The following is a 530,940-nucleotide window of genomic DNA, read 5'->3' on the forward strand; positions in this document are numbered from 1 at the left end:
TCAGTATTAAAAAAGAAACCAAAATAAACAGAAAGAAAAAAAGAAACCTGAAGGAAAGGAAACAATGTAAGGAACAGATGGAAAATAGGACAGAAAATGTAATTAACGTTTTAGAAAATTAACACATATTGTCATTTGGTGAAAAAGAAAAAGAATGCTGTTTTAATTTTTTGATCCATCAGAATGGTTGTTTCTGGTTTTGCTTTATGATGTTATAAATTTATTGAACTATGACTGATGAACAATAAGCTGTGCATATTTAAAATGTACAATTTGATTCGTTTGAAATTCGTATGCACACATGAAACCATTGTGACAATCAAGAAAATGTATATTTCTATCAGACCTAAAAGTTTCCTCACACTCCTTTGTAATTCCATTCCTTTCTCTACCCCTATCTCCAGGTAACCATGAGTTTTTTTTTTGTTTACTGAAACTGTAAGTTGCACTTTCTAGAATTCTAAGTAAATGGAGTCACACAAGTACTCTTTTTTGCTCTGTTTTCTTTCACTGTATGTTACATGTTGCATGTATCAATAGTTTCTTCCTTTTGATTGCTGGGTAATTGTCCACTACATGGATATCCACAACTTGTTTACCCATTCACGTGTGTTGATGGACATTTGGATTGTTTCTAGTTTTGGTCAATTACCAAAAAAAAGTTGCAATGAACACGTTTAAGCCTTTGTGTAGACACTTGTTTTCATTTCTCTTTGGTAAATATCTAAAAATGGAATGGCTGGTTGTTTGGTTGTTTGGTATATTTAACTTTCCAAGAAATGATCAAACTGTTTTACAAAGAGATTGTACCATTTCATGTTCTATCAACAGTGTAGGAGAGTTCCAGTTTTTCTACAACCCCTCCAGCACTAGATATAGTCAGTCTTTTAAATTTTAGTCATTCTAATGGGTATATAAAACTACACTGCAGTTTTAATTTTCTTTTCCTGATGAATAATGATGTTGAACATCTTTCCATGTGCTTAGTGAGTATTTGAATATCATATTTAATGTAGTGTTTGTTCAAATCTTTTATCCACTTTTAAAAGTAGGTTGTCTTACTTTTGATTTATAAGAATTCTTTATATATTTTGGATATGTCTTTTATATGGGTTGTAAATATTTTCTTGCATTTGCATATTTTAACTGTTTCTTTTGAAGAGCAGAAACTTTTAATTTTGAAAAAGTTCAATCTATCAGTTTCTTTCTTTTGTGATTTATGCTTTTTGAGTACTAAGAAGACTTTGCCTATTACAAGATCACAAAGGTTTTCTCCTATGTATTTTTGATAATATTTATACTTTTAGGTCTTACATTTAGGTCTATGATCCAATATTTTGAGTTAGCATTTGTGTATGGTGTGAGATGAGGACTGATACTCATTTTTTTCTATATCCATATGCAGTTGATCTGGCAGTATTTGTTGAAAAGATTTTTCTTTCCCTATGACTCATCTTGGCACTTTTGTCATAAATTAATTGATCATATGTGTATAGGTTTATTTCTGGATTCTCTATTCTGTTCATTGATCTATGTGTCTATCTTTTTGCCAGTACAAAACTGTTATTATTACTGTAGCTTTGTAGTAATTCTTAAAATTAAGGAATCTAAATATTCCAACTTCATTCTTCTTTTTTAAAAATTGCTTTGGTTATTCTAGGTTCTTTGCAAGTCCATGTAAATTTTATAATAGGTTTGTCAATTTCTGCAAAATAGCTCGCTGGGATTTTGATAGGGATTTCATTGAATCTAAAAATCAATTTGGGGATAATTGCTATCATAATAACCATGTTCAATCTTCCAATCCATGAATATCATATAGCTTTCTATTTTAGTTATCTTTAATTGTTGTCAGCAATGATTTATAGTTTTCAGTATTGAGGTCTTAGAAATATTTTAGTAGATTTACTCCTATTTTCTGCTTTGATGCTACTAAAAATTCAATTTTTTGAAAGTTTATTTTTAAGTCATTAGCTATCAGTATATAAAAATACAGATGTTTGTATATCAACATTGTATCTGGTGACTTTGCCAAATTCACTTATTGATTCTAATAGGCATCTTGTAGACTTTTCTGGGATTTTCTATGTAAACCATCTTATCAGCTGAAAATAAGGACAGTTTTACTTCTTCTTTTACAGTTTTTTTTTCTTTTCTTTTTTTTCCTTATTTGGTTTTGGCCTTATTTCTAGAACCTCCAGTACAATGTTGAATAGAAGTGGTATATTCTTGCTTTGTTCCCAAATCTTAAGGGGGAACAATTCAGTCTTTTACCATTAACTATGATGTTAGCTGTAGGGTTTTTTTTAGATGATCTTTATCAGTTTGAGGAAATTCCCTACCTCCCAGGTTGTAGTGAGTTTTCTTTGTTCTTTCTTTAGTCATGAATAGGTGTTGAATTTTGCGTATAATTTTTCTGTGTCTATTGAAATGGTTTTTCTCCTTTATTCTGCTAATATCATAATAGTGGTGAATTACGTTCTTTTTTTTTTAATGTTAAACCAACCTTGATTTCTGGGATAAAATCTGCTTGGTCATGATGTAGTATACTTTTTATATACTTCTGGACTTAATTTGCTAATATTTTGTTAAGAATTTTTTGTCTATGCACATGAGGGATAGTGGTCTTTAATTTTTTGTCTGTGATTTTTTGGTCAGATTTTGGTATTAGGGTTATTCTGGCTTCATAAAATGAGTTGGGCAATGTTCTCTCTTCCTCTAATTGTGAAAATATTTGTGTAAGATTGGTATTATTTCTTCCATGAATGTTTTGTTGAATTCACCACTAAAATAATCTGCACCTGGAGTTTTATTTTGGGGAAGATTTTTATAACAAATTCAACTTTTATATAGATAAAGGACTATTCAGATGTTCTGTTTCTTTTTCTATCAATTTTGGTAAATTGTATTTTTCAAGAATTTTCATTTAATCTATATAGTTGAATTTGTTGGCATTAAGTTTTTCATATTATTCTTTTTATCCTTAAATGTCTGTAGGATCTGTGGTGATAAGCCCCTTTTTTATTCTCATTTTGGTGATTTGCATTTTCTCTCTCTCAGTCTAGCTTGGGGTTTGTCAATTTTGTTGCTCTATTTAAAAACCGACTTTTTGCTTTAATAATTTTCTGTTTTATTTGTCTATTTTCTAGTCCACTAATTTCTGTCCTTATCTTTATCATTCTCTGGTTTTAAATTTTTTTCTCCTTTTATAATATATGCATTTTAAAGCTATTTTAGCTGAATTCATTTTCATCCAGCTGCAAGTATTTCCTAATTTCCCTTGTGATTTTGTCTTTGACTCATGAAATATTTAGGAGGGTGTTTAACTTCTAGATATTTGGGGTTTTCCTAGATATTATATTGTTATTGATTTCTTATTTAATTCCATTGTGGCTAGAAAATACACTGCATATTTCAATCCTTTAAAATGTATTGACCTGTTTGTTTTTTTTTTAATTATTGATTGATTGGTTGATTGATTGATTTATAGCTGTGTTGGGTCTTCGTTTCTGCGCGAGGGCTTTCTCTAGTTGCGGCGAGCGGGGGCCACTCTTCATCGCGGTGCGCGGGCCTCTCACTATCGCGGCCTCTCTAGTTGCGGAACACAGGCTCCAGACGCGCAGGCTCAGTAATTGTGGCTCACGGGCCTAGTTGCTTCGCGGCATGTGGGATCTTCCCAGACCAGGGCTCGAACCCGTGTCCCCTGCATTGGCAGGCAGATTCTCAACCACTGCGCCACCAGGGAAGCCCCAATTGACCTGTTTTATTGTCTGGTGTATGGCCTATCTTTGTGAAGTTGCTCTGTGCACTTGAAGAGAACACATAGTCTGCAGTCGTTGGATGTTGTGTTTCATAAATGTCAATTAGGTGGTGATTGATGGTGTTGTTCACATCTTCTGTGTCTATGCAGATGTTTTATCTCATTTTTCTCTGAATTGCATACTGATAGATGCTAAAGTCTCTTCATATAATTGTGGAACCATTTCTATCCTTAATTCTGTCAATTTTTTTCACGTGTCTTGAGGCTCTTATTAAATGCATATACATTTGTGATTGTTGTGTCTTCCTAACGACTTAGTCTTATTATAAAGTGCTCATTAATTTTTAAAAAACATTCAGAGCTCTTGGAAAATGAATATATGGTAACTGAAAATTTAAAATATATATGTTAAAAGAAGATTTGGATGATAAAGTTGGAGAAACCTTCTAGTAAGTGAAACAACAACAAAGAAAACAACAGTGATGGAAAATGGTAGATAAATAATAAGAACCTGAGAGAATTGCTCTAGAAGATCCAGCATTCAAATAATGAGTTTTAAAAAAAAAAAAAAGTAGAAGTGGAAATTACCCAGGAGCCAATATAAGAATGTTTCCCATAAGTGAAGGACACAGTTGACCAGATTCAAAGGGCCCACCTAGGATCCAGCATAGTGTAGGTTGAAAAGCTACACCAAGGCACTTGTGAAGGTTCAGAATATCTGGGTGGATCCCTTTCCTTTGCTCAACTGCTGAAGGGATGGTTTTAGCCCTGAGAAAAATACCTGTTCAAGGGGAACAAACAGGAGCCCTCCTTTTCAGTTCCTGAATCTTGTCCTCAGCTCACCTAACTTAGACTCACAGCTGAAGCAGCCCTGCCAAGAATTCAGTGCAGCCTGGTTCCCCTCACCCAGGTTTCTGGTTTGACTTGAGTCATGTGTATCTTTGAAATGTTCTTAGTACTCAAGCACTCAGGTGCCAAAAATCTTTGTTTAACCACTTTAGCAAGTTAATCCCCAGATTGTGCTTTAAGTCTGTTACCAAATTCAATTAAGAATAATGTGCTGTATGCTTCTGTAGGAGAATATTTGCCCCTACATGTGATAAGACCTAATGGCTACCCGTAGAACACTTATTAGTCGATACCCTTGAGTAGTTGGGAAATAATTTTCAAATTAAGTATAATGAGTTAAATCATTTGGGAGGCCATCCAAATGAGAGCACCTAGGCCAACAGTGGAAGTACTGGGAAGAAGCGAGGGCCTGGGATTATGTCCCTGCCCGTCCTATGCTTATGCTCCCCAACTCTAGGATAATTATTTACAACCACAATTTTCTGGGGCCATACCCTTAGGGACAATCAGGACTTGGCCTTGAATTACACTTCTATGTGGCTCTCAGCCATCTACCTCCCAGTTTTACTTTGGTTTGACTTCATACCCCGTCTCATTTTAAAAGGCTTCCAGTAAAGGACGGTCTTTACCCAGCCAGTGGTCAGTTTCTGCTGCAGTTTCCAACTCCAGCCCCATGTGGCCACCATCACTGCTGCTCCTCTACTGCCCCAGCTGACTCTGAACCTCACGGATCACCCCCAGTGATCACAGCTTCTGCCCACCTAGAGTGGTGAGGCCAGTAAGTGAGCACAGCACTTCACACTTCCAGAGGGAGTCTTGTTTTTCCTGTTTTATGCACCCTCAGTTGAGGAAACTAGAACAGGTTGGAACTAGTACTCACTTCATTTGAAGATGCTATCTGGAGTCGCGCCAGCCACCTCCTTGGCTGGTTCTGGACTGATGGCACAGGCTTTTGGCTTCATCTCAGGGAATTTTCTGCTTTCCTAGAGCAATATTCTCTTCCCTTATTCTTTCTCTTGCTCCCAGCCACACACATCTGAAGTAAAAGCATCTTTGTCTCCCACTCATTACTAAGGACTGATAGTCCTGGTTTGGGGGCTAATTTTAATGCTTTCATTACTTTTTTATCCCAGTAAGCCTTAAGATCTTATGCAATAAAATTTCTCTTGTCCTAGAACTATGCCAGAGTTCTCAAGGGAGTGACACAGATGAAGGTGTCCCTTGGAACTCTTCTTATTCATTATAAGTTAACATTTATTCAGCACGTACCATGTGTGAGGCACTGTGCTAAACATGTCACGTGGTCTCATTTAATCTTAACCAAAGCCCTGTGAGCTACCCATTTTATAGATGAGAAAACCCTGGTTTTGAGAATCTAAGAAACTTGCCCTCAGGATGCAGAGAAAAAAAGCAGAGATTTGAATCCAGGACTCTCTGAATCCAGAACCCATGCTCTTAATCACTGTACCATTTGTTCTCACTAAGGAAAGACCTAGAATACCACCCACCTCACTGCAAAGAGGCACACAGGAGACCACACCCAGGTCTCGATTTTAACAATGTGGACTGATTTAAATTTCATTTCATTCAAGAAAATGCTTGGGTGCTTATTTGTCAGCATCGCTGTGATTAGCACAGTGAGGATAGAGAGGGGAGTTCAGAAATTTCTCTGCCCTTAGAAATTTGAGACACTAGACATATACGCAAGCAGTTAAACACCATGTAATGAAATTTCATTAAGCTTAGATAACAGAGAAGAGGATGGAGTAGTGACAAAGTCAATAGGAATCTACAATGGCAATTTAAGACTGGCAAGGAAGAGTTAAGCCTCAAAATGCTAGGCAATACATCTGAAATGCAGAAATTAGTGGGTCTAGTGTAGCTGGAGAAGTTTTCATGGAGATGGGTGGGCTTAAACTTACCCTGGAGCCAATGAGATTTTGATTGGTGGAGAGGAAGAGAGAGGGCATTCCAAGGAAGAGAAAGTATGATCAAAAGCAGGGAAGAGGGAATGAGTGTGGGCGTTTGGGAAGGCATCAAGATGGGCCAGACTGGAAAGTATGGAGGATAAATTTGAGAAGCATCTTGAGAGTAATTCTCAAAAGTTTGGAATTAAGTTTGAAGGCAATGGGAGATCACAGAAGGCATTTGGATATAGGAAAGACAGAACAAAAAAAAATTCATTTGGAACGTTTTTCTCACAGCATGGGTCATTTCTCCGTATCAAATGACTGTGGCTGGAGTCAAGATGTTAACACTGAACTCCAGAATTAGGGTCTGTTTTCCATTCAGCATTAGAGCCACATTCTTCCTGCCCAGAGTTTTTCCCCTAAACTGAGGGAAAGCCTCATAGGGAAAGTGACAGCTTGCTCACTGACTCAGAATAAAGGATCTAGATGATTTTATTAATAGAGTCATCAGTTAATGATCATCTCCATTTCCAGTACGGGGATGTACCTGCCAAGAGAATGACAATGCTTGTTCAGCTAGCCAGCACAATTCTGGCTTGTTCAGATCCAGAACATGCTCTCCGTCTTAGGCAGGACTAGAGACTCACTGACAGATTGCTATTCTCTGCTTCCCCTTTTCCTAGATTCCAAGCAGACTAGCTATTTTTCATTATTTCCTCCATCAGGAGACTGTGCACTTTACTTGATTATAAATCGATTGACATTAACAACTTTCAAATCCTGAGAATGTATATGGGTCAACCTGGCTCTTTCTTGGGTATGAGAAATACTCTAATTTTCTTGGTTCAATTGGAGGAACAAGCTGTTCTCCGTACTGTAGAGTTGGGAAACCTTGTAATCTCAGGAATAACTTTTGCTGGGGGCTTTCACCCATTCTAAATCCATAATATTGTCAACTTCAGAGAATGTTCTTACCCCCAAGGTCTGTGAAGGTTGTGACCACTTTGCATCTTGTAGCTTTCTTTCCCTCTCTGTGTAAATCATGAGCCATTACAGTGCTATTAGCATAAGTAATGATTTCTCTGTCCTTTGTTGTTGTTTTTTGTAATTTATTTTTATTTATTTTAAAATTTTTATTGGAGTATAGCTGATTTACAATGTTGTGTTAGTTTCTCCCATACAACAAAGGGAATCAGTTATACATATATGTATATCCACTCTTTTTTAGATTCTTTTCCCATATACATCATTACAAAGTATTGAGTAGAGTTCCCTGTGCTATACAGTAGGTCCTTATCTCTGTCCTTTGAACCTGTAAGTGGTATGAGAAAACCTCTCTGCTTTTCCCTGTGTTGCATTCAAAACCTAATATAGATATGCTATTATGGATTACCTGTACCATTCTAGCTAGCAATATTAAACATTTTTATTTACAAACTTCTCTGGTCATCATAGGAAGAGACAGGTAATATTTGAGATGTTTCATCCTAAAATACCCATGAAACTGCACAAAAGGAGTGAAAAAAGGATGGATAATAAATGTAAATTTAAGATGGAGAAAGGCCATATGCTGAAGTCCATAGGGAATGTCTACTAATGCAGTTGTCAGGGGGATGGATTGAGAAGCGTATTCTCAAGATTACAAGCTACATGGCTCACAAACTGAACCAGAGAAGCCTAGCTGGTGGTGAAAGAGAATAGAAAGCAAATGTTACCTTGCCCCCATCATTTGCTCCCAACTATTTCAGGGCATTGAATATACACTGGCCAGAAGAGCAAACAGTCCAACTGGGAAGAAACTGTCTTCTGAACCAGTCAGAGTCATGTCCAGAGTCAAACCTCCCACCTAACCCATCAATTTCTCTCTTTCCACATCCATTCAAAGACTGTGTCTCCCAGACCACAGCCAGGTAGGAGGTAGACGGAGACAAGTAGAGGTGTGTTATGTCCTGGAAGGGCTAGTTGTGTAATAAACAGTACTGCAAGAAGGCAGGGGCAATGCATGCTCAGAGGGCATATGATTTTATGTGTTACCCTCTAAAACAGGACAGCAGTTTCTGTTACCTCTCAGTTTCTCCTACTACTTGGAAATTACAGCAGTTAGAGCAGGAGGGTCCCCAATCTAATGCCCAGAGACCTACAATAGCTAAATATCTGGGAGATCCTGAAAACAGAGGTAGGCACTATGTGAGTGTCTGTGCCCTTCAGCTCTGCTTTGCTTGTGCCCAGGAGGAAAGTGAGGGAATAGGAAGATTCTTCACTAATACTGTCTGCTAGCAAGTGCCAGGCTGGAACATACTTTTCTCTTTTTCAGTATGAAGAGACAGAAAAATGCCCAAAGGGGCCTAAGGAAAGAATACTGCAAGATAAGAGAAAGGAAGCTTTTCTGTTAAAACTTGAAGTGAGATTATATAGCTGAAAATAAATTTCTTCAGGAAAGAGAAAAACATTTTAGCAGACATATTTTTGGTAGTCTCAAAAAGACGTGAGAAGGCCTAACCACTATGAGATCGGAGCCAGGGGCCATCTGGAGAAAACAGATTGGGATGAAGGAAGATTTGCAAAGGCTGAAATGAGAAATGAGGGCAAATATGCCAAAAGTTTAATAGAATTAAACACCTGTACTAAAGAGAGTCAATACAGAGAAGACATAGCAGAAATCAAATCAGTAAAGTGGAAGACAAAATAAGGAAAAGGACCAAGATGAAAATGTTGAGAGAGAAGACAGCAAACACAGATCTAATCTGAGAATTACATTTATTCCCAATGAAAAAATGGAACAAAATGCTGGAAGCAACGGTCAAGCACATGTCAGAAGAAAACTTTCCTGAGCTGGAGAAGATCTGAGATAAAATTAAAATGACCAGACCCATACAGAGACTCATCTCTTAAAATACTTGAGTTTCCAGGTTAAATAAAGACTCTTTCAGGCATTTAGATAGAAATGAACAGGTTACTAATGAAACAAATATCAAGGTGGGCTCAGACTTCTCAACCCTGAAGACTGTTCTAGAAGACAGAATTCTTGTGTCTCAAGAATTCCATATTCACCCAACAGGATGTTTATGTGCGGAGGCTGTGGGAATTCACTTTCAGATTTACAAGGGGGCTGAAAATATACCCCACATGGCCTCTTCTTAAAAAAAAGTATTTGAATTTGCCATCCAATTGAATTGGTAAATTGATATGAGGACACATACACACAAACATACAAAATGACTTGCAGAGAGAGTTGGAGACTATTCAAAATAGAAAAGAAATTATAGTTTTGAATATGATTATAAAGCGGTATGCAAAACCTAATACCTACTGCTGACCAACAATTTACTTAGGTCTGATACAAGAGGAGGAAGGAATATATTCCAAGTCATCCACAGTGAAAGGTGGGTGGTTTTTGAGTTTTTTTTGTAATTAGTGAGAAAGATACAAAATGTCATTTTATGAGAAACAATGTTTTCTCTGAGTAGTTTTAGTTTGAAAACTGACTTCTTCAAGAGAATGCTTTTGGCCTGCTTATCTCTTAAACTGGAATTATTATAGGATCAGATGGGCCATGTATCTGGCTTCAGCTGGCAATGAAGGAAATTCTGATAAGCTGAGGCTTTAAGAAATTACATAAAGAGACAAGATATATAAATGATTTTCTTTCTTCTCATCTAACTTTTTTTTTCAAGTGAAGAGAAGTGCTAGCATCAGGGAAAGTGAGTAGTCAGTGGAAACTCAACCGGGATGACTTCGGTAAGATAAGTTTTCTTATTTGATGCGTTGGTAAAAAAAAAAAAAAAAAAAAATCCGTTCATTTGTTGCTTATGAGAGTTTGCTCAGGAATTCATGAATTGCACTTGAGCCAATGTAAGAATTTTGAAATAAAATTTTTTCTCTATGGTTTTGGCTTTCGCTGAAGCTTCGATTTTGAAGTGAGAGGGAAGAGGAATCTCAGGAATCCTTACATGTGGTGCTCCTCACAGAGTGGGTGTGGAAATGAGAAACTGGAAATTATGCCCACGCTGAATATCAGAAATAATCGTGACTTTTAAAAAATATTGAAGCTTTAGTCTAAGTCATAATCTTTTCCCATCTTTGCTATGCTGTTTATCTTTGCTGACGTTATGTCTATACCAGTCGTAGTTGTTAAAGGAAAAAAAAGTGTTGGAAGAGATTTGGAGAAAATCCATCATACTGTGGTGCAAGTATTTGGGTACTTGGGGAAATCTTGCTGCCACCTGATTTTTAATAAAAACAGAAGATCCAGTTCTTGGCCAGGATAGGATTAACAACTTCCCCTGCCCTGTAACCCTCCAAACATTCTAATTAATTTTGTCGTTGATTTCTGGCAGCTCACCTATGGTTTCCCATCTTTAATATGTTTTCAAGAGTGTAAAGGACCGGATGCAGTAAGGGTAAATTAGAGAGAATCACTTAGGGCCATTTGTAGATTATGAATTGTCCAAAACCATTCATCGCTGTGCTCGAAAGGGTTTGTTTAGCATTTATTTGCACCTTGTGCAAATATGGTGCCACTCTTACAGGGTAGGAGTTTTAAAAGATGTATAACATCAGTATGTACAACCAACCAACCAACAGTACTGATAACTTACAGTGCACATAGACTCCACTAATTGTGTGGAAGACACAGAATAAATATGAATCTTAGTCTCTTCTCTCAACAAAGTGGAAAGCTAGTTAGGGAGATCAGTGTGACACAAGTGAAATGATTAACAAACAATCAGGTGTTAAGCTGAGTTGTACTGTGCTTCTGTTTCTTCATCTGTAAAATTAGAAAAGCTACTTATAATAAAACTACTTATCCCAGTAGGGCCTGGTGCTCAGTAGGGTTAGCCAGTCATTACTGTTATTTAAATTACTATTAATAGCTGGGACGAAGTGAGAGAGTGGCATGGACATATATACACTACCAAATGTAAAATAGATAGCTAGTGGGAAGCAGCCGCATAGCACAGGGAGATCAGCTCGGTGCTTTGTGTCCACCTAGAGGGGTGGGATAGGGAGGGTGGGAGGGAGACGCAAGAGGGAGGAGATATGGGGATATATGTATACGTATAGCTGATTCACTTTGTTATACAGCAGAAAGTAACACACCATTGTAAAGCAATTATACTCCAATAAAGATGTTAAAAAAATAATAAATAAATTACTATTAATTTGTAAATGTAATAGGATGTAAGAGAAGAAAGTGATCAGTGTGTGCTGCAGCAGTGGAGAACGTTTAATTCATAACTGAGATTTAAGTTGGGCCTTTGAATGATGTATCAGATTTAGCTAGCTGGTGACCTAAAGCACTGGGGAGGTCATACGCGGTGGGAAAAATAGTTGTAGAGGCATGTGGGTTGCTGCCTCTGCAGTTAGGATAACAGCCTGACCGGTTCAGTGGGTGTGTATTGGACTTCTCGGGAAAGAAAATTGAATAGTTAGGGTGGGGCGAGATTATGGAGGCTTTACAAGTCAGGCAAAGGAGTTCAGATTTTGATAGGATCAGCAACAGATTGTCTATACTTGAGTGGAAGGAGTATGTAACAGAGACAAGTCTGGTTAGCGGGAGGCAGGGTGATCGGAGGGAGTGGGTTGCTGAAGTCAGGAAGCCAGGGAGAAGGCTGTTACAACTCCCAGTGAGCTGTAATAGGGCTTGGTTGGTGGAATGGACAGAAGTGACACCTGGGGGAAAAACAGAAGAGCAGTGAAAGGACAGTTATGTTTTGAAATCTAGTGCCACGTGTTCTGAGACCAATACCAGGATACAAGGTTGACAAATACATGTGTATTCATGGAACAATTGAGGTTGAATAACTGAAGGTGTCACTGAAAATGAGACTTATGAGGACCAAAGTATATGTCCAGGCAGAGAACAAAGACTAATAATAAATAGGGAAAGAAAATGAAGAGGGAGGTATCTACTCCAATATTCTTTTAGCTTATATCTATTGCATATCTGTATTTCTGCTGTGTAGAAAACGTTGGCTAGGAAGCAAACATTGGTTTAAAAATCCAGGACTGGAATGATCTATTTCCAAGTGTGTATCTTCCAGGGACCTATTGGAAGACCCCTGCATCATATTTAGAAACAGTGACTATGTCGATTGGGGGTAGTCTGGTGTCCTACCTAGATTCAAATCCTGATTCCATCATGTGTAGCCGTATACCTCTGAGTGAGCTATTGGCCCTTTCTATGCTTTAGTTTCCTCATGGGTAAAATGGAATAATAATAGTATCTACCGCATAGTGATACTGTGGGACTTAGGTGAGATGTTACCTGCTAAGTGCTCAGAACAGTGTTTGGTGGGTGCCAGATGTCATCTAGGAGGAATTGTAAGAGTTGTGGTGGTCTTGGTGGCGGGTCATGGTGCAGGCGAGGGGAAGTATTTCACTTTACCCCGCTGAATATAAACATCGTAACCATTGTTCAGGAAATGAGTCTTCAACCAATATGCTGAAAACACAGTTGTCGAAGGTAATTCCTGTGAAACTACATGTATAAGACTAAAAGTAAAGAGCAAATATTTGGGGGTGGGGGTAATCCATTAAGGCCCAAATCTCAGGTTTCAGGGAGTGTCACCTTGGTTCATCATTCATGCAAAGACCATTTAAATCAAAACAGTACTCTGCAGGCTGCATTCTTATAAGTACAGCACTTGAAAGGTAAGAGGGAAAACACTAGGTGCCTACTGTTTGCAAAAGTATAAGGTGTAAAGGACATAGACACTTCACATGAGTTAATACCATCTGGATTCCAGGTTGAGGTCCCTTAGATCATGTTTTCTCTGATCACTCAAGCTGGCTTTTTTTATAGCTTTTACGCTGCAGACAAGTTATATCCTAGGTCCTGACAAGTGGCCAGCTTACAATAAATTTGTACTGTCAAAGGAAGACTCCCAGTCACTTGACTGAACACTGGAAAGCGTTAGAGTGTTTTCTGGCACGTGGGCTCCTCCAAATGCTTTCTGGAGTGGGCCATTCAGCCAGTAAATCAGTAACAGAGATCAGGGCATATGCAGAACAGGCCCTTTTGTTTTTCCGGGAACTGGCCCCAATTTGTATTATGTTTTAATTTGTTTGTTCAAATCATGCTTATAATTGTGTTTTCCCCTGGGTATAAGGGGAAGAAGGCAAGCAGTATGGTGGTGAGAACCTCCACTCTTGCCATTTTTCGGAAGAGTTGGAAGTTTCAGGGACTGTAGAATGGGGATCATTTCAGTATAGAGAAGAAAAACATGTCTAGCCAAGGATGAGCATCTGAATTTGATTAGTGCTTTCCGTGTCATAAAATAGATGCTGCCTCCAATAGAATTATCTGGCTTTACCTACTTCGGGCTCAAATCCACTTGTTCCCTAGAGCTGTTTGCTGACCACCTGAAATGTTGATTGAGGCTTATGTCATGGCCCGTGGGCGGGGTGTAGGCCCTCTTTCTGGAGCCAGCCCGAGCACACAGTGTCATGGAGACTGCAGAAGCCCACACCCATGTCTGGCTGAAGGCGCATACTACCTCCAGGGCCCACGGAGAGGCTCTTCAATTCATGTTTCTAGAACAAATCTTGAACTGCCACAGAGCAGGCTGGAAGAAGGGCTCTGCCGGTGTTCCCATGCCCTGTCTTTACCAGGGAGTCAGAATTGTGTCTTTTACTCCATCTCTGCTCATTGCGAATCACTGGAAATAGTCAACTTCAGGAATGCCACAAAAATTCTTACCAAGTGGGAGAATCTGTCTGAAGAACAGAAATAGGCATAATACGACAATAACTAGGAATGCACTAGGGGCTTGTTACGACCTTGCAGGCTTGCAAGGAGTTTGAATTGTTTTCTACGTACTGTGAGAAACCATTAGAGGATTTTAATCAGGGAGGTGACAAAATTTGATTTGAAAATGACAAGCAAATACTGTTGAAGATTACTCAAAATTTATTTTGTAATCATTTCATTTTTACATGTTTTAGGAAAAAGGAAGGGGATTAAGATTTAATGAGCATCTTTTATGTACTACATATGGTTTTGGACACTTCCATGTTTTGTGTAACTTTTAGAACAATCCTAGAGATAATTCTTAGTATCTCTATTCATCCTGATGATAAAACTGAGGCTTGACGAGGTTAAGTAATTTGCCCAAGGCCACATGGATAGGGCAAAGCCAAAAATCAATTCCTCATGAAGAGTGTATGCTATTTCCCTTATGCTATGTTGTCTTAGCACTGGGGTGTCTAGCGTGGTGCCTTGAACATAGAAGACATTCAATAAGTCTTTGTTAAAAGCAAACGTTTCCATTTAAAATTTATATCTTTATTTTTAACACCAAATGCCAAAATGATAGCCTAGCATAAAAGGTAAATAAAAACAATAGCATTAGCCCTTCTTTAATGAGGGTCTGAAAAGTTTTAGGAACTATCTAGAGAAACTCAGGACTTGTGTTTAAATTAGGATCTGTGTCGGGGTTCAGTCATGGGAAACACAATCTCCTTTCTTAAGCAGAAAGAAATTTAACCCAGGAATTTGGTACATTCAGAATTTTTGGTGAGTGAAATCTGACTTCATCAGGACTGTGATTGAAGTTTGAGGAGTCCTGGCACCTGAGTTATCTGAGAAATTTATGGAGAGTGACATCAGCAAGATGGCGCACTTGGTGGTTTCCCACTTCTGTCCTCCTCACAGAAACAGCAACTAGCAACTATCCATAGACAAGGCGCCTTTGTGAAGATCTCAAAATTGTTGGGAAGGCTGGAAGAGGGGCTGCGAGGCTGGGACTCCAGGATGACTCCCAGAACAAATGACTGTCTGACCTGCCAGGGGAAGCCCCCTGTGCCTCCTGCCGCTACAGTCAGGAGGAGCAGGGCGTGACCAGGAGTTCACTGATTGAACTGAACACATCACCGTAGCTGCAGTGAAACAACTGGGAAAGCTCCACTGCCACCACCAGAACAGCCCCTCAGCAGTCACGCGGCCGGAGCCTGATCCCTGGACCCTGGGGCACTGCTGAAGAATAGCTCCTGTCTGCCCATAGCAGCAGTAGAAGCAGCAGGAAAACAGTCCCACCCTCACGTCCATCTTCCAGATCTCCCGCACATGCATCTATTGGCAGGGTTGATTTGCAAACCAAACCCCGGCTCCAAGGAGCCCGGGAAACATAGCTTTTAGATTTCCAACCTCTGCGTAATAGGAGGCAAGTGGGATGGATAATGGGTACCGAGTTCTCACATTGGCATAGTCTTCCCTTCCTGCCCAAATGCAACGTCTGCCGCTTGGCAAAGTAGTTGTGAAACTCTTTAGAAATGCAGCCAACGAGGTAGGATTTGGGTTGATGTTACTCAGAGGTAGCTACCCTCTGAGCGATGAAGGGCTGCATTAGCAGCTTGCTCTGTGAGAAGTTTCTTGGGTCTGTGTTTGTCCCGTGATACTTCTGTCCTCAAAGAGAAATGAACAGAGGACTTAGATTATGCCCTGAAAGGTCCCCAGAAGAACACAGTGTGATCACAGCTCACGTGATGTCTCCATAATCTTGCCAAGTGTTTAACCAAGCTCACAGCATCTGTGGATGGTGGGCTTTTAAGAAGTCGGAGACTGCGGCTCTTAGAGGGCCCCTCACCAACCACCAGCTCGAGAAGATGGAGGATGCCTTTCCTATGCATCACAGCTCTCTTATATGAGAAGTTTATTTGCAGAGTTGACTGGACATGAGACTTAGATTTGCCAAGGCAGTATGAAAGTCATACCTTACTCCTCAAAAGTTTGAGCTGAGGGTATATGCCCAGTAGTGGGATTGCTGGGTTGTATGGTAGTTCTATTTTTAGTTTTTTAAGGAACCTCCATACTGTTCTCCATAGCAGCTCTATTTACAATAGCCAGGACATGGAAGCAACCTAAGTGTCCATCGACAGATGAATGGATAAAGAAGATGTGGCACATATATACAATGGAATATTACTCAGCCATAAAAAGAAACGAAATTGAGTTATTTGTAGTGAGGTGGATGGACCTAGAGTCTGTCATACAGAGTGAAGTAAGTCAGAAAGAGAAAAACAAATACTGTAACACATATATATGGGATCTAAAAAAAAAAAAGGTTCTGAAGAACCTAGGGGCAGGGCAGGAATAAAGACACAGACGTAGGGAATGGACTTGAGGACCTGGGGAGGGAGAACAGTAAGCTGGGACGAAGTGAGAGAGTGGCATGGACATATATACACTACCAAACGTAAAATAGATAGCTAGTGGGAAGCAGCCGCATAGCACAGGGATATCAGCTGGTGGTTTGTGACCACCTAGAGGGGTGGGATAGGGAGGGTGGGAGGGAGACGCAAGAGGGAGGAGATATGGGGATATATGTATTTGTATAGCTGATTCACTTTGTTATACAGCAGAAACTAACACACCATTGTAAAGCAACTATACTCCAATAAAGATGTTAAAAAAAAAAAAAAGTTTGAGCTGAGAAATTTGAGAGCATTCCATGCCAGCTGAGGACATAACCCTTCTCCCTGAGTCCTCACACAAAGACCGTGGCTTGACTCTTGGCTTTTATTTATTTTTTAAATACGTGCATTTATTTATTTGTTTGTTTGTTTGTTTTTGGCTGTGTTGGGTCTTCGTTTCTGTGCGAGGGCTTTCTGTAGTTGCGGCGAGCGGGGGCCACTCTTCATCGCGGTGCGCGGGCCTCTCACTATCGCGGCCTCTCTTGTTGCGGAGCACAGGCTCCAGACGCGCAGGCTCAGCAGTTGTGGCTCACGGGCCTAGCTGTTCCGCGGCACGTGGGATCTTCCCAGACCAGGGCTCGAACCTGTGTCCCCTGCATTGGCAGGTAGACTCTCAACCACTGCGCCACCAGGGAAGCCCTGACTCTTGGCTTTTAATGTGGAAGTTTTAAAATTACATTCTCGTTGTGTCTTCGGTGGCCCTTGCACGGTGCTGATCACTTTCCTGGTCTGTCCAGACCTTTGCTTATCTGTAGCCTCAAACATACGACGCTTATTTAATGTTGCAAGTGATGATTCCAGTCGTGGGGATGCTTGTCCTTACGTTGAAGATGCCAGTGATTCCCTTCTGCGTTGTTCAACATATACTCAACATACGTTCAACGTACCGGCTGAAAATCTCTGACCTTGCAGCCTGAGTGAATGATGTAATGCTACATGGTTGACATGGAAAGATGTCAGATACAGTATTAAGTGAAAAAAGCAAGGTTCAGAATAGCGTATGTATATACGTATAGTATAAAACCAGATTTGTTTTTGAAACACTGGTGAAATGTTGGTCTGGGACCTGCCGCATCAGCATTACCCAGGAACTTGTTAGAAATGCAGATTCCTAGGCCTTATCCCCTCCACCCCCAGCGCCCTGCAATCCTACTGAACTGGAAACTCTGGATGTGGGGCTGGCAGTGTGACCTCCAGCTGGTGGAGAACCACAGCTCTAGTGTATCTTGTCCTGGGATAGTTTGCTACTATATGTGTCCTAGGGTCTGTATGGGTTTGTAACACCTTTATAATTTGCATATGGTCCCAGTAAATGAATTACTTATGTTTGTAAAGGATTTTGATTTCACTGTTTCTGATTCATTGTATTCATATATGTCTTTTCTTTACAAAATCAGTAAAATAAAAAGTCAACAGATTAAATGTGCCAAAAAATGCTGGCAACTAGAAGAAAAAAATGTTTATACATTAGGCCAAGGTTTTTTAGACTTTGATGTGCACACAGATTGCTTGGGGGCCTTGTGAAAATCCAAGACTGGATTGAGGCCTGAGGTTCTGCATTTGTAACCAGATCCAGGCCAAGGCTGCTGGTCTGTGGATCACATTTTGAATAGCAAACCACTAAAACATTATCCATGGTTATTTCTGGAAGGTAAAATTATGGGAGATTTTCACTTGGTGCATTTCACCTTTGTGCATTTTTTGAATCTGATTTTTTACAAAGAGCTGTATTCAGAGAGAAGAATAAAGAATTTTAAAATCTTTCACCAGAATTTACCTTACTTCTACATCTCTCTGCTATGCAGGCTTAGTCTTTAAAAAGCAAAAATTTCCAAGAGTGCTTCAAAAGGAAACCGATTTATCAGCCTTACGCCTCCCCACGCCACCCAGATCATTGTGGCTGTAAATGTTAAAAAGCAGTAGTGTTAGATGGTAGAGGGCACTTACAAGGGATTCATATTAGCTGGCAGTTTTTCAGTGGCAAGCATCAGAAACAGGCTTAAGGAACTAAAGGAAAATTTTTTAAGGAATTCAAAGAAAAATGGTTTGTCATGGCTGAATCTAAGTCTTCAAATGACATCCTTAGGAATTGGTCTCTTGCCATCTCTAAGCTCTGCTTTCCTCTGCAGTGGCTTTACCTTCATGCAGTCCCTCTTTCCCTAGAATGGCCACCAGAAGCACAAGGCTCTGCTTCATCAGATTAGTGGCCACAGCAAGATAACTCCTCTTCCCAGCAAGTCCCAGAAATGACTCCTGTTGGCACGAACCCATCTCTGAATCTATCAGTGACTCCGATTGGCTGGACTTGGCCATATGTATGTTTCTGAAGAAGGCTGTGGGTGTTACCAACCCCATGCAAATAAGCTGAGAGGAAGGGGTGATTCCCCAGAGGAGAACTGAAGTGTCGATAAAAGAACAAGGTGGATAGATGTAAAAGTGAGAGATGATGTTCTATTATTGTGCAGATCTTGCCGCCCAGTCTTCTCACTTTATTTATTTGGAAACCAGACTAAGTCACACTAGTAAATAGCAGACCCACGATTTTCCAATTTCTACCTCTTTGCCTTGTCCTCTTTACTGTGTTACCCCCCGTTCTTGGAAGCTAGAAATGAATCAAACCTGAAGCCTCTGTAACACTTGCTTATCACTGAAATGTCTTCTTAAACCCTGTCTTTCAGATATTAAACTTAAAGGAGCTGTAATTGTACATTGATCGTCTTTGACTCTCCTACATCGACTGCTCAGATTAAGTAAGAAAACCACATTCCTTTTGTGATAGTAATCCTTGCTCCTCCTTTCTTCTTTGGGGAAACAAGTTGAAGCTTGATAAAGTGTAGGGGCTGGTCTACTTGGAAAAAGTTTGAGCCCTAACCAGGTGATTCCATGAGTGAGGTGGGTGCCCTATGGATGGAGGGGCTCACACCAGCCTCTGATCTTTTTGATCACATTTTATCCCAAGAACTTGATTAATAGTCTAGACTGTGTCCTCCCTTTGGGCGGGCTTGTTGCCCTCCCAATTTTCCCAGGCACAGCGCTATCCCTGTGGACAGGTACAGGCATGAATCAGAAATCTGGAGGCTCGCCCAAAAAGTATGTCTGCTGTTTGTAAAGGGGCAATGTAGTAATTACCTGTGAGTAATGCAGTGGCAGATCTTCCATGAGAAATTAAAGCTGAAAAAGAGGGCTTTCCTTTGCTTGAAGGAAGGGTTTTGGGTGAGCGAATCCTTTCCTTGGGAACTGTCTCTTCTCTTTCTCCCAAACTCTACCCCTTCCTCCCCAGACATCCTTTCTTAAGCACCCTACTCTGGCACTCATCAAGCCATGGGAATGAGAAAGAATTGGCTGGAAGTAAACAGTCTGCTTGCTCATAGCAACTGAAAGTTTTCTTCCGATGGTTCTGGTTCCAGGGGAGGTTGCTGAAGATTAAATCCTGAAGTCTGTCCCATTCAGAGAGCAGCAGCCTGGCTTCTGGTGGCTACAGCATCAGGTAGGAAAAGAATGGTTTTTCTTACCTTTTGTTTTTTGTAAAATATGATTTGAAGGCAAATTTAATGTTAAATGTCAGTATATTGGGCACAGAATCAACAAAGGATTTAAATAATATGATTTCTGTCCATCAACCAACCTAACCAGACTAATGAGAGGATTGGTCCTACTGTCGGAGAACCTGTCCCATGATTTGTTTTTTGGGGAGGGGGTTTCTTGGGTGGTCCAATGTAATAGCTGTTGCAGTCAGTACCAGGAAGAAATTCATGTCCTGATGAATTAGACAGTTTCTGCGTTCTCTGGATTTTCACTTGTAGTGTGCATGTTTACATATGTATGTGTCCCATACTCCAGACACACAATCACCTTTGTTAAGAACACTCACAAAAACACAGATGATGAACTGACCAGAAGACAGGCCCCCTTTGATATATTGTTTTATTCTGAGTTTTTCAAGAGCCCGTCAACTGACTTCTTGCAAGATACCACCATAAATTTTTTTAAAAAAGAAGTTATTAGGAGACATAAATGTTAAGTAAGTGTCAGTTACATTCATATCAGTTACATGCTCACTCTGTGGGCTGCAAAAATGACTTTTATGTATTTTGGGGTCATGCACTTCTGTATAAGGGATATAACTTAGTAAAACTAGACAAGACACCATAGAGTGAGTATGATGGGCTGTTACAGAGTTTGTCATAACCAGATCCCTAGTGTTGTAAAGGTAAAATATGATGTGCACATGATAGAAGGAAGTCATAAAGGGAGTATGGAAAAGAACAAAATGGAGTTCTATGAGAATTTTTAGGTTTACCTTTTAAAAGGAAACGAAGTTTGAGAGTCAGCAACCAGGGAATCAATTGTCAGAGAAAATATTTGTGAATTGTGTTATTACATCATTTTTTTAAATGACCGTATATTGAGGTTTCCTATTGTTTGCCATTGTGTGTGTGTGTGTATGTTTGTGTGTGTGTGTGTGTTTGTGAGAGAGAGGAGACACTCTCCTGATACACTGGGTTGCAGATCACTGCTGGGCTATTTTTAAATGAACTTCAGTAAACACTGATTCTGCAAACATTAATCAGCACCTCTGTGTTCTGGGCACTGTCCTAGGCCCTGGACTATATATATATATATCATGTTGAATTTCCTATTCAGTAACCTTTACTTACCTCTTATTTGTGTTACCAACGAAAAGACAACCCCAGAGATTTAGTGCAATTACCGTAACGGGGCTCCTAAGGTGGCCTGGTTATCGGAGCTACTTGTGTACCGACCTGCTAGAAAAGTATATCTTGTGTTCCAGTCGGAAATGACACCCTGTTGAAAATAAACAGTACCTTCCTTAAAATCCAGTGCTCTGAGGCTGATCAATAGCAGAGCTCTGCTCTATGATTTGGGTCCTGTTGTGAGTCTCGAGTTCCCAGGGTGAGAGTGAGGCGCTGGTCCTTGGCGAGATGCTTGGCCCTGAGGCACGGGTGGTGCCTTCTCTGCCCTGCTTTCTTCCCCAAACCCTGTGGGAGTGAGGGTGGGGGAGGGAGGTGGGCAGAACCCCTGTCCCTATGGAGGAGTCTTCTCCAGGTGCCTCCCAGGGGACCTTCTTCTTCATTTTACATCACTTGTAAATGGCCCCTGAGCCCTCAGCAGACATGATTGAACCTCCTTGCAGACCAGCCCTGGTCCCTCTGCTGCCCTGAGAAGCTGGCTTCTCAGCTGGCCTGCAGCAGACCCAGGAGCAAGGCTGACAGGTGCGAACGTTGTCTCATGACCAGCACACGCCCTTCCTCTTCACTTCTTCCCTACAGCTGCTGCTTCTCGTGGTTGCCGTCAATACTACCTTTCCCCACTCTGGAAACTGTCTGAGTTGGTCATGGATGGTCCCTCAGCTCTGCATGTCTCCCAGTTCTGGTGAGAAATGCTCCCCTGGGTGACATGACCAAGCAGAAGGCAAAGTCAACAACAACAACAGAATAAAAATAATAATAGCACTTACTATTTGTGAGTACTGGCTATGTGCCAGGCACTGTGCTGAAAGCTTTGCATACATGATCTCATTTACTCTTTACAACCACCTACGAGGTGGGGGACTACTGGTAATCCCATTATACCGACAAGGAAATTGAGGCTTAGCCATTTACCTGTTGTTGGGAGATTCACATCTGAATGCCTGACTCCAAAGCATTCAACCACAGCTGTGGTGAGAGTGATGATCAAGTGTATAAATGCTTGAACGTTGGCCAGAAGAAGACAGCACAGACCTGTGGGGAGGGTGCTGGGCTCGGTGCCCTTCTGGCCCCCTTAGCCTCTCTGCTCTTTTGGGATGCCTCTGAAAAGATCTGCCAGAGACCAGCAGGGAGACCAAAGGGCTCGCTCTGCCACCTGTGGCTTCCCCCTGCAAGTGGCCTGTCATACCTCCCTTTGAGGTCTGGCAGCCGACATTTATGTTGGTCTTTGTTTACAAACAAGGGCCATGCATCCTGTTCTTTCTTTGCTATTTGAGGCTGACCTTAATTCTAAAGGAGCATATGTTTTACTTCCACTGTGCTGGTGATTTTGGAGACAGACTCCAGTCTTAAGAGGAGTCTGGGAGTATCCATAACCTGTTCTTTCCCTTTCCTTGACTTTCAGCTAGTTTATTCCCCAGAACCTACCTGGAAGATGGAGTTCTCCTTTAGGGGTGGTTTCTGTTTCATCAAGGACCACTCTTAGTGCTGTTGGAAACTCCTCTGAGGAGGAAGAGTTTGTGGTCTCCAGGCTGTTCACCCTTGGGCTCCACCATTCACAAATCATGCCCTAGGCTTATTTCTGGGGGATACTCTCACATCTTGAACCCCTTTATGTTTTCAACCTATAGGCAAACTGTTCTGTGATATGGATCTTGTCTCCCAAGACTAGGGATGTCAGGAAAGGGCTCAGATCAGCCCCTGCACCAAGACCATTGGATGGCCCTTTGGTTAACTTGAGTAGTGCGTCAAGACCCTATCCCCTTTGACTTCTTACAAACTATTTTTATTGTGTGACTTGGCAATGAACTAGTGAAATATCACTTTTTTGAAATTTGGCCTTAACTTGCTTGTTTCCAGTTTCAAAGGGTTTCCCTTATTTTTCATTTTATTTGAAGAGAATGAAAGAGTTGGAGATTTGAGTTAACAAAAAAGAAGGGGACTAATATTAATTGAGCACCTACTATGTGCTGAGTACTCTACTAGCCTTTGTACATATGATGCAACATTTAACCCCGACAGAACCTTGCAAGGTAGAAAGGACCATTTACAGTTGAAGAAGTTGAGGGTAAGAAAGAGTTAAGCTACTAAGTGTGGTGGGGGCAGAATGCAAAGCCCAGGTTGCTTCCCTCATTCCACACTTCCTCCACCTGGATTATAAACCCCTTCCCAGTGGGCAGAATGGACGCAGACAGTTCATCTCATTTAATCTTTACAGTCCTGGGATTTAGGTAGGTGACACCTATTTGGTGAACAAGGAAACCAAGACTCAGAGGATGTTGTTTGGGTTACTGGAAATCAGCTCCTATTAAGGCTTAATAGTTTCCTAGTCATCTCAAAGACAGATGACTTCTGAGGAAATGGTCTTCTCATGAAAACAATTTAACCCCCAAGATCCTAATCAACAATAGTCTATTTGTATCACTTCTGATTTTCCAAACCTTGATCTTAGCAGTGTGTGTTTACTTACATATGCCCTACTTTGTGTTTCTCACATAGTTTTATTTCACAGACACAGGTCAGCGTCAGTGAAATGACATGCTCGTCACTTATGCTGGTATAGTTTTCTGTCCTGTTACTCAGACCAATTCCTTGTTATTGAGCATTTGAGATGGTTCAAAGAATACAACTTCACTTTTTCTATTTGTTGATGTTCTTGTTTTTGGAGGGTATGTTCTCCAAAGAAGACATCAGTGAATCAAAAAGTATGACAAATATTTATAACAAATAGCTGGATTTGTTATAACAGATTGCTTTCCTTGGAAACCTCACATGTCACCAGCAACAAACACAGGGACTTGTTTCCTTACAATCCCAGGCTGGGCTGCTTTTTATTGAGCTGAATTCATTTATCGTTCTCCTCTGCAAAAATTTGGGGGGTTCTGATCTTTGAGGGTCTGTCTTCCCATCACCGAGGCTTCTAACGGAGGACCCTGCTGAGCCAGTTGACTGCTGCAGTTGCCTTCAGTCAGTCATGAAGACCTGAGATGCCATGTTCCATGGCCTGATGAACTGGGAGAGGGGGATAAACAGGTAAGGGATAAGTTGGAAAGTAAAGAGAAATGGGTAAAACCCATGATAAATGAGTAGGTCAGAGGAGAAATACAGGGTATGCGAAAATTAGCCTCTTTGAGATTCTTGAAATGAAGACTAGGATGTGAGATACATTTTTTCATTTCCTGGTTTATGTTGTAGCCAGCCTGAAGGATGGCCCCTAATGATCCCTGTCTCCTGATATTAGCACCCTGGTGGTCCCTTCCCACATTCCATCAGGTTTGGTCAGTGTGCCCAGTAGCATACAGGAGAAGTAATGATATGTCACTTCTGATATTAAGTTATAAAAGACGTTGTGGCTTCCATTTTATTTTTTATTTTTTATTTTTTTTAGCTGCATTGGGTCTTCGTTGCTGCACGCGGGCTTTCTCTAGTTGTGGTGAGCAGGGGCTACTCTTCGTTGTGGTGCACAGGCTTCTCATTGCGGTGGCTTCTCTTGTTGCAGAGCACGGGCTCTAGGCATGCGGGCTTCAGTAGTTGCAGTGCATGGGCTCAGTAGTTGTGGCTTGCGGGCTCTAGAGCACAGGCTCAGTAGTTGTGGCACATGGGCTTGGTTCCTCCATGGCATGTGGGATCTTCCCGGACCAGGGCTTGAACCCATATCCCCTGAATTGACAGGTGGATTCTTAACCACTGTGCCACAAGGGAAGCCCTGTGGCTTCCATTTTGGCCACTTTCTCCCTCTCCCAGTTCACTCACTCTGGGGGGAGCCAGCTGCCATGTTGTGAGTAGCACTTTGGAGAGGTCCACGTGATGAAAAACATGGTGGTAACAGCATCCCAACCACAGTAGAATCCAAGTCACACCTCTGCCAGAAAGCCTGTCCCATCTGTTCACCTCTATTCCCTGTTAGACCGTGGATAGATACTAATTATATGTTGCTGTAGAACAGACCACCTCACAATAGTTTATTAATAACAGTGGTTTATTATTTCTCACAGTTCTTTGTCTGAGTTGTTCTTACTCTGGGTTTTCCTGGACCTTTTCATGTGATTGCAGTCAGCTACAGATTTAAGATGGTGATGGTCTCATGTCTAGGGCCTCATATAGCATTGGATGGAACAGCTGGAATGGCCTTTCATTGTGGGCTTTATCACAGTGTGGTGTCCTCAGAGTACCAGGAGGGCAAAAATAGAAACCGTAAGGCCTCTCAAGGTCTGGGCTTGGATGTTGCACAATACCACTTCCGCCTCATTTAACTGGACAAAGAAAGTAAAAAGGCCAGATTCAAAGTGTAGGAGGAATAAGCTCTACCTCTTAATTAAAAGATTTGTAAATAATGTGTGGTCATTTTTAATTCATCAAGTTCACCCTCTGGCCACAATTATTTCAATTCATCACATAGAAAAAATATACACTGCCCTCCCAAGACCCCTGAGGTCTCATCCAATGACCACATTGGGCTCAAAGTCCATGATCTTGTGATCTGAATCTGGTACAGATATAGATAGGATTTCTCATGTATAGTTCCTCGTCAGTTAGAGATTAAGGTTTGCCTTCCAACCTAACAAGTCCTGTTTATTTCCTCTAAATTCTGCTTGTAAACTAAACCATACACCCAACATAAAATGTTGAAACAGGGACGTGGTAACCACAATAGACATTCCCATTCAAAAATAGAATAATAGGAGGCAATAGCAGTAATTGGTTCAAAACAATTCTGAAATCTATCTTTCTATCTGTCAGATAGAAATCTATTTCTATCTGAAATCTATCTTTCTATCTTTCAGATAGAAATCTATTTCTATCTGAAATCTATCTTTCAGAGAGAAATCCATCTATTTCTATCTGAAATCTATCTTTCAGATAGAAATCTATCTATTTCTATCTGAAATCTATCTTTCAGATAGAAATCTATCTATCTTTTTCTATCTGAATCTGAAATCTATCAGATCTATCTATCTATATAATTGGGTTTTGCTACTCAAGCAGGCAAGGTTACTTGATTAGGGTCTAGGTCTGCTCTAGATTCAACCATCTGGATTCTTGGCTCCATCTTCTGAGATGTCTTTTCTGTTTTAATATAAATGGCCTATGATTGCAGCAAATTAATTTTCTCAACCTGCATACTGACTGTAGAAAGTTGGGGGTCTAGAGGTCTCCTATCATTTTAGATGCTTACTCCAATATGACAGAATTCCTTTAAAAATTTATGGATTTTCTGTGCATCTCATTATTGTTCATTTCATAAGACAAAATCTTTTGTTTTTTTTATTTATTTATTTTTTAACATCTTTATTGGAGTATAATTGCTTTACAATGGTGTGTTAGTTTCTACTTTATAACAAAGTGAATCAGCTATACAAATACATATATCCCCTTATCTCCTCCCTCTTGCGTCTCCCTCCCATCCTCCCTATCCCAACCTTCTAGGTGGTCACAAAGCACCGAGCTGATCTCCCTGTGCTATGCGGCTGCTTCCCACTAGCTATCTATTTTACATTTGGTAGTGTATATATGTCCATGTCACTCTCTCACTTCGTCCCAGCTTACCCTTCGCCCTCACCGTGTCCTCAAGTCCATTCTCTATGTCTGTGTCTTTATACCTGTCCTACCCCTAGGTTCTTCAGAACCATTTTTTTTTAGATTCCATATATATGTGTTAGCATACGATATTTGTTTTTCTCTTTCTGACTTACTTCACTCTGTATGACAGACTCTAGGTCCATCCACCTCACTACAAATAACTCAGTTTTGTTTCTTTTTATGGCTGAGTAATATTCCATTGTATATATGTGCCACACCTTCTTTATCCATTCATCTGTCGATGGACACTTAGGTTGCTTCCATGTCCTGGCTATTGTAAATAGAGCTGCAGTGAACATTGTGGTACATGACTCTTTTTGAATTATGGTTTTCTCTGGGTATATGCCCAGTAGTGGGATTGCTGGGTTGTATGGTAGTTCTATTTTTAGTTTTTTAAGGAACCTCCATACTGTTCTCCATAGTGGCTGTATCAATTTACATTCCCACCAACAGTGCAAGAGGGTTCCCTTTTCTCCACACCCTCTCCAGCATTTGTTGTTTGTAGATTTTCTGATGATGCCCATTCTAACTGGTGTGAGGTGATACCTCATTGTAGTTTTGAGTTGCATTTCTCTAATAATTAGTGATGTTGAGCATCCTTTCATGTGTTTCTTGGCAAATCTGTATACCTTCTTCGGAGAAATGTCTATTTAGGTCTTCTGCCCATTTTTGGATTGGGTTGTTTGTTTCTTTGATATTTAGCTGCATGAGCTACTGGTAAATATTCATTTGTAAAAATTTTCTCCCATTCTGAGGGTTGTCTTTTCGTCTTGTTTATGGTTTCCTTTGCTGTGCAAAAGCTTTTAAGTTTCATTAGGTCCCGTTTGTTTATTTGTGTTTTTATTTCCATTTCTCTAGGAGGTGGGTCAAAAAGGATCCTGCTGTGATTTATGTCATAGTGTTCTGCCTAAGTTTTCCTCTAAGAGTTTTATAGTGTCTGGCCTTACATTTAGGTCTTTAATCCATTTTGAGTTTATTTTTGTGTATGGTGTTAGGGAGAGTTGTAATTTCATTCTTTTACATGTAGCTGTCCAGTTTTCCCAGCACCACTTATTGAAGAGGCAGTCTTCTGTCCATTGTATATTCTTGCCTCCTTTATGAAAAATAAGGTGACCATATGTGTGTAGGTTTATCTCTGGGCTTTCTGTCCTGTTCCATTGATCTATATTTCTGTTTTTGTGCCAGTACCATACTGTATTTATTACTGTAGTTTTGTAGTATAGTCTGAAGTCAGGGAGCCTGATTCCTCCAGCTCCATTTTTCTTTCTCAAGATTGCTTTGGCTATTCGGGGTCTTTGGTGTTTCCATACAGATTGTGCAATTTTTTATTCTAGTTCTGTGGAAAATGCCATGGGTAGTTTGATAGGGATTGCACTGAATCTGTAGATTGCTTTGGGTAGTATAGTCAATTTCACAATGTTGATTCTTCCAACCCAAGAACATGGTATATCTCTCCGTCTCTTTGTATCATCATTAATTTCTTTCATCAGTGTCTTATAGTTTTCTGCATACAGGTTTTTTGTGTCCTTAGGTAGGTTTATTCCTAGGTATTTTATTCTTTTTCTGAGATGGTAAATGGGTATGTTTCCTTAATTTCTTTTTCAGATTTTTCATCATTAGTGTATAGGAATGCAAGAGATTTCTGTGCATTAATTTTTTATCCTGCTACTTTACCAAATTCATTGATTAGCTCTAGTAGGTTTCTGGTAGCACCTTTAGGATTCTCTATGTATAGTATCATGTCATCTGCAAACAGTGACAGCTTTACTTCTTCTTTTCCAGTTTGGATTCCTTTTATTTCTTTTTCTTCTCTGATTGCTGTGGCTAAAACTTCCAGAACTATGTTGAATAATAGTGGTGAGAGTGGACAACCCTGTCTTGTTCCTGATCTTAGAGGAAAGGGTTTCAGTTTTTCACCATTGAGAATGATGTTGGCTGTGAATTTCTCATATATGGCCTTTATTATGCTGAGGTAAGTTCTCTCTATGCCTACTTTCTAGAGGGTTTTTATCATAAATGTTGGTTGAATTTTGTCAAAAGTTTTTTCTCCATCTACTGAGATGATCATATAGTTTTTCTCTTTCAATTTGTTAATATGTTGTATCACATTGATTGATTTGCATATGTTGAAGAATGCTTGCATTCCTGGGATAAACCCCACGTCGTCATGGTGTATGATCCTTTTAATGTGCTGTTGGATTCTGTTTGCTAGTATTTTGTTGAGTATTTTTGCATCTATGTTCATCAGAGATATTGGCCTGTAGTTTTCTTTCTTAGTGACATCTTTGTCTGGTTTTGGTATCAGGCAGATGGTGGCCTTGTAGAATGAGTTTGGGAGTGTTCGTTCCTCTGCTATATTTTGGAAGAGTTTGAGAAGAACAGGTGTTAGCTCTTCTCTAAATGTTTGATAGAATTTGACTGTGAAGCCATCTGGTCCTGGGCTTTTGTTTTTTGGAAGATTTTTAATCACAGTCTCAATTTCAGTGCTGTAATTGGTCTGTTCATATTTTCTATTTCTTCCTGGTTCAGTCTCGGAATGTTGTGCTTTTCTAAGAATTTGTCCATTTCTTCCAGGTTGTTCATTTTATTGGCATATTTTCTTGTAGTAGTCTCTCATGATCCTTTGTATTTCTGCAGTGTCAATTACTGCTCCTTTTTCATTTCTAATTCTATTGATTTGAGTCTTCTCCCATTTTTTCTTGATGAGTCTGGCTAATGGTTTATCAATTTTATCTTTTCAAAGAACCAGCTTTTAGTTTTATTGATCTTTGCTATTGTTTCCGTCATTTCTTTTTCATTTATTTCTGATCTGATCTTTATGATTTCTTTCCTTCTGCTAACTTTGGGTTGTTTTTGTTCTTCTTTCTCTAGTTGCTTTAGGTGTAAGGTTAGGTTGTTTATTTGAGATGTTTCTTGTTTCTTGAGGTAGGATTGTATTGCTATAAAATTCCCTCTTAGAACTGCTTTTGCTGCATCCCATAGGTTGTGGGTTGTCGTGTTTTCATTGTCATTTGTTTCTAGGTATTTTTTGATTTCCTCCTTGATTTCTTCAGTGATCTCTTGGGTATTTAGTAGTGTATTGTTTAGCCTCCATGTGTTTGTATGTTTTACAGATTTTTTCCTGTAATTGATATCTAGTCTCATAGCATTGTGGTTGGAAAGGATAGTTGATACAATTTCAATTTTCTGAAATTTACCAAGCCTTGATTTGTAACCCAAGATATGATCTATCCTGGAGGATGTTCCCTTAGCACTTGAAAAGAAAATGTATTCTGTTGTTTTTGGATGAAATGTCCTATAAATATCAATTAAGCTCATCTTCTCTAATATGTCATTTAAAGCTTTCCTTATTTATTTTCATTTTGGATGATCTCTCCATTGGTGAAATTGGGGTATTAAAGTCATCTACTATGATTGTGTTACTGTTGATTTCCCCTTTTATGGCTGTTAACATTTGCCTTATGTGTTGAGGTGCTCCTATGTTTGGGTGCATAAATATTTACAATTGTTATATCTTCTTCTTGGGTGTATCCTGTGATCATTATGTAGTGTCCTTCTTTGTCTCTTGTAATAGTCTTTATTTTAAAGTCTATTTTGTCTGATATGAGAATTGCTACTCCAGCTTTCTTTTGATTTCCATTTGCATGGAATATCTTTTTCCATCCCCTCACTTTCAGTCTGTATGTGTCCCTAGGTCTGCAGTGGGTCTCTTGTAGACAGCATATATATGGGTCTTGTTTTTGTATCCATTCAGCCAGTCTGTGTCTTTTGGTTAGAGCATTTAATCCGTTTACATTTAAGGTAGTTATCAATATGTATGTTCCTATTACCATTTTCTTAATTGTTTTGGGTTTGTTCTTGTAGGTCTTTTCCTTCTCTTGTGTTTCCTGCCTAGAGAAATTCCTTTAGCATTTGTTTTAAAGCTGGTTTTGGTGGTGCTGAATTCTCTTAGCTTTTGCTTGTCTGTAAAGGTTTAAATTTCTCTGTCGAATCTGCATGAGATCCTTGCTGAGTAGAGTAATCTTGGTTGTAGGTTTTTCCCTTTCATCATTTTAAATATGTCCTGCCACTCCGTTCTGGCTTTCAGAGTTTCTGCTGAAAGATCAGCTGTTAAAGTTATGGGGATTCCCTTGTATGTAATTTGTTGTTTTTCCCTTTGTGCTTTTAATATTTTTTCTTTGTGTTTAACTTTTGATAGTTTGATTAATATGTGTCTTGGCGTGTTTCTCCTTGGGTTTATCCTCTATGGGACTCTCTGTGCTTCCTGGAGTTGATTGACTATTTCCTTTCGCATATTAGGGACATTTTCAACTATAATCTCTTCAAATATTTTCTCATTCCCTTTCTTTTTCTCTTCTTCTTCTGGGACCCCTATAATTTGAATTTAGTGTGTTTAATATTGTGCCAAAAGTTTCTGACACTGTCCTCAATTCTTTTCATTCTTTTTTCTTTATTCTGCTCTGCAGTCGTTATTTCCACTATTTTATCTTCCAGGTCACTTATCCGTTCTTCTTCCTCAGTTATTCTGCTACTGATTCCTTCTAGAGAATTTTTAATTTCATTTATTGTGCTGTTCATCATTGTTTGTTTGCTCTTCAGTTCTTCTAGGTCCTTGTTAAACGTTTCTTGTATTTTCTCCATTCTATTTCTAAGATTTTGGATCATCTTTACTATCATTACTCTGAATTCTTTTTCAGGTAGACTGCCTATTTCCTCTTAATTTGTTTGGCCTGGTGGCTTTTTACCTTGCTTCTTCGTCTGCTGTGTGTTTCTCTGTCTTCTTATATTGCTTAGCTTACTGTGTTTGGGGTCTGTTTTTCGCAGGCTGCAGGTTTGTAGTTCCTGTTGTTTTTGGTGTCTGCTGCCAGTGGCTAAGTTTGGTTCAGTGGGTTGTGTAGGCTTCCTGGTGGAGGGGACTGGTGCCTGTTTTCTGGTGGATGAGGCTGGATCTTGTCTTTCTTGTGGGAAGGACCGCATCTGGTGGTGTGTTTTGGCGTGTCTGTGACCTTACTGTGATTTTAGGCAACCTCTCTGCTAATGGGTGGTGTTGTGTTCCTGTCTTTCTAGTTGTTTGGCCTACGGTATCCAGCATTGTAACTTGCTGGTCATTGAGTGGAACTGGATCTTAGCGTTGAGATGGAGATCTCTGGGAGAACTTTTGCCGTTTGATACTACATGGAACCAGGAGGTTTCTGGTGGACCAATGTCCTGAACTCGGCTCTCCCACCTCAGAGGCATAGGCCTGACACCCAGCCTCAGCACCAAGACCCTGTCAGCCACATGGCTCAGTAGAAAATGGAGAAAAAAAGAAAGAAAGAAAAAAATAAAATAACAAAGTTATTAAAATAAATAAATAAAAAAATTAGAAGTAATATTTAAAAAGAAAGAAAGAAGAGAGTAGCCAAAGCAAAAAACAAAGCCACCTATGAAAACAAGTGCTAAAAACCACACTAAAAAAAAAAATACAAACAAAAAAAAACTGGACAGACAGAACCCAGGACAAATGGTAAAAGCAAAGCTATACAGACAAAATTACACAAAGAAGCATACACAGAGGTTTTCCAGTGGGTCCTGGTGAGATACGATCTGGGAAGGTACTCCCTCTTGCGAGAGCACCGGAATCACAACTAAGTGCTGAACAGTCATCAATGGGAAGACACTGGAACTCACCAAAACAGATACCGCACATCCAAAGACAAAGAAGAAGCCACAGTGAGATGGTAGGAGGGGCGCAATCACAATAAAATCAAATCCCATAACTGCTGGGTGGGTGACTCACAAACTGGAGAACACATACCACAGAAGTCCACCCACTAGAGTGAAGGTTCTGAGCCCCACATCAGGTTTCCACCTGGGGGTCCGGCAACGGGAGGAGGAATTCCTAGAGAATCAGACTTTGAAGGCTAGTGGGATTTGATTACAGGAGACTTGACAGGACTGGGGGAAACAGAGACTCCACTCTTGGAGGGCACACACAAAGTAGTGTGCGCATCAAGACCCAGGGTAAGGAGCAGTGACTTCATGGGAGACTGAACCAGACCTACCTGCTAGTGTTGGAGAGTCTCCGGCAGAGGCGGGGGGGTGGCTCTGTCTCACTGTGAGGACAAGGACACTGGCAGCAGAAGTTCTGGGAAGTACTCCTTGGCATGAGCCCTCCCAGAGTCCGCCATTAGCCCCACCAAAGAGCCCAGGTAGGCTCCAGTGTTGGGTTGCCTCAGGCCAAACAACCAACAGGGAGGGAACCCAGCCCCACCCATCAGCAGACAAGCGGATTAAAGTTTTACTGAGTGCTGCCCACCAGAGCAACAGTCAGCTCTACCCACTACCAGTCCCTCCCATCAGGAAACTTGCACAAGCCTCATAGATAGCCTCAACCACCAGAGGGCAGACAGCAGAAGCAAGAAGAAATACAATCCTGCAGTCTGTGGAACAAAAACCACATTCACAGAAAGATAGACAAGATGAAAAGGCAGGGGGCTATGTACCAGATGAAGGAACAAGATAAAACCCCAGAAAAACAATTAAATGAAGTGGAGATAGGCAACCTTCCAGAAAAAGAATTCAGAATAATGGTAGTGAAGATGATCCAGGACCTCAGAAAAAGAATGGAGGCAAAGATCGAGAAGATGAAAGAAATGTTTAACAAAGACCTAGAAGAATTAAAGAACAAACAAACAGAGATGACAATACAATAACTGAAATGAAAAATACACTAGAAGGAATCAATAGCAGAATAACGGATAAGTGACCTGGAAGACAGAATGGTGGAATTCACTGCTGCAGAACTGAATAAAGAAAAAAGAATGAAAAGAAATGAAGACAGCCTAAGAGACCTCTGGGTCAACATTAACTGCACCAACAGTCACATTATAGGGGTCCCAGAAGGAGAAGAGAGAGAGAAAGGACCAGAGAAAATTTTTGAAGAGATTATAGCCAAAAACTTCCCTAACATGGGAAAGGAAATAGCCATCCAAGTCCAGGAAGCACAGAGAGTCCTAAGTAGGATAAACCCAAGGAGAAATATGCTGAGACACATAGTAATCAAAGTGGCAAAAATTAAAGACAAAGAAAAATTATTGAAAGCAACAAGGGAAAAATGACAAATAACATACAAGGGAACTCCCATAAGGTTAACAGGTGATTTCTCAGCAGAAACTCTACAAGCCAGAAGGGAGTGGCATGACATATTTAAAGTGATGAAAGGGAAGAACCTGCAGCCAAGATTATTCTACCAGGCAAGGATCTCATTCAGATTTGACGGAGAAATCAAAAGCTTTACAGACAAGCAAAAGCTAAGAGAATTCAACACCACAAAACCAGCTCTACAACAAATGCTAAAGGAACTTATCTAAATGGGCAACAGAAGAGAAGAAAAGGACCTACAAAAACAAACGCATAACAATTAAGAAAATGGTAATAGGAACATATATATCGATAATCACCTTAAACATGAATGGATTAAATGCTCCAACCAAAAGACACAGGCTCGCTGAATGGATACAAAAACAAGACCCACATATTTTTGCTGTCTACAAGAGACCCACTTCAGACCTAGGGACACATACAGACTGAAAGTGAGGGGATGGAAAAAGATATTCCATGCAAATGGAAATCAAAAGAAAGCTGGAGTAGCAATACTCATATCAAGCAAAATACACTTTTAAATAAAGAAAGTTACAAGAGACAAGGAAGGACACTACATAATGATCAAGGGATCAATGCAAGAAGAAGATATAACAATTATATATGCACCCAACATAGGAACACCTCAATACATAAGGAAACTACTAACAGCTATAAAAGAGGAAATCGACAGTAAATGATAGTGGGGGACTTTAACACCTCAGTTACACCAATGGACAGATCATCCAAACAGAATATTAATAAGGAAAAACAAGTTTTAAATGACATATTAGACAAGATGGGCTTAATTGATATTTATGGGACATTCCATCCAAAAACAGCAGATTACACGTTCTTCTCAAGTGCGCACAGAACATTCTCCAGGATAGATCACATCTTGGGTCACAAATCAAGCCTCAGTAAGTTTAAGAAAATAGAAATCATATCAAGCATCTTTTCTGACCACAATGCTATGAGATTAGAAATCAATTACAGGGAATAAAACATAAAAAACACAAACACACGGAGGATAAACAATATGTTACTAAGTTACCAACAGATCACTGAAGAAATCAAAGAAGAAATCAAAAAATATCTAGACAAAAATGACAATGAAAACACGATGATACAAAACCTATGGGATGCAGCAAAAGCAGTTCTAAGAGGGAAGTTTATAGCAATACAATCCTACCTCAAGAAACAACAAACATCTCAAATAAACAATCTAACCTTACACCTAAAAGAACTAGAGAAAGAAGAACAAACAAAACTCCAAGTTAGTAGAAGGAAAGAAATCATAAAGATCAGAGCAGAAATAAGTGAAATAGAAACAAAGAAAACAATAGCAAAGATCAATAAAACCAAAAGCTGGTTCTTTGAAAAGATAAACAAAATTGATAAACAGTTAGCCAGACTCATCAAGAAAACGAGGGAGAGGACTCAAATCATTAAAATTAGAAATGATAAAGGAGAAGTTACAACAGACACCACAGAAATACAAAGCATCCTAAGAGACTACTACAAGCAACTGTATGCCAATAAAATGGACAACCTGGAAGAAATGGACAAATTCTTAGAAAGGTATAACCTTCCAAGACTGAACCAGGAAGAAACAGAAAATAGGAACAGACCAATCACAAGTAATGAAATTGAAACTGTGATTAAAAATCTTCCAACAAACAAAAGTCCAGGACCAGATGGCTTTACAGGTGAATTCTATCAAACATTTAGAGAAGAGCTAACACCCATCCTTCTCAAGCGCTTCCAAAAAATTGCAGAGGAAGGAACACTCCCAAACTCATTCTATGAGGCCACCATCACTCTGATACCAAAACCAGGCAAAGATAGTACAAAAAAAGAAAATTACAGACCAATATCACTGATGACTATAGATGCAAAAATCCTCAACAAAATACTAGCAAACAGAATCCAACAGCACATTAAAAGGATCATACACCATGATCAAGTGGAATTTATCCCAGAGATGCAAGGATTCTTCAATATATGCAAATCAATCAATGTGATACACCATATTAACAAATTGAAGAATAAAAACCATATGATCATCTCAATAGATGGAGAAAACGCTTTTGACAAAATTCAACAGCGATTTATGGTAAAAACTCTCCAGAAAGTGGGCATAGAGGGAACTTACTTCAACATAATAAAGGCCATATACGACAAACCCACAGCAAACATCATTCTCAATGGTGAAAAACTGAAAGCATTTCCTCTAAGATCAGGAACAAGACAAGGATGTCCACTCTCACCACTATTATTCAACATAGTTTTGGAAGTCCTAGCCATGGCAATCAGAGAAGAAAAAGAAATAAAAGGAATACAAATTGGAAGAGAAGAAGTAAAACTGTCACTCTTTGCAGATGACATGATACTATACATAGAGAATCCTAAAGATACCACCAGAAAACTACTAGAGCTAATCGATGAATTTGGTAAAGTAGCAGGATACAAAATCAATGCACAGAAATCTTTTGCATTCCTATACACTAATGAGGAAAAATCTGAAAGAGAAATTAAGGAAACACTCCCATTTACCATTGCAACAAAAAGAATAAAATACCTAGGAATAAAACTACCTAGGGAGATAAAGACCTGTATGCAGAAAACTATAAGACAGTGATGAAAGAAATTAAAGATGATACCAATAGATGGAGAGATATACCATGTTCTTGGATTGGAAGAATCAATATTGTGAAAATGACTATACTACCAAAGCAATCTACAGATTCAGTGCAATCCCTATCAAATTACCAATGGCATTTTTTACAGAACTAGAACAAGAAGTCTCAAAATTTGTATGGAGACCCAAAAGACCCTGAATAGCCAAAGCAGTCTTGAAGGAAAAAAACGGAGCTGTAGGAATCAGACTCCCTGTCTTCAGACTATACTACAAAGCTACAGTAATCAAGACAATATGGCAGTGGCACAAAAACAGAAATATAGATCAATGGAACAGGATAGAAAGCCCAGAGATAAACCCATGCACCTATGGTCAACTAATCTATGACAAAGGAGGCAAGGATATACAATGGAGAAAGACAGTCTCTTCAATAAGTGGTGCTGGGAAAACTGGACAGCTACATGTAAAAGAATGAAATTAGAACACTTCCTAACACCATACACAAAAATAAGCTCAAAATGGATTAAAGACCTAAATGTAAGACTGGACACTATAAAACTCTCAGAGGGGCTTCCCTGGTGGCGCAGTGGTTGAGAATCTGCCTGCCAATGCAGGGGACACGGGTTCGAGCCCTGGTCTGGGAAGATCCCACATGCCACGGAGCAACTGGGCCCGTGAGCCACAATTACTGAGCCTGCGCGTCTGGAGCCTGTGCTCCGCAACAAGAGAGGCCGCGATGGTGAGTGGTCCCCACTTGCCGCAACTAGAGAAAGCCCTCGCACAGAAACGAAGACTCAACACAGTCATAAATAAATAAAATAAAAGAACGTGAATTTCTAAAAAAAAAAAAAAGTAAAAAAAAAAAAAATAGAGACACAGATGCAGAGAACAAATGTATGGACACCAAGGGAGGAAAGTGCCAGGGCGGGTGGTGGTGGTGGTGTGATGAATTGGGAGATTGAGATTGACATCTGTACACTAATATGTATAAAATGGATAACTAATAAGAACCTGCTGTATAAAAAAATAAAATAAAATTCAAAAAAAAGAAGCATACACATACACACTCACAAAAAGAGAAAAAGGAAAAAAAATATATCTATATATTAAAAAAAAGGAAGAAAGCAACCAAATCAATAAACAAATCTACCAATGATAATAAACTCTAAATACTAAACTAAGATAAACATAAGACCAGAAGGAAATTAGATGCAGAAAGCATACCCCAAGTCTACAGTTGCTCCCAAAGTTCACTGCCTCAATTTTGGGATGATTCGTTGTCTATTCAGTTATTCCAGAGATGCAGGGTACATCACGTTGATTGTGGAGGTTTAATCCGCTGCTCCTGAGGCTGCTGGGAGAGATTTCCCTTTCTCTCTTTGTTTGCACAGCTCCTGGGGTTCAGCTTTGGATTTGGCCCCACCTCTGCATATAGGTCACCTGAAGGCATCTTTGGGGGAGTCTGAAGTCTTCTGCCAGCGTTCAGTAGCTGTTCTGTAGGAGTTGTTCCACATGTAGATGTATTTCTGATGTATTTGTGGGGAGGAAGGTGATCTCACGTCTTACTCCTCTGCCATCTTGAAGGTCTCTCTATTTATTTTTTATAGAGCAGGTTCTTATTAGTTATCGATTTTATACATATTAGTGTATATATGTCAATCCCAATCTCCCAATTCATCCCACCACCACCAACAACCCCCCTCCCACTTTCCCCCCTTGGGGTCCATACGTTAGTTCTCTACATCTGTGTCTCTATTTCTGCCTTGCAAACCAGTTCATCCGTACCATTTTTCTGGATTCCACATATATGTGTTAATATATGATATTTGTTTTTCTCTTTCTGACTTACTTCACTCTGTATGACAGTCTCTAGGTCCATCCACGTCTCTACAAATTACCCAGTTTCGTTCTGTTTTATGGCTGAGTAATATTCCATTGCATATATGTACCACAACTTCTTTATCCATTCATCTGTCGATGGGAATTTAGGTTGGTTCCATGTCCTGGCTATTGTAAATAGTGCTGCAATGAACATTGGGGTGCATGTGTCTTTTTGAATTATGGTTTTCTCTGGGTATATGCCCAGTAGTGGGATTGCAGGGTCATATGGTAATTCTATTTTTAGTTTTTTAAGGAACCTCCATACTGTCCTCCATAGTGGTTGTATCAATTTACATTCCCACCAACAGTGCAAGAGGGTTCCCTTTTCTCCACACCCTCTCCAGCATTTGTTGTTTGTAGATTTACTGATGATGCCCATTCTAACTGGTGTGAGGTGATACCTCATTGTAGTTTTGATGTGCATTTCTCTAATAATTAGTGATGTTGAGCAGCTTTTCATGTGCTTCTTGGCCATCTGTATGTCTTCTTTGGAGAAATGTCTATTTAGGTCTTCTGCCCATTTTTTGATTGGGTTGTTTGTTTTTTTAATGTTGAACTGCATGTGCTGTTTATATATTTTGGAGATTAATCCTTTGTGTGTTGATTCATTTACAAATATTTTCTCGCATTCTGAGGGTTGTCTGTTCGCCTTGTTTATGGTTTCCTTTGCTGTACAAAAACTTTTAAGTTTCATTAGTTCCCATTTGTTTATTTTTGTTTTTATTTCCATTACTCTGGGAGGGGGGGTCAAAAAAGATCTTGCTGTGATTTATGTCAAAGAGTGTTCTTCCTATGTTTTCTTCTTAGAGTTTTATAGTCTTGCCTTACACTTAGATCTTTAATCCATTTTGAGTTTATTTTTGTGTATGGTGTTAGGGAGTATTGTAATTTCATTCTTTTACATGTAGCTGTCCAGTTTTCCCAGCACCACTTCTTGAAGAGGCTGTCTTTTCTCCATTCTATATTCTTGCCTCCTTTATCAAAAATAAGGTGACCATATGTGTGTGGGTTTATCTCTGGGTTTTCTATCCTGTTCCATTGATCTATATTTCTGTTTTTGTGCCAGTACCATATTGTCTTGATTACTTTAGCTTTGTAGTATAGTCTGAAGTCAGGGAGTCTGATTCCCCCAGCTCCGTTTTTCTTTCTCAAGATTGCTTTGGCTACTCGGGGTCTTTTGTGTCTCTACACAAATTTTAAGATTTTTTGTTGTAGTTCTGTAAAAAATGTAGACAAAATCTATGCCCACAATTCTTTTTGTGATAGGCCTTTCTCTATACTAGTGCTGTCTAATAGAAATATAGTGCAAGCCACAAATGTGAACCACGTATGTACTTTTTAAAGTTCTAAGAGCTACAATTTAAATAATAATAAAAAAAACAGATGAAAGTTATTTTAGTTACATATTTTGTTTAGCTCAATATATCTAGAATATTATTATTTTAATATGTAATCAATATAAAAATCATTAATAAGATATTTTACATTTTTTATACTAAGTCTTTTAAATCCCATGTGTATTTTACAGTTATACTACATATCAATTTGTGTTCAGTAATTATGTGTGGTTAGTGGCTACTCTGTTGGGCAACCCAGCTCCAGATTACTCAGAGCTATTTTGGGATTAGGCTTCCATGAATCTTAGAAGTGCTTTTGTCCACTTGAGAAGGTCTACTCAGCACTTCCTAAAAAGTCTTTTAGAGGTTTTAATAAAGGGTCTTACAGCCACATCCTCGATTAATCTTTACCCTGAGACCATTTCTTACTTTGAGAATCCTTTGCCTGCTGTAGAGGATGGAAATGAGGAATAGTTTTATTTGCCAACCTAGCAAGTTCTGGGCCCTCCTTAATTTCCTCTAAATTCTGCTTGCAAAGTCAGTGGTTCCTTCTTTAACTCATCCTTCTCTCTTCCTGTACCTCATTATGCAAAGCTAAAAGAAAAATCTATTGATGCTTCCAGCATTCTGTCTGGAAACTTCTTTAGCTCAGACCCACAAATTTATTAGATATGTTTTTTACCTTACAAATGACTAGAGATGACAGTTCTGCTGATTGTTTCAGCAACATGGGTGGCCCTTTTTCCAGCCTCCAAAAAGTATTTCCTAACTGCCCTTTCAGCCTCTCCCAACCATCTGGTCCTAAAGCCAATAACTCATGTTTCAAGTTTGTGTTATGGAAGCACCCTACTCACCAATTTCTGTTTTAGTTACTCATTGCAGAGTAGCAAACAACCCTAAAGCTTGGTGACTTAACAATAATTTATTATTTCTCATGATTTTGTGAGTCGACTGGCTATTTTAATTACTGGTGTTACCCAGGCTTATTCAGGTAGCTACCTTCGGCTGGAAGACCAGCGAGGGGTGGGGATCAGCTGGGCTTCTCTCTCCCTGTGCTTTTGCATCCTTAAGGAGGCTGGACTTTTTGACATGGCGGCGGTAGCAGTCTAAAGGTACAAGCTTTAGTGTGCAAGCACTTATCAAGCGTCTACTAATCTCATTTTTTTGGTGCCATTGGCCAGAGTAAGCACATGACCAAGTGCAGAGTCAATATGGGAGGGAACTACACAAGGGCCTGGGTCCTGAGAGGAATGATTAGTTGAGGAATAACTAGTGTAAATCTCTTATAAGTATCTTACGGATTACATGAGTTGATTTATATATACATAAAGCACTTTTTAGCATAGTACTACTGCTCTGAATCTGCCCAAAATCCCACAGGTAGATACTGGAATTCGGTTCTGAAGTTGCCTTTACCTTATGTTTGGAAAGATCCATCCATGCTTGCTCTACTCACAGCCTAACAAGGAAGAGGCGTTGAGCAGAGGGGACAGGTTATGTCATGTGTCAGTCATTGTGCAAAAGGCATCAACTGTATTATCTCATTTAATCCTCAAAGCAGCCCATTTTACAGATGAAGAAATGAGGCACAGAGAAACTAGTTAATGGCCCAAGGGCCTGATTCCAGGCAGCCTGGCTCTGAGGGCTGTGCTTGTCATCACTTGTAATCACTGTCCCACAGCTGTGTACACACAGGGACAGCAGGAGAGACAATGAAAGTGGGGGAAAACAAGGCCTGGGGTGCAGAAGAAATCAGGGAAGCATTCCAGAGTCTGTGTGTATTTTTTTCCGGTGTTTGGCCTTTTGGGTTTTCTGTAGAAACTGTTCTTCTAGAACCCTGACTTTTCTTTGGCAATCAGCTTTCCCATTTGGGGCAGATGTATGGGGAGGGATTTTTTTTTTCCTAGTTGAGCTCACTTGATTCTCATATCTGAACCAAGCTTGTTAAGTTGAAAATCTTCCGATGTGTTGTGAAAATTATGGCTTGGTGGCCCTGAACGCTTGCCAGAGCGCGTGCTGTGTCTCAGAAGACCACGGCAGGACTCCTGCCATCCCGGGTGGAGAACACACAGGTCCCAACAGAAAATAGTCACTCTGGTTCTCCTTCTTCCATATCAAGATTTATGACACGTGAAGGTGCCAAGTTTGCAGGGTGAGAAGAACAGCAGCTCACATTCACAACGGTGTCTCTTAAGATCTGCCCAAATGTGGCTGGAGTTGCACTTTAAAGGGTTTTGGTAGTTACACATTTCGGGGGGAAAATGGGGAAATGTTAAAGAGATAAAGTAAGGTGGAAGCACTGTTTTTAGATTAGTTTTTGTTTATGTGAACACAGAAAGGCCTGGGTAATTAACGTGTCTTCAGTTAAAAGAGGAAGAAGATTTATGAAGATAAAGCAACATGGAGGCCATAGAAGATGCTACATTTACATAGATGGGTGTGAGTCATGCACCTTCAGTGCCCTGAACTTGGAAGCCCATACAGTGAGCGATGAAGTGAGCTGTTTCGAGGTTAATTTCTATTGCCGTTATCAACAGACTCAAAAGTGTTGGCTTAAATTAGGAAGCCATTTTGATCTTTGATACTGCAGGGATTTTTGCCATAAATATTTGAAGGAAACTTGCCAGCTTCTCAGGGTGGCCTGTCATTAAGGAAATTGGTGCTCTGGGGAGCTTCCCTCTTCCTCCTTCATAGTAGAAATCATTTCCTCTGCCCAGAAACTAAAAATTTGGGCTTAGAATCGTGCTATGGACTGAATAAGAGTTTGGAATCTCTCTGTGCCCTGTCCCCTCCTGCCTTGCCTCCTCGTTTGAGGTGTTTATGTCATTTTAAATGAACGTCTTCTGGATATTTCCAGCAGGAAACATGCTAGAGCATTAGTTATGATTTATCTTGTGTAGTTTCAGCACTTGATAAGAGCCGTTTATTCCCACGTTCTGCATTGTTGGTTCCCTGCGCGGGCACGTGGGATATGTTCTCTGTGCATCACTCTACACCTCAGATGTCTAGTTTATCTAAGAAACCTTTAATTTTTTGACTTGTAGTTAATTACATGCATATTTGTAACAGGGAAAGCCATGAAGTGATACCTATCGTGGAGCAAAATATTGTTTTTGAGATGCATCCTTTCTAGTTAAGTCCTTATTCTTGAAATAATAGAGGCTTTGTTCATTCATTGGTTTTGGTGAGTGAGGTCCATCCATTGCAGACTCATTCCTGATGTGCGTGAAATGATGTACACTGAAGCAGTGGGTGTGGTTGGCAGTTCCTGTCTGATTCCCCGGGCCCAGCCAGAGCTGTGTCACCAGATGCAGTAGGCATCCCTGATTTGATGCAACGGAGAAAGAGGGTTCGAAGGGAGCCAGTGAGAAAAGTAGACAGGATTAAAGGAAAAGAGAGCAATTTCTAGTTGGGTCAGAGTAAGGTTTTCTGGGTCTGGAGACAAGCCAACCGGAACGTCAGCTGCTGAAAAATGAAGCTGAGAGCTGATATTCACTCCCATCTCCATCCCAGCATGCTCTCAAAAGCACTTTTTGTTTTTCTAGATCAACATTTATTAAGAGGCTGAAGAGAACAAAGTAGGCTAAAATGACCCAGATTTGTTTTTATTGTGTTTCTACTTAGACAGCCGCTGCCTGTCCTTTTAATTGAGCTGTTCAAACCATAGCTGGGAAGCCACCCAGCTGTTGGCATGAGACCACACCCCCTGTTCCTTTTCAGGTCCCTGGGCTTAAACCTTGCTCCTGGGAGTAGGTCTCTGGTTGCAAAGCTCTGTCTTAAGGCACACTGGAGTTATGAATGCTTCCTTCAGAGGCCAACAGAACCTTTGCATTTTGCATCTTTAACAGCGGAGCAGAGCCCCCAGCCCAGGGCAGCATTGGATGGGGTCGTCTATTGACATGACTTGACAGAGCTCAGAAAGGCTTCTTGTCCCCCAGATCTCTCCCACCCATTTGTCACAGCATGAAGGAGTCATTTCTTTGTGTTAAGAAACACCTTTTAAACAAATGCTTATTGTTTGCACCATAAGAGAAATAGCTTATTTTTCCAATTTTTATGTGAATTGGCTACATTTGATCCATTCTTTCTCATAAAAGCTGGGCACGTCTGAGAGAAGGTAAAGGGGCTCACAAGTTGGGGACAAGGACAAAGGAGTCATATGGATGTCAGGCCTGGATGGGGGTGGAGGGATGTAGGGAAGGGCTCCTGGCTATCATTGTGTGGATTCTGAATGCTGATGATTCCCACATCTGTATCCATAGCCACAGCCTCTCTCCAGGGTCCCAAATCCATATTTACAGTTTCCCTTTGGCTGCATCTACCTAAAGGCCAATGGGCACTTTAAGTGTAGCATGTTCAAAACTGAATCCATCTTTTCTTCTTTTTTTTGCCCAAACTCATACCTTGTCTTCTGCTCCAATTCTTCCTGAACTTCTCCCCCATTTCCCCTACCCGGTCACTTGTCCTGGAAATTGTATGTCAGCCATACATTCCCCTGCTCCCTACCTGGCTGTCCCATCTTCTCTCCAGCTCTCAGCATCTTCACACAGACCATCACAGCAGCCTTTGCATTGGTTTTCCTGCTTCCGTCACTCTCTCCCACTTTGTTTCCTCCTTCACACCACTGTCAAAATTAACTTTGTAAGCACAGATTTGATCATTACTCTCCTCTAAAACCCTTCCTTTAACTCTGTCATTGCTATAGAATAGTCTAAACTCCGTTGTACAGCACACAGAGCCCGTCTCAGCCTGGCCCACCTCCCGGCTGCCCTGGAACACAGGCCTTAGTGACTTTGCTTGTGCTCTTTTCTCTGCATGAAATGACCTTTTTCTATCCATCCTGCTGTCACCATTCCATCAAATCTAGCATAACTATCCCCTCCTCCACGAAGCTCTGCAGCTCCCCCAGGTCGCCCCGCCACCCCGGAGCACTTGAGACGGTGCCACTCCAGTAGCGCTGATGTTCAGCATGGTTGGTGCCCACGCACAGGAGGTGCTCTGCTAACGCTTATTGAATGAGGGGGATACTGGTGGACAAGGAGCTCCAGGAGATGACAGAGGGAGGAGAGGAAACACTGAATACCGAATTAGAACAGCAAATGAGATCCATTATTTACAACCAGCAAAATGGAAAAGATGAAAAAGACTCATCATGCTGAGTGTCCAGGGTGAGGGAGGAAAATGGGCAGTTTCATTTGTTCTTGGAAGGATGGAATATTAGTAGAGCTTTGCTTGCTATAGGAAAATTTTGAAAGGATGCATCAATGCCATTAAAAAGATGAGAGGATTTGACCCAGCAATTCCACACTGCAGAATTCATCTTAAGAGAATGACCTGACAAGGATTCAGTGATGTTTATGTAAAGACCCTTGTTTCCATCAGCAATAATCTAGTGACAACTGAAGTCATCTAACTACAGGCAATTGATTAAATATTTAGATCACAGCACATTTTTATCCTGGGTTATTAGACAGCCATTAAAAATGATAATATGGCTCTATACATATGAATGTGGAAGGATAATATTTGTGATATATCGTAGAGCGAAAAAGTTGGTTATAAAAGTATATGCATCCTTTAATCTCCCTTCAAAATATTAGCATAAAAAATCATGAAGAATGTGTGCTATCATGTCAACCATTCTTATTCCCAGTTGGTGACATTCTTTACATTTTTCTGTATTTTCTGAATTTTTTGAAATGATCAGGAATGAGTTGTACACACACACACACACACACACACACACACACACACACACACAGAGGCTATTCCATTAGGGGAAAGAGCAGAGAAAGTAGAAAGCAGCAGGCCAGCCCACTTACCTTGACCACCAGTTCCCAGCTTCATTAATAGGCTCAGGGCAGCCTGGCTGGTAGACATTTAACGCAGCAGAGAGGCAAATGTGTCCCATACCTTTTCTGTTAATATGCAAGCTAGCCAAGAATCCATGTGAGGGTATCTGGAAGACACTGGGGGCGAAATTAGATAGTGACTACGAATAATTCATGGCCATAGACCTTTTCCAAATACTACTATAGGGGAAAATCGTTTTTTAAAGTTTCCCCATCAGGAATCCTGGTCTGGCTGAGCTAAAACCTAGCAGGGAATCAGGCAGTAGCTTCAGAAGCTGAGGACCTTGGTCCCCGTCCCCCTCTCCTTTCCCCATCAACTCATATGATAATTTATAGAGTGCCTGCTGACTTCCAGTTCAATTAGAAGTACTCCAGAGTGCGTGTTTGTTGAAAACACTACACAGGGGAAGCTGAAAGGGGTAGGCTGGGCATTGCTGTGGTGACAATGCTGAATGCAGGATCCAGGGAGGGTGGCAGCAACCTTTGCCTCTGGATCATTCCCCAAACCCACACGGTGGCTTGCTCAGACCCCCGGGCCAGGCAGGAAGTCAGGAGACACTGTTTGCTTGGTGCCGGAAGACAGGATTGCTCTGCCCTCCGAGCTGCTCTGTGCAGCTTGAAACGGCCTGCGCCCTGGGCCAGCTCATGGGGGCCACCTCATCCTTCACTGCTCCTTCCCTACATTGTGAGCACTCAGGCTCCTCCCTCTTGGACCCAGCTTCTGCCATCTCCAGCCCCTCAGCGCATCCATAGCTGTGTCAGTGGCCAGCAGGGCTGGGCAGTGATGGTGTGGGGAGAGCACCCAGACTGCTCTGCGCATGAGCTGTGCTGGCCCTGCCCGGTGCTGTGCCGAGTCCTCCCCCTCCTCCTGCCTCTGTAGTGCTCCTTCCGCGTGGCTGCCCAAACCCATCAATCTGGAGGCACCTGAGGCTGACACTGGCGGCACTTTAGCCAGATTCTGTCCCCAGAGCAAATTGTCTGGGAGCTCTGCCAGCTTCTGAAGAAAATCTGCCTTATGACCAGGGGAAGAAGCCTCTCTTATATTTTCTGCTAATCACGTTGTTCACATAAGAGAGCTCCGGGTGTTTCCTTCCTTTCCCACAAGTCCTCATCCTCAAGCCCCGGCTTGTGCAGGAGCCTTGAGGAGACAAGAGCAAAGAGATGAACAGGTGGTGAACGATCATCCAAAATACGAAGGAAAAAGCAAAATAAGTGTTTTTAGAAAAGGTTAGATTTCTCGAAAGGCTAAGGTATTTTACTCAACACATTCTCCCAGGGCAGAAGAAAAAAATGATCTAGGCTTGACTGGGAAGTTTATTGCAGCCCATTATAAGCCCTCTCTCCCCCTGCCACAAAACAAATAGGAGTAGTATGAGTTATGTCTTAAAAAGCAAACTGTAATTAAGGTCTCTTGTCTACAAGGTTGATTTCTCTGTGATGTTTCTAAGCTGGTTTGATTTTCTCTGCCTTGTCTTGCCCTTTCACTTTTGGCTTTTCTCTCTCTTCCCATCCTTTTCTTTCTACCTTTGGTCTTGCCTGCTTCCTTTCCTTCCCAGTGTTTCCTATTTCAAAAGTGAATAGAGGCCAACAGTGCAAGTATGACTATGAAAGGATGAGACTTTTATGTTTAAAAAAATATTTAAAAAGTCAAGCTTAGATGAGGGACGTCCTTCAGGTAACGAGTTCAGGAAGTTGTGTACTTAATGTCACTGTCTACATTGTTCGAGATGCTTATACAAGTCGTCATTTGGAATTGCCTTTGGGGATGTTTGCAAGGTGCACACACAAAAAAACAATCTCAATACTTTAATTTTGTCCCCTCTTGATTATGTTTCTTCTTCATCAGATTTGACTCTAAATAAATTCTAAGTTAAAAAAATGAAAAAATAAATTGTTATTCGTGGACAAGATTTGCTACCAATAACAATACACATACGTATGTATATTTTAAATAAGCCTTGAGGACATTCCCAACAGAGATGGTCCAAAATTATTTTGTGAAAATAGAGCAACCTTGGAGTCAGGCATAGCACCCAGAGAGGACATTTTGGAAGAGAGTGGTTCACTCTCTTCCAAATATCAGTTCAGAGAGGTTGAGTGTTGTTTGGTTTTCATCAGTCTTTTTGCTGTGTAGGGAGACTGTTGTGACCTGTGATGTGCGCTCGTATTTATTGCGTGCATCCTGTGATGTACCAGGCTGTGTGCTGAGCATATTCTGTGCAGCGCCCCATTTAATTCTCCCAGCAGCCCCATGAGAAAGCTGAGGCCTTCAGAGGCAGGGGACTGACCAGGGTCACACAGCTAGGGAGTGACAGACCCAGGACTTGGACTTGTTTTGCTGACTCCAGGGCCCAGTTTACCCACTCACCAACCTGAGACAGGTCACTTGTTTCCTTTATGCTCTTAACACTTCTGGTTGTTAGAGCCTTAAATACGACACCACATGAAAGCACATCATACATTGCTTGGTGTTACATGAGTGTCATGCCTTTCTTGTGTGGCTGTTTCTCCTTAACTCTCAGTATTTCCATTATTTATATATATATTTTTTCCAGGAACTTATTTCTCTTTTTCTCCTAGAATGTTATTAGTGATTTCTAAAAGAAATCCCAAGAATATTTTATTTCTACAGATTTTCTCCCTAGATGTTTGTAGATGTTTGTCACTTGCCTCATAAAAGAGATCTCTGTAGAAATATTTATCACTGACATACTCTAAGCAGCATACATTATTTTCTTTGTAAACCTTATAAGAAATCTCAGTACATAAACATATTATATCACGTGTTCACTAGCTCCATCAAATATGCCTGGTAATTGGTCTCTGCATTCAGAATTTGCAAATCTGCCTTTCCCTCAGGAAGTAAACCCCCATGGCTAACACCTGAAGGACCCACCTCGACTGCCTTCTTTAGTTTCCTCATTTTCCCATAGACCTTTATGGTGGCAACATTATCTCTGACCTTTCCGTATGTGTGCCCCTCTCTGTTTGGCTCGTCTTGAGGTTGTGTCTGGATCTTCTCTTTCTTTTGACCTCATGCCTGGCCCACAGCTCAGAGTGAACCTGGAGGGCTGCTTGGCAAAGACTGTTAACTTAGCTGCTTTATTCACCTGCAACTCTGTCTCAAGTCCCTCTAAGTAGCCCTGCTACTTTCTAACCTACCCCCAGTTGGCTACTTCTGGTTACACATATTAAATAAGAACAGAATAGAGGCTGAGATCCATTCTTAGAATCACCAACAATTTTTGGTCTGAACTACAGTTTCTTACTTATAACCTTGGTGGTGGTTTTAGCACCAGCTTTCCAAAAAAGAGGGATTGTGGCTGACTCAGATAAGATAATATCATACAAGCCAGTGGCCATGAACTAACATGAAGAGGAAGGAAATTCTGATAATATGAATAACAGCTTTGATCATAAAAATTCTTCAGTGTTAGATCGTGTATTTGGATAATCCGTTTCAAATTGTGAGGGGATGCTCTCTCACAGGGAAACATGAATCCCTTTCATAGGTTGTAGAACACTACACTTGACAAGCCATCAATGCTTATGATGGAGTAAAGTAAGAGATTAGGGAACCCTGTTAAATCACTATTTTACTGATAGAAAAACTGAAACAGAAAGTAGCTAAGTTTCTAGGATTAATACAGTAGCTTGTTTAATTAAATGATAAATTCAATATACATATTTTATTCTTCTCTTCTACTAATAGTACTTCACAGAGTATATATGCATAGGTATTGTGTGATCATCTCCACCATCTTAGTCCTCTTCAGTACGAGACTAGAAATGAAGGGCATTGAATTTGGGGTTTGACTCTATGATAATCTCAGCCATTGAAGTCTAGCCAGGCTGTCCTTCAAGTTTCTCATTTTTAAGGGGTTGACATGGAGCTGGCGGTGGTGGATGGATAATAATTATGCATATGAAGGTGTTGTGGCAATTTAATTAATATTTTTAAGCACTTGGAGATCCTCAGATGAAAGGTGCTAATCCAAAGAAAAATTATCTTATGATCCCGCCCATGTTCCTGCTCCAGATTTTTGGTCCAAAGTGAAAGGGGTTAACCTAGAATCTGGGAAGCTCTGCTACCAGAATTATGATGAAAAGCATAGACATGAAGCTTGTCAGCCCTTGTGCAGAGTGATGGTTTATTTTGGTTTGCTGCAATACTGCAGCAAATCACTGTGTCCTCAGGAGACAATGTCATATCATCCATCAAGCCTGCCACTGGGGAATTTTCTGCCTCAGCAACTCCTTGTCCTTAAAGCTGGCCCACGCAAGGAAATCACAACCTCCTTCTGATGGTGGGTCTCATGTTTCCTTTTTTTCTCGAGATGGATAAAAAGAACTATAGTCTTCAGGATACAGCACAAATTGGTGGGTTCTAGTAGCCATGAAGGAGAGCAACTGGGAGAAAGGAATGGCTTTAAGTCCCCTCTTTTGTCCCTCATTTCTGGAACCCAACTTAGCTCTGATCACGTGATTAGAATGGAAGAAAAGCAAGGCTTAGAGCTCAGGAATGGGGCAACGGTAGCTGGCCCTGAGGGAGTTCCTCTCCTGCTGCTTCAGCATCTCCTGGGATTGACCACATGGCCCTGGCCACTGAGCACCTGGAGGGCCTCCTCCTTCCCAGCACTGGGTGTTGGTGTGTGTAGGAAAAGCGGCTACTCAAAGTTAGATGGGGAGGTTTTCTACCTGCATGCTCTCAAAATGAGGAGTGTCCAATATCAATTCTGCCCAGACAGGCACAGTAAGGTTGGTGGTGTGGTGGAGGTAGGGAGTGGAGCTCTATGCTAGACTTTCCCAAAGTGTCCCTACAGGACCATCTACCTCAGAACCACCTGAAGAACACCCTCAATCTGGGGGCCTGGGACTCTGCACTTTCACAGGGTCCCCAGATGTCTTGTACCTGGCACATGGAAGGGGCTCCATATGGGGTATAAGGTCACTGTTGTCATCTCTGGGCTCTTGGATTGCCTCCCCCATGTGTCTTTCCCTGCTTATTGAACCCCGGATGCAGCCAATACTGGGTAACAGACTCCCGAACACAGTGTAGCTGGGCAGAGAGAAGGGAATAATTCTCAAAGCTTTCCCCTACCCCAGCACGTTCTTCAAAAGTAATCCCTCTCAACAATCTTTAAGATATTAATAAGAGCAGTTATTAAGACTATGATGACAAGAAGAGAGAGGGAGGAAGCAATAGAAGATGCAAGATAGCTAAAGAAGGTAGTTGTGGGTATTGCTTTTTTTTTTAACCTGTTTTCTCTCCCATCAACCAACAACAGAGTTTTCACACATACTCTGAGTTCCTGACCCTCTGATTCAACCATGGTGGTGTCTCCACCCTCATTCTAGAACCTTGTTATGACTTTTCCTAGAGCGTGCTATAAGATAGAACTAGACGCATACCACACACTTCCCTTCATCCAGCCCCTTCCTTCAATGGTCCAGTTCTGATAATGAAGCTCTGCCCCTTGTTCCCAAATTCCCAGGCACTTCACCCCACCCATGTTCCCCAAACCCAGATATTGGCTCTGCGTTCCCTGTATCTGAGTGCTGGTTCTGGAACATTCCTCAGCCCCCCTTCTATCACTCAGACCTGCCTATCTCTTACTAGTCCCTCTGCCTAGTGGTAGAGCCCCATCCTCCACCTTGTGATGCACCACTGCCTAACTGCCTGAACTTCAACATATATGCTGTCAAATTTCTCATGGCTGGGCTCCACCTACCTGTTGGGCCCCCAGTTTTAGAGCAATGGGTGCCCCCCAATTTTAGAACAATGGGTGCCCCCCTTTGTTGGAACCTTGTACAGAGCTACCCATTCTCCCTGGACAGTATCTTCGTCTGGCAGAACCTCCACTGTCACCTAAGCCTACCTCCCACCCCCTGTATTGCCCCTTGATCACAAATTTGCTCCTCTTCACTCATGGTCCTCAGTGTCCTGCTCTAGTCAGGGCACCAGCTGCTGGGAATAAGCAGCCAATGGTACAGAGAGATTGTCATCAGGAGACAGAGTAACTGAGCCACTGCTGTTTCCAAGGAGACCCATCCACTGGCTACGTGAATAGCTGTGTTGAGGAAAACCATCAGGGAGGCTGAATTTCTACCATTAAAAAGCATAAAATCTCTTTACCTAGAGCCTAGCCCGCAAAGTTTGAATCCGAAAAAAAAGAAAAAAAAAAAAATGCCGGTGCTAATACACATAGAATGTGAGAAGCTTTAGAAAAGCAGAGCTTTACGCTCTAGGAGTCTGAGATGCTGCAAAGTAGTTCCTGTAGTAATTCAGAGGGATTGCAGGCTGGAAGGGGGTGCTTTCTAACCCTCTGGCAGGTTGCTGTGCTGATCGCCACTCCCAAACATCAGGACAGGTTGGCTGTAGTGCTTCTTAACTTCATCTCCTAGCCCTGTGCAGGGCTGAACTGGGGACAGCAGAAAGTGCCTATACATGGTATATGGGAGAACATGGAATTTTTTCCTCCTGCCAAAGATCTGGCTAAACTCAGCTGTTATGTACCTCAAGGCACCCTCTTAAAAAGCAAAATATGTCCCATTTGAGTTGAATAATAGATCCTCCATGTGAGGGACTGGTTTTTAAGTTAGCTCTTTGCCATCCAGGCAATTAGACATAGGTCAGGTCCATCTGCACTGGGGACCAGGGGGAAGGAAGAGTGCAGGTGTGGACGGATAAATGTCCACTGAGGAATACTGCTCCAGAGTAGAAGACATCAGCGACAGGGAGGGGAGCTGGGGCAGTCAGAAGCCAACACACAAACAAAATGGCACCTCCAGATGCCTTCGGAAAGGAGCAGAGGGAGGGTGTGTGTGTGTGTGTCTTGTTGAGAGTGGGGTAGATGAAGTGAAACACGAACTTTCATTTGTCTATATTTACAACCCTTTAGAGCTTTAGAGCCAGATCATCTCGGGTGTGTAAACAAATTAGAAAGTGCTTGTCCTTCTCCAAATACAGGCAAAATAGACTGATTTTTAGTCTCAGATACTTATGAAAAGCTGTGGGCTTAGAACTTGGTATGTTTATTTTTATGATGGCACTTGGAATAAAATATTCCAAATTTAACATGTAAAAGGGAACAAACAAAGTAACCCATTATGCAAATGGTATTATGGGATGGAGAGTCCCTGGGCAAAGGAAGATGAATGTATTCATAATTGTGTTTTAATCTTCTCCACTGGAAACAATTCCTTGTCTATTCTAACCTGATTCTGCCAATCTTTGAGTCAAGAGATGGTGACTTTAATCTAGAACTTGGTCAAGATGACTATCAATTGCTTAACTATAAGGGATCTTGTAATTTTACCTCCAAATTGTAATGTCATTTATAATTCCCTTTGTCATTACAGAAAGATATTGTTTTAAAAGACTGAATGATGAGCTTTGTTGCATACTTTTAATTATTATTTTTGTTATGAAAAATTTGAAACTGGGAAATAACAGGAACAATTAAGGAAACAATCTGCAATTGATATACTCCTCCCTCTAAATTATATTTTCCAATGGTTTATTTATAAAAGTTGACCAATCTGGTTTGAGTGTTTCCATACATACAAGGCCATATTTCTCCCCTGAGGAGTTTTCTGGCAGTCAGACTAAGAGCAGTAATGAGTTTTCCAATCCAGACCAGCTGGAATCAAGGCTCCAAGTACTTTATTCTGTGCAAAGAATGCACCACTTGTCACATAGATATAAAAATTCTTAATGAAGCATTAATAAATAGAGCTGTTTATCCTTCATAAGCTATTATAGAGGCCAGTAAGAATGTAGAAGTATAGCTGTTTGACAAAGAGGGATGTTTGATTATAGGGATGAATTGAATTTTTCTCAGTCATAGCTCTCAACTGTTGGTGGGAATAACAGAATCTCAAATGTTGTTCAATTACTCAGCCCTGATCCTGAACAAAGTTGAGTTTTCCTTCCTTAGGACCCAATTGCAAAGCATACAATTGCCCCATTGTCATTGAGGCAGAGGCAGGCACACTTCATCTTCTGCAAAACAATGGCCTGAAATGTAATCCTGCTACAAGATTAACGTCAAGCTACAGTTATTTCAGTGGTGGCCATGTTTGCAAGTGAAGACCGTTCTCCAAATGTGAGCAGTTCTCCAGTAAGTCCTGATGTGGTAGCTCACACATAGTACTGCCTCACTTTGTTCCTTGGAGGGTTGAACAGGGGTGATTAGTAGCTCTACAGTCCTTCCTCCCAAGCTCCTGTCTACAGCTATCAAGCCAAAGCAATGAAATTCCTGAATAGATGTGTCTAAGCTAAGAAATTCCTCCTGGACAAGTATAACATAAAAACAATTAAGGAAATTTCATCTGGGTAAGAGAAAACAATCATCTCAGCATGTTCCAGTTAACTCCTTATGAAATAAGGTTTACATAGAAAAAGGAATTTGAGGGTTCACAGAGTTATGGCTTCCGTGGGGCTCATCCCCATGGAATTAGGTGAAGTGTTCAGTTAAAGCTTTGTTTGACAATTGAGTTTTCTTTAATACCATGTAGAGTGTACCATAAAGATACACTGTAGTAAGGATAATTTATCTCATTTATGGTACAGCAAAGGAACATTATTTTAAAATCAAGGGGAAGAGAGACTACCATACATGGCACCCCGTCAGGGTGGGGCATGTCCTCCAAGGGCAGCAAAAAAGAGTACTAGAGTTCAGCTACTCCATTTTGCTGCTGAGTAGCTGTGAAATCTTGGGCAAAGCACTTACCTTCTCTGAACCTCATTTGTAGCAGAATATAGTCAGGATAAGTGTACTAATACTACTTGTGGCTATCTCCCAGGGGTGTTGGAAGGATCCAGTGGGAAAATGTATTCGAAACTTTTTTATGAAGTGTACTAAATACTATTTGTTACAGTGGTAGTAAATCTTTTTATTATTGATCTTACTTCTGATATAATCTAAGAAGAGAATAATTTCCTTGTGACCCTTCTCATGTCTGAGGTCTGGTGCATTATCTCCTGCTTTGGGAAATCTTAGCCATTAGGAATCAAAATGATACAAGCCTTATTCCGAGTATTAATTGGCTTCCTGCCTGGGATGTTGCTGGGAGGTCTGGATTATCGTATTGCTACCATAGTATCGTTTTCCCTTGAGTGGCTATGGCTATTTGGTTATAGCTCTCCCATCAAAAAAACCACTCCCATCATAGAAAATAGAACACTCAAGCAAGGCAACTCTCTTTGACACTTTGTTCATGCACGCATGCATACAGTCATTCACACATTAACTACATTTGGTGAGTACCTATGTGCCAACACCAAGCTCAGGAGAGTGAAAAAGATTTCTGTTCTCAAGATGCTCACTGTTTCATTAACAATAAATTAAAATATTTGATACGTGGTACCCTAGACATTTCTTGCTTTTCTAATACCAATGCTGGGGATATGGTACATTTTAACAAATATTTGCTGAAAGAAATGAATAAAACATAGGCTACCAGTTTTCTTAGATGAAAGGACAAACTCACTGAGTTCCAATTTTGAGAGCCAACAGGAGTCTTGAGTTTTCTGAGTCAATATATCAGAGATTTCTCTTCCTGAAATCTAGAACAAAACCCAACTTTTAGGTTACTTTTCCAGTGCAAAAGGAGGTCATTGTGACCCTCTCACTGCAATGAAATGGTGTTTGTACTCACTGCCAACTCATCCTGTGTTGTGAAGAAGATTTTCCTTGGAGATGTATCAGAGAGAGAAAAAAGGAATGAAGGGGTCATTGAGACAGGAACTTCTGGTAGCACAAAATCTAGGGAGATATACTGCTGGTGAGTCTGGGCTTGATAAACCCTGGGGTTCTTGGCCACAGATACATTATCAATAACTGTGAAATAGGCAACATGATTTGCCTTGGCACAGTATTTTAAGAGATATCCCTGCACTCATTAGCAAAGCTTATTTATAAACAGATGTGCCTACTCTGTCCTAAGGAATGGTATTGTCAAACACTTCTGCTCTTTCAAAGACAGCATTAAGAAAATAAAAAGGCCAACCACAGGATGGGAAAAAATATTCACAATACGTGTATCTGTCAAAGAATTTTTCTCCAGATAAAGAACTTCTATAACTAAATAACAAAAGGACAAACAACCTAATTTAAAAATGGGCAAGAGATTTGAGCAAACATTTCACCGAAGAGATATGTGAATGGCCAAAAACCACATGAAAAAATGTTCAACCTTATTAGTCATCAGAGAAATACAAATTATATGCCACAATGAAATACCACTATACACCCACTGGAATGGCTAAAATTAGAAAAGATGTGGAACAACTAGTGCTCTTATACATGACTAATGGGAAGGTAAATTAGTGCAACCACTTTGGAAAAGTTAGGCCATTTCTAATAAAGTTAATCACATAGTACTCTATAACCCACCAATTCCACTGTTAGGTATTATGCTCGATATAATTTAAAATATATGTCTACACAAATATTTGTATGTGGGTGTTCACAGCAGCCTTTTCCTTAATAGGCAAGAACTAGAAACAAGCCAAATACCCATCAAGAGGTAAATGAGTATACAAAGTGTGATACAGCCATACAATGGACTTAAACTCAGCATTTAAAAGGAGTGAACTATTCACCTATGCAACAACATGGATAAATCGCAAAAATATTATGCTGATCAAAAAAAGATAGATGCAAAAGAATATGGATTTCATGATGCCAAAAAAGACATATATAATCTACAGTAATGGAAAGCAGCTCAATGGTCATCTGGGGTTGGGGGTGAGGAGGATGGTATTGCAGAGGGATTTGAGGAACTTTTTGAGGTGATGGAAATGTTCTGTATCTTGACTGTGGAGGTGGTTACACAAATTTACATTTGGTGAAACTGTACACTAATGTAGGTGCATTTTGTTATATGTAAGTTAGGGTTCCATAAGGTTGTATTTTAAAACTGACATAATGGAAGGACATACATAAATGTACTAAAGTAGAACTAACATTCAAAGTATTTGTATTACATATAATTTGTAGTAAAGTAAGTATTTTTTTAACATCTTTATTGGAATATAATTGCTTTACAATGTTGTGTTAGTTTCTACTCTATAACAAAGTGAATCAGCTATATGTATACATATATCCCCATATCTCCTCTCTCTTGAGCCTCCCTCCCACCCTCCCTATCCCATCCCTCTAGGTGGTCACAAAGCACCAAGCTGATCTCCCTGTGTTATGCAGCTGCTTCCCACTAGCTATCTATTTTACATTTGGTAGTATATATAAGTCCATGCCACTCTCTCACTTTGTCCCAGCTTCCCCTCCCCCCGCCCCCCGTGTCCTCAAGTCCATTCTCTATGACTGTGTCTTTATTCCTGTCCTGTCCCTAGGTTCATCAGAACCTTTTTTTTTTTTAGATTGCATATATATGCGTTAGCATATGGTATTTTTTTTCTCTTTCTGACTTACTTCACTCTGTATGACAGACTCTAGGTCCATCCACCTCACTACAAATAACTCAATTCCATTTCTTTTTATGGCTGAGTAATATTCCATTGTATATATGTGCCACATCTTCTTTATCCATTCATTCGATGATGGACACTTAGGTTGCTTCCATGTCCTGGCTATTGTAAATAGTGCTGCAGTGAACATTGTGGTACATGACACTTTTTGAATTATGGTTTTCTCAGGGTATATGCCCAGTAGTGGGATTGCTGGGTCATATGGTAGTTCTATTTTTAGTTTTTTAAGAAACCTCCATACTGTTCTCCATAGTGGCTGTATCAACTTACATTCCCACCAACAGTGCAAGAGGGTTCCCTTTTCTCCACGTCCTCTCCAGCATCTATTGTTTGTAGATTTTTTGATGATGGCCATTCTGACTGGTGTGAGGTGATACCTCATTGTAGTTTTGATTTGCATTTCTCTAATGATTAGTGATGTTGAGCATCCATTCATCTGTTTGTTGGCAATCTGTATATCTTCTTTGGAGAAATGTCTCTTTAGGTCTTCTGCCCATTTTTGGATTGGGTTGTTTGTTATTTTGATATTGAGCTGCATGAGCTGCTTGTAAATTTTGGAGATTAATCCTTTTCATTGTCATTTTTCTCTAGGTATTTTTTGATATCCTCCTTGATTTCTTCAGTGATCTTTTGGTTATTTAGTAGCATATTGTTTAGCCTCCATGTGTTTATATTTTTTACAGTTTTTTTTCCCTCTAGTCTCATAGCATTGTGGTCAGAAAAGATACTTGATACGATTTCAATTTTCTTAAATTTACCAAGGCTTGATTTGTGACCGAAGATATGATCTATCCCAAAACAAATGGTAAAAGCAAAACTATATAGAGAAAATCACACAAAGAAACATACACACAGACACTTACAAAAAGAGAAGAAAAAAAAAAAGGAAGAGAGCAACGAAACCAATAAAGAAACCCACAACTGAAAACAATCACTAAAAACTAAACTAAGATAACCATAAAACCAAAAACAAATCAACCGCGGAAACAAACCCGAAGTCCACAGTTGCCCCTGAAGTCCACTGCCTCAATTTTGGGAACGTTCGTTGTCTATTGAGATATTCCACAGATTCAGGGTTCACCAAGCTGATTGCGGGGATTTAATCCGCTGCTCCTGAGGCTGCACAGAGAGATTTCCCTTTCTCTTCTTTGTTCGCACAGCTCCTGGGGTTCACCTTTGGTTTTGGCCCCACCTCTGCATGTAGACCACCCTCAGGTGTCTGTTCCCCGCCCAGACAGGAGGGGGTTAAAGCAGCAGCTGATTAGGGCTTACTTGCTCACTCAGGCTGGGGAGAGGGAGGGATACGGCAGTCACAGTTGGGATGTGTGGGGCGAGCCTGCAGTGGCAGAGGCCAGTGTGAAGTTGCAACAGCCTGAGGCATGCTGTGTATTCTCCTGGGGAAGTTGGCCCTGAATCACAGGACCCTGGCAGTGGCGGGCTGCACAGGCTCCTGGGAGGGTGTGGGGAGTGACCTGTGTTTGCACACAGGACCCTTGGTGACAGTGGCAGCAGCGGTAGCGGTCCATGCCCACCTCTGGGGTCCAAGATGATAGCCATGGCTCACGCCCCATCTCTGGAGCTTGTATAGGCGGTGCTCTGAATCCCCTCTCCTTGTGCACCCTGAAACAATGGTCTCTTGCCTCTTTGGCAGGTTCAGACTTTTTTCCCGGACTCCCTCCCGGCTGGCTGTGGTGCACTAGCCCCCTTCAGGCTGTGTTCATGCAGCCAACCCCAGTTCTCTCCCTGGGATCCGACCTCCAAAGCCTGAGCTGCAGCTCCCAGCCCCCACCTGCCCCAGCGAGTGAGCAGACAAGCCTCTCGGGCTGGTGAGTGCTGGTTAGCCCCGATCCTCTGTGCGGGAATCTCTCTGCTTTGCCCTCTGCACCCCTGTTGCTGTGCTCTTCTCTGTGGCTCCGAAGCTCCCCGCCGTCCCTGCCAGTGAGGGGGCTTCCTAGTGTGTGGAAACTTTTCCTCCTTCACAGCTCCCTCCCAGAGGGGCTGGTCCCATCCCTATTCCTTTGTCTGGTTTTTTTTTTCATTTTTCTTTTGCCCTACCCAGGTTTGTGGGGATTTTCTTGCCTTGTTTTCTTGTTCTGAGGTCTTCTGCCAGTGTTCAGTAGAGGTTCTGTAGGAGTTGTTCCACATGTAGATGTATTTTTGATGTATAGTGGGGAGGAAGGTGATCTTCACGTCTTACTCCTCCACCATCTTGAAGGTCCAGTAGTAAATATTTTTGGTATGGTAGAATGTAAAGAGCTAAAATAAGATTGGAGTACATAACTTGAAAGAAATATTACCACCATATTCTTCCAACAATCATACTGTGATACGTCTCAGAGAATATGAAACACAAGATACTTGAATCTTCAGGAAACATTTACATATTTATGTCTTTTATCTTCCAGTAGAGAATGTATAGCCTTAAAAGCAGGGACTGGCATCATTTTTATTTAAATTCATGGCAGAGAAGCATTGATTTGTTGATAGAGGTGGGCAGGTTAAGAAACTTAAGTGCAAAAACCCTAGCTAAGAAGTTGGTCTTAACCTCAACCAAAAGAAGAAGAAGAAGAAGAAATAAAAGAGACTTGCAGGGGCCAAGTGTTTTGAAATAATAAATTTCCACTAAAGAGATGCTGTGATATGACAGATTAGTCTCCCAGGGTCGCCAATTTCAGTGAATTGCTCTGTGTACTTTGTAGACACAGATTTCAGTCTTGGCCCCATCTATTCCTTTTCCCTGGAGTACATCTTGGGTCCAAGTCTCACACCTATTCTATAGAAGACACTGAGATTCTGCTCAGACACGAGCCAGTACAAGATAGAGACCCACGGCCTACCCACCTTTCTCACTGGAATCTTGGCATTGGAAGTGGCATGTGGGGAGCTTAATACATATTCTGAAATGATCAGGTCTTATTTCATCTCTAAAATTCTGTTTCCCTACTTTTCTTTAACTCGCCAAGACAAATTTGTAAAGAGCGGAAGTGATGCTTGTGTACCATAAATGATTATCTCTGAACAAATCGTATTTTTGGTAGCAGCTGGTTTAAACCTACTTATTTATGTAGACCTTTTTCTGAGCAGTGTTGAGAACTCACTTAATATGCAATTGAAAATGTGGTGTATAGAATGAATACCTTTGATTGTAGTAATCATTTTAAATGTACCAGGATTAAAGGTCATTTAAGTGACTCATCTGCGGAAATATAAAGTGAAAATATGACATTCTTTTTTTTTTTAAATTTATTTTATTTATTTTTGGCTGTGTTGGGTCTTCGTTTCTGTACAAGGGCTTTCTCTAGTTGCGGCAAGTGGGGGCCACTCTTCATTGCGGTGCGCGGGCCTCCCACTATCGCAGCCTCTCCCGTTGCGGAGCACAGGCTCCAGACGCACAGGCTCAGTAATTGTGGCTCACGGGCCCAGCTGCTCCGCGGCATGTGGGATCTTCCCAGACCAGGGCTCGAACCCGTGTTCCCTGCATTGGCAGGCAGATTCTCAACCACTGCGCCACCAGGGAAGCCCCAAGATGACATTCTTAATTTAGTTGTTTCTTAGATTTGTTCTTTAGCAGAATTTTGAAAGTGGCTTAAATATACCTCATACTGATTTATCCAAGACCATTCATGAAATCAAAAATGGGTTCTTATATAAAATGTCTTATTTCTAAATGCCAGAAAATAATCTGGTCTTAACCTAGAAAATTTTAGGTTATGAATGACATGCAAACAATATCATTTTAGTTGCATATTTTATGTGCGGCTATTTTTATGTGAAGACATAAATCTAGAAAGCAGGGACAAGAGTAATACAACAAATGATGGGCAATTTAAACTTAGCCTTTGCAGACAGGCTTTACATGTTTCAGTTAGCTTTGTTGTTTAGGTGTCTGTCCATCATATTGCTGTTATAAAATCCTTCAGTACCATGTTTCAGGAGTAGTAGCACCATAATGAGAATGGCTGCTTTTCCCTTCTACTTTTTTAGAAAGGGCTCTAGGAAATGGAACGTGAATTTAAAATTCAGTCACAAGTATCTGCGTTTTAGCATCATCATAAAATCATGGATTTGACAAATTTGCACAAGTGCATCCCTTTAGGGATTTGGAAAGAGAGTGTTGCATGTCCCTCTGGACTGAAAATACTTCCTATGCCAGAAATTTCTCCAGCAACTAGAACAAATTAGATTTGGCCTGGAGGACTCAGACCAAAAAGAAATCCTGCTGTGGGCAAAGTTAAAATAGAATAGAAATTGAAAATGCAATACATAATATAAAATTAATGTACACTATTTCAGCAGCACGTGTACTCAGACTGGAACAATAAGGGGACATTAGCATGACACCTGTGCAAAGATGGCATGCAGATTCTTGTATGCTTCTCATTTTATAAAAATGTAAGCTAAAGATGTGATCTGCATAGGATAAAAACCACACAGAAATACAACACAATGTAAACAAGTAATTATCTCAGGGAATTAGGACTACAGTTTTGAAACCTCTTTGTATTTTAAACATTTTGAACAGTAGGGGTATATAAATACAGAATCAGAAAAACATAAAATAAGCATTTAGATATAAAATGATATCATCATTCAAGCTATATGACTACCTGAAGATAAAAGCAGAATTGACCAAAAGTGAATTAAATGTTTTTTTTTTTTTTACTTTAAGCAAACCTAATACCTTAGGGAAATGACTTTCAAGTTATTTTGAGTACTGAAAGCTTTTGTAAATATAAAATGTTATGCTGATGCCCAGCACACGAAACAGGCAGGAGAGGAACCTCTGGTGGGGTAGGGTAAGAGTGGAGGACCAGCTGAGCCATCCCTTCAGCATTCCATGGCCCTGGAAAGCACCTGCACAGAACCTGGGGCACTCAGACCTGGAAAACCACTGGCTATGGCCATGGCTTGTGAACTAGGTGATCAACTCTCAATATAGAACCCACATACTTCACATCTTTGGCGCCTAACACAATGCTCTTGATATGGTTGGTCTTCACTAAATGTTTATTGTGTGGCTGCCCAGCCAGCTTATTTTCATTGGCCGTCTGGCCTTTGTGATGTAGAATAAGATGGTGACAACTTCAAGGTCCTTCCCAAATTGTTTGCCTTGGAACTCCCCTAGCACCTGATGACTCCTGCATTTAGAGCCTCAAGTCCTGGTCACGAAGTGAACTGCTGAACACATGCACACCTGCAATTTAGGCTCCACCTAAGTGTAAAAGCAGACTTACTAAAGTTGCCTGTATTCAATGTTCGTAGTCTGGAAGTATGTTACGTGACAATGCTGTTGACGGAATTGTGCACAATAAAATGCATATGGTGGGAAGCAGATGGTTATTACAAAGATGATGTAAATGTGCTTTGCAGATTATTTTGTGCTGGCAAGGTCAGGGGTAAAGCCTCCAGAAAGATGTGGAGTTGGGGAAAGAGCTCAGCTGCTTAGACCATGCATGCTTCTTGCCATTTTAGAATTGCCCGTTTTTGTATACACACGCATGCACACAAATTAGCATTTCATGTACTAAAATATACAAATTAACACATGTGGTTTGCCAACACAATGTAGTGGTTAAGAGCCTGGATTCTGAATTCAGACTTCTTGAGTTCAAATCTTGCCTCTGCCTCTGACTAAGCATGTCACTTTGGGTAAGTGAGTTTACTTCTCTGTGCCTCAGTTTTTTCTTCTATAAATTGTGGATGAAAATATAACTATTTTTGTTATAGATTTAAAATTTAATATATAGCAAGGTCTTAGAATAGTTCCAGACACATAGTAGTCACACAATAAATGTTACCTATTATCATTTTATCATTATATCATGCTTATTTTCTGGAAGGAATTATACAGAACTTTGATAAGTGTTTCTTGGGGGAGAAAGTCTGCTGTGGTCCTGGAGAGGTCCCTTACACCCTGTATTGTTCTCTGTCATTGGATTTGATGGTCTTCTCTATGGATTACTTTTATTTTTAATTACAGCAGGGGTTATGGTACAGGAAGATTTTTACTTTTTCTTCTTTTATATCCCTCTATTAAAGAACACACAATCTGGGATGGATAGATCAATAAATACATAGCTAGATAGATGATAGATAAATACAGATTTTTTAAACTGCAAATGGAAGAGGAAATGAGCCTTAGGCTTGATTTTAAGAACCTGTCTTTCTTCACATGATGTTACACTTTTCACTGCTTGATTTTTCTTTTCTTTTTTAATTTTTATTGGAGTACAGTTGCTTTACAATGTTGTGTTAGTTTCTGCTGTACAGCAAAGTGAATCAGTTATACATATGCATATATCCCCTCTTTTTTAGTTTTCCTTTCCATCTAGGTCACCACAGAGCATTGAGTAGAGTTCCCTGTGCTATACATCAGGTTCTCATCAGTTGTCTATTTTATACATAGTAGTGTATATATGTCAATCCCAATCTCCCAACTCATCCCACACCCCTTCCCCCCTTGGTATCCATAAGTTTGTTCTCTACATCTGTGTCTCTATTTCTGCTTTGCAAATAAGTTCATCTGTACCATTTTTCTAGAGTCCACATATAAGCAATATTATATATTTGTTTTTCTCTTTCTGACTCACTTCACTCTGTATGACAGTCTCTAGGTCTATCCATGTCTCTGCAGATGACAATATTTCATTCCTTTTTATGGCCGAGTAATATTCCATTGTATATATGTACCACATCTTCTTTATCCATTCCTCTGTAGATGGACACTTAGGCTGCTTCCATGTCTTGGCTATTGTAATAGTGCTTCAGTGAACATTGGGGTGCATGTATCTTTTTGAATTATGGTTTTCTCCCGGTATATACCATAGGAGTGGGATTGGTAGGTCATATAGTAGTTCTACCTTTAGTTTTCTGAGGAAACTTCATACTGTTCTCTGTAGTGGCTGTACCAATTTACATTCCCACCAACAGTGTAGAAGGGTTCCCTTTTCTCCATATCCTCTCCAGCATTTATTTTTTATAGATTTTTTTGATGATGGCCATTATGACCAGTGTGAGGTGATACCTCACTGTAGTTTTGACTTGCATTTCTCTAATAATCAGTGATGTTGAGCAGCTTTTCATGTGTTTGTTGGCCATCTGTATGTCTTCTTTGGAGAAATGTCTATTTAGGTCTTCCACCCATTTTTTCATTAGGTTGTTTGTTTTTTCAACGCAATTCCTATCAAATTACCAATGGCATTTTTCAAAGAATTAGAACAAAAAATTTTTACAATTTGTATGGAAACAGAAAAGACCCTGAATAGCCAAAGCAATCTTGAGAAAGAAAAACGGACCTGGAGGAATCAAGCTCCCTGACTTCAGACTATACTACAAAGCTACAGTAATCAAGACAATATGGTACTGGCACAAAAACAGAAACATAGATCAATGGAACAGGATAGAAAGCCAAGAGATAAACCCACGCACCTATGGTCACCTAATCTATGACAAAGGAGGCAAGAACATACAGTGGGGAAAAGACAGCCTCTTCAATAAGTGGTGCAGGGAAAACTGGACAGCTACATGTAAAAGAATGAAATTAGAACACTCCCTAACACTATCCACAAAAATAAACTCAAAATGGATTAAAGACCTAAATGTAAAGCCAGATACTATAAAGCTCTTAGAGGAAAACATAGGCAGAACACTCTTTGACATAAATTGTAGCAAGATCTTTTTTGAACCACGTCCTAGAGTAATGAAAATAAAAACAAAAATAAACAAATGGGACCTAATGAAACTTAAAAGCTTTTGCACAGCTAAGGAAACCATAAACAAAATGAAAAGACAACTCTCTGAATGGGAGAAAATATTTGCAAATGAAGCAACCAACAAGGAATTAATCTCCAAAATACACAAAGAGCTCATGCAACTCAGTATTAAAAAATCACTGCTTGATTTTTAACCCCTAGCGCATATCATTCCGGTGGATCTCCCTTCCTTCTGTCTCCTTTTGTGCTCATTGTATCACGATGGCCGACCTATGAGTTTCGTCTCATCTTACATTTCTTCTGGAGCAGGGCACACTCTCCCATACTCTTGTTCTAAAGGGAAAGTTGTAAAATAGAAAAGATTTATTATTTTTGTTCCTTTAAAAGGTCACATGCATCACTTGAAAGATTCTCTGTTAGGTTCAGACTCTACCTTCAGGAAGTTGATTCTTTTGAAGGAGAAGGATGAGTAAATACAAAAGTGCAAGTAGATGTTATAACCACCATGAAAGGAGTGAGCTCTGCATCCCCCGGGGGACCCAGGAGGGTCAGGAAGAAGGTTGAGGAGGTGATGCCTATTCTGAGATGTGAAGGACAGGAGGAGAGAGCTGGGTCTTTTGTCCAAGTATGAGCAGTAAGTCATAACTCGGTCTTTCCTTCTTAACCAGTCCTCCCCCAGGGCTGTCCCTGCTCTTAATAGCAACTGTGCTCTACCGACTGAAATGGACAGTTAAATGATTATCTCTAAACCAGAGAGTCAAGGGCATGTGCTAGAGAATATAGTACTTTGCATTCCAGTGGTGGTTTTCTTTAAAAGGTGGAGCAGTCACTATGCCCCGCTGGTACCCCTCACCCTTATCCCTAAGTGCACAGGACTCCCTATAGCCACCGCTTCTTTATTCAGAGACTTTCTCTGGTGTCTGCAGCCAACTTTGCTACACACTCCAGGCAAGAATTACTGACCCCCAGGGGCAGTCCCCCTTCAGTAGCTGATAGGAGTTGGGGTATAAACACTCCAGCAACCTTGCCCCTTCCGGGGATGGCTCTGAGGTGTGTGTTTCCCCAGAAACCATCCTGGTTGCCCTCAATGATAGCTGCCTTCCCGTCCCTGTCTCGCTTTCCCGTCACCCAGTGATGCTTTCTTCACCTTCCAAATGAACCGCTGATAAACCTCAAATCCTTGCCCCAGCATCTATCTGCTTCTGAGGGAACCTAAACAAAGACTCATGAACAAAGCACATTTGCAAACAAACAAAACATTACTTTCAATATTGTCCCTACACTCCCTTTACTGTGCATTGGACCCTCTCTTCTCCGTTTGCACGTGTGGCTCTAAATGTCTGATCATGTGTGCTTACTCCTCCACCTCTCTCTGGATCGTAAGGGCTTTGAGAATGTATATTAAGTCCCTCATCTTTGTATCTCCAGGACTCAATACATGCTTGCTAAGTGGATTTCTGGTGGGCTTGTCCATCCTCCTCCAGGGAGAATGCATCAACTCAGGATATTTTACAAAACTCCCTAGTCCGGGACACAGTGTCCTGGAAGAGAAGCAACACTGATAATTTTTCACGGTTAAATTTAACCCCTGCCCGTGAGGAAAGCATATGCATTATGGTGCTTTAACTTCTTGGTCTCTAAAGTGAGGATTAAATAACACTTGCCATGATTTATTGTCGGGAAAGTGCTCTGAAACTTTAGTGAGAGTCTATAGATTAAAATAGTAGCCACTGTTCCATCATTTAAATAATCTCATTGGCAAAAACCATGCATTAATCATCATAGCTGAGTATTTTTATGTTCACTGAACATCTTTCATCTGAGAACATCACCATGGTTTATAAACATTAACTGAACGTCGTCCTCATGACAACACCCAGACTTGTCCTTTACATGAATTGATAAACCGAGACCCGAGATAGTTAAACAGCTTGTTCCAAAACACCCAGAATCTGGGGCAAGAAACAGGTTACCGCTAGGAGAGTTAGCAATCAAGAGAGAGCCCTGTGTACATATTTGGTTGGATGAGACAAATAGATCAGATAGGCAGACCCATAAGGAAAGTAGCACTGTCTTCTTTCTCTGCTCCTCATAGAAGCAATCTGGGATTATTGATGGGGTCTCAAGAAAAACCTCCACGAATAACAGGTTTCATGAATTATGAAAACTTTACAGAATATTTGAGTTGCTTTGTGCTGAGCAGCTACTCTCTGTGCATTCCAAAGAAGCCCATTCAAGTGGTTCTATATGTTTTATGTGCCTGACAGTAAAAATAACTGTACCTTCCAGCCAGATAAAGAGGGAAGGCTGTTGAACCTTTATGGAAGACAGATAGGCGAGGCATACATTAAAATGGCTTCCATTACAATAAGATATGATCCCTCTGTCTCAACATCTGTTCTGCAAACAGAGCAGGGACCTTCCATCAAGGCTGGCAATTGCTGACCAGGAATTGCCAGTTCCTCCTGCTTGTGCCCTGGGATTGGCGGGCGAATTCCCACTTTGGCCAGTGGGTCACCAGCTGAGAGGTGTCAGGGACTCCTTGGCTCACAGACACTATGTGAGCACCAAAGTCGATAACACCAGGCTGTCAGGAACAAAGCACTAGGAGTGCTAGGAACTGGAAGATTCGCAGCCTGGTTGTACCTGCTGTGTGGTTTTGGGAAAATCACTTTACCTTTCTGTTTCTCAGGTCCTCAGCTATATGATGAGGCATTTAAAATGGAACTGTAATTTTCCATCTGTACCATGAAACCCCTGCATTTTAGGAGATTTTTCAGGAGCCACTGAAAAAGTCCCCAAAGGCAGAGCACCACCAAAAGAACAAAAAAAGGCTTCTTGGTCCCCCTCAGAAAGTTTGAAAACCACTGGTTCTGATATCTGCTTTTCCTAATTTTGAAAACATAAAGGAAGTCATTTGATCTGATATCCTATGGTTCCTTTATATCATAGTAGAATGGAATTGAATCATGTCAGGGCAGAGAGACCTGCCAGCAAATCTGGTCAGTCAGTGGAGGAGCAATGAGGAGGCTTCATCGAGTCAACCCTCCACGGCCACGAGTCCCCAGGTGCCATGAAGGGCTCGGCAGAGCTTTCCCAGCAAAGGGTGCTGCTTCCTCCTCTGTCGACTTCATCGTAAGGGCTCTCTCGTTCCATAGTCCCCACACCTCCTATTCAGAAACTCACTGTAACCATCACAATCCAGTCTTTCAATAGTCTGCTTTGTGGGATGTGCTGGCAGAAGAGCCGTAGACCTAGAAACATGGTGTTTTGTGTTTCTTTTTCATGCCTCTTCTCTAAATGAGGAAGAAAAGTAACACTTTATAGTGTCTGAAAACACGTGTTAATTATGGTGGTAGACAGCTTGGGGTTAATCCTAGCTACTATACTTCCTAGTAGCTTTTTGGCCTTGGGCAAGTTACATAACTTCCTATGTTTTAGTCTACACGTCTATAAAAAAGCAAGGATAATAGTAACAACAATAATAACAGTAACACTTACCTACCATTCAGGATTGTTATGACAATTAAAAGAATTAATATGTATTAATGCATGTAAAGTACTGCCATTTAGTAAGCATTCCAGAAGTGTCTGCTAATTTAAAAAATACAAATGCACATATACATACATATATCTGTGTTATATATCTATATCTATATCGCTCGATCGATTGATAGACAAATATAAAAGGGTACCTACTACTTTGTCCAGATACTAGGCTGGGCATTTTTATCAACATTGCTTATGTCTGTGTATTTATTATATACCTACTAGCAATCATCTCACCCTTATGGATGAGGATAAAGAACTGAAATTTCTCACTGTTCCTCAAAAAGTTAAACAGAATTACCATAAGATCCAGCAAGTCTACTCTTAGGTATATAATCCAAAAGAATTGAAAGCATGAACTTGAATAGATTTCTGTACACCAGCGTTCATAGAAGCAATATCTATTCACATATTCACAACAGCCAAAAGGTGGGGAAAAACCCAAGTGTCCATCCACAGTTGACTGGATAAACAAAATGTGGTGGAATCATATTCAGTTATAAAAAGTAATAACTTTTTTTATATGCTACAACATAGATGGGACTTGAAAACATGTATTTAATGTCACAGAATTGTACACTTACAAATGGTTAAAATGGTAACTATTGTATTATGTATATTTTACCACAGTAAAAAACAGTTAAAAAAAAAAGAACTGAAATTTCTCCCCAAGCAAGTAGTAGGTATAAAACTAGGGTTTTGTTTCCTAGTCCCAACATCTCACCACAGATCCTTCTACACTGAGAGACATACGTCTTAAACACCTCGTCTGGCAAAGGTACCTGGCAGCCGTATCTTAGAATGAAGAACCAACACAACCATTTTTACTCTTCTTTCTAGCTAAAGCACACATTTCCTGTGGTTGGAACAAATGCCAGACCACAAGGATCTAAGAGAGATTTTGCTGCTCACTTTCAACTTTGCGACAAGATGCCCTGGGAGGGCCACCTGGGTACAGGTAACAGTGCCTGCAGTGGTGTCTGGAGTCACTCCTACTAGATCATGAAAGCCAACTGTGACATTTTCAGGAATTTTGTGTGGCAGTTGTTAAACACAGCCACTACTAAAAATTAAACTCTATAACCTCACAAATAAATTTTCTTCTAAACAAAGGTCGTACATACTCATCACTTCCTACTTATTGCGCTACGTGTCACTATTATCTATGCTCTGGAGGTTACGTACATCTACTGCATCTGGCTGATGGGCGTACTACATAATGATGTGCACCGTGTGTCCCTTCCCAGCTCCCCTTTCAGTGGTGTCACGTTGGAAGCTCATTACCAGCCATGGTGGGGGTATTTACACCACAGAAACTGGCAAATGCTACAAATCAGGATTTGACTTCTTGTTTTGTTGATTAGGTAGAGTTAATAATGGGAAAATATTAATAATACAGATTAAACTTAAAATTGTGTTGCATCTACCACAAAATACCTATTAATTTTTGTAACTTTACAATGTAGAGACCAGGAAGACACCACCCTAACAATGGGATTAAGGTTAACATCACCAGCAATAAGATATATGTATATTATGTACCCCTTGATGTCCTCAGTCGGACCCAACCTACTTTTCCAGGCATAAGAGCCACCATTTGCATCCTCACCCCCTTTGCCATGGCTAGTCCATTGGCTCACTGTTGCCTGGACCCACTTTTTACTTTCCTGCCTTTTATGCCTGGCCATCACTCCACTCCTGCCTGGAATAACTTCTCCCTTCATCTCTGCTCAGATGAATCGTGCCCCTTTAGCAGGTACAATGTCCATTCTTTCTTTCTCTTACATGGAACTCTCCATGAAGGTCTCCACAATCTTCCCTCTCGCAACTCCTATGTTACTTCCTGTATTATTATTTCCTACAGTGCCATTCATTTGGAGATTACATGATATTTTGGATTGTTGGATTGTGTGGATTGTTGGACTGTGTTTGTGTGTGTTTATGTGAAATCCTCCAACATGACTTTAAGCCCCTAATAGCAGAGACTAACTGCTTCATATGCTTCTATAAATCATTCCAGAAACTTAGTATGTATTCAGTAAATATTTGTTGGCTGCTTTTAAAAACAAATGACAGACACCACCACTAAAGTTCTAGATTTTGTTGCTTTCTTCAATGTTAAACTTTAATCTTTAAGCAAATTACTCGTCTCTAGGAACTTTTTACTTCTGAGTCTTTCAAATAGAAGGATCAACATCATTATGCCATATTTGTATAGAACCTGTCATCCATTGGTTTCAGTACTGAAAACCACTGTTAACCTTCTAACAGTGACAGCAGTAAGAAGACAGAGCTCAGCCTTAGGTTATCCTAAAGCCCACTCAACCTCATTTTGTAAATCTTTGTCAACCTCATTTTGTAAATCTTTTGTCACACTGGCCAGCTCTTAGTAGGCCCTCAGTAAATGTTGTAAACATTTAGCCCTTTGAAGTCACTGAAGAATGTTCCCCTAGAACAGCTTGGAAAGTGGTATGTCCTACAAACACTGACTGTGTTGCCTTTTCCATATTTGCCAATGCTTGGGTTGCACACGTTTTGCAGCTCTCTTGATTTTTCCTCGGTGTAACCCAGTGACGAAGAGAGTGCCACTCAGAGGAATCACAATGCCACATGACCAAAGGCAAGACCCACTTAGGTATTCGTTGTGCTTCAAGAAGAGTGTGAAGTTGTTCTGGGAAAGGGCAGGTTGGTGGTGTGGGGAACTGCTCTGCTTAAGAGCCTTTGGCAATTACTTAGCAGTGCTTACAGGATTTATTTCTCAAGGTAGTTTGATTTACAGAAAAGTTGCCTTAAAAAAAAAAAAAAGCTGGCTAAAACAGGTTCCACATTTCATCTGTATGAGTTGTCCTGAATGGCATAAATTATTTTTCCTGAGGCTATTAGCTCAGAGTCTGAGTAAGACACCGGTATTTTATGGGAGCTGAATGCAGGGAGCTCATGCCTGCCTCTGTCTGCATACTGCCTGACCTGCTACTCAGTGTCACCAAATGCTGATGATCTTCAACCCATTCACCAAACTGGAAACTTTGAAATAATCATCTTCAGGTATTTGTACCCAGTTTGTCATACCTGCTAATCCCATCTTTAAAAAAAAGAGCATCCCCTTGAACTCTATCCGTAAAATGTCATGGTCTCAAAACGAGGACATTGCCGGGTCTTCACGCCCAGGTTTCCTGCTCTTTGCTAGGGTGCCATTCATCTCCTCTACGCCACGTTCAGAGAGCGTCTCTGGGTCCTGGCTGAGGCCACACCTTGTGTCACTGTACACTGGTCAACTCCCTTCATTTTCAGTGTTCATTGCAGATGTCTTTCTTCAGCCCTGATCCCTTTATCTCTGTCAATTGCAGTGAGACCAATAGGAGGAGAACATTCTGAGGACCAGCAGATTGCCGCTCCCAGGAGGGTGGGGAGAGAGCTAAATTTGCAGCCTTGGGTTGACTGGTGCTGTGCTGAGGTGAGGCAAGTCTGCCAGCTCCTTGCACAACCAAGGAGGCAAGTCAGTGGAGGGTGAGGGCACACAGAGACCTCACCCCATTCCTGTCTGCTTGCACAGACTTGTTCACACCGTTCAAACGGCTGCAGATCCGTTCATTCCGAAGGCTACTAACTGTTTCTTTTTTCCCCGAACCACTTGCTTAAACCAACTTCCTCCACATAAGCAGCCATTACACATTCAATATCACTGCTAAAGAAAGGGAAGATTTTCTCCTTCTACCCACGGCAGTGTGTGATTTAGTCACCAGTACTTCAAGGTCGGTCACAACAGTGCCAGATGATTGGACAATGAGTTGTTTCTTGTGGTGGTTGGATTTTTACTGGAAAAGTACCTAGAGCCTGGCTACAGGGAATTCCTTCCCTGGAGGGACCATCTGAGATGCTTGCTTTTTAAAACCTTCTTTCTACTTTTTCTATTTTGGATACCTGTCAGGTCTATGTAAATATCACCATCTTTCTCTCTCTCCCTCCTCTGCCCAGACAACAGTCACTTTATTTAGTTTTTCCTTCTATGACATTTTACTTAAAGGGGTTGTCAGTATCACAGTACTTCCCCGGAAACAGGGGATTAAAAATTCTCAGCCTTCCAGAACGGGTGAATACTTGCTTTGTCATGAGAAAAATCAATATCTGCCACCACAGGAAGCCGGGCAGGGGGCAGCTGGACAAAGACCTGCACTTCAGCCGAGTAGCAGGGTCACGTGTGTGACCCAAAAGGTTATGCTTTCCCGCTTGTTTTACGAAAAATCGATGAGCCGGGCAGAGGAACAAGAGCCCAGATAAGACAAGAAGCGTGTGCCAGGTACTCTCCGGTGGAGAACGCGGCCCCGGGAGCCGCCGTGCTGCCGGATGTAGTCTCACTGACCCAGGGTGAACCTCACAAAGAAGTGAAGATCCTACTTCCAGGAAGAGAAGAGCAGTGGACGGTCCATCCACAGGCAATGGAAACCCAGCCTTTCCCCACCATACGTGAACTGCACCATTTAGATATTCTGGACAGTTCTCTCTTCCAAGGCTCAGGTTGCTGCAAGGACGTTTTGAGCCTGCTCGGTCATCTTTTGGTTGAGGCAGGGAAACTCAGTACCTCTGCACTGCCAGGGCCTGAAAAGGTCTAGTATCTCCCCACCTTTCTAACCCCACTTAAAAAATTGAGCTATAATGTATATACATAAAATTCATCCCTTTAAAGTATTCAGTAGAGTGGTTTTTTAGTATATTTGCGGATAGGTGTGACCATTACCACAGTCAATTTTAGAACATTTTCATCACCTCAGAAAGAAAAATAATAATACCTGTATAATCTGGGTGATACAGATGTGTGAATCTGTCATTGAACTGTATGCTTCAGATCCATGCACTTACCTGTATGTATCTCAATTTTAAAAAGCGAAAAAAAAAAGATGAAAACCAAAGTTGTAGACTTAGCACTCCTGTTCTTGAATAAACCCTCATTTTATTCTAAACAGCCTTTCTTCTTTAAGGTTTCCCATATTTAATCAAATATTTTTTAAGAATATAAAGAATATGTATGTGTGTGAGTGTGAGGTTTAAGAGTTCTTTGTATATTTTAGAGAACGGACCTTTATCAGGTACATCATTTGCAAATATTTTCTCCCAATCTGTGGTTTGTCTTCTCATTTTCTAGACACTGCCTTTTGCAGAGCAGAAGTTTTTAATTTTAATGAAGTTCAGCTTATCAGTTATTTCTTTCATAGAGTATACCTTTGTTGTTATATCTAAAAAGTCATTGCTATACCTAGGAATTTCTCCTATGTTATTTTCCAGGACTTTTATACTTCTGCATTTACATTTAGGTCTATGATCCATTTTGAGTTAATTTTTGAAAAGGGTGTAAAATCTGTGTCTAGATTCTTTTTTATTTTTTTTTTTCAGTGTAGACTGTGCCTATTTTTAAATTGGATTGTTGGTCTTTTTTTATTGTTGAGTTGTACGAGTATATTTAGATATAAGTCCCTCATCTGATACATGATGTGAGAATCTTTTCTCCCATTCTGTGAGTTGCCTTTTTACTTTCCTTTGTACTTTGGAACACAAAAGTTTGTAATTTTGATGAAGTCCAATTTATCTATTTTTCCTCTTGTCACCTGTGAATTTGGTGTCATATCTGAGAAACTATTGCCTAATCTAAGGTTAAAAGGTTTACTCCCATGTTTTCTTCTCATAGTTTTACAGTTTTAGCTCTTTGTTTAGGCTGATGATATATTTTGAGTTAATTTTTGTATATGGTGTGAGGTAGAGGTCCAACTTCCTTCTTTTTCATGTGGATATCCAGTTGCTATGGCACAATTTATCGAAAGACTATCCTTTCATATTAATTGTCTTGGTACCCTTGTCAAAAATCAATTAACCATAAAGGTAAAAGGATTTATTTCTGGATTTGCAACTCTGTTTCATTGATCTATATGTCTATCTTCATATCAGTACCACACTGTCTTGATTACTGTAGCTTTGTAGTAAGTTTTGAAATTGGAAAGTATGTGTCTCTCAACTTGTTTTCCTTTTCCATTGTTTTGGTTATTCTGAATTCCTTGATTTTCCATATGAATCTTAGGATCAGCTTGTCAATTTCTGCAAAGATATCATCTAGGATATTGGTAGGGATTGTGTTGAACCTGGATCAGTTTGGAGAATATTTCCATCTTGATATTAAATCTTCCAATTCATGAACGTGGGATGCCTTTCCATTTACTTGGGTTTTCTTTAATTTTTCAACAACGTTTCCCAGTTTTCAATGTACAAGTCTTACACTTCTTTTGTTAAATTTATTCTTAAGTATCTTTTTCTTTCTGATGTTATTGTAAATGAAATTTTCTTAATTTCATTTTCAGATTGTTCATTGCTAGTGTGTAGAAATTCAATTGAATATTATACATTGATCTTATATCCTGAAACCTGGCTGAACTCACCTATTAGTTCTAATATGTTTCTGTTTTGGTAGATCTAGCTCCATTTTGCATTATTCTCCCCCTTATCCTCTGAATTCTACCCTCTCTGATCTTCTTTCATTTTCTCTAACATGCCAGTCTCCCTCATGGCACAGGGCCTTAGCACATGCTCTTTCCTCTGCCTAGATCTCACCCTTCTCCTGCATGCTTCCACATGGTTGACTCATCCTTCAGCTCTGCCTGCTTGAGCTACCCCCACCTCAGTCCATATCTGGTCCTTTTATGTAAGTTGTCATAACACTGTATTTTTCCTTGACCAACACAGCTTATGTTCTCATTTGTGTTACACATTAACCAATGTCATTCTTCTCCAACAGACTATAAGCCCCTGTCTGATTTTTCTCAGTATTATAATTCTCATCACTATGCCTGGCATATAGTGGATGTTAACAACTAAACTACTTGTTGAATGAAAAAAATGAATGAGTGGTTAGCATTGGAGAAATATGGCCGTCATTAAGAACTTTGAGCGGGGTGAAGCGGGGGGGAGGAACAAATTGAAGGTAGGGCACATACCATCTGTATAACCAATCTGGCCTCCTTTTGGGGAGTTAAGTTCTGGAATGGAATTTCATTGTCTTTGGAGAGCAGAAGCATTGAGTATGTAGCTGGTAACATGGATTTTGTTTTTTTTTTTTCCTGTTTAACCTCCTTACATGGTGGTGGGAAACCCAGAAAGGGAGACCCAGTCATCTGAGTCATTTGTAGATGAATAACCACAGTCTGACTTCTTATTTGCTTTTTACCTTTCCTGAGGTACAGCTGACTTGTGGGGGGAAGGAGGGGAAGAGGGTTTAAAAGATTCATCTATTTTTCTTGCCAAGTTAGTTCAGTCTAACAAAATAGGGAAATCCCCAACCAGCTGTTCCAGTGACTAGCAAGAAAAATATTTCCTTGGAACACTGCAACAGAAAACACACTTTGTGTGCTGGCGTCCTGAGACAGTGCTCTGGAGCCTTCCCATCACTGCCCACTCTGAGTGTTTCAAGATATCACTGACAATAGTTAGAACATGGTTTTGTTCCTTAGTTGGAATTCCCCTCAAAGTCTGGGTTCAACTGTGGTGCTTCAGGTGGAAGTATTAAGGTTAAGGGTAATAGAGAACAGAGGGAAACGTAGCTAAGGGTCTGAAAAATGAAACAAAGATGAGGAGGGCTTGCAGCTCTGTCAGTGTGGGATAGCCTTCCTGTCCTGTTCTTGAAATCCATGTTCCAGTTGTCAGGTGACTCGGAAGGAAAATATTTGCATGTAGTGAAAGAAGGTTGGGAAATAGAGATTTTTCACTTTAGGCTGTATTTTGGATGATCCTTACACATCTGAAATTGGGTTTTGTTCTAGGGGTTTTGAGATCTTTTAGCTATAGTGAAACATTACCTTATGAAGCTGCAAGACCATCATGGTAGGGAACACTCTGCTTTGTGTTTTTATCTATGTCATCTAGCACAATGCCTGGCTCAGAGTGTAGGGCTCAGTGAAAATTAGACCATCTTAAATAAGACAATGCAAGCCAAATCAGTTTTGCAAATTAGATTGATTTTACAGGCCAATGAACTAAGCTCCTTTCCTATGTTTTTTATTTCATCCTGATGCTCACACCTCCATTCTGACTCCTATACCACAGGGTGCAAATATTTAGAATATTTAATTTTAGTTGTTTAGAATAGGTAATTAATTAATTATGGATAAATTCCATAGGTAAATAAATCAAATCATTGTTTTACTGTCAATAAAATAATATTTAAAGGAAAATAATTCAAAAGCGAGAAATACATCTTACTAGCTGTGGTTTTAAAAAGGCTTATCAAAGGAAATTTTAAAATACTAGGCATTTACATTGAAACAAGAATGAAAGAGGTAGTTTGTAAAAGCACAACGCTCAAATGCATTTATATACTTTCTTAGACTGATATGTTAAGATATCTTAACATATATATATGTTAAGAAGCTACCCTCTCTTATCTTCCTTCCTATTTCAGATTACATCTTTAATAAAAAGAACTAAGTCACAATTGAGAGTCCTTTCTTCTGAACTTTTCCCGTCTCTGTCGCTAATGTAGATGCAAGTGTCTCAGACCAGAGGTTTTTGAATGTTCACGGGCAAGTTTCCAGTTGCTACCCAACAAAATTCCCTGGGACAAAAATGGTGGCAGACTTCCAAATCAGGATGACTTTACTTGAGTTTAACCATTTGCAAACTGTTACATCTCTAAATGGATCAAGACCTATTAAACTTGGATTTTCTTCCTTAAATATCCTCCACTCTCAAAGCTTTGCGTATCATTTATATGCTGTTTTGAGTTCATAAGTATTCATTGAGCATTGATTAAGGTACTCTTATAGATTCAAGGGAAAGAATAGTATTCACTGTTGTTGTTTGTTTTTTTTTTTTAAGGCACAAAGTTCCTGTTCTCATGGAGCTTATACCCTGGTAGAGCTTATTATAACCCTGATCTGTTTAAGAGCTTGGGATCTAGAGATTTGATTTGATTTTTTTTTTCTTTAACATTTGCTGGTTGTATGAACTTGAATAGTCACTTAATCATTCTAGGACTCATTTTCTTTGTAGTAGAATGGAATAAAGATAGTACAAGTCTCCTAGGGTTGCTCTGAGGATTAAATCAGGATACAGGTTGGGAGGTGGAAGGCAGAGGGAAGTGGAGAGAGAAGACACCCAGTGGCTTTTCAAGGATCTTGGCTCTGTATGGATTTGAGCAGAGATCAAGGAAGGTCCCTTATTAAGATGCAGAAACCTCTGCATGGTTTTAGGCTGTGAGGAAGGAAACAGTAGGAAAAAGTATTGAAACATGAGAGAGAGGAAAAGGATATCAGGGGCATAGGAGAGAGAGCCTTGATCATGTAACAGGACTGTGATTCCAGATGTCATGGGACATTTTGAGTGTGGAGACTGTCCACATGCTTATGTAACCAGGCCCTGGAGAAATATCATTTAAAGTTGTTAACTGTTTTCCATCTTAAGAAGTAAGAACTTTGGAAGAGTAGTGTGTGATGTCTCAGGCATTTTCCATGCTAAATTACGTGGTATGAGGCTTTTTATCATGGAAATAATTAAATAACTGGAGAAACAGTATGTCAGTGTTTCTCAGGCTATGTTCCCAAGGCCACCTGCACCAGATTGCCTGGGTATGTATGAAAATTACATACACCTAGGCCCCATTCCAGGTGCCCCAAAATATAATATCTGGAAGTGGACTTGGAAAACATCATTTTTTATTTTGGTAAAATACACATAACATAAACTTTACCATTGTTACCATTTAAAAGTGTGAATTCAGTAACATTTAGTACATTCACTATGTCATGCAACCAGCATCACTATCTATTTCTAAAACATTTTTATCACCCCAAAAGGAAACCCCACACCCATTAAGCACATTCCCCCAGTTTCTGACAACCACTGATCTGCTTTCTGTTTTTGTGGATTTAACTGTTCTAGATATTTCCTATAAATGGAATCATACAATATGTGACCTTTTGTGTCTGGCTTCTTTCACTTAGCATGCTTTCAAGTTTCACCCATGTTGTAGAATGTATCAGTGCTTCATTCCTTTTCATGGCTGAATAATCCTCCTTTGTATGATATACTACATTTTTTTTTTTATCCAGTCATTAGTTAGTAGCCATTTGGGTGTTTCCTCCTTTGGCTATTGTGAGCAGTGTCTCTATGAACATTAGTGTGCAAGTTTTTGTTTGAACACTTTTTACAATTCTTTTGAGTATAACCCTAGAAATGGAATTACTGGGTCACGTGGTAACTCTCTGTTAACTTTTTAAGGAACTGCCAAATTATTGCACGCAGTGGTCGCACCATTTTACATTCCTATTGGCAACATATGCATGTTCTAATTGCTCCACATCCTCATCAGCTCTTGTTATGTTGTTGTCATTGTTGTTGTTTTTCTTATAGCCATGCTACAGGGTGTGAAGTGATATTTCCTTGTAGTTTTGACTTGCATTTCCCTAATGATTAATGATGTTGAGCATCTTTTCATGTATTTGCTGGCCATTCGTATATCTTCTTTGGAGAAAAGTCTATTCAGGTCCTATGCTCATTTTTTTAATTGTGTTGTTTGCCTTTTTGTTGTTGAGTTGTAGAAGTTATATTTTCTACGTGTTAGACCCTTGTCCAAAATATGATTTGCAAATAGTTTCTCCCATGCTGTGAGTGGTCTTTTTACACTCTTGATAGTATCCTTTAATGAACAAAAGTTTTTAATTTTAATGAAATCCAATTTATCTACTTCTTTCTTTTTTTGCTTGTGGGAAAGCACCCAAGTTGATTATGATTTTTTGATTATGGTTGTACACTAAAGCAATACAATCTTGTACTGAGAGAATTACCAGATAGTATTACTATCTGTTGAGGATAGTCTATTCCTAATAGTTTTTTTAGATGTATATATATAAAAGTAGCAAATAAACTATACACATTTTATTACCCTGTGCTTTTTTCAACTAAAAGATAAATATCTTTTATATAGTATTGTTTCACCTTTAATTTTGATTATAAATAACTTTCAGGCATTATTTAGAAGGGTTAGAGACAAAAACACAACAAACAACTAAGTACTATCTAGTCATTATTACTTACCTATCCAAGTTCCATTGTTCTAAACATTTACTTTGATATAATCTGTTTGTATTTCACATCCATTTCATTAACCAAAAATTTCTTGAGCATCTATCGTATGCCAGACAATATGCCAAGTACTGAAGATAGGAAGATAAAAAGATACGTTCTCTGTCCCTGTGGATCTTAGAGTCTTGCAGGAGATAAAAACATGAGAGCAGAAAAAGCTCATACCACATAGGAAGTTTCTATAAGAGAATGAAGACCAAAGTGTGATGGAGTTACAAAAGAAAGAATGACTAACTGTATCCTTGAGGCAACGGGGTCTCAAGAGTCTTCTGAGCAAGGAGATTCCATGCATAAATTTAATTTTTAGAAATATAATTCTGGAAGCAATGTGAGAGTAGGGACTAGAATGGACAAAAGTCGGTCAGTAAGGTCAGTAAAAGTGGGGATTTTGGTAGTGAATTCTTCCCATATCCTTTTATTCAGCCCTTAGAAACGTTCTACAGTGTTTGAAATATTGGTATAAGGTGGGTTTTCTTAAACTGTTATTATGGAAAGCTTCAAACATATAAAAACTCTTTCACTAGTAAGCAGACTCCATGTGCCCATCAGCACAGATTCAACTTTTATCAACACATGGCCAATCTCATTTTATCTATGCCCTCCACTCACATCTCCCTTCCCAGATATTTTGAGGCAAATTCCAGACATCATATTATTTCATCTATAAATATTTTATTATGTAATTCCAACAGATAAGAACTGTTTTAAAAATATAATCTCAATGTGATTATCCTACCTAAATAAAGTTAACAATAATTTCTTAATGGTATGAGGTCTTTAAAGCTCAACAATTGACCTAAATATTCACATATAAAATTCTATCTTATTTCCTATAGAGAAATAATACCTTTATTAAGGGATAGAGGTATGATCAAGATTCCTAAAAACTAATGCCAGCTAAAAATTGGCACTTGCCAGCTGCCGCTACAAGGATTATATCACAAGCTGCTGCGACCGCTGACCTTCAACACACCCTGAAAGGAGTTCAGGGTGGAGACCAGGAATGCGGCATTCTGTGCTCTGGGAAAAACCGGCAGAACAGACCTTCAGATAGTTAGATATTTTCAGGAGAAGATTTTATGAGCCCAATTCTTGCATCTCCTCATATCTAGAAAAGCACTAAAATCCTTCATGGTGACAACTGCTCCTTGTGACTAGCAGTAACCTTCACGAGACTAACAGCAACCTTCTGCAAAAATATGTGCTTGATTGCATGTACCCCCCTTCACCAAAATCACATGTATACTGACCTTCCCCCCCTACCTCTTTGGAGCAGTTTCTCAGAGCTATCTGAAATGCTGTCTCCCGGGCTATAGCCCTCATTTTGCCCCAAATAAAACTTAACTCACAACTCTCACATTGTGCATTTTTTCAGTCGACACTAAAATGATGCTTCTTAAAATATACACAAAATATGTAGCTCCTAGAGCCACATTTAGTTATTAGTTCTTCTATTACGTGTATTTAGTAGGGAAGTTTCTACTTTGTTATAAATTTACAGTTTGAAAATAAGGTGTATAAATTGAGCTGTGGAGAAATTATCTTTGAGTTTTTTTTTTTTTACTCAATACTAATTCCTCACATTTGTACAGTGCCTTGAATTTTCCAAAGTGCTTTCACGCCTGTTATCTAGTGAACCCTAATAGCTCTGCTGTGCTAAGATGTCAATTATCTAATATTTATAATTGTTATCAATTTTACTTTGTTGTGGTTTTCAGACTTAGATTGAAATAATAAACAATATATGTAAAATCCTTTACTTGTGAGTCAAGAAAGACTGTAGTCAGGCCTGCGTGGGTGATGAAAGGGAAGTACTGTGGGTTATATCTTATCAGTTATAATTTACTTAATTTTCCATAGTATGGGAATATTTGGTACTGATGTACACACATAGACATATGCATACACACACACACAAGTACAATGATTTTAAATCCATGGTTTTAACTCAGTATTTTTCATGGGCTCAAAACCCACACATAAATTTCCTGGAAACCTCTTGGAAAGGCTTGTAGTAAGATTAAGAAACATGGCAACACTTGAATTAGGATAGGGTTTAGAGCTGAAACATGCTGATAAATCATCCTTAATCGGTGCTCCATTCTTTTTTAATCATTTCTTCAATTTTCGTTAACATTCCCAGACATACTAGACATAGAAAAGTTATCTTAAAAACATTCTGTAGCAGAAGAGCTTGGTGACTGTTACACATAGTGGTTAATACAAATGCCATATTTAATATAAAGTCTTTCCCTTTATCCGTAAAATACAGATAACTCAAATGCTCTTTAAATGGTCCCACTAAATATAATTTACCTAAATGCAAAGGATATTTGAAATACTTTCCCATATGCTTTTCTCAAATAGACAGTGAAAACCTGCCCCATGATGAGAAAGGGATGTAGAGATTGAGTGTGGGCTCTGGAGTAGCACAAACCAGGGTTTACAAACTGCTGGGTTTGGGTAAGCTGCATAGTCTCTGGGATCCTGGTTCCTCCAGTGTTGTATTGGAGTCTATTAGACTAGCTGCCAAGGCCTAATTGTTAAGTATGCAAGAATTTTTTAAGCCAATGTTTAAACCATTGGCTGCTTGAAATCAGCCTTGGTGAGAGTATTTATACCACAGAAATTGGCAAACTCTGTAAACCAGGGTTCCCTCCCTAAATTAGGTTCCTGGACCCAATTCTAATGTGTATGTGTTTGTGGGGGGGGGGGTGGTTTCCCTCATACCAATAAGCAATGCTTGGGACACCAGTTGGGTGTCCTACAATTCAACTTGATTCTGATACTATCTACCGGAAATAGCATCAGTTTCCGCAGGTTAAGGGTTTAGTCCAACAAGACTGCCTTCCTCCCCTCCCCGCCCCACCTACTTCTGACCGACTGACTTAGTCAGGGGTTCCGAAGACCCCTTCCTCAGTTTTGATTAATTTGCTAGAGTGGTTCACAGAACCCAGAGAAACATTATACTTACCGGATTACTGGTTTATTACAGAAGGATATAACTCTGGAACAGCAGGATAGAATTGATGCACAGGGCAAGGTATGTGGGAAGGGGCGCGGAGCTTCCCTGCCCTCTTGGAGTGGGCCATTCTCCCCAAATCCCTGTGTGTTCACCAACTTGGAAGCTCTTTGAACCCAGTCCTTTTAGGTGTTTGTGGAGGCTTCATTATATAGCCATGGTTGATTAACTCATTGGCACTGTTGTGATTGATTCAACTTCCGGGATCTCCCCCATCCCCAGAGGTCAGGGGGATGGGACTGAAAGTTCCAACTCTGTAATGAAGTGGCTGGTTCCTCTGCTGACCAGTCCTCATCCTTAAGTGATCTAGGAGCATTCCAATAGTCACCTCATTAACATAACAAAAGACACCTTTATCACTCTCGGCACTTTAGAAATTCCAAGGGTTTTAGGAGCTCTGTGCTGGAAACAAGGACAAAGGCCAAATATATATCTCGTGTCATAAATCAAAATATCACACTCCCCATCCCCCAGCATTGGTTTGTCAGCACACCACTGCCTCCTAAGTAGGTTTAAGGATAAAATGAGTTAATGTCAAGCACTTTGTATTGTGTTCCCCATGCAGAAAGCATTCAAGAAAGGCTAGCTATTATTATTATTTTTATCATCATCATCATCATTCTATTAAAAACAAATGCAACCAACTCTCAGTTGTTTACTTATCAAATCAATAAATCATCTGTGTTCTTTTTCTCTTGCCCCAATTTGACAATTTCACTAACAGCACACCAGGAACTATGCTGAGACACAGTAAAAAAAAAAAAAAAAAAAAAAAAAAAAAAAGGCAGTGAAAACCTAATCAACTCACTGAAGTGCTTATTAGCATCTTAATCCTGACAAAATATTTGATGAGAGAGAAAAAGAAAAGGACGAAAGTTGTGAAAAAGTGAAAACAGGGGAATATATCTAAATTCAAAATGTTTGCCCCCCCCTTCTGTCTTCCTTGAGACAGCTCATTGAAATTTCATTATAAGTAGCAAGTGACAAAATAATGAACAATTCTTAACACTTGGTAGAAAAATCTGACAATTCTGGATTTCTGTAACAAACAATGGAATTCCTGGTCCAAAGCATCTTAAGCCAAAAAGTGAATTATTGGTTCCAGAAGTAAGAATCTGGGGATGGGTCTGTTTTCAAACACAGCTTACTGCAGGGCTCTTACCCGCTCACGATGCTGAATTTCTCTGCCTTCTACTGTGTTAGCCCCATTCGCAGTCTCCATGCGGCATCCTGGCAGGTCCAAACTCCACCTTTAAAGTGGAAAGATCTTTCCAAAATCATGCCCACCGGGAAAGAGAATACCACTTTTCTTATAGTTCCTGCAAAACTCCTGACGTTCACTCTGATTGAACTATCACATGCCTGATCCAGTTTGAGAGCCCTAACAGACAGTACATAATAGGATGGAGATAATTCATCCTCCAAAAAATTGCAGTGGTATTACACTAGAAAGATGAGATGGAGGCAACAAAAAAATGTTAGGCAAGAAAAAGCCAATTGTCCACTATAAATCATCTTCACTGTAATTGAACAGATATTGACAATAACTCATGTCTACATGTAGAGCCTGAGTACACTTCTTGACAATAACCTTCTCAGGCTGGGTTTCAGCCTTGAGTACTTCTGATGCCATTAAAGACTTTAGTTGTAAAGAAGCATAAATAGAGATAGTATCTCCCTAGGGAACTGATTTTGAAAAACCCAGGTGAAAGAGTGTTCAAAAGCAAATGCTAGCAAAAATTTTTTTAACACCGCCTGTCAGGCAGATTTCAAGTTGACAGTTCAGATAATAGGTGAATCTTCCTAGTATGCTCTTGGTGCCTTCCTTGTTAGCTAAGAACTAGAGCCCCTCTGTTCTTAGAGGTCTGGGAAACAGTAACATAGTGAAAATTGAGAGACGTAAAAACTCTGGGTGTTCTGTAATGGAAACAAACCTGTTGGCTTGTAGAAATCCCACAGAGTGTTTGGCTGTCAATTAGTTTTAGAATTTCATTCCAGGAAAGTAAGTTGTAGCTCTAATGTTATGGAGAAGTTTAAATATTTACACCAGAAAAAAAAAAAAAAAGAGAGAGAGAGAAAAGCACAAAACCCTCTACGCTCAGAGAGTATCCATAGTTACATAGAGTTGTAACTCCAGAGACTTACATAGTTCTAGTATTTAAGGTAATGTATGGGGCTCTGCATCGTGGTCTCTCCTGGGAAGCTGATGCTTCTCTTTCTCTTGGCTGAAAGTTTGTTCAGCCTGCACCCGGTGGCATCCTGATTCCTAACCCTTTCTTGAAACCACAGTCCATAATGCATGAGTCACAGAGGTTAAAATGCAGCCTTTTCTGGTTTATATCTTATGCACATTCTGTAATAGTCTTGAAGTGACATTCCATGAGTCATATCCCAGCCTGATGTACCCTAACAAAATGCATCTTTTGGCAATGGACACTGAGAACCCCACAGTGTTTATTAGTATGGAGTGATTTAAGTAAACCGTTTTTCTATCCTCTGAGAACTTTCTTTCGTATGGTGTCGTGCTCAAATGCGATTTGTTTTTAATCACTGTGGTGCTCACCTTTATCCTCACCATTAAATTAGAAAATTTTTTAAATTGAAGTATAGTGGATTTATAATGTGTTAGTTTCAGGTATATAGCAAAGTGATTCAGTTTTATACATATACATATATATATATATATATATTCTTTTTCAGATTCTTTTCCCTTGTAGGTTATTACAAAATACTGAGTATAGTTCCCTGTGTCCCCTGTGCTATATAGTAGGTCCTTGTTGGTTATCTATTTTATATATATATATATATATAAATCCCAAACTCCTAAGTGATCCCTCTCCCCCTTTCCCCTTTGGTAACCATAAGTTTGTTTCCTGTTTCTGTGGGTCTATTTCTGTTTTGTATATAAGTTCATTTTTATCATTTTTTTTAGATCCACATATAGGTGATATTGATATATTTGTCTTTCTCTGTCTGACTTACTTCACTTAGTGTGATAATCTCTAGGTCCATCCATGTTGCTGAAGATGGCATTATTTCATTCCTTTTTATGGCTGAGTATGTTCCATATATAAATACACACACACAGATGCGTATACATGTATGCATTCACCATTAAATATGATGTAATCATCTTGTGACAGTGCCAAGGAAACACCAAACATAAGAAGAGTTTATTTTACCAAAAAGAGGCACATCTGTAAGCATTTTGGAGTGTGGGCATATTTCCCAAAGATTTTGAGTTTAGATTGCACTCTGTGTGGCCCTGAAAAAATATATCTTGTGTCTTTTGTAATTGAACTAGAAACTGTGTACCAATCCAGCTTTGTAAAGAGTATCATATAGTATTCATTTTGAAATACACAGAATGTTAATGAGGTGTTGCTGTGAAATCATCTCTTACTAAAAAATAAAATGTGTGCCCAACATCAGATGGTGAAGATCATTACCAATTTCTTTTCTCCTAGGAAAGAATGACACGCAAAGATTTCTGGATCTTAGAAAGAAAGGAATTCTCATTATTTGCAAAAGTAGCATTAAGGCAGTGCAACTGTGGCACCAAAGGACAAGTGCCACTTAAAAACATGGCAAACTTAAAAAGTGGCATTGCCAGAAAATAAATGGGAGTCCTCATGATTGCTAAGCCCTATAAGTAATGTAAACATATCTGGCATCTGTCCCCATTTTTTTCCTGGGACCTTTTAAATGGAAGATCCCTAATTCATTCTTAAGCCCCCATAAGCTGTTAGGTACCCTGTTGCTTGTAGCCATCAGAACTAATTGCAGGTGCCTCTGTGGGTCTGCACTACAAGGCAAACGTGATCGTGATGGCTTCCTAACACAACCTGCAGGTTTAGGGTCATTAGCTCTGGATCCCCTCCCCCTTGTTCTGAGGTGCTTCTAATTCTCAGTGGATTTCTGAAGCCACAGTTTGCCTTTCTTGAGAGAAAATTGAAGAAGCTCTATGAAATAGAAAAAAAATCAACTGAACTCTTAATTTTTGGAAGGGAAATTGTGGGGGAAAGAAAGGGGTTATATAATAAGTTAAAGCCTAAACCATTTCTGTAAAGACGTTTCCCTGAAGCAGGATAAGAAAAGTGAATTTGGTGGTGGGGTATTTACCCCTGAATTTATGAAGATTGACTCTTTCTGGTGTTCAGAAGTCCGGACTTCAATGTCATCTCGATGTACTATAAAACCTTGGCTTTCAAAGTGTGGTCCAAGGGCTGGGAACATCAGCATTGCCTGGGAGGTAATTAGAAATGGGGACTCTGGCTGCCCAGCTCTGAATCAGAATCTGCAGTTTAACAAGAACCCCAGGTGGTTTGTATTGACATTAATATCTGAGAACCACTGATGTACTTATGCTTGTGATATCTAGTCATTTAAAGAGCTTATCACTGTGTGTAGGAGGTGCTTATATTCCAGGTATGGTTGCCAAGTAGACCCAGATGAAAGTGGGTGCTCTGAAGGCAGGGGCCATGCCCCCATGGTCTTTGGATTCCCAGCACATAGCTCAGTGTATGACATATTGAGGTGGATGGTTGGTTGAATGGATGGGCTAGTGGATGGATGGAAGGATGGATGAATGGATAGAGAATGGATGAACGGATGGATAGATGGAAAGATGGATGGATGAAAACCATGATACCATCCCCAGTCTTGAGTATAAAATCAAGTCAAAGCAGAATTTGGCTTTTGTTATTACTTAATAATGGCTTGCTGAATATTATGATCATAGTATAGTATAACATGTCTGGCCAAAAAAGTCTTCTTTTAGGGACTAGACAGTTCTAGGCCTCTATTAACCTAGGGAGCCAGGTTTGGAAGGGTGTCTTCCAGAAAAGAAGAACATTGTCTCTTCCCTGAACTCATCTGACACTCTGCATCTGTGCCCTCTTTTGCTATGTTCCTTTTCACTGGCTATGCCCTATCTCCACAGCTAGAGTATAAACCTTTTAGAGACAAGGACCATGCCTTCAACATTGACCCCCGGCACCCAGCACACGTCCGCTGACCTGAACCTGGTGCTGCTAATGAGGGGAGCCATATGATAACACGAAGGCATTCACTCCAAGAGGAACAATCTGTGTCTGCCCTTCCTTGTCCTTAAATTCACCTGTTCACTGGTACCATTTCCTTTGGAAGTAGGAATAATGTTCTTTTAAATTGGTTCATTTTTTTTCTTGCAAAACATTGTTGGAAATTAGAGCCAGCAAGATGATAGAAACAGTGAGTGGCTCCTGCTTCCCTGACACAGGAGGAAAATGGCATTTGTGCCTGTGTGTCGACGCTGCCCTCGGGACAGTGTTCTGTCTGAGTAGCATTGCTAGTGCTGGCCTCAGCAAAGAGCAGCGGAGGAGGGGGCAATCCCACGACTCCAGCTCAGATGGATTCCTGAGACAGTGCTTCATGATGAGGAGGTACAGCAGGGCAGTAGAGAGAATGGAAAAAGCACTGGTCATGAAATCAGAAAACCTGGGTTTGAATTTCAACTCTCCCACTTACTACTGGTATGAGCTTGGGCAGTTTTCATAATGTTTATGAAAGCGCACGGTAAAATGGCCTGGCAGGCAGGCTGTGTTCACCAAATGCTAGTTCCCTCCACTGCTCTGAGCCTCAGTTTCCTCACTGTGATGCATATTGCAATCTTCAGTACTTAGCACATTGAACGTGCATAATGGATGCTTTGAATTCCCTCCCAGTTAGCTGGTTTCACCCACACTATCTGGCACCCCTGTGCTGGACCTCCTTGGAGTCACGTGTTCTATTGGATGACTTCCATTTGTCCCTCACTGAAATGGTCTGAAATCATGGTCTATCTATCAAGCAGACTTTCTTTCAACACCTACAGTAGTTTCTGCCCACCCTTGACCACTGCTACATCACTGGTGTACCCTGGCAACTGTATCTAGATCCAGAACTTGCCTTCTCCCAAGTAAGAAACTTGTCCCATTTGCCACTGCTAACTGACCTGTAGACAAATATCAGCACCAGAAGGCTTTATTCTTGGGATACTTCTTCTCCAAACTTCAATACTTTTGGCACTCTTGAAACACGTATAATTTTTATAAATAATTTTCTTTAAAAATAACTCAAAGCCGTATATAAGTTCATTATAGAAGAAAAGTTTTTAAAAATACAGATCATCAAAAGGAAGCAAAAGACCAATCGTAATTCTGTCACACACAGAGAATCATTACTGGCACCTTGGTGATACTGAATAAACTTTGAAATATTTATATAAATGAACATAGACTATAATATACAAATAAATCTACTTTATATAAATAAATTCACAAATAAATTCATATAATATAAAATATATTAACATATATCATGTAAATATATGTTAATGTACTTTGAGTGAATATGTATATACTTGCTCCATTTGTCACTAACTGTTCTATAAAAACTATCAGAAACCACACACACAAAAACACACACACACACACACTCACACACACATACATGATCTTTTTTTTCATTATTATTTACTTAAATTTTTTTTTTAATTTTATACAATTTTTAAAGGTTGCTTTTAATTTAGTTATTACAAAATATTGGCTGCATTGCCCATGTTGTACAGTAATACATTCTTGAACCTATCTTAAACCCAATAGTTTGTACCTCCCACTCCCTGACCTCTGTATTTACCCTTCCCGCCTCTCCCTACTGGTAACCACTAGTTTGTTCTCTGTATCTGTGAGTCTGCTTCTTGTCATATTCACTAGTTTGTTGTATTTTTCAGATTCCACATATAAGTGATATCATACAGTATTTCTTTCTCTGTATAAGTGATATCGTACAGTATTTCTCTGTCTGACTTATTTCACTTAGCATAGTACCTTCCAAGTCCATCCATGTTGCTGCAAATGGCAAAATTTCATTCATTTTTGTGGCTGAGTAGTATTCCATTGTGGACACCACATCTTCTTTATCCATTCATCTGTTGATGGACACTTAGGTTGCTTCCATATCTTGGCAATAGTAAATAATGCTACTACGAACATTGGGGTACATGTATGTTTTCCAGTTAGTGTTTTTGTTTTTTTCAGATATATACCCAGGAATGGAATTGCTGGGTCATATGGTAGTTCTATTTTTAGTTTTTTGAGGAACCTCCATAATGTTTTCCACAGTGGCTGCACAGATTTACATTCCCACCAAAAGTGTACAAAGATTCCCTTTTCTCCACACCCTCGCCAACACATTTATTTGTGTTCTTTTTGATGATTGCCATTCTGATAGATGTGAGGTGCTATCTCATTGTGGTTTTGATTTGCATTTCCCTGATGATTAACGACGTTGAGCATGGTTTCATGTGCCTATTGGCCATCTGCATTTCCTCTTTGGAAAAATTTCTATTCATTTCTTCCGCTCATTTTTCAATGAGTTGTTGGGGTTTTTTTTGAAGTTGAATTGTATGAGCTGTTTATATATGTTGGATATTAACCCCTTATCAGTCATATCATTTGCAAATATTTTCTCCCATTCAGTAGGCTGTCTTTTCATTTTGGTTTCCTTTGCTGTACAAAACTTTTAAGTTTCCTTAGGTCCCATTTGTTTATTTTTGCTTTTATTTCCTTTACTTTTGAAGACAGATACAAGAAAACATTGCTGCGATTTATCTCAAAGAGTACACACACATGCTCTTAATGTACTTGGGATTTTATGACCTGCTCTTTTTTCACTTGACTATCACTCATGTTGCTATTGAATATAAGTTATAGCTTAAACAAGTCAGTGCCTAGACCACTGCTTAGCCCACAGAACTGCATGATAAATATATATGGGATAAATGACCAAACATATCCTAGTGTATTTTTAGTGTAAATTTTGAGTTTTCTATGTTGGATTTCCTTTAAGTGGGGTAAATTTGTTGATAAATTGTCAAGAAGAGTTTTACATGAAAGAAAAACCCTCATTCACTAAGGTGGACCACCAATAAAGGTGGGTCTTTACTAGCATGAATTGGTGGATTCCTGTCTATTGTAACTGTTCGTCCCAGAACTGCACACAGATTTAGAATTGGTATCCTATTTGGACTAGCTCTGCACTGTAAATCTAAAAACTATTTTGTCTGAAATTTGGAGGTTTTAAGTGCAGTGTTTTCAGGGATTGGGCAGTTACAAGGGTGACGAATGTTACTTGGATCCCCTGCCAATAGGCACAAACCCTGATGCCCCTAGGGACCAGGCTGGGATTTTACACAAGGATTGGACTGGACATGATGCAGATGTAAACCCATAATAGACACTCTGCCGAAATGGAGCGTCCACTCACTTCCAAAGGGCAGCCACTGCTGAACCCCACTCAGGTACTGATGGGGAACCCAGTGGTGCCAGAGCTTCTGATTTCTTCAAAAGGAGCCAAAAATTTGAATATTTATGTGAAGTTCCTAATTCTAAAATAATGGAAACTCATTTAGTTTACATTTATTTTTTAAACTACTTTATTGAGGTATGATTGACATGCAAAAAGCTGTACAAAATATACAGCTTGATGAGTTTGGAAATAATATGTTTCCATGAAATGATCACTACGATCTGTGCCGTAAACATACCCAAACCTCCTAAATTTTCCTCCTATCCTTTTAATTTATTGTTGTTGTTGTTATTATTATTATTTATAGTAAAACCACTTAACATGTACAAGTCAAACAATATCTACCTGGGAACTTTAAGCCTTAGGATTAGGCTAGGGAGCTGTTTAAATTATCAGAAAGACCTCAGATATTTGAATGCCAGGTGTAAGACTGCTTTAAAAGACTGGCTGTACCTGCCAACAGCAAGGGGTTCAACATGTCATTCTTGTAAACCAGACCTAGATTCTCAGTGGCTCTTGCAGGAAGTCGTAGCAGATGGAAGGAATCCATAGACACCAGTTCTGCTGGACAATTACCGTAGGTAGTGAGAATCCGAATAGAGGAGACTGCCAACATTTTTTACCTGGCTCAGTGAACTGGCAAGTGGATCAGAGAGAGGTCTTAATATATTGTGAATAAGCTCTTCTCATTTCAGAAAAGGTCCCTGGCACTACATCATAAAAACCCTCCGATTTACCTTCTCTAGGAGGTCTACTAGAGTTAAAAGTCTATATACAGCATTTCGAAAAGGAAGCAAATGTCAAAAACAGACAAATTGCAGCCAAGTGATGGGAAATGCCATTTCGGGTAATAGCCTTAATAGCATTTGCACAATGGTCATTCAAATATATTCTTTCCTATAAATGCCCTTAACTCCACAGGATGGAGACATGGCTTTAATCAGACTGGTTCTTAGATCAGGTTATGTCAAGATACAAGCAGGGTATTATGTGCTGCCTGATCAACATGGGAAAGGAATCCAGAACACTTTCTTTCACAGTTAAAATGTTTTACGAAGGAAATGGATTGTCAGTTATCTTTATTATTCAGCATCTGCAAGTATTGGAGTTGATTGAAGAATGGAGGTTGACACAGTCACTGTCCTGGAAACTCTGAATTTAATTTCAAGGGACAAAGGGTCATCAATCCACAACTATAAGAAAACAGGCACAAGAAAGGTGCACCCCAAGTAAAGTGATACTCAATGGAGTGGCCACTTTGGGGGTAATGAGTACACCGGACTCTGCTCCCGGTCCTGAAGTGGCAGGGGTACTGTCTAGCCTATTGGGGTTCAAGCCTGATCAGGTGGGCACTTCATGCACCATAGTCCTTGGCTCCTTGGTGAGGCCAGTCAGAATTAGGCTGATCCGACAAGACTGGGGGAACCTCAGGAACTGACCTTTACGATATGCAAGAGATGCTAGGAGTTACTCCATAGGAAATGTGCCTGAAGGAGCACTCCTGTGGATCTTCCAGAACCACACCAAATACATGCTGAATGAGGCAGGAAGGGTTGCCTTCCCTTAGGTATTCTCTAAACTGAGCCCTAGTTAGGGTCTGTAGTGTGTTCCTTCTGACCTAGCCCATTCCTAAACCAACCCCTTGAAGGCCTCAGGAACCTAGGGAGTCCCAGATAATTTTGTCCTGTACTGGGGGAGGTGGGGCTGATTTTTAGTTTATTATTGGACACTTTGTTTTAGAAATGATGGATCTGATGATTGAATTTCTTTTTCCTTCATTTTGTGACATCCCTCCATCTGTCTGTTCTTTCAGTATACTTTTAGCAATTGACTACAATGTTCCAGGCACTGTGCTAGGTGACAGCGATAGAAAAAGTAACCCAGACACATGCAATTCCTGTCCTTTTAGCGCTTACAGTCTAGTGGAGGAGACATGTTAAATACTCCCACAGGTGGTGAATAATTATAATCAGGATAAACGCTATGCATCCAACACTTCTTTTTCATCTCTCTTTCATATCCTCTCAGTCCCACCTCTTATTCAACCATTGCTGTGGCAACACATTCCAGACAGCCTTTGACTAGCTTCACAGAGGTATAATTTGACAGCGTCTGTCCTCAGCCAATGGCCACTTTTTGCTTCTTGCCCTACAGCTTCTCTAATGCTAAAGTGTGAGAACCTGCTCAGAGCTCACAATTATCCAGCCTAGGGTGGGGGTAAGTTAATACCCATGGGGACACCTTTAATCAGTGGGAGACTAAGGCTAATAAATTAATGCCTTCCCTTTTTATCCCATGGATGGGCAGTTCTGAGATGTTTTTCATAAATCTCCTGAAAATGTTCCAGTAGTGTCAAGTATCAGTTGCCCAGAGCAGTGGCTGAATCAGTAGTAATATATGCTTGTACTGGCTTTTCTCCCTCCCTGGTTCATTCCCCTAGTCCCTCATTTCTGCTTTCTAAGATCAGTCTCCAATTAAACTACCTTCATGTAAGCCTTTCTCAGGCTCTGCTTGCAAAGTTAAGACATGCTATGAAGAAGAAGCATGACTCTGAGAGAGAGAGAGAGAGAGTGTGTGTGTGTGTGTGTGTGTGTGTGTGTGTGAACCTAACTTAATCTGCATTATAAGGGAATATAATAATGCTTTTCCTGCTCTATTACTACACATTTTTGGTTACCTACCCAATAGTCATCTTCTTCCCTGCTAATAGAATGTTGATTTTATTCAGATATCTCCCCTCCCCACCACCACCACCCAGGGAAGCTAGAGATATACTCTATTTGGTCTGAACCAATTATGATAATCCCATTTAAATTACCAGTGATTTATCTAGAGGTGAACATGTGACCCATTTTGTGCTTTTGAGACATAAGAAATCTGCTGGGCATTCTAGAAGATTTTTTCTCATACTCCAAAGGCAAGAAGTAGACTCTCTCTGTATCTAGATATGACACCTAGCCCAGTGTCATGAGGGTATCTAGCTTAAGGACAAGGACTAAGATAGCATGGCAGAAAGTTCAGAAGATCTTGGATCTTTGATGACATTATTGGATCACTGAATTTGCTAACAATTTCCTTATTATTTTAGCCATATATTTTAAACTGAGTTTTCTGTTAGTGAAAAGATTACCTTACCTAGGGGGTAGATACCTGATGCTGCTGCCAAAAACATCAGAACTGGAACACCTACCTAATGGTAGAAGAATGGATCATATTTTCTCTAGGGACACCTACTAACTACTTCTAAGAGATACAAAAATTTCTGGAGGACACCATTTTCCTGGTGGCTCTTCCTAATGCCACTTTGGCCCTGAAGGAGCTGCTATTAATGAATAGCTAAGAGAAGAAAAGGAGTGAGGTTTACCAGGAGGAAGAGGGGCAGGCTGTGAACTTAGAGAGTAGGAAAGGAGAGGTAGGACTACAAGAACATCAAATGGCACCCATTAATAACCCATTAGCAGCAAGCACACCTAGTGCCCAGATGTTGGTTTCTAAGACCATTCTCCAATAAAAGGAACCAGGGATCCTTAGAGAAATTAGTAATTCTAGAATGGGGGTAAAAATATACAAGATGAACCTAGGTATCTTATAGAACCAGGAATTAAGAAAGTGCTAAAATAAATAAAATAAAACAAAATAAAAAACTTACAATGGTTAGAGTAGGTCAAAAGAACAAAGGAGCCAATTAAAAGAGTTCCCAATGACCAAGGCTGGGACAATTTGACAACAAAATAAATAAAGTAGTATTTAAATTATAACGCAAAATATAAAATAAATATCCATGAATACATACTGATATAAATATATGATTGAATAAATAAATAAGTAGGAGAGAAGAAACAATTTCCCATGCTGAAAAATTCCATGCATTTTGTGTAAATACTCCAGCCTCAAGGAGGTGCATAATTCCCCACTCCTTAAGTGGGAGCTCTGCGTAGTGACTTCTTTCCAAAGAGTACAGTATGAAAAGAGGGAAAAAGAATAACTTTACCATGGAGAAGCCTTACAAACACTGCCTCAGCCAAGTGATCAAGATCAACATCAACAGTGATGTTGTCTTGATACTATGTATCCTTGATATGATGCAATGAAAATGGCACCACATTTATGGTGTTCTTCCCCAAAACCCATGACCACAGTCTAATCATGAGAAAAACATCAGACAAAGCCCAAAAAAGGGGCATTCTAAAAAATGACTGTCAAGGTCATTAGAAACAAGGAAAGTCTAAGAAACTGCCACAGCTAAGAGGAGCCTAAAGAGACAGGAAAACTAAATGTAATGTGGCATCTAGGATGAGATCCTGGAACAGATTAAGTAAAAAAATAAGGAATTCTGAATAAAGTATGGACTTTAGTTAATAATAATGTATCAATATTGGTTCTTTAATTATGATAAATATACTTACATACTAATGTAAGAGATTAACAGTAGGGGAAACTGGGCATAGCACATATGGGAATATTATTTTCACAGTTTTTCTGTAAATCTAAAACTATCCTAAAAATAAAATTTATTTTAAAAATAGCTCCCTGGACTGCACTAGAAAATTCTAACACTTAATAGTCCACGTACTGTGGGCTCTTCTTTCCAGTGCAAGATTTCTCAAGTAACTTTCTTGGTTAAAAGGGCAGTAATGTGAAAACTTAGGAATAATTTTACTTAAGGGCTACCAGATGGCTGTCATCTGGCAAAGGCATATCCTCTTGACTTTCTAGTTGAATACATGATCTTTAGATACATGTAGGGGAGCATTTAACCTCCAAGGAAGAGTGCTACTGATTATGTCTATCTAAATAATGTGATAAGTTTAACAGTTTGAAGTGATAAGGTAGTGCACATCATAAATATACAACTCAGATAGTTTATAGCAAGTTTAAAGCAAATTTTATGTTCTAACTATTTTTCATTCAACAAACAATGATTGCCTACTATGTGCCAGGCAATATGAATTTATATAAATATAAAATTATAAGTATATAATATATTTATATATAAAGTATATTTATATATATTGTAAGTATCTAGTATATTATATATATAAGTATATACATATATTTTTATATATATAGTATATAATATATTTATATATATTGGGTTGGCCCAAAAGTTCATTTGAGTTTTTCTGCAAGATGGCTGTTGTAGCACTTAGTTGTCTTTAACTTCATTCAAAACAAATTTTTTAGATTGTATTGTGACAGCTGTCATATTAGCATGCATTTAAAAACAAACTTATCAAAGTTGGTGAATTTTTGTGTAGTCATTTTAATATTGAAGATGGAAGAAAAACAACATTTGCAGCTTATTATGCTTTATTATTTCAAGAGAGGTAAAAATGCAACTGAAACGTAAAAAAAGATTTGTGCAGTGTATGGAGAAGGTGCTGTGACTGATTGAACATGTCGCAAGTGGTTTGCGAAGTTTTGTGCTGGAGGTTTCTCGCTGGATGATGCTCCATGGTCGGGTAGACCAGTTGAAGTTGATAGCGATCAAATCGAGACATTAATTGAGAACAATCAGTGTTATACCACGCGGGAGATAGCCGACACACTCAAAATATCCAAATCAAGTGTTGAAAGTCATTTGCACCAGCTTGGTTATGTTCATCACTTTGATGTTTGGGTTCCACATAAATTAAGCGAAAAAAACCTTCTTGACTGTATTTCTGCATGTGATTCTCTACTTAAAGGTAACAAAAGTGTTCTGTTTTTAAAACAAATTGTGACGGGCGATGAAAAGTGGATACTGTACAACAATGTGGAATGGGAAGAGGTCGTGGGGCGAGCAAAATGAACAACCACCAACCACACAGAAAGCCAGTCTTCATCAAAAGAAGGTGATGTTGTGAATATGGTGGGATTGGAAGGGAGTCCTCTATTATGAGTTCCTTCCAGAAACCAAGCAATTAATTCCAACGAGTACCACTCCCAATTAGAACAACTGAAAGCAGCATTCAACGAAAAGCATCCAGAATTAGTCAACAGAAAACACATAATCTTCCATCAGGATAACACAAGACCACATGTCTCCTTGATGACCAGGCAAAAACTGTTACAGCTTGGCTGGGAAGTTCTGATTCATCTGCCATATTCACAAGACATTGCACTTTCGGATTTCCATTTATTTCAGTCTTTACAAAATTCTCTTAATGGAAAAAATTTCCATTCCCTGGAATACTGTAAAAGGCACGTGGAACAGTTCTTTGCTCAAAAAGATAAAAAGTTTTGGGAAGATGGAATTATGAAGTTGCCTGAAAAATGGCAGGAGGTAGTGGAGCAAAAGGGTGAATACGTAGTTCAATAAAGTTCTTGGTGAGAATGAAAAATGTGTCTTTTATTTTTACGTAAAAACCAAAGGAACTTTTTGGCCAACCCAATACGTACATAAACAAACATTTATTTAGTTATTATATTGTATAATTATATATTATTATATTCATTTTATTATATGTAAATATATAAACATATAAATATGTATATAAATCATATGACTGATTCTTACAACTAGGTCATGTAGAAATTGCCTTTGGAACTGATTAATTCCAAGCTCTTATAAATTTGTAGCTTTACTTAGATACTGATATGGTCTGTCCCTGGTTAGAAAGGCAACTGATAAATAATAGCGATATATTAAAGAAGAGATAATACTGTTGAAGTTGCTGATTACTTAACCACATGCTGAGTTCGGTTTACTTCCTATGGAAGGTCCCAAATTCTTTGGATGACTTGTTGGAAGGTTGGAACAAGAGATATGCAAAGACACTTTATAATCATCCCCTGCCTTCTGATGTAGTCATTTGTACTTGCCTCAGCTACTCATAAGCTCCTTCCAAGCCGGGACTAAACATTATCCACTTTTGTATCTCCCATGTAACTACCAAAGGGTCTTGCATATGGTAAATGTTTCATTCATTTTGGTGAATGAATTAAACAATGTTTACCTCTGCTGCTCCTATAACTTAGCAGGAGACATGACGGGAAATCACAGCAAACTCAGACTATACCACTTCTCACTCACAAACATCAATGGTAAAATTTAGAAGGCTTTTGTTTGCTTGGCTTAACAGATTGATGTATCTTAAAGCACTATACATTATGTCTTTTAATGTCCTTTGTTCATTTTTCATATCAATCATTGAATACTTAGAAGGTATTTCTTTTTCTTAACAAGTGTCAAAACATTTCATAGCACCAGTTTACTTTGCAGAATTTTACGTCATGAATAGGTGATCTTAATGATCAGAGTCAAACCTGAAGTGCTGAAATTTGCTCTGTGGTGATATTTGCTTAATTGCTTTACCAGATGGAGGCTCAGTCAAGCTTGTCTTTCTCAGCAACTCTTATTTTTGATTCTATTATGCAATTAGACCAAGTCCTTGGTGGGCAAGACTTCTGTTCCAAAGGAGAGTTAGTTCCTAATTAACACAAGGAACTAAGTTTTCCCAGTTCATAATCCATCCTAGTTGTTATGAGGATTAATGTGCATCTTGTATGTAACATAGTAATGCCTTATTTATAATTGGAGAATGAGGTCTCTCCCTAGTTCCATCCTCAGCTGCCCTTTCTCCTTCTCTACCCTCTTCACTGTACTCACATGGCTTCAAATGAAACTTCTGCACAAGTGGCTCCCAAATCCAAATCTAGATCTCTGACCTTTATTCTAAACTCCAAATGCTTACATTTCCAGATTCTCACATTTTGCTTTTGGAGAGACCATATTATTTTCTCCTGGAACTTAATGTGATGCCTTGCATGCTCTAAGGAAAGTAATAAATAAGCAAATGAATAAATGAATATATAACAGGGAAAACCAAAGCTGATTTTCTCATCCACTAAAAATTTCAGCCATTTAAAATTGGAAACCTTCAATAATTCCACGCCTGTTTCAACAAAATATACTAAAAATAATTTAACCTGTTTTTTAAACTTAGAGATCACCATTATGCATATCAGTCGCTATAACATACAGGAACACTTAGCCCTTAGGTGTTATTAATCATTTGAGAGAATTTGCCCCTTCTCTAAGTGAATCCTTCTGTCTGCCTCTCATATTCTTCACTGTTAGGATGTCAGCCATCATCTCTTGCTGCTGCCTGTATCTGTGCCCCCAGCATCCATCCCCCACCCCTTGACCCCCTACTGTACCTCTCCTTGCCAAATTTTATGATTTAAACTGCTATGAGTTAAGAAACCCAATAGCTAAGTTTTTAGACATTTCTAAAACAAAACTAAACAAGCTCGAAGTAAGACCCCAAGGAGTTATTTTATTAGAACAGTGTGTGGATTTGCTTAAGTCAGTTTTGTGCACCCTGCAGCATTTTTTTTTTTTCCCATTTCTTAGCTTAGCTGTGTTCTAGATAAACGAGGTTGATAGACAAGAGGCAGTTGCATATAAATATGGCACAGCAAGTAGTACTTCATTTGGTTTGGGACCTACTCTCTGATCCTAGAGCAGATGCCAACCCTCACTCAGAAAAGAAATAAGATCAGTAACTTCCCCAAGAAAATATGATTTATTCCTTCCTTTTCTGTTTAAAGGTTATGATTTTTGCCTTCTTCTGTGAGACTTCAACAATCATTTTTTCTAGCGTGTCTCCAAGTGTGGTCCTTGGACCAACTGCATCAGAAACACTCAGATTGCATGTTATTGTGCCGATTCTTAGTCCCAGCCAATCCATTCAGAATCATTCGGTAGTGGGTTCCAAGTATTTGTTTTTCTAAAAAACCAAACAACAGAGAACAAAACAAGTTCCCCTGGTGATTGATTCTCAGACATACTAGAGTTTACATGCCAAGCTCTCATCTCCTTTGCATGCTTCACAATTCTCCCCCGCCAACCTTCCTCCTATCTCTGAGCTTTCTTTTCCTGTTTCATACATTTTGCTTGTCCACTTTATCTTGAATTTTCTGCTCTCCAGACCCTCCACTTTCAGTACCCTCAAGTATCTTCCTTTGAACATTCTCTATCTTCTTAATTAATCTCTCTCTAATCAAGAATAAACGAGGTAACCATTTTTTTTAAAATTTATTTATTTAATTTATTTATTTTTGGCTGCATTGGGTCTTCGTTGCTGCACGCGGGCTTTCTCTAGTTGAGGCGAGTGGGGGCTACTCTTCGTTGCAGTGCCCGGGCTTCTCATTGCGGTGGCTTCTCTTGTTGCAGAGCACGGGCTTTAGGCGTGCGGGCTCAGTAGTTGTGGGTCGTGGGCTCTAGAGCGCAGGCTCAGTAGCTGTGGTGCACGGGCTTAGTTGTTCTGCAGCATGTGGGATCTTCCCGGACCAGGGCTCGAACCCATGTCCTCTGAATTGGTAGGCGGATTCTTAACCACTGTGCCACCAGGGAAGCCTGAGGTAACCATTTTCTTTCTGCACATGGAATTCCTGCCATCTGCTTGACCACTTTCCTGAGCCTGAATGTGTAAATGGGTTACACAAAGTGTTGGAAAAACCTTTTCTGGAAGGTTTTAAGAAGTGAGTTGAAGCACATTCTTGTTCAAAGGTAGAAAGAACCAGGCTTATCTATAGTCTTTTCATTGTAAATAATAATTTATTATTTTTCTGTCCTCTCCCCTTTATGACATTTCTGCTAATCTTTTGTCTTTATATTGTGAAGTTCTTTTTGTCTTAGGACTATGTTTTATAATCCTTTTGTATCTCACATTATAGTGGACACTAGCAATCTGCAATACACTTATCAACATGGGGTAAGTATGTGTTGATCTGTATTTTGCATCATGGTTTTCTATATCCTAATCTAGGTGTGAGAAAGCAGACTCACCTATTACAATGAAATAGGCATAACCCACCACAAAACCAAGTGTAATTCTGTACTTATTTAAATAGCCGCTGATAAGAAACTCTTAAAACTTTCATATCAATGTCCTACATATTTGTATGGTAAACTACATACTGAATGGAATGGTAATAGCGATGTAGTAATATCCACGGAGGCAGGGAGCAGTGTGTTAGAAGCAGCATGGGAGGGAGTTTCAACCCTGATGGGCTTGGTATAATGGCCAAGTGGGCAGGTGATCTCTGATGAATCCGACTGCTTGGCCTTGATCCCTCTGTTGTTTAAGTATCTGGAGTCGTCCAAAAGGGGTCCTTACAATATTCTACCCTGACTTGTCCTCCTGTGAATTTCTTCAAACTCCAAGTACTCTTGGTCCCTCCATAATAAAAGCTTCCAATCCATCAGGTTGGTCTTAGGGAGAAAGCAATCTGATGTTTGCACTTTAAAAAACAAAGTTTACTAAATGGAATTTTGCATGTTGGCATCTATGAAGGTCATATTCTTAAGCCCCTTTCTCTACCATCAGAAGACTACAGGTCGGCAACTTGCCATTCCACTTAGAAATGTCACAGTTTGGGGGAAGATTTAGCTAAATTCTGGGTACAGAATATTTTCTCTCTGAATCTAGATAATTCTTTTCAGATGAAGTCCTTCTGTAAGAGCCGTTTATACCAGCTGCCTTCCAAGAGTGAGTCAGTAGGACTCAGATGAATCTAGCTAGCCATGCATGACTACAGAAGAAAGAAATTAATGTGACTGTAATTCCTTTATATAAATGACAGCATCAATTTCTCAGGCTATCAGTATGGCCTTTCTATTGTAGCCTCTAACCCTAACCCTGTTACAAAGAAGGCATGTTTAATCATTGAGGGCTAGACTATGAAATTAAGTGAAAGCAAACAATTCAATATGAAGGTCCCTTCAACATTGGAAGGGACCTCCTTTGTACTAGAGCCTGCTGTGGCCCAGAGCTAGGAATGTGTTGTAAACCACCAGTGCTTAGAGAGCAGGAAAAAAAAAATTACCTTCTGTAGACAGAGTCAGAAGCTATGAATCATGCATTTAAGTAACAGAGCTGTAGGCGAATAGCAGCAGACTTGTAAGGAGAGATAATGTTGAATTTGACAATAGGCTTAGGTGGTTTTTTAATGACTTCAACCTAACATTGACCTGATGAGCTTCAGAAAAATAGTCTTGAACCAAAGAGCGCTCACTTCCCAGGAGGGAAGGTTTCCGTGTTAATGGATATGCCAACGTCATTTAGTGAAAATGAAGGTCAAAGGCTTCTGAATGACGCCTATAGTCCTTTCAGGCTGTTTTAATTGAGCTTTTCAGTATCATGATTCATTGAAATAAGAAGAAACCAGCATAGACTCATTTTTAACCTTATCCCAATTGAAAAAAAAATTAATAATATATTCAGTTCATCTTTCCTGGGAAATCTGATCTTGTAGAAATATCCTGGTGTTAAACCATTTAATAAAACTATGTTTCAAGCATTGCCAATTCACTTTACTTTCCTATTCTGTAGAATTTGACCACAATCAAAGATTTCCACTTTGGTCTATTTTATTGGCTGGGCTCCAAGTTTGGTACCAATTGCTCCTTCAATTTCAAGATGAGCTGAGAAATGACAATTTGAGAAGCATAGACCACTGCAAAGTAAATATCCATCACTCACCTCTACATCTCTATCCTGCCCCATCCCGACATCCATAGGCTCCATAATCTAAAAATGAATATCTTGCTTTCTTGATCAGAATGTAAGTATTAACCAGGAATTGCCTAGATCTGGGGACTAGTGGAAATAGGTCAGGAGATTGGATCTAGATCTCAGCCAGGTGGACAGACACATCTCTGTCCAGGAGTCATGCATAATGCCATTCATCAAATAGTGGAAGATGGCAGGAGCATTCAGGCCACATGGCACCCTGGGATCTTCAAGCTGGTCCAGGTATATATACTCTGGGACATAATTTCATGAAACCTCTGGTGCCAGAGTAGTTCAGAATAAGTAGGACTGTAAGTTAATTGTACATGGTGACTGCATGAGACACCTGAAGTGTTAGCCTAGATGAAGCTTGTTCATTTTACTTTTTAGAAAAGATCATCCAAATCATTCTCTCTCTCTCTCTCTCTCTCTCTCCAAACTAAGTGCAATTTCTGTGCAGTGGCTAAATCATACTGGGTTGGGAAAATATACTACAAAGAAGATTGGAGTCAGTACAGACTTTCTTCCAGCATAAGGTTTTATAACCTGAATTGGATTAAACATGGTGGATTAATTAAGAAACATAATTTGCATTATAGTGATTATGGATTGTTCTACTTACTATTGCTGCATCACAAACAACCCCATAACTTGGTGGCATACAACCATTTATTGCACTCTTGGATTCTATGGGTTAGGAATTCATATAAGACACAGTAAAGATAGTGTGTCTCTTTCCACAATGTCTGGGACCTCAGCTAGGGAGACTCAAGAGCTGGGAGGGACTCGATGACTGTGGGCTGAAATGATCCTGAGGTTTCTTTCTGACATGTCTGGTGGTTGATGTTGACTGTGGGCTGGGAGCTCAGTAGGGCTGCTGACCAAAGTGCTAACAAGTAGCCCCTCCAGCATGACAGTCTCACAATAGCCAGACTTCTGACATGGTGGTGAGCTCCTCCAAGAGTGACAGGAGGAAGCTGCATGGCCTTTTCTGATGCAGCCTTATACAGCATCTATTCCACAGTCATGGGATTATTGCTTACAGCCCAGACTCAAGGGGTAGAGTCAAAGACCTCACCTCTCGAAGTGTCAAAGAACTTTAGATATGTTTTAAAATTACTTAATTCATATAAATCATAACTATCAAGAGCTAGAGTCATAGTAGGAAAAAAAGCTATAGTGGTTGCAATACAACTTTGATCAAAAATGTATCTCAGGGCTTCCCTGGTGGCGCAGTGGTTGAGAGTCTGCCTGCCAATGCGGGGGACACGGGTTCGAGCCCTGGTCTGGGAGGATCCCACATGCCGCGGAGCAACTGGGCCCGTGAGCCACAATTACTGAGCCTGCGCGTCTGGAGCCTGTGCTCCGTAACAAGAGAGGCCGCGATAGTGAGAGGCCCGTGCACCGCGATGAAGAGTGGCCCCCACTCCCCGCCACTAGAGAAAGCCCTCACGCAGAAACGAAGACCCAACACAGCTAAAAATAAGTAAATAAATAAATAAATTTATTTAAAAAAATGCATCTCAGTAACAATAGGTGATAAGGAATATTAAGGTGAGGAAAGTCTATGAAATGGTCTTTGATAATACTGACGGCCACTGGAAATGCTTGATAAATCAAGCTTGCGAAAGTCCAGGCTTGTTCACCGATATTAAGGTTTTATAACTATACACTTAGCGATACAGCATTTTAAAGCAGCTCTATTTTCAGAATTCCTACAAGATAAAATAACTTACAATTGCAAGTTATAAACTTTCTAGGTTCTAATCACCTTTATCTCTTGAAAACCATTGTTTTATAACTGATTTTTAAACTTTTGATTGCGGAAAATTTCTTCTTGGAATGCACCTGTGTACTGATTGCATTATTATAGCTCTGTTGACTATTTGTACTACATACTCGGTATTACCTCACACTCCACAGAAAGGCCCTCATTTCTCTACAAGTCTTATTTGGTCATGTTCAAGGTTTACACTCTATTTTATTGAGTCTCTCTCTGTACCATACTCATATCTGCCATCACTTTTAAACATTTAAGTTCCTAAGCCAGGATAGTCTTCTCATCAGAGCAAGAGAAAATGCATTTGTATTGGTGTCTTTGATCTTTGAGGCAGTACATGAGTCCAGTTTGTCTCAGGTCCTCAGTTTCCTCTCTACAATAATGAATTTGGGAAGAAACCAGCATAACCTTGTTTTAGACAAAAATCTCTTTTTTATGGTTTTCAAATGATGAGATGAAAAAGAAATTGGCCCCTTGGTGAAGAGAGGAGGTAAAACGGAGTGACCTGCAGGGACCCCGGGAGATGAAGCGGGGTCTGAGGAGAGCTGATGGAGGACAAGTCTGACAGAGAGATTATGGACCGCAGCAGCTCAGAATAATAGGTAGTTTAAATGATATAATTAACAACCTTCCTCTGAAGGGCAGAACAACAGCCTTAGAAAGAGAGGTCAAGGGCCCTTTTTAAGGGGCAGGACAGGAATAAAGACACAGACGTACAGAATGGACTTGAGGACACGGGGAGGGGGAAGGGTAAGCTGGGACGAAGTGAGAGAGTGGCATGGACATACATACACTACCAAATGTAAAATAGATAGCTAGTGGGAAGCAGCCACATAGCACAGGGAGATCAGCTCGGTGCTTTGTGACCACCTGGAGGGGTGGGATAGGGAGGGTGGGAGGGAGACACAAGAAGGAGGAGATATGGGGATATATGTATATGTATAGCTGATTCACTTTGTTATAAAGCAGAAACTAACACACGATTGTAAAGCAATTATACTCCAATAAAGATGATAAAAAAAAAAAAAAAGGCCCCAGGGCACCAACCTTCTCCCAAGCATAAGGGAAAGCAAATGTTTAAGTAAGCAGTTCACCTCCTAGTTACAGAGTGACTTCACTTACATGTAGGAGTTTGCTAAAATCAGGTACTGAGTTACTTACAGAAACAAGTTTATCAACAGGTGTGATATTTTAAAAAGTAAGAATATAGGAAAAAATATGTGTGTATGTCCCCTCTGTGTGTGTTTGTAGAGAATAAGAAGCACAGGGAAATTATCTTTCATAGGAAGAATATTCGCAGACCTGTTCTTGTCACTGAACTTCCAGTGGTATACTCCCCAGCTTGGATTCATTCCTTTTGTAAAGTCAGTAAAAATCTTGAGTGAAAACTTCCGTGGAAAGGCATTTATAATTCAAAAGTCATCATTCATTCAAAACCCAGACCTCGCTCTGGCTCCTTGGATGGCACTGCCTTGGGACCTCCTCCCTTTGTTCTGCTCTGCACGCAGAGAGGGGAGGTGCAGCCAAGGAAGATGAAAGTTTCTGACACTAATGCCTGACAGGACAAGTCTGGCAACTTCCAGAACAATGCAAATTAAATGGCCAAATTACTCACTTTTCCCAAACTGAAATGACTTCTTCACCAGAGGTGCTTATACTTGGGGTAAAACTTGCCCAACACCACTGTAACCCAATGGGTGGCAGCTGTAGTTGAGCTATATTAAGTTTCCAGATGCTGCTGGAACAGTATTAGAATTAGCCCACCAGGTTCAGTAATGGATGGTGTGAGGTGAGGGATACTCTTGTAGGCTTCCTGCTCAAGGGAAGTTTGAGGTTTATTTTTAAATAGTTAGAAAGAAACAACACTTATTGTTTTTTGTCTTCAGAAATGGACAGTTTTTCTTGATGGTGGTAGGGATCATGGTGGGATGGTTGTCCTTGTTTTGTTTGGATGAATTACCAAGAACCAGAGAATGTCATGGTGGGAAGGCACCCTGAGGACTTAGGCCAACCCCATGTGTTAACAATGAAGGGAGAGAAGCCTTGGGAGCAGTGGCAGCTCTGGAAGTAACAAGACCTTAGATGGAAGTCATGAGTAAGGCACATGTTAGTATTATGTCTAACATGACTAATTTTTCTGTGTCATATTCTCTTTTATGATAGACTTTTTTTTAAATAAGCAAAATCTTAGCTTATATTTAAACAATAGCCAGGAAAAATCAACTTTTCAGTTGACCTCAGTTACTGCTAAAGTTTAGTTTCTGAGTTTTAGTCCCATGTATGAACAATTACATGGGATCATCAAATGACGGAAGCATTGCTGAGTTCTAGTTAGTTGAACTTACTTGTCTTCCAGTTGGTCTGAAAATCACTCATTCCTAAGTTATAACAGCTGTTGCTGTGAGGCAATCATATGTGGATTTTATATTTTTCACTGGTTCTGAGTTTTAATTTATTCTAAATTATTATTTGGAGTCTACAATTGAAATGCTCCCAAATACAGTGTATTCTTTTAAAATGTAGCTGAAAATATATGACATTTATACAATGATTTATAAACCTTATTTACACGAATTACAAGGGAATAATGTGTGATGCTTACGTACATTTGTGTGTCAGGGAAGGTGAATGTTCATTTTCCTTTAGCCTATATTCTTCAAACTAAGGGTCAAAGCATTGACTAATTTGTTTAGTGTGGGTTTTTTTGTTTGTTTTTTGTTTTTGAACAAATAAACATTTTATTTAAGATACTTTTTATACAAAAACAAATATGATTTTGAAGATGGACTATTTTAAACTGTATCATACATTGAAAACTACCAAAAATATTAATAGCAAAAACTTTAAGCACTTTTTAAAAACTACTGCAATTACATGGTTATACACACGTATACCTTTTTCTCTATTTACAATAAACAACTGTCTAATAGACAAGTCAGATTACATCAGATTTTCTTATAAATCCAGTCTTATAGCAAAAGCAAGTAACTTGTCTGGAGCGTGTGTAGTTTAAGAAGACAGAGTAAGAGGAAGCATGATTATTGCTGAGTTACTCTTCCTTTCACCACAGTCATCAAGTTTGTTTTCTGGATACCAACATTAATTAATTGAAGCAACAATGTTTAGTGTGTTTTGATCAATAGTTTAAAAAAAAGAAACAGAATAGGATGGAATGGCATGAAACATAATAAAACAGAAAATACCAGAATGCATGTAGTAGAGGTGAATACTGTTACATGTAACTAATTTTAGTCTCATGTGTAGATATGAAAGTGTTATTCTGGATCACAGTGTAAAATTTATGTCTTTCTGAGGGTCACAATAAAAATTTTTAAAATTCTCTTTGCCAGCCGTTTGTTCCTGGTCTGGACAGTCTGGTATTTGCCTAATCGGCTTTGTCATCAAGTCTATGCTTATTGGATAAGCAATAGAACTTGAAGAATATGCCCAGAAATCCAGATATTTTATTCTCACATTTTAAACCAACAGCTGTGGATATTTCTGGGAAGAACTGCTTGGAGACTTCTGGCACTATCCCATTCCTAGTCTCAGTTTCCTCCAATCCCCACGTCCCACATCACCTTTCAAACCAAACTCGGAGCAACTAGTTCTCTACTTGGGCCTCTCAAGGAGAGAGAAACCTGCCAGATAGGGAAGGGCTTTGCCCAGCCTGTTACAGCTCCCTGGTGATTTGCCTAAGGTTTAAAAAAGGAGAGGGGAAATGGAGGAGAAGCAGAAGAGTATACCAAAATAATTCCAGATGGATCCAAAGATTTCAACATAAAAGATGAAACCATAAATGTACTGGAAGAAAATATGAATAGGGTTTTTGCGTAAAAATTCTTGAAGGGTAAAAATAATGGTGCCCCACCCAAAACCAAAACAATAAAAAGAAAGCATAAAAGAAAAAGTCAGTAATTTCAACTACTCAAAAATAAAATTTTCTATTTTATTAAGTGAATGTTAAAACAATGTTAAAATAAAATAACAAACTATGAAAAATGTTTACTACACATTATGAAGTAAAAGGGCTAATTTCTGTAATACGTAAGGAACTCCTGTAAATAGAAAGGAAAGAAACAATAATCTGATATAAAAATGAACAAATACATGTGAATTAAAGGTCTTTTAAATATGCCATATTCACTTATAGGAAAATGCAAGTTAATATGGGATAGATATTATCAGATTTATCAGTTATCAGGTTGACTGGCAAAGATTAAAAACTCAGTAACACTATCTTGATTAAGGTGTAAGGAAAGGGATACTCATTTGTAGTGGGTGTACAAATTGATACAACCTCTGTGGAGGGTAATTTAACAGTATCTATAAAGATTAAAAATATACATATAATGTGACCCAGAAGTTCCATTTTTAGGAATTTGTCAGATAGATATGCTCACACATAATCAAAAGACATACATCCAATACTATTGTAGAATTGTTTGTTGCCAAAAAAAAAGAAAAAAAAGGAAACAACCTTAATTCCCATCAGAAAGAAACTGGCTGAATAAATTATTGTATATATCCATTTACACTGGATTACAAATACAGTCCTCAGACAGCTCTAGAGTACTAATGTATTAGAACAATCTCCGAGGTATGCTAAATGAGAAAAGTAAGCTATAAACTCTTTGTAGAGTGTGCTAGAGTATGCTGCCATTTGTAGAAACAAAAGGGAGGGGCTCTTTATTCATACATGCTGTGTATGCTTCAAACATCTGGAAGAACATACAACTAGGGAACATTCATTGGCTCTAATGAAAAGTAAGTGGTCACTGGTAGGCTTAAGTAGCCATAATTTACTGTGCACTCCATATCCTTTTGTAACTTTTGAATTTCGTACAATGTGAATGGATCACCTAATGAAAAGTTATTTGATTTTAAGTTAAGAGAAAATGGCCAAAAGAAAAGAGTATGAGGGAGAAGCATATAGAAAAGTACATGAGTTGTACTTCTAGTTTGTACTTCTAGTTTGGAAATTTCCAAACTAGAATTTCTAGTTTTGAAATTCTAGCTTGCAAATTCAAAATTCACTTCCAAATTGGAATTTAGTCACTAAACATGCAAAGATTTTCATTTTGGTGATGTGTTAGTTGCCTGGGTGGCAGGTTCATGAAGCCATTTTAACAACTCAAGTCCTCCTCCCATTGTAGAGGGAAGCTCAGCTTCCCCACATCCAGGGATTTGAGGGGGAAAACATTTCTACTATGCACTTCTTGCTCTATTTCCCGGTTTCACTTGCATAGTTTATCCTATAGTTTTGTGTCTTCCTGCCCTTTGCCAACTCAAATGTGTAACACAGCCTGTTATTTATTTTTATTTCTCCCTCAGAGTCTCTCACAAAAAGTAATTGGTTGCAGGAGAAAGTTACCTCCTAGCATGTCACAGTAGATGGCCAACATTAGATATCAAATTGCTCTGGTTTTGAAAGTTTGGGGGAATTTCTTAGAAACCTATTTTCCTCTAATATGCAGATTCCTACCTTGTCTCAGACCCTTTGTAACTCAGAGCCTTCCCAGCACCCTTTCTTTACTGACACTTTCTAGAACCTTAGGATGGCTGCTCCTTTGTCATGGAGGGCAATCCATTTTTGTTTCTCCTGCCTTGTGGAATTCTGCCAGCAGCTTAAAAAAAATCTTTTTCCCCAACCACATTACACTAGAAATAGGGGGGAAAAGTCTAAATGTCCAATTATAGTGAATTGGTTAAGTAAATTATTGTATGCAAATACAATGGAGAATTCTACAGTCATTACAAATTATCTGAAGTTCCATATTTACTGGAGTAGACAAATGTTTATAACATATTAAGTGAAATAAGGAGTTTACAAACAAGCACATATATGTATATGTGTGTGTGTGTATACCTATACAGTACATATATATGAATATATGTATGATACAATATGTATACATGTGTGTATACAGTATATGGTATATATGTGTATATAGTATGCATATGATATGCATATATAATATGTATATTCATGTATGTATATGAATATTTACAATCCCATTTTTTAAATTATTATATTTTACTGAAGTATAGTTGATGTACAATATTATATGTTACAGGTATACAATATAGTGGTTTATAATTTTTAAAGATTATACCTCATTTATAGTTATTATAAACTATTGACTATATTCCCTGTGTTGTACAATATAACCTTGTAGCTTATTTTATACATAATAGTTTGTACCTCTTAATTTCCTTCCCCTATGGTGCCCCTCCCCCTTCCCATTTTTTACAATCCCATTTTTTAAACTGTACATAATATACATGTTTATATTTGCTGGAAGTATATATATCAAAATGTTAACTGTATAACTCTGGTTGGTAGACATTTGGAGGATTTATTTATATTTATATTATAATTATAACTGAATATATTTATGTTTTGAAATATTATAATCCATTACTTTTGGGAAAAAGAGAGTAAAAGGAAAGGTCTATGGGGGCCAAGTAAGGTAGCACTGCCAAAAGCTGCCCAGGACCTTTCAGGGACTGACTTCTGCTCTAAATAATAGGCTGATATAGCTACAAGTAGCTGCCCCTGCCTCTGGACTTCTATTTAATAAAAACAAACAAACAAACAAAAAAACCCCTCCCCTTTCATGCTCTCTTCCCCCAACACAATTTTACAATAGAATCTCCCTCTGTTCTCTAAGACAAGGTAAACTTTGAAAAGAAAAAAAAGTACAGAATGCAGAATTTCCTTTCCTTTTTCTTACAACAGTGAGCAACTCAAATACTTCGTGCAATGTTTTCTACAACTTTTCCATTTTAAGGGGTGTTACAAATTGGCCCCTCTTCTCTTCCAATGTCCGCAAACAAAGATGGTGAAATCTCATCCTCTAAGCCAGCAAGAAGAGATTAGAACTGAAAAGAGAATGAAGACTTCTTAGGGGATTATGAACAGAGATGATAAAGTATTTAACGACCAGAAAGCCCTGGGAATCTACCAGTGGACAATAGGACCAAACAGAAGGGAAACTGGATGTGGAAAACCAGAGTAGTCTTCCTGGTGGCTGCAAGCTGAATATCAGCCTGGCCCTGGCCTGCACACTGACCAGGCTGGACAGACATGTCCAATGTCCTGCCGGTCAATCCCAAAGTCAGAACAAATTGGTCTCCCTTTATTCCAGGCACCTCATGTGAAAACTTGGCCTGTTTCATCTTTAGGGAACTTAGAGATGATTTAATATGATTTCCTCATTTGAAGAACCAAAACCAGCAGAGGTTGATGACTCTGCCCGAGTTCACAGAGCTGATGAATAGAAGGGCCTAGGCAAAGCCCATTGGGCTAAATAAATACGTTTGGGATGGCCGAATGAACAAATGAATGACTATTCCAATACTAGCATGAAACTCATTCCAAATCTAACATGCTGGGCATTTGGACGATCCATACATTTTCTCAGTCATACAATAAGGAATTGATTGCTCACGATAAATATTCATAGAGGTGTGCCTCATTCTATAGGACGTACAGGGCTACTTTACGGGCAGATTTGACTAGATTTCAAACATATAAGAACAGCTCTTTTTAAATAAAATAGGTTAATTTTCTGAAAGATAGAACAATCCAATTTCTCTGCTATATTAAATTTTCATACCTAAAATTGGCTTCGCGTGGGTCTCCCTACACTAAGTGAACTGAAAGAGTTAATGGAGTACCCTTCCTTCCTGTGCAAACACAGCCTGGCCGCCCCACTGTAGAATGTGCATTCTGAGTGGTGATTACCAATGCACTTGCAGAAACAAAGCTCAACTCTTTGCATGTGTTGTCCACGATATTTTCCTCTGTAGACTGAGCATAAAATTTTATAAGGTACCCTTCTGTGTGTAAGTTGCTTTCCCTTGCAAGGCTGAGAGGGCAGGATCACTTGCTGTTTTGATGGAATTAGTTGGAGTGGAGCATCTGTCACAGCCTCCCCCGCCCACCACGCAGGAGGCCCTGTCGATGTGCAGCAGGGTTCACAAGCTCAGATGCCCACAGGGGCCAAGTAGGTGATACACATGAGCAAAGCAGGTTCAGTGGGAGAAGCAATAGGGATCGGGATTGGTACGGGCAGTGGAGACTGGACAGCTAGTGCCCCATGTAATGGGGGTGGGTTTTACTCAGCTCTAGTTCACTGTTACCATGTAGAAATGTAGGCTGGGTTTTGGTAGACTCTCCAATTTTTTTAAGGGGAAATAGAAATTACACATTTTAATGTAAAAACTTCCAACTTGTTAATGTTGGCAGCTAGTTCAAATTTGTATTAAAACACTGCAAATGTTGGTAGAACAAAAAAGTCCTTTGGCCCATTGGTTACCAGTTTGAGACTTCCAGACTCCTACAGTGATATTTAGTGAGTGGTATTAAATTGTGTAAACTTGTACATTTATTTTATAAATAAAACACAGAGAAAGACCACCCATCTTTTTATAGATATCATATGCATCCTTTAATCTTTACCTTATTCACTTCTTTCCTAAAGCTCTCCCCAACTCTCTGACATCATACATCTGTACTGTCTGCACTGCACAGTTCATGCTTAACTCTGTGCATTCTTTCATCGTTTCTGATTTCACACGTGCAGACTTCATTCTTGCATTTAGACTTCATTGTAAACACTTCCAGGGCAAGAATCATATCTAATACTTCTTTTATGCCAACCTCAAAGCTCAATAAATGTTTGTAGTTGATACTTTTTTTCAATAAGGGAAAAAGAGAATAGTTTTTGTTGGCACACAAGTACCTAGTTATACTAGAAAAGAGCTTAGTGTCTTGAAGTTCCTGAATTTCTAGCCTAGGCAGGCTAACAAGTTCAAGTCCGTGGGCACCTTGCCCTGCCGAGCTGAGAAGCAGTGGCTTGCCCTAAATTTTTAAGAAGAAAGCACTTGGCAAAATAGCTATGAGTTCATCATGTCTCTTCTAGAATGAAAATATTGTAGGATGTGTTTAGTTCCATGGAGGTGACATGGTCCTTTACAAGTATGACTTTGAGTGTGAAATTTTCTGAGCCAAATCTTATCTGTAGGAAACCTTCTCTCAATTTAGGCATTCAGAGAATGGTAGGCTCAGTTAAAGAAGGTCAGACTTAACGTTTTGCATTCACAAGTCAGAACTCTCTGGGCCGTTTTAGAGCGATTTGGAGGAGCAGAGGCACGATCTATAATCGGCCTTAATCCAGAAATGGGTGTGGCGGGGGAAGAAGTGGAGCTAGCATTGAAGCTCTAGGAATGACTGGCAACTACCTTTGTACCCACATGGAAGTGAGGTTGGCGTGGCTGAGAAATAGCATACACCTCAAGTGACTTTTTGAAGTGTCCTGGACATTAAAGTTATCTCTGCATTACCAAGAGCAGGCTACAAAGCCACAACCTCTGGCCATGTGCGCCAGGAGGCCCGTAAATGTGTCTGGGAATGGGCCTAGCATTTGGTTTGAATTGGCCACCACTGCTTGAAAGGGAAGAAGCTGGGAGAAGTATCGATCCGCTTTGGATCCCTAAGTCCCCTGAGCTTGTTATGATGGGCAATGCAAAGGCGGAGGTGAAGAGACCAGCTCTGATGGGACCTGACTCCCTGGCCAAAGAAAAACATTATATTTGCTCGCTTACTTGTAAATACTGATAAGTACTGATAAAAGTGCTTTTACTGGAAAAGCCCTGTCTCCATACTCCTTATGCTCACAAACACCACACACTTGTGCCTCTCAGACACTTCTTTACAGTTCTTATTATTTCTCCCTATTATTTGGTAATCTAAAAAAAGAAATAAATCATCGAATAAATAGATCACATTATTACATTAGGAAGCAGACTTCGGAGTGCAAAAAAAAAATGTAATGCTTTGGTTACTAAAATGAGTGCCTTCATTTAGACAAACAATACTTGGGTCAAAATAAACATTAATTAACGTTGTTCAGAATGTTTAGTTGTAACTCTGATATTGTCACCTTCTGTTCAATAAAATTTATTGCTAAATCACGAAATTTCCTTTTGTACTAGTCACTATGTCAATCCAGTTGCATCTTCTTCATCTGCAAATTTGAGTTGCTCATAAAAAGTGAGGTAGAAAATACAAGTCATATATCCTTGGGGTAATGGTGTTTACTCTGTCCAAAGTGAATATGAATTATAATGATAGAGTAATTTACATTTCCTCTCTTGATTGCCTCTTATCTTTCTCTCAACAGCCTTTCCATCCATTTCTTTTCTCATGAAGCTTCTTCTGGTTGGAAATTTACCAAATTTCACCAGGTAAGAAGTACTAAGTGTGAACCTGTAAACCTTGTTTCAAAAGAACCCAACTTTAGGAAATCCAAAGATGGTGTCAGCTTTGGACAAATATCTAGAATACAAGGTGGGAAAGATCCATCAGGATTCCCAATCATTTTGGAGCAGTGGTTCTGAAAGTGGGGTCTCCAGACCAACAACATCAGCATCACCTGGGGAACTTGTTAGAAGTGCAGACTCTCAGGCCCTCTCTTATGCTTTAACAAACCTTCTAGGTGATTCTGATGCACCTACAAGTTTGAGAACCACTGTCTGAGATAGGTGTCCTGGACCAAAGGTACAGAAATGTCTCCTCTGATTGTTGGAATTTGATGGATTTGATACCTCTTCTTCCTTTCTTTTCTCCATTGCCTTTTCCTCCTTCCTGCAGGTTTATCCATTCCTCATTTAGCAAGCCAAGTTGGCTCTGCAAAATCATACTTCATTACAAACACACTGTCTTTATGACAACTTAAATGCTAGTATGGGACTCCATCAAACTAAGTATTCAGTAGAAGTTATCAACTAATTAACTGATTTAAATCCTAGTTTTAGCTTTGAGAAGGAAAGCTTCTGTAAGTCACAGAAGACAGAGTTATAAAAAGGGTGCCCATTTTCTAAGGTGGTTGCCTTTTATACCTGGTATCCATAGGACATTCTCTTTACAAGGAAAGTTAATATTTTTATGTGGGCTGAAGGTGTTGAATTGTTACCCGCTGGAGTCATTTGCAAAGGATTGTGTTGTCCAGAAGGAGCTCATGTTCTCGTGCAGTGTTCAGAATATGTTTGAGGTCTATACATTATCCATTATCTCCAATTCCAGTAGCCAGTCTAGATAGCTGCCCAGCAGCTATTTCATGTCCAACCTTACTATAATTTGGTGTAACCCTGGGAATACTTATGAATTATCTGCTAAATCTAAAAAGAATGTGAAGGAGGATGCTGTCATTCTGAAATCATTGCTAAATGCTGCCCCCATAATGTCTTTGCTTAAGATAACCCTTCATTGCAAAGATACACCATAGTTTCTTCACTATAGCATGTAATTTCTTCAGCAAGTAGGCAGCAGAGTCTCTAAGACTCAGTTTCCTTATTTGTAAAGTGGAGATAATACTCCAATTACTTGTTAGTATTGTTGTAAGAAATAATGAAGATAATTCAGAAGCACTTAGCACACAGTGTCTGACAATAAATCTCAGCCATGATTAAAGATAATTTTATTATTAGAATTGTAAGTTCAAAAATGTCACATCAGACCTCATCCCATTAAAAACAAGCGCATAGGGAAGAGATCAACTGTCTCTCCCTTGCATGACTCTACCACAACTACATTGTATTTTCCGTGGAGATTTGTTGCTGTTGTTTTCAGCTCCCTGTTTTCTGTTCTCCTAGTTCCTTGGCCAGTGCTGGGACTCTAGCATGGGGCCAGGGAGAATTAGGAACACGATTAAGTGTAGAAATCCATCATCCATACCCCACCTGTAGGACTAGGAGAGCACAGAATAGTGCCTGCTATTGGTTCTTCTAATACCCACCAGCCCTTTGGAGCAAAATCCAAAAGTCCAGCTGGATGACCCATGTATATGCATCAGAAAATCAAAGGACCTGAAGAGGACCTTGAAAGGTGATTTACCTCCCTAACCTCTGTTTAACATACAAAGCAAAGGATGCATCCAATTTTTATAGATTTCAGGAGAAGGGAATTACCCTAACCTTTTATTAAATGCTAATATTGATAGATAAAAGTTTTATATAATTATGAAATCTCATTTTGGCATAAGTTTAAATATTTCTTAGAATATGCTAGAAAGACCCAGTTCCATCTATGACAAATTACCCCTTAGATGGCTTTGGCGAGAGAAGGGATGCAGAGATAGGAGAGGAGATTCTTGGAAGAGAGGTATGTAAAACATTAGTATTATGTGAACATCCAATAAACAAGAGATTTCTGAGTTTTGAATTAGTGACATGGAGAAATGAGAAACATCTGGAATCTGTACTTATTTTGCTGGTCAGAAACACAGTTTTGAGGTCCTTTGTTGAATTGTTGACTTTGTAAAGATATTAAAAACAAATGCCTAAGGTGACTGAGAAGAGAACGTAGTTGAATTCGGAACACAAAGTCCTTAAAGGGAACGCCTCCATTTCGAAGAGTTTTTACTTGCCATCAGCTAAAGCTTAATGCTGTCTCCTCAAATGAATCCTTTTGTTCCATTTCAACACACACTTGAAGAGTCAGAGGCTTACAGACACATTTGAAATTTAATAGTAAATTTTTGGAGAGAGAAAGGGGACTCGTTTTCTTCATATTCTTCAGTTATTTTATATGATTCTTCCATAGCCACCCCCTCCCTCCCCCATACAAATACATACCTAAGAAAAGGGGATCTACCTAGATGGTGGCCCTTACTTTTATTATGGACACAGCTGAGATTTACAAATGAGGTTGTTTCCCTCTTTGGTTTCTGAGGAAGATTAGTTCTATGGAGAGGCTTCTAGCCAAGGCAGACCAGGGAGTACAGCAAGGGGTTATAGGTTAAACCCCACTATGTTCTCAGATGATGGTCTCATGTGCCCTTGCTGGGGCTATAACTAGTCACTCACTAGAAGGAAAGCAGGTGTTCCAGGCCAATGAGGTGATCTTGTGTTGGAATTCTGAGGGGACGACCTCTCCGAATTATTTCCTGCCGATGCCCTGCCACGTCTTTTATCACCCCTTCTGCCTGTACGAGGCAAGGGAGAAGGAGGGAGGGAGGAATGGTGAAAAGGGACAGAGGAAATGTCTTGAGGTGTATATTCCAGGAATACTCACCTCCCTCATCAATTTGCTCCTCTCCCCACGTACTTTTCAAAAAAGGAAATGTTGTGAGGAGGCAGATCTCAGGGAGGCCATAGAACGGAATTGTACATTTGGCATCACAAGCTGTGATAATGAAATTCTGGTGTCGTACTGAATTCCCAGGATGGTGCTGCTGAGCTAGCCTTGCGCTGGTCTTTGTATTCAAGTTACGGTAATAAAGGCAGTCCCCATGTCTCCTGTTTTTTTATACCCAAGTTATTAAATTCAGGAGTGTGGACACCCTTACTTTATAGGAGGCAAGGTGGAGGGCAGATGACCACTTGCCAAGACCATCATCCTCATAAAAGAAGCAAAGGGAAACCATTTGTGCATCAGACCACAGGCCTGGCTGTTTCTCTAGCCAAGTAGCCTGACCCTAAAATGACAACTAGGGACAGTTGTTGGGGGGGGGAGGGAGGGAGAGGGGAGATAAGGTTGCTTTCTATGAAGCATTCCCAGAATCCCACAATATTTAGCTATTGTTAACTTCATATCCTCTTCAACCTATTTTTTTTTTTTTCTAATCGGAACATCTCTTTGGATAACAGTTTCCATAGAATTACTAGCCACTGTGTGACTTCATGATTTTTTTCACTTATGCAAAAGCTACCTTTACTAATCTTTGGGGAAGGTTCATGCTGTGCTCACCCTGCCTTATCCTTTATGGTTTTGTAAACATCAGTCCTTTCTGCTTTCAGCCTTCATTTTTTCAGACTGAAAGGTGCCATAAGTCCTCCCTCACCACAGGTCCTATCTAGTTCCCTCTTCTGGACATGCCCTGGAGTTTATTGCCCGAAGCATTCCAAGCATAGAACAGAGTATATGCGAAAATAGAATATAAATATTCACAGAGCCTTTAAAAATACCCCAGAAAAAGAGACCTAAAAATCTCTCTTTTTAGATTTATATGCATTTTTTATTACTAAAATAAAAAGTAAACCTGTTGCTTTTATGTAAGGCCAATTTGGATTTTTTTCATCATGGTCCAGAGCATATAAAAATAACTCTTTTATGCCTGGAGAGGTGATACCCCATTGGTCACCCTGAATGGCTACCAGGAACAGGCTTATTAGTTCTACTTTATTGCTGAGAATGGCTGAAATTTTAATTTTAAGATTCAATTTATTATTTACATTTTAAAATACAGCTTACATTTTAATTTTAGGATCCAGAGACAGTCTAAAGTAAAAATTTGGCGGAAAAGAATTAAGGTGGATTAGTGATTCTACCTTATCTAACAAGATGATTTTTTAAAAGACAGGCTGTGACTATAAAGGTGACCTTGTCTGCACTCCTAGGGCATCAGGAGTTTTTGCATCAGCTCGGGGTGGTGGTGGAGGCACGTGGCTTTCACTTTCTCCCAAGGTGCTCCGCTGTGGAGGGCAATGGGCTTTCCCTTCTGGGGCCTCCAGAGGTGAGGGCTGTAGGAAAGTGTCCTCCATGGACTTGCAGGTTGCCTACCAAACTGTTTCCTTGTTCATCAGATTTACAGAACTTAGAGATTTTACAGAACTTTTGGTCATAAAATATTTTCTTTGTGAAACCCTCAGAGATTTGCTTTCCCTCTTCACCACAATGGCAGGAATGCAGAGCTTTCCCATGATTTTTTAATGGGATTCAGCTGCCCAAACTGCAGTGCCTTCAGCTATGTCTCTGCCTCATTTTTCATTTGCAGATGCCAGGAACTAACACTCCCTCTCTCTCTGTCTCTCTCTCTCTCTCTGTCTCTCTCTCTGTGTCACACCCAGCAAAAGCTCATGGACATGAGCTGCATCTTTATGAACATGGACCAATCAGTAGGTATTCCCAAAGGGAGCAAATGTCACCTTATTTCAGGCAATTTCTGGTCTGGTCCCACATTCTATAAGAAAGTAGATGTCCATCAGAGACACCTGTCAGCACCAGGTAGCTGGCAGCAAGTGGGTGTGGCCATGAGCCAGAGCAAGTCCAGCTTGAGCCCTGTGGTCAGCAGTGAGGAGAAGAGCGGTCCACAGACTGGAGACCAAGGGGAGTCAGAACAAGCCAAGGGTCTGAGCAAGCCTGGCATCCAAGACTGAGGAGAATGGTCCATAGGAAGAGTATCCGAGACCAGGGCCCTCAGGGTCTGCAGGAACCAGAGGGACAAGGCATAAGGAAGCACAAAGCAAGCTTATGTGCCAACATTGATGACGGCATTCTAATCATTTCCTGCTTCAGGATTTCTCCTCCTTCCTGTAGTGCGGACAGCAAACCCAGTATAGGTGGGAACAGGAACTGGGATGGGGAACACAGGCACGAGGTGTTGAATGTATCTCTTAGCGACATCGTGACAACACAGAGAAAGAAAAGGTCTTTAAAAGCACAATATGAACATTAACGTAGTTTGCCAAGGCAATTCACGCCAACTGAAAATTCCTCTGTCTTCTAGCCTCACACATGCCTATCTCATCTCTTTTTTTGAAGTAGAATGCTTTCAAAATGTTTTTATCCTATAAAATTCAACATATGGCCTCCTTTTATGACAGAGCTTTTCTGGTCTCCATAAGTGAGCATCACCCAGTATGTCCTTCCAGCCCTGAACTCGTGTCCTCCATCTTTTCTTTGACGCTCAGCATGTTGTCCCTTGGCCCAGTCCTCAGGGTTTCCTTTTTCCCTCATCTGGAAAAACCTCCTCTGTCTTCATAGTCCTGATCTGGGTGCACTGCAGACAGGAACTGCCCCATAGCAAATTAGTTACTCTGACCATCGTGTCTGGTATGTTGTCATATGGAAATGTCGTATGGAAAACAGGTCCTGGTCCTGATTCCATCTTTCACTGGCCATGTTAGGCAAATCCCTTCCTTTCCCTGAGCTTCTCCTGACTACTCCTTTGAGCTGTTGTAAGAATCAAATGAAATAATGGAAGGGGGAGGATTATAAATTTTAAAGCACCACAGAAGGCATTCTTACAATAAAATGTGGATCCTTGGCTCACGTTGTGGTGGAGCTGAGCCTCCTCCAGTCATTCTTTCAGCTGCTTGGTGTAACCCCTGGTGAAACAGTAACCATTGTCACTAAGTGGCATAGGTTTCAGCACATCTTTGTTTCTTCTTTGGCTTTCACAAGGCAGTCGCATCTGCCATGAACTAATACTTCTCAGAAGGGATGGGGTGGAAAGACATATAGCTAAAAAGATTTGGGGCCTCTGATTAAATGAGACATCTTAGGAGTCATTTTGACTCCTCCAACCCAGAAAAGAACAACCACAAGTATGACAAAACCCGTAGTAGAAACAGCCAAGAGCCTAGCACCGTGGTCCTTATCATTTGAAATTTCCACTCATCCATGTTCCGTCTCGTAGGCACCATCATCATGAACATCAAATTTAACTGAGGTCCTACTAGTTTGATTAAATTTCAACACATATTTTTGCCTATCAAATATGTGCCAAGCCCTATGCTAAGTGTATAACGGTGAGTAATTTACAGATTCTTCCTTAAGAAACTCACGTACAGATAAACACACATGTAAAAAGAATAATGTTCAATGTGATCTTTGCTATAGGGGAGGTATATTCAAAGTGCTGTTGGGGTGTAGAAGAGGGAGCAACTCAACTAACTGTATGGAAAGTTGCAGAAGAGGTAACGTGAGTTGGTGCTTCAAGGATGAGTGGAAGTTGGTTGAAATGAGTACGATGCAGTAGTTCAGTACAGGAGCTGTGGGTCCACCCTGACTGGTTCAGATCCTGACTCTGCCACTTCCCAGCTACATAACTTGACTTATGGACTTACCTTTTGATGCCTCAGTTTCCTCACCTCTACAATAGGTATGATACTAATAGAGCCTACCTCAAGGGTTATCATGAGCAGAAATGAGGTAAGGCGCGGGGAGCGCTCCGAGCAAATTCTGTCATATTATTAATCACTCAAAGAGTAATAGCCATTATTGTTGTTATTATTGTTCTTTACTAAGTGAACAAGCAAGAAAGAGATTCCTGGAGCTCTTAGGGACTTAGTCTCTTTTTTAATGTGTGTTTTTTTTTTTAAACTTTGGGTTTATTTATTTATTTACTTATTTATTTATGGCTGTGTTGGGTCTCCGCCTCCGTGCGAGGGCCCTCTCCAGTTGCGGCAAGCGGGGGCCACTCTTCATCGCGGTGCGCGGGCCTCTCATCATCGCGGCCTCTCTTGCTGCGGAGCACAGGCTCCAGACGCGCAGGCTCAGCAGCTGTGGCTCACGGGCCCAGTTGCTCCGCGGCATGTGGGATCCTCCCAGACCAGGGCCCGAACCCGTGTCCCCTGCATTAGCAGGCAGATTCTCAACCACTGCGCCACCAGGGAAGCCCGAGACTTAGTCTCTTAATTGACAAGATTCATTATCATTCATGATCATCATTATTATTATTAATAAGAATAAAGCTAAAATTTAAATGCCATGCCCTAGACACTTTATATCTATGTAGCTTGACTTAATTCTTGTGATAATCCTGAGAATCAAAAAGTTTACACTGAAATATCAATAGCACCATAAAGAATATGAAATGAAAAATAAATTCACAAAGGGTGGGTGAAAGAGAATTACATAAGAAGGGATATTAATAACTTAACATAAGGAGGCAAAAGTCAAAGGGATTTCAAAATGGTGGGTTTAAGCCAAATGAGGTCCCTGGCATGAGTTTGTTTTTGTTTGTTTTCATTTTTGCTTTGTAATTTTCATTGTTTCTTTGTATGTTCATTGCCTCTAAGCAAGGAGTACCCTTTACAATTTGCTTCACTTCTCACCACTCATCTCATGCCCAGCCGTGAGAACATTTGTGACATGCTAACAAGAATCTAGAACTTGAGTTTGGCAATTGCTCACATTTGTTGAACGATGTTTTCATGCCAGGCTCTGTGCTAGGTGCTTACAGACACATGATCTATATAACATCTTAAATGAGGTATGATTGTCCCCAGTCTTTGGGTGAGGAAACTTGAGTCAAAGAGAGGTTAAGCCTTTAAAGAAGGACAGGATCAGAGGCAATAAAGCAGGAAAGTGCATGACTTGCTCTGAGACCCGTTCTGCTGGAAAGGAGGATCCATATAGGGGAGTAGTATGAGTTTAGGTGGAAGTGGTTGGATGACCTTGAATACCAGGCTTAGGAATTTGAATGTGGCTACAGGAAGCTAATAAATGATAGGTTTCCTTTTCTTCTTTACTGCTTTATAAAAACTCACTCACAACAAATATATAGGCTACCACAGGGTTCACTCTGAAGTGGGAGGAGTGCCAGGAAGTCTTGAAGATGTTCGTTTCTCTTTGGAAAATGCCCCACTATACGCAGGGACAGTCCTTCACCTCTCATGCCAACATAAGGGAGGAGGGACCTTCCAGTAAATATTCTCAGTTGAGTTTTCTTCATATATTTATATCATTTTAAAAAAATGACCACCCAGCTTCCCTCCCTGGGTTCCAATCCTTGAGATCTGATGCTTAAGCCTTACACTGCAGAGTGCCCTCAAAATCAAGAACACATTCCTTAACCTTTGGTTCCAAGAAGTTCTTCATGATGTTGCTCCTGATTACCTCTCCACCCTCAACTCCCTCCACTCCCATGACGTATCCCAACCATACTGATCCTACTAAGTCAAATTTTCTGCAAAAAAAAAAATCTTCATCATGCCACACACCACCCCCTAATCTCCATAATGCTTTGCACTTTGGGGTATGACTTCTCACTAGAAATGTGTTTTTTGTCTACTTTAGACCATAAGCTCCCTGACGGTAGAGACCCTTGTTCTCTACTGATTCCTGCATCTGACATCCAAGCACATAGTCAATGCTCAACAGCAGTTTGTCAATGAATGAGTAAATGATTAAATGAGAGAAGAAATGTTCTAATCCCCTGGTCCTTACTCACTGTGGGACTCTGGTCTTCAACTTGTTAGTGGGTTTTCCTTCTCTAACTGTCTACCTGTCCCTAGACTGCACCACCAGCTTGGTCACTGATTTCCACGTCACTCTCTCAGTCTAATGTATTCCCCACCCCATTCACAATCTGACACATGCACACACTCACCACCACCAAAAACGACAGCAAAACTTGTCTTCTGTCTCCTTTCTGGTCGCTTCCCTTTGCCAAAACCCATTGTTACCTGTCAGAGTTCTATTACCCACGAACTGTTCCTTGGTCTCACAGATCCCATTTCCCTCTTAAATCCAATGATTACGTTTCAATGGACTCGACTGGAAAAAAGATACAGGGAAGGGAACCCTAACAATATCTTTTTTTTTTTTAATTTTATTTTTTATTTTTGGCTGTGTTGGGTTTTCATTGCCGCGCACAGGCTTTCTCTAGTTGCGGCGAGCTACTAGGGTACTCTTCCTTGCGGTGCACGGGCTTCTCATTGTGGTGGCTTCTCTTGTTGCAGAGTACGGGCTCTAGGTGCATGGGCTTCAGTAGTTGTGGCACCCGAGCTCAGTAGTTGTGGCGCACGGGCTTAGTTGCTCCGCGGCATGTGGGATCATCCCGGACCAGGGATCGAACCCGTGTCCGCTGCACTGGCAGGCGGATTCTTAACCACTGCGTCACCAGGGAAGTCCCCCTAACAACATCTTGATGTTTTGGCATAGTTGTTGGCAGCTCCTGGAGTAAAGGGGATGTGTGTGCTTATTATTATTATTTTTTTAATGTATAGTTAATTTGAGTTCTGTATTATTTATTTATTTATTTTTGGCTGTGTTGGGTCTTTGTTGGTGCGCATGGGCTTTCTCTAGTTGCGGTGAGAGGGGGCTACTCTTTGTTGCGGTGTGCAGCCTTCTCATTGCGGTGGCTTCTCTTGCTGCAGAGCATAGGCTCTAGGCACTCGGGCTTCAGTAGTTGTGGCTCACGGGCTCTAGAACACAGGTTCAGTAGTTGCGGCACAGGGGCTTAGTTGCTCCGTGGCATGTGGGATCTTCCCAGACCAGGGATCGAACTGTGTCCCCTGCATTGGCAGGCGGATTCTTAACCACTGCGCCACCAGGGAAGTCCGGGATGTGTGTGCTTATAGTATGTGTGTATGTTTGTGATATAATGACCCACAGCTGGGAATGGTCTGGCTAAGTCTCATGGAATGAATAGCCTGGGAAGAATGTGGATACATCTGCCTGCCCGTTGGAAAGGGACAGGCCCTAGATGGGCAGTCCCAGCTGTAGGGGCTCAGGAGTTCTGCCCAGCAGACCAAACCTGATAGTCTAATACTAGCAATAATAATGTTAACAGCCTAATTGCTATCACCTATGTGCACTCCCTGTGTTCCAATCACTGTGTTCTTTACATAGGTTTGATCCACTATTTCTCACATCAACCCAATAAGTTGGGAGCTCTTATTACTCCTATTTCATAGGTAAAGAAGCTGAGGTACAGAGAAGCTAAGTAGCCTGCACAGGATCACACAGTAAGTGACAGAGCCAGGATTTGAACCCAAACATTCCAACATCGGAACTCCATTCAGTATGGAATCGTTCAAAGCAGGTGCCCCATGATCACTGAGAGTTAGAATGTGGAAGCAACACACACATACACACAACCACAATTTGTTTTTACAATATAACTCTCACAACTGGGGAAAACGGAAGGCTCGTTAGATCTTACAGAATATGTAATGAGTAAAGAGAAAGGATAGTTAAAAAAAGTATCTCTCAACAGGCTGCACTTCTCAGCATGTTTATAAATTTGTAAATGCATTCCATTATACATATAGGGAGAACTGTGGAGCACAGGGCTACCACACATTGTCCTGCATGCAGAAGGTGTTCCCTGCAGTTGTTCAGTGCACACACTGATCAGCCTTACATGGTGGGCCCCAATGCCCATACATTAATATAGGGGCCAAATGGAAGCCTATTATGGGGCTTGAGCTAGTGTGGACTTAAAAAACCAAATAAAAGAAAATGTGGAAATGGTAAACCGACTGTCACAGGACCATGAAAAGCAGATGTCTATCCCACAGTGGCTGCAGAGTCTCTCTGCCACCACGCCTTCCCATTCAGCTGCTATACCAATGTACCACTTAACCTGACACTGTGTCCCACACACATCCTTCCGTACTGCCCAGGCTGCATAAATGTTTCTCCTTCCTCCTCAACCTCTCCCCCATCTTTACTTACTATCCTCTTCTTCAAGACCTAGACATGCACCCATCCATCATTCATCCATTCATTCAACAAACATTTCTGGAGCACCTACCATACCCTAGGTCCTCAAGTAGATGCAGAGTGACAAAGATGAGTATGGCATCCTCACCGTCAGGCTGCTCCCAGTTTAGAGGGGGAATTAAACAAATAAAGCAAATTCTCTCCAGGAAGTTTTATAATCATTCTCTCTTTTTTTTTTCCCCAGCTAGAGGAATTCTCATGTTTTGGAAGCATTTATTGTGCATATCCTTATGGATTAAGTAACAATTTGAAACACTTAAAGCAAAACAAATACATTGTAGAGAAACAGAGGAAATATTGTGAAAGCTGTAAATCAGTAGTTTATATGTCTGCATCTCTTCTTGGTTCATTTTGTAAAGAGGCAATAAAATGCTAAGTTAAAGCTCAATTTGATTTTCTCCAGATACTTGCCAAATTTTTGACATCACATGCTACTGTGTTTCCAGGCTTCAGGAAGTCAGTTGAGCAAAAGAAACTTATGCTCCATTCTAGCCTGCAAATGATTCCTATTTTTTCATTAAATGTGTGAGGCTTGAACTAGACAGCTATACATAGTGTGAAAATAATTTCATCCCCAAAGACATAAAGTAACAAATTATCTATGGAACCACAGCAAGCAAAAGACTTTTTTAAAAAAATCCTCTGCTGTGAATATGAAATCCCAGCTGGCCGTACGTGTTCCATTTGAGACGAGAAGGCTTATCTTAATAGACTGTAAGCTCCTTTAGAGCAGGAGCTGTGTCTTATTTGTCTAGCCCAAGCATTCAGCTTAGGGCTCAGTAAGTATCTGTGAATATGTTATACTACTGATCAAAGTGGAAGTCTGTGTCATTCTCTGATGTCTTGTCAGACTCCCTAATATTCTGGAGAAAGTGGCATTAGAGTTTTTTCTGTTTGAGCTTTTTTTTTGCAGGGGTGGGGTCAGCGAGCAGAAAGGGAATTGTTTTGCTGTATTTTTTTCAATTGAAGTATAGTTGATTTACAATGTTGTGTTAGTTTCAGGTGTATAGTAGAATGATTCTTTTTCAGATTCTTTTCTATTATAGGTTATTACAAGATATTGAATATAGTTCCCTGTGCTATATAGTAGGACCTTGTTGTTTATTTTATATATAGTAATATGTATCTGTTAATCCCAAACTCCTAATTTTCCTGCCTACTGCTTTCCCCTTTATAAGTTTTCTATGACTGTGAGTCTATTTCTGTTTTGTAAATAAGTTCATTTGTATCATTTTTTTAGATTCCACCTATAAGTGATATCATACGATATTTGTCTTTCTCTGTCTGACTTACTTCACTTAGTATGATCATCTCTAGGTCCATCCATGTTGCTGCAAATGGCATTATCTCATTCTTTTTATTGCTGAGTAGTATTCCATTGTGTGTGTGTGTGTGTGTGTGTGTATATATACACACACACATACCACATCTTCTTCATTCATCTGTCAATGTTTTATTTTTGAGCTATGTCATAATCCAGTGGAGACCAGGATGAAATCAATGACCTTGTCTATCAGGATAGTTTAGATATTGACCCACTGATCATCCCATTTGATGAGTAGGGCCATTAAATGATCTTATCTTCCCTGTGATCAGCACTCAAAATAATTGTATTCCCAACTGTAGTACACGTATTACCTTAAAGTTTTGCTGTACTTTCAACTCAGGAATTGTAACCAACCCCTTCTACGGCTCTGGACCTCACATCTCTTCTAAAGGCTGTGCAAAAGCTACAAGCCTTCTCACCACCCTGTACTACTGCAGCGCTATGCCCTGGTCTGGATTCCCTGTGAGATCCACGTACAAACAGGAAGTGGCTTCTGAAGCCATGCTTGGTCTGAAGAACACAATATATATGTCATCTCACCTTCAATAGAATGTAATCTGTAATGTCACAACCCTCTTCCTGTCCAACTTGGCATTGGCATTTTGTTTGACTTGGTGGTGAGAAACATAAAAACACTTTGTGAAATTTTCCTTCCAGAGCACTTGTTAAGGGAGCTTGGTTGCTTACGGGAAATTCCTATTGCTTAGCATCTGTGAAATGCCCCTTCAGTCCATTAGTGAGAAGGTTCAAGGCAAAATAAACACATTTCATTTTGACCATATTTAGAACTCACAATAAAAAGGAGTAAAAAGATAAGTTGATGAAATAAGGAAATTTTAATCTTTATTTTCCACACATATTTTTCACTTTCTCCCCTTTCCTGTAATAACTTTTTAACATAATGGCACTCATATACATTTTTAGAGGATTTTCATTTTATTATGTATTGAATTACATAGTGCCAGTAAATCCATAGAAATTCACATCCCCAGCTCTTACAATTTGGCTATAAAGATTCAGAAAGAAACCAAGACATTAAGGAGAAGCCAGGGTCTACAGCTGCAAGGTCTTATATTTGTTTATGTCATAAACTTCTTCATTTGCCAAACCAAAATTGTTTAAACTTGCGGTATATCATGTTGGTCCTCGCTGACTGCCTTCAAGTGTGTGTTTGGAAGAGCATCGTAGGGTGGCCATGCTCTGAGTTCCTTTCTCCACCCAGGCACCAAATCCTCTGAATTCTACCCTGTCATCCACCAGGGCAGGTGGGGACTGCCGCATCATCTCTATGCCAATGTTCTTCTAATGACATAGTGACAAAGGGGCCCTTATTCATCTGAAACAGACTCAGTTTTAAACTTAGGCATTCGGTGGTAAAAGGAAGGCATTTTTTTTTTAAAGAAATGTGTTGTTAAAGATGTATATCACATACTCAAGAGTTGTAGTTTTCTAGTTCCTGCTTATACATTATTTCTGTTTTCCTATTTTTTGGTCCATCACAGGGAATAAATGTGGTTTTTCTTCCTGAACAGTAGAAGAAATATACTGTCCATTCTGAGAGTCATGATTAGATGCCTCCTACAAGCCAACTCTTCCTAAAAGTAAATAATACCCATAAATATAGAGCTGGTATTGGATTGATTTTTGTTCTCCTCTTGTTTTTCCTGATCCTCCTGCAAAACAAGTTACAGTAAGATAGAAACTAAGTAAACTGGCATGCGGTACATGAAAGACCTCAGGTGTATTTGGGCTTATTCCTCCAGAATTATATAAAACTGATCTTTATACCTGCTTCTCCTTCCTGTTAAGGCTGATGGTAACTCATGCATTTTTTCACTCATTTACTTAATTTATACATTCATTCAAAGTTCTAACTAAGAACCAATTGTTTGCCAGAACATGAAAAAAATAGAAAATAGTGACGATCCTTGCTACTTCCTTGGGGAGACAATATCTACATGCACGACACAATTTAATTCTAAGATTTATTTAAAGTGTGTGAAATTTACTTGTAAAAATAATAATAGATGACATTTATATAGTGTTTACTATGTGCCTGAAACTCTTTATGTTTTTTATATATTAATATGTATATTAATCCTCACAACAATCTTGCCAAGTAGCTTCTATAATGATCCCATTTTACACGTGGTGAAACTGAGGCATAGAGATGTTGACTAACTAGCAGCTAGTAAGTAGCAGAGCCAGGATCTGAATCCAGGTAATCTGGCTCCAGAGTCTAGGCTCTTTGGCCACTGCCTACCATGCACATACATTTTTTTTTGAAATAGGAACAACTCATTATTTAATCATTTTTAAATCATTTTTCTGAATCATCCGCAGAGAGGCGTTGATTATATTTAAAATTTCAACCTGAAGGATGTATAAATATACATCATGTTAGTCATGAATTTTTAGTTTTTAAGCTTCTAGTTAACACTGTTTTCACATTTTATTGTGATTAACATTTGTGGAAAAGAAGTAAGGTACAAGATGCTCAGGCTCTATATAGAACATATAAATCAAGCCATCAGAATTTTACTTATTTCTTTTTGCCTCTGTTTTTATAGTCTGTGACTGTTAAGAGTACATATAAATCACATTTTTATTTAGGGGGAACCGTGCACATGCATTTTATGTACAATGAAAATGTTGTAGCCAGAGGTCCCTCAGGGAAGCCCTCAGTGGAAGAAGATACGGTTCTTGAGCAGAACCTTAGTGATGGTGTAAGGTTTAGGCTATGAAGAAGGTAGGATTGACTTTCTGGGAAGCAAGAACAGCAGGAAGAAAAGCTGGGATTTGGAAATGATTATAGCCTGATAGGAGGAATGACTGTCTTGCACAATAGTGTGAGAAAACTTTTATAGGGGGCCTTGAGCACCAGACTGAAAAGTTCAAACAAAAATCCAGAGACAAGTATAAAAGCAAAGAATTGACTCATTCGTGCATTCATATAATTACAGCACTGGAAGGGACCTTGGTGAGCATCCATTCCAACTCCTCCTTGTATCAGTGTAGAATCTAAAGATCCAGAGGTCACTCCCAGTGTCACTTACCTAGTGGTAGGGCTAGAACAGAGCACAGCTGTCCGGATTCCTCATTTAACGTCATTTCCAATGTTTCAGGCCACTCTGGGAAGTTCACAGGGCAGAGGCATTTGGTTCAACTCAGGCATTTGGTTCTCTCAGAAGAGAAAGAGGCAGGGTGACCTGTGAGGCAGTATTGCAAAATTCAGGTGAAGCACAAGAGGCTCAGTGGAGATGGTAAACTTTTTGAGAAAGGATTGAGGGAATTTGATTGGGTATCACTAATAAAGGGATGGAAAGTGCCAAGGTGCCTCCACATTGGCATAACTTTGAAAGAAATAGAGAAATTGGACAGAGATGTCTCTTGGGCATAGAGATCACCAGTTCAGATTTAGTACCTGTGAGAGCAGGGTGACCTATTATACCCAGTCCATGTGGGATCTTCTGTAACGTGATGATCAGATTCCAAGGCCGTCTGCAATTTCTCCGTTAAGCACTTGCCACCGTCATTAGCATGTGAGCAAGTCCTTGCCAAGACTGTGAGATGACATTGAACTCAGTTTTGCTTCTATTTGGTGGTTTCTTCTACTGCCAATCAGCCTCCTGTGTGTTCACTTCCCCCAGAGGCTGAACAGCAGAGTGGTAAATAGAGTCAGCTCTAAACACAGATGGCCTGTGTTTGAATCCTGCTCTACAACTCTTTCCTTGTGTGATTTGGGCAAATTGCTTCACTTCTTGGTGACTCAGTTTCCTCATCCCTAAAATGACACTGTGATCAGTACTTACCTTCTAGCAATGTGAGTTATTAAATGAATTAATACAGGTAAAGCACTTAGAATAGAACTCAACATGCGGCAAACACTCAATAAACAGTAGCTCTGATAGTGGCTATTCCGTGATTCATCTCTGCTCCATTACAGTCCTGTAGGGTTTTTTTTTCTCTACAATAGCCTGGAGGGCTGGAGTTCTGCCTTCCCACCTGGTACCTCGTTCTCTGTGGCTGCTGTTGTAACCTTAGCATGTTTCATTCATCCCAGGCATCGCCCTCTGCTTCTCCAGCAAAGGTCACCCTAGGCCCCCTGCATCTTTACCACATCTAAGTCCCCCATCCAATAAACCACGTTTTCCCCTCACACAGATACAACTCAAGTTTGTTCCCAGAAGGGGGGGTGGGGTGGTGACAAGGACCCCTTTCTCCATTCTCATGCAATCTCACAACGTAAAATTGTGATTAGGCCCATCCAGCTTTTACCAAAGATCTCTCAGATTAAGCAGATCACGACGTTCTGGAGTTCATCTAGCTAAAGGTTCAAAAGTAAATTCTCTGTTTCTGAAGCAGGACTGAGAAGGAATTAACCTAGGGGCAGGAAGGGAATAAAGACGCAGACCTACTAGAGAATGGACTTCAGGACACGGGGAGGGGGAAGGGGAAGCTGGGACGAAGTGAGAGAGTGGCATGGACATATACACACTACCACGTGGAAAACCGATAGCTAGTGGGAAGCAGCCGCATAGCACAGGGAGATCAGCTCGGTGCTTTGTGTCCACCTAGAGGGGTGGGATAGGGAGGGTGGGAGGGAGACTCAAGAGGGAGGAGATATGGGGATGTATGTATATGTATAGCTGATTCACTTTGTTATAAAGCAAAAACTAACACACCATTGTAAAGCAATTATACGCCAATAAAGATGTTTAAAAAATAAATAAATAAAAAATAAAGCAATTTTTTTGTTGAAAAAAAAAAGAAAGAGAGAGGCTGCTGGACTGAGATTCAAATCCAGGCTTACTAGCTGTGTGACTTTGGATCATATAGTACCTCTGACTCTCGGTTTCCTCACTTATAAAAATAGGACTATTAATACCTATTTTGCTTCTTGTAAGGATTAAAAGTTATAAACTTTTGGAAAGTGCAGTACCTGGCACATAGTAAATGCTCAATCAACTCTGACTCTTGACACTATTATTATTATTATTATTACTGCCATGACTTCATCATCCCCCAATTATGAGTATACCCAATGTTTGAAAATGTAAAGATTTTTCAACAAAGTGAGATCTTGTTTTTTGGCTTTCATAACTCAACCAAGTTGTGCCTGGTGATGACAGGCAATGTCCAACATTAGAAGGCGTCAGAGTAAAGTGGCAGCAAAACCAGAATCTCTTTGTTTTGATTTCATCTTGAACGTTGGCTCTTTAGGCTGGAGGTGCCAATGGCAGGGCCACCAGCCCAGAATTTCAGGCTTCTCTGTGAGGCCAGAGAACTTCAATGCCGTGGGGTGCTGGGCTAGTGCAGAAAGAGCTGTTTGAGGAGACTTATCGCTACTATGAGGTCTCAAGTCAATATGGTGATACTACTGCCTACCTTATTTTTCCATAGTCTTTATAAAGATATCAGACCACATAGTAGTTTTAGGCATTTCTGAGAGCTCCCTGAGGTACATGAATAAGCTAGACATGAAAATTTAAAGCCTTTTGGTTTCCCCTGCCACTGAATTTTAAAAGTAGAGTGAGATGACCTCTCTAGAAATACAGATGGTGGGGCAGTGACACCCCCAAATCCCTCGGGGGCCCTGTGCAAATGATACCTGCCCCTGTCCATGAAGATAAACGTGAGGGTCCTTCTAACCAACTTGAACTGCAGTGGCATTCTTATCCCTCCTCTGTGCAGTCAACAGAAAAAGGCAAAGTTTAGGTTTGCAGCAAAATGGAAGTTAACTCCCCTGGTCCCTGCTAGTCAAGGGCTGTTTGGGTTAGAATTCTAGTGCTCTATTTTTCATGCAGAGTATCTTTCTTTTTTACTATGTTCTCTGGCATTTTTACTGTCTATATTACTCTGTTCTCATCTAATTTGATCTTAAACATTTTAAAAGATGAAGTTGCATTAGATCCTCACAAAACTAAGCACAGGGAGAAGTTTAAAATAAAGATGTTCTACAGGTCTCTACTTGGTTATGTAACAAAAATTATAAATTATAAATACAGGGGGCAGAAAAGCTGCCCTCTGATGAAATATTTTCTAAGATCTGCAAGAATAAGACCCAAACAGGGATTCTAGTTCTTGCATTCCCTTTTAAGTCAAATTTTAGTGGAGAGCCTTAGATCTTCTAAAGCTACTACTGCCCCAGGCTGCCCCCCATCCCCACGCTCTGATTTGCCATGTCTGTGCCTGTCACAGCTCTCACTTGAAAGGGTTCTGACCAAGCTGAGCTGTAAGGAACTAAGTGGAAGGGTGTAGAGAAGCTCACAGACTCTACCGAAAAGCCAGAGAACCAGACAGAACCCAGATAGGGAACAAAGGAAGCTCACAGCCCAACTCTCATGTCACATAAACAGCTTGTCTCAGTCATCACCGTCATCACTAGGGACTACACACCATGGCTGGTACTATTCACTGAACAGAAGGAACCCTAAACTTTCCAGGCTTCTCTGTGCCATTCACTCCAGTATCGAAGCACCCAGTGGGAACACCCAATTGGCCTCCCACCAAACACACAGTGGTGATGTCCCCAAACACAGGAAAGGGATTCAGACGATGGGCAGCCAAAAAATGATGTTCACTTTGCCTTCCATCTTCCTCTGCCTGCTCCCATTCTACCTTAAATTTAGTAAGGTAAACTTTTTTTTCAAAAAATCTTTTTTTCATCTTTATAGCGTTATTATTCCCATTTCACAGATGGGAAAACCAAGCATCTTAATTAGAACTGCCAATAACAAAATGCCATAAACTGGGTGGCTTAAACAAGAAGCATTTATTTCTCACAGTTTTGGAGGCTGGCAAGTCCAAGATCAAGGTGCCAGAAGATCCAGTATCTAGTGAGAACCCACTTCCTGGTTTATAGATGACCACCTTCTTCCTGTATCCTCACAAGGCAGAGAGAGCTCTGGCCTCTTTATCTTCTTAAAAGGGGCTCCATTCTCAGGACCTCATCTAAAGCTAATTACCTCCCAAGGGACCCACCTCCAAATACCATCACATGGGCGATTAGTGCTTCATATATGGTTTTTTGTTTGTTTTGGATTTTAGGGGGACACAAACATTCAGTTCACAGTACCAAGCCTCAGAGAGGTTAAGTGACTGTAGAAGTTCATAGAACAGCATTTATCACTTGTAGATTTTTGTTCCATGTTTGGGTTTTAAAACACTACTACCCATTTTGTTTTGTCTTTCATTGTTGGTTTAGAAGCTTTTTTGTTTTTGTTTTGCCAATGGAAGCTTTAAAAATTTTTCTAGCGAAACTTACAAGAAATCTCAATTTCTAAGGCAGAGAAAAGCAGAGCTGCTTGGGTTGAAGAGTAAAGGAGAACGGAAGACCGTCTGCTGAGACTCACAATACTAGTTTCAAACACACAAAGCACCACAGAGGTTTGAAAACTGCTGTTGCTTCCCTCAGTGAGAGAGGTCGGTCATTTCTAGTCCATTTCCTGTCCCTGCCCCTCTAGCCCCGGACTCAGGGGCAGGAAACAGCTCTGAGTTTAAATAGAGAAGTAACTGTTCATACCCAAATTTGTCCATGGCTGTGGTCCAGCATTTCTCAAAACATGTTCCATAGAACTCTTGTTCGTCGGGATATTAATAAATAATAACTGAGAAAAATAAAAACGTTTTGTCAATGTTGAATCTCTCACCTTAGCTAAATGTATTGAAAACAATAACAAATTTCAACTGTTTCTTACCTACGAGGAAGGACTCTCAGTATTGTGACACTCCAAAGAGGAGGTACAGTGTCTAGAATTTTCCAAATATTTGACCAGAAACCTATTTTTTTGAATTGCATTTCTTAGGACCAGCCTCTGGAAATTTTTTGACTCAGTTTTATCTTTTAATGCCTACTAAACATCTGGCTATTTTTGGAAGCAGGATGAGTTGGTTCTTACCCAGCCATTTTTCTTAGAAGAATTCTTGTAAAGTTTGTAAATCCCAGAGGAATTGCTATATTCACTCAGGAAAGGTAGACACCTATTTGATCCCTTATGTCTGAAGGAACTGGTTTAGGTATCAGCATTTCTCTGTCAGGTAAGGGTGAAGACAGTAGCTCAGAAACACTCAGAAAAATCTTAGGCCTGGATACTCTCAAGATAGTAACAACAGTTATTACAATTTGCTAATTAACAGAGGTCTGTAAAGTGCAATTATGAAAGGCAGTGAGGTGAAGGGAAATTTGCTTTCAGATTCAGTGCTTTTAAATCCTGGTGATTATTTATCCCTCAGAGGAAATGGAGGTGTCTCCAAAGGTCTGATTCAAATGCAAGAAGGAACCAGAATTCTGGAAAAGAAATGATTTAGCCAGGTGGAAGGCATTGAGCTGCCCAGGGCAATCTATTCCAAGTGGACGTCTGTGACTTATCTTTTTACTTCCTTGAAGTCAAATGTGTAGCCTGATTTATAAATGTCTGCAGTCCCCTATGCCTTTTGCTTCAGATGAAACCTGCTCAGCCTGGAATCTTATCCCTTCCTCAACCACATCTTTATCTCACCAATTCATTTCTTACCTTAGATAAATCACCTACCTAATGTGAGCCTCAGGGTTTTGTTTTTAGTATAAAATTGGAATAATCCTAACTGCTCTGTCAGCTGTCAATTCTGAGGTTGTGTTGAGAATCAATCATGTTGATCAGGACCAAGACTAGCCTCTACTACACCTTTGTGCTAATTAGAAAAAGGCATCCCCTCTGGAAGTCAGCAGCTTGCTGGCTCAGGCTTGGCTAGTGGCATAGGCTAGATTTCAGCCCCGTGCACCTCAGAAATCTTGTACAAGCTGCCCAATTGTACATCTTTTATCCACAAATGCAAAAGAATTATGTAAACTGAAAAGTGCTTTCATCGGACAGTGTTATAGAGCAGTCAGGGGCAAGACCACAAGGATCTGGGTTCATTGCTGGCTCTGCCACAACAGCTGTGTGACCTGGGCAAACTCAGTGACCTCTCTGAGCTCCAGTGTACTCATGTGTAAGAATGGGGATGACAGCATCTAAGATTTGAAGATTAAGTGAGATCATGCTTGAAAAGTACCCAGAAGATAGTAAGCACTCAATAAACGCTATTACTATTATTATTATCTAAAGCATAGAAAAATGGACTTTTGGACACTACTGTCATTTTTATTCTAACATAGATCCTACATTCTAGACAAATTAATCTTCTTCTCTATGTAACAATGTACATTGGCCAATCTGCGCCTTTCCCTATGCTGCTTCTTACTGGAAGCAAGTCACTCTGTGAATCCATAGCTCTCCTTTTACCATTCCCTTGGTATTTTCCCAATCACATACATTATTCTACAGTATTGTTAGAGACTAGTTAATATCTCATGATATAATGCTAAATTTTAAAAAGCAAGGCACAAAATTGTATATTCATGACCTCAATTTTATAAAAAAATAATTAAAAAAATATGTACCCAGGCAGTCCATTCCTTACACAAGCTTAATATACATGAATTTCAGTTACCATGGGCTGGTTAAATAACAACAGTCTCTCAGCAACCCAGTTCAGATTTCAGTTACTTCAGCATATTATCTGTGAGTAATTGCATAAAGTGTAACTTCACTGCTAGCAATTTAGTCCACAAATCACTGTGTAAATGATGCATATATTTCAAGATCAGAAACCAATCATATCAATTCTTTCCAAGTCTGTCCATCACTGGCCCCTGCACATCTGTTATTCAGTTCATGTACAGACAGCAAAGTGTGTGGTTGTGTTGCTTCCTTATCTCCCAATGATAGACTTACATGGCATTTTTTAAAAGTGAAAAATTGAAGAGGGAACTGGTTAAAAATGATGCAAGTGCAGCACAGAAATGAAAAGTGGTAACAGTGGATAAAACTTACATCAGTGTAACTGGAGTTATAGAAGAAATGTTTAACCATGGGATGTTGACACTGATGCTGTTTAAGAGACTGTAGATATGGCCCCAGCCAGAGGAACTTAGGGAAGGTGAAACTGACTGAAGTGTACAAGTGGGAGAAAAAGGATGGAAATGTCCCAGAGGAAGTGATGCTGACAAAAACAAAAACAAACAAAAAAAAAAACACGATAACAAAACTTTACACTAAAGGAATTCTGAGAGATATTTCACATTATTGACAGTGCAAAGGATAAAATGTTGGAAGCTGATTTAAACTTAGAAAAGAGTATGACAATTTGCCAAGGCATAGAAAAAAATGACTGCTCTATATCATAACTGACACAATGAAAGATAGACAACCACTACTCAAACTGCTTTTACAAAGAAATAAAACACTTCAATTCTGTGTTTCTAATATTTTAAATTACAGAGTACTAAATACAGATTTTACTATTTCTATTTCCCTGTACATTTATAGCCAACAGTAAGAGAGTTTTTAATGTTTTGACAAAAAATGCTAAAGGTCACAGAACACTTGAGTTTTCTCCATTGATTATGAAAATGACCTTGCATGGTTTCAACTTGCGTGGTCACTGTTACAGTCATATACTGTCATGCAAAGTGACAACTGCCTGTACTTATATCTCCACAGAAAAGAATGACTAGATGAAAGTGCACCAAAAAGTGAACATTGGTATTAGAACTATAACTGATTTTAACTTTCTTCTCTGAAATTTTCAATATTTTCCAATTGTTCTACAACTAGCACAGATTACTTTTATAAGCAGAGAAGAAATTATTAACAAAAAAATCGGTTTAAAATTCAGCTCCATTGGGAGTATAAGGCACCCTTGATTGGCCCTCTCTGCCCTTGGCTCAGGGCCATTTGATCAAAATATAAGGTGCCTTGCTGCTGATTAATTCTATGAAGGCATTTGGGTTATTGTCTATGATATTTTTAATGATCTCAACAAAATAGACATTTCCTGCGTATATAAGGTGTTACCCTCCTATCCCCTGGAGCCCTGAACAGTGTTCTGAATACCTAATAGGTGCTCAATAATATTTCTAACCCATCTCTCAAAAACCTGCCAGCAATTGCTGGGGGAAAATTACCCCAAAAGCAGCAAGGAACACATTAGATGATATTTAAACACATGTTAAGAAATTGCATATAAAAGTCTTTAGGTGTTCTGCTCATATAGTTAAAAATTAAAGTTTTCTTCAAACAACATAATAGTTGAGAATCTAGAGGACTCTAAATCATGATGGTTCCAGTTTTGGTTTCCATAGTAACTTTAATTCAGCCTCAGAGTCTTGACACATTTCTTTGGATTGCAGCAAATGGGGTTAAGTTTTTTATCTATGTATGCATAGAAAAGCAAAGTTATGATTGTTGTGGAAACCACAATTTCTATTTCTTAAATATTGTTCTTTAAAAACTAACAAACTATCACACAAATAATTTTTTTAAATGTATGTCCTTTGTTTATATATGAAGTGCAATGGAAGACAAAATTTGTGCCTTCCTGGTTGCAGTACCTGACTTTTTTTTTTTTTTCAGATTTCACCCTCCAAGTTAGTTCAGGCTCAGGCATAAGAGCTGAGGGATGTAGGCAGAGGTGGCAGGTACATAATGCCATTTCTGTCACTCAGGTTAGTACACAGTGCATTTTGTGGTCTCTACCTAAAACACCTTTTCGTTTCCCATAGATACACTGTATTTCACCGCATTGCCCTCAACTTAGTGGGACATCACTGAGGCCTGTGTCACTACACCGCCACCTCCAGAAGGAGGTGAACTGGGCAGAGGAGAGCAGGCAGAGGGGCTCTAACGTGCTGCCAGCAAATCACTCCAGATTTTCCCTTTCGACAAAGAGGTTTTTGTAGTATAGCCTCTAACCCCAGCCAAAGAAACTCCATCTTCCATCCAAGACTGTATCATTCACCTTTTCCTAAAGAATGTGAACAAGTGAAAGCAAAGACAAATTCTCATTTCAAAATGTATCTAGAATTTTTAGCTTTCCTCACCCCCAGCCTTTTTAATAAACACCCGCCTCCTCCCAGGCTTACTAAATTTTACCTGTCACAATTTGGAAATAAATGACTGTTTGTAGAGTTGTGTCTGTACCAGCTGAGAGTTGGCTGCTGCACATAAATTCCAGTGCCTCTCAGGGCTGTTTCTTCAGGTCCCTGCCCTCAGTCTTGGGTGGCAGCACACAAATGTACCGGACAGGGGGAACTCCTGCTTTCCAATGGCAAATCCAGTTGATTCTGTCTGCCCTGCCAGAGCTTGTGGGTTTCGTTCCCAAAGAGAATAAATCTAGGTTAACCAGGACTCCCACTGCTGGATACCAGGACACTTGTTTGATATTTTAAGTACAAAACTGAAGATGGCAATTTGAAATGTATTTAACATACATTTATGAAGCCCACCTCTCCACCTCTGTGAAATTTCCATTCCTTCTTCCCAGGAATAGAATCCTCATACTTTCTGAACTGAAGAGAGGGCCAAAGAGCTTGGCATTCACAGGTGTACTTTTGGGGACAGAAAAACAGGGTGTGTGAAGTGGAAATAACAGACTGCATGATTGATGGAGCCTAGATGAACTCAGGGCATTTCCTGTACCTCTTCCAGAGACTTAATAAGAACAGGAAGTGAGTACACATTGTAACCCTCTTCCACAGCAGGAACCCAACTCCCCATTACAGTTGGATATGGGAAATAGGGTGGGGAAGGTCCCTGCTATTTAGAGGTGGCAGGACTTGGGTCAGAGCTGGTAAGCAAAAGCAAAGTTAACTGCTTTGAATTTTCATTCCTTCCATTGGAGAAGTTGCCGTCAGATTAACTGCCAGAACTTGTATGGAAGAGATAGCTGAGTGATACCCCATTGGGTTAACTCTGGATAATCCAGCCTCAACAGAAGAGGGAGTCTGGAACTGTGCCAGAAATGGAAAGAGGGAGTATGGGGGTGTTCTTGAAGCCTTAGTATCCCCATCCCCATTATATCCCTGGAGGCCATGTGGACCAGTGAACCAAGGTTCTTTGAATAGATGGACTAGATAGATGCTTATAAAATATGATTTTGAGAGTTTCTGAAAGACCTAACTTGCCAAAGCTACATCAGTCCCATCACTCCGAGGGCCTGAAATTTTACCTTTTAGAGTTCCAGTTTTAGGCTCAGGAATTATTGCCAGAAGATCCTTTTGAACTCAAATTTGTTCCCTAGGAACATAATGTATATTATTAGCTCCCATTTCTCCAGATTAGTTTATAAAACACTTGCACTTTCCCTTAACAGAGACTGGAGAAAAAGGGACTCTGGAATAATGGAACAGGAGACTGGTAAATTTTGATTATATCAGAAAGAATGAGAAGAAAACCTGCTTCCAGAGTGAACAGAAATATGAAAGTATCTTTAACAGTGTGAAGATTTGCCCCTGGAGTGAAGTGTCAGAAAGAAAAATAATGTTTAGAGAGGAGAGCAAAGGGTGAAGCCTGACAACATCAAATCCAGCTCTATCTGCCAAATCAAAGAAGGCTGCTGTTTGATCCTGCTGTTTCATGGAAAAGGCAATTGATCAGAATGAATTGAAGATAATACTTGTTACTTGTTGTCGTTTTTATAATAGCCATTCTGACAAGTGTGAGGTGATATCTCATTGTGATTTTGATTTCCATTTCCCTGATGATTAGTGCTATTGAGCATCCCTTCATGTACATTTTGGCCATCTCTATATCCTCTTGGGGAAAATGTCTGTTCAGATCTTCTGCCCATGTTTTAATTGGGTTGTTTGTTTTTCTGATGTTGAGTTGTATTAGTTTTTTGTATTATTTTGGATATTAACCCCTTATCGGATATATCCTTTGCAAATATCTTCTCCCATTCTGTATGTGGCCTTTTCATTTTCTGATAGTTTCCTTCCCTGTGCAAAAGCTTTTTGGTTTAATGTAGTCCCATTTGTTTACTTTTGCTTTTGTTTTCCTTGCCTGAGGAGACACATCCAAAAAAAATATTACTAAGACTGATGTCAAAGAGTGTACTGCCTATGTTTTCTTCTAGAATTTTTGAGGTTACAGTTCTTACATTTAAGTCTTTAATCCATTTTGAATTTATTTTTGTGCATGGTGTGAGAGAGTAGTCCAGTTTTATTCTTTTGCATGTAGCTGTCCAGTTTTCCCAGCACGATTTATTGAAGAGCCTGTCGTTTCACCATTGTATATTTTTAACTCCTTTGTCATAGATTAATTGCCCACGTAAATGTGGGTTCATTTCTGGGCTCTCTATTCTATTCCATTGATCTATGTGTCTGTTTTTTTGTGCCAGTACAATACAGTTTTGATGACTGTAGCTTTGTAGTATAGTTTGAAATCAGGGAGTGTGGTATCTCCAGCTTTGTTCTTCTTTCTCAATATTGTTTCAGCTATCTGGGGGTCTTTTGTGTTTCCATACAGATTTTAGAATTATTTGTTCTAGTTCTATTAAAAAATCCCATCAATATTTTGATAGAGATTGCACTGAATCTGTAGATTGACTTGGGTAGTATGGTTATTTTAACAATATTAATTCTTCCAGTCCATGAACATGGTATATCTTTCCATCTATGTTGTCTTTAATTTCTTTCATCAGCGTCTTATAATTCTCCAAGTACAGGTCTTTACCTCCTTCAGTTTATTCCGAGTTATTTTATTCTTTTTCATGTGAATTATAAGTGGGGTTACTTTCTTTTTTCTCTTTCTAACAGTTCATTGTTAATGTATAGAAATGCAGCAGATTTCTGTGTATTAATTTTGTGTCCTGCAACTTTACTGAGTTCATTGATGAGTTTTAGCAGTTTTTTGATGGTGTCTTTAGGATTTTCTATGTGTAGTATCATGTCACCCACAAACAGTGACAGTTTTACTTCTTTCTTTCCAGTTAGGATTCCTTTTATTTATTTTTCTTGTTTGATTGATGTGGCTAGGACTTCCAATATTATGTTGACTAAAAGTGGCAAGAGTGAACATCCTTGTCTTGTTCCTGATGTTAGAGGAAATGCTTTTAGCTTTTCACCATTGAGTATGATGTTAGCTGTGAGCTTGTCATATATGACCTTTATTATGTTGAGGTATGTTCCCTCTATACCCACTTTATTGAGAGTTTTTATCATGAATGGATGCTGAATTTTGTCAAAAGCTTTTTCAGCAACTTTTGAGATGATGATATGATTTTTATTCTTCAGTTTGTTAATATAGTATAACACATTGATTAATTTTGAGACATTGAACCATCCTTGCACCCCTGGGATAAATTCCACTTGATCATGGTGTATGATTCTTTTAATGTATTGTTGGATTCAGTTTGTGATTATTTTGTGGGGATTTTTGCATCTATGTTTATCAGTTATTTGGACCTGTAATTTTCTTTTTTGTGTGATATCTTTGTTTGGTTTTAGTTCCAGGGTGATGCTGGCCTCATATAAGGAGTTCAGAAGCATTCCTTCCTCTGTAATTTTTGGAATAGTTTGATAAGAGTAGGTGTTAACTCTTCTCTAAATTTTTGGTGGAATTCACCTGTGAAGCCATCTGGTCCTGGACTTTTGTTTATTGGGAGTTTTTAAGTTACTGATTCAATTTCATTACAGGTAATTTGTCTATTCATGTTTTCTGGTTTTTCCTGGTTCAGTCTTGGGAGATTGTACATTTCTAGGAACATTATATTAATTAATGGAATTTGAATGTGAATGAAATATAAGTTCCCAATCTTGAATTTATAGTTTTTTTTAGACTTTGCAGGGTTTTGTTTATATTTTGGTTTGATTCATACTTGTGAAAAATGTTTTACTTCTACTAGTGTTGAAATCATAGCCACCTACTGTTTTCTGTAGCTATGAAATATTATGTCTTGTTGCTTGCAGAACTAATGTTCTTACTGATTTTCCCTCCTCACCCTTTTGATTAAAAAGCAGCAACAGCAGGAGACAAGGCATGGGACTGAGAGTTGCCCATTATTTTTATGTCTTCTCTTGTCACAGTAATTCTCAACCCAGACTTCACATCAGACTGAACTATGCAGCTTTTTCAAATTGTGGTATTTCCAGGGGGAGAGCCTGATTGGTGTGTGTGAGTGTGTGTGTGTGTGTGTGTGTGTGTGTGCGTGCGTGCACGTATGTTTTAAATTCCACAGGGAATCTGATGCACAGCCAGAGTCAAGAACTCTCACTTTATTGACGTCAGTGAATATTTGCAAACTGTTTAAGTCTGGGGTTGGGAGTTGATGTAAACCTCTATTTTAAACTGATACTTACAATGTAAGATCCTGCCAAATGATCAGATCAAAATATTTTGTGTGTGCTCCTCTCTCTGCCTGGTTGTTTCTCCTGCTGCTTACACAAAAGTTGGAGATCTAAACTCCTTTATAGGTTACCCCTGTGGCTGAAGGTATAAATATAAAGTGTCGAGAATGACTTTTTAAATGTACTACTTTATACAAGGGAGGAATTGTTTTGCACCCTGAGGGTGGTGGCCTGAGCTGTGGCTGAGCCCCAAGCCTCACGGTTAAGCAGTGATGCTTCTGTGGCCTGTGAACGTAGCTCGCTGTGTGGACACATTGGTAGATGAGAGAGTCGCCTGGAGCGGAGCCCCACTGCCCTGGTTCAAAAGTTCATGGGCCCAGAAAGGGCGGTGGTAGAGTAGAGGCCAGACAGAAATGCTTTCTTTCACACAAGGGAATGCAGAGAAGCAATGTGACTCCTGGTTCGTCTGGGCAGACAGTGCCCTGCATGTATACACGGAGGTCCTCAGATTTCTTGCTCTGTTGGTTCAAGTTTATACACTATACAAATGCTTTCTCCTTCAGGAAAAATTGCATAGCATTTGACAGACGTTGTAAATATTCCTCTTGTGAGTATGCATTTAATATATCCAGTGAGCCTAATTGCAATATGTAAAAGAGGGCATTGGTTCATGAAGTAACATAATGTATAGTGTGCATATTCATTCAGCCATTTTCTCTGATATGTGATAAATACTGCAACAGGTATGAGCTCAAGACATAAGCTACGAAATGTGCGAGCACAGAGATAAATCAGATATGCATCAGATCTTAGAGTGCTTATCTTATGGTTTTAAAGATAAAAGGTGCTTATAAAGGGCAGAACATGGCACATGGCACACAGCACAGTTACAATTCTTTGCTGATTCAGAATAAGGAGACTGACTCTAGCTGAAGGCAATTAGGAGAGGCTGTTTGGAGGAGATAGCCCTGGACCATGAGGGTTAGGTGGGATTTAGACAATACCTGGCTTGGCGGAGTGGCAGCTGGGTAGATTTCCAGGCAGGAGACAGAAGATCTAGGGCACATACAGCAAATTTGGCCAGAATGTGCAAAGAGGCACCTCTGACACCTTCTAGAAGGCCCTCTTGGGTAAGTTACTGAACCTCTCTGGGCCCAGTTTCTTCATCTGTAAGATGGGGATGATAATAGCACCTCCTTCATGAGGCTAGGTGAGAAACAAATGAGTTAATATATGGAAAATACTTAGAACATTCCTTGGTACACAGTGTTCTATAAATGTTATAGAGTTAAAATGATAGATCTGAGTTATTATTAACGAGACGGGTAAAGAGATTTCAAGACCAGATGGCTGTAAGGTCTTCTAATTCTAAGGACCCAGCACGCATACCTGCTAAGAGTTTTGAGTGGCCTCCTGAGGGAGGAGGCCAGCTTCCCAAGGCTACTGCACCACTGAACCTGACGACAATTTGGGAGAACAGTGTGGGAAGAGACAGACCTGGGAACAGAGAAGGCTCTGAAAACAGAGGGCTGCTGCATCTGACTTTTGCTGTTAATATTAATATGGGGTTGAAAGAAAAGGAAAGAAGCCCTGTTAGGTCATAGCTTTCCCTCTCAGTGGAAAATTCCCTATTTTAATTTCCTTTGGCTCTTCTTTTGTGTCTTCTTTGGCAAATAAAGGACTTTTTTAAAAAAGAGAGTGAGAGAAAAACAGCTTTGCCATAGAGAGGAGAAAAAATACAAGAAAAACAACCAAACCAAAACGAAAAAACAAAACAAACAGAAATCATCGTTATAATCTGTACTCACGGACACAGAAAGTGGCCCCAAGAGCCAAACCTCTATCCACCCCCTTCACGTCCATGGCAGAAGCCCACGAAGAGTAACTGAGGCAGGTTGTTGGGTGCAGGGTGGGAGGCTCTCTCCCCTCCTTCACCTGTTGTCCCTTGTTGTGGTAGCTCATTGCCTTTCCAAGGCAAGCATGGGCTTCCTCAATCACTCCTTGGCCTTTTTACTCCAAGCTTGGGAGTCAGGTTTTAAATGATAAATGATCTCCCAGGTAAAATTCTCTATGTCAAATGCTGAAAGAAACGCCCCTGAGACCCTCCTACTTCACTGGGCATGGTTCCCTTTGGAGTCTGGTCTCCACTCTGAGTGACTGCCAGGTCCTCAGGCTTCAGGGAGGGAGTTGGGAGTTCTGGTCTCCATTTCAGCTCCCGTGGCCAACCTGATCTCCATCACACAGATTCCCGACTATTCTCACCTGAAAAATAAAGCTGTCAGAAGACTTGAAAGCCCCAATCTGAAACCCCCTACATTTTATAAATACAAGGTGACATTGTTACCGTTCTAATTTTCATTACAGCACTCTCATTTTTTTTCCAGAAAAGGTATAAACAAGAAGACAATTTGGTTTGTATTTTTTTCACTTTCTTACCTCAAGCTCTCCTTTAAATTGCCAAAGGGAATGAGTTACTTGAACAGAGACACAGAGTTATTATGGTGAATAGCAAAATAAGATATGCTAAAGCTTAGGGGCTTAATTTTTTGCTTCATTCAGTAACATATTTCAAAAGAGCACCAGTGATTGGAACACAATTTATTTATCAACAGGGTTCTGGATTACTCCCTTGTAGTTGACTCTGAAATCCATCTGACTCTTGCCGAGTGCTATAACCAAAGTAAGAAAGGCTAGAAACAGACCTAGCATTATGATTACCAAAGGGAGAAGAGTTCACCATGGATATTTATCCACACTGGCATTTGGCAACCAAACTCTGAGTCTTTCTTCCCAGCTCCTGACACATCCATTTGTAAAGCAGGTTAATAATAGCATCATACCTACATCTCCACAGTTACAGCTAAATAACAGTTTCCATGATAAGCCTTTATTTTCCTGAAATTTAGAATTTAAGACAGCAAATTTATCTACACTATCTAAGCCCAGAATTCATTTTTGGCTTTCTCAAAGAAAGTTGTACCCATTTAACTCTGCCTGGCATGAGAGAAAATTGTTTTTAAAAGTACAGAGTTTAATTAGCTAGGCAATTTGCATGTCTCTTCAAACCCTGGCCATTGCCACAGGCAGGGAGCCAGATGAAGTGGAACCCACTGTCAGATACAGGAAGGCAATGTCAAGGGTTTGCAGTGAACCCCAGTTTCCAATAGCCTGGGTTAGTAATACGCATATTATTTTAACGACCTATTAGCACTTGTCACTGAAGTGAAAATTGGGTGATTTTTTAAAAAAAGGGTATCTGGGCGATTTTTAGAACATAGAGGGAAGGTGTATTTTTTTACCCTTTGCTTTCAGAAGCAGTCTGACACCCAGATGTCGACCTTCAAGCTGCCTCTCCTAGCCCTGGGGCTTCTCCTGGAATTTCCTGGGCAGACCCCGCCTCAGCCTCCCCAGAACTGGGGTAGAGCTGAATTCCAGCTTGTGGCCGGCGTTGAAGTTGGGCAGATGGCAGGCAAACATCGCTGCAAAGGGAAACCGCTGGTGTAGAGCACCTCGGTCCAAGCTTGGTTTTGTTTCCCGAGGCCACCTTTTTGCTCCCCCTTTCTTGATACCTGTGAGGAGGCTGTCACTGCCTTGGAGTTTAGGACGTGTCCTTCAGGAAAGAAGGTTCTTGTGACTTCACTCTGAGCAACCTACCTTCCTCCGCCTCTTTGGTGAGAAGAGACCTTTGCAGGAGATGTTTTCACATCCACACCTGTTGCCCTGTTTCCCGTTGCTTGTCCAATGGTTGCCTTAGAGTTAGTGGTGAAACTCCCTGGCCCAGTCACTAAAGCACTCGTGAAGGCATTTTGTTCAGCCCTTCACACATCTCTGGCTATTTAAGAAAAGGCTCAAGAACTGCCTCCAAGCTTGTGTTGCTGCCTAATACAACAGCACACGTAAAACCATAAAGCAGGGGTTCTAACTGGATAAAAGCCTTGGGCCCCTGAGGATGTCGTGAAGCCATTAGCCACAAAAGGCAAAGGGTAAGGCCCTATGTCTGCCAGTATACAGAGCATACAGAGAAATGTCCCCAAATGCCTGGGCTTGATACCACTGGGCAGTTTTTAATAGTCTCCATCAGAGCTTAGCCATTGAATTTATTCATCAGTTCTTGACAGTTAATAGCCTCTGATTTGACTTTTTAATTTTCTTTGTCCTGCTTCCCCAATAACAGTTGACCCTTGAACAAAGGGGAGGGGTGGTACAGGGGTGCCAACCCTTATAGTCAGCCCTCCACATCCACGTGCCACATTCACGGTTTCTCCATATTCACAGTTCCATCCTCAGATTCAACCAACTGTGGGTTGTGTAGGACTGTAGTATTTACTATGGAAAATAATCCACGTGTAAGTGGACCCCCGCAGTTCAAACCTGTGCTTCTCAAGGGTCTACTGCAGATACTAAGTACCCAGTAGACTCATCATCTTAGCCTTCTTGGTCAGCCTCATAACACCAAAATCAACTTCCTGAATAAAGAACTGGATATCCTGCTACTCAAAAATGTCTTCCCTGACATCCAGTTACCTACATCTGTATGTTTTCTTTCAAATGAAAATTCCCAGAGGGAGGATTGGTCCCTGCCAATCACTTCTTAATGTGAACTACTTCGGTCAGATAATCAGATGCTCCCAGAAAGAGAATCGAGGAAAATGGAAGTAATTTTTAAACCTGTGGGACTCAGGGAGAAGGTGGCCAGCCTATAAAGGAAGGACTTTGGGGCAACCAGATGTGTGTGTGTGTGTGTGTGTGTGTGCGTGTGTTTGTGTGTGTGTGAGAGAGAGAGAGAGAGAGAGAGAGAGAGGGATTGAGAGAGAGAATGGATATCCAGGAGAAGGAAGGGTTGGAAAGAGAATTCTCATTGATTCTGTAACTTGGTCTGCGGCTCTGGTGATGTGCTCCAAGCCTGAATGGATGATTTGGAGCAAGGGTGGGCAAACTGCCGCCTGTCACCTGTTTTTGTATGGCTCACAGATCAAGGGTTGTTTTTACATTTTTAAATAATTTTTTTAAATCAAAAGAAGAATACTATTTTATGACGCATGCAAATCATACAAAGTTCCAATTTCAGTGTCTATAAATAATGTGGTTGACACACAGCCACACTGATTCATTTATGTGTGGTCTGTGACTGCTTTTGTGCGGTAACGCAGAGCTGACCAGTTACAACAGACCGTATGGCCTACAAAGCTAAGCTAGTTACTGCCTGCCCCTTCACACGCAAAGTCTGCCAGCTCTTGATTTAGATAAAGTTTTCTGGTTGGTTCCTTTTTAGCTTTAACGCTTTTGGGTGGCAGCCTTTTATCACTCATAAAGTGAGCAAACAATATTTCTTCCTTTTCATGGCTAACCATTTGGTATTGGTTTAAGTATGGTACATCTATGCAATTGAATGTTCTAGAATCATTTATTGGCATAGAACTATGTGTCCAACCTTAACTCTTTGTACAGCATAATCCATAAAAAATGTTCCAATCAAAAATATCTTCAAAGATCCATACCAAAATTTAGACATGTTATATCCAAGTGGTGGGATTACAAGTGATCTTTTTTCTTCTTTTTGCTTCTCTGTATTTCCTACACGATTTTCAGTGAACAAATATTACTTTTATAAAAAAGAAAAATATGTAATGAAAAACTCTTTGTCATCTGATGGATAGAAAAATAGAACAGGCTATTAATACATTAGGTAGTTTTCATCCTTCCCTAAGGGAAAAAAATTGAGTTTTCCTGGGAGATATTGAAGCAAGGGCCTTGGCATCAAACGCCCACTGGGGTTCAGAAACCAAGTCTGTGGGTCACTAGTTCTGTAATCGGGAGTGAACTGCTCACTCTCTCTGAGCCTCGGTTTTTCTCTAGTGAAGAAAAAAAATCCTCTTGGGGCTTTTTCAAGCGTTAAATAAGACAGTGCTTTCAAAGCAAGTAGCAACTCATGTAGTGACAGGCACATCAGCATTAAAAAGCTGCCAGGGCTTCCCTGGTGGCGCAGTGGTTGAGAATCTGCCTGCCAATGCAGGAGATACGGGTTCGAGCCCTGGTCTGGGAAGATCCCACATGCCGTGGAGCGGCTGGGCCCGTGAGCCACAATTACTGAGCCTGCGCGTCTGGAGCCTGTGCTCCGCAACAAGAGAGGCCGTGATAGCGAGAGGCCCACGCACCGCGATGAAGAGTGGCCCCCGCTTGCCACAACTAGAGAAAGCCCTCGCACAGAAACGAAGACCCAACACAGCCATAAATAAATAAATAAATAAATAAATTAGTTAAAAAAAAAAAAAAAAAAGCTGCCAGTTTCCAGCATACTTCATGGAGAATATTTGCTATAAAGATGTCCTAACTTTTGCAGCGGTGTCTTTGTGACAAGTCCCTAAATTGAGATGTGTGGATCAAGGAGCAGGGGAAGGGGAGGCGTGGGCAGGAGGGCAGCAAGGGCACAAGAATACCAGCTCTCCTGAGGACGAGGGAAATGGAGTGGTTCAGAAGAGCCATTGGTTTTTCCCTTTGGTTAGGAAGCTTCCATTACAACCTGCAGCAGTTGGGGACAGCTAGATTGCTGGGGGGAGGGAGGGTGGGCGTGGGCAGAATGTGTGCATGTGTGTGACGGAGTGGGTCTTGGAGGAAAATTGTTCCAACGGTTCACAGTTGAGCTCGACGGTTTTGAGTGTCTGTTAGGAGGAAAGTGCCAGGCATTCCGAGATGCAAAAAACACAACTCCAGAGGAAGCTACAGTCCCTCATGGTGGGTTGAGAGAGGGGACTTTGGGGAGAGATTTTGGGCAATTGATCACTTGTGCGTCTACCACATTTTCTAGTTCAAGTAAATAGCATTCCAAGGAGTGCTTACACACTCGGGCTTAGCAAGAATGAAGATTATTACAACAGTATTCTTAAAATTACCTTGTTTTGAGGAAATGATTGGGCCAGGAATAAGAAGAGTCACTAAAAACATCTAAAGATAAGTTAGGGGTCTAGATGTCAAGAGCTTAAGAGAATGGGAAAAGGTGAAGAGAAGATTCTAGGGCCCATTGTACTTCAGCAAACATCAAGGAGCAACCCTTGGGTGGGATAACACCAAATGGAAACTCTTCAGTGTGCCATGTTCTTCTCGTCCTCTTTGTCCTTCTTGTTTTCCAGGGGAAAGCTCACTTTCCACTTTTACTCTCTCCCAGGCCCTCTCCATATCCATACATTCCCAACCTCCTAGACTGGTGCTTACTGTTAACACTGGCATGTGAATATGGCATGTGAATCTCAGTCCTTGAGATTATATCCTCGAAGCGTCAATGGCCTGTGTGAGCTGCAATCTCAAGATACCTGGGGGTAAAACAAAGCAAAACCTGTCAAAAACACAACCATTTTTTCATAAAGTTCACTCTATCTCTCCCTGTCCTGCCTTGCCACTCATATAATGCATTGTGCAGTCATTATTTTTTCTATGCTGTATACTTCTCTGCAGGTTTTTTTTTAACATATATTTGCATTATGTTATTTATTCTAATTTTAGGATGGGTCAGGCAGGCCTTTGCTACATCAAAGAGAAATAAATCATTCTCACTTAATGTGTTCATGCCTGAAGTATTTAGAGTCTGTATAATTATATTGCTCATGTCTTACTCCAAAAGATGTATGTTCTTCTTAAATATATATTCTCTCTCTGCATCTCTTGAGGATGCAGAGAGAGGATATGTATATCATGTTGTAAAAGGCACCCCAGTGAGGTGCCATACCCCCATCTTCAGGAAAGGCACCCAGTAGACCAAGACTATGTAGGATTTATTTATGTTCTACAGGATCCGGGAGAAGGCTCTTTCTATCAGCTGGGCCCCCTCTGTGATTGGAGGTGGTATGTGGACCTTGCAAACATTGGTAATGTAATGTAAGTTATATTATATATCCGGAAACCTGTTGAAAAGGAAGGTACCTAGAGTCACAAAATAGTTAATTCATCTGTAAAGGGGATTAAGGTGAGCCTGTCAGAAGGAGCTAGACCCTCTGAGTCCCGGAACTTGCGTCCTTCCCACCGCTAAAGCTGGATAGTCTGAGCCACTCCAGGGTGACTGTAAATTACCCAGTTTCCACACCGTTGTCTCCAGAGGGTCAGAGAAAGTGGTGTCTTCATTGAATATTGACAATATAGCCTGAAGGGTGATGGGTCAGTTTCCAGAGGCTAGGGCAAGTGCGTTCCCTCCAGGGTAAGGTAAAGACTATCCTGGGCCACATCCTTGAATCACAGCGGGGTACCTGGAAGTCCTCTGCAGAGGAATCAAGACTGTGTTATGAGGTCTTTGATACCTTGCAACATCTCCTTGGGCTTCTGGCTCCGGGAAAGAAAGATCCTCCATTCCACACACATACTCACACTCACACATACACACACAGACTCACACACATTCAGTAATACACACACATAAACATTCACAAATACACAATGCACCCGCACACACTCACACATATACACAGTCACCCATACAAACACACACATAAACACTCAGATGCACACATACTATGCACACGTATGCAGACACCAGCTGGGTACTGTGCAAACCCTCTCCATAGAACTATCTCTAACCCGCAGCCCTCACCCGCCGCCTCTGCCCTCATGACACACTGGCCTTGAGCTAGTGTCCAAGTGACCCTGGCTCTCCTGGGCTCACTCCGTGAATTATCCCTATCCCGGTAGCTCTAGGGTTGAGTCTCTGAAACCAATGCTGAAGACTGAGAAGGCTGAAGTCAGGGAAAACCAGGAGGGCAGAGGAAGGCAGTGCCTTTCCTTCCTTCATCTATAAAAATGTTGGCCCTGATGATCTCTTCCATCTCTCTGGCTCAGGACAAACTCTACAACTATCAATGTTCAGTAGGCACCTTGTGGTAGGAGGTGCATTATGCATCCGGTTTAAAATTGACTGGGGCAACTGAGGCATTTCTCATGACGATCAAAGAAGGAATTGGCAGTGTCACTGAAGCACTGGTTCTAATCCTGACTGACAAAGAGACAACAGGGGTCATCTCTCACTTTCTTTTTCTCTTTTGTAAACCTACTTAACTTATTTTTCTATTTTTCATTACCCGATAATACATGATTATCATAGTATTGTGAAAACTTCCAGAAATACGGGTTAAGCCAACATCTCTCTGGCATCTGGCCCCCTCCCCTAAGACAGCCTGTGTTAGCAGGCAGCGTATGGTCGTCCAGACTGTAGAGTGTCTGGTGGAATTTTTTCCTGACACAAATGGTACCCACTGTATAAATTGTCTTATGACTTGCCTTTTCCCCCCTTAATTATACGTCTTAAAGGTCTTTTTATTAAGTGATTTTTTTAATCAAACAAGTCAATAAACTTCAAGGGGTGGGAGCTTTCCCCATTTCTGCCAAGTGCCACGCTGTGCTTGCGGTTTTGTCCGAAATTCCCGATCCTGGGCTCCTGCCTTTTCCCATCTGGTGGTTACAACACTCGCTTTGCAGTGTCTCTGGGCTCCTGCCTGTCTGCTGCGGCCACGTGAAGGAAGCAGAGTCGTCTTACTGTAATTATTTGAGGTTCTGGGCAGTTTTCTGTGCATCAAATCCAGTAACACAAAACAGAAGAAAACCATTATGCCCCAAACCCAGCTATTTACTCCCTCCCACACAGTGTTTTCTGGGAAAGGGAGACTGCAGTCATCTGGGAAAAGGATCGGCCGCCATCCTCAACGAGGTCGCAGAGCCGTGATACCCAGCGAGCACTCTGGGCTCCCAGGAGAGCCAACCCCTGGCAAATGGGACCTTTTTCCAGGAACACTAGCCCAGTATTAGAGACACGCAGATGTGACCAGACTTTTTTTCCCCCCAGATCCCGTTTCCATCACTTACTAGCTCTAGAACCTTGGGTTAGATACTTATCTGTACATCTCATCCTTATCATCTAGAAAATGGGTGTAGTAAAAATTACAGGGGGTTTTGTGAAGTGTAAGTGAGGGAATGCATGAAAAGTCCTTAACACAGGGTCTGGCATGTAGTAATTCCTCACGAAGTATTGCCTGCTGGTTGAGCTCCCCGCTCCCCTTCCTTCTCTTCCAGTTCTTCTCGGCGGTTCCATCCGCTTGTGTCTGCCAGCTCATCACCCTTTCCCGGTTCAGGCAAGCTCACAATAGCTAGGAACCTGCCTGCTGCCCCAGCCTGGCCCTTCCCCTGGGGGGTGCCCCCTGGGATCTGCCGTCACTCAGCTTTTCCAAAACCCACAGAGCTAGTTACTACAGAGCCTCGCTCAACCCTGGGCCCAGCTACAGCTTATCTTCACTCCCTCACGCGTTCATCGTTCATTCTTTCAGTACACATGTACATTAGCACCTACTCTGTGCCAGGCACTATGAGAGGTGACAGAGGTAGAAAAAGACACAGTCCCAGCTCTGAAGGAAGCCCAGTCTATTGGGGGTTAGAGACCAATCAACTGGCCATTACAATGTGGGGTGACAAATCCGTACTCTGATGGGAAGGTGTGTCCAGGCTGCTTCAAGGAGGGACGTGCACACCAGGCTTGGGTGCCTTCTCCAATTTCTGACAGTTTCTCTAACTCTCCCTTCCAAATCTCCTACTGAATTTTTTTATGTCATCAGTTACATTCTTAATTCCCAAGTCTCCTTCCTTGTCCTGATTATTCTTTTTTCATAGTAGTTCTTAAAAAGTGAGTAGGAATCAGCCAGAAATGTGTATTTGGACCAGGACAGAGTCTAACAACCTGAGCAGGAAACCTGGTTATGAATATCCCCACCTCCCAAGGTCAGGCTCTCTGTAACATCCAGGGAGACAAGGAACCAAGCTGATAAATGCAGTCATTCATTCCTTCATGCATTCAATCCTGTCAATTCGTGGCATCGATGTTATTGTTGTCTGGCGTTGCGGGTTATGGTTTGGGTGGTGAGGGCATGGTCTGTGCTTTCGAGAGTTCACTGTTGAGTGGAGGAGACTAGCATGTGACGAGTTATAACACCAAGGGGGTAAGCACCACGTTCATCAGTGTATGGATTGATTAGGAAGCCACTGAGGAAGACACTGGGCTGGGGCTGCTGGCGGGGTGCCCACAGCAGAAGAGATGATTTTATTGTTGAGTCTTAAAGGATAAGAAGTAATTCACCAGGCAGAGAAGGGACAGAGGAAGTAGCAAAGGGGGAATGGCATTCCTGGCAGAGAGAAAGGCATATATTAAATCAAAGAGGTATTAAAGGGCTTATGGCCCTTGAGACTGGAGAGAAGTTCTCTGACCAGAACTCGGTGTTCACTGAGTCGGGGAGGATGGATGGGGAGACGACACTCGGAGCAGACGAGGCTCCGGAGAGGTCGGTGAGTCTGAACTGCGCAAAGCCTCGCCTGTCATGTTCTGGGGCTTTTTTCTGTTTCTTTTTTTTTTTTTTTTTTTTTTTTTGTGGTTCTTAAACACTTATCATGGACCCTTTTGAAAATATGATGAAAATTACAGGCCTTCTCACCCCCCAAAATGCACATACATCCAAAGTTTTAGGGCTTAAGGGATCTGAAACCCATTCCCATTCCTCTACTAAGGCAGCAGGGAAGCCCCTGACAATTTTAAGCAGGAATGTCCTGTTCAGATATTGGATTGAGTTCTGGCTCTTCCATTTCCAGCTGTGTGTGGTGGCAGCAGCCCTGAAGCCCACCTCGGGTTGCAGTGGCAATTGAGGTGGGCAGTTCTGTGCAAGCTTGGACATGTCCTCACGTTGGCAGTTGCGCCTCTGGTGACCCACACAAAGCCTCTGTCCCAGGGCAGCTCCTGACCTAGAGGCCTAGGGGAGAGGGGTATCCATGCATAAATGCCCCAACTTCCTTTTTTCCAGGTCACCATCCTTCCAATCACTTTCTTCCAGAAAATTCCAAAATATCTCATAAGCTGATGATTTGATAAACCTATCCCATTCTCTTTTTATACCTTTTTTTTAAAAGAAAGTCTTTAACGTATTGTGATTATCAGGAGGAAAAAGAAGTGCTTGTACTCAGTTGACAATGACTAATGAGACATCTGTTTAAAAATTTTTGTACTACTCAGAGTAAAAAGTTTAAAATATAAGCCTTTAAAATACATGTTTAAATTTAAAACAAATATCAAATAGGGGTTAAACATTGAAATAAATTAGAACCAGAATGGCTAAAATCCCTAAAACGGGGATTAAAGATGAAAACATTTAAAAATCACTTTTCATTGACCAAGTATAATGCCATGTGCTCAGAGTTCCACTACAACATTCTCTACAAAAGGCAAAATATTCGGAGTATGTGCTATGGTCCTAGGTTATGTAAAGAGGGAAATAGTGCTGAGTCCTAGTTTTGAAAAAGTGCGTCCTCCTCCTGGTCCCAGTGTTCGAGATGGTTCAACACTCTGCAGGACTAGGAGGCCAAGGGCTTCCAGGTTAACCCAGGTGTTTGTTTTTAAAGTGGTCAAGTCATTGAAAAGAAAATTGAGGAAAACGATTCATGGCTGTGACCTTGACTTTTCTATCAACCTATGGTTGTGGCATTGTGTAGAGAGAATTGGAGTCCCCAAATCCTCTGCTTGCCTAAATACAGACATATAGGAGAAAGTGGATTTGGGGCATGAAGGTAGGAGAAGGTGCCGGGACAAAGAAAATTATTAAGAAGAAATCGAGTAGTCTTTCTACTGCTTCTTGTCTCTGTGGTATAGGAAACTCACTTTTTGTGGTCTCTGAGCAGGATCTCCAGAGTCTGTCATGGCCAGGAATCTCCTGGGAGAGGGGCAAAAAGCGAGAAGGAGGCTAGGGAGGGGCGGAAAGAAAAACACAAATGGGAAATTTAAAGAACTTTTAAAATTTAAATTTTCTTAAAAGCTTTGTGAGGTCTTATTTTGTTTCCATTGTTGTTGTTCTCTTTTGTTTCGTTTTGTCTAGTTTTACCAGAATTTCCCATAGGAATGTATAGAATGACCTGTAAAAAGAACTCCAGCACTAGGGAGAGAGGACTGCTTAAACATCTCATCAACTATGGTCGGTTTCAGTGCCTTCTTCTGTGGCTTTCCAGGATATTGGAATCACCAGGGAGGCATTAAAAAAGATGGATGCTTGTGTCTGTCTCCTAGAGATTCTGATTTAGTCATGAGTGTGACCTGGACATCAGGATTTTGAAGATCTTTCCAAGTGATTCTAAAGTGCAACCAAGGTTGAGAACTACTGTTTTTAGTTACTATCTCTTATATATTACGTGAACACAAATCACCTGGGTTTCTAGTTAAAATGCAGATTTGAATTCAGTAGGTCTGGAGTAGGGCTCAAGAGTCTGCATTGCTAACAAGCTCCCAGGTGATGCAGATGCTGCTGGTCTGAGGCCAAGACTTTGAGAAACAATGGACTAGAGATCTCTGAGGTCCTTTTGAGGTATTATTCTACCAAGTTGTGGATTTCATGCTTTTATATATCACTCAGTTAGGACTCAAACAAGTCTGAGCATGATGGTATAAGTAGCTGATGGACTATTATGCAGCCATGAAAAGTTATGCTTATGAAGATTATATACTAATAATGGAGGAATGTTTATGTCATAATGGAAAATGAAAAAATGATGGCAGATTAAAAAGTTATATGCTCACAAATATGTCAAACAGAGAAAAAGTGCGTCATTGTCATAATGTGGTTCTTCCCACTAAAACATCCTATTTCTCTGTGTAAAATACCATCTTCATGTCTGTTGAATAACTCAGGGAGCACCTCAAATTGTAAGTAGTCATATGAGACAGGGGAAAGATGGCTAGGGCAAGTACCAGGACAAATTCTTGTGTAATCTCACCAGGTAACTAGCTAACGATGTGACCTTGGGCACATTGCTTAAATGCAGTGGGGCCTCATTTTTCCCTTTTGTAAAATGGGTATTAATAGAAATGCCTACTTCCTGGAACATCATAAAGATGAAATGAGATAGCAGGCACTCAATAAGTGATGACTCATATCTAAGCATCTTGATTTGCTCATCAGGGAATGAGAGAGTAGACTAGAAGATTTCTAAGGTTCCTCAAACTCTAACTTGTGAGGCTGGAGAGCTCTACTTTTGGAAGATTTATAGAAACAAGATTACTTGGAATTGTTCTGGGTGTCAAGTTCTTACCGTTCTTAGCACTGTACTAGGCAGCAAGGACAAAAAGTGAATAACTAAGAGGAGCTCACAGTCAAACAATTCAATACAGTATGATGTGTGTCATAATGGAGACGTATACAAAGTGCTTTGAGCGTCTCAAAGTGGATGTAGTAGAGATGGTGATAACGTGGGTCTTGAAAGGCAAGGGGAGGAAAAGGCATTCAGGCAGAGGGACGCACATGTTCAAAGGCTCGGAGACATGAAAGAAGATTGTGTGTCTGGTGTGGCTGGAGTGTATATGGGTGGGGTGGGGGGTTGGGAAATAAGGATGAAATCTGGATTGAGACAGTTTATGGAGCACCTTTTTGGCTACAATGAGGACTTTATGACATACTCTTTGAACTAAGGAGTAATATAATCAGATTTGTGATTTTAAAATAAACTCTAACAGTGGTGAGGAAGATGATCTTGAAAAAGGGAGGCAGGTGGGAGGTTATGACAATAATCCAGGCAGGGGTAACAGAGAAACACAAAAGGGTGTATTAGAAAGATTGATAGGCCTTAATGATTGTTTGCATGTGCTGGCGTGGGCAGGGAATGAGAAGAGGAATTCGAAGATGCCTGTGACCCAGATAGAAAATCAGGAGGGCAAGGTTGGTGTGAGAAGTGCTACTATGGATACATTAGATGGAGAATCCATGAAGACAGGGCAGATTCGTGGATATGTGTCCCTCTAAGACTGGAAGAAGAGAGGTTACAGGATCTGTGTGCCAGTGGTGAAGTGACGGGTGCGTCAATGTTTGTCTCCGGAAACACCAGCAGTGTTAGGGGTTTCCAAGGCAGCCTGTCTCTAATGTGGACCAAGGACAGCCTTACCAGCACCACAGCCCCCTGGTGCGCTGTCAAGGCTCTGTCAAGGCCCACTGAGACAGAATCTGCAGGATGAGAGATGAGCATTTATATCTCAGCAAGTCTCTCTTTGCTCTAAGAAAAATAGCCCTTTAAATACTGATGAAAGCTATGGACACAGTACCATCCAACAGAAATATAATGTGAGCTAAGTAGGTAGTCTTGGTTTTTCTAGTAACCAGGTTTAAAAAAATAAAAATAATCAGGTAAGATTAATTTTAATAATATTTTTATTTAGTCAAATATGTACAAATATTATAATTTCAACATTAATCAGTAAAATAATTATTAATGAGATATTTTGCATTTTTTTTTATCACTCTAAGTCTTTAAAATCCAGTAGGGATTTTAACACAGTACACTACAATTGAGGCTATAATATATCAGGCACTCAATAGCCATGTAGTAATGGCTACTGCACTAGACTGTGTAGTTACAAATACCTCCCACTCCCCTGCTTTGGAAAAAAATACATACACACAGAATTTTTCTAGAATTTCTAAGGATGCTCATAGCTCCTGAAGCATATCCATGTTTGGTTAAGAACTCTTGTTTTTCAGGTCTTTGAGTTTTTTGAGACTGATTCTGAAAATAGATGGCTTTCTTCAATATTGTGAGGTTAATTTTAAATATTATAGGCGTGTAGAATATAAAGTAAGGTACAGTGCAGAGTGATAAGAATTCATTCTTGCACATAAAAGAAAGGATTAAACAAAACTTATTATTTTAAAATTCTGCAGTGGACTGTCTACTCTAAAAGTTGGATTTTTACATTTTCACAGGACATACTATTGGTTGCAGACTTGATTTGTTAACTCTGTGGATATTGTTTCTAGGCTGGACAGAAACAAAGGGTTAAATGCAACACTTTCTAGGTGAATCATTTTAAACACGCTTTTTAATTCAGTGAATTTTAAAAATTGGTTTAGATGGTTTCCTTTCCCCTCATCGTGGTTATAGACATATTGCAGAGAAATGGCCTGAGACATCACTCCTTTTCCAAACTCCTATGTGTAGTCGCTTTAAAGCAGCACCATTATAAAGGAGACTTCTTTCTGCGTCTCAGGCAGAAGTATTTTTAGAGAAAGCATCATGTTGTATTTGAAAGAATGACCCTTCCTGTAATTGGCCTGTTGGGATGATTTGGTTGTGGTCTCACATAATTACAGACCCGTGCCAAGGGTCTGAGGGCCATCAGCATATTTCCAAGCCCTCTAAATCAAGGTTATTTGGTTAATTGCTCACAGGTGTTTTCCTGTGCTTATGAATACACGCAGTCTATGAATTTTACAAAACTTGGCAGAAGGAAGGGCCGTGCGGCCAAGGAGTTTCTTAGATTTACTCAGCTGATTAATCAGGCAGGGTAGGGATTTGGCTATTCTGTTGAGGGAGCTAAGCGTTTGGAGTATGACTGAGAAGTAACCTGTATTTTTGAAGGAGAGTTTAAGAGGAAAACAAAAGGAAACAGAAACACTTCAGTAAGCTGCTGCCGGTGAGAGCTCAGAGTGGTGGCGTAGCCTATTCTGGCTGCTTTGCAGAGCTGTATCAGCTCTGCCTCTGCAAAGAAGTGGTGCTGGATTCTAAAAGTGGCTGTATCAGGGTATGAATTTTAATTTCTAAAACTGTGTCTAGAGTACAAGCCACACTGTTTATTCTTCTTTCTTCTGATTTCTCATGATCATTATTGTTTGGGCAATGGCCGTGGAAAGTGTGGAAATTCTGAGGAGAGGATTCCTGTACTGGATTTGTTTAGAAATTCATCCTAAACAAGTGAATATGACATTATTCTGTGGCATAATGTGAAATCCAGAAGAATGTCTCAATAATTGCCCTAGGTCATTTCTATGATAGTTATTCACGGGAGAAAAGCATGGGGGCCTGGTTAAATGAAATTCACCTACAGTCAGTTAGACCACGTCATTCTGCCCAAGAAGCTAGGTAGAAAATTGTTTTGCAATTCATTTCAATAAGCGTAGGTGAATTCCTACAAAAAACCAGGTGCCGATGTTAACAAAGATGAAAAGGACATGATTTCTGTTCTCAAGTCGCTTACATTTGAGGGGAGAGGAGAGAAAACAAATAGAGAATGTCAATTGAAGGTACTACACGCTATGGAAGAGTCTTGATCCAGGCGGCGAATCTGGGACTCTTTCATGGAGGGTGTATGCAGCAGCTGGGCCCAATTATGAAAGATGAGGACGAGTCCAGCTAAGAAAGCCTGGTATTCAGGAAGAATACTACCAGCATACAAAGAACTAAGTGGAGAGTAGATGGGCATGAGGCTGGAAACAGAGAGATGACAAGCTTCATGGATACCTTTTCAAAGATGAGGGAGATTTAATCTTGCTTATAATCTAAAAGAAAAGATCCAGTAGAGGGGAAGAGATTAGAGATACAAGCAGGTCCTGGAAGATCTTGGAAGATATGGGTATAAAGGACATCGTTTTCCTGAAATAGAGGGATGACTCAACCAGTAAGACCAGAGGGCAGGACAACAGGGTGGCGGCACATGTAGAGAAGCTTGTGAGCAGATAGGAATTTGAGATCTTTGGTGTTTACTGCCTCACATTTTCTGATGAAGTTGGAAAGTTCTCTGCTTTAAGGCAATGGTTCTAATCCTTAGCTGTACACTGGAATCATCTGGGGAGCTTTAAAAAAAAAAAAAACTGATGCTTGGATCCACTGCCAGAGAATCTAATATAATTGGCCTGGGATGCGGCCTAGGCACTGGGATTTTTTAAAAGTCCTGGGGTGATTTTAATGGGTTGCCACAGTTGAGAACTCCTGGCTCAGACTAGAGTAAGGGGGCTGAGGAAAGTAGTGAAGAGGTCTAGAACAGCTGCTGAGGTCTGGAAAAGGGAGCTGAGGAGAAGCAAAATAATTGTGAGGCAATCTTAAAGCCAGGTGAGTCTTAAGATCATATCTGTATAAGAGCCCCAATCCACACGGGCTGATTTCTTCCCCCAACGGCAGTGTTACGTCAGCCAAGGAGGCTATTTGCGGGACTGGTCCCAAGGTGGGCTTTACACAGTCTCCAGGGAACAGAGGCATGAGAAAGGGGTCAGGTCATTTCCTGCAGTTTAGGCTGGGCTTCGAAGAAAGCGAGGCAAGGAGCAGCCCAGCCCGATTCCACCACAATCCTATATTTCTACTAGTGGGAGTTCTTCTCAGCAGGAATTTAGACCAAAAAAACCAACAAGTAAACAACCCCGCTGGGAAAAGCCAGGGAACCGGACACTCCAGCACTTACATAACTAATTGCTGAATAACCTAGAGGTGAGTGTACATGCTTACTATAAATATGTGTGCCACTGCATGTCAGGAACTCATTTCATGCCCATCCCTATTTGAAAATCACCTTTCATTCCCGTGAAATAAAAAAACCAGGATGTGGTTGATGGTGGGTATGGCTCTTCCATTTGTCACAGAAGGCTTGTCCCAGATCACAGGAGGGCTGTCTACTAGCCCCCTTTTCTCCCCTGGGGACAGACAGCATCGCTCTCGCTAAGGCAGTGACCTATTATTGAACCATTTTGCATGTGCACAGTGAGTCATTGTTCTGGCAGAATTCCCCGCTCTCCACACACATTTTTACCCACCTTTGGAATGTGGGAACACTGACTATGTATATAATAGCCTGGCAGAAAAGTGGCTCTGCAGAGATTTTCCTACTGAACAGCAGGAGGGGAAGCCAGGAACAGGAGAAGGGAAGGGAAGAGGGAGGGTAGGGAGAGCAGTGGCAGGGGACACAGAGAGAAAGAGAAATTTCAAGAGGGACCAGAAACCATGTTACCACGTAGAAGAGTAAAATTAGAACACTCCCTAACACCGTACACAAAAATAAACTCAAAATGGATTAAAGACCTAAATGTAAGGCCAGACACTATAAAACTCTTAGAGGAAAACATAGGCAGAACCGTCTATTACATAAATCACAGCAAGATCTTTTTTGACCCATCTCCTAGAGTAATGGAAATAAAAACAAAAATAAACAAATGGGACCGAATGAAACTTCAAAGCTTTTACACAGCAAAGGAAACCATAAACAAGACAAAAAGACAACCCTCAGAATGGGAGAAAATATTTGCAAATGAAGCAACTGACAAAGGATTAATCTCCAAAATATACAAGCAGCTCATGCAGCTCAATATCAAAAAAACAAACAACCCAATCCAAAAGTGGTCAGAAGACCTAAATAGACATTTCTCCAAAGAAGATATACAGATTGCCAACAACACATGAAAAGATGCTCAACATCAGTAATCATTAGAGAAATGCTAATCAAAATCACAATGAGGTATCACCTCACACGGGTCAGAATGGCCATCATCAAAAAATCTACAAACAGTAAATGCTGGAGAGGGTGTGGAGAAAACTGAACCCTCTTGCATTGTTGGTGGGAATGTAAATTGATACAGCCACTATGGAGAACAGTATGGAGGTTCCTTAAAAAACTAAAAATAGAACTACCATATGACCCAGCAATCCCACTACTGGGCATATACCCTGAGAAAACCATAATTCAAAAAGAGACATGTACCACAATATTCGTTGCAGCACTATTTACAATAGCCAGGACATGGAAGCAACCTGTGTCCATCGACAGATGAATGGATAAAGAAGATGTGGCACATATATATACAATGGAATATTACTCAGCCATAAAAAGAAATTGAGTTGTTTGTAGTGAGGTGGATGGACCTAGGGTCTGTCATACAGAATGAAGTAAGTCAGAAAAAGAAAAAGAATACCGTATGCTAATGCATATATATGGAATCTTAAAAAAAAAACAAACATGGTTCTGATGAACCTAGGGACAGGACAGGAATAAAGATGCAGACATAGAGAATGGACTTGAGGACATGGGGAGGGGGAAGGGTAAGCTGGGACGAAGTGAGAGAGTGGCATTGACATATATACACTACCAAATGTAAAATAGATAGCTAGTGGGAAGCAGCTGCATAGCACAGGGAGATCAGCTCTGTGCTTTGTGACCACCTAGAGGGGTGGGATAGGGAGGGTGGGAGGGAGACGCAAGAGGGAGGGGATATGGGCATATATGTATACATATAGCTGATTCACTTTGTTATACAGCAGAAGCTAGCACAACATTGTAAGGCAATTGTACTCCAATAAAGATGTTAAAAAAAAAAAGAAAAGAAATCATGCTACCTGCAGTATTCCTCACTAATGAGAACCCTGACTGAGTAAAGCTCAATGTCAGTGAGATAACCAACATGAATACGTATGTAAAAAACATTTAACATGATGCACATATATATATGTTTAAGACCCTGGGCAAGTTACCTAACCTCCATTTTCTCAAAAAAAAGAGATATTACCTACCTCACAGGGTTGTTATAGGGATTAAATGAGTTAATATTATTGGAGCACTCCTGGAACATCATAAGACAACAATAAATGGTAATCATTGCTGTTGTTAATATGTTTTTTCTATGTATTAGGCAGCTCTGAACTTGAGGACGTTAAGTCACCTTTCCTAACTTATTTTTCTTCTTGAAACCTGTTTTTTACTATCTGTAAAAGGGGGATAAAATCATCTGGTCAATAGGTACATACATTTAAGGGAATTAGAATGCTCATGCACCTTAAAGTAAAATAAAACATGCAGTGTACAAATGCATTATAATGACGATCTGTTTATTCACAAATAGTTATTGAACATTTATTATATGCCTGCACTGAGCCAGGACATTCATGATGTCTGCCCACATAGGGCTTAAAGTCTGCAGGAGAAGCTAGACATTATATATGATAGAATAATACAATATAGTATATGTTATAATATGTATTATATTATAAAAATTTACAATTGCGGTGAGGGTTCTAAAAGAGAAGAACCAGTTGTTATGTTTGAGCATTACAATGGGAACTATGTTAGTCTGGGTACAAACCTTTGCTGAGGATTGATGTTTAGTTAGGACCTGCCTGATAAAGAAAGTAGAGATGGGGGTGGAGGTGGAGGGGAGGAGGAGGAAATGTTCCAGATCAGTTTACACACCAAAAGAAGAGTAAAGGCAGTTAGGGTTTAGGGAGCCAAGGGAAAAGTGGCAAGAGATCTAGACCTGCATTAAGGAATCTGGAACCAAAGCACAACTTGCTCCTGTTTACTTCTCTAAAAGGTCACCATGGTTGTTGTGAGCAGAACAGATTGGAGAGAGGCAAGGGTGGAAGAAGAGAGACCAGGTGGAAGGCAAAGAAATGACGGTGGCCTGGGAAGACTGGAGTAGATGGAGATGAGAAGCAAATTAGGCAGAGTTGAAATATATTGTGGAAGTGAAATTGGCAGGACTTGGTGAATGGATTGAATGTGAAGGGTGAGGGCTGAGAGGTGCCGAGAATGGGTCTCAGGTTTCTAGCCTGAGATGTTGGCTAGATGGTGCAGCCACCAATGGAAATGAGGAAGTCTGCTGGAGGAACAGATCTGGTGGGGAAGATGATTAGTACTTGTGATTTGTTTTCAAAATCATTTCATTGAAATGCAAATTATTGTAATCCATTGCAATCAGTAAAGAATTATAATACAATTATGATGTATATTTTATGAAAAACTGACAAAGTTTCATCTGATATATATATATAGTTATCATAGTAAGGCAATCTGGATGATTCTTGGACTCCCTATGTTTGAAGAACCTCAAGTAATCGGTTGTGAGGCAAAAAATATGATCAGTCATCTGGTGTTTTAGTACCCCCTTGACTGTTATTCTGGAATCATTTAAAGTTAAAGATTACAGCTCTGTGCACAAAACAGAAATTTCTCATGACAGAAGTTCTGTACTAAAACTTCCTGGTCTTGATTATCTATAAAATGAAGAGTCTTCTTGTATTTATATTAAAAGATGAATATTCATAGTATCTATACGAAAGCTGAGCAACATGAAGGAGCCCTTATCTTTCATATGTGCACAGGAGGCCAAGGCTCAACAAGTGACCGACTGATACAGTATCCCTTCCACAAGCTGTGACTGTGAGTGACTGTTTATTAAATCGCACAGTTGAGCTTTGAGGTACAAGGAGGAAAAGGAGGAGGAGAAAGAGAAAAGAAAGAGAAGAATAAGGAAGACAAGTAGGGAAGGGGGAGGGAGAGAGGAGGAATGGAAAATAGGGAGAGAGGGAGGGAGGAAGGGAGAGAAGGAAGGAAGGGAGGGAAAGGAGAAAGAAAAAAGAAAAGAAAAAATAAGAGAAAATCTTGACTTTCACTTCTATCTGATGCCAGTACATAAAGAAAAAATACCATTTGGAAGAGTTATCATAAACATGACAAGAAAGATTTCTTCCCAAATACGCCATAAAACAAACCTCCCTACCATCACTACCTTGCCTAACTACTCTTAAAGCACCAGAGACAGATGGGGAGTCAGAGAAAATTCCAGACTCAGAGCATAAAGGTTTATAGCTAATGCACAGTTTATGACTGGAGCCTAGGACACAGATCAGTCCAGATGTTTGGGGAGTTCATACTTTCCAACAGCTGGTCCCCGTACCTACCAAAATTACATCAGCAACTTTGTATACTTTTCAGAAAGTCTGAAATATCTCATCAGCTGGATTCCACATGCTTTCTTTAGGGATACAACATTACTCCATGAAAACAAGTGAAAAGAAAGACGAACTTGAGAAAAATAGACAAGGCCTTTGCTTGTGACAACTGTACATAATTTGCCCCAGAAGACAAACAGATATTTCCCCTGTAGTCAATAGTGTCACCCATGCCCTTTGCACTTTCAGTGGTGACTGGTAAATAGCTATGTGATTGGGCAGGTTAATTCACCTTTATGAGCCCCAAGTCCCTCATTGTAAAGCAAAGCGCCTGAACTAAATGGTCTCCATGAGATTTCTTCCAGGTCTTCCTTCGACTTTGACTTGCCTCCCTGGGAACACTGTGTTTAAACCCCATGGGAATTGGCTTAACTTGCTCTGTGGAGGTCATCCAAACCTGATTTCCACTCAGCTTGTCCTGTGACTTCTACTTTTAAGTTGGCCTGGGAACTTCTCCTCTAAAATTTACAACTGGATGAAATAAATCCATCAAGGGCGGCTAATTAGCATGAATATGGTTGCCAGCACTAACTTATGAAGGAAGTTCTGTGAGGATAAAGGGAAATGATTCACCTCAGACACAAGAAAAGTTCCACTGATTTGGCACACGGTGGGGGATTGGGTGCCAGGACATAGGGCAGAGGGGTGATTACTAGGTCTTTTTCCCTGAGAAAGGCAGGATTCCGAAGTGGAAAGGGATAAAAGAGGCCCTGTGTCCCTGTATTTAGGATGAAGTTAGACTTCACCGGTCAGACATTTGCCTGGGCCCATGAGGGCAGGGCTTCTGCAGCCAGCAGCTGGGAGACATTGTCTTCACTTCTAGGGATGTCACCTTCCCAGGAAGCCTTGCCCACACCACCAGCCTTTCTCTAGCTGGATTTCTCCAGCTTGCTGAGCAGTAACTGTCCAGCCCCAGCAAGATCTGGCAAGACAGGGTGAGACACAGACCCAGGCCACGGCCACTGTCACTCCCATCGGCCTCAGCAATTTTCCAAGGGCTCCCACTGAACATGAGTGACCACAGCTGCTATGGGCCAACGTCTGCAAGCCGTGTCCCAGACATATTGTTGGTTGCAAGCCGGCCTCAGCCTTAGAGAGCTGGGCAGTGCACCCACGAGTTCTGACTTTCCCAGAGAGAGTTCCCAAGTGGGAAGTAGTAAATTCAGGGAGAAGCAGGATCCGGGCCAGCTGACTTGCCAGTTTGCTGATAGAGTCAACTTTGCTGCAATGGGGCTTTCACATCGCCACATTCCAGCACTGTAGTATAATTACTTTAAACACAAAGTGGCATCTAACCATGCCACTGTTTATGTGCCCAAATCAGCACTCAGAGGAAACTTTTTGATGTTACCTCGACATTGCATGTGACTTTGGCAGGGAAAATAAGCCTGGTTATTTGCGCTTGACGTCTGACTCAAAGGTTCTGAAGTGGTGTGTTGGATCTGGTAGCCTGCCCACAACGGAGCTGTGTTGTCGTTCTCACTGGTCCAGCCTGCAAACCAGCTTCACATGGGGGCAGAGATTTCCTGCCTTGCTTGTCTTTCTCTAATAACGATGAACTGACACAGTGTGACCCACCCAGGCCAAGCTGTTGCCGGGATAACACTTCCTTAACTCCACCAGCACATTCAGACGCAGTGTTTCACCCAAAGGATAGGCACCGACCTATCTTTTTAACTAGGCCTGAATGTCCTGCTGCTTCACCCTGTAGGCTGTTCAAGAAGGTGGGTGGATCTTCATGAAAGCATAACCGAGAGAACTAAAGCTACTGGATTAGATGGTGTTACTTACAGATTCTTGGATGTCTAAATGAAAGAGGCCTTACACACCTCTGACAAATTTTTTAAAGTGTGAATTTATATAATATCAAAACGATGATTCTTAAGAAGATAGAAAAACACAGAACAGGAACCTTCCTTGCAACGCACAATAAGTAGGTCAATGTGATTAAGACTTTAAGACTGGGAAACTGGGATTCTACCAGACCTACTTGGGGCAGAAAGGCAATGAAGATGCTAAAGTCAGAACTGAAAGCTCCCACCTGGGACCAGCTTGTGTGGTCACAGAGGTGTCCAACATAAATAGGGTGACCATACACTTTATAAGGCAAACCAGGACTGTTTTTTCAGAAAGAAAAGGAAATTATTAAAATTTAAACCTGGACCCATATCTCACGTCACTCACAAAAATTAACTTGAAATGGATTAAAGACTTAAATGTAAGATCTGAAACCATGGAACTCCCGGAAGAAAACGCTGGAACACTGAAGCTCTTTGACATGGGTCTTGGTAATGATTTTTTGGATTTGACACCTGAAGCACAAGCAACAAAATAAAAAATAAACAAGGGGGCTACATCAAACTAAACAGCTTCTGCATAGCCATCAACAAAATGAAAAGGCAACCTAAAAATTCAAAAAAAAATTTGCAAACCATATATCTGATAAGGGGTTAATGTCCAAAGCATATAAAGAACTCAAAACCCCAAATAACCCGATTTAAAAATAGGGAAAGGACCGGAATAAACATTTCTCCAAAGAAGATCTATGAAATGCCAACAGGTGCATGAAAAGATGCTCAACACCACTAGCCATCAGGGAAATGCAAATTAAAGCCACAATGAGATATCACCTGACATCTGTTAGAATGGCCATCATCAAAAAGACAAGATATACAAGTGCTGGTGTGGATGCGGAGAAAAGGAAACCCTTGTGCACTGTTGGTGCACAATGTAAATTGGTGTAGCCACTGTGGAAAACAGCATGGAGGATCCTCAAAAAATTAAAAACAGAACTACCATATATGATTCAGTAATTCCCCTTCTGGGAATATATCTAAAGGTAACAAAAAACACTAACTCAAAAAGATATCTGCACCCCTGTGTTCATAGTAGCATTATTTACAATAGCCAAGACATAGAAACAACCTAAGTGCCCATCGATGTATGACTGGATAAAGAAGTTGTGGTATATATATATATATATATATATATATACAATGGAATGTTATTCGACTACAAAAATTGAAGAAATCCTAACATTCGTGACAACGTGGAAGGACCTGGAAGGCATTATGTTAAGTGAAATAAGTTAGAGAAAGACAAATACTGTATGATCTCACTTATGTGTGGAATCTGAAAACAGCAACAACAACAAATCAAACTTAGAGAAAAAGAGATCAGGCTTGTGGTCACGGGGAGGGGGACTTGGAGGAAGGTGGTCAAAAGATACGAAGTTCCAGTTATAAGATGAACAAGTTCTAAGAACTGTAATGGGCAACATGATGACTACAGCTAACACCGCTGCCTGTTATATAGAAAAGTTGTTATAAGAAGATCCTAAGAGTTCTCATCACAAGGAGAAGTATTTTTTTTCCTTTATGATTTTCTTCCTCCTTTTCTCTTTATTGTAGCTAGAGGAGAAGATGGATGTTAGCTGAACCTATTGTGGTAATCATTTCACAATTTATGTAAATCAAACCATCATGCTGTAAGCCTTAAACTTATACAGCCATGTATGTCAATTATTTCTCAATAAAACTGGAAAAAAAACGTAAACAAGAATAACAGGCATTACCTGGGACTTTCTAGCAAACCAGGACGTACATCCAAGTCATTCTCCAGCAGCCTTTATCAGTGGTACTGCATCTGGGTGAACCATGAGGCCAATGAAGCATAAGCTTCGAGTCCCTCACTTGCATTGGTCCCTGTGAGTGCTGGGAGTGGACCGAGCCTGTAGCGTTGCAGGTGTGAAGGGAAAGCCAGACAGAATCTGGAAGCGTCTCTATGGAAGCAATGCTGGTAACTCCCCTAAAGATATTTTTAGGAAGAGTCCCAGATCTCCGAGGCTTCAGTTACCTGTTATGATTTCTTTCCTAAATCATTATTGATTTCTGTACTTAATTTTGCATAATACACAATTTTTTTCTTCAAGAGTATCCCCCTTTCCACCCCTTCACCTCCACCCAAGTTATCTAAGCCTCAGGTTTCATGCCTCGTGCTAAGGGCACCTGCTTAGGTGGGGCAGTCTGGGGAGAGAAGTAGGGATCAACATCATCCCACAGGGTGCAAATAGGCTATTTCTTACCCTCACCACGTTTATACTAATGAAATTAGGATAAAATGATCATTAAGGGCAGCTCAAGAGAAGAAAATCAATCTCCCAGGTGGAGCTGAGGGTCACAGCTGATAGAAAAGGGGTAGCAGTAGTCTTGACTCCTAATCCTTAGTTATAGGAAGAAATACAGAAGAAAATGATTTATCGTATGTTTGTGAGCTTCAAGTCTTTTTATAGTCCCCATTAGTAGAGTTATTTCTCGCCCTAGAGCTTCACTCAGAGTCAGTCCCTGACCCGGCTTCTGGGTTGCTGCCCAACCCCCAGCTCACACAAGCTCTGTTCCTGTTCCAGGGTATTTGCTCCTATTCACAGTACCCTAAAGATTCATCCCAAACCAAGCTTTGGGAATCCTTCAATCTAATTCTTTCTCTGCACTGACTTATTTTGTGGCTCTGCCATTTGTCACAAGATCCTCAGTTTTCTTGGATGTGCAATGAAAGTAAATATTGCCAGCAGCTCCTTGAAAAAAATAGATCAAAATTTAAAGTCAGCTGACCTCTATGTGTTAAAGCAACACCTTAGGTGCATGGAGTATGAGAAAAGAATAGGTGATTGTTAAAACAACACAAAAATGATCTTGATGGACTTCCTGATCATACTTCAAGAAATGAAGTGAGATACTCTTGTTTTATCACCAGCTGGATACATTGCAGAATCTTTGCCCCAAGGAGTTAGGCATTTTGAACCAGTCTGCCATCATGTTTCCTGACTGCCAATCAAGGAAATGTCCTTTTGGGCTCCTGAATTCCACAGATCCAAACACTCAAATTGATTAGATTGTGAAAACTAGAGGCTGGCTGGTGACTCTGAAAGCTATAATTCTGCACATCTCTCAGCCCTCTTCCAGCTCTGTCATCTTTCATATTTTTGCAAAGGTCATGCACATTTTCTCATGCCTCTGGACATGCTGTTTTTCCAGTTAGAATGCCTCTTTACAACTTCTCCATCTGGGCCACTCCTCCTTCCTTCACAGTTTCCCTGTTTCCAGGAAGATTTCCTGAGCACTGCTGCCCTCCGCCCATCACCATTAGCACTTAGTTCCTGAACACATCATAGGGCTCTACACTGCATTTATTATCTGTCTACTCCACTGGACCAGGAGCAATGTGGGTGTAAGGACTGTGTTTACTATACTTGTAGTAGACAGTCAATAAATGTTGAATAAATGAGCAAATGAATGAAAGCAAGAAGGTATTGTAGATCATTAATAAGGCATGAACTGTGATTTAGTGACTCTGGAAATAGATTCAAAGAATTTCCTATGAACCTTATTTTGATGTTTCCCAACTTAAGAGACTGTAGCCCTTTTTTGGGAACACCGTATGGGCAAAATATTCACAGATTTGGATAAAAGAAAATTTCAACGGTCTGGGAGACTTTGAGTGATATATAAAAGGGTAATTTGGACTCTCTTTCCTGGCTTTTAATATTGTTGGCCTCCTAAAAGCAAGATGGATTTGTAGGGTGAGTGTGTATGGTGTATTATCCCACAATGGAATATATGTCTCTCCCATTGCTCTGTATTTTTAAAACAGCCTCTGCTAGGCACAGCTTAGCCAGTGAATGCGAGCAGAGTCCGAAGCTGCTTCTGTCCAGCCTCAAGAGCCCCGAGGGATGTTTTTCACTTGCCCTTCTAAACTGCAGCACTGAGATAGCTAAACATCAGCACCAAATATTTTATGCTCAGCAAGTTAGTAAAATGAATTTTTAAAGTCCAAATTAGAGCCAAGGGAGCTTGGGAAAATTTGTCTGGAAGCCTAACTTGCTTTGTTAAAACTCACTAACAGAATTGCTCACCCCAATCTTGCACAAATTAAAAACTGTGTAATTATACACATTGGAAAGTTTTCAAGTTGTCCAGGTAGTAGGAAAATCGTAATGACAATAATTACATTGTATCTAGAAACTATGCTTGAAGACTATAAAGACAGTTAAAGCTATTTCTCTTGTTTCACTAAAAGATGCCAACACTGTTGTAATTTTAAAACCACGTCATTTACTGCCCACCGTGTCTCCAGCATAGAATGAGCTGTGAAATAGGTATAGGGATATAGGAGTGAAGCAGGGCAGTTTGGGGGCACTTTCATTACCAAAATCGGTACTTGAAACACTTGGTATCATACCTCCAACAATCTGCATATTTAGAATGGGATGAGTTTGTCTGTGTTGGGAGAGGTGGTGATATATTTTTTCCCATTTAGCAGAAACTAATTCAGAAGAGGTTCAGTAATTTCTACTGTTGCATTTTCAGAGAAGAAATGACTGAAACTGAAAACAGAACCCAGAAATTCTGATTTCTAAACCCATATTTGTCCCATGACCTTTCTGGGATTCCCCTTACTTTTTTTTTTTTTTTTTCCCTGAATGATGGCAAAAAATAGGCAAAGCTCTACCCATGACAGGACGCAGTACCTGGATAACTATTCCCTGGACCCGGACGTAACTTCTTTAGTGTCATAATGAACTGCCGTAGGATAAATCACTCTAGCGTTTGAGTCTTTTTGCTCCCTGGCACAAGCCCGATCACACCAACTGGGTAGGTGTCCTCACCGTTCTGGGATTCGGCATGCTCATTCCTAGTTCCACGCATGCTCTTCCCTCTCTTCTCTGCTCATCCAAACTGTGTCTTCTATCAGGTTCAGCGAGGCCTCACGTCATTCGAGGAGGCTCCCCGCTATTCTCATCAGCTCATAACTGGGCCCCTCTCTAAATTCCTCTAGCACTTACTGTCTGAATCATTCTTCTTAGAATTTCATTCTCTTCTCCTCTCTTTACTGAATTGTGAGCTTCTGGAGAACAAGGTCCATGTCTTACTTTGGAGGATTCTCATTTCCTACACTTGGTAGGCATTAAATAGGCAACTTATAAATGGTTGTTCAAGCAGCCCCCCAAATCGTCTAATCCTTAGTGGTACTCCAAGGCTCGATGAAGAATGAGAAAGCATGATGGAAAGCACATGAATTTCGAGTCAGACAGAATTTTTTAATCTCCCTCTGTTCTGTTTTTTTTCTTTTTTTCCTCTGTAAACAGGAATAAGAAGACCTAACTTGCCAAGTTGTCTGGATTAGAAATACTGTGAAATGCCAAGTACAGTGCCTTCTATATAGTAGGCTCTCAATAAATGGAAGCTGTTTTTGGTTATGTACCAAGACCTGGAAAATAAGGATTCTATTTTGTATTCGTTTGCCAAACAGATGAAAGAGTTTTGAGATTTCTCTTACCGAGGGAAAATAAAAATTATTGAGTAATATTGTTTGAACTCATGATCAGAGAAGTCTGTAGGGAAAATGGAAAAGGTTGCAGCATGTTACAGGCTGTGTGAATATTTTTTTTACTTATCAGCATCAGGCTCAGAACTGGGGTTTTCTGCAGTGAATATAGCAGGAGTCACATCTTCACAATGAAAGGTTTTAAAGCATATTCCTCTGCAAATCATTCACTCTGTTCTCAGGATTTGTCAGTCTTCTCTGCTACTCTTGCCTGATGTCAGATTAAGAAGATAAACAATTCTGAAACACACCAAAGGGAGATTTTAAAGGAATTTGAGATGCAATGATTTACCTTTAGTCAAATGACTAGTTTTAATTACTTAAAATGTGTGCATATATCCACCGTGTGATAACGTTCTTGATCCATAATCTCCTGTCTTTTCCTCAGTGGAATGGATGCCAAAATCTTTTGCATTGAATGTAAACCAAAGTTGCTACTTAATTTGTTCTAATGACCTGGTAACCTGAACACAAATGGTCCTTTTATTTTCAGCCACTCCAGTGATTTTCAGCCAATGAAGAGTCTGAAATGTTCTGGCTGTCTGGAGAACCTATAGCTGAAAGTCAGGTGAGTACCCTAAAAGAAGAGAGCCCTGTTCAGGAGAGTCTTACAACCTGGTGAACAATTTATAAAACACTGAAGAGGAGGCCCGCACGGCTCAAGAACAGAAATCTATAGAGGACCAACTTGATGCCTATTCTTGAGTGAGTCATATGTCCTTGGCCCCTTGTGGCATCTCCATTTGTAAAAATGAGGGTGACAATTTTTACAAGATATTATCATGAGGTCTACTTGGATGTATAATGTAGTGACTGAGGGCTCTGGCTTTGGAGTCGGAAAGACCTGGACTTGAATCTTGGTTGTACTAGCTATCAACGGCCATTTTGAGCAGAGAACCTCTTTATGTCTTACTTTCCTCATTTGTAAAATTGGGGTAATTATTGTCCCTGTCTCATAGGGTCATTATGAAGATTAAATAAGGTGCGTAGAACATCACAATAACTCAATAATTATTAGCTATTATTTGTAGAGTACTCTAAGCTTCTTATGGAAAAAAAAAGCCATATAATTCAAAATCCAAACTATTCAATTGGCAGATAGGTTTGGGAGGGCATTTTTAATTTTAAGTAGATTTAAATAGGCTTCCACTTTAAATAAGTACTGTATGCCAAATTATCTCATATTTTCTGTGTGAAATTCACATAATTTCTGATTTCTTTTATATACCTGTAGAAATTTTTTATATGCCTGATTATTTTTCATAGGCCTGTAGAATTACAACCATCAAGATTAGGAGTGCATCACTTTCATCTGCGTAACACTGCTCCCTCGTGATAATTTTCCCGTGAAATACTGGAACTGGATGAAGTAAAAGGGAGAATTATTAAATTATCAAGTCCTGAACTAGTCAAACTTCACTATTTTTTGAGATTCTCAGCCACATTCACTTCTTCAATAATGTAAATTGCAAATTAATAATCTTAGCTTCTTAGGTATATGTTTGTAGATGAGACCTAGAAAGAAGTTTGATAAGTAACTGAAAAATAATAATTGGAAGATAGGGTTTTCCTTGGTTTGGACTGTTACATACAGGGGTTAAGACAGTTCAGAGGATCTAGCCAGATAGGACACCCTGGTGCGCAGATGACTGAGGGACTAATAGATGGAGAAGCAGAGCTCAGAGGAAGTTGGAAATCGAAAAGCAGGAGTGGGATAGGGTGGGGCAAAGAGAGACTGCTGGCCAAGATAGGAAGTGGCAGGATGCGCATATTGGGTGCTGGTTTGCGAAAGATCAGGCCATGCAGGTGTGTGCTACCACCCCCATTCCTGACATCAATGTACAGAAGTAGTTCCGGTCTGCTTATCTGCCCTCTGCACCTTCTCTTCTGTGGCTGACATCACCCAATCCTGCTTCCCTCCTCTGCTCACAGCTTACCCAGTTGGAAAGTTAGAGCACTGGGATTGTTTACTGTTAGAATCAGAGAATAATGAATATGTGAGCTGAAAGACAGATGTGTCCCTGTTTCTAAGAATATACCCTGATTATCATATTCTCCACAACCTCTGAATGTTACTTTTGATAAGGAGATCATTTCATGAATTGCATAACAATAAGCATTCTTTTTAAGCAGCTTTATTGAAGTATAATTGATATATCATCTATATTAAATGTACAATGTAATGACTTTTTAAGAAATTCATAAAGTTGTGTAATCATCACCACAATCCAGTTTGAGAACATTTCCAACATCCTCAAAAGATCTCTTATGCTTGTTTTCAATTAATCCTTATTTCCACCCCTAACACTAGGTGACCACCAAATCTGTCCCTATATATTTGCCTTTTCTAGGCATGTGCACAAAAGCATCCAGTATGTCCCTTGCACCTGGCTTCTTTCACTTAGTGTAATGTTTTTGAGTGTTATCCTTGTTTGTAGCAAGCTTCAGTAGTTTGTTCCTTTTTAGTGCTGAATAGTATTCCATTGTCCCTGCACAATTGATAGACATTTGAATTGTTTCCAGTCTTTTGCTATTATAAATAATGCTGCTATGAACATTCATATATATGTCTTCGTGTAAATATATGTTTTCATTTCTCTTTCCTAAGATTCCTAAGAGCAAAATTACTGGTGAGGTTTAACTTCTTAAGAAACTGCCAAATGATTTTTCAAAGTGAAAAAATATTTTACATTCCCACCAGCAATGTAAGAGGTTTCCAGTTTCTCCACATCATTGTCAACACTTACTATTTTCTGTCTTTTTAATTATACCCATTCAATAGGATCATAAGCATCCTAAAATGACCAGAGGTCATTTACCAACTTGAAACAGACCCTTTGATGTCTGTACAAACATAAAAGGAATGCTTATTTGCTATTTCTTGTTTTGGCCAAACAAGTAGAATAAGTTCAAACACATACACACACACCTAGCACTTTATGTGGGCAGGGGCGGAGGCTCAGCACTGACTGTCTTCTCCCCCGGGCCAGTGGGCCAGCTGCTTCTCCTATACAACTCCTCTGCTCCAGCAAATTGAAGCAGGTCCCTTTAGGATAACCCTCTCATAGCCCATGGTGTTATTTCAAAGAAAACAAGCAAACAAACAAATTCAGGGAAGTAATTTATTCTTTATTTTCTTCCCCAAATGGTGAGATTGGGTGATAAATAATGCAAGCAGAGGAGAACAGAAGAAAGCAGAGAACCCAACATTTGTCAACTGCCCAAACACTGGAAATGAGATAAGCGTTTTCATATTTTTCACATCATGAAATTTTCATAATCTTTGATATAATTTTATGATCACTATCTCACGGGTGAAGAAGTGAAAGCTCAGAGAGGTTAGGTAGATTGTGTAAGGTCACACAGCGAGTAAAGCTGGGATTCAAGCCCAGGTCAAGTAGTTCTGAGCCAATTTTATTTCAATATGCCAACTGAGAAGAAATAAATAAGGGAGGAAAATTCTAAGAAACAGGGAGAAAAAAGGTCATGTAAATGTTAACTAGTGAGAAAATATAACAGTGAGATTTACAATGGTCTAAATTATACAGCCAACAATTAGCTTGTGGTGCAGGGCTTCTATTATTTCCACACTTTGGTGCCTATGCATATACAAAGTTCACACCCTGGGGACTAGGAATCAAACTCGAAGCTTCAGGAAGGATGGGGAGGAGTGGTATTCCTGATTATTTGATTTTCTCCCAGCTGAAAAAAGATTGTTCATTCTGAGCACTTGCCCAGATAGTGCAGAGAAAAACCGCAGAGACATTTTTACCACCCAGGGTGAGAAACTGAGAAGTTCCAGAATTAACCTGGTACATTTTTTGAGTAATAGTTCTGCTTCCCGCGGGTAAGCGGAACCTTTGCTGATGTCATCACCACCCACCATCACCTGGCATCCCTGAGAGGTGGTGGTCATAGCAGTAGAGAAATAGGGTGGAGCATTTAGAAGAGGTTACTTGCAGGAGCTGTCTCAAAGAAACACATTTACAGATTCCACAGTGAAGGCCTCCTTAATCTCTGCCTTTAGGAATATTTGATATATGTGTCTCTTACTCCATTTTTTTCCATAAATGTTTATATGGTCATCATGAAAGAAAAAGTGGTAACTCATCTTTAGGATGCCTAGTTTCAGGGGAAATAGCACTGTCTCCCTTTAGTTTTTCTAGTCCTCAGGGCATTAAGTTAGGGGTTGTTCATGCTTAGGTTGGGAATGTGGTAAGAGGGACAGGGGATGAGAGATGAGAATATGAGTAATATTCTGTGAAATTACTTTTTCTCTAACAACCAACACAAACTCTAGTATTTGGGGACTATTTGGATTTTTGCCAATTAAGTCTTCAAATTTTAGGACTTTAAATTAAATCCTGACTCTGGCAGCAAACTTGTTACTCAGCTCATATTATGTACTTAATAGCTCTTATTTTTGAATGGGAATAAAAATACCAGTTTACACCACAGGATCTCAGAGTGAGGGGAAAAACTAGCAAAAGTGATTACAAGGTGCTTTGCCAGAACAAATGTTTATTGGTGTACCTAATAAAAGCGGTAATAATAGTACAATAAATCAATGCAAACTTCCCAAACTACGTTCTAAAACATGTTAACAGGTGATCTGTGGTGGAGAAAAACAACCCCAACTCCAAAATCAGATACATTTGGGAAACACGGAGTGAAATTTGTGTAACACCAAAAAGACTTTAATATATTAAATGTGCATTATCAGCTTTCAAGAGGGGTATGCTAGAGGGGGATTTTCTGAGCTGCTTGAAAAGAAAAACTTTTAATCACAGAAACATTTCGTGAAACATTTTGGGGAAAGATGACACAGAAAATTTGCAATTGCTTTAGGAGTATATTTTCTTGTCCTACCCAAAGTTCACATATCCAGGCAACTCTCCATTTCACCCATCTTTTGTCTAATATCTCCAACCAGGACCCAGATTGGTAAACCCATAGAGCACAGAAAGATGTTGAAAGAGGAATGATATCTATGACGCTTTCTAAATCTGAATTATCTTCTAAAAGCCTAGAGAGCCAGCCTGATTGAGACACTGATTAATGGTGGTTTCACGTGAAAGGGGAATTCTTCATTAAAACAAACAAACAAACAAACAAACACTACACTTGTGTAATAACTACATGCAGTTCATGGAACTTGTTTGGACCTGGATTCTAACAAGCCAACTATAAGAAGATATTTTGGGGATAAGTGGAAAGTTTGGAGGCTAAGGAATTATTATTAGCTGTGTAACCAGATAATTGTATCTGGTTATCTAAGGACATACACTCAAGTGTTTAGTGTGAAATATCATGATGTTTAGGATTGGCTTTAAAATAATTCAGGGAATTCCCTGGCAGTCCAGTGGCTAGGACTCCGCGCGTTCACTGCCGAGGGGCTCGGTTTCAATCCCTGGTCAGGGAACAAAGATCCTGCAAGCCATGTGGGGCAGCCAAAAAACAAACAAACAAAGAAACAAAATTTCAAAAAATAGAGGAAGCAAATATGGCAAAATATTAATAACTGTTCAATCTAAATAATGGGATATATGGGGATTTTTGTTTAAAATATTTTTCTGTCAGTCTGAATTTTTTGATGATGAACAGTGTTTTTTTTAATGAAGATTTATCAGTCCCAGATCTACTAAATCAAACTCTCTGAAGATTGGGCCTGAAAGTCCGCTGTTGTTTCCCTCCTCCTCTCTCTCGCTCTCTTTCTTTTTTAATCATATGTAGTATCAGGGTTTTTTAGGAAAGCTGAGTTGCTAGCTTCCTCCGGACTGTTACAGCCTTTGCACGTTGCCCCATCCTTCACAGCCCAGTACTTGGCAGTGATGTAGGTGTGTAAGGTAGTTTTAATATAGGAGAAAGCCTATCACCCAAATATGTAGGGTGAGGCTACAGATGCTTACTAAAAACCATCTCATTAAACAAGTTTAACATGACGTTTTTACTGATTAGTTTTGGTGTTTACTGTTTGTAATATGAACACAGTTGCACATCTTTGAATTAAAAATAAAAAAGTGAATAATTATTTGCCGTAATTAGAAGGTAACCATAAAGTTATAATAAAAAAGTAATGTATTTTACAAATAAAACATTTTAAAACAAACAGTATAAATAATAACCCTAATCAATTTCTAACACATTTACCTAAAAATAATTTCCTTAGAGAGAACGGCCACTATGAGTGATCAGCTTAATAAAGTTATGTATTATACTTCACATGCTAAACGACTGTCAACCTTCAGAGGTGACATTTTGATGTATCTTTTAAAAGAACACAGTGATGAACACAGAAATTCAGTACCTGCAGAATCCATGCTATTAATCCATATCAGCTGTACTTTCAAAAAACCATATTGTCGTACTTTCTAAATGTTATGGCAGAAGGTTTACATAACGGGCCTGAGCGTCATGCTGTGGTGCATACGGTCTGCAGAAAGTAGTCACCAGCATAATTAGCCATGTTCTAAGCCATTACATCCATTGAATATGGGTTTGTGAGCTATTTTCATTTTTCTAAAATATTACACTGAAATGGACTCATAACTGTTCTTTTTAAATGCTTGTCTGTTACCATCTAAAATCATGTGGCGTACCACAAGGAGTACCCTTAATACACCTTGGGAAACATCAGCCTAATTTAAGAGCAGCAAGATTATATCAGATCCTTTGCTAATAGGAAAGAAAGGGGAAAATGATTCCTAAAGGGGAAGAAGTTACGTCGTAATTATATTTGTATGACCTATAGCTAGCACAGTGCCTAAAACATAATAGGCATGCAATACATGTCTGAGTAAATGAATGAATGCTCATCATGTCTCTGAATTATCTCTAGCCCCTACTCTCAAAACCAATTATTTGTCAAGGTAAAGGCTTTTAATCAGAGCTCTTAGCCCATGAAAATTAAATTGCTGAGCCTGGCCCCTTTGTAGGAAATGTAACACGCATGAAATTCAAGTATTCTTGGGAAATCCAAACACATTTTCATTTACCAATGTATATAATCGAGGCAAAAATAAATTTAGATAAATTTATTTAAATAATGGATATTAGCTTTTGACATTTCCTAAAACACTGGAAAAGGAAATGGAAAATTCTATCTCAAGGATTTGGCGGCAGCTTAGTGTAACTGAAAGAATGCAGACAAAAAGCCCAGGCTCAAATCCTGGCTCTGCTACTAGTTAGCAATGTATAACCTGGTAAAGTCACGTAATCTCTCTGAGCTTCAGTATTCTCATTTATAAAATGAAAAGGTGAGATTAAACTATCTATAAGTTTCCTCCCAGCTCTGAAATTCTATTTTCCAATTCTTCTCCCAGAGACTCCTGAGCAGTGCTTGGTATGAAGCTTCAGGTCTTTTCCAGGACTGAGTAGGCAGAGTCTGGCATGGTCCAGTGTATGGACCCAGAGCCATTCTGAATTACTTGAGCCCAGGTACTGGCAAACAAAACCATTGGCATATAAGTAAAGCCTCTTGGTTTTTCAATTTTCAAAAAAATATATTCAGAAAACAATTTAAAATGCTCTCATTTCCTTTAATATTTTAAGTAAATTTTATCACAAGGCAGTACATTTAGCTGTTAAGGACTACTCTTGGCAATCAGATTGTTTAGGACTGAATCCTAACTTTAGAACTTAGACAAGGATAGATGTGCTACCTAATCTTACCTAATCTTATTGTGGTAGTCATTTCTCAATATATATGTGTATCAAATCATCACACTGTACACCTTAAACTTACACAATGTTATATGTCAATTATATCTCAAAGCTGGGGAGAAAAGATCTTAGGACAAGGGACTTCTCCGTGACTCAATTACCTCATCTTTTTTAAGTGATTACAGAAAGAAAAAAAATGCTATCTACTTCACAGGTTTGTGGGAGGCATAAGAATTAAATGAAAAACAATACTTGCAAAGCACTTAGGAGAATGCCTGACATGTAGTAATCACTCAATAAAGCAGCTACAGTTGGTCTTTTCCAAATATCCTTTATCTAGGAAACAACTGTTTTTTCCTACTAAAGAACACAATAAAAGAGTTCATTTGGTGTGTACCTACCCCTTCGCTCTGAGCTATTTACATTTACATCTGCAGAATAAGTGAGGAAGGCAGGCAGGGATCATAGCCTGTCTACTCCTGGCCACTCCTACCCTAGAGTTCTGTTCCACTCTGCAACCAACTAAATCGCTTTAGTCAAGTCATCAAATTTGCCTAAAGTTAACCATCTGTCTAGCTGTGTGCTATTGGCCCATTCTGAGCAGCTCTACAGAAGTTGCCATGTGAAATGCTGACTTGTGTTGAAAATGATGGTTCAGGAAGTCCCTGTCCTGTTTTTGCAAGGCCCATGAGATAATGCCTGTGGTTTAAATGCTGCAAAATGCTGTTCAAATGTCACTCATTATACGTAAGGTCCAATTTGAAGATAAAATCGAAAGGGAAAAGGCCAGAATGTGGGATGTGACCTCTGGAAGGTCTCTCATTATTACAGGGGACTGTGCTCATGTCCCATGGGTCCTGGAGTGGTTGTTTCTCTGTCCTGATTTGGCACAATGAGAGGAATGACCTGAGGGGGAAGAGGAGAGACCCTGTTCCCCAAGAGGGCTGGGAATGAAAAGAGGGAAGCACCATAGGGAAGAAAAGGCCATATTCATTTTGAAATATTTTCTCACATTCATAAACATTTTAAGTAAACAGTAATTGTATTTTACATTTTAAAAAATAAATGTTTGTTTTTCTTTAAAATAACTGACAGGAAATTTATATGAATATGTCTCCTATTTAAGGGAAAGAATAAACATTTGAATTCACAACCATTAAATCAAAATCCTTTGAAAACTGGTTTTACTCTACAACTGATGTGCCCCCATTTCGTATGTTAATGAATGATGTTAAATGTATGTGTCATTCCTTTATTTTAGAAACATATTTTTGCAATTTTTTTTTGGAAGCATAATATATAAGAGTGATACCACTGGCTGGAAGTAGTTGCTGGGGGAAAAAACTGACATCAAGCAAATGGCATGTAATCAGCCAGAACAGTACAATTAGCAATAACATTTTGCCCAACCGCACACACTTGCAGTGCCCTGTATCTAAAAACAAGCTTCAAGGGAATGGAGAACAGGGAAAACATTTTTTCCTTGTTAATTAGCATAAGTCACAAAGCTAGAGGGATTTCAGTTTGAAGTAGGAATTACAAATAATGGGGGCAATCTCAAAAACTGAGGCTAAAGATTAAATTCACAAGACAAGTTGATATCTTTATATCTTCGGGAAGGTAATCCATAAATCCATCTAAAACCATTTTAAAAAATCATTCCAATTTAACTCATCTCTCCCCAGATCTCTCAAAAGGTTTTAATGCCTGGCTTTTCCTGAAACTCAAGGACTTTTAGTTCTCCAAGTTGGCAAAGAGTAATGGGGAAATCTCTGATTTAAGAAATGGAACGTTTGCCAAATTTTTTCCATGGGTTTAGAGTGAGATAGGATAGCACGGTGCCCGATCTTCATCCTCAACATCAGTGGGAACAGTAATTCGGTCCCTACCACCCCATTCAGACTGGGAGCCTCCAGCTGTGGGTGGTTCTGCATTGTTCACATTCCTCCTAGAGACCGTCAGGGCTGGGCTGACGGTCACTCTGGGAGCCACAGCTGACAGAGGAAGCTCCTGTCGCGTGCTACATTTTACAGCTCGGCTCTAGCAGTGATAAACAAAACCATAGGAACGAAAGGCAAAGGTGATTCCAGGGACTGCCATCAGTTCCCTACATGGACCCTGAACTGTCCAACTCTCTCCTTTATGTTGTGTGTGTGGCTCAGATGAAGTAACTGGAAACCCGAAGGGGAAAAAAGCTAGGCTGCAGATAGAATGCAGAGGCAATGGCAACTTACCTGAGAGCTTTGTCATTCTTCCTTCAGTTTATCAATTTAAAACCCAGGCAAACTTAAGCTGTTAGGGTGGAAGGGGTGCCATCAGGCACTGCCCTATTGACACCTTCTTGTCAAATGATATATAATTCTTTATAAATTCATTTAATTCTTTATAATTATTTGAAAATAGATCTGTCCACTGGCAGCAGGGCTGAGAATTTTGTCCCCAGCCCTTCCTGTCTCAAATCTGGGTTTGCACACGTTTGAGTGGGCACAGATCTTGGGTATTTCTCAAAGTTTTCTGATACCATAGCTTGCTGTCTGAAAAATCAAACACTTTGCTAAAAAGTGGACACTCTAGTGTCAGGTTTTAAAAATTGTATTGAATGCAAATGCAAACTGTGACTTTTCCATTTTGCTTTAAAAAATTATTTACAAACTCCAATACTAAGGGGCATTTTGTATTTGGGTATGTTGTCTGTGCCCTGGTTTCCTTATTTGTGAAGTAGGAACTGTGATGGTACCTATCTCAGGGGGTGACTGCTATGATTAAATGAGATAATAAATTTAAAACCCTTGCCACAGTACCTGCAACACAGTAAATAATAAACCATCAACTGTCATTTTATTTTATTCCTGGAAACCACTCTTTTGAAGTCATTCGTCATTCATAGAACAAAATAATATCTATCCATGCAGGCTTGCACTTATTATCCATGAGGTGTCGGTCACCTTCCAAAGCCCTGAGTGGGTCAGTGCAGTGGGCATGAAATATATAGATGTTTATCAGGCAGCATTAAAAGAGCAAAGCTATGAAATGGGAAGAAATAAAAACTGGGATGCTTATATATTCTGTTCAGTCTATATTCTCAGAGCTGCCCTGCAGCATATTTACAGAAATGTTAGTTAAGACTGTGATTCATTTACATGCTATTAGATTCATGAGGAAGTTTCTGGGGACTTAATGTTATTGTGATGTTTCTGGAGATGCGTTATTCATGTTATTCACATTATTCACTAAGACTGGTAGTCTCTATTGCTTTGTCTTTAGTTGAATGACTTTGTAAAAATTAATAAACAGAAACCTCAGTTGAACTAGAGTTGGGTTTAAATGCCCTACAACGATAGCAGAGCCCAAAAGGAAGAAGAAAGACTTCCTCTTCTTGCCTGGCAAAAGCTCAGCCAATGAGAGACTCAGCCAATGAAAAGCCACTATACTTTGAACTCTCAGTTCCTCCAGTGGACTCTGTTTACTATAACCCTCCCAACTTCCTTTTCCCCTTTATGAAAGAGATCTCCCCTCCCTGTTGTGTGGGACTTGAAAGTGGCTCCCCATGGGTGCAGACCTCAAACTGCAATTATTTGCTGGTCCTGAGTAAGCCCATTTTTGCTGGAGAAATAATCGGCAGTCTATTTGTTTAAGGTCAGCAGCTTCCTATTGACCAAATTAATGATCACAGTTTTAGTTACTCCATTCACATCACAGAAAATTAAAACTAGGCAACCCTTTGTGAATTTGAATTGGATGCACTGACATCAATGTCCTTATTGTGACAAAAAGATTACTAACACATTACCTCCCCACCAACACACATTTTTATTCATTGGATAAAATGAATTGGTGGAGTAACAGTACCTAAAGTATTTTGGGGCTTTCAAATGAAACATTTCAAAAGTATCTTTAATCTGGCCTCTTCATTTAAATCTTACTTTAGCATCGGTATTAACAGAGCAACTGGTCACAAATGAGTGTCAGAATCATCTGGAGAGTTTGTTGCTTTTTTTTGAGATTCCCAGCCCTGTCACTAGTTCTTAAATGGTTCTGATACACTTATGGGTTTGGAAACCACTATCTAAAATAAATCAGCTAATAAGTCTAAGTGGAAATCGGGCAATATTTGTAAAAGGTACTTACTGATGTCTTTTTAAAGCTATTTTTCTTGGGTTTTGCTTTCATGAGAATTTGAATATATTTGAATGTATACATATATATTCTTTATTTTAAAATGCTAGTGATATGAAGAATAATGGAAGGAAATACAGAGACAAGGAAGTGGCTGTAGTCAATATGAATGTGATCAATATGATTTATGCAAATAATTTTTGATAGCCCTAATAATCCTTTCAAAGTTCATTTCTATGTAGTATTTGTCAATAGCTATTTGTTCAAAACAATTTTTAATATTTAATCTATTAAGTACATTTCTATCACACTATTTTAAAATAAAATTTAGCAAATTATTTAAGTAATTACAATTATTATTCATTGTGAGAACTAATAACTAGTCAGGTCTTGTTAAATTATAAAGTTTATATTTTATTAATGTAACTTTTCCTTAAGACTAATTTTAGTTCAGTAAGTTGATTCTTCACTGAAGTGAAAAGCTTCAGCGTTTCCAAATTTTTTCTTCTCTATCACTATCATTTAATATGAATTGAGATAAATCTTGCCATACCTCAGCTGACAAAGAGGATGTGTTCTACCACCTTAGAAATTTTATAGCCAGAGATAGAAATTATGCTAATGCAAACAAGACTTTCGTCAGATAAAAAGATTATCCTATTTTCTTTCCCTCTTAAAAATCACTGTATACTTATAAAGGTGATACAGGAAGACATAAAATGTGTATCAAGTCTTGGGGCTGAGAAAGAGATCCAGGTAAAGTTAGGAGAGTAGATGGAGAAACGGAGCCTAAATACCTCACTCTTTCAGTCCCAAATGATCCCTCACCTCCAGCAACTCTTTTCAACAGACCTTCAGTAGGCTCAGCCAGCATCCCTAGATGGGAACCTCCCCTCATCCCAACTCACAGGGCACCTAAATGTTCCAGTCAAGTTCACCCTTTAGATCAGCGGTTCTCAACTAGGGGCAATAATTCTTTATCATGAGGTACCCTACACTGTAGGACGTTTAGCAGCATCCCTAGCCTCTACCCACGAAATACCAGTAGTATCACCCATCTCACCACGCATGCCCCACCGCACTGTGACAACTAAACATGTCTCCAGACACTGCCAAATGTTTCTGGAGGGGCAAAAGTCATATACTGGTTGAGAACCACCAGATTAGAAGTGGCAAAATAGGGGTTTGAAAAGTGCCTTATCTCAAAAATATACATCTCTCCCCTTAAAAATGCTGAAATTCCTATAATAAGACCTTGTATCTTTCTTTCCACAATTGCAGAATACAGGGCTTAAACTTGTACCTATTCTTGTATAGGTACCAGTCTGAGGTTAACTTTGTGGGAATACTTTCAGCTAAAGTGCAACTAGTCAGTCAATTATGACAAAAGGTTGGACTTCCCTGGCAGTCCAGCAGTTAACACTCTGCATTTTCCACCGCAGGGGGCACAGGTTCCATCCCTGGTCAGGGAACTAAGATCCCACATGCCATGCGGTGTGGCCACAGAAATACATACATACATACATAACGTACATACATACATACAAAAGGTTGGTTTTCAGAACCTTCCCAGGTCTGCTCAGATCACCTCAAGTGGACCACTTTTCAGAAAGAGGACTAAGAACAAACTTCCAAACCTTGATGACTTTACCTGGAATTGTTCATCTACCTGTCTAACACATACCTGCTGCCTTGTCACGATTGGTGCTAGATGTAGTGTGAAATATACAGTGACTTCAACATTCTGTAAGTGGAAAGAAGGGTCTAGGAGAGGGTCAGATATTGGATATTTAAGAGGGAGAGTGGATAATTGAAATTTAACTACAGGATGGGAGATTAGGTCTCGTTTACCTCTGTGTCCCCAACACCTGGTACACAATAGGTACTTAATAAGAATTTGCTAAGTGAATAAATGAATGATGGAGAAGGCCCTCAAGCAGCTGGGGGGACTGGGGATACAGAGCTTTGGTAGGAGGAAATTGACTGAGAAGAGTCAGGAGAGAATGGCCTAAGAGGAAGATACATGGAAGCTTGGAAGTGGAGAGGACTAAAGCCCTAGTGAGAAGATGCCTGATCAACTCTGCACCAGAAGCAAGGCAGTTTAGGGAGAAAGCATGAGCTTGGACAGATTTCCTGAGTTCAGATCCAGGCACAACCACTTGTTTTCTTTAAGATCCTGGGCATCTGTAAACCAGGGATAATGACAGTTCCTCTGTCAAAAGGCTGTCATGAGGGTTCAATGAGGTAATACTTATAAACCTCTTAGACCAGTGACCAGCCAAGGGTCAAGCTAGATCAACCCTTGAGAGTGGCAGTGTTTCAGAGAAGGATGAGGGACTTGAGAGCCATAAAAATCTGAACGATCATTGTGGTGAAAGGAAAAGGAAGCCAACCAGGAATGAGTAAAAAGTTGACCAAACATCTGTGAGCACTCCACTGACGCAAGTGTTGTCTTGGTGATATGACTAATTGACTCATGTATTCGATTTTCCTTAGTCTTCCTCAGTGACTTTAAAGCAAAATGCAAGAACATTGATGATTGAGTTGACCTGAATTTGGGGATTGTTAAGAAAGCTGCATTAGAAGGTCAAAGAGATATGGGACGTTGAGACTAAGGGGAGGATATATTCAAAATGGCAAGCCCAGGCATTAAACTCAAAGGTTAAGAAGGGAAGCCCAAAACAGCTAATAAACTGAAGGAACTGGGGGGTGGGTGCGGGTTGGTGACTGAAAGTCTCAAGGTCAAACAACAGCTCTGGTGGGAGAGGTGGAAGGGCAGGATGTGGTGGACAGAGCAGTTTCCAGTGTTCAGAGATGGAGCAGCTCCAGATGACACAAGGTCCAGTTAAACTTCACATGGAGGTGGGGGAATCCAGCAAGGAATGGAAGCAAGGCCACTTCGTTTCCTCTTGATCAACTCAAACCATTCTGTTCCCAAGGGTATCTCATCAAAATGTTTTGTTGGCAAGGAATTCAATAATTGATTAACTGCTCTATTAAAATCCCTCTAACGTTCTTCTTGCTATCTCAAAAGGCTGTAGTGTGAGTAGTTAAAGTCAGGGGGAAGGCTCACACAGAAATAAAGTACACATCAAGGAATATCAGTAGAGATAGAACATTGATAATTATACCATATGTTTATACTTTAAATATAAACATTAGGTAAACTGGCTGATGTATGATGTCCCATTCAAATCAACTGAAAGTCTTCTTAAGGGATTGATTCTTTCTCATCATTACCTGGGATATCTGTCCAAGAACCATCTCAGCAAATGTTAATCCTCTCCCATTCTCATCTCAGTGCCTTCTCTCTTTTCTCCACCTCACTCTCAAAGCAGCTGTGTGCGCTTGCACGCACACACACACACACACACATACATACATACATACATACCCTCCCTACATACAGTTTATGCGATTCATTCATTCAACAAATATGTACCAGACACTGTTCTAGATGCTGGGGCCACAGCAGTCAGAGAGGTTAGATCTGTGCTTACCTGAAGCTTATATTCTAAATGGAGAGACAGTTGACAAACAAGTGAATATATTCATAAATAATTTCAGATTGTGAAAATGCTACCAAAAAACTAAGTGATGTGATAATAAATTATTTTATATTCATTTGTATATTAAATCTGTACGTATATAAAATTATCATGTAGTAGGTATATATCCCCATTATTTTTTAAGAAATTGGGGTGAAAGTGACAAAAATTATTATCCAATATAGAACTATTGGCAGAAGAGAAAGTCATTAATTTGCTGATTCTGTTTTTCTGCTCCAGAAATCACATAGAATATTTGGCTTATGATATATGAATCACAAATACTTTATTAAAAGTTTTTAACAGAAAGCAAGTTTAAGAAAGCCTATTCCTGCCCCCCCAACCCCGAATGGTCTTACCTTCAAAGCAAGATCTAGTTAAGAGTGCTACCAACCAGCACTTTATTCTCCCGGCCTGTCAAAACTAAACTTCAGGGTCTGAGATCCTTTGAGAACAATCTCAAATCCATGATTCCTAATTCCAACTCCATAGTCTAATTAACAGTGTCCCTTCTTCAAAGAACTAGAGCATAAGAATTCTGTTTAGGCTAACAGAATGATATATTAGGCTACCCTTGAAAAAGAAAAATGGAACCACTGCTTTGCCTGCAGAAGAATTTCTTAAGATTTTTTTGGCATTAGGTTCCATAGGCAAGCCAAACAAGAGTGAATGTAGGTTTTGTTTCTAAACTAGGATCAGGTGAAAGGGAAACATCGATCTAATGTGGGTGTTCACAAATACTTTTTCCCTTTTATCCTACCAGTTAATAATAACCAGCACGCCAGGACCTTGTGTTATAACCAAAATCCCAACCACTGCAGATGGGTAGGGCTGTCTCTTGGAGGCCCCACCAACAGAGTTCTTTAGCCTCAGTGAAATTCCAGAGAAAGCACATCTTATTTGTACTTTTATCCATCATTCTTTTTTAAGCAACTAAAATCAAGTTTAAGAGCATGTTCGTTATGCCTCCAATCTACTCAAGGTAACCAAATTAAAACAGACTGGACAGATTTTAAACCTTCTTCATAAATGGACTTTCCCTCAAGAAAGCCAGAATCAGCCAGGCTGTAAGTCTGTATTCATTTGGGAAGATGGACGTTCATACCTCCCCCGTTCTAGTTCAGTATGTTTCATGTGCCTCAGGCACAAATCGATAAGATGGCATTTAAATATGGAAGAGAATTTCAGTGACATCTGTACTGTTATCATTTGTGTTTCAAAGTGACGCCACCTAGAATACTATCCCAGATAAAGATCATCAGCGTGTGCCCGAGGCATAACTCAAGAGTAACCAGTCTATCACCAGAGTCCTACTTCCTTTCCTTTCTCATCTGTCTCCCCCAATGGGGAGTGGAGGGCATTGCCTTCCATCTCTGGGGGGTAGGAATGTTTTCTTTCAGCTTTTCGGAGAGTAATCAAGGAATCGGACCGAAAAACTGCTCTGGGACCTTAAAGGCCCATTGTATAAACACACAAGTGGCATACATCAGGAGGTTTTATACTGTAGGCAGTCTACCCCTTGTCTTGTCCCTTCTACTAGACATTTTTTGGTATGAGGGCCCTTCTACCTGTCCTCAGTCTTCTCTAGAACGTGAAGCCCATGCATAAGGCAGCAGTGCTCTTTTCACACTTAATTCCAAGACCTCAGTGCAATTCTCTGTGCTGGGCTCTCCTACCTTGTGTACCTAATACCTCCGCTGTACCACTTAGAACGGCCTCTCCTCAAGAGTAAAGGGCCTGGCCTGCCCGCCCCTGGTCTTCTGGAAGCTTTTGTCTGGAGTATCAAGAATTCAAGCCCTCAGGGAATTGGAATGTGGTGTTTGTGGTGAAACTAAAACCATAACGGAATAGAAAGAAAGAAGGTCTTCAAATGTATCTCCTGTAAACTTTTATATACTGTATTAAAACCAGACTTTGTCCCAGGATAATCAAGTTAACCTATTTAAAAACAGTGTCTCAAAATTTGATGGCCAAGAGAACAGAATTTAATGAATGCAGACTTTTTCAAGTTTGTATCTCTAAATTGGGTAAAGGTAAATCTTCCTGAGTTAGAGGTACATAATATTAATCCCAATGCTGTGCTGTCTCTGCAAGATACAATTGACCCTTGAACAACCGAGGGGTGCGGGGTGGGATTTAGGGGCAGCAACCCTCTGTGCAGTCAAAGATCCAAGTATAATTTATAGTTGGCCCTCCACATATACACATATACCCTCAGTTCCTCCATATGTGTGGTTTCTCTGTATCTGCAGTTCCATATCTGCAGATCCAACCAATAGCGGATCCTGTAGTACTGTAGTATTAACTATTGAAAAAAATCCACATATAAGTGGATCTGTGCAGTTCTAACTTGTGTTGTTCAGGGGTCAAATGTAATTGTTTCTATTCCTGGTTAGGGATTCCTGGTACATAATAATGAGACAGCTGGATTAAATGACTGTTAATCAATTCTCCTGCCTTTCCTTGAGAATTAAAATATCTTTTGGTGTTTTTATTTTACAGAACACAATTTATATACTAGCTGAGAATAATAAAAAGGGCACTTGGAGTTTTAGTCAGTGAAAACCAGGACTACGTCACTGCACTATTTGTTTCCACAAGTGATTCTTTTTTTCTTTCAAAGTGATATACATTAGCTAAAGGGACATTTAAGACCTTAGAGTAGGACTTACTTAAATTTATTTTGCTTTAAAATGCATTTTGTTTTGCTTTTTCAATGAACTTCAGTAATTACCAAAAAGAAAAAGGAACCTAATTTCTTTACTATGACCTTCAGCCAGAATGATGAACAGTATTTAATTTAGGGAAAGTATTCTTTAAAAGCTAATATGTCAAATTACTGGCTTCTCCCTTTGACTAGAATTTATATTTCAGCATTAAAACATACGGTAAGTCCCAAATTCCCTTGAATTATGTATAAAAGATGAAAAATAACTAAGCTTTTTTCTTCTAACATACTGAACTCATCTTAATTCTTAACATACTATTCTGGTGTTTGGAAAATATCAATACTTATAAAGGAATGTAAATTATAGCAGTTCACATCTCTTAGTTTTCTATACAACTGTGTTTCTTCCATAAAAGTGTGTAACTATCACCCACCAAAGCTTAAGCCTCTTCAATTCCAAAATGAGGCTATGGCCATTGTCCTTTAAAACCATGTCTCCGTGCACCTGCTCATTCTGCGCTCTCTTCCTAAGATACCCTAACCCATGGTTCCCACATGTGTCTCCACTTAGAATAATCTGGGGATTTTGAAAACACTCCCAAGCCCAGGTCACATCCCAGACCAATTAAATCATATGCCTGGTACACAGGCATCAGGAGTTCTTTTTAAAGTCCCCAGGTGGTTGCAATATGCTGCCAAGTTTGAGAACCACCACCTCAACCAACTTGTTGCCAAACTGTCCTTCATCCTTCCCATCTCAGTTGACAGGGTATGTCTGAAGCCCTCCCTGAAGGTTCTAGGCCTTCCCATTACTCCTCCTGCATATCTCTACCATAGCAAGCAGTAAAAAGTATATTGTAACTGTTTACCTGCTCACCTGTTCCCTCAAACTACTCCAAGAGTCTATTTTTAGGTCTGAATCCCACAGTCTCACCCTGTGCTTGGTGTAAGGGCATACTCAATAAATACATTCATGGAACGAATAACTTCTTCCTGATAAAACTAAAGCAAAAACATACAGTTATGTTAATATTTATATGTTATGGAGAAAGTATTAGTTTAAGATGTGTTTTAGGATAATGTTTCACTTGATGGGCAATGTCTCATATTTAGGAAAACATCTCATCATACCAATGAAAATAAATCTATATCTCAACATCAAAAAGAATAATAAAATATAACTTTGCCTACAAAACTTCATTCTTTATTGTAATAAGCACAGAAAAACGTTTCCTGTGGTAAGAAACATCTAAAACAACCCATCCTTTCTCAGTTCCATTTCCATCTTGAGTGGATTATGCGTTGTTTTCCAAAGCAATCCTTTCCAAATTTTATGATGTTTCAGGGGTTTATAAAACTGATTTTTAAGAGTTTTAAAGTACTTAGTTGGGATTTCCCTGGCGGTCCAGTGGTTAAGACTCCGTGCTTCCAATGCGGCGGGCTGGGGTTCAATCCCTAGTCCGGGAACTAAGATCCCACATGCCACGTGGCGTGGCCAAAATAAATAAACAAGTAAATAAATAAGTACTTAGTTTACAAAGTGTATCATGTTAAGAGTCTATGTTTATCAAGGTATTCATACTGTTAACATGATCATTATACTTAAAAAAATTCATACAGTAAGTTTTGCTATAATCAAATTCTAGACAATAAACCCAATCTTAAACGCATGTTTTAAAAAAGGGGTTTTTTTTATTTTTTATTTTTTTGCCTTATATATCCTGAGAGGTTTATTGATTTCTTTCTTTTTTCAATGTAATTGTAGCTTCTTTTCATTAGTAGGAGTGATAATATGATGTTTTATTGTGGTAAAAGATATATAACATAAAATTTACCATTTTTCCAGGTTTGTTGAGATATAATTGACATAACATTTTATTTGTTTCAGGTATACAGCATGAAGGTTTGATATACGTATAGATGGTGAAATGATTACAATACAAGTTAACATCTATCACCTCATATAGTTACAAATTCTGTGTGCATGTGTGTTAACTTTCAAGATCTACCCTCTAAGCAACTTTCAAATATACAATACGTTGTTTTCAACTTTAGTCACCATGCTGTATGTTACATCCCCAGTACTTATTTACCTTATAGCTGAAAGTCTGTACCTTTTGAACACCTTCACCCATTTTGACCACTCCCACTCACCCCTTCCTCTGGCAACTGACCAATCTGTCCTCTATATCTATGAGTTTGGGGTTTTTTTAGAGTCCACATATAAGTGATATCATATTTAAAATATTTTGCTCCTTGGGTTACCTATTCATCTCATATTGCAGCAATGTTTTACAGTCTAACAATATGTTATTCTTTATCTGCTAGATTTTTATGCATGAAGCCTGAAAAAAAATTAGATTTAGGAACTGTTTTCCAAGACAGTATTATATTTCTCACTTGTCTCACATCAAGTTAATTTAAGACCTTAACAACTACTGTTCAATATGCACTCATTCTGAATGCATATTAAAGACAAAAATGAGAGAAAAAGTATAATCCTCCACTTTTTAAACGCCAACATTGTAATCAACTACTAAACAAAAATTTAAATTTAGTCTTTTAATTAAATACAGCTAATTTAAAAGGTAGTCATTGGAACATGGTTCTTGACCTCCTTCCTATAACGGGAGTCATGACTTTAAAGCATGAGTGCAATAGGCTTAGAAACTGTTCTGCTTTATCTGAAATAAGCTCCGAATGTATTTTCAATTGTGGAAAGGCAAAAAGATTACCGTTCCTAGTATTCAGTTCTAATGTCATGGTTCCCAAAATGTAAAAGCTGTGAATAAGTCAACTATTCCAAGGAAGCTTCAGCTGTGAACACAAAACGGAATTTCTTTTGCCATGCAAACAAGGCACACAGGCATACTTTCAACCAATAACAGCTAGCTTTATACATTTATGTTTGGATCAAAAGAGCAGGGCAATTTTAAAGCTGGCTTCTGTTAGCATCAGTCTGATCTGGGGTGGTGTCCTTTCTTAGGTCCTCTGCTTCCTTGTCTCCTTGTCACATGCAGACCCACCCCATCGCTCCTTTAGTGAGGGGCCCTGTGGGGCGTTACTGCCGCCCCTGGCCAGGGCTCACCGGATCAGCAGGCAACAGAAGACCTAGGAGGGTAGAAGCCTGGGGGGCTGGGGGTGGGCGGGTTGGAGCTCTGTGGGTCGCGGGCCTGGGGGCCAGGTGAATGCTGGTTCTCTCTTCGTCTCCAGTCCCCAGAAGCTGGTCCAGTTGGCGCAGGCTGACTGGAGAGGCGTAACTCACCCCTTCCCTAGACCCAACAACTAAAAGTGGCAAAGAAATCTCCATCTCCTGTCCTGAGTCTTAGTGCCATAAAAAATATCTTCCACTGGCCCTTCGCATCACGCGCCGACCTTCGGCTACCATCAAGAGCGGACAGGTATAATTTCTGAGAGGTCACTGGCACTAAAAACACAGCGGATAGAGAGGCCTTGTCGACCTGAAGACCTGGAGAGGCAGAGTTAGCGGGGGAGGCTTGGCTTCCTCGGCGGCGCCCCCTCCATCCAGCATAAAACCCGCGAAAGAGCGGCGTCCTGAGTAGTGGGTGGGCAGGTGGGTGCGAGACAGGAGGACGGGAGGGAGCAAGGAATCACGAAGCCTCCTCCGCTGGGACCGCCTCCTCTCTCAGTGGCCTCCCCACAGTCGCTCCGAATTAATAAGACGAAGATCAGGCCAAATTGCCGCCCCCGGCCAGCCCAACCGGGCTCCGGAGGGAGCGATCCCCGGGAGCGGGGGTCCGCGCGTCGGAAGGGGCCATTAGGCCAGAAGGCGGGTAGCTGACAGTGTCCCCTCGCGCCTCCGTCTCCGTCTCGCGGGGAAAGGCCTAGATCGCCGCGGTCCTAACACAGCATCCGTCTGCGGCTCGCCTCCCTCTCCGACCCCGGAGGCGTGGCGCCCTCGGCTTCCTCCCGCCCCCGACTCGCGGCACCCCTCCGCAGGACGCTTGGTTGGGCCCGGGGCGGGGCCTGCAGGCGCTACACGTGCGGCTGCAAGCTCCGCTCCCGCGGCTCTGCCACCGCCCCCGCCACCTCTGGGCCGACGGGGGGCGGAGCCTCGGGGGGCGGGGCGGGAGGCGTGGGCGAGGGGCGGGGCGGACGCGGAGCACTCGTCCGGCTGCCCAGGCCAAGGGGCTGAGAGCAGTGGGGCAGGCGTGGCGGCCGCAGGAAGGCACTGAGAGCTGACGGGAGTCCGACGCCTGGTGCTGCGAGCTTTCTCCGAGGTAAGACCAGGAACCCGGCTCCCCAGGACGCCCCCTCCAGCCCGGCCACCGCGCCCCGGCCGCTCACTGTGCCCCTTGCCGGCCGGGTGGCGGTGGCTGGACGGGACTTCGGGAGGGCTTCTGGAAGTCGCGAGCCCCAGCCCAGGCGGTGTCCCCTTCTCTGCGTCTTTCTTCGCCTTCTCGTCGCTGCCTCGGCTCTGGGCGTCGGGCACCGGGCTGGAAGGTCGCTTTTCCGCGAGTCGGAGCTCGCCCACGCCGGGAAGGGAGGACGGGGCCCCGGGGCAGCCGAGCCGGGCGGCGGGGGAGGCGAGGAGCTCCGGGGCCGCGTCTGCGGCGAGGGCGGGAGGCCGGCCGGGGCTGTGGGCTGCGCCCCCGGGCTCGGTGCCCGTGCTCGGCTTCCCGGTGGTCGCCGGCGCCCTGGGCTTGGGGCGCCTGCCCTTCGCGCCCCGTCGCTGTGACCCGGTGGTGGGGCCAGCCCCTGAACCCCGAATTCCTGGGTGCCGCCTGTTGTGCGCGCGTCGGCCCGGGCAGCCCGACTGCGGGAGGGGACCTGAGGCGCGAGGTCTGCCCCATCGTCCCCTAGTCGGGGGAGCCGGAGGCTGAGCTCGGGCTCGGCGACGCCGGAAGGGGGCCTTGGTGGGATGCGAGTGGGGGGCGCGGCCTGCAGAATTTGGGTTCCTGGTGGAGCTGGCGGAGCGCAGGCCCGGGCCGGGGCAGAGGAGACCCCCAGCTGCTGATCGGGGAGGGCCAGGACCTGTCAGGGATGGACAGCTGGGAGCCACCGGGTGAGGTCCACAGGGATTATAGCAGCACCTCCAGTCCCGGGACAGCATAACCTAATGGTGAGGGCGTTTTCTTGAAGGCAGGAAAAAATGGAAAGCTGTCAAAATAAGCCCATTTTAAAGTTGAAATGAAAGTTGGCGGATTTTCAGGCCGTGCAGTTGTGTAGCTAGTGTCCAAAGAAATATTAGCTCCTTGACACCCTTTTCGTTTGGATTTCTTAGCAAAAATCTGTTTTGCCAGTATTTCCCTCAGGAGTTGTGCATTGCCCGCAGCGGGGAAGGAAAACTTAAGCAAGCGTTCTCGGGTTGCTTTTAACTTGCCTGTGCTCTCCAGCCTTTTTGAGTGTGCAGAAAAAGTATCTCTTGCTGGATTTCTCATGTAGGATTCCGTCTCTTCTTCTCTGGGACCCGACGATGTTTGTTTATTGGTTTTATAAGCATCTATTTAAATTTAGTCCTTGAACGAAATACTCCCCGTTGCCACAGGGTGTAGTTTAGGGATTAGAGAATACTGTTGGATAAAACTGCTAGTGGCTTCATTTTGCAAGAATGTAAGTCATTTCCTTTCTGTGATTTCAGGGAGTTGATATTTCACAGCATCAAAACTTTGTGGGGAAAATTTTCCGTAATACATCTGTCATTAAAAAGGCTTTTGACTTTTGGATTTCTCTTCTTAGAGCAGGGCATAAATTTAGACTCAGCAGTGTTAAAGTATCAGAAGGTTTTCAGAATCTACAGCATCTGAAACTATTGTAGAAGGTAATTTTAACAAGCACCAAGACCGGCAAACTGCCTGCAGGATAGAGAGTGGGGGAGGGGAGAAGACCAGAAGAGAGAGGCAGGAAAACAGATGCCTGTGTTGTTGTCCTTTGTCGTATAAAACTTCTGGCACTTAATCATTTTTCCTTGGGTGTGGTTTTGAGAAATAAAAGTATTACGTTAAAAATGAAAATACTCCACAGTATGAGACAGCTGACATTAGAATGCTCTTTCAGTATGTTTGTAAACATATTGGATTTACATTTCATATTAAAATGGACTTCTGGGATTATTAGATGAGAAGGGTCCCCCAGGGGATATCTAGTATCAAGTTATCTGCAGGATATCTTTTCCAGAAAGCAGACTGCCTGTAATATGAACTAATTCCCCCCCACCCCCCTTTGAATTGCTTGTAAGAGTGCCTGAGATCTGACACTGATGGACCACAGTAATCAGTTCTTGCAGGGCCCCAAACATTTCAAGGGACAGGAAATCTTTCTCTGTTGCTACCCCCTCCTTTTTGGTGGGGCAACAGGGGTAAGCTACCAGCTTCAAATACATAATTTGAACTTGCAGATTTAAGGTGCTCCTGGCTCTACAGGAAAACTGAATGGGCCAGGATGAAGACCGCTGCTTTTGAAAGCGAAATGTCAATGTGCTAGGTAATAATCTTTAGCTACAAGTTCTTTAGAAACTCATTCAGCTGGTCTAGTTGAATTGGGGGAGGGGGGTGGGTTGTAGAGCTTTTCTGATTTCTGAACTTTGTTTCCACTTTTAACTACACTTACAAAGCTTTTGGCTTTCAGAACTTATGACATAATAGACCATGTAGCCTTTTGCTGCAGATGCTTGAAATGAAAGTTTCAAACAGAATTGTTTTTGACTGAGCTGTCAAGTTCAGAGTTTAGTGTAAATGAGTCCTGTCTCACAAGTAACTTTTTTGATAAAGGAATTCTTTGTAGTTTTCAACTTGAATGTTGCAGATTTTGATTTCTGAGTCTGTGGGTTTTTAAAAAAAAAAACTAAAACCTGCAAACAATTATTTTAATACATGAAAGCCGGTACCAAGAAAAGATTAATTCAGTCCAGATGTAAAAATGTATGTGAATTTTAGATTTGGATGATCTCAACCAGTTTTCCCTTTTGTTGATGAGGCTGCCTGGATCCCAGATGGCATTCACAAATTATCCCTTAGGTGGTTTTCTGAGTTCAGAACTAAATTTCACCAGCCTTCTCTAAAGTCATTTTAATATTTTTTCAAGTCTTCTGAAGGATAGAAAGTTTTCTGCATTTATAGAGAGATGGATTTTTCATACTACTCATTAATACTAACCTTATAAATGCTCTGGTTTGGTAGATGAAGCCTATGGGGAAACTGGAGGTAATCAGTATCGTGTATTCTTCTTCTTTTTTTTTTAATTAAGAGGTACAAAACTCCAGTTATAAGAATTGTGTATCCTTATGGGCAAAGCATAGAAGCTTTGGTTTTCGCTTATGCAATTCCAACTTTCTTCTTTTAAAGGAAAAAGTTTTAAATGTGTTTACAATCTTCAGTAGAATCCTGTTGTTAACAGTTTGTGGTCTCTGATATAGCAATTGTATGATGAGCCTCTACCGTTCTTTCTCAACAAGAAACAGCAAACACAACTAATAAGAAGACTCCAGCATTTTTTTAGCTTGTACTCCCAATACCAGAGTTATAAAGTATGTGTGTTATATATTTAAAATTATATATTTTTAGGAAGTCTTTGTATGATTATATAATTATACATTTTGGGTGTTTGAATACATTATGATTGTATATAAAACAATCCAGTGTAGGAGGGGGGGAAAGGAAAGATTTAGTGAAGGAATTTATGAGTGATGAAATTTTAGTTAAAATGTATCTTTCCTGAAACCCAAACAGGAAAAATGGTATTGTTGGTCTCTGTAGTTAAACTTTGATATAGGGAGTAGTTGAGAGGGCTTTTTGAATTGCACATTCTTCTGAGGAAGAGGCTTTGCGGGCCTATAAAAATAAGTAGAAACAAGTTAAAGGGATAATTTGAGAGGAAGGAAGAAGTAGAATACTGGGCATTGAATTGCAAGGAGCATCTAAACCTAGAAGGATGAGTATTGAGAGCAAGGCTGAAGTAGGGAAAGCTTTCTATTTAAAAGTGTAAATTAAAGAAGATCTTTTTAGCTGAGAAAAAAAAGGATTAGAATTAAGGTGCCCTATAAGGTCTGTATACAACATGAAATAGTGCTGCGGAGTGATATTTATCCTGGAAACCTGGCCTGCATTTGTGTTGAATCACTAGTTTGGTGTTAAATGTTGCATTCAGGGACTGGATGCTTATTACTGTCCTCTGCTCCCCCTCTCCCCCTTATACCCCCCACCTCCACTTCCCATTTCAAAGGCTGGAAACATTTTTTGTCTAAGTTCTAATGATTCGAGCAATATTTAATTAGTCCTCCAGCATTTGGGAGAACTGCTAATGCCCACCCCCCATGCTGTGGGACCAGAGGGACTCTACAGCAATATTGGCTGAAGTTATCATAAAGTTTTGAGTGAAAACAAGCCATCTGTGTTTCCAGTTATCTTATATGATTTAGTGGTGTAATTACTTCTGATGCAACTTTGTGTACTATCACTTTTTATACGTATCAAATGGAGCAGTCCTGCAGTATACCATATTGATCAAAGAGGGATCCTAGAACATTGGGGAGGGGAAAGAAATCGCTGATCTGACAGCTGGTATAACGTAAGGAGGGAAGTGTTGTGCCGAAACATTCACGGATAAACCAAACATAGAGCAAAGGAGAAGGCATTTTTTTCCTGGAGCTTCCTTGGAGTTGTCTGTAGCACAGCGTTTTCTGGAATGCCTTTCACCACCTATGTGGCCTTACCTAGCAGAGTTTAATCTATACAGCAAGAATCTAGGTAGAGATTTGGTCATTAACCAAATCATTTCATTAATGTGGTAATTGGGATAATTCTGATCAAAAGTATTTATTTTGAGCCTCCATATTCCAATTAGATTATCCTGGGATATTTTCAGATGTTTTCTAATAACTTTGCCTTTGTACATGTATGTTATAGAACTTTGAGCAGAAATGTTTTACTGGTATATGAAGATAGAGGGAAAAGCAATATTTTATACTGCCTTATAGCCACAGTTTCATGTGAGGGAGGAAATCATTATAAAAATCAAGGAAATTCTGGATGAAGATTTTAGGAAATTAATGATGTTTCTCACTTAGCTTCTCAGGTGGTTCTTTGTCTGATTCACATTAAATGAAATGTAATTAATTTTCTCCCTACAGGTAGCAGTACTTACACTGTCCAGTTTTAGTAGATGGCTTTTGTTTGCAGGGAGTAGGTGTCCCTGTGGCTTTATTTCTTTGAACTTGTTCCTGAATAATTACATACAGCCAGAAAAATGCACAGATCAGAAGTGTACGGCACAAAGTGATCATATCTAGGCAACCAGCATCCAAATCAAGAAACAGAACCTTACCAGGCACACACCCCCCCGCCCCCCGCCCCAGCTCCAAGTTTCTTGCAGTCATAATCCCTGCCCCAAGGATGACCACTATTCTGACTTTTACTGCCGTAGGATAGTGTTTTAACCCTGTTTTAGGGTTGCATTCATTTATTTTTCTTAATTTTTAAAAAAATTTATTTATTTTACTTATTTACTTTTGGCTGTGTTGGGTCTTCGTTGCTGCACACGGGCTTTCTCTAGCTGCGGCGAGCGGGGGCTACTCTTCATTGTGGTTTGCGGGCTTCTCATCGCGATGGCTTCTCTTGTTGCGGAGCACAGGCTCTAGGTGTGTGGGCTCAGTAGTTGTGGCACGTGAGCTTCAATAGTTTTGGCTCGCGGGCTGTAGAGCGCAGGGTCAGTCGTTGTGGCGCACGGGCTTGGTTGCTCTGCGGCATGTGGGATCTTCCCGGACCAGGGCTCGAACCCGTGTCCCCTGCATTGGCAGGCAGATTCTTAACCACTGCGCCACCAGGAAGCCCCTCTTGGGCTGCATTTGAATGCAATCAAGTATAAGTTCTTTTTCGTGTCTTTTTAAACTCAACGTGGTGTCATGTCCAGACTGATTCAGGTAGCAGTACTTCTTTTTTCTTTTATTTCTGTGAATAAATATACCTAGTTTGGTTATCCATTCTGTTGATAGACATTTGGGTAGTTTGGGGCTGATGTGTGGGGCTTGACCTTTTGATGGCTCAAGAAAAATCAAGCAGTTTGGAATTGAAAGAAGAGTAATCTTAAGATTAAAAGAACAAAATACATCAGAAACGTGAGAGAAAAAAATACAATATCACACAAACAATAAAGGCTCAACTCAGTCCACAGAATCCTAGTGTTCAGGGACACATTTCGGAATATACCAACTGATATTGCCAGATTTCACTTGAGAATTGGGAAAAAGGTAAGGGACCTTAGGTGACAGCTAGCCCCTTCATTTCTTAAAGGTGAGGGACTGAAGATCCAGAAGACTGAGTGACTCAGAGTCTCACAGCTAATGACAGTGCCAAGAGTAGAAGCTGCTTCTGACTTCCAGTCTAGTCTAGACTAATGCCATCTGAGGGCTGAAACCCAGCTCACTACTCTGTTGTCCAAGCAGTGAGTCCACTGGCCTGGAGCATGGGGTGCCCTTTCCTGATCCACACAAAGATATCCTGTGGGTCAGTTCAGATGGAAGCAGACCTGCCCAGAGAAAATGGAGCTGTGGCCCAGTGAGGCAGAATTATACTTCCTCAAGCCTGCTCTGCCTCTGCCCTCAGTACAGAGCCCTTGGAATTTCTGTTTAACCCCTTTCTCCTTCTCTCCTCTCTACTAGGGCTCTCCAGTGAGACTTTGGGTTATAAGCGCCAAGTAGGTGATATCTTGAGGTCCCTCCTGGCTCACTGTTTTATTCATCCATAAACATCTAGGATTGACCCCAGTTTCAAAGGACTGCTCTCTAAATATTTTCAGAATAGTTTATTCTTAAGGATAAGAATATATATAAATATATATTTTTTGCCTCTTCCTGCCATTATGTCACCCCCTTTCTATACACTTTTCTCCTCCATTCTGCCCCCCCCCCACCCCCTTTAAGTTATCTTTTCTTAAATATCCCTGGAAACATCCAGTTTCTGGTCTCTGTCTACCAAAAACAACAGTGAAATTCTGATGCTGAAATCTGTGGCAATTATTGTAATAAGTGCTCCCAGGAAGCACTTATTGTAATAAATATAGGATTATGAGAAATCTGATAGGTAAACAAAGTGCTTGTGAAGGAAGACTGTTGGTATAGATATTTTCTTTCATGTTTCCCTAAAGAGAAAAAGGACATTTTCGTGGTTCAAGAAAAGACTCAGAATTTCAACTTAGGCTCATTAGGAAGGTGAAAAAAAGGTAAAACAAACAAACAAATAAAAAAAAGCAAAACCTGAAGTTTCATAAATGGGTAGTAAATAACATATCCTGCTCAATGAGATACAGCTTATAACGCAAAAACTTAGCATGTATAATCTTAGCAAATAAGAGATAAATAGAGATACCTGGGGGAAGAGTGCTCACCATAGGGCCTGACAAATTGCTCACTGAAATTACCACAGAAAAGAGTAATAAGTTTTGAAGACAAAATGGAAGAAAGGCAGTAGAATATAAACGTTAAGAACAAGATTTTTGAGATTAGTTCTCTGGGGTCCAAATCTAGGCTCCACTGTTTTCTAGTGTGTAACCTTGGGGAAGTTACTTAACTCTCTGAATCTCTTTTTCCTCATCTGTAAAATGAAGATAATAATAGCAACTATCTCACAGGGTTGTTTTGATTAAGTGAAATAGCACATGTAAAGCAAGTGCCATGGTGTGACACATAGTAAACAGTCAAGAAACGCTGGCTTTTATTACTTAACAGAAAAAGAAATGATGTATACAAAGATTTCTAGCCATTGGAAATCCCTAAGCTTTTGTTTACAAGCAGTTGTTCACAATTTTTTTTTTTAATTTTTAATTTTTAAGTATTTGTTTATTTATTTATTTATGGCTGTGTTGGGTCTTCGTTTCTGTGCAAGGGCTTTCTCTAGTTGCGGCGAGCAGGGGCCGCTCTTCATCGCGGTGCGCGGGCCTCTCAGTATCGCGGCCCCTCTTGTTGCATAGCACAGGCTCCAGATGCGCAGGCTCAGTAATTGTAGCTCACGGGCCCAGCTGCTCCGCGGCATGTGGGATCTTCCCAGACCAGGGCTCGAACCCGTGTGCCCTGCATTAGCAGGCAGGTTCTCAACCACTGCGCCACCAGGGAAGCCCTGCTCACAAGATTTTATTTTGTGTTTTGATCACATTAAGTAGGCAACAAATTATAGTATTTCTCAGTTACAGATATTGGGCAATCTATACTGCTGCACTAAGAATAGCTGGCATGTCCCACTGATCACTAATTGAGTTATTTTTCCTAATTCTCCTATTTCCAGCAGTCTCATTCCCGCAGCTTCTGCCTGCTTGCTAATATTTCTTTCCAGCTGCCAAAAAGTAAATTTACAGATTTAAAAAATTCTCTTTGTGATGAATAATGTTGTACAAAGTACTTTTAAACTTAGAGTACCAGTGTCCCATGTCTTTTTTCTCTTGTACTCTGTAGATTTCATGTGAGTCCTTTTTAAGAAAGCCACTATTATTGGGATAAAGCAATTGTTTCTTCCTCCCAGCCCGATGCCCCACCATTGGCACAGTTTATAAAACGTGCGCCAGACCCCTTTAAACGATTTCTGTTAGGCCCAAAACTTAAGATTTTTAAACCATTCATTCAAAGAAAATTAATAGTCTGAAAGTTTCAAAGGAGTTTTTAAGAAAAACAAACTTAAGCACATTAGAAAGACACATTTACATCTAAATAGCATAATTACAAATCCAGTCAAAATAGGCACAGGATAGTCCAGAATAATCATGGTGTCATTCTGCTCTGTTCATTAAAAGGGGGGCCTACCCCAGATAACCCTGTGCCCTGTTATGTGTTGTATAATATCTTAAATTTAATAAACTTAATACTTTACAAATGTTCACCAGGTCCCTCAAAAAACAGGTTTTGCTTCTGTATGAAGTATCCAGGACTGTGTTGAATACTTACTGCAAGTCCTGCCAAAGGGTTTCTTGTCTTGGTGGGGGAACAAAATATATGTGTTTGGAGAGGTATTAGATATTTCCCAGTAAGTGCTAAGTGGACTCCAGGAGCAGAACCAATGATGGCCAAAGGTAGGATGGCCCTAGCTTCCCTGGGGCTGCTGGATTTGGGTTGGGTCAGGAGATCAGGCTGGGACCTTTGTATTCCTCAAGTGCAAAGGACCTTTTCTAGGAGCAACAGAAATGTTCAGGATTTGGTAAAAGTCTCAAATATTAAAAGAAAATTATGAAATTGAAACTATTAAATGTTTAATTAAATTCATTCATTCATTCAACATAATACATGCCTACTGTGTGCTAGACACTGTTCTAGGCTCCATAGCTACGTCAGTGAACAGAATAAAGAAAATAATCCGGCCTTTATGGAGCTTATATCCTATTAGGAGGCAAACACTAAACATAACAAAGCTATAGTATTTTAGAAAGTAGTGTTCCAGCAGAGGGACCAGCGAAGGCCTTGGGCAGAAGTGTGCCTGGTCTGTTCCAGGACCAGTGAGAAGGCCACAAAGTAGCAGTAGATGAAGTTATAGAGGTTTGGGGAGCTTATCACGTAGTGTCTGCCTGGTGGACCATTTTAAGAACTTTGGCTTTTACTCTGAGTGAAATGGGGAGTCACTGGAGAGTTTTGAGCAGAAGAGTAAGGTGATTTGACTTGCATTTTAATAGAATCGCTGGCGGCTGTGTTGAGATTGAAAAATGGAGTGGGGTGGTCCCGGGAAGCAGGGATACAAGTTAGCCGCTGTTGGCAATAATCCAGTTGAGAGATGCCAGTAGCAGTGGAGGAGGTGGCGAGAAATGACCAAGATTTATTTTATAAGTCGAACCAATAAGATTTCCTGGTTTGAGGGATATGAGAAATAGCGATCGGAGGAAGGATAACACCAAGGCTTTTTGCATAATTATGGAGTTGCCATGAACTGAGATGGGGATCTGATGGAGGAGCCGGTTTGGGAAGGATAACCGAGAGCCATTTTGGACATGTTATATTCAACTTCCAAGTGGAGAAGTTGAGCAGCTTGTTGGATTTAGGAATCTGGAGTTTATGGAAGACGTCCAGGCTAGAGATAGATATTTGGAAGTCGCCAGCAGGCTTTGGATGAAATCATATAGGGAATGTATGTAGACAGGGAAAGCAGTCCATGGACCAAGCCTTGGGTCATATCCATATTTATAGTTTGTGGAAAAGAGAAGTCTCATAAGAATGTATCTTAAGCCAAAGGAATTATGCACATATTTCTGACATAGTGGACCTAATTGTTTCCATTCCCTAAGTAACAGTGTTATTATTAGTAGATATTAATTCTACTGACCCACACCATGGGAAGAAGGAACTATGAGTTACTTTTTCTGTGATGAGGGGCTTGGGCTGAGCCTGAGGCACTTGAGGCTTTAGAGAGTGAGTTGATAAGGAGGAACCAGTAGAGAAGACTGAGAAGGAGCAGTCAGAAGGACAGGAGGGAAATTAAAAGCATATACCTGAAATCCAGTAAGGAAAGCATCTCAGGGAGGAGAGAGTGATTCAGTGGTGTCGTGTCAAGTCAAGTAGCTTGAAGACCGAGAGTTGCTCATTGGATTTAACAACCTTGAGGTCACTGGTGACCTTGACAAGAGCTGTATTAGTGGCAGGGTGGGGACAAAAACCTGGCTGGAGTGGGGTCAAGAATGAAAAGCTTCTGAAAGATGATTCTTATTTTCAGTTCAGTTTCTTATACTATAAATATTGAATATTGTTTGTGAGTACATTTTAATATGTCCGATAAAATGCGGCGTGGGACTTCAGAATGCTGGGGGCCATGAGGGTCTTCAACGGGTTCTGACAGGCATGGGGAGCCTTTGAGTTTCCCACTAGTAGAGTGTATGGTAGGATCGTTTTGTTTTGTTTCTAGTGACGACATGTTCTTTAATTCAACCCATTAATCATTTCATATGAAAAGGATAAAACAGAGCCCCAGTGAGACATGTGTTTTGAGTTGGCTTCTTTTTCAGCAACACTGATAGGTTTGAGCTGACCAGTCTATACGTCATGGTACTCCACCAGCCTGAAAACCTTCATTCCTGGAGCGGATGGCTCAGGTTAGGGGTTCCCAGGGGCCAGAGCAAATTGAGTAATAGAAACTTTGCTTGTTTAATATTTCTTTTATGCTTTGATAACTTTCATTGTGAATATTATTTCAAGGCATGTGATTGAGCAATTTTCATAGTTCTGTATTTTATATCATAATTATGCACTAAGAATTTTCTCGTCTAGGAATTACCTTTGAATTATAATTCTAACTTTCTGTAATACTATCATCAGAAAGAATCAACAGGTCTCTGATACTAATTATCTTTTCTTTCTCTAAGCTTATTAAAATGCTAAAACATAGGCCTTTAATGCTTAAATATTGTTTTTGGGTAGTTAAAAGCTTATAGTGATTGGTAGAATTAAAACATTGTTACATATATTTGAGTGCTGCTTGGTAATGAAAGTACTGTATAGTAATAGCCTTTAGAAAGCTGCTGATTATGGGAAAATGCTGGAAAGGGTAAGGACTTTTCATTTGTAGTGGATTATGGCACATGTTTTTTGAGAAGTGGAGCTCCAGTGATTATATGTGTGTTTCTAGTGGGTTGTGGTATACACATATAATGTCAGCATTCTCTGAGGTACTGCTCTGTCAACACTGTTTTATTAGTATCATTTTGAATGTTGTTCCAGCTGAAACTTATAAGTCACTCTACAGTTAATTAAATGAATGAAATTGGCCTGTAACAGTGAAATACTTAACACAAGGCCAATGTGAAATAATTGGGCAGTGCTGAGTGTTTTACATGGTTAAATACTGGAGCGTGCAGAGGTATAAAACTAAGCAAATTATGAAATAAATGCTAAGTCTCTTAAGTCATTGACTACAGGATGAACTCCAGATCTCTTAGCGTGGAGTTCGACATGCCAAACCAGAGTTGCAAGGCTGTGGCGCACCAGCAAGATTGGCTACAGACATGTTTTGGTTTTAACACAGTGTTGAAAACATCTATTTTCCAGCATTTAAAAATTGAGAAACTTTAAATTAAAAAAAATTGAATTTTCTTAAAAAACTAGAAGGCATGGCAATGATCTGTTGGAGCAACATAGCAGCTTCCCTTTTTATACGGGTGTGTGCTCTGCAATCCCCCGTTGTCCCCAACAGAGATCCTCTTGCTTCCAACATTGAGACCAAGTGTCTGTTGACATTTTTCATCCTTCAGGCTTCACTCCGATGTTAACTGTCCCTGTAGGCATGTGAGTTTGCTGTCCTCCTGTTGTAAATACTTATTTTCCAGTGTCATCTCGAAGCTCCTTAAGTCTAGCCAAATTGTTCTGCCCTTTGTCCCGTCAAACACAGACACAGTTCGTCTGGGTCATGCTTCCTCTACCCCTTCCACTGAACTGAGCTGCTTATTGCCTGTACCACTTGATGGAAACAGAGCACATGCTACTTTGTATAAGTCATCCTTTTATACATATTTCCTAGCTTCTCAACTGTATTAGAATTTTCTTGAGGGCAACAACTATATCTTAGAATTTACTAGTGCCTATCAAGTTTATTTTAGATTTAATAGATTAACTATTGTTTAGATTTAGCTTCCAGTGTATGGTAATATATGATTATTATGATTCTGTAAAAAGATTAGAAAGTATCAAAATCTTGTATAAAGTCTACTTCCTCAAATAGGACTTTCTTAATTTACTATGTCCATTCCTTTGTAGCTTTGTAATCACATTTATGTAATCTAATTGAGTATTAATTCACTAAACACCTCATTTATTGCCAATTCTCTGATTCTGTTAGGCAGATGAATGAAGTTTCCAAATAAATGGGTCATTACAACACATCATGTAATTTATTTCAGGTATGCTTCTTTCTAATGGCTATTATTGTTTTACATGGCTTATTTTCTCATTCATTTGACAAATAGTGTGTACACTATACGGAAGGCCCTGGAGATGTGTGAACTTGACAAGCATGATGGTACCTGCTCTTCAGAAACTTTTAGCTGGAAAGGCAGATATTAAATAATGGAGTATATAATTGTTCAATTTTGATAAGTATTAAGAAGTAGGGCGTGTTCTGAGACCTTATAACAGAGCACTCTGGTCTGGGGGCAGGGGCTGCAGTATGGCGTATAACACGACTGAATTCTAAACTCCTTGACTTTCTCATAATTCCATAGCAGTTTGTAAAATATTCTGAAGGTAAAAATTTAACCTTAGAAACAAATAAATTAAGGGGTAATTTATGTAACAAAATAAGAGCTTAAAAAAAAAAACTTTTCCAAAGAATTTACCTTTGGCTGTAGACATTGCATTAATGATAAAAATTATAATTTATAGCACTAGAGTCTTTGTTTAATACTTGAGTTGAACTCTGTTTAAGTAAACAAAAGGGAAAAGGGAAATTGAGCTAGAAATTTCCAATGTAGCTAACTTGCAAAACAACTTTTGTTTTATGACACTAATTATTTCAAAGGCATTTGTAGTAAGAACTTTTCTTATACCTTTCAAAAATAGGATATAAAAAATAAACTGATTTATTCCTTCAAGAGTAACCAGTGGATAGTACCTTAATTTTATACTTGTAAGCCCATGACTGAGAAATATTAATAGTTTATCAGTCTGATCTTGGAGTGAGGTAATGTGGTGTCATGAAAAACCTCAGCAGTAAAGTTAGTGACAAGTGTGAGCCAAAAAATAGAGTGGAATTTTGTGTGGTTACATATATTTTATCACAACAGTCAGACATGCTTTAAGTGTTTTTTCCTAAGGAAAATAGAATTTTATACTTAACCCATCTAAATATAGTGGTAAAGTTAATTTTTTGCATGGTTTATTGTCACACTGAAACAAAGGTCAGCCGCAGTGGTGCCACTTCTGAAATCTTTGTTAAGAACCTCGTGTCACTTGCTAATTATAAAAGGAGATTCAGAAAAATCACCATACTTAAGGAAGGTTTAGTTCAAATAAACCCAAGAGTTTTAAATGTGATCTTAAGGAAATGCAGGGAAATCAGATCAGGGCATAGTTTTTAAGAAATGTCAAGTGTCACGTACAATTTAAAATAAATTCCAAATAAATCTGTTTAAAATAAAATCTTTTTAACTTCAAATATTCATTAACTGAACCCACATTCATTTTAAATCTGTAGAAAGGATGTTGAACTGATAATTTGTCATTTACTAAATTATTTGCTGTTACTGGTGCCTGGAGAAATGTAAAGATAAATTTTTGTAAATTTCAGTTGTCGATTAAAACCTAGCAGGAAAAGCTAATGGAAGTTATTTTATTCATAACATAGAACGAAACTTCCTTTATTTATTTTTTATTTTATTTTATTTTTATTTTATTTATTTATTTTTGGTTGTGCTAGGTCTTAATTGCGGCTTGCAGGCTCCTTAGCTGTGGCATGCGAACTCTTAGTTGTGGCATGCATGTGGGATCGAGTTCCCTGATCAGGGATCGAACCTGCGTCCCCTGCATTGGAGGGCAGATTCTTAACCACTGCACCACCAGGGAAGTCCCAGAACAAAACTTCCTTTAATAATTGGCTTATGGATTTTTGAACTAGACTCATGTTTCTGACCAATACGTTTTCAGGAAATTTGTAATCAGTATATTATAGATACAGGAGTTAAATTAATGCATTTTAATGTATAATCTATTTTCTACTGAGGAGACTTTGAAATATATACTCAATTGGCAAGGGGATGGGAAAGGATATAAAATTTTATTTGGGGGCTTGGTAGGCTGGTTAGTGGTCATCTGAATTCCATTTTCTAGTGCTTTGAATCCTGACCAGACATGTTGTAGTGGGACTCCTGTTTGTCTATCTTTTTCTGGTATGATGTTATTTTCTGCATTACTAAGGTTAGTCACATCTTCCATGTAGGCAGTAAGCTGTTTGAGGACAGACAAGATGCTGCATTTCTCCCTCTGCTGAATTCTTCCATAGCTCCTAGAAAAGTGCTGGCTCTTGACTTAAGCGCAACAGGATTACAGCTTTATTTTTCCTGATCTCTATAAGGTGAGAGAACCATCATGTAGATTTGAACCTTCAGCAAGTCAGGGAGGCATTTGACCCATTAAAAAAAGTAACAGAAATGTGTTTATGAAAACCCATAGGCCTATTTCCCAAGTCTGACATGTAAGTAAAATATAACTCTTCCCGTAACAGTCATGTGTATTCAGATTTAATGTTGGCATTCAAAATTACACATTGTGTTGCTTAAATTTTCAAAAGCCTGTGAAAATACAAATTTTGTTTCTTAAACTTTCAAAAGAGCATAAGATTGGGTTTTTAACATTAACAATAGAATGCAGTGATAGAAATTATCTGTGATTTCTCGATGCAGAAAGGCAAGGTCTCTTTTTAAATGCCTTAATTTGGGGTTTTTTCCTGGCCTGCGAAAGAACAGGGTTTCTTGTTTCCTCATGCCATCAGTTTTCTGTGAGCATAAGGGAGGTAGAGTGTGCACAGATTTCCTCTGCTTTTCTTGGGTTGGCCAAGGCATAAGCTTAATCCATTGAAAATGTCCACTTGACCATTCCTGCAGTTTTTTCTCCTTGGCTTGACAGGTGGTGGTGTCCACTCATGTTGTGGTGATCAAGTTGTCCATGAGGAGGTAATCTTAACTTGACATGGACCTCTGACCATTTGGGTTGATATGCTTGGCTCTGTGGCCTAGGAATGAGATGATAATGGATGTCATATTTTATTATTAAAGAGTTTATATTGGTCTTACCTTTCTTTCAGATTAGGGGCAAAAAACACAAAAAGTTGGGATTATTTAATTATAAAACTTTTGTGTTGCTGGGCCACCCATCTTCTCTGCTGTTGCCTTTACTTCCTTGGAAATAGGAGTTTTAACTTCCCCTGACCTCTACTTCTTCACCCCTCTTCTGTGTTCTGTTCCTGCTTCATCTGTCCACCTGTGTGTTCTCTATTCTTACAGAAAACAAAATCTCTGCATATGGTATGTTTTATATTGGGATAAGGAGAAATTAACTAAAATCATGTATAGAGATTCCACCCCTTCCTAGTTTATTTTACTGTGTGTGTGTGTGTGTGTGTGTGTGTGTGTGTGTGTGTGTCCGTGTGTGTCCCCCTGAGGATATTAATAAAGTTACTTTGTGAGTATTTTTATGAATTTAAACCTTCCACAAGCCAGGGGGAACAGTTTGACCCATAAAGCAAACTTAAAAATGTATTTATGAAAGCCAAGTATGTACCTTCCAAGTCTGACATATGAGTAAAATATGAATAAAAGTAACATGTAGTTAAATTTAATGTAGAATTGAAAAATATTTTGTTTAAATTTTCAAAAACTATAAATAAAGATTGAATTTTGAAGATTACCAATAGAATGTAGCTATAAAATAGAACATTTTCCTCAAAAAAATTGAGATGTCATTGATGAGGTTCCTATGGTAATTTAAAAAATCATATTATATATTTTAAATGTTTGATTATGAGAATAATTATACATAATCATAAGAATAATTACAAATGGTGTTTCTTCAATTCTCTGAGATGCTAAAATGTAAAATAAAATAGATTTTCATAAATGTTTATGCACCTTAATTAGTGAGATTTTTCTGCCTAAATGTAGATAGAAATATAGCCATACAGTATGATTAAGAATTCTAACTACCATTATAGTTTGGTATTATAATAAATTACAGTTAGGAAGTTAAATTATATCTGATATTTGAGTGAGGCCATGGATCTTAAAGAATTATTAGCAACTGGAATATACTACTAAGATGAAATAATGTATTTGAAAGTGCTTTGTAAATGTGATATACTGTATAGACACACCTCGAAGTCTTATCACAGTTATCTGGATTGTCATTTACTACTGATACTGTAGGAGAAAGAAGAGTGTAGAAATTATCATAGTGTGCCTGGGCCAGCCTACAGCAGGGTGCTTAACCTAGACTGTAGGTCATGAGAGAGAGACTCTAATTCTAAAATTAAACACAAATGTATTGTATGAGTGCATGGACACATTTGTAGGGCAAGGATGCATACTATTTTTCAGATTATGTAAGAACCATGATTCATATACTGTATGGTATTTTTTACTTAAACATTAAAGGAAGGTGGGAATTCCCTGGCGGTCCAGTGGTTAGGACTCAGCGCTTTCACTCCCAGGGTTCGATCCCTGGTCAGGGAACTGTGATCCTGCAAGCAGCACAGCATGGCCAAAAAAAAAAAAAAAATTAATGGAAGGTAAGCATTTATTTCCTTTAACTAGATTTTCTAGCATCATAATAATGTATATCTGTAGGACATTTTTTATTTTACTAATAAATAGAACTTTTACTTGGTTACTTTATTTGGTCCTCAAAGTAATAGTCTCTCCATTTTACAGATAAGGAGGTTAAATGACTTGTATTATTTGACACCTTTACCTGATGCAGTTTGTGACAAAACCAGAACATGACACTCTTCTTCTAACTCTGGGACCTGTGCTTGTTTCTTGCCACCTCAGTCACAATTGCCCTGTTGATAAAACATTTCTAGAGTGTTTGTAAAATATGGTGCAACATTTTGATTTCTTTTTTTCTTTTTTTTTTTAACTACCTATTTAAGTGAGTTTAGTTCCTGCCAGATACTAAACGTGTGGCCCTTAATTAGCTTACGTTGATTTTGCCATAGAGAATTTTTGTGTCATTCTGAACTAGATAGGATAATCTTTTCAAACATTCTACTTCCCATGATAATGCATTTAACTTGGCACAAAATTCCAGATCATTGGATTTTGTCTGAAGAAAACAAGATACGCATAAAATTTCACACTATCAATCCTTTTGTTACCTTGAAAAAATCTCTACTAATTTGTAGGGTTGGTTAGTAAAGAGAAATTTTTTTTTTTTTTTTACTATTTTGTCCAATGGTTATTTGATGTGTTCACTCTTTTTTTTTTATTTAATTTTATTTATTTTTTATACAGCAGGTTCTTATTAGTTATCCATTTTATACATATTAGTGTATACCTGTCAATCCCCATCTCCCAATTCATCCCACCACCACTCCCCCCAACCCCCCGCCGCTTTCCCCCCTTGGTGTCCATCCGTTTGTTCTCTACATCTGTGTTTCTGTTTCTGCCCTGCAAACCGGTTCATCTGTACCATTTTTCTAGGTTCCACATATATGCGTTAATATATGGTATTTGTTTTTCTCTTTCTGACTTACTTCACTCTCTATGACAGTCTCTAGATCCATCCACATTTCTACAAATGACCCAATTTCGTTCCTTTTTATGGCTGAATAATATTCCATTGTATATATGTACCACACCTTCTTTATCCATTCGTCTGTCAAGGGGGACTTAAGTTGTTTCCATGTCCTGGCTGTTGTAAATAGTGCTGCAATGAACATTGGGGTGCCTGTGTCTTTTTGAATTATGGTTTTCTCTGGGTATATGCCCAGTAGTGGGATTGCTGGGTCATATGGTAATTCTATTTTTAGTTTTTTAAGGAACCTCCATACTGTTCTCCATAATGGCTGTATCAATTTACATTCCCACCAACAGTGCAAGAGGGTTCCCTTTTCTTCACACCCTCTCCAGCATTTGTTGTTTGTAGATTTTCTGATGATGCCCATTCTAACTGGTGTGAGGTGATACCTCATAGTAGTTTTGATGTGCATTTCTCTAATAATTAGCGATGTTGAGCAACTTTTCATGTGCTTCTTGGCCATCTGTATGTCTTCTTTGGAGAAATGTCTGTTTACGTCTTCTGCCCATTTTTGGATTGAGTTGTTTGTTTTTTAAATTTTGAGCTGCATGAACTGTTTATATATTTTGGAGATTCATCCTTTGTCCGTTGATTCGTTGGCAAATATTTTCTCCCATTCTGAGGGTTGTCTTGTTTGTAGTTTCCTTTGCTTTGCAAAAGTTTTTAAGTTTCATTAGGTCCCATTTGTTTATTTTTGTTTTTATTTCCATTACTCTAGGAGGTGGAACAAAAAAGATCTTGCTGTGATTTATGTCAAAGAGTGTTCTTCCTATGTTTTCCTCTAAGAGTTTTTATAGTGTCCAGTCTTACATTTAGGTCTGTAATCCATTTTGAGTTTATTTTTGTGTATGGTGTTAGGGAGTGTTCTCATTTCATTCTTTTACATACAGCTGTCCAGTTTTCCCAGCATCACTTATTGAAGAGGCTGTCTTTTCTCCATTGTATATCCTTGCCTCCTTTGTCATAGATTAGTTGACCATGGGTGCGTGGGTTTACCTCTGGGCTTTCTATCGTGTTGCATTGATCTATATTTCTGTTTTTGTGCCATTACCATATTGTCTTGATTACTGTAGCTTTGTAGTATAGTCTGAAGTCAGGGAGTCTGATTCCTCCAGCTCCGTTTTTTTCCCTCAAGACTGCTTTGGCTATTCGGGGTCTTTTGTGTCTCCATACAAATTTTAAGATTTTTTGTTCTAGTTCTGTAAAAAATGTCATTGGTAATTTGATAGGGATTGCATTGAATCTGTAGATTGCTTTGGGTAGTATAGTCATTTTCATGGTATTGATTCTTCTAATCCAAGAACATGGTATATCTCTCCATCTGTTTGTATCATCTTTAATTTCTTTCATCAGTGTCTTATAGTTTTCTGCATACAGGTCTTTTGTCTCCCTAGGTAGGTTTATTCCTAGATATTTTATTCTTTTTGTTGCATTGGTAAATGGGAGTGTTTCCTTAATTTCTCTTTCAGATTTTTCATCATTGGTGTATAGGAATGCAAGAGATTTCTGTGCATTAATTTTGTATCCTGCAGCTTTACCAGATTCATTGGTTAGCTCTAGTAGTTTTCTGGTGGCATCTTTAGGATTCTCTGCGTATAGTATTATGTCATCTGCAAACAGTGACAGTTTTACTTCTTCTTTTCCAATTTATATTCCTTTTATTTCTTTTTCTTCTCTGATTGCCATGGCTAGGACTTCCAGAACTATGTTGAATAATAGTAGTGAGAGTGGACATCCTTGTTTTGTTCTTGATCTTAGAGGAAATGCTTTCAGTTTTTCACCATTGAGAATGATGTTTGCTGGGGGTTGGTCGTGTATGGCCTTTATGTGTTGAGGTAGGTTCCCTCTATGCCCACTTTCTGGAGAGTTTTATCATAAATGGCTGTTGAATTTTGTCAAAAGCTTTTTCTGCATCTATTGAGATGATCATATGGTTTTTATTCTTCAATTTGTTAATATGGTGTATCACATTGATTGATTTGCGTATATTGAAGAATCCTTGCATCCCTGGGATAAATCCCACTTGCTCATGGTGTATGATCCTTTTAATGTGTTGTTGGATTCTGTTTGCTAGTATTTTGTTGAGGATTTTTGCATCTATATTCATCAGTGATATTGGTCTGTAATTTTCTTTTTTTGTAGTATCTTTGTCTGGTTTTGGTGTCAGGGTGATGGTGGCCTCATAGAATGAGTTTGGGAGTGTTCCTTCCTCTGCAATTTTTTGGAAGAGTTTGAGAAGGATGGGTGTTAACTCTTCTCTAAATGTTCGATAGAATTTACCTGTGAAGCCATCTGGTCCTGGACTTTTGTTTGTTGGAAGATTTTTTTTTTTTTTTTTTAACTTTATTTATTTATTTATTTTTGGCTGTGTTGGGTCTTCGTTTCTGTGCGAGGGCTTTCTCCAGTTGCGGAGAGCGGGGGCCACTCTTCATCGCAGTGCGCGGGCCTCTCACTGTCGCGGCCTCTCCCGTTGCGGAGCACAGGCTCCAGACGCGCAGGCTCAGTGGTTGTGGCTCACGGGCTTAGTTGCTCCGCGGCATGTGGGATCTTCCCACACCAGGGCTCGAACCCGGTTCCCCTGCATTGGCAGGCAGATTCTTAACCACTGCGCCACCAGGGAAGCCCTGTTGGAAGATTTTTAATCACGGTTTCAATTTCATTACTTGTGATTGGTCTGTTCATATTTTCTGTTTCTTCCTGGTTCAGTCTTGGAAGGTTATACCTTTCTAAGAATTTGTCCATTTCTCCCAGGTTGTCCATTTTATTGGCATAGAGTTGCTTGTAGTAGTCTCTTAGGATGCTTTGTATTTCTGTGGTGTCTGTTGTAACTTCTCCTTTTTCATCTCTAATTTTATTGATTTGAGTCCTCTTCCTCTTTTTCTTGATGAGTCTGGCTAATAGTTTATCAATTTTGTTTATCTTCTCAAAGAACCAGGTTTTAGTTTTATTGATCTTTGCTATTGTTTTCTTTGTTTCTATTTCATTTATTTCTGCTCTGATCTTTATGATTTCTTTCCTTCTGCTAACTTTGGGTTTTGTTTGTTCTTCTTTCTCTAGTTCCTTTAGGTATAAAGTTAGATTGTTTATGTGAGATTTTTCTTGTTTCTTGAGGTAGGCTTGTATTGCTATAAACTTCTCTCTTAGAACTGCTTTTGCTGCATCCCATAGGTTTTGGATTGTCGTGTTTTCATTGTCATTTGTCTCTAAGTACTTTTTGATTTCCTCTTTGATTTCTTCAGTGATCTCTTGGTTATTTAGTAACGTATTGTTTAGCCTCCATATGTTTGTGTTTTTTACGGTTTTTTCCCTGTAATTGATTTCTAATCTCATAGCGTTGTGGTCGGAAAAGATGCTTGATATGATTTCAGTTTTCTTAAATTTACTGAGGCTTGATTTGTGACCCAAGATATGATCTATCCTGGAGAATGTTCCATGCGCACTTGAGAAGAAAGTGTAATGTGCTGTTTTTGGATGGAATGTCCTATAAATATCAATTAAATCTATCTGGTCTATTGTGTCATTTAAAGCTTCTGTTTCCTTATTTATTTTCATTTTGGATGATCTGTCCGTTGGTGTAAGTGAGGTGTTAAAGTCCCCCACTATTATTGTGTTACTGTCGATTTCCTCTTTTATAGCTGTTAGCAGTTGCCTTATGTATTGAGGTGCTCCTATGTTGGGTGCATGTATATTTATAATTGTTATATCTTCTTCTTGGATTGATCCCTTGATCATTATGTAGTGTCCTTCCTTGTCTCTTGTAACATTCTTTATTTTAATGTCTATTTTATCTGATATGAGTATTGCTACTCCAGCTTTCTTTTGATTTCTATTTGCATGGAATATCTTTTTCCATCCCCTCACTTTCAGTCTGTATGTGTCCCTAAGTCTGAAGTGGGTCTCTTGTAGACAGCATATATATGGGTCTTGTTTTTGTATCTGTTCAGCAAGCTTGTGTCTTTTGGTTGGAGCATTTAATCCATTCACGTTTAAGGTAATTATCAATATATATGTTCCTATTACCATTTTCTTAATTGTTTTGGGTTTGTTTTTGTAGGTCCTTTTCTTCTCTTGTGTTTCCCACTTAGAGAAGTTCCTGTAGCATTTGTTGTAGAGCTGGTTTGGTGGTGCTGAATTCTCTTAGCTTTTGCTTGTCTGTAAAGCTTTTGGTTTCTCCATCAAATCTGAATGAGATCCTTACTGGATAGAGTAATCTTGGTTGTAGGTTCTTCCCTTTCATTACTTTAAATATGTCATGCCACTCCCTTCTGGCTTTTAGAGTTTCTGCTGAGAAATCAGTTGTTAACCTTATGGGAGTTCCCTTGTATGTTATTTGTCGTTTTTCCCTGTTGCTTTCAATAATTTTTCTTTGTCTTTAATTTTTGCCAGTTTGATTACTATGTGTCTCAGCGTGTTTCTCCTTGGGTTTATCCTGCCTGGGACTCTTTGTGCTTCCTGGACTTGGGTGACTATTTCCTTTCCCATGTTAGGAAAGTTTTCGACTGTAATCTCTTCAGATACTTTCTTGGGTCCTTTCTCTCTCTCTTCTCCTTCTGGGACCCCTATAATGCAAATGTTGTTGCATTTAATGTTGTCCCGGGGGTCTCCTAGGCTGTGTTCAATTCTTTTCATTCTTTTTTCTTTATTCAGTTCCGCGGCAGTGAATTCCACCATTCTGTCTTCCAGGTCACTTATCCATTCTTCGGCCTCAGTTATTCTGCTATTGATTCCTTCTAGTGTATTTTTCGTTTCAGTTATTGTATTGTTTATCTCTGTTTGTTCTTTAATTCTTCTAGGTGTTTGTTCTTTAATTCTTCTAAGTCTTTGTTCAACATTTCTTGCATCTTCTCGATCTTTGCCTCCATTCTTTTTCCGAGGTCCTGGATCATCTTCACTATCATTATTCTGAATTCTTTTTCTGGAAGGTTACCTATCTCCACTTCATTTAGTTGTCTTTCTGGGGTTTTATCTTGTTCCTTCATCTGGTACATAACCCTCTGCCTTTTCATCTTGTCTTTCTGTGAACGTCGTTTTTGATCCACAGGCTGTAGGATTGTAGTTCTTCTTGCTTCTGCTGTCTGCCCTGTGGTGGATGAGGCTATCTAAGAGGCTTGTGCAAGTTTCCTGATGGGAGGGACTGGTGGTGGGTAGAGCTGGCTGTTTGTTGCTCTGGTGGGCAGAGCTCAGTAAAACTTTAATCCGTGTGCCTGCTGATGGGTGGGGCTGGGTTCCCGCCCTGTTGGTTGTTTGGCCTGAGGCTACCCAACACTGGAGCCTACCTGAGCTCTTTGGTGGGGCTAATGGCGGACTCTGGGAGGACTGATGCCAAGTAGTACTTCCCAGAACTTCTGCTGCCAGTGTCCTTGTCCTCACAGTGAGACAGAGCCACCCCCCACCTCTGCAGGAGGCTCTCCAACACTAGCAGGTACGTCTGGTTCAGTCTCCTAAGGGGTCACTGCTCCTTCCCTTGGGTCCCGATGCACACACTACTTTGTGTGTGCCCTCCTAGAGTGGAGTTTCTGTTTCCCCCAGTCCTGTCAAAGTCCTGTAATCAAATCCCGCTTCCCTTCAAAGTCTGATTGTCTAGGAATTCCTCCTCCCGTTACCAGACCCCCAGGTTGTGAAGCCTGACGTGGGGCTCAGAACGTTCACTCCATTGGGTGGACTTCTGTGGTATAATTGTTCTCCAGTTTGTAAGTCACGCACCCAGCAGTTATGGGATTTGATTTTATTGTGATTGCGTGCCTCGTACCATCTCATTGCAGCTTCTCCTTTGTCTTTGGATGTGAGGTATCTTTTTTGGTGAGTTCCAGTTTATTCCTGTCGATGATTGTTCAGCAGTTAGTTGTGATTCCAGTGCTCTCCCAGGAGGAAGTGAGGGCATGTCCTTCTACTCCACCATCTTGAACCTGTTCTAGTAAAGGGAAATTAAAGATTTTTTGAAATGATTGCACATCATATATTTAAAGGTGAGACATTAAATACAGTTGCCTGATTTCTCTTTAGAACTTTGTAATTTTTAAATTGCAATAAAGAATGCTCTGAAGCTTGAATAAAATAGTGCTAATGTGTTATGGAAGTGCATCTACCATATGTCCTCCTGCAGGAAGTTTTACTTACATGTGGACTTTGGAGAAGAAACCTAATTTAGCATGAGAATATCTGCAGTTCATTCTTTCATTCAACAATCATTTATGTGCCAGGCAGTTTGCTAGAAATTCAGTGATGAACAATGCATGGACCTGTCCTCTAGAAGTTAGAGCCTGGTTGATGAGGGGAGACAGACAAACAAATGAACAGTTATACCATGTGACAAGTGAAATACTACCTATTAAAAACTCTGCTATTGCAATTTTTAACAAGAAATTTTCTTTTGTCTCTCCAGAATTCTTGCTGGATGGTAACCTTTGATAAACATAAAAGGCCAACCTTTGTTTTTACTTAGTATCCTTTAAAATTATAGTCTATTTCCAAATCACCGTGACTTCCTACATTTTAATTCTAAGGTCTGGTTTAAACTTTTTGAAGCCATGGATTTAGCCAGTTTACCTAATGTATTGTTTCACTTTTGTGTATGCTCTGTGTCATGCAGTGAAGGGTTTGAGGTGATGTATTACTTAACACGTAAGGCACTTTAATGAACGTGTAGATTCATTAAAATTTTTTTAAATTAGCATTTTTTAATGATATGAATTACATACAATCAAAATAAAGTTCACAAATGTTAAGTAGATAATTTGATGACTTTTGACAAATGTATATAATCATGTAACCAGTGTCACAATCAAGATAAAGATCATTTTTGTCCTGCCAAAAAGTTTTTTACAGCCATCTTTTAGCCTCTCCCCCACCACCACTTCCTCTCTTCTCTGCCTTTTCCCCTTACCTCCCCATCCCTGACAACTACTCATCTTTAGTTTTGCCTTTTATATAATTTCATATAAATGGAATCATATGGCATCTAGTTTTTTCTTCCTTGCTTTTATATCTGACTTCTTTCACTTAGCAAAATGCTTTTCAGATTCATCCATTTTGTTGCATGTATCAGTAGTTCCTTTTTATTGCTGAGTATTATTCAGTTGTTACAATATGTTTATTCATTCATCTGTTATTAATGGATATTTGGATTGTTTCCAGTTTGGACCTGTTATGAATGAAGTTACTATGAACATTCATGTGTAAGTCTTTGGTGACATATCTTTTCATTTCTCTAGGGCAAATACCTAAGAATGAGATACCTGAGTTACGTGATAAATGAATTTAATTTTATGAGAAATTGTCAAATTGTTTTCCAAGGTGACTGTATCATTTAACATTCCCACCAGCGGTGTCTAAGAGTTCTAGTTGCTCCAAATTCTCAGCAAGACTTGGTATTCAGTCTTTTTAATTTTAACCATTCTTGTGAGTGTGTAGTGGTATCTCACTGTGGTTTTTGTTTACACTTTCCTAATGACTAATAATGTGGAGTATCTTTTCAAATCCTCATTTGCCCTTTGTCTATCTTCTTTGGAGAAGTGGCTATTTAAATCTTCCGGCCATATTTTTAAGAGAATTGTTTTCTGTTAGTTATAAGAGCTACTTATGTATTCTGGATTTAAGTCTTTAATCAGAGAAGTGTTTTAAAAATAGTTTTCTCAGTCTGAGGGTTGCCTTGTCATTTTTATGTGATTTTCAAAGAGCAGAATTTTTAATTATAAAGAAGTTCAATTTATTTTTTAATGTGTCATGGTTTTATGTGCCCTAAGAAACCCAAGATCACAGAGATCTTCTTCTAGAAGTTTCTGTAAGTTTTATAGTTTTAGCTTTTACATTTGGATCTGTAATCCTTTCAAAGTAATTTTTATATATGCATTGAGGTCGTTTTTTTCCTTAAGGATATCTAATTATTCCAGCACCACTTATTGAGAGTTCATTCTCTCGCTGAATTGCCTTGGCGCCTTTGTCAAAAATCAAATGACTTTTTATGTATGGCTCAATCTCTGGACTATTTGTCCTATTCCATTGATCTATATGTCCTATTCCATTGATCTATATGTCCGTCTCTAGGCCAATATTATACTGTTTTGATTACTGTTCGTATGCTTTTAATAAGGCTGACAGTCAGCTAGTAAGTCCTCCAACTTTGAATGTGAGTAGTGAGAGCAGACATCCTTGCCTTGTTTCCAATATTAGGGGAAAACCATTCAATCTTTCACCATTAAGTATAATATTAGCTGTAGGCTTTTCATAAACTGTCATGACTTCTTACACTCTTGGAGCAAATAATTTCCACATTGTAGACATATTAATTCAATTGGAAGATGTTTTCGAAAGACTCTTTAGAGGGAATTTCAGGATTTTATCTCCTGAATTTCCTGAGACTTTTACTGAAGTTGCAAAGCCAATAGATAACTTACAACTTTCCAAATCTTATATCTGAAAACGAATTCTCATCCAGCTTTCCCTAGAAAGCCCATGACTAAGACCAACACCATGTTTTCTTAATTCACTCTTCCAAATGAGAAAGTCATGAAGGGAAAGAGGTACTTCTCTCCTAATGACTTTTTGAACGCTTGAATAGTTTTGCCTCTGGATCTAAGATGAGATGATTCCAAGGCAATTGTTGGCAAAATACAGCTTTTTTTTGGTAGGGTTAAGGGAGTAAAATGGCAATGATGCACTATTGGTTTTACACAACTGTCCCGTCAGGAGTGATGGCTGAGACCTTGGAATAGGCTGCTCATCTGGTTTCTCCAGGATAAAAGTCTATAGGTCAGCCTCAGAACTAGTTGCCTTTCCAGCATGATTAGAGCCATATAAAAAAATCAGTCCTGAGCAGAGGTAGGGTGGTTTCTGTTTTTTGTTTGTTTGATTGGTTTGCTTGTTTGTTTTTAACTCTAACCTTCAAGGCTGAGCTGTGGTTCCATTTTTCATGGAGGATTAACCCTGTTAGTGTAGGGCAAGGTGTAATTCTGATTTCCTTCCTCCACACCCTTTAAAAACCAGACTTGAAGTCTTTCTCACAGCATTAGAGGATGATTACTGTAAGAAGGAATGCTCTCTTTTGGCAATATGCAGGGGGAATGCACAGCACAGAACCAGAAAATCCAATGAACAGGTAGGTCAAATGGGCTATTTAGTGACTTACTCTATTGGGTTTTGTTGACTTCACACACCAAGGAGCCCAGAGGTTCACTGTTAAGTGGCTTTTATTTCTATTCCCTTTGGAATATGTGGGTAATAATTGAGTAGACCTTGGTTTTTATCTTATTTCAAAACCCTAGTTGAGAAGAGTTCCAGAAATAAGGCCTGTGTATTAGTATATGGGAAATAGAATGTTAGTACATAGGTAAGTACCACTGGAAAATCAGATTTCACACTTGATAGAACTGGCAAATTCGTGGTAGTTGTCTTCCAGAAGCTAAGGGAATTCAACACTGGATGGCAGGTAGAGGAGAGCCAGCTTCTGATTGATGATTCCCTTGGGAAAAACCTAAGACCGCAGCCCTGGCTCCCAGTGGAGTTCCCCATAGCAATCTTAACAGTCTTGGATTCATGTTTCTCCAGAATGACACAAGCCACTTCTCTCTCCTTAGAGTAGATTGGCTAATAATTTGATGATGCCCCAGAGGAATGGGGTGGGGGGGGGGGGGGGGGAGGAAGTGGGTGGCAAGATGTTTTTAAAGTTTAGATTGTTAGTCTCTGGTTAATGGTAACTGAAAGCTTTGTTAGGAATGAGTGTCTTTTAATGTGTTGGAGATGTATCCCTGCATGACAATAGCAATGATAAATATTTTGTAAAGCTATTATAAAGAAGTCCTACATATATCTAAAAAAGACAAAAACTAATTCAAAAAGATACATGCACCCCAATGTTCATAGCAGCACTATTTACAATAGCCAAGACATGGAAGCAACCTATAAGCATCCACTGACAGATGAATGGATAAAGAAGATGTGGTATACACACACACACACACACGTACATACACACACAATGGAATATTACTCAGCCATAAAAAAGAATGAGATAATGCCTTTTCCAGCAACATGGATGGACCTAGAGATTATCATACTAAGTGAGGTAAGTCAGACAGAGAAAGACAGATATCATATAATATCAATTATATGTGGAATCTAAAAAAAATGGTAAAAATAACTTATTTACAAAGTAGAAACAGATTCACAGACAGAGAAAACGAAACCATGGTTACCGAAGGGGAGGGATAAATTAGGAGTTTGGGATTAATAGATACACACTACTATATATAAAATGGATAAACAACAAGGATTTACTATATAGCAACGAGAAGTATATTCAATATCTTATAATAACCTATACTGGAAAAGAATCTGAAAAAGAATATATATATAAAAATAACTGAATCGCTTTGCTGTACACCTGCAACTATCACAAAATGGTAAATCAACTATATGTACTTCAGTTTAAAAAAAAGAAGCCATATATAAAACAAACATTTATCATTTCCCTTAAGGATTTTTCAAACTGTAAATCAGAGTTCTAAGGAGGGTTTTTAATGATTAAAATAATCATTCTTTTTCTCTGATTTTTTAAATTGGTATTTTCAGACGTCTTTTATACTTATGTGACAGTTTTGTTTCTAACTTACATATTCACAGCCAAACCCCTAAAGGAATGTTAAATAAGACTTTTGTAGCATTATAAAGCCCCGTTAGAATGTCCAGAGGAATCTTTTACTTGGAAGTCTGTAGACTGTGCTTTTGATCTTTTACTGTAGAGGGTGCCTGGCCCTGTGAGTCTCACTGCACACCATTCTGCACGTTTGACACATGCACAGTATGTGTACGTGTGTGAGGGTGTGTCCAGGTAATGCTGCTTATTTGGGTGTGTCCGGTTAAAACAATTTCTGTCCATAATTTATATGTATAAGTGTAAAAATTGGATCCTTAGCATTTCAAAGTCTTTTTCTGGCTTCATAAACTTTTTTTTTTACATATAATTCTACAACTATTAGGATAAAAGGCAGGTTTTACTAGCATTTGGGTATGTTTACTTTAGTGAATCATTTTAACATGTTTCTTAACTTTCTATTTAAATATATGAAATATGAACTCTGAAAAGAGACTAGTTTAAATTGTTTTCTACGCATGGGAGTTTTTGAATAGAACTTAGAGAAGAAAAATTCTGGAAGGAAAACACACCAGCTGCCTAAAACTACCTGGTATCATCTTGGCCCAGTCATTGTCTCTAAGTGTCAGTTTCTTAACCTATAAAATTAAGGATTTGGACTGAACCATCTTGAAGATCTGATTCAGTGGTAAGGTTTTCATTTGATTGTACTTTATTGCATTACTTTTTCATTTGGTAGTAGATAGAAACCCATGCATAATCCACTGTCGACTTAAAGGAAAACACACAACATGAGAGTTGTGAGTTTAAGTTTTATTCAGTTAAGTTTTATTCTCACTGGGGACTATATAGCCCAGGAAACAGCCACTCAGTGGCTCTGAGTTAACTGCTCCAAAGAGGTAGGCGAGGAGCCAGTATGTATATGAATTTTGGGGCTAGGAAATACAGGTAGTCAAGCATACATCTTGGTAAAAGATTACTACTAATCACAAAGAACAGATAATCACAAGTTAATGATTCTAGTGCTTTTCTATGTATGGGAAGATGCAAGAAGCTGGGGTCTTTGAAATTCTTCCTGAGATTTGCATCTAACTATCTAGGAGCTTGTTTATCTAAAGCACAGAATGCCTCATCCTGTTTTTTCATCCTGAATTCCTTTCAAGATGCATTGTTGGTTAGTGACTACGTGGGTTGTGACTTAACCCTTGTATAACTGACTGTTACATGTCTTTTTAAAGTTTAATCAGTAGTATGTGATTATTCACAGCATTTTAACATCAGTACCTCTGACTTCAACTTTTCTGAATCGCGAAATACACACATAGAATGTCTATGTGCATTTTAGAATAGAATTGCGAAATACACACATAGAATGTCTATGTGCGTTTTAAACAGTAATAGTTATAAAAGAACACCATTGTATTTACCACGAAGCTTAAGAAAAAGACTATTTCTGTAGCACCTTTGAAGTCCCTGACCCTTTCCTGAAGACATTCCCTACCTCAGCCTCCCCCGCCCCTCAGTACCACTATTACAATTTTGAGGTTAATTGTTCGTTTCCCTTTCTTTATAGTCTCACCGCATATATATGTATCCCTAAATGAATCATTGTTTGGTTGCCCATTTCTGAACTTGTTATTCATAGAAAAGAATCATAGCGTATATAGTCTTCTGCAACTTGACTTTTTTTGTTCAACACTGTTTTTGAAATTCATACTTGTTCATGTGTAGCTGTAGTTCATTAATGTTCGGTGCTGAACTGTGTTAATGTACCGTACTTTATTTACCTATTCTACTGCCAGTGGACTTTTGCATCTCCAGCTTGTATGTTTATTTCATTCTTGTTATTAAGAACCATTTCATGACACGTAAAATCCTTTTGCAGTGTTATAAGAAAGCTAGCAGCTTCCCAAACGCTTAATTCAATCTTTAAAGAGCTCCATATATTACCACCAGATAATGAGAATTTCACAGCAAAATTATTATCTAGAAAGCTGCAGTTCTGTGTCAGAGGGAATTGAATGCAACTCCCATGAATGAAGGAATCAGAGATTTCATTGTGGAAATTAGAAGCAGATGCTTCTAAGTTGGAGGATTTTCCCTGAGAACAGCACTTTTTGTTGGCGATGTCATGCTAGAAATTCATCTTGGTTGAAAGGAATTTTTGCCCTGGTTGCTAAACCGATATGACTTTTGAATACAGATGGCTATGAAAAAATGAAGTTTCAGTGGTTTAAAATTTATGAATTTTTACCATTGCCTTTGTTCTTCTTGTTGGTTGCTTATCTAGCATCTGCCTTCATCTCCCAACTTGCCATGTTTTTGTTTTGATGTCCATGTACTTCAGGGGAGGTTGATCCCACCTCTAGCTCTGGAGGTGGGCCCTGGGAGGCTTCAGTTCATCTAACTATTCCATGCTCCTGCCCAGTGATAGGGGGCTTGTAGCCTAAGACATCCAGTCAGAGTGAGTATCAGTACTCTTGTTTGCCTCCACATTCTGGTTGATTTGGCTACTCTGAGAGATGCCAGCCCTGAAGTGGAGTGATTCCAAGGTGCCAGGAAGAAACTTGGTCCTGGATGACATGTTAAACTACTACATCAAACCAGCCACAGGCTTACCCATCCTACTTCTAGGCTTCCAGTTACTTTAATTTTTATAAATTCCCCTTATATCATTTAACTAGTTTAACTATCAGTAGTTAACACTTATATAGTGTCTACCATATGCCTTATAACTCCCTTTAAAGTAGATACAGTTATTATTTCCATTCTAAAGATATGGAAGCTGAGATGTAGCGAGGTGAAGGGACTTGTCCAAGGTCATACAGCTAGTAAATAGTCAAAGAGTCCAACCCAGGCAATGTGGCTTCAGAGTCCAAGTTCAATTTGGATATCTTGGGTACTTGCAACTTAGTGCATCCCAACGAATGTATCTTTATATATGTTTGCTTAACCTGATACACATGGAGAAAGTTGGCTTAACCTGATACACATGGAGACCTTCCTAAAAACTGTACTTTGTTGACAGTATTGACATTACGTTTGTCCACTAAATTTAAAGACAAGAAAAAAGGTGCCCTCTTTCACCTATAATTAACATACAGAAAATATTCAGGAAGCTGTGACCAATACTGACTCCCATTGCTGGGGTGAGGGGAGTGCTTCTTAAAGAACCTAATTTTAATCTTAATTTTTAGGGAATTCATTCACATTTCGGGTGACTTTCTAAATAATTTAGTCAACATACCTTACTGGGTGCCTGTTACAGACCCAGTACTACTCCAGGCATTAGAAACATAGAGATGCTGGCAGAGCCTATCCTTGAGGAGCTTCCAGTGCTCTTTGGGGAGACAGACTTGCCAACAAGTACAAAGGTGATAAAAGTGTAGGAGAAACGCCCCTCAGCTGCCTACTGATGTGGAGACGTGCTTCACAGACCAGTGTCTTGAGTTTTCCAGGGAGAATGAAGATTCTTTGCTTTTGTTCTTTTGGAGGTGGGTGGAATAATAGGCAAGGGAGGATATTATAGGCAGAGGAAACACCATGGTCAAAAGCATGGAAATATGAGAGCCAAGACTTGTTCAGGGAACCATAAAGAAAAGAATTTCATTAATATATAAAACGTGAGTTGGAGAATGGCCACACTGAGGAAGGAGGGGACCTGATGGTGAAAGATTGCTGTGCCTCAGAGTTCAGATGCTATCCTGTGGAGGTGCTGTAGCCCTGAAGAATGTGAGCTGGGGTGTGATATGCAAGATCGGATGTACAGTTTAATGAGGTCACCCTGGCAGCATTGCGGGGGTGGTAGATTTAAACAATGAGAAAAGACAGAACATTTAGAAATCCAAGTGAGAACACAATGAGGAGGTATGGCAGGGGAGAAAGCCACTAGAATGATAGACTAGACAGAAGGAAGGGGTTTTTTTTCCTTACTAAGGTTATTTTTTAAATGTATATATAGCAACTAAATCTATCCCAACCTTTCAACCATTGAGGATCACTTGTTATCCTTCTCTCCCACCTTCCTTGGCTTTAGATTTGGAAAAATTGTCTATCAAAATAAATTTAAGTCATTTGTTTTCACTTTTTTAATCTGGCAGGTAAAACTAATTGTGCTATGAAAATAAGCACTTAAAAATGACATTAAAGTTACTTAAGTGAATGCTCTTTTGACTTCCCTTGAGATATCACCATGGGTACATATGCCAATTTTATTAGACTTTGAAATATTTAAAATAACTCTAAAGACTCCCATTACTTCTTTTATGAACTTCAGGAGGGAAGCCATTGTAATTGTTGATTAAAAGAATTATGCTTATAACTGTTCTGTTTAGGGAGAGTATACCAGAATGGTGCTTTGCAGAAATATGTTTTTAACCTCAAGCGTTTAAAAAAAAAAAGTGGTGGTTTTATTTCCCCGGGTATCACTGTTATCATTACCCTTTGCTTTGCCTCTATAATTGAGTGAATAAAGTGAGTATGGTCATAGAAAATAATGTCAAAGAAGGAGAAAATTCAAAGGTCTGGGAGTCAGAATACCACAGTGTGCAAAACCATTGCCAGAGCTAGAGAAGGTGATTGGTTGCATTAACTTAGAACACAACTTTGAAAAAAACGACCCACTGTATGATGTCCTAATGAGCCAGAAGCCTCTCAGGGTACTGAAGAAAGTGCCTTAAGATGCAGGGGAGCTCCAAGACCTGATGTCATCCATCTGGCCTTTGCTGGGGCGGGGGGTGCGCAGGCCTCTCTCTCTCCTGCCTCCCCTCCCGGGGCCTTAACTGTGTCACTTTCCACCCTTGCAGTTCTTCCTTCTTCTCCCAACCTCATACAAGTCATTCCTTTCCCTCCATGAAATTGGCCTGAATGCTGCACTCCGCTCAGGTCTCAGTCTTTTCTCAAATCCCACAACCATTATGTTACCGCGCAGTTTAGCATTTAACTTAAAATACAATTGTATTACTTTCTATTGTTTCTACTGTTAATTTCAGCTCTTCAGAGAGATTATAAGGTCTCTAAGGGCCAGAATTTAGAAATGGTATGAGAGACAAAAAGTAGTAAACTTTGGGCTTCCCTGGTGGCGCAGTGGTTGAGAATCTGCCTGCCAATGCAGGGGACACGGGTTCGAGCCCTGGTCTGGGAAGATCCCACATGCCACGGAGCAACTGGGCCCGTGAGCCACAATTACTGAGCCTGCGCGTCTGGAGCCTGTGCTCCGCAACAAGAGAGGCCGCGATGGTGAGAGGCCCGCGCACCGCGATGAAGAGTGGTCCCCACTTGCCGCAACTAGAGAAAGCCCTCGCACAGAAACGAAGACTCAACACAGTCATAAATAAATAAATAAGTAAATAAAAGAACGTGAATTTCTTTAAAAAAAAAAAAAAAGTAGTAAACTTCAACAAAGTGTTATAGGACTCAAATGCCAGTTGGCTTATGATTGTTCACGGACTAACAGAATACTTGCAATCTTTTTCTTTCTGTTTTTTCTCCCTACCTCTTAGATTTAGAGGCTTTCTTTACTTCTTTATTCCTGCAAGTTCTTGTTCGAAAAACATATAGTGAAACAGGGTAATTTTTGCCTGTAGTGGGTATTTGTGATTTGGGGGGAGTGTGCTCAGTAAATGGTGTTTTTTATTATTGATGTTATTTTTGATATAAAATAATTCACTAATCCATTGCTGTTGTTAGACTATTTAGATTTTCTTTTTCCGGTTTTTACTCTGATGGATAATGGTTCCTTAAGTACATTTGATCAAAAGTGTGGTGCTCTGTTTGAATTATTTCCTTCTTATACATTTCCCAAGGTTGGCTTACTGGGTGGAAAGGTATGAACATTTTTAGGCTTCCTACTAGAGTCATGTTGGTCACAGTGATTTACAATGCTAACTACAGCTTATGAGTACATCCATTTCACTCATTTTTCTCCTTATTGCAATACAAAGCTTCCTTGCCTGTCTTTCTTATATTCTCCCTTGTCTGTAGCCAAGGACTAGCCATATAATTTTATTCATTAGAGGATGATAAGCATTACTTGGCACCAGTTCACGTCCACTTTAATTGGAAGGTTCTTTCCATTCCCAGCCTCAAGGTGCAGCAAATCTCATTGGTTAAATACAAAAATGAAATAATTTATTAGCTACTAACAGGAGAAAAATACTATGTCTTGCAAAACTCAAGATATGATTAATGACAGAATAGATAGATGAGAACCAACACATATTACCAAAAAGCAGTTCCTCCACTTGCTTTCCATGATAGGAAGTCAGTAACATTACCTAGTAGTAAATGAGTAACCCAATTAATAATCTTCCCAACAATTCCATTTCAGAGGTGAGAAAAATGGACAGAAGGAAGTGAAGAGACTTGCCCAAGGGCATCCAAGTGGCAGGTGTCAGAGCTGGCATCCAAATCAGAGCAGTCAGGCTCCGGAGTCCAAGCTTAAGCAGCACATTATATTGCCTCTTTCCTAACTTAAACTTTCCATTGATCCAATAGCTACATTTCACGTGTAGTTATCACTTGTATTATATGTACATATTTACATACATATGCTATTTATGTAAAAATATATATGTATACTTTCATATTTACATATATTTACATATCTGCAAACTTTTCATACAATAACTATATATTATAATAACTGCATTTCAAGTGACATACACAGCTACTTATGTAGTGTGTGTAGTGTAATAATGTTACAGTCAGGTTAAGGTCCATACTAGATTGCATTTGGTAATTAGCTTAATGATTTTCCCCTTACCAATTTTTGCAAAATTGCTGCAACTATACTATAAACTGACCAATTCCGAAATTATATATCAACGATGCTTTCTAGCTATTTTGTTTGCAGAAAAAGCATTTTTTTGCAGTTACTATAATTTATTATAAGTGGAAAACATAATAAAAGCATATTCAGCACAATTCTGTAAAAACACATAGTGGTCTTTAATAAGAGAGGATTATTCACCCACAAATTAGTATTCCAGATGAGATATTCTCTTGTTGCTGAAATTTACTGTTATGAATTAACTGCCCTGTATACTTTGTTTGCCTTGAATGAATTTATGCATTATACCCATAAATCACTTGCTGTATGTAATGATCTTAGAGAATGATGGTATCTGACCAGCAACTCAACCACCTAAACTTTTCATCTACTCAGATTTTTTTCCTGCCTCTCAGGTCTTCTCTGCTAATGGTGAATATTCATCATAGAGAATATTCTCCTTTGTTTTAGAATCAAGAAAAGCTTTAAAACTTAGGGCAGTGTTTTTTTCAAGTAAATATTGATGTGGGTAGCCAGTGATAGTAGGCATTCAGTGAATTAATGAATGAATGTATCAAGCAGTATATCAGCTTGTTTGGATGGGCTGTATTCAGAAAGACTCATTCAGTTGCAAGTGGCAGAATTAGCTGAAGAGAATGAATAATTTATTCACTCACATATGGAAATTCCTAGGGGTAGTTTCTGGCTTCAGACACAGCTGGTTGTAGCAGCTCAAATGATGTAACGAGGATGCTTTCTGAGCTTCTCTTTCATCTGTGATGTCTTCCTTCTTCACGAAAGTTCTTACCATGTAAAGATGATTGCCAGCAGCTCCAGGCTCATATCATTCTCACAAATAGCAATCCAGAGAGGAGCAGCCCTCTCCATTTGTATACTTTTTTATGGAGGAATTCTGGCCTTGCTTGAGTTCTATGTTCTTCCTTTAGACCAAGCACTGTGACTGAAGATGACGTACCCTGTTTGGCCAGCCTTGAGTCACATCCCTACCCTTCCAGAGTAGAGTATACACTGTGATTGATAGCTCCACTAGAAATATCTGGGATGGGAGAGGGACACTACCCAGTGGAGAAATGGTACCAAGCAGATGAAAACAGATATTTTTTTACATTCCATCCTTTGGTCAACAAGCACACACATTTGAACCTATACACTCATACATACTTTCTCTTTTTCAATACGTAAAATTTCAGAGGAATTACCACCTTATATAATACAGCTGTCCTATTTACAACCAACAGTAGACTTAACTTCTCCACCCCAAATAGACATCCAAAGTTTAGCCCTGATGCTGCCTCTGGCTCTAAACTCTAGATCTCTAGGTGATATGTATTTTTGTCAATCAGTTGTAGATGTGTCTTCTCATGAGCTGGCAACTCATGACTGTTATTTTAACGAGCATCCCCCCAACAACCTGATATCTAGTACTTTATGTCCATTGTCTCATTTAATCTGACCAATAATCCTAGTAGGCCAGTAGTACGTATTTTACAGATGAAGAGTCAGGCTCAGAGATTAGGTTCCTTGCCCGAGTTCATACAGCTCTTATTGTAGAATCTAGGAAGGATTCAGGTTTGTCTGATTGGGGAGGTTAAGTCTATCTTCCTAATCAGTATTCTGTCCATATTGTCTCTAAACATCTGATGTTCAACCGTATGGGAGGTGATCTTCAGCTTTTCAGTCCCTCCTTTATCTACTAGAACAATGGTTAGAGGTGGGAAAGAGACAGAAACAAAAGAGTCTGATGTTCTTTCCAGAGGGTTTGGCTCCAGATAGCTGATAGATGTCAGCTACTTTCTTTTTTCGATAAAACAGTAACTGCAAAAGAGGCCATAAAATGTTCAATTTACTTACTCTTTTTTAAAAAAATATATTTATTTATTTAGTTAGTTTTGGCTGTGTTGGGTCTTCGTTGCTGTGCGGGCTTTCTCTAGTTGCGGCGAGTGGGGGGCCACTCTTGCGGTGCGCGGGATTCTCATTGTCGTGGCTTCTCTTGTTGCAGAGCACGGGCTCTAGGCGTGCAGGATTCAGTAGTTGTGGCACGCGGGCTCAGTAGTTGTGGCTCACGGGCTCTAGAGTGCAGGGTCAGTAGCTGTGACGCATGGGCTTAGTTGCTCCGCGGCATGTGGGATTTTCCTGGGCCAGGGATTGAACCCGTGTCCCCTGCATTGGCAGGCGGATTTTTAACCACTGTGCCACCAGGGAAGCCGTACTTACTCTTAAAATTATATGAGGAAAATAATTCTGTGGATCCAAAATGAACCTTGTAAGCAAATGACTCTTACTTAAGAAAGAAAATATTCTCGTAATACAGAGAGCATACAGACAAATTGAAAATCAGGTATCACTTGTTTCCAGGTCAGTTTTTATATTTCTCGATACTGGGATCAAAATATAGGACTCGCCAGCAACAAGTAACTGGTAATAATGAAAGTCTGCTTACGTGAGAAGTTTGGCAATATACTCCATTAAAAATTGAAGTTTCAAGAAGGCTAAACTTCAAAGTGGTTCTGAAGCTAGAGACCATTAGACATTCAAGACGTTGAAAAATTTGACTTCAAGGTTAAATCCAGATTTCTGAGTTTGGAACTTAGTTGCTGACCTTTAGTTGGAAGATGTTTATTTGGTAAGAATTATACTACTACTTAAAAAATAGCTGGATGGTAAAAGTAGCCCATAGTGACTCAATAAGGAAACCTGTTCTCAACAATTGGTTCTCAACAATGGGTGATTTTGTGCACAAGTTGACATTTGGCAATGTCTGGTGATATTTTGTGTTGTCACAACTGTGGGGTGGGGGGATTCTCCCTGCATTTAGTGAGTAGAGACTAGAGATGCTGCTGAACATCCTGTAATGCACAGGACAGCCCCTCACTACAATGAGTATTTGGCCCTATAATGTCAATAGTGCCAAGGTTAAGAAACCCTGCTGTATAATCTTCCTTGTCCAAGGACATGTGTGTAGTAAGCCAAACAACCCACTTTTAATGAGCATGTACTATGTGCCTGCCATTGGAGATTAAAAATACACACACACTCACACACACACATACACACATAGCTAGTGACCCTGCTCTAAGAAGATCTGAATAGAGGAGATAGACAAGAAAAATAACAACTACAAGTTACTGAGTCATCCATGAGGCAGAACTTTAATGGAACATGAACTAGTCCAGGGCCAGCTCAGATTCAAGAGAAGGGGAAACAGATCCTGCCTCTCCATGGGAAGCATGGCAAAGAGTTTTCAGTTTTCTTTAATATATCATAAGTACTAAACATCAGCACTTGGCACATAGTAAGTAAATGTTAGCCATAATTAGTGCTATTATTTTACCTTTTCTGAAGAGTAAGTGAGCCTTGGCATTTACTGTCCCTCTACTTGGAAAACTCTTCCCTGGGATGGATGGATGGATGAAAGGAAATAAGGAAGGAAAGGAGGAAGGGGGGGAGGGAATAAATTACATCCCTCTCTTAGTTCTGGTATCTGCTAAAACATCAACTTGTCAGAGATGCTTCCCCTGGTTACCGTGTATGAAATAGCAGTCCACACTACCACATTATCTTCATCAACTCTCTCACCTACTCTGGGTTTATTTTTCTTCATAGTACATGTCACCATCTACGTTATATTGTCTGTCTCCATTAGAGTGGAATATTTGTTTTGTTCATTGCTGTGTACTCAGCACTTACAACAACACGTGACACATAGTAGGTGTTTAATGCATATATGATGAATGAATGAATGAATAAGTGAACAACAACAACAAGCCAACTAATTTTACCAAAGGCATTTTGGTATCACTTTTAGGATACCATTCATTAAAAGACCATGTCCTTTTTTTCCAAAATGATCTTAGCTACAGTATTCGTATACCTAATGCTGTCATCTGTTATGTCTTTTCATAAGAAATGCCCATTGGAGTCTGTGTGCTCTTGGGAAGCAGGGACAATGTCATCATCTAAGCGTCTTGGCCCTGTTATATCCCTAACTAGATGGTGAATTCATGGGTATAGGGGCACATCTTCTATTGCTTTTGTGTTCTGCTTTTCACCAAGTAAATACTACAGTGCTGTGTGTATAACTTGAGTTTCATTAATGTGTAGTGATTAAATTAAAAGATAGGGCTGTCTGCAATCCAGTTTTTCAAGATAATGTTTGCCTTATTTTTGTTAGGTAATAGAGATACCTTATTGACTGTTGAAATATGCCTATTAGCCATGCTTGCATTATAGTAATTTTCTTATCAGATTAACCACCTGTTCACTTTTTTTAAGGCGACAATCTCAGAACTGAGAATCCTCCTTTGCCTCCATTCAAAGTGAGACTATACATATTGTATGGGTAGGAAGTTTCTGGTGACCTAGGGTTTTTTTTTTAATAAACTTTTTAACTTTAGAATACGTTTAGATATACAGGAGTTACAAAGATAGCACAGAGTTCCTCTATACACGACAGGTACCCACTTTCCCTGTTGTTAACCTCTTACATGAGTGTGGAACATTTGTAATGAACCAGCATTGATACATTATAATGAACTAAAGCCCATACTTTTATTCCAGGGTGACCCAGTTTTAAAGGCTACATCCAATAATTTCTAAAAAATGAAAATCAATATTGAACGTCCATACTAGGCGGTAGCTTCCTGATTCTTAAAAGAAATGAAGTAACTTTGTAACCAGTGGGGCTTATCAGGAAGTAAGGAATTTACAATAATGTGGGTTTAAAATTCAAGTGGGGAAATCTTATAGCTTAACATTTTATTTGTAAGTTGGGTGTTTGTAAAGATGGCAGGATGGGGTTTGATCAGTATCTAAGCTGTTTTGTTGTTGTCTGGGAAATATGGTACTATAACATGGTTTGTTCTTCATAGATAATCTATCCCAAGGTGATTGAACAGACAAGGGCTGCCCTGGAGTAGGAAATGTGCCCTCCTGGGACTGAGTCGGGATTTAGCTTAGGATACAGAATAAGTAGCCAATGGCTCAGAGGCTAAATTCTACGATTAAAATTGGTTTAAATTTAGTCGAATTCTTTCCCCCAGGACTCTCCAATTTAAGATTAAATCTTATACTGAAGCACATTAGAGATATGGGTAGTTTGCTATTTCAGTGGAACCTTTTAATCAGCTTTAATGCAGGCCTGGGTAAAGTAAAATGTTAATACTATCTCTCTTTCAGGGCTTTTCTAGTTTGCTATCCTCAAAGCAGAAAAAGCAGCAATGAAGCAGCACCGCTTCTTAAAGACTCTGCTTTTATTAAATTTTCTTCAATAATCCTCTTCTAGTCTTTTTCTTTTAATACTGCACTATCTGAACCATAAACAAACTAGTAAATAAAAATCATATCCATGAAATTTTAAAATTATTTTAATGAGGCTCTGGAAACATCCCAAAACTCAGAAGATATTTTTCCCTAGTATATTTTTTAAATTCTAGAAATTAGGTCAGTAGAATTATCCCCCTTTAATTAGTTTAATTAGAAATGGAAAATTATATGAGTAACTCAATTTGAAGTATAGATTTGAATAATTATACTGAGATTAATATCATTTAAGGGTTTGAATTTAAACAAGTTACATTTAATCATAGCTTATAATTTCTTGAAAAGATTTTAATGTCAGAGAAGAGGCCTAAATGTTGGAATATATCAATTCACAGGGAAAAGTTTTGCCATGAAATATAATATTTGACAATGAAATTGTTTCAGAACTGTATTTCTCAGGTGGTATGCCTGAGAATATTATTCTACAGGACCTTAATAGATTTTTCTTGGGAGGGGGGAAATATTCTGAGCCCAAGTAAGTTTGAGAATTATTAAGTTGAATTTAAGAAGTTGCCCTTAGGACTTCTCAGAGCCTTCAGTGCTTTCTGAATTGCTAAGAGAGGGTATACAGGATATCCTGTTTCCTCACCTAGTTACATTTTTTAGGAAAACATTCTGAGTACACAAATTTGACCTGATTTAGGAATTCATACCTTTGAAAATGTTGAGGACTTTTTCTTTTTTAGTTATAGTGATGCTGTGTGCTATATTTCACATATGTTGCTTATCCCTAATTCTGTACCTCAAGATATTTTCCCAGTGTCTTCTATGAAGGTGTTATATCCAACCCTCTGCTCAGCAACTTCTTTCTGTTAGCTAAAGTGTTGTTTCCATATGTGACTGCATATCAGAAATACTTGGGGAGCTTGTTTAAAAGATTAAGATTCCTGGGCCCTGACCCTGGAGATTATGAGTCAGTAGCAATGTCACTGTGCTCAGGATTCTGTATTTATTACAAACACCTAGGTGATTCTGATGCAGCCGACACTGTTCCTTCAATTGGTGCGTCGGAACTGTTAAACTAAAAGTGTGCGTTCTGCAGATGGACGATTGGATTTGGAGTGCAGTTAGTTTGTGGTCATAGAACACGTGGGCTAACCATCCCATACTGGAGAGAACTATAGCACTGACCTCTGGTGACCCTGTAGGGTGATGTACTGGCTCCAACCTAATGTGAAACAATTGCTATTATGCTTTAAGAAAAGCAGAATACTCCTAAGGGGCTTTTGGTCACCTTCCTAATAAGGAAATACTTACTGTATATGTTTTTACTTAGTTTGAGTAGCTCCCTTGTGGATGGTATTTCATTCATACTTTAAAAAGAAATACTAGTTTATATTTACTCATGGTGCCATCTAAGAATATGTTCTGTCCCGTCTTCCTGCTGATAACAGATGGACATTGAACCTTAAGCAAATAAGCCTCATGTATGCTTTGATTTATGTCAGCAGTGATAATAGCTCTTCTATTAAAACTGTATGGTTATACTTTCTGCCTGGAAATTCCTACATATCCTACAAATGTAGCTGGAAAGGAACAGTATAAATAATTACTAATGGTTTCACAGACAAATAGTCTTAACATACCTTGGTTGAATCGTGTTATATTAGCAATAATATATGAAACGCTAGACACATTCATTAAAAATAGGAAATATCCACCATTGTTTTAAAATTATTCTTCAAGGTCTTGCCAATGCAATGAGACATGAAGCAGAAATAAAAGTGTGATTATTGAAAATTGGAGATAAAGTCTTCATTACTTGCAAACAAAATTGTATACACTGAAAATCTGAGAGAAGTTAAAAAATAAAATGACATGGTTTAATAAACTGATTACATATGAGAGGTATCCAAAATCCATGGTATACAAATATAGTTTATACAGTCATGTTATTTCTATGTATTAACTGGTTGGTGAAATAACATATAGAAAAATTAAGTTTGCATTGTCAAGTTAGAGAATCAGAAGAGAGAGCAGCACCGTAAAAACTCAGGAAGAAAAAAGTTGTAAGGAGGGCTTAACAACCTCGGTAAGTGTTGTACATAGAGAGATCAATCAAAATGAATCCTATGGATTCTCTTGATGGTCTGGAGATCACTGGCTTCCTGTAGCAAAGCCATGCTGGTGAAGAGAAGGAAGTGGAAGCCAGACCTCAGTGGTTGAAGAAGGAATATAATGTAAGAGCCAGGACATTTATTTGAGTTTGATTGTAATGGAAGAAAAAAAGAAAGAGATTGATAATTTTGTTGTTGTTGCAGTTTTGTCATTTTGTTTGTTTATTCCAGAACCCTTCATTTTCTCCCATGTGAGGCTGGAAACTTCTCAAAGGCAGGCTTCTGCTTCTGTGAGCCCTGTAGCACACAGTACTGCCTTAAATGTAGAGGGTTTGTGTTTAATTCATGACTGTGAATAAAAGTTTTTTTTTTTAATAGTTATTTTATTTATTTATTTTCCTTATATATTTTTTTGGTTGCGTTGGGTCTTAGTTGCGGCACACGGGATCTTCATTGAGACATTTGGGGTCTTTCATTATGGCGCTCAGCCTTCTCTCTAGTTGTGTCCTGCGGGTTTTCTCTCTCTAGCTGTGGCACGCCGGCTCCAGGGTGCGTGGGCTCTGTAGTTGAGGCACGCCGGCTCCAGGGCGCGTGGGCTCTGTAGTTTGTGGTACACGGGCTCTCTCGTTGAGGCGTGTGAGTTCAGTAGTTGTGGCGCGCGAGCTTAGTTGCCCTGCGGCATATGGGACCTTAGTTCCCGGACCAGGGATCGAACCCGCGTCCCCTGCATTGGAAGGCAGATTCTTTACCACTGGACCCCCAGGGAAGTCCCTGAAAGTTTTAAAACACTTGATAGCGGGCAAAGCACAGAGTACGTTTCTGTGCATTCTCATTGATTAAGCGAGGGAGCCCTCACTGTGAGACGTGCTGTACCTGCGCCAACAAGACTAGCCGTGCTGCTGCTCCTCTCCTCGTCTCTCTCCTCGTCTCTCTCCTCGTCTCTCTCCTCACCAGCCTTACCGCCTTTATTCACAGCCTCCTTCTGGGCTTTTGTTACAGCTATGAAACCCACGTAGTCGAACGTCATGATGCTTCTTCTGTAGGGCGTGTGATGAGGAGCAGAGTTTGGCTTTGGAGTGCTCGGAACCAGAGGAATTGCCGAGGACTCGGAGCCCAGCCGTGATCCCTGGAGAGCCCACAACACAATGAACAAATTGAACTTCCATAACAACAGAGTCATGCAAGACCGCCGGAGTGTGTGTATTTTCCTTCCCAACGATGAATCTCTGAACATCATCATAAATGTGAGTAGATCCCACTTTAGAAATGTGTAAATGATGATGTTTTCCACCAGTGACCACATTCAAATTATGACTTGGCTAAGGATGAAATCATTACAGAATGAGACCATTAATAATGTGGGAGAATTGGGGTGTATTAAAGTGGTCTACACAGGTATAAACTTTGAATTATGGCTTAAGTTCAGCTGCTTTCAGCATGCTCTTGTCTGGTAAAATAAGAATTTTGGTTATTATATTATAGAAAAATGAACACTGCTATTTTTAAACCCTTATTGAAATATAATTTTTATGGATATCTGAGTTTGCTTTTTAAATACTTTTGAGTTGTCAACCTACACACATGAAATGGTAATACACAATTGCTAGCTTTTTAACATGCACTTGATCATTGTTTTAATAGTAACCTGTAGCCTAAGTGTAGCCAATTTCAAGAATAGGCTGTGTATTTGAGTACTAAACTGTTGCTTATGGTTCATGAGTCGGAGTTAACTCTTTTAGTTAACCTGGACGTTGAGGAATATGATACTTTTTTTTATTTTTTACTTTTAAAGTTGGCGTATAATTTACTTACAGCGAAGTATAGGAATCTTAAGTGAGCAGCTCGGTGAATTTTTACAAGTGTATACATCCATGTAACCATCATCCAGCTTGAGATATAGTAGACTTCTAGTACCCCAGAAAGATCTTTTGTGATCCCTCCTAGTCAGTAATCTCCACCCAAGGGTAATAACTATTCCCACCTCTATCACCATGGAGTAATTTTCTTGTTTCTGAACTTCATGCAGCTAAAATTATGTGATATGCTCACTTTTATATCTGGGTATATTTTATGTACTCAACATTTGGCCTGTGAAAGTCATCCATTCTATCACATGTGACAGTAATTCCTTTTTCATTATTGTATAATATTTCATTGTATGAATATGCCCAGTTTCTTTTCCAACTATTATTGATGGATATTGGGTTATTTTAAGTTTGGGGCTGTTACAAATGAAACTATTTGGAACGTTTTATGTATATGCACATATGTATACATTTCTGAGCTTATACCTGACAGTGGATTGTGAATCATGAAGTAAACATATGTTTAGCTTTGGTAGAGACTGCCAAACAGTTTTATGTAACCACAATCATGCCTAGCATTTTGCAACCCCTCTCCCTATTACCGACTTTCATATTCTTTCTTTCACTGATTGTATTCTGATGGAATTAAGGAAAAAATTGCCTTAGTGCATGCCTTGAATTAGTTTTCTTTGCTATATGCGACTATATTTTTAACCCAATTGCTGTATAAAAGAATATTTCTAAATGTTATAATGAAGCTATATGACATTTAAATAGCTCCATTAAACGTTTAAATAGGAAAATGTTCTGCTTATTACCATAATTATTTTGGTTTTATTCTGTCAGTCACCACAGTTTCTTGATTTACTAGTGTAACCTTGTTTTTGCTCACAGAAATTGTCTGAGCATCAAACCTGCCTGTTGAATGAACTTTATCAATCTGTTAGGCAGAATTTCTGTTGATTAGCTACATTTCTACTCAGCGTACCTGAAGTTGTTTTGGTTTTGTGAAGTGATAGGCTGTTATTTTTGGCAACATTATCTCTCTTTGTCAGTATGGGCACTGTCAATATATCAAAGTGTAATTTACATGTATACATGAATATGCTGTTTGAGTTCTTTTATACAGTTATATAAAAAAGATATCAATTACATTTTTAAAATATACATAAGTATAAGCATAAGCACTTAAGAAACTTCTCTCCGTTCCATTTCTGTCTTTTCACCTGGTGGAATGTGTATACATGTGTTCATGTGTGTGTATACACATATACAGGATATGGGACAAAACCTTACTGACTTCACGTAAGTTAGAAGGAAGACTAATCTGACTTCATGAGGAATACTAGGAGCTGACTATAATATTCTAAGAAATTGATTTGTACTAAAATCTTAGCTGAGGAAGATAATTACAGAGAACAGACTGGCAGATAGCCAGTCCATTCGTTCCTGTAGATCAGTGATTTTACAACTTGATGTCCATCAGAATTACCTGGAGAGCTTGTTAAATACCCAGACTATTGGACTCCACTCCTTGGAGATGCTGATCTAGTAAGTCTAGGGTAGGACGCGGGGATGTAGGTGGAAATCTGTGCTTCACAATTTACTCTGCAACCTTGGGCAAGTTAGTTTTTTTGCTTCGGTTTCCTCTTCTATAAAGTGGAGATAATCTTACTCTTCTCACAGGGACATTGTGAGGATATAAAGACATAACATGCATAAATGCTTATTGCAGTGCCTGGTACCTGGGAATTGCTCAGTGAATGAGCACTTAATAGAGTAGCACTTGTTTTCATTTCTTTGAGCTGTGTGCTCACTGTTAATGAAACTCAACTGTGGAGTCTGAATCCCACGTAGACCTGTTCTTATTCCAGGGTCCATAGACGGCCCTGCCATGTCCCGACTCCTCATTAGCAAGCAAGCTGTTGGACCAAAGGAGGGAGGAGGAGGAACTGGGTTAAGTAGTATGGAAGCCCCTCCTTGCTAGAAAGCCAACTCAGGGCTGCCAAAGGCCTGTCGTGTTCTACAAAGTGTTAGTTTTGTCTTTGGAAAATAGCAGCTGATATTTGTAGAGTTGTGGTAGAACAAATTAACTGTAACAAAAACTATTTCATTAATGGTCTCATTTTTTAAATCATTTCTAAACATTTTTTTAAACAAAGAAAGTTTGTTCCCTGACAAATGTAGTTGATAGAATGTTGCCTTTCTGCATGTGGGGTAAATTTAGTGTTTTGGTCATTTTTAATTCTCCATGAGTTGAACTAATAGGGACTGTTCTAAATGATTTTAATCATCAGATAATAAATATGGGAACTTGGAAATTTTTGGAAATCAAGTGATGGTAAATGTAGGAGCCACAGAATTTTTGAGTGATATAAATTATGGGTAAGAGGTTATACCTCTTCACTGAGACGAAAGTGAACAGTTCTTTTTCTGGAGCATATTTTAAACATTCTTGCTCAATAACAAACCATTGACATTGAGAATCAAATGCTGTTTTTATTAGAAAGTTCCATATAGAGTATATTTTTAGATAATGCTTTCATTCTTATTCTTAATACCTCATACTCTATGGCATTTTTTAAAGTTCCCATTGCTCCTGAAGATTAAAGAACTTGAAAAATTTCACAATCAGCTAAAATGTAGCCTTAAAGACTCATAATATGCAAATGCAAAAAACTCAAGCTTGTTTTCACAGCAGGTAAGACTTCAGAGCCACAGCCTTACTTAATTACAGTTTTTAAACAAGAACATTGTTATTTCCTTAATAGTTGTTAAAGAGCTTTATCAGTTAGGCTCCAAATACTTGATTTAAACTAGGGGAACAATAATAATCATATAGGATGTGTGGAGGAAATGCACAGCATTATTTGAACAGCAGTTACACAAAATTACAACACAGTTCATATTGCATACACTGTGTGGTTTGGAATTTTTCTTTTAACGTTTTGGCACGTTTTACCCAGAGTGCTTTGTATATGACATTTTATTATTTTATTTTATTTTTTAAAATTAATTAATTAATTTATTTATTTATTTTTGGCTGCGTTGGGTCTTCGTTGCTGTGTGCAGGCTTTTTCTAGTTGCATCGAGCAGGGGCTACTCTTCGTTGTGGTGTGCGGGCTTCTCTTGTTGTGGAGCACGGGCTCTAGGCATGTGGGCTTCAGTAGTTGTGGCACGTGGGCTCAGTAGTTGTGGCTCACGGCCTCTAGAGCATAGGCTCAGTAGTTGTGGCACACAGGCTTAGTTGCTCTGTGGCATGTGGGATCTTCCCGGACCAGGGCTCGAACCCATGTCCCCTGCATAGGCAGGCAGATTCTTAACCACTGCGCCACCAGGGAAGTCCCATGACATTTTAAAATACAGTCAAAACTAAAGATTAAAGAAGTCCTAGACTGTATGACATCTGAAGTCTCAAATTTGTAGTATCTAATTCAATTTTATTTAACATTAGACACTTTTTCCATTACTTTATCATTTTCTTTATTTAAGCTTATTTGTAAAGTGGAATTACAGTAATACAGAACTCAAATCCAAAGTCATTTTAGTGAATGAAGATAATACTGATTTCCTATGGCAAATGTATTCCGCCAGTGGTGTTGGTGAATTTGTATTGATACATATTCCCTAAATTCTTACGTGGCACATTACTAAATGATCTGCTCAGTGGGTCAGAGAGTAGTCTGCAGTCATGGAACAGAAGGAAGGTGAGGAGCCCACGGGAAAATCAGATCCCTGGCTTTCGTTCATCAGACATTTACTGAGTGCCTGCTGTATATCCTGAATATAAAATAAGACACTGTCCCAGCTTCACTGAGTTCCTGTAACTTCTAAAACAGCCTAAGTGGTACTCTCTGGCCTTACATAAATACTTTCTGCACTTTCTAGTGGATAAGGTGCTTCAGATTATTTGCCGTTTAATAGTGAATGTGGAAAAGAGCTGTAAACCTATTTTTCTTACTCCAGTTGACATTGTCACCATTTTGAATTGTTTGGCTTTCAGTTGTCAAGAGATCTCAACATGTTTTTATTTTCTGAGTCTGAGTTACATATTAAGGTATGATAAGAAGTCATTAATTCAGAGTTAACTAATTTAGAATTTGTAATCATTAAAACTGTAACTGTCATCATTGTTGAAGAAAGAAGTTGCAAGTTAATATTACAAATACGAGGGGAAATGCCACATAATATATGTACCTAGAATGCTAAACTGTCATGTTGCACATATTTTATTAATATACACATACAAAAATATTGTAATACACAAATGAGCAAAGGTGTGAGTTGCTGCCTCTGCTGCTACTAGCTACATGACTGCAAGCTGTCTGGGTTTTCTTTTCTACTTCTATCAGATGAAGAAATTGACCCATGTGGTCTCTTAGTGTCAATCCTAACACTAATAAGCTTTAGTGGTTCTGAATTCAACAAGGCAGACTCATTAGAATTACTGTCTCCCAAAACACTTCATTAAACATTTGAAAAGTCATTAGAACTATATCTTTTAAAGACTGTTATCGTTCAACATGTGACTTTTCAGAATAACTTAACCCCAGAGTTCCAAATTAATATGGTTTTATTATGTTTGAGTTATACTAGGACTCAGAAAAAGAACCTGGTTTAGGTACTTACAAGATGTGTCAATACAAGTTATTATTAAAGTAAATAAAAGCTAGATATTCACTCATTGTGCAGTATGTGAGCATTTTGTTTAGACCATCAAGAAGAAAACATTCCTTGTAAAGATACTTGCCAAATTAATAATTTTGATAATCTGATTAGGCTACTTGGGGTTCCTTCTGAAATACATATTTATCATGCACCATATCTATAGAGTAAGGCCTTGTCCATGTATCCTAAGATTTATGAGTCTTGTACAAGATTGCAGTGGTACTTTATTACCAGGTTGTAGAAATTTGAATTGTGATCATTGTTGAAACACAGCTGCAGATTAAAGTGATTTCCATAAACCAACTGTTGTTTAGCTAGTGTCAGCTTGTCCCTTCAAGGCATGTATTTAGGCTGCATTACATTGCCTGATTGTGGCTCACTGTCTGGACTTGGCTGAATTGTTATCTCAAATGTGTGTTTGTCTTTGTCTTTTTTCCTATAGGTTAAAATTCTGTGTCACCAGTTGCTGGTCCAGGTGTGTGACCTACTCAGGCTAAAGGACTGTCACCTCTTTGGACTCAGTGTTATACAAAGTAAGTCTCAATCCCATCTCTGATGGAGTTAGCCAGCTGTCCCTGAGGAAATGACATTTCATAGCTGTAACTTAAATTGAGCATATTGTTATGTAATTATGATTGTCAAAATACCCATAAACTGATCATGATTTTTAATCTAGTACTCATATTTTAATATGAGTACTGTTCTGTATTTCTTACAAGTTTAAAATTTTAGGTCATGAATTTATTATGGTTTGAACTTAAAAACTGGTTCCTCTTTAGGAGTCTGGGTTTTATGTGTTTGCTCTTTTATGTTTTAATGAACTAAGCTTGATTTTTGTTTCTTTGCACTCAGGGAGCAGCTGGCGCTAGTAGGAAATTGGATGTTTTTGTAATTTAATTTGTTTTATAATTTTTAACATTAGAAGACATTTAGACATAATAAAACTGACTTTCCTCTATTCAAGTTCTCTTGCTGTTGAATATATAGTATAACAAAGTGATCTATTAATTTACTCTTATTTTCTGTTTTTCCTTCCTTACCCCTTCTCTTTTTTCCAGTCAGAACACATGACTTGGAGATATGGGATCAGTTTCTTCTGTATCTTTATGTGGAAAAGATTTTCAAGCAAAGGGCTCCATATAAGCTTTCTCTGCCAATAACACCTTAGTTAGAGTTAAGTTCCCAGGGTTTAAGTGCAGCCATTCCTTAAAACGTTCTTCTTTCAAATCATATTTTAAGATTTCTCAAAGTTAGTCTTCTAGATGCCAAAAACCTTTCAAATCTTTGCTCAGTTTTCCAAGGAGACCTTTTTTTGTGAAATTTATCTATATTTTATATTTGGATATGAATTATTTTCTACTACTGGAATTGGTTTCAATTTAAAGGCTTATGATATCTTGAGAATCTGGTTAGTACCATAAAATGCTTAGGTCTGCCACGTTGGAAAGTATATCATGATCAACTGATCAACAAGTTCAGCTCCAAAATGTGAGCAGTTTTCAGTTGTCTAAAAAGACAGCTCTGGAGAGGCCAGGGAGCATGGAGCAGGAAGTGAGGAACCAACCATTTGCTCTTCAGTTTCTTCCTGTGGTAGTGAAAGCAATAAAAACACAAATGCTCAGCTCTATCCTTGTATTAGTATACACCTCAGTCATTCTTTCAAGGAAGGGTCTGGGGGTATAAGATGCCCTACAGATTCTAATAACCTTACTTTTATTTTGTACTCAGAGTTAATTCTTCTTACTACAGCTACAGCCAGACTGTTGATCTTTGTTGTTGAACAAGTCAATCTCATAAAACCAGTTTACAGCTTCCTTAGGTTTCAAAATAAGAGTTCTTCAGATGTCCTTTTTAAAAGAGAGATTGCAGGATGGCAAAAAAACATTGGAGCAGGAATCAGATGACCTGGTTCTGATTTTGGTTCTACCAATAGCTAGCCGTGTGGCTTTAGACATATCCCTTGCCTTCTCTCCATTTCAGCTTTCTCTCAGGTCAAATGGAAATCACTGTTCCACCTGTTTCCAGGATTGATGTGTGCTTGAGAATTCCTAAAGTACAAAGCTCTGGTCAAACTGTCAGATGGTAGAGACACAGTGATAGTTTAAAAAAATATGTATGTGCCATTATGGTGAACAGTCTGTTCTATTCATTATGTTGCTTCTTCAGACAGGAACTCAAGCCAAACACAAATCAGATTCAACAGGAAGGTTGTCTGATCTTGTCCATTTCATGTTTAATTGGTAACATAAGAGAGATGAGAGATAGTTTTAGTTGACGTGATTAGTGGATTTTAGTAGCGTCCTCTTGTTTTGGGGACCTCTTCCTTACCAGTTTCATCCAAACTGGTTGACTTAATATGCCATTCATAGACAAGAAGTGGCCTTACCCTTCCTGTTCTCTTATGACGCTTTTCCAGTCAAACTCCAACATTCAGTCATGAGTGACAACGTGGTCAAGTGTGTTATCCTTGGAGTAGTCAAAGAGACACACTTCTCTTCCAGAATGAGTACATTTGTATCCAGGGCTTTCCAAGAGCATGCCCCCATAGTGATGGTTAGAGGAAAAGGAAGGAGCTTTTTTAAAAAAGATTGAAAACTGTACAAGATAGGAAGGCTTTTCATATGAAATATCTCTCTCTTTAAAAGAGTCCATTTGGGAAATCGGAAAATTTTTACATTTTTTACCAGCTTGTTTTCACATGTTTAGATCATTTTTACATGGGTTTTTTAGCAGTCTTATTTTCTGTTCATCTTAAGAACATCATTCCCTTGAAGAAATATTTTGGCATTCATTCTTGTTTTGCATAAGATTCTTCTCCTCTTCCCACAAGGTCAATCCCAAAGGCAGTGCGAGTAATGCTTTATCATTTCTTCATGCTGTTTTATGCGGAGGAGACAGAGAAGGAATAGTCTAAAAGACTTCTCTTCACAAAGCACATGGGTCTTAAAGACTATTCTTCACAAAACACATGGGTCAGGCTCCTCACTTGGGAATGGGTTGGTTCTCATCAATGTTTTCTAATTTCTTACATAGAATTAAGGCGGTGTTTCTGCCCTGTTTCATTACTTTGCACTTATGAGATGAGTCCTCTGTGAGCCAAACAAGAGCATGTTTTTCTAAAACCGAGTAACACCCACAGTGTTGGAAGTTAAACTGTAAGTTATAACGACCCCAGAAACTAAGTAAAAGTAAGAGTTGGAATCTAATATTTCTTCTAAATGTTAACATATTTTTAATGAGACGTGTTCTGTATTGCAAAAGCAAAATAATTCATAAAGATTGTCATTAATGTCTATCCCACAGAACCTTTTATCTTTTAATATCCTGTTGAGTTTTCTTGGTAATATGTGAATTCAGGGTACTTTCACAAATCTTGAGGCTTTTTTGAAAAACCCATTTCTTTTCTTTTAAAAAAATCTATCCTTTATCACCTTGTTTCCTTTTTTTTTAATGTGCAGATAATGAACATGTGTATATGGAGTTGTCACAAAAGCTTTATAAGTATTGTCCAAAAGAATGGAAGAAAGAGGCCAGCAAGGTACGACAATACGAAGTCACTTGGGTGAGATTACATTTATGAGCAAAATTCTTTTGATTTTTTAAAAGGTTTATTTTAATTATTATACATTAGAAAAATATCTTAACACTTTATACAGTAAAGATTGGGAAAGGGAAATGAATTATAAGTTCTAAAATATCCCATTAGTGAAGTGTTAATAGCTTATAGCATGTAGCAATAGATTTTGAATATCTGCTAAAATAATATTGGATAATAACTTTTTAGTAATCTTGGGATAATGTTTTGAAATGAAAAGCATGGGAAAAGTATTTGTTCCTGTTCTTCGGCCACGTTAGTTGTCAAAACTGATGGTCTAGAAATTATTAGTCATTTTAAAATCCACTTTTACTATCCTTTCATTTGATATTTTGTTACTTTATTGAACCGGTGCCTTCCATTTGCATAGGGGAGCATTCACTGGGAATTTACCTAGTGTTTTCAAGATCACCCCCTCGCAAATCAGTAATAATCCCCAGTGTCTAATCCTCAATCCTCCAATTTGTATTTAAGAATTCTTGGAGTAAACTGGAAGGCTACTTCAAAGCCAACTACAAAGTAAGGAACGTGAATGTCTAAATAAACAAACAGCATGTTAGCATTTGGTATGCGGAATGTCAGACGAACAGAACATTGTAATGAGGAGCAAATGGTCACCACAGGGGACAGAGCTGAGAGAGGAGCTGGATCTCAGCTAGAAATTTCCACTGGCATTTATTTTTATCTTCCCGTATGTTGTCATTGGCATTACAGTGAATGAGTATCAGATATAGTTATAAAACTTCCCGTTTTCGCGTAAACCTGGTATCCATCTAGGACAACTGAGACAACTGTCTACCCGCTGCAAGCCCCTACTCATTAGAAGTAGATCAACCCTTTCAGTGTTTAAAAAGTAACTTGTAAATAATGGTATTTGTTGTTTTTGAAACCCACTTTTGAAGTAACTAAAAACAGCCTGATTTTTACGCATGTCTTTGTTTAGGGTATTGACCAGTTTGGACCCCCTATGATCATCCACTTCCGCGTGCAGTACTATGTGGAAAATGGCCGATTGATCAGGTATGAGGACAGGGAGAAATTCCAAACATTTATTTTTCTACAGTACTCATCCTCTAACATATCAGATAAAGTACTTGTGTTTATTGTTTGTCTCCACCTGCTAGAATATAAAAGAGCAGGGATTTTTTAAAAATATTTTTACGCACGCATGTATCTTCAGTCCCTAAAACAGAGGTACAGTAGACACTCAATAAACATGTGTTGAATGAATGAGTGATCATGTTAGACTATCAGTGAAAATGTTAACAATCTCATCAGCTCACATTTTCTCTACTCCACATTTTCAATAACAAATCAGTCACCAAAAAGATATTTCCTTTAAGAAAGAGCTAGCACTCTTGTGTAAAGTGGAAAGTTGGTTAACGGATTATATTCTTTTCTGGTGGTGGTGTGGGGAGTGGAACAGCCGCAGGAACTCTGTCTTATAAAAATGCATGGGTGTTTATATAGCCTGGTTTTCTTTTCACTTTTGGGGTCTTGCTTCTGTTCTTGGCAGTAGCTTTAAAGCTAAGATTACGCCCAGTGGAGGTATCCTGTGTGAATCTTAGATGCAGTTTGGCAAGGGCAGGTAATTGATTCTTTTTCTGGAGGCAGATGCATGAATAATACTGTGCTCATGATACAGACTCAGAATTCCCCAGTTTAGAAGCTCAGTTTATTATTTGTATAGGAGGATTCAGTGCTGGAAGACTTTGAGGTGATTTTGTTGGCTGATAGAAAATACTAGAAATGTGAACTCTGTGCTTTACTTATTTATTTTTAAATTTTGAGAAACCCCACATAAAAGGGACAAAGATACATGTGGCTAATGAGTTGTATCTGAGATTTGCTCTTAATATCTATGTTACTGCCACATGCAAATTAAAAAGTAAAAAATATTAGCCCGTAAAGAATGTTTTTAAAGCAGAGAAACTTTTCTAGTTATTCTCAGTTTATATAAAACTTTTACTCAGTTTACTTAATTGGAATGGAATGTGCTGGAAAGAAGGAAAATATATTATTTAGCCACTAATTAGCCCCCTGGGACTAATGAATGTTTAATTGATCCACACTTCTGCCCTTTTCCCCAGTGATGAGCTAGTCCAAACACTGTGTACTCAACATTATAAAAAGAAGTGCTCTGAAAAGTCATAAGGGAAAAAAAATTACATAAATGCTTTATTTTTAAATTTTAAACTTTTCATTTTTAAACACAGTCTTGGTTAAAGTAAACCCATATGTTTTTATTATCATCAACTAATGAGCTATTAATCTCAGGTGAACATTCAACCTAAAATAATAGGAAGACAAATACTCATTAAATACATACACAGACAGACACACACACACACACACACACACACACACACTTTTTTCTTGCATTTTTCCTTTGATCACAGAGGCGTCCTGTTTGCCTGTGACATTTTTTAGAGCTTGACCATATTTTTCCCCAGTCAGCACTTCTTACTCAGTGTATTTAATGGGGACTGTATTTATTTCTGACCTCAATGGATTGTAATGAGTGCACTATTAGTATTTCCATTTGTGACGACTATCGTGATTCTTATAACATGTGCCTATAAAATCACACCCATAAAGTAACAGCCACTTAATTAAAAAAAAAAAAAAGATTTAAGGAGAGTTTTCAGTTTATTCATTCTTAGAGGAAAAAAAAAAAGACTATTCATAGTTAGGCAAATTCTTTTCTAGTAGGGCATATAAACAGAAATATTTTGAAAAGGGCCTTAGTGTATTTGTAATGTGCTCAGATGAAAAACAAAACGAAAAAGGACAGCATAACATTCAAGCCAGGATTGTCTCCTCAGATTTGTCCTTATTTGTGTCATGTGTGCAGCATTATTGTAGCAAAATTATTTTAATACAGACAACAGATGCCTAGGCTTCTATTCTAATACTTGTTCAATGTAGTATATCCCATATTGGAGTGGAATGATTCAGATCTGTTTTCCATCCTCTGAATGAATCAAATGCTGTTGGCCATAGGAAGTGTTACTTTTGCCGTCTGGGTAGTCTGACTTGGGGTCCTGACGCTCTGCGACCTTGGTGAAGCAGCGGTTAGGCAGCAATCAGGTATTAGCTACAACCTCCCCCTTTTCAGTGAGTGAGGAGGGAGGGGGGAGGAGGGAGCAGGAACAGAAGAGCTCTTGTCACCAGATGGATAGCAGGATTTGGGTTCTGTTTACATGCCTTTAGATTGTTCCATCAAAATGTGAGTTCTGTTTTATTTTCCTAGTGACAGAGCAGCAAGATACTATTATTACTGGCACCTGAGAAAACAAGTTCTTCATTCCCAGTGTGTGCTCCGAGAGGAGGCCTACTTCCTGCTGGCAGCCTTCGCGCTGCAGGCTGATCTTGGGAACTTCAAAAGGAATAAGCACTATGGAAAATACTTTGAGCCCGAGGCTTACTTCCCGTCTTGGGTAGGCACTGTTCTCAAATTCTAAAGTGTTTTCTCTAGCACATTTCTAGTTCATTGTGTGGGTAGTCATGCTGCTACAAGAACTGGGAACCCAGATGTTTCATGGCCAATACACCCTCCATCACGCCCAGATACCCATTTCACACTTGAGAGCGTGGCACAGACAGTCTCTCGATGGACTCAATCCGCTTATGGCTTATGAGGAAGAGGATTGCTATCCATCCTAAAGATGGTGGAACTTGGAATTTGCCAGCCTTCTTTTGGCATTTACATGGCCTTGAGCTTCTTATTTACTCTTAATTCAAGCAGCAATTTTTTCCCTTCGAAGGGAGAAAAACGTTACTCTTTAAAAGGTGAGATCATTCACAGCTTCTCCTGTGTTGAGGAAACAATAAATATAAGTAAACTGCTTGATCTGACCACCATCTCCTTCACTCTCAAAAGAGGAGCCACCCCCTTAGTTCAGCAAGAAAACTTAGGTTATTTGAGCACTGACTGTCTCAGAGGTCCTTTCTCCATCCCCACCCTGTTGATATCGCTTCCCATTCTTCCTCTAGGTCTCTCCTGAGACGTCTCTCTCTCTCTCCCGTATCTTCAGCCTCTATCCCAACTAACTCTTCTTAAGTCAGAACATACTTTGTTTGGTTCACACCTCCCCATCCTCAGGGAAGAAAGGAGGGAGGGAAAGAAGACCTACCAATCTCGCCTTCCCTTCTCAGTAAAGCTTCTTGAAAAAGTGACGACGTATATTTGATTTTTTAGCTTCTTTACTTCGACGTGTAATCCTCAACCCACATCCATCTGCCTTCTTTGCTCACCACCCCCTCCACTCATGGTGCTGTCCTTAAAGCCAGCGGTGACCTTTAAATTGCCAAATCCGTTGGACACTTTTCACTTCTTTTCCTGAATTTCTCTGCTGCATTTGACACTTAGTCACTCACATCCCAGGAGATCTCCTCCAAATTAATGCTTTTTACAACCACCTATGTGCTGGCACCTCCTGAATCTGTTTCTCTCCCCTATGTCTGTAAGACATCTGTTTACCCATAGGCACCTCACACTCAGAATGTCCCAAATCAAATTCGTCTTCTTCCCACCTCAATCCTCTGTGTTCCTAACCTCAGCCGGTGGCACTGCCATCCACCTGATCACCCAGAAACTTGAGTCACTCGGGGCTCTTTCTTATCACCCTCCTTTCTCCCTGCCCCATCCAGTCGACGAGAACATCCTCTAACATAAACCCTTGATTCCGCATCACCCAGCTTAAGAAATAAGATCCTCTTGTATTTTTGTTGCTCTTAACTTCCTAAACATTACCACGTGTCCTCCCCGTCGTGGTTCTTCATGTTTCCCAGCCTCCAGCTCTCATCAGCACTCCTGCAGACGCGTGTCCCTGCTTCAGGCTTTACTTGCAGCTTGCAGAGGAGTTGATTTTGCTTCTGATTTAAACCTTCATCTGCGGAGTGAAGCCCTGGCTCCCGAGCATGACCTAGGAACTTCCCAGCATGTGGTCCCTGCCAGCCTTTCCAGCTTCCTTTCTGGTTGTCCTGCACCTTGTGTGTTGTGCTCTAGCAACACCCAGCAATTCCTGTGTCTGCACACCTACTGTGGTGTTTCACACATTGGGCCTTTCTGTCTGCAGCTCCTTTAGCTGGTGAGGCCCCCTCCCTGTTTTACCTGGCTACTCGTGCTCATCAGCTCAGGTGTGGTTCCCTGGGCAGACTGTCTAGGTGCCCAGTGCCCCTCCTCTGGGCTCAGTAAGACCCTGAACATAAGTATTTTATTTTCAAATGCTCTGTTTGTCTCTTGCACCCAGTGATCTAAGTGTTTCTTAGCATATTCTAAAGGACAGGCATAAACTTAACCTTTTCTGTTTCTTCAGCATTTCACATCACGGTGCTCAATATAAGCTTTTGTTCACTGGCTGACTGTGCTTCAGTTGTTCAAGAAAACCCACAAAAGATGTCAGGCCATTACATAGCAATGTCTGTTGGGCCAAAATTAACCTGTATTTACATTCCCTAGTTATCAACAGGTACTCAATGACCCTTGGTCTTTAAAGCAGAGCTTGCCATTAGTGTGCCATGGCACCCAGGGTGCTGAGATACCAGCTTCCTCAACCCTTGCGATCACCAAAATCGTCTACTTCATTGCCCTTACAGATATTATTTTCTAGGGGTTCTTTGACCTGAAAAAGGTTGACAAGTACTAATTTAGGTGATCTCCATGTAAAAGGAACCTAGAAAGAAAAATCTGTAACTTGAGTTCTCAGCAAAACTTGATTATTGGCCAATAACTCATCATGTTTAATTCTCCTTAAAATATTCATATGAAGAAACAAAACATCAGGAACTATAAAAACAATGATAAAACTAAAAATTCTCTAATTTTCAAATCCTGGTCATTTTAAGCACTAAAATGCTTTTTGTTCACTTTGCATAATTCTTTCCATATTTTACAATCTTCGTGAAACCAGCTAAGACTTTTAACTTATCAACACCTTTCTTTGAGCCTGCAGCTACTGGATACTGTATATTTTTGATACCTAAAAGCTTTGACTACTGTCTGATGAAAACTGAAGTCGCAGTGCATTGTAATGAATATTTGCGTGAAACTGTTCTCTCATAAGTATTCGAGTAAAGTGTTCATATCAGCCTCTTATGCAAAATCCAGAAATGTTTCTGAGAATTCCTCGCAGTCCCCTGCTTTCTTCGGATTAGCATTTAGAACCTCCCACTCTGTGGCTGTAATTTTAGAAGAGTTAAGTAGGATCCGGAACCTGAAGATGTGCTGACAGTGGCTGCATTTCATGGTACCAGTAATTCTGCAAGTATAAGCAGTGAGGTGGACAAAATTGTGCAAGTTTGCATGGTTTTTCTTTGTTGGTGATTTTAAAGCCAAGAGAACATATTTTTCCCATTTCTTGTGATTTTTCTTCTTAGATATGGAGTACTACAGCTAAATTGACTCTGTAGCTTCTAGTATTAGCTGATTCAGCCAGGTCACATAACAGATGATCAAAAAAGAATAAGCGTGGGAATTTTCTAATGGAAATCAGCCAGTTTACACGGCCTGTTTTCGGTTCTCGTCCTTTCATCATTTGGGGGATGAGGGTAGTATTTGCATCCCTCCAACAAATGTTGCATTGCGCTCCCATTGTATCCCAACAGGTTGTTGCCAAGAGAGGAAAGGACTACATCCTGAAGCACATTCCAAACATGCACAAGGATCAGTTCGCACTGACAGCTTCTGAAGCTCATCTTAAATATATCAAAGAGGCCGTCCGACTGGATGACGTTGCCGTCCATTACTACAGATTGTATAAGGTACAAAACTGCAGTAGGTCTGCAGCCGTACCTCCTTGATCAGGAGAAGCTTTTATTGAAAGTTGTCATTTTAATTTTTTTTAATGGGCTTCTAAAAGAGTTTCATTTCAAGCACGGTTTGTCATCATTGGTCAGTCTTGGAGTCAATGATGCTTTTCCTCAGTCCTGGGAGCAGAACGGAGTCTCTTTAATGGTCCTAGTATTGAGATAACAAGTGGCTGTAGGTTGTGCATCTGGCATTTCAGTGATTATGAAATAGTTATTTTTCTCCTTCCCAAATCTGCATTTCTGCCTTGGGGAGTAACATTTGCAACTTGTTCAATCAGTAATTTTTAATACTCCTTGAAGTGAAGCCGTACCTGCATGTATCCATTAGTAATAAGAACATCACCACAATAGCTAATGTTTATTGAGTATTGTGTTTATGGGGCCACTTTATATTTATCCTCTTTTTAAAATCCTCATAACTATAAGATAGGACTGTAATCTTCATTTTACAGACCAGGATACACACCAAAGATCGCAAAACTAATAAGAGCCAGGATTCAACCCAGGTCTGCTTGACAAGAGCCTGTGTGCTTAAACCACTGACTCTGTGCTGTCACTCTAAAGTTTGTTACTGCCTTTCTCCTGTGTCCTTGTGTTTTGTGTTCTTGTGTCTCTAGCCTCATTTTTCCATCCTGGGTCAGAGGTCACAGACCCAAATAATAACTGGGGTGGGCTCTGCAGGGAATCACTGGCAATACTATTTATCACGTTCTGTCTTCTCTCCTGCTTCTCCTTCCCACTCCTCTCCCTATTTCACAAGTATCACTTCCATGGCAAGAACCCTTGAATTCCCACTTAAGTATTCAAAGGTATATTTCTTCTCCAACCAAATAGGATGAAGTGGTTCAGAGTGTGGTCTGTTGGGCCTACCTTGCTGGGATTAAATCCCAGCTTCACCCCTTACTGTGTAACCTTAGGCATGTTACTTAGCCTCTCTGTGCTTTAGTTTCCCCATAGATAAATGGGGATGGTAACATACCCAATAAACTCTGAGATTTATTGAAGACTAAAGGAATTAGTGGGTGAAAAGTGCTTAAAACAGTACCCAGCATGTGTTAGGCATGAAATTAAACGTGTTGCCTTTACCATTATCATTGTTATTATTAGGTTTGTTATCTCTCCTACATCCTTTGTGGTAAGATTAGCATAACTAGACAATTGGAGACTAGACCGTAGTTTGGATATATTGCTGGGTAATTTTCCTGGCTGGTTCAAAAGACTTAAAAAGAGAGCAAAGGATGTTATTTTTTCTCTTTCATGTGCAAGAGATGCATTGTTAATGCCCTGTCATCTTTCAAAGGCATAGAGTTCCACAAGATCTCTTCAGCTAAATTCCTGGAAGACTGAATTCTTTTTTTTCTTTTAAGGGAGTTCATTGTGACACCTCAATTTATATGAGAAAATGCAAATAAATGACCTTTTTTGACAATAAATTTATATTTTTAAATGTATTAGAAGTATGAATAATACATCAGCAAGACTGTGGCTTTATAAACCCTCCATCAGCATTCACTCATGCTGGGATCCTAGGCAACTGTTGCTACAATCCTGGGCATCTGTTAAGTGGGAATGATCCTATACATATCACAGGTTGGGAAGATTCAACAAGATGGTGAATCTGAAATAACCAGATGGAGTGCCTGGCACATTAGTGAATGCTCAGTAAATATTGGTTGCTTTTTATTTTCTAGGGAAGCTTTGGTATTTTAAAGAATCCTATTAAGATCCTATTAGGAATCCTTTAGTGAAGTAGATATCTCCAATTTATCTTTCATGTAAAAATTAATCTTTCAGTTTGCTTAAAGTGCACTACTTTTATGTGTCATAGAAAATCACTCTGGTCTGCTTAAAACAAGATAACTAATACTAATGAACTCAATGAGGTGGGGAAATAGATATTTTTTCCTTATAGGCAGAATTTTCATTCTTTAAAGAAATCACGTGGCCGCCATTAAAACTGCGTCATTTAAGGACTGTTAATAAAATGGAGACAGAAGACAGGAAACTTAAAACAACAAGAACAACAACAAAAACAACCTCTGTGCCTCTTTCCCAGTAATATGCACCTCATACACGCACGACCAGCATTTTTATGAGCACAATCTTATTTCAGGAAGCAATCAGAACAGCCTTGAAAGGGAAATTGGCCTAAGCTCATAGTGATGGATTGGTTTCTCCTGTTAAGTCTGTACTGTATGTGCCTTTCTTGATGTGAAGAGTTATTAGTGGGAAAAAACAGCCCCAATAGTGGAAATAGGCTGTGGCTTCTCTTTACTATGCCAGGTAAGGATGCATTTTCTAAAAATATCCCTTTCCATGATCATGCAAAAACTGGCAGTAAATGTAATAAAGATCTGCATGTACTCATTTATTGTTTTTATTGAGAAATCTCATAATGAAAATGTTTTAGTTACTCAGCAATTTTGTTTTCTATTTTGAACTTTATACCTTATATCCACTTGTTACAGATGAGCACTTAGAAGATGTGGCCAAGTTCAGAATACATTCTTAATTGTACAACTTTTTCCCTTATACTTGTTGTAGTATTTTTTTTTTTAGTTTATGGTTTAGCTGGTAGAATGTATATCATATTGGCAAGTGATAATTGAACTTCTTAAACATAAGTATTTTCTTTCAAGACTAACTAAATGTAAAGCTTTTATAGCTTTATTAGCTATCTTCATGAAAGAGCATTAACTATTCAGGCTTGCCTCTGACTTTGTTTTCAGAGTTGGGAGATTTAACCAGTTTTAAACACATAAAGTCTAGTACACCTCAGAATATAACTACAACCTTATATTCAAGATTCTAACTTCTGAGAGAAGATTAAGCATAAGAGAGAAGATTAAAAAAAATGATGTAAAAGCAGCAAAATAGTCTTACTTACTGGAGTTCTCAGTAACACAAATATTTAGAATATTGTCAGATATGAAAGTGTATATAATATAGTAAAAACACTAAAACTTTGAAATCGCAGGGATTTAGAAAGTAGAAAATACCATTACTGATTTAATATGTGCCCATGATTTTCTTAAATCTTACAGAAAACAAGGGATGCAGAAAGACAAGCAAAGTTATTTTAAGTCAAAAGCTTTCTAATCCTGAAATTTATCTTTGGTTCTTTTCTTTGGTGCTGAATTGTTCATTGTAGAAGAAAAATATACTTTTTCATACAATTTTATTCCTATAGGATAAAAGGGAAATTGAAGCTTCTCTGACCCTTGGATTGACCATGCGGGGAATACAGATTTTTCAGGTTAGTTAATGGGAAGTAAGTGTCAAATGGCATCCACTATGTCTTACTGTGGCACTGTGCCTGCCTGGTCCTGCGATAGGTTCACTGGTCCATTTCCAGCCATTGATTGGTCGTTACTTCCTGTTTGTCTAGCACAGATGTAGATAACGTGGGATAGACGAAGTGAAGCAGTCTGATCCTTGACACTAGTAAGTCCTCTAGAACAGAAAACAACAAACCAAAGATTGGCCCCAGTTCATCACTCACAGATCATTAATATCCAGACAGTTTTCTTTGTGTGTCATTAATTTTTAATATTCTTTTTTACCATCTGGTAAATCTATAACTGCGGAAGGAAAAATGACTTTTTAATACAGTGACTGACCAGACATTTTAATTTCCGTTACAACTTTCTGATAAAACCTGTCCCTTGAGTAAGTAGTTACCATCATCCTTTTGCAGGTGGGATGGTTTTATGCTACAGCCATCAACAAGGGAGAGAGTGCCTCCCTCTGTGAGACCGGGGAGAATAAAAGGATGCCTTATCTTCGATATAGGCAAAGTATCCAGTTATGAAAGTCCGAGTGCCTTATCTCATCTCTTGAATGCCTGAGTCTTCTGGACTTTTTATTTAAATTTAGGGATAGGCCAGAAGGGAAAAGATTGCCTTAAAAGGGCAGGTTAACGCAGTCACTCAGGAACCAAAAGCGACAGAATTGTATCACTCCTCTTTTAATTACTGTCTGCATATCTCCAAAGAGAGTTGGGGACCTCTTTCAGATTTTAATTACTGTATTTTAGTTTTCTGGGAAAGAAGTTAGAGCTATTTTAGAATATCTGTCAGTTTCCTCAGTAACTCTCTGTGCATTACTTGTAAGAGTTATAAGTAACTCTTATAATTCCTTCCACAGAATTTAGATGAAGAGAAACAATTACTTTATGATTTCCCTTGGACCAATGTTGGAAAGTTGGTGTTTGTGGTAAGTTTAAAATAACTGACTTAAAATACTCAGTTTTTTGTTTTTGTGGACTTGTATTGTTTTTTGTTTTGTTTTTTTAAACAAAATATTGTTTCAGGCACAAAACTTGATATTTTCTCAAAATTGAAGATGAAAATAGTTAGTTAGCTGTCTTATATTCTTATGCATGTGCTATAATTATAATCCTTGCCACTTTTCAGTAGTGAACCTAAAACAGAGTCTTATAGCAAAAGAAATCACTAATTTTAATTTGTGTATCTGGCCCCCACCACTCTACCCTAAGTTATTCTAGTTTCAGAAGAAATGTGATGGGAAAAGTTCAAGATGAATTCATCAAACAGAATTGTTTTTAAAAATGTACAGCAGAGGGATTAGAAAACAGAAAGCTGTAATCAGAGGGTAAATTACTCTTAGCATGGGGGTTGACCAGTTCTTGTGGAAGTTAACTTCTCTTGAGCAAAGAATAAAGAGTGATATAAAAAGATGTTTCTATTAATATCTGTCTGTTGAAACTCATCATTATAAAGAAAGGACTGCCATTCTTAACGGGAAAAGTACTTTTACTTTTAGATTATTGAGAATGATACACTTTCTTTTGTTGGAGCAGATTCTTGATTTTTCCCAGCTGTTTCACTGTTTTGTCAGCTGTATCCATTTGCGGGAGGGTTCAAAGGATTACAGTTAATTATATGTATTTCTAGTGGTCGTTAAAATTCATAATTTCGCTTTGTTCAGAAATTATTGGAAAAAATACACAAAGAAAGGAGGAAGATAAGGATTAGGACACATGTGCTTCTTTCTTTCCATCAGGAAGATGGCCTATATAAATAAAGGGCACTGTTGCCAAATAGCATTTGGGCACTGACTCCACACTGCCCTGGGAGTTAAAAGACCTGTTTCTGACTTTACATTGGGCACAGTCCAATCTGATTTCACTTCACTCATACATTAAATGGGGCCTGACCTGCCTCCTACTTGCTGGCTCTTTCTCGTTCAAGCTCTTTGGGAAAGGAGTGGAGCTATTTGTAAATGAGCAAATTATTACCCCACTTGCCCCCTTCATGTCCCCAGTTAAGAAGTAATAAAATACATTTATAGAAATTGAATTTCTTAAGGGTCCTGCACCCAGTGGTTCCTGAATCTAGTTGTGCATCACTCGCATCTGAGGAGCTTATTTAGATTTCTGGGCCTCATCATCCTCACCTAAGAGATTTTTGATTCAGTAGGTCTGGGGTGGAGACCAGGAATCTATCTTGGCAAACTTCCCAGATGATTCTTCTTGCAGCCAGCCCAGCCCTGCCTAGTTGTGTGACCCTGGGCAAATCACTTAACATCTCTGTGCCTTGGTTTCTTCATTCCAAAATGGGGATAATTGACTGTCCCCCCCCCCCCACCCCATAGACTTGTGAGGATTAAGTGAGTTAATACATGCTTAGTGCTCATTAAGTGTAAGTTATAAGCATTCTAGCATTGAGATCCAATGTTGGTTCCTTTTAAAATGGAAAGTCGAGAGGTAAGAAATTCCATCCACGTCTGAGTTACACAAACCCATATTGCTTTGCACTGACGTTAAGTGTGTAGTTAGAATATGCCTCCCTCTTTGCTTTATCTCTCCCCTCCAGCTGAGAATCACTGTGCCTGGAATATTCCTTTCTGTAGTCCTGCTGCCCTATTCATTGTCAGGAAAGTTAAAGGAGTTAATAACATTCCATAACTGTAAGGAACTTTGTCAAACCCTCGCCCTCAACTTAGAACTTTATGTTAATGATCCCAAACCTAATGAATGAGATTCCTCTACTGACAGAAAGATACTTACGCTACTTCCATCTCTTATTTCTCCTTCCTGTCTCATCCCTCTAACTGTCCTTCTGGCTTCCAGCTCCCTCTTTTATCCAACTAGAGAGTTTTTCATTTTTTCTAAACCCTAAATAGATATCCTTTATTGTTCGCTATCATAACTCCTTGTTTATTTCCTTCCCAGAATTTATCATAAGCTGCAATTATTTTATGTGTTTATTTACCATCTCTCCCACCAGAATGTAGTGACATGGGGGTAGGGACTTTGTCCTCTGCACTGTTATTTTCTCAGGGCCTAGCAAAGTGTTTGGTACATTTTGTAAGTGTTCAACAGATATTTGAATGCATTACCCTTCTAGAATTTGTTGTCTTGTTTACTGAGTTAGGGTGTTGGGATTACATTTAAGGATGCTTTTGTGATGGGCCCTTCTCTTCTCCATTATGTAAATGACCTGGCCAGCCAGAGAAACCAAAGATGGAACCAGAAGGCCCTGGCTAGGCACTTCCCTGAATTTTTGGTAATCCTCTGTCCTGTGACATTTTTGAAAGGGAAAACAGTAATTTATCCTCCGGGAATTTTGGATGGAGCTTTATACATCTATTTCTGAGTCTGTAGTTTTCCTTACTAACTAGAAAATGAAGGGGAGCTTGGCACATCGGACACTTTTCTTCCTGATCTGATTCATGCCTTCCCTCCACAGGGAAAGAAGTTTGAGATTTTGCCAGATGGCTTGCCCTCAGCCAGGAAGCTCATCTACTACACGGGGTGCCCCATGCGCTCCAGACACCTGCTGCAGCTCCTGAGTAACAGCCACCGCCTCTACATGAACCTGCAGCCTGTCCTGCGCCACATCCGGAAGCTGGAGGAAAACGAAGGTCCTGCAGGGTCTTGGGCGGGAAGCAGATGGTGCTCTTGCCACCCGGGGCCCCGTACTCTACAGCTGCCAAGAACTGGGGCTTTAGTCTTCTGAAGAGTGGGACCTGGGGACCGGCCTCTCCAGATCCCCAGCAGCACTCCTGTTTCATCTCAGCACTGTCCCGGAAGGCCCACCTCCCACAGTGCTAGTCAGCATATCCGAGATGATCCCTGCCATTTAGCTACCTTCGAGAACAGTCTCTGTAAGGTTTCCCCACACATGGCTTGAGAATTCTTGCAGAAAGCCACCACATGAAGGCGCAGGCCAGGGTTTCTGTGCATATCAGCTTTTATCTGCATCTCAGAGCTTTGTTTATACACTGATCCACCTTGGTGCTGTTATCCACAGGCTATCTAGAATTCCTTCCAGTGTGATTATTCCTTAGGTTAGAGTGACAATAAAGGTGGGTCACAGAATGTCTCCAGCCTCTTGTTGACTGCCAGGAGGCCCCACGTCTGGCTGAGCAAGAAAGACAAACAAAGGAGAGAGAAGTTTACAATTGAGGATCTCGTCAGCCAGTCCTGTGGGAGCTTTGCTGAGACACAGAATAGAGCAGTGCCTTTGGGGCTTCAGAGTTCCCGGCCCTGAAAGGGGGGTCAAGTCATGGTGAAGAGAGGAAGACGGGGATGGGGGCTTCTAGCTGCAGACTTCAACTTCACAGTATTAACCTAATGGTTAACTCTTTATCTCCTGTTGTTACCCTGTTCGGCACACTCCAGCTTCTAATCCCCAAAAAGGCTACTTTGCATATTTGGTTTTTTAATGTCTTCGATTTTTTTTTGCAAACTCATTTTGTAGTAATTCTTGGTAATTTGATCGGATTCGATTTGGGGTATTTGCATGAACATTAGGCTGCAGATTCATATCTTAGGTCCATATCGGAAACAGATTTCGACCTCTCAGACCTCACTTTTCCTATAGAAGTGAGACAAGTACCTGTCCTCTTTTTTTTTTTTTTTCCTAATTGGGGTATAGTTGCTTAACAATGTTGTGTTAGCTTCTGCTGTACAGGGAAGTGAATCAGCTATGGGTATACACATATCCCCTCTTTTTTGGATTTCCTTCCCATTTAGGTCACCACAGAGCATTGAGTAGAGTTCCCTGTGCTATACAGCAGGTTCTCATTAGTTATCTGTTTTATACATATTAGTGTATATATGTCAATCCCAATCTCCCAGTTCATCCCACCCCCCTTTTCCCCTCCTTGGGGTCCATATGTTTGTTCTCTACATCTGTGTCTCTATTTGTGCCTTGCAGACAGGTTCATCTGTACCATTTTCTCTCTTAACAAACAAAAACCTTATAGAGGTTTGCATCTGATTGATTTCTCTCAAAAGCTGTCTGTCAATTTACATGAGACCCAGTTTGGAGAAGCCATTGTAATTTAAGTAGCAGTTGGAATGTGAATCATTTTCCACTGTCTGCCACCAAACTGCATCTGTCTTCGGAGAGAATTGGTCTCACTGTCAAGTGTATTGGCTTCCCCTGCTGCCAGACTGCCAGTTCTTTCCCATGATGACTCATCAGTATAATAAATGCATATATCTCTCTGACGCTGATATGAAGATTAGGAATTTAAACAGGACAGAAGTGCCAAGGAAGCTTGTGAGCATAGGTAACTTAGGTGCAGAGCCCATCATTTTGCCAAGTTGGCTTCATTCCTAAATGGCCAACTTGGCACCTTGAGAAATTCACTTATTCCAGCAGCTCTCTGCCAGCAGCATTTTAGTAAATTCTTGTTTAGGTGACCTTAACGGGAGCCCCTTAGAGCTTGAAAGAATTAACGAACCTCCCCTACAGGTTCTAAAGCAAAATTACATAGAATGTCGTGTTAAGAGGGGAGGGCTTTGTCTGTTACCAAGCATAGCACCAAGTGCATTTGAGGGTTTATGTGAGTAGGGGCAGTGAGAGAATGATAAAGGTGCAGATTGGATCTTTTACGTGGATACATATAGATAGATTTTGCAGGGATGGCTTTTTTTCCTTTACATCTTTAGTTTTCTCTGCTTAGAAATCCCTCCAGATCTGAAGAAAACCTGAAACAGTTTCTTTGGACTTACCTTGGCCTGAATCCAGTTATCTCACCCACACTTAAGAACTCCATCATTTTAAACAAAAAAAGCTATTAACATTAGCCAAAATCACAGCATGAAAAGAATCTATATTTTTCTTAATGAAATTTCATCTAGAGTCACCTTGTCTGAAACACTATTTTCTCATTTTATAGTAAAAATGATCACAAGAATCTTACGGTATTTAGAACAGATGGATAAAAAATGCTTTCTGTCATTAAAATTTTTTTTCAACTCAACTTTATTCAGTAGCTAGGGCTTATTCTTAGGTCTGTGTCAAGAGGGCACATTGACTGCATTATATTACAAAATAACATATGAAAAACTTGGTGGTCTGTGGGCTTTTACAATAGAGGGAATAAATAGAACACTGGCACATTGATGATTTGCCCTGTTGACACCAGTGATTACTAGGGGGTGAGAGGTTGCATTTTGCATCTCTTAGAATAAATTTCAGAATTATTTCAGCATTTCCCTCATTTTGTAACCAATCGGTGTGAAGCTTCTTAAATGTTTGTAGAGGGTCTAAGAGATAAAGCACGATGACAGGAATAGAAGCCAGCACATGGAACACCAAGGCTGTGCTTACACATTGACAGGAAGTAATTCATGCTAGGCTCCTATTAGATAGAAAAAAAGTCGGCAAAGTGCTTGTCTTCTAGTGACTATGCTTGTGAGTATAGAATAACTGAAGTTGATTCCAAATCTACCAGAAATTTGGGAGTAAAAGGGCTATTTCTAAAGAGATAGAAAAGTTTTTAAATTATTAGATCCACAATTCTCAATTGTCTTAGAACTCGAACACCATATAGGACTTTTTTTTTTTACTTTTTCTCTTCACTTTCCACCCTTCCAAGGGCCATATGGCTATTGTATTGAAACTACAGTGAATAGAAAGTATGAGAATTTTGCACACCCCTTTAGTTCTTCATCTTCAAACTCCTGTTGCCTTCAGAAGATAGGAATCATTAGAACCCAGTCTAACCCTAAAAAACGGGCTGTAGATGGATGTACTTTTGTTGCAGTGATGTGTGTGTTAGGCTCTGATGTCTGGTTCCAGTCTGCCTCTTTGTGGCTCCGCACACTCACCTTTGTGTGTTTCAGCTCGATTCCTTAGAATTGACATGAAAGGGCTGAAGCCCAGAAATGTACACACAACCTTCTCCAAGCACTTTTTCCATTTTGCATCCTGGAATGCATATTTTCTCTTCCTGCTGATGTTCATTCCCTCTCTGGGGAAGCCTGTGGGGATTATACTTCAGAGCTGGATTCAAACATCAAGAGTGCAAGTATTTTTACTTAACCAAGACACAATACAATTAAATCCATTAACAGGCCCTTGAGAACCCAATTAGTCTAATAGTCAGCAGTTTCTGAAATAATATCAATTTAACATTCCCCAAATGCACTCTCCATTTTTAACATTGTTCTAATGTGTTACTTCTCATCAGTATTAAAGATACAAGGCAGTTTAACTATTTCTTTGTTTTAAATTTCTGACCTGAAGCACAAAAATAGTATGTTTGTATCAGTTGTACACCTGTAGCTCAGTTGTAACTTTGTGCCTTTATGTAATGGTTAGTTTAGCATTGGATAAAAGGGACTTTCCAATATTGTGTCTTTGCTATGTTAAAGAGGTGTACTGACATGTTAAATCAAAGAACAGTTTTCTCAGGCAGAGGCTACATGGGTATAGATTATCAAACCAGTAGTGATTACTATGTGTTCTTAATAGATGGTAAAACCTCACTGATTCAGCCTAAATGGAGAAAAGCAATCTTCATCCATGAAAATCTAAATTCTAGAATTTTTTGAAAGAAATTCTCAGAAGAATAATTTTATTTTAAATTGTCTTCAACAGTTAGAGCTAAGCTAACAATGGCCCAAATTGAACAGATGAACAAATCAAATGAAAGGCAATTAGCATAAGTATATTTATTGAACCGTTTCTGTAGCAGTCCTTTTGAAATTATCTGTGGGGAAGGACCAGATTTTTAAAAACTTCCAATCCACTGTGGACCGATCCTTTTGCAAAGTTCAAAATCACATTCGTGGATGTCCTGGCAATGGCAGATCACTCTAAAAGTTTCTAAATGTTTATTCTCAATTCCTGAACTTATTCCACTGTGGACCGATAACAGTTTGCAGACAAGAAGTGCTCTGCCATCTTACACTTTGAGTAGCATTCTTCTATGGTGTTTGAAGCTTTAAAACTCTTTGAGTAGTTAAATACTCGCCTCATATCTATGGTACTGGTTTTTATTCATTTTGCAGTCTTCTTAAATTGAGCTCCTATCAGAATTATGAGCACTTTCCAGTCACTCACTTCTGAATGTGAAATTGTACTTGTTCTTGGCTTGACCCCAGCTAATCAGCTGTTCCTTCTGCCTTGGTTGAATATAATGACGAGCTGTCTTCCTCACCACACAGAGAAGAAGCAGTACCGGGAATCTTACATCAGCGACAACCTGGACCTCGACATGGACCAGCTGGAGAAGCGGTCCCGGGCCAGCGGGAGCAGCGCGGGCAGCATGAAGCATAAGCGCCTGTCCCGTCACTCCACCGCCAGCCACAGCAGCTCTCACACCTCGGGCATTGAGGCCGACACCAAGGCCCGGGACGCGGGCCCCGAAGATGCCTACCCCGGCAGCGCCATCCACCGCAAGCTGAAAACCTGCAGCTCCATGACCAGCCACGGCAGCTCCCACACCTCCGGGGTGGAGAGTGGCGGCAAGGACCGGCTGGAGGAGGATTTGCAGGATGATGGTAACCTGCCCCCCAGGCCCTCGGAGCTACCCGTGCTGACCTGCTGTCTGGGATGCTCTGCTTTTTCTCTTCCAGTTTTTTCGCATTATTGTTTCTGTAGAATTGATGTAGTAATAGAGAAGAAAGAAACACAGCATTTGGCTGCTTAACCCTGTGTTAAGGAGATACGATCAGACCTATAGCCTGTATCAGCCAAACTTAGTACTTGTGTGCATCTTTTTTATTTTTCTGTTTCAAATAATTGCTATAGCATTCAGGTTTGGGGAAAAGATACACTGATTCCATTAAGGAAAACTGCAGCGCATACGTGTGCTTACTATAGAATTCACGTGGATATCAAACCAAGTCGCTAAATGCTCTGAGAGAAGGCAGCTATGGGTGATGGGGAGCTTCATGCACTACTCATTCTGTCCTTGTCGACAGTCTGCTTTGGCATGAGGCAAACGACCCATCAGTCTCCTTGGGCCCTTTGTTATCACAGCATGCTAGTACAGCTTTTCTTTTTTCTTAAAGAGAAAGAATAATTGACAGTCAAAACATGGCATTAGCAGACATGTAGATAACACAGCAGTCCTGTGAAGAAGAGAAGCAGCATCTAGTTGAGAATTGTCGCTAGTTTCCTATTGTGGAGTCTCATTAGCAGATTTATTTTTAAATATGAATAATTAAATAACCTCCCTCAAGGTGTGGCTATGAATTACAGTGGCCATTTCCCCTTATGTCACTAAATGTCTTTTCCATCTTTGTGTCAGAAATAGAGATGTTGGTTGACGACCCCAGGGACCTGGAGAGGATGAACGAAGAGTCCCTGGAAGTCAGCCCAGACATGTGCATCTACATCACAGAGGACATGCTCCTGTCTCGGAAACTGAATGGACACTCTGGTGAGCTCCCTCGGGAGGGTCCTCTCCTTAGCTAGTGGGTTCAGAGGATACTTAATAATATAAGAAACCTAGGTAAGAAAAGCAGTACAAATTGTTGAGATAGTATGATCTCAAATTATAAAAATGTTTACGTGTATATGACAAAATATACATAAAAATATTAATAGGCTTTTCTCTGGATGATGGGGTTATGGATGATTTTATTTTCTTTGCCTCATCCTAGTTTGCCAGAATCTCTACAATGTGAGCCCATTGTTTTAAAAACATGGAGCTAAGATTAAGTAGTGACGTAGAGTACTGCTCTATCCTTCGTTCTCGTGGAAGTTTGGCAGGAGTCTGTTCAGTGTTCTGAGCACCAGGCTTGATACTGAGTTTTCTGGTGCTGGTTCTGGGTTTTGGAGCAAATTATTGACAGGCAGGAAAGGGCACATTTACAAGGAAATTCAAAAGGAACCATACCCAGTGCCAACCAGTGCACTAGTCCACATCTTCTTCCTGTGAAGATTGACTCAAAAGTTGATTCAAAAGGTGACAGGGAGCTCCGTTGACCTCAGAGCCCCAGAACTGACTTCTCACCGTGGCCTCCCATTTTGGTGTCTCACCGGTGGGATCTGCTGCAGGAGGCCTGTGCCACGGTGTCCCCGTCGGCCAAGAGGAGCCTCCGGAACACAGTGTGTTCCATATGCTGGCCCTGGACCTAGCCCTTTGTGGGCATTTGCTCTTTAGTTGGATGGGTACTAGGCTCAGTGCCATTTATAAGAGGAGCAGACAGACACAAGGACACACAGACACTGGCCAGGACACACAGCTCCTTAACTTACCTGAACCCAGTTCCCACCCAGATCTGTGTGACTCCAGAGGAGGCCCGAGCCCCGCACTTACCCACTGCTCGTCTAAGTAGAACCAGACCTAGAGGCTGTGTCCAGGTTAAATTCAAAGTCAGTGTTGTGTGGAGAGTGGGGGAGCTTTAGGAGATACAGTAAAGAGATTGCTTTGCACCTTCAGCCTTTGTGTTCATTCCTAACTGCATCATAAATAGCTTAATTAAAAGTTTATTTTAGGAAATGCAGTTTCTAACCTCCATCCTGTGCTCTAACCCCACGTGTATCTCACTGCTCCTGTTCACTGCAGCACAAGGAGAGAATGTGATCCCCCCTGGTCGTCTGCCGCCAAAGGGCCACAGTGAGATTTGTGGGCAGTGGTTAATATTTGCCCTTTCCTTCTTGGTAGCAGTATATGTCAGATGAGTGGCAAGAGGGATGAATAATTTGAAGTCTTCACTGGTTTTTCTCTGTGTTTCACTTTAGGGTTGATTGTGAAAGAAATTGGTTCTTCCACCTCCAGCTCCTCAGAGACGGTGGTCAAACTTCGAGGCCAGAGTACTGATTCTCTTCCACAGGTATGGAAAGGATTGAAATTTTAAATCAGCAGCTGAAGTTATAGAAAATTTTAAATAGGAACTTACATTTATAATTACATAAATGAGCAGAAATTTAAAACTTTAATGAAATGATTCCTAGTAGATACATACATTCTAGTTTTAGTCTGAATTTATGTCCATTTATTTTCTAGTTCTGTTTATCTTTGAGTTGGGTTTTTATTTGGATAAACTATGTACTTTGTTTCATACTTTATGTGGATGGGAAGCCTGTAGTCTTCAGGCTTCAGGTTAATTCTGGTGTGTGTGTGTGTGTGTGTGTGTTGATCTCAACAACTGGGAGAGTGATTTTCTCGTCAGGTGTGTTGTGGTAGAAATGTTTCCACACTCTAATTATTCCATTCAGATTGAATTTTCAAACTATGCTAAGCTAGAGCAGTTGATAACCCATGATCACTGGTTAGACTATTAAACTATCAGAAGATATAGATAAATTAAAATACACCATTGCAGCATTTAGATATAATCTACTGCTGATACTCACCTCTGTCTCCAGGGAAGCACTTGGGTGTTCTCTGTCTCTTTTGTTTTTTTCCTTCTACGTGTGTTCCTCTTTTCTTTCTTTCTCTCGCATTCTGGCAATCTTTGCCTCCTATATTTTTCTCTCTTTCTTCCCTTTTTTCTCATTTGTCCTTTTTTTCTTTTCCATTTAAGTAACCATAATGTGAACGTGACATTTTATTAAATATTCTTCTGGAAACTCCAATGAGTGATATTTATTGCAGTACATGTAGCATGATGATTAGGATTACAAGTTCCAGGGTCAAACTGACTGGGTTTGCACCCCAGCCCTGCCAGTCAGCGTTAGCTCTTACTGTACATGAACGTTTGTGGGCCACCGTGAAAGATCAGCTTCCACATCTACCAGATGGGAAGAGCATTCGTGTGCCTGCCTTGATGCTTTGTGGCAATGACCTGATGAATTCTATGTGAAATTTCAGTGGAATCTCAGAAGACGTCAGTACAAGGATCGTCATCTTCAGGAGGCTCTCAGACCTGACCCTTCCAAGTAAAATGTTGTTGAGCTCAGGCTCTGTCCTTTCTTCCTGGTACTTTTGCCTCCAGCAAAAGTGATATCTTATTCTAACAAGGCTGGCCTTTGTGGTTTCAGCCGAAAAAGTAGGTTAGAACTGTAATGCCTCGTTTCATTAAGTAACCATTAAGGATCTTCCATTCATGTAATTATTGGAACCATTTTTTTTTTTTATACTGCAGGTTCTTATTAGTCATCAATTTTATACACATCAGTGTATACATGTCAATCCCAATCGCCCAATTCAGCACACCACCATCCCCACTCCACCGCAGTTTTCCCCCCCTTGGTGTCCATATGTCTGTTCTCTACATCTGTGTCTCAACTTCTGCCCTGCAAACCAGCTCATCTGTACTATTTTTCTAGGTTCCACATACATGCGTTAATATACGATATTTGTGTTTCTCCTTCTGACTTACTTCACTCTGTATGACAGTCTCTAGATCCATCCACGTCTCAACAAATTACTCAATTTCGTTCCTTTATATGGCTGAGTAATATTCCATTGTATATACGTACCACATCTTCTTTATCCATTCGTCTGTTGATGGGCATTTAGGTTGCTTCCATGACCTGGCTATTGTAAATAGTGCTGCAATGAACATTCGGGTGCATGTGTCTTTTTGAATTACGGTTTTCTCTGGTTATATGCCCAGTAGTGGGATTGCTGGGTCATATGGTAATTCTATTTTTAGTTTTTTAAGGAACCTCCATATTGTTCTCCATAGTGGCTGTATCAATTTACATTCCCACCAACAGTGCAAGAGGGTTCCCTTTTCTCCACACCCTCTCCAGCATTTGTTGTTTGTAGATTTTCTGATGATGCCCATTCTAACTGGTGTGAGGTGATACCTCATTGTAGTTTTGATGTGCATTTCTCTAATAATTAGTGATGTTGAGCATCTTTTCATGTGCTTCGTGGCCATCTGTATGTCTTCTTCGGAGAAATGTCTATTTAGGTCTTCTGCCCATTTTTGGATTGGGGTGTTTGTTTCTTTAATATTGAGCTGAATGAGCTGTTTATATATTTTGGAGATTAATCCTTTGTCCGTTGATTCCTTTGCAAATATTTTCTCCCATTCTGAGGGTTGTCTTTTCGTCTTGTTTATGGTTTCCTTTGCTGTGCAAAAGCTTTGAAGTTTCATTAGGTCCCATTTGTTTATTTTTGTTTTTATTTCCATTACTCTAGGAGGTGGATCAAAAAAGATCTTGCTGTGATTTATGTCAAAGAGTGTTCTTCCTATGTTTTCCTCTAAGAGTTTTATAGTGTCCAGTCTTACATTTAGGTCTCAAATCCATTTTGAGTTTATTTTTGTGTATGGTGTTAGGGAGTATTCTAATTTCATTCTTTTACATGTAGCTGCCCAGTTTTCCCAGCACCACTTATTGAAGAGACTGTCTTTTCTCCATTGTATATCTTTGCCTCCTTTGTCATAGATTAGTTGACCATAGGTGCGTGGGTTTATCTCTGGGCTTTCTATCTTGTTCCATTGATCTATGTTTCTGTTTTTGTGCCAGTACCATATTGTCTTGATTACTGCAGCTTTGTAGTATAGTCTGAAGTCAGGGAGTCTGATTCCTCCAGCTCCATTTTTTTTCCCCTCAAGACTGCTTTGGCTATTCGGGGTCTTTTGTGTCTCCATACAAATTTTAAGATGATTTGTGCTAGCTCCGTAAAAAATGCCATTGGTGGGCTTCCCTGGTGGCGCAGTGGTTGAGAATCTGCCTGCCAATGCAGGGGACACGGGTTCGCGCCCTGGTCTGGGAAGATCCCACATGCCGCGGAGCAACTGGGCCCGTGAGCCACAACTACTGAGCCTGCGCGTCTGGAGCCTGTGCTTCGCAACAAGAGAGGCCACGATAGTGAGAGGCCCGCGCACCGCAATGAAGAGTGGCCCCCGCTTGCCGCAACTAGAGAAAGCCCTAGCACAGAAACGAAGACCCAACATAGCAATCAATCAATCAATAAATAAATCTTTAAAAAAAAAAAAAAAAAAAAAATGCCATTGGTAATTTGATAGGGATTGCATTGAATCTGTAGATTGCTTTGGGTAGTATAGTCATTTTCACAATGTTGATTCTTCCAATCCAAGAACATGGTATATCTCTCCATCTGTTGGTATCATCTTTAATTTCTTTCATCAGTGTCTTATAGTTTTCTGCATACAGGTCTTTTGTCTCCCTAGGTAGGTTTATTCCTAGGTATTTTATTCTTTTTGTTGCAATGGTAAATGGGAGTGTTTCCATAATTTCTCTTTCAGATTTTTCATCATTAGTGTATAGGAATGCAAGAGATTTCTGTGCATTAATTTTGTATCCTGCAACTTTACCATATTCATTAATTAGCTCTGGCAGTTTTCTGGTGGCAGTTTTAGGATTCTCTATGTATAGTATCATGTCATCTGCAAAAAGTGACAGTTTTACTTCTTCTTTTCCAATTTGTATTCCTTTTATTTCTTTTTCTTCTCTGATTGCCGTGGCTAGGACTTCCAGAACTATGTTGAATAATAGTGGTGAGAGTGGACATCCTTGTCTCGTTCCTGATCTTAGAGGAAATGCTTTCAGTTTTTCACCATTGGAATGATGTTTCTGTGGGTTTGTTGTATATGGCCTTTATTATGTTGAGGTAGGTTCCCTCTATGCCCACTTTCTGGAGAGTTTTTATCATAAATGGGTGTTGAATTTTGTCAAAAGCTTTTTCTGCATCTATTGAGATGATCATATGGTTTTTATTCTTCAATTTGTTAATATGGTGTATCACACTGATTAATTTGCATATATTGAAGAATCCTTGCATCCCTGGGATAAATCCCACTTGGTCATGGTGTATGATCCTTTTAATGTGTTGTTGGATTCTGTTTGCTAGTAGTTTGTTGAGGATTTTTGCATCTATATTCATCCCTGATATTGGTGTGTAATTTTCTTTTTTTGTAGTATCTTTGTCTGGTTTTGATATCAGGCTGATGGTGGCGTGATAGAATGAGTTTGGGAGTGTTCCTTCCTCTGCAATTTTTTGGAAGAGTTTGAGAAGTATAGGTGTTAGCTCTTCTCTAAATGTTTGATAGAATTCACCTGTGAAGCCATCTGGTCCTGGACTTTTGTTTGTTGGAAGATTTTTTTTTTTTTTTTCTAACAGTTTTATTAATTACAAGTTTAGTTTTCCCATTGCTTCTAGTTTAGACTAAACATCTTCAATTAAAGGCTAGAGCTCATTTTAACCCAGTTCCTTCATCATCCACCATGACATATCTGTCACTTTCTGTGTGTACCAGTTTCAAAGCACAGTTGTAATTTTTGGCTATTTTGAATTTTAAGAGTCAAATGTACAGTGGTTTAATACATCATAAGATTCCATTCTAATGCTTTGGAAGCCAAAATAAGGAGCAACTTGCTTCATCTCTGATTGAAATTAAAGAACTTAGAAAATATTCACTATCTTAAACAAATTAAGTCTTTTAACACAACATTGTAAATCAACTATACTGCAATAAAATAAATTTTAAAAAGTCTTTAAAAATATATCTATTTGGAAAGAAAGATGGATATATGGATAGATATGTGACAAATTGAGTATAGTAAAATGTTAGTATTAGAACCTAAGTGGTGGGTATATACATGTTGTTATACAAGTTTTTTCAACTTTCTTATATATTTAAAATTTTTCATAATGAAATAGCAAATTTTCAAAAATATCTCTTTATTAACAAACATAGCCAGTACTCAATAGTGTGTATGTGTGTGTGTAGTCATACAGCAACCTGTGTTATTCAGACAAAATGTAAAGCAAGCAAACAACATAGGCAGTTGCTCTGTAACACTGAAATTGTATCAACAAAATGTTAACTAACCATCTGTGAAGCATTTAAAAAAACATATTACTTTTGAACAGATAAAATGAACAAATGCAGACCAAATTTTGGGAAATATTTTAACATATAGCATCAGATTTACATCAAACTGTGAGATATCTGGGGTTCAGTTATACTTCATAAAAAAGGAAAAACTCAAATAGCTTGAAAATCATGCAAAATTAAATCATCTAACAAATACTGTGCAGCTACTTTAGCCAGACATTGTTCTAGGTCAAGGGATATAGTGATATCCTCTTCTCATGGAGCTTAGTGGGTTTTGATAGAGCATTTTAGAAAATATACAAATAGCTAAGATAACTTCAGAGATGAGTGCTAGGAAGATTTTTTTTTTTTTAAGTAACAGCATAATATGATAGAGAGTAACAGGTAAGAGAGATGCAACTTCACAAAGTGCTGAGGCTAAGACGATAAGAGGGAAGAAGTAAGCCTATTAAAATCTTAAGGAAAATAATTCCCAAAAGAGCATACAGGAAGTACAAAAATCCGAGGTAGAAAGTAGCTTGGTATGTTGGAGAAATGAAAGGAAGGCCAGCATGGCAAAGTAAGCAATAGGGAATGCTTAAGAGAGGCAGACAAGAGCTAGATCATACAAGGCTTTGTAGGCCATGGTAAGAAGTTTGGATTTTATCCAAAGAGTCATGGGAAGCCACCAGAGAGTTTTAAGCAGAAAAGCAGCATTATCTGCCTTATGTTCTACCAAGATCATTTTCATTATGAAAAGAAACAAGGGGACTAGTTAAGCTCAAGATATAAATGATGGTGTTTTGGACTAGAGTGACATATAGTAGAAGTGGAGAGAAAGGCACAAGTTTGAAAGATTACATAGATAGATCGATACATAGAGACAGAAAGAGAAACAGAGATACAGAGACACAGAGAGACAGACAGAGACAAGAGAGAACCTGCAGGACTTGCTATGGATTGGATATAGAGGATGAGGGAAAGAGAGGAACCAAGGATGGCACCTAATATTTTGGTTTGAGCAACTGCATGAATGGTCATGCTTATTATTGAAATGGCTAAGAATAGGGGAGGAGTAGTTGTGGGGTGACAGTGAAAGGTCAGGGATCAAAACTTCCCTTTTGGCCATGTTAAATATAAGAAAGTTCTCCAAGTAGAGATGACATGTAGGCAGCTTAAAATATAAGAATGGAACTTGGGAAGAATTCAAGTTAAAAATATAAATTAGGAAATGGCAACAATATAGGTAGAATGTAGTCATAGAACTGAAGAGTGAGTGTAGCTGGGGTGTGAGGGCGAAGCCCAAGGATGAAGCCCTGCACACTCCAAACTGTACAAATTAGAAAGAGGAAGAAGAGCACATAAAGGAAACTGAGAAACAGTGGCCAGTGAGGTAGGGGTAAAAGTTGGATAGTCTGATGTCACAGGAAGCAAGAGGAGATGAGTTTTACAGAGGGCTTGGCCACCTCTGTGGAATAACTGAATGTTTTTTTTTTTTTTTTTTTTTATTCACACACACACACACTGTATTTTATTTTTACAAGACATAAATAGACTGACACCAAGCATTGTACATGGATGACCACAACAAAAGCAACAATGATTGCAATTACCAAACATGAAACACACTCATACTATGTCATAATATTGACATTCAGTCCAGTAATCCTCCACTGTAACAGCTCCTTTACTTTGCAGTGAAAATTGATTTGTATATTCTTTGCCTCTGAGTCCTTGTGGGATTTTTTTTTTTTTTTTTAATTCAGACAGAAAGTCACAAAAATTATACTCATCCTCATCAGTTCACTCAGTCCCATGTAATTAATTTTTTTTTTCATCTTGATCTTTTGTTAGCACTTTTATGAGTTCATCAGTTTTTCATTAGAGTTCTGAAAATGCTTATTCATTCAGTTCAGCAGTACAGTCAGTTACCAGAAACCTGTACTTGTCAGAGTCTTTTCCATGAATTTCTTGAAGATGAAACCCTTTTATAGGAACATATTTGCAAAATCATCAGAGTACACCCAGAACTGTCTGTAAATGACAAAAGACTTAAAAATGACCACAGTTAAAGATTTGATGAAAGTTCATAATAATGCAGTTGACAAGAAAATTAGTTATTTCTGAGATATACATTTTAAAGTAATAACTAGGATTATTACTTATAACATTATACCAGAACATATAAGATTTTTAGAAATTTCATGTAATGTCTGAAACATTTATATTAACATATTTCCATACATATTTCCATACAAATACAAATATAAGATTTTTAGAAATTTCATGTAATGTCTGAAACATTTATATTAACATATTTCCATACATATTTCCATACAAATACAAATATAAGATTTTTAGAAATTTCATGTAATGTCTGAAACATTTATATTAACATATTTCCATACAAATAACCCAATGAAAGTTTAGTATTAGTTGTTTTGTTTGTTTTTTTTATACTGCAGGTTCTTATTAGGCATCAGTTTTATACACATCAGTGTATACATGTCAATCCCAATTGCCCAATTCAGCACACCACCATCCCCACCTCACCGCAGTTTTCCCCCCTTGGTGTCCATATGACCATTCTCTACATTTGTGTCTCAACTTCTGCCCTGCAAACTGGCTCATCTGTACCATTTTTCTAGGTTCCGCATACATGCATTAATATACGATATTTGTTTTTCTCTTTCTGACTTACTTCACTCTGTATGACAGTCTCTAGATCCATCCATGTCTCAACAAATGACTCAATTTCGTTCCTTTTTATGGCTGAGTAATATTCCATTGTATATATGTACCACAACTTCTTTATCCATTCGTCTGTTGATGGGCATTTAGGTTGCTTCCATGACCTGGCTATTGTAAATAGTGCTGCAATGAACATTCGGGTGCATGTGTCTTTTTGAATTACGGTTTTCTCTGGTTATATGCCCAGTAGTGGGATTGCTGGGTCATATGGTAATTCTATTTTTAGTTTTTTAAGGAACCTCCATATTGTTCTCCATAGTGGCTGTATCAATTTACATTCCCACCAACAGTGCAAGAGGGTTCCCTTTTCTCCACACCCTCTCCAGCATTTGTTGTTTGTAGATTTTCTGATGATGCCCATTCTAACAGGAGTGAGGTGATACCTCATTGTAGTTTTGATTTGCATTTCTCTAATAATTAGTGATGTTGAGCATCTTTTCATGTGCTTCGTGGCCGTCTGTATGTCTTCTTTGGAGAAATGTCTATTTAGGTCTTCTGCCCATTTTTGGATTGGGGTGTTTGTTTCTTTGATATTGAGCTGAATGAGCTGTTTATATATTTTGGAGATTAATCCTTTGTCCGTTGATTCATTTGCAAATATTTTCTCCCATTCTGAGGGTTGTCTTTTCGTCTTGTTTATGGTTTCCTTTGCTGTGCAAAAGCTTTGAAGTTTCATTAGGTCCCATTTGTTTATTTTTGTTTTTATTTCCATTACTCTAGGAGGTGGATCAAAAAAGATCTTGCTGTGATTTATGTCAAAGAGTGTTCTTCCTATGTTTTCCTCTAAGAGTTTTATAGTGTCCAGTCTTATATTTAGGTCTCTAATCCATTTTGAGTTTATTTTTGTGTATGGTGTTAGGGAGTATTCTAATTTCATTCTTTTACATGTAGCTGTCCAGTTTTCCCAGCACCACTTATTGAAGAGACTGTCTTTTCTCCATTGTATATCTTTGCCTCCTTTGTCATAGATTAGTTGACCATAGGTGCGTGGGTTAATCTCTGGGCTTTCTATCTTGTTCCATTGATCTATGTTTCTGTTTTTGTGCCAGTACCATACTGTCTTGATTACTGTAGCTTTGTAGTATAGTCTGAAGTCAGGGAGTCTGATTCCTCCAGCTCCATTTTTTTCCCTCAAGACTGCTTTGGCTATTCGGGGTCTTTTGTGTCTCCATACAAATTTTAAGATGATTTGTTCTAGCTCCGTAAAAAATGCCATTGGTAATTTGATAGGGATTGCATTGAATCTGTAGATTGCTTTGGGTAGTATACTCATTTTCACAATGTTGATTCTTCCAATCCAAGAACATGGTATATCTCTCCATCTGTTGGTATCATCTTTAATTTCTTTCATCAGTGTCTTATAGTTTTCTGCATACAGGTCTTTCGTCTCCCTAGGTAGGTTTATTCCTAGGTATTTTATTCTTTTTGTTGCAATGGTAAATGGGAGTGTTTCCATAATTTCTCTTTCAGATTTTTCATCATTAGTGTATAGGAATGCAAGAGATTTCTGTGCATTAATTTTGTATCCTGCAACTTTACCATATTCATTAATTAGCTCTAGCAGTTTTCTGGTGGCAGTTTTAGGATTCTCTATGTATAGTATCATGTCATCCGCAAACAGTGACAGTTTTACTTCTTCTTTTCCAATTTGTATTCCTTTTATTTCTTTTTCTTCTCTGATTGCCGTGGCTAGGACTTCCAGAACTATGTTGAATAATAGTGGTGAGAGTGGACATCCTTGTCTCGTTCCTGATCTTAGAGGAAATGCTTTCAGTTTTTCACCATTGAGAATGATGTTTGCTGTGGGTTTGTCATATATGGCCTTTATTATGTTGAGGTAGGTTCCCTCTATGCCCACTTTCTGGAGAGTTTTTATCAGAAATGGGTGTTGAATTTTGTCAAAGGCTTTTTCTGCATCTATTGAGATGATCATATGGTTTTTATTCTTCAATTTGTTAATATGGTGTATCACATTGATTGATTTGCGTATATTGAAGAATCCTTGCATCCCTGGGATAAATCCCACTTGATCGTGGTGTATGATCCTTTTAATGTGTTGTTGGATTCTGTTTGCTAGTATTTTGTTGAGGATTTTTGCATCTATATTCATCAGTGATATTGGTCTGTAATTTTCTTTTTTTGTAGTGTCTTTGTCTGGTTTTGGTATCAGGGTGATGGTGGCCTCATAGAATGAGTTTGGGAGTGTTCCTTCCTCTGCAATTTTTTGGAAGAGTTTGAGAAGGATGGGTGTTAGCTCTTCTCTAAATGTTTGATAGAATTCACCTGTGAAGCCATCTGGTCCTGGACTTTTGTTTGTTGGAAGATTTTTAATCACAGTTTCAATTTCATTACTTGTGATTGGTCTGTTCATATTTTCTGTTTCTTCCTGATTCAGTCTGGGAAGGTTATACCTTTCTAAGAATTTGTCCATTTCTTCCAGGTTGTCCATTTTATTGGCATAAAGTTGCTTGTAGTAGTCTCTTAGGATGCTTTGTATTTCTGCGGTGTCTGTTGTAACTTCTCCTTTTTCATTTCTGATTTTATTGATTTGAGTCCTCTCCCTCTTTTTCTTGATGAGTCTGGCTAATGGCTTATCAATTTTGTTTATCTTCTCAAAGAACCAACTTTTAGTTTTATTGATCTTTGCTATTGTTTTCTTTGTTTCTATTTCATTTATTTCTGCTCTGATCTTTATGATTTCTTTCCTTCTGCTAACTTTGGGTTTTGTTTGTTCTTCTTTCTCTAGTTTCTTTAGGTGTAAGGTTAGATTGTTTACTTGAGATTTTTCTTGTTTCTTTAGGTAGGCTTGTATAGCTATAAACTTCCCTCTTAGAACCGCTTTTGCTGCATCCCATAGGTTTTGGGTCGTCGTGTTTTCATTGTCATTTGTCTCTAGGTATTTTTTGATTTCCTCTTTGATTTCTTCAGTGATCTCTTGGTTATTTAGTAACGTATTATTTAGCCTCCATGTGTTTGTCCTTCACTCTAGTGGGTGGACTTCTGTGGTATGTGTTCTCCAGTTTGTGAGTCACCCACCCAGCAGTTATGGGATTTGATTTTACTCTGATTGCGCCCCTCCTACCGTCTCACTGTGGCTTCTCCTCTGTCCTTGGACGTGGGGTATCCTCCTTGGTGAAGTCCAGGGTCTTCCTGTCAATGATTGTCCAGCAGCCAGTGGTGATTCTGGTGCTCTCGCAAGAGGGAGTGAGAGCACGTCCTTCTACTCCGCCATCTTGGTTAATCTCCGGAATAACTGAATGTTAATCATTGCATTCAGCACCATGGAGGTTGTTGAGGACCATGCAGCCACTGAGCTTCCCGGTTCCTTCATCTTTTAAACTTCATTGACCTTCACTGCTATGCACCCACAGCCATCTGCGTGTAGGACTTCACTCAGAAACACTCTGGAACAGACTCATCTGTATCTAAAACACTGGGAGAAACCGCAGTCTGGGAGAAACCGCAGCAAGGCCGGCTTCTTAGCAGTTGCAGCCGTAACAGGAAGCTTATTCCTTCCTATGGATGGGGCAACAAGTTGTCTTGCAGGTGCGAGGGCGCCTCCTTGGTCCTAAGGAAACTAACTTCTCGTCGCCCTCGCTGTGGACTCGGCGCCGACATTCTGTTGGAAGATTTTTAATCACAGTTTCAATTAAATTACTTGTGATTGGTCTGTTCCTATTTTCTGTTTCTTCCTGGTTCAGTCTTGGAAGGTTGTACCTTTCTAAGAATTTATCCATTTCTTCCAGGTTGTCCATTTTATTGGCATAAAGTTGCTTGTAGTAGTCTCTTAAGATGCTTTGTATTTCTGCAGTGTCTGTTGTAACTTCTCCTTTTTCATTTCTGATTTTATTGCATTGAGTCCTCTCCCTCTTTTTCTTGATGAGTCTGGCTAATGGCTTATCAATTTTGTTTATCTTCTCAAAGAACCAGCTTTTAGTTTTATTGATCTTTGCTATTGTTTTCTTTGTTTCTATTTCATTTATTTCCGCTCTGATCTTCATGATTTCTTTCCTTCTGCTAACTTTGGGTTTTGTTTGTTCTTCTTTCTCTAGTTTCTTTAGGTGTAAGGTTAGATTGTTTACTTGAGATTTTTCTTGTTTCTTTAGGTAGGCTTGTATAGCTATAAACTTCCCTCTTAGAACTACTTTTGCTGCATCCCATAGGTTTTGGGTCGTCATGTTTTCATTGTCATTTGTCTCTAGGTATTCTTTGATTTCCTCTTTGATTTCTTCAGTGATCTCTTGGTTATTTAGTAACGTATTGTTTAGCCTCCATGTGTTTGTGTTTTTCACGTTTTTTTCCCTGTAATCCATTTCTAATCTCATAGCGTTGTGGTCAGAAAAGATGCTTGATATGATTTCAATTTTCTTAAATTTACTGAGGCTTGATTTGTGACCCAAGATGTGATCTATCCTGGAGAATGTTCCATGCGCACTTGAGAAGAAAGTGTAATGTGCTGTTTTTGGATGGAATGTCCTATAAATATCAATTAAATCTATCTGGTCTATTGTGTCATTTAAAGCTTCTGTTTCCTTATTTATTTTCATTTTGGATGATCTGTCCATTGGTGTAAGTGAGGTGTTAAAGTCCCCCACTATTATTGTGTTACTGTCAATTACCTCTTTTATATCTGTTAGCAGTTGCCTTATGTATTGAGGTGCTCCTATGTTGGGTGCATATATATATTTATAATTGTTATATCTTCTTCTTGGATTGATCCCTTGATCATTATGTAGTGTCCTTCCTTGTCTCTTGTAACATTCTTTATTTTAAAGTCTATTTTATCTGATATGAGTATAGCTACTCCAACTTTCTTTTGATTTCCATTTGCATGGAATATCTTTTTCCATCCCCTCACTTTCAGTCTGTATGTGTCCCTAGGTCTGAAGTGGGTCTCTTGTAGACAGCATATATATGGGTCTTGTTTTTGTATCCATTCAGCAAGCCTGTGTCTTTTGGTTGGAGCATTTAATCCATTCACGTTTAAGGTAATTATCGATATGTATGTTCCTATGACCATTTTCTTAATTGTTTTAGGTTTGTTTTTGTAGGTCCTTTTCTTCTCTTGTGTTTCCCACTTAGAGAAGTTCCTTTAGCATTTGTTGTAGAGCTGGTTTGGTGGTGCTGAATTCTTTTAGCTTTTGCTTGTCTGTAAAGCTTTTGATTTCTCCATCAAATCTAAATGAGATCCTTGCCGGGTAGAGTAATCTCGGTTGTAGGTTCTTCCCTTTCATCACTTTAAGTATATCATGCCACTCCCTTCTGGCTTGTAGAGTTTCTGCTGAGAAATCAGCTGTTAACCTTATGGGAGTTCCCTTGTATGTTATTTGTCGTTTTTCCCTTGCTGCTTTCAATAATTTTTCTTTGTCTTTAATTTTGCCACTTTGATTACTATGTGTCTCGGCGTGTTTCTCCTTGGGTTTATCCTGTATGGGACTCTCTGCGCTTCCTGAACTTGGGTGGCTATTTCCTTTCCCATGTTAGGGAAGTTTTCGACTATAATCTCTTCAAATATTTTCTCTGGTCCTTTCTCTCTCTCTTCTCCTTCTGGGACCCCTATAATGTGAATGTTGTTGCGTTTAATGTTGTCCCAGAGGTCTCTTAGGCTGTCTTCATTTCTTTTCATTCTTTTTTCTTTGTTCTGTTCCGCAACAGTGAATTCCACCATTCTGTCTTCCAGGTCACTTATCCGTTCTTCTGCCTCAGTTATTCTTCTATTGATTCCTTCTAGTGTAGTTTTCATTTCAGTTATTGTATTGGTCATCTCTGTTTGTTTGTTCTTTAATTCTTCTAGGTCTCTGTTAAACATTTCTTGCATCTTCTCGATCTTTGCCTCCATTCTTATTCCGAGGTCCTGGATCATCTTCACTATCATTATTCTGAATTCTTTTCCTGGAAGGTTGCCTATCTCCACTTCATTTAGTTGTTTTTCTGGGGTTTTTTCTTGTTCCTTCATCTGGTATATAGCCCTCTGCCTTTTCATCTTGTCTATCTTTCTGTAAATGTGGTTTTTGTTCCACAGGCTGCAGGATTGTAGTTTTTCTTGCTTCTGCTGTCTGCCCTCTGGTGGTTGAGGCTATCTAAGAGGCTTGATGGGAGGCTCTGGTGGTGGGTAGAGCTGACTGTTTCTATCTGGAACCATTTTTTAACCTACTTATATTTTCAGCTGGAACCACCTCTTGAGATAATGAGTTCTAAAACTCTGCTACCTGCTGTGTGGAGCATTTGTCAGAGTGTGACCTCTTGCAGTGTTCGGGAGTCACCTCTTTGTCCTGGGGCTGTCTCCCAACATTTGCTATACCAAGAGCACTTCGTGTTATTTTTCTACCCAAGAATTCTGGCTTTTGAAAAAATAGTTTTTTAAACTCTGTTTCTTGAGTAATAATTGGTTTGTTTTCCCATTTCTTATTAAAAGAATAACAGACCTCAGCATGAGAGTGTTGCTGTGCTGAATTGCCATATCCTCATGGAAAGACCGAGAAACAGTATCTTTACCTCTGCAACCTTATTTTAAGATAACTGCTTGGCTTCTGAGATGCTAGAGACAGTTGGATTCACATTGCACTGACTTCTCTGTGCCTTGGGTTATTCATCTGTAGAGTGGGGAGAATAATAGCACCTGGCTCACAGACTGATGGGAAGATTAAATGAGTTCTAGGGTCTAGCACATAGTAAGGGCTGAGTAAAAGCTAGCTGCTATTATTGGTGGTGGTGGGAGTGGCGTTTTGCTCCACAGGGCCTCAGGGCCCACAAACCACAGATTGGAAACCACTTCCTAACATATAAGGATTCCTTAACCTTTTATGATTTTGCAGCTTCTCTCTGTACAAGGCAAATGGTGCTAAACTTTCGCTTTAGTCTGTACTCTTAAAGTTGTTTCAACCTTCTCTTGTCTTGTAGACTATATGTCGAAAACCAAAGACCTCCACTGATCGACATAGCTTGAGCCTCGATGACATCAGACTGTATCAGAAAGACTTCTTGCGCATTGCGGGGCTGTGTCAGGACACTGCTCAGAGTTATACCTTTGGGTGCGGCCATGAACTGGATGAGGAAGGCCTCTATTGCAGCAGCTGCTTGGCTCAGCAGTGTGTCAACATCCAAGATGCTTTTCCAGTCAAAAGAACCAGCAAATACTTTTCTCTGGATCTCACCCATGATGAAGTTCCAGAGTTTGTTGTATAAAGGACGTCTATGTGCAGCTGTACAGACAGCCTGCTGTTCGCTAGAGGCTGTGAAAGCCATGAGTTCTTTCTTTACCTATTACTTGTGCCATATATTCTTCACCCCAAACATAGCTCTTTCTTTATAATATTTGCGACAGAAATAAAAGCTGAGGGACAGTTGCACTTTAAGTATTACACAGAAGTAAAAGGACTACAGAGAATGTATACCAAGACAAGTGGCCAGAAGTTCACTGATCCTTTGGAAGGAAATGTGCTTTACTGGTTACCAAGCCTTCAGAATATCCAACTGTGGTGTGTTTGTTCATTGTTTTGTTTCCCAGTTCAGTTACGTGTAACAACACTTTTTTTTTTTTATCATGTGAAAGATGTTGTTGGGTTCCTTTGTTTGCTTGTACATTTTTTTTTTTTTTTACCACTCCCTCATGAAATGCCGGTGGTTGGAGGGAAGAGAGAGAGAAGAGGCTCTCATTTTTTAATAGAGAGACCGTCACCTACTCATAGCCATTGCCACCCCACTGGGGCTGTACGAAAGTGAACACGAACGAAGCAGTCAAAATCCAGCACGCCAAAGATGCCTCCACCAGAAGGGCAGCCCAGGGCCAAGAAGATGTGAGTCAAGCAATAACCAAAAGACCGTGCATGCCGCGATGCCTTGTGACTCCTTCACACCTGGTCAGTGCCACGTCATCCTCCTGCTCTTCCAGAAAGCTCTAGGACTCAGCTGAGCCCCTTGTCCAAGTAACGGATCGGTTGTGTTCATGCCATAATGAATTTTGTGGAGTTTCCAAAACCAGTTTCTGTTAAAACTATGGAAATGTCTTAAAATATGTCTGTACTTGGTGGATTTTTTTTTTTTTTAAATCAAGAGCAAAGTATGGTCATGCTGGTTTCTGCTTAACCAAAATACCCTAACTATACGTACATGTTATACATATGTAAATATATGGGACTGTGTGTGTTTATATTTAAAGCTTACTAACTTTTCATTTTGGCTCCCATGACTATCTCGTATATATGGTCTTTCTTGTTTGGTACAGAGGATACGTCATCAAATGAATGATGCCTACAGACAATCAGTTGATAGATAGAGTTAAGAACGACTGTTTTCTCACGTGTCTTTTGCCATAGTTCTCAACCCTGGTTGCATCATAGAATTATCTGGGGAGCTTTAAAAAAATAACAATGTCTGGGTCCCACCTTGGATGAATTAAATCGGTCTCTTGCGGTGAGACTCAGGTGGAATTGCCTTTTCTTTTAAAGTTTCCAGATGGAGCTAGTATGTAACAGGATTGAAAACCACCGATCCAGAAGATGTCTTTTTCGTTAATTTTGAAGTATACAGAAAATGTTAGTGTTTGAGAAAGAACTATTTTTAAGACAGTTACTGCCACTGCTGTTAGGATATATAATGAAACCAAGTCAGGAGATTGAACTTAGTAACCTTTAGATGTACAGTAACAGTGTTGTTCACACTTCAGGAAAGTACTTTAGCACAATGTCTTTCTATGAGATGTTTTTAATGATTTCATATTTTACAACATTTGTTTACCATATTTTGATATACCATTTTTTCTATCTACCAGGTTTTATTAAAAAAACTATATTATTTTCTAAAGAAATGGTCATATTTTTATACAAAATTAAGTTTTCAGGTAACAAAGAAATAGACTTAGGGTACGGCAGCACCTGCAGTGTTCCCCATGGATGGGAGTCAGTATTATAAACACATGGAGAACGAGAACAAACTCCATCTGTACTGTCCCGCGCATGCCCCACCGTGGACGTGACAGGGCAGTGTGTACACACAAGCCTGGTCAAGTTGGCCTAACTTGACACTTTAAAAGGAAAAAAATTCTATGACATTCTGTAGTCATGAAATGATTTTGCTTTTATGAAATGTTTGAAAGAACCAAAGTTTCAGGTATCAGAATGTATAAAAGTATCTCAATCTTTGTATAAAAGGATGGATGAAAGTATGAAAGGATCATCTAATGACTATTTTACTTATGTCATTAAATAATCCACCATTTCTTACAGATGCTTAAGAGACAAATCCTGATGAAGTTTGACTCTAAAGAGCCCAGCTCATAATGTGGTACATTTCCTTAGCTCCTAGTGTTTCTTGTTTAAACATTAAGAAAAAAACATATTTAATTAAGTACATAGTGCTTTATACTTTATTTTCTCTCTACTTCAAACAGAATCAGGTCTTTAGGGTTTTTCCAGCATCGTTGGTGGTTTTGCACACCCTCTTTCTAATTGCATTTATGAATAGTCTCGTGGGTTTTCAAAAATGAAACGTGCTAAGGACATTTTTGCTTTTTGATCCACTGTTTGCAGCAGAATTATATATATGTATGTGAAAATCCATTTTGAGTATCTACATTTTTGTATTTGGAAATTGTTTTAAAAATAAAAAAGGAGAAGTATAAAGCTGTTATTTATTCTGCATTTGTTAATATCCATTGCTAGTCAGTATACCAATTTGGTATATATTGCCTCTATACATCTACATTTGTATTTGCAACAATGAACTTTATATCTACATAAACTGTAAATAATCCTTTCTGTGAAAGGATCATCATATCAAGATGATACCAAAAGTGTGTGGAAAAAAAAAGAACTGCATTATTTTGTAATTATTCTTATAGGAATTTCATGGTAAGATTAGCAGTCAATAAAGTTACTTTTTATTTGTCTTTGAAGTGCCTTTTTTAACTTGAGTTCTCAGTTATGCAAGAGTGAATGTTCTCTTTCTGCTCTTCTTTCCTATAACAGAGCACATTAAAGGACAACCTGGTAGAATTCTGAGCAAAATGGCCCTTGTGGAGATGACGCTAATAGCTGATGCTGAGCCCTGCCATGTGCCCCATCCTGCTCCACGTGTGATAGAAGCTCATGTGTTAACTCATTGAATCCTTGTATTCCCATAAAGCAGGTACTATTATTCTTCTCAACTTAGGGATGAAGGAACCAAGGCTCCAAGAGGCTCAGTCTGAGAGGGTGTGGCAGTCAGCCACTATTCAGTCCCAAAGTGTGGGGCTGAAAGGACTCTCCTTCTTAAAAATATAATAGTATTTTTCATTTTTTAAATTAAAATAGCTACTTTAACTTTTACCCATTCAACAGACGTTATTGGAATATTGGTTCTAATTTCAGAAAAATGAGTGATTGCATTTAAAAGCATGCATTCGCAAGACCAAATGTGAGAGCAACATGGCATAAAGTATAGAGCCCAGAACTTAGAGTCAACAGTCAGGATTCTGAAAAGCCCAGCTCTGCTCCTAAAGGGGAATCCATTGTCTTGTCTTTGCTCCAGCTTTCTCGGCTGTAAAACAGGAATAATTCAAAGGACTGTTGGGGATTAAATAAGGTAATGGGTGTAATATGCCCCTGATGACTAGGGTGGGAGAGAAGAGGTTCTCAAGTCTTCTAACAAACATTTAACTTCAATAGAATTGAGTCATTTGGTCATTTGGAAGCATAAGATACAAAGCAAACGCTTTCTAGCATGGTGTTATTCATGAATTTTGCAGAGTATCTGGTAAGTTGTGTCAGTTGGAGGCAAGGGGAGGAAATATAGGGGCACCTACTATGTGTCTGGTACCATACAAGTCACGGCTAATCCTCACAGCCCTTCAAGGTGTCGTCACCCTCATTTTGCAGCTGAGGAAGCAGTTCAATTTGCCCAAGATCCTGTCACTAGTAAGTGATAGAGCAGAGTTTTCAACATAAATTCATCTCCAAAAGCTTTGCTTTTTCTACTACATACACCATGTTACCCAGTGTTCTCAGAGAAAGCTCAGTATCTAATAGGAAAGACAAACTTACAATTTTGATACTGTGATAAATGGAGTTTATTTGTTCACACAGTATTTTTTTTGGAACACCCACTATCTGCCAGACACACACAAGGCGTAATCAGATGTTGCCTTGACATAGGCAGTGAAGACCTAGGAGCTGGGAGTGGGAGGTGGCAAGATCAGAGAAGGTTTTATTCAGAAGAGCCTTGAATGGGGACTTCTGGCAGGATGGCTGAGGTACAAGCTGTCCAGGCAGGGGCTTAGAAGCTGGGGACAACCGTGCTCATTCAGGACCTGCGAGGGACCCTTTGGTTCAAGTAATGATCCCCCCAGCCTACTCAGGAGAGGCTTTGGATGCCCAGGTGAAGACACTGAGTGTCTGGACAGCAGGGAGCCATTGAAGAGGGTTATAAGAAAGATGTGTTTGGAGTTTGAGAGAAATAATGGGAACAGTGCAGGTAGGGGTGGGGAGGGAGCAGCAAGACGAGAGAGATGACGATTTGAACTAAGGATGAGACAGCAGGGAGGAAAAGGAAAAGATGCAAAAGCTGTGTAAGAAGCAGAATAGCAGGATTGTCTCACAGACATACACACACACACACCGTTGTCACCTCCAAAGCTAAAAACTGGAGAAATAGGCAATTTTGCCATACTTGGCAATAATCTTGAGAGAACTAAAGAGTTCATTACTGCTTTATATTATGAATTAAAATATACTCTGCATGAATACTTTGAAAACTGGCACAATGGCTTCAACTACTCTAGTCTCCAGCAGTGGTTCTCAGCCCTGGCTGCACATTAGAATGACTTAGAGAACAATGCCTGGGGCCCAGACGGGAGCTGCTGATCTATTTGGTCTGCGGTAGGCATGGTGCTAGTAAAAGTTCTGCAAGTGATGCTTATGTGCATCAGGGTTATAACCTAGTGGTCTATAGGTGAGCCCAAGCAATATGGACCAACCAGTTATCTGCTCCTGAACTAGAGTGATCCACACATGGGATGGGTTGGGTCTCCAGAGTGTCCAGGTGTATTGCATTTTGTGAGAGTGGCATTGTTTTCTTTTCGCCAACATAGCTGTCAGAGAGTGAGGCACTGAACTCACTGTTTCAGAAAGTCTGAATGCACCCACATACTAGAGACCTGGGTGTCACATAAACATGACCAAGTCTGGCTAAGTATGAGGGTGGCGGTTATGTGAGTACCAGTAAAATATTTTAAAATCTCCTCCCTGTCGCTGTTTGATTTGCCTCATCATTTCTCTGATGCTTTATACAAGCTGATCCCCACACAGAGGTGTAATGAAAACAGTAAGCTAAATTCCACCCAACCCTTTGATTCTTAAGACATACATTTTGACTTAATGGAGGAGCCTGAGCTCTGAAAAGTCCTGCTTAGTTGCTATGAGCCATTGTAGGCGATGGAGTTATATACTCTCAAGAGATTAATCGAAGGTCTATAAACATGGCACTGGTATAATTAACCAACTCATTACTTAGGGTGGGCGTTTACCCATCTGGTGTCAACTGTCGTCAGTTAAGGTCTCTTCAATTTATTACTGTCATTATGGCAAGAGGTGGATTTCTCCCAGCTTAGGAAGGAATTATGTTCCAAGTTTGCTCCTAAATTGGTTGTTTAATATTTAGAATGCACATCCCAAACTTCCCTAACTAGCCCACAAATGCCTGTTTATCCCAGAGAGATTATTAGAGATGATTTTTTTTCTGTGCATTAGTAATCATCTATCAAAGAAGGGTCCCAGTGTATAAATAAGGTAGATGGAGCGACCCCACAACCACATGGAGATGATAGCGCCCCCTCCCCCCAGTAGACCAATAGTTAAGTCTTCAGGTTCTTCTCAGCTATACTGAGAAGTTATGTATACCCAGCTATACATAAACATGGAAACAAAGCTTCAGGCAAACCATGCCAAAATGAAGCAGCTTTAAGCTAGTTTCTACCTTGGGGTTCCACGAAGGGTACTTCTAGTGTTTTCTCATGCACACCCCAGGCCCTAGTTCAGAGCTGCTCAACCCTGCTCTGCCATCATGAAAGAGTCAGCTGGAATGAAGTCAACACCTAAGATCAAGTCAGAGGCCCTTTCCTTCTGATCTACAGGGATGGGAGGAAGTGGATCGGTGTAAGAGCTTCCCAGCAAAGTAGAAGCCCCAGGGTCTTAGATTCTATCCCTGATTTGCTACAGGGTATAAATAAGGTGCTATAAGAGAATATAAGGAGCCTATACTGGGGCCTTTAAATGCAACATCAATATAAATGTGGAAGACCATAAAATCCACTGGAGAAATTAAAAGAAGGCCTAAATAAATATACCATGTTCCTGAAAGGAAAGACTCGATAGTGTGTCAATTTTTCCCATCAGTTCCAATCAAAATCCCAAATGAAACATTTTAACCATGAGGGGGTAATCGGAACCAGTTTTACCCTCTCACCTTAAACAGCTAAAAACCCAAAAAAATGCATGAAAATGTTTTTTATACATTCAACAACAGGTAATGCAGTAGTGTAAGCCCCAAAAGGAGAGAAATAGATGAGCCTTATCACTGCCCCAGCTTACTGCCTGGAGAGCGTTTCCAGGCCAAAAGGAGGGAGGAGTGGTCTCCCTGAGAAGGCAGAGTGGAGAATTTGGGGATGCCAAGGTAACTAGAGTTCAAGGGACAGAGTACCAGAGAAGAGAGAGCTGCACAGAGCAGGGGGCGGGGAGAAGGAGAGAGCGTGCTCTGGAGATCTGCAGAAGGTTCCCCTCAAGTTTTCAGCTGAGCACTTAATCAGCATGTACATCTGAGGAAAGCACCTGGGGTTGGGAAGAGAACCACGAAAAAGGGGCAAAACCATCCCCGGAGCTTACATAGGGCCAGAAATAGTTTGTGTTCCCACCAGCGAGAGTGAAAAAACCTTGTGATACATGGGGCATCTCGTAAAGTACTCAGAAGGGTATTTTCCAAGACTAAAGGTTGTTCTGGTCCCGCCTAACAGAGTATAAAAAGTAAGCCTTTTTCAATTTTGAAAGAAAAGTATTGTCAAGTTAGAATTCTGTACCCAGCAAAAGTCTCTTTCAAAAACCAGGATGAAATTAAAATTTTTTCAGGCTTACAGTAGCTGAAAGAATTCAACACCAGCAGATCTGCACAAGAAATGTTCACGGAAGTCTTTCAGGCACTGAAGAGCCCCAGAAATGGGAAGTATATGGGTAAATATAAAACACAATTTTTTTCCATATTTTAGATCTAAAAAGATAATTGAAAATAATTGCTAATTGAAAATTTTAAAAATAATTGACCATTTAAGGCAAAATTAAAAATAATGTGTTGTGGGGTTTATAACATATGTAAAAGGTAAATTGTATGATCATAATAGCAAAAAGACCAGGAAAGAAGAATGAAAGTATACTGTTGTAAGTTTCTTATACTATATTTGAAGTGGTATAATATTATTTAAAGATGGATTATGATAGCCTAAAGGCATATCCTATAAACTCCAAAGCAACCACTAAAATAAAAGCATGAGAGATAAAATAGAATAATAAAAATTACTAAACCCAAAAGAAGGCAGACAAATAGGATAAAAGGGACAAAGAAGTAGTAGGACAAGTAAAAAACAAATAGAAAGCTGGTACATTTAAACCCAACCACATCAACAATCAATTAAATGTAAAATTCACCCAAAGACATTTACAAGGAATAGTGAAGAATTTTTTGAAATATAGACCCAGCAAGATCATATTTACTTTTCCAGCTGCAAAACACACTATAGAAGTCCTGTTATTGATAATGCTGATGCAAGGATTGGCAACTTTTTTCTGTAAAGAGCCAAATAAATACTTTAGGCTTTGTGGGCCGTATGGTCTGTGTTGCAGCTTCTCAACTCTGCCATTGTAGTGTGAAAGCAGCCATGGACGATATGTAAACAAATGAGCGTGGCTGTGTTCCAGTAAAACTTAATTTACAAAACAGGCAGCAGGCTGGATTTAGCCCACAGGCTGTGGTTTGCCAGTCCTGATCTAGAACAGTGTAATAGACAAAGAGGCCAGAAGTGGACCAACATATAAAAAGGAACATAGTATATGAAATAGGTGGCATCTCAAATCATAGGGGGAAGAGTGGATTATTCAGCAGTTAGTGCAAGAAAAATTAGCTTGTTTCTTTTGAAAAATAAAATTAGAATCAACTTTGTATCATTCACAAAAATAAGTTAATTAAAGAGCTAAACATTAAAAAATTTAACTATAAAAGTAGAGGGCAGTGGAGAAAAATGTATTTATAAACTTGGGGTTGGGGGAAGCATTTCCTAAAGTAAACACTATAGTCACAAGTCACAAAAAAAAGTTGATAAATTTGAGTACAAAAAATATTTTTTTAACTTTCCTGTATACTGTCTAAAAGTAGATGTCATCTAAAGGTAGGAGATATACAGGGGGAAAATATCTGCAACTTTTTTTTTTTTTTAAACATCTTTATTGAAGTATAATTGCCTTACAATGGTGTGTTAGCTTCTGCTTTATAACAAAGTGAATCAGTTATACATATACAATATGTTCCCATTTCTCTTCCCTCTTGCATCTCCCTCCCTCCCACCCTCCCCATCCCACCCCTCTAGGTGGTCACAAAGCACCGAGCTGATCTCCCTGTGCTATGCGGCTGCTTCCCACTAGCTATCTATTTTACATTTGGTAGTGTATATATGTCCATGACACTCTCTTACCCTTTCACATCTCACCCCACCCCCTCCCCATATCCTCAAGTCCATTCTCTAGTAGGTCTGTGTCTTTATTCCCGTCTTGCAACTTTTTAAACAAACAAATAATTGGTATCTATAGTATATAAGAGCTTCTATAAATCAATAAGAAAAATACAAACAACACAGTAGAAATATGGGGGAAAATATTATTGGGTGTTTGTACAACTGTGAAGAAATAGATTCTTTCATAATTTTTTACAGGAGTATAAACTAGCATTATAGGGCAATTTTGAATAAAGCTGACTTACAACCCAGCCATTTATTTCTAGATGCTTATCCTACAGAAATAAAAACATATTTTAAAATAAGACTTGAGTATTGATTTGAAAAGAGAAACATGTAATATGATCTAAATGTCAAGTAAATACTGGCACAATCTTATTTTGGCATAGTATGCAGCAGGTTAAAATAATAAGTAGTTTAGATGTACAGACATTAAAAGATCTTCAGCATATGCTGTTAAGTACAAAAACAAAGGCACAATGCAGCACATTAGTGTAGCACAAAAAAAACAAGGTATATAATTATATGTGTATGTTTAAATGTAAGTGCATGAAAAATGACCTTGAAGGACATCTAACAAACTAAACTATGGGTAACTCTGAAGAGGAGAGTGATTAAAGGCAAGGTAGGAAAGGGGACTTACCTTCTTTTGTTTGTTTTAAGTCCATATTCTTCTTAGAAAAAAACAAACAGAGATATCTCAGGGAGTAAAAAAAAACTTTGGAAAAAACAACCTATTGTTAATGTTCTCAGAGAGATAGAAAATAGTGCACTCAGACAATTGGAGAAGACTGCTATATGGATAGAGATGTAGAGAATTACAAGAGCTCTTCAAAATATAATAGCCAAAATAAGTGTTCCAATGGGGGAGTTGGAAGATAACGTAAATTTCTCAGAATGCAGAACAAAAACAGCAATGGTAGATGTTAACATACATGCATACATACCAATAGATAGCTTATGTACATACATGAAATGAAGGAAAAATCTTACAAGAAAAATTTTCAGAACTGAAAGATATGCATTTCCAAACTGGAAAAAAATGCAAAGAATGCCCATGAAATAAGTAATAAAGACCAATCCAGGAACATATCATCATAACATTTTACAAACTAGGGATAAAGAAAAGATCCTAAAAGCGTCCATATGTTCCCTCCCTAACCTCTGGTTGAGTTTTTTTTAAGACTTTATTTGGGGAGTGGGGAGGGGCAGTTTTAGGTTAACAGAAAAATTACGGGGAAGGTACAGAGATTTCCCATATACTCTCTGCCCCCACACATTATAGATTTTTTTATAAAAAGGATGGAAGGAGAGATGGATGGAAGGAAGGAAGGGAGGGAGGGAGAAAGGGGGAAGTAGAGAACAAGAGAGAGAAAAAGAAAATAGTCATATATAAGAATCAGGGCACAGAATGGAAATAGTGTTTTCAACAGTAACACAGGAAAGTGGAAGACAATGAACAATACTTTAAAAATTGAGGGAAATGTTTTTCAACCTAGAATTGTAGAATAAATTAATCAAGTATGAAAGTACAATAAAGACATTAAAGTCTTTTAAAGTTTATCTCCCATATTTTCATACTCGGAAAGCTTCTGAAGGATGTGGTCCCACGGGATGGGGGAGTGAGTCAATTAAGAGGAAGATAGATGTGAGATCCAGGGAACATGGGACCCAGCACAGGAGAGAAGCAAAGGGAAGGCATAGGTTGTCAGCTATACAGCAGACTCAGGGAGCAGGCAGTCCATGTAGAAACAGGAAAATGGAGGGTTTTAGGAAAGGCGTCTCCAGAGGGAAAATAAAACTGACGGCTCACTCAATGTATTTGACCAAGTAGAACAGGATATTGAGAGGGACTTCATAGTTCTGTGAGGAATGTGGGAAAATTTGATACACATATAGAATAACTGAGCAAACAAAAAGGAAATTAACTCTGAGAAAAAAATATTGAAGAAAAATATATCATCATAATATTCTACAACTGGCTTAACAATTAACACTTGCATAAGCATAAAGTAAACACTGTATAATATTGATTTAACCAAAAATGTGACATAACTATTGGGAGGAGAGGGAGATTCTAGGTGGGGTGGTGGGACAGAGTGAATGTGTGTAAAAGTGCTTTCTCCTTATCTTCCATGATAGGAAGTTGACAGATAATATTCCAAATTGGAAAAGCAGCATACATATATTCTAAGAATGTTACTTAGAAATATGAAGGTAAATATTTTTCTTCTAAAACCACCTCAAGAGTTGAAAGTATTAGCATTTAGGGAACGAAGGAGGGGCTATTTTTTGTTAGAGGCTTTATAGTACATTGGACTGTCAAATTATGTAAATGTATTACTTTAAAACTCCTTTTTAATTCTTTTTAAGGAGATAAAACTAATTTCAGTCACTAGCATAGAACCCTGGGTTCCCAGAGACCCTAAGGAGCACAGGACTGGCAAATGGACACCAGTGGGGTGGAGGTCAGTCTTTGTTTTGAGGCCTGGGCTGTACATTTGTCTCGAATGAACAGAAACCTGGGTGCCAAGCCCGGGAGGCGGAATGGGAGGGGGACCATTGTTCTCAGACACGGTCTCTTCCTGACAACGCATGCAGGCTATTCTGGGAGGTGTTGAGATGTACATGAAAATGGCTTGGGAGAGTCACATGAGAGCTGTTTGTAGTGAAGGCACCAGAAGGCGGGTGGGTCTCCCTTCCTCCCTGCAGACTGGGAGGCGTGGGGTTGATGCCCAGTGAAAGTGATCTGGCTCCCATTTCGTTAGTGAGAACAGCCAGCAGATGGGTGTCTGGTAACCCAAAGCCTCTACTGAACGGGCCCAAGTCAATTGCTCCCCCTGGCCGGGGGCTGGGGCTGACTCAGGTTTCAGCCACAGGCCCCTGGGGGCTAGTGTCCGAAAGCGAGGCAGAAGATTGAACCTGAGGCCTGGTTTTGAGGGAGGCGGGGAGACACAGAGGATATCAGGATGGGAGGAGAGCTAACAAGGAGACTGTTGATCTGTCTGTTCCCTAGTTCAAGGGTTCACGAACCTCAGTGATACTCAGAAAGACTCAAAGAGGCATTTTTGAAAGATAGATATATTTCCAGGCCTCACACCACACCTGCTGATCAGAACCTCCAGGGGTAAGGCCCAGGATTTTGATGCACACATGCATTCTTCTCACCACCCCTGAGAGCCCACGTGCAAGCTGGTTCCAGACCACTCCTGCCCATGACTCCAAGGCAGTCCTCGCTCTATTTGAGCTGTTTCTCTTCTTTCTTCTTTACTAGCTGTTCAGATGCAAAAGAAACTCTCTGAAACCCGGGGGGGGGGGGGGCGCGGGGGGGAATCTGCTTTTTGCAGGGGTTTGACAGCATCTGTCAGTTATGAATTTGTGCTATAGGAGAAGCAGGTGCTTCCTGGGAGGTGCAGGAGCAAAGCTCTCCTTTAGACTGTTGCCATTTTTATTCCCATCATTCATCTTCAGTGAGAACCTCTGAAAGGCAACTGAGAGGTTCAAGGACAAATATTTCTTTCCCCTTTGACAGCCTCCAAGGTCTGAGTAGTGCTCGGCACCAAGAGGGGGAAACAAAGATGGTACCTGAATGGACTAAATTCAGTTCTGTAAGATGTGAGCTCTGCTTTTGGAACCCGTGTCTCCTCCTCACCCAGATCACACAGTCCTGGGATAATATGAGGAGAACACTGTGAGCAAAGGGCCAAAAATGGGCAGGGAATGGTGGCTGGATTTATTTTTTTATCTGAGCCACCAGATGCTGTGTTCAGGCTCTTGATGGTTTCCCCTCTGGATTCTAGTGTGTGTGGTCACAAAGCCCTCCCCATCAAGGCCATCCTAATCCAAAATCTAAAACAGATTTTCTATGATGAAGAAGATAAATGGTAAGTGTAGAAATTCAGGGTCAGCTGAACCTTATCTTTATAATCTGCACCAAGTTATAAACTTCTTGAGGGTGGAAACCACGTCTTTCTTGCTCACAACTGCAGCCTGAGGGACCAGCATCACCTGGCATAGAAAAGGTGCTTGATAAATGCCAAGTTCAGCAATGAGTGGAAGGTCTGCAGCCACGGGCCAAGGTGCCAGGTAGGTTCGGTAGAACCACATGAAAGTCCTCTCCACCTGGAAAGGTCTTCCTCTGGTCTTTCTCTTCATTCCAACCTCAGCTCCATAACCCCTCCTCAGAAATGGTCCCTGAACACGCTATCTGAAGTTGGCCTTTCCATTACACCTCTACCCCATGACCCTATTTAGTTCTCTAATAACAAACGTCATGGTCACCAACTCTCTGATTCCCTAACTCATTTATTATTCTTATTTGATTACCCGCTCCCTACACCGTAATATCAGCACCGCTGAACCCTCTACCCACAGCACCTGGAACAGGTTCTTGGTCCAGTAGGCAGGCGCTCCATGAATTCGAGTCGAATGAACAAAGCAGCATTAGATGATGAGAACGAGAGAGACACTTTTCCCCGTTCTACGACACATGTTTTATTGATTCTGGACCTGCGCTGCATCTTACAACCGATGTACGTATGTGACGTTGCCATTTGCTCCCATCCTCCCTGAAAAGGTGTTAGCACATCAGGGTGCTAATGTTATAAACCGTGTCTTAGCATCCATGGAGGACACCAAACATGATCCTGAGCTCTCTAGCTTAGCTGCCTCTAAATCCAGGATGCTTTTGCTGAGCAATGAGGAGGAGGGAGGCACATCAAAGGGCATAAAATAAGGAAAGCAGTGCCGAGAAATAGCTGGAAGGAAGGAGGAGCACAAGGGGCATCAGGAGAAGGCAGGGTGGGCTGGCAGTGGTCTTCCTCGGGCGCTGGGCGGTATGAACTGTCCTTCCTCTCCTGCCGCCTTCATCCCACCTTGGGTGTTTATTAATGTGCCAGGAGTAGCTGTGTCGCCTCAGGTGTGCCAGAGACCATACATGTGAGGGCCTACAGCACTGGGGTGGCAGGGCACGTGGGCAGTCCTCTGCCTGCCGGAGTCCTGGGCACGGCACGAAGGTGAAGTCTCCGCTTAGGGACTTCTTGGGTTGGAACAACGGCTTCAAGCATCCTGCCGAAGTGTGGTTCTGCGGCGTCTGTGTCAGAACCAATCAAAGAGTTTGCATAATAGGCAGTTGCTCGGGAGGCAAGCCCTCCACCCCAAAGTGGGCCTCCAGAGGCAGCCCCCAGAATCCGCCTTTTCATAAGCTCCCCCCGACCCTCCCACTGCCCCCACCACCACCCCCCAACATGATTCTTTAGGTGAGTGGTTCTCAAACTTAACAAATGCAAATGAGCGAATGATCTGATTCACTTGGGGACCTATCCCAACTCCAGGCAGCTTCTATGACAAATGGGAACGGAATCCCACAGGCCACTGCTGGATGCGCTCTGGTGAGCTCCCCGGCGGGCAGGCAGGGCAGGGCCTGGGGGGAACTGAACGGAGCTCGGCTCTGGGGCGTTCGCTGCCTGTTCCTGGCTGCAGCCTGACCCCTGGTGGTCAGAGCGAGGGGTTTGGTCGGAGGGCCCCGGAGCATTTGGCTATTTGCGATGCCAGGAAAAGTTATAACAAACTCCACCTCTGCTTGCAAGAGGTGGGATTGCCAAGACTGGGATGATTTGAGGAGGAGTGATACGCAGGTTATGGATTTTCTAAATTCCTTGTTTTGCCTCCATCGTTGACTCGTCTTGTCAGTGTCCCTCCCCAGACATCTCTAGGCGGCATTTTAGCTGCATTTCTGCATCTCCTTGGAAGGAGGAGCGGGGGAGAGAGAAGGACAAGAAGTTGGGTGTTTTCACAATACATTCTTCCTTTTAAGGTTGGGGGCGTGGCCAAGGTTAGCAAACTGACAACCAGACACAGGTGTGCCTGTGGCTGTTGTTATGCGTGCCGCTGCCTCTTCCTCATTAGCGCAGGTCCCACTCTGCCTCTCACCTGGCCGGCGCACCTGAACCCACTGAGGATGGAGCGAGACGGCAAAATGGCTGCACCGCTGCGGCAGCCCTTCCTCTGTCCCTCGGGGTCTAGGAGTGGCTCACTCAGCGGCCGGACACTGACCTCGTCAACTTGCCGAAGCTCAGGCCCTCCCAGGATGCAAGTGGTCATAAAAAGAGGTAATTTAAAGAAGTCTCTCCAGTGATATATTGCCCTCTCCTTTTCCTTTTTAATTCTTGGGCATTTATAACCAACAGAAAGATCACCTGACTTTAGTGATGAATAATAATGTGCTTTGCGTTTCCAGAACTGAAATATAGAGCCCAAATCAGGGAGCTATGATTCTTTCGGCCAGTGACCGCAAAGCAAAGATGAGTTAGTGTAACAAGGGGAGCAAACGGAGAGAGGAGAAATTTCGATCCAGAGAGTCAGTGGAAGGGAAGTGCCCTGAGAGGCAGCACCCTGAGCTGCTGCGGGGTTGACCACGTGCAGTCCAGTTATTCAGGTGTTTAATACACATGACTGAGAGCCCTCTATGAGGAAAGCACTGAGCTGGATGCTAGGAAGATAGAAAAAAGTAAGACATCTGGCTCCTACCCTCAAGTTATTTTCAGTCTTGCAGGAGGCAGTGGAAAGACGCATAAGCCAAAAGTGATCAAACTATTTGGACTATGAATTTATCTGGCACGTTTAGCTCTTTGATTCACTACGTGATCATCATTGCTGTCACTCTCATTCACCGAGCGCATAGAATTTTATTTAATTCTCACCATAATCCTACCCGTATTTATTATTATGCCCATTTTATAAATGAGGAAACGGAGTCCTTAGATTAGATAACGTGCCCGAGGTCAAATAGCTGGGAAGTGGGGGAGCTGGCATCAGCCTGACTCCAGAGCCCGTGGTCACCCAGCAGGTGACAGTGTCCTTCCGGGCCTCCACCTCCAATCGTGTTTCTGCCGCTCTCTTGCTAGGGTCCACTTCTCACATCTCACTTACACTTATCTCTCCACACTCACCCACCCTAGCATCCTTTCCTCCCATCCCCAAGGATAAGGCACGCAGCCGTCGAAGCTCATTCATCACTCTACCCCTTCTCCTCCAGCCCTTAGGACTCTGTCCACTCACCTCCTTTCTCCTGCACCCTCAATTCCTCATCTCTGCTCGTTCCTTCCCCTCAGCCCGTGAACGTGTCAAAGGCTCTCCTTCACTAAACAAACCCACAAATAAAACACGCCACAACAAAAGCTTCCTATATCATACACCTATTAGAACAGCTCAAATAAAAAATAGTGACAATACCAAATGCTGGTGAGAATATGGAAAAACTGGATCTCTTGTAAATTGCTGTTGGGAATGCAAAATGGTACAGTCTTCTGGAAAATAGTTTGGTAGTTTCTTATAAAATGAAACATATGCTTACCAGGTGATATAGCAGTTGCATTCCTAGGCATATATGCCAGAGAAATGTGAACTCATGTCACAAAAATGTCTACATGATGTTCATTGAAGCTTTATTTCTAATAGCTCCAAACTGGAAACAACCCTAATGTGTTTCAGGGAGTGAATGGCTAAACTAACTGTGGTATATCCATATGATGGAATATTCCTCAGTAATAAAGAGAAACAAGCTCTTGATACTTCCAGCAATGCTGATATCGTGGGGGAAAAACTGAGTGAAAAAAAGCCAGGCTTAAACGTTACACACTATATGGTACCATTTGTATAATGTTTTCAAAATGACAGAATTACAGGGATGGTGAACAGATGCATGTCGCCAAGGGTTGGGGCATGAGGGAGCTCTTTCTGGTGATGGAACAGTTCTGTATTTAACTGTGGTGTTGGTTACACAAATCCATGCAGATGATAAAGTTGTGTAGAACTATTCATACACACATGTATGAGTGCATGCAAAAACTGTTGAAATTTGAATAAGGTCTGTAGCCTGTAGCAATGTCAATGTCCTGGCTTTGAAAATATATACTACAGAAATGTAAGACGTTACTACTGGGGGAAGCTGGGTGATGGATACATGGGACCTCTCTGTACTGTTTTTGCAACTTTCTTTAAATCTACAAAAACTTTTTGAAAGTACAATGTACTTAAAAAACAAACAAACAAAATCCCAAAGCTTCCTTTACCCTATATCCAGTTCAGCCCATGGGCCATTACCCCATCTCTCCCCTCCTCTGCCCACCCAGGACCATCCAGAAGGTAACCTGCCCTCACCGTCTCCACATCCTCACCTTCCGTTCATTCTCCAGTCCCCTGCCATGTGACTTCTACAACCTCCCCATCGCCAGATACTGTGCAGAGTTTGCAGTCTTTATCCTTGGGCCTTTCTGCTGCTTCTGAAACCATTGTATCCTCCCTCCTTGGGGGCGAGGGGGTGGTCTCTAATCATTTGGTGTCTATGGCAATGCACTTTTCTGCTCCTCCTTACGCCTCTCTGACCAATATTCCTTCTCTGTCTCCTTTGTGGACTTCTCTTTCCAATAGCTTGTCTTCTGCTCCTTATCCCTTAAATATTGATGTTAAGGGATTGACACTGACCCACTCCTTGACCCGCTGCTTTTCTTCCTCTTCACTCTATTCCAGAACAATCTCATCCACTCTCTTGGTTTTAACTGCACTTACCTGTTGCTGTCTCCCAAATCAGTATCGCTAGCCTAGGCCCTCCCTCAAGCTTTGGCTATGTCTATCCACCAGCCTGCAGTCATCTCACCCAAATGTCCTCTGAGCACTTCAGAATCAATGTGCACAAAACCTTTATCACCTTCCTTCTAGATCAACTCTTCCTCCTATAAGCTAGAAACTTAGGAATCACCCTTGATCACACACATTCAGTTGGTTGATGGGGTCCTCCTGAGTGGGCCTAAATGCTCATCTCTATACCTTTTACCACCGTCCTGGTTCAGGGCACCATAATCTCCTGCCTAAATTACTGCCATAGCATCTGAACTGGTTTCCCTCCACACAGGGAAATCCTTCCTAAATCTGTCCTCCGCCTTAAGGGTGGAGCAATCTATTTAAAATATGAACTGCCTTCATCAAACTCTGTAGTGGTTCAGTCCATCACTTAGAGGCAGAACCCCAGCCTTTTAACATGGCACACAGGCCCCTCTATCTAGCAACTGCCTATTGCAGGGGCTGTTTTTCAATGCATTTCACTCTCCAGCACGACAGGACTGCCTGTGGGTGTCGCTTGCGCTTTGCTGTTCCTCCCTCCCGCCCGTCAGGCAGTGCTGTCCAAAGAGAGTGTCTTTCCTCATCCCAGCCCCACTCCTCCACCCATCTAGACTTAGCTACTCCTGCTCGGTCTTTGGGAACCATCTCTCACCTACCCTCTCCACCCCTCCTGTTTACATTGCAATTATTTGTCTATGTGCCTATAGCACGTTTCCTCAAAATTTAATAGGAAGGATGATGATACCAGATTTAAGTTCAGGTCTTTGAATTACTTTAAGCAATCAAAATACTCTCTTGCTTGCTAAGTGAGATCTATGAGCTACTGAGGAGGTAGGACAATGCTTTAGGTTCCATACATGCCTTTCATAAGCTGTGAGAGGAGGAAGGACGTGGAAGGAAGATGATCGCCCTACCAGCAGAGGGCGACATAGAGCCGTGGCTTGGAGGATAGGCGGGACCACTGCAGCCCAGGCCAGGTGTATCCAAGGTGAGCTGGAGATTAAAATCGGCTCCCATAACCCTGTATCGGCATAACAACGACAATGCACAATGTCTGAAGTGAAAGATATGCAGCAGCAGAGAACATGGGGGCAAATGTGAAAAACATGCCCTTGTCATTATGGGAAAAGAAGTAAGAAACACACTTGGATCTTTGTATGAGTAGAAGAGGAATCCAGGATTTTTAAAGTCTAGTCAAGGCTCAGATAGACCCTGGATCAAGGATGGAGACCCCAAGTGTAGCCCATTTTGGAGTTATGAGCTCGACAAGAATATGGACAAAAAGGGAGGTGACAAGACCAAGTACAGACACCAAGAAGGCAAGTCCTTCAGCTTCTAAGCAACCCTCCTGGGTCTCCCACTGCAGTCTCCCCTTCTCCCATTATCTTTTGTGCCTTATCAGAACTCCTTGCATGCTCTTTGGTTTGTCCTTACCATTTTAAGAGTGAGGGAGGCAACTTTTTAAAATGAATGCATTTTCATCTGATTTAAAATATGCCTGGTTTCAGACTTCCACTGGTTTTGCTAGCCTTTCTCTTCTGAAAGAAGAGAGTTGTGTGCCATCTTGTGGTGGAGGGCTGCCACAGCAACAACAATGCACCCACAGCCTCCTGCCCAGTCCGGCACCGGGGTTACCAGATGTACGGCTCTGGAAAGGGTTCTGAGTCATGGCCCATAGCAGTCAGAGAATGTACCTGTGGAGAGACGCTGGGGGCTGAGCTGGTCATGAATAGCATTGGAGTAGGGTCCAAAGAGATTTTTCCTGATCTCCCAACCAATATGATTTTATCTTTTGGTGCCATTTTCCCTAATTGATAAATGAATTCTGATCCGTGATGGTGTTCTTGCACAGTGGCAAGAACACCAGGCTGAGCTAAGCCCCCTGGTGTCTAATCGCCCCCCCATCACAGACCAGCCAGGCGAGCTAGCAACAGAGAACGGTGAAGAGGGAATGGAATGAGGGCCAGGAACTTCCTACTCAAGCGCTACCACAATCCAATGTGTTACCCTGGGGAAACTGTTGTACTGAGCACGTCCCCTGTGTCAAGTGCTGCCAAGGTGCTTTTCCTATTTCTTCCTCATGGTCATCCTATGGGATAGTGGGTCTACACGTGAGGAAAGTGAGGCTCAGCAAGAGGGAGTCACAGACCCAGGGAGTGATGAGTCAGGTGTGACTCCAAAGCATATGGTCTTTACATTTTAAATGTATTTTCTTTTTATAATTTTTGTCATGTGAATGTGAGGGGGGATTGGAGGGTCACACGTAGGCCCGAGAGCTTGAATATATTGTGTCCCTTGATAACAGGGCAAGCCCAGTTTCCACCTGAGTGTTCGGCAAAGCTACAGATGCTGGGCTGTTACTTTTTAATCCCCTGTGTATTCTCACTTCTCCCCATCTGACTTTGTTTCTAAAGACGTTTTAAGAGATTGAGCCACCTTAGCTTCAAAAAGCATATCCTTTGATTACTGAAGATAAAAGATACGACCTCGAGAGAGAACACTGTCTGTGGGATTAATAGGAAAATGAAGTCTTCTACGGAGAGGACAAGATGTTCTCCCTGCCTGATGTACTTACTGCTTCTCTAAGGGCTGTCACTACAGGGTCTCACCTGATACAGCTCCCTGTGGTTGCGAGGGGCTTGTTGTCAGAGTTTCCATTTGACCCCTGAGGGAATTTGGGTTCAGAGAGATTAAGAAATGTGTTTGACACTATATATAAAATAGATAAATAACAAGGACCTACTGTATAGCACAGGGAACTATAATCAGTATCCTATAATCTATAATGGAAAAAAATCTGAAAAAGAGTGTATATATGTATAACTGAATCACTTTGCTGTACATCTGAAACTAACTAGTTCATTATTTTTTATTGTTGAAGAATAGTCCCTTATATGGATATACCACAATCTATTTATTCCCTTGGTGATGGAAATTTGGATTATTTCTATTTGGGGGCTATTATGAATAAAGCCGCTAAGAACATTGATGTGCCAGTCCTTGTAGTAGACATAGGCTTTCATTTCTTTTAGGTCAATACCCAGAAATGGAATATCTGGGTTCTGTGATAGGTGTATGTTTAAGTTTTTAAGAAGCAGGGAAACTGTTTCCCAGAGTGGTTGTACATTTTACAGATCAGCAGCATATGAGAGTTCCACTTTCTCCACATCCTTGACAACACTTGGTATGGTCGGTCTCTCCCATTTTATACATTCTGTTAAGTATGTAGTAATATCTCATTGTGGTTTTCTTTTTTTTAATTTTTTTTCTGCCTTTATTTTTTTATTTTTTATTTTTAAATTTATTTATTTATGGCTGTGTTGGGTCTTCATTTCTGTGAGAGGGCTTTCTCTAGTTGTGGCAAGTGGGGGCCACTCTTCATCGCGGTGCGCGGGCCTTTCAGTGTCGTGGCCTCTCTTGTTGCGGAGCACAGGCTCCAGACGTGCAGACTCAGTAGTTGTGGCTCATGGGCCTAGTTGCTCCGCGGCATGTGGGATCTTCCCAGAACAGGGCTCAAACCCATGTCTCCTGCATTAGCAGGCAGATTCTCAACCACTGCGCCACCAGGGAAGCCCTCATTGTGGTTTTAACTTGCGTTTCCTTGATGACTAATGATGATAAATATCTTTTCATGTGCTTACTAGCCATTCATATATCTTCTTTAGTGAGGTGTCTATTCAAATCTTTTGCCCATTTTAAAAATTGGGTTGTTTGTCTCTCAAGTGTCACAGTCCTTTGTTTCCTAATGCTCATATTTTGAAAACCACTGGTTTTTTTTTTTTTTTCTAGTTTTTTGGTTGCTTTAGGCAGGAATTGTAAATCTAGTCTCTGTTATTTCATCTTGACTGGAAACGGCAGACTAACTAACCAAGGTCTTTGACCCCCCAAAGCTGTGCTCTTTCCTCAAGAAGCCTGATGTAAGAGAGAGTGGGTAAAATCTCACCTTTAAAAAAAAGATTTCATGAAAAATTGTTTCAATAAATGCTTAAAACCCCATCCCTCACTCCCTGTTGAGTGGTTCCTATACATCAAATTTTAAATTCCCAAGTTTTGATTCTCATACATTAAATCTATTACTTTGGTTCAGTTCTTTATTATGGAAAGTCACAAAAATTAATCTCATGCCAAGTTTACTCATTTGGAGGTGATGGAAAAGGTACTGTTTCCTCTGTAGTTCTGATATTTCATTGATTTCCTAATATAGAGGACATTAGCCATTTAGTGTGAAAAGTATGAATTTTTCTGATAAATCTTATCTTGTCCCCAAACAGAAAGTAGAATCCAGGACTGTGGGATATTGGTGGCGCTAAACAGAAACACTAACGATTTACCATATATACTTAGCTTGACTTCATTAACTTTTTGGAAATGAACGTGTTGGGAAAGCGAATCTAATGTCATCCATTAAATAAGAAAAATGGAAATTAGATCATTAAAGTGAATGTGGCTGGTGCCAAGGCGAACACAATGAAAAATGCTTTATTACTCTTCCTTATTTCAAAGCAGCCCTTTAATTAAGATTTCTTCCACCAGCAAAACTAATTTCACAAGTTTATACAGCCAGCATATTTCAATTTACACTTCTTGAAAGTGGTCCTTTTGCATTATAGGGATTTTTTTTCTTACTTTTTAAAAAATAAATTTATTTATTTGGCTGCATTGGGTCTTTGTTGCTGCGTGCTGGCAGCAACTCTTCGTTGCAGTGAGCAGGCTTCTCATTGCGGTGGCTTCTCTTGTTGCAGAGCATGGGCTCTAGGCACACGGGCTTCAGTTGTTGTGGCACGTGGGCTCAGTAGTTGTGGGCTCTAGAGCACAGGCTCTGTAGTTGTGGTGCACGGGCTTAGTTGCTCTGCGGCATGTGGGATCTTCCCGGACCAGGGCTCGAACCCGTGTCCCCTGCATTGGCAGGCGGATTCTTAACCACTGTGCCACCAGGGAAGCCCCCATTATAGGGATTTTTTTAAAAAACATCTTTATTGGAGTATAATTGCTTTGCAACGGTGTGTTAGTTTCTGCTTTATAACAAAGTGAATCAGCTATACATATACATATCTCCTCCCATATCCCCTCCCTCTTGCGTCTCCCTCCCACCCTCCCTAGCCCACCCCTCTAGGTGGTCACAAAGCATCGAGCTGATCTCCCTGTGCTATGCGGCTGCTTCCCACTAGCTATCTATTTTACATTTGGTAGTGTATATAAGTCCATGCCACTCTCACTTCATCCCAGCTTACCCTTCCCCCTCCCCATGTCCTCAAGTCCATTCTTTATGTCTGTGTCTTTATTCCTGCCCTGCCCCTAGGTTCTTCATATCCATTTTTTTTTTTTTTTTAGATTCCATATATATATGTTAGCATACGGTATTTGTTTTTCTCTTTCTGACTTACTTCACTCTGTATGACAGACTCTAGGTCCATCCACCTCACTACAAATAACTCAATTTTATTTCTTTTTATGGCTGAGTAATATTCCATTGTACATATGTGCCACATCTTCTTCATCCATTCATCTGTCGATGGACACTTAGGTTGCTTCCATGTCCTGGCTATTGTAAATAGAGCAGCAATGAACATTGCGGTACATGACTCTTTTTGAATTATGGTTTTCTCAGGGTATATGCTCAGTAGTGGGATTGCTGGGTTGTATGGTAGTTCTATTTTTAGTTTTTTAAGGAACCTCCATACTGTTCTCCATAGTGGCTGTATCAATTTACATTCCCACCAACAGTGCAAGAGGGTTCCCTTTTCTCCACACCCTCTCCAGCATTTATTGTTTCTAGATTTTTTGATGATGGCCATTCTGACTGGTGTGAGGTGATACCTCATTGTAGTTTTGATTTGCATTTCTCTAATGATTAGTGATGTTGAGCATCCTTTCATGTGTTTGTTGGCAATCTGTATATCTTCTTTGGAGAAATGTCTATTTAGGTCTCATTATAGGGATTTTATGTTTATTATCCAGGAAGGAAATGAGACCTAAAGGCAAGGGAGACACCTCAGCATGGTGGGGTGACAATTGTCCCGCTCAGCTCGGGCAGACATAGTGAATGGTAACATTTTTAGTTCCTTGGACCCCGTTTAGTATTATCTATTTTTCACATCAACAGCAACTCTAAGAATTATTATTGGCGGTATCAGGCTGGCTCTAGATTTTATCCCTCCTTGAATGTGTTGATGAAAGTAGAAACCTGAGTACCAGTAACATTTCCAGTTGCTGGCTTCTGTGAAGATGGGGCAGCCGAAATTCGATAACTGTTCAGAATATTAATTTAAGCTTCAACCTGACAGCCAATGATCACTAGAACATATAGTACTGACCCAGCTGCTCAGCTTTCCTAGAAATGACTTGATTACACAGTTAGAACAGCTGCTGGAGCTAGCCAAAGACACAGGGGGAAAAAAAAAACAGTCAAAGGAAAAATAAGGCAGGATTAATTTGTGGTCTAACTCATTAAGACCTCCTGCTGTCATCCTTTGCCAAGCCACTGAGCCTTCACTTCTTAGAAAATGATCACATGCCTCCAGCTACTGTTATTAGTTTCCATGATTTTGCAGAAATCATAACACCCACCCCTAGGAATCATTAAAAGCTCTGGAGCATGTAATTTGTTCAAAGTGGGAAAAGCCTTCCCAAGGAGGCCAGGGATGGTCCACAGGGCTTTGGCCCTTCTCTCTGGTGGTGGTAAACCACCTGTACAAGTGGCTACACATGCCCAGCGTACTGGTCACATTTCTGCCATCCTCCCCTCCCCCTTCTTCTTTTCTCATCTTCTTTCTTCTCTCCTCTTTCCATCTTTCCTTCTCCTTTTCCTTGTCACCCTCTGGATGCTGGAGTGATGTTGAAGGTGAGGCGTCAGGGACATAGCCAGATCTGAAGCTACTGACAACGCACTTGAGTCATCTGTACCCATCACTCAGTTAATCCTTACAAGAACCTTAAGAGGAGGCATATCTCCCCATTACATAGGTAGAGGAATTGTGGCTTAAAGAGGTTGTGTCATTTCTTTAAAACCATTAAACTCGTGATTATGCAATTTCTTTCTGTTTCCAAACCTCTCTTCTCTGCTCTGCTCTGTGATGCTGAGGCTAGGACCCTGCAAATCACATTTCTGCTTTGTCTGTGGCTCTTTCTTGGCATGTGAGAAGGACAGTCTAAGGCTAGATGAGGAAGAAGGGACTTTCTTCTCCCTGCTTGCTTCCTGGTACTCTCAGCACCACCCCAGTAATGGTTTTTCACCTCAGCAGCAGCAGTAATTTTCCACCTTCCTAGAACCAGCCCCTCAGAAATACCAACATCAGTTGACTGGCACCCCCTTCCCAGAGGTCTGGGTCCCAGTTATAAAGGGCCCTACTCCAAGCTTCTGGGTTCTAATAACCTTATCCTCTTCTCTTTGTGCCACTAGCCTTGGGGGCAGGAACTGCTTCCTAAAGTTACTATCTTTCTGGTGCCCCAATATTTCCTTTTACCTTTTCAGGTCTCTGACACCCTTTTAACCAATTCCCACTATTAAATTCTTTTCTGTTAAAATTATTGGTTTGGTTTCTGACTACTACACATAGGAGCAATAAGATTCAGAAACAAGTATGTCTGACTCCAAATGCAGGCCCTTGATTTTTGTTCTGTGCTATTCCTCTCCACGTCCACCCCCATTTGCAAGCTGGTGACAAAGATTCTTTGCTTGACCAAACTTTACTCAAGCTCTTGAATCTTCTCCTAGGCCATCAGTGCACTGCCTAGTTTTACCAAGAACCCTGCTAAGTTAGTTTAACCAGATTCCTCTACTCCCCTTGATATCTGATCACCCTGGATATCTGATCAGTTCAGTGATGTCCCGCCAAGTGATCTCTGATCACCCTGGCCTGCTTTCAGCAAGAATCCTGTTAGGTCAGTTTAGCCAGAACCCCCTTTATCCCTAATGCTTCCTCTTAGGGATAATTTTCCATCCACTGACCCCCTGCTCCCTGCTCCTTGGCTACAAATCCCACTTGCCTTGAGCCCAGTCTCTCTCTCCCACTGTAAAATCCCATTGCCGTGGTCCCTATACCCTCACGATGGTCCTGAATAAAGTCTACCTTACCATCTTTAACAAGTGTCATTAAATATTATTTTCATTAACATTGACACTCGAAAATCAGTTTGAATCAAGTGTAACTAGGAACTCAAGTTACAGTCTTTCGGTACATCTTTGGGGGAAAGTCCTAAACATTACTGTATTGATTATTGAAGATTCCACTCACTGTTAAATGGTTTGGAAAGCACCTGGCCTACCGTAAGTGAATATGATAGCCTCAGCTAAGTAAGATGGAGCGCTGATTAATATGTTCCTAAAAAGATCACAGAATTGGCACATTGCAAGTCACAGCAATAATGGGAATTTACCAGCTCTGAGTTTTGACTGGAAATCTCATTTCTATAAAAGCAGGACATATGATATATTTTTGACCTTGTCTTGGTGATAATTGTATTTTGCAGAGGAAGAGGAAGAAACACAAAGAACTTTCCTCCTAGATTTAATTCTGACCTCCCAGGAAGAACTGGTTATTGAAGCAGGAATACAGGAACCTAGAGGGCTGGGAATCAGGGAGTGTCTTTCACATGGGGGATTAAAATGTCCAAGAAAAGCAATTCTGGAGAGGCTCTGACATGAATCCTAAATGTCAGTATACAGCTCTCAGAAGCTCAGAGGAAAGTGTAGTCTAGTCCCATAACCAGACAATCAGAAAGAGAAAACTGTATAAGAGGATGACAGGATCTCAAAAATAAAATTCTAAGGATGTAAGAGTGTGGCTCTTGATGAGGAGTGAAAGGGATTGGCCTCCAAAAACACCAGTGTGCCTGCACAGAGAGCCGTTTGATGAGCTTAACATATCAAAGGGCACAAAATACAGCTGATGATCTGTGAACGCCTCTTTGTTTCAGGTACTGTCTAGAGGGGAGCAACCCAAGTCACTGCCTTCCATATACTTACACTTCTGGGGAGGAAGTGTAATAAATAAACAAGCCAATAAGTAAACAATAAACCTGTAAATATATAAAGGATGACAGGTAAGTACAATAATGTTATATGTGTGCACTAAAACTATTGAAATTGACAATATTCTACCATTTTTGACCTACAAGAAGGGCAGTTTCATAAAGTGCCATCTGCAGTAATGTTGGGAGGGTGAGATTCTACATAAGGTTGTGAGAAAAGGCCTCTCAGAGAAGCTGACATATGAGTAGAAACCTGGACACAGTGAGGAAACGAGCCATGTAAAAAGCGTGGGAAGAGTGTTCCAGAAAGTTATAAGGGAAAAGCAAGTTACAAGATTTTGAGGGATGCTGGGTCTGTGTCAGGAACATCCAGAGGCCCAGTGTGGATCCAGTAGAGGTGTGGAGGCAAAGAACAGTAAGAGGTAAGATGTCAGAGGCAGCCAGAGACAGAGACAATTCACATAGGGTCTTACATGACCTACAGGTCGTGACAAAGACCTTGAGTTGGTATTCTGGGAATAAAATGAGAAGCCCTTCGAAGTAGGAGAGCAGAGGTGATATGATCTGAATACTATTTTTTAAAGATCCATCTTGGGAACCCTATGGAGATTAGCTTATAGAGGGGCAAGCATGGAAGCAGAGTGACCAGTTAGAAGGCCATTGCAGGAATCCGGGAAGGAGGTGACGGCCACAGGGGAAGGTTGTTAGCAGTGAAGGTGGCAAGAAGGGGAAGTGGTAGGCTTTAGGATGTATTTTGAAAGCAAAAGTGGCAGGATTTGCAGATTGCATTCGACCTAACAGTTGAGAGTGAGGAGTCAAAGATTACAGCAAGACTTTTGGCCTGAGCTACTGCAGAAAAGATGGAACCATTTACTGAACTAGAAAAGAAAGAAGGTGGACATTTACTTGGGTGGAAAAAATAAAGAGTTTGACTTTAGGTATGTTCAATGCAACATTCTTCTCAGACAACCAATCTGAGAGGCTATATAGGCAGCTGGATAAACAAATTTAGAGTTTTGGGGAAAGGGCAAGACTGGAGATATATATCTGGAAGTTATTAGCCTACAGATTTATTTAATGCATGGACCTGGTAGAAATCACCTAGGGAATGAATGTAAATAGACCGGAGAAGAGGTCTAAGAGTGCCAGGGGACCCCAACCAGTTAGAGGCTGTGAAGAAGGGGACCCCTCACAGAAGCCACAGTCCTATTTGGAAAATGGTCTTTTCAGAAGGTATAGGGAAGCTAGAGAAACATCCACAGGAGAATCTTCAGGCTGTAGCAGTTCAAAGAAATATGAGGGCTGGACTCCAGAGAACCACTCCCTCCAGTGAGATAAACCCCTGTGCTACCTGCACCTCTCCCCAACCCCAAGTGACAAAAGTCAGTTCTACGCACCAAACATAAGCAAGTCTGTCAGCCCAGATATTTCAGGTATAAAAAACCCTCTTGCCATTCCCATGGGCACAACAATTATAACTAACAAATACTCATCAAAATGCAGGCCACCTTCTGGAAGTTTTTCAGAAAGCAGCTTCCTGCCCAAGGTGTAAAAGGTCTGGGTACAAGGAAACCCAGTGGGCAAATTCCCAGACAAGCATTGGCAAAAATACTAAAAGACAAATGATTAAATTAATTAGAAGACTAAACAGGGGGAAAAACAGGAGAATTCAACTAGATTGTCAAAGGTGACGTAAATTGCAAATAAAGAGCCATTCCGGGCAGTGCTGTTTGGAGACTACCTCTAGAATACTGTTATAAACCCATAGAAAAGCCCTCTGGGAGAGACCAGATCTCTGTCTCCCAGGGCATTTAAGTGTGTCACCAGGACTTGCCCCTCTGGCTACAGAGCTGGGTAGGGGATCTATCTGCCCATCCCAACCTCCCTCAGATACCCAGAAGAATAAGAGATGCCCAGCAAGAGAGGACCCAGTTAGGTACACCAATCAAAACTGCTTCTTGACTCAGGGTGCTTTCACCAGTTGCAAATTAATGTTTCCATTCTAAATATCTATGTAGATAGATAGAGCGACAGACAGACAGACAAATGCTGGTCTTGGGGTCATGGGATGTGTACAAAAGGTATTCAGAGTTGATAGATTTAAAATACAAATAAAATACAGTGTTTACCTTGTGTATTACTGGTGGGAATGTAAAATGTTTAGCCCCTGTGGAAAACACCATGGCAGTTCCTCAAAAAAATTAAACATAGTATTACCATAGGATTCAGCAATTCCACTTCTGGGATTCTTTTCACTTCTTTCAAAAGAAATGAAAGCGGGGATTCAAACAGATATTTGTACATCCATGTGCATAGCAACATTATTCGCAATAGCCAAAAGGTAGAGGCCATCTAAATGTCCATCAACAGATGAATGGATTAAAAAATGTGGTATATACATCCAATGGAATATTAGCTTAAAAAAGGAAGGAAATTCTGACACACGCTACAACAGGGATGAAACTTGAAGACATTATGCTCAGTGAATTAAGCCAGCTACAAAAGGACAAATACTGTATGATTCCACTTATATGAGGTACCTAGAGTAGTCAAACACACAGAGACAGAAGGTAGAATAGAATGGTGGGAGAAGGAGGTATTAGGGAGTCACTGTTTAATGGGAACAGAGTTTTAGTTTAGGAAGATGAAAAAATTCTGGAGATGGATGGTGGTAATGGTCGCACAGAAGTGTGAATGTACTTAATGTCACTGAGTCGTACACTTAAAAATGGTTAAAATGGTAAAAACAAAATTACAGTATTCAAAGAGTATAAAGTTAAAAAAATGATTAGCAAAGGTGTCTCAAAAGAATTACTAAAATTGCTTACTTGGAAACAAAAATCCCATTGTTAATATTAAAGAAGACATCTTTTAAAAATATGTAGGTGTGTGTGTATGTAAAAGTTGGTGTGTACGTGTTGACACAATAATTTTTGTGTGCATTGCCTTTAAGATTCTATTTCTTCTCTTTGTGTATGTGAAAGCTATAAATTCATCAGTGAAAAATTACAGATCTCAGTATGGTTCTGAAAGCTAGGGGACAGGTGTGCTGGAGGAATAAAACTGGACTTTAAATAATTAAGCCAAGATGATTGTGTTAATTAACTTACATCCTTATCATTAATTTTTCCCCTGACTTTTGGGGAAGGAATAGTTTTTGTCTCAAAAGCAGACTTTAGTGACCTAATGGTATGAAAAGCAATCAGAGATAATGAGGCAAGGAAATTTAAACGGAAACATGCCAGCAATTATTAGTTTAATTGAAAGTTTTTATGATTTTGGCCTGAACTCAGTGCTTTTTCCTGCTGGGCTATAATGTGGGCAGGGGAAGAGTAACAGTTTGTTTTTCTTTTTTAATGAACGTATTCACTAAGTAATTTTGAAGCTTTTATTGACTTAAAAATTAAAAGTCAGTAAAAACAAGTATTCTAACAATTTAAAAATCTGTCATATTTCAGTTGAGAGATTTTCTTTTCTTTCTTCTTAAGCCGAGATGTAATTGACATGCAACATTGTATTAGTTTAAGACAGACAAGTTTAATTAACATCCATCACCACACACAGTTACAACTTGTTTTTTCTTGTTATGAAGACTTTTAAGATCTACTTCCTTAGCAACTTTCAAATACTGTGTACAATTCAGTGTTTTTAACTATAGTCACCATGTTTGTACTTTATTTCCCAGAAGTTATTTGTCTTTTAACTGGAGGTTTGTACCTTTTGACCCCTTTTATCTATTTCTCCTCCCTACCCCACACCTCTAGCACTACTAATCTGTTCTATGAGTCTATCATTCCATGTAAGCTTTCTGAGTAAGAAAGTAGCCTTGTATTCCGTAATCTTGTATGCACTCACTAAAAAATCTTTATATGCATTTTATCACATTTCAAATTAATCTATCTGCCAAAAAGAAAACCTTGTGAGCAGGATTTGCTTTGCCTAGTAGGTTATACTTCTACATTTTAAGTTTCTGAAGAAAAAAAGAAGTCCTTTATCTTATATCTTTAGTGCCCTAACAACTGATCATTAAAATAAAATACTCCTCATTAAAAAAAAAAAAAAAAAAAAGGAAGCAAGGGTGAATTAGTACAGGCTCAAAAATAAAATGAAAGAATGTTACCCTAAAAATTCAGATGTTATAAAAACTCCCTAGGGGTCAGAGCAGGAGGAAAGAGGAAGTCTTTATACAGCAAGGAAAATAAAAAAGAATGAAGGAGAAAACACCATAAGATTTTTAAAATAAAAGATAGGGAATTGACGTCTTACAAAAGATGATATCTAAATGGCCAAGCACTGTATGAAAAAATGTCCAGTTGCATTCATCATAAGGAAAATACAAATCGAAACCATGTGGCAATACCACGATAACCCCACCATGATGGCTAAAAAGAAAAAGATGGAAAATATCAAGTGTTGGTGATAATAGGGAGCAAATGGAACTCTTTGACATTAATGAGGGGTGTGTAAGTTGGCACAACTGCTTTGGAAACCTGTTTGGCATTATATACTGAAGTGAAGCATATGCTTATTTATGACCCAGAAATTCCACTCCTAGGAGCCAACAGCAATGCGTACATGTGTTACACATGTTCACCAAAAGACATTTACAAAGATGTTTATAACAACAACCAAAAAAATGTTTATAACAGCACTATTTGAAGTAGACCCCAAGTGGACAGATGTTCAGCAGTGGGACGGATAGTGTGGTATATTCGTACAGCACCGAGAGTGAGGGATCTATCAGCTAACCAGCAACAATGTGAATGAATTCAAGAATATAATGTTGGGTGGCAGAAACCAGACACAAAGGAGTACATCCTGTATGATTGCATTTATTGAAACTATAAAAATTGGTAAAACTTATCTATGCTGTTAGAAGTTACTAGACTCTTGCTTGGGGGTGTGGGGTAGAGACTGAAAGGGAATGCAAAGGGATTTCTGGTTGTAAGTCATGGTCTCAGTCTAGGTGCTAGCTGCATAGATGTAATCAGGTTTTTAAAGTTCATCGAGTTACACACTTACGTGCACTCTCCTGTATGTATAGTATATTTCAAAAAATGTTTGAAAAATAAGGAGGGAATGAAAAAATAGCACTATTAACAGGAAAATATAAAAATGGGTTCCAAAACAGGGGCTCTTCTTGTCATTCTAGGGCTGCCAGCCCGAAAGATTACCGTGGTGCCCCGGGAGGGTGGGCGGTAGAGGTTGGGTTTTGTTTTCCTTTTCTGACAGCTGGTGCTACTCTTGGATAGTACCAACCAGTAGATCATAGACTCTGCACTGTTTGGATTTAATTTCTGGACATCTGAACTGAGGGTCAAGAAGGAAGGGCGAAAGAAGGAAAAAGAAAAGCATGACCACCACACTTTCCCATGAAGTTTCCACTATGTATTCTGTTTGTAAATCATATTAGTCACCCTAAAACCTAAAATGAAGCCATCAGCACTGTAATTCAAATATAGGATTTGGTGTGATACCATGTAACATAAAATGTCAAATTTGATAGGAATATATACAAATCATGTATATGTATGTAAAAGTATACACAAAAGGGTTGGAAAGTTACCTATGTATGTAACAAAATATTATAAAAACAAAGGGAAGGAACAAGAACAGGTACATTGAAAGCATCAACATGAGAAAATGCTCTAGGCAAAGTTTCTCAGCCTCAACGCTCTTGACATTTGGAGCCAGATAATTCTCTGCGGAGGTGGCTCTTCTCTGTATTGGAGGTTTTGGTGGCATCCCTGGCCTCTATGCATTAGACGACAGTAGTAAACACCCCCAGCGCCAGTCAAGTCATGACAAGTAAAAATGTCCCTGGATAAAAAGCCTCCTGGGGGACAGATTCACCCACGTTGAGAACCATGCTCTATGGTATGTTGCTGCTTTGGTGCTGTCACTCCTGCAGCCAAAGTCGAAGTCACATCCAGAGTGCAGCATTGACTCCACCTTCTGACCCATCTCATTTTTTTCCACTAAAAGGAGCCAGAGTTCCTTGGAGGATGTTGGAAGGAAAGCAAGATAGGCTGAAAACATTTTGAAACTATCAGAAAGCAAGAATACTTTTGGAAAGCTCTAGATTAGTGTTCGGAAAAAAAAAAAAAAAAGAGGATTCCCACTGTTAAGGTAGAAAAAAACTAAACAAATTTATAATAATAATTAATAGTAATAATTGTAGTGGTAGAGTCAGCTGGAATAAGTTATGTCTGTCAAAAGCATTATGATACAAAAATGGGCAGGTAATATAAAGTGTATATAAGGAAGTTTGTGGTATACACAAGTTTCCAATATTGTTACCACCCTCCAAAAACTGTTTACTAATCCATTTAAACTAATAAAACTTCTGCTCTAGTTTTAGACAATATCTATTATACCAGCCACAAATGGTAAATAGAAATAGGAAGGAAACCATTTTTAGGATTGCTTATACAAATCTTCCAATTTTAGAGTTGTTCGTGAGTCTTAAGTGGGGGATTACTAGGATATATGTTGACCATTCAGAATAGAAGTGAAGTTCTCAGGTCAAAAACTGCTGTAGCCATTTTGCTGCCATGAAGGGAATAGGCATGATGATAAAGAAAAAGCCAAAATGTGTGAAAAACCAAGACTGAGAGTTTGAGTCTCTGGATCTTACTGTACCTGAAGCCAGGGCTAAATTTGGACTATTCAGTTATACACAGCAATTCTCTCCAAGTTTACTTTTTAAAATTTAAGCCAGTATGCAAAGAGTTTTTGATCACTTGCAACATAAATGGTCCTAACAAATACAATATGTTCAGAAAATTTTTAGAATGATACGCACAAAACATGAAACTCAACAATACAGTTGCCTCTATGGAGAATCACTGGGAGTCTAAGTTAGGAAAGAAAGACCTACTTTCCATTGTCTATATAAATGAACTGTTTTTATTTTTTGTTTGCTTTTTACTTTTTCAATTGGAAAAAAATGGTTGCTAAAATTTTAAATAAACATGTCTTAAATCTGTGGTTTCCTAACATAAGACTAGTTGCATCCAAATCACCTCCAGGAACTAGTTAAAATCATAGGTTCTCCTTTGGAAAATCTGATTCAGTAGGTCTGGGGTAAGACCCAAGAACCTACACCTTTTAAATTTCTCCAGCTGATTCTGAAATCCAGCCACCTTAGGACATCATTCTAGTGTGTGGTTCTCAGCCCTGGCTGCACGTTGGAATAAGCTGGGAGAACTTCCAAAAGTACCAATGCATGCGTCCTGCCCCAGAAGAATCACACAAGGCTCTCTGGGGATGGTACCTTATAATGCTCCCTAAGCTATAATTTTTTAAATTGGACAATACCAACTGCTGGAGAAGACATAGAGCAACTGGAACTCTCATACACTGCTGGTAGGATTATAAATTAATATAGCCATCTTGGAAAATGTTGGACAGTATCTACTAAAGCTAAATATATACTTTCCTTATGACCCAGCGATTCAACGGTTAGGTATGTGCCCAAGAGAATTTGGCACCAAAAGACATGTACAAGGTTATTCACAGAAGCTTTTTTCATAATAGACAAAAACTGGAAGCAATCCAAGTGTCCGTCAATAGTTGAATGAATTTCCAGAGTCAAGACACAAGAAACACTTAAATTATTTTTAGTTGTTTTTTTTTTTTTTTTTTTTAAATTTTTATTTATTTATTTATGGCTGTGTTGGATCTTCGTTTCTGTGCGAGGGCTTTCTCTAGTTGTGGCAAGCGGGGGCCACTCTTCATCGCGGTGCGCGGGCCTCTCGCTATCGCGGCCTCTCTTGCTGCGGAGCACAGGCTCCAGACGCGCAGGCTCAGTAATTGTGGCTCACGGGCCTAGTCGCTCCGCGGCATATGGGATCTTCCCAGACCAGGGCTCGAACCCGTGTCGCCTGCATTGGCAGGCAGATTCTCAACCACTGCGCCACCAGGGAAGCCCTATTTTTTTTTTTGAAGTATACTTGACTTACAATGTTGTGTTAGCTTCTGGTGTACAGCAAAGTGATTCAGGTATAGATATAGATATTCTTTTTCATATTCTTTTCCATTATGGTTTATTACAGGATATTTAATATAGTTCCCTGTGCTATACAATAGGACCTTGTTGTTTATCCATTCTATATACAATAATTTGCATCTGCTAGTCCCAAACTCCCGATCCAACCCTCCCCCACCCCCTTTCCCCCTTGGCAACCACAAGTCTGTTCTCTCTGTCTGTGAGTCTGTTTCTGTTTCATAGATAAATCCATTTGTGTCATATTTTAGATTCCACATATAAGCAATATCATGTGGTGTTTGTCTTTCTCTTTCTAACTTACTTCGTTTAGTATGATAATCTCTGGGTCCTTCCATGTAGTGGCAAATGGCATTCTTTAATTCTTTTTTATGGCTGAGTAATATTCCATTGTATATATATACCACATCTTCTTTATCCATTCCTCTGTCTATGGACATTTAGGTTGTTTCCATGTCTTGGCTATTGTAAATAGTGCTGCTGTGAACATAGGGGTACGTGTATCTTTTTGAATTATAGTTTTGTCTGGATATATGCCCAGGAGTGGGATTGCTGGATCATCTGGCAACTCTATTTTTAGTTTTTTGAGGAACCTCCATACTGTTCTTCATAGTGGCTACACCAATTTACATTCTCACCAATAGTGTAGGAGGGTTCCCTTTTCTCCACACCTTCTCCAGCATTTGTTATTTGTAGACTTTTTAATGATGGCCATTCTGACCAGTGCGAGGTGGTACCTCGTTGTAGTTTTGATTTGCATTTCTCTAATAATTTGTGACGTTGAGCATCTTTTCATTTGCCTATTGGCCATCTGTATGTCTTCTTTGGAGAAATTTCTATCTAGGTCTTATGCCCAATTTTTGATTGGGTTGTTTGTTTTTTGGGGGTTTTTTTGTTGTTGTTATTGTTATTGAGTTGTATGAGCTGTCTGTATATTTTGGAAATTAAACCCTTGTCGGTCTCATCATTTCCAAATATCTTCTCCCAGTCCATAGGTTGTCTTTTTTATGGTTTCCTTTGCTGTGCAAAAGCTTTATAAGTTTGATTAGGTCCCATTTGTTTATTTTTGCTTTTATTTCTATTGCCTTGGTAAACTGACCTAAGAAAACATTGGTATAATTTATGTCAGAGAATGTTTTGCCTATGTTCTCTTCTAGGAGTTTTATGGTATCATGTTTAATATTTAAGTTAGAAAGACTTAATTTAATTTTATTTTTTTATTGTTATTTTTAAAAAAATATTTATTTATTTAGTTATTCATTTATTCATTTATTTATTTATTTTTGGCTGTGTTGGGTCTTCGTTGCTGCACACAGGCTTTCTCTAGTTGCGGCGAGCGGGGGCCACTCTTCGTTGTGGTGCGCAGGCGTCTCATTATGGTGGCTTCTCTTGCTGTGGAGCGTGGGTTCTAGGTGCGTGGGCTTCTGTAGCTGTGGCATGTGGGCTCAGTAGTTGTGACTCACGGCTCTAGTGCGCAGGCTCAATAGTTGTGGCGCATGGGCTTAGTTGCTCTGCAGCATGTGGGATCTTCCCGGACCAGGGCTCAAACCCGTGTCCCCTGCATTGGCAGGTGCATTCTTAACCACTGTGCCACCAAGGAAGTCCTAAAGGGCTTAATTTTAAATAAATGTTTAATTTATATGTAATATATATAGCAAATACATTTTACAAAATCAAGAGCTACAAAGAGTTGTATGTAGACAGTGAATTTCTGTCTCATCCTTGCCCTGTAGTCACTCAGTTTCCCTTCCCAGAGGAACTGTTAAATTTTTTCCAGAGATATTCCATGCATGTATAAACAGGTCCATTTGCTTTACCCTGAAAAGAAGTCAAACAGTAGAATAAATAAACTGTGATATAGTCATATATTAGAACACTAAACAGCATATATAATATACATACAACATATAAGTATACATACCATTGATGAATCACATAGACATTATATTCAGTAAAAAAAAAAAAGTGCATAAGAATGTATACTGCATGATCTTATTTATATGAAGTTTGAGAATGGGCAAAATTTGTCTGTGGTGATAGAAGTCAGGAGAACGATTACCCCTAGGGAGGCTTCTAGGGTGCTAGAAATGTTCTATATCCTATCTGACGGTGTACACAGGTAAGTGCCCTTGTAAAAATTCATTAAGCTTTCCACTTAAGATTAGTACACTTCACGGAACATATGTCATATTTCAATAAAAAGTAAAAATAAAAACAAACAGGAAAAAAAAATAATGACTCTAATGTACAGCCAGGATTGAAAACCACTGTTTTGTAGCCTCCAGCCCCAAAACAGCATTTAACAAATAGGTCACACTCTGCTTTGTTGATGGTATCTACCTTGTACCTCTTATTTCTCTGAAATCCTTTCAATTGACCCCACTGAAACTTGCCTTCTCATGTATTAATCCCCACTGGCCTGGGGGTTAGTGGGAAGGAGTGAATTAAATGCTGTAAATATCCAACTACTTCTCTAAACTTCTATTTTGAATGATAAGAATTTCTTATACAGTGATACCACTGGAAGAGATAGCTGAAAAGAAAATTTATCTGGATATTTTCCTCTCGTGATTATTTTCTAAACTGCAATATGGATGATCAGTTTCCTTTTAAATATTGTACAGTGAAGAGGTTTCTTAACATCACTGGCTGAAAGTGCAATTGATCTTAAAATATCTGTTCCTGCCTTCAAATTATGCTCACAGCTATCTGACTAGGATGCAAATTTCATTCATAACATTACAGCCCCAGCTCCAGCACATTATTGATAAAGTGCTGTATTTCAGGAGGGAACCAGCATGGTGCTGTTGTTCCCTGCCCAAAGCTGGCCAAGGCTTTTCTCTCTGATGCCAGTATCTGACATGAAAACAAATGGTCACATTTTACCTTCAGATTGAAGATGCCCTTTCAGTTCCTGGAATGAACAGAAATCCTGTTCAAGATCGGGATTATGAAATTCTTAAAACCTCCAATATTTAAGGTTGGAATCGTTTTTTCAAGTAGTGGGCTTATCACACACCCTAGAAAATACCCTTTCCTTATTTCAGCGATACTTATAGCAGCTATTCTGTTTAAAGCACTGTGGTCAGAATACAAAACAAGTAAGGCCCAGCCTTAACCCTCATGGGGTTCATCAGGGTCGTGTGACATGTGCAAAAGTAAACACACTATGGTACAGACTAGGCACGGGTTAAAACAAAAAAAAAGTAGTTCAGACAAAGTGCCCCGAGGGTTCAGATGTGGCTGGATTACTTCAGATTAGGAGGAAATGACCAGAAGCCCCTCTTGCCAGTCTCTGTCTCATGGTACATCTAAACAAAGAGCAGTCAGAGGGCAAAAGTAGCTGAAAAGCCATGCAAGCCCTATGCAACCTCTTGAAAAATGTCAAAGAGAATACACGAGATTGACTAGAGTAAATCCCGTGTCCCCTCCATTTCTATTTCCCACACTCTCTGACTCTAAGAGCCAAGCAAGCGAAAGGACGGAGAGTGAGAGAGGCCGTGCCAACACTGTGCTAATTACTCTTGTCCTATAGCAGATGGCTTATGTCATCCTCTACCATGAGACTGACATTATTGCACCTCCTTCTCCTCTGCCCATCAAAACAATTTAAAAAAATACTAATAACCAGCACTTGGATGATACTAATGATATGGTTAGTCTCAGTATTTTATCTTCATTTAATTTTCACAACCACTCTGTGAGGTAGATGTAACTCATGTCCATTTTACGGATGAAGAAACCAAACCACAGAGGAGCCAAGTAGCTTGGCCAGATTCACACAGCTGGTACATGGGAAAGGCAGACCCTGAATCCGGACTCTGAGTTCATGCTCTTCAACCTCTAGATTAATAATCTAGAGATTGAAGGGCATGGTTCTGCTCCTTGAGAAAGTCTCCCATGACCACAGGAGCTCACGCTTACAATCCATATTCAGTTAGTCTCAAAGTATTTCTTTATGTTAATCTCTTGCCTTAAACCAAAGCAATCCTGAGCAGGAAGAACAAAGCTGGAGGCATCCTATGCCCTGGTTTCAAAACATACTACAAAGCTATAGTAATCAAAACAGTATGGTACAGGCATAACAGCAGATATTTAGACCCCTGAAACAGAATAGGGAGCACAGAAATAAATCCATGCATATACAGTTGACTGATTTTTGACAAAGGTGCCAAGAATACACAATTGGGAAAGGATGATCTCTTCAACAAATGGTGTTGGGAAAACTGGATATCCACATAGAGAAGAATGAAACTGTACCCTTATCTTACACCATATGCAAAAGTCAACTCAAAATGGATTAAAGACCTAAACACAGGACCTAAAACTACTAGGAGAAAACATAGGGAAAAATCTTCTTGACATTAGTCTGGCCAATTATTTTTTTGGATATTATCCCAAAAGCAAAGGCAACAAAAGCAAAAATAGACAAATAGGAGTGCATCAAACTAAAAAGCTTCTACACAGCAAAGGAAATAATCAACAGAATGAAGAGAAATCTACGAAATGGGAGAAAATATTTGCAAACTGTACCTGCTGAGGAGTTAATATCCAAAATATATAAGGAACTCAACTCAAAGCAAGAAAATAGATAACCTGATTTTAAAATGGTTAAATGACCTGGATAGACATTTCTCAAAAGAAGACATGCAAATGGACAACAGGTACATGAAAACTACTCAACATAGCTAATCAACAGGGATATGCAGATTAAAATTATGAGATGTCACCTCGCACATGTTAGGATAGGTATTATCAACAAGGCAAAAGATAAGTATTGAGGATGTTGAGAAAAGGGAACCTTTGCACACTGTTGGTAGGAATGTAAATTTGTACAGCCATTATGGAAAACAGTATGGAGGTTCCTCAAAAAGTTAAAAATAGAACTGCCATAGATTTGGCAATTTCACTTCTGGGTATATATCCAAAGGAAATGAAATCAGTATTTTGAAGAGATATCTGCACTTCCATTTTATTGCAGCATTATTCAGTATGCCATGATACGGGAACAACCTACGTAACTATCAACGGAAGAATGGATAAAGAAAATGTTGTGTGTATATATGTATATATATGCTCTAATATTATTCAGCCTTTAAAAAGAAGGAACTTTTGTCATTTGTGACAACATGGCTGAACCTGGTGGACATTATGCTAAGTGAAATAGGCCAGACACAGAAAGGCAAATACTGTATGATGTCACTTATATGTAGAATCTAAAGAAGTCAGACTCTTAGAAGCAGAGTAGAATGGTGGTTTCCAGGGACTGAGGGGTGGAGAAAATGGGAAAATGTTGGTCAAAGGATAGAAAGTATCAGATATGCAGGATGAATGAGCTATAGAAAGCTAATGTACAGCATCACGACTATAGTTAACAATAGTGTGTTGTATACTGGAAATTTGCTGAGAGTAGATTTTAATCATTCTTACCAAAAAAAAAAAAAAAAGGTAACTATGAGGTGATGGATATGTCAATTAGCTTGATTGTAGTAAACATTTTGAAATGTATACATATGTCAAAACATCATGTTGTAGACCTTAAATACATACAAGTTTTCATTTGTTAATTATGCTTCTATAAAGCTGGAAAGAAATAACGAGTAACATGAATATGTTACCATTCATGTGTGTGCATGCCATCTCCACTTCTACACTATAAGCTATTGAGGACAGTCTATGATTTCCAGGGCCCATTAGAAATCCAATATTGTCAGAGTGCCTGACCAGAGTTATGGACTCAATAAACATCTAATTCTCTTTTCCTGTATCCCACCCCTCCCAGTGTCTAGCACAGTGCTATATCCATACTTGATGCTTCAAAAATATAGCTTGAAGACAAAAAGGACACAAAATAAATTTATTTCAGAGTTTTAGGCCTAAGCTCTATATATGATTTTCATCTCTCAGACTACACTTTGCATATTTTGTGCTGTAAAACAAATAATAATGGCGGGAAGGCTTACTACAGAACTTTCAGATGAATTACGGCAGACTAATAGCAATCTTGTCCTGAAATAACATCTGAGCTAATGCATTAGTATGATTACCCTCAGCCTCTCAGTGAATTTAAATCATTTTTTTTCCCCTCCTCTCTCTCTCAGTAAGAGCAATGATTAACCCGTTTGCGAAAGAATGGGAATGGAAAGATAAGACTCACAGGCACAGAATATGACTGATGGTCAGAGAAAGGGGCTAGCAATGCCCACAGAGGTCTGCCCTGGGCTCCCAGTTCCTTCCCCTAGCTCTGCCCCACTCCCCTCGCCACATGGTCTGTGTGCTTTGGGCTCTGTGTTCTGTCATGTGTAGTGGGAGCTGCTGGATTTCCTGCCCAGGCTCTGATGCTATAAATCATGGCTACTCAGGGCTGAGTGTGCTGTGTGCCAAGATCGGAATTGCCAGCATCCCGAATCCTGCAGACAAGCTTCCGCTGTAGCCTTCTCCTTTGGATCTGAAAACTGCCCTTGTGAAAAACAAGGTATTTAAGTACTGGGGGTGTCCAAAGTTTGCTAGGATGAAGTTGACGCACTATTAAACCAGGAAAGCTGAACTTTGGATGATTTTGAGGTTACTTTTTAGGGCATTAGATGTGTGATTCAGCTTTACAGACATAGGGGTTCTATCTTAGGGGAACACTTTCAGAAGCTGAGCAAGAAGCACATAGACGCCCTCTTCTGCCTAAAATACTCCTCACATAATCAACTAAGTCAAGGCATTTTGGTGCAAGGATGGTGCCTTAGGGATCGTATGTATCCCTTCCTCTAGCACCCTCTGCCCTGGAGCCTAAACCCCAGGCCCAGCCTCACCCCTTTGTGTTCTGCACCAACAAAGAAAAACTAGATCAACCAACTACTAGCAATAGATAACATTTATGAAGCACTTACCAAAGCCAGGCACCGTTCTAGCACTTTGTATTCACTCATTTAATTCTCACAACAGTCCTAAATGTAGGATTTATATCCACCCCCAACCCTACCTCCCAAATTTATGGTTGAACAAATTGAGGCACAGAGAGGTATGGTAACTTGCTCAAGCTCACAGAGTAGGTAGGTGGTAGAGTTGAGATTCAAACATAGGCAAGTCCAGCCCTGGGGCCCACTCCTGAAACACTGTAATGTGGCTGCGCTGAGAAGGAATATTGGGTAGAGGTGGGGAGGATAAGGGGAGGAGGTATGTAGAAGGAATGAGGCTGCACAGTGAAGTAAAGATAGCCGCAGATTCTTTGCCACTCTTCCCTTCAGGAGATGGAGTCCATCTGGGCTGCCCCATCACTTGCTTTGACCAATAGAATGTAGCAGAAGTGACATTGTGTAGGATACAGGCCTAAGTTTGGAAAGGTGCAGTAGTTTCTGCCTTTCTCCAGTTGGAAGCCAGATATAAGGAAGTCCAGATTATCCTGTTGTAGAGGCCACATGGAGGAGCCTGGAGGTGAGACATCTCTTGGATGGGGACCGCATGCAGGAGCCTGGAGGTGCCCTAGCTGACAGCTCACAGCCCCTAGTCATGTGAGAGAGGCCTTAAGGAACTTCCAGTGCAACTTCGCTGCCAGCCAAATGGAATCATGTGAGTGACCACAAGTGAGACCAACAGAAGAACCACACGGTCAACTCACAGAATGGTGAGAAATAAGAAATCATTATTTTAAGGCACTAAGTTTTAGATTTGTTACACAGCAATAGTTAGCTGATGCAGATGGTCGTTGAATTACTTGACCTTAAAGTTCCTTCTTCCCTTGAAAGTTTGTGAATTGGTAAAGTGAGATAGGCAAATGTGGCTGCAGCAGAGTGCCTATGTAGGAGGAGTATGGTTAGGACTAGATGAGGAATTTGAACTTTGGCTGGTAGGTTCTGAAGATGGAAGTGAAAGGAGGTGACATGAGAAGGTCATTTTTTAGGGAGACTAACATAGTGGCAGCATATAGGACAGACGTGTGAACGTATAGAACACATGTGAAAAAGAAGCAGCCAGGGGGATGGGATAGCTGAGCCAAAAATATGCAGTTAAAAATTACTGAGCACCAAGTCACCAAATGCAGAACCAATCATTCAGTTTTTAAAGCACAGATGTTTTCTGCTTTAACTACAGACTCTATCGACTTCACTTTTTCCAACTCTAAATGTTCTTGCTTTTAGAGATCCATGGGAAAATATATGGTATGCGATTGAGAGCCTGGGTTTTGTTTACCACAAACTTGGTTTGAAGCCTATTCTCTGCCACCTTCTAGCTATGTGACTATGTCTTAGCTTTCTCATATGTAAAATGGGCATAGTGATACTTGCCTCACTTGGGTATTACAGAGATAAGAAAAGATGATGTCTGATTTTGGTAAATAGCTAAAATGCCTACATAATGCAAAGACTCTGATGACTGTGTCTCTTTCACAGAACAGTCCCTGTTGGGAGTGTCAGGTGGGTGGGTGGCTCTTCCTATCTCCATGTAGGAACCCTTGGTAAGAGCCATCTTCAACACATGCCTTCCAAGGTTATTCTGGGCATGACCTTTCCAACCAGGAGGGAGGGGGATGAGTATGGAGGGGCACATCTAGGAAGTTGTATGGTGCCGGCCCGGAAGTGACACATGCTTCTACTCACATTCCATTGGCGAGAACACAGGCATGTGGCTACCCAGGCTACAAGGAGGGCTGGCAACTCCCATCTACAATTCTATTCAATGGAAGAGAGAGGGGAGAGAGAGCTGGATACTGGTTAACCTGACCGAGCTACCCAACCAGCCTGACAATATCTACCACCAGACTGCACCCAGGACAATTAAGTCAGCATCTTTTGGGGTGCAGCCTGGGCATCAGGATTTTTATATCTCCTCAAGTGACTCTAATGTGCAACAAAGTCTGAGAACCACTGGCTTAAGCCACCACTGCTCGGGCTTGCTATTACTTGCAGCCAAAAGCATTTCTAAATTACAGGTTCTCTGGGGCTATGCTTCTCAACTTTGTGTGTACGCTAGACTCACCTGGGGAGCTTTAAAAAATTTCAGTGTCCAGACTGTACTCCAGACCAATCACATCAGAATTTCTGGGAGTGGGTCTCAGGCACCAGTAGTGTTTAAAGCTCTCCAGGTGATTTCAACATGCAGGAAAGTTTGAGGACCACCACACTCAGAAGAGGAAAATTATTGGAGATATATCTTTGCACACTTCTCTGTCTCATGGTTTAAGACCACACTTCTCAAGCTTCCACGAGCATAGGAGTCACTTGGAGTCCTTGTTAAAATGCAGACTCTGGGACTTCTCTGGTGGTGCAGTGGCTAAGAATCCGCCTGACAATGCAGGGGACATGGGTTCGAACCCTGGTCTGGGAAGATCCCACATGCCGCGGAGCAACCAAGCCTGTGTGCCACAGCTACTGAGCCTGCGCTCTAGAGCCCGTGAGCCACAACTACTGAGCCCAGGTGCCACAACTACTGAAGCCCGTGCGCCTATAGCCCGTGCTCTGCAACAAGAGATGCCACCAGCCCCCGCTCACCGCAACTAGAGGAAGCCTGTGTGCAGCAACGAAGACCCAACACAGCCAAAAATAAAAAGATAAATAAATAAATAATTTTATTAAAAATAAAAATGCAGACTCTAATTCAGCAGGTTGGAGGTGGGGCCTGAGATTCTGTGTTTCTAACAAACTCCCGGGCAAGGCTGACCTACTGGTTCATGGACCACACTTCAAGTAGCAAGGGGTAAAGCAACCATACTGAGTTCTGCAACACTACGTTACAATTTAGTAGTTCCATGGGTAAAGATTTTTGATAATCTATACTGATATACTTTCTTGTTCTTTCCTTCAAGGGAACCATCTCTCCCTAAAAACACAACGAACACTTCCATATCTTAAACTTGCTAGAGGGCTGTTTCAAATTATGCCATGAGACATCCCCCAAAGAGGAATATTTAATTGCTATCCTCTTTTTGAGAAAAAATGATTTGACCTTTTGTCCAAGGAAGTTAGAAAACTGTGGGAAAAGAAAGTTCGTGTCATCATTTTTTATTTTAAAATAAAGTTTCTCACTTTAATAAATTTATGTCTTTAAAGAAATAAGAAAGCACGGACAATAACTTTTGGAAGAAAATGTAGGAATGCCTTCTTTAAAAGGACACAAAATAAGTACAAACCGCAAAGGAAATGGGTAAGTTTGACTGAACTGGAACTAAAACTTCTGTGCATCAAAGCCCATTAAAACTGTAAAAACACAAGCCATGTCCATTTCCTCTTCTCCCATTCTTTCTTGAACTTTATTCAGGCTTCCCCTACTCCTATTCTTCCAAACCGACGCTTACCAATGTCTGATAACCCGCCCTTTGAGGAACCCACTGTTCAATGCTTGGGCCTCAGCTAACTTGATTTTACTATTCTCAAGAAATTTTGTTCACTTGATCTACAGAATACATATCTCGTTGTTTTTTAAATTAGCTTTTTAAAAGAGATAAATTAGGAGTTTGGGATTAACATACATACACTACTATATATAAAATAGATAAACAACTAGGACCTACTGTATAGCACAGGGAACCATATTCAATATCTTGTAATAACCTCTAATGGAAAAGAATCTGAAAAAGAATATATATCTACTAATATATATATAACGTACATATATAAGCGCTTAAAGGCTTATAAATAAAACACTAAGGCCCATTGTCCCATTCTTCACCTCTCCTGATTCCTGTTTCTCAGTGGCAACGACTTTTAACTCTTTAGCTCTTTCTTCCAATATTTAAATGAATAATATTCTTAAATTGCTATTGTTTGATTTATCAATTTTAAATTGATATTAAATTAATATTACCTCCTGACTTCCCAGCAGAATAGAGTAGATGAAAACTTGGCTCATGCCCCCGTCTCCCCTACACCAAATGCACACGCACAAGCACGTACACACGTGCATTTTCAATTCCCTAATTAAATCTGATCGAGTATATCTGATAACTGTCAATTCCATTTTCCCCTATGGAAAACAGCTTTCTCCCTGAGATTTCCCTCTTCTCCCTTCACTGTTGTCTTAGGAACTTCCTCTGCTTCTCTCCTGTGATGAATCTCCTTTTCTTGGGTTTCCTATTGTCCTCTTTCGTGGTTAACTCCCTTGCAGATTGTCCAATAGCTTCCTGAGAAAGGGTGGAAGACAGGCGAATCTTCGAGGATTTATCTATCCTCAAATTTGATGCATAAATTAGCTAGAGGGAGAATTGCAGTTTGAAAATCATTTTCCTGAGACATGTTCAGGTACTGGTCCCTTGTCTTTTACTTCAGAATACTACTCTTCCTTCTCTTCCTGCTTCACTGGCTTTTCCTTTTTTTTTTTTTTTTTTTTTTTTGCCAGTTTCTCTTCTTCCTAATGACTTCTAGTGTTGGCATATCTCAGGGCTGAGTTTCTAGACATCTTTTCCTCTTTACCTTCACCCACTGTTTAGCTGATCTCAATGAGTTCCAAGGTGTTCAATACTATCACTATGTTGATGACTTGCATTCACTTCATTCCAATATTCACAAAAGTCTCAACCCATTAAATCATCAGTTCAAGACCAAAATCTCATCTAAATTTTATCAGCTCAGAAGTCCTATATCTCATCATCTAAAGGGACAGGAGAGACTCTGGGACAATCATTCCTGGCACAAAATTCCTCTCCATGTAGACTGGTGAAACTAGAAAAGTTAACTGCTTCCAAAATCCAGTGGTGGGACAGGCATAGGGTAGTGGTTATAGACATTTACTACAAAAGGGAGAAAACAGAAGGTAGAAGGGAATCACATGTCCTAAGCAATAATAAAATCCAGGAAAGCACATTCCATTAGCTTTCAAGGCCTGGGAATAACCATCTGTGGCTCAACTTGGGCCTGTGGCTCTGGCCCTGGGGCCAAGATTATTACACCAGCCTACCTAAACTAGCACACCTAGTTCCTTTCTGTCTTACCCTGCCTTCTCTTCCTTGGTAGTACTTGTAACCACCTGACATACAAATTTATTTGTTTATTGTCTGTCTTCCTCCTCCCTGAACTATCGCTCTTTTTTTTTTTTTTTAACATCTTTATTGGAGTATAATTGCTTTACAATGGTGTGTTACTTTCTGCTGTATAACAAAGTGAATCAGCTCTATGAATACATATATCCCCATATCTCTTCCCTCTTGCGTCTCCCTCCCACCCTCCCTATCCCACCCCTCTAGGTGGTCACAAAGCACCGAGCTGATCTCCCTGTGCTATGCAGCTGCTTCCCACTAGCTATCTATTTTACATTTGGTAGTGTATATATGTCCATGCCACTGTCTCACTTCATTACAGCTTACTGTTCCCCCTCCCCATGTCCTCAAGTCCATTCTCTATGTCTGCGTCTTTATTCCTGTCCTGCCCCTAGGTTCTTCAGAACCATGTTTTTTTTTAGATTCCATATATATGTGTTAGCGTATGGTATTTGTTTTTCTTTCTGACTTACTTCACTCTGTATGACAGACTCTGGGTCCATCCACCTCATTACAAATAACTCAATTTCGTTTCCTTTTATGGTTGAGTAATATTCCATTGTATATGTGCCATATCTTCTTTATCCATTTATCTGTTGATGGACACTTAGGTTGCTTCCCTGTCCTGGCTATTGTAAATAGTGCTGCAGTGAACATTATGGTACATGACTCTTTTTGAATTATGGTTTTCTCAGGGTATATGCCCAGTAGTGGGATTGCTGGGTCGTATGGTAGTTCTATTTTTAGTTTTTTAAGGAACCTCCATACTATTCTCCATAGTGGCTGTACCAGTTCACATTCCCACCAACAGTGCAAGAGGGTTCTCTTTTCTCCACACCCTCTCCAGCATTTATTGTTTGTAGATTTTTTGATGATGGCCATTCTGACCGATGTGAGGTGATACCTCATTGTAGTTTTGATTTGGATTTCTCTAATGATTAGTGATGTTGAGTATCCCTTCATGTGTTTGTTGGCAATCTGTATATCTTCTTTGGAGAAATGTCTATCAGAATGGGAGAAAATATTTGCAAATGAAGCAACTGACAAAGGATTAATCTCCAAAATATACAAGCAGCTCATGCAGCTCAATATCAAAAAAACAAAGAACTCAATCCAAAAATGGGCAGAAGACCTAAATGGACATTTCTCCAAAAAAGATGAACTACCACTCTTAAAACATAAGCTCATTGAAGGCTGTGTTTTGTTTGCTACTCTATTTTCAGTACCTGTGATAGTATCTGGTATATAGTAGGTACTCAATAAAGGCTTGTTGAATGAATAAATACATGAAAGAATGAATGATGGAAAAGAAATAGGAGATGAAAATTAGCTTTCTCTAGAGAACTCTTTGGCAATATCCAGTAAGTTTGAAGATGTACATACCTTTCATCCAGCAATGCAACTCTTAGGAATATATGTTAGAGAAACTCTTACACAAATGCCTAAGAACATATGTACAAGAATTATTATTGCTACCTTATTTTATAATAGTGAAAAATTGGAAACAACTGAATATCCACTAATATACTTATTGAGTGCTATTCATGTACTAGGTACCATCCCAAATATTGGTAATATAGTGGTTGATATATCAAAAGTGGTTGCTGAAAAGTTAAATTTAGGAATTAAGATTATTGACACCTCAAGAAGCTTACATTCTAATGGGAAGAGAGAGACAGGAAGCAAATAAATATATAATATGGCAGGTGAGGTTAATGCTGTGAAGAAAAATAAAGGGTCAGATTGTGACTTGGGGCATTTATGTGATGCTTTTTAAATCTAACTGGTTAGCAATTGTACAGGTAGGAGATTTTATTGGGGAACTTAATTTAAGTCCAAAGAAATTCTCAGTTTCATTCAACATTTTCATTGATTGATTTATATAGTATACTAAAATATAACATCTGTGAAATCCCTGGGGCTACTATCAGTGTGTTTCTTCTAATCGTCCTATCTGAGCATCGAACCCTTACTAAGTGAGGAGCTCTCCTTAACTTAGAGTCACATTGAGGAACACAGTTAATGATTCTGGTAGAACTGACCCAAAAGGGACTTTACCAAAGACAAGCAGAGTCTTTAGTGTAATATTTAAGGGGTAAATTTCAAACAAATACAAAAGTCAAAGTAATATTACATTGAGTACCTGCATATCCTTCTAGTTTCAGTAATTGTAATATTTTGCCATATTTTCTCTCTCATTTTCTCTCTCAGCCTCCCCCGCCCCGCCCCACATACAAACACACATGTATTTGTTGTAGCACTTGAAGTTAAATGCAGACATCATGATACTTAATGTTAAATACTTCAGCAGCGTCTCCTAAGACTAAGAACATTTTTCTGCCTAACCAAAACACCATGATCATGTCTGAGAAATTATTACTAATTCTCTTATATCTTCTAATATCCTGTTCATATTCAAATTCCCCAGTTGTCCCCAGAATGTCTTTTATATCCATTTAAAAAATTGTGATCAAATCTAAGTTCATGCATTACTATATTTGGTAAATTTTAAGAGTAATCCACCTTAAGTGCGTATTGCTAAGTAAAATAAATCAATCTGAAAAGGCTACATACTGTATGATTCCAACTCTATGACATTCTGGAAAAGGCAAAACAATGGAGACAGTAAAAAGATCAGTGGTTGCCATGGGTTTAGGGAGTGGATGGAAGGATGAATAGGTGGAGCACAGAGGATTTTGGGGGGCAGTGAAACTATTCTGAATGATTCTGTAATGGTGGATACATGATATTATACACTTGTCAAAACCCATAGAGTGTACAACGCAAATAGGAAAATAGTAAACCCTAATGTAAACTATAGCCTTTAGTTAATAATAATGTATTAGTATGGGTTCATCAATTGTAACAAATATAAAATTAATGCAAGATGTTAATAATAGGAGAAATTACAGGGATTGGAAGAGGGTATATGGGAATTCCGTGCTTTCTGTTCAAATTTTCTGCAAACCTAAAACTTCTCTATAAAATAACGTATACTAAATTAAAAAAAGAATACTTCTGATCTTTTTATTACTTTGACTTTTTGAAGAATCTGAGACAATTAATTACCTTCTAGAGTATATTGCATTCTGAATTTGTCTTATTGTTTGCCCATGATGTTATTAACTTCCCTTTCTCCTCAATTCCCTGTGATCTAGACAAAGCTAGGTCTCAAGGCTTGATTGGATTCAGGTTAAACATTTTTGACAAGAATACTTCAGAGATATTGTGAACTTCGTGTTGCATCATATCAGGAGAACATGCTGTCAGATTGCCACACTCTTACTGATGTTAAGTTTGATTACTTGGCTAAGGTAAGATCTGCCAAATGTCTCGTTAAAGGAACATCTTTTTTCTTTGCAAAAAATACTCTGTCTGTACAATGATATTATCTAGTCTCTCAGCAACCTTTCACCTGACAGTTTTATCATCCATTGATTGTTCTTGCTTTAATCAAATGTTACATTAGGAGTTGCAAAATGGTTAGTTTTCTAACTATCATTATATCAACATTTCTTATCCAGTATGTCTTCTTTCCTTTCTTCCTCTATCATAGTCATTTAGTGTGTTGCCATTAGTTACACCCATTATTATTTTTGATACTCTCATTGTTCTAAATTTAGCCAGTGGGAGCCCTCTGAGCCAGTTCCTAGAACCTTCTGACACAATCCCATTAGTCTTTGAGCGTTTCCTTACTTTCTGAAACAACAATATGTCAAGGCTCACCTTGTACTTTTCCTGCCTTAGACATGGGCTCAGCCATTTCCCCCAAAGAACCTTAGTTCTTTTTACTGGGGAGTGACTTTTTGTTGTTTTCTGGTTATAAAAGCACTACATGCTCATTGTAGAAAAATTAGAAAATAAAAGAAAGTATAAAAAAAGAAAATGAAAACCACGTATTACTCTACCATTTAGAACTAACCACTCTTAACATTTATTGTACTTATTTCCATGGTTTTTAAACTATGTATCTAAAGTGGATATTTTAAATTTAAATTATGGCTTGATACTGTATATTTTGTACTGTACTTTTTTCTTTTATCAACTGTATCCATGTCATTAGATAGTCTTCAAAATCATGATTTTAATCTTTTTGTGACAGAAACTGTGTCTTAAAGTGTTTGAATCTTTCCCAGGGCATCACACCTACCTATTGTGATAAAACTAAAACCATTCCGCAGTTGTTAAGCTGCATCGTAAAGCTTCACTGAGGAATTAGGGCATTAGTTGAGTATGAAAAAAGTAATAATGCCGTGAAATGAAGACATCCCTTGAAAACAGAAGTTTCCAAAATGCAATATATTCATGTGAGTTTCTCTCTACTAGTTACTGTGAGTGGATAAATTTCCTTGAATCTAGGTACTTTTCATGTCTTTAAGACAACCACCTGATAAATGAAACACCAAGGTATCTATTTTAAGTGCCCCCAAATTGGAATCAATTTTGTAAAAATATGATTGACCAACAAAGAAAAAGAGATGACTCTTCTTCTACTTATTCCTTGTTATATGATGGTGGGAATGTTATTTAATTGCTTTGTGACTTAGTTTTCTCGTCTATAGATTAATAGTAGTTCCTCCTACACAGCACTATTGTGGCAATTAAGTAATAATTAAAGTGTTTAGCACAGGATCTGGCATATAGTAAGGGTTCAATAAATGCCAACTCTTAGAATTATCACTGCAAGCTAGAATGGTGAATCGGATTTGAGCTAACATTAATGGAAGAGCAGGATTTAGGCCGATGGTGGTGGGATTAAGGGACATTCTGGGAGCAAGACAAAATACTAGCACAAAATTCGGAACACACAAGTTCTATTGAGCGAAGCTGCCGAGCTGTTGAGTATCTCTGTGTGAAGATTAAACAAGCTTGCTCTCATGATAGCACTGTAGTGCAGGGGAAGCAGTTACCTTCCGTCCTTCTTCTTTGTCATACACATATCTATCATTTATATTGACCTGGGTCAAAGCATTAGAGGTATTTTTAATAGGGAAAGAGTTGAAAACTTCTCATTGGAAAGTGGACAAAATGTTAGCCAAACCCACGCTCATGTGGATTTCAATAATGCCTAAAGAGATTTTTACAGCTTTGAAGTCTTCTCAGCGTCTACCTGACTCCAGGTTTCCTCTACTCTTATTTCCTCTTTCAGATCTGATAAGGGTCTTAGAGTTAACCTAACAAGTGACCTCTGGTCACCCTAACAGGGTTATAAAGAAGTCAAGCGCATGCATAGACCACTTCTAGCTGCATGACCAGAGGAAAATTACTTAATCCTCTGGGTCCTAAATTTCCTCATCTTTAGAACAGGAATTACAACAATAATATTTACTATATAAGGTCATTGTAAGAATGAAATGCAATGCCATATATGTAGCACCTAATACCATGCCAGAAATTCAAGTATGTAGAATAAACAACAAATAGCAGTATTTATATTTATGATCATATATTGAAGATTAAACACCCTCCCAGTTTCAGCTTTCAGATCCTCCCTTGCATTGCATTTTTTTTAAATCAAATTTGTAAGTTAGAATCTCTGTCAGATACATTGCCTTAAGTGTGAGGTAATTATATATTAGGAGTCTCCTTTGTCTACTCCCACGCTAGTTATCCATGCAATTTATTCATTAATTTCACAAACATGTATTGAGCACTTTATTATGCTTCACTGTGCTGGATCCTGGGCAGCCACAGAAGGTGCACATATCTGAGAAAAGGAGAAAGTATTCAAGTCCCCCGTGATGATGTCAGGGTTGAAAGTGGGAATACATGTCTGGAAATGCTGCTTATTAAGCAAGTGTCAAATCAGAATAAGTAAAAGATTTAAGCCCTTTAAGAAGACACATCTTGCAGAGAGCCTCAAAGGCAAGGTGGGCATTTGATAGCTTTATCTGGGACCACAGTCTCCAGACTATCTCACCACGAGTGGGAGGGACATGGCTATGTCCCTGAAATGTTTCCAGTTCCTTTTGGAAGGGTTTGTCAGGGCAAAGGTGAGAGACTCATGCAGTCATCTCTGAGAGCATGACAGAATTAGAGGCTAGAGCCACCATCGTGTGTTTAAATTCTGGGTCCCGAAGCAATTGCTCTAGCTCACAGCTTCTAAAAATGTCCTTGGCTTAAAGTTTTGGCTCAGGGGTTGAGGCAGTATACTGCAGAATGTTTCTGGAATAATTCAGTGACCTCAGACAGGCTACTCCAAGTCTCCCTAAACCACCTGCATTGTTCGACTATATTTAGCAATGAACATTTAAACAAAGAGAAGACAATTTATTGGATTAATAGGTGGGGGAGAGGAGGATATAGAAATGGTACCTCTTGCCTGGCCTCCCTCACTCATCCAATAAACACACAGTTTTGAGTGCCTTTTGTGTGCCAGGCACTGTGCGAGGTATATTAACCTGGCAGGTTTCAAGGCATTCCTCTCCTTGGGATGAAATGACTCTGAGATCCAGAATTAATTATTAGTATTAATTGATTAGTATTAATTGTACCAACCACAGATCATTCTCAGGGGTCCCCATGTTTATGGTCCCAGAGGGGACTGGGAGAGGATTGGGGGATCAGGGAAATACCACCTGCAGCAGTCCCAGCTCCTATGAGGATCGAGTCACTGTTCTCTCTTCCTCAAGTCTCAACAGAAGTGAGCACGTTATTTCTCATTGGCTCATTGTTCCCTAAAGCCCCACCAGTGAGAAGATAATCTATGATTATTGGCTCAATTTCTCTACCTTCGTTAGGGACACAAGTTTAATAAATCCGAGCATACTTCTGGCTGGGTCAGGTTGACCAGGATAAAATTAACATTTGCTTCAGGATACATTTTGATCTAAACCATTCTCTGTATCTAAACCTTTAAGATGGAAGAAATAGCATCATATTCAACGTTGGAAAAATGCTAAATACAGAGGCTGATGCTTTATCTACCTTTTCTTTTTCTTTTTTTTTTTTTTAATTTATTTATTTTTGGCTGCGTTGGGTCTTTCTTGCTGCACGCGGGCTTTCTCTAGTTGTGACAAGCAGGGGCCACTCTTCATTGCGGTGTGCAGGCTTTTCATTGCGGTGGCTTCTCTTGTTGCAGAGCACAGGCTCTAGGCGCATGGGCTTCAGTAGTTGTGGCACTTGGGCTCAGCAGTTGTGTCTCATGGGCTAAGAGCACAGGCTCAATAGTTGTGGTGCACAGGCTTAGTTGCTCCGCGGCATGTGGGATCTTCCCGGACCAGGGCTCGAACCCGTGTCCCCTGCATTGGCAGGCGAATTCTTAACCACTACGCCACCAGGGAAGTCTTATCTACCTTTTCTTATAAAAAGCTTGATTTAGATAATCACAAACAGAACTTTAAAAAATACCCTCATTATCTGTAAAGATGCTTTCAGGAGTAAGTAACAAAACCCCCAATTCAAACTGCATTAAAGAATAAAGAATTACACTGTGGCAGCACAGGAAGTGCAAGGGTCAGGCAGCCTTCAAGGCCGGTTGATTCAGCAGAGCAGCAATGTCTATGAGGATCCAGGTTATTTTTGTCTCTTCACTCACCACCTTCTGTGTTGGCGTCCTCCTCAGGGGAGAGGCAAGGTGATTACAACAGTTCAGGTACAAAACCTGGACATAGCAATAGCAATATTCGCAAGAAGGAGAGAGAGAGAGATCTTCTTGCTGCTGTATCATGGGAGCCGTTCCCCAGAAGCCCCAACAGATGTCAGCCCCCATGTCTCATTGGCTCCTTAACTCAACACTGGCAAGGGAAATGGGATTACACTTGGCCAACGAATGCCACCCCCGGAACTGGAGATGGAATCAGCATCACCTGGGGCGCCTAGCTGTGTGGAGGAAGGATGGATATCTGAACAAAGTTGGGGGTCTCTGAGTGAGAAAGTGGGGGAATGGATGCTGGGTAAATTACATTTAGTTTCAGGAAACAGAAAACCTAACTTACAAGGGACTTAGGCCCAAAAATTATTTTTCTCTCATAACTTAAATGACTGCATTAGCTGGCTGCTGGCATTGATTCAGCAGCTTGGTGATGCCACGGATAGAAACTGGGTGATGCTCTTGACCTTTTCCTCCCCCACGTTTGTCATTTTTTGACCCCAAGATGGCCACTCAAGTTCCATACATCAAGTCTGGATGCAATACAGGGAGAAAAGGGGAAAGGGTACGGGCTGTAAGAAGTACTGTGTCCTGGAATTTATGAAAAAGTAGATTTAATCGCCCTGTCTTACAAGGGTCTACAATGTACACGCGGAGACAAAACACACCTCAGGAACCACAGCACAGTGTCAGTACCAAGAGAAGGATGTGAACAACTCTTCAGGAGCAACTGGTGGTCATCAGGGCTGCCTGCCCCACCCCCGACATCTGGTTGCCCCCGCCCACCGTGTCGCAGTCCTGCTGTGTTACTGGCCTTGCTTCAGCTCCAGGCAAGCTTCCAGAAATCATGACCTGCACACCTGAAGTGAGCAGATCTCTGTCTACTTGTCCTTTAAATGGACACTGCTTTTTCTGTTGGGAAGACAGATAAATGTATCGGAGGCTCTTGGATGACGATATTGTCCTGGCAGGGGTCCAGGGTGGCTGGGAAGAGACAGCATTTAATGGGTCTGGCAGCAGAGCAGCCGAGGTGTGGCTGAATGTAGCAGGGGACGAGGACCTCTTTGGCGATGACATTATCTGAGCTTGGGTGGGCTCTCAGCTCAAGTTTCAGATGGCCAGGCACCTCTTGCTGGCAGCCATCCAGTTGACAGATTACATTCTGAAACGATGAGGTAAGTTTGGAAGAAGGTTAAGAAAAACAGTTATTCTTTAGTCAGTCACTTGGGTGTTGCCTGTCTCCCCATAACATCTTAAATTCGGGAAGCACAGGGAATCTATGTCTTGCTTGCCTTTACGCCATTACCCTAACCTCTGGCACACGTGGGCTTCCTCTTGCCTTTAGAAGCACACTCCAGGATCTTACAATGCCCTGATGTCACCACTACTCCCTCACCCTCCGCTAATTTCATCTTCTTCCCCATCTCCAGCTTCTCTACCTGCCTTGCTTCCCCTTCATACACAGATTGGATAGAAGTTCTGACTCCTGAAGTGGCCCTTCAGATCTTATTCTCCAGCCCTTTCCACAGCACTCAGCACCATGAACTGCAGCTGTCTCTCCCTTGGCTTCTGGAACTCACTCTCTCCTGGGTTTGGTTCCTTGAGCGATTCTTCTCAGGCGACTCTTTAAATGTCTGTTTCCCTCCGAGCCCTGTCCAGAGCTCTCTGCTTTATTTCTTACTCTCCGTGTCCTGCCTGGGTCCTTACAACTACAACCTCTGCTTCTGTCTCCAGCCCAGCTCTCTCTCCCAAACTCCACATATTATGATATAACTCCACCAGCCCAGCCCACAGGTACACTGAACTCAACGGGGCCAAGACTGGGGACAAGCTCCAAATGGGAATCCTCTCTTTCTAAAGAACACCAGCATCTATAAGCCAGAAACCTGCAAGTCATCCTAGAATCCTCTGGGTATACATCTTATGTGACAGTCACCATTATTAAGATGTTGCCATCTGAATATGTGACATACTTAACCCTTTCTTCAAACCTTCCATCACAGTGTGTCATTGTTTGGTACCCCTCATGTGAAAGATGCCCTGCTGCCTCTTCCCCTCCAAGCCAGCCTGAATGAGTTGCCCTGCCTCTGGGACCCAATAGCACCAATAGCCTCAGCCCCTTCTGCTACTGTAGAACTTATGAATAAATATTTTAATCATGTGTTTCCTTCTTCCTCACCTATACTAGGCTGTGATTTCCTCCAGGATGACTCTGTCATTACAGTTTTGAAATCTCCAATAGACAGCATACATAGGGCCTGGCACACAGTAGTTAAGTCAGTGTTTGTTGCATGAATTAGTCAACAAAAGGCTGACAAAACTATAGTATAGTTTTATACTATAAAAGTTCATTGATACATTTTGGTCCACATAGAAAAGAAGAAAAAAAGCCACTGACAGTCCCATCACCCAACTGAACTATAGTCACATTTGGGTATATTTTCTTATCTTTACTTCTATGGGTAAGATTTATTTTTACCTATGTATAATCATACTGCACTTGTAATTTTGAATCCTGCTTTTCTACTACAAATATATTTTTTTCATATTGTTAAATATTTTTTCCAGCTTTATTGAGATATAATTGACATATGACATTGTGTAAATTTAAGGTATACAACATGATGATTTAATATACATATGTATTGTGAAATGATTACCACGATAATAGTTAACACCTCTGTCACCTTATAATTATCTTTTTGTGTGTGTGGTGAGAATACTTAAGATGCTCTTAGCAACTTCCAAGTGTACAATACAGTATTATTAACTGAAGTCACTTCCAGGTGTACAATACAGTATTATTAACTAAAGTCACTTCCAAGTGTACAATACAGTATTATTAACTAAAGTCTTTGTACATTAGATTCCCAGAACTTACTCATCTTCTAACTGCAAGTTTGTACCCTTTGACCAACATCTCACCACTTCCCCTACTCCCCCAGCCCCTGGCAATCACCATTCTACTTTGTTTTTATGAGTTTGGCTCTTTCAGATTCTACATATAGATGAGATCATAACAGTATTTGTCTTTCTCTGTCTGACTTATTTCACTAAGTATAATGCCCTCAAGATCCATCTATGTTGTTGCAAATGGCAGGATTTTTCTTTTTGATGGCTGAATAATATTCCATTATATATATATATAATATATTGTTTACTCTTTAATTTTATTAATAATTTTACTTATATATAGATTTTGCTGTCTATGTAGTCAATCCACTATTTTCCTTTATGATTTCTTCAACTGATTACAACCTTCGAAAGGGCTTTCCTATCCATAATTCAGACAAATATTTAGCCATCTTTCCTTCTAGGATTTTTATGTTTTGATGGACTGTTATGTCTAATGCTTTTATCCACTTAAATTTATTTTGGCATGTCATGTAAAATAAAGGTCTAACTTGATCTTTTTCTCCTCAGAGTTAAGCAGTTGGGTAAGCATAATTTTTAATAAGATTATATTTTGCATTGTATTGCATTTCAGGACAAGATTGCTAAAAGGAAGTCTGGATAATGTTTCTGATGAAATAAACCTCATCATGTAATTTGGAACATGAGTTAAGTGTATGACATTCCAGGAGGTAGGGGCAGGGTAGGGCCAAGTATGAGTTAGGTCTTGGAAACAAGGAAGACTCCCATTTCTGGGGGTATCTTTTAGACTGGTGCATGTGCAAATAGAAAAAGCAGGATTATGCTTATGGATCCCTTAACCCCAGGAGCATTCACATGCACAAAGGATTGGTTTAGTAATGCCTAGGTATGATGTTGCCACTTCCATTTCTATAGAGGTCTATGAATACAATAAGATGGGAGGAAGAGAGAGCAGATGGAGAAGATATTATTGTTAATTTGCATCACTTCATACAAACCTCAGTCCTGACCCTGTGTTAAACAATGACTCATATCTCCACAAGTTGCCAAATATTTTAAAGACCATAGGAACACTATATAAGCTGAATGCAAATTGGTCTGCAGAAACCTAGGCTGCCGTCATTAATGTGTACAATTCATATATTTATTCAAAAGTCAGGGTGACTTTCCAATAAGAAAGGAATCACTCATGAAGCCATTCCCTCTACCACAGTGTGGATCAAGAGGGTCAGTACACATGATGGTGGTCTGCCTTCAGTTTATAGATCCAGGTTTTGGTTAGAAACTCAAGTTCAGCACCTAGCACCAAGGGCCTCTGGTTGGTTTAGTAGGGCAAGGTAAGCTAATGTGCCCATGCACAGTACTGGGAAATTTGCCTTGTGCCCCTTTTTGTCATCATAACAGAAAGACTTTATAATATTAGCCTTGTCATTTTGCAGAACTGAGTGCATCAGCAAAAAAGAGAGAGAGAAAATTTTGCAGCTGCGCACACACACACACACACACACACACATTTGGCTCAGCTTTACTGATGAGATCTTGGCTTGGAAATGAAACAATTTTGTCATTCACACAATTTAAAAACAGACCCCAAACCATCATTAAATAAGCAGTTGTCACAGAAGCACAACAACTCCTTAAGTTACCCAGCCACAGCCTATATACCAGCTATCCAGATTTTTCTCTAAAAAAGTGGTCTAATGTTCAAGTTGGAACAAGGAAGGAGTGCAACTTCCTTGTCTTACATTTTGAGGTTTTCAACTTGGTTTTACAGTATTCTCTTTATCATTTACTAATTGTTAACTAATAACTATTTCTTAGCTCTCTTTCCCAGCCAGCTTCCAAATTCTTTGAGTGCAGAGGCTGCACTTTGTTGTGTGGCTCGCCAGTGTCCCGTGCATGAAGGATGCTCAGGGAATGTGGAAGATGGTCCTGGTGCTTCACCTACACCTTTCGGTACAATCCCAGACAAGAAAATACCTCTGGTACATCTAGCTCATGTTGTTCGATGGCCTTTAAGTGTGAACAAGACAAGCTTTAACCACAGTTAATATATGATGATGGCAAAAATAACTGGCGTCTGGCAAAAAATGAGTTAGCTACCTTATTATTCAAGAATGATGATCCAAGTTGTGGATTGTCTGGGCCTCTGGTTCTCCTCTCCTTTGTAAGGGGAAGTGAGGACAGAGGAATGAAGACTTTTCAGTCTGGGTGTAGATGCCAGTTGCTCATATCAGTCTGGTCAAACGCAGCTCCTGGAAGCCTTTTCTCTGTGTGTAGTAAACGACAATCAGGGGTTGGGGTAAGGGGTGATTGTTTCTTATACCATCTTTGAAAGTCTTTACTCATGTTTTATTTCTAGGAATTAAAAATAAAAATTTGGTTCACTGGTAATTTAAAGAATTATATATTGTTAACTGTTTTGAAAGTTAGCTTTATCAAGGTATAATTAAAATAATCTAGTTTTTGAGCATGTCCATCACCTCAGAAAGTTTCCTCATGCCCATTTACAGGCATCACAGATCCCAACTCTAGCCCTAGGCAACCACAGAGCTGTTTCTGTTTCTATAAATTTGCCTTTTCTAAACACTTCATATAAATGGAATCAGACATACAATATACAGTCTTCTGTGTCTGGCCTCTATCACTTAGAATAATGTTTTCGAGGTTCATCCATGTGGTAGCATGAATCAGTAGTTCTTTCATTTTAATTGTTGAATATTATTCCATTTTATGGATTTACCATATTTTGTTCATGAATATTTACCATAGTCACCAGTTGATGGATTTTTTAAGTTTCCAGTTTGGGTGGTTATGAATAATGCTCCTATGAACATTCACATCTGTGTCTTTATGTGGACACATGTTTTCATTTCTCTTGTAAAGATTCCCAGGAGTGGATTGCTAGATTGTATGGCAAGTTTATGTTTAACTTTTTAAGGAACTGCCAAACTGTTTTCCAAAGTGGCTGTATCATTTTACGTTCCAACCAGCAAAGCATAAAAGTTTCAATTTCTCCACATCCATACTAACACATGGTGTTGTCTGTCTTTTTGATTCTAGTCATTCTAGTGGGTTTGTAATTGTATCTCTTTCTGGCTTAAATTTGCATTACCCTTGTGACCAGTGATGTTGAACATCTTTTCATGTTCTGATTTCCATTCATTCATCTTCTTTGACAAAATGTCTATTTAAATCTGTTGCCCATTAAAGAAATTGGATTATGTTCTTATCATTGAATTATAAGAGTTCTTTACATATTCTGGTTACAAGTCCTTTACAGATCTATGATTTGTAAATATTTTTTCCCAGTCCATGGCCTATCATTTCATTTTCTAAATGGTGTCTTTTGAAGCACAAAAGTATTTAATTTTGATAAGGTCTAATTTAGCAAGTTTTTTCTTTAAGTATCATACTTTTGACGTCAACCATTTTTATATTACGTTAAAATTAAAATTTTTGTATAAATATATTTAACATTATATGCAAAATATGTAATTTTATGTAAATATAATGTTTAACATTATTTTAAATATATGTTAAGAGGGAAGTTAGTACCAAAGATTTCTCTGTTATCCCTCCTGACCTGCTTTGTATTTAGAATAGAAGCAACAACAGTACTGTTATAAATTAGTGTCAAGGTTTTTCAAAGCCACAATGAGAGATATTCACTGTTTATCACCCAGCCCTGGATCCCCAATCTGTCACCTGGGCCACAGTACCAATGCAAGAACACTTCCTAAACCCAGCTTGACTTAACTGTAATAGTCGAGCAAACAAAACATACACTCTTCTGTTGCCTTATTGATTTCCTGGACTGTGCTTCCTGTGTGTGTTTTTGTCATTTTCCTTCATTTTCTGCCCCCTGCCTCTGCCGGAGTTGTCACCATGTGAATTGGTTTCCCAAAGGGTTGCTGGGTGTGTTTCTTCCTTGTGCTAACAGGAGCTATGTGCCTGCCTTTTGTTGAACATTAAATACATGCTGGAAGCAAAAGTATCGTTAATATAATGCTTTATGCTTCTGAGGCAGCTTTCTCATTAGTGTCTAGCATACTGAGCAAAGAAGTTAAGTTACAGAAATAAAGAGAAGTGTGGTGTTGACAGTGCAAGCAGAGTCCCCTTTTCACATGGCAAGGCAGGAGGAGAAAAAGAAAAATAAAGAATTCTGAATACCAAATTCAAAACCCTTTACAGGAGGCATCTGGAAGAATTTACTCCTCGTCCTGAGTCAGCCATTAGTGGGAAGCAAGAGCTGATGAATGGGAGCTGGGATTGTGTGTGAGAGAGCAGCAAAGAAAAGAGGGAGAGTCGGAGCCTGGAGAGAGTAAGAGGTGAAGCAGAGGGTCCAGAGCCAGCAGAGGAGGGGATGGTTGAAGGTGTATGGAAAGAGCACCTTGTTAATCATGCTAAATGCCAGCAAAATGTGGCGATTTGTGTGGGAGGGTGGAGGCATTGACCTTGAACTGGAGTAGGAATGCATCATCCTCTGAGATGAAGGGATAAAAAGAAAATGGCTACAGATAAATGTGTCATTTGGGTGGAGTATACAGTGGAAAGAGTGTGTGCCTGATGAAAGCAATTTTACTTGATGAAGTAGGAGATGAAGTCATCTGAAGTGTTCAAGTAGGGGCATTAGCATGTGAAATTTTGGGATTATCAGGTGAGGGAGATGGAGACTAGAGAGAACCAAGGTTAAGTTAAAAGATCAATGAATGAGGACAGTTAGGATAAGCCAGAGAACGAGAGGGCTAGGTGGTTTTCTCCAGCCGCACATGATGGCTGGTATTTAGGAGGAGCGGGAAAACGGACTGACACACTTTTGAGGTTCCTTGGGGGAGAAGGCTGACACAAGGATACAGAGGGAATATCCAGGTGGGAAGTATAGTTTGGATGATTAACCATATCTTCCAGGATGGGTAGGAGTGGTAGGGAGGCTAGAAGATGTTGATACCAGTGATTTCCAAACTTATCTGTACCTAGAATCACCTGAGGATCTCTTAGAAACTCCACAGCCCAAGCCACATTCCAGGTGAATTACACCACAATCCTGGGGTGTGGGATGCAAGCACAGACATCCATACTTTTTGAAGTTCCCCAAGGTAATTCTAACATGAAGATAATTTGGGAACCACTGGGCATATACGTTAGGAGAGTGGTTCTCAAAGCGTGGTCCCCAACCAGCAGCAGCAGCATAACCCTGGTACTTGTTAGAGATGCAGATTCCTGAGCCCTACCCCGTACCCACCGAATCAGAAAATCTGGGGTTGGAGTTCAGCAGGCGGTGGCTTAACAAGTCTTCCAGGTGATTCTGATGCTTGTTAAAACTTAACAAACGCTGAATTAGCAGAAAAGGAAGGAATCGTGGTCTTGGTTGTCTCTTGAAGAGCAGGCATAGTGAGGGAGCTTGAAGGTCTGGTATCCTTTGATGTTAAACATTTCCAGACCATAACTAGCTCAGCTCTGAGACTTGAAAAGTTCAAGGAACTAAACACTACTCTGTTGGATGGTCGTCCACAGATAGGTTTAAACACCTCAGAATTATGTCAGGATTTGGCATGGTGAGAAAACTTATGATCTACAACACACATCCAGATCTTCAGTGTTTATAGAGGATAGAAAATGGTAACCTCAAGTGGCATAAGCTTTGATGGGGTTTACGCAGGATGGAAAAGCAGCACCAGGGAGATGGGTGAATCCTGACCCCCAACCCCTGCCTCCTGTCTCAGCGTGTGTGGGAGAAACGGCAGCCTCCACTGGAGATGGAAGCAAGGAAATGTGCACCTTTGGGAGAAGGTAGGCTTCAATTGATGATGGTGGAAGAACGCTGTAGAGAAGAAAATATTGAAACACTTATTGTCTGAAATGGTGGCTTCAGAGGGCATGATGGAAACGGGTGAAGGGTTTGGAGAGAGGGACTGAGGGGGGAGGAGCAGAAGGGAGCATAAAGCTGCCAAAGGGAAATACAAGCTTGATGTTTGGGCATAAAAGGCTGGGGAGGAGGGCCGGTACTACTTGCCTTTGGGGCAGTGGCCATGGATCATTGGTATAAAAGTACTTGGGAGAAATGACTGGCTTTCTCAACGTGAATTATTTGGTGCTTTTGTGGTTGATGGCCCCAGGCAGTCCTATCCCCATCTCTCGGGAGCTCAGTCACCTTGTGGTGAAAGCCGCAGTTTTTCACAAGGCTGCTTTGTGTCAGGCGGAGCAGCCATAGGCCTCGGGAAGCCGCCTCAAGGTGGATGGGGGTAGAGGGGCCTGGTATGGGATGAACTCTTTCACCTGGGCAACTTTCCCCCTCCCCAGAGCTCCGGATGTTCACCCCAGCAGGATGTGCCTGCCTGAAAATGGTTCCAGGGCCCAATTGTTATCATAAAGGAAAGCAGGACCAGGAGAACCTTGAAAACTTTTAGATAGTACTTATCCTGGCTCTGACTGATAAGTGAGGCAGGAGGAGAAAAGGAGGAAGGAATCAATCAAGGAGATGTTAACAAAAGCAGAAGAAAACAGGTCCTTTTTGCTGGGCTAAGTAGTTTGGCTTATGATTTCTGCGTGACTCACAGCCACACTGGGGATTCTGGAATGAATTATATCCAGGTATGAATCAGGCATTGTAACGGCCACAAGATGTAGCTTAGTTTACAGATCAATACAATTGCTTGGGCTGGTCCAAGGCTAAATTGTGAAGCCGGCGTAATTTGTTTCTGATTGTACTCCATTTTGGGGCCTTTTTGCCTTCTCTGGAAATCCTTCGCCCCAGATTTTTCTCTCCCTGTAGTCCTGTGCTCACCCTTCAGGAACATCCCCAGGGGCTCAGGGCTAGGGACAGCGTGGAGGTTCAGCCTCCTCCTTCTACCTATGGGTTTTTTTTTTTTAATTAATTAATTAATTTATTTATTTATTCTTGGCTGTGTTGGGTCTTCGTTTCTGTGCGAGGGCTTTCTCTAGTTGCGGCGAGCGGGGGCCACTCTTCATCGCGGTGCGCGGGCCTCTCACTATCGCGGCCTCTCGTTGCGGAGCACAGGCTCCAGACGCTCAGGTTCAGTAGTTGTGGCACACGGGCTTAGTTGCTCCACGGCATGTGGGATCTTCCCAGACCAGGGCCCGAACCCGTGTCCCCTGCATTAGCAGGCAGATTCTCAACCACTGCGCCACCAGGGAAGCCCCTACCTAATGTTTTGATGGGCAGTCATTACAGACCCTCCCTCCCCGGAGACTCATAGCCCACTGTTGCGCTCCCCAAATACCCCTGTCCGGTTCTTGGGAATATCACAGTCCCCAGGCAATTCCTTGGACACAGGACTAATACTCAAAATATGTAACGACTCACAGGGCAAAGGCACTGACTGATGAGTCAGAATAGACATCAGCTGTAAATACCTCAGTAAAGCAGCAAGGTACATGCTGGCCCCGGAGCTGCATCCTGCCCGCCCAGCCTCTCAGCCCTGCAGTGGCCTTGGCCTCTCCCACCTCAGCTGTCCATCCCATGTGTATATCCTGGGCTGGTCATTACCATCAACAATGACCCCTTCTCCTCTCTGACTCAATCATCCTCTGCTAACCTTTCAGCTTATCTCCCCTAATCCAAAAACAATTTAATTCCAACAGCTCTTTGACACACCTACAAGCTGTTGATCCAACCATTGTTTCTCTATCCCTCCAACCCTCTAGTTCTCCCTCCCTCTTACGTAGCTCAGATTCCATAGCTCGTCATCATTATTACTCCCTCACACTCTCATCCCCCTTGCCTCTCTCTTACTCCAGTGTACTCATGGGGCATCCTAGTTAAATCCAGCTCATCACATACGGCACACTCATGTTTGCATAGCCGCTGTTTCCTACCATCTTAAAAACATAACCCTACCTTGATCCCACACCACCTTCTAGCCGCTGACCCATTCCTCTCCTCCCCTTTATAGTAAAATCCCTTGAAAGAGCTGTCTATCTTCACTGTCTCCAATCTCTCCTCCCATTCTCTGTTAAACTCACACCTATCAGGATTTCCCCTCCACCGTTCCAACAACTCTGCTCTCGTCAGGACCACCAGAGACATCCACTGTAAAATCCAGCATTCAGTTCTCAGCGTTCATCTTACTGGATGGATAGGTAGCATTTCATAGCTGATCACTCCCTTCTTCTTGAAGCATTTTCTTCTTTTGACTTCAAGGATTTCACACTTTCCTGGTTTCCCTCCTCTATCATGAGCCATTCCTTCTCAGAGTCCTTTGCTGGTTCTTTTTCATCTTACTGACTTCTAAATAGTGAGATACTTCAGGGCTCAGTGGTTGGACCTCTTCTCTTCTCCATCTACGCTCACTCCCTAACTGAGCTCATCTCTTCTCATGGCTTTAAATACCACCTTTGCCTCGATGATTTCCAATTTTATATTTCTAGCAAAGACCTCTCACCTGTATTCCACTCTCATATGCCAACTGCCTATTGCAAATCTCCACTTGATAGATAATAGGCATCTCATGTTTAACATGTTCATAATGGAACTCCTGTTTTTACCTTCCAGTGGTTCCTCCTACAGTTCTTCCAGCTCAGTAAATAGCAACTCTATCCTTCCAGTTACTCAAGACAGAAATCATAGAGCCATCTCTATGTCTTCCTTTCACTTTCAGACCCTACGTCTAATCCATCAGCAAACTTCAATATATATTTAGAAGCTAACCACTTCTCATCACTCCAGTTACTTCTACTATGGTACAAGCTGACAATGTTTCTTACCTGAATTATTGCAATAGCTTCTTTTTTTTTTTTTTATAAATTTATTTATTTTATTTAGTATTTTTATTTTTGGCTGCGTTGGGTCTTTGTTGCTGGGTCTTTGCTGCTGCGCGTGGGCTTTCTCTTGTTGCGGCGAGCGGGGGCTACTCTTCGTTGTGGTGCGTGGGCTTTTCATGGTGGTGGCCTCTCTTGTTGCAGAGCACGGGCTCTAGGCACCCGGGCTTCAGTAGTTGTGGCTCGCAGGCTCAGTAGCTGTGGCTCACGGGCTTAGTTGCTCCGTGGCATGTGGGATCTTCCCGGACCAGGGCTCGAACCCGTGTCCCCTGCATTGGCAGGCGGATTCTCAACCACTGCGCCACCAGGGAAGCCCTGCAATAGCTTCTTAATTGGTTTCCCTGCTTTCATTTTTGCCCCTCCTCCAGTCGTTTCAATACAGCAGTGATTCTTTTCAAACATTAGATGGCAAAGCTCCCTTCTAAAAAACTTCCCCAAAGTATCCATTTCATTAAAAGCAAAAACTAAAAATTTTAATGTTGACAAGGCTCCACAACACCATCTGTTTCTCTGCCCCTTTTCTCCTCTGACCCATGTCTTACTACTCTCCCCTATGTTCATGCCACGCGGTGACCTCCTTGCTAGTCCTCAAACGTGCCAGGCATGTTCTAGCCTCAAGGCCTTTGCAATTGCTATTTCCTCTGCCTGGAATACTCTTCCTCTGCTTGGCTAGTTCCCCAACTCCAAAAATTGTTTCACTCCAGCAGTTTTAATGTCACATTCCCAGGAACAACTGTACTTAATATCTCAACTTACCCCCTCATCCTCTTTTCTGGCACTTCCCATCCCTCTTTGCTTTGAAATTTTTTTTCCCCAGCACCTAATCACCATCCAACATACTGTATTTATTTGTTTATTTATTGCATGTGTTCCCCAATATAATATAATCTCCATGAGGACAGGATAGGAATTGTTACCTGTTTAGATTGCTATGTTGTCCTTAGAACAGTCTCTAACACATATTATGTGCCTAATAAATATTCTCTGAGTGAATGGATGAATTTGGATGATAAGGACATCAAGGGCAGCCTTGATCCATAAAACATAGATTATCAGTATCAGAAACCACAATCCACAGGGAGAAGTATTGCAGTAAAAAGGGTCACAAAAGAGTAATATGTTGCATGAACAAATAACCCTAAGAGAAGGAAAGGAGAAACTAATTTCCTTCTAGCAGTCAGATACTACCTGGTGCTTTTGACTTCTCACCTCATGGTCTGTAGGGAGGTGGACTTCAAACATTACCCTAAACTCAGATTTAACAAAATCTGGAGAAGCCTTAATATAATTGAATTACCTCATGGCCAAAGCCAACATAGTGCTACATACATAAGAAATCACAATCTAACATCCAAAAAGTAATTAATTTTTTTCTTCCAGTTTTGTTGAGATATAATTGACATACAACACTGTATAAGGTGTACAGCACAATGGTTTGACATACGTGTACATTGCAAAATGATCACCACAATAAGATCAGTTAACATCCATCACCTCATATAGTTACGAAAAAATTCTTCTTCTTTGTGATGAGAACGTTTAGGATCTACTCTCTTAGTAACTTTCTAATACACCATACAGTGGTGTTAACTAGTCAGCATGTTGTACATAACATCCCCAGTATTTATTTATCTTATTACTGGAAGTTTGTCCCTTTTGACCACCTTCATACAATTCACCCTCCCCCCACCCCGCTTTTGATAACCACAAATCTGTTCTCCATATCTATGGTTTGTTTTTTCTTAAGATTCCACATATAAGTGAGATCATACAGTATTTGTCTTTCTCTGACATTTTACTCAGCATAATGTCCTCAGGATCTATTCATGATGTAACAAATGGCAAGATTTCCTTTTTCTCTCTCTCTCTCTGTGTGTGTGTGTGTGTGTGTGTGTGTGTGTGTGTACATACTGCATTTTCCTTATCCATTGATGGACACTTTGGTTGTTTCAATGTGTTGGCTATTATAAATAATGCTGCTATGAACTCAGGGGTGCAGATATCTCTTTGACATAGTGATTTAATTTCCTTCGGATATATACCCAGAAGTGGGATTGCTAGATCATATAATAGTTCTATTTTTAATTTTTTGAGGAACCTCCATACCGTTTTCCATAATGGCTGCACCAATTTACATTTCCACCAACAGTGTACAAAAGTTCCCTTTCTCCACACCCTCAACACTTACTTTTTTTTTTTTTTTTTTAAAGATTGGTCACCATAATGGTTTTTTTTTTATTAATTAATTTTTTTTAATCTTTGGCTGTGTTGGGTCTTCGTTTCTGTGCGAGGGCTTTCTCTCCAGTTGCCGCAAGTGGGGGCCACTCTTCATCGTGGTCCGCGGGCCTCTCACTATCACGGCCTCTCTTGTTGCAGAGCACAGGCTCCAGACGCGCAGGCTCAGTAGTTGTGGCTCATGGGCCTAGTTGCTCCGCGGCATGTGGGATCTTCCAAGACCAGGGCTCGAACCCGTGTCCCCTGCATTGGCAGGCAGACTCTCAACCACTGCGCCACCAGGGAAGCCCAACACTTACTTTTGTCTTGCTGATAATAGCCATCCTAACAGGTGTGCGGTAACAGCTCATTGTGGTTTTGATTTGCATTTCCCTGATGACAGTGATGTTCAGCACTGTTTCATGTACCTGTTGGCCATTTGAATATCTTCTTTGGAAAAAATATATTCAGATTCTTTGTTTTTAAAATTGGATTGTTTGGTTTTTTGCTATGGAGTTGTATGAGTTTTTTAAAATATATTTTGGATATTAACCACTTATCAGATATATGACTGCAAATATTTTCTCCCTTTCCGTAGGTTGCCTTTTCATTTTGTTGATCATTTCTTTGGCTGTGCAGAAGCTTGTTAATTTCATGTAGTCCCACTTGTTTATTTTTTATTTGTTGCTTGTGATTAGGTGGCAAATTTAAAAAATCATTGCTAAGACCAATGTGAAGGAGATTTCCCCCTATGTTTTCTTCTAGGAGTTTTATGGTTTCAGGTCTTATATTTAAGTTTTTAATATATTTTGAGTTAATTTTTGTGAATGGTGTAAGACAGGGGTCTAGTTTCATCCTTTTAAATGTGAGTGTCCAATTTTCAAGCACCATTTATTGAAGAAACTGCCTTTTCTTCACTGAGTATTCTTGGTTCTCTTATCAAATATTAGGTGATCATTTAAGTACGGGTTTATTTCTGGGCTCTTGATTTTGTTCCATTGGTCTACATATCTGGCTTTATGCTGGTACCATACTGTTTTGGTTAGTATCGCTTTGTAATATAGTTTGAAATCAAGACGTGTGATGCCTCCAGCTTTGTTCTTCTTTCTGAGACTTGCTTTGGTTATTTGGGGTCTTCTGTGGTTCTATATGAATTTTAGAACTGTTTCTCCAAAAAGTAATTTAAATCTTTTACTGAAGTCTCACAAAGAGATACCAAAGTGGAATACATTACACAACAGGTGGCATAATTCCTAAAGATTCTCTTCACTGTCAAAAGTATTATTTTCAAATTTAAATAAAAACACAATTCTTATAAAAATACAGGGCTTTCCTGGTGGCGCAGTGGTTGAGAATCTGCCTGCCAATGCAGGGGACACGGGTTCGAGCCCCGGTCTGGGAAGATCCCACATGCTGCGGAGCAACTGGGCCCGTGAGCCACAACTACTGAGCCTGCGCGTCTGGAGCCTGTGCTCCACAACGAGAGGCCGCGAGTATGAGAGGCCCGCGCACCGCGATGAAGAGTGGCCCCCGCTTGCCACAACTAGAGAAAGCCCTCGCACAGAAATGAAGACCCAACACGCCATAAATAAATAAATAAATAATTCTTTAAAAAAAAAAATACATAGTGATTGTGGGTCAAAGTTTTTATTTTAACTCATTAAAATGATGATGAAGCCAGTTCAAGGATGATAAGAGAATATAATGTATATATAGTTAGTGAAAGCAAAAATGAATGTAAGAATAAGACTGTTAGTTAGATACAAAAGTAATTTATTTACCATAGGGCAATAAACCATTATCTTTGAGGTTCTCTTTTCTACTTTCAGAAATAATTTGCATTTCTACAGGTCAAAAATTATTCTCTGTAGGTGCCTTAGTCAGCTCAGGCTGCCATAACAATATACCATAGACTAGATAGCTTAAATGACAGAAGTTTATTCTCTCACAGTTCTGGAGTCCAAGCTCACATGTCAGCACGGTTAGTTTCTGGTGTGAGATCTCTCTTCCTGGCCTGAGGATGCCCACTTTCTCCTTACGTCCTCACATGGCAGAGAGAGAGAAAGTGAACTCTCTGGTGTCTCTTCTTATAAAGACACTAATCCCATAATGAGGGCCTCACCCTCATGACCTCATCTAAATATAATAACCTACCAAATGTTCCATCTCCAAATACGATCATATTAGAGGTTAGAACTTCAACATATGAATTGGTGGGGGGCGGGTGGTGGAGACAATTTGTTCCGTAGCGGTAGGCAAAAATATTTGCATTAGCAGTTTTCTGCAAAGTTTAAAGGCTACCCTTACAAATTGTAAAATGTTCTAATAAATAATTGGAATTAGTAAGTCAAACAACTTTCCAGCCTTCTGAATTCAGATGACCCTTAGGAAGGCTTATTAGACAGGACCCTGGCATGACAAGGAAGGCATTTGCCTTTCAAGGTTTGGGAAATTTTTCTTAACATCACTCATTTACTTCTCTGTAGACCCACTCAAAGTTCAGATTTATGAGTTCTGAAGCTTACACAGTTTGAGGGGGAAGGGATGCTCTGTATGTAGAAGAATATAAAATGGGCATGTAAATACAGTACTTGGGTCCCAGGGACTTAGGATGAGCCTTTGCTAATGAACACTTCATGGAAAATCCATGTCTGGAGCTCTTCATAGCAATTTCACAATTTCTCTCTAAATCTCTCTTTTCCTCTACACATTCCCTGAAAATCATCATCTTTCACTGCTGCTTCTTTCCCCACTCAAAACTCTTCTCCAGTTCTTCTTGGCCCATGAATTTCTTCTAATGTCTTTCTAATATAAATCATTTTAACCTCTCCAGGTGTCTTCTAATTCTTGATACCTACTATTTCTGTAGCAAGAGGCAGGAAGAGTCTTTCTTAGAATCAAGAGTAGGGTAAGATTGTGAACATAAATACAGTAAGGTTTACTCCCTCAAAACCTACTTTTTAGGGAAAGGCCGTTGCTTCTTTCCACTAAGGTGGAGATGACTGAGGAAGCCGAATGTGTACCTCCCTCAGGAATTTTTAGCAATAGTCGGGAAGCCTTAAATCAAAAAAATGAAAACCATTATTTGTGGAATTTCAGGCAGAGGGGACAAGGTCTGTGATATTTGAGGGGCATAAAGAATGGCAATACTGATTTTTAGAAAAGCTCCCAGGAACACACATTCTACAGAATATCACTCACCTGTCACCATAACCAGTTCATCACAGCATTCTTCCTGCGTGCCCTCTGCTGGGATGGTGAATGAAATTGCCATCACATCAGTACTGCCACTACTTCCCCGCCATTGTTTCCCTTTTTAATAATGATATTGGTGGCCGTGTGGGTAGTATGGGATACACTGTTTCATTGGCTTACAGTAGCTGGCTTGAGTCCCACTCAACATGAGTGTCAGAATGCCTTTAAGACCCCCCTCATCATGCAATACCAACTGAGTTAGAAACATGGCCTTGCTCTCTGGACTATTATTGGAAGAGACAAAAAAAATTGTCAGATACAAAGATCTGTAGAATGCTGACTTCATTCAGAAAGTGTGTTAAATAAATACCACACTGAGGCTTTTGGAGAAGGTAGAAGAAAGGTGTTTTAAGGGCTGACAGGAGAAAGGAAAGCAGGAATTACCTCAGAGGATTCTTGTCTTTCTATTAACTGGAAGGATGCAAATATGTATTTTTCTATATATAGAAAATCCCCCAGAGCCTGCCTGGCATCAGCATATAGATTTTGCACAACAGTGCAGGAGTGCCAGCAATGCAATGGTCTCCATCCCTGGGCTTGCCTGGCTTCTGCCTGCCCTGGGCTCCCTGCTGAGGTCACAGCCACGTGGAAGCCAGGCCTTCCCTGGTGACTGACAACAGAGCTTGTCAACCAGCTGGGAGACAAGAGTAAATTGCTGGGGAAAAGTGGCAGATGAAAGGCTGGCTTGGTGCTAATGTGACTCCCTCCAGAGGGTAGCAAATCAGAAGAAAGCCTTCCCTGCCTTGTGCAGAAGGCTTTGTGCTCGTGTGCTGTGTAGATGCCAGTGCCGCTGGGTGGTGCGTAAGGAAAAACACATGCTGCTCAACACTGATGTTGCTAAAGCCACTTTAGTTTTCTGGGAGCATCCCTTTCATGGGAAAGAAGAAAAGCATAAGGGATGTCACCTAAGTGGGTTCTGGGAACACAACTAGGGCTGTAATGAATGCAGTTATTGGGTACATGGCCTGAAGTGTTCATTAATAGAATGCAAATGTTCTGGAAATAGATTTTCTTTTTCATTCCCTTTAGGGCATTCCATTTATTTCTGCTATGTCCAAAGAGAACCATTTTCCTGTATGCTCTGAGTATACAACCCTTTTATACAACTCTTTATTATATGCCTGGTTTAAAGATACCCTAAATGCCCACCCTGCTACTGTAATATAAGCAGGGAAGGATACATTCCATGCTAAAAAGAGCTGGGAACTCTGATGGTCGGCAGGGTCTTCACCAAAGTAGTGGAATGCAAATTAACAGAAGGTCAACTCTGTAGAATTAGGCTTTCGCTCCTGGAATTATTAGCAAGACTCAGCTTTTTTTTTTTTAATGCCCTCTCTGAGGAAGGAGCAAAAGAGACAAGAGAAAGCTTCTAGGCTAACCTGATGTTTATTAATGGCCCTGGGGCTCAGTTGAGGGGAAGAGTTGAGGCCGAGATTCAGTAATTACTTATGGGAAGCAGGAAGGAACACTGAACTAATATATCAGATAAGAGTTGTAAAGCCCCAGAAAATATGAAGTAAAGACTAGGCATTCAGGTTTTTTATTCCCTCCAAACCTAACTTCTGACCTCATTTCTTTTATCTTGAGAAGGAGGAAAATTATTTTTATATTCAGACCTCCGTATCTCCTGGCTCTCTTTATGTGTAATATTTCAGAGGTCCGAGGCTATATAGGTAAATGAGAGGGGTTTATTTTTGTTGGTTTTTTTTTTTTTTTTTTCGGTTAGAGTGAGAAAGAGACTGCAGAGAGGAAGGTTTGTTAGAAGATCACTGTAAATAGCCTAGATAATCAAAAATTAGGATCTGATTTAGGGGTAATGGACAGAACTGATGGGAAAGGATAGAAGTGAAGCCACAGGGAAGATAGAATCTCTAAGGCTAGGCTATGGTGGGGTATAGGGGTGATAGGAGCACCAGGGGTAGGGGTCAAAAAAGTGAGTCAAGGCCAGGTTACTGGAAGATTGGCCATTAACAGGTCAAGGTGACCACTTGGAAATCAGTTTTAGTATGAAGGGGGTGTTGTGGGCAGAAGCCATTTTACAAGAGGTTAAAGAGTGAATGGGTAAGTGAAGGGTGGATACCCATTTTCAGATGTTAGAGAGGTGAGGACTGAGAAAAAGACCAAGCTGCTGATTGTTGCTATTAGATGATTGCCCAGAGATCAGTTTTAGTACACACTGGGCAAGTAGCCCAGTTTATTTTAACCAAAAGAAAAGGAATAATGGGGGGATAGAATTAGCAAAATAAATTGGACACAGATCATGGGGGGCCTTGAAATTGTTTACAGTTTACGCTGTAGACCACTTGAGAATTCTAGTGAGCCCCAGGTGTGAATATGCCATCAGTCCACAATGCCTGTAGGACAGTGGCTGTGTCTCCCTGGCATACAGCAGAGCGTTCCTTGTGGGATGCTCAGAATGTATTCATTGTTGAAAACATGGCTTTATTGAAGGAGTTTTGGTTGGATACTAACATGCTAAAATCTCCTTTGGGAAGGTTTAGAAAATTTGTTCGTAATGATGGTGAGTAGAATAAGAATTGAAAGAGGGCTAGCTGAATGAGTTGGAGGAATTGAAGTAGGCTTTATAAAGGAGATAGGGCTTGGCTAAATTAAAGGGGGAAACAGCGTAAGCAAAGATGAGGAGTCAGGAACGAGTTGAGGATGGCATGATGACTACTAAGGAAATTGTACTTTGGGGTGCTTTAAGAAATGAGACTCCAAAAGAATGAGAGGGGTTTTTATGCTGTACTCTCCCCTGCCCACAGCTCTGGAGCGTCACCCACCACTGGTTTGAGATAGGATGATTCAGGCATATCAACCCAGTCCTCTTCCCCCGGCTCCATGCTTCCCTGCAAACACTTAAACAGAGGTACCTAAACAAAAACATTTCGGAGGATGGGCTGGGGTGGGGGGAATATTTTCAGGCAGACAAATAGGATCATCCACTCCTGCTCCTTACCTGCAACTTCCCAATAAGGGAAAGACCCAAATGTATGACGCTCCCGAAGTGTCTTCCTTTCAGAATTGGAAATAAATGTAAACGCTTACCAAAGTAGAAAATCTTAGCTAGAATGTTGTATTTTTCTTTTTCCTACCACTTTGTAACTATTAGTCTTGCTGCTGATGGGTGCTTAAAGGAAGAATTAATGTCCAGCCTTGAAATTTTCAGGATGAGATGCTGGACCGGGAAATTCATGTTAAAATAAATTTGATAGGTGAGTTGCCCAGGAACTTGGAAGGCTGTGCTGAGTCTGAGAGCATGCCACGTTGTTTTCAGCTTAACCTGACTCCAGACTTTCTTTATCTTTTATGATTTTATCATTAAGAGACTTCAAGTTCCTGTACTGTGTGTTGGCATCTTTCCACCAGTCATGTCCCCTATGACACCTATAAATGTGCCACACAAAATCTGCCTTCAACACGAAGTCTGCATTTAGCAATAAGTCTACCTTCAACACTAAATCTACCTTCATCAGTAGCTCCTTGAGCCTGTTCAGCGGCCCCTCCTTACTGGACACAGTCTCGGTTCCCCACTCTGGATGCAGCCCCTGGAGCTGCCCAGTTCCCAATCTCTTGAGGGACTTCTCCCCTCCGTGGATGCCCCTCTTCTGTCCTCCCCCTTCCACTTGTGTCCCAATCTCTTGAAACGCTCTGCATCTTTAGTTCTGCTCCTCAGCCTTGGTCCTGGGTTGTCACGTATTCCGTGAGTTTTCCTGGATAGAGCTGAACAGAGCTTTGGATCCAGTGAGTAGATGCAGAGAGAAGAAAGCCATGTTAGCCCTTCTGCCCCAGGTCAAGCATCCAGGAGAGCAGTCTGATTTTTCACACCACTATAAATGACTGCCTTTTAGCACAACTCCTATGCTTTTAGCTAGAAGTGAGACCTCCTTTTCTTCTACAGAAGTTACATTATATAAACAAGTCCCTGAGGATTTTCCCATGTTGCAGTATTTGGAGCCCCGAGACCAGGTTCAGTCACAAACATGTATAACTCCTAGAACATATCACCTCCCACCGCAGCAAGTGTAGATTAATTGGAGCCCTCATGTATCATTTTTTTTCCCTAGAGGTCACAGACAGACTGGGAGGAGGGATCACAAATGTATAATATGAAACCAGTTTAAGAAGTAAGAAGATGGGTGGTTCTCTAGAGCAGTGGTCCCCAACCTTTTTGGCACCAGGGACTGGCGGGGGAGGAGGGGATGGTTTCGGGATGATTCAAGCGCATTACATTTATTGTGCACTTTATTTCTATAATTATTACATTGTAATATATAATGAAATAATTATACAACTCTCCATAATGCAGAATCAGTGGGAGCCCTGAGCTTGTTTTCACTTGCCGCTCACTGATAGGGTTTTGATATGAGTCTGCAAGCAATTGATTTATTATGGTCTCTGTGCAGTCAGACCTCTCTGCTAATGATAATCTGTATTTGCAGTCACTCCCCAGCGCTAGCCTCACCACCTCAGCTCTACCTCAGATCAGCAGGCATTAGATTCTCATAACGAGTGCACAACCTAGGTCCCTCACATGCGCAGTTCACAGTAGGGTTCACACTCCTTTGAGAATCTAATGCCACTGCTGATCTGACAGGACGCGGAGCTCAGGCGGTAATGTGAGCGATGGGAACGGCTGTAAATACGGATGAAGCTTCGCTCACTCACCTGCCGCTCACCTCCTGCTGTGCGGCCCGGTTCCTAACAGGCCATAGACCGGTACCGGTCCGTGGCCCAGGGGTTGGGGACCCCTGCTCTAGAGGGTCACCACTGATGGGCAAATCAACCAAACTCTACAAAATCGGAGATTTGCCATGGGAAACAGTATGAGATGGGGGAAGCTGAAGAGAAAAGGAGGGAAGGACCAGGACAGCACCACAGGAGCCAAAATTGTAATTAAGTAGTGGCTCTTAAATGCCAGTGCATGAATCAGCTGCGGCAGGCCCCTCTCCAGACGGACTAAACTGGAATCAGTGGCAGTGGGCCCAGGAATCTCTACTTTAAACTATTTTCCCAGGGAATTCTGACATTTGCCCAGGTCTGGGAACCCCATGTTAAGAGGCTCCACCAGGAAAGAGCCCCTCAAAGTTCTATACTAATTCATATAATTCTCACAAGGTTCCTATAAGGAAGGCACTATTATTATCCCTATTTTACAGATGAGAACACTGAGGCACAGCTCATAAGCAGTGGAGCCTGGATTTGAACCTGGGTAATCTGGCTTCAGAGACCATGATAATATTTCAACAGAACTATTCAAAGGAAATACAAGGAGCAAGCAAAACATTAAGGCCCATGGAAGAAAAAGAATAGGAAGAAGTGAGAGGAAAATGAGAAAATCATTCTATGGGAATTAGGAAATGATTGTAAAAAACAGACACACCTTCCAGCATGCAGAGCTAGGGACAAATTTGGTGAAATGCTTTTCTTCAGGGCAGTACAAGGACAACAGTGGTCTCATGACAGCCCGCAGATCATTCAAATTCTGTCACGAAAAAAAGAGGAGATTATTTCTAGTAGATTGTACATGAAATAGTGACAAATATATTTAAGAATGATGTTGAACATGAATTAACTCTTCACACATAGCACCCAGAAGTTTCCATCAAGGGAAACATGCTGATTTCTGAACATTCTGCTTAAGGAAGTTTTTATTCCACTGTATGTTATTTTCCCATTGCCTAAAAGCCCTCCTTTTTTTGTCTAATCTATGATGTCATGCTTATTTGCCCTCTTCTGACCTAAACAGTAATGAAATTGAGGTCCTTGTAAAAAAACTCTCCTCTTCAGAGCCAGGATACTAAAAGCTTATTCGGATGTGAGACAGTTGTCTTGATAATATCTAGTCTAGACGTAGGGGCTCACGAAAGAAGGTACAATTACAGTTTTTAGTCTGGAGTTGAAGTCTTCAGGTTTTCTAAAAATCTGATTTTAGTATGCGTTATTTTTGTAGAGATGGTAAGAGAGCAAACATCTTGCTCAGTCTTCACCAGAGCAGTTAATTGTGTTTCTTCTCTCTACATCCTCTAGCGCTGTCAGAGTCAGTAACTGACCCTTTGATTGGCGGGCAGGTTTTTTTCTGGCAGCAACCCCTGGGGCACTGTGCACCTAAACAAAATGCTGAGAAGCCGGTCCCTCACCATCCCAGCACGGGAGTGGCGTTTCCTGAGTTCCCACCAGAAGAGTCATGGACCTGTTCAGGGTCCAAAATTAATTTAACAAGATGGCAGTTTGGCCTGTGTTGCCAGAGGGATGGCCCACGTGTGACCCTTTTTCACAGAGCACAGGTATTTGCCAGAATTGAAGACAGAAAAAAAATTCCTCTTCCTCTGGAGATCTCTGCTGCTAATCTTGGTGCCACTGAAGTAGCAAACTGAGATGTTACAGTAAAAGGCCCACCCATGTTATTATAAAGCAGAAGAGACCAACAACCCAAGTAAGTTATAATTAGCTGAATTATATCAGGTGCTGCTAATCAACACAATTCTTACCGCCAATCATAGGGAAGGTCTTCAGGGCAAAGAGAGAGAAGAGATGTTGCTTTTATGTTAATGCAAACAAATAATTGTTGAATGAATAGATGAAGGCACATCCATCTACTCCGGTTGTTTACCCCTGAGAGTACTTGAGAGTTCTCCCCACCTCCTCTTTCTTGCCCTTCTCTCCCTCTTATCTCCTCCCAGACGTTACTAGACACTTGACCATTTAGTGCTATGGAAACCACTCAAACGTGTTGCGTGTCTACTCTAGCCTTCCACGCTACCCCTTTTCAAAGCCTGCCCCGCATGGTCACAGGATGGTTTTACCAAAATTCTAACCTGATCATATCAGTCCTCCGACCAGACTCTTCTGTGCTTCCTCCTTTTCCCAGAGTGGTTGAAATGTCATGGGTGTACTTCCCAAACCGACCCCAGCCCACTGCTGCAATCCACAGTGGGCTTCACCAGCACACCCCGGCCATCAGCTCCCAGACACCGAACCCTCATGGCTCGGTCCCACCCTCACGCCTCTGAACAGGCAGGTACCTCAGCCTGAAAAGTCCCCTTTCTCTTACTCAGCCCTCAGCACCGTCTCCGTTGCTCCATCTGTTCTAAAGACTCTCCTGGAAACCCAGGCAAAATAAATCCGACTCCTCCCTACGATTCTTCTTCTCGGGTTCCCCCATCAGTGTTCCAACAGTGTTTACAAGGCTATCCCAGCTACTCAACCAGTCTGAAGACACTCAAGTTGGTGAGGTACAAACATGGATCTGTTTTATCTTTCAGATGGCTTCTACCTACTATGTTGCAGCCGACTCTCCTTTCCTCTGGGCAGCAAGCTCCCTTAATGATACTTCATTCCATCCTGTAATCCTTCAGTCACTTCTCCATCTCCCCTGGGCAGGCTGGACCAGGGCAGGGAACGCATCTGCTCTCTGACACAGTCCCCCTTTTACATAAAGTATCAGAGTGAGGGGAAGCAGGAAAAGGTTCCCTTTGTCACTTAGCTTCAGTGGTGAGGTTGCAGGCAACTCCGTTGTTTCTCACAGCTGGTGGGTGGGAATCATTGTATAAAGAGTCAGTGTGGTCAGATGGAAGCCCAAAAATCCCACTGAAGAGGACTGAGTCCCCAGAAGGTACCCTAAGCATTGGCAGTTCCTTCCCAGGTGAATCAACAGCAACTTCCAGCTGACCCCGCTGTCCCCCCATCCCCCCTCCACTCCCCACCCCTGGAGGTATCACTCACGTCCCTCTGATGTCCATTCCTCTTTGTCTTTTGACACAGATTTGCTGAAACAGTTGGGACCTCTTGTGGGGTTTATTGTTAGAGAATTTCACCTCTTAGACCTATGGAAGCTACAATAAAATCTTGAAAAGGAAAATATGTGCTCTTGTGCTCAAGTTTAAATATTCTGAAGGTCAGCTAATTTATTATAGGTCCTTTTTCAATTCTTTTTTTTCCTTTTTCTTTCTCTTTGCTCTCTTAGGGATCTGGCTACAGGCTACATTAGATAATCATATGGAGACAATTACTTTTTTAAATCTTGTAATTTTAAATCCTAAAAATCCATATATCTTTAAATTACAATTAGAGAAATTAGGCCCAGCATTTCTCAAAGTATGCTCTGAAGAACCCAGAGATGTTCTGTGAAGACATGGCTCAGTGGTCAGATACATTTGGGAAACATCATATTCTCTAGAGCCCCCTCCTATTCTATATTCTATATTCTATTTATTTTCTCCAGAGTCACCGTCAATATTGGCAAATCAAAAGCTCTGAGAAGTTCTGCAATAAATGAACCTGTTTAACATTATTGAACCTAAGATTTTGCAAAATTATTTGTGCTCTGAATTTCCTGCCCCAACTTTTTAACCTTTGTGACACCTATTGACCCAGTTTGGAACATACTGGCTTTTGTGATGAGGCAGAGTTGAATGCCAGAAAGAGTATTAAGAAATGGCAGTTGCCGGGCCTGGATCCGTCTGCTTTGTACCCCGGAGCCCCCTCGGTGTTACTTCTCTGGCATCTGTAAAACATGGCATGCTTCAGCTCATTGCAGCTCTAACCTTCCAAAAGATAGGCATTCAGAAATGATTTCATGCTTTTTTATGGCTAAAAATAGAAAAAAAAAAAAAAGATTTCAATGATTCAGCTGCCGAAAACTAATACTAAAGCACCAGTAGCTCTCTGTGTGTGTTCAGCAAACCCATGAAAATTCTGCCTGATTAGGTTTTAAAAACCTTTATGTGAAGCATTTGTCAAAAGCAGAAAAAATTTTTTTTAAAAAAGAACAATAGATTAATTTTTAAACCATTTGAATCTAAGATATGACAAAAGTCAAGGAAATAAGTTATCAACAATTTTAGTTTTGTAAACAATTTTAGTTTTTGTATAAGATATATTTTATGTGTTTTTTAATATGCTAGTGCTCTTTATAGATATTACTAAACACAGATAACACCCAGGCTATGAAAACCATAGAAATCTGGATTAATCAATTTTTGAAATGTGGTTTTATCAGCGTGTTACAAATTTAAAAAAAGAGAGAGAGAAAAAATAACTGTATTTTGTATTTCTCCAAAGTTATTAGACAGAAATAAAAATTAATCCAGCAAATATTATAAATTAGAGCATTTAGAATCTTAATTTTAAAATTATGAAACTATACAAATAAGAGTAGTTCTAAAAAATGTCCATGAAACCTGTTTTTTCTGTTTTGTTTTCAATCTAACTTAATCCTTCCACCCCAGTTAAATATTTCAGATTTCCTCGCAGTGGGATTCAGACTGATTACTGAAGGGTTCTAGCACCTGAGAATGGCATCTGTCTTCCTGTCACCGTGCCAACTCCCTGTGCGACAAATGAGGGATTTCCCCTTTTTTTTCCGGTCTTCCCTCCAATGAGGGAGAGACACGGCTCCTACCTCAGGAAGAGCACCATTTCTCATCACAATTGGTTCCTTTCCTCTACTTTGTGTGAGAGAAAGGCTTGAGATGAAATCCTTTGTCTTTTTAGATATGATTTTTGTTTTCTCACTATTCTTACTGACGTCTTTGTGTGGTGCAGTGGCTGGGATCCCATTGCATTTACATGGCAACCAGGAAATCAGTCATTCACAGTTGCCATGGTAACCAGAGGGGGGCAGGGAGGAGAAGTGCATTTGATCACAGTCGGCTGTGTCCCTTCCTGGAAGCCTACAGAATTTTTAGACAGAGGTCATTATGAACACAAGAACAACAAAAAAATACTTTTTGGCATCAAGACAGCTGTGTCCTGGCATCACAAAACATCCTGTATTGGAGGGTGTGGGTGAGCGTTAGGCAGACATCACAAGTAGGCCAAGGACGTTGCCTTCTCCCCTCAGAGCTCAGGGTGCTGACCTGGTCTCCTAGTAAGTCTGTAGAGGGAGGTCTGTGAACACCAGCTCCACACTGAATTGCCCAAGCTTCTCTTTAAAGCTTCAGGTCTGCAAAGTAAAAGCAGGTAGCCAATGTCGTGCAGGACAGTGAGTATCTCGGTGTGGGTGGGAAACACAGCTCTGCTTTTATGGTAAAAGGAGCCCCAAACTGAGGAAGTGGGGCAGGAGGTGCTGTCCCAAGAAAAACGGAAGTGTCTGTTAAGTCGTTTCCTGCCACATCTGCTTCTGGAGCTGAAGGTCGTCATATTTCAAATTTTTAAAAAAAGTCCTGTGAGGTTAACCAATAAGATTATCTTTCACAAGCATGATAATTAGGATCCTTAATCGATAGGCAGATTATGTTTTATAATAGACAACAGGGGCCCTGGAGTCCAGGAACAGACTTGGTTCCTATATTTATCTAGTCTGATCTTTGGGAGCCAGAAATGACCTATAACCAATCACATTTATAACTAAAGTTGAGAATGCACTACTTGATCTTAAAAGTCTTCTAAGGGCAATATCCTAATAGACCAGGAGATAAGAATGTTACTCTATGAATGTAGATCCTTTTCTTTGCAAAGTGAGGAAAAAATCTCTCATCTTCCTTTTTTTTTTAACAGCAGAATGTTACTATTTTCCTCTTTTGAAGATGAAATGAGCAAACTCTTGATTTTCACCCCTCCTTCCTCCAAATTGCCGCTCCCCCACTACACACACACACACACACACACACTCACACACACACTCACACACACACTCACACTCTCACACTCACTCTCCCTTGTGTTCATCTCAGTAAATAGCTCCAGCCTTCATCATTCACTTTAGAGTCTTCCTTACTCTTCCTTCTCCTACATTCAATTTAGCAGCAAATTCTTACAGGTCTGGTTTCAAAATATATCCTGAATTCAATCTCTTCTCACAACCTTTATTCATCATACCCAAGCCTCCTTATCTTTGTAAATTCTAAAAGTCTCCTGACTGGTCTCTGAGTTTCTATTGTATCTACCTACATCCTGGTCTCATAATGCAAGTCAGATCATGCCACGCCCCTGTTCAGACCACTTCCCACCCACCCACAGCCTTACCTAACACTCAGAACACAACCGTGACCCGCAGAATGCTGCCTGACATGGCCCCTGACTGCCTTTCCCCTTCACTTTCCTGTTCATGCATTCTACTCTACCCATGCTGACCTCCTTGCTGTTCTTTGAATACATCAAGCATTCCCTCGTCCCAGGGTCTTTGCACTTGTGGGAATGTTCTTCCTGACATCACTTCCTTCAAGTCTCCAAATGTTGGCTCCTACAAGGAGGTCTTTGTATCAGCCCGAGTCTTGGTAGGAAATAGAAGACACACATTTCTTACGAGAATGAAGGGACTTGTTACAGAGGTGTGTGCACGGTTAAGGAAACCAACAGCAAGATTTGATGCCACGTCTAGGCTTGAAGGGGCAAAAGAAAGAAATAGCGTTGCAGGAGCGTTAAGAAAGCTGCAGTCCTGGAGACCCATGGGGCTGCCCAGAGGGAACTGTGGTGACTGCGGGGAGGAAACCAGGGCCAGAGCAGAAGGTGTAGGAATAAACACACTGACCTCACTTTTGGTGTGTTGGCCAAACACAACTGGAAACCCGAGTCCAAGGCAGTTGAGTACTGTGCACATTCTCTATTGTTGCCTCACAAATTACCCCAAAACACAGCGGCTTGAAACAATAAACATTTATTCTCTCTTACAGTTTCTGTGGGTCAGGAATTCGGAAGCAGCTTATCTTGATGTTTCCGGCCCCAGGTCTCACATGAGATAGCAGTCAAGATGTCAGTTTTTTGAAGGGGTGGAAGATTCATTTCCAAGGTGGCTCACTTAACATGGTTGGCAAGCTGTTGCTGGTTTTTGGTAGGAGGCCTAAAATCCTGCCCCCAGGTGGGCCTCCACAGGGCTACGTGAGTGTCCATACAACATGGTGCCCGGCTTCCCCCCAGAGTGAGTGATCCAAGAGCCCAGGTGGAAACTATGGGGCCTTTTATGAATCAGCCTTGGAAATCACACACTGTCACCTCGGCTGCATTCTATTAGTCATATAGATCCACCTAGGGGATGAGACCACACAAGCTGTGAATAGCAGGAGGCAAGAATAATTGGAGGCCATCTTGGAGATACCATCAGGCCCAGAGCAAACCAAAGAGGGTGGAGAATTAATTGAAAAGAGTGGGAAAAGGTGGAAATCAGGGAGTAACCAGTAGGCTTCCTGACCATCCTACTTAAAATGTTGTATGCCACTCTGTTCCCCTTTATTTTTCTTCTCAAGACTTAATGCTACTTGACATAACCAGTATCTATTTGTTAACTGTTTTATTTTTGATTCCCCTACCTTCATATAAACTCCTTCAGATAAGAGGCTTCAACTATTTTGTTTTCTGCTGGCACCTAATAAGCTTCCAATAAATAATGGTGTAGCTAAATGTATAAATTATACCCAATTTTAGATAAAAAGTAAATGCTTTTAAAAGACCAATTCCAGTGACATCCCCACTTTTTTAAACTGAAAGTTTATTTTGCCCCCAAAAGAATACCACTACTCAGTGAATTAGAATTTGCCTCTGGGAGTTTTACAAGCAACACAGTTGCCTCTTGGTCTTTTCTTCCTCTTCATCTGGTGGTGGTGGTATTTTTCCCTTCATTTTAAGGTCAAGTTCTCATTTTTATCCTCTTAAAATAAAAGTAAGTTACACTGCCTCTTGTTTATTTGGCTCTCGGTTGAGTTCTGTTTTCAGAGGTCTTATTTATTTTTTATAAATTTATTTATTTAATTTATTTGGCTGCGTTGGGTCTTTGTCACTGTGCACGGGCTTTCTCTAGTTGCGGTGAGCGAGGACTGCTCTTTGCTGCAGTGCACAGGCTTCTCACTACGGTGGCCTCTCTTGTTGCGGAGCACAGGATCTAGGCATGCAGGCTTCAGTAGTTGTGGCACACGGGCTCAGTAGTTGTGGCTCGCGGGCTCTAGAGCATGGGCTCAGTAGTTGTGGCATGCGGGCTCAGTAGTTGTGGCTCGCGGGTTGTAGAGTGCAGGCTCAGTAGTTGTGGCGCACAGGCTTAGTTGTTCCGCGGCATGTGAGATCTTCCTGGACCAGGGCTCAAACCCATGTCCCCTGCATTGGCAGGCGGATTCTTAACCACTGCACCACCAGGGAAGTCCCCAGAGGTCTTATTTAACAAAATGGCTCTCATGAGAAAAATGAACCCTTCCCTCTTAATCTTCCCCCTTATTTCCCCTCTTCTGTTTTTTCCTAAAACCTGCCAAGGGCACCTGTGGGGACTTCTGTGGCACCTGTGAGGCTAAAGAGATTGCTGACCTCTGGTTACTGAGGGTCAGAAGAGAACAGATTGCAAGCAGAGAACATTGCTCCTGGGCCCCACGTAGAGCCCACGTTCACGATGTTCTCCCCATTGACTGACCCTGAGAAGAAGAAGGCAGCCCCAGGAACATCAGTACCCAAATCTAGAGTGGCTGGAGGATGCCTTTTCTCCTCCAGCAGCCCTAGAGGGTGCGTCATTAACACCTTTCCAGATATGAAGTGGGAGAAACTGATCCCTTATGTTATGAAGCAGCTTCCCTCGGAGTGGAGGAGACAAGCTGGTTGTCAAAGTAGTGAGACGACATGACTTGATGCCACGTGTGCATACCTGTCATTCCACACAACATCTGCACAGAAGTGTTCATTGTAACTGCTTTCTGTAATGTGGTACACCTACACCATCCGTACCAGAACCAGCAGCTTTTATCTTTTGTTAATACTAACCTAATCCTGGCCGTCAGCTCAGTTGGTTAGAGTGTGGTGCTACTTCATAACCCTCATCATTTACATGTATTATAAATGTGAATAACGAGTAATTTTTGTAAAGTTCATTCATTCATTTAACAAAGATTTAGTGAGTGCTTACTATGTATCAGGCACCATCAAGACCCTGGCTAATCAAGGTAAGCACACAGTTATCTGCCCAGAAATTTAGGGGTAGACAGGTGTTTTTATTTTCCCATCTGACGATTGTTGTAAGTGGCGGGTCTTTGAAGAATTTCCCTGGACTATTATTCCAGAATAAAATGGGAGTCTGTCTCACTAACGATCAAGCAAATCCAGTCATTCTGAACACTTTAGTTTCTTCCTTGAAATCCTATTTTTCTCTAGTGGTGTCCTCTCAGTTATGGGCAAGTACAACTTTTTTCCCTCTTGACTGCATTATTTGAGGTTATTGCTGCCACCTTCTTCAGGTATAAAACCATTGATGTATGTAATCCTTAAGTAAGGATTCAGGTCATGTAGTTTCCCATGCTTATATCAGAGCACCAAGTGTTTTTAAAGGGACTTTTTTTTTAGTCATATTTATGCTGTCAGTTTTCAGCTAGTATAACTCTACTTTCTAGATGCAAAAATTTGGTGGTGGGGAGTTAGGGGGAACGTCTGTAAATATTTAATAGCAAACAAATGGCTTGGCTGTGGTCTGGGTGAATTTCAGTATTTTGAGCTGGGAAAGGATCAGTGACAATCACTGGTCTTGAGCAAGTAATCCACTCTTTTCATTTGAAAACAAAGCCATTAATGACAATGTATAACTAATGACAGACTTGCTTCCTAACGTGATACTGTAGGATGTAATTTTTTTAAATTATAGATAAATCTACAGATGTTTGGCTTATAATCTTCCTCCTAAAATTAATCTCTGTACCTCACTTGAAATGCTTTTGCCTTTATTCATATATGCAACAAATATTTATTGCACACCTACTATGTACTGTGCACTGCACACTGTACCAGAGATACAGCATTGAGTAGGACATGACCTATGTGTTCTAGAATTCCACAGGTGGTAGAGGATGGAGAAAGGGAAACACACAAGGACAATACAGTGTGATAAGGGCTATAATCAGGATAAGCAATAGGTGATTTGTGGAGGAGCGGGGGTAACAACTAACCCAGCTATTTCGTTTTAGAAAACTGTACAAGTAAAAGTAGTAATTTGCTAAGAAATCTTATTTATTGACTACGTTTGCCAAATCAGTCATTTGAGATTTTCACATTTACTATACGCCAGCAAATCTTCTCTGCTGAAATTACCCTGTGTAATCATACAAGTAATACTTAAAGAATGTTGAATAACTTCTTACAAAAGTAACTTGAATCATTTTTGTAACATTTCATGGGAAGTTATAGCAAATGTTTCACATTACTGAAAATGCACTTTCCAAGTTTACAGATTGTGAGGAGAGCCATCAACTGACAAACCTTCACAAGAGCTTTCTACATATACTGGGCCTTCATTACCATCTAAGTAAATAACAGATTTTGCCTCTCGGTTTAATATCCTTACTTGGTTGGCATTTTAGGGTCTTTCCTGTTTCAGCATCAATAGCACATTTTCCTTCTCTTCTCATTTTCTGATTCCTAAAACATTTTGGGTCATATTTTAAGCAGTCTTGGTGGTTTGTTTGCTCCTCCTCTTAAAATGCTGTAAAATGTATGCTCTTGTATCTTCAAAGTGGTCAGTAGTACTCATAACTTTCTTCCACGGGACCTAATGGTTTAGATTTCCCTAAAGTTAACAAACATGTACTGAGCACACACAGCATACAGAGACCAGAGACACAGCCCTGCCCACAGCCCAGCACTCAGTCTAGCTAGACTCCAGAGGACTTGGGAGTAGAGACAGATTCACCACCCAACACTCGACATCACAATTCCCTCCCCAGCTCCTATGGTTCTGTTTCTGAAATTCTATCACAGGAAAATCCAAAGCAAGAAACTTAAGACTTACGAGAAAACTAGAGCTGGGGAGATCAAGGTCATAAGCAAACCTACGAATATTCTTTACAGTAGAGAAATCACCAAAGACACGATGACAGAAGGTCCCCAAACATCTTTTATTGCCCAGCCTTTTGCCACATTATTTACCATCAAAATAGATCATCCTTTCTGGCAACGTATTTGGCAGAGAAAAATCAAATCTTGCCTTTCTGCCTTGTCTGCAAATTACTGGAGTTATTACCATACAGCTTTTCTTCCAAGACACTTCAAAATGATTTACTCCTGTGATGTTAATCTCACTGATTCGCATCCTTTAATTCTGACATTCTTTTCAAAGGATTGTTTTTCCCAGGCTTTGCTTGTGTACAGTGTTCTCTGCCAAACTTCATTGCTGACTCCCTCTTCTTGATCTTGTTGCTTGTTTCCTGTTGTCCCTGCTTTTCTATATGCATCTTTGGAGACGTTTTAGAGGGGACAAGTTGTATTTTGCAGAATTGCTCTTTGTTTTTATGGTAAGAATGCATTTGGTTTAAACTCTTTCATTACCCTAGTGGACAGTCCAGCCCTACCTTCCACTGGTGGAGGGTTTGAAACATTTTGTGGGAAGCCCAGAACTTCAGACATGAAGCAGGCAGTGTCCACTCAGGGAGTGTCTGGCCTTTGTCCCTACTTAAGCTGGCCAAACCCTCCCTGTGCACAGCTGTTTGGATCCACAGCCAGGCCTCTATGGCTCTTTCTTGCCTGTCTCCAGCTCTGATTCGACTGCCTTCCCCAGCTCCTGTGTGCGTCCTTTCTGTGTCCCTCCATACCCGGTGTCTCTTCGGCAAGACCTCCCGCTTCATGATTAGCCCTCCTCCAGCACCCCTTGGCTTCCACCTACCCTTTGTCTCTGAGCCCACACCCTCCCTCCTTCCCTTCCCATCAACTCTTGTATGTGTTAGGAAAGCAAATTTCTTGAACTCACTGATCATTGGCAACCTCCCCAGGGCTTTAAGTATGTAGTACAATCATATATACACTTGGGTTAACAACCCAAATGAGTTCAATCGTGGTGACATTTCAGGCAATGTGAGGGAAGAATCTGGGGAACTTCACACTATCCAGTTAGCCCCCTAGTTAGCCCTGCCCAGGGCAAAGGGAAAGGAGAACTCATGCTTCTCTGGAGGAAGAGGTGGCCGTGGCTTGGCAAACCCCTTGTCCTATTAACTTTTGTGCTGGGCTATGCAGCAGAGACTGACATTTCCCATTTGTGAGGGTCAGCGGCACTCTTTCTCTCTCTCCCTCTCTCTTTCAAGAAAGATTAGTTCTACCCACCCTGACCCCTGACTCTCTTTAAACCAAATATGATTCAGTCTCCTTGGCTCCCTAACAGCTGGGGGTAGGCTCAGATGTCTCGGGGGAGGGAATGATCGTGCTGACACAGAGATCAGATCATGACTATGCCTCTTTTTCAAAAGAAGTCTTTAGAGAGACTTCCATTCCTTTTAGTTGATCCAAGAAATGCCTGGAATTCTGGATTTTCTGTGATAAGATAACAGCTCAATAATTCATTTATTTATTCCTTTTTTAAAAATTTATTAAATTTATTTTATTTTGGGCTGCGTTGGGTCTTTGTTACTGCATGGGCTTTCTCTAGTTGCGGTGCGCAGGGGCTGCTCTTCGTTGCGGTGCGTGGGCTTTTCATTGCTGTGGCTTCTCGTTGCAGAGCACGGGCTCTAGGCACGTGGGCTTCAGTAGTTGTGGCACGTGGGCTTCAGTAGTCGTGGCACGTGGGCTCTAGAGCACAGGCTCAGTAGTTGTGGCACACAGGCTCAGTAGTTGTGGCTTGCAGGCTCTAGAGCGCAGCCTCGGTAGTTGTGGCGTATGGGCTTAGTTGCTCCGTGGCATGTGGGATCTTCCCGGACCAGGGCTCGAACCCGTGTCCCCTGCATTGGCAGGTGGATTCTTAACCACTGTGCCACCAGGAAAGCCTCCATTTATTTATTCTTGATGACTATTTGGCACAACAATTAAGCAAGCCATTAAATGTATCATTCATGCATATGAGTGGACAGGATTTATTAATATACGAATTCACCTTCTTATTCTCATTTCACCATTCCCTCTCCAGCGCAGCCCACACATGCCCTCAAGGAGCTGCAGTGCTGGTTGGTTGCTGGCTCCTTCTGGAGACAATAGAATAAGGAAGGGGAGAGAGAGACCCATACTCCATACTGAGACGTGGGTGGAAAAGCAGGGAGGGCTTAGCCAGAGAAGGCAAGTCAATCAAAACAGTAAAGAAATAGCTGAGCAAAGCAAGGGGGGAGGACAGAGGGAGGAACAGTATTTAACAAGATTAGAGGAAGAGCCTGGGGATTTGGCATGAGAGGCTCTGGGACAGCTGTGAGGTGGCAAAAACCCGAGAATTCAGGAGGGAATGTGAAAAGGGTTTCTGGCTTATTAATTAGTCTCTGGCTTATAAATTAGTTTCTGGCTTATAAATTAATCTCTGGCTTGTAAATTAGTGTCCTTTAAGTCTCCTTGCATCTGGAAATGCAAGTAAAGAATAGCTTTCTTTCCTTTTTTTTTTTTTTTCTGTTTCTTTTAAAAATTTATTTTCTAAATAACTTTTTGTTGCCAGACTGTGCTTCTTTATAAGCAATTCAGTGCAGAAATGAAACCAGGAGTTGCCCCAGGATTGTTTAGGGTTACCTAGAGAACAAATATTCAGAATTTGGTACATATGTACCATGGCTTCCTGCAGATGATTTGGAAAAAAAATAGAGGGATCATTGTTCCTTACCCCATGACCAACTTCCCATATCAGAAACTTCCTTTTTTTCCCTTCCCCAGGCACCCAAAGGAAAACAACAGCAGTTTTGGAATTTCTTTCAATGATGCTTTTTCATTACACAAACTTCTGTTAAGCGCCTGTTTGTGACAAGTAAAGATGAATGGAACCTGGCCCTAGCCTTAAGGGCTGATACTGATGAGTGAGGTGGACATATTAACAACTTGTTAAAACACTGCAGTTAGTGCCTCTATGGAGACAGAGGCAAGGCACTGCGCACTCATGGGGCAAGGAAGACCCGCCTGTTTGCATGGTCAGGGGAGGTTTTTGAGAGAAGCTGAGTCTGAAGGGATAAGTGGGGGTCACCAGCAGACAAATGGAGGAAAGAATAAGGGCGTTTCTGGCAAAAGGAAGAGCATATGCCAAGATGCAGAGGAGAAAAGAGCATGGCCCCAGGAGAAACCATGAAGGTGGATGTAGAACGGGTGGATGCAGGGTTGCAACAGGTTAGCTAAGAAGTTTAGGATGTAGGTGGGTGGCGTTACAGAAGGCCTTGTATGCCATGCAAAGGAATTAAGCCTTGTATCCTGCAAGCAATGAGGAAGGGAAAAATTCTGAAAAATTATAGCAGGGCAGTGACTTGCTCACCTCTTCATTTTAGAGATGGACTTCTAGTGGGCATGGCTTAGAAGAGAGACTGAGGTAGGAGGACAAAGTAGAAAGTATTGCAGTCGTCTAGGGAAAACCAAAGTATTGTTGGAATAAGACCATGGCCACGGTAATAGAGAGGAAGAGTTTGGTGGAAGAGAGAATTTCATGGCGGGTATGAAGGATGAGGAACTTTAAATCAGACATGGGGTAACAAAGACAGATGATTCTGATATTATTCTTATATTCCTGCTCTAGGCAACTGGTTTGTTGTATTCCTCACTCAGTAAAATGGAGAATACAGAAAGGAGAACAAGCTTTGGATAAGTCAATATGTATAATTTGGGGACTGTTGATATCAAAGAACTCCAAGGAACATCCAGCTAGAATGCTCAATAATGCAGGAGAGATAACAGACCAAAATCATGGCCTCCCTACTACCATCGACCTCCGCTGCCAGGTAGATGTAAGAAGTACAGGTATCAATGCCTACAAACAGGGCCACTGATGACTGTTGAAGCATTTTACAGGCTTCTGTTTTATGTATAGGCTCATGTTTAGTTACTGATGGCATGAGTGGTTCATGGTGAGATGTAATTATATCTCCTAAGAAATGGACACTTTAAAAAAAAAAAGAACTGGACACTTTGTAGTCTCAGTATGCACACTTACCATGCTTGTCTTAAGAGCTCTGAACTGGATTAATCTTCTCTCTTGGCCAATCTACACATCCACATTTTTCTTTTCTCTCCAGAAAAAGAAGCTATTAGAATCAGTTGAAAGCAATGAGGTTAATGACAAGAAGAGAAAGATCTTACAATCTAGCTTTTAGCTTTGAAGAGAGGTTGGTTGACACTTCCCAGCAATGGGCAGGTTAACCTACTGAGAGTTTTATAAGGGCCAGAGATGGAAGAACAGATCAGAAGGCAGCAGGCCAAATTCCTAGAGATTTTAGTGTCTGAAAGAGATTTCCCTATGTAGACATAAAGATAAGTACCAGCCACTCTCTGATGGTTGAGGGAGAGAGAAGGGAGCGAGAGAGGATTTAAACCACAGAAAGGACCTGTTTGAATCCAGAGTTCATGCCAGAATCTGCCACTAGTTTAAAATTAACCAAAGATTTGTTTCCAAAATCTTTCCAACCATTCATAATTGTGCTTCTCATTTTTCTTAGACTTGATATCATATATATTTAAATTTTCATTTAAAAGCTTCCAGTAACCTTTGGCACCAAGATTCCTGATTTGGAGGTAATCCATGTCTGATCTTCATTGGGTTGTAGGAGGTTGTGGGAATGTTATCCAATCCTCTTTCACGACTACAACTCTATTTACTGGTGGTTCAAAAGTAGTTCCACATTTTAAATCTTGAATCAATCCACTTTGTAATTTTTTGATGTTAGTGAGTTAACATCAGGGTCCTTTTTTTTTTAATTTTATTTATTTATTTTTGTCTGTGTTGGGTCTTCTTTGTTGCACGTGGGTTTTCTCTAGTTGTGGCGAGCGGGGGCTGCTCTTGGTTATGGTGCACAGGCTTCTCGTTGCGGTGGCTTCTCTCGTTGCGGAGCACGGGCTCTAGGCGCGTGGGTTTCAGTAGTTGTGGCACGCAGGCTCAGTAGATGTGGCTCGCGGGCTCTAGAGCGCAGATTCAGTAGTTGTGGCTTACAGGCTTAGTTGCTCCGCGGCATGTGGGATCTTCCCGGACCAGGGCTCGAACCCGTGTCCCCTGCATTGGCAGGCAAATTCTTAACCACTGTGCCACCAGGGAAGCCCACAGGGTCCTTTTTGATAAAAGATTTCTAGGAAGAAATAAGCAAGCTCTGTTTATGGAACATCAAATCGAAACAAAGAGTATCCTGGGGACTGTCTCAGAACATTTCATAGAAATTAAATTCTGTACCTTCCAGGCTAATGTAATGTAGTCCTCAAGGTGGCTTAGGAAGGCCTGGTGACTTCCCTGATGATAGAGTTATCCTGCATCCGCCCTAGATTTCCAACATTTCTTGTTAGTTTACTTGCTGGAGGGGTAAGGCAAGGCTGGATTAAAAAATAGAGCTGGGGGGCTTCCCTGGTGGCGCAGTGGTTGAGAATCTGCCTGCTAATGCAGGGGACACGGGTTCGAGCCCTGGTCTGGGAAGATCCCACATGCCGCGGAGCAGCTGGGCCCGTGCGCCACAACTACTGAGCCTGCGCGTCTGGAGCCTGTGCCCCGCAATGGGAGAGGCCGCGATAGTGAAAGGCCCGCGCACCGCGATGAAGAGTGGCCCCCGCTTGCCACAACTAGAGAAAGCCCTCGCACGAACCGAAGACCCAACACAGTCAAAAATAAATAAATAAATAAGTAAATAAATAAATAAATAAATAAATAAAGTAGTTATAAGAGCACCCAAGCCCTTACATAAAAAAAAAAAAAAAAAAAAAAAATAGAGCTGGGAATTAACCGTTGCCCAGGAAGATTAGCTTTCCAGGCACTGATTCTTGAGGAGAGGTTTCTTAATGGTGTTTGCCTGGTCACTAGAAGGATTCCCCCGAGCCCCACCCTCAGTCTGGGTTTAATCTGTAGCTTCCCCAAAGCACCTTGTGTTCATAGTGGGGAAGAATGACTCACAGGCTGAATAAATTCAGAGTCCCAAGAGCATTGAGGTTTAGTGGTGAATATCCTACTGTGGGGAATTGGGAAACCAAGTACTGGTCCTGGTTTGGCTGCTGACTGCCAAAGTCACTCACCGTCTCTGAGCGTCCACCTCCTCTAAAAATAATAGGAGCTGATATGTATTGAATGAATCCCATGTTTCAGGAATGATTATTATCCTTTTGTGCACCATTTCATTTAATCCTCAGATTTCTGCTATGGGCTATGACTATAATCACCTCCATTTTGCAGATGAGGAAATCGAGGCATGTAGAAGTTAATTTGCCCAAGTTCATAAATCAGTAATGACCGCTTGGACTCAAATACTGGTGGGCAGATTGGCCTGCAGTCTCTACCCTTATTCCTAACACTGCACCACCTCCTAAAGTGAAGGGAAAAGACAAGAGGATGACGAGGGTTCTTTTAGCCCTGCTAGTGTGGGGTGGAGGGGAAGAGGGCTCTGTTTCTGGGGTGAGAAGACCCAGTGTCCAGCTCTACCTTGTTCCTCCCCACCCCTGAGAATCTTTCAGGGAATATGTCTTCACTATTAGGCCACGGGTAGCATTGCAGGACTTGGTTTAGCTCCTATGCCCCATAAGAATACTTATCAGGGTCATTCTTTTCTGAGCACGTGGGTTAAGCGAGATCTCAGCGGTAGTGGAACCTTGGAGAAATGAAGCATCGGGAATGTTGGCCACAGAGAAAAATGCTGCAGCAAGAAGCTGCAAGCTCCCAGCTCGCTGCCTTGATAGGGACCACAGTAAATCAGGAGGTGCCATGGAGGCTGGTGCTGGATCTCAGGGTCAGAACCTGGCCAGGGGCTGTGGATCCGCTCCCCCCACCCACCCACCCACCCAAAACAACAGCAGCAGCAGCAGCAACAGACCAAGTTCAGGCTGAGAAAGCAGACTCTGTGCGGAAGGGGGCCGAGAGAATTGAGGGAATAAGGGGAAGGAAGGAACAGACGGCCCCAAAGGGTCTTGGAACAAAGGGGAAAAGGGGATTGTAGTCACATTGGTGTCGGTAGCCCAGGAGAAGAGGAAAGGGCTCCCGTGAGCCCTGAAATGGAAGGAGAGGGAAAGAAGTAAGCAGCTCACAGCTAGCAAGAGGAGGAAGTGGGAGATGCGCTGCTTCCTGTAGAAAGACCGATGACTGAAGACAAAGCTGGGTGGGGACTAGTCCCTGGGCTGCGGGAGCCTCTGCTACACATACACACAGCGGCTGCCGCGCCGTGGGCAGCTCCTACTACTGCGGGGCTGGGCTGGGCTGGGCTGGGCTGGGCTGGGCTGGGCTGGGCTGGGCTGGGCTGGGCGGGCTGCGCCGGAGCTCGCCTGCACACAGCGGCTCGGAGGGAGGAGGAAAGCCACTCGTCTCAGACCAGCCTCGGGAGCCAAGGTAAAGGAAACACTTTTCGTGTTGCTCCTCGCTAAGTGAGAAAAATGATCCTCGCCTAGGGTTGTAAGGGCAGATTTCGAAGGGAAGAAAGACACATTGTTCTGGGGATGGGGGGATAATGGTCAGGATGGGTTGTGTTTAGCAGGGCTTTTGAGAAGGACCAAATTCGTGACACCTTGATTTGAAAAAAATAATCCTCATTAGTGCTTAGCTTCGGTGACTCATCAGGAAAACGCGCTAAATGTTAAGAAGCTGTTTGCATAGTTCTCTTGGGAGGAAGGCAGAGCCCAGTTGAAATCAATTGGGGCTGTGAAGCTGTGGACTGATCATCTGAATGTTGCAGTCTTGTTTGAGGGGTGTAAAATGTTAATTGCATTATCTTTCTTACACATTGCACTGGGGTAGCTTCTATCTTGCAGCGTAAGGACTGTGATTTGGCTTTTTGTTTGTTTGTTTGTTTGTTTTGGGGGTTAAATCCTTTTGTACTCAGAATTTGCTAACAAAGGCTGGAATTGCGTATTCGAGGGGCAGTATTTACCATTAAAAAAAAAAAGGTGTCTTCCTCCCTCTGCTCTGTGCAGCTGCTTTCAGGATAACCTCAGAAACAGCTATCGTTTACCAGTGGGTCTTATCCTAAAGTTGCATTCTTTCCCAAAAGAGTGTGGCGGGTTTAACTTGTCTAGAATCGGATACCAGTGTATATATGGATTGTATGTTTATATAGATTTTATTCATCTATAGGTCAAGGTGCATATTAGCCTCAGTGACGGACAACATGTAAAAGTGTTGCCAGGTTGTTTCCTTACCTGCATATGCTGTGGATGGACGAAATAGTGAAATCAGAACTTGATTTTTATTCTTTGATTTCCTTGAGCAATGGGTCCTCTTATTAGAGTCTATGGCCATGGTTTGTTCATATTTGTGAATGATACATACAAGTGCAGTAAATAGGTCTAACGGATTAGAAATGAGATTGTGAGATTTCTTTGGCAGGATATGTAGGAGGGTTTAATATCCTAGCATAACCTGATTTAAAAAATTAAGCCGTGTCTCCAACAGAAAATGCGGTTAAGCAATAAGTGATCGTTGATAAAAGGTTTTGTCTTGCATTTTTACAATGAAAGGAGATAATTTTCAAAAGAAAGAACTGCTTATAGCGGAGTAAAAATAATAAAAAGGTCACATTTAGACACTCATTCTTAAAGTGTAGGTTTTAAACACTAAATATGCCATGGAAAGTGTATATGCTTCCTCATTTATCATTATTCTCAATTGTGAAGAGCTCTAGTTTTTTTTTTTTTTAATGTCACCTTATGAAATTGATTTGGCTTCTCCAAATTTGTGGAGTAGCAGCGCATTTTCAGAGATAAGAATCTTTAGGTACTAAAGAAAAAAACGTCAAATTTTCTGAGCATACTTATGAAACTAAACCTGTGTGATGACTAAGAGGTGAAATAGTGCTGGTGTTGAAACCATGGAGCTCCCCTGGCAAATCCATTGAATTTAATCAAACCTGTGGGCAAAACAAGTCACGCCACATATTCCATGGTTCCAGTTCCCGTGTGTCTCCTAGACATACGGGAACTGGAACCATATGTAAAGATCATCTTCCCAGAGGGGAGATCTCGGGTGCATCTTGGATCCCGAATGGCCCTAACTGGAGCTCTGTGATCAAGCTGCCTGTTATTAAATGAAATGGAAAGTTGGGAGTCCAGGCTGTATGAATGAGGATGGGGCTCACGCTCTGGTACTTACTCAGCTACGGGCTGGATTCACTAGATGATGCCAACACCCTGCTTTGTGTGAGGATGTGTAGACAATCTGCTTTACTCCCCACTGTGTGTTTCACAAAAGAGTCAGAAAATGAAACCTTGGCTCATAGGCACAGGGGAGTCCAGAGGCCCCCTGCTCTCTTTCAGAAAACATCGAACAAGAGATGCCTATTTTCTGCACAGCCCCAAACATTCCCTTAATTATTAAATTCCAGCTTGAAGCACAACATGAATGAGTAACGGCAGATCAGTAACTACGATGGCAGGAGGTTTAGGAAAAAGATGAAAAAGCTCCTGTCCTGTAAAATGGGACTATTTCCTCTTCTTCTGGCCATATGGAATATTAAAAGACATACTACTTTGGTCCAGAGTGTTCGCAGGCTTTTGAGGGAGTCAACCAACACTGAAATTTTAATTGTGTGTGTGGTTTTTTTTTTTTTTTTGCCATATGGCCAACGGCAGAGTGGAAACACGACTCCTGGTTGGTCCTGGGCCTCATGGTGGGCTCGTAGTGAATGCATTTGGTTGACTGACTTTTTTAGCCTACTTCAGAAGGCAGGCTCAACTTTTAAGTATAAAAGCTCTATAGTCAGAGCACAAAGCCTCTTCAAAGACAACTGTGGGTAGCAGAAAACAGCATGGTGGAGTGAAAAGAATGCAGGCTTCGAGAGTCAGGCAGATCTGCCTTTGAATCCTACCACTGGTTCTTGCTGGTACGTTATGAACCTTGCTTTCTTCACTGTAAAGAAGGATTAATAGTATATAATCAGGGTATTTGTTGTTGTTGTTTGTTTGTTTGTTGTGTTTTATTTGGTTTTTGCTTTTGTGTGTGATTTGTGAGTGCCTGCCTGGTACATAGTAGGTACTCAGATGTCACTTTTTCTTCTGCATCGGGAAAAGTTAGCGTATTCTTGATCTTTGCCACTATCTCAAAGATTCAGGAGACATTTTTTTTTAATTGTAGTGAAATATATATAACATAAAATTTCCCATTTTAACTATTTGTAAGTGTGCCACTCTGTGGCATTAAGTATATTGACATTGTTGTGCAACTGTCACTACCATCCATCCCCAGAGCTTTTTCATCTTCTCAAACTGAAAATCTGTTCCCATTAAACAGTAACTCCCCATTCCCTCCTCCCCCCGAGCCCCTGGCACCACCATTCTACCTTCTGTCTATGACTACTCTAGGTACCTCATGTAAGTGGAATCATACAGTATTTGTCCTTTTGTGACTCTCTTATTTCACTTGCCAAAATGTCTTCAAGGTTAATCCATGTTACAGCATATGTTGGAATTTCCTTCCTTTTTTAGGCTGAATAATATTCCATTGTATATACATACTATAGTTTTTTATCCATTAATCTGTTGATGGACACTTGGGTCGCTTCCATGTTTTAGCTATTGTGAATAGATCATGGGTGTACAAATATCCCTGCTTTCACTTCTTTTGGGTTACCCAGAAGTGTAATTGCTGTATTATATGGTAACTGTGTTTAATTTTTTGAAGAATGGCCATACTGTTTTCCATAGCCGCTACACCATTTTATATTCCCACAGCAGTACACGAGGGTCCCAATTTCTCCACATCCTCACCAACATTTGTTATTTCCTGGGGTTTTTTGTTTGTTTGTTTTTGACAGTAACTATCCCAGTGGGTGTGAATTGGTATCTCTTTGTGGTTTCAATTTGCATTTCCCTGAGGATTAGTGATGTTGAATGTCTTTTCACGTGCCTGTTGGCGATTTGTATGTCTCCTTTAGAGAAATGCCTATTCAAGTCCTCTACCCATTTTTTAATTGGATTGTTTTCGAGGAGACGTTTTGAAATGGCAGCATCTCTTAACATAGTGTGTCAGAAAGATCATGATTATAATATTTGTATTCAGTCTCTTGCATACACCAGTATTATCCCTGCCCAAGTGAAATACATCTCTCAAAAGTAACTTTTAAATGCAAAAGGAGAAAGAAAATCTGCATAGATCCTTAGTGATAATTAGTGATATCAAGAACCTGATAGTGTAAGTCAAACCCTAATTGTAGACCGGTGATCCTGCTGGCCAGGTGCAGGCCAGGCCCCAGGAAGGGGCCATCACTTCAGTGTCTTTCTAGTCTCTATTCATTAGCTGCAGGGGAAAAAGTGCCCAATAGGTAGCAAGTTCAGAAAAAGGGAGGAGAAACTACACACTAAATTGTTCTCAAACTCTTTATAATGGAGAGGATTAACCTTGGAAAGGGGCTATAGTAGTTAAACAACAACAATAGATTCTGAGAGAAGTTTCTACTAATGCAATGTGATTCTAATCTAAATTTCACTTTTGAAAATAAGAATCCTGTGTTTCACTTTCCACCACAGATTTCACTTTCCATTCCAAAACCAGTGAGGCAGGGTATGGATGGGGCTGAAGCGATCTGGGCAGAAAGATTAGGGAAGACTCTGTTGAACAGCAGTGACACCTGAGGTTTATGGTGTGGGTGCAGATGTTGACCTTGAATGGTTTGAAGAGCTCCTGAAAGACTGTATGTTAATTTTTTTGTAATGCACTCTGTGTGTGTACTAGGAGGTTGGATAATGACCTCCAACTTCTTAAAATTTGCAAATCTGTTGATTCTGTGGTTACTGGGAGGACCCATGACTGTCTTTACTAGACCCAGGTGGGAGAGGGGAATTACAGAGCTGGGTTAAGACTTTGTCCCAGCCTATGACATCATAGAATTGCAGAGCTAAAAATGACCTGGGAAAAAAACCTAGCCTGTATCAACCCCTCCATGACGGATAATAAAATAGGCCCAGAATTTGTTACCTTTCTAGAGCTGCACAGTTGACTAATACCTCACCTCCCAATTCAATTTCCATTTTACTTCCCTCCACAGTAGGGCAAATGGATAGAGAAAGTCATTATACTTTGTCACTTTAAAAATTGTTTGGAAGACCATATTCTTTTGTTTAAAAAGAAGAGGGTAATGTTTAAAGTTAATATGCTATGTTTCTGTGTTCAAATTTGTACAAATGTAAAGATGCCAATGTGGAATTGAGATTCAGATTTTCAGGTAAAAGCGTTAGAGATATATGCGGTTCCTTAAAACTCTTATGTTAAAGAAAATCAATTATATTTAATAGGAGTCAATGTTCAGACAATCTTCAGAATCTCTAGAGGACTTCCTTAAACATTAGAAAAGAGGGAGCTCAATTCTCAAACTCTAGAAATAACATGTTTCTTAGAAGTGAAGATATAAGACAGGGTCAGCCCTTTTATCTCTTGTTAAACTGTCAAGCTCTTAATGGAAAGACTTAGTAAAACCAGTCACTTGACACTTCCTCCCTATTTCTTTGGCCTTCCCTTGTCCCCCTGCCAGTCTGGTTGTCAGGGTCAGACCTTCCCATGATCCTCTGCCCCAGGCACCCGGCAGTAGAGCTGAAGGAGAAGTTCTGGAAACTGGAGTGATGGACTCTACTCCAGATTCCTTGCAACATCGGCAGGGCCATTGCTGTTCTTAGGAAATCCTTTTTTTTTTTTTTAATTTCACTTTTTACTATCCCCTCTGCATTTTCAATGAAAACCATTAAACCCAAGCCCCTACTCCCTTTATTCATTACAGGTGACCTCACCTCCTGTTATTTGGAGAAGGTATATATTATGGAATTCCTCGACCTCATTCTTTACCACCTCACAATTTCTCATGTCTTCATTCATTTTCTTCTCCTCCCTTCCTAGGTCAAATTAGCACAGCTTTTCTTTCAAGCCTGGACTTGGACTCTTATTTTTTTTTACTTTCTAGGGGACTATGTTCTGACAATAATTCTATCTCCTTCTTACACATTTGGTTTCTTCTTTTTATTGGCCCTTTCCTCTTTGCCTGCAAACATGCTAGTTTACACATATAAATTTAAACAAACCGGTTGCCAACAAAGCTTCCCCTTGACTTTGGTAACCTCTACTAACTTTGTTTTCTTCCTACCTGTAGCAGAGGAAAAATAGTTTTCCCTCCACCTTTCTCAGTTCTGAGAAGCCTGTAACAAAAGACAGATTGATAAGAGAAAAACAAATGGACATTTATTAACTTGTATACCTCATGTGTACATGGGAGATACCAGGGAAAAATGAGGAGCTCTCAGAAGAGGTTTAGAACTCAGGCTTAAATACCATCTTGAGCTAAAGACAAAATTGAGAAGGAGGAGTGGAGGAGGGCTGTTACGGGGAGGCGGCCAGGAAAAGTGTGGTAAATAAGAGTAAGATTTGATATACATATTTAAGTTGATTCCACTCCTTCTTTTCCTGGAACAGAGAGGGAGGCACCCTTACAAATCGAGATTTCCTTTATAATGTATATTTCCCTTACAAAAATGTAACTTCTAGTATGTTTTCATAATTTCTCCAGTGTCTCCTGTTTCCCACGATAATCTGCCTGAAATAATCCTTATGCCAAAGAGGCATATTTTGGAGTGGCATATTCTGCCACCCTTCATGCCTCTCTGAAGGCTCCCAACTTCTCCATTAACTCCAAGTTCTGCTCCCCAAAATACGAGTGTTCTCAAGATTTGATTCTTTTGACACTAAATTTCTCCCTCTTCCTTTATCAAACCCTTTTCTATGATTTCTGTCATTGTCACTGGGGTGGGGGGCAGTTCCAAATCTGATTCTCCATCCTGATCTCTCACCTACTCTAAACTTGCACATCGAGCACCCTGCAAACTTGCCAGAACATCCAACCCACTGAAACTGAGACTCCAAATCAGTGCTTGCCATTGCCTTTCCCCACTCAAAACCAGCTCCTCACCTGATTCCACGACTATTAATGACACCCCATTCTCTCAGTCCCTCAATTAGGAAAACCCAATTTCATTATTATCCTCACCAAACAACCAAGTTGGAGTCAGTTACTCAGACCTTTGCATTGTCATTGGAAACATATCTTGACACCATCTAATCTTTCCCATGTTGATAGCCAGTGTCTTGTTCTAGCCCTCCTGACCTCCAGCTGGGCTGATTTGTTGTTTGTGTTCTTGCCTCTCCCTGGAAGAACTTTCCTGCTTCTCCTTCCACACTTCACCCCTATAGTCTTGCTTCTCTGCGTAGCCAAATTCCATTCATCCTGTAAGACTCAGTTCAAATGCTGTCTCTTCCATGAAGTCTTCCTTGGTTTCTTCCTTTCCCAATAAAAAGCAATCTTTACTTCCCCTGAAGTCTTTTGTTCTTTCATCACAGCAATTAGTGCATTCTCGTGTGTATAATGGCAATCTGCTATTTTTTTTTTCTTTTGCAAGCTCTTTGAGGACAGCAGCCACACCCAGTTTCATCTTTGTCTTCCTTACAGCACACAAATACAGCTTGGGTTTTTGTTTGTTTTTAATTTCAGTTTTATTGAAGTGTAATTGGCAAATAAAATTATAAGATATTTAAAGCGTTCATCATGGTGATTGGATATACATATATACTGTGAAAGGATTCCTCCCATCTAGTTAATTAACACATACATCACCTCACATATATTTGTGGGATTTTTGTTTTTGCTTTTTTTGTTTGTTTGTTTGTTTGTTTTTGGTGAGAACATTTGGGTTCACAAATGCAGTTTGTTTATCATTCGTTTAATGAACTTTCTTGTGTCACTTATTTTTTTATGCAGAGTGGACTAGATATTCTAGGAGCTCAAAAACTATTGGGAAAACAGACAAATACTGACAGAATTACAATACAGTCAGTCTGTCCACAAGTCTTAACGGAATGTCTGCAATGTGCCATGTGTCCTTCGAGGGGCCAGGGACACTTGGATGAACAAAACAGGCCAGTTCTTTGTTTTCTTGGAAATTACATTCTATTGGGAGAGACCTGGAAAACACATAAACCAGTGGTTTACAGATCTAGCTGCACATTAGAAATCACTGAGAGGTACTTAGAAAAAAACACCTATGGCCCAGCCTCAACCCAGACTAATTAGATCAGAATCAGCCAGGATTGGACCCCATTGACAGAAACAAATTACAATACAAGAAAATATCAGGTAGTGATAAGTGCTGAGGTGGATTAAAATAGAAACAGATTGAATGATAGAGATTGTGTGTATGATGGTGTGGTCATGGGTATTTTACCTTTGTTGGGTAATCCCTGAAGGCCTCTCTGAGATGACATTCACAACTCATGTGCCTTCCCTATTAGTAGTGAGGCAGACAGAGCTGCTGTGATTGGCTAATTCAAGTGTCCTGTGAGGCCATGGCGCAGCCCTGCCTCTCTGAAGAACATGGTCACCAGACTCCAGAAAAAAGGTCTAGCTCTATTAGCAAGGAAGAAGGGGTGAATGGTTATCGGGTGTTCAACAGAGTCTGCCACTATTATTGTTTCCATCCTATACATGAGGATATCAAGGGCCAAAAGGTTAAAAAAACTTATCAAGATCATACAACTTTGAGCTGAACAGTGTTTCCATGCATTCTCCTTTCAGAAAAACAAACATACACATATACACACAAATGGAAAGCTTGCTTTAGTTGATGGTGATGATCTAGGTAGACTGGAGAAAGAGTCCTGGAAAAAAATACAAAATGGCTCCTGTGAGACAAAGCAAAGAATCACCTTCTAAACAAATGATTCCAGAAGAAATTACATCAGGTCCTAGTAAGTAATAAGAATGGCATTTAATTTAGACAACTAGCCCTGCATTTCTGCATTGTAAAATACATATATATATAATTAAATTGAGTCTTCCTGACTCGTCATTTAAATCAATTTGATCTAAATAAAATCCACCCTGGGCCAAGAAATGAGCAAGAGAGGCCAAGGGTTCTGTGTATGATGTCTATCAGACTTAAAGGAAAACACTGTTTTCTCTAGAGAGGTATGCATTTTGTTGATTACAGCACATGTAAGAGAAGCAAGAATACTCTCTGAAATTTCTGATTATGAGTTATTTTGAAAATAGTTTTCCACTTTCCAACTGCAGAGGCAACATGCAGTTCTATTATTGTTGCATTGTCTTCATGGTTCCTACTTTTCATTCTGATATTTCATTTCAGAGACTACGTTTGTGAGGCAGCAGTAGTGAAAAAGGGAAATTGCAGTGAAGCTGCCGTCATTACAGTGTTTTGACTGCTTGCCTCTAGGTGTATTTCTGTGCATTCTCATCGTAACAGATTAAGTGTTAATGGTAGGAATACCTTCTCTGTAATGAATGATCGAATGCTTCCTACTCTTATATTTGCATTTTTAAACAGGAAAGTAAAAGTTCATTTCTAAGCTTTGCCAACAGAGCTGTGTTTAAGAAGGGTATTTATCTGATCTGCACAGAACCATATGAGAAAAATTGTGAAAAAATTTACACAGAAAAAAAAATTAACAGTCATTTTAGTCTTTCTTTGGAGAATTGAATGGATCCTTTGCCATTATTTTTTAAACTTCATGAATGATGGTTGTGTTTAGAGAACATTACTGTATATAAGCATTAAAGTAATTTCGCTAACAGTTTTATTATTTTTTTTCCATTGGGGGAAAAGAAAACTTGATATCAAACAGTCCCAAAATTTTCTTTTAATTAAACTAATAAAAAACTTAAGTTAAAAAAAAAGTGGGGGACTTCCCTGGTGGCGCAGTGGTTAAGAATCCGCCTGCCAATGCAGGGGACACGGGTTCGAGCCCTGGCCCGGGAAGATCCCACATGCTGCGGAGCAACTAAGCCCGTGCACCGCAATGAAGAGTAGCCCCCGCTCGCCACAACTAGAGAAAGCCCACGCACAGCGACGAAGACCCAATGCAGCCAAAGATAAATAAAATAAATACATTTATAAAAAAAAAAAAAAAAGTGAAAATTTCTAAGCAAAAAAAAAAAATTTGATTTTTTTATTATGTTTTAAAATAATCTGAAAATACTACAGTATAGAAAAATAATATTCTAAGGCTTAATACACAGGAGAGCATAGTAGTTAAAGAACATTGGTTTGGAATCAGAATGTCCTGGACAAGTTGCTTGAACTATCTGTGCCTCTGTTTCCTTATCTATAGATTGGGATATAATGACAATACCTACTTCACAAAATTGTCAGGGGAAAATAATATAATGTATGTAAAATGTTTATTTAACATAGTGCCTGACATATAGTAACTAACTATTCAGAATTGTAGCTATTATTAGTATAATTATTATTGTTACCACAAAGATGGAGTAGAGTATCTTTAGCTCTAGCCATGGGGTTCTTAGCCAGTTTTAGCAGAAATGATTATGGCCCAACATGAACCACAGGTGCTCAGAACTTGGAGTAAGGAATCACCTGAGGAAGGCTGCTTCCTAATCATAGTCAGACGTCAGTGTTCTGACTTAGTTAAGTGACAGTCTCAGGCTTGCACTATTTGTTCACCAATGCATGTGCTTAGGCATAAATATTTCTGGTTTTCCTTCCCAACTCATGATAGGCTTACAGGTCTCCGTCTGCTTTAGTTAGATGTAGCCATGTGTCTTGCATTGACCAGTGAAGTGAAAGCAGAAGTGATGTTTGTCACCTCTAGGAGGAAGCTTATAATGACCAGAATGTGAGCGCATTCCTTGGCAATTGACAGTGGTGAAAACACAGGAACAGTGGCTGAGCTCTTAAGCCTGGGTCTTAGAATAAAGACACACAGAGATGGTCTATCCACTGACCTGCAATGGACACATAGTGAAAGTGAAAAATGAGTTTTTCTGTCTTAAAAGATTTGGGGGTTGTTTGTTTCCACAGTATAACCTTAGCCTATCCTGACTAATAGGCTCTGGTTATCCCTCCAAACTCTAGAGAAAAAAATATTATTGGTAACAATACATAAAATATGTAGCAATTTGGAGTTAGTCATTTAAAAAAATTTTTTTTAATTTTATTTATTTTTTGTATACATCAGATTCTTATTAGTCATCAATTTTATACACATCAGTGTATACATGTCAATCCCAATCGCCCAATTCATCACACCCCCACCCCCACGCCCCCACCACTTTCCCCCCTTGGTATCCATATGTTTGTTCTCTACATCTGTGTCTCAATTTCCGCCCTGCAAACCGGTTCATCTGTACCATTTTTCTAGGTTCCACATACATGCGTTAATATACGATATTTGTTTTTCTCTTTCTGACTTACTTCACTCTGTATGACAGTCTCTAGATCCATCCACATCTCAACAAATGACTCAATTTCGTTCCTTTTTATGGCTGAGTAATATTCCATTGTATATATGTACCACCTCTTCTTTATCCATTCATCTGTCGATGGGCATTTAGGTTGCTTCCATGACCTGGCTATTGTAAATAGTGCTGCAATGAACATTGGGATGCATGTGTCTTTTTGAATTATGGTTTTCTCTGGGTATATGCCCAGTAGTGGGATTGCTGGGTCATATGGTAATTCTATTTTTAGTTTTTTAAGGAACCTCCATATTGTTCTCCATAGTGGCTGTATCAATTTACATTCCCACCAACAGTGCAAGAGGGTTCCCTTTTCTCCACACCCTCTCCAGCATTTGTTGTTTGTAGATTTTCTGATGATGCCCATTCTAACTGGTGTGAGGTGATACCTCATAGTAGTTTTGATGTGCATTTCTCTAATAATTAGTGATGTTGAGCAGCTTTTCATGTGCTTCTTGGCCATCTGTATGTCTTCTTTGGAGAAATGTCTATTTAGGTCTTCTGCCCATTTTTGGATTGGGTTGTTTTTTTTTTAATATTGAGCTGCATGAGCTGTTTATATATTTTAGAGATTAATCCTTTGTCCGTTGATTTGTTTGCAAATATTTTCTCCCATTCTGAGGGTTGTCTTTTCGTCTTGCTTATGGTTTCCTTTGCTGTGTAAAAGCTTTGAAGTTTCATTAGGTCCCATTTGTTTATTTTTGTTTTTATTTCCATTACTCTAGGAGGTCTAGAGTAGGTCTCTAATCCATTTTGAGTTTATTTTTGTGTATGGTGTTAGGGAGTGTTCTAATTTCATTCTTTTACATTTAGCTGTCCAGTTTTCCCAGCACCACTTATTGAAGAGACTGTCTTTTCTCCATTGTATATCCTTGCCTCCTTTGTCATAGATTAGTTAACCATAGGTGCATGGGATATCTCTGGGCTTTCTATCTTGTTCCATTGATCTATGTTTCTGTTTTTGTGCCAGTACCATATTGTCTTGATTACTGTAGCTTTGTAGTATAGTCTGAAGTCAGGGAGTCTGATTCCTCCAGCTCTGTTTTTTTCCCTCAAGACTGCTTTGGCTATTCAGGGTCTTTTGTGTCTCCATACAAATTTTAAGATTTTTTGTTCTAGTTCTGTAAAAAATGCCATTGGTAATTTGATAGGGATTGCATTGAATCTGTAGATTGCTTTGGGTAGTATAATCATTTTCACAATTTTGATTCTTCTAATCCAAAAACATGGTATATCTCTCCATCTGTTGGTATTATCTTTAATTTCTTTCATCAGTGTCTTATAGTTTTCTGCATAGGTCTTTTGTCTCCCTAGGTAGGTTTATTCCTAGGTATTTTATTCTTTTTGTTGCATTGGTAAATGGGAGTGTTTCCTTAATTTCTCTTTCAGATTTTTCATCATTGGTGTATAGGAATGCAAGAGATTTCTGTGCATTAATTTTGTATCCTGAAACTTTACCAAATTCATTGATTAGCTCTAGTAGTTTTCTGGTGACATCTTTAGGATTCTCTATGTACTGTATCATGTCATCTGCAAACAGTGACAGTTTTACTTCTTCTTTTCCAATTTGTATTCCTTTTATTTCTTTTTCTTGTCTGATTGCCATGGCTAGGACTTCCAAAACTATGTTGAATGATAGTGGTGAGAGTGGACATCCTTGTCTCGTTCCTGATCTTAGAGGAAATGCTTTCAGTTTTTCACCATTGAGAATGATGTTTGTTGTGGGTTTGTCATATATGGCCTTTATTATGTTGAGGTAGGTTCCCTCTATGCCCACTTTCTGGAGAGTTTTTATCATAAACGGGTGTTGAATTTTGTCAAAAGCTTTTTCTGCATCTATTGAGATGATCACATGGTTTTTATCCTTCAGTTTGTTAATATGTTGTATCACATTGATTGATTTGCATACATTGAAGAATCCTTGCATCCCTGGGATAAATCCCACTTGATCGTGGTGTATGATCCTTTTAATGTGTTGTTGGATTCTGTTTGCTAATATTTTGTTGAGGATTTTTGCATCTATATTCATCAGTGATATTGGTCTGTAATTTTCTTTTTTTGTAGTATCTTTGGTTTTGGTGTCAGGGTGATGGTGGCCTCATAGAATGTGTTTGGGAGTGTTCCTTCCTCTGCAATTTTTTGGAAGAGTTTGAGAAGGATGGGTGTTAACTCTTCTCTAAATGTTTGATAGAATTCACCTGTGAAGCCATCTGGTCATGGACTTTTGTTTGTTGGAAGATTTTTAATCGCAGTCTCAATTTCATTACTTGTGATTGGTCTGTTCCTATTTTCTATTTCTTCCTGGTTCAGTCTTGGAAGGTTATACCTTTCTAAGAATTTGTCCATTTCTCCCAGGTTGTCCATTTTATTGGCATACAGTTGCTTGTAGTAGTCTGTTAAGATGCTTTGTATTTCTGCAGTGTCTGTTGTAACTTCTCCTTTTTCATTTCTAATTTTATTGATTTGAGTCCTCTCCCTCTTTTTTTTGATGAGTCTGGCTAATGGTTTTTCAATTTTGTTTATCTTCTCAAAGAACCAGCTTTTAGTTTTATTGATCTTTGCTATTGTTTTCTTTGTTTCTATTTCATTTATTTCTTCTTTGATCTTTATGATTTCTTTCCTTCTGCTAACTTTTTGTTTTGTTTGTTCTTCTTTCTGTAGTTCCTTTAGGTGTAAGGTTAGATTGTTTATTTGAGATTTTTCTTGTTTCTTGAGGTAGGCTTGTATACCAGTTTCCTCTTAGAACTGCTTTTGCTGCATCGCATAGGTTTTGGATCATCCTGTTTTCATTGTCATTTGTCTCTAGGTATTTTTTGATTTCCTCTTTGATTTCTTCAGTGATCTCTTGGTTGTTTAGTAACATATTGTTTAGCCTCCATGTGTTTGTGTTTTTTATGTTTTTTTTTCCCTGTAATTGATTTCTAATCTCATAGTGTTGTGGTCAGAAAAGATGCTTGATATGATTTCAATTTTCTTAAATTTACTAAGGCTTGATTTGTGACCCAAGATGTGATCTATCCTGGAGAATGTTCCGTGCGCACTTGAGAAGAAAGTGTAATCTGCTGTTTTTGGATGGAATGTCCTATATGAATTAAATCTATCCGGTCTATAGTGTCATTTAAAGCTTCTGTTTCCTTATTTATTTTCATTTTGGATGATCTGTCCATTGGTGTAAGTGAGGTGTTAAAGTCCCCCACTATCATTGTGTTACTGTCAATTTCCTGTTTTATAGGTGTTAGCAGTTGCCATACATATTGAGGTGCTCCTATGTTGGGTGCATATATATTTATAATTGTTATATCTTCTTCTTGGATTGATCCATTGATCATTATGTTGTGTCCTTCCTTGTCTCTTGTCACATTCTTTATTTTAAAGTCTATTTTATCTGATATAAGTATAGCTACTCCAGCTTTCTTTCGATTTCCATTTGCATGGAATATCTTTTTCCATCCCCTCACTTTCAGTCTGTATGTGTCCCTAGGTCTGAAGTGGGTCTCTTGTAGACAGCATATACATGGGTCTTGTTTTTGTATCCATTCAGGAAGCCTGTGTCTTTTGGTTGGAGCATTAAATCCATTCACGTTTAAGGTAATTATTGATATGCATGTTCCTATGACCATTTTCTTAATTGTTTTGGGTTTGTTTTTGTAGGTCCTTTTCTTCTCTTGTATTTCCCACTTAGAGAAGTTCCTTTAGCATTTGTTGTAGAGCTGGTTTGGTGGTGCTGAATTCTCTTAGCTTTTGCTTGTCTGTAAAGCTTTTGATTTCTCCATTGAATCTGAATGAGATCCTTGCCAGGTAGAGTAATCTTGGTTGTACATTCTTCGCTTTCATCACTCTAAGTATATCATGCCACTCCCTTCTGGCTTGTAGAGTTTCTGCTGAGAAATCAGCTGTTAACCTTATGGGAGTTCCCTTGTATATTATTTGTTGTTTTTCCCTGCTGCTTTCAATAATTTTTCTTTGTCTTTTTTTTTTTTTTTATGGCTGTGTTGGGTCTTCGTCTCTGTGCGAGGGCTTTCTCTAGTTGTGGCAAGCGGGGGCCACTCTTCATTGCGGTGCGCAGGCCTCTCACTATCACGGCCTCTCTTGTTGCGGAGCACAGGCTCCAGACGCGCAGGCTCAGTAATTGTGGCTCACGGGCCCAGTTGCTCCGCGGCATGTGGGATCCTCCCAGACCAGGGCTCGAACCCGTGTCCCCTGCATTGGCAGGCAGATTCTCAACCACTGCGCCACCAGGGAAGCCCTCTTTGTCTTTAATTTTTGCCAGTTAGTTACTATGTGTCTCAATGTGTTTCTCCTTGGGTTTATCCTGTATGGGACTCTCTGCGCTTCCTGGACTTGGGTGGCTACTTCCCACGTTAGGGAAGTTTTCGATTATAATCTCTTCAAATATTTTCTCTGGTCCTTTCTCTCTCCCTTCTCCTTCTGGGACCCCTATAATGCGGATGTTGTTGTGTTTAATGTTGTTCCAGAGGTCTCTTAGGCTGTCTTCATTTCTTTTCATTCTTTTTTCTTTGTTCTGTTCCACAGCAGTGAATTCCACCATTCTGTCTTCCAGGTTACTTATCCGTTCTTCTGCCTCAGTTATTCTGCTATTGATTCCTTCTAGTGTAGTTTTCATTGCAGTTATTGTATTGTTCATCTCTGTTTGTTTGTTCTTTAATTCTTCTAGGTCTTTGTTTAACATTTCTTGCATCTTCTCAATCTTTGCCTCCATTCTTTTTCCGAGGTCCTGGATCATCTTCACTATCATTATTCTGAATTCTTTTTCTGGAAGGTTGCCTATCTCCACTTCATTTAGTTGTTTTTCTGGGGTTTTATCTTGTTCCTTCATCTGGTACATAGCCCTCTGCCTTTTCATCTTGTCTGTCTTTCTGTGAATGTGGTTTTTGTTCCACAGGCTGCAGGATTGTAGTTCTTCTTGCTTCTACTGTCTGCCCTCAGCCCTGCTAGTGTTGGAGGGTCTCCTGCAGAGGCGGAGGGTGGCTGTGTCTGTCTCACCGTGAGGACAGGGACACTGGCAGCAGAAGTTCTGGGAAGTACTCCTTGGCATTAGCCCTCCCAGAGTCCTGGAGATAGTCATTTTTAATGAATTTTGTATGTGTGTGTGTCTGCTTATCATATGTTGTACCATAAGTAAACATCAGGGTACTAAGCATTTTAATTTATATAGATTTATATAAAATTTTTCATTTAAATTTCTTTTAAAATCGGGTTTATTTCCGTTTCATACAAAGGAAAATCAATATACCAAAATTACCAACATCTATTTTTTTTGGAGAGAGCTACCCATGATGCCCAAGTCAGGACTCTCAGTTCTAGGTCTGATGTGATCATTGGATCATGTTCCCTCTCACTAAAAGCTCATCCAGAATGGTGCCTTGTGACACAAAGGATCTTCTGAGAGAAGATGAGGGACTAAGCCATGCCCATGACCTTTGTCTCCAGTATGAAAATAGTCTTCCCTAAGTCCTATTACAATGTTCAGTTATAAACAGTGGTGCTTAGTACGTAGAGGGTCTTAAATAATACGTATTGATAAATAGATGGAAGTAGTCCACAGTTCTTCCCAATGTCTGGACTCTTTCATGTTTGTTTTTTAAAAATAAATCTCTTTATTTTAGATCTTAGTTTAAAAACATCTCGGCATTAAGACTTACATTTACCCTAGAATCAAGTTATATTGTTACGATCAGGCAGTGTTAAGGAAAAGAAAATGCATTTCTAATTAAAAAAAAGGACTTACATTTATTCTTTTAAAACACTTTACATGTGATCACCCATGTATGCACCGATGTAGGCTATTTTATTTGATAAGTTTTACTGCTGATTTTATTTCACCTGATAATTTCATTTGGGTCCCTAAAACTACCTTATGAACTACCTCAATTATTTAAATTAGAAACAGATTAATTTTCTCCAGTGTACAAACTCAAATTAATTTCATTATTAACCCGAGTTTTAAATTGATTAATCTTGGAGTGTTTAAGGAACCAAGTGGGGTTTTTTCATCCTTAAGGAGATGGGCATATTGATTTGATGACTCTCTCGCCGTCACACCAGTTGTGCTATGAAGAGCAAGACATTTGCAAGAAAACTTTGGATAGATTTTATAAACCAGCCAGAAACCTGTGTGTCTGGGGCTTCTGGGGGAACAATCTGTGAGTCATTTTAAAAACAAACACACTCATAATCACAGTGCATGGTGTTACCATGGTAATTAGGCCTGTGGAGTTGGGTTGCTTATGTTCTTGTAAAGGGAAGAGGGGGAGAGAAACTGAGAATTCAGAGCGTTGACTATCGGCTTCAATTTGACTATCACAAGAGAGAGTGTAGGGTTTCTTGAGAACGTACTGGCACAGTTGTCCTGAGAGGGAAGTGAAGAAACTGGCATCCTCCCTTTGTTACTGAATATAAGTTAGCCGTTTTAGTGTTGAGTGTTGTGATTCACAGGGGAGAAAAGGGCCATTTGGCATTCTCTCAGGAAGAAGGGGGGAAAATTGGTCCTTTATCTGCTGTATAATTACATATAAGTCTCTCAGATCTACCCGGTAAGTGTCTGGTGTGCAGGTGCACAGGGCTTTAGTGAGCCTCTAAAAGGTGCCAAAATGACACTGGCATAATATCATTACAGATTTAAACGCTCCTCAGTGCATTATTCTAATACAGTTAGAGACGGGTTTTAGTGAGGCCATTGTTTCAGATCTGATCCCCAAGTAGACCAGGTCTCTTTTCTCTATTTTATGGAGTAGATAATGACTCCTTTATCCTGGACAGCCATCTTATAATATAGGCCCCTGGGTCACAGAGGAGACCAAGGAGGTTATGTGAGCTCTGCCAAATCTTTCATCACTCCAGGGGAAAGTAAAATCAACATGCGTGCTTTTTTTTTTCCCCCATTTATTTTTATTTTTTTATTTTATTTTATTTATTTTATTATTTTTTAAAATTAATTAATTTATTTATTTTTGGGTGTGTTGGGTCTTCGTTTCTGTGAGAGGGCTTTCTCTAGTTGTGGCGAGCGGGGGCCACTCTTCATCGCGGTGCGCAGGCCTCTCACTATCGCGGCCTCTCCTGTTGCGGAGCACAGGCTGCAGACGCGCAGGTTCAGCAGCTGTGGCTCATGGGCTTAGTTGCTCCGCGGCATGTGGGATCCTCCCAGACCAGGGCTCGAACCCGTGTCCCCTGCATTGGCAGGCAGAGTCCCAACCACTGTGCCACCAGGGAAGCCCTCCCCCATTTATTTATTTATTTTTTGGCTGCGTTAGGTCTTTGTTGCTGCGCACGGGCTTTCTCTAGTTGCGGTGAACCGGGGCTACTCTTCATTGCTGTGCGCAGGCCTCTCACTGCGGTGGCTTCTCTTGTGGTGGAGCACGGGCTTCAGTAGTTGTGGTGCGTGGGCTCAGCAGTTGTGGCTCGTGGGCTCTAGAGCACAGGCTCAGTAGCGTACGGGCTACTGTGGCATAGTGGTGTAGTGGCATACGGGCTTAGTTGCTCCACAGCATGTGGGATCTTCCTGGACCAGGGCTCAAACCTGTGTCCCCTGCATTGGCAGGCAGATTCTTAACCACTGCGCCACCAGGGAAATCCCAACATACATGCTTTTTTGATGGACAGTCAACAAAGTGGGATTACTGAGGAGTGATTCATTATGATTCTGTACGGAGAACAAACAACACCCTTAAATTAAAGGTATGAGTTAGTTCACCTACAAAACTGGTTTTTAAGAATGATTTAAGATTTACTTTAAGAAGCCTAGGTATCCTCTTAAATGGATAAGTATAATACATTGACTAGAGGTTTTTTTAGAGTATTCCTCATGCAGATTTTATTTCTACAACTTTTCCTTATTAAAACTATTTTTCAAAAGCCTTGAAATAAAGTGCTGTGGAGTTTGATTAAAGGGTCATGAAAATGCAGGGAGTTTGTGTGTGATTTTGCCCTGGCATATGGTGTAAAAACTATTCCTCAAAACTGTGGGTTTCATTTTTCCTCTCATATGTGGGAAGAAGGCACATGTTACCCAAACTTCATTCTATGCTGTCTTAATTTTTTAAAGATTAGTAAACAATGCTTAACTTAAACTTTTTTTCTGATGGTGAAAGTAATTCATGGTGATCATTGAAAATTTGGAAAATACTTAAAGTGTAAAAAAAAAATTAAGACTGACCCCTTCCATTAATTAGGTTTTTGGTTGAACCACATATAACAGAGACCTGATTTCACAGTGGCTTACAGAAGTTAGAAGTTATTTCTCTCTCACATAACAATCCAGAGATGTGTGGTCCAGGGCTGGTAAGGTAACTCTCCTCCACAAGATCATCCAGGTATCCAGCCTCCTTCTATCATACTGTTACATCATTCCAAGTATATTTTCCTTGCTTTATGGTCTAAAGTGGCTTCCTACCATAAGGACCTCACTATAACCAGTAGGAAGGGAGGAAGTTGGAAAGGGGAGGGCATGACCCAGAAGTTGCACCCATCACTGCTGCAGCAATCCCCTTGAACTTTGTCACATGGCCACACACCTAGCAACAAGGGAGGCTGAGAAAAGCAGTTATTCTTGACATGTATGTGCCTAGCTTAGATTCTATCACAAGCATGGAAGAAGAGGAAAGCAGATACTGGGGCATATCTAGCAATTTCTGGTACTTCCATTTTCTATACAAAAGGGATAATACACTGTTAACATTTTGACATACTGTCTTCCAATCTTTTTTCTAGAAAAATATGTAGCAGAAAGATATGTATAATATTTACTAGAAAATATTGTATGTGATATATTAGAATATTAAATATGAAAAATATGAAAATGTATTAGAAAAATGCATATATATAATATATAGATATTAGAAAATTAGCTGAGGTCATACTCTATGTATAATTTTGTATTCTCTTTTCGCATAACTTTATTCCGTGTGTATTTTTCCTCATCATTTAAATTTTTTGTATTTATTGTTTCCAAGTTCCATCGTGTGGAATTTTTCTGTTTTACTTAATAGGTTATGTTATTAATATTTAGGCTATTTCTAACGCCTTGGTAATACTTCTTTGTCTATACTTTGCATTTTTTGGATCAAGTCAAGGAGTGACATCACCAAGACAATGGGTGAGAACATATTTGGGATCTTGATAAATATTGCCCAACTGCTTTCCAGAGAGATTGTGTTGATTTATGCTCTCCCAAGAATGTATGAGAGTGCTGGACTCAGAGCTCCCTTCAAGGCTTATTTTGCAAGTCCCACTAATCATTGTTATCCCTAGGGTTTATTCTCTGAAAATAGGTTGTTTTCTGCCCTTGGCTTGTTTTTGTTTCCTTTGCTGTCATTAATCATGAGATAATGGTTTTCTAATAATGTTGGCTCATTTAAAAACATATGGTCCCTTATAGTCATCTGGGAATATAATCAGTTGGGCTGAGATTTTAGTACATGTGCCAGTCTTAAGCAATGGGAGATCTCTAGAGACGCTGATGTTCATTTGGTCTCAGGGCCCAACGTGAATTTGATTTCCACTCTCAGTCATAATACTCTAGATGCTAAGTAACTCTTAGTTCTGAGACACAGCGAAATATGAATGGTAAAGCATTCCCTGAGGCTTAGGCAGTTCCCTTTGAGCTGGCTGCCGGATATCTTTTCAGAAGTAAAGACAGGAACTTTCTTAGATATGAACCACACTCTGCACTAGGCAGAATTAGGCCAACTCTGTTCAGCATACTCAAAGGTCATTAGTGGCTAAGGGTATAGGTGTTTCTACTTCTAAACAGCCTTCAGCTTTGGATGCTAACGATGTTTTTTAACCATTAACTTGTCCAATCTACCCTCTTAAAGAGTTAGATATACACGAATGGAGCCCCACCTCTGTCCCTAACACCTGGAGAAAGAGTGTATCTGGCACTTTGGTCCTGCTGGGAGCTAATCAAGTTAGGTCAGGAGGAAAGCTTGTTCTTATTCATCTCACCGGTACACAGCCTCTGTCACCAAGAACTGTGCTTGCCCTCGGTTCCCAAGCCGACTTGATATTTTCATGTTTTCTTGCAGGTTAGGGAAGGTCACAAAGAAAGGGACTCCTATTTTCACAAATATGTTTCTTCAAAGAAAAAGAGTTAACAAAATGTTCGTTTTTTGGCTCAGAAAGGTAAACCTGTGAGCCCCTCTGCCCTTTGAGCTATTCAGCCATCACCACCAAACCCTATTTAAAGAAACATTTATTTGCTTGTTCAGCTTTTATGTATCATGTTATTTCTCCTTTTTTTTTTTTAAAAAAAACCCAATACATTCTGCTCTCTGCTTTCTCAACAGCCAGATCTGCCAGTGAGCCTCAGGCTTTGGGAACTGAAGAGGTAAGAATTCTGAAATATTTTCTTCTAGGAACTTAAATCTAATCAGAACTTTAAGAGTTAAAGAAAAATCTTAAGCCTAGAGATGAAAGCATTTAACATGTGATGTTGATCAAAAAGAAACATTCATAGTCTTTAGCAGTATTGACATGACTTTAGGATTTAAAGGAAAAAAAAAATGGCTCTCCTTAATGATAGTTAAAAATCAGATTTCTCACTCAGATTTCACCCATTTTCTTCTAAAAACCTGAGTTTGGAAGTCTTTGAGGTCACTGCCTTAACAAAATGTGTCTCTATGGCACTGAACATGATTAATTGGTGGCAGCCATTGAGGACAGTGAAAGACAGATGTCAGAGTAGATTAGACCAGAGAAGTGTAAACCCTGTTCTTAACAGATTGGTTGTAGACATTATAAGGGCTTTTTCAGCAGCAACAACAGTCACAATAAAAGGTCAATTTAATATTGGTGGGGTTTCTTCTTGAAGAAACAGACTTGGCTTTTGAAACTGAGTAAAGCCATTTGAATCTAGCTGTAGACTTGAAAGGTCACCATATTGCTGAGACAGGTGATAATGTGTTTTCTCTCCCCAACCAAATGCAGTTTCCTTTAGTCCTGACGTGGACTTCCCCCCATTTTATTTTACTTTATTTAATTTATTTATTTATTTATTTTTTGGCTGCGTTGGGTCTTCATTGCTGCGCATGAGTTTTCTCTAGTTGCGGCGAGCGGGGGCTACTCTTTGTTGTGGTGCGCGGGCTTCTCATTGTGGTGGCTTCTCTTGTTATGGAGCACGGGCTCTAGGCACGTGGGCTTCAGTAGTTGTGGCATGAGGGCTCAGTAGTTGTGGTTCCCGGGTTCTAGAGCTCAGGCTCAGTGATTGTGGCGCATGGGCTTAGTTGCTCCACGGTGTGTGGGATCTTCCCAGACCAGGGCTCGAACCCATGTCCCCTGCATTGGCAGGTGGATTCTTAACCACTGCACCACCAGGGAAGTCCTTCCCCCCATTTAAAAATTAACTTCATTCTGATAAATTTCAAGCATATAGCAAATAGAGAGGATAATATAATGAACTTCCATATCCCTATCACTCAATTTTAACAATTATAACTCATGACCAGTATTGTTTCATTTATACCTCCACCCCTTCTCTTCTTTTCCCATTGGAGCGTTGGATTATATGATGATGGCTTGAATTTGGCTGTTGGATTTTTAATTGTTTATACAACTATTTAGTGGCTACAGCAAAATGCAAATAAAAAATAAAACCTGCTTTTAACCTAACTTACTTTGCAGAAGCTAGCCATTTAACCATGTACTCATTCAGCCAATATTTAGTATTTACTAGTATCAAAACCTTCTTAGGAGAAAAAGTAGAGAACAACTAATGGAAAGGAGACCAGTAGACGTCTTGGATTTGCAAATGATGGGCTGGATATGGGAGAACTGATGAAATTGCTGATTGAAGATGAAGGAGAGGAGGATATTTAGAAAAACTCCCCAATTTCTCTTTTGGGAAATTCAGTGGGTGACGATAACTGGGCTACAGATACAGGAAGAGAGGAACAGATTCAAATCTGTGGAGTGGCCACATCCAGACGGATATGCCCAATAGACTGCGCATGGATGGTACAGAGCAGTGATTCTCAGTCCTGGGTGCACATCAGAATCTCCAGGGAAGTGTTTGAAAGCACTCATATGTAAACCCTACCCAGACCACTTGAGTCAGAATCCCTTGGGGAGGGGTCTGAACATCTGTAGTTTATAAGAGCTCCCCAGGTGATTACAATGTGTAGTCACGATTGAGAATCTCTGGTCTAGAGCTTAGTAGAAGGAAGGCCTGTGGGGGTGTGTGCTTTTAATGCCATGTATAGCTTTTGCGACCCCATCGTGAGGTTCTTTTGGAGTTAAGTACTTAATATCTTTCAGGTGAGGGCTAAGCCATCCCTACACTCTACCAAATATTATTAATAATGAAGCCTTTTAAAATAAGTTTTTCATGTTCTCTGTCTGATGTTGGTGTTGATTTCTTTCATACTAATCACTGTACTTAAATGTTTCAAATCAATCCAAGCAGAGTTTCTCAGTGCGGGTTGCTGACACGTTGAACGGGGCAATTCTTCCTTGTATTCTTTGGTATCCCTGTCCTTGGCTCACAAAAGGCCAGTGGCATCTTCCAGCCATCATGGTATTCAGAGTGCCCTAAGGAGACATTGAGAACTACTGTGTCGTTACACACCTTTAAAGAGGTTATTTGTCATTTTACTCTTACCTACAAGCATTTTTGCTTCATGCAAAATTACTGGTTTCAGTTATGCAAAGTAGTTCCTTATGTAAGTGGTCTCTGTGCTAAAAAACTAAAGAAAGAAACTAAACAAAATAGACATGTAAAAGGAAATATTGTTTTGCACTGTTGGAGGGATTTTGAGCATATTTGTTCTAGTACCAAATCTATTTATGTCTGTACAGAGAAGCAAATTAAACACTAGGCAAGAAATGGTCAAATATTGAGATTTAAAGCAAAATACTGCTAAGGCATTATGCAAATTGAACAGCAGTGATGAAGGATGTATTCGTTTCTTGTTTGCTGCTGTAACAAATTGTAACAAACTTGGTGGATTAAACAAATCCACCAAATACAGATATGTTATCTTAGAGTTCTGCAAGTTAGGTTCTGTAGAGATCTCAGAACTGGTATAAAGGCAAAGTATTGACAGAGCTGTGTTCCTTTCTGGAGGCTCTAGGGAAGAATTCTAGAGTCCCCTTTCCTCCATTTTCAAAGCCGACAGCCTTGCATCTCCGTATGTCTTTCCACCATATTCGTTCCTCTGAACTGAGCCAGGAAATGTTCTTTGACTTTAAGGAGCCATGTGATAAGATTTGGCACACCTAGATAATACAAGATACTCTTCCCATCCCAAGGTCCTTAATTTAATCATATCTTCAAAGTCCCTTTTTCCACATAAGTTTATATATTCACAGGTTCCAGGGATTAGGGCATGGACCTATTTGGGGGCTATTATTCTGCCTACTACAAAGTAAAAGAGATTAATTGTTCAGAAAGGTAGAAATGCCTCAGGTAGCAGAGATAGGATTATCTTACATTTCATTATATAGGGTTGAGAAGGTTTAGGGTTCCCAAGTTGATGAAGCAAGTTCTTGTCTTGACTCTGCAAAACCTGTTTGTAAATACAGGCACTGAAGGCTTTTAGTTTTCTTGGAGTGTTTGGCATTGGATCAAGTGGACAGGTTGAAGTCCAATGTCTCCTTCCTTGGCCAGACTTTCTGGTACTGTGGGTGTGGCCTCTAGAGAGCGTGCTGCTTTTGGCATTTCTCCAACTCTGGAGAGTTTGCCTACAGTGTGCAGGTTCCAAGGTCTTTGAATGGCACCAAAGAAATGTGAGATTTTTATTTTATGCTGTTATGTCGGCCTGTCACATTATGCTTTATTTATTAGGCTCTAACATGTGGAAGTTGGAGGGAAAAATAACATAATATTTTAGAACCTTACTGTAGTGGTATTTATTATAGCTAATTTCTAAGTATGGTTTAATTTCCACTATACATTAGGTAAGTCATCCCCACAAAGTAAGAAACCATTGCTCGCCTAGTGAATGAAATGGATCACTGGGTTATTTTTTAAAAACCATCTCCAGGGTAGAATATAGCCAAAATTTTTTAAAAATTTATTTATATTTTATTTATTTATTTTTGGCTGCATTGGGTCTTCATTGCTGTGTGCGGGCTTTCTCTAGTTGCGGCGAGCAGGGGCTACTCTTCGTTGCGGTGCGCAGGCTTCTCATTGCGGTGGCTTCTCTTGTGGTGGAGCACAGGCTTTAGGCACACGGGCTTCAGTAGTTGTGGCACATGGGCTCAGTAGTTGTGGCTCGTGGGCTCTGGAGCGCAGGCTCAGTAGTTGTGGCTCACGGGCTTAGTTGCTCCGTGGCATGTGGGATCTTCCCAGACCAGGGCTCGAACCCGTGTCCCCTGCATTGGCAGGCAGGTTCTCAACCACTGCACCACCAGGGAGGTCCCTAGCCAGAAATTTTTGATGGAGATTTTAAATGTTGCAGCTATTTTTGTAGCGAGTCCCCTTTTTATCCACTTCAAGACAGGTCAGCAATACAGATCTGAAGGCCAAACTTAGGGCTAGCTCTAGAGTAACAAAGCATCCTGATTTGTCTAAGACTGGGGGGTTACCTGGGACTTGGGAGCTTCAGTGCTACAACTCCTGGAGTTCTGGGTAATTTGGGACAGTTGGGGGCCTAGATGTCTAAAAACAGCTCTAGCGGAAAGTGACTGTCATGCCGTTGAATTGTGAAAATAGAAAATCTGATTGAATGAAATAATGACAGTAACCTCCAGGGTTTGGGCTGAGGATAAGGGTGAATCTAACTCTGGAAAAATCTGTATCCACATATACATGTTTGCCCGAAACCAACTCAGAAGAACCAGCAACATTTATAAAGTGTTATTAGATTTCATGGCCCACTCTTTTAATTCCGCAGTGTCACTGGCATCTCTGATGATCACAGCTTTAATAGCTTTCTTAGTGAGGTGACCACAGAACCTCATTGAATCTTTTTCGGCATGTCAGCATGTATGGAAATTACAAGTTTGCCAAAGCAGCATAGTGCTCTCTTAGTTTGAATCCTGCCTTTTTATAACAAAATTGAACTTTTCCCCCCCTAAGAGAGCACAGAATGTTCAAGAATAGATAAGTATTAGGAAGACTATCTTGATGCCCAAGGGGAGGGGATTGGAGAGGATCATGTCTTGGAGCCTTATCCAGCTCTAAGAGGTTGGTGCTCTCTGACTCCCAGTGGTAGATCATGAGCTACTTACCCTGATGTAAGTAAGTGGCTGCATCTGGGTGAAGATTCTTACTCAGCCCTTCCTCCATGCTTCCATAACGCTCTGCCCTGCCCTCACCCACAGCAAAGCCAGACTAGGAAAACAGGAATACAGAAGGAGCCTCATTTCTTACATTTCTGTGACCTTCATTTGGAGATTTTTATTCTCTAAGCCACTGGGACAAAGAGATTGTAAGTGTACTTGAAAGGGCAGTGCATTAGCTTCCCTAGAATAGGCTTTGACTTTTAGGAGCTGGCAATATATATATATATATTTTTAATGTTTGTTTACTATCTTCTAAACTGTTCTAGTTGGTAGGTACAAAGAATTCTCTTTCAATTCTTTTTTTTTTTTTCTTCCAAAAAAAAGATTGAGTACTATCAGTCTTGGAGGTAAAATCTGGGTTTCTGATGAGGATAGGGCTTGGATAGATTGTGAGTTATTCTGATATTCTTGTCAATCCCTTTTTGGGGTTCCTTCCTTCTAGGACTCTCAATCCTGGTTTCATTTTGTTAAGACTAGCCTCCTTTCAGCTTTGAACCTCAGCTGTTTTTTTTTTTGTGAATCAAACAAGCTCCAGAAGAAATGAAAGGAGATGAAATCCTTTTTCTGTTGTTTAAACTCAGATTCTTTTATTCCTTTCCAAAGAGAAATTACAGAGTAAATGTAAATAGGAGATCCAAATGATCCAAGCTACTCTGGTGCAGGGTTTCTTTGGGGGTAATAGAAATGTCTTGAAACTAAATAGGGATGATGGCTACGTGACATCGTAAATGTACTAAACGCCGTTGAATTGTACACTTTAAAGTGGTTAATGATTAATTTCATGTTTTGTGAATTTTACCTCAAAAAAAAAATGTTGAACTTCAAGAGGAAGAAAAAAAAAAGACTGTTTCTCCCTATCTTCAAATTCTGGAGGAAGTCTCATCCATTTTAATACACTCATGTTTTTAAATTTCTAGACCAAAATTGTTGTTCGTCCTGTCCCATTACTGGGAGAAGATATTTGGACTTAAAAGTGTCTGCCAGGCAGAACCAATCAGGAAATTTCATAGAGTTAAGACACTAGTTGTTAGTATTAAGATGCATGGTTTTTGTTACTGGATTATAAACTGGCCTATAATTTGCAAAGCTGATTGCAATAAAAAAATTTTTTTTAAGTTTAATAATTTAAAACACTGGACTTTTTTCCACCTCTCATGGGATAGAAGTTATGTCAACTAGGTTGGAAAGTTTTTTAATATCCTCTAGTAGCAGACTGCAATTGGGTATGACAAAACAGAAAGAGTCCAGTTGTGGTAACTTTAATGAAATGTGAGCATGGTAAAAAATTTCATATATAGAAATGTCTTTTATTAAAATATCTCCTTGGACATTCCCAAGGGCTACCACCTGATCAAAGTCTGACGGGCACTTATTTTAAAGGATGACTGCATAGGGTTTCACACATAATCATTGGTTTAATGGTGAAACTTTAAGGTTTTTAATTACTTCTAGATTTAGAGACAACTTTTTTGGCCTTTTGCAGAGATGTAACTAGGCAACCAGTATAGCACTTAACTGGTGCACAGCATCCAAACTTCATAGCCATTGCATCATTTTTTAAATGCTGTTTAAATCTGTCTTTTAGCTTTGGCATATGCTGCCATGTAACCTTTAATTTCTTAGAAAATATCGTGCAAAGCCCCAGCCGTAAGATAGAATGGTTCCTAGAACCCCAGCATGCTCTGTCTGATGTTAATCAATGTGCTTACAAGAACAGCAGTAATAGAGTGGAGAGGTAGCCAAATGTACTGTGTTTTATAATTGGATGTTAAGAAGGTAGGTTTCAGTTTTGGTGTGTGAAGGTGTAAGAGTTTAAAACCATATCCTCAGCAGGTGGTAATGAGCATTTCTCACAATGTGATTAATGGAAAATGTACATTCACAGAGATGAGAGGTGGCCTTTATTCTAGTGAAGTTGATTTTACTTTGTTGGATAGGTGGTAACTAGAAATACCTAGTTTGATTAATAAGCCAGAATGTATTGAAAGCTTTTTAAGTGTCAGACACTATTCTAGGTATATACTATATTCCTTTTCTGTGATAACTAAGCTTTTAATTTTTTAATTAGTTTTTTTTAATTATGAAAGGAATGTATATGTGAGATTTTTAAAAATTCAAGTAGTAGACACAGGAATAAATGAAAAAGAGAAGTTTCTTCCAAACATCAACTCTTAGCCCACTCCCTAGAGATAACCACTGTTAATAGTATCTTGTGTGCCCTCCAGAAATTTTCCATCTCCTGGTTAATCTGTATTGAAATGTGAGTATGATAAGTGCCATTAAACCGTCTGTTCGTAAATTTCTCTTCTGGACCAAATCTCTTCATTTTGAGACACCATTTGATGCTTATTTTTGACATGTGCTTTTTTAAAACCGAAAGAGTAAAAATGTCAGAACCAAAGTGATGCCAACAGAGGGCTGGTGGTAGGGAGGGTGACAACTGAAGACTGTTACTGTGAATTCTAGCTTCTGTAAGAGTTACATACAGAATGTAAGTAATAAACCTTAAGGTAGTTCTTCATCATTTTCAAAGTCATCTGGAGTACGTTATCTCCCTTTATCCTTTTGATGACCCTGTGACACAGAAATTGTTTACTTTATTTTACAAAGGAGGAAGCTGTGGTTCCCAGAGGTTAGGTAACTTGCCCATGAACACAGCTGACGAGTGACAGGATCGGGACGAGAATCAAGTCTTTTCCAAGTTCTAGCCTTGAACCAGACCACACTGGCAACCATGAAGAAGAGAGGGGCTTGGTAACACCACTGTGGTCCCTGTAGTGGGAGGCTGGAAGCGAAGGGGAGGCTTGCAGTCTGAAGGTCCAGTTAGAAGTTGTTCTGATTCTGCTCCTTGGGCAAGTTGTTTAATGCAGTCCGTATGCCCTCCTCACAGTTTCCTCACTGGCTATGTCTATTCCTGTTCTGTTTGTTTGGGTAGTACTGGCCAGATGGGGACTTGACTAAAGCTGGGGACACCATAGTATTTCATCACCATACTACAGGAGTTGGTTTGAAGGGTGGGCATGCAACCCAGCAAGGGCCAATAGATTCTTTCTCTGGAATTTTCCAACTCAAGTGGAGGGAGGAGAGGTCCCATCCTTTCTAGTCTCAAGGTAGTAAGAATCATGTAAGGCCATGTTTCAGTCTGTTGAGAGAGTAAAGTCTGATGCACAAAGGGGGAGCAAAAGAGAGAGAGAGACATAGCGATAACGGGAAGGAAAGAGATAGCCCAGTGAGAATTGGAGTCCATCAATCCAGTTGATGTGAGCCAATATATTCCCATTTTTTACCTAACCTAAGCCAAGTTGCTACTAAAGGAATCCTGTGTGATATCTTTGGGCCTTAGTTTCCTCATCTGTAAAATGAGGGGTTTAATATTTTCCCTGAAGTACTGTATATCTGAACTACTGTAAAGATGAGTTGAGATAATGAATAGGAAAGTACTTTGTACATTGTAAAACGCTGTACAAATGCAAGATGGTATTATTCATTAATATGTTGCACTGAACTAGGAAAAGTTGAAAGAATGAAATTACCAATCATTTGGAAAATAGGAAGTGAGAGCTTTGTAAGAGCCATCTGGTATTGTGCCGAAGTAAATGAAAGCTGCCAGAGTTCCCAGATTTTCTTTGGGTATCCCCTTTCATATACTCTTAAGTTCTAATAGATACCCATCATAAATACCGGGATAGATCTTACCTCACTGGCTCAGGTTAATTCAGTGAATTCCTTTTTTCTATCTCCTGTCCTAATCTATGGTAAACAGACACACAGTAACACAAACCAAACAAAAATAAACACATCATATTAATATCTCAACATTTTAGCTTTTTCACTTAAAAGAACTTTACAGATTTATAAATGACATTTTGGCATCATCAAAGAAAATCAACCTTAAAGTGGCTATTCTATTTTTAGTACTTCATTTGGGAATGATATAGTTGAGGCGATCCTTGGGATGGGAGGTTAGTTATTTTGGGCTTAGATAGGATCAAAATCCATCTTTTACCTTAATGGTCTTATATCTTTGATATATAAACTCTAAGTAACCAAAATGTACTTGAAATTACATCTTATGCATGACACAGGAAGCGTCACTTCACTTCTACAGCATTTTTCACTATATATGATAACATCTCTCCGTGAGAGAAAACAGATGGCACAGAACAGAAATTTGTTCTCTTTCTTAGATTTGCCATTTAGGCAGTTTTTATTGTAGCAAACATATCTTTCTTCATATTTGATCATTAAAACCAAAAAGAAAAGTGGTTTAAAGTCTCAATCTAAATAGAATAGCATGTGCAAAAAGGTCAAAGTCACCACGGAAACATGATCTGTAAGCATAAAGAAGCATGATATAGCAACCTGAATGTCTTACATCTCTCACAGTTTAAAATCTGAGAAATATATCCACCACTTTCACTGTTCTTGCAAATCTAAACCTTTGCCTTACAAAATCACCGAGGCAGGAAGGTTGAATCAGTGCTGTTTGACCACCCCACTCCACATCTCACCTAGCCATTGTTTACCTTTGTCTGGGCTTGATATCAACCCCGTGAATGTCAGTGTTTTTGTATAAATGGAGGACTTGGAATAAGTTCATTTTCCGGATAAGCATGCTCCTAACCCTCAGAAAATGTCAACTGTACTGAAAACAGTTGGCATCCTCAAATCAATTAATTTTAGGAGAGCTTAATAAAGAGAATATTTACAAGGACGTGAGCAGAGTATAGGGAAACTGCAAGGGAGAGTGTACTTTTTTCAGGGCTCCTTTACCACACGTAGACAGGAAGGGATGAGGGCTGGGAGGAGAGAACCCTCCTCACTGGAGCTGTGACCTCCAGGAAAGGGCTGTAGCCAGCTTATAATGACCCTGCAGGCAGGGATGCCAGGAAACAAATACCCTGAAATGCTTCTCCTCTTTCCTTCTATCTGCTTATGCTCCCCATTGACCATACCTAACTGGAAGACAACAAGGAAGCCTGCCTCTGAGTCTGTAGTTCAGTCTCCTAGGGTGTAGAGCCGGGTAGTACAGGATGGAGAATGGGTTTGGAGGGGCAAATGAAAGGTATCCGGCACAGTTAACCTTCATCATTGTGAAAGTCTTGCATGAAAGAAATAGTACCCCTTTCTCTCCCAAATCTAGCTGTCTTATCAAAAAAAAAAATTGTTTTAACCAACGTTCACTTTTTCATTAATTGTATTTAATCAAGTTCATGGTCCATATTCAAATGGACCCAAATGCGATTGGTAGCATTTGAAGAGCATTCCCTTGTTTGTGTGATGAAGCACGATCTGGAGGAGGTACAGAGGTGACGAAACCACCCTAGTGCTTGTCCTGCTCAGACTTAGATGGCAACCTCGACTTGAAGTTCAAGTTTAGGGGAAGGGGTGGTAAAAAGTGATTAGATACCTCAGAGCAACTCTGAATAGTCCACATTTGTGGGCCTCCCATAATCAAAGGAGTGACTATTGTCCCAGAGAAGTGCAATGTCCACTTCTGGTGGGTTGAGTAGCCAGTTTTTGGTTTTGTCCAGCTTGCTTTTAATCTCAGACGAATTATTTTCACTCCTTTGATCTAGGGACCAGGATTACTTGCCTTGATCTAATCCAGATTAACTACTCTGATCCACTGAGAATGAATCAATCAACTGAATCGGATAAATCCCCATAATTAGAGAGGTATTTGTGGCAACATAAAATGATAGGCAAAAGAAAACAAACTTGGAATACCACCCTAAAGCATAAACTTCTGTGGACCAGAAAATTCCCTGACTTGGGAAATGCTGGGACCGAAGGATTCCAGAACAAAGAGTTGGGTCTATAACAGAAACAGTGAGAGGCAGTGTGGTGTAGTGAAAAGGGCATGGACTTTGAGATCTCAGCCTGGTACTGACTGTGACCATCTTGGCAAATTTCTGTGCTTTCTCAATCTCAAATTTCCTTGTGTGTAAAATGAGAGTAATTTAACTTGTTACAAAATTAATTGAAACCATATATGCAAAATAAAGGCAGTGTTTTCCACATATTCAAACACTCTTTTGGGGGAAGTATACTTACTTTTTAAAAAACAGTGTTTCTTTACAGCTCTATTGAGATATAATTGACATAAAATATAATGGACATACAATAAATGATATGTATGTAAAGTTGATGAATATTGGCTGCATACATCCATGAAAGCATAGCCACAATCAAAGTAATGAACAAACCCATCCAAAAGTTTCCTCATGCCCAATAACAATCTCTTCTTCCCCTTTCCCATCTTCAGGCAACCACTGATCTGCTTTCTGTCACTCTAGAAGAGTTTGCATGTTCTAGAGTTTTATGTAAATGCAGTTATATATTATGTATTCACTTTTGTCTGGCCTCCTTTGCTCAGCAGAATTACGTGGTGATGCATTCATGTTGGATGTATCAATATGTTATTTCTTTTATTAGTGAGTAGTATTCTAGAATATTGGTATGCCACAATTTGTTTATCTGCTCACCTATGAAAGGATATTACTCAATTATGTTTTAATTCTGTTTCCCTTCTTCTTCCCTCCCTAATAGTATAAGAAAAAAAATTTCTTATCCGTGTTACCACAGCTGATATTTCTAGTAACAATCTCTAGGAATAGCGTGGTTTACAAGAATGGGGTATAAATGCAGGTATCACAGTAATTGTCTCTTAGTCCAGGGCTTAGGTTGAGTTTCTGAGCTGAAGGCCAATTCCTTCTGCTTTTTAGACTTTCTTTTGTTCTTTATCATTAATTAGCAAGCCAAATGCCCATTGACTGACGAATGGATAAAATTATGGTATATCTATACAATGGAATATTATTTGCCATAAAAAGGAAGTACTGATTCAATACTACAATATAGATGAACCTTGAAAACATGCTAAGTGAAAGAAACCAGGCACAACAGGCTATGTGATATATGGCTCCATTTATTGAAATGTCCAGAACAGGAAAATCCATAGAAACAGAGCGTAGATTTATGGTTGCAGGAGCTGGGCGGAGTGGGGAGGGGAAAATGGGGAGTGACTGCTAAAAACTATGGATTTTGTTTTTGGGGTGATGAAAATGCTCTGGAATTCAATAATGGTGATGGATGCACAATTTTGAATTTTCTAAAAATCACTGAATTGTGTATACTTTAAAAGGGTAAAATTTTATGTGCATTATATTTCAATAAAGCTCATATTTAAAAAAGCAATCTGTGCAACTTTGCTTAGGGAAAAGCATTCAAGAACAGCAATTAATTTAATTTCCCATTTTTCATTTGCTAAAGAGAAAACTTAGAGCTGTTTACCTCGTTGATTATGCTGCACCTGCATTTCCAGGTCATGAGCACAAAATGGAACTTTCTAGCATGAGGAAGTAAAAATGTTGCATCTGTAAATAAGTCATATTTGGGGAGGTAGTTTGGCATCATATTGTTTTGGTTTACTTGAGACGATGAAGGGCCTGTAGCCACTTTGACTTTTTTGTCTTTTCCTTTCCTTCTAAAAATAACGTGCATTCAGATTGTCTAATTATCTTTCCTCTAGCCTTAGTTAACCAGATACAGGATATCCTGTCAGTAAAGCATTTTAGCTAAATCAGATTATTTACCAAACTCCTAACAGCAGTAGACAGAACAGAGTGAGTAAAGTAGATGTCCAAGTATTCAAAATAATCCTTGGGAAAGGAAAGAAACCAGTAGCTTAGAATTAGTAGTGATTCAATTAGAGGAACAACTTTGATTTCCAACAGCTGTGGAGGATGAGAGTAAGGACAGACTTCCTCCCTTTCTAATTGTCTTCCTTCACCTGGTGAAACACCGCCTTATATAGAAGGCTTTTAGCTGCTCCACTGCAGTGAATCAGGACCAGCATTGTAATATCTGGAAACAGAGCTCCATCTGGTCTACTCCCAATAAATCAGTATTTCCTAGGTACTCAAGATTTGTAGCTGAAGAAAAAGCATTTTTTCCCCCTGCTTTTGAAAATCTTACCAGCCAAGGTTTGAATTTTGGTGTCATTTAGTTTAAATCATAAAGTGGATGAAAAGGATAACCCAGGGTGAAAGTAAAACCCATGTAACTCTACCCAGAAATGTTACCTTTGTTTTGTGCTGCAACTTAACAAATACAGTTTTCCCAAGGTGACTTGAAAAATTTTATGTCAGTGTGTGTGTTCATCTTGGATTTTTCTGTTATAGTCTCTCCGGCTTCTGGTACACTACAAAAAAATTGCATGGGAGAAATTTCCACTTTACCCTGGCCCTGGAAGAACATGGCTTCCAGGGTTGTTCCTTTGAGTATTACTCTAAAATATATCCATTCATTTATATATTAAGCACTTACAATGCAAAGCATACCTGCAAGATGGTTAAGTGACTTCTCCAGTACTAGGATAGGCTTTGTAGGCACGAGCAGGCATTGCCCTAGATTCTTCCTGTGTGTGCACACGTGTGCGTGAGTGAAACATACCATACATCCAAAGAATATATGCATGTATACACACATATACACGTTAAAGACTGTTAGTAAAACAACATACATACATTCCCTGTCTTTTTCCCTGTAGCTTTATTGATGAGTACCACTTTTTTTAATATTTATTTAATTAATTTATTTATTTAAAAAAATGTTTTAAATTTTTGGCTGCGACGGGCCTTAGTTCAGGCACTCGGGATCTTCGTTGCAGCGCGCCGACTTCTCTCTAGCTGTGGCATGCTGGCTTTCTCTCTCTAGTTGAGGGGCACGGGCTTAGGTGCCCAGCAGTATGTGGAATCTTAGTTCCCCGACCAGGGATCGAACCTGCATCCCCTGTGCTGGAAGGCAGGCGGATTCCTTACCACTGGACCACCGGGGAAACCCCAGCCCCTTGATGAGTACCACTTTTAAAGACTCCTGTTTGCTTCTCCCAGACCCCTTCCTCCTTTCTGCCTCTTCCTAGAAAGCTGTAATCTGGACTTTTTATTTGTCATTTCCCTGCTTTTTCTTAAATTGTTTAGTGTGACCTCTTTTGGAAATGGAATCATACTTTATCTCTGGCTTAGATTTTTTACCCAACATTTTATTTTGAGATTATCTAGGTGGATGTGTGCAGCTAAAGTTCACTCATTTTCACTGCTGTCTAGTATTAACTAGTACATCAGTATTCTTCTTCCTCTGTGTGAAATATACCATACTTTATCCATTCTACCCATTTGGGGCATTTGGGTTGCTTCGAGCCTTTTGCTCTCATGAAAATGCTGCACTCTGTACATGTGTCCTAGTCCTCATCCAGGAGTTTTTCTAGGACATATACTTTGGCATTCAGTTGCTAGGTCATAGAATATGCAATGCTCAACTTTATTAGGTGATGCCAAGTTGTTTGAAAGTGATGACATCAGTTTACTCTTCATTAGCAGTGTACAAGTGGTCCTCTTGCTCCAACTGTCAATACTTAATGTTCTCTAAATTTTTGTTTTTCCTAGCCTTACTGCAAATTCTGAAATTTGTTTTAGGTAACAAATAATCGGTTGGGTTTTTATTTTGAACCATCTTGTTGAAAGAGACAAGGAAATAAATTGGTTTTTGTTCACTACATTTGATAAAGTTAAATGGACCATTGCTATAGATTCTGCCCCTAGATATATTTTCAGGTAATAGCCAGCCTGAGAGTCTTGTTTCTTTTCTAATTTTTCTTTACATTTTTATTTATTAGATATGTTTAATTCACAAAATTTTTAACAAGTAGAACAGTGCAAAGATGTATGAAGAAGTTGTTCATTTCTCCTTTCCTCCCTTACCACCCCCAGGCAGGTTACCAGTGTTAATGCTTGGGGTGTATCATTCTACATTTTTTTCATGCTCATAAATATATAAAAATTTGTTAGATTGTGATTTATGAAACTGCCATTTTATTAGATCAAAAAGAGTTGAATATCAGCAGTTTTGTACAGTTCAATCACACATATCCTATCTTTGAGGATTTTTCGAATGTAAGCGTTCCCATGCAGCTATGTTTTCATGATAAATGTCACAGACATTCACCCAGCTCATAGGTGTGGCTCTAACTCACTCATGTTAATGATTGCATTGCGTTCACTCCACTGACCCCTGTGGAGAGAAATTAACATTGTCTCCCTTGGTTGTGCTTGTGTTTCCCCTAACTAACCTCTCCTTATATACCAGTGCTTCACCCTGGTTGAATCCCAAAAGTGGGGAAGGGGAGGGGACAAGGGGTTGAGTCAAAGGACACATGCATCTCAAATTTTAAAGTATGTTGCCAGATTCCTTTCCAAAAATGTACCAGTTCAGGCTTTCATTAGCAAGTGCGAGACTGCTTGTTTTCTATGTTGTAGTCATCATTGAGTATTACTCTACTGGGTGAAAAATGGTATATTCTATTTTCATTTATATTCCCTTGAATTTTGGTGAGGTTGAGCATATTTTCACGTTTTATTGTTCTTTTGCATTTCTTCTGTGAATTGTTTTCATATCCTTTGCTCATGCCTCTTGAAGGTGATTTGATGCCTCAATTTGTAGGGAGCTCTTAGTTTATTAGTGATAGTAATATTTTGTTTGTTCTATATGATGCAGTTATATATTTCCCAGTCTACTATTTGTCTTTGATTTTGTTTATATTCTCTTTTGCCATACACAATTTTTTTTATATTGGGCTGGCCAAAAAGTTCATTCGGGTTTTTCCATAAGGTATGAACTTTTGGGCCAACCCAATATTTAGTCACATATATCTATCTTTTCCTTTATGGTTTCTGTCTTAGGAAGGCTTCATCCATCCAAGCCAGTATCCTTCTAACTCTTCTTCTAATACCTTGATTGATTTATTTTTAAAATACATATATTAAATTCATCTAGAATATATTTTGTATATGGTATGAGATATGAATGTAACTTTATGTTCTTTCAAATGTATAACCAGTTTGATGACACCATTTACTTTATCTATGAATTGAGATGCTGCCTTAGTCATATATTGTTCCACATATACTTCTATCAATTTCTATACCTTGTATTATATTTCCTGAGTCTATTTTCTATTCCTGTATCAATACGATACTATCTTGATTATAGTAGTTATAGTTTAGGTTTTAGTATATAGAAAAGCAACTGAGTCCCATTTTACTCTTCTTTTAAAATATTTCTTGGTGTTATATGGCATTTTTTCCCATATAAATTTTAGACTCATTTTGTTACAATCTAAAATCTCAGTGGAGATTCTGATTAAAACTGCATTAAAATTATATATTAATTTGGAAAGGATCAACTTTTTTTACATTCAGTTTTTTCCATCCAGGAAGTCTCTCTGTTCAAGTCTTGTTTTATATCTTTTAAAAACACTTTATAATGGTTTTCAAATAAATACTGAGATTTCTTTTAAAATGTATTCCTCAGTATATAAGAGTTTTTGTTTTCTTTTGGAATTGGAAATTTGGTTAAATGGCTAGATAAAAGATAAATATAAATAGCTTTTCTTCTCTTAAGGGTAAAACTTGTTCTCAGGCTAAAATACAGAAGAGTTCCTAGGTCCCGTCCCCCGGGACAGATGTGATAAGCTGACTTAAAGACTGTTAAAGAAGAGCTTTGTGGGGCTTCCCTGGTGGCGCAGTGGTTAAGAGTCCGGCTGCCAATGCAGGGGACGCGGGTTCGATCCCTGGCCCAGGAAGATCCCACATGCTGAGGAGCAACTAAGCCTGTGCGCCACAACTACTGAGCCTGCGCTCTAGAGCCCACGAGCTACAACTACTGAACCCGTGAGCCACAACTACTGAACCCGTGAACCACAACTACTGAGCCCATGTGCCACAACTACTGAAGCCCGTGCGCCTAGAGCCCGTGCTCTGCAACAAGAGAACCCATGACAATGGGAAGCCCGTGCACTGCAACGAAGAGTAGCCCCCACTCGCTGCAGCTAGAGAAAGCCTGCACATAGCCACGAAGACCCAACATGGCCAAAAAAAAAAAAAGCTTTGTGCTACTTGACCTCATTCCAACTTTGCTAACTTGGGGCAGGCGAAGGCTGCGCTCTGAGCTTTGTGTCATTAGGCATGTCATTTCTTCTCTTAGTTCTGGATTAGACATGACTTATTTAAAGGTGGGATCTTAGAAGAAACTAATTACTATATTTACATTTCAGTTTTCTCTGAAGCATAATTTTATCTGTTTGTACAGAGGCTTATTTGAAGATAAAACCTCAAGATATGAAATAGATGAGGAATATTACTTATTGGATAATGATTTATCATCCGTTTAAAAAATATCTACGGTACTCCGATATTTACTTTTAAAGACTAGAATTTACAAGTAGAAATATTTTTACCTCTTGGAAACCAATAGCCTAAGTAGCAGTGTAGACAGCCTTCTTCATATTAAACCCATTAAAATACCAATGAAAATGTCTCAAACAAACATCTTCAATAGCATAACCTCAATAATCAAAAAGCAAATCAAAGAAGAATTTTCAAAATAACCCAACTAAATTTTAAATGTTGCAATTCCAAAGAACAAAATTACAAAAGAACAATAAACTTTAAAATTGTCTGATACAGAACAGGCAAAAAGTCTCAGAGTTCAAAAAATGTCTCAAATAGGGACTTACCTGGTGGTGCAGTGGTTAAGAATCCACCTGCCAATGCAGGGGACATGGGTTCGAGCGCTGGTCCGGGAAGATCCCACATGCCGCGGAGCAACTAAGCCCGTGCAACACAACTATTGAGCCTGCGCTCTAGAGCCCGCGAGGCACAACTACTGAGCCTGTGTGCCACAACTACTGAAGCTCGCACGCCTAGAGCCCGTGCTCCACAGCAAGAGAAGCCACGACAATGAGAAGCCCGCGCACTGCAATGAAGAGTAGCCCCCACTCACCGCATCTAGAGAAAGCCCACGCGCAGCAACAAAGACCCAACACAGCCAAAAACAAATTAATAAGTAAATTTAAAAAAAAAATTTGTAAAAGAAAAAAAGATGACTCAAATATACTCTAAATGATAAGAAAGAAGATATAAGGCCATGAAGCAAAAGCCATGCAGTGAAATTGCAATACCATAAATAAGGACATTTCTAGTAGTGAAGAGTTTACATTGATAATTGCTAAATAGTTAATTAGGGTAGTATGCTTATTAACTACTGAATGAAATCCAAAATTAGATGGCTTAAGTAAACGTGTATAAATAGTGGTGGATCAAAATGACTCATTTCTAGAAAATTGAGCATAGTATTTTAACTTAAAAATAATAGAGTAAGTACTTGAGCCAAGAAAAGAGACAAATTTTGAAGAATCAACAATTTAAGGTAAAAGTGTTTTCAGAATTGATTAAAGACTTGGCCTATAAATGGAAATGAACACCCAGAGAAAGATATCAAGACATTTACTACTTATAACATCTTCAGTCTTTAGTGAGGAAGAAATTTTAAAACATCTGGAAAGAAAGTCCAGATAATATTCAAATAATGATTTCAGATGTAGCCACAATTGAGACCATGAACTCCCCAAGGAAATGAAACAACATCTGTAGCTCTTTTTAAGAAAAAAAAAAATGATTCAGGCAAGATGTCATTCATTTGGGAAAGCTTAAAGACAGATTTTCACATATCCCACCAACCCCAAAATGTCACTGACACTTTGGATCCAAAACAAGAATTCTTCATATTGTGGCTGCCTTAACTCAAGATATGAGACTAAAAACATCAACTAGGAGGGATCAATGCTTCTGACCATATCATCCTATTTCAGAATGGGATTGTGATCTAAAGTGTAAAAGGAAGAGAGGAAGGGAACTAATATTTAGGGAGCAACTGCTGTGTATCAAGTTCTTTACTATACATTGTTTCATTTAATCTTCAAAAATTCCTAGTGGTATGATCCCCTGGTTTCAGATGAAAAAACAGTCTCAGAGAAGTTAAGGAACTCGCTTTGGTAAGTAATAGAGCTGGAATTTGAATTTATGTCTTTCTGAACCCCCAAGAAAAGTAGAAGTTTCAGAGTAACAGTCCAAAAACTAAGAATGAGATAAGATAGGGAAGAGCTGAAGCCAATAACTCATTTTTTTTTTTACTCATATAAAAAAAGAAAAAGCCTAAGGATATGATGTTTATTATCATGGCTATAACTAGAAAACAACAGAAAAATGAATTTGATGATTGTCGTCATGGTTGTGTGTGTGTTGATTTAAGTGAAAATAGTTTTACTCAATGTTTTCTTCCAAACATATTTCAAAAGAAAGGAGAAAGGAGTATATATACAGTGTTTAGTTAATACCAATGGCATGTATTAAGCATAAATAATAGCAAAAATAAGATGAAATAAAGAATGATAGCTGATGGTCCAAATATAACAATCATAACAGATGTAAATTTAATTATGCCACATAAAACAGATGTACTTAAAACAAAAGGTCATATATTAAAATACAAGTCAGGACTATGATACATTAATTAAACAAATTATAAGGAAAGGGAGAATAATAATATCTGAGAATATCACAACAAAATGGATAAAGGGGGAAACCGTTAGAAACAAACGGAACAAGAGAATAATGATAAAATGTACAAGTGGCAGTATTAGAGCGAGGTTTCTCCTTGGGGGGGCATCATTCCAAGAGTGAAGGTTGACATCATAGGGTATATTCCAGGAGCTCTCAGGGCCAGGGAAAAGCTTTGGCCTTTTGAAATTTGGGAGTAAGTGTTGTATACCTCCTGGTTTACTAACACTGAGTAGAGTTGGACAATCCAGCCTTATCTGGAGTGGATATAGTTGAGTCAAACCATTCATTCACTTATAGTTAGGGAATGTGTAAGTTTCCTTGGCTTGATCGTCTTGGGGAGGAAAGAGACTTCCTGAGGTCATGCAGCTGATGGCTCCTGTAGCTAACAAGAATGAGGATAGATGTGGCAGGGTTACGTCACTCACAACTCCAGGGAGAGTTGTGAGCATGAAGCTGTGATGTAAAAAGGATAATGTTAGAATTGAGAGGTATCAGTTGAGCAGGTTATGCAGATGGAACCAAGTTTGCAACTGAATCAGAACTCTAGTGGTCACTTCAAGAAAGAGAGATGGATTGAGAAGTTTGATGAAAAATTTATTGGGTGGGGGAATCAGTGATCAAATTTGCTTTCCAGGGACAGAAGCCTGTCTGTAATATGGTCTGTATTTCCCTGAAGAGATTACCAAATAGTTTGGGGCCCTGCTCATCTTATCTGGTTTTGGGAGGGCAGGGAACTCCTTTGGTGAAAGGCTAGATGGAGCTGACTGGGGCCAGGTAGACAGAACATGTCCTTGGCCCTGCCATGTTTGAGGCCAGGGTCCCATAGGGTTATAACAGCTGCATGTCCTACAGTGTATTGAAGGAATAATGTTTTAAAGGAAGACCATGGGAAATATCTGCATAATAGTAATAGTCTTTCCAAGTCCTACCTTGAAATGAGGTTGTTGGAAGGCAGGTCAGTATGAAAGGGGCTCAATCCTTTGACTGTGGATTTAACACTCTGAATGTTCTCTAGAAGGTTCTTGCTCTCAGGGTATTGTTTTCCATTTATTTTATTTTCCCTCCAAGGCCCTGGTTTCTCAAGTGAATTGTCTCTGAACTGTGGTTACCTATGTTAGAGACCACAGATTCTCGTTTATACATCTCAAATTCTGAAAAATTTGGAGTGGTATTATTCTAACCTTTGAGGCTAATATTATTGCTTACAAATGATTGTGAAATATTTAAATTATACAGGAAAGGACAGAGAATTTCTTTCTTTCTTAGTGGTTCTTTTGAATGACTTGCATGAACAATTTTAAGGGTAGAAAGAGCCCCTGCATTTAGGTTTTTCTGGGTCTGATGTAGACGTGTGTTGGGGTAAGTATAGGAAGGAATACCACAGACCTGGCCAGGAATAAGGATTGTCCTCAGAGTTCTTTCCTTGCTTCCTCATTCCTGTTTAATAAAAGTGAAAAATACAAGAAAGTAACATGAAACAAAGCTGAAAAGATCACTCACTAAAAAAAGAAAGAGGGGACTACCCTGGCGGTCCAGTGGTTAGGACTCTGTGCGTCCACTGCAGGAGACATGGGTTCAATCCCTGCTCAGGGAACTAAGATCCCATATGCTGCGTGGCGTGGCCAAAAAACAAAGAAAGAAAGAAAGAAAGAAAAAACTGTGAAAATAATAGCTCTAACAAAAGCCCAATGGAACAAACAAAATAGCCACAAAGGACCAGGGAAAGTTCTTTGTATGAATTAAAAATAACAACAACCAAAAAATGGTAAGAGGTGCATTGAATACAAATGTTCATTTCATTGCAGAGTCCTTCAGCTCTGTAACTTTGCAGTCCCTGCCACCACAGGGAAGCACTTCCCAGACAAGTGTCGCTAGGGCCAGGTCACTGTCCCTTGCTTTCTTTTCTTTTTATTTAAATTGAGATATAATTAATATATAACACACTAGTTTCGCGTGTACAACATACAACATAATGATTCAATATGTGTATATATTGCAAAATTGTCACCATGATAAGTCTAGTTTACATCCATCACCACACAGTTACAAATTTATTTTTCTTGGGATGAGAACTTTTAAGATCTACTCTTTAGCAATGTCAAATAGAGACTTCCCTGGTGGTGCAGGAATCTGCCTGCCAATGCAGGGGACACGGTTTCAAGCCCTGGTCCAAGAGGATCCCACATGCTGCGGAGCAACTAAGCCCGTGCGCCACAACGACTGAGCCTGCGCTCTAGAGCCCACGAGCCACAACTACTGTGCCCACGTGCCACAACTACTGAAGCCCATGCGCCTAGAGCCCGTGCTCCACAGCAAGAGAAGCCACCACAATAAGAAGCCCGTGCACTGCAACGAAGATTAGCCCCCACTCGCTGCAACTAGAGAAAGCCCGCGTGCAGTGGCAAAGACCCAACGCAGCCAAAAATGAATAAATAAATAAGTTAATCAATTTATTTATTTATTTATAAAAAAGAGAAACTGTCAAATACACAATGCAGTATTGTTAACTGTAGTCACCATGCTATACATTACATCCCCAGGACTTATTTATCCTATAACTGGAAGTTTGTACCTTTTGACCATTTTCACCCATTTCACACAGTGTCCCCCCACCCCACTGCCTCTGGCAATCACCAGTCTGTTCCATCTATGAATTTGGTGGTGGTGGGGGGTTGTTTTGTTTTAAGATTCTACATATAAGCCAGAGCGTATGGTATTTGTCCTCTCTGTCTGACTTATTTCACTTATGCCCTTGGGGTCCATTCATGATGGCATAAAGAGCAAGATTTCCTTCTTTATGGCTGAGTAATATTCCATTGTATACACGTGCTTGTGTGTGTGTGTGTATCACATTTTCTTTATCTCTTCATTGATGGTCATTTAGGTTGTTTGCATGTCTTTGCTATTGTAAGTAATGCTGCTGTGACCATGGGGGTGCAGATATCTTTTCAAGTTGGTATTTTGTTTCCTTCAGGTAAATATCCACAAGTGGAATTGCTGGATCATATTACTTCTATTTTTAATTTTTTGAGGACCCTCCTCCTACCTTCTTTGGTAGCCCTCTATAGCCCTTAGACATTGTCAACTCTGCCTTCTAGGTTCTAGCCGCAATGTCATGAGGATTTGGTGAAAATAAAATAGGTAGGGTGATCCAGACTGCTAATTAAGAAAGACCTTAAGATTCTTCAGCAGCTGTGAGGAAAGATGGAAAAGAAAGAGGAGGAAGGGTAGCTGTGATAAAATCTCCATCTCTGTCAGTGCCTTGTCAGCTTTTTGGAAACCTGTCTCTACTCTAGAATTGATCTTCAAGGACTAGGTTGTTTATGAGACTTTCCTCTGTCTTGTAGCATACTTCTGACCCTGACACCTGGCTGACAAATAAGAGTTTGCTTCTAGGCTCTTTGGGGGGAACTCACTGGTTTTCCCTCTCCCAGCACGTTTCTGCCCATCAGCTCTTGCTTGGCCTCAGCTGGAACTAAAGCAAGAAGGGTACCAACAGCAAGGCAGAATTATTATGATTTATGACAAAATTAAGGGTAGAGATAGGAAAATACACATCTTGGGGTTTTTTTGAGGTTTCTTGTTTTGAAATTGTGGTAAAATACACATAACATAAAATTTATCATCTTAACCATTTTTAAATGTACAGTTCAGTGATATTAAGCACATTCTCATTGTGCAATCATCACCACCATCCACCTCCAGAACTCTTTTCATCTTGCAAAACTGAAGCTCTGTACCCATTAAACAGTAATGTTCCATGCCTCCCTGCCCCCAGCCCCTGGAAACCACCATTCTACTTTCTTTCTCTATGAACTTCACTATCCTAGGTACCTCATATAAGAATTTATATACAGTGTATTTATATACAGTATTTGTCTTTTTGTGACTGCCTTATTTCACTTAGCATAACGTCCTCAAAGTTTATCCATGCTGTAGCATGTCAGAATTTCTTTTTAAGTCTGAATAATATTCCATTGTGTGTGTGTGTGTGTGTGTGTGTGTGTGTATCACAATTTGTTTATCCATTCATATACTGACGGACACTTGGTTTGCTTCCACCTCTTGGCTATTGTAAATAAAGCTGATATCAGCATGGGTGTACAAATATCTCTACAAGACTCTACTTTCAATTCTTTTGGGTATGTACTTAGAAGTGGGATTGCTGGATAATATGGTAGTTCTATTTTTAATGTTTTGTGAAACAGCCATACTGTTTTCCACAGCGGATGTACCATTTTATATTCTCAGTAAAAGTACACAAGCAAAAGCAAATATTAGTGACACTGAGCATCCTTTCATGTACTTGTTGACCATTTCTATATTTTCTTTGGAGAAAGGTATATTAAGTCATTTGCCCATTTCTTAGTTGAGTTGTTAGTTATTATTGAGTTATAGGAGTTCTTTATGGACTCTGGATATTAACCCCTTATATGATTTACAAATGTCTTCTTCCATTTTAGGTGTTGCCTGTTTACTCTGTTGATTGTGTCCTTTGCTGCACAGAAGTTTTAAATTTTGATGTAATCCAATTTATCTATTTTTATTTTTGTTGGCAGTGGAAAATACATATTTTTTCTCTCAGATATACGGGGAGTTATAAAAATGTATTATTTACCTCAACACATAGAAACTTTCAATAAGAACAAAAAATTAGCAATTATATGTCATATTTTATGACCATAGTACAACTCACCCAAAAATATTTGTAGTAAAAATACTATGTATAAAATAATTAGGTCATAGACAGGCAATACAAAGGGAGAAATCTGTCACTTTCAGGATTGTTTTATTCTTTGTTTCTCTCTTCTGTGGAATAAAGAAAACTGTTAATCGGATAGGAAAGAGAAGGGGGCTACCATATTTGAGAATAAGAAGAAGGGAAAAGGCCGTGACATTCTGGAGCATCTGCAAATTGGCAGGTGATTTGCATATGTCGTTTTATTAATTTCTTATAGCAGACTTTGAGGGAGGCATTGCTGTTACCATTTCATAGGCTAAGGCTCAGTATCTTGCCTAAAGCCGCAGAGTTACTGAGCAGCAGAGCTGGAATGGGAACCCAAAGCCTGTTTTTTCCTAACCCATCACCAAGTGAACTAATACTTAACTAATAGTTAGCCAAGTTAACACTTGCAGTTGAAATGTTGACAGGACACATTATGGACTGTAACAAAATTATTTTAAAACTAATGGGTGAGAATTAATTTTCAAACTATCAAAGAAAAATAGTCAAGGATGATTTAAAACGTATTATAATGTCTCACAATTCAAAATGGTGTGATACAGAATTAAAAATGGAAACGTAGATTATTGAGACAGAAAAGACCTCAGGAACAAGGCTTCGTATATGTAGGATTTACTATCGAATACTCTGAGTGTAAACAGTTATTGGGAAAAAGCAACTCATCATTTTATCAAGGCTGAGATTACTATAATCTTTTCTATTACTAGAAAAGGTAATAGACAGGGGTCTGACACTTACCAGTAGAAGTTTTGTTTGACCAGGGCGGGTGTGTGTGTGTGTGTGTGTGTGTATGTATGCATCTGTGTGTGTCTGGATTTGAATGCTTCTATGTGGGACATCGGGGCTACAGTTTGCCAGAGACTCGACATTTCCTCATAATCCTCATCTTGTCAAAATTTCATTTTTGTCCCTGCCTGGCCGCTTTGCCATTTAGGCTTGTGATTTCGGATGTGTATTCATTCTAGGTGAGTGAGTCTCGTAAAAATTAGCAAGCATCACAGTCACCTCAGGTCTTGTTAAAACACAGGTGGCTGGGCACCACCCCAGAGTTTTTGCTTCAGCAGATCTGGGATGAAGCCCAAGAATTTGCATTTCTAACAAATTCCCAAATGAAGTCAAATCCCTGGACCTGAGATAAGTACATAAATTGAGAAACTTTTCTACTTTTAAAAGGAAATTTTATATTGAAGAGTAATTTGGATTTTATTGAATCTAGTGATTAAAAAAAATTGGACCTTCATTTTCTATGGCTTTTTAAAAATTGCATCTTCCTAGTAATGTATTTTTATTACATTTCATAAAAGTATTGGTCCGCAGGGACTGGAAATCAAAAACAAACAAATGAACGAAAAACGTCTCCAGAACCACAGATAGTTTGAGAAGCACTGTCACCAGAGTTCTGACCAACTGGCATTTCCCTTGGTGGGATCACGTGGTCTGGGGTAGGCCACAGCTTGCAGGCCTAGAAACTCGATCTAGTTGACGAACCAGAGTTGATTGAAGTCACAACACAGATACACGCTGTCAGGTTCCACAAAGAACTGGAATCTAAAACCACATGCCAATGACAATTTATTAATTTACAGTGAAAAATGAAACTACAGTCTGGCTGGGTTACTCATGCTGGCCTGACCAGTGAGTCATTTCCCTGCCTGAGAAACCATCCTATAATAGGTTACTCAGTGAGCATGAAAATGGAAAGAAGGGAGCTCGATATATGGTTTGTATGTTAGTGGCATCAGGCTGGTTACCTACTGAAGACATAGGGATGTACCTGCCAAGTGGCCCACATTCCCTTGGGTAGTGCTTGGATGGGTGGACATTTACTTACAAAGCTTCCATTGCTGGTCCACTCATTTCCCCTTCCTAACTGACAGGTGATGAAATTAATTCAGTCGAGTCACTGCCGTCAGTCTAGTCAGATCTGTCTGGAAGTACGTAATTCTGTCTCTTTGATGATGTCTTTGCAAATCTCCATTGCAACCCATTAAGTTATGATTGTCAAAGTCAATTTTGCAAAAGTTAAAAACATGAGTCTCATCCAAATACATAGTGATCACATGTCAAAGATTTCATTATCTCATTAAAGGAAATAGCAAATGAAAAAATTGATTAAAGAAGTATATATAGTCAATGAGAGAAAGAATGCTGAAATAATGTTACCAAGTTATATATGAAACTGGTTAATGTCCTATAGGGCAATAAAGAAATAACCTTTGGGGTTATTTTTTCAATCAACTAATTTGCATGTCTACCAGAAAAAAATCATTTGTAATTTATCAAGCTTCTACACATGAATGTCTAGCTTTACAGAGTCAGGCCCTAATCAATAGTGAGTCAAAAAACTGTCCTTCTCCTGCAGTGTCAGATGAAGCTGAATGAGCTTGTTAGACAGTGCTCTTGTGTGACATTGAAGGGTACACGGTAATCATTCTGCCTTATTTCTGAGTTTTAGAAGATTTTTCTTAACAGACTTAATAGTTTTAGTCTCAGAGAGCAATCCTGTTTCCTTCTTTCCAGGTTCTCTGGAAGAGGGTGGAGATCATCTAGGGGAGAACAGAGAGAAACTTCTCAGTCACTTAACTTTCACCGTTCTAAGTTCTTCCCAGCCAGAGGGACTTGGCCTTAAAGAGATTTGGACCTATTGGTTGTCTGAATGCCAGAAAGAGGAACTCAGTATTCACAGTTGAATAAAAGTGATGGTGTAAATGTACCTCCTGGCATTTAAATGCTCTTGTCAGCTGACTTTGGGTTTCGTTCATTTGGGTTAGATAGTCGGCCAGTGCATGCAGAGTTCAAATGTGGAGCATTTAAGGATGATTCCAATGTGTTCCTACATCCTGCCAAGTTGACCGTCTAGAGTATTTGGGAGCGTTTAGGATCTGTTATTTAAGCAGGTGTCAGATCTGCAGGAATTATATTTCTGAATAATAATTTCATGTAAAACATTTCTTATGGGGTAGCCAGGGCTAACCATCAGCTGGTACATTGTGGTAGAGCTGCACTGAGTGTTAAAATACTATAATGTTTTCATATCAGTAAAGAGAAATTATCTCTTGATTGAGATTATAAGGTATCTAATGATGTCACCCACCAGTGGCCATGGAGGTGGTAATGGACCTGGGAGGAGTGCCAGCTAGAGGCTGGTGGTTCCAGAAGCCACTGAGTGGTCAGGAAGGCAATAGTGGAGGTGTGCACGCTGTCCTCCCTCTGGGCCAGGGCTGCCTAGAGTTGCAGGGGTGGCAGAGCTGGCACAGGCCCTCTGGGAGGCATTGGCATCCTGGTCTATGCCTGTTGTGACGGGCCTGCAGTATGTTCAGCTGCAACAAAGATACCAGAGGTTGCATGACTGTCAATATGATGGTGAAGTCATTGATGTGGTTCTTCTATGGTTTGAAAAGGGGTATCACTTACCTAGGTGGCAGCTACATCAACTTAAGATCACCACAACAATTTGTAAAAATCAACAATTGATTTGGAAATTTCTAGAATATTTTGGTGAATCATTTTCTCTATAGCATATCATTTATGAATATTTTAGGATATAGTTAATTCAGCAACTAAAAGGAATGTTAAATATGTTTTGGTTAAATATTTTTGAGTTATTATGTTATGTATTAATATTTTATCTTGCCAGTTGTTAAATATTTTGAATATGACTCATTTCTGGCTATTTAAAAATTAAAATTATTCAACTCAACCATCAAAACTAAGGAAAAAATTAATTGAGAGGATATTGGCATTATAATAGGTAAAGATTTATTGTCTGAATTTAAATAAGTAAAGTGTTTATTCAAAGCTTAAAAGATGACACAGCCTCCAATAGTCAGATGGCTGAATTTTAATAGGAAGTTTGTATAAAAGTAAAGACAGGCAGAGGGGAGGTTCCCCAAGGGCAGGGATAGTATCTGACATAAGCCTTGTGTCTGGTAGGGACTTGATAAATGTTAATTGACTAAGTGAATAACTGAATCAGTATATGAAAAAGCTCTTCATCCTCACCAGTGATTAAGTAAATACAAACTAAAACAATCATGAGATACAATTTCACAGCAATTAATTTAGCAAATTAAAGGAATAAAACCAATACGGAAGAACCATTGGGGAAACAGGAAAGCTTGTCACCACTTTCTGAAAGGACTTAGTTCATTTATAGTTACTAGTAATCAGGGATGCTCACTTTCTTCACCCATTTTAGGGAGCTATCCTCAGAAAACAATGTTTTTAAAAAAATGAAAACTTTTCTTTAAAAAAGTTTATTGTAGAGCTGTTTAAAATAGCAAAACTTGGAAGCAATCAAAACGTCCGACAGCTCAGTGGAATATTGTGCACTCATTTGAAATGATACACGTGAATATTACATATAGAAGTTTAGAAGAAATGTTAACTAATATGCATATTCTGTTTGCAGCTGTGTTTAAAAACAAAGCAACATCTATTGAATGAAAACTTGAGGGGAAGTGGAGAGCATATAGATGGAAAGCTGTTGGGTTGTAATTTTTATTAAGCTGCTCTGCTAATGAATGAACAAGAAATTTTAAAGAAACATTTACCTCCCTTATAGATTGTTGTAGAAATCACTACAGATCGTTCTTAGCACATTAAAGTTTAGCCCCAAATTAATTTTCTCAAAACTGAAGATTGTTTTCTCTTTGCAATTTATATTGCTCCCCACAGATTCACGACAGATAAATTCGAAAGGATGGTGTGTAATAACAGTGTTCAAAAGCAGTTTCATGGTACGCAGGAATATTTCTGTGAACGAAGTATACAGTTGTTCCTCTATTTGCAAATTCCATATTTGTGAATTGGCCTACTTACTAAAATTTATTTGTAACCCCCCAATCGAAACTCAACGGCACTTTCACAGTCATTCACAGACATAAGCAGAGGAGGGAAAAATTTGAGTTGCTCAGTGCGTATGTATGTTCCCAGCTTAGGCCAAACCAAAGCAACACTCTGCCTTTTTGTTTCAGCTCTCATACTTTAAACAAAGTGTTCTTTTCATGGTCTATTTAGTGCCAAGTTTTTCACATTATTGTGCCCTTTTTTTTGTTGGTGGTGATTATACTATTTAAAATGTTCCCCAAAGCATAGTGCTGACGTGCTGTCTGGCATTCCTAAGCGGAAGAAGTCTGTGATGTGCCTTATGGAGAAAATACATGTGTTAGATAAGCTTCCTTCAGTCATGAATTGTAGTGTTGTTGCCCCTGAGTTCAATGTTAATGAATCAGCAATATATATTAGATAAGGCATCTTAATAAACAGAAACACACATAAAACAAGGTTATGTGTTGATTGATTGACCACTAGTTGTGACCAGAGGGTCCCAGGAACCTAACCCTATATTTCCCCTGGATGCAGTGCTTCAGTGTTTGCTCATTTATTGTTTGTGGCAACTTAGAGAACACACTGCCATGAATAATAAGAATTGACTGTATGTGGTTCTAGTGGGAGCATAGACTTACATGTTCACATCTGGTCAGATATCATCAGTGATATTCAAAATCTTGGGTAAGATGGAAAAAGACATCTGTTTTTAGGTTATTGTAATTTTTACTCCCCCATGGCAGTGGGCACACACCTTTCCAGACCTCCATGGCTTTTAGTCATTTGTAGAGTTTTTCTTTTTTCTTTTTCTTTTCTTTTTTTTAAAAGGAGTTTAACACCACCAATGTTTATGCGGGTTTTTTTGTTTTGTTTTTGTTTTGAATTTATTTATTTTTGGCTGTGTTGGGTCTTTGCTGCTGTGCACGGACTTTCTCTAGTTGTGGAGAGCGTGGGCTACTCTTTGTTGTGGTGCACGGGCTTCTCATTGCGGTGGCCTCTCTTGCCGCGGAGCACGGGCTCTAGGGTGCGTGGGCTCCAGTAGTTGCAGCACACGGGCTCAGTGGTTGTGGCTCACGGGCTCTAGAGCGCAGGCTCAGTAATTGTGGTGCACGGGCTTAGTTGCTCCATGGCATGTGGGATCTTCCCAGACCAGGGCTTGAACCCGTGTCTCCTGAATTGGCAGGTGGATTCTCAACCAATGCGCCACCAGGGAAACCCTGTAGAGTTTTTCTTATTCCCTTTTTTTCCCTCTAAGATCAACAAGAATATTTTTATTTGAGTAGCATAGAGCTGCACAATAAATCCTAAGGAGATGGCAAGAACCTTAGAAGATGTATCCAATATTTTTCTTTATGTCCCCATGAGATTAGAAACTGACAACTACAACCAATTCTATGGTTGGGAAGAACTCAGATAGTGACAGGGTGGCTGTGACCTGACTCCTAATCAGATGACCCATGCTGGATATAACGAAGACTCAAGAGCTCAGAGAACTGTGTTCTGTTCCCACCTCTATCTACCGTCTGGTCCACAGCTCTATTCCAGCAAGATCCATGTGGGTGCCTGGGCTGCCGGACTGCTGCAACTGCTCTGTGTACACCCCCCTTTCACTCTACTGTTAGGAGAGAGAGGGGGATTTAAAAAAATCACTTTTAAAGAACAACCAAACAAATCTCAAGCCTTTTGACTCATGCCTGTTCCCAAATGATGCCCACAATCCAGGCTCTAAAAGGCTCTACCTCTTCATCCATTGTGAGATTCAAATACGATTTTCAGGGCCATATTTGTGTCTTGGCAAGTTTTTGATCAGCTTTATTTCCTTAAAAAGTCATTCTTCAGAAGGCACTTTGTGCCCGTTGGTAATAGAAGACGTCTTCAAACAGTTTCTGCATCTGCCTGATTGCCCAGATAGCTGGGGACACACAGAACACCATGGTTTGGATAGACCTTGCCAGTAAATACATCTGCATCTATATGTTTTTCTTTTGCCATCTTACTTACTATCTTTCACTATAAATTCCTTGTTACATGAGTGTGAAGGGCTGCAGGGGTAGGCAGGCTGTGCTCTCTGTGATTTCTGGCACTCCATCATCCAGGGACTGGAAGTAGTTGTTCCAAAATAATTATTTACCTTTTGCTGTGGCCCCATCTTTAGGAAACTCTGGTATTGTTTTCTAGAGATTTGAGATTCAATAATATTTCATTTTAAAGAGTTTTCTTGGCAGAACAATTTTTAACTACTTTGAATTTTTACTAACACAGTTGTGGTTGTCATTTCTGGGTATTCACCATAGAATTGAAAACAATAGTGGGTAGGTAGCTCTAAAATAAAAATATTAGTTATCTGGGTTAAAATTGCAATCAAATTTTCACCCTGAATTCCTCGTCAACATGGTCTAGCTGAGTTTTTCTGAACACACCTTTAGATTAAAAGTATAAAATAAAAATAAATTTATAGAAATTGGATTCACTTAAATTACTTTTTCACTTTGAACCATAGACAAGCTCAGAAAGAATGGAAGCCGAACTTGCCATGGAAATGGGTCACCCATAACTACAGAGTGGGTGCCATCAAATACGACAGAGACCTGATACAGACACATTTTCCTTCACCCGTCTAAGCCAGTACACACAAAGGGATTATTGCTGTCACTGGTCCACTGAAGTTTCTAGAATCTTCCATATGAGGCAGAAGTTTCTACTCCCTGCCTTTCCTACACCTGGCCCTCAAAGGCCTTGCTCTGTTTCTTCTTTCCTCCTCTTTCCTTATTTTACGATTTCATACAAAATTTTTTCACCCGGTAGGAATCATGACATTATGATGGTACATTTTATATACCATCCTTTATAATGAAACTGCTCTTCTTCTTTTCTAAAATGTGTATTCTGTAAATGTAAATTTATGCATGGAGCATGAGTTGCTTCAGTCAGTGTACCAGATTTTCACATTCAGGCAGTGGGTGAAACAATCAGAATGCAGTTACATTTCAGTGGAGAACAAGAATTTTTTTTATCTTCCTGTAGCATTTCTAGAACAATGATTCTCAACATGTCAATTGGAAAAGTCTTCTTTTAAATAAAATTTTACAAATCTCAGTATATTATATAATAGAAGGTATACTTTTAATGTCCGTTAAGAAAGCTCTTAATTGAAGAGTGTTTTTAAATGAATTTGCATTTGATGTATCACACTGTCATCTACGTGTATTTGTGAAAGCGGAAGAACACATATGTGTAGAATATATTTTACGTGCAGCCTGTCGGAGAACCCCTTGCAGGACTCCGTGACTTTGTTACTAAGCCACACTAGAGGCACAGGCATGACAGTTCCTGGATTGTACTCAGGCTGGCGTCCACTGCCAAGTCTCCTTGGCCCAAGCTGGCAGCGAATTGATGGTGCCTTGGGAGAGATTGGTTCCCCCTGAACATGCTGGCCATGCTTCCCAACCTCTCATTGATTTTTGAGGTGGTGGTTCATACACATGTTTTTTTTTTCAGTTATGCAGAAATACACAATACAAGTGCAAACCATTTAAAAACAGAAAATAAAAGCCATTCCTAGAACAACTTAAACAGATGCTTATGACTGGATTAAAAACCATTGAAAATAAGGGTCTTGAGTGGAAACACACCAACAATAAAAGCAGAAAAGACTACAGCAGTGAAAGCTCATTTCCCTCACTGCACTGGACATTGAGCAGAATTAAACCCACGTATGAAAGGAGTTCATTTCTTTCATCAGAGACCCTCACTTACAAGGAAATAATGGACGGCTCTTTCAGCTGTTCTGTCCTTTTCTCTTTGTTGGGAGTGTTCTCCTGTGACATTTCATTTGAATTACTGCCTGAGTCAATAAAGTAATGGTTTGAAAAGGCAGAAATCTTTTTAAAAGCACAGGATTTTAACTTGAAGTTTTGAGACCAAGTCAGTTCCAGGCTCCGGTGACCTCTCTTGGATTCAGTCCCCCTCCCTTCATCATTGTGGAGACCTCCCAAGGACAGAGCAAAATGCCCGATACTGACTTTAGTTACCAGTCGTTACCAATTTGAGGTTGGTGCAAAGTGGGAACCAATGTGAGACTAAGTTTAGAGCATAACGATGGTAATTTAAAAGGCTATATGTGTAGATTGGGAAACAGGCACTAAAAATTACATAGTTGGTCAGGTCCTGTATTAGTTATCTATGACTACATAACAAATTAACCCAAACACAGTGTCTTCAAACAACAAACGTTTATTGTCAAACAGTTTCTGTGAGTCATGCATCCGGGAGTGGCTTAGCTGTGTGTGTGTGGCTCAGGTGCTCTCAGGAAGCTGCAATTAAGGTGTCAGCTGGGGCTGCAGTCATCTGAGGCTTGACTGGACGGGAGCATCTGGTTCCAGGATCATTCATGTGGCTGTTGGCAGGAGGCCTCAGTTCCTCACCCCAGGGGCCTCTCTGTACAATTGCTCATGACATGGTTTCCCCTGGAGCAAGGGATCTGGGAGAAAGAAAGCCCAAGACTTAAGCTATAGTCTTTTAGAACCTGATTTTAGAAGTAACATATCATCATTTCTGCCACACTCTGTTGGTCTCACAAGGGTGTGAATACCAGGAGGCAGGAATTATTGCAGGTAGGTCCTCATGGAGGCTGGCTACCACAGGTCCAAATGACCAGCTTTTCTAGAAGCCGTGACTGGATAGCTGCGTTCTTTGTAAGTCTAAGCAAGGCTGCTTGATCAAGTTAATAATAATGATCTATCATGTTTTGAAAACAAATTTTATATCTAGGCTTAAAATGTAAACTTGATTTTTATTATAGTTAAGTAAAATACGGTTATAAAGCCTGTAAATAATAGATAACAGTGTACAATGTAGAAGTTTAAAGTTTCATGTAAACTCCTTATAACCACAGTTAATAATATATATTTATATATCACTATAAAAACATATTCTAAAAACTACAGTTAACAGTATATATTTATACAACACTCTAAACCACAGTTAATAAAATACATTTAAATATCACTATAAAAATTATTTAAACTTTGTTCACTAAATAGTATATTGTAGATCTCTTTCAATGTCAGGATATAAATTCATTCTTTTTACTAGCTGCGTAATATTCTATTGAATGATTGTACCAAATAGGATAACTGTATCAGGATTATCTAACCAGTTTCTACTGTCGGACAGTTAAGTTTTTCCCCATTTTTTGACAAAATAAGAATCGTGTTTGTACACATATCTTTGCATGCTGTTTGAGAATTCTTCAGGGTAAATTTTCAAAGTGAATTCTTGAGTAAAAAAGGTATGCGCATTAAAAATTTACTAGATATCACTGAGTTGTCTGCTAAAAATAGTGTACTTACACTCTTTCCAGTGGTGACAAAAGCACCGAAAACACCTGCCTTCTAATGTCAGCATTATTTCCCTTTGCTACAGCTTGCTGTGATTTTTGAGGAAGGCATATGGTGTTGCACCTGGCAGAGAAACCTGACAAAAAGAAGGGGAGAAAAGGTCTGCAGTGAGATCAGGGCAACCATCAGGGAGAGTGAAAAGGAGCCCATGAGTGGCTGGTCCCTAGGTAGCAGAAGCCCTTCTGCACATAGATCCAGAGCCCAAGTTTGGCTTCTCCGCTTTGAGTATGAACACTGGGGATGTGTATCCCTTAACGAGATAACTCTGATGTCTTCAGGTGTCTGTCCGTGCATCGGTGAGGGTGGTAATAGAATAGACGAGAAGATAAGGGGGTTGTAGAAAGCAGCTTCCCCAGTTCTCCCCGACAGCCTGGCACCATTCCTGCTGAAAACCTCACTGTTGCTTTGCCTGACACCTTGGACTCAAGATCCTTTCAACAGCACACAAACTGTCTGAGAAAAGTAGTGTACTGATATCAGCCACTAATGTGTAAGCTGAGGTTAATATTTCACATTCATTGAAGAGGCCATTCATTCACTCATTCATGGGTTCATTCAACAAATACCGATTGGGTACCCGCTGAGGGCCAGATGCTATCATAGGCCCTGGGTATATAATCATGACCCAAAACAGGCATCAACATGGAGCCGTCAGTCTAGTGGAGGAGCTGGACGGTGAGCAAATAATCCCCAATATAGTTACAAACTGTAATTCTGTCTAGGAATGAACCAGGACACTGGAAATCTAAAGGATGAGTTGAGGTCAGTAGGGGAGACTCTGCTAGGCAGAAAACAAAGCAACAAATAGCATGCTTGCAAAGGCTTTGAGGTGGGAAGGCATTGGGCTGTTCTGAGGAACTGTAAAAAGCCAGTGTGGCCAGTAGAAGGCATAGTCGGGGGGATGAGGCTGGAGAAGGGGCCCGGGGCCAGGGCATACAGGGCCTACATATCTGGAAATGTTCGAAGGGGCAGATAGGGAGGGGAGGGGGAAGTGATGGACACTGGGCTGGAGGGGAGAGATGTTGGCTGGGTAAGAAGGCCCCAGCAGCTCCCTTGGCCACGTCTGTCCTTCCCCTCCTTGTCCCCCTGGGTTTCGTGGGCAGAGCACTCTCGGGTTGGGACCTGCTCTACATTTGGCACCCACTCTAGGGGTGGAGCAGGCTTGCCAGGGCCCACCTTCCTGCCCTCATGGACTTAAAAGTCCGTGCCCCACTTTGCCTTTCAGCCGCCTGGGAGGATTCCAACAAAAGTCCATCTCTGATTCTATTAATTGAATTACAGAGGGAAGGCCCTAGTGCATTCAGCAAACCTTAATCCAACTCCACGTTACCTTAGAACATTCCATGTTTTAAAAAGCCCAGTGCAGCGTGCCTCTAAAGCGGCACTTAATTGACATAATATGGGTCACCTGTCTGCATGGAATTAGCTGGCAGAGCTTCCAGAACAACCTACTTTCCCTCCCTTTGGCCTCTAGTTTTTGAACTTCTGAAATGCGTTGCTGCCGCTGAAGTCAGTTCTGAGTCATTATTTAACAAAGAGACGTAGGGTTGAGAGCTCCTAGCTTCAGGGTTAGTCCAGCGGTTGAGGGGTGAGAAGGGAATGTGGTCAGGCGCTTGGGAACTGGGCCAAGGGCCTGTCGGTGCTACTTACCAAGCTGCTCAGCTTCAGCTTTTGCAAGCGTGCAAAGCAAAAAGTATCCTATGGCTTGGTGTGCTGCTTTCATGGTGTCATGCCTTTAATGTCAGGCTTTATAAAAACTGTGCATGTGTGTGTGTTTGGGATGGGGACAGTGAATGAGCAGATTCTGTTATGGGGCAGGGAAGGGAATGCTCCCCAGCCCTGGAGAATGGAATAGTCCCTGAGCATTACCTTGGTGTCCCTGTGTCCTGTGACCTGGGAAGCCACAGAGCTGAAAGGCTAAGGAAGTGGCCTGGGAGATCCACCATCTGAGCTCAGATCCTGGCACCACTGTTCAGGGTCCAAGCTCTTAACCGCTTTCCTACACTGCGTCTCAGCCATGTATAAATGTTAGCTTTCGTTATTATTGGGAGAGAGGGAAGAACGGATGGGGGAAATATGGTAGAAATGGCCAGGAGAGGAAGGTGAGAGTGCTGAATTCCCTATACCTTGGGCAAGACCGTGAGCCTCTCTGCTCTCCACGCCCTCACCTCTTGCCCTTTTCACCCTCTACCCCCCAATCCCTTAATTCCAGTGAGTCAGACTAAATACAGAGTGTGACCTGAGAGTGTTACACCCTTACTGAAACCTCCTGAGCCCGCTTAGGTGAGGGAGAGACTGTCACTTCCTGCTGTTGCTACAGCTGCCCAGGTTAGTGAAGGCTGCCAAGGGTCTGTCCAGGGGTACCTGCAACCGTGGTCAGGGCAGAGCTCCTCTTGTGGGTTGAGTCCTGTCTACTTTCATTACTGATGGACTTCTTCAGACCAGAAGAAGTTCCCCAGGGGTGAAATTCTCAGAACAGAATTGTATGATTGACCAAATCTGACATTCTAGAGAAGAGTTATTCCCTGCAGGGTTACCAGCCTAGATTCTTTCTTCCAATATGTCAATAATTCTAATATAAGACCAAAATCACCACACGGGGGAACATCATGTGAGCAGGACTTTCTAAAATCCTTACTCCAGATATTATGCTGCAATCTGTATCTCAGTTGCCTGGCTTGGTTTTGCTTCATTTCCTTGAGGTGGGAGATTGCCTAGGAAAGGCTAAAATAAATATTTAGGTAAAACTGCTGAAGTTCATTAACTCTGCTGGGAGTTAGCTTAACCTGTAATCTTATAGTTTTGCTTTCAAAGGGAAGCTACTGCTGAAATGTTCAGACATGGAGCCTACTGATGTCTGCTGTCTAGTTTTGAACGGTGGGTGGGGACACAGAGAAAGCAGAAGTGACAGTTGTTAAATCCAGGTGGATGGTATATGGTTTTATTCTTTCAACTTTTCTGTATGTTTCCAATTATTAAAAATAAGTTGGGGGTATCATATGATATTGCTTATATGTGGAATCTTAAAAAAAAATGATACAAATGAACTTACACACAAAACAGAAATAGACTCACAGACATAGAAAACAAACTTATGGTTACCAAAGGGGAAAGGCGGGGAGGGATAAATAGGAGTTTGGGATTAACATACGGTATGCACACTACCATATATAAAACAGATAACGAACAAGAACCTGCTGTATAGCAAAGGGAACTATACTCAATATTTTTTAATAATCTATAAGGGAAAAGAATCTGGAAAAAAAAAAGATATAACTGAATCACTCTGCTGTATACCTGAAACTAACACAAAATTGTAAAGCAACTATACTTCAATTTAAAAACAATAAGTTGGGGAAAACTAAACATATTTAAAAAAATAAGGTTTATGGGCAAGAATTAAAAAACACAGTTGCTATTGGTGGGGTCTGTACAATGGAAGGGTTGGTGGCCTTTTCTCCCATGTCATCATCTACAGGACCAGCAGAGACCTGGAGAGGTTGTGTGTGGCAGGGGCAACAGAAGGAAAAGCAGTGCTCCAGATAAAGAAATAAATCCCATGGCTGTTAATACTGCTTCAAAACTCTAAGTTACTGTGGGAGTGAAGTTTACAACCTTTAAGTTATATTTTTAACTCTAATGCTAAGATCAAGGTCCTCCCTATTTTCCCTTGAAACTGATCCAGCAACATCAACAAAAATGTTGCACATATATATGAAATATTTTTTCCTTGATGTGTTTCATTTCGTATATATGAAAAATAACGCAAAGAACCTCATTAAAAATTTATCTCTACATGGTGGGATTACAGATGCTTTTTATATTTTTCATATTACCTCTCTGAATTTTCCAGATATTTTCCAAGTGACACATATTACTTTATAATCAGGAAAAAGTCAGTATTATACGAAAAATAAATGTCATATAGGTAGTATCTCTGCGTAACTTGTCTTCTATACTTATCACTATTAACTACCACATTGAATGGGATATATTTCTTTTATTTAGAAATTAAAGTGAGAAATTTCCAGAGAGTCTGCCCTGTATCTTAACAGGAGTTAATAAATAAATGTTTGATGGCTTTCTTCATATTTTTAATATTATGAGTCTTGACCACCTTAATAATTTGCCCAATGTTGAGGAGTTTTTCACATTTACTGATTTTTAACAGTGCTTTGGCCAGTACCTCCACAATTTCACCCTTACTTTCTTTAAAACTCTTGAGCAAAAACATCTTGGCCTGGTAACTTCTCTAGATGGCAGTTAGTCTGGTCGAGAATGTTATGTGCATTGACCACTGTTTGACTTAATTGCTCAGACATTTCTCTTTCCCAAGATTATTTTCAGATCAGAATCTCCCCAGTGGTTTCCTCAATAAAGACCGATGCCAATAATTCATTTAGTTTCTTGACAAACATATTTTCATCCGTAGGCCCATATTATGTCTACAAATAACCAAATGATTTTTTTTAATTTGCATGAATGAATTTTATAAAGGACTCACAAAACTCCTTCTGGCCTAATTTCAAATTTTTACCCAATTTTCCATATTTAGTAGGTCTATTTGAACCATGTTTAGGTAGGAATTTCCAAATATGTGCTTAATACTGGGAGTCACTGTATCGAGTATAAAGTTCAAGGTTTTTTGTTTGCTTGCTTGTTGGCTTTTTTATATACTTTTGCAGAAGGTACTTAAGTTGTGATCATCTTCTGTTTCTTGAGGCTGTAGTGGTTCCATTTTTGCTCTTCTTTGTGTCTGTCTCCACTTTTATTCCAGCTAGAGGCTGCCAGACATGGCAGCATTATTGCATAGGGGTCACTGGGCAACAAGAAATGGATATCAGACCAAGGTAAAATGGAAGAGGACTGCCATCTTGGGCAGCTTTGGTAGACCCAAAGAAACACTGACCACAGTGACCATAACTCCTGCTTAATCCTTTCTCCCTGAATCTTCTTGAAGAATCCTTCCTGCTAAGGGTGCAGAGTGAAGAAGAAAGTAGAATAAAGGGAAACTGTTTTGACAGGAAGTTTGGTAAATCATCTTGGGTGCTAAGCCCCATGTAACACTATCTGAGAGTAATGAGATGACCTCAGTTTTTATCTAGTTAAAGCTTTAAAGAGACCATGTGCGTAATGTACTTTGGATGCTTATCACTCATTCATTCATTCATCTGTAAGTGAAATACCTAACTGAAGGAGTTTAAGGGAGCTCCTTTGCAGCCATAATCTGGTGGGTCCAGTAACAGAGAGAGATGTTACTCTTGGCAGATGAAACTTGTTGGACAGATTCCCATGGGCTAGTTAGCTTGATCACACTTTATTTGAACAATGTGTTTTGTTTTGTTTTTTTAAAGTGTAATACAGGTTGGAATTGGTCTTTAATATTGACCTGAGTCACTCACATATTCATAGTCTTGGAAGAAACCTGAAGATAATATGATTGGCAGCTCTTTCAATAAGAGAGGGGAAATGGAGAAAAGATACACATGGCTTCCTGTTGTGGCTTACTGCCTTGCCCTCTGCCATCAAGAAGGGCCAAAGAGCCTGTCACTTCCTGATTTCCCCCTTGGGTTTAACTTCAGGGGCATTTCTTTCTACTTGTGAGTTTGCTTTGCTTTTACCTCGTCAGGAAACCATGTAACCCAAAGTACTCACAGTTGTGCCTCTGCTATTCAGAAACTTTGGCCATGTTTAGAAATTGAGTATATTAATCAGTTCAATTATCTGTTCCCTATGCTTCCTTTCATCTTTGTTCTTTTCTTAGAATAAGGGCATCATCCTTACAGGAAAAGAGCCCTATCAAGGCCATTAACTAGCTTATGGATAAGAATGGCAAATTTTGGTTGAGAAATTTATGTTTTATCTTAATGTGCCTTTGTTCCATTAATGAGAGAAAAGGAAGTGTTTGAGTGTAATAATTATGACTGATTTCTAATGTAATGTGTTTTGTTCCTTGTAAACTGTTACTGCCTCAAATAAAACGAAAAGAGCAAAGTATAATTTTATAAATTAATTCATAAAAGACACCTAAGCTGCTCTCAGGATATGGGAGGATTTAGAGAAGCAGCAGGAAAACAAATTAAACTTGGGATAAATGGAAAATTAGGGTGAAATGGGTAAATATGATATACTAACAGCTGCCTGTTTTCTTCTGTAGTAGACTTGTCAGTATGCAGCGGGGCTCACACCACTCTTCAAGCAAACCCCAATCCTTGCCAACACCTTTCCCCCAGTCAGATTAAAGTGACCTTCTATTGAAAAAAAAAAAAAAAAGAACTTCTTCTATGAATGTTAGGCCCTTAAAATAATTTCTCCTGAACAAAAAAAAATGATGTTTTTCTAAAATGTTTTGTGACAAAATGCTATTTTAAAAAAAGTAGCATTGCTCTGAATTAGTTCTTTGAAAGGTACACATACTTAGCATGGAATAATCATTTTTGCCTACATATGTAAATTAAAGGTCATGTGCTTAGAACTTTGGAAATAAATAGTATACTCTTTTCTCAGGTAGAAACACACTGCAGAATACCACCTTTGGGCTTTTTCATTCTCCTGGGAGTGTGACAGTAGGTGACAATTGACAACAATATTTATTGTAAGAATAACCTATAATTACTGTCATTTTTCAGAGAGGGAGGCATTAGAAATACAAAGGATACAGTGGGACTGTTATAAAAGTCAACCTCAAAGATAAATTCCTTGAGAACAGGACCTCTTCTTGTTTCTTTGTTCCCTACTTTACAACATACTACACAGAGTAGGCACCAAATGAGTAAAGAATGATTGATTCTATTAACAAAATCAGGCATCGTTCTATCTACATAATCATCTTATTTCTGTATGAAAGTTCCTTGTGTTGAGTGGTAGCTGATAGTGTCTAACCAAGGGCTAATTTTAGATAGAAAGCCATGTTTTAGATCTAGTGTTATTTTAGCCAGAAGAAAATACAGAGATTGAGTGGGTGCTGGAACATCTCCATTAATTGCCCCCTGAAGATGTATGGAGTAGATGAGAATAGTGCACCGATGGCAGAACATGGTGGGAAAATTTGCACATTGGCTTCCCACAAGGACCTATTTTGTGCTGTTATTTCATATTTCAGTCTCTAGGATACCAATGTTATAACATCTTAAAGTACTTAAATTTCACCACCAAAATAATTCTGGAAAAAAAAAAAAAGAAATGGAAATTAATGAAATTAAACACATTCTCCTGGGAGAACAGAATTTGTAGCTGGTGCAGCATCAGCAGTGGTCGGTAAGAGGGGAGGAAGCCAGGAGCAGAAGAGTGTGACCCAGGGAGACCCAGCTGCCTGCAGTGTGGTGGGGGCAATGCAGGGTGCCTGGGTTCACACTCGGGTTGGTGTAGGTATCCCAGGTGCCGTGTGATGGACAGAGGATGTCAGGTAGTGAATAGAGTCAGGGTTTCATCTGCCAGCTTCGATGCTACATTCTAATAGCATTTATTAAGATTCAGGAAGGAAGGTCTGGCCATCGGGGGTTGAGGCCTGGCAGAATGCCCAACTAAATGGGCAGGATGCAGGGAACATTACCTGGGTGCCCAGGTGTTCCCCAGTTCCCTGGCCATAAGGCTTAAGAAGCAAAATCTATTTCAGACCTTACCCATTGCTGGAGATCTGATTTTATATACACTGCTAGGTTTGTCCAGGGCTGCTTGGGTACCAGGCGGGCAGAGTCTGCCAAAAGTAAGGCAGATTTTTAAAATATCTATCCATCCCAACTTATACAAAGGTATTTTCTAAAAATCAAAAAGCAGCTGGTAGCTGGAAAGGAGGAGGGACGGGCTAGGGAAGACTTGGCCTAACGGACTTTCCCTAAACCTTTGATAGTCCTTAGGCATGTGAGTGCAACTTCAGCTGATCCGTCTCCCTTTCAAAATGATATTGCCTTTCTGAAATTTCTTCCATCCAACGTGAAAACAGTCCTGGGACTTTCCTGGCGGTCCAGTGGTTAAGACTGCAGGGGGCACGGGTTTGATCCCTGGTAGGGGGACTAAGATCCCGCATGCCGTGAGGCGCGGTGAAAAGGGAAAAAAAAAAGTGAAAACAGTCCCCAAATGCTCTGAAGTCAAAATACCAGCAGTAACAACATTTCCCAGCAAAACCCAGCCATTGTCAGGAAGAGTGACGGAGAAGGGGTGATTTTTCCATAGATGTACTTGCTAAGCCCCAGGAGGAAAACACAAGAAAATTGCATCCCATTTGTCAGACGGCAATGATGTGATTGGTTTCCTTCGTACTGCAGTCTCCTCTGGAATTTTCCTGCAGGATTCAACATCCTCTGGGGGTTAGAGCCGGAAACTTAACCTGGTGCCGAGTTTATTAGAACCGTGTCTTTTTATTACTTAATACCCGGCAAATGGTATAAATCCTGCACATACTGATGTCCTCTAATTAAAGGTAGCTAGGATTAATCACGGGTGTTTTCTTGTTCCCTGAAAGTAAAAATCAGGCTTTAAAACAAAAATAAAAACCATACCATTGAGCTATTTAGCCATGTTTATTTCAATCACAAAAGTAAATCTGACTCTTTGATTATCTATTTATTTATTTTTTAACATCTTTATTGGAGTATAATTGCAGATTTTTCCGTTTCACCTGGATGAGATGAGGCTATGGGTTGAATCTAAATTTTTAAAACATCTATCCATCCCAACTTAGTGAAACGTATTTTTTCTTAATTTTTAAAATTTTTTAAAATTAATTTTTATTGGAGTATAGTTGCTTTACAATGTTGTGTTAGTTTCTGCTGTATAACAAAGTGAATCAGCTATATGTATACATATATCCCTATATCCCCTCCCTCTTGCATCTCCCTCCCACCCTCCCTATCCCACCCCTCTAGGTGGTCACAAAGCACTGAGCTGATCTCCCTGTGTTATTCAGCGGCTTCCCACTAGCTATCTATTTTACATTTGGTAGTGTATATATGTCCATGCCACTCTCTCACTTCGTCCCAGCTTCCCCTTCCCCCTCCCCGTGTCCTCAAGTCCATTCTCTACGTCTGTGTCTTTATTCCTGTCCTGCCCCTAGGTTCATCAGAATCATTTTTTTTTTTTTTTAGATTCCATATATATGTGTTAGCATACGGTATATCTGTTTATCTCTTTCTGACTTACTTCACTCTGTATGACAGACTCTAGGTCCATTCACCTCACTACAAATAACTTAATTTCATTTCTTTTATGGCTGAGTAATATTCCATTGTATATATGTGCAACATCTTCTTTATCCATTCATCTGTCGATGGACACTTAGGTTGCTTCCATGTCCTGGCTATTGTAAATAGTGCTGCAATTAACTTTGTGGTACAAATGCTGGAGAGAGAAAAGGGAACCTTCTTTGATCATTTATTAATCATCAGACATGCTATATTATATTAAAAATGAACAAACAAGCCCCACTTTTCTCTCCAGAAAAGGGAAAAAGACTGAAGCTACAGGGTAATGAACCAGAAGTGATGGGGGAAAACAGCGGGAGACAGTGGGATAGGAGCGATCCCCAAAGCTTATTTATTTGACAGCGTCAAAGGCAGCTGCCAAGGTTGAGACCTAATAAGATTTAGCCACGTCATCGAGATGTAGTCATGCACGTTGGTAAAGAGCTGCACTATCTCTGCACTGCACAGGGCAGTTTTCGACCAGTTCTACTGCTTAATGGTTCCTGTGTAGACATTAGTCCCAAGAGAGAGCACTTTTAAAAATACAAAGTTGGCTTTTATCTTCATTTTAAAAAGAGAACAGATTTTTCAGTTTCAACTGGATGAGATAAGGCTAAGGGTTGAATCTAAATTTTTAAAATAACTAATCCCAACTTACTGAAAGGTATTTTTTTTAATTTAAAAAAATTTTTTAATTAATTTTTATTGGAGTATAGTTGCTTTACAATGTTGTGTTAGTTTCTACTGTACAGCAAATCAGAGGTATTTTCTAAAAATAAAAGAGCAACTCTTCATCTTCGGCAGGGTCACCATGAGAGAGCACTTCACCTTGTGTTTTGCAGGCTCTCTTTCCAATAATTTACGCTTTTCAAAATAAGTAAGTAAATAAATAAATGCACTAACATATATGGCACAAAAATAAGACAGCTTTTACTTGGATTCAGCTATAGAATAGAAACTAAAGCAGATTAGTTACTTAGGCACAAAATTAATGCTACTGGTTTGAATCTGTTTTCTTCATTTTGAGAGTGTTAAAAGACAAGGTGTTATTTTTTGGAGACATTTTTATATATCATCATTAAGAAAATAGAAGTTAGAAAACTTTTTATAATTCAGCTCGAGTAAAAGTTTTGTTAATTTAAATTCTATTAATTCCCAGTTTGTTTTGTTTCAGGTAGCGACTGGATTGACATTTAATTTTACTTAGCAAACCTCTTCTTTGTGGATAATAGTGCAAGTGATTATAATGCAGTAATGTGTAAACAAGCTTGTAAGAGTAATGTTTAAAATATTAAAAGAATAATTTGTTTTTGAAGATCCTTAAGGTCTTTTGAAATAGCTCTTTACATATAAAGAATGAACATACCAAACACAAATTATTTTATGTGGTCTTTTAGGCAGGTCTTCAGAGAAGTATCTAGCAGAAAACTCTGCTCACGTACTTTAAGTTACCCTGGAACTTAAAAGTAATACAGTTGACCCTTGAACAATGCAGGTTGAAACTGCATGGGTCCACTTATAAGCAGATTTTTTTCGATAGTAAATAATACAGTACTACACGATCCGTAGTTGGTTGAATCCTCGGATTTGGAGCAGAGGATACCATGTATATGGAGGGGTGACTATAAGTTATACTTGGATTTTTCAACTGTGAGGAGGGGTGGTGCCCCCACCCCCGAGCTGTTCAAGGGTCAGCTGTACATTTCCTCCCAATATATCCCATAATTTAGATGTTTTAGACTGGTTTTTCCTTCTACTTAGTTTGAGAATTGAGGTTTAACAGTATAGCCAGCCCCACTCAGTGGGTTCCTGGACCCTGAATGAAAGGTAGATTTGTAAGCCAACTAGGCTTCTGCTGCTTGAGACTTTGGCTGTTAGAACATGTTCTTCCCTGGTAATGGATATGGTCCATTGACTGTGTAAAGGTAATGGGCACTGAAGCGTAGATGTCTATTAGGCAAAATATGGAGCAGCCTAATATTATCTTTTAACACTGTGTTGTTGAGTTTTTGATGTGAGTTCATTTAACAAATATTAATTGAGCACCTATTATGTACCAGATTCTAGATATTTATAGGCAAATAAAAAAGATATGGCCCCTGTCCTCATGGAGCTTACAGTCTAGCTGGGGAGACAGGAAGTAAACACACAACTATATATATATTTACAAATTATGATACAGAAGTATTCGGAAGGATAGGAACAGGCTGCCATGAGATACAATAGGAAGACTTCCTTTGGATAGAACTTATAAATGGAAGGGTCCAGGTGAACATTAGGGATTTTGAGCTCTTAGAATAGTCTCCACTGAATGGTTCTTAGTCTCTCCTTCCCTTTCATCCTTTTTAGACAATGGAAGATAACAAGAATGCCCCAACCAAGAATTTTTCTTGTGTTACTGCCAATATCGATCTTTCTTAACCAAGATATAATGAATTTACAGAGGCCTGATAAAGTGCAATCGTTGGGGTCATGGAAACATGGAAGGCAATGTGGAATCTTGAAAAGGGCACTGATCTCCTTAGGAAGACCTGAATTCTTCTAAGGGTCGCTGAGGGGGGTGGGGAGAGAAGAGGACAATATTTACATATTTCATTAGGATTAGAGTGATGTTGGTTCTGCTCTGGACTTTGCCAAGAACTTGCTGTATGTCCCAAGATGAGTCTTCTAACTTCATTGAATCTCATTCTTTCTTCTATAAAATGAGATAATTGAAATGAGATAATTTCTGAGGTCCTTTTAGATCCAAAGTCCTGAAAGACTGTATGGTATAGTGATAGAAAGTACAGACTCTGAAACCAGATTGTAAGCTCTGTCACCTACTGGCTGCATGACCTAGAGTAAGCTTCTTAACTTCTCTGTGCATTCATTTCCAAAAATGTAAAATGGAGGATAATATTAGTACCCACCTCATAGTGTTGTGAGAATTCAATGAATTAAAGAACTTAAAACACTGCCTGCCTCATAGTAAGTACTTAAGTGTTACTATTATTAATATCCTCTGAAAGGAAGTTTCCTCCTTAAAGGATGGGACTCCAATAGAGGCAGAATACTCAAGCCACTGGAGTGAACATATAAACAGAACAGTGTGTAGGAACCAAGATTTACATTTCCACAATTCCTATCACACTTCCCTTTGTTTCAGCACGGTTTAAAGGGGCAACTTCTTATTGCTGAAATAGGAGCTACAACCATAGAATGCTCTGTTGGATACCCACAGGGACTCTCCTCCTCTCCCTTAGGACACAGGCAAGTAATTAAGCCTCTGGGTATGAGGTGTGTACAGGATATTAAACTAGTGCTTACTTCATAATGCTCTCACACCTGCAGCCAGGACCACAAAGCAGCAGAGATAAATGTTGTGACCAAAGGTGCCGAGATGTGGATTCTCTTAAGGCAATGAGTTTTTGTTCTTCTTAAGCAACATAATGAGACCTCATAAATTAAACTTGGGAAGGAGTTTTCAAGTCATGAAAAAATTCATTAAAATATTATAAGCTTTAGCTTCTGTCTATTGCAGAGACTCTGTTTTAATGAAGCTAATGAAGAATTGTAATAAGCAGCATCATTTTCTCTTCATTTCTTCATGCATCCAAATCTCTAAAACCCTGTCATTTTTTCTTTGTAGTAGTTTCCTTAGCACTTTCTTCATAAATGGTACTCCCTGGATTCAGTTGGTACCTGAATTTTTATTAAATGTTTAATTAATAAAGAATAAATTGAGACTTTACTACATATCTTCTTCTTCTTTTTTTTTCCTGTGTGCTTGTGTGTATAATCATGTGACAGCCAAATAAGTCAAACTGTAAAACTCTAGCCTCTTCCTACATACTCCTTAGATTGGGGGATATCTGAAATAGTTTAGAAGATTATGCTTCTTTAGTAAAAGAGAGACAAACTAGGATAGTATGATGGGAAGAAAATTGTTTGTGAATCTTGTAAAATATAAAATGTAGCTTTTTAGAGACTTCCGGGGAGGTCCAGTGGTTAAGATTGCATGCTTCCTCTGTAGGGGGCACAGGTTCCATTCCTGGTTGGGAACTAAGATCACGCATGCCGCGTGGTGCAGCAAGAAAAAAATATATATAGCTTTTTAGATAAAAAGAAAAGGAGAAAAAAGAGAAAAGAAATTAAGTCTACTTAGAGAAAACATAGTTCCCTGACATTTTTCTGGAGACCCAGGGCACTAGGATTCCTTCTAAATGGTCCTTGCGTAGATTGATCCCTTTCTGGGGGAGAAGACCCCAAGTGGTTGTGACAGCCAACACCTCTTAGCCCTGACCACACAGCCAGACCCCACTCCCAATCATCCACCAAACCCGGGACCCTTTACTCAGAAAAGTCTCTGCTGCTTCCCACCGCCCCTCTGTCAACCCCAGTCATGTAGCATCTCCTCCCCATCTTTGGTTTCTCGTCCCTCTCCAAAGACTGTTCAGAAGGAGCTCAGTTTTTCCTAAAAAGTAAGAAACAAAAACGTCTTTATGCGGGAGTCTGCTTAAGAAATAACCGACTCCTGTTTATAAAGGCCCCTTTCATTCTGTTTGCTGGTCTGTGCTTCCTGAGCAGCCGCGGGTGGGACGGCTCAATGGAACCCAGTCACAGGCTGCAACTGCTAATTTCCATCCAAGGCTGCGCGGGGGAGGAGAGGGGGAGGGGGAGGAAAGGGTGCGCGTGGCCCTGCAGACACTCTCCCGGGTCACCCAGAGCCACCAGCTCTGCCTTTAAACAGACCAAAGCACATTTCCTGAGCAGGGCGGTCCTTTCTACCAAATAACTTTCTGTATGGTTTGCCATGTACAGGGTGGTTTTATTTTTCACAAAATGCCCTTACTTAAAAATAACAACTGAGCAGAGAAAATAATAGGCATTAAGAAGTAGAAAATGGTTGGAACCTAAGGTTTCTTTCTGTGGCAGGCCTGCAAAGTGGTACCCTGGTAAGCCAGCCTGCGGCGTTTCCTGTTGCAACCATCAGGGTGGTGCCCACGGAGAGGCGGAGCTATTCTGAGAGTTCCCTCTCGGTCTCCGGTCTTAGGTTAGAATTACATAGAGGTCATCACACAGTCCGCACGTTGAATCGGAACTGTGGAGATAAAGAGAGGGTCGGTTTAGTGATGCACAACTTTTTTTTGAAGCTGTGAAATCAAATGGTTAGTTTCACTTTTCCCCATACATATATGATACATATGTATACACATTTTCATTTTTCCATTCTGCATTGGTAAATATATATATTTTGTATATATATTTAAACTATATAAATATATTTTATATTTTTATATAAATTTTATATATAAATATGCAAATATTTAAAATATATATTTATATATTATGTATACATGATTTAGATTTAAATGAAAAGGCATTTGTATGTGGGACTCTAAATGAATTTCATAGCATCTTTATAAATGTACCAGGATTAATATGGTAAAAGTTTCACTCTTTCTTATTTTTAAAAATTTTACATTAAACATGGAATACAATGCAAAATGGATATGGATTTAAGACAAAAATGGAATGTAACCCTTGCTTGTGGAAGGAAAGGCTCAGATTCCCTAGGGGCACAGATTTCCTCTCCTCTCTCAGCCTCAGAAGATACCCTGAGACACTGGGCAGCAAAAAACAGAAAGATTCTCTGATCAAAGATAGTTAAATCCTCCGCCCCTACCTTCATTCTGTAATTGTAAATTCAGTAGCCTTTTCACGTCTCTCTTTTTAAAAGCATATGTCTCTTGATTTACGCTGTTGGTCCTTCTCATCTTAGTTTTACTAAGTTGAATTACTTTAAACAGCTGGCTTTCTGTTCTGATTAGCTTCACAGACCAAATCAGAAGCCGTGAGTTCCTAACGTACGGTCACTTAACAATTTTGTGGACTAGAGCAAATCAGTTCATTCACTTGAGCCCCAGTTTCCTAAATGAAAATAGGCATGATAGCACCTGCTTTGCCATCACAGAACAGCTATGGCGTCAAAATGACACAATGTACATGGAAGACCTCCAGTAAATGATAAAATAAATATGTCATCTCTCTGAATAATTTTAGTTGAGATTAGTGGCACATTATCATGCTTAGTAATGCATTTTACTAATGTATTAGTCAACAGATGAAGAAGAATGGTGTCGGGAGAGGTAATTTTGAAATATTGGGTTGGCCAAAAAGTTCGTTCGGGTTTTTCCTGTAACAGGAAAAACCGGAACGAACTTTTTGGCCCTCCCAGTAGTCATCTAGGAAGATCAGACCGACAGCGTTACTTCAGTGAAGGATTTCAGTATTTGAAAGTATCACAGGTCAGGGGAGAGAAGGAAGAGGAAAGAGGTGAGTAAATGCCGGAACAAAGTTCTGCTGTGTGGTTCAGCACAGGGAACTTGAGGTCAAAACAGCCCCTGATGACCCAAGTTGCTATAAAGGAAAAAGTCCATAGATGACATTTATCTTCAGTTGTTAGGCAACCCCCAAGACACAGACTGTGGAGTTCTAAGTATAGTATTTCTCAAAGCGAGGATCTGCCCAAAGTGCAAATATTTGAAGGTCAACGCTGGTCCCACTTAGCTTTCAAAATAAGCAATGCTCTTGTCTGGTGCAGCCTGTGTCTCCTCCCTGGTGGTCATCCTCCTCATAACAGCCAGCAGTTTCTAAGCATGTACTATGTATGGGGCACTATTCCAGCATTGTGCATATATGACTCATCTTATTTTAACCTCACAGCAACCGAAGAACTAGATGCTTTAAATATTCCCATTTTACAGTTGACAAAACTGAGGCCGAGTGTTTAAGAAACTTGACCAGTTCGTATCGGGCAGAAGGTCCAACTAAAAGGCGGTAGTGTGACTATAGAACTGGATAGATTCTGTGTCTCCCTGTACTTCCTCCCAACCGATGGCATAGCCATTGCAGACCAAGTGCAGAAGACAGCAAGCACTCACAGTCTGCTCCTCTGAAAACCAGAGGACGTGCCCTTCTTGGGGGCCTGCTGCTCAAGTTCTCTTCTGCAAGACTTGACATTGAAGCCTTAAATATACTTGGAGAGGTGAGGACAGAGTAGAGCCAGAAAGGGAAATCCTCCAAGGAAGTGACCAGTTGTGCTTCTGTTTTCAAAGTTGAATAAGGATTTGAGAAGAACAGAGGTCTAGGGAACGAAAATGTCCATTTTTTAAAAAGTGATCTGTTAGTATTTAGTGAGCTCTCAAATCTGCTCTTGGCACTGGCTTGTTTTGCTGTCTTCCAAATCTTCTGAAATCCTCAGTTTGACATTATGTTTGCTTCTAACTCCCTGCTTCACCGAGACGCATTTAAGTTTATTTAGAGAAAAGTCGTGAAGAGCAAAGCAAAATAGTGGATTTTAGATCTTAACTTTTAACAATATCCCATCTCTTCCCTTCTAAACAAATCATAGAAATTACAGGCAAGAGTAGATCCTTATGTTAGGGAAAAAACAGAGGGTTTATATCTGACTCTAGAATGAGCTTTGGACTAATTTGGGGGAGGGGGGTGCAGTGGGCAGAAATGTAGGCCAAAGTTTCATGTTCTAGCACATGACCGGCCCAAAATGACCATTGACACAGGAGCATGGTGGCTCCAATGCTGCTCCCTGTCAGAGATTTCTAACTTTTTGAAAGATTACTTTCGTTATCCTTCACCAACTATTATTTTTTTATTTTATTTTATTTTATTTTAACATCTTTATTGGAGTATAATTGCTTTACAATGGTGTGTCAACTATTATTTTTTTAGGTCAATAAAAAATAGACTAACATTTATAATAGTCTAGGTATTAAAGTCACCAAAAGACAGTAATCAGTTTGAGAAAACACTTGGATATAGGTGCCAGATGTTTATATTTCTCTATTTTCAGGCTCATTCATTTCACTCATGGCCCAATCAATAACTCAATGTGTGGGCACCTTTCATAACCTCTTGTCCAATCAGAAAGAGGCAGCCAGTTGGGGCAGATAACGACTGTCTGAATTGGGGCAGGTTGCCAAACGTACTTCAATGATTCCTTTTCTTGGGCTTTTAATGAAGAGAAGAGTCTTCCCTCCTGCCTGGGCTGTGCTGGCCTTCTCATTTTTTGTCCCCCCTGACCATTAGCGGTTCCATTTGGTAAGATAATTCTGAGTGAATAGTCAGTCCAGCAACATGGGAAATAATTTTGTCTGGGATCAAATGTCTATTGCTTATCTGGAGCTGAGGTCATGTTGAATTATAATCACCACTCTTCTTTCCTCTGATCCCTTTTCCCAATTTAATAGCATTAAAATTCCTCATATTCAGATTTTCTTTTGTAAGTCAGGGTCTCTAGTTCAATTAAGACCCAGCTGCCATTGGATGAATAACAGCAAACAGTATCAGGCCTCTGAAGTTAGGCGGGTCGGATTCTTTGTGTCATTGGCTCAAATTGCATTTCCACGGGTTCGGTTTGTCTTGATCATGTATGTGGCCAAGGATCAAATATCAATTCATGTCCAAAGCTGGAGAAGACTGTTGGCATCTTTCTTTTCTGCTTCTGCTGTCAGCTTCTGTCACATACTTAAATTAAGTTCCTTGCCTTTCTCACTGTCACTTGGACCGTTCCGTTTACCTTTAAGTATATGACTTGGACCAATCATATACTTCTATACTGAGCATGCCCTCAAGTGCTTTGCATTTATTAGCTAGAGAAAAATTATTTTTTGTACTTCAGTGTTTTATTATTCAAGATTAAATCACAATGTTCCTTACACAGGTATTACAAAACAAGTTTATATTAGTACTTATTTTGTTTCCAGGGGGACCCTTTATGTATCAGAGTCTCTTTTTTTTTTCCAGCTTTATTGAGATATAATTAGCATGTAACATTGTATAAGTTCAAGATGTGCGATGCAATATATTTAGAAGTAATTACCACAGTAATGTTAGTTAACATATCCATTGCCTCACGTACTTACCTTTTTTGTGTGTATGTATGCACTAAGAACATGTAAGTTCTGCTCTCTTAGCAACTTTCAAGTATATAATACAGTATTGTTAACTATAGAACTATATTCACCATGCTGTACATTAGATTCCCAGAACTTATTCATCTTGTAGCTCTTGTAGCTGGACGTTTGTACCCTTTGACTGACATCTCCCCATATCCCTCACTCCCAACCCCTGGCAAACACCATCTTACTACTTAGAGAGAAATTCTTACTTAACACATCACTGTATTTCACAGTAGTACTGTAAACTCTAATTTTTTTCTTTCTCTCTCTGGAAAAGAAATGGGTTAGGTACCCTTCCTAGGTGCTTCCGTTATACCCTGGGCTTTCTCCTATCTTAGCACACAAGACACCATGTTGAAACTACCTATTTATGGGTCTGTTTTACCTATAGAATGTGGGCTTCTTGGAAACTGGGGTTGCGTCTGGTTCTCTGTTCTACCCCTGGCTCCCGGTACCGCCTGACACGTTAAGTAGGCAAGCTCGAAATCTCTTGATTATACTGAGATTTGAAAGGAAACTAGTGCCAGAAGGCTGGCAAGATATCTGTTTAGTTGCCCAGTTACGTTAAATAAGGCCACCCAGATGTTGAGAAAGAATGATCTGTTACTTAAAGGAAGACAACGTTTTTGAAACTACGCCTTCCGGTGTTCTTAGCAAATAATGAACCGATCCCCTTGTGTAACCAGATTCGTAAGGTTTTGTCATGACACCAAAACACTTCGTGGAAATACCAAGTCTCCTCTGAAGTCCCTGCTGGGTGTTTGGCTTTTGCCAGCCTTTGTACCATCACAGTAAATGGTAGGAACTGAACCACAGTCTCATATAATTTATGTACTCTCTTTGTTCTTACCAGACCATAACTTTAGTCACTTTTACGGACTTTTATTTACAATAAGAAACATTTTACAAGCAAGTGGGATTACTGATGTTAGGGTTTTTTGGACCAAATCCCAGGAATTTCAAATGAATCTGTAATGCCAGAGTATTAATGAGACCTCTGTAAAATGAATTGGGCTCATTTGCCTAATCAGGGGTCACCTGAATGACGGCCCGGCAAGCGAACTGGCGTAGATACAGGGCTAGTTGTTGTTTCTTTTCCAACTATTTGAAATAGCTGCTCTAATGGGGCCATTGACCACTTCTGTTCGTCCCATTCCTGTCTACTCCCCGATGGTGGATGCAGCACACATCCGCAGGAACCATTTAACATTTGCCGAAGAAGTGAAAAGGTGTGAGGGCGCTAAGAATCTAGAGTCACTCACTAAGCAGCCTTTCAGGACACACAGGCTTTCTGAAAATGAGTATCCATAAACCACAGAATTCTCTAGGAGCTCTGGCAGAATTTGTTTCTCCAAGCAAGACAAAAGGTAAAGAAAGAATACACAGGCATTAGTCATAAATATAAGCCTTGTGTGTTACAGCCCAAAGTAATCGAGTGTGGGTGAGGTTAATGAACATCTACATGTTGCAACTAAAAGTACGTCTACCTCTCTTTTCTCTCAGTTTTGGTGTGATTTTCATGGAAATATTCCTTAGGATGAGAGAAGACCAAATCCCTTGATCTTTCTATGCTTGGTAGGGTGGAAAACACAAGGAAGAGGTGAGGCTGGTTCTGAGACATGAGGCTGGCAGTAGTAATTGAAGTAGGTTGCTCTGATGCCAGTTTGACAGATAAATGAAAGTCTTCATAGCAGAGTTTCAGTGCCTCTGGAAAACTATTTGCTAGGGTGATATTATCTGTTCTCTCCAGCCAGAAGTAAATGTGTCATCCTAGTTTTAAACTCGCCAGTAATGAAATCATTTATCTCTAGAAATTCCAGAATATGTTTCTACACATATGACTAATCACCACCCCTGTCTGTGAAGTGGCCCATTTATCTTAGCCTCAACCTGCATGACAGTGTAAATAACCCTCAGCCAAGCGAATAATTCTCTAACTGGGCATGAATCGCTCTTCTGACTCTTCTGTGCGTACTTCCTTTGATGTGTTTGGTTAGCACACTGTACAAATACGGTCTGAACACTTTCATTCCTCTGCAGCAGAATCAGCTTTGCTTTATTTCAGGACCACAAACTGCTTGATCAGCCGTGTCCTGCCTGTTCCTTGGTGATGGGGGACACAGTAGCCATGAGCCTGACCCATCCATCACCACCATAAGCAAAATGTTCTGGATGTGAGCTCCATCCTTGGCCCTGCTTCATGGAAGAAACTAGTCATTTTCATAGGAAAGATCTAGTAAGAAAAGGGATTCTATTTTCTGGGGTTTTCTAGTGAAAGTACTAGTTCTCAGAGACGTAAGAATTGGCTTGTAGTCACCATCTGTGACCTTCGTCAGGTCACCTGATCTCTTTATTTCTTCATCTGCAAATCTGGTTCTGGTTTGCCTCAGAGGTGTTTTCCTCAAAACAGTGGAAAATACAATATGACTTCTTGAAGGTAAGCTTCCACTATTGTACTTATCATTCTATATTGATGTCCTAAAATTAAATGGAACAAATAAGCCTCAGGAATATCACCTAGAAGTTAGTATCAAATCCCCTAACCTTCAGGTAAAGGCAACATTTAGAGAGTCCATCAGGAAACCTGCTTTAAAGCTAACTTCCTGTAATTTTTTTTTAAGTTCCAAAATACCAAAGCTCTCAAAGCCCATCTATAAATGATCAGTAAAAGCAAACCCCCTTCTGGGAAATGACTTTTTGGACAAAGGTATTATAGGTGCCTCATTCATTCATTCATTCTACAAATAGTTATTTAAAGCCTGCTGTGAGCCAGGCACTGTTCTAGGCACCAGTGATTCAGTAATGATCAAAACAGATGAATTCCCTGTGCTCAGGGAGCTTATATTTTAGTGGGCAATACAAGCCATAGAAATAAATAAAGATAAAATATGTCAGATGGTGATAAGTGCTAAGAAAGAACATAAAACTGGGTAAGGGGAATGAGAGGTGTAAGAAGGAGGGGTGATTTTTTAGACAGGAAGGCCAGGGACGGCCTCTGATAAGTTGGTATTTGAGCAGACACCTGAATAAAGTGAGGAGGTGAACTATAAGAAGAGCATTCCAGAGGGGTCAGGAGGTGCAAAGGCCCTGGGACAGGAGTAGGCTCGCCATGTTCAAGAAACAGCAAGGAGACACTGTAGCTGTATTAGAGTGAAAAGATGAAAGATGAAATCAGAGAGATGCCCATGGAGCTTATTATTCAGCTCTTGTAGACCATGTAAAGGACTGAGCTTTTACTCTGAGTGAGGTGGGAAGCCATTGGAGAGTTACAGGCAGAGGACTGACATCATTCTGACATACCTTTTATTAACAAACACTCTGGTTGCTACATGAAGAGAAGACTGAAAGGAGCAAGGGCAAAATCAGGGAAGACAGGATGATATTGAAATGTTCAAGCAGGAAATAAATGTGGCTAGGCCAGTATGGCAGAAGTGGAAGGGAGGAGAGAGGGGTGATTCTGGATATATTTTGAAGGAACAGTTCAGGGATTTGCTGGGAGATTGGAGATCAGATGTGAAACAAAGAAGCAACAAGAATGTCCTCGAAGTTTTTAATCTGAGCAACCAGAAGAATTGAACTGCCATTGACTGCATGAGGAACACTGTGGGAGGAGCAGGTCTCGGGGGAGAAAAATTAAGAATTTGGTTTGGGACATATCAAGTCTGAGATGCCCATTCAAGTAGAGAGATTGAGTAGGTAGTTGAATATATGAGTCTGTAGTGAGCAGGTAGTTGAATATATGAGTCTGTAGTTCAGGAGCAAAACTAGTAATTGAGATATAGATTTGAGAGGTGTAAGCAAAACAATGATACTTACAGCCATGGGTCTGAATGAGATTAGCAGGGCAGGATGGCGATGGCTATTGAATGTAAACATAGGAAGTGCAAACATACTGAGACCTGGGGATTGAGGAGATGAATAAAACCAAGAAGGGAGACTGAGATGGAACTGACAGTAAAGTAAAATAAGAATCAAGAAAGACAGAAAATGGGACTTCCCTGGCAGTCCAGTGGTTAAGACTTAGCCTTCCAATGCAGGGGATGCAGGTTTGATCCCTGGTCTGGGAGCTAAGATCCCACATGCCTCGCAGCCAAAAAACCAAAAAAAACATAAAACAGAAGCAATATTGTAACAAATTCAAAAAAGACTTTAAAATTTAAAAAAAAAAGAAAGAAAATAACAAGTGTTGGCAAGGAGGTGGAGAAATTGAAACCCTTGTGCACTGCACTGGTGGTGGGAATGTAAAATAGTACATCTGCTATGGAAAACAGTATGGAGAAGCAGCCGCATAGCACAGGGAGATCAGCTTGGTGCTTTGTGACCACCTAGAGGGGTGGGATGGGGAGGGTGGGAGGGAGGGAGATGCAAGAGGGAAGAGATATGGGAACATATGTATATGTATAACTGATTCACTTTGTTATAAAGCAGAAACTAACACACCATTATAAAGCAATTATACTCCAATAAAGATGTTTTAAAATAAATAAATAAAAATTAAAAAATAAAGTATTGTCCCTTAAAAAAATTTTTTTTAAATAAGATTAACATATGATCCAGCAATCCCACTTCTGGGCATACTGAAAGCAGGATCTTGAAGAGATATTTGTACTTCCATGTTCATAACAGCATTATTCACAATAGCCAAGAGGTGGAAGCAACCCACCTCTTCATCAGTGAAGATGAATGGATATTCATCTGTGTTCATCAAGTGTTCATCAGTGGATGAATGGATAAACAAAATGTGATATAAACATACAATGATATATTACTTAGCCTTAAAACAGGAGGAAATCCCACCACATGCTGCAATACAGATGAACCTTGAGGACATTATGCTAAATGAAATAAGCCAGTCACAAAAAGACAAATACTGTATGATTTCACTTACATGGGGTGTCTAAAGTAGTCAGACTCATAGAAACAGAAAGTAAAATTGTGGTTGCCAAGGGGTAGTGGGCGGGGGAAATGAGTTGTTCAGTGGGCATAGAGTTGCAGTTTTGCAAGATGAAAAAGTTCTAGGGATCTGTTGTACAACAATGTGAATATAGTTAACACTACTAAACTGTACACTTAAAGATGGTTACAATGGTAGATTTTGTTATGTGCCTTTTACCGCCATTCTGAATGAATCAATCAAGAAAGAAAGGGCAGCATCCCTGAAGTCAAATGAAGAAAGTGTTTAAGGAAAAGGAAGCAAAGCACTGTGTTAAACGTTGCTAGAAGGTTATAGTTGTTGAATAATGGCCCCCAAAGATATCAAGTCCTAACCCCTGGAATCTGCAAATATTACCTTATAAGGGTAAAGAGTCTTTGCAGCTGTGATTAAGTTAAGGTTCTTGACATGAAGTCATCATCCTAGATTATCCTGGTGGATCCTAAATTCAATGATAATTATCTTTACAAGAGAGAGGCAGAGGGAGGTGACTCACAGAAGAGGAGGAGGCATTGCGACCACAGAGGCAGACATTGGGGTGATTTGGCCACAAGTCAAGGAATGCCAGCAGCTACCAGAAGCTGAAGGAGGCAAGAAATGGATTCTTTCCTGGAAAGTCCAGGGTAAATCATGGCCCTGATTTCCACTTAGTGGCACTGATTTTGAACTTCTAGCTTCCAGAACTGGGAGAGAGTAAATTTCTGCTGTTTTAAGCCATGAAGTTGGTAGTAATTTGTTACAGCAACCATAGCAAACTAAGACCAAGGTCAAGTAAGATGAGGACTGAGAAATGCCCATTGGGCTCGGCAAACTGGGAGCTGGACCTGCTGGTGACCAAGACAAATGTAGTTTCTATAGAGTGGTGGGGGAAAGGCTATTTGGAGTGAGCACAGGAAGGAACTGCAGGAAAAATAGTATCTACAGAGAGGCCAGACAAGCTTTCCAGGCCATCTGTAAGGGAAAGCCGAGAAATGGGTTTCTTGCTGGGGAGGGCGTGCAGAGTCAAGGGACAGGTTTTGTTATTGTTGTTTTTCTTAAGATGGGAGATATTTTAGCATGTTTGTATGCTGATGGGATTGTTCCAATAAAGAGGAGAGGAAAATTGGTGATGCAGGAGAAAATGAGAAAAAAAGGGCAAGGATCAAGTCCTTTAATAGATAAGGAAATCTGGGATCCCAGGCTGAAGACTCCTCACCAAGACAGAGAAAACAACAGGGCACAAGCAGTTCATCATCACAAGAGAAGAGAAGGCAGAGTTTATGAGCATAGAAGTGCACATGCACATAGGTTGGTGGGATTGGTCATGGTAGAATAAGGGCGTTCTCTTCTGTATGCTGCTAACTTTTCAGTGAAATAAGAAGTAAGGTCACCAGCTAAGAATGACGATGGAGAGAGAGAAGAGGTATTAGAGGCTCAAGGAGAAAGGAGAAGGTGTGAAAAAAGTCAGTGGAAGTTGACTAAGGAAATGTGGAAGAAAATCTGGACAGCACTAAGGACCCACTTGAAGTTAATATCTGTGAATTTGTGCTTATGTGTTTACTCAACACTCTTAGTTGCTCAAGGGTAGATTGGGAGTTGGATTCAACCAGGGTTGGGGGTTTTAGCAGCTGGTGTGATCGAGGGAGAAAGAGGCAGAGTTGCTGTTTGTTTAAAGGGAGTGGCCACATGATGGACTGTGGGAGATAAGCCAGGTAAGGTGGCACATGAGGACATGGGGGTCTTGAGAGACAGTGAAAAGGCAGCAGACTCAATGGATAGGTGTCCTGAATTCTTAGAATCAGGGTGCAGTGCGAGTAATCTGGAAAGACAGGAAATGAACATGAGAGAATAGGAAGCTTGAAACCCTTCTCTCAAGCAGCTGGTGTCCACTTGGTCACAGGGCTTTTCTTCATATTTATCTGCTTCCCTTGGACATTTAATTTTGGAATTTGGGCTGAAACTTAACTACATTGAGAGAGTCCCAGAGCTGTGGGATTTAATGATAGAGTGACAAGAGTGAAACTACGTTATTATCTCTTGAGCAACAAGCAAAAAGAACTAGAAAGGAATCAAGCAGTCATCCACCTCAATCCTCTCATTTTACAGAAAAGGAAACTGAGGCCCAGAGGGGTGAAAGGACTTGTTTATGATTACTCAGCCATGTTGAAACTCGAATCCAGACCTCCAGCCTCAGAACTGACAGCTCTCTTTAATACCCTCCACTGATTCTCACATTTTCTTCATGAACATCAGTTCAGTACCTTGGAGAGCCATGACTGACAGCTCATTAAGCACACGTGTGGCTCTGCTACCTCCATGCCCCTTTGTCTTTCCCTTCACATTTTCATCAAAAGACACCACGCATTTACTAAAAGGAGATAGCTTCTAAAAAATTCCTTGGAAATCTACACAATTATCTCTTTCTCCTTCCACATAACATTAAACCTATTTTATTAAAATGTAGAGATCTGCTTAGCAAATACTATTCACTCACTAATCAAGGAACCCTTGTAGTCACATTTGCTGGCTATTTACATTCTTTGCAAAAATAGTACAAAAAATAACTAAGGTGGAAAAATCAAGCCCAGTTCCTCTAGTCTAAATAACTTAAAATGTCTCACTGCTGGGTAGTGATCACCATAGGGTATTGAGGGGTCAGGAGAGAGAGTAGGATATTATTTTTATTTCATTGATCCCTCCCACATTCTCCTAATAGGGTTTTTCTAATGGTGACCACGCATGGGAGGGTATGTGGGGTAGGTGGGGAATTTAGTAAGAAATCTGAACCTTAATAATGCTTCCAATTTAGGGGGTACCAAAATGTTAGAAATACTCAAGAAACAGTGAAAAGTGCATCTAACCAGGTATCTTAAACCCAGATTTAAGTCCTTGATTCTAACACTGGGTTATAGCTACCTTTTCTAAGGCAATTCATTTAATCACTGTAGCCCTTAAGTTTATTTTGTTTTTTTGGTTTTTTTTAATCTGTGAAGTTAGGGTCTTGGTTTAGAGGGTTTCAAATATCTCATATTTAGCTTGTCTTTAAGGGTTAGTGGCACAAATTTGCAAAGGAGCCATTTTCTAACTTGCTCATTCCTAGAAAAATCCTCAACCCTAATGCTGAAGAGGCCTTCCTTTTTATGAGCCCCCAGGGGTTGCCAAAGCTGGACCAAACTTGTTAAATAAAACATAGGGCCACTCGGGTTCCACATGTTTATAGATATTTTCTTAACATGTGTCACCAATGATTAAAGTGTATTAATTCAGTGGTTATAAAACAGATTTCTGTTTTGGGTAGAGGGTTCTGCAAGGTAGCTTTCTGGGTCCTGCTAAACTCTGAGATTTAATAACGCCATGAACTCCATGGTATATTAAGTAAGGCCAGTTAAGTTCACAGTCTTTCCTTTCTCAGAACTGCTCTTAGTACCTGGGGACTGGTCTCAAAAGTGTTCATTCTGAGGGCAGGCTAGAAAAGGAATAAAGTGAGTGCCAAGGTGGTTAAATAGCTCCTAAAAATAGTATCTACAGTTGAAGTGGTTTCAGGACTATATATACACAATTGTCAAACCCTTTTATCAGCACATGAAAAAAGGGTGAATTTTAATGTGTATAAATTATACCTTGATAAATCTGACTTTAAAAAAAATAGTATCTATAAGATGACTGGATCCCAAGTCAACATTTCAGACAGTTCCTTTCACCCTTTGGAGATGGCAAATAAATAGCTGTCCTGGGGAGAAGAGTCCCTTTCTTGATTCTACTCCCCTCCAGCCTCAGGGTATTTCTGAACCAGTGTGGGCAGTTGTCCTTACTTTGTGACAAAGTAAAAGAAAACTTGTCCCTTTCTCTTTAATTTCTTACATTTTTCTTCTATTCACTCCATATAATCAAAGGGATATTGGTATGGCAATTTATTTTATGCACCTAGGGCAGGAGTTCTAAAAACAATATTGATTAAAAGAAGAAAAAATGACTCTGTACTATGTATCAGAGCTGTGTAATAGCCTTAAAAGACATGATATAAAATTTGACACTTGAGTAATGGGGAAACATTAAAATAACTTCATTTTCTTAAGAATGTGGGGGACAGAGGGCGAGGATAAATCTTGCAGAATGGATAATGAGAAAACATCTCAGAAGGTCAGCATTTACGCAGGACCCAGCAAATGATTATGTATATTAGTTAATATTATCTTTCCCGCATGATATTACACACCAAAAATAAACACTTCAAGTGGGAGAAAGGCACTTGAAGATTACTGTGAAGGTGAACTTGGCTGTCTTTCGGTGGTAGGATTATAGGAAATTTTTGTTTTCTGAATCTCTGTTTTTTCCAGCTTTCCAATAATGGCTATGCATGTCTTGTATAAGAAAAAAATACATTTAAAAAAGTGAATCGCTCCCTGCCGTCCCTGAAACTCAACTAATAAAAAGGAGATGAGCCCTTCTGGTTTATGTTCTCAGGGCTGTGGGATTCTGTCTGAGATGAGTGGTCACAGATTGGTCAAGGGGCCAGTGCTACCAAGGAGTGCTCAGTATCAGACTGATGTTTACGCCTTCAAACTGCGTTTGTGTGTAACTTTGCACCTGGGAAAAGTTATTGATTATTTAGATGTTGCCCAAAACAAACAAAAAATGGTGAGAGGGAAGGACGTGCACCAGTCTCAAGCTTCTTTTTTGGCCCAAGAATGTGGGGATACTTGAAGATCAGATGAGATATAGCTAAGAGTCTGCGAGGCGCCCTTTCAGGGAACATGCTTTGTAAGCCCATTCGCTACCAAACGGAAGCCAGTGTAAGCAACCTGTATCCAGGAGCATCTGTTTGGTGGGGCTGTGGTGAGGGGCATGGATGGTGCTGTGTGCCAGGTACTCATCCTCAGAAGCAGCAAACGTTTACTGAGGACCTAGGGGGTGCTGGGCGTGCTATGGAGGACTTTCATTCTTTTAACAGTTATTTGTTGAGCGCCTACTATGAACACGACAGACGAGGTCTTTGCTGTGAGCTTACATCTAGAGGAGGAGAGAGGCTGATCATCAATAAATTAATTCGATAATTCCAGATTATTATAATACATTGAAGAAAATAAGCAGGGTGATGTGCAGGAGAATGACAGGGGCTGGACAGGGGTCCTTTAGGTAGTGTGATCAAGAGGAGACTTAGTGTTTGAATATAGGCCAGAAGGAGAAAGTAACAGCTATGGGTCGCACCCCCCGGGGGCCTTGCAGCATTGCAAACAGGGGAGACAGCAAGTACAAGGGCCCCTTGATGAAACCTAGCTGAGTCTGTTTAACCAGTAAACACAGACAGATTTAGAGCAATTTTTGGAGCTAGAATAGCAGGTTTAATAAATATTTATGAGAACAATGGCTGGATAAAATAAAGATAATTAATAACACCAGTCGGCATGCTGTACTTTCTAAAGCCAGAGAAATGGCTTGCATTATTATAGCACAGGCTCGTAGGCTGGTGTGGCCTTGAGGGGCTGAGGAGGGTACTGTAGTCGCCGAGGAACATTCCTTGGCAGAAAAGAGGCTTGAGCTGGGCTATACAATATAGATGTGTGTGACGGACGAGAGAGATGGCAAAGCCGTGGCTGCTGAGGGATGAACTGTGTTTGGAGAACAGAGAACAGGCTGATTTGGCTGACGATTAGGGCTGGTGATGTGGAGCAGGCAGTGGAGATTTTGATGGAAATTGTTGCTATGTGTGCACGGACGCCTGCTGGCTTTGCATACAGGAAATTAAATCAGCCTGAGGCGGAGGCAGAAGCCCGTTGGCCTCAGATACTAGGCTTGCAAGTTTAATTCTGTGACCACAGAAAACCTTTCAAACACTATATGTGCATGTGAGCCTTTCCCTCCAGAAGATCCCAATGAAACAAAGTGCCGTCCTAGAATTATTGAGGTGGCCCACAGCGTGCTCACATCCGCCCAGTGGCCGGTTTCCTTAGAAACTTACTATGTGTAACAAGTGCACATGCTTCTGGGCCACACACAGTAAACGTTCAATAAATCCTTGTTAACTGATTTTGTATCACAGTTGATTTTCAAAAAATCAAATCTCTTTAAGGTTGTCAACACAAATTGGAAATTTCAAAATTGGATGTAAAGATGGGTAAAGTTTACCCATCCTCCCCCTCCAAAAAACAAGGTTCCCCCACTCTTTGGATTGTTTATTGAGTTCTTGCTTATGATTAAGGTCTTGATTAATAGTCACAGTTAGTCATGATCGTAGATTTTCCCCTTTGCCTTTCTTAGTCCCTGATTCCCTTTCCATGTTCCTTCCAGGTCACAGTGCTTAGTAGTTGCTCAATAAACGGTGGTGGTCATTCTCTCTATTCATGCCTGCTCCTTCTATAGCACTCCAGAATTTACAAAACACTGTCACAAATGTTAGACACACAGGTGCAGTCTGGGCGTTGTTATCCCCACTCGACAGCTGAGCCACTGAGTCCAAGAACGATCCAATGATTTCTCCGCTGTAAACAGCTGGGAGTATCAGCCCGGACGAGAATCCAGGTCTTCTCCTAGTACCTGTTTTTCTACTTTTGTACTATCTCTCAGTTGCATCACTGGGAATATCCCCAGACAACACAGTGATTAAAAACTAACCTGAATGGAGGAGGTCCGATTCTTATTGGGGGAACTGTATTGGGGAGCTCAGCCAAGGGACTTCTGGTGTTACCATTTTGTAAACCTAAGGAGCCATCTGAGCAGTGGCGAGGCAGCTCGGGCAGGTGAGTCTTCCTGGACTCCAGGGGCTGCCTAAGGCTTCAGATCCACCAAGGATTTAGGATTAAAGCTGTGTTTTTTTTTTTAAAGAAATTAATTAACCGATAGGTAATTTCCTACAGAGAGGCAGAGGGTTGCTGCCTGTCAGATCTGCCTTGCCTCTTGTTGTGGAGTATTAGACATCAGTAGGTTCACAGAGCCATTTCTGTGGAAACAGGCTCATTATTTTTCTTTTGTTGGAACCCTACTGATTCGTGGTCTGGGCTTCCATATTAAAAAAAAAAAAGAAAAGAAAAGAAAACCCAACATATGCCATATAAAATAATAATCTTGTTTCCTTGGAGTGAACAAAGCCCATCTAACATCTAAAAATGCCAGCTCCCATTTGTGGACACAAGCCATTTCCTTGTCCAAGGCTCAGATAAGAACTAAAAGCTTACATGTCATTTCTTAAGCTGCAACATGGCCTATTCACTCCTGTGGCCTTTTACAAAATCCGTGAAATCCATGGCTTTGAGTCAACATTTTTCCAGGGTTATGTGTTTGTCAAGGTCTTTAAAAGCGGCTAACCAATGATCCTCCTTCCAAGAGGAAGCTGTATCTGTGGACATGTGTTGTTTTGAAAACAACGGTTTGCTGGAAAGCGGAGAGCTGTCATTTCAATGAATGGTTTCTGGCAGCAAGTGAGACAGGGAAGTTTGATGTGTCTTACCCTCCACCTACACAGCCTAGACGGCTCCCATGCTGATTTGAGGAAGTCAGACATCATCTTGTCTTTCTCCCATTTGGTAAGTGGCACCATCCCAGCAAACCACATGGAAATAGTACAGAATGGATTGATTGCTCCCTTGGTTCATTCTGTTCCCTCTTGGCCCCCAGAGCACTTTTGGTTAGTACAGCTTCTACATCAGCCCTCGTTCGCCTTAGCTCTCCCTGTAGCTACACAGACAGTAAAAATTGCTATTATGTTTGTGAAAATGGCCAACCTATACCATAGTCTGCAGGCTAGGATCAGTCTGCTGCCTCTAAAAACATGAATTGAGATGGGCTAAAGGAAAAAATCTTTCCCTGGGGACCTTGCTTTAGAAACAGTCTTCTCGCTCACGTTCTGACTTAATCTAAGTCTCCTCCAACCAGGGATGCAGTGCTTACTTCCCTAGAATTGTTGTGAGGATTAAATAAGATAATTCTTTAAAGTGCTTGGCCCAGTTCCTGACACATGGCAAGCCCTTGATTTATAAGCTAATATTGATTTTGAGTCTGAGTTCCTGGTCCTCTGCTGAAAGAACAGAGCTTTAGGCCTGGAAAATCGAGTTCTGGGAAATGGAAAACACTCAAAGATGTGGAGGGGAGACAGGAGGAGGGGAAAGTCACTTGGAAGGCTCCTGTTTGGTTTTGTTTACAAATTCGTCACCTTAGCCAGCATGGTGGTGATGTCTGACTGTCTGCATCCTCTCCGCCCCTGAGCTCCCTGAGGCTCCCTGGGGAGGATACCTTCCCGTGCCTCCTTCCCTGCTCCCCTCCCTCTTCCTATGCTCACCAGTGCCTCCTGGACTCCGGGATCATTCCACAGCGTCCATCCCATGCAAGCTCTTCCATTTCTAAGCCTATGTGCACATACCCTACCCTACACCCTGCCTATTCCCCCAACTTGCTCTCCATCTGTCCATTTTATTCCCATCTCTCCATTTTATTCTCCATCTCTAACCTCTACACTGCTCCTCAAAAATGAGCAAAGGCAAGTGAGGAAACCACGACATTGTGACACCCAAAAGAAATCTTTGTGACGTCTCCAGTTGTTGAAACACATGATTGGGAAAAAAGTGAGCGAGCAAGATGAATTCCACTCCTGATGCCCTGGGCCTTGAAGGTGTTGAGGGAAAAGCAACGAGCCTCACAAATAAATCCCTTATGGATTTTAAATGTCCCTAGTGGCTGGAGAACCAAAAGGAAATTCATGTTTGCTGAGGAGTAGAGATTGCAATGTGCTATTTTGGTATTTTCAAGTCAAAATGGCCAACTGGTATTAGAGGATAATGCCTGACAAAAAACAACCCTGAAAGCTGGCAGGCTATTTTACAATTCCTATTTGATTCACAGTGCAGCCACTGTTCATACATTTACTAGTGTTCTGACTCTGAAAGCCCGTCACAGGAAAGGATATTAAATGTCCTCCCTATATAGAATCTAATCCATTTGATGATGATGTACTTACTTGTTGCAGAATAAATTGCAGTAGGGATCAAAAAATGAGTGGCAGAATGACCAAGCTCAGACTTGGGTTGTGTGTCTGAACAGTTAACAAAGACATTTTTCCAGGTGACTAATTGTAGAAACTCTGAAGAATTCTAAATTGGAATAGTTTGGAATTAGTCCTCTAATTTAAAAGCAACTACTAACCAATCACCTATGCTAGGGCTAACTGACAAATGAGAATAATAAAGATATCATCAAGTGACTGGGAGACTATAAACCTCTAATTTGTTTTCTAGACCTAGAAATTGTTTGTTTTATTGCCATTGTAATCCTAACCTGGAAATATACAAAACAAATAAATCAAACCCCCTCAGCCCCTACTGCAAATATCAAAATGTAGTTCAGAGAAACACACAGTTGTAATTAAAATGAAAGGCCATAGGGAAGTCTGCCTGGATCCACACTTTAAAAACACCATTAAAGTATGGAAAGAATGGAATCCTCCACAATTAACCTACAGTCTCTAAGGCAAAGATCCCTCAATCAAAACACTTCTTTATCTTTGTGCCACAGAAATAAGGGGTGGTGTGTTGATTCCCAACACTAAATGACAAGAAAATGTATGGTTTCTTAACAGAAAAGTTCCTCCTGAAAGAAATTAAAATACCGGATGTATTTTTAGAAGAAGAAAACTCATCTGATGGTTATAACAGGCGTGTCCCTCATTTTGGGGGATGGGGAACAAGTCTCATCAGTTGAAAAGAATAAAATGTCGTCTGTTATTATTCATGGGTTGGGAATTCAGGTGGGATAATTAGGACATTCTTCCATCAATCTCTAACACACAAGCTCCGTAATTATTCTAGGGGTTTTTGTTGTTTGTAATTTTTTTTTCCTCACTGGCAGATATAAGTCAGCATAATCTCATTCCACCAGCGCATTGCAAGAAAGAGACTGTGCTCTTTTTTGAAATGAACATGGACTAAACATCCATAAAGCGTAATAATGCTAATGAGAATTATGAGCACTTACCACTTATTCATCACTGGGAAGGTAATAGGGATCATAAGACATAAGTATAAAAGCCCAGTGAGTTGAACCTTTTCTTTTTTTTTTTTTTTGAAAATATTTATTTATTTATTTATTTATTTTTGGCTGTGTTGGGTCTTCGTTTCTGTGCGAGGGCTTTCTCCAGTTGCGGCGAGCGGGGGCCACTCTTCATCGCGGTGCGCAGGCCTCTCACTATCGCGTCCTCTCTTGTTGCGGAGCACAGGCTCCAGACGCGCAGGCTCAGTAATTGTGGCTCACGGGCCCAGTTGCTCCGCGGCATGTGGGATCTTCCCAGACCAGGGCTCGAACCCGTGTCCCCTGCATTGGCAGGCAGATTCTCAACCACTGCGCCACCAGGGAAGCCCCTGAACCTTTTCTTATGGAGTATTTTCTTTGAGCAGATTTTTCATTCACGGCTCTACGGCTATTTTTTCAGTGTCCTTTCTCATGGAGGGTACTGTGGACCTTTGAGCAGCATGATTCATTGTTGCCTGGCATTCTGCAGGGCATTAGAGTTCCTGCCTCTGCTCGCTAAATGTCAGTAGCCCCCTAGTTATTGTCATAACCCAGTCCACCCCCGCACATTTCCAGATGGCTCCTACTTGGTGATATCTCCCCTGGCTGAGAACTACTGCCGGTGGTTCTAGTGTGGGGCTTGGAGAATAAATGGAACCCCGTTTGGAATTTCCAGAGAGTAGACTTTAGAATTTTAAAATGAGATATTGGCTGTAGGATTCTGAAAGAATTAATCTGCAGCATTATAGCTCCTGATTCAAATTCAGAGATGTAGAATCACGCATAGTCTGTGCCATAACTTGGTTGCCAGTCTGGGCCACTGCAAAGGTAAACTCCAGTGCGTCGCAAAGCAGGCTACAGACTAGGCTGATGGGGTGAGGGGGAGTGGTGTCCAGAAATTAATCACCCTTTCTTATTAACTAAAAGGGTTTTTTTGTTTGTTTGTTTATTTTTAAGAGGGTTGTATCTGTATGTGTGTGTATTTTAAAGCTTTGTCTACATGATCTTTTTAGGAGAATTTTACTTTTTCTTTTAGCTAGTTCAGTTGTCAGTGTATTTAAACCATTTCCTACCCTCTTAGAAAAATAATTTCAGCCCAATTTGGGTTACATGTAAAATGAAACAAACATTAGCAAAGAGTATCTGTGCTTGCCTGTTGAAACAGCCTGTGCATCTAACAGGATTCTGTCAACACTTTATCTTGGCCCCATTATGTTCACAAGGTACAATGCCCTCTCCTCAACAACACTTCTCATTGTATGCCATTACTCTCAACTCAGGCAACTCAGGTAGGGGTGGAAGGCAAAAGGTTTCCTCTTCCCCATTAAGAATCAGTGGTGTAGCATTTCTATGCACTAATGATAAACAAGCTGGAAAGGAAATTAAGAACACAATTCCATTTCCGATATCATGAAAAAGAATAAAATACTTAGGAATTAACTAAGGAGGTAAAAGACTTGTACAATAAAAACTTCAAAACATTGCTGAAAGAAATTTAAGAAGACATAAATGAATAGAAAGACATCCCATGTCCATAGATTGGAAGAATTAATATTGTTAAAATATCAGTATTACTCAAAGCAATCTACAGTTTCAATGTAATCTGTATTAAAATTCCAGCAATAATTTTTGCAGAAATAGAAAAATCCATCCTAAAATTTGTGTGGAAGATCAATGGCCCTGAATAGCCAAAAAGAATCTTGAAAAAGAACAAGTTGGAGGACTCACACTTCATAATTTCAAAACTCACTACAAAGCTACAGTAATAAAAATTATGATACAGGCATAAAGATAGACATAGACTAATGGAATAGAGTAGAGAGCCCAGAAATAAACCCTCGCATATATAGTCAAATGATTTTCAACAACAGTGATGAGACCATTCAATAGAGAATGAACAATCTTTTCAACAAATGGTGCTGGGAAACCTAGATATCCACATGCAATAATAATAATAATAATGATAGAATTGGACCCTTACCTCGCACCATACACAAAAATTAACTCAAAATGGATCAAAGACATAAACGTAAGAGCTAAAACTATAAAACTCTTAGAAGAAAATGTAAGGAGGAAAACTTTTTGCTATAATTACCTCCATTTCTAACAAAGATAACCACAATAAGACTAACTTGTTCACAAATTAAGTCTAATTTCAATAAACTTGGCCTGATTATTTAGTGATTAACCATAGAGACTCTTTCAAAGTTTGCTTTGCTGGAACTTTTTATAAGAAATCTCAGATTAATCTCTTAAAAGCCTCTCTAGGCTAGGAAGCGAAGCAGAGAATTTGCTGTCAGACTTTGCTTGCAGTACCTATAGATTTGGATGCATTTTTCTCTTTTTTGAAATCAGCAAAATATCCTAAGGTTCCCAGACCTGCCAGGAGGTGACGTTCCTTACTCACCTGGTAAGGCTGCCAGGAAGCCTGTAAACAGGGTTGGCTGATTTTTCCAAGGCGCTTTATTGGCTCCATAAAGTCAGCTTTAGTTCCTTAAAGCTTTCTGGTCATATTTGAGTCTATGTATGTCTCTCTCAAATACGACATTCCAGTCAAAGCCTTGGACCAATGTTTCCAATTGTGTCCTGTTACAAAGAAAACAGATGCTTATTGAACTTATGCAAATAATTATATTGCCATGAAAACAAGAATACTCATTGAGAGTTTCTTAATTCCTGAGGGACAAAGTAGGGAGAAAAAGTAAATGTTTCATCTTTGTCCACAGAGGTATACTTTACCAAATTGCTCTAAGTCATGGGTAGCTTAAGAGAAAAGGGGAAAATTTTTCCTTAAATCTGGAAAAACAAAACATTAAAGAACCAGCAGTGTTTCAAATGAAAAGTCATAAAAATTATAATCATCCTCTTCCGTTCATTCAGTTCCATGTATAATAATTAATTCTCGTTGATCTTGGTCTTTTGTTAGCAGTTTTGTGAATCCAGTTTTCCTTAGAGTTCGATAAATCCTTACCCAGTTCAGTGGTATGATCTAAGAGTTATCAGAAGTCTGTATTCCACATTACTTCTCAGAGTCCTTTCCATGAATTTCTCCGAAGATGAAACACATTTGCAAAAGTCATCAAAGTAAAACAATAAGTATAAATGATAAAAGACTTTAAAATGTCCAGGGTTAAAGATCTAATGAAAGCTCATTACAATGCTATTAACAAGGAAATTTGGTTATTTCTGTGACATACATTCTAAGATAATAACTAGTGATAACATTATACCTGGACATATCAGATTTCTAGGAATTTCATATAATTTCTGGAACACTTATATATCTATACAAATATAACATAAAGCAAGCTTGTATTAACTTATAATTTGACAATGCTTCCCATGTAATTTAACATATCAAATAAGCCTAATTAGTTAAACATCTCCCTTTTTTTTAATAAGTAGAGAGAACAAATCTTTTGAGATGTTCCAGGGAACCTCTGGAAAATCCCAAGTTACTTCCAGATCAAAAGACTTCATTTAGAATTTGATTTGGGGAAGTTTGTCAAAAATATCAAAGGGTTTGGATACTTGACTAAATAGGATCACAGATAATTATGAAACAATAATTATTTAATTAAAATGATAAAAGATTTTAAAGGCAAATACAGAAGGTTACATAATTTGAAGCAAAACTTAGCTCTTATTATTAAGACTCAGTTAGGTAATCAAAGACCTGATCAAGACAACATGAAGCACAGAAAATTATTTTAGTAAAACATAAAATCTTTGCTTCCTAGGCAGATTACTTACAAGGTAAAGAAAAACCTCTCACAATCTCTTACCAGGAGCAGACCAAGAGTTCAATAAAACTTGCCCTTTTAAGCAGAAAATTAAGCTTTAGTTTTACATAAGCACACTGTTGATATTAAAGCTTATTTTTATTTTATTTTATTTTATTTATTTAATTTTTATTTATTTATTTATTTATTTATGGCTGTGTTGGGTCTTCATTTCTGTGCGAGGGCTTTCTTTAGTTGTGGCAAGTGGGAGCCACTCTTCATTGCGGTGCGTGGGCCTCTCACTATCGTGGCCTCTCTTGTTGCAGAGCACAGGCTCCAGAAGCGCAGGCTCAGCAATTGTGGCTCACAGGCCCAGTTGCTCCGCGGCATGTGGGATCTTCCCAGACCAGGGCTCGAACCCGTGTCCCCTGCATTGGCAGGCAGATTCTCAACCACTGTGCCACCAGGGAAGCCCCTAAAGCTTATTTTTAAACCCTTATATTAACAATTCATTTTAGCCAGCTCCATTACCCAAGGTAAAATTCTCTCTTTCTCTCTCACTTCCCAACTTTCTATTTTCATTTAGTTTGTCTTTCGTTTCTCTTTTTCCCATTGTGAAATAACCAGCCTTGCTTTAAGATAAAGTTACCTTCATTTCCCTTAAGAAAAATGCATCTTCATACCTCATACCTTTTTTAACCCTAAACACAACCTACTTTTCTTGCACAGAAATGTTTTTCTTATTATTTTTAGTAGTTCAAATTGCATTTATTAATTAGAATTTTTAATTTGTAGAAACCTTAATTTCTAGTAAAAACCAAGAAGTAAGCAGTTGTGAATTGTACATTATACCAGCATTCTTTGATTGGCAAATTTATGAATACATTTTATAATTTCTAAAAACATATGTTTCTTTGTATTGTAACCTTTCAATGTGGTACAAAGTATTTACTAATATACCCAAATATCTTTAGTTTCTCTATAATCAGGAACCAAAAGTGGATAAACCCATGTTCAATAATTAATGTTTCTGTGTCTTATCTTATTTGGAAAGTATCTAGATATTCCATAAATTTCTATTATTTAATTTAACTTAGCAAAACTCTAAGGGTATAAGTTACCAAAGAGAGTTGGGAAACTATTTAAGTATACATCATAAAACATAATTATTATTGAAAAGTTCACTTAAAAATTTTTATCCCACTTACATTTATTTAATTCACTTGTTCCCAACAGTCATATCTAGATCACTCATGAAAATTTCGTAAGACATCAAAGTGGCCAGCCATCATTTTAAGTTATTTTTCTTGTTTACAAATTTTGCAACAGAGATAACATGAGCTTACTTGACTAGTAAACCCAGGTAGAATAAAAGTTGCATGTCTGCATTATATTTAATGCTGATAACTCTGAAGACATGTCTATTTTAATTAAACCAATGAACTTAAACTAGCATTTATTTAGCAAAGGGTATCCCACATCACATGAACTTGAAAAACATTTGAGTGTTTCTATGTTTCTGAGTTTTAGGAATGCTTAATTCATAAGAGCTTAAGTTTAAGCCAGTTAAATAGAGCTCATTTACAAAATGATTTTGACAATACCATACAGAGGTAGAAAAATATCACATATACATAACATAGATTTATAGACATATGTAAAAATACAGACAGACACAGAGACTTTATAGCTTTTGTTCTAAAACTTTAGCCATGAATCAGGTAAAATAAAATAACACTCACTAGTTTATAAATAACAGTTGAATTCAAATTATATCTCTGTAGGACAGAACAAGTTAAGCTTACTCTCTTAAATGGCTAAAGCTTTTTACTAATGTTTGTGCAGGAGCCTTTTAAGATTTGTGTTTGTCCTTGACAAGTAATCTTATGAACGCTGTGGACTAGATTTAGGCAAGTGAGTTTATAGTAGTTTGTATTTTTAAAAGCCTCACCCTTCCTTTTTTTATCTTGTGTCCCAGGCAATTGTGAGCAGTGTTCTATTTACCTCTTGAGCTGTTTGCTTTATAAATACATGATAAGATTTACATCTTCAAGGGACAGGGAAAGAATGTAGGAATTTGGGAGTATATCTATTATCAGAAGTCTAAGGTAATTACTATTTAAATTTTTCCTTCTTTTTCTTAAGTCAGGACGATTGTACTTCCAGTGTCTTGATTTTTTAATAATATCTGCAAATACCTGAAGGCAAATGGGAAAGGGTCTGAGTGGACTTTGAGCTGCTCTCAGAGCTATGCTTTTGTTTTTCTGAAGATTCAAGTTGCAAATCAAGTATTGTTGATTATAATTCCTTTTTTTCTCCTGCAATCTATCTTCAAAGAATTGGGTAGCTGCTTCCATCATAATGCTTAGAGGTTGATTAGCCCACCCAGGCACACTATTTTGAATTTGCCTTTTTAAATTCAGGAGAAAATTTCATATTAAGGAGGAAATTAAAAGATTTCTATATTCTGGAGCTTCAGGGCTTAATGCAGTATGCCTTTGAAAAGTCTGTACAAAGCATTTTATAAAGGCCTTTGGATGTTCTCCTTTTTCTGAGTGTACAATTTAATCTTAGACCAATTCACCTTGGGTGGGAAAGCCTCTACCTTTGCATATAATATATAATATTTAATATATAATATAAATGTAATATTTGCTAAACATCAGCCTCCAGCTGATCCATTTCCTGACCATTTTATAGGAGGGCCTGGGAGAAATTCTGGTCATCTGTTTCCTCAGTGAGAAGGCTTGTAAATGGCCAATAATCTTTTTAGTACGTCTTTAAATTTGGTAGGATCTTCTGAAAGTGGAGATAAAGGGCTTTGTAATTTAAAAGATCTGTTGCTTTCCAGGGAATATGAATTCTTTGCGGTGTTGGGTGGAGGGGTCCAGGATACATCTACAAAGGACATTGTATATAAAGACCTGAAGCTGGCAGAGCCTGATTATGGAGCCCTGGAAAGTAGGAGGAGTTGTAAGGAATAGCAAAGAAAACCTTACTCTCCATCCTGGGTGCATCTGTTAAATTTACTTCCCGGCTTTCAGCATTTGCATGAGTAACCTGTATACTTGAGGCCTAGAGGTCAGAGTGCTCTCTATAAATCTTTTAGGGAAAGGGAAGTTAAAACAGGCAGCTGGGTATTTAAGGGGAAGGTGGAGGAGTTTGGGGAGCTAAGGGAATTTACTGAGGAGATGGGGCCAGATTTTTAAAGGGGGAATTTATGTTGGATATGGTCTTTAATTTTTTTTCTAAGTCTAATGTCTGTTCTTTCATCTTGTTAACAGGGTCCCTAAGGCTAGACATTATATTCCTTTGTGTTCTCTTTTTAATTTGGTCTTTCCATAGGTAGCAGTAAGACAGTCGTTTAGAATGAGAGCGCTCTTAAAAAATCTCTTTCTTTCAAATATTGCCAGTTCAAAGGATCCTTTGGCCATTGATGAGTAGGAACTTATATTAATCTCAATAGCGACTCAAACCAATAAGTCTTTTTACAGTTTAACCATGGATGCAAGAGGCATCCCAAAGGACAGTACAAAAGACATAGTCCTCAGAAGATCCAGAAACTTCATTCCAGATTTAGCCTAAGAAAGCAAAGACCATTGTTGTCATAGGTAGTAAGAACGGTATAGTGCAAACAGTGTCTCTGGTCTCTCACAAGAACATGAGGCCGCTCTAGTCACAGACCTACTAATCTATGACACCAGGCAGGCATTAATAGAATGAGACTTTTCCAGCACCAGCAAGACAACGAAGGCTGAGATGACAAAGGCCCCTTATGACAAACTTCCCTGAAAGCTGGCACGGTTGGACAAAGAGAACATTGCTTGTGACTTCATGTCTTGGAATCCAGTCTATTCAACTGGCCACCAAGTGCAAGCTATTACTTGCATTCTCCGGCTAGCAGAAACCAGAGAATATTCTTACTGGTCATAGAGTTATGCTTTCAGGACATAGAACAAGATGAAAGGAAAACTTCACCCAGTTTTTACATGAGAGGACCCAGAGCAAAGTTTGTCTAAATAGATGCCAGTCTGATGAGAACCGTGAACTCACCAGTGTGTGAAGCCAGATCAGACAACAGGCTTCTAGAACCTATGCCTGTGTTCTGCCCTATGGTTTTTCTCCTTATGAGAAATGACACAAAAGGCAGAGAAAAAGGAATACAATGACCATCTCTGGAAGAAAAGGAATAAATAGAAAACGAGAGTACTCACAACAAATCTTTACAAGTCGCCATACCCAAGGAACTAATTCATAAAAATATTTTCTCCTACTAATCTGAATTTAGAAAAAGAAAAGGATTCTTACCATTCTCACTTCTATGAGACCCTGCAGGCAGAGATCTGGGAGACTGATTTGGTACGAATTCTTTCCTTCTGCCAGCACTTACCAGAGGTCCCAGGGTCTCTCAGCTTCCGCAGCCCAAGGGTGAACGGTGTCCAGGCCAGGCAGAGCCCTACTTTTGGCACCAAAACTGGAGAGGAGGAAAATTTCCCCTTCTTCCATTCTTGATTCTTCGGCTGGTCTAATAATTAAATTGACATAAGATTAACAGTTGGCTGGTCTAATAATTAAATTGACATAAGATTAACAGTTGGCTGGTCTAATAATTAAATTGACATAAGATTAACAGGAGAAAAACAAATTTAATTTTGTACATATACATGAGCCCATAAAGAAATGAGACTCAAAGAAGTGACCAAAGCAGGCAGCTTTTATACCTTTTAGACAGGGAAGCAATACATTTTTGAAGAATCAACAAGACGAATGGACCTGGGCTTGGGATAGCAAATTACTGAAGAAGTAACAAGGTTTGTTGATACAGCCTTCTCGGCCCTGAATTTCCTGTCTCTGGCAATAAGGATGCCTTCTACCTTCCTGGTAGAGGGAGGGTGCCTTCACACAGGAGATTTATTTCCTGCTTTCAGGGGGACAAAGAGAGTGAGAGTATTCTTCTTGCACTGGCTATTTTCTTAACTAACTTCAATTCAAAATAACCAACATGCCATAGTGACATATTTTGGGGTGGCATATTCTTTTCACCTTCAAAAAAAGGGAGCATAACATTCACAACTTTAGATTTGGCAGTGATTTCCCGGCTCTAACACCAAAGGCATAGGCAACAAAAGAAAAAAATAGAAAAATTGGACTTCATGAAAATTAAAAACTTTTGTGCATCAAAGTACACTATCAACAGAGTGAATAGGCAATCCATGGAATGGGAGAAAATATTTGTAAACCATATATCTGATTAGAGATTGGTATCCAGAATATATAGAAAATTCCTAAAACTCAACAACAACAAACCTGATTTTAAAATGGGCAAAGGGCTTGAATAGACCTTTCTCCAAAAAAAGATATCCAAATGGCCAATGAACACACGAAAAGGTGCTCAACATCACTACTCATTTGGGAAATGCAAATCAAACTACAGTGAGGTACCACCTCACGCCCATTAGGATCACTACTATTAAAAAAAAAGAAAGTGTTCATGAGCATGAGGAGAAACTGGAACCCTTGTGCACTTTTAGTGATAATGTAAAATGGTACAGCTACTACCGAAAACAGTATTGCTGTCCCTCAAAAAATTAAAAATAGACTTACCTTATATGATCCAACAACTCCATTTCTGGGTATATACTCAAAAGAACTGAAAGCAGAGTCTTGAAGAGATATGTGTACTCCCATATTCACAGCAGCATTACTCACAGTAGCTAAAACGTGGAAGCATCCCAAGTGTCTGTCAACAGATGAATTGATAAAATATGGTATATGCATAGAATGTAATATTATTCAGCCTTAAAAAGGAAGGAAATTCTGACACATGCTACAACATGAATGAACCTTGAGGACGTTATGCTAAGTGAAACAGGACAGTCATGTAAAGACAAATACTGTATGATTCCACTTCTATGAGGTACCTAGAGTAATCAAAATCATAGAGACGGAAAGTAGAATGGTGGTTTCCCAGGCTGGGGGAGAAAGGAATGGGTGTTACTGTTTAATGGGTACAGAGTTTCAGATTTGTAAGATGAAAAGAGGTGTGTGTGTGTGAGTGAGTGTGTGTGATGCATTGTCCAAATGCTTCAAGCTTAGAAGATAAGCTAACTTTTTCTTATTTACCATAGTCACTTTTTAGGAAAATACATACTTCAGTAGGGCTCCAGGACCCAATTCCAGTGTGTGGAGGGGGGCAGTTCCCTTCACACCAATAAACAATCCTCTGACACCAGTTGAGTGTCCTACAATTTCACTTAATTCTTTAATTCTGACATTGCCTACCCAGGGATAGCATCAGGTTCCACAGGTTAAGGGTTGATCTTACAAGACTGCAGTCTCCTCCCCCTACCCACAAACACAATTCAGGCCCCCCATTGCAAGCCCAGGTTTTTACCTGTACTTCTGACTGACTGGCTATAAATCAGAGATTCCCATGACCTCTTCCTCGGTTTTGATTAATTTACTATTACAGAACTCAGAGAAACATTTTACATACTAGGTTACCAGTTTATTATAAAGGAATGTAACTCAGGAACAGCCAGATGGAAGAGATGCAAAGGGCAAGGTATGGGGAAAGGGTGCAGAGCTCCCATACCCTCTCTAGGTGGGCCACTCTTCCAGCATCTCCACGCGTTCACCAACCTGGAAGCTCTCCAAACCCTGTCCTTTTGGGGTTTTTTGGAGCCTTCTTTACATAGTCGTGACTAATTAAATCATTGGCCACTGGCAATTGATTCAACCTTCAGCCCTTTTTTCCTTCCAGGAGTTTGGGGTTGGGGGTGAGTTCTGAAAGTTCCAACCCTCTAATCACATGGTTGGTTCTCCTGGCAAACAGCTCCCCCATCCTCAGGTTGCCTAAGGACTTTCCAAAAGTCACCTCATTAACATAACAAAAGACCTTTATTGGTCTTACCGCAGGAGATTCCAAGGGTTTTAGGAGCTCTGTGCCAAGAATAGTTCGAAGACCAAATATATATTTCTTATAAATCTCAATATCACATACTTCTTTGGAACACTGGTCTAGGACTCTACAGTTCTTTCAGTTTTCAGGAGGGGGATTTCTTCATTGCTTTTACAGGAAAGCAGCCGGATGTGAAAAAAGAGGAAAATGCACTAAGTGATTCTGAAAGTGGCCCTAGATTTTGTTGGGTCATATGGTAAAAGAAAAACATACAGGATCTTCCTAAAGCTAGAAGCACAAACCAAAGCCTTTGTCTACTTTTTTTTCTTAAGTCCATTTAGGTTTTATGTGTTCTCTTCCCAGCATTTCTAAACTTACATCCTTCCCCATCCCTCTTCTTTCCCACCTCAACATCCCACCTTTCCACTTTCCTTCTCTACCGGCACAGAGGTCTCCTTCCATCGTAGGTAGAATAAAGGCCCCTAAAGATGTCCATGTCCCCATACCTGGAACCTGCAGATTGTTATGTTACATGGCAAAGGGAATTAAGGTTGCAAATGGAATTAAGGTTGCTAATCAGTTGACCTAAAGATACAGAGATTATCCTGTATTATCAGAGTGGACCCAGTGTGGTGACAATGGTTCTTAAAAGAGGAAGAAGGAGGCAGAGGAGAGTCAGAGAGAGAAGTGACTACCAAAGAGATTAGAGTGATGTAGAGTGAGAAGAAGTCAACTCACCTTTGTTGGTTTTGAAAATGAAGAAAAAAACCAAGAGCCAAGGAATGCCGGCCACCTTTAGAAGCTATGTAAGGAAAGGAAATATTTTCCTTTAGACCTCCAGAAGGAATGAAGCCCTGCCAATAACTTGACTTTAGCCCAGTGGGATCTATTTCAGACTTCTAACCTCCAGAACTGTTAAGATACATTTATATTCTTTAAGCTACTAAATTTGTAGTAAGGTGTTACAGCAGCAACAGAAAGCTCATACACTTTCCATCTCAGCCTCCTCAGGACAGCTACAGCTTTTTCCAGGGAACATTAACAGGCATTAGGACATAGACTTTCCTGGATACTCAAATAAAAATAATGGGTCATTTAATCAGTTAATGGCAGATCTGTGAGCCAACAGTAGAGAAACCCTTAATAATAGTGGTGTAAACAAGATAGGTGCTTATTTCTCTTCACATAGATGGCAGCCAGTTCACAGCTGGCATGGTGGCTCTACAGTATCAGTAAGGACCCAGATCCTTCCTGCTCCTCCTGGAGTGTAGCCCAGATGTTTAAGATGGAGCTCTGTGGTCAGTATGACTACCTTCTAGGCCAGTAACAGGAGGAAGGGGAAGCAAAAGGCACATCCCTTCCCTTCAGGACTTCTGCTTATGTCTCATTGACCAAAACTTAGTCATATCACCACACCAAGCTGCAAGGGAGCCTGGGAATGCATCTTTCAGCAAAATGTCCCCAACTAAAATTCAGGGTTCTTGTGGTCTCTGTTAAAAAGAAAAAAAAAATTGTTATCACTAATGAAGAAGAGGAAAAGGAGTATTGGAAGCAAGCAGTGGTCTCTGCCACAAGTTACTATATTATCTGGTTTAGATTCAAGGGCAGAAGAATAGCTGACCAGACTCTCAGAGCTCCCTCAGGCCCAATGAGGATTTGGAAATTCTGTGATAGTCTGTATTCTAGTGTGATAAATTCTAGTTTGGAGGAAACATGAACTTTACAGAGCAGTGTCCAGGGGCCTGTAGACCATGGCTCCTTCCATTTTGGATCACTGGAAGAGTTAGGCTACTCTACTGGGTAAGTCAATACTCCATCTTGGCCCTGTGAAGTTTTGCAAGACTGGTAGATGTCCGTTTGATTTGGGGGCACATAATTTCCCTGTGGGGCTAAGATGATTAGGTCCCTAACCATGCTGGTGAAATCGCAGTTGTTGTTAAAGCCTCCTTTTTTGTGTTTGTTTTTGCATGCAAGATCCTTCCCTTGATCTTCAAGCATTTGAAAGTAGAGTTCAGAGATCTTTGTGGCTTCAAAATTCTTTCAGTCTTCCTTCCCATTTTATTGTCTCCAAACCCTTTGAAAATAAATTGAGGGAACAGTTTACTATCCTCCAATTTATACTATAAATGTTGTTGGGCTGGCTTTTGCAGTATTCTTTATAAAATAACACTATCCATGAAGGGACCTCTTTGTTTACAGAGAGTTAAATGTCAAGAAATAAGAACCAAAGAAGATAATTTATAGACTTTTGCTTTTTTGGTAATTAAAATAAAAATTGTTTCTTGATTTTCATGGATATGTAAAAACCTATGTACTGAACTTATTATGGGTTATTTTTCTTTCTGTAGGTTTTCTATGTGTCCTCTTTCCTTTTTGAGATAGTAGCCTGATCCTACTTTATCCCTAGATAAAAATATTCCCCAAAGCTAGTAGAAGTCACGGTTTTTAATATAATATCTTCAGAACAAGATATGACTGGTGGTGACTGAAGCAGTGTTTAATGTTTCTCATTTCTTGGGTCGTACACTCTAGTTAAATTGCAGCTCTCAGATATTCCTTCACTATTGGGTGTCAGTGACCTCAAGGGGCAAATTTACATTGACGGTCCTGAAATAGTATATGGCACCTTGACATGGAGCAAGACCTGATGAGAATGTGGGGGAAGTGAGCACTGAAAGTAAATAGGGTACTTTCTGAGATGAACAACAAGAATAAAGTGAGATGGTGGGTCAAGAAATAATTAGAAGAGAAATGAAATTGGGATAGGACTTGAAGGGATTGGGGGACAAGGATGGGAGTGGGTCTGGTAGAGCCAGAGACAAAGAAACCATCTCACCATCTACATAGGTACAGAACTCCACTCTCTAAACATTTATGTTCCATTCCATATTCATAAAAGTATTAAGTCTGTTGTACTTAATTTAGAATACCACTGGTCTACTCATCAATGCAAGTAACAATTTAGACATAGCAACGCCTACCCCTTGACATTATAGATTGTTCCTGAAGAATTATGAGTAAAGTAATTGGTTGTGAATCAAGCCATATTTCAAATAGACTGGAGAGAAAGGACCATTTAAAACGGTGCTGGATAAACAACACAAAAAATCCACAAGTCCTATTGCAGTGTCTCTGCAGTATAATAGACTGAGGTGCTTACGGTTAACCAAAGAGTCAGCATTTGAGCCCATCAAGATAACATGGTAAACACAGTGTTTTTAGTCCTTAGGGATTATATAATTTACCATTCCTGCCTCTGCTCACCTTTCATTCCTCATCCTCTGAGGGCACTTAACACAGTATCTAACAATAGCAGTATCCAATAATAACAACAGTAATTATGCATACTGTCACCCTTACCATTTTGAACTTATTTCATAAATTGACATAAATTTAATAACTTGCTTTCTTAATGTGGCAACATATCTTATTTGATTTGATGAACATTCTTCTTTTTTTTTCCCCCAAAGAAGGATGGAAGGGCAGAGGTAGGGAGTTGGAAAAGCAAACCTCATCTTCTGGCCTGCCTGCCACTCAGACTTAGTGCTGGATTGGGGATGTAGATGGCTGGAGGAACCTGGCCTGACTATAGCCATTTTGGGGGGATCCCCCAGTTATGATGAATCTGCACATTTGGCAGCTGGAGAGTTCTCTGATGCATTTTTTCTCCTTGTTTTCTTTCCCAGTGTGTCTGAAAAACCCACCCAGCATTCCAATGGCCAGCAACAACACCGCCAGCATAGCTCAAGCCAGGAAACTGGTAGAACAGCTGAAGATGGAAGCCAACATCGATAGGATAAAGGTGAGGATGGCGTAACCCACACAGCTCAGCTAACCTTGATTGTCAGGAGCATGACTTGCAGCCATGTGTCATTTGGCTACTTTTCTATGGAGAGTGATGAAACCAGTGATGGTGGAAGAGAAACTTAATGGTTAGGCAAAAGTTCATTTTTCTAATGTGTCTTTGCCTCCTCTGGATTTCTCCAGAATAAAATGATAGTATAAATTAAAACTGGTTCTCCATGTGGACGTCAAAACGAAACTTAGGCTCATGGCTGAATTCTAGTCAAGGGATTTGGAAAACCCATGAAACGTAGAAATCCACCAGTTCACTTCTCTGACCTTGTAAAGACCCCCTTCTCACTTGGGTTTAATTTTTTCTGTCCTTCCTTATGTCGTTTCTAATTTTTAGTGTCTATCTTCATGTCTAATCCTTCGATCCACCACTGCATGTTATTTTTTTTCTTCTTTATACCTTACTGGATTGTTTTCTTCAGAACGCAAAAACCACACGTGGTCTCCCTGAGAAGTCAAACAGCATAGAGGTTTCATGGAACTTAATATTCCACTTCTTTCTTTCTCTCACTCCCCAGATCAAACCTGACAGCTTTGTCTTAAGTTGGACCTAACACATTAAGCCAGGACTTTAAATCCAAACCTTTTGTTGGCAGATTTTCAATGTAAATTAACCCACACAGATAGCTACTGCAGGGTAGTAAAGTAAATTTATGTCAACTATCAAAGCTTCACTTTCCCAGAAGACCTGAGCATTTTATGAAATGGAACTCAGCAACATTTTACTAAAATTAGAACATTCTTTCAGATGCCTTTTTTAAACTGGAAGATTTGTCCATTCCTGACTTAGCAATCTGAACAATCCAGCCATCCTTTGGAAGGTGCTTCTAAAACAAAGGTCAATAAATTATGGTTCATGAGCCAAGTCCAGCCCACTGACTGTTTTTCTCAATAAAGCTTTATTAGAACACAGCCCCACCCATTCGTTTACATACTGTCTGTGGCTACTTTCACACTACAACAGCAGGGTAGAGTCGTTGCAGCAGAGACCCTGTGGCCCACAAACCCTAAAATTTTTTCTCTCTGGCCTTTTAGAGTAAAACTTTGCTGACCACTGGTGTATAGCAGTGGTTCTCAGACCAGCTGTATATTCATATCACCCAGGGAATTTTATAAAAGGACCAATTCTAAGACCACACTGTAGACCAATTAAATTAGAATCTATTAGGGTATGATTCAGGCAGCAGTATTTCTTTTAATTATCAGTTAATTTCAATGTATAGTTATGGTTGGGAACCATGGTCCTATAGGAAGGGGTTTGCTCCTTATAACTCCCATCAGGTCTGGCCTAGAGCATGAAGGGAGAGCTGGTCTTCCTCCATAAGTAAACTGAGCAAATTTCCATCTATCCTGAATCTCCTTTGTAAAATTCATGTCCTGGTAATGGACCACAAAATGTAAACAGCTTCTTCTTTCTTGCAATAGCTTTAATTCTTTATTTATGAATATGATAAAGGGTCTTCACCATCTGTCCTGTGCCTTTTTTACCTTCCTCTTCTCCTTTTTTGCCTCTTCTTTTTTATTTCCTTTCTTTAAAAAAGTATAATATGGCAAGTGCGCACAGTACCTGCTGAGAGGAGTGAGGTGGCCCAAAGATTGTGGCACCAAAAAGAGTCATTTGGTTCTTTTTTTTGGTTCTGTCCATGGACCTTCTGGAAAATGCCACCTTGCCTTTTGGCATGGCCGAACGAAGAAAAAAGTGTTTGAAAAGCACTATTGTGGTTGGCATTTTCTGTTACTACTCAGCATCCCCAGGCCCACACCCTGAAGGAGGGTGTGATGGTGTTGGTGGCGATGAAAAGCTGACAGTGGGAAGAACAGGACAAAAACCAACCTTTTCAGCCATACGTCAGACCTTCATCACCTCTCACCTGAATTACTGATTGAAAGGCGCTCTTAGCTGATCTTTGCAATCCCGTCTCAACCCCATCTCCATCCCTGCCATCGCTTACCCTCCATGTGGCCAAAGACAACTTTCTACAAGAAAACCTCATTAGTTTCCTCTCTTACTGAAGATCTTTTCTTGATTCCCATCACCTGGAAAATGAAATTCAAACTCTATAGCAAAGCATACAACGTCCTTCCGACCCCTGCCCCACTTTTCAGCTTCATCCCCTTCCTCTCACCCACATGCTATATTGAACCATTTTTAATTCCCTTGATGACAATTTCAAATGCCTTTAACATTCACTCTCCTCCTCTCTACATTTCTGCTTTAGCAACTCCAGTGACTCCTTGAAGACTCAATCATTATATCCTTTAAGACACTTTCCCAAACCTTCATCATTAGGTTGGATTTTTGCTATTTTTCAGTTATTCATTTACTCCTTTATCCAATAAATATTTTATTGAGAGCTTTCTAAATTGCCAGGCCTTGTTAGATCTCTATATCTCTATAGAGATACAGAGCTAGATGAAAAAGAAGACACGATTCTTGCTCTCAAGGATCTCCTAGTCTGGTAAGAGGTTACCAAAAAAAATGAACAAGACCTATTATTAACACAAATAAGATATCCAAAAAGCATAATTACCAAATATCATGAGAAAGAAGTCAACACCACACCCTGATTCCCTTTGAATACTGCTTCTGAAGAGACCAAATAAATCACTATCTGTTTTAGAGCGACAAAGCATTAGCCTAATGAGCTGAACAATGAGTGACTGCCTTCTTACATGATCGTCACTTTCATATCTCTGAATTCCTCTTGACGCCATTAGACCTGAAATTGTTGGAAATGCAGTGGCAGCCTGTATCTCAGCATCTGTTCTGCACATCAGAGCCAGGCAGGCATGCTGTGGTGAAGTGTCAGATTATTTTTAGTTTAGCTCTTGGGTAAAACTGCGACTGTGTTGACACTGTTGGCAGCTAGCTGGTTTAGGGCTTGGTTATCTGCCTTTTGGAGTCCCTTCCAGGCTTCTGAGTGGTCAGGCTTCTCCACCTACTTTCGGTACATGATCCCATCAGCAAGAAGGGGCTTCTCTCTGAAGATCTCAAGTTTCTGATTTTCCAATTAGAGTAGTGACCTCTTCAAGCTATAAAGGTGGCAGTGGCTTTACGTCCATCTGGCAGAGCCTAGTACAGCTGAGGCAACAAGGAACAAGGAGAAGGAGGGCCTTCCCTGGTAGTCCAGTGGGTAAGACTCTGTGCTCCCAATGCAGGGGGCCCAGGATCTATCCCTGGTTGGGGAACTAGATCCTGCATGCATGCCGCAACTAAGAGTCCGCATGCCACAACTAAGAAGTCCGCGTCTAAAGATCCCATGTGCCACAAGTAAGACTCGGTGCAGCCAAAATAAATAAATAAATAATTTTTAAAAAAAAAGAACAAGGAAAAGGGGACACAGCTGACACTGGAGCTGTCAAGGGTCCCTTAAGCAGGGGGTGGCCTTATCCCTCCTTTGGCCTCCAGAATAACCTGGAGAAGGCCCTACCTTGAGAGGGAGGGTCTGAATAGCATATTCATTTTTAAACCTTCTTGTTTCCTATCCCTTTGCATCACAGATCCTGAGAGATTTGGGCTAATGAACCCATTATCTGTTCATAAGCCTCAGGCATATATAAATGATACTCCCAGCCTCTCTGTGTTTCTTTGTTAGCATTTCATTCAAGGAGAGAAAGGAAAGAGAAACGAAAGAAAGCTGGGAAGGGCTCTGGGGAAAGAGGCAGAGAGAGGTTGTGGAAACTGTGACACTCAGATGTACAAAACAACAAGATACACTGCTGTTGAGCAAAGGCCAGTGAAAGAAAGCTTGTCCTGAGAGCGCAAGTCGAGAGAGCATGTGTAAAAGCAAAGGACAGTAGGACTTCAGTTAAATCTATTTATTCATCACTATATTAGGACTCTGGGTTTCTAATAATAGAAACCTAACCCAAGCTGACTTAAGCAGAAAGAAGGGATCGATTATAAAAAATACAGGGTGTCTCAGAATCTAAGAGCAGAAATGTAGCTGATTAAGCAGAGGGAGTGAGAGCTGGAAGGCCAGCAGGAACTGCATGTGCTCTGTGATATCCCTGTTTCTCCCTGTATATCTGCCTGTTTCTTTTCCTGGGAGGAAGAGATTTCTCAGCTGCCTGTTCCATATGGCAGACACAAGGTGGCTGCCCATGGCTCCGAGGATCACATGTCATACTTTCAGCTCCATGAAGAAACAGATAGATTCATGTCATCCCTTTTAGTCTCACTCCCATATTCCTAGAGTGGTATATTTGTTCTACCACGGATGAGCCATGCAGCTTCAATCAACTGATGCTAGAATTGAATCACGTTGCACAAAAATGGCTCCTAGGAAATAACCCACCCATATGGTTGGGAAGGGGACAGATTGTTAAGGAGGGGTGAGAATCATTGTAAGCTAGAAGGATGCCCTTTAACAGAGGGTGTTGTTGACATCATGAATAATGTAGATGTAAGTGCAAAAGAAAGCCAAGGCCAGGAGCCTGGGTGAAATGATTGCTTCTTATCTAGTTGGATGCTCTTTAAATTGCACATAAAAATGTCAAACTTATTTCTCATTTCTCCCAAATGGTTCCAATAGACCTTTCCAACTGGCTCGTCTTACTATCTCAAGAATATGCTATGCAGATTCCCATCTCTCTGGTTATTCTGGATCCCTCACTGAGAACACCCGTCCTCTTATTCTTTTCCTATGTCCTATAGACCTAATGTTTGTGTCTCTCCCAAAATTCATATGTTAAAATCCTAACACCCAATGTGATAGTATTTGGAGGTGGGGCCTTTGGGAAGTGATTAGGTCATGAAGGCAGAGCCCTCAGGAATAGAATTAGTGCCCTTATAAAGACTCAGAGAACTCCCTTGCCCCTTCTACCATGTGAGGTTATAGCAAGAACACAGGCATCTATGAACCAGGAAGCAAGACCCTCAACAGACACTAAATCTGCTGGCACCTCGATCTTAGACTTTACATCCTCCAGAACTATGAGAAATCAATTTCTGTTGTTTACAATCCACCCATTTTTGGTATTTTATTACAGCAGCCCAACTAGACTAGGGCATTATCCAAATCTTACTCCTCTCTTACAGGTCAGTTTAAATCCCCACTTGCTCATGAATTTCCTTTTCCATTCTGATCCTACTTACTAGTCAATTTACTAAATAATTTTACCTTCATCAGATAATTTTTCAAACTAGACTACACAGTCCTCAGTGTCAAAGACCTTGTTGTCTACTTCTTGGTGATGAGATATGCAGGCAGTCAGAAAACATTTTTGTTAGTGGATAGCTTTAAGTTCATGGACTAAGAGTGTCATATAACAAGACATTAGGAACTATATTTTGCATGACATTTCCAATTACATTTATAGTTTGGGAAATTCCAAGCATGATGTCACTGGCCAAATAAAACTCATTGTAACAGGATAAAATTCAGTGAAATACCAAAAAGAAGGGCGTAATTGATCATTTTAAGACAGGTAAATTGTTTCATGTCAAATGTATGATTATAAGTAGCCAGCATTTATAGTATACCTTCTTTCAAAAACAGTTCAACATAAAAAGAACAGACTGATTTTCATAACTGACAAATATGTGTAATTATGGAACCAAATATAAACGTTTCTAATAAGTAAATCATCTTTCTGACAATTGACTCATAATACATTGGAACTGAACTTCAAGGAAAGCTGTAGTGAGAAACAAGCCAGGTAGACATCATGCTTCATTCTAGAGAGTGAACAGACATCTTAGGTTTGGGACTTTTCAAATACTTTTCCAGCATTTGAATCGAAAGTTTTAACATCTCTTCCCTAAAATGCTTGCATTCAACTTATTAGGAACAGTAAGATTCAACCTTCCTTATAGGCCAATTGAGAGTATTTTCAGGGTTAATAAAATAGGTATAGTATGTCTAGGACTTATAGAGGAAAAGGTTGTGTTCAAAGATATCCAGTCCTAATTCATTTGATTTGCTGAAAGTGGAGCAAAAAATTTAATTTGAACCCAGGCATACATTAATAATTGAGCATAAAACTTCATTTTTATGAGGGTTGATATAATTTTTAAAATTCAGTAGATATTTGTTAAGCACCAAGTATATTCTTAGCCTTGTGCATTATACCTAGGAGCTAGAGAAGCAGTACTGTTAAACCTTGATAATTCAAAATCCCTAGGAAATGTAGTTTTCTGAATAGCCTAGTTTTCAGGCCAGATGGAGTTCTCCCTTCTTGAAAAATGTAACTATTTTGGATGATAATTTTGATGTCTTTTCTTTATTTATTGAGATTTATCAATTAAATATCATGTACTTTACTTGATGCTTGTTTTGAAAATTAATTCTTCTATTTCCTTTTTTTAAAAAATCCTATTGATGTGTATCATCAGTTTAATATCTCCTTGGAGGAACAGGGAGGGCAAGATAATTTAGAATATTCACTTTATTTTACAAATTTAAAATAGTAGATATTTATCCATACAATTATACTTTCTCTATATCACAATCAAAGTTTGATCCTGGGTGCTTTTCACAATAATAGTGGAGAGATCCTTTAAGCTCACCTTTGGCCACCAGCAGTGATGTGGGCACCTGGTGACGTGGGACATCATGGTGATATGGTGCTTTCCATTTCTGGCATTCCTAATCTTGCTGACCATTCCACCTGTTGTATTTTCAGTATAATTCCAAGGCATAGCAAAGAATACGGATGTTTCTTCTGCATTTACTAAGGATCAAACTAGATGTTTTGATTTTCCCTTACTTGAATTACATATTAATGATTCAAAGAAAAATAAAGACTTTAAAGTAGCCAGCAGCTTTTGACCTGAGTAAAAAGATCTTTGTAGACAAATATCAGGTCAATCTCTCCTAGTGTGAAAATCTTATGATCTCTTCCCAGAGGTGTGGCAGTTTCTTTTGCCTTCAGCTATCTTGCCAGGCTTGTGACAGGCAATGTTCGATGTTCACAATAACTTCTCATTCTAAGCCTCCATCCCAGAGTGAGCTTTCAAGTCCTTTTAAGCATCAATTTAAAGTTGTCAACCCTTGATGGCTCCATTAGTACAGGCAACTCAACTGAAGGAGTGATTGAATGACTGATACCCTTAACACACAGGCAACTTCCCACGTGCACAGGCAGTGACGACCTATCAGTGCTTGTTGGCCTGGTGGCTTGCAAGCATTTTGCAACATTAATTTTAAGATGTGTTTCAATTTCAGGATGTAATAAAGACGGAGCTGTAGACTTACTCACCATTTAAATTCTTGGGTCTGGTTTTTATACTTACTGGCAACTGCTTCTTCTTAAAGCTGTCAGGGCATTTGCCTAGAATGGGTTCCTATTTTTTCAGAGCCTAAAATCACAATCTGGTGGCTTTTACTGGGACTGTCTAGAGTCCCCCTCCCCTTACTCCCTGGTTCTCAGTCCCAGTCTAGTTTGGTGAGGTTGCTGGGTAGCTGGGTTTCAGCAGTTCTCAATCCAGGGAGATCCTTGCTCTTATCAAAAGTAAATCCCTTCACTGCACATCAGATCTCATCTCCCTCATCAGGAACGCGCTCCAGCAGTTCACTGCCCATTCTGAATCACCAGTTTTGGTTCTCTATTTCATCCTTTCCAACAACATTCAAACATAGTGTTATTTCTCCATCTTAAATAAAATTTAAATTTCTTCTCTTGAACCCCCCATTTCCTCCTCCAGCAACTGCCTCATTTGTTTGCTCTGCTTTGCAACGTAACTTCTTGAGAAAGTTGTCCATATTCACTGTTTCTAATATCTCTTTTCCCTTTCTTTAGAAAAAATATTTTTACTCTGGAAATAACCTTGAAGGTACAGAAGAGTTTCAAATACAAGGCAAAGAATTTTGTTTTTCCCTGAATCATTTGAGAAAAGTTGTCAACAGGTGCCCTATCACCTCTGGATACTTTAATATTTCCTACAAGTAAAAACATTCTTCTATATAATCATAATGTAATCATCATGCATAATTAACATTGATACATCACTACCTTCTACTCCTCAGACCCCATTTAAGTATTGCAAATCATCCCAATAATGTCCCTTTGAGCAAAAGAACCCAGTTCAGAATCATGAGTTGCATTTAGCTGTCCTGTCAGGCACAGTTCCGTAGACTTCCTTGACTCTTAAGACCTTGACATTTTTTAAGATTATAGGCCATTACTTTATAGAATGTCACTCAATTTAGGTTTGTCTGCATTTCTTTATGATTTAATTAAAGTAACAAAACATTAATAGCAGAGAACTGATGGGGTGTCCATCTCACTGCATTCTATCAGTGGCACATGATTTCAAATTGTCAATGGTGATATTAACCTTAATTATTTGATTAAGGTGGTGTCTCCATGTAAAGGTATTCTTTTTTCCTTTGTAGTTAATAAATATTTGTAGTTTGAGGGAAGGATCTTGAGGCTATATAACTATCCCATTCCTCATCAAACATTCTATTTTTTAAAATTTATTATGCACTTGTGGTTTCCTCTTTTATTGAATGATTTATAATCTGATACTGTCATCATTAATTTTTTTATGTTTAAATTGGCACAGACTAAATCATTGGCTACTGTGTCCTTCGAAATGTCTCCCTCATTCTTTGAGTACTTCCTTAGTTTTCGGCACAAAAAGATTCTCTAGGGTCCTCTTGTTATTTCCCTGGCCCAGCCCTGGAATCATTCTTTTCTCCAAGAGCACTAGTTCCCTTGAGAATGGTATTTAGAAATCAAGATCTCGATGCTAAGTGTACTCATTGCTGAAGAGTTGCTGCTCCTGGGTCCTCTCAGTGGACAGAGCTAGAGAATTCACACACGCATGCACACAAGGGCATGTGTGCGCACACACACACACTTTTACATCTATATTTCTTTATCTGTAAATATGTGTATATGTAACCATGAGTTCACATCAACACCACTGGGTCCTATCCTACACCACAGGGTTCATTCCAGCTTTCTACTTTCCATATTTGTAACTCCCCTCACTGTTGGTGAGAAACCTGACTCCCCTTATCCTTATTTGATCAACTCCCATGTATGGAACCAAGCTCCCACTCCATAACCTCTCTCCCTGATGCAGATGCCTTCACATCCCACTTGGGCTCCCATACGCCTCACCAGGCTGCCCCCTTCATAGATGCTCTCCTCACATTGCTCCAGCTCTGACATCCCACCACGGGCCCCTGACCTACTGTGGAAACTATAATACCTTGCTTGGTCCTACCCTAAGCCTTTAAGATTGAATTGTTCATAAAGAAGAAGGAGGAGGAGGCCCCATTTGCTCTACACCCATTTCACTCCACCATTCCACTGAAGCTTCTCTCATCAAGGTCACCAATGACCTCAAATTGCTAAATCTAGTAGTCCGTTCTCAGTTTTCATCTTACTTGACCTATTGACATGGTTGATGATTCCTTATGCATTGAAGCACTTTCTTCATTTGACTCTCAGTACTCCCCACTGTCACAAGCTACTCCTTTTAAATTTCCTTTGCTGTTCCTCTTAGGCTCCCCAACTTCTTACATTGAAGTTGTTCCAGGGTTCAATCCTTGTTCCTCTGTTTTCTATCTAAATGTACTCCTTTGGTGATCTTGCTCATTCCCAAGGCTTTATGTACCATCTGTATGGCCTCAAGTCCCAAATTTATGTCTCTAGTCTAAATCTTGCTTCTAACTCCAGCATTGTATATCTCATTAACAGATATTTCAATTTCAACCTTTCTAAAACTGAATTCCCAGTCTTCCTCCCCAAATCTTCTCTCCCTGCAGCTGAAATGATGGTAACTCCATCCTTCCATTAGATCAGTCCAAAAACGTAGAGTTATCCTTAGTTCTTATTTTTTTATTCACACACTATCTCTAATCCATCATAAAATCCTGTGATTCTAGTTTCAAATGCTGTTTATCCAGAATTATACTTCTCATCACCACCTCTGCTGCTATTTCTCTGTTCTGAACCACTGTCACCTCTCACTTAGATTACAGCAATAGTCTCCAGGAATCCCCGCTTCTACCCTTACTCCCATAGAGTCCTATTCTCAACATAGCATCCAGAATGCTTCTTTAAAATACATCAATGGCTCCCCATTTCTCTTACCATAAACTTTATAAGTTTTTACTCAAAGATTGATTACCTTCTCAATTAAGCCTAACTATTGCAACCTGTCTTCCATGCCCCCCCACCCATATATACACTCTTAATCCCTTTTACCCTGCTCTACTTTTCATTTTCTTATAAAACTTACTACTATCTAACATCCTCTATAGCTATTTATTATGTTTCATTTTCTTGTCTCCATCCTTCTACTCAAATACTATATAAGCAATTTGATTACGCTGTGCATTGGTGTAGTTTGATTCATATTTTTTCATTTGGATTTTGTTGAGTTACTTAAACCTGTGGGTTTGTAGTTTTTATCAAATTTGGAAATTTTTAGTTATTATGTCTTCAAATATTTTTTCTTTCCTCTCCTCCACACACCATCTTTCTCCTCTCCTCAGAGACTCCAATTATATGTGTATTAGGCCACTTGAAGTTGTCTCCTAGCTCAGTGTGTTCTGGGGTTTTTTTGCGGGGGGTTGTTTTTTGTATTTGGGTTTCTTTTTTTATTGTTTTCAGTCTGTTTTCTCTCTGTGCTTCACTTTGGAGAGTTCCCATTATTGTCTTCAAGTTCACTAATCTTTTCTTCTGCAATGTCTAATCAGGTGCTAATTCCATTCAGTGTGTTTTTTATCTCTAGAAATTTGATTTGGGTCTTTTTAATATCTTCCATGTCTCTTTTAATCCTGTTTTGCTTTCCTCTATTTTCTTGATTATATAGAAAATATTTACAATAGCTGTTTTAACAGCATCCTTATCTATTAATTTTATATCTATGTCAGTTCTGGGTCTTTTTCTCATCATTATGAGATTAATCAATTTGGATTAATTTTTCTCCTCATTATGGGATAGATTTATTCCCCCTACTTACCTGTATGTCTGGATTTTTTTTTTTATTGGATTCCAGACATTGTGAATTTTATTTTGTGGCATACTGAAATTTCTTGTTTCTTTAAATATTTGGGGGTTTTGTTCTGTGGTCCAATTAAGTTACTTGGAAACATTTTGATCTATTCAAGGCTTACTTTTAAACTTTGATAGGTGGGTCCACAACAGCCTTTAACCAAGGCCTACTTGGCACCACTACTGAACACACCCTTTTTAAGACTCTACTTAATCCCCTATGTGTTATGAGATCTATGTACTCTAGCCAGTAGAAACACAAACTATTCCAGTCCTGTGTGATCACCAGGGATTGTTTCACTTGATCCTTTCTGAAATTCTTTGCACAGCCTCAAGCAGTTTTCTCCCACATATGTGCTGATCAGTAATTAGCTAAAGACTCAAAAGGAATCCTCTGGAGGCCTCCAGATAGCTCTCTCACTCTCTCTCACTCACTCTCTCTCTCTCTCTTTGTTTGTGTATGTGTGTAGCTCTTTCTACTCTGTCACTCTCTCCTCAACTCAAGGAGGTTCATGAAATCTGTTTGGGTAGCCCCTCCCTGTGCTGTGGCCTAGAAACCATTTTCAAGCAGTACTGTTGAAACATTCTTGGGGCTTTTCTTGCCTCCCTTCTCTCAGGGATCACTGTCCTCTGCTGCCTGTTCTCTACTGTTTAAAAAACATTTGTTCACATATTTTTTTTTCAGTTTTTAAGTTAAAGCAGGAGGGTTTAATTGGTTGCTGTTCCTCCATCATCATCAGAATTGGAAGTCTAGAATACTGCATAAGTTCCACAAGGACAGGAAGCTTTGTTTATTTTGTTCCCTGATTATGCCAATCCCCCAGAACTGTGACTGGCAATTAGGTACTCAGTAAATATTAGATGAATGGAGTATTTGTTAAGATTGTATTTGAGAACTTCTTTTGCAATTATCTGAGTGTTTCCTATGTGCTGGCACTGATGACACAGTCGTGAATAAAATAGATATGATCGCTGCCTTCATAGAGCAGAATGCCAAAAGGGAAACATCAAACATCAAATAAACAAACAATGGTTGTAATTATAAATTGTAATAAATGTTTTTCTGTGAAGGAAAAGAATGGGGTGTTCTGAAAGAGCCTAATGAGGAAAGTCATTATTGGATGAGGTAGTCAGTAAAGACTCTGCAAAGAATGGTATTTCACCCCTGAAGGAAGAGAAGGAGCCACCCTGGTGAGGAGATGGGGAGAAGACCGTTCCAGGGAATTGTATATGTGAAGCTCTGAGGCAGAAAAGAACTTGGAGCTTTCACGAACTTAGAGAGAGGAGACCTGTGTGGGAGGAAAAAAATGCTACAACATGAAATTGGAGAGATGGCAGGCCCAAAGTAAGCAGGACCCACAGGCTGTTTTTATGATGTCTTGGCTTTCCACAAAGTACAATGGGAAGCTCTTGAAAGTTTTAAATAGGGGAGTTATATGAGCCAATTTATATTTTAAAAATATCCTTCTAGCTGTAGTATGGAGAGTACTACTCTTGGCACAATTGTAAAAGTAGAGAAGTTATTTACAACTGAGATTCTTAAAATCTTTTTTGCCCCTAGACCTGTTTGGCTGTCTGCCAAAGCATATGGTCTCCTTCTCAGAATAATGTTTTTAAATTACAAAGAAAACTAATTATATTAAAATATAGTTTATCAGAAAACATTTGTGGTACAGCTAAATATATATACTTCTTTATTAACTGATTATATAGGATGTAATAGTGGGTCTATACTTATAAAGCAAAAGAACATAAATAAATGTTGAGATATCTGCAGTAACTGTAATGTGATGGAAAATACCTGATTTTTACTGGTGACTAAGTCACAGAAACTGTTAATGCTAATTGTGTTGCCTACATCTATAATGGAAAGAAATGTTAGATTTCCATTTCAGATTAGTGAAAATAAAGATGTAATTTTCTTTTAATCATTGAACTTAACAGACCACACCCTGCATTCTATTCATGGATCCTGTCTTAGTCCATTTGAGCTACTATAACAGAATGCCATACACTAGGTGGCTTATGAACAACAGATATTTATTTCTCACAGTTCTGAGACTAGAAGTCCAAGATCAAGGTGTCAGTAGATGTGGTGTCTAGTAAGGGCCTGCTTTCTGATTTGTAGAAGGCTACCTTCTCTCTGTGACCTCACATGGTTAAAGGGGCAAGGGAGCTCTCCGGGGTCTCTTTTATAAGAGCACTAATTCCATTCGTGAGGGCTCTACTCTCATGACCTAGTCACCCCACAAAGGCCCCAACTCCAAACACCATCACACTGGGGATTAGATTTCAACATATGAATTGGGGGTGGGGGGGGAAACACAAACATTCAGTCTATAAAAGATCCCTTGGAATTTTTTATTTAAGAGGTTATTTCAGTAATTGTGGGAAAAGAAGATGGAGGCTTGGACCAGGGTAGTTGCAAGAGAGGTGACAATAAGGGGACAAATTTGAGATATTTTTCTGGGAGCATCCCTATACAGTCTGCATGTACTCAATGGCTTTGGTAGGAGAGCTGGATTTGACGTGAACACAAGTCATGTCTTTCCTCAGGGTGTTCTGGCAGCTGTCACCTTGGTAGGAGGTGGGGCTGGAGGTGGAGAGGCTAGGGCCAGAGCCAGGTGTGAGCCAGGGCTTCCTGTCTGCTCAGTGGCTGTTACTGCCCTAATGGGGGTGCAGACAGATCCCAAGTTGCTGGAGTAGAAGCTCTGAGGGTCAGGTTTGAGCTGGCTCTGTTCCCTTTAAGTATGAACTCTCCCCTCTCCCAGCACCAGAACCCTTGGGAGCAGTGCTGGAGCAAGAGGAGCCCACTTGGGCTCTCAGCATCTGACAGGGTACAAGCTGCAGTGGTCCAGCCACAGAGCTCCAGGCTGCTTCTGATGCACTGCCTGTGTGAGTGCCAGTAATAGCTGCCCCCACCCTGCTCACACAGTGCTTCAGGTCTGAGCCACTTCTGTGTCTCTTAGCTGAGTTCTTTCTGTCATGGCAGCCCTCACTCCAGTGTGGAGCTACAACATGAAGTAAGCAGGGCTGGAGCGTTCACTCCTCAAGCTGGAGAGCACCGGGCAGTCATGGGAAACCAGTCAGCCACCCAGGCAGTTTCAGTCAGCCCTCTCCACTCTGCCTCAGGAGAAATCAAGCACGTATGTGCATTCCTCACAAGTAGACAGAGTCCGGCCTTCCCACAGCCCTTGTGTTAGTCCCCCCAGCCCTCCAATCAGCCAAGGGGGCTTGTCTTCCCTGTGCCAGACCCCAGGACTGGAGCCTACAATATGTAGCTCGAACCATTCACTCCCCAGGGAGGATCTCTACCCCTATAATCTCCCTTTTCTTCTGAGTTCCCTTCCTGGGCCACAGGTCCTGACCTGATTGCTTCTCTTCCCTTCCTACCCAATTCCGTGTAGATCTTTCTTTCAGCCGTGGTTGTACAGGAGTTTTCTGCCAGTTTCCAGTTAGTTTTCAGTGAGAATTGTTCCACATTTAGATTTTTTTTGTTGTATTTGTGGGGGGAGGTAAGTTCCAGGTCTTCCTACTCTGCCATCTTGATCACCTCCCAAATTTGAGATATTTTTGTAGGAAGAATCAACAGGATGGAAAAGGGAGAGATTACCTAAAGTTACTGGTGAAATCTTCATGGAAGAACTAGGCCTAGGAATGTGAAACATAAAAGAATCTATATGCACAATGTTAGCAGGGATAGTTAGAAAGCAAGAAGATTTGCCAGGCAGACTATTGCTGTGACTCACTGAAAAGTAAGGAACAAGGATGAAGCTATGGGTTCGAAAGACAGAGCATTCATAAAGATCAAGTCAAGAACACTGAGACTCATGACTCAGGTACTCACGAGCTGTGAGAACTAGGGCAAATGTTTACCTAATGAAACCTCCACTTCACATATTAAAAATGAGGATAATAATAATAGCTTGTGACCCATAATGTTGTTGTAAGGATTAAATAAAATACTGTGTGTAAAGTGGTTAGCACAGTTCTGACATGTAGCAAGGGCATATAAATATTAGCAATTGTTCTAATTACTGCTAGGATTCTGACATTGTATTGGACCATCACCCACAGGAGATTGCAATCTAGTTGAGGAAACATGATAAAACACATGGTATATTTTTAGAAGGAAATTGTTCAGAGTCAAGTGTTCAAATACAAGATATGAGCAACTCTAAGCTATTAAATTTTGCCCAGTATAGTACTTTCTGTACCATAAAAAGATTTTGACAATTCCTGCCACATATTTGTATGTGAGCATTGCAGATGAGTAGGGATACTGTTGGATCTCTTGTTAACAAGTAAGTTTTACATATTACTATTGTCCAGTCTCTGCTGCTTGCAGCTAAGCTCCCATTTGGCATAATAATGACTACAGCTCAAACAATTTAAAAAACAAAACAAAACCAAAAATGATAATTGAGATTCTGAAAGTCTGTTCTTTGCTTTCATTTAAAGGAGCTAAGACAAGAACAGGCTGTTTCCTTTCGTTCTGTCATAATAGCATTTCATAAAGATGCACAAAGAATTTCAATCAACCTTTGGAACTACCCCTGCATTTGAGTAGTTTGTATGTAGATGGCTGTGGCTTAATGGCAGAACATTAACGTTCAAGTTCTTCTTCTGCTGTGTACTTTGCTATATGACATTGAACCACTCATGCAATGTACTGAGCCTAAATTTATCATCTATAAAAGGAGGAAAATAGTTCCTACCTCAGGATTATTTTGTAGATCAATAAAGAAAACTTAATGTCTGGAACAAAATAGAAACACAATAAAAATATTTTTATAAGCAATGTAATACCTATTAAAGAGTGAGAATTTAAGTCAAAACTTGTAACAAGAGACAAAGAAAGTCATTATATAATGATAACTAGGTCAATTTATTAAAAGGATACAATAATCATAAATATATACACACCCAAAATCAGAGTACCTATTTAGCAAATATTAACCATTAGTACCATTAAGCAAATATTAACAGACCTAAAGGGAGAAATAGACAATACAATCATAGCTGGGAACTTTAATACCTCACTTTCAACAATGGATAGATCATCCAGACAGAAAATCAATAAGGAAATGTTGAACTTGAACTATACTTTAGACCAAGTTAACCTAACAGACATATACAGAACATCGCATCCAACAGCCACAGAATATACTTGTTCTTAAGTGCACACGGAACATTCTCTAGGATAGGTCAAATGATAGGTCATAAAACAAGTCTTGGCAAATTTAAGAAGCTTGAAATCATACCAAGAATCTTTTCCAATCACAATTGTATGAAACTAGAAATCAGTAACAGGAGTAAAACTGAAAAGTTCACCAATATGCAGAAATTAAACAACACACTTGTGAACAACCAGCAATGGATCAAAGAAGAAATACAAAAAAAAATTTTTTTTTAATCTTGAAACAAACAAAAAGAGGAAACAAAACATACCAAAATGTATGGGATGCAGCAAAAGCAGTTCTAAGAGGGAAGTTTATAGTGATAAACACCTACATTAAGAAAAAACTAAAAATGATTTCAAATAAACAACCTAACTGTATACCTCAAAGAACTAGAAAAAAATAGCTTAAGCACAAAATTACCAGAAGGAAGCAAACACAAAGAGCAGAAATAAATGAAATAGAGACCAGAAAAACAACAGAAAAAATCAGCAAATATAAGGTCTGTGTTTTTTGAAAAGATGGAACAAAATTGACAAACCTTTAGCTAGACTAAGAAAAAAAGAAAAGACTCAAATAAGTAAAACTGGAAATGAAAGAAGAGACATTACAACTGATATCACAGAAATACAAAGGATCCTGAGACTACTTATGAACAATCACATGCAACAAATTGGATAACCTAAAAGACATGGATAAGTTTTTAGAAATACATAACCTACCAAGACTGAATCATGAAGAAATAGAAAATCTGGGGACTTCCCTGGTAGCACAGTGGTTAAGAATCCGCCTGCTAATGCAGGAGACATGGGTTCAAGCCCTGGTCCAGGAAGATCCCACATGCCGCGGAGCAATTAATCCCATGCGCCACAACTGCAGAGCCTGCACTCTAGAGCCCACGAGCCACAACTATTGAAGCCCGCGTGCCTAGAGCCCAAGCTCTGCAACAAAGAGAAGCCACCACAGTGAGAAGTCCGTGCACCACAATGAAGAGTAGCTCCCACTCTCTGCAACTAGAGGAAGCCCACACACAGCAACGAAGACACAACGCAGCCAAAAATAAAAAATAAATAAAATTATTTAAAAAAAAAAAGAAATAGAAAACCTGAACAGACCAATTACTAGTAAGGAAATTGAATCAGTAATCAAAAATTTCCCAATAAAGAAAATCTCAGGACCAGATGGCTTTCCTGGTGAATTCTACCAAACATTAAAAAAATTAATGCCAGTTCTTCTCAAATTCTTCCAAAAAATTGAAGAGTAGGGAACACTTCTAAACTATTTTACAGGCCAGCTTTACCCTGATACCAAAGCCAGATAAGGACATTACAAGAAAAGAAAACTGTAAACCAATATCCCTGATGAATATGAATGCTAAAATTCTCAACAAAATATTAGCAAACCGAATTCAACAGCACATTAAAAGGATCATATACCACAAACGAGTGGGATTTATTCCTGTGATACAAGGATAGTGCAATGTATGCATGTCAATAAATGTGATACATCACATTAATAGAATGAAAGATAAAAATCATATGATCATCTCATTTAGATGCAGAAAGAAAATTTAACAAAATACAACACCCTTTCATGATAAAAACTCTCAACAAATTGGGTATAGAAGGAACGTACCTCAACATAATAAAGTCCATATATATCAAGCCCACAGCTGACATTGTACTCAATGGTAAAAGATTAAAAGCTTTTCCCGTAAGATTAGAAATAAGACAAGGTTACCCACTCTCATGACTCTATTCAACATAGTACTGGAAGTCCTAACCAGAACAGTCAGGGAAGAAAAAATAAAAGATATTTAAATAGAAACAAAAAAAGTAAAATTGTCTCTGTTTGTAGCTGATGATCTTATATAGAGAAAATCCTAAAAATTTCACCAAAAAACAAACAAACAAAAACCTGTTAGAACTAATCAATGAACTCAGTAAAGTAGCCGGATAAAAAATCAACATACAAAAATCAGTTGTGTTTCTGTACACTAACAATGAAGTAACTGAAAAAGAAATAAAGAAAATCCCATTCACAATAGCTTCAAAAATAAAATACTTAGGAATAAATTTACTCAAGGAGTTGAAAGATCTGTACACTAAAAATTATAAGACTCTGATGAAAGAAATTAAGACATAAATAAATGGAAAGATATCCTGTGTTCATGGGTCAGAAGAATTAATATATTTTTTTAATTTTTGAATTTTATTTATTTATTTTATACAGCAGGTTCTTATTAGTCATCAATTTTATACACATCAGTGTATACATGTCAATCCCAATCGCCCAATTCATCACACCCCCACCCCCACCACCCCATGGCTTTCCCCCCTTGGTGTCCATACATTTGTTCTCTACATCTGTAAAATGTCCATACTACCCAAAGCCACCTATAGATTCAATGCAATCTCTATCAAAATTCCAATGGAATTTTTCACAGAAATAAAAAAATAAATCATAAAATTCATATGGAACCACAAAAGACTCCAAATAGCCAAAGCAATTCTGAGAAAGAGGAACAAAGCTGGAGGCATTACACGCCCTGATTTCAAACTATATTACAAAGCTATAGTAATAAAAACAGTACGGCATAAAAAATAGACACATGAAACAATGAAACAGAATCAAGAACCCAGAAATAAACCCCAGCATATACCATCAACTAATATTTGACAAAGGAGCCAGAGTGCTTGATGGGAAAATGATAGTCTCTTCAATAAGTGGTGTTGGGAAAAATGGATAATCACATGCAGCAAAATGAAACTGGACCCCTGCCTTATCCTACTCACAAAAGTTAACTCAAAATGGATCAAAGACTTCAATATAAGATCTAAAACTGTAAAACTCCTAGAAGAAAACATAGAGGGTAAGCTCCTTGACATTGATCTTGGCAGTGATTTCTTGGATATGACACCAAAAGCACATGCAAGAAAAGCAAAAATAAATAAGTGCAACTACATGAAACTAAAAAGCTTCCACACATTAAAAGAAAGAGTCAACAAAATGAAAAAGCAACCTATGGAATGGGAGAAAAATGTCAAACCTTGTATCTGATAAAGAGTTAATGTAAAGAATTCATACAACTTAATAGCAAACAAACAATCTGATTTAAAAATGGGCAGAGGAACTGAATAGACATTATTCCAAAGAAGATATAAATGTCCAACAAGTGTGTGAAACAATGCTCAATACCGCTAATCTGGGAAACGCAAATTAAACCACAATGAGATATCATTTTACACTTGTTAGAATGGTTATTACCAAAAAAGATGAGCAATAACAAGTGTTGGCAAGGATGTGGAGAAAAGGGAACCCTTGTGTACTATTGATGGGAACATAAATTGGTACAGCCACTATGGAAAACAGTACAGAGGTTCCTAAAAAAATTAAAAATAGAACTATCATAGGATCTAGCAATCCTACTTCTGAGATATATATATATTTGATAAGTATATATATCCAATCAAGATCTCAAAGAGGTATCTGCACTTGCATATTCATGGCAGCACTATTCACAATAACCAAGACATGGAAACAACCTAAGTCCATCTGCAGATGAATGAAGAAAGAAGATGTATTATTTACAGTGGAGTATTATTCAGCCATGAGAAAGAAGGATATTCTGCCATTTGGGTGGACTCGGAGGGCATTATGTTAGTGAGACACGTCAGACAGAGAAAGATGAATACCGTCACTTATATGTGGAATCTAAAAAACCTGAACTCAGAGAAACAGAGTAGAATGGTGGTTGTCAGGGGTTGGGGGTGGTGAGGGATATGGGGAGATGTCAGTCAAAGGATACAAACTTCCAGTTATAAGAAGAATAAGTTCTGGGGAGCTGATGTGCAATGTGGTGACTGTAGTTAACAATACTGAATTACATACTTGAAGTTGCTAAGAAAGTAACTCTTAAATGTTCTCACCACAATTAAAGGAAAGGGTAATTATGTGAGGTGTTAGGGGTGTTAACTAACCATACTGTGGTAATCATTTCACAATATAGAAGTGTATCAAATGATTACACTGTATACCTTAAACTCACACAATATTATATGTGAATTATATTTCAGTGGAGCTGGAAAAAAGATAAATAAAAAATGATTTACAATTTAAAAATAGTGAGACTGCCTTTTACACAAATATGCTATACTGGGTTGAAGAGAATCCCCTAAAATTGATGCCCACCTAGAACCTTAGAATGCAATCTTATTTGGAAGTAGGGTGTTTGTAGATGTAATCAAGCTAAGTTGAGGTCATACTGGATTAGGGTGGGCCTAATCTGATGACTGGTGGGTAGGATATTTGGACATAGGCAAAGAGGAGAACGCCATGTGAGGACAGAGACACACAGGAGAGAATACCATGTGAAGGTGGAGGCAGAAAGTGGAATGATGCATCTAAAAGCCAAGGTACACCAAGTGCCAGCGACCACCAGACACTGATTGAGAAGCATGGAACAGATGCTTCTCCATCAGAGCCTCCAGTAGGGACCAACCCTGCGGACACTTTGATCTCAACCTTCTATCCTCTAGCACTGACTGAGGGAATAAATTACTGTTATTTTAAGCCACCTAGATTGGGTTTTGTTTAGCCAGAAAGAGGAAACTAACAAACATATCAGTACCTATACCTCTTTATATCAGTCAGCATAGACTCGGTTTTGTTGCAGTAACAAAAGGTTCTCTCCTCCGATTCTTAGAGGCTACAATAACAAAGATATACTTTTCATTCTTCTTCTCACCCACATGTCATCACAGATAGCTGCCACTCCACACCATGTTAACTTCAAGCAACCTCTACCTGGAATATTGCCTCTATCTGGTCTGAGAAAAACAGAACATAGAGTCCAAACATTCAGAGATTTATGGGATTAGAAGATGAAATTGATTCTCATTTCCAACCTGTAAACTCTAATATTGAAAAGCCTTTAAGTGACAAAGTTCTAATCAACTCAAACCTGGGACAAGGAACAAATCAAGAGTATGGCCGCCATGTTTTACTAAAACCTCTGAATCAATTAAGGTGGTTTACAGTAAATTATTTCAGTTAGACAAAATGGCAGAGGCAAACTATGCATTGGTTCTTGAAGCTTCTGCCCCAAAGTGACTCACATCACTTCTACTCATGTCTCACTGGCCAGAGCAAGTCTGATGCCATTGTATGGGTATGTATAACCCATATATAGGAGGGGCAGTGAATCTTTTCAGAAATACTACAATCTCCCCACTCTTACAGAGGATTATCCTTTCAGTAGTCACTTTGAGAGGCTATTTTAGTAGCACAGTGAAGTGGAAAATGTTTGGAGTGATTTCCAGAGCAAACATATGAGGTCACATAAGAAACTGACTCTTGACTTTATGGTTTTTGACCCCCAGTGGCATTCCCCAGATAGATCATCATCCACCTAGTCCCCAGATGTGGTTACAAATAACTTTTAGTTCACTTCCCCAAATTAAATCCCCTCTCAAGTAGTGGAAATTTGCCACTGTCAAAGCTGATCAAAGGAAGGTACTCCAGAAGACTACCAACAAGGAGCTACAGAAGTGTTGTGAGAAGTGTTATAAAACTACAGCATCACTGAGATCACTGACCAGCCTCCCCGTGGGACTCCCTAAAGGGTGCAATGCTTGATTGAAGTAATATATATAATGTGTAATAAATTATAACATACTAATATATTATCATACATAATATATATAAAATTTAAAAATGCATAACGTATAAGGTTATGTGTGTATGTATAAGTATATAATATCTCTGATGTGTTTGTTAAAAAAGGACATCAACATGGCTTTAGGCATCCCTAGCACAATTTCTGAAGCAGAGAGACACAACTACAGAATGATAAGGATGGCCAGCCTATGTGGAAATCTTCCTATGTTCCAGGCACTAAATGATTTATGTGAATTACCTCACTTAATCCTTGCAGCCAGGGCTGGGACTAGGACGAGGGAAGCAACCTACCTGGGGCACAGAATTTAAGGAGGCACCCACTCTCAGTGCTGGACAAATACAAGGTTGATATTTGCATGACCCTGAACGCCTCCTTCAGTGTTGTACCCTCAGAGCCTCACCTCACCCTAATCCCGGACCTGCTTGTAACAATCCTGTAAGGTCAAGATCATCAGCTCCTTTCTTCGCAGAGGAGAAAACAGAGGCTTATGGGGGATGAGTATCTTGCTTCACTTGAACCCAGGCAGTTTGGACACCCAGGCCTGAGCCTTGACTCGTTGCGCCTGCATCAATGCCTTCGTCGACGCCCCGTCTCAAGTTTTGGTTGTTTTTGTCGTCTTTTCCAGGTGTCCAAGGCAGCTGCAGACTTGATGGCCTACTGTGAAGCGCATGCCAAGGAAGATCCCCTCCTGACGCCTGTTCCGGCTTCAGAGAACCCATTTAGGGAGAAGAAGTTTTTCTGTGCTATCCTTTAAGTCTTCAAGAGGAACCTGAGGAGCCTCGGGGCTCCAGGGACACTGATGTAGAGTTTTTAGCAAAGTGGGCGCCTTTCTAGTCCACAGCATTTAAAGAGAGGGAGGAGAACCATCCTGGAGACTCCAGGCTATGCATGTTTAAAGAACTGGTCCCCTTTATGAGAATGAGAGCTGATCCACACCCCGAGTTAAGAGATCTGATGTCTGCAGGATTGCCTGGAGGAGGGGAGTATGTAAAGATAAAATCGGTGTCATTTCTTTCCTGCTATCCCTCCCAAACCTTATGTTTCTGCTTCATATTTAAAAAATAAAACAGACAGCTGTACTGAGCTCAGATATGTATGACCTTCTTGGAATGAATATTGCCTTTAGAATACCCTTTGACGAGCTGAGTCGTCCAGTGTAGGCGCGGTTCGGTTTAATGGAGTTGATGTTTCGTCTTTGTGCCTTTCTTTTTCTTTTTCCCTTCTCCCTTCTCCCCTACCCCTCCTTCCACCCGTCCCCATTAGAGTAGTAAAGAGATTTGGGCTGGATTTGTCTGTAAGACTGAGCTCAAAGGATGAACACCCAAAGGGTTTAAGGAGATGTTCCCCGTGGTTTATCCTCATGGTAATAACAACAACAACAAAAAATGCCGGTTGTCTGTATTCTTTTATCACTGTCCCTAACATTTGTACATGATAGCTTTGATTCTGCAAGTAAAAGTAAATCATGTGTTGTGACTGGTGCTTTCATATATTTGTGACAATTTTTGAGTAATACTGCATGAAAGTGTCCCCATGTTACATCCATTCAGTTTTACTGTAAAGTTTAGAAAAAGAACGAAAGAGAAAGGAAGCTGGGGAGGAAAAACTCAGTATCTTGAAAAGTGAGATTACTTCAGAGCCTTAGCCATGCCTAAAATACCTCCTTAGTTAACAGTGGCGTCAACACCTCTTCAACATATTTTCCAGAATCCAAAGCATTTTGGTTTGATCCAGGACCCAGGGCAGCACAGGGAGCGCCAAGCGACAGAGGCAAGGATTCACCCTGAGTTGGGAATTGCTTTTATCGAAGAGTCAGAGCAAATTCCCTTTTTTCCCTGAATCACAGAAATTGTAGATTGAAAGAAGCCTTTCTGTGCTGTTCTTAACAAGAAAAAACGTGGCCCTTGTTTGTTTAAGTATCAGGAGAAATAAACCCACGACTCCAGACCAGACCCACTCTCAGAATCCAGCTGCTCACGGGCTAGGGAGAAGGGGGCAGCTGCTGCCCCCCAGCAGCTCCACCAGAAAGGGTTCTGGCTCTTTTTGCCCCTGAAATGACCTTTGTTTTTTACCCACCAAAATTTTCAATAGAATCCTTTCTTTGTTTTTGTTCTCTGCTTTGTTTGTTAGAGTCTTATTTACAAACTTCCTTGCAGCTTGAGCTCTCTCTTCCCAAGAAATGGTATTGAAAGTGATTTCTCTTTGTGGCTCCAGCCTCCACCAGTAATGGGAGGTCTGGAAGTCTGTCTCACTTTTTTTCTCTGTCATTCCCAGGCAGGTGTGGGCTCTCTTACAATTCCTTGTTTGCTTTGAAATCCCGAAAGACCATTTCTGAATTAATTTTATTCTCTTTCCATTCTCTTCCTCCCACTAAAAAAAAAAAGATAGAAAGGAAGGAAAAAAAGAAGATAAAAAGATGTAATATGCCAAGGACAGATCTTGAAACAGACTTGATAAACGTTCTCCTTAGCTCCTTGTGTGGGCATGATGGTAAAAGAATAAATACATCCAATTAAAACTCATGCCTGGGGAGGGGGAAGAGAATATTAAGACATTGTTAAACGTATGCATGCACTCCTATAACCAGATATTTCTGTTCAAACCTTGGGATTTTGCTACAGTCAGTGGGACACTGAAGAAGATTTAGAGGAGAAAATCCCTGGCAGAGTATTTATTAAACTACAGTATTGTACCATTGGCTTAGTAATACTGTGGAATCAGCTAAAACCCAACCACATTTTTAAAATGTGCGGAAATACAAATTGAATGTGTGGTCACACAAAAACAACTGTGAATAAAGCACTCTTTGGTGGTGATTAAGGCGTCATTATAAAACCCTGATGCTTTTCATAATCCACACCATTTACTTTTCTCAGAAGGACTCTGTATTTTCATGTAAAGCTAGGTCTTTGGAGAAATTAAAATGGAATTAAAACTTCTAGGAATACAGCTCTGGTAATTAAAAGTTAAGGAAGTTCCAAACTGCATGTGCCCTTGTTTATCAAAGGAGAAAGAAGGCTGAAAATACACAGCCCATCTGAAATTAAATTTAAGAAAAATGTTTGGCTTTTTCATAACTTCATGTGCTACAGAAGGGAATTATAATCCCAGAGTTTTTCTATGAGTTTTGATTTATTGGTATTTTTACTTGTTAAGGGGGAAATTATCTTTTGATTACTTATACCTCTAAAGAGTTTTAATTCTTTTAGAAATTTAACAATCATTTTCACCAGCATAATTTTATCTTAAGGGGTAACTAATAGGAAAGCTTAGCTTAATTATTCAAGGCCCTAATTTACATATATAATATATTGGGTAGTAATGAAAATCTGCCATGGAATTCTTTAAACAGTAATAATAACGCTCATATTTAGAATGCAAACTCTATTAAGAAAAAAACCAATCTTGCCTCATCCTCAATATTAAATCTGTTTTCTTTTTTTTTTCTTTCCATTTTAAACCAAGTGCTATTTAAGTCAGAGCATGTGAATAAGTACTTTGAACTGAGGCTAATTTTGCTAATAATATTTGAAAGAGATTGCTCACCAAGGAAAAGTTTTAAACCATTTCTCCATGTACTCATATTTACAAAAGGAATTTTGAGAAGCATGCTGTCTTAAGGGATTTTTGTACTTTTTTTTTTTTTTAATATTTGCTTCTAGCTGCTCCTGGCAATAGTGAATTGTTGCGTATACATTAATGTTTTCCCTGCCCTCGAATTGTTCACATTTTTCCTATATAAGATCTATGGAGTGTATCTTTCAAAGAGAGGGAAATACAGAAATGTTAAAGCAGAAAAACCTGAATGTGATGTGTACATTTTCATCCCCCATGGACAATGTATTTGTTTTAATAAATGGAATTTTCAGATTCATTTCATATGCAGTCGATTTTATTGTGAAAGCCCATGGACCACCTCGCCCATCGATTCTATGGTTAATTTGAGAAGGAGGATGACACATAACAAGATGGATGAGGAAATAGGAATTCATGAATTTTCTTTAGGGGTTTGTTAATAGAGGCACCTAAGGAGGGAAAAACTCACATGAGGCTCTTTAAAAGCCTTTCTCCCTGGGTACAGTGCCTAGGGACAGAGAAAGGTGATGGGGAAGAGTCCAGGCTCTGGCAGGCTGGACCGTGAAGATACAGGAGATGCATTTACACTTGAACATGTTATGGGTATACCACATGGGGATTTCTCCTTTGCAAAAAAAAAAAAAAATTGAACAGAAAACATGCTGTTCTCCATAAGCTGCTCGTGATTTAAAAGGAGTACTAGAGAAGATAAAGGTTTAGAACTCTAGATTCACAGCTTCTTGGAGATTTCTCAGTCAAGATACCCTTCTGTATGTCCTTCAAATTATGCCAGTGAGTAACAGAGCCTGTTTGTAAGAAGGAGATGCTGGATCTCTCAGGATTCGTGCCTGCGACAAAAGCATCTTTAAACTTCCAGTGAAGGGGCCACTTGGAGTTTGCGCATTTGTCCACTTACATCATTGTTTCTCAGACTGTGATCCCTGGATCACCTGTTTCAGAATCACCTGGAATGCCGATGTAAAAGGCAGACACTGGGCCCCCCACTAACTCAGAATTGCTAGCAATGGTGCTTAAGACCGTGCACTCCGTTGCATGCTATCGAGGACCACTAATTTAAGTACTTATGACAGCTGGCTTTTCATCACGCCTCACGAAAGGCACAAACTAATTGTCAACATGCTGGCTCTTATTCCCACAGCTGCAGGAAGTGGCTGCCCTGGAGTGAACACGTGACCCGCGACTGAGAATCTCGGCAGCCCCCAGACGTGAGACGCAGAGAGGAGGAAGCTGGTGGGTTTTAACTCTGCTCCTGTTCTGTTGTGCCCCCGGGGGAGGATTGCTTCCAGCTCTGGTTCTTTAATAAGCTGCTCACATTTTACACAGCACAATGACGTGGGAATTGGAGCTGGGTCAGCTCCAATCCACAAATTGCAAATAATTTGCCAAGGGAAATCCCTTTCCCTTCGGTTCTGCCCCAAATCTACATTCTCTTCTATTTAGAACCAGGAGACTCAGGCAGAATTTATTTTTAATGAAGGGGGTCACGGACTCCCGGGCCTTCCTCAGTAAGAACTCCTACTGCTTCTCCATGTCCGTAATAAAAGAAGCCCAGAGGCGGGGTGTACCTCCACACCAGGGTGACAGAAAGATGGTGCCTGGTGACCTCAGTTCATACTGTAAGCAAGCAAGAGCCCAGCCAGCATGAGCTGGAGAACAGGAACAAGGCCCCAGAGTTCCATGTGACCTTGGCCAAGTCCGTTAACCTCTCCACGCTATAAAATGGGGACAGTGTACCTGATTCACTTGCCTCACACAGTTGTCTAAGCCAAATGAAAGAGAGCAGATAAAGGGCATCATGAAGGAAGAGGTGATAAAGAATCACTAGACCCTGCTTGCACAACTTTCGAAGAGAGGAAAAGTCTAGATCATTCCTTCTTGCCTTTTGACTCTCTGCCTTTTCTCTCTCCCCCAGGGTTCTGTGGTTCAGACCCTCAATGCCTCATGTCCACCCACTGGTATAGCCACTCTCTCATCTCCTCCCACTCTAAGTCATCCCACTTACCCCTGAGCATTCATTAATCAGGAGTCCTTTGCACGCAAGTGGCAGAAATCTAGCTGAAACTGGCTAATAACCGAAGAGCTCAGAAACAGATCCCAATTCAGCCTCGGCAGGTGCTCAGAGGATGTCATCAGATGTCTCTCTCATTTCCTTGGCTCTGCTTTCTTTTGTGCTGGTTTAATTCTCAGACAGACTCTTCCCCTGCAGCATCAGGATGGTGTCTGCAGCTCCAGGCTTACATCCCACCAGTTTAGCCAGCACAGAAGATAGATAGTGGTAGCTCCAGCAAAAGTCCCTGGCTGTATCCCCGAAACACTTCCTAAGACTCTTATTGGCTGGATCTGGTTCATGTGCCCACCCATCCCTGAACCTGGGCATAGAGATCCCTCTGCCACACAGGCAGAACAGTGGTTCCAAGGAAACTGAAGTACTTGTACTAGAGGATCAGTATTGAAGAGATCAGAGATTGAAGGTTAAAGGCAAAAGTACTTGTACTAGTACTTGTACAAAAGTACTTGTACTAGAGGATCAGTATTGAAGAGATCAGAGATTGAAGGTTAAAGGCAAAAATGACTGGTGCCAACCACATCTTGCCTGACTCACTGATGTAACTCAGGCCTCCCCACATGCAGCCACCCAGAGTAATCTGGCTCACGGAGCTCTTATCAACCCATCAGGTCCACACGCAGCTGCCTGGCTGGCAAGGCCCTGGGGAGTCAAATCCACCCGACTATTCCTACTTTGTTTTCTAAACTCTCCTCTGATTCATCCTGTCTCCTGTAAATGTAAGATCTTCAACCCTACCTCCATGCCTTTGCCTATGATGTTACCCCCTCAGGAATGCCATTACTCAGCTCCTCAAGTAAACAAATCTCGCTCGGTTTCAAGCCAAGTCTGAATTCCACGCTGTCTGTGAATGACTTCAGGGACTACTCATCTCTTTCCTCGCTCAACTGCTGTTGCCCTGGTCGTCGGCACCAAAAAATCTAGTATTTGACTGAGTCTGAGGCATTGTGCTAAGGTAGACACCATGGGCCCTGCCTTTGTGGAGCTCCTGGTTTAGTGGAGGAAGTATGCAAGTAAACAGTAATTATCAGTCACGGTGAGAAGTTCTAGGACACAGGAAGCCGAGGGGAGGAGGGCAGAGGTGGATCGCCAGCCAGAGGAGGTGACGTTGGAGTTAATGGCTTCTTATATGAGAATCTTGTCTCCCAGGGTAAACTGTCATTTTCTAGGGAGCAGAGAACACCAGCTGAGCAGGCCTCTCTTTAATCCTCCTCGGTGTGTAGCACAGCACTTGAGGACACAGGAGGTACTCAGCAATGATCATTGATGGATTGAGCACAGGGCAAATGCCTGCAGAGAAATGGGACAAGGCAGAGGCATAACTATAAAAGCCGTCTTGTGAGCCTGAGAATGAAGCTCCACCCCCAATTGCCCCCCACCCCCGATGGTCAGCAGTCGGCTCTGTGTACAGAGTGATGGACCAAGTCACAGGGTGCCTGTGGCCTCTCCTCTCTAACTGGTGCCAGCTCCATGTCCCCACGACTGCATTCTCTTTAGCTAGCAGCCCCTTGGCCTAGAAGATACCACCACTTTCCAACCTGGAAGTGAGATTTGGGGGCCCCTGTGGGCCCAGGGGCCAGAGGAAACACTGCTAACTGCGTCACCTTAATTTTAGCCCCAGGGAGGGGTCCATTCCACTCTCCACTGAGAACACTTTCTCTAATTGCCCTCCACTGTGTCTACATGTGACTTTTTAAAAAAATTGAAGTATAGTTGATTTACAATGTTGTGTTAGTTTCAAGTGTAGAGCAAAGTGATTTGGTTATACATACATATATATATATATTCTTTTTCAGTTTCTTTTCCATTGTAGGTTATTACAAGATACTGAGTAAGGTTCCCTGTGACACACAGTAGGTCCTTGTTGTTTCCATGTGGCTTTTTAAATTTAGATTCAAATTAACTAGTATTGAATAAAATTAAAACTTCAGTTCCTCTGCCACACTAACTATAGCTCAAGTGTCCAGTAGCCATGTGCAGCTAGTGACTAGTGTACTGGACGGCAGGGACATAGGGCATTCCCATCATTCAGGAAGTTCTATTGGCAAGCGCTGCTCCAGAGCAATGGTTAGCAACTTTTTTCCACCCCACACAACTGACAGAATATGCCTTCTCCTTGTACCCAAATTTCGACAAAACACACACACATACACATACACACACAAAGGGAGAAAGTAAAAATACTGTAATAATCCACAATAATCATAACAACTGGCCATAGGTCATGGTAAATCAAGAGATAGGCTGTAGATTATGATCATTCCTAGAGTCCTCTAAACCATAAACTTACCCCTGTCTCTCTCATTCAAGAAAGTGCAGTGATAATAATCATGATGATGATGATAATAATAACAGCAGCAGCAGCAACAGTAAAGTGAACACTTATTAAGCACTTAACTACATGCCAAGCATGATGCTAGACATTGCATAGACGTCATTGCATTTAATTCTCACAATAAGTCTATGACATGGATATTACTGCTGTAGCGTATCAAACATCTTTGTTGCCTCATGTCACATCTGGTGACCCACTTGTGATTTCAGCCATAGCTGCAGCGGGGACTCATTCTTGCCCAGAGGGGGTGGGGGGGAGGGGAGAATGAATACCCTCAGGGACAATCCTCAACCAATGAGGGATGAGGCGCCCACCTTGCAGAGGCTAATTTAGGGGTACGTTTTGTAGGATTTCTCGGATGGTCTCTGGCAGGCCTGAGTCTTAATTGACCAGAATAGAAACCATCCCAATAACACATCATATTGGTTTTTTCCTCCTTATCTGTTTCATTTTCTTTCCTCCTACATTTCTGCTTTCTGAGATCACTCTCACCACCAGCCCCAATGAATTACCTGCATCCAAGTCCTTGATTCAGGCTCTGCATTAGGTGACTCAAACGAATTCACCCCCATTTTATAGACGAGGAATTTGAAACTTAGAACGGCTGACATTTCCCCAAGTTCCCACTGCTATTAAGCGGGAGATCGAGGACATGAACCTAAATCTGCCTTGATTCCAAAAACTTAACTCCCAATTTCTATCTTATAATATAAATTAGAATGCAAGTGCATCAGAGGGAGGTGATTAAAAAAATTCTGAATCTGCTCTTATCTATAGAACAAGCAGATTGTTTGTAAACGTCAAGCCTCTGAATCACTTCTCTGGAATGAAGAAATCAATGAATTCTTTCTTGTCAGTACTTAGCTTTTCTTCACTGTAGTCATTTGGTACCTAGAAAGTATTCACCTGGCACAGAAAATATATCCTGGTATCGAGAAGCCTGCGCAAGGAAAACCAAGAAGGGTGTTTTTAACAGGGAAGGTCGGAGTGTTTCTTTTCCTTCAGGACTTTCGGGAGGGGAAAATCCCTTCCCTTTCTAGCAACTGCTGCCCTGTGATCTCAGAGCCCAGTAACCCTCCAAGGGTCAGAAGCAGGGTCTGAGTGGCAGTGGAGGCTTCCAGGGGTTTCACTGGAGAAAAGGGTCAGGGAAGAAGCCCAGGAAAAAGGCTCTTGCAAATGTAGCTTCAAGGTCTCACCCAGTCCATCTTTGGGAAAGGATGAGAATGGTGCTCATTTCCTTCCCCCACCCCCAACCCATTTCCTGTCTCTACTCCAAGAATATGCAGTATCCCACTCAAGCTCGGAATGCAGAATCCCAGCACAGAGCCAACAGATGTTGCTACACTGGCATCCGCACGCACACGGGAGGAAAAGCTTACTGCTCCAGAACGCCTGCAAAAGCAAACTGGCACCCTAAGAAAGGGGTCAGCATGAGGTACAGGTACATCCCATCACCAAAAAAATCACGACTCCCACCTGCAGGTTATCTCCATTTACTTTACAACAGCGGGTCTCAAAGAGTGTTCCGGGAACTCCTAAGGGTCCCTGAGATCCTTTCAGGGGATCCGCTAGGTCAAAATTATTTTTATCATAATACTAGGATGTTGCCTCTTCTACTTTCATTCATGAGTGTAGAGTGGAGATTTGAGAGGCTACAAAGATATCGATGTCACAACAGATTGAATGCAAACACACATGAGAATTCAGCAGTCTTCTATTAAGCTGATCACTAAAAAGATTTGCAAAATTGTAAAACAAAGCCACTCTTCTCATTATATACATTTTTTGTTTTGGACAACATAGTTATGTATGTTAACGTGTAATGGGTTTGTTATTGTTATTTTCCATGAATTAATAGATGCATATGTTAAGAAAAATTTTCAGTTTTAATTCCTAATATGGCAAATAGAATAGATACAATCCACCTAAACCAAAGTCTTCATAATTCAAGGAGGTTATCAATAATTTTTAAAAGTGAAAAGGAGTCCTTAGACCATAAAGTTTGAGAAATGCTCCCTTATCAATAGTTTTCTAGTCCAACCCCTTCTTTGGCAGGTGGGAAAATTTAAGCGTCATTTAAAATCATGCAGCTATCTTGTGGCAGAGTCGTGAGTAGAATTTGAGGAGAGAAGATGATTTGATTCAAAAGAGGGAGATAGAAGTGTTTTAGGTTGTCCCCTTGGGTGCGGTTCAAATGTCTTCTAGGAAAACATTCCTGAATTCAATTTCACAATTGAACAGCGTGTTAGGAGATAATTTTCCACCAAAAAAAAAAAAAAGGTAGAATCATGACTCACACAGGTGTAAAATAAACACATGTCAAAGATTTGATTTAACTCATTGCTGATAAGGAAACCAGGCAGGTGTTACAATAGGTACAAAGGAAAAGTCAAACAGCAGAGACATTTACAGATCAGGAATACTGAAGTGGATTTGCAAATGGATGTAAAACTAGCCTCTTTCACAAAGAGGGAGAGAAGCGAATTGAAACTTCACTAGACAGAGAGTAGTTGCTTGTCTAACCAAGAGCTATTTCCCATTGCTATCAGTTATCTACAACTCACAGAGTCATACAATAGCTCAAAGGCAAGGAAAGGGACAGAGCCCCTGGGAACCAGAACTGAATAACTCAGAGGAGCGTACTTTCCACTGAAGCACAGGTTTTCCCCTACAACTGAGGTCCCCTTGGATGCCAAGCACTGAGCTAAACTGAGTAAGAAAAAGATGAACTTGGTGTGTGCCCTGCTCTCAAAAGGCTCTTACAATCCATTTCACACCAGAAAAAGTAGTTGTGGTGAGAATCATGCGTTTTTAATAACTTCTGAATTTTCAACAGCTCTTTGCTCAGTAACAGACATAGCAGGACCTCAAAGAGATGTTTGGTTCCTTCATCTTTCTTGGAGGCTGAATATTTCTAGATGGTCCCAGGGAGAAAACTTTACAAGGGTATTCTCTCAAAGAGATATATAGAAATTACAGATGGAGTTAAAAGTTTGTGTCGAGAGATGGCTTAGAGTGGGAGTTGGCAAACCGCAGTCCATGGGATAAACCCGGCTGGGTTTTGTATGGCCTATAAGCTAAAAATAATTTTTGCATTTTTAAATGGTTGAAAAAAACAAAAGAAAAATTGTGACCTGTGAAAATTATATAAAATCCAAATTTCAGGGTCCCTAAATTAGGTTTCATTAGAATACAGCCACGCCGACTCATTTTGTATTTTCTGTACCGGCTTTTGAGCTACAACAGCAGATTTGAGAAGTTGTGACAGAAACTATATGGCCTACAAAAGTGAAAATGCCTATTAGTACCAGAAAAAGTTTGCCAACTCTTGGCTTAGAGTGACTTTCTGCTTGAATATTGAGAATAATTTCTCAGGAACCCAGAGTAAGCAGTTCCGAAGGACTTCAGCGTGGCATGACCTAAATGTGGCAGGTTTCAGAAGTACTTGGGAGGAAATCCTGTTATTGCAGGAATCTTTAAGAAGGCAAAACCCTACTGGAGGCTTCAAATCCTCATCTGAGTACCACTTTGGGTAGGTTCTTCTGCTGTGTTTCCCACCTTTGGCACCTCTGTCACTCCGTGGCTGTTCTGGTTTATGTCCTGAGGAAGCTCTGCTTGCATTCACCATTAATTACAATAATTAAAATTAAGTGGTGCCTCCTGTGTGTGAATTTTCCAGTCCCTGACAGGAAGAAGCTTCCAAAGGATTCTTCTTTCTCAAGAGCACCCTCTGCTGGTCAGTTCTCAGAAGGCACCTTATCATCACGTTTACAGCTGCAGGTGGGTTTTTACGCCAGGAAGAAGCCAGAGGCGGGTTTTGATCTAGAGACAAAAGCATTTTGGTTACTGTCTCCATGCCTGGCCAAGTTTTTCACAGTACATGGGCATTAGCATCTGAAGATATAGAACTTATTCATCGTTGAACTTGGTGAGGGAACAAAACTCGCGTTGAATGCAAACTAACAATCCCCTAGTTAGGCAGGAGAGTACACACAGCCTTGTTGAATGAATGCTGGCTTTCAAACCACCCGTTACTATGGCAAAGCTGTGTTCATTGTTTGCCACCCTAAGGAAGGCTGATAGTCTCTTGATAAGGGAAGGGCAAGGTCTGATTTATTAAGACTTTGAGGTCTGGTTTAAGGCAGATCAGAGAGGCCTGATTAGGACTGGGAGAGGATTGTGGTATAACAGGTTAGGATTGGCGGATACAACAGGGTAAGGTGAGTCGAGGAATGCAAACTGTCTACTGATGACTTGAGACCTGCCAGAAATTTCTACAATGAAACAAAGATCTGCAACCTGCTTTTCCAAGGTAAGAGTCTCTGGACTAGTCAAGTTATGCTAATTAAAGTGACATAATGTAGACAGGAAGCTGTGGAGGTTAGGAGGGACGCTAGTTCGGGGTCTAGGTTCTGTCGACTGAAAAAAAATGTATAACCTAAAAGTTGAGAATTATGTTTTATTTGGTGGACAAAACTGAGGACTTAAGCCCGGGACGCAGCCTCTCAGATAGCTCTGAGGGACCGCTCCAAAGAGGTCAGGGAGAAGCTAGGATAATTTTTTGCAACAAAGACCAGGAAGTTGGAACTTCAAAAGATTACTGTTAATATAAAAATAACCAGATATCTCAAGTTAATGAATTTAACACTTTTCTATGTATGGGAACATGTGAGAGTCTGGGCTCATTGAATTCATTCCTTTGATATGCACCTTAGCTATGTAGGGCCACTATCGTGCTCTTTCCCATCCTGAGTCCCCTCAGGGATCACTTTTTGGGCGGCTGTATTGGCATGATGGCTGCAACCTCCTTCATTTACTGATACGGCGGGTGGCATTTTTCATTCACACTTCTTAAGATGGCCAGTGTTGTCTAAGAGGTCTAGTGTGGATGGGAGGTGGGCATGCTTGCTTAGGGCCCTGGTGACTTCAGACACAATGTTGGGCCTGCTCTGGACTTCCGGATTTGTTTGGGGTGAATGGAACTGTGTCAATAACTCTTTGTGTTTGGATGTGGGCACTCTGCAGCTATAGGGGAGCTGGTGAGAGAAACCAGACTGTGTCACCCCAAAATATGCCTCTCTGACATAAAAATTATTTTGAGCTGAAGGCAATAAGAAGCAGCAAACCCAGGAAAAGCTCTCCCTTTTTTTTGTCTAAAGGCAGGAAATAAATTCTCCTTTTACTGGAGATAGACTCTTATCAGCCCAGAGATAGCACCAGAGGAATCTGTAAACAAACCTTGTTAAACTAACACTTATCCTTGTTAAGGAAGATAAGGGTTAAGGAAGATAAGGACTACCTTGGCCTAGTTGAACCATCCCTAGCCCAAACTCCTTTGTCTTGTCAATTCTTCACAAATGTATTGTTTCTTTGTCTAAAAAATATAAAATCTTCCTGCTCTGGTCACTTCTTTGAGTCTTCATTCTCTTGTGAGGAATCTCACGTACATGTAAAAAATTTTTTTTAATTCATATGCTTTTCTCCTGTTAATCTGCCTTTGTCAGTTTAATTTTTAGACCCATTCAGGGACCCTAAGAGGGTCAAGGAAAGCTTTCTCTTTCCCATCACCTGTCAGGAAGAGGGTTGATCTCTGTAGGCTGCTGAGTGCTGGTTTCACAGGAGTATATGCATTGGGCCCTGAGGGGGCCAGGGTGAGTGAGAGACCACCCCATCCTCCTCTGCAGAAGCCCTGCCCTCACTGAAGAGATCCTGATGGTGCCGAGGACAGGGCCCAGGCTTGGCTGGATGCAGGGAAAAGTCAAGGAACCTGCACAGGGTTGACATGAGAGCTGGGATTCCAGGGATGGTGAGAAAGGAGAGGCTTCGGGAAGTCCTCCCAGACCGGGAGGCCAGAAAGCTCCCAGCATGTCCAGTGTGCTTTGGGATCAAGGCAGGAAAAGAAGTCTGGGGCCGGGTGCTTGAGGACCTTATTTGCAGAGGTGTTGAACTTGATCCTGGAGGTGGTACGGAGCCCCTGAAAAAGCTTTAGCAGCAAAGTGCTAAATGTGCTAATGATTTTACTTGTTATTTAGAATTCCACTCCAGCCCGGAAGCTGTAATAACAATAACAGATTGAGGGCCTTCACTAACTAAGAAAGTGGCTTCAGGATGGAGAGGAGGAAAGATTCAGGATGAAGAGGTAGAATCACCGTGCCTTGAAGACCCCTTAAATGTGGGAGTGAGGAAGAGAGAAGGTTTTCTAGCTTGGATGATACAGTAGACTTTGGTTGCATAAGCTGAGATGGGAAATGCAAGAGAACAGGTGGATTCATCACAGACAGTACCCCTTTGGTATAAGGATTATTTTGAGCTGATTGTTTTTTAAAACAGCAGACAGCAGATAAGCTCTGAAAGTAGAGTACAAGTTACCCTTTCGTATGGGAAATTTATATTTTTAAAGGAACTCTCCATTTGTAAGGGTGTCTCCCTCTCTGTACCAGGAAGAGAAGGGTGACCCTAAATCACAAGACACTCTTACCCATGGAGAAGGCAGGGACTTAAATCTGCGTAACAAACCACCGTGTTTTTCCTGGTCATTGCCCCCATGACTGGCCTTCCCCACGCCGGTTTTTTGCTTTTAGTGAAGATGGTATTTCAGCCTGAATTCTAAGCCACCTCTTGGAGAGCTACTCATTTTTTCCTGGGTGTCTCGCATATACGTATACACAAGGTATACCTGTGAATAAACTTGTTTGTGTTTCTCTCATTAATCAATCTCTTTTGTAACAGGGCCCCAGATGAGAATTTAGAAGGCTAGAGGGAAGAGGTTTTCTCCTTCCCCACAAAGGTGACATGTTCAGCTTTGCAGTTGCTGGCTATGGGGTACAGAGGATGGGGCTAGCCTGGGAAATGCAGAATTAGAGCTTCTCTGAGAGGTGGGGATTGGACAGACAGGTTTAGGCTTCACAGCTGAAGCTACAAAATAGCTGAAGTCAGCAAAGAAGAGAGTGCAAGTGGAGAACAGAAGTGAAAAAACCCTGACGGAAACAGTGGTACCTCTGCTGTAGTGTCAGGAGCTGAGCAAAGCCAGATCCTTGCAAGGTCCTATGCTTCTCCCTCCAGGGACGGAGGCTCTTGTCAAAGGACAAGAAAGTGTCTTAGAGCATCTGTGGACATCTGGGGCCTCCTGCCACCTGCCCAGTGATGAGACGGCCATCAACCACATGGAGGACCAAGCTGGGTCAAAGAGGAACAAGGACTCCCGCATCTCACAGGACAGAACAAGGAGGACAGTGAAGGTAATTAGTTTTTATGGAACAGAGGATTTGACCTATTTCTTCCTCTGAAGTTGATCAACTCAATGCTTGAAAGGTTGGGAAACAATAGAAGTGGGAAGGAAATTGTACCAAAAGGAGCTGCCTCTGTGGGGATCCAGCTGAGTGAGCTGCAGGAAAAGCAGGTGTGTGCTCTCATGGTTGTTCCAGTCTCAGTGGTTGAACAAGGACAGATGAATAGCCCTGAAGGAGGCAGGGCTGAGCCAAGGCTTAGGAACGGGTCTAAGTTAGGGACTCTTGTGTAGAAGCGATCAGCTCATGAGAGCCCAGAAAGGTCTCCAACAGCTGTTCTCAATCTTGAGCACATCACCTGGAGGGCTTGTCAAAACACAGATTGCTAGCCTCACCCTCAGAGACTCGGATTCAGTAGGTCTGGGGTGGGGCTGGAGAATGTGCATTTCTAATGAGTTCCCAGGGGACGCTGATGGTACTGGTCCAGGGATCTTTGAAAACCACTGGTCTATGAGATCCCCAAAGGGTAGTGTGCATACCTTTACCCAAGATGATGGTAGACGGTATATAGGGGAATGTTACACACTGAAACAGTTGTGTATATATTTTCGTGTGTATTATGCCTATAAAATTCATGATTTTAAGAATATTCTGGTTTAGAACAAGGCTAAAGTGGGTATAAGCAAAAAGTGAGTCAAATTTAAATAAAAATACTTAGCCAAAAAAGTAGTGTAGGTAAAATGAGAATACAGGGTAAATCAGAAAGTGGTATGCAAATGACTAATATTTAGTAAATATGAACATCAAAAGGAAGTGACCATACACTTATACTATGTAGTTAGGGGTCAGGGTGGATGTTCAAAAATTAACAAATAGAAAGGCATGGACACTGCACAGTCAGAACAGACACGGTCAAAAGCAGTCAGTTCTGCCGTAGAAGGGAATGCAGATAAATATCAACCCAGTCAGGGCAGTTGATTGGATCTCTGTTTTATAGATGAGAGAACTGAAGTTGTAAGAAGTTGTTTCCCAAGATCACAGTCAAATTAGGAGCAAAGCTACAACCAGAACATATAGAGCATTGCAGAGGTAAGAACAGCAGAATGTGCCCAGGATATTCACACGCAAAGCTGGACCTACTCCTCTGTTAATGCCGTTCCTTCCTCACAACCTCCACCCCCAGAAATAGAGGGGCTTCTTCCTTCGTGCCATGGCCCTACGCTGGGCCCCCCTTCCTCTCCTATGGATGACCCAGGCCCTCCACAGGGGTCACTGGCCCATGGGTACATATGTATATACAAGTCCTGCCTATAAGTCATTTTGATTGTTCACACTTGTTCAACAAATATTTCTAGAGCACTGCTGGAGCCAGGACACTGTGCTAGATGCAGGATACAAAACAATGAAACACAAACCGTACCCTCAAGGAGCTCACAGTCACTGATGGCAGCAGACTAGAAATGATTACATGGAGTCATGATGCGCTGAGGGAAGCTGCACACCAGCAGGTGGAAAGAGGGTGGTCCAAGGCACCCCAAAGGTGGTGACCTGACCTGGGTCCTGAAGGCCAGGAGGACTTCCCCAAGTAGAGGGAGGATATGAGGCTATTCCAGGCTGAGAGGGGAGCAAGTGCAAAGGGGCAGAGAAGAGAGGTCATGGTGCACTGCGGAACCAACATTGGTTCAGTGTGGTTCAAGCACTGAGTGTGGGAGGGCATGATAGGAAAATAGCACAAAGTGTGCTATGTGCCAGGCACTGCTGCAAGCACTGTGTATACACACACACACACACACACACACACACATGCACTTTGCATATCAATTCATATATACACATACATGCACAAATGAATTAATATACATGTATACATATTATTAACATATGCACATATCATACACATATATGCAATATATGTGCATTATATGTTGATACATATAAATTCATATACACGTGTATATGTGTATCATATATGTAATATGTTGATGAATAAAGATAATTTTAATCTTCACAGCCTACCAGGTAAGTACTATTACTATTCCCATTTAAAGGACAGGAAACTGGGACTTCCCTGGTGGCGCAGTGGTTAAGAACCCACCTGCCAATGCAGGGGACATGGGTTCGAGCCCTGGTTCAGGAAGATCCCACATGCCGCGGAGCAACTCAGCCCGTGCGCCACAACTAGTGAACATGCACTCTAGAGCCTGCGAGCTACAGCTACTGAGCCCTTGTGCCACAACTACTGAAGTCCGTGTGCCTAGAGACTGTGCTCTGCAACAGGAGAAGCCACTGCAATGAGAAGCCCATGCACCACAACAAAGAGTAGACCTTGCTCAGTGCAATTAGAGAAAGCCCGCGCACAGCAACAAAGACCCAACACAGCCAAAAATAAATAAATAAATTTAAATTAATTAATTAATGATTAAAAAAAGATAGGAGACTGAGGCACAGAAAGCTTTAATAATTTTCCCAGGGAAAATTATTAGTAAGTAGAAAAAATATTAGTAGTAAAATTATTAGTAATATTCCAAGGAAAATTATTAGTAAGTGGCGCAGCTGGGATCCCTGAACTCAGGCCATCAGATTATAAAACTTGAACTCTTACCCACTAGACTATACAGGACCAATAGAATGAGGGTGGGAAGGAATGTAGACTGGCTTCGGACATATAGGGCCTCAGACCCCATGCTGAACGGATGGGACTTTAAGACTGCCAGCTTGAAGGGTTTTAAGCAGAGGAGAGACAGGATTCATTTATTCAGTCAGTCGGTCAATACATAATTATTAAGTGCCTACAGCATTCCGAGTACCATATACCAGACCCTGGCAATAGAGCAGCTAACAAGGTAGAAACGACCCATACAGTCAGGGGGCTTATCTGCTAGCAGTGGGAACAGTCATAAAAAGAAAAAGTCCACAATTAATTAACTTCTGACCATGGTGGTAAGTAAACAGAATAGCAGGTCAGTTGGATGAAAGTGTGTGGCTAGGGGCCCAGCCTGTTCCAGGGAGTTAGTGGCAGCTTTCCAGAGTAAGGGAAATGCCATCTTAGGGCTGTGTAGGCAGGAACTGGGCAAAGGGAAATGGCGGGGAAAGGTGAGAGGGAGTTCCAGGCTGGGCCTTGTCATGGTCAACTGGCTCTGGAGCACAGAATCAGAGACTGGGGAATACGAAAGGAAAAGGAAGAGAGAGTGGGCTTTATTTTTGGAAACATTGAGTTTGAGGTGTCAAGAGGGATGGAAATGTCCAGTGGGCATTGGGTACAAAGATTGGATACAAGGATCTGGGCTTCAGGAGGGTGGCCAGACCTGAGGGTATAGATCTGACACTTGGCAAACATGGTAATTCGAGCCCTAAGAATGAATGAGATTGTCAGGGAATGTTTGACTAGAGAGAGAGAATGGCTGCAAATGGTTCCCAAGGTAGAATAGGAGGCAAATATCTGAACTCTTTGGGGCAGAAAGGAGGGGAACTCAGCCATAAACCCTCAGAAGTGGGTCTTCCTACCACCAACCTCAACCCCCATCCCAGGCCTCATACTCACAAACAGCCTTACGTACAGACTTTGAGCTAAATTTCCACATGAGGCTACATATGCAGTCTTCTTTTTTTTTTTTTTTTTTTTTTTTTTTTTTTTTTCTTTAAACATCTTTATTGAAGTATAATTGCCTTACAATAGTGTGTTAGCTTCTGCTTTATAACAAAGTGAATCAGTTATACATATACAATAGGTTCCCATTTCTCTTCCCTCTTGCATCTCCCTCCCTCCCACCCTCCCCATCCCACCCCTCTAGGTGGTCACACAGCACCGAGCTGATCTCCCTGTGCTATGCGGCTGCTTCCCACTAGCTATCTATTTTACATTTGGTAGTGTATATATGTCCATGACACTCTCTTACCCTGTCCCATCTCACCCCACCCCCTCCCCATATCCTCAAGTCCATTCTCTAGTAGGTCCATATGCAGTCTTCTTATCTGTGAGAGAGACAGTGTGTGTGTGTGTGTGTGTGTGTGTGCGCACATGTGCAAAAAGTTAATTTGCTGTACATTAAACATTTAACGTATACCACAATTTTTACAAGGTTTGGTGGTCCTTGATTTTAAAAACACACCTAAAACTTCAAAAACTAGAAATAGTCTGACCTCCCTCAACTTCAAAGAGGCCCTGAAAGGGCAGGCAGGGTTTTCCACATCCTCGCTATCCCTCCCAAGCTGTTTGGTTCCTTCATTGTTCCGGCTCTCCAGGGTGTTCTTTTGCAAGAACAGTCTCTCTGAGGCTGGATGAACTCCTGCCAGCAGCCCCCTTAGTAATGTCCCTTTTGGATTTCTCAGTCCTCTGGAGTCCTTCCCCCGCCCCCTTTTTTAAGCTGGAAAGAGAATCAGGAACGACCAAATCTTGGGTGAACGTGAACCAAGGTCAAAGAACATGTGGATTCTAATTCCAGGGCCTTTTCATGTGCTTCCTCAAGGTGCCTGAGCCTTCATTCAAATTCAGTAAGACATTCAGGTTGCCAAATTTCATTTGGCAATAATAAATAGACCTGTGGTTTTCTTCTGTTAATCAGATTTTTCTGTGATGCTCTATAATAGAGATCTCAAGTTTTAAGGCTATATTTTTGAGAATTCTTGAGAATGAAACTAAGAGCCTGAGTTTTGTTCCCACCTCTGCCACTAATGCTATGCAAGCAACCCAGTGGCATCTTTGTTTTTTGGGTTTTTTTTTGTTGTCGTCTTTTGTTTTTAAATTAATTTATTTTATTTTATTTATTTTTGGCTGCATTGGGTCTTCGTTGCTGCGCGCAGGCTTTCTCTAATTGCGGCGAGCGGGGGCTACTCTTGGTTGCGGTGCGCGGGCTTCTCATTGCGGTGGCTTCTCTTGTTGCGGAGCACGGGCTCTAGGTGCATGGGCTCAGTAGTTGTGGCTCGCAGGCTCTAGAGCGCAGGCTCAGTAGTTGTGGCGCATGGGCTTCGTTGCTCCACGGCATGTGGGATCTTCCCGGACCAGGGCTTGAACCCGTGTCTCCTGCTTTGGCAGGCAGATTTTTAACCACTGAGCCACCAGGGAAGTCCTGGTATCTTTATTTTTTTAACTGAAGTATCAAATCAGCAAGTATGTGTTGACAGCTTACTAGATACAAGGCTCTGTGTTAGTACCATGGGAAAGAAAGTCGTCAAGCTCAGGAAGTGGAATATCAGGCGAGGGTATAATGACACCAGTACACCATGATCATAATCCAAAGCCCAAAGGATGACAGTCAATCTGTGTTCCATGGGGCCTCAAAGAGCAGGAAAGATGCCACCCAGCAGAGGTGGCATTTGAAAGGACCTTGAAAGATCAGGAGGTCTTGAGAAGATGAGCATGGTACTGAAGGCCAGGGGAGGCAGGGAAGGTGGACAGCAATGGGCACAGCATTCAAGGTGGAGGAACAGCATAAGCAAAGGCACAGAAGCAGAGAAATCTGAGAGTTGTTCAGGGCCGTGCTTACAACTGCTACTGATCCACAGTGAGTTCAGTAGAGAAGCTGAGAGTAAGCATTTAAAAAATTTATATAGTAATTTGAAGGAGTAATTTTCTGTTCAAAGTAATACTTTTTTTAAAATTGAGCTTGTGTTTATGTCCTTTTATTTCATTTTTCATTTACTGTTAAACTCTTTTGTTTTTTACTATTGCAATCAATTGGAAATTTTTAAATTGGTCCTTCACCACGAATAGTTTAAGAAGCACTGGGGTTCAGGGAATGTCAAGCCTCTAGCTCCATAAGTGTCGAATGTGAAGCAGAACTGGAAAAAGTAAGCTTGAAGTGGTATTTTGAGGCATACTGCAGGGGATGGCGTTTTTATTTTATTTTTTTTAAGTTCTCCTTTCCCAAGTCAATCCTGATAGTGGCTCTGCTTTTTTTTTTTTTTAATTTTATTTATTTATTTATTTATTTATTTATTTATTTATTTATTTATTTATGGCTGTGTTGGGTCTTCGTTTCTGTGCGAGGGCTTTCTCTAGTTGCGGCAAGCAGGGGACACTCTTCATCGTGGTGTGCGGGCCTCTCACTATCGCGGCCTCTCTTGTTGCGGAGCACAGGCTCCAGATGCGCAGGCTCAGTAGTTGTGGCTCACGGGCCCAGTTGCTCCGCAGCATGTGGGATCTTCCCAGACCAGGGCTCGAACCCGTGTCCCCTGCATTGGCAGGCAGATTCTCAACCACTGCACCACCAGGGAAGCCCTGGGATGGCTTTTTAAAGGTGATATAAGTCTATCGGTGGGCTCAGAGAAGGCAAGGAGACAGGAAAGGATGGGAGGAGGATCTGAAACATGTGAAATCTTCTGACTTCTAAGTGTTGGATCTAATTTTAATTTTTTAGTAGTTCAGATGAAACAAAACATATCTGAGGACCACGTGTGGGCCACTGGTTTGCGGTCTGACATAGGCAGATGGGGCTGAGTTACTCAGTTAAACAGGCAACAGCAGAGGATCAGCACTGCAGTCCCCCGGGTCCCAGAGGCCATGGAAGTGGAGTTCTGTCACTTAGATGGTGCAAGAGCAGTGAGATGTTCCAGAACAACTGAGGGCAGTACAGCACAGAGAACCTAGAGACTCGGCTGTGGGCATGAAGGGGGCCAGCAGTGACTTGTGCACCAACAACCAAAGACTGGGCAGAAATGAGAACATCCTGGGGTACCAGGGGTGGAGGAGGTGGTCTGTGAGGACACTGATCCAACACCCACTCCTTGGCGTTTCTGAATGTCCCCCAAATTCAGGCATAACCCTTGGAAACGAGTTCATAATGGACTCATCATATCGTAAGTTGACTGTGATTGAGCTTCTACCACAAGTGGAAAGGAGGTTCAAGCAGAAATTCGGTTCACATTTGGGCACTGTTTTATTTCATTTTCTCCAGCAATGCTTGGATTGGACAGGCTGGCAGGTACTTTATTTCCCATGAGCGCTATCAGAGGTCCATTGTCAGAAGCAGATCTGTACTTTTTAAAAAAAAAAAACAAATTCCATGGCTTCCCTGGTGGCGCAGTGGTTAAGAATCGGCCTGCCAATGCAGGGGACACAGGTTCGGGCCCTGGTCCAGGAAGATCCCACATGCCACGGAGCAGCTAAGCCCGTGCGCCACAACTACTGAGTCTGCGCTCTAGAGCCCGTGCTCCGCAACAAGAGAAGCCACCGCAATGAGAAGCCCGCGCACCGCAACCAAGAGTAGCTCCAGCTCACCGCAATTGGAGAAAGCCCTCGCACAGCAACGAAGACCCAACAGAGCCAAAACTAAATAAATAAAATTTATAAAAACAAACAAACAAAAATTCCAAATACTTCCTGACCGTGAGGAAAGAGTGTGAAAAAGGCAGCACTTTTAAAAACACACACTCTGCTGAACTCTGAAGACTAGGGCTGCCAGAAAGTTGGGTTCATTGGGGAAATAGCTCAAACCCTCATTAACAACCTAAATGATTTATTCCTGCATAGTCATTAGTGGGACCAGTGAGGTCAGGTCTCAGGTTCCAACACCACCGTTGGGGAGATTTCGTGGTGACAGCTGGAGAGGAAAGGGTGAGAGAGAATGCCGGTCCCGGAGGCTAACACCCGCGCCCAGCATGGGATGTTAGGCACCGAACATGGAATTCCCAGGAGGATGCTGCCGCTGCTCTCATTGGCCAAAGCTCAGTAAGAATGACGCAGCAAACATGAAAAATAAAGAGAAACAAAGTGTTCAAGTGGGGATGAGAGGGAAAAGCAAAATTTTTCCTCCTTATTATTAAACCCCAATGTAGTAGCACATTTACCATATTTTCCAGGGAGCTTTTTAAAAGAAAAAGCTTTTCCTGAACCGAGGAGAGGAATTGGGGCCTGCATCTCGCTGGAAAATAGGAAAATCTGTTTGAATTAAGAGTCAAAATGGGAGAGCTGAGAAATAATGTCTTGACTGACAGGGGCTGTATTTCTCCTTTTCTATCCAATGTGCTCTTGCTCATTAGAATGTATTTTACTATAATGGAAAAATTATCCAAATGGCTCTCCAGCTCTTCCAGCAACGCTGAGTAATAAACAGGAGGTATGAGGGTGAATAGTTTATAGGAATGACGCTCCATCATCCATAAACATGGCTGAAAAGAGGGCAAAGGGTAATTTGCAATAGCTAATCCCCTCTCATATACATGAAAATACACCAGCCGGCCTGCTCTGAAATTCGCCCCCTGCTCCCTAACCGCTGCGGCAGCCTCCTAACTGGCCTCCCAGTTTCTTATGCTTTACCAGCTACATTCTATTCTCCACCCACCCAGCAGCCAGGAGGATCATAAAGCCCAAGTCGCAGCTTGTCACCCTCTGTTTAATACCATCAGTGGCTTTCCTTTGCACTTAGAAGAAAACCCAGATTTCTTGGCCTCCAAGGCCCTGCTGACCTGTGTCAAAGATAAACAAAGTCAGACGCTAGTTAAAGTGGTAAGGACAGATTTTAATCAGCAATACATTTTGCAACAAGAAAGAGTCCCACCATGAACGGAACTCAACCTGGATTTGCCAAGGAAGTGCAAGATTACAAAGCGCTAGTCAGTATAAGTGCAATTAGACTAGCTGTGTCTGCTGGCTGGCCACTATGGAAGTTAGGATACTATCTTCCAATAGAGACTGAGAGACAGAGGCCTTATCCTCAGGTCATGGCCAGAACAGACAGCAAATTTTTTGACAGCCTTGAGTTTTCTTAAGTAGGTACTTTAAGCAGGGCGGGGGTGGGGGGGGGGCTAGGGTTATCTTAGGGATGTGGCCTTGAGCTGTTAGAAAATATGTTAGTGTTTGTTCAAGTCTTTATAGATCAAGCTTAAGACCTAGTCGAGGAGAGGGCTCCAAGGAGCGTGGCTGAAGCTAGGCTGAGAAGAGAATCTTTATCACCTGTCCTTTCCCTACCATCACTCCCTCCCCACTTAAGACAAACATACCCACCATCCACCTTGCTCATGCCCTCCTCCACCCTGCTCTGTCTTCGGTTCCACAGTACCATGTCCTTCCTGCCAAAGGGATTTTTGGCTCATGCTATTTTATCTGCCTTTTTTTCTCATTTGGACATCCAGTAATAGCTCATATTTTATGACTCAGCCTGAAGGTCACCACCTTCAGGAGGCCTCTTCTGACTACCCTGTCTAAATCAGAGACCTTTCTGTTTGTCTCTATCTCCTTTGCCTTGTTGCTGTTTTCTGTCTCCCTGTTGGGCTATAAGTTCCATGAAGATAAAGGTCAGGTCTGTCTTTATCATCAGTATATCTCAAGTATCTAGCATGGTACAGAACAGCTGCTCAATAAATATCTGCTGAATGAATGAATGAATGAATGCTCTCCACCCTCACCCAGGTCTGACTTCCTCCTAGATTGACCCACTGTGAGTTACTTGGGGTTTACATGTCATTTGAGCACAGAATAGTTCTGTGAGACTTTGAAGTACAAGGTAGAGAATCTTGTGTTCCTGCATCAAAATAAAATTTTACATAAAATGTCCTCGTATCTGAGAGCCAGTGTAGGATTAGGGCAAGTCTGGAGGAGTTCCCCATCTCCTCCCTTCTTTACAGCTTGCAGGCTGAGCTCCAGTGCTGTGGTTTGCAGAGAGGAACCCTGCAAAGTCTGGCTCCAACGTGAAGCCTGCATTTGGAGCCCACTTGTCAGGACAATGCCCTTTACAAGATGATCAAAGGGCCTTTGAGAAACCTGACTTCGCAACACTATAGGGACCCCTGCCCAACTCCTAGTATCCTGGAGAGAGACCAGTTCTCAGAAATTTGAAAAAAGGAGGATTTAGCCAGTACTATGCTTAGTGAAATAAGTCAGACAGAGAAAGACAAATACTGTGTGATATCACTTAGATGTGGAATCTAAAAAAATAAAGCAAACTGTGAATATAACAAAACAGAAACAGACTCATAGGGAACAAACCAGTGGTTACCAGGGGGGAGAGGGAAGAAGGGAAAGGCAAGATAGGGGTAGGGGATTAAAAGGTACAAACTACTATGTATAAAATAAATAAGCTACAAGGATATAGTGTACATCACAGAGAATATAGCCTATATTAAATAATAACTATAAATGGAGTATAATCTTTAAAAATTGTGAATCACTATGTCGTACATCTGAAGCATACAATATTGTAGTTCAACTACACCTCAATAAAGTAATAATAATTAAATATATTAGAAAAAAGGGAAATGACTAAGCCTTTGTGGGTGATTCAGAGAGTTAGCAAATCTACCTGAGGGTTCACTGGGGTGTCCAGGAGAGGAAAGAGGGAATAACAGTACCCACAGGAGATCTGGAAAGCAGATTATTTAAATTTATATGTTAATATATGAGATCATAAGCTCTGCCTTATTCATTACCTGCTTTCAAGCATTCAGAATTGGCCCTTCTATAATGTTTAGGGGAAGCTTCGTCAAAATTCTGTCACACAAATGTTGATCTCCATTGCCCTGCTCCCAACGTTGCCTCTCCAAACCCTGCCTCTCCAAACCCTTTCCTCGCTGCCTTTTGGGACGTGACATATTCCTGGTTTTCTTCCTCCTTCCAACCATTTTTCTCATGAAAGTCACTTTTCCGTGACTTTTCCTCTTACTCCCACTTAACTATGAATACCGGGTTTTCCTAGGATGCAGTCACCAGCACCCTCTTTTCTTTCCGTGGTTTCTCAGGGAGCCTATCCTCATGGTTCAGCTACAGCTTTATACTGACGGCTCCTCAGCTGACATCTCTAGCCTGGACCACTCACTCAAGCTCAATCCTGAATCTCAGGAGTGTTCACGGGTGTAAGCGAAGACACATCATAATTCTCCCTCTACCCTCTGAGTTCTTGGCTGAAACCCCTGTAACAACAACAACAACAAAAACAGATTAACCAGAGAAAACCAATCCAGTTATTAACATGTGCAGCACGTAACGTGCAGGAGAACCTAAACCAAAAGTAACTCAAAATGGCAGCTTAGAATTCCAGCTTACAGAGCATTTTCGACAGAGAACAGTACATTTGTAGAGAAATAACAGGACAGAGCAGTTTTAGTCTTCCAAGGGCGGCCAACTAAGGAGGGAAGATAAATACATGGGAGGAAACTAATGGAGTAAGGTTTGTTTGCAGATTTCTCTGTTGCATCTCTGGGCTGATGAGAGTCTATCTCTAGTAAAAGGAGAATTTATAACCCGCCTTTAGGCAAAAAAAGGGGAGCTTTTTCTGGGTTTGCTGCTTCTCAATTGCCTTCAGCTCAAAATAATTTTTATGTCAAAGAGGTACACCTATTTTGCGGTGACATATTCTGGTTTCCTTCACATTTACGTCAACCATCACCTCATTTACATCAACCATCACCTCAAACTCAGTAGGTCCTGAACTTGATCGCTCATGTTCCCCAGCTGGGTCATTTGTACCAGTGCTCCTGTTTCTATGCGTGCATCCACCATTCTTCAATTCTCTGATGTGTGACATTCCCGAGGTCACCTTTAAGCCATCCCCGGCTTAACCCATGCTGAGTCCCACCAGCTCTGGATTGTTTCTTTTAACTCTCTCTGGCCTCCGGCCTCATGTTAAGACTATTTCAATCATAAGTGACAAAACCCTAACCCAACCTGGATCAAGCACCTAAAGGAATTTATGGGCTCACATATCTGAAAAGCAAGACATTTTCAGGAATTGTCTTTTTCTACCTCTTGGCTGTGTTTTCTTTGTGTTGCTTTCATTGTCAGGCAAGCTTTTCTCCTGAGTATCAAGTATGGAAGGTGAATGCTTCGTGCTCCCTGTATAGGACTAAGGAAATTCCTATTCATTCCTATTCCATTTCTACCATTAAAATTGAGCTTCACTGGCCTGCTTTTTGATTTTAATGTTAAATCATGAAATTCCAGAGCCTGACCTAAAAAAAAAAAAGTGCAAGTCTTCATAATTAACAGAAGAGTCTCAGAAAGAGATGAAGGAGATGTTCTCTCCCAAGGAAGAATAAAGACCTCTCTGCATTTACAACTTGTTAAAAAAGATCTGATCAAATGGGGCATTAAATTGATAGCATTCATTAGAATATCCAACTTGTCTTTCTATGCGATAGAGACTTCTGTAGATATACCCATGTGTTACCAACTTGTTCTGTTCATTGTCTTCGGAAGAATAATTTGAAAAAAGGGGTCTAGTAAAAACTGCTAAGACTTTAAAAACATGTTGCAAGTTGTGAAAATAACCTTCAAAGAGCAACCTGTATCTCTGATTTGTTGTCTGACTTGATAATGCGTTGGCCTGGTAATAATGTTGACATTGCCACCTCCGCATTTCTGAAACCATATGAACTCTTGCAAATATTCTAGGCTCTATGAGCCATGTGTCTCTGTCATAACCATCCAGCTCTATGCTTATAGCACCAGAGCAGCCAGTAAGCAAATGGGTGTGGCTATGTTCCAATACCACTTTATTTAGGGACACAAAATTTGAATTTCATATAATTGTCATGTGCCATGAAATATTCTTTTGATTTTTCAATTATTTAAAAATATATAAACCTTCCCTATCTCTCGTTTGCACTGAGTACTCTACTAGAACTGTCTTCCCCCATTTATTCATGTGGCTAACTCCCTTACCTCCTTACATCTCTACATTTACCTTCTCAGTGAGGCCTAACCTGACCATCCTGTTGAAAACTGCAAGCTGCATCGTTTCCCAGTGCCCCCACTGTCCCCACCTCCCCTCCTATTCCTCTTATCTTATGACTTTCCCATAGGACTTACTGCCTTCTAAAATATGAAATAATTTACTTGTTTATAATTATATTGCTCATCTTCCCTTGCCAGATGGCAAGCTCTCCAAGGGCAGAGGTTTCTGTGTAAAAGTTCACAGGTGCATCCAAAATACCTAGAAGACTGCCTGGCACACAGACAATATTGAACAACTTTGTTGAATAATTAAACAGATGGATTAATGACCTGTCAACCCCCTGGTCAACTATTAGATTGGAGTTCAGGTCATTTGATAATAAAAGTCGACTTCCCCTTCTTGACGTAAATACATAGAGGGCTCAGTCTTCAGAAATGGAATTGTCTAAGATTCACTTCTTGTTGGACACTTCATTCAAGATAGGCCAAAGGACTCCTTCAAATGCAGGAAAAAAAGACAAAATGGTTTGTAAATAAAAAAGAA

General features: G+C 40.0%; 2 protein-coding genes across 8 annotated transcripts; both read left to right on the forward strand.

Moving 5' to 3' along the window:
* Positions 1-19,911: 19,911 nt before the first annotated feature.
* Positions 19,912-286,396, forward strand: FRMD6 (FERM domain containing 6). 6 transcript variants are annotated; one of them, XM_036842781.1, is made up of 17 exons: positions 19,912-19,926; positions 20,121-20,200; positions 173,467-173,541; positions 192,856-195,208; positions 238,919-239,163; positions 244,835-244,925; positions 247,851-247,954; positions 248,931-249,007; positions 251,241-251,427; positions 254,597-254,752; positions 257,991-258,056; positions 258,947-259,015; positions 261,514-261,688; positions 266,232-266,567; positions 267,320-267,451; positions 268,759-268,850; positions 283,407-286,395. In XM_036842781.1, the coding sequence occupies exons 5-17, from the start codon at positions 239,065-239,067 to the stop codon at positions 283,689-283,691; spliced, it is 1,869 nt and encodes a 622-aa protein (XP_036698676.1). In that variant the 5' UTR covers positions 19,912-19,926; positions 20,121-20,200; positions 173,467-173,541; positions 192,856-195,208; positions 238,919-239,064; the 3' UTR covers positions 283,692-286,395. The 6 variants fall into 6 exon arrangements, with proteins under 6 accessions (XP_036698676.1, XP_036698675.1, XP_036698678.1 ...); XM_036842780.1 differs by lacking the exon at positions 19,912-19,926 and having other exon boundaries at positions 19,978-20,200; XM_036842783.1 differs by lacking the exons at positions 19,912-19,926; positions 20,121-20,200; positions 173,467-173,541 and having other exon boundaries at positions 192,615-195,208; positions 247,851-247,930; positions 283,407-286,396.
* A 91,168-nt stretch (positions 286,397-377,564) lies between these two features.
* On the forward strand, positions 377,565-506,448 carry GNG2 (G protein subunit gamma 2). 2 transcript variants are annotated; one of them, XM_036844955.1, is made up of 4 exons: positions 377,565-377,644; positions 398,858-398,898; positions 480,582-480,697; positions 503,195-506,448. In XM_036844955.1, the coding sequence occupies exons 3-4, from the start codon at positions 480,611-480,613 to the stop codon at positions 503,321-503,323; spliced, it is 216 nt and encodes a 71-aa protein (XP_036700850.1). In that variant the 5' UTR covers positions 377,565-377,644; positions 398,858-398,898; positions 480,582-480,610; the 3' UTR covers positions 503,324-506,448. The 2 variants fall into 2 exon arrangements, with proteins under 2 accessions (XP_036700850.1, XP_036700851.1); XM_036844956.1 differs by lacking the exon at positions 398,858-398,898 and having other exon boundaries at positions 377,582-377,644.
* Positions 506,449-530,940: the final 24,492 nt, after the last annotated feature.

Source organism: Balaenoptera musculus, chromosome 2, assembly GCF_009873245.2.
Source record: "Balaenoptera musculus isolate JJ_BM4_2016_0621 chromosome 2, mBalMus1.pri.v3, whole genome shotgun sequence".
Lineage (NCBI taxonomy): Eukaryota > Metazoa > Chordata > Mammalia > Artiodactyla > Balaenopteridae > Balaenoptera > Balaenoptera musculus.

Bases quoted from the DNA above. Each gene is read 5' to 3' on its own strand.
- FRMD6 (XM_036842781.1), top strand. From the start codon at position 239,065: ATGAACAAATTGAACTTCCATAACAACAGAGTCATGCAAGACCGCCGG. The intron at 239,164-244,834 runs GTGAGTAGATCC...TTTTTCCTATAG, and splicing joins CTCTGAACATCATCATAAAT to GTTAAAATTCTGTGTCACCA. The intron at 249,008-251,240 runs GTATGAGGACAG...TTATTTTCCTAG, and splicing joins GAAAATGGCCGATTGATCAG to TGACAGAGCAGCAAGATACT.
- GNG2 (XM_036844955.1), top strand. From the start codon at position 480,611: ATGGCCAGCAACAACACCGCCAGCATAGCTCAAGCCAGGAAACTGGTA. The intron at 480,698-503,194 runs GTGAGGATGGCG...CGTCTTTTCCAG, and splicing joins CCAACATCGATAGGATAAAG to GTGTCCAAGGCAGCTGCAGA.